Source organism: Molothrus aeneus, chromosome 21 (assembly GCF_037042795.1).
Source record: "Molothrus aeneus isolate 106 chromosome 21, BPBGC_Maene_1.0, whole genome shotgun sequence".
Lineage (NCBI taxonomy): Eukaryota > Metazoa > Chordata > Aves > Passeriformes > Icteridae > Molothrus > Molothrus aeneus.
In genome coordinates this window covers 4111855-4548657 of record NC_089666.1, presented here as the reverse complement: position 1 = coordinate 4548657, position 436803 = coordinate 4111855, and the positions used below count along the sequence as shown (strand labels likewise).

The window sequence follows — 436803 nt, the reverse complement described above, 5'->3', positions numbered from 1 at the left end:
TGGGACACCTGCACATGCCGAGGCTTGGACAGGGAGCTGCGGGACAATCACCTGCACCGTGGCACCAGCACCTCAGCAGAGACTCCGGAGGCCGCCCTGGCACCCCCCAGCCCCTTTGTGCTGACGAGAGCCGTGTCCCCGTGGCAGGACGGAGGAAGCGAGCGTCTGCAGGCAAACAATGCTCGAAGCCGGCGGGTTTCCTCCGATTGTGTGCGGCCACGGCCACGGCCCCAGCCCCTCCAGGCATTCACAGCGGGTTATTTTTAAACCCCCGGCCAGGCCCCCAGCACAGTGCACAGCCTGTGTTCTCTGGCCAGTGCCCTTCTCACTGGGGCTACTACTGGCCCCGCTCCTGGGGATTGTGGTGCTGCCGGCCACTGCCAGCAATTCCTACTGCACCGCTGACACATCCCCATCCCTGTGTAGGACCCCCACCTCCACCCTGCCCACGGAGGGGTGCGAGGGTGCTGGGAGGAGGCGGCCCTGCCCGGGCTTGCCTGTAGAACTCCGCGCTGCTGCTGCGGAGAGGAAGCGCCTGTGCAGCTCCAGCCGCCCCCACTTCCTGCCCTCCTTCCTCCCGGCGCTGCTGAGGTCAGCGCTGACGCGCTCCCACCACCCGCGCTCCCTCCGAGGGGCCGCTGGTCCCTCTGCAGCACCCCCTGCCATCCACCAGTGTCCTATCGCAGGTCTCGACACAGACTCAGCACACCCTGTACCCTCAGCCCTCCTCCGCTGCCACCATGTGTCCCACATCGTGGCCATCGTGACACCTGTCACAGACACATAGTATGAAAAAACCTCTCCTTAAGATTTTTTCTCCTGAGAAGCTGAGAGGCCTCAAGAACAAATGTAAACAATGGTTATCTGTGCTGTGGAATGCAACAAGTAGATCTGTGATTAGTCTCATGTAGTTGTTTCTAATTAATGGCCAATCACAGTCAGCTGGCTCGGGCTCTCTGTCCGAGACACAAGCCTTTGTTATTCATTCCTTCTTTTTCTATTCTTAGCTAGCCTTCTGATGAAATCCTTTCTTCTATTCTTTTAGTATAGTTTTAATATGATATATATCATAAAATAATAAATCAATCCTTCTGAAACATCGAGTCAGATCCTTGTCTCTTCCCTCATCCTAAGACCCCTATGAACAGCATCACAGACACCTGCATGTGGGAGTATGGCCGCAGGCTGCAGGCAGTGCCCACAGCTGGCACCCATTCAGTGAGATCCCCTGGGACGCCTGGCAGCCGCCCCAGAGGGATGCGGGGCTCCTCATCCCCCCTGTGCCAGCAGCTCCTCCCTGGACTCAGCCCCACAGGAGGGGCCAGGCGGGATGGCCAAACCCCTCTGCCCACCCCGGGATCAGCTCCTGATCAGAGCCCCAGCACACGTCCCTCAGCAGGTGCCTCACAAAGCGAGGGGGATCAGGATCCTGCACCGTGACACGGCAGGATGAGCCCCCAGCCCGACCCGCTCCCCCTGCCCACCCCCCGCTACCTGCCAGGCACCATCAGGGGTCGGGTGACAGCGGCGGGGTGGCCTCAGTCGCTCCCGGCAGTCCCAGCTGCGCTCCTGGGCAGCTGCAGCCCAGTGCCACGTGTGCCCCAGCAGCACCGGGCCTGCCAGCCCGCCGTGCAAACACAGCACCGGCACACCCCCGGTGCTGTCCTGCCTGCTGCGCCGGAGACACCGCCCGCGGCCCCGCGCTGCAGCACCCGGGCACTCGCTGCGAACCAGGGCGTGGGTCCGGCCCGGCTCTGTACGGCCGGAGGGAGAGAAAGGACCTTAAATCTGCCCTGGCTTCACGTTAGCGAGCAGGGGAACAGACGGGCTGGAGCGGATTAGCCCGAATCACGGCAGCTCGGGGAAACGCGTTAAACAGCCGCTGTGCCGTTAAATGCCAGCAGGACCCGGACACCAGCAGGGAATGCGCACCCGGCACGGCACGCCAGGGGCTGCCGACCAGGGCAGGGGCCCTTCAGGGAGCGGCGGGTTGGGCAGAGCTGTCCGCTGCCCCTTCTCACCCCCAAGACCCGGGCAGCGGCTGTCCCCACCTCGCAGGACCCACCTTGGCCGCCCTCCTCTCTCCGGCGCAGTCGGGATTCTGGCAGTGCAGCACTGTCTCCTCTTCTGGGCACGGCTCGGCTGTGGAGAGAGTAGGGTCAGTGCCTGGGTGCCGTGCTGAGCCCCCTCCGGGTCCGTGCTGAGGCCCCCACACCAGGAATCCCGGGTTTCAGAGCTCGGCAAAGCAGTCGGGCTCAGCCCGCCCCACAGCTCGTCCAGGGGAATGAAGCCCCTAGAGCCAGTGATGCCACGGTGACAGAATCCAGCACCTCCTGCTCAGCACCCCAGGGTACAGGATGAGGACACGGACCTGCCCCAGCTCCCCTTGGGCTGGCACAGCGTGGGGCTGCAGCAGCACTAAATCTGCCGCTGTCAGCCCCCAACGGAGCTTAGGAGCCACTTTAAGCTTTGACAGTTAAATCGGCCTTAGGGACAAATCCTATTTTGAAGGCTTTTGTTATGTGTCGAACCTAATCGTTTAAAAATAACAGACTCCGGGCTGCTCGCAGCGGCAAACGAGCAGTACAGACACCCTCTGGCTGGACAGTCCCGCTGCAGGCAGGGATGCACCGTTGGGAAGCTGCTGCCGAGGATGTGGAGAGGCCAGATGGCACGGCTCTGCCACAATGGCACGGCTATTACACCAGCCTAGCGGCACAGGGACTTCCCCGCCGCACCGCTTCCATCTCCCGCATCCTTCCTGCCAACAAAAACAGCATCCACGCCGACCCAAGAGAGACTGCGGCCAAGGCCGGGGTTAGAAACAGTCTGCGGGATAAAACAGTCTGCTTTTTGAGGCAGCACTGAAAAAAATGCTGCTTCTGCCTGAAGAGGGGGAAGCAACTCGGAATGGTGCTGGTTGCTCAAGCTCCCATTTGGGAGGCGATCCCGAGGTTGCTGTGGCACCATGGACGCTGCTGGATGCAGGAGCAGAGGGCAGGGCTCAGCTCATCGCCCTCCGGGAGTAGGGCTGGGAGCCGGGCTGGGAGCCGGGTTAGGAGCCGGGGCCGGGCGCTGCCCCCGCGGCAGGAGCACAATGAGGCCTCTGTCCCCGCGGCCGCCCCGCAGCGCCCGCCTAGCTGGGCCGGCCCCTGCCCCCCGCCGCTGCCGTTTCACTTGACCTATCGGGAATAATAACGGAAACAAATAAGAAATTCTTTCATGCACCCAAGGGAAAGTTTCCCAAACTCACCAAAAACTAGAGGCTGGCCGAAGCGGCCGGCGGTGCCAGGGATCAGCCCCGCAGCACGGCCAGAGCCGCGTGGCCGCTCCCAAAAGCCGACTCTGCCCGCGGGTCACTCATGCACCAGGGCCTGGCACACGCGGGCTGGGAGCTCCTAGCAGGGAGCCCCGCTTTGGGGCAGAGGCAGGAGCGTGTCCGGGTCCCCACCAGACACTTCGAGGGCTGCAGGAGAGATCCTGTCCCCATCAGCTCCTCTCCTCCCCGCCCGGTCACCTCCTCCGTCTCCTGCTGCCGGCTATGCTATCACAGCCGGCGCTCCCGGTGACGGCAAACGAGTTTTGAAACCGGATCGTCCTTGCTGCAGAGCGCACGGCAGCGGCAGCCGGCTGCTTCAAAGGCCCGCCTGGGCCGGGGGGAGCGGCACGGGCCGGTTTGCTGAGCGCTCCCCAGCTGCACCTGCAGCATTCCCACGGCATCCCGGCGGCACCAGCAGCTTCTCCCAACCCCTCACCCTCGTTACCAGGGCTGGAGGCTTTGGGCGGCCGCGCTCAGCCACAGCCTGCCGGTTGCCCAGAGCCCCCCAGCCACCTACCCCCGAGCTCCTCGCTGATATCCAGGCTGGAGCTCCAGGAGAAGCGCTCCACTGCCCCGTACTCCAGCCCCGCCAGGCCGGGCGGCAAAGCCTCCAGCTCGTAGGCACCCCGCTTCCTCCAGTACAGAAACATCCTGGGCTTGCGGCCGGGGTCCCCCCGCAGCCGTGCCCGCCCCGACGGGGCCACCGGTGGGACTAACGGAGGGAGACCAGCTCTGGCTTTAAGAGTGGGTCCCGGTCTCTGGACAAGCGGTGCATTGACGCCGCCGGCGGGAGCCGCGGGGCGGCCGAGGGTGCTGCTGGAGGCTGCCCAGCGCCCGCGCGGGGGGCGCACAAAGGGCCTTTCTTCAGCCTCCTACAGACATTGCACAAATTTCACTTTCCACCGTCTATGGAAGACATTCGGCCACGGAGACAAGACGTGCTTGTGATGGAAAGAATCAGCATTAAGAAGGGGGCTGTTTGGCGGCTCTGCCGTCCGGCTGGCTTTTGAGGGGGCAGGAATGCGCCGCCCCGAGCTCCGGTTGTATCCCTGCAGCCGTGGGCACACGGGGGCCCCCAGCCTGCATAGGGAAAACCGATATTCAGGGGGATTTTCCTCCTGCTAATCCAAGAAAGCACCAGAATGGGTTTAAACCCCACAAAGACAACAAAAGATGGCACCTTCATCCTGCCCCATGCAAAACTGCAAGGCCAAGACCATCCCAGCCTCTAAATTCATCACAGCATCTCCTCCCAGAGACACCAGGTGCTTCTCAGAGTTTTGTTGCTTCCAGGCACCTTTTGCCAGAAATTCCATCATAAATTGCTGCTGCAAAGGTAACAGATGCCAACGTATTGCAAAATTATTCCTGCTTGATTTAGTGCATCCTTAATATTTTAAGTGCTGTCACAGATTTCCCATTCATCATGGAACAGTGCTCTTGTAGGTGGAATGCTTCACCAAGGTTTATGCTCCAAAACCCCCAGCCTCCCTGTTCTCCCTCTTCCCCTCAGGGAGCACCAGAAGCCAGTGAGGTTCCCCTTTCCCGAGGATGCAGCATCCATCTCTGGGCCCCAGCAGGCACCGGCATCTTGTACCACCTCCCCCCATGAAATGCCCCAAACCAAACTTGCAGCTCAGCACACGGGTTACTCACTTGTCCCCTGGCTCCAAGGGACAGAGCCATCCTGGGATCCATTGCCCTCAGCAGGCTGAGGTGGATGCTGGGCGCTGGTGACAACACCAAGGGGGATGCTTGGCCACAGTGCTTTTAGTGCTGGGCATTTCTCCCACATCCTTTGCCTATCTCACCTTTCCTGAAGCTTTTTCCACCCACTCCCTCGTGGCTTAAACTCCCATCTCACCCTGCCTGGGATGTTCCCCCGGCTGCACCATGGCCCCTTTATTTATTTTAGCCACTGTTCAGGCCACAGCGCTGACCAACTTCTCCCTTTGCTGCCAGACCCAGCCATATGGGGATAATTAGGCTTGGATTAAGTTTAACTCTTTACAAGGCTGCAACACTGCCCAGGCCCTTGCAGCTCTTCTCCAGCTCTGTCCCCTCCTCACCTCTCATCCCAGTTTGTTTGTTTGTTTACAGCTGCTCACTCCTGAAGTTCTAGGAAATCTCTTCCCAAACCAGTTAAAAGCAGTTTTGCAGATTACTCACACCCACAGCAGCCACCAGCCAAAAAGTTCTGGCCCCAAGTGCACCACACTCCTCCTTCCTCTGCTTCCCTCCTTCCTCCACAGACCTGGCCCAGGGGATTTGAATAGGCACTGGGCTCAGGGGGCTGCACGCTCCAGGGCTGGGCTATTCCCCAGGCTGGGCTGAGGCAGAGCCATGCCTCATTTTGCAGGAGCTGCTGTTAGAAGCCATGTTACTTTTGCAGTCACAGATCTGGGAAGAGCCCAGCACGCTGGTATTACCCATAAAGAATAGTTTTTTCCAAAAATGTCCTCAACTTGACCTGAGGCACTCACTCAGCCCTGTGTGACTCCCAGCACCCCCAGCTTCCCTTGGCAGCAAATTGCTAATTGACAAAGGGCTGGGAAGAAAAATAAATAAACATCCTCCCATGTCCCAGTGGGGCAGAGCAGGTGGGGCCAGGTAAGGCCACGTAACCCAGTACTCCATGTAGCACTTGGGTGACAATTTCCACCCCAATCCCATCCCACTACAGCCTCTATCCATAGCACAGTCCCTTAGAGCTGGGGACACATCAAAGCCAGCCCAAGTTGCTCGTAGCCTGTGCTCAGGACACTGAGCTCTCCCTGCAGCACCAGACATGCAGCTGGGACAGCACAGGGCAGCAGTGCCAGTGTACACAGGGTGGGCTGTGACAGTGCAGCACTGAGCAGCTCCATATTTGTCACTCAGGGGACAGGGATTCCCTGTGGTGCTCCTTCCCTCCCCTCTCCTTGACCAGCAGGACACCCAGAGCCATGGGTGAGCCACAGTGCCAGAACCCCAGCATGGGCCCTTCCCCAAACCCAGGGGACAGTGAAGTTCTCCTCAGGGCACTGTGGATCACTGGCAGCTGCTCCTGGCTGTGTGAGCCTCAGCCTAGGAAAAGATCCAAACCAACCCAGTGTTTACCATAGATATTTATTACAAAACACCAAAAATACAAACTGAACATACAAAACATTATCAAAACTGGCCCCGCTGTAGCATGTACCTGCCCAGGGCCTCTGCAGCACCCAGGGTTCCTGCAACCATCCAAGGTCCCACATGAACAAACCCTGGCTGAGCACCCTGAGGATTCAAGGATAATCACACTCAAATCTTCTCTTCAAATGCTGCTTCTTCTTCCTCAGTTTCCCTGAGCCCATGATACTGTAGTTGTAATCGGATGTGACGTAGGGAATCTCTCCCTCAATTCCTTGCTGCAAAATGGAAAAATTAAACCAGAAACAACTTTAAGAACTTGCACCTTCAGCAGAGGGGGAGACACATCCCTCCCCAGGCTGATAGAGCTGAGTGGGAAGGACTCAGCAATCACCAAACCCCACTTTGGCATCTGAAACATGAGCATAACACTCTGCTCTCCCAAGGTTTCTGTGCTTAAGGACAATTTCACAGAGAGATAACCATCTGCTGATGCCCAGGCATCTCCCAGCACGCATCAGCCGCAGGAATAAGAAAATGGAAAACCTGCCAGCCAGCTGCAGCTCAGCCAAATCCCACCCCTCCTGTGAGCTCCTACCTGGCCCACAAGCACACAGTTAGGGATGGCGATGTTCCCAAGGAGCAGGCAATTCACTAGTCTCAGATTCGCTGGAGGCACTGGTGTCAGGATGTGGTAAAGCTTCTTCTCCATATCAACTCCTCGGACAATTCCTAAAAAAAAAAAACAAACAAACAAAAAAAACCCACATGCAAAGCTCAGTCACTAGGTATCCCTACTCACTATCACATCCCTACACATGATTGAACACCAAAGTCCAAACTGGAACATTAAATTAAGTCACAAGGAAACTGAGACAACTATTGGAATTTTGCAAAAGCTACATGGAACATGCTTTTGAGAACGTGAACTGGAAAGTGAGTCACTGTGGAGTTCTGAGAGAAGCTCCGAGTGGCACCGTTCAAGGACATTCCCCACAGCTCTTCCCACCTGTTAACCAAAGTCCAAGGACTGCTCTAACAGCAGAGAATACACCCCATTCATCCCACTTCCCCAGAGTAGGTAACTCCATCACTATGCAATACGTCTGCCTAAACACAGCAGGTGAGAGCAGAGCTCCAGGTGTGCTCACCAAAGCCCAGGCAGTCACAGATTGGTGTCTGTGTCAGCAGGACTGGCCCTTCGCTCTGGCACCGGACTTCCTCGGGAATGCAGCAGAGCCCAACCCAGCTGGCGTTCACCGCGTACATGATGTTGCTGGGAGCAACATCTGTGTGAATAACCCTGAGTGCAACAGCATTGAAAGGTACCTGACGGGGAAAGGGAAGAGAGAAAAGTGCTCATCAGCTCCACATGGATTGAGTTGGAGTTCAGAGATAAGACCCTGCACACTCCCACACCACACCTACACACAGGCACTATGGCAGGGCACACAGAGCAGCTTCTGCACCAACACCTGCACATGCAGGACACACAGCACACACGTGCCACACCAGCAACTTGACAGAAGCCTGGCTTCCAGACACCCTGAATACAGTCACTCTGCAGATTAGAGCATTTGTCCCTCTTCTGAGAAACATATGCAGTAGGAACAGAATTGCCCATCACTTTGAGTTGGGCTCTGTGCACATTCCCCATGGCAAACAGCTCCTTTACCTGATATGGCACCAGGCTGTGCAGAGGGAGCACTGCCCCAATGTCTGGGCTCTGCAGATGCCCCAGGTATCCCAGGATGGACATGTCACGCAGGATGCTGCTGTGCACTCGCCTGAAAGAACAGCCCCATGTCAAGGACAACATATGGTTCTTCTGTTCAGACCTCACAGAGCACTCAACATCCTACTTACACTTCACCTGCCACCCCTGCCCGAGGGAACTCTGGGTGGACATAGAGCAGCTTGTGCTGTGGAGCTGACACGTCCTCCCCTTCAGGGCACTTCCAGCTCTCCGTGCTGCCTACTCCCAGCTGCTTGCACTTGGATTGCTGCTTGCCCTTGGTGTGCAGCCCGGCGCTGAAGTGGATGTGCTCGGACGTCAGCGGGGGCATGACCTTCCAGTCACACATGTCCATCTGAACAATGTGGCTGGGTGACAACAGCCGGATGATATCAATGAGGAGCAGCAGCCCTTCACCTTCAGGAGCACAGCAAACACACAACTGCTGCTACTACTGTGACAGGCGGCACAGCAGTGTCAGCTCAGGGTGGACATGCTGTGAATTGTTGTTCCACGTGGTGCTGCTGTGCCACCGCGACCTCCCTCCCACACCTCTCCAGAGCAGATTGACCCCATTTACCTTTCACCCAGCCCATGGTGTTGATGATTAGAGGCACTTCCTTCTTGTAGTAGCTGAACACGTATTTCACAACTTCAAGGTACCTCTCTGTGTCCTGCTCACAGCTGGTCTGGCCATAATACACCATCTTACTGGGCATCTGCTGGTGAGTGAAGGGAGGACCTGGCAAAGAGAGCACCGAACATCCAGTGCCTTCCCCAGGTCAACCCAAAACGTTCCTGTCCCTGAGCACCCACACACCTTCTCTCCTGAAATAACCCATGATCCTCCCACATGCCAGTTGTCCTTGCACAGCCTGCAAGTAGGGGAAACTGGTCTGTCACTTGCAGGCTGGGAGTTTTGTTTGTTTCGGGTTAGTACTGGGTGTGGTTTTTTGTTTGAAATCACTGCTTACACATTTGCAAATCTTTAAAGAACAGTGTATGACAAACTGGTTAAACAGTAAACCAGCCTGACAACATCCTTTTAGACAGTAATCTAAATCTGCAAGACTACAAACTCCAGCAGTTTCTTGGATTCTGTTTTTTCCACTCATCAAAGATCCACTTTGGATTTCTCAAGTTTTATCTATGGATACAGATTTTTCCAAGGAGACCTTTCGCATCTGAAAGGCAGAACGTCCCCTTTGATACACCTTAGCATGTACTACCACCTCTACAACATTGTGCTTCTTTAAAGCAGAAGAACACCTCCATGTTACTCAGGGAGCTTAAATGTCCCTACAAGAAAACTTAAGCAGCCCTTGGTTTATTCTCCCCAGGAAACTCCGACAGCTGTAGCAGCAGCTTCCCCTGAAGCAGAGCCTCTGCCCAGAACATCCTGCTCATTTCAGAAACGGAACAGATCTCTGTAACCACAGAAGGAGCAGAACACATACCCAGAACAGGCTCTGTGACGCTGCTCAGGGACACGCAGCCGGGCGGAGTGAATTCTGTCTGGCCAATGTCACACTCCATGTACTCCACCACAGGGAGGCTGCAGGGAGAGAGACTGGGTGTTACCATCCCTCAAAAGAACTACACAACCTGAACACATCAGAAGAACAATGAGATTTTGTTCCAGGTTGCAAAGCTAAAATTTGTGAATCTCTCCTTCCCTCAACCACACTCACGGTGCATTTCTAAGCATTATAACTCTCCTACTGAACCTAAACTGCTTGGTGCCCAATGTGCTCATACATTCCCAAGGCAGCAATTTAACAGTATTTCAATAGAAATGTTCAGGAGGCAATTTCCTGAAATCACTCAAGACAAGAGTATTTGTTTTTCTGAATTATTGTTTGTGTTTAAAACATATGCACCTATAAGTTCTGATGGCTCTTCTGAGAGACCTGTCAAACATTTGTTTTTATTTTTTTCCTTCTCCTAAACCTCATGTAGCACTTAAAGGCTTGCAGAACATGGAAGACTCACCGGTTCAGTAACAAGTTAATTAGATATCTGTTGAATGTTGATTTCCCTGTGTTTTTTGGGCCACACACAAGCACCACAGGGACACCTTCATCTTCCGCTAGAAAGAAAAGCAGAGTGTGAACCGCACTGATGCTGGCATCACTGACCCACCCTAGGCAATACCTAAGTTCTAGATACTCATTCTTCATAAAGAAAAATTCGACCCTCAATCAGCATGTGCTGATTCAATCCCTCCTCCCTGCTCTTCACAGATACAAGTGGTCAGTTGAATACTCCTCCCTAACTTCATTACTTCAGCATACATACTTTGGTCAGGGCACTCTCTCAACTTTAACTCATGAAAAGCCTCATGAATTTTCTTTTTTTTCAGGCTACCAAAGCCACAACATGGCCAAATGCCTGCACTCACCACAGCAAGCCTGGATCAGCTCCTCCAGCGCCAGGCACATGCTCTCCGACACCTGCAGCCCGCAGTCGGGGCTGCACTTCACGATGCCCACGGACGCCAGGACCGCGTGCTCTGGAGTGAAGTTTGACTCCTCCTTTTTCTAGGCGAGAGGGTGAGCACTCAGCACGGGCTGCGTGAGGCCACGGCCTGGCGTTGACAGGGGCGGCCGCCGCCGGCTCTGCACGGGCGGTGCGGGGACGGCACAGGGCGCAGCACGCACCGACCACGCCGCCTCACCTGGGGCTCGAAAAACCGCGACAGCGGCGGGTGGCTCAGCAGGAACCGCGTCACCGGCGTGTCCAGGTGCTCCAGCAGCACCACGGCGCAGTCGGGAGAGAACCGTGCCATCAGCTTCACGCGCGCCGCTGAAAGAGCCGAGTGCCGCCATCATCACCCTCAGCCCCGCGCCCGCCCGCGAAATGGCACCCACCCGCCGCGCAGCGCCCCGCGCACAAAATGGCCGCTCCCCGCACCGCCCGTGAAATGGCGCCCGCCCGCGCCCCGCTCCCGTCCCGCACTCACGGCGGCGGACACGGTGCGAGCGCATGGCGGCGCGGGCGGCGGCGCGCAGCTGGCGGAGGGCGGCGGCGGGCGGGCGAGCGCCGGGCAGCGCCTCCAGGCTGAGCGCGCAGTGCGTGGCCGGCGAGAAGACCGGCAGTCCCGGGTGGTGAGAGGCCACGGCGAAGCCCAGCAGGCGGACGGCCCCATAGAGGCAGCGGAGGCGGCACTTGCCGGTGAAGGTCAGAGCCTGCAGGACAGAGCGGGCGGTCAGGCGGTGCGGGGCGCGGCGCGCCCGGCGCGCTGTGGGCGCTGCTCACCTGCCGCGGCTCCAGCAGCAGTACGGCCGTGCCCTCCGCCGCCTCCACGGCCACCAGCCCCGGCTCAGCCTGCGGCACCATCCCGATGCGAGTGAAGGAGGTGGCGAACTCCCGCCAGGACGCCTCCGCCCGGCTCGCGCGGGCCAGGGCACGGGCCGAAGCCCGGCGGGGGCGGCTGCGCCGCGCGGGCATGACCGCCGAGCCTCCTCCGCCTCCCGGGGCCGCCCCTCGGCCGGCCCCGCCTCGCCCGGTGTGAGGCCCCGCCCGCCGCCACCGCCCCGTTAAGAGCCGCCCGCGCAGTGCGGGACCACCCCACCATGCCGCCGCCCGCGCTGCTCCGCCTGTGCCTCTGCGCGGCTGCCGCCGCCGCCTCCTCGTTCACCCTCCGCGGCGATCACCGCCTGGCCGGGCTGTTCCCGCTGCACACCGCGGCGCGCCGGGACGACACCAGCCTGCTCGTGCGCGGCTGCGACGAGTGAGTGCCCGCGCTGCCCGTGCCCCCAACGCGCTCTGTCCTCCCTAACAACCACTCTCGATTCCATAGCGCCGCCTTCAAGAGCCACGGCTACTGCCTAGCCCAGGCCCTGCGCTTCGCTGTGGAGGAGATCAACAACTCCACCACGCTGCTCCCTAATGTCACCCTGGGCTACGAAATCTACGACACCTGCTCTGAGTCTACCAACCTCCACGCCACGCTGTGCGCCCTTGCTCGCAAAGGCAGGCAGGATGTCCAGGTGCTCCCCAGTTTCCAACACTATGAGCCCCAGGCTGTGGCTGTCATTGGCCCTGACAGCACGCGGCTGGCCCTCACCACAGCCGCTGTTCTCAGTCTCTTTCTTGTACCAGAGGTAAGTGCAGCTTCTATGGCTGATAAAAACCAGGGACCCTAAGGAGTGATGGTTTCAGGGAGGGTGGGCTCAGACCTGAGGAGCCTGGTAGAGCTGGAAATGCAGCCCTTCTGTGTATGCTGTCAAAGGATCTTTCCCAGGGAGTCAGTGGGCTGGCTTGCTATCCATCACAGCTTTCTCCTGCTTCAGCACACTTGGCATTGGGTCCACTGCCTGCCCAGCTCCAAGTCTTCCTAGGACAGGCTGCCCATGCCATTACCCTTCAGGGGTGCAGCTGCCTGGGCCAGTGCATCCCCCTTTCCCCTGGTTCTCGTTGTAGATCAGCTACGAAGCCTCCACGGAGTTGCTGAGCCTGAAGCGGCTGTACCCCTCTTTCCTGCGCACCATCCCCAGTGACAAGCAGCAGGTGAAGGCCATCTTCTTGCTGCTGCAGCGCTTTGGCTGGACCTGGGTGGTGCTGCTGGGCAGTGACGACACCTATGGCAGGGCCGGTCTGGATGCCCTGCAGGAGCTGCTGATTGCAAGCAATGTATGCGTGGCCTACCGAGGCACCATCCCCGCCAACTCGGATGCCAGCAACCCAGAGCTTCACAACCTGGTCCGAATCCTCACAGATGTCAAGGTCAATGTCACTGTTGTGTTCTCCACCAAAGGAAGCGTTCTGCCGTTCTTTGAGGTGGTGGTCCAGAAGAACATCACGGGCATGGTGTGGGTGGCCTCTGAAGACTGGTCGCTGGCTCAAGCTATCTGGCAGGTACCTGGCATCCAGACCATCGGTTCGGTGTTTGGGATGGCAGTAGAGAAGCCAGAGCCCACAATGCTGGAGCGCTTTGAAGCTTGGAAGATGTGGGAGGAAGGCACTGTGGCTGAGTGTGGCAGCAGTGCAGAGGCAGGCAGGGAATCTGTGGGGAGCACACGGCTGGACTGCACGCAGTGCTGCACCGGCTGCCGCGCGCTCGCCACCGTCTCTGACATGTACGATGCTCAAGGCTCCTTCAGTGTGTACTCAGCTGTGTATGCTGTGGCCCATGGCCTCCATGACCTGCTGGGCTGTGCCTCGGGGACCTGCAGCAAAGGCACTATCTATCCCTGGCAGGTAAGAGCAACCTTGTGGAAGAAGATCCATGAGGATCCTTTCCCACAGGGAAGGATTTTTCCATTGTGCCCAAAGGTTTCCTGTCTTTCCCAAAGGCTCACATCCCAGCTGAAGACCCTTGCGGGCTTCAGCTGCCCCTCAAAGACAGAGCAGCCAAGATCTAAACTTAGACTCCATCCTAGGTTACTTGTTCCTCTAGTACCACCCCTTCACTGGATGGGATTTCCTGCAGATGTTGGGGGGCTTGAAAGCAGCTGCAGGACAGAGGAAGAGTCCTCCAGCACATCTCCCTCCAATGGCAGGAGTCGTGCCATTGGAAGGGCTCCTCTCTTACTCTTCTGTTTTACAGCTCCTACAAAAGATTAGGCAAGTAAACTTCACCCTGTACAAGAGCCGAATCTCTTTTGATGCTCAAGGGGACATTCATAAAGGCTATGACATTGTCATGTGGAAGTGGCTGGGCCCAAAGTGGGCTTTTGATGTGATAGGAACATTCCGTGTGAACCCTGATAGGCTGAGCATCAACCCAGGCAAAATCCTGTGGCACACAGAAGATGGCCAGGTACTGTTCTGCACCCAGGTCTTATTTATTGCTCACTTTTGAGCTGACTGCATCCCAGTGCCACCAGTTCAGGGGTGTTTCCTCATAGCAGGGCAAAACTGAGGGCTGAGGCAGTGTGGGGGAGTGCCAGAGTGCTGCTGCTTGTCAGCCTGACCCTATCTGTGCTCCTGGCAGGCTCCCAGCTCGGTGTGCTCCGAGGCCTGTAAGCCAGGAGAGATGAGGCTGCAGCAGAGCCGCCACAAATGCTGCTTCAGCTGTGTGGCCTGTCCACCAGGAACCTTCCTGAACACATCGGGTCAGTACACCGCAGGGTCTGCTCCTGCCTCTTCCTTCCCTGCCCACATCCTGCCTCCTGCTCTTGTCTCACCATTCCCAGCCTCTCACCTCCTGTGGTCAGTAAAACCTCTGAGCTGACCTGAAGGCATGGGTCTGGCTCCTGTTTGCTTACCAGTGAGTATGCAAAGCCCATGCCCTGTCCTTTCCGGGGAGTACTGCCTACAGGTGAGCCCACCTGGGCAAACAGAGCCCCTTTGCCTGTGGCCAGGGAAAGGGGATGTCCGGCCCGGTAGCTGTTCCCTGCACCGCATCCTCTGCCAGGGAAATTCAACCTAGTGGTTGCCTTTGTGCCCCAGATGGCAAATGGGGCTTCCGCACTACGTGATCGCCAGCACCTGGCATATGGAAATGTCTCCTGCCTCAGAATTGCCAGCCACAACAACAAATGCCTTCCTGGCAGCTAGTGCCTCAATGCCCTTGACCCGTGGGCAGGGGCAGGGGCAGCTCTGGGGACAGTGGGAGCAGAAAGCCCCCCTATATGGTACTGTCCCATTCAGCAGCAACTGCTGCAGATCCTTCCCAGGTTACTGCTTGATGCACGGTCCCCTTCCCACCCACAGCCCCCATGGCCCTGAGCCTCACACAGCTGAGCCCCTGTTTCAGCCCAGGCTATGGATTTTGGGAGAGTCCATGGGGCCAATTTTAGGTGGGGGGTCTTTGGGGAAAAGAGCCCCCTCTGCTACCCCAGGCCTGGGAGCACCCACAAGAAGGAGCAGGCGTGATGGGTGAGCAGAGCCCAGGGAGCTGTGGGCCGGGCCTGCACCATGGCAGAGCTCTTACCGGGTCCGAGGTGTGTGAGGGGTCCATGTCCTCCACAGACCCCTTTGACTGCCAGGCCTGTGGCTTGGATCAGTGGGCCCCAGCAGGGAGCAAGGTCTGCTTCAACCGCACCATCGAGTTCCTGTCCTGGTCCGAGCCCCTCTCCTGCGCGCTGCTGGCCCTGGCTGTTTTTCTCATGCTGCTCATAGCGGCGCTGGCTGTCCTGTTCGCCCTCAATGCCTCCACACCTGTAGTCAAGTCCGCGGGCGGGAAGACCTGTTTCCTCATGCTGGGCTCCCTGGCCTGCACCTGCAGCAGCCTCTTCTGCTACTTCGGGGAGCCCTCGCAGGCAGCGTGCCTGCTGAGGGTGCCGCTCTTCGCCATCAGCTTCACTGTATTCCTCTCGTGCGTGGCGACCCGCTCCTTCCAGATCCTCTGCATCTTCAAGCTGAACGCGCGCTGCCCTGCGCTCTACGAGGCCTGGATGCGGCGCCAGGGGCCGGTGCTGTTCGTGGCCGCCAGCACGGCGGCACAAGTGGTGCTGTGCGTGGCCACCGAGGCCGCCAGCCCCTCGGTGCCGAGCCGGGAGTACGGCGTGCGGGACGAGTGGGTGGTGCTGGAGTGCGCCCGGAGCGCCGCGGCCGACGCCGCCATCGCCTACACGGTGCTGCTCAGCGCCGCCTGCTTCGTGCTCAGCTACGCGGGCACGGACCTGCCCGCCGCCTACAACGAGGCCAAGAGCCTGACCGTGAGCCTGCTGCTACACCTGGGCTGCTCGGCCGCCGTGCTCTGCTCGCAGGGCGCGCTGCGCGGCCAGGCCGAGACGGTGGCGCGGGTGCTCAGCACGCTGGGCACGCTCGCAGCACTGCTGGGCGGGTACTTCGTGCCGCGGGCCTTCGTCATCCTGCTGCGGCCGCACCAAAACACGGCCGAACACTTCCAGATGGTCATCCAGGAGTACACGCGCCGCCTGGCCGCCGCCTGAGCCGCGGGGCTCGACCCGCACCGCGCGTACCCCGCCGCGGGGAGCGACCCTCGGCCCCGGCCCGCCCCGGTCCTCGCGGCGTCACTGCCGGCGCTCGCTGACGCCACGTCCGGCGGTAGCGGATGCCGGCGGGCTCCGGTGCGCGGCCATGGCGGCGGCGGCGGCGCACAGCGTGCGGGTGCTGCGGGAGCTGAACCGGCAGCGCGCAGCCGGGCAGTTCTGCGACGCGACGCTCGGCGTGGGCGGCCGCGAGTTCCGCGCGCACTGGCCGGTGCTCGCCAGCTGCTCCCGCTTCTTCCGCGCGCGCGGTCCTGGCGGGCCTGTGGCGCTGCCCGACGGCCTCGCCGACACCTTCCAGCTGCTGCTCGACTTCTTCTACACGGGGCGCCTGGCGCTCACGGCGCACAACCGCGCCCGCCTGCTGGCGGCCGCCGAGCAGCTCGGCGTGCCCGACGCCGTGGCGCTGTGCCGCGCCTTCCGCCCGCGGCCCCGCCGCGCCGCCGCCGCCACCGCCCGCCCGGAGCCCGCGGCGGCCCCGCAGCCCGGCGGGCAGGCGGTGCGTGAGGGGGGCGGGAGGGGGACGGCGGGGCCGGGGCCCGGCGGGGGCGGCGCGGTGACGCCGCTGTTCCCTCGCAGGGCTCCCCCTCAGCCCCGGAGGAGGCGGCGGTGGGTGGCGGCGGGCGGGGGGACGGCGACGCCGAGCCCCTTCCCGAGGAAAAGGTGCTGCGGAGCAAAAAGAGCCCCCTCGCTCCGGGAAAGGCGCCGGGAAGCAGAAAAGGTACAGCGGTGCCGGTCGAGTGCCCCACATGTCATAAAACCTTCCTCAGCAAATATTACCTTAAAGTGCACAACAGGTAAACGCTCCGGCTTCTCCTTCCCCTTGCGCGCGGGGGGATGCGCCGTCCCCACGGCTCTGCCCCTTCCCGGGGTGGGGGGAAAGGGCAGGCTCCTTTCTGTCAGTTTGTCCCAACACCTCGGCATCCCCCGGGGTGGTAAAGGAGGGTCTGCTCTGCCCCTGGGGGTGCTGTGGCCTGGGGGAGGGTTAAATGTCAATGAAAGGCATCCCAGAGCTGCAGTGACTGTCCTGAGCTGGGGCTCAGGAAGGCCATGTGAGGGGCTCCTTGGGAGCTGTGCTAGCTGCAGGTGGGCAATGGCAAATCCTCCTGGGCTTTGAGAGTGCCCTGGGCTGGGGGGCAGTTTCTGGGGTTGCTGGGGGCACATGGTTGGGCTCTGTGAGGAGCTCCAGGGTGGATCACCGAGTGCAGGGCATGGCCCTGCAGTGAGAGCTCAAGCTTTGCTTTGCTTGTGTTGGGGAAGAATCTTGGCCCTGCAGAAATGGTGTTCCGTGGAGTGCAGCGGGCACTGACAGCTGTGCTGTTGAAGGGAATAAAAAGTGTAATAAAAGCAGCTTTTGGGAAGCTGTGAATAGTAGCACTGCTGGGGTGGGGGGAATTACCCACCTCACCCTTCCCCGTGACCTCCTGGGCCTGTTTGTGCAGATGCTGTTGACAGGCAGTGATGGGATTCTGTATTTGCATACCCCAAGGAAACACACTGGAGAGAAGCCATTTGAATGCTCCAAGTGTGGCAAATGTTACTTTAGAAAAGAGAATCTCCTGGAACACGAAGCCAGGAACTGCATGAACCGATCGGAACAGGTACGCCCGGGAGCTGCCCTGCTGGGCTGGAGTGTGGCTGCCATGTGGCAGCAGGGGAGTTGGAGCCTTTTGCCAGTCCCAGTTCCAAACAGAACCCTGCCAGCACCGTGTGGCACGTGTTCCATGGCTGGGACCCCACAGCCAGAGTCCCTGTGGCTGGGACTCACACCTGATACACAACACAGCACTCACTTGTGTTTCAGCACACCAGGACTCTATACTGTACAAGATTTGGCCTCCATGGGTGCAGGGTGAATGTTGTAGCTGGGTGCCAGTGCCACGTGCTGGGCAGGAGGCTGAGCTGTGGGCTCCAGGTCAGGCTCTGGGTTCTGTGGAAGCCAACACCACCCTGTCTCTCACAGGTATTCACATGCTCGGCCTGCCCGGAGGTGTTCAAGCGGCGGATGGAGCTGCGGCTGCACATGGTGTCACACACTGGAGAGATGCCATACAAGGTCAGCAGGGCCCAAATCCAACATCCCTATGGATGCTGCTGGACACTGGCACAGAACAAGGGCAGGCTTTTCCCTTCTAGGGCAGCCCAGCCCATCAAGAGCTGAGCGCACCAGTTCCCTTCTCTGGTCCATGACAGCCCACTCAGGGTTGTTCCCTGTCTCTGAACCAAAATGTGATCCAGGGAGGCACCACAGCCAAAGGCTTCCCATGGCTGTACCAGGAATCTGTGTTCTACTCCCCTGTCAGTCCTCTCCTTGCTCTGAAACCACACTTTGGGGGCAGCTGACAGCTGACCCCATTCTCCTGTCTTGCAGTGCTCCTCGTGCTCACAGCAGTTCATGCAGAAGAAGGACCTGCAGAGCCACATGATAAAGCTGCACGGTGCACCCAAGCCCCATGCGGTAGGGACCAGGGGTTTTGGGGAGGTTGTGATCCTGAGTGTGGACCTGGCCTAAGGAATACCACAACATTGTCTGGCTCTGTCGGTGAGGGGTGGGGCACAGAGCTACTGGAAATGGGCTCTGTTGGGTACAGGAGCAGCCCACAGACCCAAGCACTGACCAGCACTTCATCTTTGTTGGGCTGTCCCATCTTATTGGGTGTCTGTGAGCTGGTGGTGCTGCCTTGGTTCCACAGGGAGGTCCCTGCTGGAGCAGCTGGAGAAAGGTTGGGTGTGAGTGGGTCTGGGGTGGGTGTACCCCAACCCTAACACCCTCCTCTCCTGTGGCCTTGCAGTGCTCAACCTGCTCCAAGTGCTTTCTGTCCCGGACAGAGCTGCGCCTGCACGAGGCCTTCAAGCACCGTGGAGAGAAGCTGTTTGTGTGTGAGGAGTGCGGGCACAGGGCCTCGAGCCGCAACGGCCTCCAGATGCACATCAAGGCCAAGCACAGGTACAATGTGACCCGCGTCCTCTCTTGTGTCACCTTAGCTCTCCTGGCTGCAGTCTCTGCCCCACAGGCCTGGGGGTTGGCTGAAAGTCACCCTCTTCACAGAGGTGCTGGGCTGAGACCCAAAGGGCTGAAGCTGGCAGAGGCAGAGGTGACAGTGACGTTTCTCTGCCCACAGGAATGAGAGGCCCTACGTGTGTGAGTTCTGCCACCATGCCTTCACACAGAAAGCCAACCTCAACATGCACCTGCGCACGCACACCGGCGAGAAGCCCTTCCAGTGCCATCTCTGCGGCAAGACCTTCCGGACACAAGGTACCCCTGGCTGTGGCTGGGCTAAGGCTCCAGCATCCAGGAACCCCAGAAAGCAGCTTCCCCAGGAGCAAAGCTATGCTCTTGTGAGGCTGATATCAAGAAAAGCACATTCCTGTCACCTGCTCTGCTCTCATGGCACAGAAGGGGAATGAGCTGGTGTTGCTCATGACTCCTTAGCTGGAGCAGGCTGTTTGTGCTGCTCCTGCCTTCCTGGCCAGCCTGGCCCAGCCTGACAGCCCCTTGGACGGGTGTGCATGGGCTGTGCTTCCGACCAGCCACTCTCCCTGTCTCCCCCTCTTAATGGCAGCGAGTCTGGACAAGCACAACCGGACGCACACGGGGGAGCGGCCGTTCAGCTGCGAGTTTTGTGAGCAGCGTTTCACGGAGAAGGGGCCGCTGCTGAGGCACGTCGCCAGCCGGCACCAGGAGGGGCGGCCCCACTTCTGCCACATCTGCGGGAAGACGTTCAAAGGTGATGTGGGGGCTCTGCAGGAGCTGCCTCCTTCCCGTGGGTGGGTTGGCATTGCTGTGAGCTGCTGTGACATGGAGCTGCTGCCAACAGGCTCTCGTTTCCCTTCCCAGCGGTAGAACAGCTGCGTGTCCATGTTCGCCGGCACAAGGGAGTGAGGAAGTTTGAGTGCATTGAGTGTGGCTACAAATTCACACGGCAGGTGAGGCCTTCCCCAGCTCCAGGGCCTCCATGCTGCCCTGGGGAGCCAGCCTTCACTGGGTCTCTCCACATTCCCCTTCCTTTGCAGGCTCACTTGAGGCGGCACATGGAGATCCACGACCGAGTGGAGAACTATAACCCTCGACAGCGGAAGCTGCGGAACCTGATCATCGAGGATGAGAAGGATGTGATGGTGGTGCTGCAGCCACCACCAGAGCTGGAGGTGGGCTCAGCTGAGGTGATCGTGGAGTCACTGGCCCGTGGGCCACTGCCTGAGGAGGTCCCTGCACAGAAACTCTGCTCAAATGAGAACTTCTCCCCTGCGGACGTGATTGAGCAATCACTGATTATAACTACGATTCCTGAAGACTGTGAGACGTAGTGTGGCCACCCATCCCCTTCCACTGAAACACAGTAAAGCATTGAGCTGAGCCACTTTCTGCCACACTTGTTCTTTTAGTCTCCTCCCCATCTTTTCTGCCAATCTCCCATCCCAGGCTGCAAGGAAAGAAAGTCACCATGACGTTGTGATTGTCAAATGAAGAAATGTCTCAGAACAGCCGCTCCAGTCAGCATCCATGCGTGATGTGCAGTGGGATGGGACTGACCTCCCTGTGTCATACTGTGACTCACTTTCTGATGCCTGAGGAGCTGGTGCTGCCCTCCCCTTTCCTTCAGCCCTCTCACCCTGCCTGTGATTAAAGCTCACCTTCCCCCACAGAGAGGCTCTGCCCATTACTTAACTCCTCTGTTTAACTGGTGCCTTATTTTTCCTTTGTTTTGTTAAGCCTTTGTCAGTTGCTCTTTCCTTACCCCATTAAAGGTAGGGCATGACCCATGTCTGCTCAGAACAGAACACACTCCAGCAGCACAAAGTGCCTGTGTTCCTGTGCTCAGGTGTGGGGATGTACTCTGTCTCAAATAACCCAATCCAGGGTTGCTGGGAGAGTGAGAACCATGGCCTGAGTGGTGCCAGGGTGGGGAGAGATCTCTGTGTGTACCCCCACACCCCAGAACTGCAGCTGTGCTCTCTCCCCTTTCTCCCTCTACTCACCAAGGAGGCAGAGAGGCTCCAATTTAAGCATATCTGGAATGAGAAACTCCCAGTAAAATCTCATTCCAGCTCCCTTCCCCTCAAGAGAACAGAATTGTGTAACAAGTTTTATTTAACTTGACTGCTGCAAGTAAATTTAAAAACAAACTACGAGAATAAAAATACATTATCTGCAAATGTAAAATGCCTTTGTTTCAAAGGATGGAGTTCAACTGGACTTGAGGATTCAACACAATGAATTCTACAAAAAATAAATACAGATCTGTAGCTGCTCAGCGGGTGGGACTGGGGGTCCAGCAGCGAGCACGGCCGCGTTATTTATAGCTCAGCAGAAATGCCTGGAGCCGTGGCGCCGTCGGGAATTGGCCATTGCTCCCAAAAAAAGCAGCAGCTGCCCCAAACTGCGGGCCCCTGTGCCCCCTACTCCATCCAGGGGTGTGACACCACGGGGCAGCCGGGCCCTGTGTGTTCCCTGCTGGCACGCGGCGCTCTCAAGGCACTGTCAGAGTTCCTGGCTGGAGAACAGCCCAGGCTCCCCGTGGCTGAGGAGGGCAGCAGCATCAGACAGCATTGAGGCAAAACACGTTTCTGTAAAGCTGTGGAAATGGGGCTCGGATGCTCCTTGATCCAGGGGTAAGCCTGGAGGAGAGAGATCGAGTACACGGGGTTTCCATCTCTGAATTCAGTTTAAATGCAAATTTCTCCTCTATTAGGTAAAATTTAAAGACCAAAAAAGCAAATGCATCCAGCCACACCTTAGCTTCTGACACACTTCAGGGTTCTCCAGAAGGTGCAGCACTTGCTCTCAGGGAGCCATGCTGCAGGTTCAGCCGTTTGCTTTCTTCCAGAAACATTCCACAAGTAAACTGCACACAGCTGCTCTTCAGCAAAGGTAGATAACCAGAGCCCACTGGCCAGGGCACTTGGGCAAGTATAAAGGCAAATCTTACACAGGCCAAAATAAAACTGCAAACCCCAAATAAAAAAGAAGAAAAAAAACCCTAAAATAACTACCTTTCAATCCAACACGTGCACAGGAAGCCTATCTCCCTCCGAGGCACAGAATATAGGGGGGGTGTCCAGACCACTGCCCTACCAGACAGACCCCTCCCAAGACAGAAACTGAAGGAAGGAGCTTGGTGGCAAATGAAGCGTTACAGGGTGAAGGAGCTCCCAGTGAAAGGTGTCTGTAAGCAGCGGTGCTGTGGTGTGGGTCACCAGCGCCTTCCCCAGGATCAGCTCTCGAGTCCCTGCGGGCAGCGTGGCGCCATCTCCCACCCTGAAGGGCTGAGGGAAGCAGTGGAGGCCTCGCTGCCTGCAGGCCCACAGCATCACATCCAACAGCCAGAGTTCTTGCTCCCTCTGTGAACAGCATGGTTTTGTTTCCAAGCACTGGTTTGCCTCAGCCTTCTCCCAAAGCAGCCCAGGTTCCGGATGAGGGATTCTGTCAAGCCGCTTCCTGCGCTAAGGCAGCTCATTGAGGTTCTGGTTGTGAAGGTTTTGGTTCTGCCTGCTCAAGCTGATGGTGTTGTCCAGTGTGATGCTGTCGTCCTCCTGTGTGGTTTCTGGCATGAACTGCCGGAATATGCTGACGCTGCCGTGCCAGAAGATGGGCTCAGGGAGCTGGCCCACGACACTCCACGTTCGTGTCTCGGGGTCGTAGGCTTCCAGGACATCCGAGAGTTCAAAGGTGTTGTCGTAGCCTCCTGATACATAGAGCTTCCCACCGAGCGCAGCAACACTCCCCCCAACGTGAACCTGCAATGTAACAATAAATAGACACTGTGACCAGGGGGTGTTTGTGGGATCTGGGAGCTGTTTCTTAGAGGGAGCTTCATGCCTGCCAGCTGCAGGTTGGGCTCTGAACCACTGCTGCACACAGATCTCGCATGCTGGGCTGCACACCCAAACATGCCATCACATCCAGGACTCTCTTCCCAGTGACTCCAACACACTTAAACCAGCTCCACACGCAAGGGGTTCTAATTCTAAAAAGCTCTTGGTTTTCCAAAGGTAAATGAAACTAATTTATAACATTTAAGACATCCTGGAAATGTCTTAAATGTCTGGCAAAATGTCCTACCTGAAGCATGGCAGGGATTTTATCCCATTCATTCTTTGATGGATTGTAAACATCCACTTCAGCCGAGTCATCTCTGGGGAAGAGAACACAAAATTACTCTTCTGCATTCTAGAAACGCTGCTTGGGTTCTTCATCAAAGCCAAATTTAGATTTAGGGCAGGGGGAGAGAAGAGCTGGGGAGGCAACATAATCCCCCAGGGCTCCTCTTACCCACCCTGCTTGGCAGACAGGAGGGCGACAGTGACAGGTGAGGGACGTTTGTGACTCAGAGACATGCGCTGCTGACACAAGAATGCGTGGAGGACAAGGTCAGGGCAGCTGGAGAGGAGCTGTCAGTCCTTCCAAGACAGTCCTGGTACAGATGGGATCAAGATGCTGCAAGGCAGCTCCAGGCGGGGCCAGAAGCCAGACCAGGGGCTCCTCTCCCCACTCTGGGTCAGCCCTGGGGCAAATGCAGAGAGCACCTGAACCTCACTCCTGTGCTTTATTTACAGGTAAAAAACTAGTCCCAGCACGAGGGATCATCACCCAGAGCCTTTAGCCTGAGCTATTAAACCTATTTGCTACTTTTACTTGCAACCCACTCCTCTGTCCTCCAAAGATTATCCCACAGCTCCACACAGAGCAGCAGCCCACGCACACACAGCACATGAAATGAGAGAACACAACCTAACCCTGATCATTTCCTCACTGACTCTTGCGGATGCAAAGCGATCTGAAAATCCTGAAGTGTCAATCGTCAGTATTTTAAAATGGGCAAGAAAACAGAAATTCTATAGAATCAGGTTGTGACAAGGAGCTGAGCAGCTGCAACACCCTGGCAGGACAGACTGAAACCAGCTGACCAGAACAGCCGCCAGCAAGACATTTGGCTGGACCCAAAAGGATCAAATAAAAAATCTTGGGCCAAAGCTGCTACTTTATGCAAAGCCAAGAGGAGATTAAAAAAAGAGAAGTGCCTGGGGGCCATCACAGAAGTCTCTGTTTGCTCAGAGTCAACACAGGGAGATGAAATGCTCCAGCCCTAGCATGCCTTCCCGTTTATTTTTAATTAAGCGGATAACTGAAGTATTTGCGCCACCAGGACAGCTTCAGATGGGTAATTAAGTCCCAGTTTGGAAAGGTGCTTAAAAATAGTGACCAATCACTTCATCTTCAGCCCTCTTATCTCTGCTGAGACGGAAGACGTCCTCTCCTGCACTAGAGTTTAACGTTTTCTTGGAGCTTATGTGCTTATTTATAGCAACGAGGGGGGCTGAACCAGGAGCTGAAGAAACCGAGAAGCCAATTTCCAAGCAGCCCTGCTGACTTCAGATGGATTTACACGTGTCTGTTCCCCAGCCCTGGGTTACACTCAGATATTTTCACACAAGTTTATTGGCAGCTCTTTGAGATGCACCAACACAAGGAAAGAGGTGTTACAGCCCTCCCTGCGCCATCAGGGGAAGCACTGCTGTGCTGTCCAAACCCAGTGCCCTCCCTCCACCACCTGCAAAATCCACCTTCCCAGGGAAGCTGTGGGCTCTCCTCATGGGGACATGGGGAGGGAGGGAAGTGATTGCTCACACTACTCACCGTATGAAGTACATGAGACCGTTGAGCGTGACAGTCTTCGGGGCAAAGGACCAGGGGGGCAGGTGGCCACAGTTGACAAGGGACCAGAGATCACTGTCAGGGTCATAGCACTGCATGACCATGGACTCTTTGCCAGCCAGGGAGCCGATGGCGAAGAGTTTCCCTCGGCATGAGGTGGTGGAGCAGTTGTCCATGGGATACAGCATGGGCTGCAGGGCCTCCCAGCTGTCCAGCGTGTGGTCATAGCGCTCCGTGCTGTCAGAGGCAACCACGTAGAGCAGCCCGTCCAGGACCGTGGAGCTGTGGTATTCCCTGGCTTTCAGCATGGGCGACACCTCTGTCCACTCGTTCACGCTGGAATTGTACCTCCAGACACAGTCGTACAGCCTGGAGCCGTCCGAGCCCCCTGTGGCACAGCATGACACGTGTCAGGAGCCTGGCTCCACAAACAGAAGGGGGATAAGCAGAGGGTTTGGCTTGGCACGTGTGCCACAAGGATTTTAAAGGAAGTTTTGCACTATTTCAGGCCCAGCAAGTTGGGGAGGATTTCTCCCATGTCGTTCCTAGTCCACATCCAGCTGTGACTCAAAATGAGTCTTCCATGTTTCATTACCTCTGTCCTCTAACACTCACTTCTCTCCTATTTTACAGCCCTTGCTCTGTCACTGCCCAGCTAAGCTGCCAAGGCAGTGGTGCTGCTGGCAGCTTGGGAACCTCCCAGCCTTGCCTTTGTCATACTGACACAGTCCAGACCAACCCAAAATCCCCAGCAGCAGCCTGCACACAGCTCCCAGCAGGACTGACCTGCCTGGGATCACTCCAGGAAGCTCCCACAGGATGTAAGGGGTTTCTGTAAAAACATGCTGCATCCATGTGGTAGGTTATCATTTTTACAACTCTGTCTTTAAAGCAGGTCCTTGTTTTCTGCTTGTGACTAGAGAACACACAGTTTTCTGTTCACCTGCATTAAGACTTGCTCTTCAAAGCTCTGCCAGTGTGTCCTGCACACTGAGGGCACGCTGTTCCACAGCACTGGGTGTCCTGGGCCTCAGTTTGTTACAGCTGTCACAGAGATGTAGTTCAAAGGAGGCATCTGCATGCAGCTTAACAGCCAAATTTACATATTGGTGTCACCTTGACAGAAGTAATTGTAGCCCCAGCAAGGAGGCAGGATTTGTGCAGGGGAAGCTACTGTGACTCACAGGGGCTGGCGAAGGAACCTAGGGCTTTCTGACATGCCTCTGCCTCAAGCATGTGATTCAGGGGGCTCTGAACCTGAACACCTTCTTCAAAGAGAGAAACTCAAAACCTTCTTACATCACCCCTGTCCTCAGTGACGGTTAAAAAGTTCTAACTACAAGATCTGTGACTTCTGCCAGCATGCTCAACAGCATTAGTCATGACAAAATAGCTCCTGGACTGAGACCAGCTGCTAAATCCAGCACCGACTCCAGGAGTCTCCATGCCTGCTGGCAGGCTGTAGGCACCCAAGCCAAGTCCCAAACTCTCCACCACCCAGGAAAAGCCAAGTGTAGCTGCTACAACCTACGTATTTCCAACAGAACCCTCCACCCTGCTGCTTCCCCTCATTCCCTGGATGCCTTACCAGTGACATAGATGTCGTTGCCCAGCGCAGCGACACTGTAGCCCCCTCCCAGGTGCTCGGGGAACTCGGCCAGGTAGCGCCAGTGGCCAGTGCGTGGGTTGTAGCAGTCGACGGTGACAAGCTCATCGCAGTCACGGTCGCAGCCACCAACGAGGACCAGGATCTCGGCGAGGCCAGTGGAGGGCCGTGGGCGCATGCGGGCACAGGGCCCCCGGTCGTGGCGGTCGAGGCGGGCAGCCTGGAAGTCGCGGGCCTCACGCAGGAGGCGCAGGCAGGGAGGGCAGCGGGCCACCAGCGGCTCGCTCTCCACGTGGGCCAGCAGGTAGAAGCGGCGCACAAAGGGCAGGCGGACGTGGGCCAGGAGCTGTGGCAGCAGCGGGGCACGAGTGGCGGGGTCGGCGCGCACCCAGCGCAGCGCCAGCTGAAAGGCAGCCTCCTCCTTGGGGATGCAGAGCCCATCGTCCCGCAGGTAGGAGAGGAGGCGCGGCAGCGGCAGCCGCTCCAGCTGGGCGCCCAGCTCGCTCACGTGCCGCAGCACGAAGCGGTGGGCGGCAGCCGCCAGCTCCGGGCAGGCGAAGGCCTCCGCGAAGTCCTGCATGTCCAGGGCGTTGGCGGGCTCCAGCTGCCGCGCCAGCCAGGCACCGCAGGCCTCCTTGACGGCGGGGAACTGCAGCAGGTCGGCGGCGCGCAGCAGGCGCTCGGCGATGTCGGGGCCCAGCCGCCCCACGCGGCCGGTGTAGGCGAAGTCGAGCAGCCGCCCCAGGCACTCGGGCTCGACGCCGTGCAGCCGCACACGCTCGGCCCGCGACTCGCGCAGGGCCCCGCCGAACATGGCGCGGAAATATCCCGAGGCAGCGGCCAGAACGGCGCGGTGAGCCCCGAACTCTCGCCCGCCGGCCACCACCGTCACGTCCAGCAGGCTCCGCTCGGCCCGCAGCGCGCTCAGACCCCGTAGCAGCGACACCGCGTGTGCCGGTTCTCCCGTCGCCGCCGCCGTGGCTGAGGCTCCCGCTGCCGTCCCGCCGGTGCCCGTCGCCATGCCGTGCCTGCGGGAGAGCACCTGGATCACGCCCTGCGCGGAGCTGCTGGGCCGAACCCCGAGTGATTCCCGGAGAGGGAAAGGGAGGTGGAGATCAGGCAAGGAGGCGGCGGGTGGGCTCGGGGAGCCCGTCCCGGCCGGGATCCCCCGAGAGCGGCCGCTGCATAAGGCGGCGGCGCTGGCAGCGCGGCCCCGCTCAGGCCGGTCCCAAGGCCCCGCAGCTACCGCGCCCAGCCCCGCGCCCTTGGCCCTGGGCTGGCGCTCAGAAGGAGCCGCCCAATGGTACCGGGGGAACACAAGAGCGTCCCGAGCGCATACAGCGCTGAGGGAGCTCCGCTCCGAGTCCGGCTCGGGTACCGCCGTTAATGCGGGCGGAGGGTCCGGGTCGGGGTTGAGGGTCCAGCTCACCGTAGACGCTTCGGCGCCCTGCCCGTCCTGCCACCGCCACCAGCCAGGCCCCGCGGTGAGCCCAGGGCCGGCCCCTCCCGCCCGGTCCCACAATCACCCCGGTAACAGACACTCCTGGACCGCACTCACCGATCCGCTCTCCGCCCTGCTCCGTGCTCCGCTTCCCGCTCCGTTCACCGCTCCCGGCACCACCCCCGCCCCTCCGCCGCTCCCAGCGCGCCCCGCGCCCGGCACTGCGCACGCCCGGACTACGGCTCCCGGCGGCCCCGCGCGGGCGGCCGCCCCTTCGCCGCCTCCCGCCGGCACCGAGCGGCTCGCGGTGTCGGCACTGCCCGGCTGCCGCCGCCGCCGCCGCCCCGGCCCCGCCCGAGCCCGCGCCGGGACATGGACTCCGACTCCTGCGCTTCGCCGTTTGCCCCGGAGGTGAGCCGGAGTCCCGGGGGGCAAAAAGGAAGGGAAGGGAGAAGCGGGGAGGGAAAAGAAGGGGAGGGGGTGCTTGTCCCGCTGCCGAGCCCGGCCCGGCCCGGTCCGGCCCTGTCCGGCCGCCGGTGCCCGCTGCCCGTTCCCCGCCGCGGGGCGGGCGGGGGGCCGGGGCCATCTTGTGCCGCCGGGGCGAGGAATGGCGGCGGCGCCGCCCCGCTGTGCCCTCCGCGGGGGGGCTGTCTGGGGGCCCGGTACCGACGTCGGGGGCGATGGGAGGGTGGGGGGCACTGCCCGGTTCCGCCGCTGTGGGGGCGGCGGGGCGCGGCGGGAGCGGCACCGCCTCCTCCCACCGGCGGGCCCGGCCCCGCGGCCGCCGCTCACCCCCGCCCCCCGCAGGACTTCTCCCCCGGCTCCCGGCGGCACCGCACCGTGGAGGACTTCAATAAGTTCTGTACCTTCGTCTTGGCCTACGCCGGCTACATCCCGTACCCGCAGGAGGTGAGTTCCACCGGGGGACACGGGGGGGGCACCGGGCTGGGGGCACGGGGGGCACCGGGCCGGTCTGTCAGACCGACCGCTCCAGCGGTCACGGCCCCGCGCCGGGCCTGAACAAAAGGGGAACCGCGGCGGCTGGAGGCTCTGGGGACGGGGCGGGTGGTGCCCGGCGTGGGCGGGGTGAAAAACGTCGGATCCGGCATCGCTCCTGCTGCGCCCCGGGCCCCGGAGCTGCGGCCGGAGAAACCCGGGGGGTGTTGTGTGGGGAAAGTGGGAGTGGCAGCGCCTCGAGGGACAAGGCTCAGCTCCCCAGGGGACAGGGCACAGCGGTCCAGGGTACAGCACTCTGGGGGACAAGGCACAGTGCCTCGCGGACAGGGCTCAGCTCCCCAGGGGACAAGGCACAGTGCCTCAGGGACAGGGCTCAGCTCCCCGTGGGACAGGGGACAATACCCGGGGGAAAGGCCTCAGGCCTCGGGGACAGGGGACAGCACCCCTGGGGAGAGGGGACAGTACTCTAGGGGACACAGGGCACAGCATCTCAGGGGTGGGTCAGAGTGCCCTGAGGACAGGGGACATCACTCTATGGGATAGGGCACAGCATCTCAGGGGTGGGTCAGAGTGCCCTGGGGGACAGGGGACAGCACCTTGCACCGCATGCAAGTCTGCTCTGAGTCAAACTGTTACCTGCTTCCTGAATGTGTTCCAGGAAACACCGCTGAGGAACAGCCCCAGCCCTCCCAACAGTACCGGAGGCACGATTGACAGTGATAGCTGGGATCCCCGCTTCAATGACACCCCTTCCTCTGTTTCCCTGCCCACCAAGAACAGAAAGAACTTTAGTCAGCTTAAGCGATCAAAACCGTATGGTTCCCTGTTCCAGCGGGCAAAGGCCAGCAACTTCCTGCCAGAGAGAAAGCAAATCGATAAGATCAGGAAGAAGAAAAAGCTGAAAAGGAGGGAAACAGAGGTGTCTGCAGAGGAGGACTATGAGGAGAAGCTGCTGGATCTGGAGGCAGAGGACTCTTATACAGAGACGCCGATGAGCCCCTCATCAGAGGGGGACCCTCAGTCTGTGACTGAGCACTGCTCGGTGTGGGACTCTGACACCCCGTCCAGCGTCTCCTACCCTGCTGTGACGGCCGAGCAGACGGTGGAGATCCAGAGCGTGGGCAAGCGAACGGTCATTCGGCAGGGCAAGCAGGTGGTCTTTCGGGATGAGGATGGCACTGGTGACGACGAGGACATCATGGTGGATTCAGGTAGGTGGCCTGGCTGTCCAAGAGGATTAGCCAGGTGGAAGTAGTGGTGCTTTACTAGTAGTGTGAGGATAATGCTGAGGAGCACTGCCTGGGTGGAATTCAGGAGCAGTTGGGTTTTTGGGGGGAAGGGAGGTGGGTTGGCTCTTTTGTGCAATAAACTGAGTGAAAAGCTGCAACTTTATAGAAGCAGCATCTCCTCGATTACGGCCTCCTGTGTACTGCTGAGAGTCTCTTCCCGTGCAAGAGAGACCTGGAAAAAGCAGCAAAGTCTTTGAAACCCAGGTAGTTAATTTAGCATGAAAGGAGAGAAAATTCCTGGTGTGAGAGGCATCAGCCACTAAAAACGTATCTTTGCCATTTGTCTTTGCAGATGACGACTCGTGGGACCTGGTCACTTGCTTCTGCATGAAGCCTTTTGCTGGGCGGCCCATGATCGAGTGCAACGAGTGCCACACTTGGATCCACCTCTCCTGCGCCAAAATCCGCAAGTCGAACGTCCCAGAGATCTACATCTGCCAGAAGTGCCGGGACTCCAAGTTTGACATTCGCCGCTCGAACCGCTCCCGGACGGGCTCGCGCAGGCGCTTTCTGGACTAGGGGGGAGGCACGTGCTGGTGCTCTGCGTGGGTGGGAGAGCCGTGGGTGCCGGCCGGGAGGCCGGAGAGGGCTCCCCTGAACTGCTGCTGCTCAGGCAGGAGGGCTGCCCAGCCGGCCTGTGGCCTGGGAATGAGGAATCGCTGAGCCGCGGGCAGCCGGAGCTGGGAGCGGCCGACTGGGCAGAACTGTGGTGAGAGACTCTCGAGGGACAGACAGACAGAGCTCTCTGAGCTCAGTGGAGTTTTGTCTGGTTATGATGACTGGGTGATGTACTATACCTTTGCCAAGTAGGTTTTCTCATCCCATTGGGAAACTGCAAATCTTCTCTGTGCTAGAAAACTCCTCCTCCTCCCAAAGAGGGAGGGGAGGAGGAGGGAGTCTGTGTGAAGAGTCTGAAAAGTAAATGGCCCTGTGTTTTAAATTCAATGTGATATTATACCTGCCCATTTGTCCGTATAGATCAATCTTAGATATCCTGAGACTCCATAGGAGTCAGCCTCAGTGCTACCGGCCTCTATGTGATCTGCTGCTGCTTCCACGGGCCTGAGCAGAGGGGAGTTCTGTCATTTGGCATCATCCAAGTGCAAACGAGACTCGGGGCTCCCTCCTGTGCCAAGGGACAGCGCCCTGGCAGGAAGGAGCAACCCTTTCCCTGGACAGGCAGCGTGGGGGATCAGTGGCATCAGATTCCTTCCTAGAAGGTCTCTTCTTACAGTGGTTTTTTTGTGATTTATTTGCATGAACAGCTCAAATGTGTGTATGGGGGGAAACTGCTCCATTTCCTGTCCCTTCATTAACCTCTATGGTGCTGTTTTAAAAAGATGACTCTCCTTTTTCTCAGCCCAGAATTCAAACATGGGCTGTAAAAGGGGCCAAAGGAAATGTAGAACCTGGCAGGTCTGGTTTGGAATTTAATCATGTCCATCCAAGTATGACAGCTGAGTTGATTTTTGCTTTTGCTGTTTGTTTTTTGAAACTGGACTGTAACCAAAAAGCCAGAATCTTTATTCTGTTGGTAGCAATGACAGATCAAATGCAGGCAATGCAGCTACAGGATGAAGTGCAATGAGGATCCGTCTAGTGTGGATAGGAGAGTGTTGAGGCCTGGCCAACACTGCAGACAGGACCTCCTGGGCCTTAGCCCATGGGAAATCCCTTCAGGACCACGATGGGAAGTCACAGCTCATGCACAAGAGCAGGGAGATGCTGGCATTGTTCCTCAATGGCCAGACAGATCCACATGGATCACACAAATCAGGTTGATGCTTCGAGGTGTGTCTCTGAAGTTATGCCTGAAGAACAGTGTGTGCTCTGTCCAGGAAGAGGCTCAGAGAATCGCTGGCTGGCACAGCAGCTGAGCCAGACCAGCTGTGCCAGCAGGAACATGACCCCAGGAGTTCTGCAGTCACACAGCATTGGAGCACTGCCTTGTCTGAGGACTGGCTCACCGGGAGATGCATTCTGGTGATGACTGAGGGTCTTGCTAGCACACAGGGGCAAGTGCCCTCCTTCAGACCTTGGCCCCAGGGCTGCCAAACCTCAGGCAGCCCAGTACCACAGGGCCCTGGGGCTCCACAATGTGGGAAAGGGTGACAAAAGTGCACAACATGCAACTGTTCTCTTCTCCTGGTTCTTGAAAAAGATCTCGTTCCACCAAGCTGTAACACCTGACTGGGTTTCAGAAAACCAGCTTCTGTGAAATCTCTCAACCATGACTGTGCTGTGTTGCCTTCAGAAGCTATGTGGAACCACCAAGGAGTTTGCCAAAGACTTGCTCCCAATGGCTGCCTGACTGTCCTTTGCAGCCAGAAAAATAACCAAAGTTCTGCAGTGCTGCCATTTCCCCAGAAATGCTTTGGAAGATCCCAGCCACAACTGCACAAGGGTTGGACCTGGTCTGAAATGCGTATCTCTTGTGTTTACAGCGTGTCTGCAGTTCAACTGGACCTCTGTGGACTGTGTTCCTGAAGCTTTTATGGGAGAAATGGTGCACTGTCAAGTGAACTGGCTCTTTTTCACAGAGGTTCAACACTAATCAATGTGACTGACTCTTGTTCTGTCCCCTTTTCGGATTTATCCCAGTGGATGGTGTCCAGCACGTTACAATATCAGCAGAGAGAAATAAAAAAGTAACATCTCCATTCTTTTAGTTCATCACTTTCAGCCATGTATAATTATAGTTTAATTCAGAACTTTATTTTTTCATTAAAACTTCTAATGAACCATGTTTTTTTCTTACATGTGAGACAAATGAACAATGAGTTTGTTATATTCCAAACTCAGGAGTCTGTTGTTATGATTTATTGGTTTGTGAGCTGTTGTGCCAGGCAGCAGGAAGACTTAACACTTGAAGTGCTCTTCCCAAAACAATACACTCAGGTGGGGATAGGAAGAGCTGGCAGGTAGCCCCACCTTTCTGTGGAGCAGCTGCTCCTTGCTAGAATGTGGGACATGGTGATGGAGCCCTGGGCTGGGCAGGGAGGAGGGCTGGGAGGGAGGCACTGCTTGAGTGGCTGCAGACAGCAGGGACACTCCTGGGAAAGTGCCAGGGGCTGCTGAAGGGTGCAATGACTGAGCTGGGAACAGGGCTCAGGCCAGGATGGAGATGGTGTCAGAGTGCACAGTCCTGGCAGCAGGTCCCTGCAGCCTCAGAAACAGCCCTGGGGCAGCACTGCGCCCCCTTGGCAAGGACTGGAGGCTTGGCCAGACCCAAACCAAACCCCTGTGAACCCTCTGTTGAAAGAGAAATCCCTCCTTCCCTCCCTCCCCACCGCCAGGCAGCACCAAGGACTCCAAACCACCCAAGAGCTGCTGGAGCCTTGGTGCCACCCTGCAGCTCATGGATGTGCCACAAGCCCACAGGCACTGCTGCTCAGCCAGCTGCCATCAAAGCAGCAGCCTGAACACCTTGGCACACTGAAAAGGCAGCTCAACCTTTTGGAAATGGCACTAGGTCATGCTGGAAGCTAGGCTGGAAGTTCAGCTCTGCTTGCTTAGAGCTTCTATTTTAATTCTGTTGGTAATTTTGAATTATAGAGAGTCATAAAAAGAAGTCCCAGGGGAGTTGTGGCTGTAAAATGGCAGCTGCTCACAGCAAGAATATGGTGGTGAAGGCTGTGGTTCTGCAGTGGGGCTGTTCTTACAGTTTTGGCAAAACGTGGCCCTGATAGAAAACAAGGAAGAAAGGAGGATGGGGCTGGGGAGACACTGAGCATCTGGCTCTCAGGGATGCTCTTGTGCCATGTTCTAGTCTCTACAGGCTGGCTCCTCACTTCTGACCATACACCTCACAAAAGGGAACTGGAGGAGATTTAGATTTCTGCCCAGTCCCTCCCAGCAGAGGTCAATAAGCTGGATGGGATGGAGAGTGCTGTTATGTTTACAAACCCTTGCTTTCCAGGGGTTTCATCTCAGGAAACTTCCTACAGATGCAAAGGGAATGGGAGCTGCTTTTCAGCTGAATATAATTTATTGCACATTTTACATTTACTTTAAGATTGACAGAACGCTGGCCATAAGTGAAATAAAGCCCTGCACCAGGAACTGGTCACAACTGAAAAGTTTTGGTTTTAATAAAAACAAATGAACACCCCATTCATAATATGAACTTGTTTCTTACAGGGGAAAGCATTTCTTTTGGAAATCTCATTCTCCTGGTGCAGTGACCTGAGCACAGAGAACCACAGCTGCACAGAACAGGGGCCAGGTCCATGTCAGGAAAGGAGTTCTGGCAGGAGTTGTCAAAAGCAACTCTGCACTGCCAAGACATGGATGTTTTCCCCTCTGCTGTCATCCACCCATGAGCAATGAAGGCTGGTCAGGGCTTATCCAGAGCAAAACTATGATCAAGAAACAGGCACCACAATTCCTTGTCTCTCTGCAAAAGCCTCAGATGTGCTGATGTACCCAGTATGTAGCAGATTCTACAAGGTGCTGTTTCCAGCTGCTGAAACACCAGCCCAGGACTGCCCTTCTGCTGGAAATCCCTGCCAGGGCTTCTAGGCAAGATAAAGCCAATGGATCTATGCTGTAACTGCTGCTTTTCAGAAAGAGCAGATGAGTGTTACATTTTCAGCTCTTTATCCATTTGGCCTCTCTCCTCACTTTGGTACGGTTTACTTTATGAACTAGATTTATTTTTACTAGAAATAAATTAGATGTGAAGAGATAGTTGCAGCATCAGAATCAAACGAAATTAATTGCTGCCCTTCTCCCTCACTTGCTTTCCTCTTTTCTGGAAATCCTTGACAATACATGGTTGTGGGTGGCAGAAGAAATAATAAAACTATGATACACCGTGTCCTTGTCTGGAAGAGCAGTGTTGGAAATGAGCAGCTGGACAGACTGGTGCTGAAGAGGTCCATATTACTTCAAAAGGCAAATTCATTCATAGTTAAGCACATTTCTTAACAAGTGCATTTCAAACACAGATTTGAGACTGAAACAATCACTGACCTCTCTCCAAAAGTATTTGCACAGGGGACTTCCAGGAGGTGGCCAGAGAACTGAAATTCCCCTCATGAGAAGGAAGAAGGTGTGTTACTACCCCAGGAAGCACGTGGAGAAGTGAGAAGAACAGGTCTTCATCCCTGCTGAGTGCCAGGAGAGAAGTGTGAGTGCAGGAAGGAGCTGTGGCCAGCTGGGAGCAGGAGGCTCCGGAGCCCCTGGCAGAAAGCACTGTGCACTCAGAGTCACGCTGCTTTATTGGGTACCGAGCCACAACTCAGATATTGCCTGGGAGCCGCCTGCAGCAGCAGGGTCTGTCCTTTTGTCCCTAACAGAACCAGCAGGACACCTCCTGCTATACAGACAGTAAAAATAAAAGTGTCTCTGTTCAAACTCGCAGCGTCCGGGGGAGGTTTTGCAGTTTCTGTTGACCCAGGTACTGTGGGAGAGGCGCGTTCCCGGATTAGCCATCGGCATCGATCCTGTGAGCTGTGTGGAGAACAAGGAATTGCACCAAGGACAGGCAGCAACACTTCTGGCTGCTAATTAGACACAACTCAAATAAGCCTCCAATGCACTTCTGGAAGCTGTGTCAGTTGGATGTGCTGCTCACACTGGGCAGAAAGCTGGTCTAGAGCAAACAAAGGTTGGTGCCCTTGAGCCAACCCACCAGACCCACAGGACTGCCAGTAAAAGTTGTCACAAGCAGATACTAGTTTCACAGAGCTATTCCAGCAGGGAGAAAATATTTTGGCAGGTAAGATAAATGGGGACAAGGAAGAAATCTGACTCAGGCCTTCATACATTAAATTCAGTCCCCAAATGGCCACCCAGTGCTGAGAACTGCACAGAAGGACAGTGGCACCTGTGGGAGGCCTCTGCTTCCAGCCCCAGTTGGAGATACAGACTAGCTGGTACAAACAGCTGCAGAGCTGCTGCTGAGTTCTTTTGAGCCTTACTCCAGAGGCAAGTCATGGTCAGTCCATTCCAGTAACCCCAGTTCTGAACCCCAGGTCTGTGTGCTTCACCACAGAGCTGAAGCAGCCCATGAAGTTCCCCAAGGAAGATGCTGGGCAGTCTGTGCTACTTACATTGCTTTGGTATCCTAAGGGCCTCATTGTCAGCTGACATCACTTGGTGCAGAACTCCTCGGAACTGATAAAGCACTTTCAAACTCTTCTCCTCACCCACACAGGGGTCGTAGAAGCCTGGCAGCCCAGCCTTGAATCAGAGAAGGACACACTGAGCATCAGGGAATGGACTTTCACAGCTCTCCAGCTGGCCAAAAACATTTATTACTGCCAAGGACAAGGTGTCATAAAGGAAAACAAAAAAAAACAAAAATAAAGGAGTTTTGCTGCCAGCAAGTTGAGACACTGGGCTATCATTTCCACTGGTGCATAAAAGCAAACCAGGGGGCTGGGAGGTTCTGGTGTACAGCCCCAAGAACACCCACTCTCCCACTGGCACTGGAAAAGCCCCAAGAAACAGAAGTTCCTGGAAGTTTGTAATAAATACTTGGTAGGTAAATGGCATCTGTGAATTGATCCAAAGCCACTGGAGAGATCCCCTGGCAGGACACCACATGGTTCAAACAAAATTCTGGGCCACACATTTGAGTCCCTGAATCTGGGCTTTGACAGAACATCTACGTACCTTGGAGGCCTCTGTAAGGATGAGTTTGGAATCCTTCACCAAGCACTGCAGAGGCACAGTCACATCTATAACCTTCACCTTCTCATTCTTCCTGCTGTTGTCGTTAACAAACTTCCCATACCAGGCGTTCACCACAATCAGACCTGCATTTCCCAGGAAATCACAACTGTGATGGAAGGCTTCCACTGACAAAAAATATAATCCCAGCATTTTCTCTTGCTTTCAGTGAGATTTAATTCTAGCCTGGACCCACACTTCCCAACAAAGAACAATATTTTTACTTGCACGTTTGTTAGCAACCTTCAGCACTAGAATGGAGTGACAGGACCTCAGTGTCACACTGATGTGACAGTCCAAGTGGATTTCAGTTCACTTTGGAACATTCTGCGGAAAACTGCTAGTAACCATAAGAGACCAGATTCCCATCATGATCCAGGAGCAAACCATGTAAGGGAGAAATCAGTGAAAGCTGAATTTCAGACTACAACTTTTGCACCTTTTTATAGGCACACGTCTCTCTGGGGAAGAGGTAATTCCAGACTGTTGTCTTCAGTCTGTTGATCCACTTCACACCATGTCCCAAGATAATATTCTGTGATCCCTCCTAAGCTCAGGCACCTGGAGCTGAGTCATAATGGGCTCCCCCACTGCAAGCACAGCAGCAACTAAGCTGCACTTTATCAGGAGTGGGAATGAAGAAACACCACCTTTGCATTGTTCCTTCTTCTCTCCAAATTTATAGAACAAGTAAATGATATCATAATCTTTACCCATTCTGGCTTCCTCTGCTTCAATTATCCTTCGGACTGACTCCTGCATTAACCGGACCTGTCACGACACAAGTGGCAGAGCAGAAATCACACAGGGTCACACACTGTGGCCAAAGGAGAATGGTCCAGAGTGAAGAGTTTCACTTTTACTAAGGGGACTGAGTTACAAGAAAGACTCACTGCTGCTTCAGCCTCCTGCTTCTTCTGTAGGATGTCACTGGCTGTGCTCTCCCGCTGCTTCTCCAGCTCTCTGGCAGAAGGAAGGCAGAGCTGGGATTCAGGCAGAAACTGGGGCAGGGTCTCCTTACCCATCCCTTACCCTCACACAAATAAGCCCAAGTGAGATTTCCTGAGGAATGTGCAAGCTCACCTCTCCTTCTGTGCCCTGAGGTAGGGTTTGATGACCAGCCTGTGCATGGCAAAGTAGATAACAAGAGGTCCCACGGTGGCATAGAACACGGCGCTGGGAAGCAGCTGATCTGTTAGATGGACAGGGAAGAAGTAGGTCTGGCTGGCCCTATTCAGCCTGCAACAAAGAAGAGCAGAGGGATGGTAAGAGAAAAAGCAGAGCTGGATGTGCTTGATGAAGCACACTTAGCAGCAGTGCTTGCTGATGAACCAAGGAGAGATGAATGAGGAGCTCAAAATGTGAAAAGCCTGATAAACTGAAAAAGCCAACGGCAGAAAAGGCAGCTGACACCAGCCAGAGCCAGACTTTGAAGCAGCAGCTCGTGATAGTACCTGACCATTCTAAAGTTCTTTTTTTAATCTTAGGAGAATTTGCTTGGTCATTAATTTCAACCGAAAAAGGGACGAACATCCCCATGAAAGAAGAGAAAATGCTTCTAGAGAAGGCCTGTGCTCATAACACTGGCATGGGCCTTCAGGGTAGGTGTACATGAATATTTTTCTGAAGTCTGTAACAATATTTATTTTAGAAAACATGAGTTTCCTTGGGCCTGAATTCTTCAGGCCCTTCAGCAGTTTCACACCCCACCTGTAGCTGGCCCCAATTGAAGTGCACCACAGCACAGGAACACTTAATGAGCTCTGTCCTTCTGCGAACTGCAGCTTGTTAATGGTACAATCACCTGCAGTAGGTAATGGTCATTCCCTAATTCAAGCATTCACTTGCATACAGCATAATACACATGGAATCCATCTCTACTAAGATTTTCAGAAATCTTCCATTCACTTACCAGAGTGCTCCAAATCTCAATTTAAGCTGCATTTCAGAATATTCTGATGCACACACACACAGACAGGTGGCTCAGGCTGTGAGTCACACCAGTGGAAAGCACCCATTGCTTATGATGGGCTTACAGCTTGCATTAGAGTTGAGGGCAGCTGCACCCTCTCCCAGTGATGTATCAATACCCCTGTATTGACCTGGGACTGGGACCTTCCCATCTGAATACTGGAAATAGAATCATGGAGGTTATGGTCAGCCTCTGCAAAAAAGAGTTGAGATCTTGAACTGACTTGATTTTCAAGGACACTCCTTGAGGAACACCGACGCTGACAGTGGCTCCTAAAACACTGTGTCTGGAGATCTTCCTCTCTGCTCCATACTCCACTATGGTCCCAAAGAAACCCACCCTAGAATGACAGAACCAAGAACTGTTAAGACAGAGAAGACATCTGAATTTCTCTTTACTGAATCCTGTAATTCCCAAACAAGTAAAGCATGGAAATGCATCTGTTTGCAGCAGATGTTGGCCTCTGGAAGATTCACAGCATACCTCCAAGGTGAGATGAGACCTTCCAGCTTGCTAAGTAGTGAACAAGAACTTCTGGCTTTCTTATTTGGGATGATGTAGAGATATCATAGACAAGTATTATTAGTTCCACTTAAGTGCAGAGGCACACAGGACCGAGCCTCCAAGACATTCCCTTCAGCCTTTACCAGATTTAAAGAGTGAAAAGCAGGCTCCCAAAGGCCACAGAAGCATTTGGTTTGTGTAGAACCTGGCCTACAACAGCAGGAGAGGACAGAGTCCTCAGGCTGTGAGCAATGTGAATTCCCTCTTGAGCACTTACTTGAGAGAACCTTTCACTCGTGTTTGATCCTCATCCTGAAACTTATGCTGGTAACTGACCATCATGAAAGAATGGGGGATTCCCAGCTGAAACACAAGAGGCACAAACATATCAAAACATACACTTGGCAACTGCTGCGCCCCCAATTTCCCTTCTCAACCTTGAAGCACACAACACAAAGCAGAGCTTGCTACTTACAACCTCTGTTGTCCATGTTGTCCTGACCTACTGGAAGCTGACCCACATGACCTATGACAATGTCAAGAGCTGTGCTCTGCCAAACAGCTGGTGACCTATCTTAGGTCTATCCCAAAATACACCAACTGCTTCCTTAATCTGTAATCCCAAGGCAAAATGTCAGAACTCAGTGCATCCCTCTGGGTGTCCAGAGTTGCCAGGACCCCTGCCAGGGGCTCAGAGACCCTGGCACACAGCCCAGAGCACTTGTGGGTTTGATTATGACCCATGGAGCAAATTAGCAGCTTTGAATGAAGACCTGAAAGCCACAGAAGTCTAAGTAGTGTAATAATAAAATTATCACTAGGTGAAAAAGTAGATTTTTTTGGGTTTTTAGAATTGGGGTTTTGGGGACAAGATGGAGGGACTTGGGCGTGTCCAGCCTTTCTTCTTCTTCTTCTTCTCTACCTCCACCTTCTGCTGTGATGTTGGCACTTTTGGATTGGTTTAGAGTAGAAACTCACTGTCTAACATAGGTGATGGGTATTGGGAAGTAATTGTAAACATGTTATATGTAGTTTGTAGTATAAAGAGATAACACCACCCTGGGGGCAGGCAGAGTGCCTCTGTCTGTCCTGCTGAGCGGACATTGGCTGGACAGGAGAAAAAATTTCATAGATAAGATACAATAAACAACTCTGAGACTGAGAACTGAAGAGCTCTGACTCATTCTTTGAACGTGGGGGCCAAAACAGAGACTTTTCACGTGTCTTGGGGCTGCAATAAACTGCAAACTGCCGAGAGCAAAACACAGCTGGGCCAGGAAGGTGAGGCTGCTCTCTCCCACAGGGCAGGATCCCTCCCTGTGCTGCCTGTGGCTCTCACCTGCATTGCCAGGGTGAGGTGGCTGCTTTTGGTGTCCCGGACAATGCTGGTGTTCATGGCTGACTGGATGCCCCACCTCCACTGCAGGTAGCCCATGGTGTTCTTGTCCAGGTTGCGGGCCAGGACCGTGGTGAGGCCGGGGCGGACCCCGCGGGATGAGAACTGCAGGGCACAGTTTGTGGTGATGAAACTAGAAAAATGAGGGGAAATTTGTCAGTGAAAAAACACAGGCTACCAGCTGGCCTCAGAGTCTTTCTTGCCCAGGAATTTTTACTGAGTGCCCAGAGACCATCCTGCAAAAAGCGTGATGCTCGAGGCTTTCAGGGCAAAGTAAAAATGAATTCAGACTGCCCTGAGCACAGCAGCGCCCAGGAGAGCAGGCTGTGCCCTGGTTTATTGTCTGTGCCCAGGCACCCAGCCTTCCCCTTCCTGCCCTGTGCAGGTAACATCCTGGGCTCTGCAGAACAGCACACTGGGCTGCTGGCACAGAGCAGCCCTGCTATTTAATAATCCTAAAAACCAGTGCTAAAGCACTCCCCGGGGAACAAGAATCCTGTACAAGCTCTGAGGAATGGCAGATGCACTAAATTTGAAAATGTAAACAGAGGGAACCTACATGAGCTCCTATGATGCTGTGACATGTGGCTCCAATCACAGGCCTTACCTTGTATCTCCTTTGCAGCCTGAGACTTCTACTCATTTGTGGACAGACATGACACTAGTGGCAAATTTGACATTATTTTCCTAAAATATGATACATCATCTCCTGCTTTGCTGTCAGAAAACTCCCTCTCACACATGGAAGCCTCAGAAGAGTTCCTCATTTTTTGTTCTGTTCCTAGAGCAATTGGTTCAGTTGGTCTGCCTCAAGTATGATGAATCATGACAAGATCAAGTACAAATCTAAGGATGTGGAACACAGACCTTCCTTAAACTGCAAATATGAAAAGGGAGGGCACCAACACCCAAAAAGAATGCAGGCATTTTGACAATACAAGTATGACCTTAAGTCTAAAGTGAAAATACCTTATTTTGTAGGACAGAAAACGAATCAAAAATTTATGTGGAAGAGAATTCAAGTCATTTAGCTCCTTATTGTGGGATATTAACCACTAGGCCATTTTTCTAATATTTACCATCTTGGTGTAAGATTACGAAATATCTTCAGCCCGAAGAGAGGTCCATGAAGGTCTCCAGCTCCAAACTCCAACTGTTGGAATACACAGTGCCAGAGTGTCAGAAGAAAACATCCTTTACAATAGTGACAAAGTATGTCACCAGCATCATTTTTATCACAGCTCTTTTACCCATCTGAGTAACATTTACAACCTCTTTCAGCACCCTCCCTTCTCTTCAGCTTTGCATTCAGAAGAAGAAAAGGTGTCTCACTGAGTTGGAGCTCTTGGGTAAAACAAAGCCAGTTTTGTAAAGCTACAGGTGACTGCTACTGGCACCTGCTTTGCTCACTCCAGGGAATGTGGAGAAAACTCTTACAAAAATCCTGATGCAAATCAAAAGCCTCCAGTGTGTGAATCTCAAATGAGAGGAAGTCTCCCACTCTCCCAAGCTGAGGAAGCAGGCTAGCAGGGGCTCATGTGCAAGAAGGAAGGCACAGGCAGCTGCCAGCTGTACCAGCAATGCCATGAGCACCTCAAACACAGCCCAGCTTGCAGGTGCAACATGGCACCTTCCAGCTGCTCAGACCTGCCGGGGGGCTCAAACTATTTCCCCCATAAATTCTTTCCATGCAAGCAAAGCAGTTTTGGAAGCAAAGGCCAACTATCACACTGCCCTAAAAGGCCTGCTAACAGCACTGTGCCTTCAGACAAAGCAATCAGAAAGACCAGAGACATCAGGTAACAATTCTGTCTGCACAGGTAAAGTCCAAATTGCATGGCCAAATGGAGAGGGGAGAAAAATAAAAAAAACCCCCAAGGTTTGGTATTCCCTTTGTCTCAAATTCCTTTAAGAATTAATTTTTCTACATTTTACAGAATATAGAAAATGAGAGATGAACGACAGCTAAAGCTCCCCCCCAAAAAATAGAACACCAGCTAATAGATTGGATATAAAGCTGCATAACAGGGGTACTCTTACCTCTCCCCATCCCTTGGCAGATGTCACTCGTCTCAGTGCAAGATTAATTGATCCCCCTCCATTCCCATTCTGGGTGGAAAGGTTTCCAGAAAGTATTGCTGTATCTGTGGAAGTCAGGGGTGCCTGAAAAAGGAATATATTGTTTCAAGTAACTCTGATCCCAGTTCACACATTCAGTGCATGTTCTGCAAGAACATAATCACCACTGCAGAGTGTAAATGGTTTTGTAGTCAAACATCAAGCATGGCAAAAAGTCAGATAATTCTTACAGTACCAGACACTTGTGACACCTGTAATGTACCACCTTGAAGTCCTGACCTTGAGCTGTAAACCATTCTCATCTCTCTAGCAGACTAAATTTCTACAACTCTCTGAAAGAGAAAATGCTTCCCCATCCTTTTCCTTATGCTCATCCTCGGGACTGGGTGCCATTTGCTTTCCTCCACTGAACACATTCCATTCAGTGACAACTGGGCACTGAGCATCTCCCTGCCAGGAGGGCAGGACCACTGCAGCCCACAGAGCAGTTGCCCAAAGGCTCCAGAGCCAACTCACCATTCTGCTGGCCCCAAGCTGCCTCTTCCCACCCGTGCTGTCCCCCCCAAACCCTGCAGAGGGGCAGGAGCAGAGTGTTCTGTGTTCTGCACTCACTCACGCCCCGCTCGCACGGCAGAGTTTGCCCTCCTCACCTCGATGGACTGGGATATGTGCATTTTGTTTATCTCAATCTGGGGAAAGCTGCTCCCAGGCACATCTTCATACTCCTCGTCATAGCGATCAAACAGGTCAGTGGCATCTATTCCCACACTAATTGTTCCCTGAGGGATGACAAGTGAAACAGGCATTCAGCATTAGCAAACATCTGGCGTACACAGAACAAGCGGCTGAACCATCCCTGTGCATGATTACATTTTTGTGCAGCTTTCCATTGCTCTGCAATTACTTTTACCACTCTAAAATGCATTTCCTAATGCACAAAACAAAAGTGAATGATTACAATATTTTAAAACAGCAATATAAATCATCAAACAGACTGGAGAATGGGCAGTTTTTCAGCACAAACTCAAGTTGCAATCCCAGGAGGTCGTTTTTCTATAGTGACACATTACAGAAGCAGGTAGAACACCTTTACACAGCAGGTTTCTTCTTTCCCCACAAATTACTGTGCTCTGTCAGTATTTAAAAGTTGAAATAATATATTCTAGAAATTGATTTTCTTCAATGGAACTTGGTCAGAAAACCTCTACAGGCTTCTTCTTATGAGTTACCTAAACCAACTTAGTACTGAACTGTACCATTCACTTGCAATTGACCTTGTTAGCAAAATATTTTGATTTCTTCTTCTACTTTATACTTTGTGATGAGAAGGAAAGCTTGAAAAAGACATACTTTTAGCAAGTGGTAAATATTTCCTTTCTCAGACTATAGAAAAACTTATTCCTACAAAAAACTAGGCCACAGCACAATAGCCTGGCTACCTGCTGCTGTGCTCCCTCAGACTAACTGCAGGAGTGTGTTTCTTTCAAAAGAGCACAATTAGGTACTTGTCTGGGTCATATAACTTCAAGAGGCTTTGGAAACCTTCCCTATGGACCCATCTGACAGCATCCCAGCTCCTATAAAACATATGGATTGCAATAAAAACCCCCCTCTGTGCACAAGCACAGACTGAACTCGGAGCAGTTTGTATATGGAAACTCAATAGCTGGGTAGCTACAAACCCCATCTACACTCAGGCCAAGCACGGCTGAAATAAATCCTTATTTCAGTCTGAGGGAGCATTTTTCCTTGATTGCTCCACTCCAATCAAATGCTGGACTGTAAATAAAGGAAGAATTGCAGAGTCTGACAGGATTGGAACCTTTTCTCTGCCTGGGCTTCCAGGCTATCTATTTGCTGTGGAGATTCCCAGCCTCTTCTCAATGTTCATTTTCTGATTACTTATGAAGCAAAAATTGATAAATATTTTAAAACTGAAAGGTGTGGTTATTTCCAGTTGAATCCTGGAACAGGGGCTGTGCCCCAGCTGGTTACTAACCACCCTTGGCAGCTGGTGAATTTCAGAGCAATTACATTCATTGTTCTGCACGGTGGTGGCACCAACAACCAGCTTCTGCCCTTTCTGCACTTTCAGGAATCATCTGCAAGTCACCTTCAAGTGACTCCAGACCCTACAGCTTCTCCAGTTTCAGCCCTCTCCTATGCCATGCTGTTCCTTGAAACCAGGCCAAAAGAAGAGGGAAGCAATGGAAAACCTCTAACCACCCTGGAAGGGCTCAGTCCTGTGCTAGCAAACACCCATTTGGAGACAATCCTGCTGTACTTGGCTTACTGGTGCCACACTGCTGCACCCTTTGGAAAGATGCACCAAGATCCACACGCGTCCCTGAATTTCACTGCACATCCTTTCTCTAAAACACACTCAGAATACTAGGATTTCCTTTTATACATGTATGAATTGTACAGCAAATATTCCTCCCAAGGAAAACACCTGAACCTCTCCATGAAAATCCACAAGATCTGCTCAGAGGACAGGAATGTCTCCCTGTTCCCCAGCAGAGCTCCTGCTCTTCTGCCTTTCCCTAAGGTCAGAGGTGGACCCTGGGCAGACCCTCCACCTCCTGCCAAGCAGGTGAAGTCACCCTGGGAGCTCTGTGGATCCTGGCAAGGAAACTGGTTCAGGCACAAGCACAGGAAAAGCAGCAGATGGTAAAGTTAAAAATATTCCCAGAGAACAAGAGCACCCCTGTGCCTCCGGATAATGGAGGGGATTGCTGCTGCTCCCAGCTCCCATCAGCCACCTGCTCCGACCATGGAGGAATTTTCCCCAAAGGAAGGGCAGCAGGAGAGAGCTGGAACTCCTGCTCAGGAGTCAGAGGTGCCCACACTGTGCTGCACAGAGCAGCAGCTCAGCAGGGCAGGGAGCAGGAGTGGCACTATGGAACCATCAGAGCTGGGATTAGCTTTTGAAATCACTTTTATTTGCCAGCCTGTGAAAAGGTAACAGACTTCACTGATGGAATTCGTAGATGTGCCAGAGGAAAATGTACTTCCTCCTTACTTTTTACTTAGGGATTTACCTTCAGGAAGGTGATACCTGGAAGTTATGCCAGACTTTGCCTTGAGGGACCTGTGCTCCTTACATATTCACCTTTCACAGCAAGAAAATAACTGGATTTAATTTCTCCTAACAGGAAGTGGTTCTTCTTAAACCTAGTAATGAACTTTTCAACCCTTCTGCACATCTTTGAAAGCAAAAACAAAGCTCTAAAAGCAAATAGGAGACTCAATTTCAACCCTCCAAATTGCCTACATCTGGTTATTGCTCAACATTTCTGGTTAAAATGCTTTATTTTTGTGAAACTGTTTTATAGAACCGACAAAATGTTGGAAATTTTAAAATAACTTGTGCTCGTGTATGAAATGATCACAGCTGTGCTCCCCAATTCCACGGGAACACTGCCTGGAGAGGCATTTCCATCAGCTGCCAGCCTGCAATTGCTGTAAACACCCAGATGGCTAATTTTATCCCAGGACACAGGCTCACAGTGCAGCTCGCAGCCACGGCGAGGCGCCCAGGGAAAATGTCACATTCCTGAAGCAGGGAGCAGCAGAGTGGGAGATAGCCATGCCCCTCTCTGAAAACACCTCTCTGACCCCACTCACCCACACCTCCAGCAGGGATAGTTCGCCCTGCCTGGCTTGTGGCACACAGAAATCCCTTCCTGCCTGGAATAAAGCTGTCAACAGATACTCACACAACACTTTATGCTTGTTTACCCTTCTAGTACAATCCAGTTCTTAGTGTCTATAAACTACCCTCAGCCTGGAGATCTGTACAGCCCAATTGCTTTGCTAAAAGCAGTGCACATCCAAAGGTGGTGCCAAGGTGAATGTCTCAAAATATTACAGCTCTGCTTAGATGGATGTTTTCCTTAAGATCCAGTCCAAAGCACCACTGCAATCCCACATCTGTCCACTCAGAAGACATTGTGATTTTACACTAATCTACGAATTCATTTAGTTAATAGTAAATGCAGCTCTTGGATAATGTTAGTTATTGCATAAGAACCAAGATTTTTGTGATTCAACAAGCTTTGAAACTTCAGTCAGGGACCATCCTGACAAACCCCAGGTTTGCCTCACACACTCATCAAGCCAAGAGCCAGCAAAGACACCAAAAGTCTGAGCTATGGATACTGTGGCCAATTGCCATGCCCATCTCTCCCTGCCATCCCAATGGTATTCCTGAGCACCTCTGACCAGCCAAGGTTAGCTGAGGTGAGTCAGACACTGCTCAAACTGAGATGGGAACAGCATCCAGGATGATTCTCACCCTGAGGGCACGATCACCCTTTCCAAAAACAGGCACTGACCCTGTTCAGATTGACTTTGCTCACTGTGCTGCTGCCCAGCTGGCTTAGGGATGCTTCAGATTTGTTGCTGGTTTCAAGATGCATTTGAACAGCTCCCTGCATTGTTGTGACACCGCAGCAATGCCAAAGGGAAAACCTGTCAGGTAACTGCAGTGAGTTACAATTATTTAGTAAACTTGGAAAGAAATCATAAATATTTCAGTGTTAGGTCTATTTTGTGAAAATTGCTGAAAAAGGTATTTTGTCTCAACATGTTTTGCTAAGAAAAGAAGAACATTCAGTAAGGGATTGTTCAAAGAATGAGCTGTTTGCCCTATATTATGCAGAGAAACTGTATATGCAAAGGACAGAAAGCCATGCAGCAAGTATAGACACCTGAGGGGCTCTTTCCTCTGGGCCCTCACCTAGGCTCAGCACCCCTTGCACACTGGTGATAATTACAGACCCACTCTTGAGACCAGGATTAAGTCTTTGCTTACCTTTGGGTTAGTTCGCTGCTGCAGTCTCCTCTCTTCCCTCTCTCTCTGCAAACGCTCAAATTCTTCCCTGATTTCAGCTGCAGTTCTCTTTCGTTCCACAACCTGCTCAAAAAGAAATGAAAACCAAACCATTACCAGACAGAGGCTGCTCAGGGCGTTGCAGTGCTGAGGTTCAGAGGCCTTGGGTGCAGGATGCACTAACACACTGCCCCAGCTGCTGAAAGCCAATTTGAGCAGTCAGAGTTTGGAAAAAAGCACCCGGGCCAGATCAAAGGGCAGGCATGAGAGAAAGCCCCATGCCTTGAGAGAAGGGAAAATGGTTTTGTTATTTCCATTCCCTTGACAAAACCAGGGCAAAGAGCTGTCCAACCACAACTACAGGACACTGCAGTGCAGCTGTTACCCTCGGTGATCCATTAACTGCTCTACCAGGTGTGGACACAAAAATGAAAATAACTGAATGTCTCTGGCCTGAGGTAAATTGGTTCCACAAGAGCTGTGTGATTTTAGGCTGTGCTGGTTCACAGCTGCTTACCTGACATTGGTCAGGGAATGAGTGTTTTATACAGACCCAGTTTTGGAATGGATAGAAAGAGTATTGGATTTGGCTCTTCAAAATAAGATCAAGTCTGCCGAAAGCAGTTAAAAAAATCTGGTTTCCAAAGCATCTGTTACATGCTGGATCTGCTCCACATTTCTAGCAATTGACTCCAAGTTTGACCTTGGTGCTGACCTGGCCCAATACCACAGGATCCTGCTTCAAGCAGCAAAGTGCAATCTACCAGGGCTGGCAGAGGCTAGCAAGGGAGTCCAGAGCTGGACAGACATGAATGGACAAGTTCTGTTTCCAAGCCCATAAAACCCAACAAAAACTAAACCAAACCAAAACCAAAAAACTCCAGCTCGACCCACCCCAAAAAAGCCCAGGAAGAAAAAGTAATTTCAAACTCAGAAGCTAGTTGATGCTGAAAAAAACAAGTTTTGGATGAAAAAGATGGGACTAGATGGACAATAATGACACATTTGTCTCAGATAAAGATGTTGCCTGTCATGGTAATATCCTTCCAGGGAACTCTGAATGTCAGGTTTATTGTTCTCTTGTCAAGTGCAAAACCAAAGGGTTCTCTGAAAATCCATCATGGTGTTCCAGCAGGGACAGAGAGAGACAGAAATAACTAACCAAGGATGCCTTCAAACCAAGGGGCATTTATTAGCAGCCGGGTGTCAGTGCAGCTGATAGAACCATGGCAGATAAAGGTGGGCTTAGTCAAGGCCACTGGCCATAATGTGCTCCATTTCTCTCACCTCCCAGCCTTCCATCTCCAGTCCTCTCCTCCCATATATGTCATAGATGGCTCTGGTCTGTGGATCACTAAGCACTGTAAATTGAAACCAAAAGAGAGGAGAGAACTCAGTTTTTGGTCTTCTCCTCAGATTTCAGACCAAAACACTCATGATATTTGGAATTCAAGCATTGATCCTAGAAACATCTCGTTCTACAGTTACACATTAACCCCTCTGATGCTTCCATGTGCTTTATTGAGAAGATATACTGACTTTTCCCTCCAACAAATCCAATTTTTTCTCCTTCTTTTTCTAAAACAAAAAAGTGGAAAGAACACAAGAGACACGCAGCCTAAGTGAATGTGCAGAGGGGGTTTCTAACACTGCTTTCTTTGAAGGTGACACAAACCCTCTACCAAACATGGAGATAATGAAAAATTATGAAAGAGCAGTCCCCGGGTCTTTCCTGGGATTGCCATCCAGCTCTGTCTTTCAAAGCTCTGTGGTGCTTCCTTTGATCTTCCTCACCAGCCATGTCCACTGATCCTTTCCCAGCTAGTCCCAACTAAGGAATTTCCACAAGGCAGTTCACACCTTGCCAAGCATCAATAAGGGGTAATGGCAAAGGTGTGTGTAGAATCTTAACCTCCCAAAATATCACCCAACACAATGGAAAACACAAAATACAACAGGAGACTGCAGAACAGTTACTTTAGAAAAAGACTAGGCACAGAATAAGGAAGAGGGTAAAGCATATTTAAATGCATAAGCTCCTATTTTCTTACGTCTTTCTGTAAGAAAAAATAAATCAAAAAATCATCACTATTTCCTCCTCCAGGGTTCTAAGACCAGCTTTATCATTATCATGTATTTCTTGAGGCTGTGGGAAAACTGATGTGTCCCCAGGGAGCTGGGGGAGTAGAGTAAGGCAAAAAAAGGCTTATACTGGTAATTGAGTTTCAGTCTGAACTAGTGGAATATTACTGGACTTGTTAAATGTCACAGGCAGACATTGTTTTTTATGAATTCTGATAAAATGAATCTTTTGTTGTGTGATACTAAGAGGTGGAAGTGGAGAAAGAGAAAACAGAGAGGAGGTGAAGTGGCTCATTTCCAAGATGTCAAAATTTTTGCTTGTAACATACTACACTCACATTTGGTACTAAACGAGCACCAACTTCCATGTTCACTGCAAGGCAGAGCCAAGAGCAGCCAGAAAATTCAAAGGGAAGCTGCTGCCTCTAATGTAAGGCAACTCACAACACTAAAATGAAATTATTGAAGTATTATGAGTTTTTGTCCTGCACATCATCAAGGTCAGACTTTCCCTGCTCGCCCAGCAAAAGCTTCCACAGGTTCCAACACCCAACCTAGGGACAACAGGAAAGACTCCACACATGCTCAAGTCCAACTGGAAGGAGCAAATGCTTATCAGTCAAAACAAGGGGTGTAAAAAAATTCACTTGGACTGGGTGCGCCAGGATTGTAACATGGATGACTTCCTACCATTCTAATCCATCTGCACTCCAGGTGCAACTTGCACACCAGGATTAAAGTAAATTTCAGTTTAATTCACAGTATTTGAAAAGGACTTTGGCACAAGAATAAACTAACTGCTGTGAAACATTTGTCCTCCTCTCAGTCTGAGCATATAGAAGAACTTGCTAGAAATGGAGACCACAGCCAGGTGACAGGAAACAGAACCCAGGGATGCAGCAGTTCATCAGTACAATACGAAATTATCCCTCTATTTGAAGCTTTTCAGTCTTTATTCTCCTATGGAAGAGGTCTTTAGAAGTAAGGGAAGTGATGAGAAGATCATTTACAACATGCAGGAGGTAAGACAGGCACTCCACATCTCATTCCCTGCAGCATTTATATGGCATTTCCCCTCTGACTTATGGTACAGAAGCAGGAAACAGCATCGGTAAGTATCACCAAATTGAATTATTACTTTGTAATAACAAATATCTTCAAAAAGCATGAAGACACAGCTCTCCCAGAACCCCCTTGCAAAGCTCAGCCTCCCCCTGACCTTCATAGGCTTGGTGGACAAGGTTGAAGAGGCGCTCAGCCTGGCTCTTGAGCTCGGGGTCGCGGTGCTTGTCGGGGTGGTAGAGCATGCACAGCCGGCGGTACGCCGCCTTCAGCTCCTCCTGGGAGGCCTGTGGAAACCACCAACAATCAACAAGGACGGCCAAGGCCATTGCCAAAAGGCCACTCTCAAAATCAGTCCTGAAAGGGAAGTCTGTCAGCTGTTACGCTGCATTACTTTGGACCAAAATCAAGAATGGATTATTGGTTCGGTATGTAAGTTAATAAAATATTCAATTATCACACCAGGATTGTCCATGCTATCTAGAGTGCAACAAGGGACCTCAATAGCTCATCAGTGCATACCCAGGTACAAAAAATTATGTAAAAACCCCACCATTCATGTTCAGACTAGTTGTATTAGGCTACTACCTAATACCTGTATTAGGTAGTTGCCTAATACAACTATATAATACAAGTATTATAGTTGTATATAGTTGTATTAGCTGCCTGATACAACTATATAATACAGGTATTAATTATAGTTGTATATAGCTGTATTAGTTGCCTAATACAACTATATAATACAGGTATTCCCCTCCAAATCAGAAGAGCAGGAAACAGCAAAGTCATCTCAGATGAAAATACATAAGTCCAGAGATGTACAACAAATTCTACTCATATTTCAATCTCAACCCTCAAGGGGACACTGTAACTATCCAAAAGCACAGACTTTCCTCAGCTGTAAGGGTAAGAAATGTAAAGCCATGGTTCTGCTCTCATCCCAGCACCTGCCCTGTGCTCCCCAGTGCCCCATTCTGCTCCCCAGCAGGGTCAGTGTTGTGCTGTGAAGGAGGAAGGTGCCTCATCTGTCCAACAAAACCACAGACAGATAACCAAGAGAACACTGTGCCACCAAACACATCACAAATGAACCTGCCTTGTCCTTTACTGCAACCGCTCTGGGACCTCAGATGGCACCTGGCCTCCTTCCAAGGACATGGATGGCTCTTTCAGAATCAATAGGGAAAAACCCCTGCTCCTTCCATTATCATCTCCCAGCAATGTTATTTTTGGACTCTAGAGAGTCTTGGTAATCTCTCCTCTCTCACCTCACCCTGCTGTATCCCTTGCATTGCAGTTCCTGTTCCTGCCCATTCCTTGGAGATTGCTTAACACCGACTTTTCAGAAGTGCAGTTGCTAAAATCAACAAGAATTTCCCCCAGGCAGAGCTTGAAAGAGCCCAACCATCCAGTTCCCAAACTGTCCAGGCAAGAACCAGTTCCTGGGCACAGGAAGCCATTCCAGGAGGAACATCCAGAGTAAAATAACCAAAACCTGATGGCCCAGGCTGTCCCCGGGGGCTGCCCCAGTCAGGACCCAGTGCAGTCAGTGAGGGGGGGCACTCAGACAGAAGTGGATTTACAGACACAATTTCCATTTACTGTTAACGCCCTTCAGGAAGCAAAGCTGTCACAGGTTCCTAGCTTTCACTGGGGAGATAAAGTTCCTAAAAGGTAATTTCTTGAAGTAACATCTTTTTTACCACTTGTGGCAAGGAGGTTTTCCATCACACAAACACACTCACTTGTGTCACAATGCCAGGAATCTCTTTGGATTTGAGGACAGCTCAGAATGTTTTTTTCTGCATGTTTGTATTGTTGCTTGTTAATGTTTTGAAATGATACAGCAAAAGGGGAGCTGTGAAATTTGCTGGTCCCAAGACAGTAAGGACAGCTACAATTAGCTTATTTCTTTTTACTACCTTGTGCTTTCTCGGATATCAAATTTAAACTCAACTGGGAAGGCATGGGAACATATAGCCCCAAAATGGCATTTTTAAATCAAATTAATGATAAATGGTTTAATGTGCTATTGATTATATAATAGAAACGAGCAGGTTCATTTTTCATAAATGCCATGTTCAATAAAATGTTAGATTGGGCATTTCATCATCACTGAGTAGTTTGGGTCATTGGTTCAATATTCCATGAGCAACAGCCTCTTCAAAACCACTAAAGAAACCCTGATATCGTTTTTAGACTGCCAGGAAATGCAGTCACAAATAACAGCATGTAAGTTACATTTTTATTACCAAAACTCTGGTCAACATTGAAAGGCCTCATTTAATGTCTCAAACACAGCACCGTGTTTTTAGCAGACTAACATGTCTAGAAGACGAATCATTCACACACACACAGAGCAATTCCTGCTCACAGGATCCTGCCTCCATGGGGTCACTGCAGCTCCAAGCTCAGCTGCCACATCATCCCGTGTCAGCACCCAGACATGCTGCTCACCACTTCCACTACAGGACAGTACTGCTGATAATAATTAGCAAGGGGCAATTAACAAAGCACCTGCTCCTCTCTGTTGGAATTACTCCCTTGCAGACCCCTTTTATTCAGTTTCCAGCTCCCTGCTGTACAAAACCTGAATGTTCTGCTCTGGAAGCCTGGCTAAGTTAACCATTAAACCTTCCCCAGCAGTCACAACCCTTGCGCGGTTCCCGCCTCTGTTCTAACCTCTGCACGCTGCTGACGTTTTGGAGGGGAATTACGAAAGCTCCCAAGGAATGTACAAGCATGGCCTTGCCGGCTTTAAACCAGAGGAGGCCTTCAAATTTTTTTTTAAAAGGAGCTCAGCATCAGAGAGTTCTGCAAACAGCGTGACCATCACACTCTGTTCCTTCAGGAACGCAGCTGATTCCTACACACGAGGCACAGGGGACTGTCCCTGCAGCTCAGGGGCTGACAGGAGTTCCAAAGGGAATTCTTCCAAGCTCTCAGACTGAATCGCTTCCAAGTCTGGATATCCTATTGCACGGAGCAGTGGTGGTTCAATACGAGCCTTGTCCAGCTACAATGGCCACACCCAGGCTGATGGGCTGGATGGGATTTCTATACATATTTATGCACACACAAATATATATAACAGATCTATAATGCAGTTGCACTCGCTGAAACAAATTACAACACAGTTCCTACATCCAGATCTTTGTAGATCTGCTTAATAATTACTATAAAAAAGCAGTTATCTCCCAATAAGTTCCAAACTGTTCCGGTGTAACAAACCCGCACCAATTAATATCCATCTATTCTTAAAAGTGAAATCAAGGATTCTAGATCTTTTTTTTTTGGCGGGAACAACGCTTTGCAGAAAGCCCTGGCTGTTTCCAAACTGGAAAGGTTCGGGAAGCCTCCCCGGCCGTGCCCCAGGGGACGCGGGTGTGCGCGGCGTGCGCGGAGCTGCATCAGGAGCGCCCCGGCAAAGCCCAGACCGCCGCAGTTCGGAGCAAACCCCGCATTTCCCGGCCTCAGCGGGCGCTCCCCCGTCTCACCCAACCGGGAGCCCCGCGGCCCGGCCCGAGCTCTCCCGCCCCGCCGCCGCCAGCAGCGGCAGCAGCCCGGCCCGTGCGGAGGACACGCCGCAGGGACGCCGCAGGGGCGCCGCTCCCGCCGGGCGCACACGAGGGTCTCGCCTCACCCCGCCCGGCCCCGCGCGGCCCCGCGCGGCCCCGCGGCCGCACCTCACGGCGCACGTTCAGCAGCCCGTAGTAGTCCTCGTTGTCCGGCGCCTCCTCGCCCAAGGCCGCCGCCATCGTCCCGACCTCTCACCCCGCGCCCCGCGCTGCGGGGCCCCCTGGCGGCCCGGCGGTCCGACCGCCCGCGCACGCGCGATGCCACCGCCGCTCCCCCGTTCCCCCGGCCCCCGCGCCCGCGCGGCCCGGGCGCGTGCGCGTGCGTGTGCGCGGCGCGCGAGCCGGGAGGCGGCGGCGGCGGAGGCGGCGAGGGGTGAGTGAGGGAGGGACTGAGGGAGAGAGCGAGGGAGGGAGCGCGGACCGGCACCGGCCGGTACGGACCGGCACCGGCCTGCTCTGCCGCGCTCCGCTCCGGCCACGTCCCCCTGGTTCTTCGCCCCGGCACTCTGACGCGTCTTTGCCGGCGCGGTCGCTCCGTACCCCAGCGGCGGCTGTGGCAGTGTCGTGGGTGCCCCAGGGCCTCCGTCCGCCCCGCTCCCGGGGGATAGCGGGAGGGAGGGCGATCGCGACCGCCGGTGCCCGTCCTCGGTTCTTCTCCCGGTGCCCGTCTCGGTGCCGCAGGGCCCTCGGTACCTGCCTAAAGGGCAGTCGCTCACTCCGGTCATTGACGGGACGTGTAGGTGCAGACTCTGCCACGAGGCCTCTCTCTCCGGTAACAAGAGGGCAATTTCCAAACCGTGCTGTCACCATCCAGTCGCTGTCCCGTGAGTCGCTGTTCCCCGGCTCCGGCGGGGCTGGCGGAGGGCAGCGGGGCAGTCCGGCAGCCCGGTACAACGGAGGGTCCCGGGGCAGAGCTGCACGGCAGCCGAAGGCGAGCCCAGCTGAGCTCAGCGATGTCAGACCCACGACAAGGGCACACCGTGGGCAGAGCGTGTGCGGGTTTGTCACCGGCAGATCTGGAGCAGTTTCCCTTGGATCAATAGCGCTGCTTTGGCTTTTGGCGTAGAGAGCCCCAGTGAACCCTGGGTTTCACGCTGTGCTGCCCTCCCTGGTGATGGGTGAACTCCCCAGGCCCGAGCAGTACCGAAATGGAAGGGAAATGCCCCAAAGTGTGCAGAGCTCAGAGATTTTAGCAAAAGGGCTGCCCAGCTTTAAACGTAAACCTCATTTAAAGCATGCTGGTGGACAGACAGACTGGTTATTAATGCTGTGATAAGGCTGTCAGGAAGAAAAATAAGCCCAGTGGCTGGATCTGATATGTGTATGGGGATGCTGGAGTGGTTTTTGGGTTGTCTGTAAAGAGGAGCGTTTGAAAAACCACTCATTGGCAGCAGTGCAGCCCAGCGTCAAACTGGAACCACATTCCCATTTCAAAACTCAGCCAGTCTGGTTTGGATTTTATCTTCATGTCACTTTTATTTGAAAATGGGAATGTTTCAATAATTAATAAGTTTTTTTTTTCTGATACAAGGGTAGTTAACAAGGAAGTATTGATTGTGTTATAGCAGTTCCTCTGCACTCCTGGTGAGCGAGGTGCAATGCTTGGAACAAGAGGTGCACAAAGGCTCCCTTTCTGAGAAACCCTGTGGAAATGGGTCTGTTCTGCAGGGAAGCACCTCTAGCACTGCTTTTCCTCAATGAACCCACCTGCTAGACAGGTTTTTTTTTTTTTTTTCCACGTGGTTTAGGAGTCATTGAGTCTGTGCAAGAATGCAAAGGAGATTAGAGTTGTGAGGATGCCAGTTGCCATGGCAACTCTATTTCCCATGGATTTTGATCCTGTCATAATTATGCTCTTTTTCTAACTGATTTGGGAGCTCTGTGATCCTTGGGGATGATTAGTGACAGTTACTGGGGATCCTTCCCCTCACCAGATTGATCTGACGCTTTCCTAAAAGACCCAGCTGCTTGTTGCCAACGCTGGCTGCTGTTCCCTTGCATCACAGATGATTCAGGGGAATTTTCTGGGAACGTTCCACAGGTGTCACATCTTGGCAGGGAAATATAGGAAGAGAGAAATACGAGTTTAGGGAGCTAAATATGAACTGTGCTTTCTAAGGATGTAGAGAGAGCCCTTTAAAACCCTGCATTATAACAGAGGAAATGTAACATCTATGGCAAAAAGCAATCTGATGGGAAAAAAGAAGAAAAAAAAGAAAAGTGCTTGTTTGTGCTTTACTGACTTGCCAAGGTTTGGCTTGGGGTGCAATATTCCTCTTCCCACATTGGTACTTGCAGGTGAGAAGCTTTGTGGTGCTGCGTGGGGCACAATCTCTGCAGCAGGAGAAGCAGTCCCCAAGACTCAGGTCCTGGGTTTAGCTGGGCATGTGTTGTCAGACCTGTGGCACCGTGGCTGCTGCTTCAGTGCTCTCTAGTAAGCTGTGAGTAGCCTCACTAGTGGTGATCCACCTCTGCTGTGGCAGAGCCAGAGATAGCAGAGACCTTCATCATGGAATTTCCCCTGTCAAGTGGGCTGGATGGAGCTGCCCTCCGTGTCCCCGAGGGTGGCAGGGACACTGTGAGGGGCCCAGTGTTGCAGATTCTCTCAGCGACTGCCATCACGGACTCAGCACTGGGAACCTGTCCCCTCACAGAGCGGGTTTGGTAATATTAACTTTAGTTCCATCACAGCTCAATGGAGGGAAAAACTAGAAAGTGCCATAAATTCAGCCGAGCTTGTCAAAGCTGTCAAATTACCCCCTGACAAAGCTCCTGCCTGTAATGACTGCAGCATCAGCTGGAGGGGATGTCTGTGATGGGGTGACAGCACCAGGGCTCAGCACCGTTACACTTGTGATGTACTGTCATCAGGGGCTCCTGGGCACCACTCGAGGGTGATGCTCTGAGCAGAGTTAGTTTAAAAAAAAATACCTAAAAATATAAGGGTATAGACCAGCATCCTGCCCTCTGTTCTCAGCCAGAGTAATGCTGGCTGCTAAATTCTAGTAAAGGTGTTTCTTGGCCCCATTTGTTAGTATTAGGAGTCCAGAGAGATAATGTCTTTGCACGTATAAAAGGTGCTATTGATTTCCTGTTACTGTTGTCCTGAAATGTGCATGGGGTGTCTATGGAGCAGTGACAATCCTCTATCACTAGCTTTATGGGAAAAGAATGCTTATTGAATCTCTTCCCATAAAATATAATCTCCTTCTCCCTTCCAGAATTTGCCCGGCCCCTGTGGAAGTCCCTTATGTTATGTCTTTGAGAAAATTGATTTTTTTTTGTCTGTGCTTTGTATTTAGTCTTATTTTTAATTTGGCTCATGTGATGTGAAGGCTTCCCTACCATTAAACATGCTTGCTCAGTCTTGTATTGCTTCTCTTTCATATAGATTAACACTTTCAGAATGTTTTAAAGTAAAATAAAGATATTTGCCTGGCACAAGTCTCTCTTCTTGTTGGAGTTTTTTTAGTCTGAGCGAGTCATTGCCCTGCTCCTTCTCTGCAGACAGGGCTGAGGCACTGACAGCTTTTCAGCTGTTTACAGGTAAATTTGGGGTAAGTTTCTGGAGTGAACACACACTGATTGATCATGGCTGAATGACACCTTAGCCCAGAGCACAACTTGCAGTGTTGTTTGCTCAAGAAACAAGGTGGTCTTTGAACTTTAACAGTGGCAAAAATACTGTCAGATTTGTCCTTTCCTCTGTGTAGCAAATGACTGACTATGGGATTTTTCCTTTCAGGGAGGAAACGGCAACATGAATTCATAGATGATGAGTAGGATGCCAAAGCCAGAGATGACAGTGCTCTTGAAGAAATGCTGGGTAGAACAAAAAGGTAAAAGGAACAGCTAATTGAGTGCATTTCAGAGCCTGTGGGACTTTGTGGGGTACCTTTCCTCACGAGGCAAACGGCACACCCCCTCAAACCAGAGCTCAGTGTTCTGAATTCCCTCCTCCTCTGTTTTGCATGAAGTCCCAGTGCCGCCTCTCACTCCTGACCTGCTCTCTCTTTGCTCGGGTTTTCCCCAAAGTTGTATCATTATGTATCTAAAGCCCACACAAATCATCCTTTCCAGCCTGTCCCTGCATGTGTGCCCTGGCAGGTGCAGCAGCTCTCCCTGCCCCACCAGCCTCTGCTGCCGCGGTTGTGCTGAGGGCAGGAACAGAGATGGGAGCTGCACTGGACCAGTCCATTTGCAGGCAGTGTGATGCTCCAGAGGGTTGGTCAGCCAGCCATGGGCTGTCCTGCTGTGGCCATGCCCCCAGGCAGGTGCACACGGCTGCGGTGTGGGGAGTGTTCTACAAACAGGAGCCACCGACAGGGCTGAGTCGCTCTCTGCCACTCTGATGCCTTTTACTGCATTTTGTGATAATGCTGTTGAGATGCCCAGAGGAAACACTTCTTATTGGCTCTTTGATTCTGTGAAATTCTCTCTGTGATGGAGGCGTGAGAGTCTACCTGGGGACTTGGGGAGGTAAGAGGCAGATTTAGTCATACCTGCAGAGCACCACGCAGTAGAAAGGCCTTGTTGTGCTCATCCAGTGGCAGCAGAAGTGGCTGAAGCAACTGATGGGGAGCAAGAAAATCTTCATTAGTCATGTAGCTCTCCTTGGGATATTTTCATGCTTGTTTGTGCAGGCTGACTTAAATCCTCCAAAAGTCAGAAGCAAATGTTCTCCTTGCAAGTATTCCAGGTTTGCAGTGATGATTTATCTGCCTGTTGCCCCTGCCTCTCATCTCTCTCCAGCAGCAGCTGTGTGAGGCACAGGGTGTTTCTGGGGCAAGCAGAGGATCTTATCAGTACTGTGTAATGGGTTGATATATATATATGTAATAGTATCTGCTGGAAATGTTGTTTTCAAAACAGCAATCAGGGAGGAATTACCTGTAGTTCAGGTGTTTGTGCCATTTGGCCAACCAGAGCTCTTAGTTTGCTTGGAGCCTTCCAGCCCGATATGACAAGAGCCTGTCATGGACAGAGCTCTTTGCTCTGCCTGTGTTCAAAATATCTGCTGAATGTACTCTGAAACACTGATTGACTTTTTTGGAATGGTCCTAACTTGTATAAGCTGTTCCTACAGTTCAAATCCATTGTTACATAATTTTTAGTTTAATAGCACCAGAGATGAGAATTTAAGGATACTAAAAATAGTAATTAGCAAGTTTCTGTTGTTGTCAATCCATATTTTGGGAGATTTGATAGTTTTGTTAGTTGTTTTTCTGCATATGTGTATGTGAAGGCTGTTGATATATTTTTCAGCTATTTTCATAAACTTGGATGTAAATCTCTTATACTCTTTGGGTTTCAAAATTCTTCATCATCAGTCTGGAGAGCTTTGAGTCTGTAAAACTGGAGAACAGCCAGTGCTGGCAGGACCCGTGTCCCTACAGGAGTGCTGGTTCCCCAGAGCCAGGTCATGTTGCCATTCCTTATTCGTCCTGGTCCCTGCTTGGGGCCCTGGCACCCAGCCAGCACAGAGCAGTGGTGGCTACAGCACCCACAAGGCCGGGTGAAATGTGGAATAGGGAAGCTTTACAATATTTGCTGCAATTTTGAGAGCTCAATAGATTTGTTATTTTACTGCTCATGCTGCTAAACATTGGCTCGGGTCAGTCACACGGTGCTGGTGCTTTAAGGTGGCCAGTGGCCACTAGCTGTGCTCAGCACTGCCATTGCCAGCTCCAGCATTGCAACACGTGCTGTCCGCTCAGCAGTGGCTGGAAAGCTCCAAAAGGACCAGATCTGGCAGCAGCACAATCACTTCTGCAGGCGTTGTGCTTCAGGCGCTGCCAAGTCCTCGCTGCTTTTGCTTCCTTCCAGCACGTGGGATTTGGTGTGACCCTGGGGACAGACAGTAGCCTGCTGGGCTAGCTTGTGGTTTTTTGGTTTTTCTCTCAGTTGTGTCAGCATTCAGGTTTTCAGTTGCAGGAGAGTGATGGGCAATATCTGTTCTGATTGTCCTGCAGACACTGGCATTGGTGAGCAGTGGCAGCAGTGGAAGGTGGCGTGTGTCACCCCCATGGTGACATGAGCTGACAGAGCTCTTGAGCAAAGGAGCCTGTCTAAGGGAGAGTCACATTATTTGGGGTCCTGTAACCTCACTGCTGATTCAAATTCTCTTTCTGAGGTGGAGCTTTGCAGAGCACCTGACTGTTGGTGTTTAGCCCACATCTCTCAAGCAGTCAGGGAAGGAACGTGAATCACTCTGTATCCTTTGATCTGAAAGTTCAGTGCTAGTCCTTTTCTGTAATTTCTTAGTCACTGTATTTGAAGCTCTTGCCCTCAGAGCTGGAGGCAAGGCAGGAGGAGGAGATGCACTTAGAATTCCTCCAGCTTTGAGATAGAATATTGCATGGACCCACCAAGGCATTTTAGCAAGGCCATGCCATGTATCAATGGCTGTTACTAGAATTTGGGGCTCCACGGTTTTCTGATTTTGTCTGTGGGGTTTTATTTGGTTTGCTTTAGGTTTTTTTCCAAGAAATTGTGGATATTTCTGAATAGTACCTGTTAGATCCTCAGATGAGCTATGAACAACCTTTCACTGCAGCCCTGGGAGTTTTAATCCAGATACTTGCTCTCAACAAACTTGCTATAAACCATAGAAGCGCTTTTGTGCAGATCAATTTTGATATCACTACTGAGAACATAAATTGGAATTTTGATTGTGAAAATTATTGGCAAAGTTTGGTCATGTAGAGCAGGTTTTACAGTGTGTGTGACAGGCTGTTGATGGACATAAGCACAGATCCAGAAGATCCTTGGCTTCCTGTAAATATTCAGGTGAAGTTATGCTAACTTATTGTACATTGTTTCCCTGGCAGAGATGGCCCTTTAGATAAATGTTAAATAAACATTAAATACAGACTGACACTGTCAAAAGGAAGGTACAGCTCACTTAACACTGAAAGTGGCATTTCATAGAGACCTTTTGCAATTTGTAGTTCAATAAAAACAGTAATCTGTGTAGAAATATTCTGTGCTTGCCTATTCTGTCCTTGTCTGCCAGTGCTGACAGGATTGTGTTCCTGGTTTTACCTTCGTGGTGTCCCAGGCTGAAAAACTTCATATTTCACACTCAGGAGTTCTATAAATAATTGACATGCCTATCTTAGCAACTGAGGTTCAGCAGCAAATTGTATTATTCTGGAGTAGTAGGGGTTTTCTGCATTCTATACTCCTTTTCATCTTAATTTTCACTTCACTACTGAGAGTGAGGAACTGATTTACTCCACTTCAGGAGAAAAAGTATTATTGTACTGGTATTACTGTTCCAGTCCTTCAGGGGAGGAAGTTCAGGGCAAAGTCAGAACTCACAAATGAACCCATCTCAGTGAAAACGAGTTATTTCTGTGTATTTTCTGCAGCTACTGTTTGGATATATTTCTCATTTTGTACAACTCTCATGGGTAACATGGGAAAGAATAGTCTTAAAGGTTAGACGAGGTTTAAGCAGACCTAGAAAGAAACTGCTCTGTGGCTAAAACTAGTGAGAAAATATTGAACCAGTCATTTTTGCCAATAAGAAGTGTTGTGTACCCTTGCTGGCAGAGCAGAAGGGTTTGTGTGATGAGGCACTGTTGGGCCACCCCAAGAGAACTGGAGCAGCTGCTCTGCCATGGTGCCACTGGGAGCAAAGCATGAGTGACTCTAGTTTGTAACAGTGGGATTTCTTTTCCATTTGGTTTTCCTATTCATAAATAACGAATGCAAAAGGAGAAGTCAGGGAAGTTCCTTCTCAGTGTAAATTTATAACAGGTCAAAGCCAAATTGGGATGGAGTCCTTTAAAGATTTGGGATAATGCTTTCAGCAATGATGCTTTTTAATTGAAAGCTCAAGTGCTCTGTGGGTTAATGAACCTCCCTGAGGGAATCACAGGACAGACTTGGATGGGATTTTGGGCAATGGGCAGTGCTAGGGTGGTGCTGTCTGAGCAAACTGACTCAGGTAAATTTGAATTTGCCTCTGGCTTCTACTTTTGGAATCTATGTGATTTTGAGCACCTTCTGCCTCTGTTACCATCACCAATTCTACCTCTTTGGTTTTCCTATTGTTCTTCCATTGTTGTCTTCCATTACTCGTTGTTCTGTTCTCAGTGCCTGAGGCTGACAGTTTCATACCTTGGTGACTGGTTTGCCTCCCAGATCCCTATTTATTCAGTTATTATAGACAGCACTCCAATTCTAGAGGAGTTGGAAAAGGTACTTGTTTAAAAGCAGGAACACAACTTTAGGAGTATAACTTTAGGGATCTTAAACATCTTTCCTGATTTGTTCCAGCTGTAGCTAAAGATCCAATCCCAAACTCACTTGTGCTGAGCTGGGAACTGTGCATCCACTGCAGAGCCAACACTGCATGATGGCTTCTGGCACTGAGAGTTTGCAGGATTTACTCTTATCCCTGGGAAGAAGGGTTAAGATATGGGGTGAAGCATTCCCAGAGAGCAGGCATGCTATACAGCTTGTTACAGGAGGATGACAGCTTAAAAGAAATTAAAAACCTAATCCTTCCACCCTCATTGAAGACTGCACTAAAATTCCAACCGAGAAGGCCACGCATGACAATCACATTCCCTCCTTACACAGAACAACTTGATTGTCTTATTAGAACAGAAAGCAAAGAGAAATGTCCTGGATGTAGTGTAGGAAATTGTCTTTACTAAATCTAGCCCAGCATATATGAGTACTATATATATTATTTGATTTTGCCAGAATTACAAAAACATGGGGGAAAATTGTTAATGTAAGTTGACTACCAGAGTAAATCACAGCCTAATTATTCTTTTTTCCCCTGGCTAAAATTAGAATTTGATATAGTGGTCAATAGACATTTTCTTTAATTTTTGAGACATAATTTCTAATAGCTAATCCAAATGAATTGGAGAAAGTTGCTGCAGAATTGAAGAAATAAATTACCTGAATTTTATGGTGACTTACTGGTAAATCCCCTTAGTTGGAAGCTTTAATTTACCTCATATTTCATTTTTTTTCCTCCTCTAACTGGCTTATGGGTGAATATTAGGGCAAAATGATTGCTACTTTCTTAGTGGCACTGGGGTGCTGGGAGCAAAGTGAAGGCAGACCCCAGGCTGTCTCACAGGGAGCCAAGGCCAAGGGCTGCAGGGGCAGTGGGTAGGGCATGGTGGCACCCATGTCTGTCCTTTTGGTGCCCCTGTAGAGCAACTGCATTGTTAGTTCTGTTCTTGGTTAAACAGGTAAATGTTGTGTTCTGTGTTGAGGCTACTGGTTTAAATATCCACAAACTCTTTATAGGGCTTTGCACAGCAAAACCATCTTTCCTCAAAGAGTCCCTTAAAGGGGCTGGGACTTTGGAGTTGTACTTAATTTCGTGTAGCCAGCAGAGTTTAACTAGAGGTGATTTGAGTGTAGTCTTTGTATTTCTGAGGGAAACAAATGGGCTCAGAACTGCAGAAGGAACGGCAAGAATGATGGATCCAAAGCCCATAGTGTAGAAGATGACTGAGTTCAATCTCCTCTAGGGAAGTATGTGCTTTTGTCCATTCTGAGTCCAGTATCCTTAGTTCCTGGTAATGTATATTCTCTTCAACTTCCCCATATAAAATTGGAGAAGTTACTTGGATGGCAGAGCGTTAGGAGTATACTCCTTTGGAGAACCTTTTGGAATAAGTGCATGTTTTGGAATATTTACCTGTATTTGCTAAACTTAGGAATTGGCAGTTGTACATCACATGTTATAAGGGTGGGTTTGTCCACACACATTGTCTTGGTTAAGTCTTGGGTTTATTCCTAGAAGAAACACCTTTAGATTCTGTATGTGAAGAGAGTAAAGGACAAAACCATTTCATTTCTATCATGTGAGGTATTTCTAATCATCTCTTCTCACACTTGAGAGTATTTTTGTGAAAACACTTGGCATTCCTTGCTTCTAAATAATGAAGTAACTTTGTGCAAACAATTCACAAGAAATGGGGTTCCAGCATTGTCATTATGGCTATTAAACCTGTCTGAACTGTTTTTCTTTGTGCTGTTTGCCATAGCAACGGTGATGTGTAATTTGCTGAATATCCATAGCAGGATATTTGAATATATCCTTAACACTTTACTTCTGCATATAGCTCACTATGCCAAATCATCACATTAACCTAATTAACCAAGCCAGACCCACATCTGCCATGGATTGACAATTAAGAATTTTAAAAGAACTTGGTATTTCACCTCCCTTTTGATGAAATCAACCCAGACACCAATCACCAGCATAGCACTGGCTTTTATCAGTGTGCTGATAAAAATTATTCATGATTCAGACTGCACAAACTCCTGGCACATCTCCTCTCTTGCTGCTTATCAGCTGGATGTTGCTCTGTGCTTGTGCCCCTGGAAAGGTAACAGTGAGCAAGTTTATCCCACACCATCCATGCACAGAATCTTGTGCAGTTCAGTATCTCTGTGCCTTACTAACAATTGGTCTGAGTTTTAAACAGTGGGAGCTGGGGAACTTCAAAGATACCAGCAGCACTTCAATTCAAATGGCTTCTTTCTTATCATTTTATTGCACAGGAATGAAATGAAAATGTTTGGGGCTTTGCTGGCATGCTGGATGAAAAACTCCCCATTTAGTATCTCTGGTATTACACAGGTCACAGTGCTGTAGAGTAACCTATGTGTACACATTACCTATGTATTGCTGTAGTAACCTGTGTGTACAGAAATCACACCTAACATTAGGTAATTTCAGGTGTGGGATAGTCAGTTCACTAGGGGTTTGTGAACTGGGGTTTGTGTCTCATAAAGTAGAAAACATAAGGTAGAAAACCTTATGTTGAGGAGGAGAATGAGTTCATTATCTAGATGGAGCAGAGTTCATACACTGCTTCAGTAACCCCTTAAAAATGCTTTATTCATCCTCATGCACACAAATTCTCATTGTCTTTACAGACCAGGAAGGACCTGGAAAGCCAGGCAGTGCTCCCAAAGACATGTGCTAAGCAAGGTACACACTGCTGTGGAGTCAGGGTGGTTGTGTTAGTCCTGGCAGTGGAGCTGTTCCCAGTTAGTGCAGCAGCACTCCCTGTGTCCCCAGGCTGTGCAGGCCAAGGCAGAGTCCTGAAGAGCCTTGTCCCTCAGAGCATGGACCTTGTTGCTTTAATGAGCCATACAAGCACAGAAGGAACTGCTCAAGCCTTGGAGGGAAGAGACAGATGTAGACTCATGTGTGCACACAGAGCTGACTTGGCATTTCATTTAGTTTGTGGGTGATGTGACCCATGTAGAGTCCCATGGATGGTTACCTGTCCAAAGGGTGTCAGTGAACACTGCAGCGAGGGCTGTGACTGGAATGAATGGTTGTGCCAGTTTCCCTGGCAAGAACAGGAAGGCTGTTTATGTCAGAAGTTGCTGTGTGTTTGCAGGGAGCAGCCTGAGTTCCTGCCACTGGCATGGGGGGCTGGGAAAACAAACCCAGCAGTTCTCCAGCATCCCTGTGTTTGGTACCAGTGAGAAGCTGTGTCAGTGTTGGTCCCATCCTTTCTCTCATCTCTTGTCATTACTCGGTCTTGCCTGGATACCCACGTGGAAACTCAAGCTGCCTAGGAATGCTGGCCTGATGTTCCAGGGGCTGCAGGTGAGCTGGCTCAGGGCAGCAGCACTGTGGGCTGTGCTCCTTGGCTGAGCCAGGTGCCCATTTCTTGCTGAAGAAGTGGCAAGGCAGGTCTGTCCATAGAGGCTCCAGCACCTGCCACTCTGAGGGGAGCTCTGGGGAGGAATTCAGCATGGACTGGCCCTCCACACCTCCATGAGGCATCAACCAAAGGTCCCTGACTTGCATCAGGAAGTTGCTTTCTGTCCCTCAGCACCTCTGTTAGTCTGATGCTATCTTTTGCTATAATGCAACCTATGAAGTACAACAACTGCATGGCTACATCATGGCTCTGCTAAGCATATGGATTGCCTTGGAAGAATAACCAAGGAGAGACATAAATTCCCTAGAATTCATCAAGAAAATGGTAGTTCTTTGCCAGTGTGGCAACTAGAAAAGTTTCCATTTCCAGCATATTTTGACGTGCTGAAGGAAACAACTGTCTTAGCTGATCCTGTGGCTGCATTGGTATTTGTGGGTATTTATAGGACATTGTACCAGATGAGCTTTCTGACCGTCGGGAGTGAGCCTGTCATTCTGGAGCCTCTTCATCAATGTGCCTTTCACGCTCCACAAGATTAGCAGCTGCTGAAAATAGGAAAAAGGAAAATTCCTTTCTTCTGTCTTAGAAGAGGCCCATCACACCATCCTCCTTTCGTCTGGGCTCGGAAACAGCTTCGGTCCTTAGCAAAGCCAAAGCACCAACAGGTCTTTCTAAAGAAGTTCTGCTCCCAGGAGGATCTAAGGGAAAATATCCTTTTTGTGTGTTTAGTCACACACATCAAAAGAAACAACCGTTGCAGTCTTGGTTTGCATTGTGCAGGCATTAGCTGTGGTCCAGTTCTGCAGGGCTCTGCTCAAGGAGGCTGAAGTGCCTGTGCTCATCAAGCTTTGACGGCGATGGGGCAGACTCAGCCAGGCCAGAACATGCCATTCCTTGAGGCACGTCAGTTTGGAGAAGGACAGAACGATTTCCTTGATGTTTACAACCCCTTCACAACCCCCCTGACCCCGAGCATCCCATTATGAGTGGGATCTATGACAATGTCTCACAAACTGTGCCCGAGGGATGGGCAGGACTCTCTCAAACCCTTAACGTCTCGTAACTTGTTTCTCTCTGCAAATCACAAATCCTCATATCCCTGCACAGTGCCAAGAACGCCTGTTTCACTCGAGCATCGTGCTTTGCACCCCGGAACGCTGTGGAAGAGGGCCTACAGCACCCCGAATATTCAGCACTACTGAAAAATGGGGATATAGATAACCTCTGCAGCCTGGGGCCGCCGGTCAGGGCAGGGACACAGCTCCGGGCTCCGTCCGCCACTTAGAAACGGGGCAGAGCCGGGAGCTGCCCCCGCCCGGAGGGTTCTCCGCTCTGGGGGCTCGGCGGCGACGGGACCGGCCCGGCGGGGCAGCCCCTCTGACCGGGACGGAGTTACTGAGGGCGGTGACAAACGCGGGTGGCAGGGGGCGCCTCTCACAGCACGGCCCCGGCGCGTCTCGGCGGGGGTAATTTGGCTCTCTCGGTGTAGCCTGAGCTCCGGTGCGCGGGGCGGGGCGCCTCCGCCGGGCGGGGACTGGCGGCCGCGCCAATCGCCGCCTTTGTTTGGGGTCACCGGGCGCGGGGGGGGGCGGTGCCCGCCGGGGCCGCGCGCAGCCAATGGGCGGGGCCGGGGCCGCGGCCGGCCGGTCGGGCCTCGCGGGCCATTGGTGTCGCGCGCTGTCATTCTGACGGACGGCGCCGCTCGTTGGCCGCCGGCGCGCGCGGCACCGTGCGTCAGCAGCTTAGTCCCGCCTCCCCCGCGGGGCGATTGGTCGCGGCGGCCGTCAGTCGCGTGCCCTCGGCTCTCCAGTGGCTGTTGTGGCCGTCGATCACGCGTTCCGTCCCGCCCCCGCTAGCCCGCCCAGCGCCGCCGGTGAATGGCTGAGGCGCGTGCCACTGAAGCGCTGCCGCACTGCCATTGGCGGGGCGCCGTGTCCATCGCGCCCATCCCCTCCGGGGACCCGCCCCCGGCCTGCCACGATTGGCCACCGGGGATGTCAGTGCGGCAGATTGACCAATGGGAGGCGCGGGGCGTGCGCGGTGCGCGCGGGGCGGCCGGGCCGGCGGCGGCGCGGGAGGAGGCGGCGCGCGCCTGGTCCCGGTCGCGAGGAGGCGGAGGAGGATGTGGCGCGCGGAGGGGAAATGGCCGCCGAAAACAAGCCGGAAGGTGAGAACGCGGCCGGGCCGCCCCCGCCCCGCGCCGGGCCCCGCGCCGGGCCTGCCCGCTGGGCCGCCCCCGCCCCCCGCCACGGCCCCGCCGCGGGGCGGTGGCGGCGGCACAGGCCGGGCCGCGCGGCGCGAAGTTTGCGGCGGCGGCGCCCCCGCGGGGCCGGGCTGGGCCGGGCCGGGCCGGCGGGCGGCCCATGTGCGGCGGGAAGGCCGCGTGGCGCGGGGGCCGCGGCGGCCGAGCCGGGCCGGGCCGGGCCCGGTCCCGCCTCCCGCCGCCTGCCGGCACGTGCCCGCCCGCCGCCAACATGGAGGCCCCGGCGGCGCGGCCGGCGCGGGGCCGCCGCTCGCCACGGCCGGGCCGGGCCGCCCCCGCCGCCCCCCCCGCGGCGGCGGCGCACGTGCCGCGCGGGCGCGCGCCCGTCGGAAGCTGGGTGGCCTTGGCCACGGCCCCGCCAGACCGGGGCCTCCGCGCCGCGGGCGGGCCGGGGGCGGGCGCAGCGGCGGGCGCGAAGGTGAACGCGGCGCGGGCCCGGCCCCGCCGGGAGCCCCGGGGCGCCCGACTGAGGCCGAAAGTTGCCGGCGCGGCGGGAGCGGGGCCGGCGCGTCCGCAAGGGGGAAGCGCCGCTCTGCTGCCGCTCCTGCCCCCGGCCCGGCGGGAGCGGGGCCGTGGCCCTGGTCCGGCGGGAGGCGGGTTGGATATTTCGCGTTATTTTGGGTAAGTTTGTCCCGTCTGGCTCGGGCAGCGGTGCTACCGCGGACCCCGCCGGCCGGGTGGTCGCGGCCGGTACCGGTGTCGGCGCCTCCATTTTACAGGGGCGGGAGGAGAGAGCGGAGGGCAGTTCACATCCCCTGCCCAAATCCGGTTGAACATGCCAACACCCCAGGGATTGGCCTGGTTGTAGTTGGGCACCTCAAGGAACGGTGTTTAGTAGTAAGTAATAAGGATTTTTTTTTTTCTTTATTCGCCACAGCACATGTACATCCTCGTCTGGAACCCATTTGTATTCTTTACTGGGAAACCCCTTCATAGAATTCAAGCGTTCTTATCCCACCTTTTGTCTGTATTTTTTTTTTCCTCAGGTTGCTTTGGGAATATAATTTTTGGATTGTTTCTTGGTGGCTGTAGAGCCCCCTGGGCATAGGTTTGAGTTTTGATTGCGCCGTGAAATTCAAAGGCTCTGTGAAAATCTAAAATTTAAGTAGTAGAGGTGATTTTGAGTAGTGTTGGCTTCATCTTTTATTGATCTCTTTGATGCTCCCAAATCCATTAATTTGATCTTTGCTTTGGTCTGAGAAACGTCGGGCTTCATTCTTTTCTCACTCGCGTTGAAGTACATGATTAACTGCGCTCAAGTAGTGAAATGCCACCTGGCTAACAGGGATGTGAGCGAGAACAGAGTGAGCGTTCACCTGGACTCCTGGCTCACATTGTGACGTTTTCGTTCTCTTGGGGGTGACAGTATTGTCACCAAAGCACAGTCGGGTTCGATTCACTTTTCGGGCTTCCTGTGCCAAGGTGCGATGGATTTTTCCTCTGTAAAGCAGAGGTTTCAGTGTGCTCAGCCCTGTGAGGCTGCGGCTCTACGGACAAGGCAGGTCAGTGCTCCCTGGCTGGGAAGGCAACTTGTCCTTTCCGCTTGTTATTTACTGCAACTTTTGTCATGTTTGGTCTCGGTAAATGGTTTCGGGGGGCGGTGGGTGAGGTGTGTCTGTGCTGGGCAGCTGTGTTTGCTCTTTCGAGCAGGGCAGTGCAGGAGCTGCCAGCGAGACGCCCGCTGTGCCCGGCGCTGCCGTCCGGTGTCTCCGCTGGCTGGGCCGGCGCTGTCTCTGTTCCGTGCCCGTGCTGAGCATCGCGGAGGTGGGAACGGAGCAACCCCGGCTCGGCACCGGCGCCCGGGGTGTTCTCGTACGAAGTCACAGAGCTGCTCCCCCGCTGACCTACTTTTGCGGTGGATTTTCAAGGAGACGACATATAAACCATTCATTCCTTAAACCTAAACTCCACCTGTCAGAAACTTAAATGGGAATGCTTTTAAGGCATGATTCAAGCAGAGTGTTTCACCAGTAGTGCAGGTGCTGGAGGAGAGAACACAAGTTGCTTTAGATTTTAGTTACTTCAATGAGTTAAAAGCGGATGTAAATGGCAGCTCGCGGGCCGGCGCTGCTTTCATTGGGGAGCCGCCTGCTCCATCCCCCCAGCGCGGTGCAGCAGCGAGGAGCCTCTGAGCAGCAGCACACGGCTCTGCAGACCTGCCTGCCTTTGGACCTCCCTGCCGAGCTGCCGTCGGGGCTCCTTGTGCTCCGGGAGCAGCAGGAGATCCCCGGCGGGAGTTGAGGTTTGGAATGAGGCTGGCGCCGCTGTCCCTTGGCTGCAGGAGAGAGTTCCACGGCTTGGAGAACTCGGGTGAGTTTAATCTTTTCTGGTTTCCTCGGGCAGGATGAGGCTGGTAGAGTGACCGAGCGGCTCTTGCCATCCTGCAGCAGAGGGTTTGTGGGTTTTGTAGTTCCTGCTGTGTGTTCTGTGCATCTGAGCTGAGCCGGTAGGACTGACCCTTGGCGGTGCCATCTTGGTAGCTGTGATAGCTCTGAACTTGATCAGGGGGTGCTAAGGGGCGGTGTCCTTTTAAAAGCTTCCTTTTTATTATTTAAAGTTCAAAAGGGGAAGAATGTACACAGGCAGCCTTTTTAATTTTGTGTTCTCGCAGCCAGGTACCTCTAACAGAGAGCTTTGCAGAGAGTAGTGCCCGTGTGTTTTGCGTGTGGCTGGCGCAGGGGCCCGGAATTTTGTTGTGCGCTGAGTTCGGTTCCATGCAGTTGTTGAATTTTCTGTTAGTTGAGGCAGGGTCATGGGTGGGATGGCAGGAGGAGATGGTGTTTCTCCCAGCAGCTCCTGAGCTGAGGGTGCTGGTGGCGTGGGCTGACTGAAGAGGGCAAGTGGAGCCTCAGATGTTAGTGGCTTTGGGGGGGCTATTTGGGGAACAACAGCCTTTTGAAAGCAAAACATTCCAGATTTGGTTGTTAAACAGCAAAATACTTCCTTTGCAAAAGTGTTACCTGAGATTTTATTACTTAAACAAACCTGAATTTAGGGTGTGCTGGGGTTGTGTGCTGCAGGATCAGGCTGTCGCGGGGAGGAGGCAGCATTTGACGCTCGGCTCAGTCCATTCCTTGCCCCAGGATTTTTGCTGAATCTCAGCGTTGGGATTTTACCAAAATTTCTGTTGTCAGAATTGAAAGCAAACTGTCTCCTGGTGAAGTTTCTAGACCCTCTTCATGGGCTGTCAGCCAGCAGGACAGGTTCAGGGAGTGGGCTTCATTCCCTTTTTCCAAACAGGAGGAACTATATATTTGCGAGGTTGGTTTTTTTGCGTGCTTTTGGTACTGCAATCGTGTTATTCCCGATGTAAGGCTTAGGGCTTGTTTAAAACTCTGGTTTTAAAATTTAGTTCTGCATCTCTTCTTGTTAATGATTTTCACAATTACTTTGATGTAAAGGTTTTTTAGTTTATTTGTTTCAGTTTTAAAGCTACGTATGTAGGAAACCTTCCTGAGATGTATTAACTCAGATTTAATTTTCTGTATCAGTAGGTGATGTAGTGAGATGATGATCTAGAAGTACGGTTCGAATGGATACCTTTAAATTTTAATTTAAATTTAAGGTCAGTGCTGACCTTACATTACTAGTGGTCTTAAATGGCTCTCGTAAAGACCTCCTTATATTGGTAGATGTTGCTGGAGGAAGGAACAGTAGCTGTCCTCCCTCTGTGCAGACAGCCTTCAGAAAGAGGGAGCTGGAATGTGACCTTTATTTTTCAGTGTCCCTCCGTCTCTGCTTCAGTAAGCCACCTGTGTCTGAGAGGAAGAAACCCCCAACCACCAAACCCAAACATTGCCAGGGAGCGAAACAAGGCTGGGTGGAGTGCTTGAGGAATACCGGGCTGGTTAATTGGAATGCAGTGCTTCCAGCAGCTTCCTGCAGCTTCGGTGTTCCCGGGCTTCCGCTTCCACACCTTGCTGAGTTTTCGCTTTGTAGTTTTCTCCCCTCGCTTTGTGTCCTGTTTTCACCTTCCTTGGCTCCTGGCAGCCCTGTGTTGTGTCAGTGCTGTGTTAAACCCCGTGGGTTTGGAAAGGCAGGTTTGCCTGGGGGTGCTGGTGCCTTTGGGGTACGGCACTCACCCTACTGCCTGGGCAATGCTGAAGGGCCACTCTGTGCAGTCATGGCACTGGGTGAATGACAGCAGACTGTCCTCACTGGACATGGAGTGCTCACTGTCCTTCTGATCACATCGTATGCTTTGGTTCCAGGGGCTGGGTTTTTCCAGCCAGCTCTCCAGGTGGGTTTCAAAACTCAAACTCTTTGTGGTATGAAAAGTGAAAATATCTATTGCTGGTGGCTGCCAGCACGTAGGGTCAGAGTGACTGTCCTGGCCTTAGCCAATATGTAAGGACTTCTGGGAAATGTGTTGTAGTGTTGAGAACATCTGTAGTATTGGGAACTGAATAAAAAGATGGTTGATTTTTTGCTAGACTTGGCCAGTACTATCCATCACTCCTTGGCTTCATTGCCATTGAATTTGATGATGTAATTTTAATGAAAACCAAAGGGTGAAGTAATTGATGACATGTCTCAACCAGAGTTGTTGGTGATGGTGAGCAATGATTTCATCATTCTGGTGCACTTGTCAGATTTAGCAGCAAAGTGGTGAAAATCAGGCATGAACATGAGGAGCTGCAAGGAGAGCCTGAAGTAACTACGCTGTTTGAATACTCCCAAAGTTTGCTTTTAGAGTAGGTCCTTGTATGCACCTTCTGACTGTAAAGGAATTCTCCTCTTGCTCCATTCGCAAGTGCTTGAAACCTGCCTAGGTGGGAGAGGGAAAGAGGAGCTTGTTTTGCTGGTGGGGGAAAGTAGACTCGGAAGTGTTGCACAGGGCACTAAGTGTATGGCACAAGAAATGACTGTGATTGTGGGTGATTGTGTCACCCAGCCCTCAGCCAATGTGTGGGCCTTCATTAGGGAAAATTTGACTCTCAACCCTTCCCCAAAACGCACCATTTGCACTGGTGTTCACACTGAATTTAGTTATAAAATGTCAAGAAACTTTATGCTATGAGAAAAGGACAGAGGGACTTCGGTGTAGCACGTTACTGGTGGGGAGAACTGGGCCACTGGTGCACAACAGCAGCTTTAGCTGTATTTGTGTTTCTTATGGTTTTAGAATTGTTTGTAGAGTTTGTCATAGCAACAAAGTATTTATCACAAATATTCCAAGGCACTAAGGCTAGATTCAGTAACTTCTAGAGGAAAATTGTTTTGTTGCTCATCTTTCATACTGCCACCATCCCTGTGATTCCCTCCTCATCCTTTCTGGGTTTTTTCCTTCCTCACTTATTCCATGCAGGCAGCAGTCATGCCATACACATGCTGGTTTGTGTTGCCCTTTTTGCTCCTTTTTGTATATTTTTTACCTTTGCCTGAACTGCTTTGTCTTTCCTTGGTTCTCCCCTCAGCCCTGGGCTGCATCCCGTGCTGGTGGCCTGGGAATGCATTTGCTCAGCCAGTGTGTGACCGAGTGCTGGCATCCAGCAGAGCCCTGCTGAGACAGCAGCACTGCAGAGCTGGACCTGGTTATCTTCTCTTAGCCACCCTTGATTGATATTTAGAAATCTGCTTTTGTTGCCAAGAGATTTACTACTGTAATGATACAAATATTTCTAGCAAACAGACCAAGAGCTGTTGGGTTTGCTTCTGTTGCTGCTTGTTTATGGATGGAAGATGCCAGAATTGAAGTTTAACTGTGAGAAATAGCATGGCAGTCCTGCAGTTGTTTGGATCTGGAGTCATTCTTTGCATTTATTTCTTCCAGATGGAGTTTGTTGGATTTGTCTGTGTCTGGAGGTCGGCGAGTGACTGGGTGACTGTGGTGGCCTCTGTGCACTGTGTTTTTGTGGTGCCACTTGTGCACTGTAGGGCTGGAACTCTGCCACCTCAGTGGTTGGTCAGTGGTGGTGGGATCAGCTGGATGGCTGCCCCTTCCCCAAATAAACATGATATTGGGTTTGTGGTAGTTTGTTTTGTACTAAAGTTCCCATTTGTAATGTTTAAACACCTCTTCCCTCTCTTGAGGTAGTTAAGGAGATGACCAGCCCTAAGTTATTATTTCATAATAATGGGTTTATAAAACTTGTGTTTGTGAGTTTATGGCTTACTTGTGTTATTTATTTCCAGAATAGACCTGTCTGCAGATCACCAGCTGATGAACATCCTTTTGGCCATTTCTTTATTTTCTAATTACATGTTTTATAGGAAAACTGTGATAGTTAATGGGGCTGCAGGTCTAAATTCACCTCCAGGATCACCAAAGATTTAAGAACCAGTTAAAGAAAAAGAAAAGGGGGTAAGGGGTTGTTTGGAGAGTGGGGGGAGAGCACAGACTCTCTGTGATTTGCTGTTGTGCACTTCAAAGTTTTATGGCCCGTGGTGCATCCCTTGGGAGGATAAAGTGCAAGGAGCATGAAGAAACCCATAAAATGACGAAGGGTTTATGTGGTATAATTAATGTGGAACTTTCCATGAACTTTATAATACTTACACTTTCTTAATTCTACACGAGTTTCTGGTTTGCTAATAAGTAATCTTGAAGATTGCTAATGGAACTTAAATTTTGCATTTTCATCCTGAATTATAACAGGACACATTGTAGGCTGCTATATTTTAGTCTGTAGCTTCCTTACTTGAGTTCTCAGCTGTGGCTGTGCCTGCCTTGGGAAACATTTTTGAGCTGTGGCCAGCTCTGCACTAAAAACCCCCATGTTGATAGAGCTTTACTGGCAAATCCTCCCCATGCCAGTGTGGCTCTGCTTGCACAGACATTTTTTATTGACACTGGATGGATTTGCAGATCTTGGTGTTGTTAGTTGCACCCGTGGCAAAAATAAATGAGGAGAAAGTTCAAGTAAAAATCTGGATTTGCACAGTAAAACCAAATCAGTGCTGGGATGTTGCAGCTCCTGTTTTTAGCTACCAAGGAAATTTTAGTTGGTGATAAATGGAGGAGTCTGCCTGTGCTGCTGGATGAGCAGGGCTGCAGAGCAGTGTGGACCCTTGTTCCTCTGCCTTCACTGGAGCCCCCATGGTGGTGGATGGGCTGGTCAGCTGCACCAGCAATGGCAGGTTTGATTCAAGCAGGGGATAGCATTGGGTGGAGGGCATTGCTCCACCTCCCTAAAAATGCCATGGTGTTATTTGTGGGGAACAGGACCAGGAAACCGTGATGGTTCATTTGGAAGAATGGGAACTCTTGTTCCACCAGTACCCTCAGTGCTACTGGGTGAGTATTCCTCTCCTCTCCTGTTCCCAGCTTCCCTCGACATTCCTCACTGTAGGAATACATTGGTGATTCCAGAGGGCTGAGAAGCAAGTTTGAAGGCAAATGTGTGTATATGTTTGGGGATATGGGTTCTTCACTCTCATAGCTGGTTGGCTGATTTCATCCTTTTCCAAGGTCAGACCTGGTTTAGAGGTCACTGGATTTAGGATTTGGATCCCACACTATAATGGTTATGTGTTCTGACCACATGGCTTGAGGAGTCCATAATGATAAAGCTGTTTGGATCAAGGCAGGAGGCAGTTGTTTTTCACATAGGGTTTTTTTTGGAGTGAGGAAATGCCATTGCTAAATGCAGAAAAGGGAGATGTAGTCGTGTTACAGGATGGTGAGAATGACCTTCCATTGATGTAATAACAGAAGGTGGGAGATGCTAACAACAGGAGTTGGAAGGTTTAGCGTCAGCAAGTTCTGACAACTTCTACCAAAACATTTTAAAGGGCTCTATTATCCATAGGCACTTTCTGGATTAATAATACTGATAATTGATGACAATGGAAGAAAGTTAATAAAACGAGCTGAATAATTAGAGGTCTGCCAGCCCTGCAAAATAATGGAATGAGTGATAGAGGGCTTGACTGATACGGAGGTAAGGGGAAGTAATACAATTAATGTCAATTAAAATGTGCCCATGGAAAATAAGCTGATGAGATGTAACTGGGATGTAGTTTGGCTGATAAAAGCAATAATGTGTGCTGTAAAATACTTTGCGCCTTAATGAATTGAATGTAGAGCAATGCAGTGTTTTGAATGAGAAATGGAAATGGTGTAAAATGAATGCAGGGAGTGGGAAGTGAGTATTGGCTGCACTGGGAGGTGGATCTGGAGATGGCTGGGAGCTGCTGGCATGGCAGACCTTGCCTGGCTCTGGTCTTTGCCACAGGCAAGTTGTGTTTTTGTGGATAACCCCAGGTATCACAACTCGGGTGTCTGTGAGGCTTTGAGTGGCTCAAGTGTAGGGAAATAGTGGTGACAGTCACACGTGCAGAGCATTGGCTGGGGAGAGGATGTGCCCAAAAAGTCCTCTAAGAGTTGATACGTTTTGAGGCTACCTAGAACAGAGGCTAGACAGTGCTAAAGGAATAAAGTAGGTATTTATTAAAAATAAATCCTTCCAAGGATGCACCTTGGGCAGTACAAGAGCCTGACCAAGGCTATACCCAAGATGGACCCTGGGTCACAAACTTTCACACTTTTATAACTTTTGGTCCATTTACATATTGGGATTAATTGTCCACTTACAGCTTCATGTTATGCAGTTCCATCCTCCCAGATTGCTCTCCTCAATTTGCTGTTTACACTTTTTGAGCCTGAAGCTGCAATGGTGTCCTTGGTTCTGGGGCTGGAAAAGGATTGTTTTATCTAACTAAACTGTCCGGAGAACTTGCTAACACTTTATATGGACTGCAGAGTTATATACTAATGCAGTACAGAATCTGAAAAATATGAAAGCTAAAACCTGAGGCATCAGATTCATGGTCAAAAATACTCAATATCCAAATGAAAATCCTGGAATGGCATAATGGAGAGCACCCTCTCCCTGATTTCTTTAGCAGTCTAGCAGAGATCAATCCTGCCTGGCTGCTCCTTGCCCAGGAAGAAGTTGGGAAGTGGCAGCCCTGTTGATTTAGTCCAACACAGGCTCACAGTAAAGTTCCCAGTAACTCAGGGAGCGTGCAGGACTCATAAATTACAGAGCAGCTCACGTTTATCATACACATCGCTGCTTATCTTGTAAACTCATCTGCTGGGCTTGCACGAGCAGTTGATTTAACAGCATGTATATTGTTGAACTTGACACATCCAAGAGTCTAATCAAGCTTTAAGAATACCAGGGATGTCTGGCTGCTGGTGTGAAGTCTCTGCAATTCCTAAGTAATTTCTAAGAATGATCGTGGGCCAGGCTCTGTCGGGTTCACTGCAGGTCACAGGGAATGTCTGTGTTGTAGGGAATTGCAGAGGAGTTTTATCATAGTGCTGGCATGTGTTTTATGATATAAAATGATTAGATGTGTAAAATGAAGTTAATATCCTTTTTCTGTACATTTTCAAGTGGGAAATGACTATAAATTAATTTTGTAGGGTAAAATGCCAGTGAGTAACTGTAGTGCTTGTGTAGCACTGTCCAGGATCTGTCATGGGATGCATGAGGCTGGTGGAAGATGACAGAGATCTGGTGTGTTTGGAGGGAGAACTGATAAAGTTCTGTGTTGTGGCTGGTCTCTCTTATGCTGCTGCTCCAGTTCCCTTTCCTGTGGGGACTGATTTGGTTGATAAACATCTGGATTTCATGGGTGCTTTGATTCTTTGGATGGGTTAGAGGGTGATAGACACCTTCAAGGTGCTGCTGGTGTGGGATTGCAGGGCTTTTTGGGACTTGGGTCTTTTAAGAGGAATTGATGCACCTTCTACATATTTAGTAATAAAACCCAATAATTTTATATTATTTAGTATTTCTGCTTTTGAGACCCTTGGGCATGGTCAGGTAGGAAAATTTCATCCCTCTTCCTCACTCTCATGCTAAGGAACTACATTTACTTTGAATTGTGAATGGAAATAGAAGTAACCTGGGCTTGATCAGGTATGGTGTGTTTTAGTTCTAAATGAACTAATAGACCTTGAGTTGCATTTCTGCTGCAGCTTGACTAAATTATAGCAGGTGCTGGGGCTCTGTGCTTATTTACTTGCAAATCCTGTCAAGTGTGAACTTCATTTATGACTTCCCTGGCAGGTCTGCTGCTGTGGTCACAGCTTCTACAGTGTTTTGTTACTGTTGCTTGTAAAATTTGCCACTGAGGGAAATAATGAGCTAAAATAGGCACAGGTAAGCACACACAGGCTCCTTTTGTCCAAATCCATTGAAGTTCTTCTAAAACTTTGCAACTGGAAAGAATTAAACTGTGTTTGTATTTCTGAAATAAAGTTGCAGTTTCAACAGAAAGCTGTTATTTGTCTTTATTGCCATGGCAAATTGTTCTTTTTGGGCTGGGGAACTGGGGGGTTTCCAAGTCTTGTCGTTGCTTGAGTCTCCTGGTTGCAACCACCCATTCTCCTGTGTGTACATCATGTGTCTCCTCTTTGTTCTAGATGATCATGGGAACAGCAATGGCAGTCATGTAAAAATCTTTTTACCGAAGAAGCTGCTTGAATGTCTACCAAAATGTTCAAGTTTACCGAAAGAGAGGCACCGCTGGAACACTAACGAGGTAGTTAAGTCTCTTACTTATTCTTCAATGTACCAGCTTACTTAATGCTTATGGATTGTTTTGTGAGAGCATGCCGTGCAAGTTACAGGATATGAATTCCTTGGCTCTGGAACCTCTTCCATAAATAATAAGTCATAATACATACTGAAAGTAAGCTTTAAGTGAGACTTGAAGGCAAATGTGGAAGTTGACTTCTGTTTTCGACTTCCAGGAGTCTATTGCTCATGTGTGTGACTTGTCTCTTTCACATCACCTTAATGAACTATTTCAAAATGGTTTAAAATTAGATAGGCGTGTTTGTACCATGATGAATGAAGTGTTACTTTCCTGTGCATGAAGACTTCTGAAGAAAAAATTGGTGTGTGTTCTTTCCTGCCACACAGGGTCCTGGGAAATAACCAGCTTACCTCTGTCTGAGTAATCTCATTAAGAATAAGGAAAACACAGAACTGGGGTTTTTTTACTGGAATCCAGTTACTCTGAGTATGCTGGTTCACAGATCACCTGTTACTGCATTATGATTGGGGTAATTGAAATTAAAAAGAAGTATTTTAAATTCTGTGGGCCAAGGTGAAGTTAAAGAACAACCCAGGTAGCTCTACACTCCCTAGGCTTTACTCCTGCTGTGCAGCAATGCTGAATGTCCCATGGCAATACCCACAGTGTGTAGTTTTAGTTTTTAGTAGCTCTGTCTTAGTGTAGCTTTGCCATATTTATGGGAATCACTTAATAATAGAGGAAATCCACTTGGAGAAATGACTATAAAACTCCAGTTAGTGTCTGCTTGTTGAGAGCTGACTGGTCCTGTTCCTCTGATCCCTTGTTTGTAGATGTAAACTTGTTAACAGAACCTGTGCTCCTGAGTTTAGCACCTGCAAGTGGCAGCTGAGTGCAGGATCAAACACAGCTCACTTCTCTGTGTGTGTTTGCTGAGCATAGAATCAATCACAGAGCAGTGACTGTGTGTATTTTTCAAAATTGGAGTCCTTACCCCTCTTTTTTTGGTGTCTGGAAGTTACAATCAGGTATTTTTTTTAACATACCCAGTACTGTGATAGAATGAATCGGGTCTTTGGGGCCGTTGCTGGCCTTGGCTTTTTTGTGTAGATGTTTTTGTCTTGGGTCATTTGAATTGAAATGTAAATCACAGAAAATGTGGGTTGTTGTTTATTCTGTGATAGTGTTTGTATTAATGGGGACAGGGCATGGAGCAGTGGCAGATGATGTTTGGACAAACACAGCTGGGGGCAAGCAGGCTCTGCACAGGTTTGTGACAGAATTATGCTCTTCCTTCTTACTGGAAAGAGCTGCTTGGGGTGGGATTTAGTCACTTTAATGTTGCTGCTGTCCCCAGTGCAGAACTTTGTGCACATGTGGCTTTGGGTAGGATTGGTGTGTGGAGCTTCTTATGAGTACAGGATATGGCAAAGTTCATTATGCAGCTGAAAACTGTTATTATTCATGAGTAAAAGCAGGAACGTGCAGGTGCTTGGTGTGATATATTAGGTTAGGTGGAGAATTTGGGAGTGTGGCTGTTCTCCTAAGGGTTGTGTCAGTGTTTTGGGGAGTGGGGAGTGAGCAGCTCTGCTGGTGCTCAGCAGTGTATTGCTGGTGGGATTGTCTATTGCTGTAATTCTGGATGGATTGTTTGCTGATAGACACAGGTCATCATCAGCTGGGACATAAAAACAGACTCAGCCCCTGTCGGTCTTACTGAATGTCAGATTCCTCTCTCTCATTTGTATCCCCTCTTCACAAATCTCTCACTGAGGCTGTTATGCCATGGGGATGTGGAGCTGGGTCTGTCCATGGGTTGTAGCTTGTGCTGACTCTGCCAGCCTGTGTGGTGTGGTGTGGCTGGTGCAGTATCCCTGTTACATGATTTAAATGAAAGAGCTTTTCTTGTGGCCAGAGATTTTTTGGCCCCATTAGCTCAGAGGGGGGGAAAAAATAGAAAAAGCCAGAGTCTTATGCTTAGATGAAGTCTTGGAAATTTGTGTTAATTATGGGGGAGGAAGGAGCTGAGCTTCCAGATTTTACTGCCTTCCCCACCCCCAATCTGAAAGTTTAATTCTGTGCACTGTTATAAAACTTGAAATTTTCTTAGGGTATAATTGAATAATAATGTTGGACTACATTCCCGAGGCATTCTTGAGGGAATAAATTTTTTCATCTGAGTACACAGGTGTTCTGCCTGTGCTAGTGAAGACAGAAGTTGTAAAGTAGAGAAGAAAAAGTTGTATTTTATACAGTGGTATTTCCAGAATTTTTGTACTGATTTCAGAATCCCTGGTCCTGTGTATGAGGTGTCTCCTGGACAGGGAGGTTTAGTAGAAGGTGAAAAATAAATGAAATGCCTAAACAACTTAGAGATCTGAATGTGTGTGACAGTTCTGTCCTCCCTCAAATGGTGTGTGTTGGGCAGTCACAGGAGGAGTCTCTCCACGAGCTGCAGCATGTGAGTGTAGCAGACACTGGTATTGGATTCATCCCCAGGGTGTGGAGGCCAAACCCTCTAACCCAGCCATCACCCGACTCCTAAACGTTCCCTTTGTGCTCCTTCGCATGGAGATGGTTCAAGAAGCCTTGAACACAGCTCTTGCCTGTCTCTTGTGGCCCTGAAGCCCAGCACACAGGTGTTCCCAGCCGTGGGGGTGGCGGGCAGCAGCATGAGCATGTGCAGTCACTGGGCCTGGACTCCATCGGGCCCTCGGTGCTGCTGGCGCAGAGGTCAGGGAGCAGCCAGGGTAGAGCATCACCATGGGAACACAGCAAATAGCTTTTTCTGAGCACTTATGTCTGCAGCTTGAGAATGATGGTTAGATGTTACTCAGGATTGGGTAGTTGGGAGGGAGAAACTGTGTCCTCTGAGAGCTGGGTGGGCTGTGGATGACTTTACATGTAGTAAAATCACGTGATGAGCAGCGAGAGAAATGGAGCGCTTAAAAATGGTTCAAACATGTTATTGAGGTGCTTTCCATTGGATCATGCTTTTGCAACTGAAATGTTTGATGGAAATACATTTCCATACCAAGATGTCATCTTGTCTTAAATCAAGTTTATAGCGGTTTTATATTTCCTACTGAAGGAAGTGTTCCGTCTAATTCAATTTTTTTTTACCAGAGATAGAAAATCTTAAGTTAAGCCTAGCAATTTAATTACAGATTTACATTTTTGAAATGCCTGTAAAGGTGCATTGTGCTTATTTCTCCAGCTCTGGGAGAGGATAGAGATGGGGCTCTCATATTATTTCTCACATTAAGACAAATGAGTTAGTTGCGAGAAACTTCTGCAGTGCTTTGTGCTTGTGAGGGAGTTCCTCACTCCAAGGGTTTAGTTGTTGTTCACTCTGAACCATTTTAGGGTTTGTGAAATGCAGATCCACTTTGGTTTCAGTGAGTGGATGGAGCAAAGGCTTCTGGCTCGGCGTGCTGGCAGCGCGCCTTGAGCGAGAATTTTAGGAGCGCTGGATCTCGGCTCCCTTCCATGGGAGCAGGGCTGGGTTCTCAAAGCAGGGCTGCACAGAGCCACCCTACAGGTGCCCCAGCTGCACTCGTGTCCCCTGACAGAGGTGGTGAAGGTGGTGCCTATTACTGTTAGTCACTTTGGGGGCAGCAAGATGTGTTGTCTGCAGGAGATGCATCCCGCTGCTTTCTGTCTGGGAACTGGGAGCTTCCCGGGGTGCTGGGGCTCAAGGATGTTGGAGTAACCTTGTCTGTGCACAGCGCCTGCCAGACACCGGATTGCAGCTCTGAACAGAGATGCCGTTCGTTAACAGTTGGCAGCCGCAGTCATTAATCATCCTTGTAAACACTTAATGACACGGTGCGAGAAAGAAGAAAAAGTTAAACATTGGAAATGTAAAATGCTATCTTGGGCTTTGGTTCCAATAGGATTCTCTATTTACAGTCTCTTGGGAGAAGCCCAGAACTTTCATGGTAGGAAAAGCCAGCAGCAATTGCTCCATGTGCTTAGACTTGTCTGGAGGGGCATGGCAGGACTGCCCTGCTCTCTAGAGTCAGCCAGCCATCCACATTTTGCAGTCACTAGGCTCAGATACTGCTTGGGAGAGTATTCAAATAATGCAATTATGAAACTGTATTGAGCATTATTTAGCATAGGAAGAAACCCTCTCTGCCTCTGCTGCCTGGGGGCCCGAGTCGCGTGTTCACTGACATCTCGATGTGCTCTGGCGTCCTTGCTTTGCTCGCATGACAGTGACATTCTCCTTTTCACTTGACAACGAGTTATTTGCCATCTTTTCTCTAAAGCACAGAGAAGATCTTGAAGCTTTGGAGAACTGCCTGAGGGACGTGAGGGACCCAGACTGATAGGGGGAGCGAGTCTGGAGCCTTGGGGCTGGCTGTGATGCTCTGAAATGCTGGCAGGGAGGAGGTGGAAGCAATTCATTCCTACTGCCTGCTCCTGCGGCTCCCCTCGGCTGAGTGGCGGGCAGCTGGTCACCGCACGGCTCCTGTCGCCACACGTTTGTACATCCAAGCCCTGCTCTGCTTCAAACTCAGCAGCAGGGTTACTGCTACTGCTTTTTTTTCCCTTTTTTTTCCCCCCCTTTTAATGTTTCTAAGTGTCTTTTAGAATCGACTCTTGTATCAGAAAACTTTAAAAACCTCCTTGTTTTAAGGTGTGGTGTATTGTAACTCTGCACTGCCTGTTCCAGTCCATTCCTTATTCACCAAAGTAGCTGAATGTGTTACAAATATGTGATGTTGAGCAAGTGTATGGGACCAGTTTGTGTCACCAGCCCAGCTGGAGCAGGGAAGGGTTGTTGGTGTAGGTCACAGTGTCCCCTCAAGATGGCAAAACTCAGTGGAAAAGGAGCAGTGTTCAGTACAGCTCCCTGTGGACTCTGAAGTCCAGCATATTTTTTTAAATGCGTTACATCAATTCATTCAGATGTGTTCAGCTGGAGCTCAGGGTTCCCAAAGCCAGAGGCTGCTGGCAGCTCTTGGGAGAACCCTGTCCCTGCTTAGGAGCACTCCCAGGGCTGGGACATCCTCGCAGTCTGTGTCAGCTCTGGGGTTTCTCAAAAGCAATAAGAATATTGAATTTAGACTAATTGCCTGCTGCCCACGTGATCCCAGTATAAAATACTCTAATGGTAATGGCAAATGCTGTTACTAGAAATGCTGTTGCTTTCTATTCCACCTGATGATCCTCCACTGGAGGAGCAGCAAGGAAGTGGTTGCAGACCAGCTTGTGTGTGCTCCCACATAGCAGCTCCTCCTGCCCCCACTGCTCTGGCACCTGGGGGTGCCCTTTGCGTGGTGCTGAGCTGTGGACTGAGGCACATTACAACAAGGGTTTGGGAATGGCAGGTGATACCTTGTTGGAAACAAAGCGTTTGCCAAGTGCTGGAGCAGCCAGAGCATCCATAAAATCCAGAGTGCCAGTGTTGGTTCTCACCCTTTATTTCAGTGCTGGTGGTGTGTGAGGGGCTGTGCCTCAGAGAGACCTGTCCCACCTGGCTGTGTCACCAGCGAGCTGGGTGCCTGCACTGCCAGCCCGTGGGACTGTTCCTCCAGAGCCTGCCCCTCCTCTTGGCCACCAGCAGCAATGTGAGGAACCCCACTTGCTTTAAAGAAGAAAGAGCTCAGCCAGTGAAATGCAAGGGAAGCAGTGTTTGCAGCGTGAGCAGAGCAGAAGTGTTGGTGCACCTGACTGGGGCTGTCTGGCGTGTGGGGGCGGCTCCTCCCGCTGCGCATGTGGTTGGGCTTTGAGGCTGATCCGTGAGCGAGATGGGCAATTTCTCCAACACAAGCACTTAATTGTGGGTTTATTTTGTGAAATTAATGAAATCCTGTGCTTTACTTAAATGTGCAAAGCAGGAGTGTGTTGCTGGCGTTGTGTTTGCAGTTCCTCAGTCGTGTTTACAGCCCTAATGACTGCTGTGAGCAGGCGGAGGATTGAGCAGTATTGGAAGGTTACCTACCAGTCACCAATCCGGGTGGTTTTGAGCAAGGGCAGTAATACCTGTTCATGCTCAAACACAGATCCTCACCTTCCTCTTAGGAAAACGTGGCTTCTTTCCCTTCCCTTTGGTTCATGTTAGGGTCAGTGAAGAAGAGCTGATCTTGTAATGCTGGGCAGTTAGTATGTCAGAGTGCTGGAATTGGAGTGACTCTTGTAAAGCAGACCAAACAGATGGAGGGTTTGGAGTAATTCACTGTCCTTGTTACTTTTTTTTTATTTTAACTCAAAGTTAAACTCTTTTGAATAAATTAAATTATAGAATTAACTTTTTTACACTTAACGACAGCCTAAAGAAAAAAAACAAACTTCATAGTTAGTTTTAGCGTATTGTATAGAAAGTATAAAATGTTGATAGTATTTAACCACCTGACTCTCATTAGTGCCCTGTCACAGTACCTCTGAATATTGGTCAGTGGTATTAGGGTTTTTTGCTGTTTGATACTTCCAGGTTCCTCCACAGAATGGGTGTTGTAGATAACCATAGTACAGCAACAAATGTGTATCCAGATACCTGTACAGTGGCTCCAAATCCTTTGTCTTGTGGGGAAATAAGGTGGAGGATTATTTCCTCCAGTTGATGGATCTGGTGTGCTTTTCCTAACCTGTCATCTGTTGTGGCTCGTTCTTGTTAACCGTACATGATTATCCTGAAATGTAGTATCAAAAGCAAAAGTGGAATTGGGTGTGTGGGGAATAAAAATTTGGAGTTACTGGTTATGGAAACTCTTCTTGAAACACGAGGGAGTCAAGAAAGTGGATTAATTCAGTTAGTATTTACCAGTTTATCTGCAGGAACACAAGCAGTAGTGGTAGGTACCATTGCATTGTGTGTCTGGGTCTATGGCTTGCCCAGCACTGAGTAAAATACTCACTGGTGTTACACAAGGTGTGCTTCTGTGTTATGCAAGGAAAATGGTACAACAAAGTCAATTTAGAAACTCAGTCTCTCTGCCAGGGCCTGGCATGTACACAGGAATTGGTTTACTTGGCAAATGAATGGGAATTGAGAAGATTATATTTTGTAGGGGATTGAAATCCTGTCATCTTGGTCTCAGGTTTGCTGCTTCTAAGGGTGGCTGTTTCATTTGGAAGAGAAAAATCAGAGAATTTAGATTAGAAAGAAAAACTAGATATGAAGGAAAAAATAATTCAAATGAAAGCAAAGGTTTTCTTCTGCTGGGGCACTACCTAAGGGAAAGAGGTAAAGAAGCAGTGGTCTTTGTGGGGAACAGTGTCCTAGGGACAGCAGGAGAGGGCATAATCCACTGCAATGGGGAGAAGAAAACCCAATTCTCTGTGTTCATTCCTTTGTATCTGCTGTCTGTGCCCTGTTGTTGACAGACTGCAGGAGCTGGGAGCTGTTTGCAGCACACAGCCCTGGACTGGGCCAGGCACTGGGGAGCCCTGTATCCCACCTTGGGTTCGTGCCCCACCAATGTTGTCCCAGGGCTAAAATGTTCCTGGAGTTGCCTAAAACTCATCTTTGCAAACTTTCTGTTACCTGAGAAGTTGTGGTCCTGCAGGCATGTCCCTGTCATGCACCTCCAAGGTTCCTGAGCTCTGGGGTCTTCCTGATGACACAACTCATGTTGATGCCTTGACTCATTTATCTGATGAGCCACTGCAAGTCTGTGTCTGTGCTGTTGAGTTATTGCAGAGTTGCTGGGTTCCAAACTGCTTTCTTTGATATCAAGGTTGTCTGGCACATCTGCAGTGTGAGCTGTGGTGAGAGGAGGCAGTCCAGCACAGCAGTGAGGGAGCAGCAGAAAGGTGGATTTACTGGTTTGGCTCACAGAAACTGGAATTAATAAATGGTGGAAATAATGGCAGGAACTGAGTTTTAAGGTCAGCAAGCAGTAGCTTTAGCAGGAGGGTTTGCCAGACACAGTTGCTGAGGGGAATAAGGACCTTCTTGCATTCTTCAGCAGGTTCCTGACTGTGACACACATGAAGCAGCAATGACATGGAAAGATGAGATGTTTTCTGGAAAAACATCCAGGCAGACTGGATCCTTGTGCTGTGTCTCAGTGGGCAATTCTCTGACACTGGGGGCTTCTTTGCCTCACAAAGGCGGGGTTTTGTGCGGGGAGTTTTTTTCTTGGCTTCAAGCACAGGGCTGGTTTGGTCCAGATAAGAGTCTCCCAAAACTTAATGCCTTGCCAGGCAGGGGGAGGGATGCTGGAATGAAGAGGAATGAAATGCCCTTGGTGGTTGTCTTTCTCCAAAAGTTATCTGATGTAAATATTACGTTCCCTGCATAAATTTAGTATAGATAATTGACTGCATCTTGCTTGGAAATGGGTACCAAAGGTTGTTTTATAGCTTCTGTGTAATTGAAATTCCAGGAGGAGAGGCCTTTGTCTTGGAAACCACATTTGAATTACTTTTTTATTGGAGTGTTAAAGCAATACGTTACAATGTGAGGGGTTCAGCGTGCGTGTGTGTCAACAATTACCAGATTTCCACAGTTACAGTGAATAAAGAAAACTGTTGAAAAAGCATGTCAAGCTTTCTCTGAAAAGCAGCCATCCAGCAGTTGTGTTGACAGCCAGGAGTGTTCTGACCTAAGCAGAGCCTCCTTGGCACGGGTAGGGGTCAGTGCCAATGCAGGACCTGCAGCTGGCGCTTGGGCTGCGCAGCCTCATTCCCTCGGTGCTGAGAACAGTTTGTGAAACAAGAAACCAATGCTCCAAGGTGGAAATGGGAAAACTTTAAGGAGCCTTTCTACAGGGAGGTTAATAATAAGAAGCCAAAGTGGCTGGAAACAGGAGTTGCCCAGCGTGGCTGCAGGAGGGGCAGCAGCCACTGGCGCAGGAGAGCAGCTGAGTGTGCTGCTTGGGCTGGGTGTGGAGTGCAGAGCTTTGATGTGCTTCCATAGAAGGTTCTAGTTTTACTCACTGAAGCTCCTTTGTTTTGCAGAGATCTTGATGCAGACGCCCTTTTGGATTTCTTTTTAATAGTGTGTGACCCTTCACCTTTGATCCCTTGACCTGCATTACTTTGGTAACCATTTCATTTTTTTAATTTCATTTCATTTTTAATTTTGGTGTGTAAGCTGTAACATTTCATCATTTTAAACTGTAGCGTTCTTTGACCTCCCCAGATGTCTTTTTTCTTTTCTATGAGGATGCCCAATGTTGCTTTTTCTTGAATAAACATTATTTCAGTTGTTAATAAAATATGTATTTTTCGTTGGTTTTTGCTTCTTTTAAGTTTAACTGTGTGTATGTTGCCTGTATAATACTTCTTTTGATCTGTGTTCTCCCACTCAATCTATTTTGATATTTATGTACATCTTTGCTTTTAGTTCACATTTTTTCTACAGTTGATTTGTTCAGTAAAACCCATTCATGTGGCCTGTCCATGGCCCATCTGTGTCCCCCTCTAGTCAACTTTTGTAGCTTAAAGTAACCTTGGGAGCATTTCAGATACACTTATAAATAAGAACTATTCTTTGCTGTTAAAATATTTTTCCTGTCCTGAAGTTAACTTTTCCAAACCATCAGCTCCAAACTGATAGCTGTTTTAATAAAAGATTAGGCTTCAGACCAAAATGAAAATCTCACTTGAAACTCAATTTGCATTTATTTTTCTGTTATCATTGGAGCCCAAAGGGAAGTTATCAATGCTTGGAGCTGTGCTTTAGGCACGGCTGTGCTTAGGGAAGCAGCGTTGTGTGTACGTGGGATGGCAAAGCCCCCAAAGCTTAGTTGGCTCTTTCCATTTTCCTCTTGAAAGGGAAGCAGTAGATAAGACAGATTTTGGCCAGATTCTATTTTTATCTGGTAAAGGATCATATGAAATCCACTGAGCACGGCCCACTGAAGTACAGATTACTTTTTAAGTGTCTCATTATTTTATTCTCTAACATTTAATGCTGAAGTTTTAATTGCACACAGATGAAGCTGCTAAATGAGCACTGAAATGGATTTAGGTCTTCTCAGAGCCTTGTTGATGCTTATAAAACTTTATATCATTCATTAGGACTACAGATTAAAATTGTAGAGAGCTGTTCATGTAGTGCCACTGGGCTCTGCTGGTGCCTGGCCTCTGGAGGAGCCTGAAGCTCACCTGAACACCCTCCTGCTGACCCTTTCCCCAAGGAAACTGGACTGCATTTGGCTCTGCTCCCCTGTCTGGGGGTCCTGCTGGGCTGAGCCCGAGTTGTCTCCTTCCCCCCTGAGTCCTCTGTGAGTCTTGAGGGATTCAGCCCTAGCAGGTTGTACCTGGTTCATCCTAGTGAGGATGCACCATCAACACCAGAACCTGCTTCAGGAAACAGGTTTGAATTGGCATCCCTGCCTGAAAAAGGTATTTCCAGCACTGATCTCTGTGCTTAACCACAGGATCCCTGTTTTTAAACTGGGATGTGTGGCAGAAATGCCTGTTAAAATAGTGGCAGATCCAGTATTCACAGAATTCCCTGCCCAGCACCTCTCTGTTACTGTGTGAGTTTCTCTGACCCTGTGGCTATGAGCTGTGCTGGACTGTCACAGCCTCCATCAGTGCTTGGAGCATTCAGGTGGATTTTCCTTTCCCCTCCTGTTCAAAATTTTAGCTGTAATTGTTTCTGTAGACCTGGAGTTGTCAGTTCTGGTACACAGACTGCTGCTCCTCACCGAGCCTGTCTGGGATAGCTGGGATTTGGCTTTGGCTTGGGTTTAATGCTACCTGTCATCCTGAGGAGAAGAAGAATCCTCCAGAAACCATCTTAAGCCGTTTCTTCAGTCTCCAGAAGAGGGTTTTTAAAACTCAGTGGGAAAAAATACTTACTTTGCCCAAAAAAACCTCTTGAAGACTCTTTTTCTCCTCATAACACATATTTTATGTTGGCAGCAGTTAGATGTGAATGCCCTGACTTTCCAGGGCAGCAGTTCTTAAAAACCTTTATTTAAATGTCTGGAAACTGAAGGAAATCTCCTTCCTTGTGCAGAGGGCTGGCTGTTGGCTGCCTCCTGCTAGAACAAATAGCAGGGAAAAAGAAGAAATGAAATAAAAATGTCTGATGTTGGGAATTGGAGTCAATAATAAAAAAAAAACAGAGCTTAAAAGATGGTTAGAATGTCTTGTTTCTTTTTTTTTTGTCTCATTTCATGTTTTGTCATGTCCATCCTGCCTTCTTTCATAAGGTAAGCACTCTGACCCATGGCATTCTCTGGGTGTAGCTGCCAAGGTGGTGGGATGACAGAGTGATGCATGCTTTGTTGTGATATTTCCATGTATTGTGTTAGATGCAGATGGTTACTTGCAGTAATTGGTGTAAATAATATGGGTTATGCCTGTTGAGCTATTGCATGGGCTTCCAGGATGCTAGAGCTGCTGAGGGAGGAGGAGGTCCGGCCTTTGGGAAGGGGGAGATAGAAATTGTCCCCCATTTCCTCTTTAAAACACAGTAAACATTGGCAAGAAAGGCTGCTTTGTTGACCCAGCAACAGCACTATTTGCCCCGGTGTAAAACCTGGGTTTTTGCTGCAGTGCTGCTGGATACAGCAGGAACAGCAACAGCTGACCCTTGGATGGCAAGAGATGATGGAACTTAATTCACTTTACTGAGCTTGTTTTTCACTGAGCAGTAACTCAAATACATGTTTTCATCAAACACTTAATCAAAGAACTACACAAATGCTGCAAAATGTTTGCAAAGCAAAACATTTGTCTGTTTAGATTTTGAGAGAATACTCTATTGAGAGATTTGTTCCTGCTTACGAGGTTTTTCTGTTACTCAAAGCCAGAATGTTGACAACATCCACTCCTGAAACAAGTCTTAATTTTGAAATCTATGCAGTATCTTCTGCTGCTGGAAGCTTTTATGTATTAACCTTAACAGAAGGCTGAAGGGCTGAAATGAAATCCTTGGCACACGTACAAGATTCAGAGCGTTGCATGTCTTGCAGTTCAGGTAATGCAGCTGGGGTTGGATTAACCTAATCTGCTTTATTCAACCTAATAGACACCTGTGTGTCATCTGCATGTGCTGCTTATTTAATAAAACATAGGCAGCAGCAAATTGCTCACTTTGGTCTGACTTCTTTTGAAAATCAGATGTATTGGTCAGCACAAACACACCATTTTCTCTTAACACTGAAACTCATCCAGAGGTACAGGACAGGTCTGTATCTCCTACCTGGGAAAACATAGATTTCTTGTGCAGCACCTGACCCTGTGCAACAAACTGACCAGGTGCCAGCTAACCCTCCTCATGTTTCAGGGCTGGTGGGTTCTAGGCTTGGATCCTGCTGCTCCCACTGCTCTTGTGCTCAGAGGGGAAGGGAATTCCCCCTTTCCAGAGCAGAGCCTGGGTGCTGCTCTGGCCTCACCGGCTGTTGGGGCAGCCACTCTGCAGGGAGGTTCTCTTTAGGGTGGGGGTGAATTTCTCAGGCTTATCACCCTGCTTGCTGCTCTGGGTGTATGTTGGTTTTCAAAGTCCTTAAATAATTTAATTATTGCTCCTGCTTTAATCTCTAACTTCTTGACATGCATTAAGGACTCTGATGGCTGAGGGGTTGAGCTGGCGCCATTGGGCAGCCAGCCCTGACCCTCTCCTGTGCTTCTGCTTTTCCTCTGCTTCAGAAGTAGAACTGTAGCCCTTGACACCCTGCATTGGCTTTGTGTCTGCTAGAGCAGGGTCCTCTGCCTGTTCCCCGCTCTTAGATGCACATTCAGTTCAGAAAATGCTCAGTGATAAACATGTGTTTTTATTTCTCCTTCAGGTTTGGCTTGTCTGCTTTTCAGCTCTTCTAGACATTGGAAATTCCAGTTTGTGTTTATTTTCTCTGGATTCCTTCCCACAAGACAGAAGTGAATTCAGCATGGATTATTGGGGAGAGCCTTGGCTGGGAATAAGGATAATTGCAGCCTCTGGCTGTGCCACAGTTTCACTGATGATTTCTTTTAAGTTACTCACCTGCACTGTATCTGTTTCCTCAGCTGTAAAATGTGGGTAATTACCTCCATTGTAAAATGTTACAGGGTCTGCTGGTAATTATATGAACGAAGTGCTAATTACAGTGATTATCCCTTGGACCTAGTCTAGATCTGGCTGATGTTCCTGTTGTGATGAACGCATGAAACAAATACTACAACTTGCTTTTCTCCATTCTTTGCGAGGGCCTGGGAGGTGCCATGTCACAGGATGTGTTCCCAGTGAGAAGCTCTGCTGCCCTGTCACCCAGATCCCTCTGCTCATTTCTCATTCCCCTCCACCCTCTTGTGTTACAGGGCTGTGGGCTGAGGAATTACTGATTCAGTAGTTGGAGCCACATATGATCTGATTGCCAGGGTTTATGCTGTGGCTTTGCTTTTCCTCTTGGGGATATGTAGAAGGCAGCAGCCAGGGAACTGCTCCCAAGGTACCACTTGGGTTGGGGCCAGTCTGTGCTGCCTAGTGGCCTCTGTTCCTTAAGAAGTTCTGACCTTGATGCCAGGAGAGGTGTCCTTCCAGCTGTGGAGATTATTTCCCTTCTGTGAAAGCCTACAGCTTCAAGACTTTATTATCAAACATTTTATTTGGCTTTCTCTTCTCTATTTATTTAGGACACATTTTCTTTGTAGCTGGGAATAGCCCTACTATCCCCTGAGCAGGGCTGAGTAGTGGAGGAAGAACTGATATTCTTAAGGTAGAAATGGAGTGTTCTCATCCAGAAAATCCTCCTGCTGCTGCTGGGAAGGTGCTGTAGTTTTTGTTGGTAGTAATAAGTCACATCATATATCTGGTAATTATGAGAGCCTCCTCTCCTATGCAGTCCCTGCCTTCCCTGGTCACAGACCTCATGGCACAGTAACAACAAAAATCATGTGCTTGGTTCATCTTGCTGCAACTCTGCCTGCTCTGTTCTGCCACATCTTATTCCCTACCTTCCTTGCTTCTGCTGGATGGATTTTCTGCCTTTGCCTCCAGCCTCCATACACCTGCTTCCCATCAGCCTCAGCCTTTCTTTGCCCTGGAAGAGCAAGGCTCAGTTATGTCTGCAGAATTTGGTAGCTGAGCAGCTCTTCCTTTCTCAGAGTTTGACGAGCGCAATGAATTTTTAACTTTTAAGAGAAGGTTTTAGTTCCTGTCCAGGATGATGGTTAGGAAAGGCTTTCTGGCAATGGGAAGGCAGTCTTTAATTGCAGTTTTGCACCTGAATTTTCCAGACTAGATGCTCTTTTCTGACAGCTTCTGTCTGATTGATTCTCTGGCCTGTTCTTTTCCATGACAGGATACTTGAGTGCTCCAGGGATGGGAGCAATGTGCCACTCCTGAATGGTGAAAGCGTTCATTGCCAGGCAGTGAGGGTATGGAAAGAACTTTTTTCGTTAGGTGGAGGAAAAAGTAGATGAGGGGTTATCATCTCTCTCATGATTTGCTCTTGCATTGCTTTAGAGCATCTAAACTAGAGAGGTGTGTCTGTAGTGTGTCTGTGCTTCACCTAATGCTCATCTGCCAGACTTGTTTGAAAATCCTTCATTTGGGAAGCAAAAAAATCGGTTTGTTCCTGCAAAAACATCATCTATTAAGATGAATTAATTTGGTGTGAGATGCTTCAAAAGTGAATGATGCCATATCCATGTTCTTACTGCCCGTTGCACAAGAGAACTGGTTTGTTTGCTCTATGCAAGTCACATGCTGAAGGATGTTAAATTGCTGTGTAACCTGGAGGGCAATCAGTGATTCAGATTTGAGATTTATCCAAGTCTAATTTTGCAGCATTCTTGCAATATCTGGAATTTGTGTATCTTGGCACCACTCTGAATGCTCTGCATTAAGAGTGTAGATAAAACACAATTTTTTAAAAAACTTAAATGTATAGTAACATAATAATTATAAACTTTCTCAAATCTTCTTTTTCTTAAATATAAGAGCAGTGTTTGGTTTTCATTGAGGTGCAAAGTGTTGTGCAAAATCACTGCAACTTGTGACAAAAATGCTTTAAAGTATCTGAATGAAAATGCAGCATCACCGTGAAAACAAAAGTATTAATGCAAAAGTGGTTCCGAACGAGGCACTGCTGCTAAATGAAGGTTTTCCTGGTTTTGAGAGCCGGTTTTTAAGCAGTGATATCCTCCGTGGGGGGCAATTGCACACCCCAGGGAAGGAGTTGAGGAGCACTTTGTGTATGTCAGGGCTTGCTGCAAAGAAATCTATTCATTTTTACATCTTTTTGTAATTACCTGTCGCTGCTCGGTTTGTGAGTCAGTAGGTTATAGATAAACACAGCGCAGCAGTGCCGGGGGCGCCGCTGGCCGCAGCCCCCCCGGCTGCCTGGCCTGTCCGGGCTGTGCCAGTGGCCCCGGTGCTTTTGGCATCGCCTCTCACCCATCCAGCCTCGCTCGGTACCGGGGACCTGAGGCGTGCGGGCACGGCCTGGCGCCCCGGAGCCGCCGGCCGGAGGAGGAGGAGGAGGAAGAGGAGAGTTTCCATCGCGCCCCGTTCGCAGCTGCCCCCGTGTCTGTACGGACGCGGAATCCCCACAGGAGGGTGCTGCGAAGGCACTGAATGTGCAGGTTTGCAGGGAAGATGAGGGCTTGGAGGAGACGGCGATTGTAGGGCAGCCAGCGCCGTGGCTCTGCAGAGCGGGGGCAGCGCCGGGGCCGTGCCCGGGGAGCGGCGCGGGGGAGGCCGCCCGTGGTGGCCGCAGCAGCCGCTGCCGTGCTGTGGGCTCCGTGTCCGGTGTGCGAGTGTGAGCAAAGGCGGCGGCAACACCGACACTCGGCTGCTGCAGGTCCAGGGCTTGGTGGCTGCAGAGCGTCCCAGGGCTGTTCCCCTGCCTCCTGCTCCTGCCGGCTGGTGCTGGGACCCTTCCCCTGTGAGCATTGTCCGTGTGGCTTCTCTGCAGCGAGCCTTGGAGCACCCAGCTACTTTCCCGTCTGCATGTAGTATGTTTAGTCTGCACAAGTGGCAAAATGTATTTGCTTCCAAGTAGAGACAGCCTCCAAATTCTGTCCTAAAATACTTTGTAAGTTGGACCATTTTATTCAGTGCGATCAGATGAGAAATAATGGCAAAACCTCCCTTTGGTTGCTGGCTGTGCAACCCTCTTCCAAATATTTTAGTTAAAGGGATTATTTCTTTTGCATAATACATGCTCATGCCAAAAAACTTGTCTGACAAGGCCAGTTAAGCAGCACTTTCACGTGATTCTCCCTTTAGCTGTGTGCTGCTTCACCCTGAAATTGTGTGATCATTTAAAAGTAAACAACCCTCCACCCCGGGGGCTCCACACATCCACTCTACCCCTCACTTCCTTCTGTTGCTTTTCACTTTTTAAATAAACTTTTGAAACGGAGGATTATATAACTGAAGAAGAGACTTCTCTTTGGGATGACCTCTAGGACATGTGGGGGCATTCAGTCTAATTCTGTTATATGGGAGTGCGGGAGCTCTGATCCCTTCCTTTTAATGGCAGCAGGATCAACTGATCTGTTGGAGCTGTTGTAGAGAGGGGGTATAAAATTAACTACTCATTGCATTAGAGCACCTCACTTGGAAACCTGGGACTGAGATCATGTGCAAGTCCTGTGGCGTTCCCTGCTGTCCATGGGGGCATCACAGCATGTGCTGGTTCAGTACCTGGGTTTGGATCCCAGGTGTTTGGATGGAGGACCGTGTCCAGCAGTGATGGTGCTTTGTGTTACTCTCTGGGTTTGGCACTCATCTGAAATTGCATCACCAAAAAACGCTTTTGGTGGGATGGGTGATCCCAAAGTTTGGCTAATACACACTGTGGAAGAGGTGCCTGGCAGCAGTGGGGGCTTTGCCTCAGCACCCGCATGGCAGGGGCAGAGCTGGTCTTGTATCCAAATGCTGTTAGATCAGCTGCAGGCGAATACAAATAGACTTGGATTTTGGCCCTGTAAAGGGAGACTTTCAGCTTCCCCCGGGAATTCTGCCTTGGCAGAAACCAGCTGTAGTTCAGTGGTTTCTGTTACCAGGCAGAGTCTGTTTGGATGTTAGAAAATTAGAGCAGAAATTCCTGCAGCAGTCAGCTGTGTCTGCGTCACCTCTGTGACCTCTAACTGCTACTCCTGCAAACAGTTGCCATTAAACACAGTCAATAACCCCCTTCTGCATTCCATTGGATCGTCTCTTCCTGCCATCTCAAATGAAAAATAAACAAAAGAGCTTAAGCGTGCAACGTGCTAAATAGACTAATCAGCTGTGAAAATATTTTATGGGGGAATCTGGGGCAAGAGCTGTCAGTGGGAGCGAGCTGATTGGAGCTGCAGCAAAACAGCTCCGGGAGGCGGCCATGGGGACAGAAGGGAAAGATCTGTTCAAATGTATGCGTGCTATTTTTTTTACCCCTTTCTGAGTAGTTTTAGGAAATCCCTCCCTCTGTAAATTGATTACCTCTGCACATCAGAATGCCTTGGCTCTAAGTACGCACTAAGCTGCTCCTATGCTGATTTGACTTTGCCCGTTAAATGTAAAACAGGTTTTAATCTTCTCATTTAGATGTTTTAATAGAAAGTAAATGTTCAACTTGCTTTGCTGTGGCCTCCAAATCTTTAATCCGTGGGAATGTTTTTAATGAAAGGGAAACTGTGCTTTTGTTTAAAGCACAGGGTGATGCTGCAGGCAGTAGTGCTGGTGGGGGGAATTGCAAACCCACACCAGAAATTTTTGGCACTGGTGGATCCTGGATTTGGGGATTATGGATTTAGGAATATTGGGAGAATGACAAGGGGATAGTCTTGGGACAGTCTGTGGCTGGGAATGGGTCTGTAACGAAGTTCAGTGTCAGTGATTCCTGCCCCCGAATTCAGAATCATCCCTGTGTTCTGATGATGTTACAGGGCTGTTGCTGCTCCAGCAAGGGAGAGCTGAGCAGAGCCGTGTGCTTGCCAAGGAAACCGCAAAGCAGGCAGCACCGGGTTTTGTTCTGCACACAAAAGGGGGGGTTCTGCTCTTCTGAAGCCACTCAGCTTACTTATGATTTAATTTAATGTAATTTGTTAAAAAAGATGTGGCTCCAGGACACACAATACAGCTGGCAAAGTACTATGACAAAGTCAAAACTGAACAAGGAGTGGAGCATGCAGTAAATGTGGGTAGAAACCACCTAGGGGCCATCCAAGGCACTTGTGCTCACTTTGGGGCAGGACCCACAGCTGTTAGCCCCTTCAGTTGCATTTTCTGCCTCAAATTAGAATCAGGACTTTATTAGGTTAAAAGTACAGCAAGACCTGGAAGATTCAGAGTGCTGCCAAAGGATTTACCTCCGTGTTTCCCACCAGCCTGTGCTGCCAGAAGGGAGATGCTGCTCAGGGCAGCTGAAGGCAGACAGGCACCTACAAGGAAGTGCTTCATAAACACAACTTCCCTCATTGGAAAGCCGACTGCACCGATAAAGCTTTGGCTGGGTAAATAAAGTGTTCTGATTTCCAGGCCTGTATTGTAAGTTGTCAAGCTGTAATTGTGTAAGTGCCAGGGTTATAAATAGCGGGTGCAGCTGGCAAGGCCCAGCCATGGCACACCGTGGCACCGGTGCTCCGTAGTGAGAATTGGGAGGATTGTTCTCATTTGGGTTTTGGCTTCTGCTTTTGCACTCCACGCTTTTCCCACCTGGGCTTGCAGGGACTGGTTCCTGTAGCCAGGCCTGGCCATCCTTTGTGGGACAGGGGCCAGCTTGGACGCAGGAGCATCCTGCGGCACCTGGATTTGTACCTGATCTGTGCATCAACTGGGCCGTGTGCAGAAGGCAAAGAGAAGAAATTTTACTATTGGTAAAATAATAAATCGACTTCAGACTGAAACAGTTCATTATTGCAGCGTCAGTACACTTAAGAGGCTGGTGCTGCATCACAGGTGTGTGGATGCCTGTGGAAAATAGTGTCATAAGGGATGTCCCAGCAGTACCTGCAGTGAAGGATTCACTGTTCTCCACAGGATGACTGCAGAGCAGTTTGCATACATCCATGGGGAAACAGAGCTGCTCCTTCACTGTGCACCAGAGGGATGAGTTAGGTTTTATAACATAGTAACTTAAATATTTAATTTTCTGAGTTGTCGTTTTTCTAATTAAATTAATATGCAATTTTTTTTTCTGTTTGCCTTTTTATTTTGAGGTTTTTTTTCTCTTTGACCAAAATCCTAATAACCCAACAGGTTACAGGCACGTCAAGATGCTGGGACAGTGCTAGGGGCCGAGGAGAGCAGAGCTGGGGCTGTGTGTAGAGGGTTGGGGTGTGGCAGGAGGACAGTGGTGGAAAAGTGTTTGCCTTCCCTGTGGGAGTGGGGTTGAAACGCTACATCAGGCACGTGTCACCAAAATAATAAAAATACTATGAAAGCAATCAAGTATGCGTTACCCACTTGGCGTTGTTACAGGCGGCTCCTCCCTGTGCAAGGCCAAGCCATTCTGAATTCATCCCCCGGGATTTGGTGTTAAAACATGTTCGCTGCCAGCTGACAGAAGAGTCAAGCTTGGATTTATTACACCGGCACCTGCATAAAAAATGACAGATGATGCGAATGTATTTAATTATCATTCAACGCCACGTCTCTGCTTGCTCCGGTTGCAGGGCTGCAGCTGGCACACACTTTAACTAAAGTCAGTGTGCTTATCTAGAGAGGGGCCCGGAGGAGGCGGCCAGGGGAGACCGGGTGTTCCTGCGGGGCCCGGCTGAGCAGACTCGGGTCTCTGCACACACTCGCTGCCCCGCGTTCCCCATCCCTGGGCCTCCGCAGCTCCGGCTCCGCCAGGGAACGCGCTCCCAGCCCGGTGCTGGAATTCCCCGGAGTGTCCCTGCCTAGGGGGGTCCCCGGGGGCATCCCCCTGCCCAGCGTGCGGGCAGGTTCGCTGCACAGCCGCGCGAGTGCCATCCCGCGTCCCAAAGGCCGCTGCGGTTTGCAGCAAGGTCAGGGGGACACGCCGGGACTGCCGCAGCGGCGCCGGGAGCGAAGCGCGGCTCCCGCCGCCGGCTTCACGTGTGCCGGGGAAACACGGAGCGGGGATGCTCTGGGCAGCTCTGCTCTGTGTGTGTGTGTGCAGCTACATGGACATGCAGGCACCGAGGTACATGCCAGAACATAGATACAGACGTGCGTGCACAGATAAATGCGCACAGACACATGTATATCCACGGGTAGACACGTGTGTGTACAGATACATATGTGCATACACACATGCAGACGTGCATACACAAATACACACACCTGCATACACACCTGCATGCACACAAAGACACTTGCTCACGTCATGCACACGTGCCTACACACCTGCATACACACCTGGATACACACATACACAGCTGCACACACACACACACACACACACCTGCATACACACGTGCACATGTGCATTCACACATGCATACATACCTGCATACACACACACGTGCATACACATGTGCATACACACACGTGCGTACACACACACACCTGCACACATACACACGTGCATACACACACACATGTGCATACACACACACAAACACACACACACACACACACACGTGCATACACACCTGCATACACACGTGCACACATGCATATTTGGCCTGTGGGAGGTGGCCCAGGTGTTGCTGCCCAGCTGCCTCAGCCCCAGCTGCCGTGGCCTCTCCCAGCTGCTGTCAGTGAGCTCTGATGGAGCTGCCGGGGAACTCAGACAAGCCCAGAGCCTGCCTGGGATGCTCTCGCTTTCCTGGGGTGCAGAGCCCGGTGTCCCCTCAGCCCTCAGTCCCCTGCCATCACCCCTGTGCCCCCTGGATGCCAGTGAGTGCCCCTGGCCAGGCAGACCTGTGAGCTGACACAAGCTGGACCAGTATTTTTGGTGGGGGGGAAAGGCAATCCAAAGGTGAGCTGGGCAATTCCTGCCTCCCTGAGGGATGAAGATTTGGGGTTGTTGAGGGGGGGTGTCCTGCTTGCCTTCCTGCTTTGTAGGAGGAAAAGCTGCTGTTGGGGTTTTGTTATCGCTTGTTTGTTGCCTGTGCTCACCAAACCGTGCAGGGAAAAGGGGATTTGGGGAGGATTAAAATATCTGATTCTTGCTTGGTTACTGAGCCTTTTGGACGTGAGCTCCAGCAGCTTTGTCCTGCATGGAAGAGACAGCGGGCCCTGAGGAGAGGTGGTCAAAGGAATTGGCCAAAAAGGAACAGAAAAATCTGATTTTTTGCAAAGCTTATAAGAGGAAAATGGAAGAATTTTGATCTTGCCAAAATACTTTTGACATTGGAGTTTTCCTTGTTTTTAATAATGATTTCAAAAAACCACTTAGTTGAAAGCAAAAAACAAGAAGCCATCTGGAAATGAGGGGTTTTCCTCAGTGCCCTGCCACAGAGTGTCCTCACTGCTGTGTGCAGAACAGGGAGATGTTTGCTTTTGGGGGACATTTCTGGCACAAGTATTTTGCACACCAAAACTCTCTTGGTTTTGGTGGATGTGGCGTTTCCCCTGGGGGTTCTGGCCAGAGGAGCTGGGCAGGCACATAAAGCTGTGCTTGTGGGTGCTGCTCTCTCTTAAGCACACCAAACCCCACACTCAGAAGTGGAGCAATCAGCTGGGGATATTTCAGAGCGGGTGGTGAAACGCGGTAGTTTTTAGTATTCATGAAAAATGCTTGTGACAGCCTTACCCCAAGTAATGAGCAGCCACCTGCAGTTCAGAGCAGTGCTTGATAATGCTGTAATTAGATTGGAGATGCAAAAAAGCTCATTAAAATTAAATAACATATTTGTCACTGTTTTAAGAGGTGCAGATTGCCTCGAACCATGCTGGTCTCTTGACCTTGAGTATTTTGGCATAGTCCTCTCTGTTGAGCACATGAAAATAACGTTGGAGCATCCCACAGGCAGGTTCATGGTGGGGGTTTCAGCACAGGGTTGCAGGTGCTCACCTGCCCTGGTCAGATTGTTTGGCACCTCACCATACAGAGCCAAGCTGCCAGCACTGGGATGACACAGAGGAACACAGGCTTCCAAAGGCATGGGTATGAAAGGTAAACCTCTTCAGTTTTTGAAATACAGTAAAATGTGTTTTGAGTCCTCGCCTTCCTCCCTCCTGTCTGAAAAAGAGCATGCAAAGTCACGACAGTGTCTATTAACAAGACTGTAATTTTCCAAAATTAATTTTTAATGACTAATTTGTCTTGTTTTCAGATGTTTTATACAACACTTATTGTTTAAACTCCTTTTGTTTCTCCACATGTTACCACAGCAGAGGCAGGTGTTGGGTCAAGATCTCCAGTTGGGGGTGCTGGCATGGCTCTGCCCTTGGGATGGCAGCTCTGGAGAAAGGCAGAGATCATCCTTTATAGAAAGGATTTCCCTTTCTGCTGCCCCAGAATGGCACTGCTGTCCAAACACTGCAGCTCAATCCAGCTGTTGTGGCCACTGTTGTGCTGCTCTTCCCCTGGCTGGCCAGGGCTTCTCTTGCAGGAGCTTCTATGCACAAAGAAGAGAGTTAAAAACAAAAAGTGGGTTTTTCTTCCTCCTCCTCACTCATAGTGAGTAATTACACGTAGGTGTCTCGGAACAGGAGTGTTTACAGACACTCCGTATTTTCGGCATGTGGGATTTTCCCACTGTAGCACTTGGGCTGTGAGCAGCAGCAGAAGCAGCACTCAGCCTGGTGCCTGGATCACCACTGCTTTGTTGGGAACTGAGGAAGAGGAGGGAATGCTCTTCAGCATGGAGTATCCTTGTGTGATCATGGCCCTTTGGTGTCCACAGGAAGGGAGTTTGTAGCACAGCTTCTGGCACCTTAAAGATAAACGTTTTTTTTGTTGTACTTTTTTCCCCTTCTTAGGAGTGATCTTGGAATGGCTCAGATTTGAGTGGTGGCAGCTTGTGTTGCCTTGCAGCTGGGCACAGTGCTTGGCTTTGCTTGCTGCCAGTCATGTCAATGTTTTCTGTTATGTTCCTGGCACCAAATGGGAATTTTCTCAGAGCTTGTTCTGACTAATGTTGATGAAAGGGCAGAAATTCATTATTAGAGTGAAATAGCTGGTGATAGACTGGGGTTCCCAGGTGTATGAATGAATATCAGCAAATATCTGTAATGAAATTTTTTCTGCAAATCCTTGCCTGTGACCACCCCTGCTCTGCCTGTGTGGGCTGAGCTGTGAGTGCCACACAGCCACAGGGGTTTGGAACAGCCCCTGTAGGGCTGCCCAGGTCTGTCCCCACAGCCTGGGCACCACAGCTTCTCTGTGGCTGCACTGCTTCCCCAAACCCAGTGTGAGAGCCTGTGATGGGCAGACAGAGCCTAAAAAATAAAACCAAGTGAAGTGTTCTCAAGGCCCAGATTGAGACAGGACCCATCCACCTCTTCCTTTCATCCAGGTACCTGATTATTGGCAGAGTAATCTTAGTTCTTTGTCTAGGGTGAGATGGTTGGGAGGGAGGGAGCTGTGAGTGAACAGTTTCATCAGCAATAAATATTTCCAGATAAAACAGAATGTGTGCTTCCCATCATGCTTGGAGCAGAGTGGCTGTGGCTCAGGCTTCTGGCCAGATCCAGGTGGGTCCTTTAGGCTGGTCTTAGGCAACTTCAGAGGAAAAGAACCCCCCCAAACACATTTGGCATTTGTGGTTATGCTGAGGAATCTGCTGGCAGAGTAAACCCCGGGTAAACATCCTCAATTTGCTGCCTTCTGAAATGGAGCAGCTTTTGGAGTTTGGAGCCACAATTTGTATTCAAATGAAGGTCATTTGAAAGGTGTAACACAGTAAACAGCCATTATTTCATTTTGATAGTGGTACTAAAATTATAGTGTTGGTTGAATTATTTTAGTATAGGACCATTACCATCTCCCTAAAACACTTAGAGGGGTTTTATATCAGTGCTGCAGTCCTGAAATTAGAGGAAAATTAAAAATCACACGACTGTGGTAGAAAAGTAATTTATTTGTGAGGATGCCTTCATTTTATCATGGTGTCTCTTCCCCTTCTGCTATTCCAGGAGAGAGATGTGCTCCTGACACCCAGACAGGCTCCCAGGGTTTGCCTTCCTGAACCAGGAAGGCATCAGCTTCCCACGAGCCAGGGCTGCCATAAGCCACCCCCAAAACTAAATTTTTAATTTATTTTTTTCTTTTTTTCAGTAGAAGTGGCTGATGTGGTATTGCCTGACTCAGTGCTGTCAGCGTGTTGTATTTCAAACATACTCGTGTAGGGGGTAGGCACACACTTAAAACCTCTCTGCATTAATTTTCTTCTAGGAATACAGGCAGCAGAAGTTAGAGTTAATAGAGTGGCAGTGATTTCCCTCATTGGGGTGGCTGGTGAGGGTGCCTGGATGGAGTGTGGCAATTAGGGCTGCTGTTGGGTGGAAGGGGGGATGCTCCAAGGCTGCGTTGGAGTGGGAGCTGGCGGACGTGAACAAAATCTTAATTGGGAAATTCCCGTCGATTATTACAGCTGCCTTCATTAACATTTTCACACTTGGCTGGTAACAAATGAGGAGAAGGGTTGTGTGTGCCACTGGATTTATAGTGTTCCAAATCCACTCCATACCTGGGGTGTGCCTTTGAGCAGAAGGGATCGTAGCTTTTTGTGGAGGGGTGTTCTGTGAGGATTTCTGGGAAAATCTTTACTGGCAAGGAGCTGGTTTTCAGTGAAAGGAAGGAATACCCTGCAAATAAAATTCCTAGCTCTATCTCTGGCAAAGTTCAGTTTGGGTTTGGATCTGGTTTTTATGGGGTTTTTGATCTGTTTGTGCTTAATTCCAGGGTTTTTTAATTGCACAAGGAGGATATCAAGTGCATATCCACTGGAAAAGAGCATAAAGTCCTAAACACTGGGAGTTGAGCTGCTTTGACAGTAGCAAGGCTGACATAAATGAAGCACCAGCCATGAAAGATGTTGGCCATGGAAGGCCACCACATCATGTTGCAGGAAAAGGACATGCCTTGTGTCCCTTCCCTGGCCTCACATGCCCTGGCTTGCTCCTGCTCACACTTTACTGCTGCACACGATGCTGGCAGGGCCAAAATACATTTTTATTATGAAATCACAGGGTGCTCATGTGCTGGGTGACATTGGGGTGGATGGTCCCATCCTTGGGTGAAAGCTGCTTTCACAGAGGAGATCCTCAGAAGCTCCTTCAAATTGAGGGGAAAACCTGCAGCTGGATTAGGATGCCCTCGGAGATGAGCGTAGCAACCTGTTCCATATTTATTACGGGCAACAATTTGACTAAGGGAGAATTTAGATTAATAACATTCAGCCCAGAGAAGTAATTTCCTTTGAGAAAGCGATTTACATGCACTCTGCCAAAAAGAGCCGTCACCGCGTGCTCTCTCTGTGTCAGCTCCAATAATGAAGTTGGAAATAACATGGGAGGTTAATAGGTCCTACTTATCTCCTTAGTGCTGCAAAGGAAGATTTACAGTGCAGAGCCTGGTTTGCATATTCCCCTTGGAAATGGAAAGGTTTTTCCCAGCTGAGATTGATGAGAGCTTGCAGGGTGTCTGCTGGGGCTGTAAACCTCCATCCCAGGGACACGCTCCTGCCAGAGGGAGCCGCCTTCCCTGGGTCACTGGCCAGGGACTGACTTAGATGCCAGAGCCACCATTCCAGTGATAATTATTTTTATCCATCTGTCTCCTCTAAGCCTGGGAGTTCACAGAGACGTGGCTGCCACACCGTGTTAGGAGCTGGGCTGAAGCCCTGTGGGTTTTCCCTGGGAGCTGCCCATGGCATGTGAAAGGGAAACTCATCTGGAGATGCTGCTGTGGAGGGTGATGGAGCTGCCTGTGTTACCCTTTGGGCTGCTGCCTGTGTGATGGCAGTCTTCTGGGTGTATGTTGGGGTATTTCCTGGTTTAGGGCAAATTTGGGAGAAAACCTCCAAAAGGAGGCCCCCCCCCAGAAAGCAAACCCACACGGCCCCTCTCCCCAACCAGTTTGGGAAGGATTCCTTGGAGAGAAGTGGAAAGAACCTGTTTATTTAACAGGCAAAGCACCCCCAGCACACAAAATGAACAATACTGGATGACACCACTCTTTCACTGCTCTGAAAAAGATGACAACTTCAGAAAGTCTCTCCTGGGGATGGTTGCTCTGTTATCAGTCCCTCCACTGCTGGGGATGGCTGCTGCAGCCACAAGGTGCAAACTCTCGGTGTTCCCAGGTCCCAGTCCAGAGCAGTTTCGAGTAGGTCCAAAAAAGGGAAAGGAGACAGTCCAGGGAAACATTTGGACTGCTTAGCTACTAACTAATGAGCAGAAGCAAAAAGCGAGAGCAAAGCAGGAGCAAGAGCAAGAGCAAAGCGAAAAGCAACAGCAGCACCATGCACTGCCCCGTCTGTGTGTCCTGCCAGCCCTGGGGGAGCGGCTGATAAGAAACCAAAACAAAACTTTCACTCTTCAGAGCCAGTCTTGAAGGCACAGAACACAGCACCCAGCATAAACAGAACACATGGATAGGAATACAAGCATCATATTGTCATCCTAGGATGTCACCCTAGGTATGTTGTGTCCTGCCCTTACCCCGAGGAGGGGGCTCTGTGTGCTGGGCTGTGGAGCTGGGAGCTGCTGGAATGTGCTGGTGGGTTAATTGGGGCCTGCTCCTCTGGTTGGAACTAGTACTGACCCTGCCTCCAAGGGGGAGCACGCTGCTGCCTGGGCTGTTGGTGAGGCTGGAAGCAGCTGGAGTTGCCTGGAGTGGCCCCTTCCCCCTTGTGTGGCTGTCCCGGGGATGGCGGGGACAGGGGATGGCGGGAGCCAGAGGCTGTCACTTCACATTACTCCTGTGAAATCCCAGAGGACCCATGGCACGTTATGGGCTGCTGCAGGAGCTCTTTCCCTGTGAGCAGTGGAGCTGTCTGGGCTTAGAGTAAGGAAAATCCCCAAATTCTGTGGCTGCTTTCCTCCCCCCTGGCTCTTCCCACTGGCTTTTGGGAAAGAGCTCTGTGTCTGTTCTTTCCCAGCAGGGTTGTGTTTGGGTCCTTCCAGGTTGCTGGGCTCTTCCAAACTGGGAATAAACCAAACTTTTAAAAATAAACCAAAATTCATTCCCTCTGGATAATTTAAGTCGCATGATGCCTGAAACCTGCTTAGGAGAGGGACTCTGAGAGAGAAAGAATTGTTAATAAATGTTCTGTCTGCACAAACTGTAAAATATTCATTTCAGTCAGTTATTTCACGTTACCGAGCAAGTGCAAGAAGAATGAACTTTCTGAACAGCTTAAGGTACAATTCTGTAATAACCTGAGCCATTTAATGAATGAAATATTTAACATAATTTGCATATATTAAGTGATGGGATGACGTTTTTCTACTTCTGTGTACTCTTTGTGTATCTGGAACAGTGCAACCTTTCCTCTTCACCACTCCTCACAGTGCTCCAGGGTGAGCACTAAGGAAATGGCATTTTTCCTCCCCATTTGGAGCCAAGCAAATGGAAGCCACACCAGCTGAAGGCAAGGGCACACACAGGCACAGCTGAAGTGTTTTCAGCTTGGCAGCAAGACTCAAGTAAGCATTGCTTCTGCTGCCATTTCTGCTCTTGATGCTCCCAGTCCCACAAAACACGATTTGTTTCCTTTATTTTCTTTTTTTTTTTTTTTTAATCAAGTAGTATTTTAAGTGCAGACAAGAAGCTGTCTGCACATGCCAGAGACTCCTCTTGGCAGCACAATGCACAGGGTCTGGGAGCTGCCCTGTTCTGAAGTGCTCCTGGAGCAGAGCTGGGCCTGGCACAGAGCCCATCCCTGGCATGGGATGTCCCTTGTGGCACGCTGGCTGCTGGATGCCATCCCCATGCAGCACTGCTGGCCCCTCCAGAGCTGTGGCTGCCCTTGGGGATGCTGAGCCTGCCTGTGGTGTCCTTGAGAGTGGCATCCCTCAGCTGGCACTGCTGTTGGATGGTTGCTGTAAATCAGGGCCAAATTAGGCAGTGAAAATCTCAGGAGTGGGAAATAAGGGGGAACCTTGGTGCTTTCCCCCACAGAAACAGAGAGAGCTGTAACAGGTGTTGAGGGACCAGCACTTCATTCTCAACAGGCTGCTCCAGGAGGAGGGAGCTGCTGATTTCCACGGGACCAGAAATTGCAGGTCACAACCCAAACAGTGGCAGGGCTGGGTTCCCAATTATACCCAATTGAGGTGTGACTTCAGTGTTCCCTGACTTAACTGCACTTTAATTCTGCTCTGTAAGTGGTCTTAGGAAACTGTAGAGGGAAATGAAGTGTCCCAAAGAGTGTGTGTTTCGAGTATCTGTATAGATATATAGGTTTATAGATATATAGATTTATAGATACATGGGTCTCTCTGTATCCTGTGGGTGGGGTTTGGGTGGCTGCCCAGAGCAGCAGCCCTGGGGAGCACAGAGTGGATCTGGGGGGACCAGTGTGGCTCACAGTGATGCAGGTACATCCAAGGTGTCCATCATGCTGTGCCCTGATGCCACTAATGCCAACCCTCACAGGCTGGATGAATAATGAATGCATCTTGCTCTTCCAACCCCCATTGCTTTGTGGTTTTTGCATCCCACGCACTCTGTGTTGTGTCAGTCATTTGCCCAGTTTGTAGTTTGTTCAGGGCTCTGGGCTGGTTTTCCAGCCTGTCTGAGCCTCACTCGGAAATGCCTTCTGTCATGTTCAAGTGGCACCTTCACACTGCTCGTTTCCAGGTCGTTGGTAAATATGAAGCAATAAAGGAAATATAAAAGGAGTTCAACCAGGAATCCCCATCTGTCTGGGCCTGCAGAGCTCCTGGATGTCAAAATTGCCTTTCCAGAACTTTAAAGACTTAAAACCAGAGAAGAGCAGAGTAATTCTAAAACACATCCCTTTCTTTTATCAGCAAGATTTTAATTTTTTTAAGGCATATAAACTAATAGGAAATGAGCCCACTGCTGGGGACATAAAGCACAGAGTGGCATGAGTGTTCAGGGTCCCCTCTCAGCAGCTGGATTTGAGCTGGGTGAGCAGAGGGAGGGCTGTTTTCATCCTGCTGTCAATGTGCCTTGACAGAGCGTTAAAGTCAATATTACCCTAAAAACGTTCTGCTTTTCATAACAGGCAATTTTGTTGGTGTTGAAAATGCTTTGTTTGATTTTGGGAGCCATTCATTACAGGATCAGGGCTTCAAAGTGAAGCCAATTAGTTATAAGAGCTACTTTTAAAAAGCTTTTTTCCAAACACCAGCTTGAAGGTTAGCTGCAATGTGGTGAATGGGGAGCCTGGGTGGCCCCACTGCAGTGTCGGTACCACTGGGGCTGCATCCCCCTCACTGAGGCCACATCCTGGCAGGAGCAGCAACCTGCAGCCACTCTGCCCTTTTCTATATTTAGTAAGAAATGCATCAGCATCCCTTTTACTCCCTGAATTCCCTCTGGGAGTGGAGCTGGTAAATAGCTGTCGCACTAAAAATAACACCTGCAGCAGCCACTGGCAGCCACGTTCCCTTCCCTGGCTGAGCACAGAGCCAAAGGGCTCCCACCCTGGGAGCAGATGTTGGGATTTATGATTATTTAAAAAAAAAAAAACTAAAAATCAACACTTAGAAATATAAAGAGCATGAAATCGTCTGTGATGCTTAACCTTTGGGAAGCAGCATCCCTGCTCTGTGCTGGCTGCTGTCTGTGAGAAAGGACACAACAGCCCCAGCACAGCCTGCAGCAGTGTTCTGTGGGCTGGCAGTCCAGAGGTCACTGGTGTGACATGGCATCAGTCCTGCCTTTCACCAGCCTTCTGGTCAACCCCTTTCCAAGGATAAATACAGGGAATCCTGGCCACTTTGGGCATTTTGCTGTCCTGGCAGTGCTCAGAATGGGAAATGGCTCTTTCACACAAACATCCTTTTTTCTGGTCATTTTTTCCCTTGTCATAAATGTTCTCTTAGAGGCAAGGCTTAACTAAACTTTTGGAAGTTTGAAAATAACTCACAAGGAATTTACAGTTCCCTGATGGTGCTCTGATTTTATGGTTGTTTCCTTGCAGTGCCAGCACACACAATAATTCCAGGTCAGAGGGCAGTTTCCACAGATGGGAGCCAGCTGGCAGCTGCCAGCCACTCTGGGAGCAGACCTGCTGTGCCCCCTAGGCCACAGGCCCTGGTTAATCATCATGGCTGGATCCTGACATGGGGCAGAAATATTTCCCTTTTCATGCCCCCACAGAAGGGAGGATGGTTTGATGACAGCTGGGAGTGTTGTGAGTTTACTGGAGCTGATGGGCACTTGGGAGCTGCCTCCAGAAAATGGACTTTTTGTTCCCCATTTTGTGAAGAATCCATCAAAGTGACCCTGAGATCATTTGTTTAAAGCATGGTGTGAGTAATGCCAGTGTCACAGGTTTAATCCCCATATGGGTCAATCAGTTATGAGTTTGACTTTATGATCCTTCAGGGTCTCTTCCAACTCAGAATTGGCTGTGATTCTGAACTTACCAGGGAAGAACTGGGAAGAAAAACCCCAAACCAAAAAACCTCACCAAAACCAACCAACCCAGCAGCAGCAGCAGCCAGGAGCTGGGGACATCAGCACAAGTGGCTTGGGCCTGGCTGGGGCTGGGACAGAACCACTCTGAGATGTCAGAGGCATCTCCTGCAGTGCAGAGAGCCCTGGCTTTCTGCTAATGGCGCTGTGGCTTCTGAATAATGAACAATTAATTATATAAAGATCTGAATAATGCTTTTTCTGGCTGCTTCTACTTGTATTTGATATTGGTCCTTCCATTTAGATTTTTTATTTGAGTGGAGCAGCGTGAGATTAGGGACTCCTGTACAGGTCAGGCAATGTGCCTCCAGGAAGGACAGCCAGAAGCCATGATCCTTTTCACAGACTGTGGTTCTTTTGGCATCTTCAATGCTTAAAACCCCTTTGTGAATTGTACTGGTGCTGCACAGGTTCATTCCAGACACTGTTCCTGAGTTTTTGTCAGCCTGGCCATGCTTGGGTACAGGGCTGTGCAACTCAAGGCTCTGTGGTGTTCTCTGTTCACAAATGCAAAACATGAACAATTCTTGCAGGAATGATGATAATGAGTAGCATGGGTAATTTTTTTTAACACTAAATGTTGTTTGCACAACGATACAGGACACTTGTGTGGTATTGACAGAGCTGGGAATGCCTTCAGTGTAAACAATGGAAAATGAATAAACCTGTTCAGTAATGACTTCAGGTACAGCAACTTCTGTGTTCAACTGGATCTTCAGGAAAAGGGATCCTTGTGCTTGGGCTGGAGTGGGATAGATGGAGCATGAAAGCACCAGCATCCCCATTTGCACTAATTAAGATGTGAGACTGAGGTGGTGGCATGACAGCAGAGCATTGGTCGAACCAGTAAAATGTCCCAGTCCCTGCTATTCCTGGATTCCCCTGCTATTCCCAGATTTCTGGGCTTTGTGGCTCTCAGTCTGACCAGCAGCATCATTTGAATGCAGCTTTTATCATGATTGAATATGTATATTTTAAGAAGGATTTTAATTCTGTTTGAAATAAGAAAATGCCATAAATCAGCAGCAGAATCTTTTAACATTTACAGTTTTAAATGAATTCCTGGTGAGAGTCTCTTAAGCCAGATTTATATCTGACTCTGCATTGAGCTGTCGTTACGTGGGACTGAAAAACTCTGACAGAATTAGGCATAATGCAAAAACATGCTGAAAAGACAGTTTTGCAGGACTGTGGCACATTATTATGTCAGAGCATATGGGAGTGAGGAGTTTGTAGAAAGGGGCAATTTCTGGGGATATTTCCCTTTTAATGATCCTTCCATTGGAAGGGCTTTGGAAGGGCTTGCTGCTATCTCCATGCAAGAGAAGGCAAATGCAGCAGGCTCTGGTGTTGGTACCTTGTTGGGCACAGCTGTCCCACTGCTGAGAGTGGGACTGGTGAGTCCCCCTGGGGCAGGAGGGACCATCCAGGCTGGGGGGAGGCCATGGCATGGGCAGGTTCACAGGGATCTGCTCCATCCCCTGTGATGCAGTTAGACTTTGCCACTTGGTGCAGGAGAGCTGCAGAACATTCCATGTTCCTCCTGGTTTCTGGAATGCTCTTTGGCATCTTGAGGCCACATGACTGTTTGAATTGTGTACAAAAATTGAGGTTTTTGCTATTATGCTTTAATTAATGCATCATAAACACAGGAATCTTAGTGAATTTTTTTTTAAATCACATCTCATATTTGACTCTTTCAGGCTTCAGAGGACAAGTGAACTGAACCAGCAGGGTGCCAGTGTTCATGGTTCTTTAATTCACAGGGTTTAGTCCAAGGTCATTTAAAAGAAAAAAAACCCCACATGATGACCTGTGGGTATTTTCCAGTAACTCAAGACTGGGCGTTATTTGTTCCTGCTCTGTTTCACTAACTGTCCCTCAGTGTGAGGCCTAAATGGAAGATAAAATCCATCCTAATCCTATTAGGCATGGGCTGATGCAAGGGCTGACTTGGCTCTTACTTGTGACTAACAGCACTTCTGAGTGGTTCAGGGCAGCCATGGCTGGGGAGTGGTGCCCCATTACGCTCTTGATTTTCTAAAGACCCAGTGTGTGTCTCAGTTTGCTCTTGTCCATGTGTTTGGCAGCTGAAGGAGCTGAGCAGATCTTGTTCAGCTCCTGTGCCTGTTAGCCACTGCTTGTGCTCTTGATTGGGTTTCTTTCCTTCTCCTTTTCATGTGTTTTAGAGAAAATTATTTCTTGTCCAAATCTATTTTTTTCATACTAGGTTTAACCCTGAAAATAGTTTTTGAGTTGTCCATTTGCTACTTTTCCATTTTTTTTTCACTTTGTGTACTTTTTTCCCTTTCTTCTCCCCCTTTCCATAAGTTTTCTTTGGGATTGTGTCCACTTCGATTTGCAGCTGGTTTTTTGTTTTTCACCATTGTGGTCCTTTAACCCCAGGAGTTTGTCAGGGCTGCTCCAGCACTGGAATCTGAGGGCAGACAGCTCTCCTGAGGGTGCTGGGTGCATGAGGCCCCAGCAGTGCTGCAGAACACCATTGCAGTCAGATGACTTGATCAGCCATCACAGCTCAGGATTTCCTAAATGTCACCCTATAATATCTAATTAAGATTGCAGTTTGAAGACATCATGTACTTTAATTGAAAACTGTAGAGCAATCTATTCCATTTTTTTCCTGTTAAATTAATAGTGTGGACCTTTAGCAGATGGTTGGTGAGACACCAATATTAATGAAAACATCCCCCCTCCTGCAATCCTGCTGCTCACTGCCATGCAGGGAACCAAGGCGAGTATCTCCCAAACCAGAAGCATTTCCCACTTGGTGGCTTTACTGTCCTGTGGCACCAGACATGCTGCAGGGCTGCCCTCAGGCCTTTTCCTGCAGAGGTGAGCTCTAGCTGGGTAAGGGGGACAGCTGCAGGCTGTGGGCTGTCACAGACACATTTTATGAAAAATCCTTTCCTTAGGATTTTTTCTCCTGAGAAGCTGAGAGGCCTCAGGAACAAAATGTAAACAATGGTTATCTGCTGCTGTGGAATGCAACAGGTGCATCTGGGATTGGGCTCATGTGGTTGTTTCTAATTAATGGCCAATCACAGCCCAGCTGGCTCGGACAGAGAGTCCAAGCCACAAGCCTTTGTTACCATTCTTTCTTTTTCTATTCTTAGCTAGCCTTCTGATGAAATCCTTTCTTCTATTCTTTTAGTATAGTTTTAATGTAATATATATCATAAAATAATAAATCAAGCCTTCTGAAACATGGAGTCAGATCCTCGTCTCTTCCCTCATCCTCGGACCCCTGTGAACACGGTCATATGGGCCTGCTCTCTGCAAACCAAGGGAATACAACACCTTCGGGCCCCAAAATGGTGGGGGTTTCATCCATTAGGGCAACAGAGCAAGGGTCTGTGGTATTTTCACAGGTATGAATAAATGCCTCTGCAGCTGGCAGGAAATTGATGGCATGAGTTGGAAAACCAAATCTGTGCAAGTCTGGCCTGACACGTGCTCTGGCTGGGCAGCCCTGGGCAACCTCTGACCCCAGGCATAGCTTGTACTGCTGACACAGATTGTCAGCAAAACAGCAGCAATAACTGAGCTTTATGCCCTTCTCAGCCTCAGCATAGGCCAATCAATGTTTCTGCTTTGAGGAGTTGCAGACAGGTGATGCCTCAAGACCAAACCAAGTGCTGCCTGAAATGGCAGTGAAGCATTCTGGTGCAGGAGTGCTCTGTCACTGACAGGTGTTGGCAGCCTGCAGGCACCTGACCCTGCCATGTCCCTCCTGTCCCTGCTGGACACTCGTGGGCTCACTTTGCCTTTCTCCTGCTCCTTGTCTCACCCAGCTCATGAGCAATATCCCTTTATAGTGTTGCTGATTTAGGCCAAACAACTGAGTGAATGCTGGGGGATTTTGATTTTTGTTCCCATGATGCTGAAGAAGGTGGTGTGAGCCTGCTCTGTGTGGTGTTTGGAGCAGTTTGTAGTTGGGATATTCAGAATATTAATAGCTTTAAGAGTGGGTATGGGTTGAAAACGAAAATGGCTCAATCCCACTGAGAAGATGGTCCACAGTCAACATGAATTTTTATTTTCATTTCAGAGCAGAAGGATGATAAGGAAGTGATGGGCTGGAATTTGTCTTTATAGCAGAGAGGACGTGGTGAATTCCTAAGAGAATAAATGTGCTCGCTTAAGAGATTGCAGCTTTATTAGCCCTGTGGTCTAAATCTAGGGATGAGTAGAAACTCTTCTACTTTCTCCTAACACATGCATAGATCCAGGCTTATTAATTCGGGTGTGTATAATTCATACAAAGTAATAACTTGAAATTCAGACTGCTTTTTTTTTTTAAATGAATTACATGTTGCTTTGAGACCAGATGGTGACCAGAGCTGCCTGGCCTAGGGAATCCTGCAATCCTTCTCCCTTACAGTCTTTTTGTATTTTGTGAGGTGAGGTGGGAATTGCCAATACCTTATGATGATGCAGGATGACCTGGAGGGAATTGAGCTGGGAGGAAGGAACCAGGGAGGAAGGAACCAACACTCAGTCCATGGCTTTAGGGAACCCATTAATTGACCTTTTCAGAGTTTTTAAACTTTTTTTCTACCAAAAAAATGTGTGTTCACTGGAAACCCTTCAGCTCAGGGCAGAGTTGGAGCCTTTCTGTGTGCACGATGGGTCACGAGCCTCTCTGACACCCCCAGATCCCTGCTCTTCAGTGTCACTGTCACATTTTCTGGAAAAATCCCCTTGCCCAGGATTTCTCTCCTGGGAAGCTGAGAAGCCTCAGAGAAAAAGGAAAACAATATTATCTCATTTGCTTCTCCTGTGTTTTGCTGCTTTGGAATGTGGTTGGAGATTGTTTATCGAACATGTGAATTGTTTTTACTTAATGACCAATCACAGCCAGCTGTGTTGAGGCTCTGGAGAGAATCACGAGTTTTCATTATTATCTTTTAAACTTCTGTCTGTATCCTTTCTGTATTCTTTAGCATAGTTTAGTATAGTATTTTTAACTTAATATAGATCATAAAATAATAAATTAGCCTTCTAAGAACATGGAGTCAGATTCATCATTTCCTCCCAACGACAGGGGACTCAGAAACTACCACACATCTGTCTGTCCCGTGCTTTGTGGCCATGTCCTCTCTGGTTCCTGTGCATGAAGACAAGCAGCTTTGCAGCAGCTGCTGGGCAGCACTGGGTGCACTGAGGGAGCTTCTTCCTCCCTGCTGTCCCTGTCCCTGTGCCGCTGGCTGCAGCACTGCCTCTCATCCACCCTATGGTGGGTGAGATCAGGTCGCCCATGTGCCACAGCTCTGGGCTGTTACGTGCTGACATTAAATATTGAAGTGTCTGAGGAGCTGCAGTCACGTAGCATTGGGTGGGGAGCGTGTGGTGGCTCTGCCATCGTGCCTGAGCCAGGAATGCCAGGCTGAGTGGTGCCACAGTGGCACGAGGCTGAGGGAGCAGTGGGAACATCCTTGGTGGCAGCTGTCTGGAGATGGTGGAGCTGCTTGTGTCCTGTCTCACACAGCTGGCTGGGCTTCCCAGCTGGTGGCTCCCTGGTGCATTCACACTAATAATCTGAACACACTGGCAAGTGCAAAATAAAAATAAATGGGCACCTAGATAAAATGCTGCTGCCCATGGTGTGTGGTGCCCTTGCCCATGGAGATAAATCTGGGTGGCCTTGGCGTCCACCTGGTGCCACCTGGCCTGACTGGTGCTGCGGGGGGACTCACTGATGACGGGACTGAGCGTTTGTGTCACCTGCAGGCATCCCTTGGTTTCTGTCACTTGCTGTGCAATCCCAGAGGAGCCAGGACCAGCCAGGGTTTCAGAGCCAGCTCTGTCTCATCTGACCTTGCTGGTGCCATGCTGTCTTTTGTTTGTAGTCTCAGGCAAGAAGCAATGGGAAAAGGGTTTGATAGGAGACAAAAGCAAACAATAGCTTTGCTCCAAAGATACGATGAATGGGATATAATTGGATTTTTTTGTGAGGACATTGATTTGACCCTGTGAGACACAGAAAGAATCATTAGGGGAATTAACACGCATTAAAATGCAGGGTTTTATCAGAGGGCTTTTATTGTGCCCATAGTTTTGTTTTTAATTATTTAATGACTTTGTGTCTTCTGGTGATAAATCTATTTCTTTCCTCTTTTTTCAAAGGGAAAAAGGGTGTTGGTGTGGCAGCAGGGTACTTGGCCCATGCAGCTGCTGAACCCCAGCCCTGCCTGTGCCCTGCCTGTCCCATGTAGACAGGGAGCCACTGGGCAGAGGCATCTCGTGCAAACCTCTGATCAACCACCTGAGCATTTTCCTCTGCAGAGCTGACATGAAGTTGTAGTTCCAGAAAGCCGAACATATAAGGAATGGGGTTTTTAAGGGGTTTTTGAAGCAGAGAAGCACATCTCCTTCCCTGATGTGTATCTGGCACTGACTGGCAGCTTGGCCTTTCCTCTGCCCAAATATGAGTGGGCCAGGCCAGCAGAGTGGAGCCCCATGTTCTGCCTCTCATGGGAGCCTCTTGTTGCTGCAGCTCCTCCAGTTAGTGATGATTTGGGATTAGGTTTTCACATGTGCCTAGCATGGTCTGGCAGGAAGGAGCAGAGTGAATGAGCCATGGGTAAGGCTGAGTTCTTCACCTGAAATACTTCGGGTTTCTATGCCATAGCAAGGTGTTTATTCACCACAAATTTAAAAATGGCTTAATTCTCCTTACAGCAGTTGAATTTTAGTAGGAATAGACCAAAATCTCAGATTAATCTGAACCCCCTAAACCATCATGGCATTGAAGGGGCTTGTTTCTGTAAACGCTTGCTTATCTGGTGCTTGCCTGGTGCTGAGGAACTCCCAAGTGTTCCTCAGTCTCTTCAGAGCTCATCTCACTGCACAGCAAGAGGTGACACTGGTTTGTAGCATAGTGAGCTGAGGACACATAACGTGGGATGGGTTGGGAGTAGAGCTCTGCTGATTGCAGCATTTTTGGTGGAATTACTGCACTAGCTTTAAAAAACCCCAGAGATCTTTTTCCATATTTTCTGAAGAATTTTAGTTATGGAGTTCTTTGGTAGTTTTAGCTTGTTGGAAATCTGGGCTCAGACTTTTTTTGGCCATGTAGTGTCCAGATTTCAGCACTTGCATCTGATTCAGGTGCAGCTGCTATGAAACTGTGAGGATTCGGAAGGTCATCAGTGTCAGTGCTGGAGATCTGCACGGGCTTTCCTGGATGCTGAGTTTTATTCAGCCGTTAGCCACTAGCCAGAAATTAAAAAGAAGAGTTTTTGGAGCTTTGTGTTGCTGCTCTGTCATTTGTGTGTATGGGGATCCCTTAAACCTGCAGAGACTGGCTTGGGAAACAAGGGGTGCATCAGTGGATTCCAGGAGAATTTATTTGCAGTGTAAACATGTTGGTCAGGAGTCATTAATATGACATTCACACAGCTCTAATAAAGTACATAACACGGAGATCTGGCACCGCCGCAATGCCCAGAGGACATTAAGTATGAGTCTTAAAACCAAGAGTATTGGAAACAAGATATTTTTACGTCTCGTTTGGGAGTAATATAATTGCATTTTGTGGCTCTAGCAGATGCTTGGGCCAGCTGGTTGGAGAGCATTGTGGGGGTTTTTAGCTTTGGTACTGTAAGCGACAGCCCTTATATAGAGCTAACTAAAAAAAAAATAATAAAAACACCTTTCCTGGTGGAAAGCCCAGGCACTGGCGTGTGTTGTGCTGTTGGGAGTTACAGCCTGGGGACACATCTGCTGCAGTGGCTCTGGAGATGATACTGACTGTGGTTTGGGGGTCTGATTTGAGGCATTTCTACATTGAAGGCAGTTTCACTGACCTCACTTGTTCAGCTTTTGCTATGCAGGCCCTTCTGAGAGCGCTGGGTGATAATTTTTGGAAGTTAGCCATCAAAACCATATATTTTTCTGAGTATATCATAGAGGGCTTATTTTCAGCACAGTCTCAGAGGTCTGTGGCCATCTCTAGATATTGGGACCCTGCTGGTGTGGTGACAGTTGTCACCTTGTGACCACCCTGGGTTTGTACCCAGGAAATGGATGAATGTCTGTCCTGTTCCTCCGGCCTGTTTACAGGCACTGTCGTGAATTATGTCGCTGGCGCCGATAATTTCCTGCAAACAAATCGGTTCTGATCTGGAAGTAATCGCCCGTATCATTCCTGCAAGTGGGAGCAATGACTTATGTTGATGTCACCCGCTGGCTTTTTATGGCAACGATTAATAATTCAGTAATTCTCTCTGCAGTGATGCTGTTCTATTTATAAATATTTTATTTAGCTCCCTGTGTCCGTATTGTCGTTACCCTCCCCTTTGCTTCCTGACGTCATACCGGGCTCTCGGCGATGCCGTGATCACCACAGTTACCAGCAAATTCTCTGTGCTGGAAAAATGTTAATGCCTTTCCTCATTTGCATCTCTTCATTGTCCTGTTTAAGCCTGGCCTTGGTGGCGTGGATGTGAACATTTACTGAGTGCTCTCTGTCAGTCAAAACCCGATTTCAGCTGCAGCCTGGCCCCGGGGTAGGCGGCTCCATGTCTCTGTTATTAAAACTTTCCAGTTCCCAGCACAGCCATGCAAGTAACTCTGTTTTCTTTCTGCATTTCTCTTTCAGGAAATTGCAGCTTATTTAATAACGTTTGAAAAGCATGAGGAGTGGCTAACAACCTCCCCCAAAACCAGGTAATGTTCTCCTGCTCAGCACATTGACTCTCTCGCGCTGATGACTTGACTCACTGATCAATGCCTTGACCACCAAGTGGAAACTCCCAGTCACGCCTGATGGCTTGTGACACCAAACTCTCATTAATTGCCTTAATGAGCATTTTATTGAATGAAATCAGATTGATTAAAAATGGAACAGCTACAGTCTTGGCAGGTTAAAGTTTTAACCCGATTGCTCAGGATTTAATTGTATCCCTTCAGATGAGCAGATCTGAAGTCTCTGAGCAAGGTTGTGGGCTGTTTATCTTGACAGAGCTCCCTTGCCTCTAACTTTAAATAAATAAGAAAGCAGCAGCCCCACCATGTGCTGCCTGTTCACAGACAGGCATGGGGTTTGTTTGTGTTCTGGTGTTTCCCTTGCTGAGGTTAAGTGTTTGATGGTGAAGAGGTCCCAAAAAGCTGCATTAACAGACATGTTTGCAGTTTATTATTCAGTAAATGTCATGTCTTCTTCGTGCTGCCATAAATGTTTAACTTCTCGCTCCCCTGGGAACCCAGACATGGAGTTTTGGCTGTGGATGTTTTCCTGCTGTTTCAGCTATGTTCTGGCTCCATACGTCTCACTAACGCAGAGAACGACTCTTGCTTTCTGGTCTTGCTGGGCTTTTGCTGTTTTTCTTTTTCCCAATCACCCCTTTCCTATTGCAGAGGGCTGGGCCATTGGAAGGAGCCTGCTGGGACCCAGGTGAGAGAAAAGCCTGTTCTAGCATCCTGCATCCCAGCATCATCCGTTGCAGGGGCCGGTGCCGCAGGCGCCCGGAGCTGCGTGCTCCAGGTTTGGCATCACCTCCTGCTGCCATGAGCAGGAACAGAGGTCCCAGTGGGACACGGGGAGCGGTGCCACCCTAACAAATAGCACAGATTGATTCCAGGTGTTCCACAGCACCCAGCTGAAGAGAGGATGGACCTGGAGGCATTCTCTGCACCTCTGCAGTGCAGCTGCGGGTGGGGCACACAGAGGACCTGCTTTCCATGAAATATGGGAACAAAAGAGCTGTGTTGTTTTACTTTTGTGGGCTTCCTCCCCCTCAGACTGTATATTTTTGTGACATCGGTAAGTAATGCATTTGCTTGTCGTATTAAAAAGTGTAGCACTGGGAAGGAGATGTGGGAAACCCAATTGTTTCTCAGTGATTGTCCAAGACCTGGAGCTGCCATGGTGGTGGAAGGGCCCTGAATGGATCTTTCCTGCTGGTAGCAGCTGTGAGGCTCTTCTTGGCAGCAGAACAGCAGGTAATTCAGTTAATATTAGCAATAGTTTTTTCTGGGTTGGTAATCCCAGTTTCAGAATTAATTTAAAACAATTTCTGGCTGAGCCTTTGCCAGAGAAGCCTTTTAAGGGGTCAGAAAACACATTAACTAGTCTGGCTCTACATGGTATCATTAAAGATAGGAAATTATAAATGTTTTTTGTAGCAGCATCTTCTGATTTTAAGAGCTTGGTTTGCTAAAGGCAATGCATGAAAATAATTTTTTGATGAACATTTCCTTGTGTCTGCAGCTCTCTCCACAGAGAGCAGCAAACACATTTCCTTGCCTTCCTCTTGTGTGTTTACACTTGGAAGAAAGAATGTCCCAGGAGAAGGAAAGTTGTGACATGAGTTCAAGGTCCTTCTGAAATTGTTCAGTTACTTTTCTATTTTTTTTTAATATAAAAATTATTTGGAAGAGTTAAATGCTGAGTTGCTACAATCAGAGCTCCCGGTATTACAGAATTAATGACATCGATTTGGCACTGAACTGGAACACTCCCTGTTCTTTGTTTGCTGCTGTGGGTGCTACTAATTTCATCTCACAAAATTAATAAAAATTAATTGCATCACTGACACACACAGAGTTTCCTAATATGATGATGTATAGTGTGCTGTGAGGAGTCACTGCTGGATGGATGCCATGGGGGCTCTGGGCATGGCTGGACACTGCCTGTGGGAGCTGCTGCTGCTGCAGCTGTGGGCAGAGGCTTGATATTGGTGATGGGTTTTGGTGCTGTCCAGCTCAGTGAAGGAACTGCTGCAGAGGGTCAGGCCAGGCTGGGCTGTGAGTCCTCACAGGTCACTGAGCTAAGGCAGAGCATGGCACTGAGGGACGAGCTGGTTTGGAGCTGGTTTGGAGCCAAATTTGCAGTTCTGAATGTTTTAATCTCTTTCCCAAACAGAGTTTCCCATGTTTACAGCACGGATGGATATTGCTTTAGTCATGGACATGGAAGGGAGGCCCTCTTGCCATTGAAGGAGCTATGATAAACCTTTGCAAAAGGTCCCTAATCTGAAACTTCTTGTTGAACAACTCCAATTGACTGAATACAGTGATATAAACATACTGGAGCATTATTACAACAGTCCTTTGAGTGCTCCAGTTGATCAACATAAATTAGCAAGTACACCTCACAAGCAGTGACCTTGAGGCTCCCTTGGAATGGTGTTTGGTTACTTGATGTGTGGGCAGAGGGTTGATATTGGTGATGGGTTTTTGGTGCTGTCCAGCTCAGTGAAGGAACTGCTGCAGAGGGTCTCAGGCCAGGCTGGGCTGTGGTGCCTCACAGGTCCCTGAGCTAAGGCAGAGCTTGGCAATGAGGGACGAGCTGGTTTGGAGCCAGGCTTGCGGTTGTGAATGTTTTGTTCTGTTAACATGGGATACTCTCCTTCCCAAACAGAATATCCCATGTTGCAGTTCTGAATGTTTTGTTGAACGACTTCTTTTGAACGACTTTCTTTTCTTGGTGAAAACTTCTTGTTGAGCAACTCCAATTGACTGAATACCCTGATATAAATGTACTGGAGCATTATTACAACAGTCCTTTGAGCGCTCCAGTTGATCAACATAAATTAGCAAGTACACCTCACAAGCATTGACCTTGAGGCTGCCTTGGAATGGTGTTTGGTTATTTGATGATGTGCCGGGTAATCCGCAGCGGGTGTTCCGGCAGCGGGGCGGGGGAAGCGTTCTGCTAATGCAGCAGGGCCAAGTGGCTGACATTTCCAAGTTTAAATGCAAATCACGATGACAAAAAAAAAAATTTACTTGACATTTATATATCAAGTAGAACTTAATTGTTATTTACTTTGGAATTTCAATGACAAAGTCAATTTTCTGAGTCCAGGAGCATTCTGCCAGAGGGAGATACTTTGCTTCTCTGTTTCCAGGTGCCTTTTGTCATTAGCATTTGTACGGTATTTTAAAAATATTCTTGAGCGATCTGAGGTGACGTCACTATTTCACAAGTGGGCCCCAGGCAATGGAAAAGCCTTGGCTGTGCTCAGAAGCTGCAAGGTCAGTTTTCCATCTGGGAATGCAGTTCAGATGTGTTTCTGTCCCTTAAAGGACACAGGGGGATTGCTGGGGGGACCAGCCTTACTCCACAGTGAGAGCAGGATGGGTGCAGTCCCTGGAGTCTCCCCACCTCCTGTCCAGGTGTCCCTTGTCCAGGAAGCACACCCTGTGCCTTACCTGCCCATCAGTCCAGCATAAGGAACATCCCCTATCTGGGATATCAGCAGCATCATAAAGAAAAGTTAGGATCTTGCAGCATATTAATTCTGTATTAAATAATTAATAGTAAAATTAATTGAATTACTCCATTTTCAGGTAAAAAATAGGGTAATAAATATTCATAACTTACATTATTAAGGGAATTTCCATTTCCTATGTCGTTAAAGTGAGATTAGGTAAGGTTGGGTTTAAATGAAGATTGAAAACAATTGTGCTTTGGAATTAATTCACTGTGTTAGGCCATTACCTTGCGAACCTTCTTTCCAGTGTGCTCTGTGTGAGAGCTGTCCCACTGCATGAGTGGATGCTGCTGCCAGGATGTCCTGGCTGCTGGGAAATGAGACAGAGGCTCCCTGTGGAGGAGAAGCTCATGGGAGCTGGAGGTTGTGGAAAAGCAGCTGCCCAGAGCTGTCATTGGTGGCAAAAGTTCTGTCCTCTCCCCTTGTGCTTGTTGCAAATAAAAGTCCTCTCGAGACCTTGTTTAGACTTTCAAGGCATGTTTCAAAGGTCCTGCTCTCTCATATGGCTCGTACTCTCCATAGGATCCAGGACCATTAACCTTGCCTGTGGGCAGTGCTGAAATTTGGGTTTTCTGCTCGTGCTGCTGGGAGCTCTGCTGGCATGTTTGGGGTCACATATGACCTGTTTTCCTCTGTGGAAGGCAGCGTGTGTGTGCTGTCAGCACTCCTGGCTCAGGATGCTGCTTGACATAGTCCCTGCTAAATGTGGCACATCTCTCTTTACACTTTATAGATTTCATGACTCTCAACATTTTCTTCTCACTGCTTTCAGTATTTCCTTCTCTTTATTGTCCCTGCAGAGAATAAACAGTGCACAGATGGTTTTAAGAGCCCTTCGTTCGTATGGATTTTTAGCTGCTGTGGTCCAGGGGTGTTGAGACACCAATAATGAATTCTTTTAACAGCTCACTGTGTTGATTGTAAAGTGACCTAAGGGCAGAGTTGCTGGGAGCCATCCAGATGCCTGGCCTGAATCAGGCAATGGTCTTCAAGTATTCCTTCCAAATTCTTCCCATGGCAAACTCAGCCTGGTGTGTGCTGGTCCTCTGGGAGTGCTGGTTTCCCTCTGTTTTCAGCTGGCAGCTCAGAAGAGCTGTGTCACAGCAGAAGATGTCACTGGCCAACTTGGATAACCAAGGCCAGAGGTCTGTGTTTCTGTTGTGGATTCACCTGGCACAGAGGCTGAAGGTTGGCTCTTCCAGCCCACCAGTGGCTCTGCAGCCCCTGTGCATGGTCACCAGCCTTGGGCTCTCCACATCTCAGAGGGATACCTGTCAGAGATGGTGGCTCCACAGGTGATCCATGCACACAAACATCTGCCCCCACTGCCTGGCTTTGCAGGCACACAGGGCTGGGGTGCAAAGACTCCTTCTCCTCTTTATGTGGGCTCATAAGAGTCCTGCAGCATTGCCCCGTGGAGGAGGAAGGAACTCTGGAAAATATGGAATAGTCACAAAAAGCAATTATCTGATAACAAAGCAGTGAAATCATTCAGCAAACACATCTGCCTGCAGCAAGGCTTGGTAGGTGTTTCTGTCAATGGGTAAGGCCAGGGAAGACAATGGGGCTTTGGACAACATTGACATTGAGTATTTGGCAGGCTCTGACTGTTCTTGATCCCATGTGGGAGGATCTTAGGGTTGAGGAGGCTGCTTGGTGTGTGTGAGCCCCCTGTACTGGGCCTGCAATCGGGGTTCCCAGGCTGAGGCAGCTCAGTGAGGAGCTGCCCTTGTCCTGGCTAGAGCAGAGGAAAGAGTGTGCTGGAAGAGCTGTTGGGCTGGGCTTCTGATGGTCACACCCAGACCTGGCAGACAATTCCATATTGTCCAGCATTCTGTGCTTCCTATTGAAGAGGGCCATGAAGGACAGGGCTTGATGGCTGTTGTGGAGCCACCTTGGACCTGCCCTTTCCTGGGTCATATGTGCAGGCTGCAGAGTGGCAGAACACCTGCTGTTTGTTCTTCAGGCTGTTCTAAATGGCAACAAAATGAGTCTTTGTCGCATTTTAAAGATTTTTGCAACTTAATTTATATTCTCATATGGCACTGAAGAACCTTCTTTTGTCCAGGAGGTAAGATATGCAAAAATAACCTTTAAGTTGCTCCTAATTGACCCTTAATGATATTCTCTTTCTTCCAATACATTCTCTGCGTCAAAAACACCATCCAGCAACTGCTTGTTGCATCTTAATGGCTGCATATAGCAACTGATGAAAAATAAACTATTTATTTGGGTTCTTTATTTATTGACAAGGACTTTTGCATCCAGGACACCTGGCCCTGAGGTTGGAGTGCAGGGCTGAAGCAAGGCACCATGACCATCTTGGGCTGGCAGGGATTGGGCCCCCTGAGCCCAGGGCAGAGGGGTTGATGCTTTGATTTCATGATGGGGACAATGTCTTATATGAGAAGCAGAGTGTTATTTAAGCTGCCCACTGGAATGTTAGCCAGCATGTGCTGGTAACATGGAACTGGGGGGAGGATGTTTGTGCCTGTGTATGCAGAGCAGCTGGAGGCATCCCAGAGGATCTGCTGCTCAGCCTGGGGAGGACAGATTGGTTTGTGTTGTGGTTGTTGGAGGATGAGGAGCTGCCTGCAGACTGAGGTTTTCCTTTTGGTGCTGAATAAGTGTGTGTAGGCAGTGAGCAGGCTTTGCTTTTGCTGTGGTGTGAGGAGTAATTGCTTGGCAGGCACAGGTGCTGTAAGTGTGCAATGACATTGTAGTGAAACACTGGACAAGTGTGTGATTCTGCTCTGCCCAAATGGGCAGCAGTTGGTGGGTGAGCAGTAATGAAGCTGAGAGCACTGATACAGGTGTTCAGGTTTGAATTTTTCTCCTTTTTCTTCCTAGTCCTGAAAACACAGATTCCCAACAATCTGGCAAAGATTCTCCTCAAGTTACACTTGGTTGGCGTTCTTGCTATGCGCACTGTAACAATACTTTAATATAATTAAATTTTAAATTCCGTGTAGAATCTGGTGGGTAGGCAGATGTACCGGTATGTTAAACTTTATGTCACTTAAAAATGGTTCTCAAGTACATCAGAGGGAGCCCAGCCAGCTGTAAAATGATCTGCTTTATGGCGCTGCTTCGCAGCTTTGGTGTCTGTGTTTTAATTACAGATGTACCTAAAGTCTCACACCCTTGGATAACTCTGATGGGCCGTTTTGTTTCCTGTAAGTTACTGACAGGATGTAAAGTGACAGGAGGGAAGGTGCTGCCGGGGTTTTCCAGAGCTGCTCTTTGTGAGAGCGTTGAGTTTCTGACTCGTGCTGCAGCAGCTCTGTTTGCTGTAAACAGACAGTGCAGTCTGCTGCCTGGGGCTGCTGCACCTCAAGTTGGCATCACCAGGATGACAAGTGGTAAAAGGGGTTTTGGGAGCCTCTTTGCAGCCCTGGGCAGCTGGATGTGTGTTGGGACTGGTGTGAGGAGTGGATTTGTGGCCCCAGGACTGGTGTCAGGGCAGGTGGGCATCTGCCCCTCTGCAGCCCCTCTGCCTCCCTGGCTCGTCCCCAGCACCAACACCCACCAGCTGAGATGAGCCTTGCCCACGTTTGCTCCATGGTAAGTGGAGGCAGTGGCTGGGCTCAGTGCAGGATGAAGATTTCCAGTGCTGTGAAGTGGGAATCTTGTTGCTTGGCAGGCAGAAACCATTAATGGTGCTGTTTCTGGAAATAAAGAAGTGGCCCCGTCCGGAGGCATCCCACGTGATGATTTGCCGAGTTGTGCAGCATGATTTATGCCTAGCTGTGGGATTATTGTTTGCTATTGATTCTGAGGGAGATGAAGCATCAGTAAAAGCCCATCAGAAGCCTCCCAGTGGAATGTGAAAGCTGGAAGCTTTCCTGACAGAAATCCTGTTGCCTCTTTGGTGGTGGCTCGAAACGCGCTGCCCAGCCAATCTCCAAGCATCATCTTGCAATCCTTTCTCCTTTCAGCGTTGCTTGTCTCTGTCCAGCAAGGATGTACTTGGTGCTGCAGGGAGGTGTTGAGCTGAGAGGTACTGGTGGATCCCTTGGGGATCCTCTGGCACCCTCTGCTCTGCTTCCAGCAGACAGTAGCTGTGTCACTCCCTGTTCTTTGTCAGAGCACGTGTGATTCCTGCTGCCATCAGTGAGAATGAATTGTGCCCATAGTATTATTCCTGTATTTATTTTGTAAATGTCAAGGATAAACTAAATTAAGATAAATAAGGCTGCTCCATTTCACTGTTCAATTTACAAAATTTTGATGAGACCAATAACATCTGTCCTGGTTCCATCTTTTGGCCAGCTGAAGTGGCTGTGGGTCTGACAGCTCTGCTCCACCTGTTCCCCAGCAATGTTTACAGACAGGGGATGTTCAAGTGAGTCATTAAGTCTTTTGGTTCTGCCTCTGCTCTGTCTGACTCTAGTAGAGAAGCTGAGAGGGTGATGTGGCTGACAAAGAGCTCCACCCTCACAACTGGAATTGTTGTGTTGCCTTAAGTGCTGTTGTAAAAGGTGAGTGGTGGTGAACACATTGCTGTGGGTTGCAGTGGAAGTAAAGCCTTAGTGGGGTGTGCCTTATCTGCAGCCTTCCCTTCTCCTGCTGGTCCTGGAAAGGGGAACTGAGGTCTCCTGGTTTCCTCAGGAGAACCTGGACATCACCTTATGAAGTGTCAGGTTATGGGTGCATTCCTCTGCTTGGATGTGGGTCTGAGGAGCAGAGCAGCATATGGAGCGTCCCTGCTGTCACTCTGTGCCCTCTGGAAGGTGACCATTTATTTCTCATCAGTCGAGCTTCTTGCACAGCAAATGGGTCATGCAGGGGAGATCTTCTTGCTGGATAAGCAATTAGGTAAAATAAACTACTCAGAGGACAAATTATGCAGGACTCTTGCCCCGTAACAAATGAATTAATTGACTTTGGTATTTGTGGGATGTTCCCACTATTTTATTTAATTCTCTCTGGCTAAAGGGCTCCTGTGTTTCCCCTTGCTCTTATGCTGTTGCAGTGAGTAAACAGGGTATTAGGGGTTGATTTACACAGTTGCAAGCAAAGGAAGCAAAGTGATAATTGTGGGAACCTTTCCACATTTCCTTAAGAGAGACAAAACCTCTTTTAGCAGCATGTCCAAGAGTCTCTTTTTGACCTGTTTCTCTGGGGTGCCATCAGTTCTCTCTACAGCCTCACAGAGCTCATTCACAGCAGGATGGCAGAGCAGCATGGGCTGGAATCATGATCTGCACACAATTGCAAGGGCTTTGGAAGCACCAGCACTGCAGGGCACCAGTGGGGCTGCTCCTGGAAGCACAGTACAGTCAGGAACTGAAGTGAGGGTGCAGGCCTGGGGCTGTGTCTCTGTAGCAGTAACCCCAAGTTGTTCTGAAGGCTTTGTCTGGATCTTTGGAAGCAGGGGCTGCTGTAGCTGTGTGTCACCTGGGGTATCACATGGAGCAGCACTGCAGGAGGATTACAGATCCTGACCCTCAGCTGGGCTGGTAACCCATGAAACCATTGGGCCAAGTTGCTGGGTTTATTTACAGTAATTAAATTAAAGCTCTGATACAAATCTTTGCTGTGTAACAGGATTTGTCAACAACTAAGAACCGGTGACATTGTTGGACCAGTTGCCAAGAAAATACTCCATGTGTAAGGTGACATTGGGTTCACCAAGTAGTGCCCAGTCCCAACTCTCAGTGCCAAGGTGGAACATGGCTCTTCCACTGTTCAGCTTCTGAATTCCACTTTGCCGTATTCAGGCAGATGCCTCAGGCCAGGGATGGTAACACTGGTGGTGATGTGGCATGGGGACCTGTCTCCCTGCTCAATGGCATTTGTGATCCCAGACAGCTTTAGAAGACCCAACCAGTGCTAAATTGGGCAGCAAACTTTTTTTTTTGATAAACTGTGGCCTTTGAGAACAGTGCTAGCCAAGAGCAGGGCAGTATTTTGTGCTCTGCTTTAAATTTAGGATATGAAAGATTTGGAGGATTTTATAATCGCAGCTTTGTGTGCTTGCTCTGCCTCCTCTTCTCCCACTGGTTTTTCTCCCAGGCTTTTCTAACTGCTGCTCTTGTCTGGTTTCTTTTCCTATTCAATCCTTGTTCTCATCCCCTCAACTCCTTAAATTTATAAAAAAAGTCACTTCTAATCCTGCACAGATCCCAGATCTGGAGGGACTGTTATATTTATTATGGCTTCCTTTAGTCTGCCCACCTGCCTTTGCCAAAATCCCTGGTACTGGCCAAGATAATATTTGGTCACAGCCAGAGGCTTGTGCAGGTGGGAAACCAACCAAAGCAGGGGATGTGTGGCACAGTCCCACTGTTGTAGTTTTGATGTGCCAGAGTGGGCAGTGGATGGAGAGGAGGTTGTGCCCTTAGGAAGGACATGAGGGCACACTAGGTAATGTATGAAAAGGATGAAAAGAGCAGGGTTTGGGTTTTTTTCTTCAGATTATGTAGTTCATAGGAGAGCTAACATTTAATCCAAGTTTCTTGCCAATATTAAAAATTTGGTGAAGTGTTGAGTTTGTGAGGGTCCCCAGGATGAGGTGAGAGATGAGAATCTGACTCTATGTTCTCAGAAGGCTGGTTTATTATTTTATGATACTAATAATATATTAAAGAATGCTATACTAAAACTATACTAAAGAAAGAGAAAGGATACAGACAGAAGGCTTAACAAGAATGGTAATGAAAACTCATGACTGACTCCTCAGGGTCTGACACAGCTGATGGCGATTGGTCATTAAGTTAAAACAATTCACCTGAAACCAATCAAACATGCACCTGTTGGTAAACGATCTCCAGACCATATTCCAAAGCAGCAAACACAGGAGAAGCAATCAGATAATTACTGTTTTCATTCTTTTCTGAGGCTTCTCAGCTTCCCAGGAGAAGAAATCCTGGCAAAGGGATTTTTCAGAAAATATAACAGTGAAGTTCTGGAAAGTGGAAGTCTTGCATGGCATTAGCACAATTGCAGCATCTGACTCGTTGCAGGGACTAGATGAGTCTCCACTTGGCACCTGAACAAGTAGGTTTCAAACATGCCAAGGATTTGACAGTTGCATAAGATCACAAGTGGTGGGAGGGAGGTGAGAGGAAAGCTGTGGAGGCCGTGCTTGGATTCAGGCAGCCTGGGAGAGGCCGGGATTCCCAGCATGGTGCTGGCAGCGCCTTCTGTGGGAAGCATCAGTGTCCATCAGGGAATGCTTCATGGCCTGGGATTTGGTTTGGGGGAAGCTGAGTGCTGGGCCTGCTTCAGGCCCGTGTTCCCATCTTGTGCTTCTCCTGTGGCAGCTGAGCTGAAATGTCCTTGTGAGAACATTGTCCTTGGATTCTAACTAATCACAAAAGGTCACGCTTTCCCTGCACCAGTGTGTAGGGAACAGTCACTCCTTGGCTGTTCTCTGTCAACCCAGCTCAGAAAATAACAGAGGTAAGAGGAAAAGGAGGGTTTTGATCAAAGGAAATTGGGCAAACTTTGACCCAGCCATGCTGGGTGCTGTGCTGGGTTTGGGGACAGTGAGCGTGGCTTTATGGTGGGTGACACAAGGTTTAAAAGAGCAGTTCATGCTGAATTGTAGGGTCACAAATTAGGGCATGAGAGAAAAAGGATTGGCTGTTAACAAGAGTTGGTTTAGGCTAAATTAATCTGAAAATGTGTAATTTCATCTGAACTAAAAATACTGGAATGTAATTAAATTCCAAAGTAGGATGAGCTGAGAGGGTGTGAGAAAAGATAAGCATCAGAATAAGACAATAATTGAGTTTGTATTGTAAACACATTCCTGTAGGAATTTGGGATTTTTAAGCTGCTTCATTAGAAATTTTAAGTCGAGAGTACTTAACAGCTTGGGAATGTTTTGGAGAAGTGGTTGACTACTTTTATATTTGTCTGTGTTCTTTGTTTGCAGGATTTTCTATATTTGGGGTTAATTCTTTCTTATCAACTACTAGTTTATTAATAAGTTTGAAGGGGAATAAGGCTTAAAATTAGAAAATGTGTATTTCCATGTGAAGCTGATTGTGTGTCATGTTTTTCATCTCATTTTCCCTAAAAATAGAATCTTTAATATATACAACTGATAAATTAGGTTAGTACCATTAAAACACTGGTAATTCTGAAATGTCTCACATGAAATACTGAAGCAACCATGTTGTCTTTGTTCTGTGCACAAGTTACTTGCTCAGTCCATCAGGAAGGAATGAGCCAGGTGAGGTCATGCTGTGCCATTCTCCTGTCACTCGTGGCAGCTGTGGAGCCAGTGTGTGAAGGAGAGCTCATGGCTAGGGCGAGTGGGGTATCATCTGAACAGATCAGTGAACACTGATTTGAACACTAATCAGCACAATACCTGCTTGTCAGGCTGTTTGAAAACCACTACAATTGATGGTTTGAGACTCCTTTCTCTGGTGCCAGCACCTGTGCAGTGAGTGCTGGATGGGGGATGGAAGAAATGGGTGCAGCCATGCTCTCAGCTTGATCCAGACCCCAAACACTGTGGGGAAGGGAGGTGATGAATGGAATTTAGTTCCTCTTTGGTGATACTGCACAGCCTGCTCAGCACCAGCACCTTATGTTATGGAGTTGTGTAGTTTTTTGCAAAAAAGTTTTTTGCAGAAAAAATGCAGACAGGTTTTCTTCTTATTGACTTAAAAATACCCTTAATTCTGAAAAATTACTTTGTGGATCTTCATATTTCACAGACTATAACTAGATTACTACCTTTTACTGGAATACTTTGTGTTAATGAAGACCGATTAGAATTACATAATAGATTTCCTCTAAAGAAGGCATTATGTGGTTATTTTTTACTGTCTGGCATTCTAGTTAATTGCCTTGTCATCATTAATTGATGGGACTAAATTGATATAAATAAACAGATTATATTTGTGAGGTTCATTTGAAAGAGAGGAAGGGCTGAGAACAGGCTGCTGCAGGGCATTCCAGCAGTGCCTGTTGAAGAGAGCTCAGGCTTGGTCAGTGAACCCATTTGGAGGATGCACAGTGAGCTCTGCCCTCCTTCCCTGGGAGTGCTCACTTTGCCTGGACAGGGCTGGGCTTGCTTGTGTTGCCCCATCTTAAAGCTGACCTCAACAGCTGGCTCAGTCCTAAGCTTCAGCCCTGCAAAGAGCTGATGGTCCTGGCTGTGGGCTTAGGACAGGCATCCCAACCTGCCCAGCTTCTGGGACAGTTTGAGCATCTCTGGTTTGCAAGTTAATCCAGATTTATGTACATAGTTGCTATTAATCAGGAATCAGTGGAGTCCCAGCAATCGATGGAGTCCAAGGTAAATCAGCATTTTTAATTGAATTGCAATATTGCAAATGATGCTTTTGCCTGGACAGAGTTTGCTGGTGCTGGCTGTTGAGCAGCACTGTGTCCCCTCTCCAGTGCTGTCCATAGTGCTCTGCCCATCTTCTGCTGGGCCTGGCTGTGCTGATGGGGGACAGATGTGTTACTGGACCACAGCTGGGGAGTTGCTCCCTCCCACACCAGCATCACCAGTTCCTCCAGTCTTTGCTGTTTCTCTGCTTACAGCGTTAGAAGTTCATCAGCTGTTGAACTGCATTTACAACTTGGAGTGGTTCTCAATTTAAATTTATAATTATTTATTATTATTCAATTTTCAAATATTTACAGATTTTTATAGTGTCTCAAGTCATGAATCAAGCATGCTGCTAGCGGAGGGAGAACCCTTTTTCTTCCTCAGACCTCTGCTCTCCTCCCATCCCCAGTGAGATTTTTCCCAATTACCAGCAAAGCCCACATGGCTCCCGCCAGCCTCAGTGCTGGGGGTGACACCTGCCAGAGTCCAAGGACATGGTTCACGTGCATCATGGCAAATTTCCCTGGTATTTGGTGTTTTGGACAAAACCAAGGTACAGTCCCACTTAGACACAGTTGTGGAAACCTTGTTAGCCTGGAGCTGGTGTTGTTACAAGCGGGAAAATTGAACAGGAAGTAAGTTAACTAAATAAATAGAATTTTTCTTCCATTTTCTGCCTTCCCCATAAGAATGCAGTGTTTGCACACACATATGTTGCTGCTGCACTGGGAAGTGAGCAGATTTAGAACTGAAGTACCACCCGCAGGAGGAGCCCATCTCCAAATAAGTCTTTTAAAAGTTAATTGGAGCCCCTGGTCCTCACTGTAACGATCTGTGTCCATGGAGAGAGCAATTGATAAGGCAGAATGGCTGCTGGTAGCCCAGGGGCTGGAGCCCTTTGGTCTGTGTGAGCACAGAGAAGGGAATGGGGCTCTCCTTGGTGCACCAGTGGAGATGGTGGTGATTAATCTGAAAATAGTTTAAAGCATTCATGAATTGTAAGAATTAATTCCCAATAAGTCAAATGGTAGCCCCATGGGAGTAGGGAAGAGAAATAAATGAGGGCTAAAGAAATTGATAAAAATCCTTGAGCAATAAAGAGATGAATGCCAGTTCTTTTAAAATTATATTTAAATGAACAAAGTTGATTTAACTGGCTTTTTTCATACCTTGTACTAAGATTTAGTTCTACAGCATGACATTATATCAAGAAATAATTTGCAGAAAGACTTTTTAGCATTTCATGTGCATTCCACTTAATGACAATTTTAATATTCTGTCTTTGGTCCTACATCGTTACAGGGAGGCTTCAATTGCTCGGTGTGCTGAGGAGTTCATAAAGATTGTTTCTAATTTCTTTTTCAAGTCTGTTACAGAGTTCAGAGTGATCAACATGTGAATTATCATGTTGCTGAGTAAAAGGTGGGGAAAACTGTTGTTAACTGCTTGAACTAAATATGCAGCTTTGGGACAATGCTGTTTCCAGAAGTATTTTCCTGCATAGGGAGGTCCTAGGGTGCTGAACTGAGTTCAGACCTGCTATGTCACTGGGAGAGCAGAGCTCACCCACCTGGTTGGGTAAATAACATATCTACTTAATTTGTAACCTGTTTTGGTTTTTTTTTAATTGTCTCTAAAAGGAAAATTATAATGATGGAATTCATCAGGCTGAGTAGCTATGATAGGCAGAGGTGCTGTGTGAGTCTTTTGTGGAGTTCACACTTAGGGGCCAGCTGCAATACACTTAAATGGCAGCAGAGTAAGTGGCTACTGAGAATCAGATCAGTTCTGTCACTTTTATTAGTGCTGGCAGCACTGTTACCTGTTTTCTAGTTGTTTCAAGAGCTAGGACACAGAGCAAAGACATAAATTTCTGACCCATTAGTGAGTACAGGTCTTAGCACAGAAGAAGTGGTGCTGGTTGGAGTTGTTGCTGTACTGAGGTGCCTGGAGCTGCCCCGTTGCTCTTGGCCTCTGCAGCCTGACAGGGACACCCACGGGGACATGGGCAAGGCTCTGCCTCCCCACCACTCTCAGCTGAAGGTGCTGTGCTTGGCACCTGCCTGCACTGTGCTGCAGGGACATCACTGCTGGGAGGATGATCGGGTCCTGCCTCTGTCACCAGAGCCCCAGATGTTCTAGGGATTCTGTACCTGCCTGCACTGTGCTGCAGGGACATCACTGCTGGGAGGATGATTGGGTCCTGCCTCTGTCACCAGAGCCCCAGATGTTCTAGGGATTCTGTACCTGCCTGCACTGTGCTGCAGGGACATCACTGCTGGGAGGATGATTGGGTCCTGCCTCTGTCACCAGAGCCCCAGATGTTCTAGGGATTCTGTACCTGCCTGCACTGTGCTGCAGGGACATCACTGCTGGGAGGATGATTGGGTCCTGCCTCTGTCACCAGAGCCCCAGATGTTCTAGGGATTCTGTACCTGCCTGCACTGTGCTGCAGGGACATCACTGCTGGGAGGATGATCAGGTCCTGCCTCTGTCACCAGAGCCCCAGATGTTCTAGGGATTCTGTACCTGCCTGCGCTGTGCTGCAGGGACATCACTGCTGGGAGGATGATCAGGTCCTGCCTCTGTCACCAGAGCCCCAGATGTTCTAGGGATTCTGTACCTGCCTGCACTGTGCTGCAGGGACATCACTGCTGGGAGGATGATTGGGTCCTGCCTCTGTCACCAGAGCCCCAGATGTTCTAGGGATTCACTTCTGTACCAATGCACCATGCAAACAGAATATCTTCACAATGTGGTTTTGTGGCACCAGCATCCTGATCACTCCTTAAATTGCCCCAAGGAGCTGCTTTTGGGGTAGGACTTGTTACTGGCTATCCCACCCACACCAAGGAGATGCCCAGCAGCTGTGTAGTGGTTTGCAGCTTGTGTTGCAGCCATCAGCATTTATCCTGATCTGCAGAAGGGCTTTCCTTGGCAGCCCCTGGCAGTTCTGAGCGAGGGCACAAAAGCCAACTTGGCACTGGCATGGCTTGTTCAGTCCTGTTTGTTGGAGCCACAGGTAATTACTCCCATACTTAATGAATCACATTACTTTTATTGATGAACACAGAGGCTACATGCTGGAAAGAGGAGGTAAGGATTAAGTTTTATGGCCTACTGCTGCTATGAGAAGGAGCATCTAGACACCAATTAATGCCCCCTTGATGGGATTAGCCATTGCCTTAACTGCAGCTCTGGATAAAATTGCTACGTCTGTGACTTTTGACTTCAACTTCTTAAATATTGTAGATATGAAGAAAATTCACTTACATCTTAAATGGAAATGACATTTAATTCTAGATACAAAAAACTTGCAGTCTATTTACGTTTCCTTGTGATTTATACCTCCTACTACATGGATAAGAAGACTTATCTGAAGTCTTTATTTCATCCCTATAGAGATCAAAGATCAGAAAAATTTCAAACATATAATCTGTGATTCCTTCAGTTGCTGTGCCAATAATCCCAACTTGCAGTGTGTATAGTGGAGGTTGTAATGGCAGCAGCCTCTCCCCATGAGATGCCATGGCTTTCCAGCAGTTATGGTGAAGTCTGAACATCTACATGAAGTTTTTGAAGGGCTTTTCTTTGGTTTTTGGTCCCACCGGTGCAGGCTGGGCACATGATGGGGTTTCTTTTCTTTCAGGGCAAGTGTGAATCATTGCCTGAGGGTCAAAGCCAAGCACTTATTTAGGAGGGAGGAAAAAAGTGTTTGTCAAACAAATTTGTGTGTGATCTGCCAGTGTTACAGCTGTGGTGGACAGAATCCTTACAGTCTTGAAAACATTTGCCCATGTAAATACAATATAATTTAAAATATAATTTTAAATATAATTTTAAAGCTTTTTGTCAGTATGGAAGAGATCTACCTGTTAGAGCATCCTCCAGATGCATCCCTGGGCTGGTGGGACAGGGGTCATGGCTCTGCCTTGGCCTTGGGTGCCTCCATCCTTACTGAGCCTGGAGGCTCACATCCCCCTAAACCAGCAGTGAGTGTCCAGGTATCTGCATGGCCAAGGGCAGGTGAGATGTCAAGGGCTGCAACTGCTTGAGATTCCTCTTTCAGTTTTCCATTTGGGCTTTAATCTTCTGATAAGCCACAGGTGCAGTGGGGGGAAATGTCAAGGTAAATGAAGACTTCAAGAGCAGTATTCCTCAAGGGAGAAATAACTTCAGTCATCAGATATTTTTCTTGGGCAGAAACAAGAAATAAGAGATGAGGTGTTCCTGAGAGCATGATGTGAATCCTGACTGACAGTCCCTGTCCATCACTGCTGCAGTGTGAGGACAGTGCAGAGAAGAAGGAAATAGATGATTACTTGGAGTTGATCACCTGCAGTGTTTGCTAGCCCCAGAGCTCTGCCTGCTCTGCTGCATGGCAGGGCATTGGCTGAGTGGGAGGGACCTTGTCACACTCACTCTTGGCACCTCTCCCCATTCCCACGCTGGCCTGGATGAAGACAAGTTCAAGGGCTTGGTCTTCTTTGCATTCCTAAGGAAAGGAGGACAAGGATTCTGTGCAGTATTTTCTTGAAAGGCTGTCTCTTTTCATGTCTTCCTCCAGGACTCCAGCTTTTCCCAGCCACTTTCTGCATCAGTAGGTTGCTCCTTTGGGAAAGCAGAAGTTAATTTCTCATTATTATCATGCCTAGATGCAGAAGATGGAAGATAGTTCCCTCCTGTTGTCCCCTGGCTCTGTGATAACTTCACAGCCAGAGAAAATTATCATGCAGGTGAAAAATGGCACCATCCAGGCTGTGTGCAGGAGCCATCTCTCAGTGTGGTGGGTGGCAGGGGTGGGGAGGGTTTGTCACCCAGGCACTGGGGGCAGCTTCTGCTCGTGCACTGGTGAGGTACAGGGAGGGTCTGGTGTGTGGTACCTCTGCCTTATGGTATTAAACATCCATATTTGTCCTTTAAATATCCTCCTTGGATTGGAACTGGAATAAATGCAGATGATACAATAAAAAATAACTCTTAGAGCCATGGACCTTCTCAAGGAATGGTTCTGGCTGATTTTGCTCTGTTATCTTGAAAAAGAGACTCTTGGATTTGCAGTATTTGCAATTCCCTTTGGGCACCCCCAGCTCCTGAGGCAGTAAAACGTAGTTTTCATTAACTGATATGTCTGACATTTACCACATCTCGATGTGACAATTTAGAGGGAACTGGTTAAACTGAAAAGCATTTTTAATATTGCAGTAATGTGATTAAGGGGAAGTCTCTGTCCTTCAGGCCAGAGAGACCTAAATTGGAGCACTAATGGAGTGACAGATGAAGCATCAGTTGACCAAAATATCCTAATCTTAACTTTCTGTTTATTCCCTCTTTGCATCCTGGTTCCTGTTAACAAGTAGGTTTAGATTCCTATGACCCAGGTGAGGAACTTAATCCAAAAGAAACAAAACCCACTCAGAGCAGGGCTTAGAGCCAGAGGTGAGTATGCACAGCTGAGTTGGGTGTCAAATCCAAAATGACCTCTCTGGAAAATTGTCCCTGGAAATCCCATTTCCTCTTTTCCTCCCTTTCTTTGTTTTACTGAGGGAAACTCTGATTTATCCACTTGCCTGGATTACTCCTGAGCTCTGTCAGGAGCCCTGGGTCTCCCCAAGCAACGAGCTCAGACCCACTGGCTACAGGGGATGATTGTTCATGTTAAAAATAAATAGGAAAATAGAATTTAGGATCTTCTTCCTGGCTGTAGCAGGAATAATTTGGGCAAAAGTAGCTTTTAGGCTGTTGTGGCAATTTGTGGGAGCCTTGGCAGTAGATAGCAGGGTGAGAGGGAGGAAAACATTCCAGATCTCATCAATACTTGAGACAAAAGGCTTTCTGCTTTGCAATTACTCTTCCTGTCCTTCCCTCACCTTCCCTCAGGCCACAGGCAAGAAACCAAAATAGAGATTAGGCAGCTTTTAAATGCCACAGGCTTGTAAGGAGAGGAAATCCAGAGCCGATCAAGAATTGCAGCCTGCGCTCAGGCTTGTGACTTTGTCCCTCTCATCTGCAAAGGGAAAAAGGAAATCCCCAAATTCAGTCTGAGTGGCAAAACCCCCAGAGATTTGGGCTGGAGTCACATCTGTCACATGCCCTGGGAATCCCCGGCAGGCTTCGCCTGCTGTGTCTTCCCACATGATCAGTTGGCCGCTCTGGGCTATGTCTGAATGCTGAGGGATGCATGAGCAGGGCAGAGCTTTCCTCTTTTCTTCCTTACAGTGGATGAAATGCAGCAGCAGTGTAGATCAGGTTAAAATTGTGTCTCATCTCATGAAGTTATCTTTAAAAACCAGCTGCTTTCTGTGAGCCTTAAAGCAGCTCGATACACTCTTATCAAAATCGAAAACCGCTCCAGAGATCCTTAAGAGATTTTGTTTCATTGGGCTCTATTTTCTATAAATCTCGTTAACTGCTTTGCCAGTGCCCTCTCACTGTGTTCCTTTTTCATTGCAGAAATCAACCAACAAACCCTGTTCCAGCCCTGCAGAGCAGCAGCAAGGCTGCAGAGCTCAGCTCTGCCCTACCTGTGCCCGCGTGGCGCTGGGGGTGAGGGAAGCAGGATTTCCCTGGCATCAAAAGCCTCCAACTCCTCTGTTTTGTGGAAAACCATGTGTGTGAGGGCAGGGGCACCAGGCAGGAGCTCAGCTCTCTCTGGCTTTTCATTGCCTGACCTGGGTGGCTCGTGAGCCACGGACACAGCCCGAAGGTGCCTGGGGGATCTCTGGTGTTGTGAGAAGGGTTTAAGCTGCCACGTGCAGTGACTGGGGGTTTATAGAATAAACACTGAAATGAGATACAGAATACCTCCACTGAATTAATGCACTATCTCCAGTGCTGTCAAACAGTTACTGTGGCTGTGCTGACACCCCAGTGTTTATTTTCAGGGTGATGAGGAGGAGCAGCCTCCCCAAGCCCTTGTGTCCAGGCTGCTGGGACCTGGGGGATAGGAGGAGGTGTAGTTTGGGAGGATGGGGCTTGGCTTTCTGGCCACAAGCAATAAATATTTGTGTGTATTTGGAAAAAGTGCTCACTGCCTCCCAGCTTGGAGGGTATTTGTTATTTCTTGGTGTTACAACAGACTTGCCTCAGTTGTGATCTGGCTTACAAATAGCAAAATCTCTCTACACCCAAACTACAGTGGCTCCTGTCTGCTGGGCATCACCATGCCTTTAAGGACATTTCAAATTGCCATCGTAGTTTTTAAGTGGAAGAAGTTTTCCTGTGTCTTTGAAGTTGAGAAGGTGCTCAGAAGGGAGCAGGTTACTCCCTGTCTAGCACTGATCTAAGCAGAGCAGTGAAACCAATGTGTAAGCTCGTGCTTTTATCCTCCCCTTCTGTTTTGCTTGTTTATTGCCATTTTAAGCCAACATCCATGTCCTGGTGCAGCCTTAGAGGTGGCTGGAATCTCATTCTGCTGATGTGTTAGCAAGAGAGAGAAATTGTAATTAAATAATAACAATCCTTTTTTTCCCCTAAATTTTCTTTCCTTCTGATTTTCAGCATGTAGCAGTCAAAATACATCCTGTGCAAATGTTGGCTATTTTATCAGAATTCCTTTCTTTCCTTTCTTTAACCTGTCACTGGCACTTCCTGCATTAGGTAAGAGATCCTCACAGAAGAGTTTGCAGATTGCAGATATCACTTCAGCCAGGTAACAGCAGCAAAAGGGGAGCATTTATTTCATTTGACACCAAATCCTGACTGTTGCTTTCTGTGGAGCCTTTTGCTGGTCTGTGGGACATTGTTCCATAGGCACTTTCAGTCTGGTTTTGTTGCTTTATGTAACCCAAACCTATTTCTTGCTTTTAGACCACAGAATGGTTCTATGATCCTGTACAACAGAAAGAAAGTGAAATACAGGAAAGATGGATATTGCTGGAAAAAAAGGAAAGACGGGAAGACCACCAGAGAGGATCACATGAAACTGAAGGTGCAAGGAGTGGAGGTAGGAGCTTGGTGGGGGTGGCTGTGGGCTGTGATGGCTCCCCAAGATACCTCAAACCAACAAAGGCTGTCCACACCTTCAGAAAATGACTCCTATTTGCTGGATTCCATCTGTTACCCCCGGCCTGGGTCGTAGTTGCTGGCTGAGGTTAAACCCCAACTCGCCCCACCCCCAGCAAATATACTTGTTCTTTATTACTCCTTTGAGCAAACTGTGAGTACAGCTTCACCACCTGCCTGTGTGGCTGCTGGCTGGGCTGTGTGACTGTAGAGTGTCTCCACTCTGGTAAACTCTGTGCTTTTTGTAACAGGCACTGCCCAAGGGCAGCCCGACACCTCAGGGTGGGCTGCACAGCACTCTGTAACCATGGCAGCTGGAATGGGTCCAATTTGATTCTCACAAATCTCAGCTAAGTTTTGGTAGCAATTGCTGTAATTTCTGTGTGCTGATGGAGTGTTGGTCTTGCAGTATGCAGGGGAAGAATTTCTGTTGAATTTGACCCAGAATCCATGTGTGTTTTGAGAGAACCTTTGCTCTGCTGATGGTGTTCAGCCACTCAGACACATTCATGCAAGTGATTGCACCTGAGGCATTATTACTGAATAAGCTCATTTGTTCTAAAATATGTCATTGTTTGACACCACTTTTCTTTCTTAACCTCAATCTGCATGAGGAGAGAGCTGTTCTGATCACTCTGGTCACTTCTGATGTTAAAGGTTTGCACAGGTGTGGATAACAAGTGCATTTATGCACGTTTTATATTTATTAAATAGCAATTACTTGTTCTGGTAGCAGAAGCCTACCCACAGAGCTGTGCCCATCTCATTCCTAAGACAGCAGGGCTATATTCCCAACACTGGATACCAAACTTGGGGCCAGAGTGGTCCAAGGCTGTTAAAATGTGTAATTGCAGTGTTCAGCTGTGTCGTTTTGGCCAAGGAGTGTGAGGCTGCCGGGTGTGTGTTTGTGTAGGCTGGGTTGATTTTACAGCTGACAGCCTGTGAGCCTGGCTGGGGTAATGGGGGTGTCCACGACAGGCAGAGCTTCTCCTGTGTCTCCAGGCCTGTCTGGCTGATGCTTTGCAAGGCATGAACCTCCCTCCTGTTGGGGTGAGGGGCACCCTGCTCTCCCCACGTGGAGCTGGTGGCTGAAACTCCCCCAGCATCCCCAAAGTCAGTGCCAGCAACGGGAAGGGGACGAGTGCCCAGAATTCATCTCGTGCTCCAGCTTCCTCCTAGCCCATTTGTCATTCTTACATTCTGTCTGCTCTAATGAGGTTTTGGGGTTTAAAATAGTATTAAATGGATTGCATTATATTACACCAGAGAGGCATAACTTTGTTGCATAATTTTTACATCCAATAACAATGTTTTATTATGACAAGCACACACAAAAAAAAAAAAAAGTCGTCATCACAGAAATGGTGCCTTGTTTTTGTTTTGGGTTTGCAGAATGTGATTTAATTAACTTCTGTAAACTTTCACAGTTCAGAACACCAGACCCTGTGCTGTCCCTTTACCTGTAGCAAGAGATTGTTGATGACCTTTGCCTGCCACATGAGCACATGAGAAAATAAATGGGACTTTCTTGGGGTTATTCCAAAACTAGAGCTATCCAGCCCCTTAGTGCCCAACTGCATGGATGTGGTGGTGATTGTGTTTAGCTCAAAGAACCCTGCACTGAACCCATTAATTTCTATTTTACTGAAGTGTGTCTCCTGGAAAGTAGCAAATATGGGCACATCTGGAGCTGGAGGAAGCACAGCTTTCAGGGATCCTCCTTGTGGCTGATCACATTCACCACTCAGGAAAATAAGTGTTCAACTATTTGCTTTGTGATTTGGATGTACCAGGGTTTAGCCATTCATTCCTACATCCTTCTCCAGCTTGAGAGCCCTTTAGTACCTGATTTTCTATCTTCAAGAAGGTACTTGGACCCTCTCATCCTCAGGCAGCACCTGGGTGGTCACTGCCAGTCTCTGTTCTGAACGATGCAGAAATTGTCTGTTCTTTTGACTTCCAGGTGTTTCTTGGGCAGAATGATGTAGTTTTAACCTTATTAATTAATTACTCAATCAGTACACCTTGCTGCTTCCCAGAGAGCATTTTGGCTTTAGGTTGCTGATACCATTTTAAAAGGAAGCAATGTTCTCAACTTGGACACGTAGGCAGCAGATTTAAAATAACAAAAAAAGGCTTTTTTCAAATTTGGAGTGATACCGTAGTTAGCCGCATTAGGGTTTAACAGGGCATGAAATAACTGTCTGCCTTGTGGCACTGCCAGATCATCTCAGCAACTCTTGCAGCCAGAAGATAAATAGGGATCATTGTTGCACTGATGGAAAAGTACTTGCAGAGCCGACAGCCAAGAGCATCAATAGCATCCAAACATTGCTCTGGAAATGGCAGCTCGGAGGCAGGGCAGAGGAACATGCTGGCCTGTGAAGCTACTGACCAGCCAGTTCTGAACAGGGATTTGTATTAGAAGATTTAATAATTAATTCCTTCCTGAGTGTTGTCAGTGTGATGGCGCCTTTGTCTTTCCAAGTTTTGGGTAAATAGAAAAATACATTTTTGAAACAAAAAGTCTGCATCCTGAGGGATGTTGATGTCTATCAGAACCCTGTAGAAGGATTTGGTGAGCATGGGTGAGACAGCTAAAGCAAATTTAGAACATAAATAAGGAATAAACTACTTTGACTCATTTAAATAAATGTGGATTAGGAGGAATAAACTACTTAACCAAGTGGATGTTAAATGAAAATGGCCTGAAATCCTCAAGCTGTTGCCTTGGTTAGCATTGCTGTACAGGAGGGGTTTGGGTATTACTTGCTTAATCTGATCACAGTCCTGTCAGAAAAGGCTGGATAAACCAGAAAGGAGAAGTTAATTTGGCCTTTCCCTTAATACACCTCTTTGTGCAATTCTTTGTGGAATCTCTGGTCTGTGATCCTTTTTAAAATTCTAATTAATTAGGATCCCTGGTGATGCGTTCCTAATCAATTCACATAATTAAAAATATTAACTAATAAATAATAGTAAGGGGAGTGTTTGAATAGCTTTGCCATGACTCTGGATGGTGCTGCTCTGCTTTGCAGGCTCCTGGCTCAGAGGATGCATTTCTGCCTTTTCTTATGTGTGAACTTTTCCAGGAGAGTGTAACTGTGCCTTCACGTGAATTCGTAGTAAATTGCTGCCAAAATTAAAACGAGGTCATGTTTTTATAGTGAATTTCCCTCTTGTCATCTGTGTTTTGGAAGGTTGACACTGATCAAGCTGCTCTTTATCCTGTGTTGAGGATATTTTAGTCTCTCCAAACCCCAGTGCCTGAGAAGTGGTTTTGGAGAGGGGCTGTTCCAAGGCTGGGGCAGAGCTGTGCCCCTGGTCCCACTCCAAGCACCAGAGATTCTGTATTTGAAATTTCTTGCAGATTGGGTGTTTGTTACCTTGGTACAATATGGTAATCTTTATGAATTCCTTATAAAGAAAAAAAAACCCAAACAAAAAAGTAAAACTTGATTTCAGTCTTATTAAGAGAGAAACTCCCTTGTGGAGATGGAGATGCGAAGTATCAATTTTGTATGCAGGACTTGTATTTAATTAATATCATAGCAGTCCCATAACACTATTGCAGATTAGTCCACGAGGACAGGAATGAAAATTTTAGATTATTCAATTACTGCATAAACCCTGGGACATCACCATCAAAACTTCACACAGGTTTTGTAGCATTTGGGTTTTGGCAGCGTCCCTGTGCTCACCCTGGGTCACCAGAGTGGGGACAGCATCAGTGGCCTCTGCAGCCTGGGGCACCTGTGAAGGACCAGACTTTTGCTTTTGGTAAAAGACCAAATGGGCTCCTCTGCATTGTGCAAAATAGCCCACCATGGAATACTGAGCTGCAAAGTGGTTTTACATCTCTCTATTCCCTGCTATCGTGAGTGAAATCTGCTCGGTTGTCATGGGAGGGTGGGAGGTGGAGGTGGCACTTTGGAGCAGCCCTAATCTGGAGAGGGATTCCTTGGGCAGCCTGAGCCAATTCTCTGCAATTCACTTTAATTTACATGGGCTTTGCTCACCCTCAGAGGTGAGCTGTGTAGTTTGCAAACTAATTAGGATCACATTGTTCACTCAGCCTGCTTAATGCATTTCAGAGAAATACTGTGGAATGGCTTTGGAGGAGAAAGGAGAGTTTAATGTGAGAGGCTTTGTGGAAATATGACACACACGTGTGCATATATTAACACGAACAAGTGGCCCTGAACAAGGGAGAAACTGCTCACAAGGAGGGGCACTTTTCTGTTCTTCATCATTGCTGCAAATATCATTGTCCTGACACCTCTCCTGAGATTTCACTGATCCCCTTTATAACCAGCCTCTCTCTTAAGCCCCCGTAGCTCATTAGAGACCAACAGCATCTCCCCATTTTTGCTGGGACACCCACACCTTTGATGTGGCACACTCACCTTTGCAGTGTGCACCTCTCCACAGTGGGCACCACAGGCAGATGCTTGTGCAGAAATGTGGAGGTGTTGACTGCTCATGAGCTGTGGTTGGGATTTATTCCTGTTCCAGCTGGTGTTTATGGCACCTGGAATGCAGGGTTGTGATGGCATCTTAATGATTCCTGTGTTGGAGGGAGTCCTGGGAAATGGGAGCATTGTTTGGCCATTTCTGAAGGGGGGTATGGATTATTGTTAAATCCAGAATGGATCTCCTGGGAGTCTCTTCAGAAGGGAACGTACATATCAATAATCCTTTTGTATATCAGGGCCCTGATGTATTCTCCTGCAGTCACATAAAGTCACAGCAAATTCTCTTGAGTTTTGGCTTCTTTTCCTAATGCCCTGTACATGTCCAGAAGATATTTTTCTTCACAAGACCCGTAACATTCCTAATCCTTTAATTGTCATGGTTTATTTAACTTCATCAGTAGAAGTTTTCCTATTATCTGGCTGTCTCAGGATGAAGATTCAGGCTGAGATCAGGGCCTTGGGGGATGCTCTGCCGGGCAGGTGCCCTATAGGCAAGTTCTGCCCAAATCAAGGACAACCACTGTCCCTGCAGTGCAAGGCAACAGGTTTGCAGCAGCTCTCAGGTAATTGCTCTGTAATTGACTGCATCATCATTTTTTCCCCTGTTTAATAAATAGCGTGAATAAAGCTGAGCCACATGTGGTAGGGCTGTAATTCAAATCCCATTCACTGAAGTCTGAGCATTTTTCATTTAGGATGTAAAAAGACAGTTCTGATGTAAATGATTCCAAAAGGATCTCTGTGGACTAATGGCATTAACATCAGGCTAGATTGGAATTTTGTTGAGTAATTGGTGCTGCAACTATACCCTGTGCTGGGGGGAGAGAGGGAACCAGGGACCTACAGTAGTGGAAGTGTCCCTGCCCATGGCAGGGTGTCCTTGAGGTCCCTTCCAATCCAGACCATTCTGTGATGGGTCTGTGGGGATGTCAGTTTGCAGAATCCTCTGCTGACATTGAATTTTTCCTCCTGACTTGCCTGCAAAGCAGTGCTAGACGTCATACAGCTTTTTGCATCCCCAAAACAAAACAGCAAAACAAAAATTTTAATAAATATATATATACTTTTAGTCATCCTTATAAAGGAAAGCATTAGAACAAGTATACAGACACAAAACACACTGGCAGGCCCCTGAATCCCTCTGAAATGTGAGGCTTGTGTCGCCTCACCAACTGCATGGCACAAACACACATTGACATTTATATTGACTATTTCAGTTTAGAGAAATTCGAAATTAAATCTATTTTCTGCCAGCTTTGTGGGAACATCCATTTATGAAAACAAAATCCAATAGGAGATCTAAAGATTGGTGGCCAGAAATGAAATAGATTGAGAATAAAATATATGGAGATTGGATTGCTGGCTCTGTGGTCTGGGTTTAACGTGCTGGGGACTGGGATGGGGATGGAAGGGTACTGGTACAGACTTTATCCCTGGGTTTACAATGTAGATGAGTTTACAGCAAAACAAAATAATTCTTTCTGTGCCTATGTGGACAAATATGAACTCCAGACAACGTCTGTCTCTGGCAGTGGTGCCTGGAGAGGGGTCAGAGGGAGCCGTGCTGTGAGGAGAATCCCTGCCATTCCTCACAAGATGAAGAGGTTTCCTGGTTCTGTAGGGATCCCTGTGTCTGCACAGAGGATCCAGATGCTGGAGCAGCATGTGCCTTGTAATCTTGTAATTGCATTGTGGGCTGTGAAGGAGATAAGGGCTTCCATGGCAAGTGAGGAACCTCGGTGGCTCTGCCTTCCCTGCCTGGCTTTCAGTGAGCTCCTCTTTATTTATATCTTTTTCTGTGTGTTGGGCAGAAGGGCAAACCTTGTTTGCTGTATTGCTGCTGATTCTGTGTGCATCAGGGGTGCATTAAACATTTTAATTTCATGAGTTCCTGTTGGAAAGTGGGATATTGCTCACCAAGGTGTGCGTGGGGAGGAAGAGCAGAGTCTTGTTTGAAGGTTTGAAGGTGCTGGTGTTCCTAAATACAATCTGGTGTTGTCCCCAGCCAGCAACACAGACACAGAACCTGTCAAGAGGGGATTTTAGAGTGTGGATACATCTGACATGTTTGGATAGCCACACCTTTGTAGGATGTTACTTACTTCCCTTTTTTTATAGGCAAGGGATGAGGATTAATTAGATGGTGTTTGGACACTTTCTGTACATAAAAAGCATTAATTGCCCACTGGCACCCTGGGGTGGAGTGAAAGGGAAATGTGACAGAGGGGAGCAGGGAGGGCTTGGCAGTGCCAGCAGCAAGGGGTTCTCTTGGTTCCCAGCCGGGATCTGAGCCAGGAATTAGTGAGAAGCAGGAGCTGGGCTCTGGGTCTTGCTGTGTGTGCTGTAGGTTAGAGTGAAGCTGCCGGGGCACACGGCTGTGCTGTGTCTGTGCTACAGCAGGGGAGCCCGAGTGACCCCGTTGGTAATACCAGGAATGCAGAAAGTGTGAATTATCGTATTTTGGGGAGAAAAACTGTTTTTCTACTCTCTGCTTGTCCTAAACCCATGGCAGACGTTGTCTCGCATGTAGCAGCTGCCTGGTCTGTGCGGAATCCCTTTTCCTTGGAGCGGTGGGATGGTGCGTCCGTGCGCTCCGGTGTTCCCATATTTCTGCTGCCATCGCGTGGCTGCCGGGGCTCAGCAGCGGCTCCGGGCGGGAGGGACCCCGCTGCCCTCCCGGGGGCTGCTCCGCTGCAGCCAGGCCCCCATCCCAATGCTGCAGCCTTGCTCGGGGTTGTGGTGATGCTCCCCCCGCAGCTGGAGTCCCTCCATGGACAGGAGATGGACGCAGCACCAGGGAGGGCTCCATGTCCATCTCTGACTGCAGAGCTGCACTTGGTTTAATGTTCGGCTGAGTTCTCACAATAAAGTACAGTAGCTCTGAAGTCCTCTAAAGTGAAGAGTTCAGGCATTCAAATCAATCACTAAAGATTCTGATGTCCCAGTGCAAAGCCTGGGGGCTCGTGGGGCATGTCTGGGTGCCTCTGCAGGGGTGTGTAGCAGTCTGAATTGCCGCTGGCATAGTCCAAGGGAAGGAAGCAAAAAGGACCTTTGCATAATATCCACAGATGTTTTATTCAGTGAGATGTTCAGGTCGCACACACAGAGGGTCTCACTTTGTCTCCCCAAGGGGCCTGGGGGCTGTGACCCTGGTCTGGGGCAGTACAAAGATGAAGGCCAATAAGGGAATAGGGAAAGGGTGGCTCAGGGACGTACGATCAGGGGAAGGAGCCAACGGGATCTAACAGCTTTTTGAGGGAAGCTTCTTGTGTCTCCCTAGACCAGGGAATGTCCCCCCAGGGTCTCCACAAGGGGATGTGTTGGTGGTGGCAGGGCTGGGTGCCACCACCAACACATTTTGCTCTGGCCAGCCCTGACCCACTGCAGCCCCCACCATGGCATTCCCTCTGTGCTCCTCGCTGGACAGCACCAGAGGCTCCTTGTCAGTTGCCACGACAAATCCATGGTGTTTTTCCATTAAAAGGCCCTGTGCTCCAAAGGACTGCAGCGTCTTAGAGCACTATAAATATGTTTGTGAAGATTCTGCCTTCTGTCTGACCCCAGACACTCTCTGATACTGCGTGGGTGTTTCTGTTGATGGTTACACTTTGCCTGCAGTTTTTGTGTGCTTGTTGCTATGAAGAAATTTTGAATAAAAGCAGGCTGAGGTGACACGAGCATGCTGGAGCACTGTGAGGAGGATTTGCAACGCCTGTGACTCTGCTGCACTGCCTGATCCTCCTGCTGCACTTCCTTCTGAGCATGCATGATGGGAACCATGGCTTGGCCCTTCCTTGTCCTTCTGTTGGTCAGGCTCACTCTTGTCCCTGCAGGCAGGTTTCCATTGTGTCTGTAATATCCTACCACAGCCAGGACAATTTATTATAGCATTTTCCTACTAAAAAGAAGCATGGTTTTGAGCTGTAAAAGGTGAAATGCCATCTCCTTTCCTGCCTTCTGTGTGCTTCCCTTATCCCCGGGAAGAAGGGATATATGGTTAGACTTCAGTGTCGCTTTAATTTATAATTCCTTGTTGGAATTATAAAAAGTACATTTATAATGACAAAAACACGATAAATTTTTGTGTGTTAAATCATGAACTTTCCTGTGAACACTTGCTGAGGTTTCTGCCCTAGCTCCAAGCCTGGTGGTCCAGACCCACCATCCTACACTGTCTCCATTCCTAGGGCAGGCAGAGGGAGCTCCCAGACCCCAAAAGCCCTTCCTGCCTCCTCTGTCCCACATTTGAATTGACACTTCTTGAACTATCAAAGCTGTATGAGATAGACAGAAGGGTTTCAATCACAAACCCAAATTCAAAAGGTTTATTAATGGCTGGAGGGAGCTGGAATTTAATATTTGCCTGTTGTCTTGTCAATTCTCAGCATTTAAAAGCCCAGCAGCATGGGGATGATTCTAAATATAGCAACTTTATTTGAATAGACAGCATAGCTTCAAAGTAAATATTAATTCCATTATGCTATTAACAGTTATTTATCATGACAGAAAGCCATAAAGTTATTTTACTGGAATACAGCCAGTAAATTGCATCTCCTAGATGAGATACAGCACATGTTGAATTCCAGCAGCAATTACCCAACACATTTTATATATGTTGGTGACAAAACATGTTCCAACATGAGCCAAGCTCAGGCTTGTGTGGAAAACCCTTTGCAGCCATCACAGAGCCACAATGATGTGTTCCAATGGCACATGGAGCCATCATGAGCCACTGGAGCCACTGGCCAGGATCAGGAGCACCGTGCCACAGAGCAGTGACACACTGATGCTGCTTCTTGCATATTGCCTATTTGACTTTTTAATTACCTAAATTACTCATTAAAAGTCCCTCGTAATTGCCTGACTCCAAGCTATGGTGAGAAGTCTAGGTTTTAGCTGTGATTTTTTCTGAAAGATGTTGTGCATTTAGAGTTGATCACTGATTTTCTGCTGCTGTTGCCCTAAGTGCAAGTGTGTGTCCCTAGCAGAGGTGGGGGCCACTGGGGAATGTGGGCAGGGCTTTATCCTTCTTCATGAAATGTTTATGGGGTTATACTGCCTGTGCCAGCAGCTTCCACATGCTCTGCTGTGATCCAGGGATCAGCTTTTCCTCGTGCACAAGGAGTGGTGCAGAACTGGGGGCACTTCCAGCTCTGCAGCATCCTGGGCAGGGGACACATGGATGGAGTCACAGCTGTGACAGGACAGAGGATGTTGCACAGTATTACAAATTTCAGTGAGTTTATGAAGGTTATCTCTGATACAGTCTTTGGTGGGGACTGACCTTCAGCATATATTAGATCTTCCATTTTATAGCAGAAAACAATATCAGGGAAACATTAAGGGTCATCAGCAGTTGGATGCGCTTGTGCTAGCAGAACAATGAAGGCTGTCTGCCAAAGATTATTGACTTCTTGTTGTCTTTTATCCACAAAAATAACTCTTCTTATGTATAACCTATGAGAGCTGTGCGCTAACTGCTGTTACAAGAAAACCCCAATAGAATATTGAATAAAATAGTTTTGAAGAATTTTAGGTTTAGTTTCTTTAATGACTAAGAAATGTCAGCACCTGTGCACCAAGTGTTGCTCTAAGCAGAAGAGGAACATAAAGTTCATTGTATCACATTTGTGAATATTTTATATATTTTTGTGAGAACTAGAGAGAGCTCATTAAAAAAAAAGCTCATTTAAAAAGCTCATTTAATCAGAATCATCTGTAAGATCAACTAGATCACCTGCAATATCAGGAAGATTAAAACTGTGAGGTTGCCATTGGAGAACTTTTCAGATATCAAAGGATCAGCTCAGTGTGCAACCACCCAGTGTTTGAATTGTAAAAACATCTTTGAAATTCCTCAACTCTTGATTAAACAAACAAAATCTGAAGTGGATGGGGGATAGGTTGTGATTTTAACATTAGATTATCAAAATCAAAGAAAAACACGTAACAGTTGTTGAAAATCCATGGTGGGAGGAAAACCCCCAAGTACAAGATTGTTAGCTGTAATGTTCCTTGATATCCTTGATATTCTGTAACCAGGAGGACACACTAATTGAAATAGAGATTGCAAGGTCAAGAGGAACAGCTGGGATTGATGCCTTGAGAGGCTACATAGAACAGAGGCTAGGCAGTGCTAAAGGAATAAAGTAGATTTATTAAAAGGCCTTCCAAGGATACACCTTGGGCAGTACAAGAGCCTGACCAAGGCTACCCCCAAGATGGACCCTGGGTCACAAGTTTTCACACTTTTATAACTTTTGGTCCATTTACATATTGGGATTAATTGTCCAATTACAGCTTCAGGTTATGCAGTCCCATCCTCCCAGATTGCTCTCCTCAATTTGCTGCTGTTTACACTTTTTGGGCCTGAAGCTGCAATGTTGTCCTTGGTTCTGAGGCTGGAAAAAGATTGTGTGACTGAACTGTGAGGAGAACTTGCTAACACTCTATATGGAGTTCAGAGTTATATACTAACGGATAATATGAAAACTAAAACTTCAGGCATCAGGATCATCTGTCCTGCACAGCACACATTGGAAAATCCCACCTACTGATGCCTGAATTCAGTTGTTATGCCTTTATCTTCCAAAGAAGATGTTGGTCATGATGCAAAGGTGGAGAGTGTGCTGCAGGCTTGGGAATGATGCTCCAAGGGGCTGATCACTTGCACTGGTCAAACATTTTGTGTATGGCCTATTTTCTTGTAGGAGCCCACAGCTGGATGTCTTCCACCTGGCTGAGAGTGCCACGACAGGTTCCTCCAAGCCCTGTAGAGTCTGGGACAGGTGGCCTGTCCCCCTCTGCTGGGCAGGTGCTGACTTTGGGGTTGGACCAACCACCGATGGGGTGGAAGGGAAGCGTGGTTGAATCTTTGAGCCAATTCCCAGCCCAGATGACAGGGAGCTGTGTGACAGGGAGCTGTGTGACAGGGAGCTGTGTGACAGGCTGTGCTTCAACACGAGCGTTGTTGGTACAAACAAGCCCAGATGCCCTGGGCACGGGGACAAGGCTGGGGAGAGCTGGGGTGTCAGAGGCCACTGACAGATGGCCTTTGTCGGGAGCACGGGTCTGAGCTGGCACAGCTGGGGACCTCCGTGCCAGCCAGGACATGAGTCAAGGCCATGCCCTCTCCAGTTCCCTCAGCAAGAGGCACTCAGAAACAGAACCTGAATTTTAATGTGTGTTTATAAAATGCTTCTGGAGGCATCAAATGACAGGCAGATCAGTTCTCCACTTTCCACTGTGCCACATTACATTTTACCTTGTAGTTCTGATCAGGGCAGTTCTGCCTCTTCTCTTGTGTGAGTTGTTCTAAAACAGCATTTTTGTGGCTCTTTCCAGAAGACTACAGATGTTCCCCAGTTCCCTTCAGCTGCTGAAAGCCCTTCAGAAGGGCTCTGATAACGCCCTTCACCTTCCAGTGGCTCCCCTTGACCCGCTGGAGCACTCAGCACTCTCTTTGTCTGCCATCCCAGTTCTGTCACCTTTTCTTTGGAACCCATTGGCCCTTTCTACATCTGTTTCAAGACCCTCTTCTTCACCATAAAGTTTTTTGGGTGCACTCAGCACTCTCTTTGTCGGCCATCCCAATTCTGTCACCTTTTCTTTGGAACCCCTTGGTGGCATCTTGGCCCTTTCTCCATCTATTTCAAGACCCTCTTCTTCACCATAAAGATCTTTGAGTTTTCCTTGTTGACATGTTCTTGTCCTGATTTCACCCTTGTTTCTCCAGTTCCCTTTGTCCCTTCCAATTCTGTCTCCTGGTCCATCATCTCTTGTCTCTTCAGCCCTGTCCATCAGAGGTTGTATCCAAGGTATTTCTTCCTCTGTCCTTGTTCACCTTGCCTGTACTTGCTGAGTGTTCTTTGGGACACACAGTGGGCCTTGGTGTTTCTCAGTGAGCACCACATGCCTCTGCACAGTGTATAAATGATTAACTGTGATGATGGTAAAATGTAGGGCACAGTGTGTTTTTGACAGGAGCTACATTGCTGTTGAGGATACATTTTGCTTCCAGTGATGTAAATGTCTTTCACCAAATAAAAGGAGTGTCTAGGACCTTCACAAAAGTCCTATTTTTATTGCATCAGGCTCAGGGTAACAAGCAAGACCTTGAAATACTTTATCTGTATGGGTAAAGCATTTTTTTTACTGTAAACAAAAAAGTGCCTCTGTACCTCTGACTCTGGAATTTGGAATTTTCCTCCTTCAGATCTTTTAGGAACTCGTTCAATAAATGGGCTCTCAGGAGTGCATAGTCCTTCTCTAATCTTCACAATTTGGGGTCATAATTCAAATTAATGATCAGATAAGCATCATGCATTGGGTCTGCCTTGACTTTGGGTCATCTATGGTCATTTTTTGAGTTTGGTGTCATCAAAACATTGTGAAAAAGGATGGATGATTCCCAAGTGAAGAATCACAACCCCCCCTCTCCCCATACTCTGATGCCTAGGTAAAATGTTTTCTATCCAGGCTCTTGGAGGTGCATCCTTATTTCATGAATGACTTCAGGGAGAGGAGCAATCCCCACCAGGAAGCCATCAAGAAAGTGGATTTTATTATATTTTGCCAGAAAAAAAAAAGGCAGCACAGTTAATACTTCTCCAAGTCCTGTGGGATCTTGCTGACTAATGTGAAATGACAGTTGTCACAATATTCTGTATAAATACCCGTCTAGTTGCAGGTGTCTGTTCTATTTTTAATGTGATCCCACATTTCTTGCTGTGAGGGAGAAGGGGATGATCGATGGACCCTGCACCTATGTCTGTCATTTATGTTCTTGTGTTGTTTATATGAATTCCAGGGGTTTAATGCACTTGCTGGCCTACCATGGTAATGGTTATTCATGTAATTTCACTGCCAGGGGTGGATGAGGTGGTGCTGAGCTGATGGCTCCTGGTGACATGGGGACTTCATTTGGGGTGGCAGAGATGATGGGTTGGGAGAGTAAAACCTGAGTTAAGAAAAAAACCAAATATAAATAAATGAGGAGGATTCGTTATGTGATGAGTGAACGGTACAAGGACTGGCTTCACGCCATGGTTTGATAAATTTCAGGCTTTTTCTTTAGTTACAGTTTGATGTGTCTGAGCCATATGAAGCAAACATCCTCAGGTCACTGGGATTTTTCCATGTGGGTAGCTTGAGCCATTCCTTTGTTAATTTGCATATATACATATCTGTTTGTAGCCATACATATATTTACACTGCTATAGCTTGCTCAAATGCATTCAATGAATTATTCATGAGGGACATTTTGAATTTCGATTCATCAGCATCTTGCTTCATGCAGGCTGGAGATGCACCTCTGACCTCAGAGGTAGGAAAGTTTCTCTCAACATGGGCCATATTTGCTTCCCCACAGCTCTGCCAGGGGCTTCTTTTGAGCATGGCCAAGGGGAAGCTATTGGAATAATTACCAATACAGCCAGATGGGACGTGCCTGAGCTTGTCTGGCCCTTGGTGCTGAACCAAATAGCAGCACTGTGGTGTTTCACCCCACAGACACTTTCGGCTGGCTGGGTGTGTGGTGGTTCACCCCAGAGACACTTTTGCCTGGCTGGGTGTGTGGTGTTTCACCCCACAGACACTTTTGGCTGGCTGTGTGTGGTGTTTACCCCACAGACACTTTTGGCTGGCTGGGTGTGTGGTGTTTCACCCTTAGAGACACTTTTGGCTGCCTGGGTGTGGTGTTTCACCCCACAGACACTTTTGGCTGGCTGGGTGTGTGGTGTTTCACCCCACAGACACTTTTGGCTGCTGGGTGTGTGGTGTTTCACCCCACAGACACTTTTGGCTGGCTGTGTGTGTGGTGTTTCACCCCACAGACACTTTTGGCTGGCTGGGTGTGTGGTGTTTCACCCCACAGACACTTTTGGCTGCTGGGTGTGTGGTGTTTCACCCCACAGACACTTTTGGCTGGCTGTGTGTGTGGTGTTTCACCCACAGACACTTTTGGCTGGCTGTGTGTGTGGTGTTTCACCCCACAGACACTTTTGCCTGGCTGGGTGCTGCAGCTGGGCACATGGAGACAAGTCCAGGCCTGCAGGAGCTCTGGTGGTGCTGGGATGGAGCTTCCTCCCATAACAGGGTCTGCTCCTCGGGTTTACCTCTGTGGAGAAGCTTTAAGGGGATGGTGAAGGAAAGGAGTCGGTTCTGATGGAGGGTTTGGATCCAGAGCTTTATTCTGGCCCTCAGGCCTCTGGATCCAGCACCAGCTCCCACAGAACTCCCTGAGCCCGTGGCTGCTGCTCCTTTAACCCCGGGGAGAGGGGCAGGGAAGGGACAGGGAGCCACCAAGCAGGGACAGGAGGGGAGGGACAAAGGACACCTGGATGGCCCAATGCCCCCCAGGGGTAGAGGGCATCCTTTGAATCTGCCCAATCACTCAACACCTTCTGGAATGCCAGGATTGACAGACAGTGCTGGGAGGGGAAAGGAGAGGTGACTGACACACCTGGCAGGGAATTATCAGGGGAGGGGCCTGAGGTTCTGAGGTAAACCCTGAAATCACAACGCAACAGGAAGCTCCTGGTGGGTGCCATGGTTGTCCCACCAGCCCAGCAGAACACGGGGTGCTGTGCACCCATCAAACTCATGTCCTGCTCCCATGGCAACTCCTGATTTCTGTAGGCTGAGCAGGGAAAGTCCCAGCACCAGTGCTCCCAGTGTGACCCCCGTGGCACTGTCCCAGTGACTGGTGGAAGGCGCTGTTTGACGAATGGATGCTCTGTGCCAGGTTTTGGCAGCCTCAGACAGCCTTTTGCTTTTGAATAAAGCATTTCTGTAGCCTGCTCAAAATCTTCCAGTGGTGTTTACATTTTAATAGGCACTGCTGTAGAATGGAACATATTTTTATTGCTTACATTTATCAGCTGGAGCAAAAACCGAGTGCCTGGGTACAGCTTTGCAGGGAATTCACTCTTCTAAGTAATCAGTACATAAGACTATTTAGGAGAAAATACCATAGAATTTTAACTTGTCAGAAAACCATGCTGTGCCTGCGTTTGATTGCCAATATACATCATCAGAAAGAAATTCTATTTAAAAATAGAATTTTCAGCAATGTCAGCATGGAATAAAATGAGTGGGAAGTGGAAAGTCACATTTCTTTGTTTCATGCCAAAAGGGAGACCTCTAATACTGTTGTTTTAAAAAGCAAAATTAAGAAAAGTATGTAAGCTTTGAGAGTATTTATCCAAACATTTACAGTGGAAGGCTGGTTCACCTCCATGAGTGCCCTCATGGCAGCTGGGGGGTCTGGCAGGGGAGGCAGTGGTGCCCAGTGAAGCAGTTTTGGTGTCATTCCTTGTAAGAGCCTGAATGAGAGATGCAGGACTCCAGGGGCTCTCCAAAATGCAGTTTATTGCATCCAAGAGGTTACAGCAGCCCAGGGTTGTGGGTGACAGAGCTGTGCCTACAGCTGTCAGCTCCAGCTGCTTTTCTTTGCTGAGCATCTTAATACAGTAGAACCAATCTATACCATAACTATTATCTATAGCCCATCATAACTACTATAATTACCATATTCATGTTACTATTCTCCAATCACTAAATGTTAGTATGTTACAGTTCAAGCTAGAAGTTGTTTCTCAGTTTTCTTGCAGTGGAAAAATTCTGAGACCTTTTCTCTACTTGCCACATTTGCTGACTTGTTTGCCTGTGCTCTCTTTCTGCTTAGTAAAAACATCTTCTTCTTTGAGGTGGGTTTATCCTTTGCTCTAAGGCATAAAAACCCCTTCTAACTCACACACCCTTTGCCTCCTTGGTTATCCAGTAAGACTGGCTCAGCAATTCTTTTCTTCTCTATCAAAACTTGCTTCCATCTCTATTCCTTCATCAGACTCTACATTTAAAAATCTTTCTGCTAAGCACACATATCTGTGAGACTTTCTTGTCAAACTTTCATCCTTCCCAACAATTCCTGCCTTGTGGTGGGAGCACCTGCCTGGTCCCACAGCTGAGGAGGTGGTTTGCAGTCAGAGGGCAGTGCCTGTGCCATGGAACGAGCAGTGGGGGCTGCCAGTCCCCTCCCTGGGACAGGACGTGCAGCACATGGTACAGAGTGAGCAGCCAGATTCCCCAGGGAAGCCTCTTCATCCTCACCTGACCTTCCCAGGAGGCAGCTCTTTCAAACCTTGGATGCAGTTTAAAAATACACTTGCAAGGTGTTTGTTGAGAAGCAGCTCCTGCTGGTGGGAGCAGGGGCAGGCTGAGGGTGGGGATGCTTCCCTGCTCCACAGGCTGCTGCTCCTGATGCTGGTGGGGCACAGCTGAATTTCAGAGCTGCCCGACTTGCAGGCTGTACCAGTGGCTCTGGAGGCAGAGACATGTCAGCACTTCTCATCAGCCAGGTGAAAAACGCCAGTCACTTGTTTTTAAAATTTTAAAATTTTAATAAAATGGTTATAAAAATAGTAATATAATTAGAGTAATAAAAATTTGAACACTTTGGATTAGGACAATACGAGACAATAAAAAAAAAAAAAAGTTATGGATGTCTGGGTACCTCTTTCTGGGCAAAATAAGCCCGAAAAAGGACACACATTAACAGAGGATTAACCCTTAAAAGCAGCAGCCTGTTGCGTATTCATACACCTCATCCATGATGCATAAACTCCATTCAAACACAGGATGCTGTCTGGGCAGTGTCAGCTTCTTCCTCTGAATCCTGAAGGCATTTTCATGGCTGAGCAAGGCAGGAAGAAGTTTGTTTCTTCTGATAAGGGAGCAATAAATTCTTTTACTCTGAAAGATTCAGGTGTCCTGTGGCTGCTATCTCACTGTGAGTCCTCTCTTTAAAAAAAGTATCTCACATACATAGTTTCTATTTTAACATGATGTTATAACCTAAAACTATATATATATATAATATATATGTTATATATATATATAACACACTACTTAAGAAAATTAATAGAGCATAACTTTCTAACACAACACATATAATATTCATTTTAATATTTGCAAAAAGCCAATCAGAAAACATGCGTTTTTCACAACCCAGCAGCTGGAGTGCCGGTGAGAGCCAGCTCTCCAACCAGGACATGGCGTGGTGTGATTTAGGAGGAAGCTCAGCTTTGGCAGTCTGCAGGCACTTTGGGCTGATGGATCTGCTCACTGGAGCTGGTGCAGGTCTGCTCAGGACAAACAGCTTTGTCTGCAGAGCTCCTGCCTGGGAACATTTCGGCAGTGGGTTGATGGGAAGTGCCGTGGTGATGGATGGGCAGTGTCCCAACAGCCATGGGTTGCTTTAAAAAGCTAATCAGGTGCTTAAAAAAGTTATTCAGGTACTTTAAAAAGTTAAACTAAAGATTTGATTTGGAGTAGAATATTGAGTCATTACTCAGACCCTGTTTTCAGTTGGAAAAAGTGAATGCTGATGAATCTAATGCTCTCAAATCAATTTCTTTTAAAACAAATTGACTTGATGTTTTGCTTAGCGTGACAATCTGCAAGCAGCAAACACCTATCGGCACATTTACCAAAGAAAAGTATGGATTAAATTGTAGTTAAAATAGAAGTTAATTTTCAATACATAGCAATTCCAAACTGTCTGAGTTGTCCATGTTGATTTTCCCTGCAGGAAGGTTTCTCCTGTTCCAAATGCAGACAAAGCCCCGGGTCCTCTGGTGGAGGAGGAAGGCAGCTCAGAAGCCATGGCTGGCTGGGACAAAGGGAGAAGGGAAGGGAAAGAAGGGAAGGGAGGACGGAGACAAAGGGAGAAGGGAAGGGAAAAGCCCAGCATGCAGCTCCCCTGGTGTCCCTGGCTGGTCCTGCTGCAATCCCAATACTTTGGGTGATGGCTCACCACCTGCCCTTGGGCCACAGTACATCCTGCAGAGACCTGGACTTGGACAGACATGAAATTAGGGAATGGTAGAGAAATGAAAGTGTAAATGAGTGGGGGTTTAAAACAGCAGTTTGTTTTGATCTCAGCTAAATGACCTCTCAATAAGCCATTTCCTTCCTGAAGACACAGGGACATTTTCAAAGCTGTAAAATGTTAAAAATGGGGAGCTGGAAGCAGCCAGCTGGGATGGGCTCAGAACAGCTGAGGGATCCTTCTGCCCCTCTCTCCACCAGCATGGTCCACAGGTGTTACCTGCCAGCACTGGGGCAGTTTGGTCAGTGTCCAGCAGCTCCTCCACACCCTGATCCATCATGGCTATCTCTGCCTGGGTGTCCTGCCTTCTCTAGGGAATAAATGAAGCTCTGAAAGGGATAATTGTAGTGGCTCACATAGCAAAGTGAAGATAAAACACAGCAGTGATAGCAGAAGTGGTTATTATAATCTGCATGCTCTGTAAAATGGGAAGGGACGTTTGATTATTGAGGTTAAGAAGTCTCTGTGTCACTGCTAATGAGTGTGGTGTCACAGGGATTCCTTCCTACACTACTTTTTCTTTTTTTTTTTGTCTGCATTTCTGAGTGTTTTTCACATGCTCCATCTGCTTCATGGCCTTTTGGATTGTATCTTCCCACTTTGGTAGGGATAATCCATCAAATTCCAGAGTGTTGTGTTTTTAAGGCTGTGTGGTGCCCTTTGAGCCTGGCAGTGCTGCCCTGGCTGGCTAAACATGCATCACGTGCCAAGAGCCCCATGGATCTATTTCTTTGGAGCTCTCTCATTGCTAAAATATTGTCCTGTGGATATCAAATGAAAAGGGTACAACCCTATTTCTTCAAAGATCAGCCAATCTAGCCCAGAGGCGTAATAAAATTCCAAACTTTGCTTTTAGGAATCATCTTTTATAAGTAATATTTTTTCAGAGTTAAGTGGTAGGTATACAGCTGAGAAATAAAATACCAAGGCTTTGTGCCTTGGAGCTGTGTAGGGTTTGTGTTGTGGCTCTGGCTCAGTTTCATTAAGAGTTACATGATGTAAAGAGTGTCCTCTGTTGTAAGGAAGGTGCTTCAGCACCGACTTGATCCAGTCCTGCTGCTGCTTCTCTTGTAACAAGAAAAGGTGTGCAGTCTGCCCACAAAAACCTTCAAACATTTGGCCTGAAGCTCTTGGCCTCAGCGGAGAAGCTTTCAAGTTACTCACATGAATCTCAAGAACTCTGAAACACCTGGATTTGTTGTTAGAGTTGAAATAAGGGCAGAGGCACTGGAAAGCCCCTGGTTGTAGGGGACACAGTATGGGTAAATGAAGGTAATGTAGAATGTAATCTTAGCCCTGATGAGTTGCAGCTGGACCCTATTACTAAAGATTAGGAACAAGCTGGATGATAACAGGCAACACCTGTGGCAAATAAGAACAAGTGGTATAAAAGAGTGGATTGGTAGGAACTGGAGTCAGATGACTACTGCAAGGACCAAGGAGAGTCAGTGCTTAGAGGAGCTACCTGTGGGAGATATTGAGGTATGAGGCTCTGGTGGTATGGAATCCTTGCACTATAATGATAATAGAACTCTTAATATCTAAGACAGCACCTGGTCAGCAGGATTATGCAGGCCCTGGCCACAAACATCCTGGTCCATGAGCATCCTGGTCCACACTGGGCAGGAATTCCCACACAGGGCAGGGAATACAGAACTGCTGGACCAGAGCCTGGGTCTTGTCAGGTTGTTGGGTAAATGGAGAAAGCCTCACTTCAGGTTCCAGCAGTAAGACTCTGCTGGTTTCATGCACAGAATGGGTTGTCTGTTGCTAAAACAGCCTCTTGCTGTCTGCCTGTGGGTCCTGTGCCATCAGCAGCTGTGTTCATGGGGAGGTTTTACAGCCACGTGGTGTCTGACAGCAAATCCAGGCTGCCATGAGAACCTGGTCATTAAGATTCTGTGCTTTTGCCTGTTAATGGTACCACAGAATAGTGATAATTATACAAAGCATCATTTAACATCATTGCCAGTGTGCTCTTTGTTTATTTATACACATTTGTGTTCACAGTCAGCAGAACCCAGGCTCCAGAAAGCTCACAGTGAGAGGAATGTCCCATGGCTATTGCTCCATTAGGAGGCTGCAGGGATTGTCATTCATCTTGTTACACCTTGGGCCATTTCCTGAGCTGCCCAAGGGACCCTCTGCTTCTTTTCATTCCTTGGTTCACCCTTGCTCTACAGGAGGACCAGTTCCCAGAGATAATGCCTGCCACTACTCCCTCCTTCCCTGGAAGCCTTTGAAAGTTCATTAAACTTTTTACAGACATAAATTCAAAGTGCTGGAGTTTAGTGTGGGGAGAATACGAAAGATTTTTCCATTCCTGATCAAGTGATCTGACTTTGTTTTAGTAAAACAGTTTGGATGATACAAAGCAGGGCTTCTGTTAGGAGGGCACTGGGTTCAGGCAATGTCTTGGCTGCCAGCACCGTGTCATTGTTCCAGAGTCAGTCACATTGGGTGTAGCACACACAGGGGCACAGCCAGCAGCTCCCTCTGGGTCTGGGTGGGAGAATTCTGCAGGTCTTTTGTCTGCATCTATAGTGCAAATGTTAAATCACCATTTTGAATTTGTCAGAGTAAAGTTGTTGTGTACTGGAGTCACTGATGTGAATCCCCACCCTGCTTGTAGCTCTGATTCCCAAACTGCTGCCAACATCAATACCTGATTTGCATTTATTTTTTGCTGGTGCTTGCTCCTGTTGTTCTTGAATAAAAAACCTAAATATCCTAAGTATTTTGGTACTTCATAAATCTTGTAGATATATATGTAGAACTTAAACTGTGTCTGTAATGAATTTCAGTTGATAACTTACTGATAAGCCACGTTAAGGAGGATCAAACACAGTCATGCTCCCAGGAGTTTTGTGGGGTGCAGGAGCCTTTGGTGGTTTCTCTGCATGGGGTTGAAATTCTTGACATGTTAAGCAAGGTACAACCTTGGAAGTAAACATGTCTGTTATCTGAAAGTCATGGGAGCAGATAGTAAAAATAGACTATATTTTATTTTACAAGGAGTCAGGGCATGACATGCTGTTCATAATTAGTCATAAACTTATCTCTGCCTGGCTACTTTTTATGATGTTTTTATTGATATAATCATACTTATGCTGATCATTCCTCAGAGGCAGTAGAGGGCTCACTCCAATGGAAGTGTCTCTTATTTTGCCAGTGGGATCTTTCTGGGCTCTCTTGGGCTGGGCAGGGTTTGTAGCAGTGTTGTGGCTGTTGTTTGAGCTCATTTTCCTGACTGCTCACACCTGAGGCTGGAAAAAAGCAATTGCATCTTCTTTGCTGCAGTGAACAGGGGGTTGTTACTGGGGAGCACAGAGCTCTCCTGGTGTGGGAGGAGGTTCTCCCACCCTGCTGTGTTGCTGATTCCCTCTCCCTGCAGCTGTGGAAGGAGTGAGATGTGGGAAATGGTGCTGAAAACTCTGGGTAAGTGAGAGGCCAGGCACGTGAGCCATGAAACTTTTCCATTTCATCTTCACAGGCTGGCTGTGCTGTCCTGGCACAGGCACCCTCAAAAGTGCCCTGCAACACTGAAATCAGTTTGCAAACTTTTTGCTGTACCTGCAGGAGACCTTGGACTATAAAATAGCATTTTATTATCTGCATAACGCTGGACTCTTGCAGTAATGCCAATGTCAGAAAGATTGTTAATAAATAATGAGCAGCAGAATGAGCCAAGGGTTGACCTTTTGTGGAGCACCATCTGTCACTGGAGCAGCACTTGATCTTTCCTTCCAGCGCTGATTTCTTTTTCCATCCCCCTTGGGGGATATTGTAGGTTTCACACTTTATTAATAGCTTTTGTCTGACTTGTAACAACTCTTGTAAAATGGAGAGGTTCCCGACTTTCATGGGAGACAAATATTTGGGGAACTAAATCATGGATGTTTGTGGAACTGCCAGTGACTATAAACAACCCTCCTGAAGCCAACTGTGTGTGGCTAAGGAGAGCTGCTTGGAAACATCCCCAGATCCCATGAGGTGCAAGAGAGTCTGAAAGAGTCTCTGGGATGCTGGATCATAACCTGGATTTATAGGTGCTGTGTTTCCCACTTTCTATATTGTCTGGAAATGGGAAGGTTAAGAAAGGGGGCAAAATCCAGGGAAAGAGTTTCCTGAGTGTTTTAAGGGAGGGCTTGCCTGTGTGCTCTATAGAAGCCAATCCAGCTCACAGCAGGAGGCTGCCTGCAAATAAGTCACAGCAAGCACATGCTCTGGTCACTGTGGGATAAGCATTGTGTCTGTCTGGTCACCTGCTTTGGGAGGAAATTACCAGAAGATAAATGCCCCAGGTTTTCAGGCTGCTCATAAATAAGTGCCTGTGAAAAGTGTGCAGGCTGGGGTGTAAGTGGCCTGCTGGACAATGAGGTTCCAGTTTGCTCCCACCCCCCTCTGTGGCACCAGTGCCATCAGCTGAAGGAAATGGTAATCAAATGTGATCTGTGCAACATTTCCTTCCTCACTTCTTTGTGATCCAAAGCCTTGAATCATAGAAACCAGGTGCAGGGAAAATCTATCAGGTGATTCCTCCTGCTGCTGGAGCCAAAGGTGGATTGTGCCCTGGGGTGTGTTCCCTAACATTGTGCAGAGCCTCCAGTGTTCCAAATGATGAAACTTCCATCACTGGGCCAGGAGGTGAGCCTGACACATGATAAATCATCCTGCCACCGAGGCTTCTGTAATGCTCTGCCTGAGCTGAGGAAGAGTTTTCTTCTTTCTACCTACTGTAAATTTCCTGCAGTCTATGTAAGTCCTAGTTCCCAATATCTGATGGTTTATTCTCTGCAGCTTTCCAGCCACATCCTCCTTCCACCCACATGGGTAGTGGGACAGTGCCCAGCTCCTGGCAGTGGTGGGTGGTGATTTTGTTTTTCATTGTCCATGTTGATTATTTTGAAGATAACTCAGATTTGGCTCATTTTAGCCTCTGCATCCTGACTCAGCTGGAAGGAGGAGTTTCTAGCATGACTCCCTACATATCATCTGAAACTTTAAATGGAAGGATTTACTAGCTCAGTGCCTTGCTGATCCTGTTTCAGAAGCATCTTCTGCTTTGACGTGGCTGCAGTTTGGATGCAAATCATTCCCCTTCCCACTTGTTAGCACAGGCTGATGGTTGTAATTATATTTAAGTTAGAGACAGAGTCCAATAGCTCCAGTTGGAGAGTCTTCCCTGAGTGACATTCCTTCAGAATGACTTGTCTTTTGGGCAACACAGTGTGGTTAAATATAAATATAAAAGTGTTTGAAGTGTTTGAGGGCTGAGCTCAGCTTTCCTGGTGAAGTGGGAGGCGGGGTCCCTCTGGGTGAAACAGGGGTCCCTGACCCCACTGTCTGTTCACTTCCCTTCCTGCACCAGGGTTTGTATTTCCAGGAGTTATTTTTGGTCCCAGCCTTGCATCAGTACCCCTCCAGTTTATGTGAAAAGTGACCTTTGCCTGCATCCTCCTGCTCCTGTTCTCCCTGAGAATACTCTGACAGGGGTGTTCTGCATTCCCTGTCACTCTGGAGTAATCTAATAGCTGGAAAAGACAGAAAATGTCGAACTTCTCTACTTTGTCTCCACTGGCCACTGGCAGTTTTATTTGGTTACCCAGAATTTTTCTCATGGAACTGCTGCTCGTCAAGATGAGCCACATCCTCCTCCTCCTGAGCTGCAGATACAACTTTATTTGATTCAAAGTATGTGGAAAGATAAAACTTGAAAGTCAATTGACTTAAATGTAGGAAAAAAGGCAGCCTGGTTATTATGGCGTATGCTAAATTTTCATATCATTTAGAAAGTGTTTTGTGGGGTAGAAAGAAGCAGCATACCCATCAAAGCTCAGCTGTGTTCTGGTTTATAGTGCAGAACACTTTGCTGCTGCCATCCAAAGGCTTTAAAATGTAATAAGGCTCAGTTGAACCCAAGGGTTCCAGGATCTCTGTAAGGGCAGATACACACAGAGAGTGGAATAAAAGGCTCCAGTGCAGAGCAGGTGGGATCAAGGCAGAGATGCTTTTAATGGAAAAGCCTCTTTGACTTTCTGTTTTGTAGAAAATTATCTACTAATGCGTACAACTACTTAACAAGTCCCATTTTTAAAAATTTCTAAGGCTTGGAATATCTGTAATGCTATTTTGCTTCATCTGTTTAAAAAACCCCACCGCAGTTGCAGTAATGTACTAATCTATTTTTAAATATGCTGAAAAAATCAATGAGAAGCTGCAGTTCTTTGGTTAAAAAAGTAAACCCAAAGAGTGAGTTATTGCACTGGTTTGACATCCTGGTTGTTTTTTCTGACTTGAGCAAGTACTGTCACAGCTGATGCCTAGTTTTCATCTGTAATTTTGTTTTTCACTGTATTTCTTTTGCAGAGATTCTGGGCTTTCTTGTACAGATTTGTAGGCCTTCCATCTTTATACACTAATATGTTGTTATGCACTTTCTGCAAACTCCTGCAGAGAATGAAGCCTGTAAGTCTCTCCCTGGGTCCATGAGGTCTTTTGTCCTGTTCCTGAATGCATGACTTTCTGGGAATTCTACCAGAATGGCTTTCTGGGAATTCTCCTGTCACTGCCCCCATCGTGGTTCCCACTGGGAAGTGGCTGTCAACCACTTGGGTGCTTTTCTTTTTTAATTTGGGCAAAGATGCAGATGGCAGATACGTGGGGAGTGGAATAAAGAGGTTACACAGCCACCAGTGCCAGGAATTTCAAGTAAAAATGGTGAACAGTGGAACATGTTGACTGGCATCAACAGAATTAGATGCTAGAGATAAGATACACTGGTGTGTTTGTTGCAGCATAATTCATTAAAATGTAAATTATAATTGTGTAGATAAATCATGTTTCCCACAGATCTCATTCTCTCTGCCAGTGGAATAGCTACAGCGTGGAAGGTTGTTAAGGATTTTGGATAATGCTTTCAGGTGTTCCTCATGTCTTGTGCAAAAGCCTTTGGTGGCTGTCAGGAACAGGAACTGAGGCTAAACTGGGATGGATCCAGTATGGTAATGGCTCTGTTTCATGTCTGCAAGTGGATAATTCCCCCAGATTAAATACAGAATGCATTTCTGTAAATATTTGTTTACTAATACATTCTAAGGATCCTCCCTCACACACACACACACACACAGATGTTGGACCCCACAAACACAGGAGTGGCTGAGGGGGAGACACCAGCAAGAGCTGCTTGTCCTTCAGCTTCTCTGGGGTCTGGCTGGGATAACCTGTGCATGGTGAGGAGCAGAATTAATCCTCAGCTCTGAGCAGCAAGGCTGCCTTTGTTAAAGCCAGCTGTGAAGCACATCTCCTGCAGCTGTACCAATGCCCCATCAATAGTGTGGTGGCTCATTGCCTTGGCCCCGGCGCGTGCAATCTCCATTATTTGCACTGCTGGTAAAGGCAGCGTTTCCAGCAGATCTGCACTACTCCATTTAGCTGGGAACAATGATTTATTCCCCCCTTGCCATCGGACATCCTCTGCTTCCCCAGCTAATAACGAGCTGGCTGTGAGGAGGGACATGGGAGGGATGGCTCAGCCGTGAGGAGGGGATGGAAGGGATGCTCTGCTCTGAGGAGGGGATGGAAGGGATGCTCTGCTCTGAGGAGGGACTCAGGAAAGATGGCTCTGCTGTGAGCAGAGGCAGATGTTGGTCAGACAAGCTCCCGCTCCCTGTTGGATGGTGTTAAAACAGGAACGTTCCTTACAGCCACAGTTCCTGGCAGTGAGTTATCAGCTGCCATGGCTAAAGCAGGCTTGATTTCTGAGCAGTCTGGCACCCTGAACAGGGACAGAGCTGTGGGTGGGAGATCCTGTCTCAGTGCTAGTGCTTTGGGGCCACATAACTCCCTCCCTTCCTTCCCACAGTTCTTCATGCAGATGACAGAACCAGTGACTTGCTGGCAGGTGAGCACAGGGACATCTTCTGGCTTTCTTTCTTGTTGAGATGTAGAGATGACATTAAATTTCTCTGACTCAGCACTCCTGGCATTTAGAGTAGCCTGGTGAGAAGAAAGGCAGGCTGTTGGTCAGTCACTGGGCCAGGGCACAGGGCAGTTACAGGCAGGGCAGCTTTTCCAGCTCTCAGGAATCCCTGAGTGTCTGCTGCTGGTGGCAGAAGGAACAGATCCAGGAGACCTCTCACTGCTGGGTGTCTGCCTTTTTGACTCCCCCCAGCGAGCTCACCTGTGGGTGATGGGTGAAGTGCCTGCACATGGTCAGGGGGTGAAGGCAGAGGCTGATCTGCACCTTCTCCTGTGAGGTAACAGCTCATGTGTGATGGATGGGTGCAAGGAGAATCCATATTCCAGGAAAAGGACGGGGAAGGGCATCCTTGCTCTGCCCTTCAGCTGTTTCCCCTCTTTCAAACTGTTCTAACTGGGCAAACCAGTGTGACAGAGCCAGGCAGTTGCTCCTCAGGCAAAGGAGGGGACCTGTGGGTCTGTCTGTCCAGCTGTTCTGCAGGAACCATCACCAGCCACGTGTCTCTGCTGTTCGTGCTGACACAGCAGCAGCTGGGCTCCACAGCTGCCTGCACCTGTGGGCTGAGCCATTGTCCCTTTCAAAGCCTGAGCTCCTCCAGGGTCATCCCTTCCCGGGGTGCAGCCTTGTCTCCTGAAGCTCACAATTCAATTACAGGTACCAGCTGACCACTGCTTTCAAGATCTGTCTGCTAGACAGCTTTTAATCCATTAAATGTGGGTGTGTTTTTAACATTCAAATGCTGTTTGGTACAGAGTCAAATGCCATACAGAATTTTAAGTGCCTTCCAAATATGTGGCTTTTGTCAACCAGCATTTGAGCCTCCTGATGGAATGAAATCAGGTTTGCTTGACAAGAACTATTTCCCATGGAACCAAGTTGGTGAGCATTAAATGCATTTAAATATCCTTTAATTCCTTATTAATTGAATCTCATATCAATTTTTCCACTGCTTTGCCCAGGACTGATGTTAGACCAGTCAGCCCAATGTGAAAGAATGAAGGGTTCATTCTGCTTGACCTTTTTTGGTATTGATTAAGAGAGAAATTATACAGAACTTGCCTGTAACATCCTGCAAATGATCAACATGTGCATTGTTGCCTCTGTGTTTGAAATAAAAGTCTGTAAAATGGGGTAGGTGGCAAAACCTGGGCATGACTGGAATGAGTGGTTGGGATGCTGGGTCCCAGGGGGTGTGTGGGGTGTTGGTACTGACAGGGGATTTGTGCTGGACCTGGTGGGACATGTGTCAGCCAAAAATGTCAGGTACAGCAAGGCTGATAACACAGCTGTGGTTTCAACCTGGGTCATCAGGGAAACAAAAAGAGTGACAATTTTTGACTTTATCCAGTAATATAGTAGAAGCCAGCAGAGAAGCCTGCAAGTTTCCTTAATCCTGGAAAAAACTGTGGAGGTTGTTGGTTTTTTTTTTTTTTTATTTAAACATTCTTGCTTCAAGCTTAAGAGTGTTCTTATTTGGGAATCTGTTTCCAGTTATTTGCAATGTGCTAATTACCCAGTGGCAGAACCTAAGTGGGTGTAAATTGTCATATCTCTGCTGACTTCAGTGGAACTATGGCAATTTGCACTTCAGGAGGATCTGTTGCCTAGATTCTTGCCAAATTTGAAATCCCTTTGCTCTAACTCGGATGGGGAGCCTCGGGCTCGAGGGAATACAGAAGAAAACAAGCATTTTGCAGGGCTTAAAAATCCTGCTCGTCTCATTGATCTGTTGGCGTTCCTGTTTGTTATTCAACCCGCCGCGGAACGTAATGGATACTTGAGCCGTGTCGCTGATGAGAAAGGAATCCTGCATCCGATCGTTGCCTTGGAAACCACTGCGGCGCTTCCCACGCGGGCGGCCCGGGGGTACCCGCGGTGGTTCTGCTCGGAGCCGGCAGGGCACGCACAGCCCTCCTGGCACCGGCCTTTTGCCGCAGCCGTGCCCTGCGTGTGGCCAGCGCCGCCGAGCCAGCCCGGGGGTGGCCAAAACCCCGGCATCCCCAGTGGGTTGTGAGATGGAGCATCCCTCCTTTCAGAGCCTTGGGGGGGTGTGTGTGCGAGTGTAAATCGTTGGTGGGTGTGAAAAACGCCGATCGCTTGTTTTTTAAAATTTCAAAAGTTTGATAGTAATAAAATGAGTATAAAAATAGTAATAGATAAGTTAATATATAATAGTAATATATAATATTATGTATAATATTTACATAAAATATTGTATAGTGTTATATAATATATAGTATATTATATATACTATATTATACATATATTTATATATCAATATATATAATATGTAATATATACTATTATAGATATAGTATATATACTATACTATAATATATAAATACTATATAATATATATAATATATATACTATATATTTTATATATATATAATATAGTAATTTGAACAATTTGGATTAGGACAATATGAGACAATAAAAACAAAAGAGTTACGGACAGTCTGGGTACCTCTTTCTGGGCAAAATAAGCCTGAAAAAGGACCCACGTTAACAGAGGATTAACCCTTAAAAGCAACAGCCTGTTGCATATTCATACACCTCACACATGATGCATAAATTCCATTCAAACACGGGATTCTGTCTGGGCAGTGTCAACTTCTTCCTCTGAATCCTGACGGTGTTTTCAGGGCTGAGCAAGGCAGGAAGGAGTTCATATCTTCTGATAATGGGGCAATAAATTCTCTTTCTCTGAAAGATTCAGGTGTCCTGTGGCTGCTGTCTCAGGGGGAGCACCTCATTCCTTTCTTTAAAAAATATCTCACATACATAGTTTCTATTTTAACATTATGTTATAACCTAAACTATATTTAACACACTACTTAAAAAAATTAATACAGCATAGCTTTCTAACATAACACATATAATATTCATTTTAATATTTGCAAACAGCCAATCATAAAATATGCATTTTTCACAGTGGGAGATTCCAGGCAGCAGGGCATAAATACAGATCTTGTTGGCCATTGAACATCCTGACAGTTCCTCATGTAGTGGCCACTTAATTGATTAATCCTAAGGTGGTATTTTCTGAGACCCCCCATGATGCATCTGACTCCATGCTCTTAGAAGGCTAATTTATTGTTTTATGATATTATATAATATATAAAAGAATCCTATACTAAAACTGTACTAAAGAATAGAGAAAGGATGCAGACAGAAGGCTAAAAGATAATAATGAAAACTTGTGACTCCTTCCAGAGCCCTGATTGGCCAATAAGTCAAAACAATTCACATGTTGGATAAACAATCTCCAAACCACATTCCAAAGCAGCAAAACACAGGAGAAACAAATGAAATAATATTTTTTTTCTTTTTCTCTGAGGCTTCCCAGGAGAAGAATCCTGGTCAAGGGGATTTTTCCAGAAAATATGACGTTGATATTCTAATATAGAAGATTCATGTTCTTAAATCCATCCGTGTCTTTTTCAGCTCAGTGTTGTCTTGGAAAACAACAGAAATGGCTCTTGCATGGGTGAGAGCCATGGAGAAGGTGGTGACAATGGCAGAGCCTTGAAGGTGTCAGTGTTTGGCATTTGTTTGAGTCAGTGGTTCAGGTGATGCAGCCCTTTCTGCATCTCTTTTACTGCCTGCACGTACGTGGCAGAGAGCTTAATAACCCTCCAGCGAACGGGCTGACCTTCTTAGAAGAGATAAATCCACAGGCATTGAGAGATTTTTCCAGAATCTTATTTATAGACCATCTGCTTGTATGTCTTATCCCTTTTCCCCTTCAGGGGAATTTGAAGACCGTCAGATCCCATTTCCAGCTGAAAGGGGGCAGAGACTGGGGTGTGGGAAGCAGAGTGGGCTGCACAGGTGACCTCTTGGCAGCACCCTTGCATTGACCCTGCCTGCCCATCCCCTGTTTATGAACTACTAAATGTTAAGGTAAATGCAAGCATTGATTTCATAAGCAGGTGTAATGGACCAGGTAGCAGATTTTTATGTACTTTGGGCCTAATTCATTAACATTTTGCCTGTATAGGCGTATCATTATCTTTATGTGGCTCCTCTGGTTGGCCATATGGGTTTGTTGGCTGCATAGTATTTTTCAGCAAGGATACAGCAAACTTGCCATCTGGGTGATGTTTGCCCGACTACTTGAAATAGTTTGGGGTTTTTTTAAAAATATGGATGTGAGAAGTCTCTGTTATCCAGGATTTTACCGTGGGTTGTGCACAGTTTGCCCCCCTCAGTGCTGATCCTCAGGGTGCTGTGAACAACCTCTCCCTGCCAGGCAGAGTCACCTCTGTCCTGTTCTGTGCTCAGCTCTGCAGATACTGGGGGAGGTGGCTGGGGAGCTCATGGGGAAAAAAAAACTTGTTTCTTTGCAAACACAGTTGATATTCCAATAATACAGGTGTATTTTATTGCACCACTCCTGAATTGGTGCATTCCATAAAATTGATTTATGGATGCAGAGACGACAGCAACTGAACTGCAGGAGCCATCGGTATGGGGGGGATGTACTGGGGAATGGCTCAGCTGTGGAGCTGGGATGAGGCTTCTCATGCTGGGGAATTGTCACCTGGGAGGTTGTTTCCCAGCAAGGGAAGGATGTGCCTGCTCTTGGTGACAGGACACTGACCAGTGCGGCCAGGGAGCATCACAGCTCTGCTCAGCGTGGCTCTCCTTGGCTCACTGGTAGGAAAGGAGGGAACGCACAATACCATATTGCTGAGCAGCATCTGGAAAACTGCCTTTAGACCTTGCATTCCTGTTTGTAACCTTTGTAAAAACACTATTTCCCATTGCTGCCTGGGTTTTATAATATCAGTATCCTGAGCGCTGCCTCCCACTGTTGCATTTGGTGCTGCCTTCTCTGTCCCCTGGAGCACATCTGCTTTCTAAGTGGGCTTTCAAAAATAGTTAAAAAAAAAAAATCGTGGTAGACTTTGCTGTTGGCAGGGGAAGAAGTTTTCATCACAGTCTGCAGCAAAATGCACAGCAGATCTGTAAGTGAAGTTCACCTTTAGCACTCCAGGTTGTTCTGGCTCTGAGAGAAAGCCTTTGAGGCAGATCATGATCTGCAGAGATTCCTCTCCTTTGGGACTCTCCCATGCACAGAGCCATTGCACTGGTGCTTAATGCAGCGCTGTGAGGTGCTGTGGGGCAGCCAGCTGCACCAGTGCTCCAGCTCCTGTCTCCCGACCTTCCCTCCTCCTCAGGAAACGTGAATTCCCTGCTATTCATTTTTCAGATTTTATCCCACCTAGTGCTTCACTGTCACCTGGCTTTTCCTCTGTGAAGTGCACAATTAAGCAGCTGCATTTAGATTATGGGAGTGATTGCCCCAAAACATGTGTGGCCCAAATGTGCAGTTCCTGCTCAGTGTTGTACCCTCAGGAAATGCAGCAGATCTGCAGTTGGTCCTACAGTGCCACTGGCAGGGATGGGATTCACTGGAGTTTTTCTGGAATTTAGGGAAACTAACACAAATCATGTATAACACTCCTAGCTGGAATACCAAGTCCTTGCATCTTATATTTTGACATGTCTATTATGTGTATGCAAATTCAGTCTTTTCTGCAGAATTTCCTTGGAGATAAATGTTTTATTAGTTAAGGAAGAGGACACAATATGTTAACGGAAGATAATGAACACGTAGCTTGTGACTGGGAATACAGCAATGAGAGAGATTAGCTTTTACATCACTTTTATTCTTGGAGGTGTGTTCTAATTTCCCTCTGCCCAGCCTGGGGATGTCCTGCTTGCAGGCCAGGTAAGGCCATGCTCAGTTAAATTTCCTGTGTTTACCAACATTTTGCACAGTGGAGGATCTTTCCAGCTAAAATTGATCTCTCATCAGTCAATTTAGGGTGGCTTGCACACACTGTTGAATGTTATTTGGAGTTCCTTAACCTCAGACAGCGTGTGCTAATGGCTCTTCTGGCATGTGCAATCCTTTGGGTGCTTCAGAGAGGGAATAACAGCAGCAGTGGGGCACAATGGGGCCATGAGCAAGGTGCTACTGTGTCATTTACAACTCTCTGTACAATGGAGGAGTGCAGTGTTCAGGGGACACTGGTGCAGAGCAGAACACAAAGCGACAGGTCGGATCAGGAAAATGGGCTGTTTTATGAGAAGAAATAAAAAGCTTGTTTAATCTGGCAAAACCAGGGCTGGGAAGTGATGCAGTTGTTCCATCTACAAATGTCAAAGAAATAAAGTAGGGAGGTGAAAATCGCATAAAATGAAGGCTGGCATTGGCACAGGAATGATCAGAGCAGGAGTGGCTGCAGGTAAATGCACATTGAAGACTGTCCCTGCTTATGTTGGAGTTTTGAGTCTCTGTCCCAGTCAGGTGCCAGCTGCAGGGCTCATGAGGACAGGAGCAGGGGGGATGGCACAGCACAGAGGATGCCCATGGTGTTCACACAGGGGAGTGCTGGGCTTGGTGGTCAGGAGCTTTTGGTGCTGCTGAACACCACAGCAGGGCCTCTCTGGGCAGGAAGGGTCCTTTTTATTCTCACTGTATTTCTTTTTTTCCTCCTCTTCAGAATATAATTAGATTTTTGTTATTAGATGCCCATGCTGTTCACACATGAGAGTGCTGGGCTTGATGCTCAGGAGCTGTTGGTGCTGCTGAACACCACAGCAGAGCCTCTCTGGGCAGGAAGGGTCCTTTTTCTTCTCACTGTATTTCTTCTTTTTTCTCCTCTTCAGAATATAATTCGATTTTTGTTATGTGCTAGGATGGGCTGAAATGTTATTTGAGGTTAAACCTTGAGGCAGAGTCTCTACAGGACCCTGGAAAAGCCCCACCCATTGTGCAGCAGCAGGTTATGTACTCATGAGACTCCAAACAGCACCGTGCTGTGCAAACACCCGTCTGCATTACTCTCCAAAGGACTCCATTTCACATGCTGCTGCTGTCGTCATGATGAATTGTTTCATGTACAGCTTTGGGATGATGACTTCTAAATTTAGGGCTTGGCTTCATGGAGCCTCCCTGGCTGTGGGTGTATGACAAAGAGCAGTTCTGCTCGTGGGTGCCAGCAGCAGAGCTGGATGGCTGGCACTGCCATGTGCTCGTCCCCCTCACACAGCTGAGCTTTGGCTCGTGTTGAAATAAACACTGAGCAGTTGTATAAACGGGGATAACCCATACTTCACTGGCAAGCCTGATCTTGCAAAGTCAGCACCTTCAGCAACTGAAAATGCCTCTTTTTGTATGTTAAGAGAAAAGAGGATGATGAGGATGATCACAACAAAACACACAACCTGCAGAAAGAAGCACTTTCCTAAAGCTGCCTGTGCCCTTGTGCAAGCACAGGTCTTTGGGTGGGTTGCACTGTGCTTGGAAAGTTTTAATGGCCTGAGGACCCTCCAAATACTTTGTTTCCTTGCACCATTTTTTGTGTGCCTTAAAGTTACCTGAGGGGACTTTTACGTTTCAAACTGGGTTTGTGCCGTTGGCAGTAGTAGTAATGGAATTAATAACTATGTTTTTGTGGAACTAATAATCACATATTAATAGAGTTTCCATTTGCAAAGTGCATTACACCTGGTCTGTAATTAATTGCATACCTGTGGCACCGAGCTGTATCAGAGGTGCCACAGTGAGATCATTAGAGGAGTGCATCAGTTTTTAGAAGCTGTGTTTCGCTCTTTGTTGCTGGAGCAGCCAGTTTGGTGCAGAACTCACTTAAGGCTATGCATCTTCCCAGTTGCTCATGCTCTTGCTGCTTTTCTGCTTTACCAGTTTTTTCCTTCATTCTGTGTGTGTGTCCACTCGTTCAGTGTCTGGGTGATGCTGAGGATGGTTCTTCTGAGCGCCTTAGTTTGTTATTTTTTAAACTGCACTTGTAGATGTTTTTACTACAAGGGAAACAGCAGAGTTACCAGGCTCCTGTGGAGTGCACCTTCATTTACTCTAGGTAGTAGAACCTGAAGAAGATTGTTTCAGTGGCAGAAAATGAGGCCTCTGGTCCACCAAAGGTCACGTGGGATGATGCTGTGTGCCCAGCCTGGAGTCTGAAGCAGCTCCCCTGACACACAGGGAGGTGAGAGATCCCTTCCCACCCAGGATTTGGCTGCTTTCTCCTCTATAGTCACAAAACAGTTTCGTAAGAAGTCTGTCCACTTAGAATAAAGTAATTGATACAAGCAATTTCAGCCCCCTTTAATATAACAGATCTCAAGTGTGAAACTCCTTACTTAATGATCAGCATAAAATAAAAGTCCTTTTTTAATGTTAGTTCTCAGTTAATTTTACAGTTCGGTTGCAGTGAAAATATCGTTAAACAGGGTAGCATTAAACTTTATCCTCACTGGGTTCCCCTGCTCTTCAAGGGAGAGGTGAGTTGGTGTCTTGACAGTCACAATCCAGCTTAGCCTGAGTCCATCCCTCTCTTTTCCTTGACATCATTAGAGAGACACCTTTTTATTACAAACTCAACTTGCAAGCCAACCTTGACAGAAAGCGACGATATTTTCACATTATAAAGCCCACTCCGGCATGCTGGAGCGGCATCCCTCACATTAAACAGGTAATGGCTAATTCCTGAGGGGTGCACACTGAATTTAAACACCAGCAAGCTTTGAAGGTCACCTTTGCTAACACTACATTCAGCTGTCCTGTTTATTTCAGCTCGGAGCTGGCACGAGCCCTCGGTGCTGGTCCGAAGGCTGTGAGGGCACAGAGGAGGAGGAGGATGAGCGAGCTGCTGGGAGGAAGCACCTGCAGCGCCTCAGCAGTGGTTCCCCACCCGCCTGCAAGGAGTTTTGAAGGGTAGGGAGTGCAGCTTTGTGCTGCTGACAAAGGACGGGATGTGGCTTCAGCTTCTCCTCCCACTGCCTTCCTGTCCTTCCATTAAGTGCGGCTTTGATTGATTCTGTAGTGAGCAGGCAGGAGCGTGCTTCCTTACCTGAGGCAAGGTTCCTAAACCCACACATTTGCTCTTTCTAAACCCAAACCAGGCTCTCAGCTAGACTGCATCAAAATGCATCATTGCCAGGTTCCTACACCGACACCATAAACCCAAACCAGACTGCATCAAAATGCAACATTGCCAGGTTCCTAAACTGACACATTTGCTCTTTCTAAAACTAAACCAGGCTCTCAGCTAGACTGCATCAAAAAGCAACATTGCCAGGTTCCTAAACCAACACGTTTGCTCTTTTTAAACCCAAACCAGACTGCATCAAAATGCAACATTGCCAGGTTCCTAAACTGACACATTTGCTCTTTCTAAAACTAAACCAGGCTCTCAGCTAGACTGCATCAAAAAGCAACATTGCCAGGTTCCTAAACCAACACGTTTGCTCTTTTTAAACCCAAACCAGACTGCATCAAAATGCAACATTGCCAGGTTCCTAAACTGACACGTTTGCTCTTTCTAAAACCAAACCAGGCTCTCAGCTAGACTGCATCAAAAAGCAAAACTGCTAGCGATGAGCTTGGAAAAATTAGGGAAGAAGAGCATTTTTTAATTTAAAAGAGGGTTAATGCTGGGAAAAAAAAAATGAGGAAAGAAACTATTGTTTGCTTGAACCGCGTGAGACGCAGTTGTTAGAGAAAGAAACATGAAATATTCTCTGGTAATTTGGGGAAATACAGGGGTTCTGGGAGTCAAAAAGTCCAGCTTCAATCCTCTTTACAGAGCCATCATTCATGAGCACTGCAGTGACCATGGGCTCCTTTCAGGGGCAGGTTTCCTCTTCAGGATTGTCACTGTATTAGTTTCAGACTCTTTATCCAATTCAATTAAACATCCCTTTGAGATTTGTGTGTGGCATAGAAAAGTTCTGTCAAAAAGGAGCCTCCCAATCCTAAGGGTAAACTTTCAACCAGAAGTAGCATTTGCTGTTGGTGGATTTGAGGGGACTGAAGGTTTTTAAATGTGTTTGTCTGTGCTCCTGTTGTAGGACTTGGGACCTATTGGCTGTGGGGGTTTGTGACGATTGTGATTCTTGGGCAGTTCCCTCCTCTGAGGTGCCCTTCAGCACATGGGTAGGACCCAGTATTTTGGGATAGACTGAGTAATTTCTCTGTGGAATTTGCAGTGTCCTGGGCCATGGTGGTGACAGAGCTGCTTATGGTGCCTGGGAGAACAGCCCTGTCCTTCTCCCTGCCTGCTCTCACCTTAACGAGCCGATGTCTTCATTATCCGCCCTGCTGGTAATCTGCTGCTGATGAAGATTAATAGGGAAAATATTTTCTAAACACTTCTGTCTGCGTTTTCATTAATCTGTGCTTGGAAAATTAATCTTGTGGAGTGACCTGCAAAAGGTGTTAATTGCCGTTTCAGAGGAGGATTTATCAAAAGTTTGAGGAGGTGCTGCAGCCACTGCACAGCAGTGGTAGGAGTTCCAGAGGGACTGTCCCTGTCCTTCAGACCCCAGAGCTTAATGCAGGTAAAACCAGTTGTTTTCAAAAGCACTTTGGGGCAAAGTGCAGCCTTGGCTCTGGTGAGGGCTGAGTTCCTACCCTTTCAGGTTCAGCATGGAATTAGAGAAGAAGGAATAGGTGAATAATTTAGTTAATGTCCATCCTTAACACTATATCATTATTTTTGAAGACTCCTCAGATAAGAAAGTTTTGAAGGGTTTGTGTTTTTTTACAGCTACCAATTATAAAATTTGGCATGAAAATGAAGCTGTGTGTTACATGAGTGGCTTCGGTATGATGATGATTTATTGTCCACTTTTCCTTATGAAAGCCACTTGGTAAATTCCTTGTGATTTGTAAACCTACAGGCAGCGTATTGGATAGAGATGATGGATTGTGTGGCTGAGGGAACAGATTTCTGCCTGCCCGTGGGACTCATTTCTAATGACAGTTTTGTGGTGTCAGTGGGAGGTTGGGAAGCAAGCAGCCTAGAATTTTCTGTTTTCTTCTGCTTTTCCTTGAATCTTCAACTTGGTTTCAGTGACAAGAGAAAATCTTGCCGTTCAGTTTTGTGCTGCAGCCAGTGCTCAGTCTCAGCAAAGCGTTTTCTCTTGGCAGTGAACGAGCACATGGGTGTCTGTCTGCACCTTTCTCCCAAATGCTGAAAAAACTTCTGCTTAAAAAAATGAAACAAACACTGTTTAAATTGGCATGTGTCACTGTGAATCTCCTTGTGATTTGTCAGCCCTGTGAACTTCTGGACACTGTGAGTTACCCATGAGAGCACTGATCTCCTTTTGAGCTGGATTCAGCCAGTGAACATTTCAGAACATATTTCAACTTTCCATGTATGGGTCCAGGTTTTGTAAGAGGGGACTCCTTTCAAGGGATGGCGTTTCACCATTTCAGTCTTGAAGAAAGCTGAAATAGTCATTTCATGTTCAAATGACATTTCAGTTCCTGCTCAGCACCATTCTCCAGCAGTTCTCTTTCCTGAGCCAGCTGTGTCCTTCTCTGCAGAAGGACAGAGGGTTTCCAGGATGCTGTTTTCTACAGGAGCAGGGGACAGGGCTCAGAGCTGCTGTTCCACACCCCAAACACACCCCTGCTGTTTTGAAGGAAAAGCATCTTTTCTTTTGACATCAGCAAAGCTACACTTTGTACTTGCAGTCAAGGAAAATTTGTTTGGGTTGAGCAAAATGCTGCTGTGCCATTTCCAGTAAAACACCCGGAAACCAAGAGGATGGAGAGAACAGACCTGATGACAAAAAGCATGGAATTGTCTCTTACGAGTCTCATGATCTTTTCTAATCACTGTCAGCCTTGAAGAAATGTTGTGAATGCTCTAATTGGCTGTGATGGGGAAGACAGAAGATTCCCTCTGCATGAGAAGAGGTGATGTACTAAAAATGATTCAGCGTTTTGTTTTGTCATATAGCTCATCAGCGCTGTCTTGCTTTTATTGAGAAAATATGCAGAAAGCACTTTAGAAGCAAAACTGTTGAACATACCAGCTAATCACTTGACTTTCATTTGTCAGTGCTCTGTGACTGCCAGGTCCCCTTCTCTGTGCAGAGGCTGTGGGATGGTGGGACCCTGCAGCTGGAGGAGGCTGTGCTGGAGCCAAGCAAAGCCCTGATTGCCACCATCACTCTCACACTGAGGCCAGGGTGACCTCACTGATGCATTTGGGGGAGACTTTTCAACCCTCATGACCTGCTAAAGAACCTGCAATTCCACTCATGTCCTTTGTAAGCATTTTCAGCTTCTTAGCTAAAGAGTACAAAAGGTTGGAAGGGGATGTGTGAGATCCCATTAAGATTCATTAGTGTGAAGCCTTGCATCTAATTAATCAGCAAAGCCCCCCAGGTCTGTTATTAGATGCTGGTGCCAAGTCATTTACAGTGAAAGTCAATCCCTTTGGGTCAGTTTGTGTGCAGGAGAAGTGGCAGTGACATCCCAAGGGCTGCACCTTCGCAGTGGTGTCTGGGGAGCTGCAGGAGCAGGGTCCTGGCACAGTGAGCTCCAGGGCCTCAGCGCCAGGTGCTGGCTGGTGTTCTGTACATGGCAGGACTCCAGGTGTTTCTTGGAGGACAGTCCACTCACAGGAGTGCAGGGACAGTTCTTGGCAGGGCAGCCCTGTAGCCCCTCTGCCCCAGGTGGAGTCACCCAGAAGGAAGGAGGAGTGGGAGGCTCCAAACCCAAGGTTCATGATGCCACTGCCTCCGAGTCCCATTCCTCAAAGAATGCAAATAACTCATTGGCAATGTGTAGACAGATCCTCTTTGGACAGCTACACTTTGAATAGAAATCACTATTATTTTACAAGAAGAAAATTTGCTCTTAGCTTGCCATCTCTATTTCTACCTTCCAGAATGTCTCAGGGCATATGGAAGATATTTGCTTTTGTATTTAGAGTTGTATTTTCCTTCCTCACTGTCCAAGTGACATAACTGTTAAATAGCCCTGCAGAGCTCTTCAGAAGGCAAATTCCCAGTGATGAAGTCACTTCAGGTAAATCCCAGTGATAATGTCACCTCAAGTAGGCACCAGGAAGGGCTCTGAGGTTCAGACACTTCATATGGAGAGTACCCCCATTTTGTGTATCTTGCCACAGCAGACCCCTTCCACTGTTCGTTATCTGTCATGAAAATGAGCTTTCCCTTCTCTGATAAAAGATTAATGCAAGTAAAGTGTTGACCTTTTCACTGCTTATTGAACGTCAGAAACACTCAGCTGTTTGCTGGTGGTGAACTTCAGTAAATTTTGGTGCCCTAGTCTTGAGAAATTGCTCCTTTTCTGTTTGGGTTTTTGAGACAGAAATGAAATATTGATAGGTTGGTTGTAAGCTGTATAAACTTAGTATTTCTACAACAGCTTGTCCAGAAAGACATTCTTAAATGCTTGCTTCCTGTAGCTCCTGCCATTGCTTGTGAGCAATAGTGAGGCTGTAGGGATTTTAAATCAGAATGGGAAGATTTAGTATTGGCATACATAATAATTTGGTTTAGGTTGTGTAAATGCTTTTTAATAAAGGGATTCTCTGGAAGGAGGTTTGAAAGTCAGGTCCTTCTGAGTTTTTTATGCACTTGGGATTCAATTATCAGAATGCAGGAGCTACTGAAAACCTTAAAGGGCTTCCTGAAATGGGAAGGGAAGCTTCCCATATCAGCTTGCACTGGAAGCTCCCTGTCTGGAGCACTCAGCCACTGCTCAGCCCTGTGCTCTCTGCTCAGGCTGTGCAGAGCTGCAGTGGAACTGTGCCACCTTTGCAAAGAGCCTGAAGTCAGGAATGGACATGTGTTGGTCATTGAACATTGAGCATTTACTGCTCTTAATTGTAAGCAAGTGGAGTAAAGAGAACAGGACCCAGAACCTGAGCCCTTTGCAGTGTGGGATGTCTGCAGATAACTCCAAGGCTGATTTTGCCCAAGGGAGGCTGCCAAAAAAAGATCCCAGTGAAGGCTTCTTGTCCATTCCAGCACAAAATTAATCCAAGATAAAACTGCATGTATAATTAATAGCTCCCAAAAGTTCTCTTAGATATTTATATATTTCCTACAAGTTGGATTTGTTAGACTTGTCCTTATTTGCCTGTGTCAGACAGACAGTGAACATGTCAGAAAAACATGATCTGCTCATGTCCTGCATGCCCTGTTCCAGATGTGGCTTGTTTCTATTGAGTATCTGCAAAAATACCACCTCAGCCTGCATTTCCCCAGGGCACTGTCACATTTTGTCTGGTTCCCCCATGCTGTGATGGTCTTTTTTCTTTCCCAAAAAAGAGAATCAGAGAGATAAAAACCAGGTTTCCCACTTGGGTGCAGTCTGCCCATGATGGCCACAGTGGAGGCAGCTGGGCTGGAGATGTGCGGCTGCTTTTGACACAGCCTTTCCTACCTCAGTCAAGATTCCACCAAGACCAGCTCAGTAATCCTTCTTTTGTGCAAAGTTTCCCCAGATATAAAGGTATTTTGACCCCAACCTGTCCTCATTAGCCTCTGCCTGATCTGTTCAGTCTCAGCCCCCCAGCAGCTGAGACAACCAACACAGACATTAATGGTTCATACAGCTTTGTATCTGATTTTCCATTGATGTTGTAGGAGACATGATTAAAGCCTTCAAGTAAAGTTGCAGCTAAATCCTTGTTATAGCCCACCCCATTATTTTTTTTGTTCTCCTATTAGGATTTTAGGCATTTCTTTGACATTTTTATTGCCAGATTAGGAGGAAAACGCTTGACTTGTTTGCAGTGCTCTCATTATATTGTCTTTCTAACATTTCTAAAAGAGAATAAATATAAAATACTTCTGTGTATTGTGTCATATTTCAGTGTGACATTAATACACTCCATGATTTTGCAGCTCACAGTTCTCACCGTGTGGTGACAGCCAGGAAGCTCTTGCACAGGGTGGTGTGGGGTGACATGGGCTGAGGAGGCTGCAGGGCTGATGGTGTTTAGGGACCCAGGTAATGCCTGTCCTGTGGGTTTTGTATCCCACCTGGGCAGTGTTGGTTTGGAACACAGGCCTGTGGAGTCAGAGCAGTCTCTTTACCACTTTTCCTCCTAATAATTCACATCAGTGATGTTGGGAATGCTTTTCCCTCACCTAAAGTATGGGAGCCTGGCTGTCATGTGGAGCATGTGTCACCCAGAATAACAGCCTGAATGAGAGATGTGGGACTTCAGGCAGCTCTTCAAAATGCAGTTTATTGTATCCAAGATGTTCCAGCAGCCCAGGGTCATGGGTGACAGAGCCTGTGCCTACAGCTGTCAGCTTCTGGCAGGCCTGGAGACCCTTAGTTTAGGTTACAAATGCATTATAGACTTTTCTTTTGGTTACATTGCATTATTTACTTTTCTTTGCTGAGCATCTTAATACAGTAGAACCAATCTATACCTTAACTATTATCTATAGCCCATCATAACTACTGTAATTACCATATTTATGTTACTGTTCTCCAATCACTAAAAGTTAGTGCATTACAGTTTAAGCTGGAAGTTGTTTTTCAGTTTTCTTGCAGTGGGAAATTCTGAGACCTTTTTTGTACTTGCCACATTTGCTGACTTGTTTGCCTGTGGAATCTTTCTGCTTGGTAAAAACATCTCCTTGTTTGAGGTGGGTTTATCCTTTGCTGTAAGCCATAAAAACCCCTTCTAACTCACACACCCTTTGCCTCCTTGGTTATCCAGTGAGACTGGCTCAGCAATTCTTTTCTTCTGTATCAAAACTTGCTTCCATCTCTATTTTATTCTCAGGTTCTACATTCAGAAATCTTTCTGCCAAGCATACATATCTGTTAAACTTTCTTATCAAACTTTCATCCTTCCCAATAACCCAGATCTGCTGTCAGTGATCCCTTGCACACAAGTATCATCAGATACCTGTTCTCAGTGATCCCTTGCACACAGGTGTCACCCAGATCTGCTCTCAGTGATCCCTTGCACACAAGTATCATCAGATACCTGTTCTCAGTGATCCCTTGCACACAGGTGTCATCAGATGCTCTGTTCACAGAGCTCGTGCTGCCCTGTTTGTACCCAGCTCCAAATGGGTCACCTTCCTCTGAGGTGTGTCCCTTTGAGTTTAGGTAGTGGAGGTGAATGTGGGAATCCTTCCCAGTGAGAATTCCCATATCCTGCACACCTGTTGAGCACAGCCTGTTTGGAGCTGTGTTACAGGGTTTTTGGGGGTTTATCATGTCACTCACAGTATCTGCAAGAGCAGCTAAAGGCAGTGCTCACACTGTGTAGCCTCTGTCCTACAAATCAGTGATTTCTGCTCAGCCTGGCTCCTACCCCTCACCTGAAATACCTCCCAGGTTTCCAGAGAACCCTGGAGATTATTCTGGAGTATTCAGGCTGGTGACACAGGCAGGCTGTGAGAGTCTTTGAGATACAATGGGCAGGACTGATGGGGATGTGACAGTTTGACAGTTTTTGGGTTCAGTTTGAGCAACATGGGTAGCAGGGAGTGAGGTGAGTAGTAGGAAGCCTTTTGTGTCAGATGAGGAGGTGGATATTTCTTTACTAATTGGCCATGACTGCTGGCCCTAGAAAAATTTTGAGCTCTTGGAAAGCTTGTAATCTGTTCAAGGATCCAGTGCACATTCCTGGCTGGAGCTGCTCATGAGGGAAAGTGATGATGTTTTCCTCCTACATCTCACAACTTTGCCCCTATCCAGGCAGCATCCCTCCAGTACGCTTTTCACCCAGGCCAGGGTGATTAAGCACTTAAATTGATTAATCAAATTTCTTGTGATGAGAACTACTGTCATTCATTAATCTGAATGGGATTATAAATAAGAGCTGGCAGAGAAGGGAGACAAACATGTTGACAGATAGACCTGCTGCTTTGAATACAAATCACACCACTGCATCTGGAGGGTCTGAGCTCCTGGCAGCCTTGGGATACAGCTTCCCTAAAGGTAAAATTAGGCTAAGATTAAAGTATCCCTGTATTAATAAAGAAATATGCATTTATGAAGAGGCAGGCACTGCAGTGGGGGTGTGGGGATGCATACCAATGATCCTGCAGTGGGCTGGGCAATGGGTGTTGCTGCCTGTGGAAGCATCAGTCCCCATGTACGCCAATTTCTGTCGTTAAGCCAATGTCGTTAGAGGATTCATTTCTAACAGCAAGAAACTTAAAACCTTGCAATCCTTGTAGAGACTTCAGAACCTCACAACCCACACAGGGTTTGAAAAAGAACCCATTAAACATTTAAATATTTCATTAAATATTGAACATTTCAAAAATTGCTTTCTAACGAGTCCCGAGGTAAACAGAACAATATTTGTTAACAAAAGCCAGCAGAAGTGACGAGGTCCTGCAATGCACAGGCTGTGTAACCTCTCCTCCCTTGATTAACCATCACAGGAGAGCCCTGGGCTCAAATCTAGGATGGCTGCCAGTGGCATCGAGGGCATATGGAGGGGGTTTGAAATGTGTCAGGAGAAGAACTGACAGGATTAAACCCAAAATGCCTGCACCAGGCTGAGCCCCTGCACACCAGGCAGTGCCCAGGGCTGCACAGAGCTGTGCTGGGATGCCACAGCTGGAAAGTGAAGGCTCAGGTTCTCTGGGTTTTGCAGCTGCCTGGAAATGTTAAGAATGTTTTTGGGATCTGCTGTCAGTACCAGGCACTCCTTGCCCAACCTGGCAAACTGTAAGCAATTGCTTAAATTCTGTTGACATCGATAAAAGGCGAGCCTTGCCAGCAGCATGTCTCAGCCCAGGCTGAGATCTGAGCACGTGGTTTTGTGCTTTGCTGAATCAAAGTTGCTATTTATGAACGTCAGAGGAAAATCCAAACCTGTCTAATATCTGTGTTTCTCCAAGATGATGAGTGAGAAAACACAGTTAGCAGCGTTTTGGTTTTGATTTGCAGCAGTAATGGGAAATTTTGGATGCATTCCTATATTATGACACTCCTTAAGTCAAAATAAGAGCTCTGGTGGCAGCCTTGTGGCCCTGGGGATTCCCCAGGGTTCAGACATGGTTTCCCCTCCCTGTTTGCTGCTTTAAAAAGCTGAACTGGGGCCAGTCTGGGTGGGGGAATGTTGAGAATCTCCTGTTGCCTCTGTGAAAAACGCCAATCACTTGTTTTTAACATTTTCAAAGTTTAATAGTAATACAATTGTTATAAATTTAATAATATATAAATATAATATATATAATAATATATAATATAATAATATATAAAATAGTAATAAAATTAGAGTAGTAACAATTTGGACAATTAGGATTAGGACAATACAAGACAAAAACAAAGAGTTACAGACAGTCTGGGTATCTGTGCTGGTTACAGCAGGCAAGGTGAGAGCAGAGCATGGTTGGGCTCAGATACAGCCTCTGCTTCAAGAGACTGTCCCCTGTCACCAGGATGATGAGAGGAACAAAGCCAACCCCTCTGATGGCTTTCCATGGAGGTTTGATCCATGGCAGCAGTGCTGCTACTGCCAGCAGTGTGCTGCTCCCTGATGGAAACTGGTGAGGAAGCTCTGGAATGATCAGTAATTACAGAGGGATGTCGGAACCCAGGAAATTCCTCTGGCTGCCCTGGAGGACTCAAGCCCCTGCCCAGAGGGCTCAGAGACCTTGGCACAGAGCCCAAGACCCCTGTGCCTTTGATGTAGCCCTTGGAAAAAACAATTACCAACCTTATATGAAGAATTACAAGCCACAAAAGTTTCAGTAGAATGATAGTGAATTTATCACAAAGTGAAAAATGGATTTTTTAGAGTTTTTAGCATAGAAGTTCAAGGAGCAAGATAGAAGAATCTAAGTGTGTCCAGTCTTTCTCCTTCTTCTTCTTCTTGGCCTCCATCTTCTGCTGTGATGTTGGCACTTTTAGACTGGTTTAGAGTAGAAGCTCACTGTCTAACATAGGTGATAGGTATTGGAAATTATTGTAAATATTGTACAGGTAGTTTTTAGTATAAAAAGATAACCCTGCCCCAGGAGCAAACAGAGTGCCTCTGACTGTCCTGCTGAGCAGACCTCAGCTGAACAGGAGAAAAAAAATTTATAGATAAGATACAATAAACAACCTTAAGAGCGAGAACTGAAGAGTTCAAACTCCTTCTTTGACCGCCGAGCTAAGAAAAAAAAACTTTCTAATGTATCTCAAAGTCACTCTGAGCAGGTGAAAGTCCTGGGAGAGGGAGATCCCAGGAGCATGGAGATGTACCAGGGAGCTGAGCACATGTTGCCCATTCCCACCACAGAGCCAGGAGCAGAGGGCAGGGTCCTTTTCCCCCAGAAACCTGCACAGATCCTGCTCCTGGGCTGTTGAAAGCTGAAGCCTTACCACCAGCAAATTACTCAAGTATATATTTTAATAATGTACAGCCATAGGTCTTACGTGATTTGTTCTCTAAAGATTGATTTAGCTTCTTATTAAGGGAATTGGGAATTCAGTGTGAAAATCTGAACAAAATCTAGGCGGTTTTTAGGGTTTTTAAAATATCCACTAGTGGAACTCACCAGGGAGAAGAATTTCAAAGCCTGTCCAACCCTATCTTGAATTTTTGATTCTCCTGCTTTCTTATTTCCATTCCCAAGGTATGCTTGTTAAGAAAGAACACCTCAGCATTATTGTATTATTTTTAAATAAGCCACAATCACTTTAAGGAGCTCAGGATAAAAAAAATCCACTAATAATTTGATTTTATATTCCCCCCCCTCCCGTTTTCAGAAGTTTGGTAATGCCAAATGTGCACTGCATACAAATGGCAGGGCGGGCAGCTGTAATTGCACACAGAGAAGGCCTTTCCTCTTTAATTACCCCTGGAATTGTAAAGGGATGAGCTCCAGCAGAGCTGTCAGGGCCAGGCCCTCCAGCAGCAGTGTGGGGCTGCTCAGGAGGTGCCTGTAGCTGGTTCCTGGGGTAGGTGTGGGGCTTTCATCCTGGAGAGCTGCACAGGAGGGATCCCTCGTGATGGCAGGACACACAGGGTCATCTCCAGGGACGAGGACACACTCCCTGGTGGGTGATGGGGCCACCAGCATGGGCACCCAGCAGTGTGGGGGTCTCATCCTGGGGATGGCAGGACATGGTCTGTGCTCTGAGCATCCTTCAGGGTCACCTCCAGGGCCAAGGACACACTCCCTGGTGGGTGATGGGACCACAGGGCCACCACCATGGGCACCCACAGCATCCCCACAGCTGGATGCCCCTTGGCTGGTGCTGCTCAGGGCTCCTCTGGGGTCAGGCTGATGCCAGTGTTCTCCACACAGCAGTCAATGAGCTGCTGAGGTGTTGTTCCTCCTCAGACTGCTCCAAAATGCCTTTTCTCTTCTCCTGGAGATTTTGTAAACTTAAAAGAGAAACATGAAAAAAAAATGTTCTCCTCTGTCCAGCCCATTAATTCAGCCTGCTCAGGACAGAATTAACCTTGGCAAGCCTTGCAGAGGAGAGAGTCGTTCTAACCTTAAAAATCTGCTGATTAAAGCTGGTTTCTGGAATTCGATTTCACTTAATGCATTGGCTGCGTGCCCAGCCTGGCATTAACATCTCCACAGACACACAGGCCTCTGCAGCTTTTACCTTCCCACTAAAAAAGAATTAAAAAAAAAAAAAATAAAAGAAAACACAGCTAACAAACCCCCCTTTGCCTGTTTTGAGCAAGAATTTATTTTAAAGGCTGCTTTAGCTAAAGGTATTACTTCTGCCCTGGTTGTGTGTCTGCTCTGGCTGGGCAGGGTGGTAATTCCACTCTCCTCATTAGTTGCAGGGAGGTGTTGAGCTGGCTGGTTGCTCAGCAGCCCTGGGCCATGCTGGGGCCAAAGGCAGGGCTCAGCAGATCTGAGTGCAGGAATATCCCACACCCACCTCCCCACAGCCCCCACGTGCCGAGCTGCAGATTTTGTGTCACCCACAGAGCTTAATCCATTCATCTTGAAAATCCTCCAAAACAGTGACACACAGATTTCCAAGGTTTCTATTTATGTCCTCAACTTTTTCTTATGCGTTTTTACCCCAAAATTAATGTAGTTTTTATTGCTGTCATCACTCATTTTGTGTGCTGGGCTCCCAGGGTCTGTTTCACCCCTGCAGTGTTTCTCTGCTTCTGTGGTGCCTCTCTGTGCCTGTGGGGACAGTCCCTGCTGTCTCTCCAAGGCCAGGAGCTTGCTCAGTGTGTGGGTCTCCTTCATCCCAACTGCCCAGGTTAGGACATCCAGCCTCAAAACAGCCATCCAGAGGGAAACAAGAAAAGAAAAAGAAAAAGAAAAAGAAAAAGAAAAAGAAAAGAAAAGAAAAGAAAAGAAAAGAAAAGAAAAGAAAAGAAAAGAAAAGAAAAGAAAAGAAAAGAGAAAAAAGAAAAAAGAAAAGAAGAAAAGAAAAATTTAAGAAGTCCCTTCTGCGTTCTGTGTGCTTTTTGAATTCTGTGAGCTGTTAGGATTTTTTTAATGGTTTGCTGAAATGTTGAGAACCAGTTTCATGAAGGTGGGAGGCTTTTGTGTGATTCATTATTGACAGCTCTAGAATTATCTGCGAGACAGCTCTGGAGAGGGAGGGCAGAGCTCCTGCCTGCTGTGCCCCATGAGCTGCACAGAGCCCAGCCTTGGCTTTTGTTTTAATCAGGGCAAAGTTTCCATCGACTCACAGCAAATTGGGGTGGGAAGCAAGTCAGGGGGGCTGGAATAGATTGATATGTATCTCACAAGGGGGTCCCTGGCAGCTGTGAGCAGCTCCAGACCAGCTTTGCCATCCTCACGGGGGAGCTGGTTGGACTGGGAGATGCTGCCCCTCTCAGCTGCTTTCTGGAGTGGGGGGACCTGCTCTGAGTCAGCAGAATGAACACTGCAGACCTTCCCATGCAGTGCCATGTGCAGGAGTCACTGTCAGGGCAGCTGTTCTCCAACCCTCAGGAGGGATTTAAATGTTAAGCTTTTCTTTGGATTATTTTCTGCAGGGCTTTTTTCCTCGTCTGTTTTTTTCCTCCCTGCATTTCAGTGTGTAGAATGTACCCTTGACACATTTTAAAAACATTATTAATCTTTGTCATTTGTGTTTTAAAAATAACTCAGTGATAGCAGCCAGTCCTTAAATCCTGTTTAATTCAGGCCGACCTTGTGAGCAGTGATCCTGGGGAGGGGGGGCTGCTGCAGCCTCCCATGTGCTCACTGAGTGCACATGTCCAGCAGCACAGGCACCCTCTGAGCTCGGGATCTTTGCAACTAAAACCACTTCTGTGGGTTTGGGTTGGCACTGGGCTCGGTTTCCAACCAAAAAGTTCTAACATAGTGGAAATGTGGGGTTTTTTCCCTGCAGAAAGAATTCCTCGGCTTTGCTGATTTCAGTTAATCAGAGAAGCAGAATTCATTTTAAAAAATCCCAAAATAAAAAAAAAAACCAAAAAACCCCCAAAATAAAACAAAAAAACCAAACAACAACAACAAAAACCCCCCAAACAAACAAACAAAAAAACAAAAAAAAAAGAGTATGAAAAGAAACAAACTATATTTTGGCATTTTGTTGTCTAAAATATCTGACAGCAGTTTTTTCAGTTTACAAACACAATGTTTTCAGTTGAAATACCCAGGAGATAAACCATGGGAAAAGAGATGAACGTGTTGTATTTGCCAAAAAAATAAAAATACGATGGAGCAAAGATTCAGAGGCAGCCCCCAGAGCAGCCCTGTCTGTGTTGTACTGAGCACCACGGGAGCCCCTGTGGCCCTGGCCACCCCAGGGTGGGCACCCTCGGGTGGTGGGGGCATGGCAGGGATGGGTTTCTGTGACCTGTGGCAAAGCTTACAGTTCTTACACCAGGGTGTAAGCCACAGTGCTGTGTATCACCAGCTGTGTATCCCAGCCCAAGGGCAGAACAATCTCCTCCATTTCTGGGTCACTCTGCTGCCCCATCCCCAGCACGGCCTCTCGGGATGGTTCCTCCACTAACCTGACTCTGCTTTCTCTCTTTTTGTGTCCCCAGTGCCTGTATGGCTGCTATGTCCATTCCTCCATCATCCCCACGTTTCACAGAAGGTGCTACTGGCTTCTGCAGGTAGGATGACAACGAGTTCTCTCTCTGGGGTCACCTGAGAGCTGCTGCAGCCACGTTCAGCTGCTGCCAGGGGGGATCAGCATCCTGTGCTTTACTGTCTGGGGGATTTTGTTTGTCTGAAAGGGAATTGGGTCTTCTTAGCTGTATGTCTCTGTTTGGAGGGATTATATATTTTCTCTAGCAATGTGGAGCTGATGCCATTTCATATGTTCTCTAAACATGGAGTTGGCTCAAGTGAGACTTTCTGGTGGTTTCTGGTTGTGTTGTTCCATCCTGAAGCAAGGCAGGAGCCAGAGAAGTGAATACAGTGAATACAGGGTGCTACAGTGGCATACACAGGCATACCATGGTGTGGGAGAGACGCCAGCCCTGGGCTGTGCTTGACTTTGAGGAGAACCCTGGGGCTGTGTTTGAGTTTGGGGTGAACCTTGGAGCTGGTCCTGCAGTGGATCTGCTTTCCTCCAGTGAGATATTCAGTCTCCAGGGAGTATTTGAAGTCACTCAATGATTTTTCTTCTGGCTGTTGTGGGAACAGCAAAGTCCCAGGAGGAGTTGAGCCAAATTTTCCTCTTATTTACAACAGGGTTTGGGCAGCTCCCCTGGGGCTGTGGGGGTGTGCCAAGGAGCTCATGTGGGAATTTGCCCGGGGGGTGTTTGCTGACCCCACCTTTGAGGAGCTGTTCACATTCTTGACTGGTTACTATGGTGTACAAAGTGGAAGTAATTTGTTTTCTTTCATTATGAAATGACACTTGACACATACTGTAAAAATATTGTTTTAAAGATTAAACTCCCATGGTCCTGAAAACAAACAAGTCTGAGGAAAGTGGCATCTGTTTCTAGAAGCAAATGGAAAAGAATTCCTGTTTCTCTTTCCGGTTTTGCAATTGCACTTCCATATTAAAAAAAGAAGACACTGGTGCTGTCACTGGGGCAGGACAGAGCCCTCACAACCCACAGAGGATGGTGCCCACACCATGGACATAATGAAAGGAAACACGCAGCAGATGTCACCCTCCTCTGGGGTATCTGTGTGTTCTCAGCTCTGTTTGCATCTGTGGCATAAAAATGCTGTGTGCAAGGAAAGAGGAGATGCTTGGCTGCAGTGGTGGGAGCAGCTCTGCACCTCTCAGAGGAGAATTGTGGCTCCTCTGAAATCACAGCGTGACTGCATCGATCCTGTTCCCTCACAGCTGCCCAGGCTGTGCTTGTCCTCCTCGAGAGCTCCTGGCCCCAAAGGTCACCTCTTTTCTCTTCATTTCTGAGCTTTGTATTGCTTTTTCTCATTGTGACGTGCTCCCTAGAAGTGCTGCTGGCCCTGGCTGCTGTGGCACTCAGCCAGCATCTCCCTGATGGGTTGCACTGCAGCACTGTAGGATCTCTGAGCTGTTCCCCCAGGTCTGGCTCTTCACATTCACAGGGTGTGCATCAATGTTTAGTCATTTTCTTTGCTCTGGTAATCACTTTTTGTCAAGAGGATGGGAAGTACATTTTTTAGAAGCCTATTTATAAAATGTGCTGCAGGACATCTCGCTGTGGCTGTGGTAGACTGGTATTCCTCAACAAGGACATGCTGTGCCTTGGCTGTGGGAGGAAGAGGGGTCTGTGATTCATGGCAGCATCTCCAGGCACCGACGGGCATCCTTCAGTCATGCGCTCAAGGTTGTGCAGCCAGCAGAAAGGAGCTGGCCAAGAATAGATGCCACTTCCCTATCTCTGCACACTGCTTGTGTTCAGCTCCATGGTGAATTCAGGAGCAGTGACACCACAGAGACAGAAGGTGTTTTGTGCATCTCCTTCAGAAGCTTTCACTTCCGACAGCACTGGTAAATGAGTTTGATATTCAAAAATAGGTGTAGCCAGGGCAATGTGTAATGTGTTTAGCTTTATAGTTCACTGAGGCACATGAGTGACTTTCCCTTTCTTTGGGGAGACATCCAGCACCTTCCTGGGACTCTCTCTGTGCAGTGTCTGGTCAATGGGGAGTAAATGCAATTAGTCTGCAATGCTGTCTATGTTTTATGGGATGATCTTCCTCCAAATCCCACTGTCAGGTTAGATATTGATTAAAAATCCCCACACAAATGTTCTTGATATTTTCTGCCTCACATTTTCGGTGTAAAGGCCAGGACTCAAACCAGCCACAGGGACTCACAGCCTTTCTCATGCATTTACACGGAGCCATAGCCATTAATTATATGGTGATGTCCAATTTCTTACTTAAACAACTTTGTGTTGTCATTTATGATTGACATGATGTGCCTGCTCCCTGCAGACTGGTCAGAGGGATGAGAAATGAGAACCAGTCATCTGGAACTGCATGATTCAGTTTTCTGGGTCTCTGCTGGAAGTTCTTAGGCTGTTGGCAGAGACCATGGTGCTGGCAGCTGTGGCTGGGGTCTGCTGCGTGGGGCCTCCACCTCTCTCTACTGAAGGGATTTCATGTTTTTGAGACATTTCAAGCTTTCTTGATAACAGATTTTAAGTGCTGCCTTACCCTAAAGACCTTTAGTATTTGTAATAGGTGCTGTAATTTCCAAGCCAGCATTGACATGTTCCTGCTGGGCACTGGTAGCCTCTTGCATGGATACTCTCTTGGCCACTCACTCTTGGGCCTGAATGAAGAAAGCATGCCCAAGGTGGTGGTTTCCTACATTTGGTTCTCATATTTTTCTTTTGATTGTCTGATCTTTAGAGATATGAGATCATGCTGAGTGACACAGGCAGAGAAGAAGATGGGGATGAGGACACGGGTGGCCTCTTCATAGGTTGCTGGGGAATACCTCAGTAGAACTTCAGTTTTTTTATTGTTTTACATTATCTGTTTGCTTCTGAGACGATGCAGAGCCCTGGCTGTCCACAGTTCCCTGAGGGTGGAGCAGAGCTTCTGAAATATTTTCTGAGATGGGGGTGATGGCAGGTCCCAGCCTCCAGCAGAGGCCGTGGCACAGCTGTGACTCTGAGTGCCTTGGTTTGTCACTGGCAGGACTCAGGCTGCCCATGTTAGACCTTCAGCATACTGCCAGATTTTGTGTCAATGGAAAAAGAAGAAGAAACCCCCTGTTTGTACTTGTACTGACTAATGGAGGGAAAATGTGGAATCTCAGACATGGATGATTTTCAAACATTGGCACAGCTGAGCAGGGAGATGCAGCGTTCCCTTCTGTGTGTTGGAAATTGGCACCCCAGGAACTGAAAATTAATCTGGCTGCCAGGCTTCCAGGCAGGCTGCTGCTTGCCAGGGTTACAGAGGCTTTGCCTTCACCCATGGGCTGTGATGGGCCCCTTGCTCACTCCCACTCCTGTGCTGCACAGCTGCAGATGCTGAGTTTGTTAGATGCTCATTGTGTTCCACCTGTAGCAGATACTGATGTCTTCTTTAGTGCTGGTGTTCAGGTGCTGTGGGGATGGGAGGGAAGACATATTTTAAAAGTGTTGCCCTTTTTCTTAATTAGAAGTACAGTGCTATAGGATCATGCTAAAAACATGTAAATTTAGACCTCTTGGCTGGTTAAACAAATGAAGACTAACAGGGCTTGGGGAGAGGTGGCAGAGAGCTGTTTCACATTGCACTTGCATTAACTGCTCACTGAATAATTCAGAATTGGTGCAGAAGAGTGGCAGTGGCACTGCTCTGGCAGGTGAGCCAAGGAAGCAGAGTGGGATGCAGGCTGAGCTAGGCAGGCACAGGGACACACCAGAGCTCCAAGGAGCTCTGTTGTAAATCCAGTGTTTGCAGTAATTGCTGAAATGTGATAATCCAGTTCTCTGGGAGCCTGGGGGAAAAACTGCATTTCATCTTTATTGCTCACACACTCACAGGATGCTCCCAGCAGCCATGGAAGTCATGGAATACTTCTCTGTAGGGTAGGAAATGGCAGGAGAAAGTCAGGGACATCAGCAGTCCTGCCAGGTGTGACATCCAGGCAGGATGTCTGCCACACAAGGAGCGAGTGGGAGATGCTGGGGGGCACTGGTGGTGGGCAGGATTTGGGTAGTGGTATTTAATTACTGTTCCTGTGGTTCTGTGTGCACCAGCTGTGCCTTGCAGAGTATGTGTAAGCACTGATTGAATGTCAGAGGCTTTTGCAATATTCTCTCTTTACTCTGTTTTTTTTTTTTCCTGAATTCTTCCTTCTGATACACTTGAATATTCAGCAGTTTGTTACTATGAGTGTCTGCACTGATGCTTTATGCCCCCTGAGTGTGTTCCCTTCCTAAAATACATCTTGTCTGAAAGCTGTGGACAGAAAATATCAAGACCTAAAACTCATTTAAAATGTTCTACATGACATCTGTCACCGTCCTGCATAAATTTATTGTTTGTTCTATATTTTTTGCCATGGTTTTCCATTATGCCCCAAACAAGAGGAAGCCGTTCCCATTTATTGTTGATAGCACCCCATCAGAGCAGCATTTCCCTCTCTGATCACTTGTGCTGTGCTGTGTCAGCAGCATCTCCTGCCTCCCTGGCTGGAGCAGCGACAGACAGCTTGAGGATTTGGGGCTTTTTCAACATAAATTGGAAGCATTACAATCTCATAAAATTTCTCAAGACTTTTGCTTAGTAATGGGTTTTTATTTTTCATTTGGGTGAAATAAAAGTGGCTGGGCAATAAAGCACAGAGAATGCTGTGCTGCACATGGGCACTCAGCTGGGTCCTGTGTGTTGGGGGTGGGATGTGAGCAAGGCCTCAGCACAAGGAGCCTTTGCATTTTTGCTAACAGGGTTACAAACTGTTGCTGCTATGCTGGTACCTGTTCCTAAAGTGTGTTTTAGCCTGTGTGGTGAAATGAAGTGGTGTAGAAGTGCAGCAGAGAATGGTCTGTGGTACTGAGCCACCTCCAGTGTGGCTGCACATCCCAAGCATGCTCAGGATACAGGTGAGTGTTCACAGAGCAGACTTGTGGTTCCTGTTCCCAGTGCCCTGTGTGCAAGTGGAGCTGTGCTGGAGAGGAGACTGGGTGTCAGGAGACCAAACAGCAGTTCCAGGAGAGCAGAATCTGTGTTGATTCAGCTCTGAGCTGCAGCAGCAGAGGTGCCTTTGGTACCAGAGGCTGGCAGGATGCAGCAGTCAGTCCTCTTGTGTTATCGCTTGGCTTCACAATGCACAAGCATTTTCAGGGGATGGGGAAGTTGTGGGTACCCTTTTCATGCTTCCTTAACATGCCTTTGGCTTGATCTCTCTGAAGGATGCTCTCTTCTTTCCCTCCTTTCATCTCCTCACCAGCTCTTCTGAAGGCACCGTGCTTGTTGCTGTGTCCCTGCTGCTGCAGTCACTGGAACAGCCACATCTCAAGATTTCCCATCATGTTTTTCAGGGTTCATTAAAGATCTGAAATACTCATGGAATTGTTGGAGCTGTGCAAAAATTATTGCTCAGTCCAACTGAAATTCCAAGGGTTCTGTGAACTCTTTTGTAATAATTGTCCAGTTGTTTTTTTTGGTTTTTTTTTTCTAGTCATATGCCTAACATACTGACTCCTGAAAGAGAATTTCAAGGAAACTGTGTAAGAGAAACTGTGCATCTTGCTCCCAACCACCCTGTGGAGTGTCACAGAGAGCACAGCTTGCGTGCTGCTGGAGGAAGGACAAACCCTGGGGCTCTGTTTGTTGGGACAGCCACCTGCATTTGCAGCCATCCTCTCATGCCAAATGGCAAAAATAAATGAGGATGTTGCTTCCATGAGAAACATTTTCCATGACAGAAATCTACAGTAGATAACATTGAGCTGTGGCTTGGGCTGGTGTCTGCCTGGATCCCTGTGAACCAGAGACTCTGCAGGGTGGGTGAAGTGGGGCTGTGAGAGCAGCAGCACAAAACCTCTGCTGATGTTCCAGTGAAAGGGAGGCAAAGAGGATTACAAATGAACTGGTGTGTCAAAGGCTGGAAATGTTTTAGCAGCAGTGCTTTATCTTTTGTAATGTTTTTATAAATTATTTATTAACACACTTGCTGCATTTTCCTGAGAAATTGGGTGGAAGAGCAGAATGTATAGATGGCAGACTATATTCCAGAAGAAAGACGCCTGTGATTAAAAAACAATTTCCAACCCTTTCAAACACATAACTTTATTTTAGACAAGCAGGCTTCTATTTTTGTACTGCTCTCCACCATTTTAAAGAAAATCCCGGATTCGTTCCCTAGATATATGAGGAGACTGACGTTAATGCAAGCAAACTAAAAAGCAGTCAGAGTGCTTTAGTTGTTGCTTAAATAATCTGTTGTCATTTATAGAAGGGATGCATTTCCCAAACTGCTGGGGGATGTGCTTGGGTTGCTGATCAAGAGAAGTTCTGGCAGAGGCGATGGAGAAAAGGCCAAAACATGTCCCACAGAAAAGGGAGAACAGGTTTGGTGCTTTCAGCTCTTGGTGGAAATAATGCCCCATTTGCCCTGGGAAAATAATAATTGGTGATGGAAATAATGCCCCATTTGTCCTGAATGCCTGGCTCAGGGGAGGGAAAGCATTGGTGGAAATAATGCCCCAATGGCCCTTTCCTTCCCAGGGGAGGGAAAGCATTGGTGGAAATAATGCCCCATTTGCCATGGATGCTTGACCCAGGGGAGGGAAAGCATTGGCTCTGTCCCTCCTTGGGGGCTTCAGCCCCATCATGCACCATAGCATGGCTGGGGAGCAGCCACAGAGGGCCTGCTTGGGCCTCATCCGGCAGCTCAGTGTGAACAGGAGCTCCTGCCTTACCTAAAATGAGTTTTGCCCCTGTGGCTGCAAAGGGACCCAAAGCAGGGGTGGGTCAGGGGCCCTGTGAGAAGCCTGCTGTCAGTGGGGAACATCAGCATCTCAGCAGGGACACCAAGAAGTGACACCACTGGAAGCAGGATTACTTGTGCTTCAGCTCCCAGCCCTGTGTTCTCCTGGGAAGACCCCAGAGGGTGGGACTGGCATCCCTGTGATCCTGCTCTGGTTCAGGGCAGTGATGCTGTCACCGAGACATCCTCGCAGCAGGGATCGCAGCCATGCGGCAGCACAGCCCAGCTGGAAATGAAATCAAACCACAGGCTCCAAGACACTTATTAATATGCTCTGTATACTGAGGATTAGGCTTTTGGTGACACTTAAATTGAATTCTAATGCTGTTTTGAAATATATAATATGCTGAATTTACTTCACCTCAGGTTTGAGTTAATGGTTTATTAAATTATGCACCTTGCAGTAGTGAAGCTGTTTCCTGGTGTAGGACAGCGAGCCTTGCAGGAGCAATGCAGCAATTCTGCTGAGCTCACCCATGTCCTCCCTGGTCAATTATTAGGTCTGCAGGTGTCGGTGAATGTATTATAGCCTTGGCTGGAGTTCCACCCTCACTGGAGAGTTATAATTGGGGCTTGAGTTGGGAATTCTGTAGTGAAGCAAATTACAATTTGAGTTTAGAGATCTGGAGTTTGTTCTGGCGTGGGCAGCAGAGGACTTGAAGCAGATGCTGCCAAGGCTGAAGTCTCTCTTTCTAATGCAGGATATTTTTTCCTTTAATATGCAGTGTTTTGGCCTGCAGTGAGTTACCCTTGTATTTTATTTGTTAAGGAACACTGTTGTAAGTGTTTTGGATAAATCACTTCCCAGGTGCCTGCAGGTTTGAGTGCTCTTCCTTCTATCCTCCGCCTTTGTAAATGTCTTGCTGATTACCCTGGTTGCTTTTATTCTCAAAATAATCTTTCATTTCTGAAGGAGTCTCTACTCCCTTTCTATCAGCTGGCTGCCTCAGCTGTCACTGACGTCTGTGCTGCCCTGGGTTAATGAAGCTCTGATGCCTCTTGTGTCTCACACTGCCTCAGTTGTGTGAAGATTCTCCATCCCTGTCACCTCCCACAGCTGCCACCTGCATCCTGCCACCTGATCCCACCTGGGACCATCCCTGCATCCCTCTCTCCACACCCATGGTGATGTTGTGGGTCAGACCAGTGGATGGCAAAGTGGCTGTTAGACCCATGAATGCACACATGGTGCACCACCCTTAGTGAGAGGCAGTAAAGGTTCTTAAAAAGAGCCCCAAGTTCATGGTCTGCACTATAAAATGCTGTGCTCACCTCTGAGGCTGTGGAAATAGTGTGGAGGGACCACAGCCTTAGTCCTCTGTGAGATCATTCAAAAACAGCCTCAAGTTCATGGTCTGCACTATAAAATGCTGTGCTCACCTCTGAGGCTGTGGAAATGGGGTGTAGGGACCACAGCCTTAGTCCTCTGTGAGATCATGGTCTTCTTTAATGTATTAATGGAGGGGCAAAAGTCACAGAAGGACCATCCTAAATGGCTTTTGCTTCTGAACAGGCAGCATTCCTAAGGGGATCATTTTCTGTGTCAAAGAAAAAGTGCACAATTTTTATCACTGTACATTTTTATTCCATGAAACATCAGCTTTGCCTGTGTTCCTCATGCTGCTGTGGGGTATGTATGGTACAGCTGTCTGCTGGCTCATGCTGCTCATTGGCCATGGGCAGCCAAGAAGGCATGACAGAGTGAAATAGAGGTTGAAGTTTTTATCAGTTTAAGTCACTGTAAAATCTCTTCTTCCCAGAAAAGTAGATTTCCCAATAATGTAACCAGGGCAAAATAAGTCTGTTTGATTCAGTGTGTCTTTATACTGTTCTCCTTGTGGTATGGCAGAAGGGATTGGCTGCTCCCAGTGGTCCCCATGGTACTTGGTGCAGTGGGACACACACCACTGCCCTTCTGCTGAGCTCTCAACCATTCAGCTGAGCCACCACAGGCACTCTCTGCTGGAGAAGGGAGAGAGGAGGTTGTTCTCCCTGATGAATGGTGAAGATTTTCACCAATTATCACCAATATTATTAATTTCTTCAATTATCTTTGTTTGTGGCACTCTTCAAAAGCTGGCACCAACAGCTCCATAATCACAGTGTTTATTTCTGAATGCAGAACACTGGTGTTTATTTCTCTCTATAACTTAGACTCGAGTCACTTTCTGTAGGGATTTTGTTGTTCTCAAGACACAGCACTGGTGTCTGAGTGTTCTGGGGTGCAAGGACCTTGTCAGGTTGGTTCAGCCAAGCATCTCAGAGTCTTTCAGCCCCTGTTGACCAGCACAGATGCACTGTCTCTGTTTTATAGTGTCTCCCTAGAGATACCTAATGACTTTCTGAAGCATACCAGTCAAATTTTGCTCATCTCATACTTCTGCATTTCCTTGAGCTGTCCTGCTGGGAATTTGCTTTACATGCCTAGTGTAAAACTTTATAGGAAAAGGAATCCTCATGGAAGATTCATCCCCCTCCTTGGCCTGCAGTGGAGAGTGGAGCCACAACATCAGTTCTGCCACGAACAGTCTGAGCAAGGTGCAGAACCAGCCCCAGCTCCTCCTGCAGCTCTTGGCACTGGCACAAAGAGCTCCAGCATCAAATACTGACTTGTTCTTTTGGGTTTATTGAGCAATAAATCCATCACAAAAATATGCAGGAAGAAAAATGAATGCAACATCTCTCAAGGTCACTGTGACTGTGTGGTGTGTCCTGTGACACAGCAGACACACGAGTCATGGGATCCACTCAGTCCTGTAGCCATGTGCTCTTTTATTAAAAAAACCAGCAAATACATCCTGTAACCTGCTATCTGTGCAATGCAGCACTCTGATAAACAGTAATTATAACTATTATGGGATGCCATCTCCTCTCTGCCATTTATTGACCTTTTCTTCAGTGTAATTTTCTTCTCAGGGGTCCAGGTAGCTCAATATCCAAGGAAGAACTGCCATGTGAGCATCTGGGCAACACAGCCACCAAGACCTGCTCAAATGCTGAAAGGTGCTTGATTTTGGGCTTGTTTAAAGTTTACATTATAGTGACAAATCTGGAAACCTCAGAGAGAAGAAGGTTTTTTCCTGAGTTCTCCTTGTAGTTGTTGGGGGAGAAGAAGTTAAAAGTGTTGGATGCTGGGATGCTGCTAAAAGAAGTTGACTAAAATAGCTTTTCTGTTTGTAATAGCATTTCAGATCCTAGAGCCTTTTCAAGCTCAAAGTGACCCAAAATCATTTGTACAGTGAGAAACATTGTCCTTCCAGGGAACTAACCCCTCATTTTTGGGTTTTGTAGAATCAGACAGGAAATCCATTCCAGATTCAGAAAATAATGTGACCAAGTAAGTTTTGGAGGGGCAGCTCTGAATTTGGGAGAAGAGGCAGTGTCACATTTGGGTTTTAACAACAGTTTGCTGAAATTGTGTGAATTCACATTGTCAGCTAAGAATATAAATTGCTTGAAAATTCACCTTCTCCACAGCTTTCCTCTATGTGAAGCAGACCTTGGCATTGCCTTCAGGCATGGCAAAGGGGAGATCATGTCTCCCCCTCCCCATAACCTTCAGGCAGAGCATCCCTCCCCATAGCTCCCCACTGCCCCAGTGCTGCAGGGGCTCCAATTCCCACCCTCCCACTTGGGTTCCACGGGAGGAGGGAGAGGATGTGGAGTGGGCTTGATTAAAAAGTGCTTTTGCTTTTTCTCCTGAAGGATGCTTGCAGTGAAAACTGTACGTGAAATTTATACTCCTCTCATATGATTCTGACTGGTTTTAGTGCACAAATTCTCAGAAGAAAATGTATTCAATAAAAATTTGATGTGGAACTATAGCTCAGCAGAATCTTTTTTAGGAAATCCAGCTCTGGGATATTTATTTTGTATCTAGTTTCACTTTTAGTGCCTATTCCTCCTGCAGATGCCCTCGTTAGCCTACTAACAGCTCATGAAGAGTTCAGCCCCTCTCCTGCCCTCATTCTGGGCATTCCTGCAGTGCCTGTGGGGAAGGTTTGGGGGGAAGCACAGCTGTGTGCAGTGCTACTTGGCTTTTTCCATAAGCAAATCCTGCTTTTTGTTCATGAGGAGTGCAGGGGGGCTGAGCCCGAGGCAGGTAAAATGTTGTCAGGCTGATGGACAGTGATGTGGCCAACAAGAACGTGGTGTGATTGGTTTGTAACAAGTCTGCTGGGAAATAATTTTAGCAGGAAAATGCAATAATTCTGGATTTATTCTCCTGTGATGCTCAGCTTGCAAAAGGAGGTGGTTATGGGGAAGTGGGAAAGGAATCCAGGATGGCCACAATGAAAATTGCAGGGTAGACCTGTGAGCCCCCAAAGCTCCTTGTGGGGGAATAATGTCCTTTATTTGGGCTGTAGCAGGATGTGATCCTGGGATGGGTCAGTGTTGGTGTGTAGGGGAGAAGAGACAGAATTCTTTCCAGGCTTTGGAGCAACTGATATTGATGAGTGAAATCCTCACTGACCTCCTAATTTCCAACCCTTGTTCCAAAAGGTTCCTGTTTCTTTCCCAAAATTGCAAATGAGCAGCTCCTCCTGAGCCAGGTTTGTCCCACTGCCTCCTCCCACCTGGTGCTCGAGCAGTGTCCCAGGGTTGTGGTGCCCAAGCAGGCACAGAGTCACTCTTCAAACAGAAATCCCAAGGCTGAATCCTCTGCTCAGTGTTTCAGGGGCACCAGGAATATCTCAAACGGGTTTCTGGTCCACTGCCCCCTGAATCACCACCTCCTCAATGCATTTTAATGCAAAGCTGGAGCCTCAAGGCAATCCAGAGCTTTTTCCTAAGGTTTAGTGATAAACTTGTGTCTCCTGTGAGTGAGCAATCTGCTGCTTCACCACTTCTTTCAATTTAGAAGGGAGTACACTGAAGCCCTCTTGCAAAAACATTTATTGTATCAAGCAAAACTGGAGTTTTTGGGTTCTACTTCTCTCATAAATTTTTTTTCTTTACTTCTAGTGTTCTCATATCAGATTTTCATTGGAAAAATACTACCCAGAAGCATGGAAAATGGCATATGGCTCTATGAAATATACCCCCATCTAGGATACACCATGTTTTTATTTTGTGACAGTCCAAGATTCAGTGCGTGGCCTAAGTATTGTGGCATCCTATTTTATTTTTGAATTGTTGGATGGACTAGACACTATAGCTCATGGACAACACTACCATTTTTCCCTGTGGTTTACCCTTTTTCTAGATTACTGTCTCTTAGTTTCAAAATGGAACAGGATTTCTCCCTGGTTTATAAATTAGGGCCATATTCCAGCAGCACCCAGTAGTGCTGCCATATTTTAGATGGTGTCAGGATTTCTATTAAAAACCTTATTTTTCAGAGGTTTAGAGCTGAGCCATAAAAATTGGCGGTGTGTATGTATAACAGCTGCAGCTCTGTCATGCAGAGGGGGTGCTAGCATGTAGTTCCTGCAAAGCAGAACAAACCACACTTCCCACATGCATTTATACATAGAGCTCTGTAGAATTGTATTAAAACTCAGCGTAAGGTTGCGCTAAGTTTTTATTTCAAATTAATTGCTTGGAAGTCAGGAGATGCTCCCTTTGGCAGGGGTGTGGGAGGGTTGCCAGAGGGGTGCTGGCTCCCAGGGGGTTCTGATCTGAACCAGACCTTGCAGCAGAGCTGTGAGACAGGACACAGCCTCTCTTAGGGCTGACTAGTGGATCTGCTGATGGTTTTTACATACCTGGGGTGATTAGCTTACTCACCAAAGTGTATCTGGCCCACACAATAAAAATTGGCCACGAATATCTCTGTTCTACCAAAAGAGACCCTGAGAACAGAATTGCACCCAGGCTGTGGCTCTGATAATACCTACAAGCCTAACATGGATCTGGACGTGTGTCATGGGTGGGTTTTCTTCTTGTGTTGACGTGTGAGTAAGATACCAGCAGCCTCCTTTTAATAGCCCTGCATAATGCTCACACCTGCTGCAGTATAATTTGCTGCATTTCTGCAAATAAGCTGGAGGGAGTGAAGAATATCATCCCACATACGAGCTCCTGTCAGAGGAGACAAACGGGCCCTGCACACAACTGTGGGGGTGTCTTTCCACTGCAGCTCCAGCAGCCACTGGGGTGCTTCAGGTTTGCAAACACCCAGATAATGAAGGACACAGATTCGAGCCAAATGTCAAAAACCAAAAAAATAACCCCACACAATCTGCAAGTCCTTGAGAACCTCGCTGCAGCTTGATGCGTCTTCCATGACATTTTGGCTCTCGTTGGCTTTCCATCTGCAGGAGTTTTATGTCAGTGTCAGCCAGGCCTGTCTTTAAGCTCATGTTTTTCTGTGTGATAAGGCATTCTGACCTTAAGTGCTGTTGGTCCGTGTTAATTCTCACCTCGAAATTCTGCCTGGTCAGATCTCTCAGGTGCTGTGGTGGTGAGCACAGCACAGGCTGGTTCTGCTTTAAACCTCTCATTGAATTCCTGCCAGGAGCACATTTTTATCATCTTCTCCCCAGGTGCTCCATGGTATTTCCCATTTGAATGCAAACCTGGGCAGCAGCATTGTGTTGGCTGTGTAGGATGTCACGACAGGGCGTGTGGCATTATGGCCATGGGGGGGTTGTCCCACAGCTGACCCTGCTCCACCTCCCTTCAATGTTAACAGAGCTCAGCCACCACGTTCATGAACACACCTGCACAGCCTCGTTAATTAATATCATGTTTTACATTCTATTTTAATAAAGCCTTTTCATTACAGAGCTTGTTCCCTTGGTAGGATAAATTGAAATTCTTTGCGAGAGCATTATAATTAAGCTGTAGTGCAATGGGTAGGGATGTGTGTATGGGTACAAATTGAAAGAGGAGAAATTTAGGTTAATGGAGAAAATTCTTCACTGGGAAAGTGGTGAGACACTGGAACTGGTTGCCCAGGGAGGAAGTGGGTGCCTCAACCCTGGAGGTGTTCAAAGCCAGGTTGCACAACCCAGGATAGCTGACCCTGCCCATGGCAAGTGGGACTGGATGGTTTTTAAAGTGCTTGGACCCTTCCAAGCACTTAACATTCTTTGATTCTGTGATTCTGTGTGTCTTGCTTAGGAAGTGTCTGTCTGAAGTGTCTCAAGAGCAGGCAATACCAGCAGTGCTCCTCTGCCTTTTGCCTCAGGGGACTTCAGCCCCAGGTGCTGTTTCAGCCTCAGGTCATATTTCACAGGCTAGAGAGATGGAAAACAGCCTCTGCAAGGCAGCAGCTCCCCAGCTTTTGGCTCACGGGACAATTGCAGCTCTCAGACGTGCCTGTGGTGGCTGGGGCAGCGACAGGAGGCAGGTTTCAATGCTGAGGTTGGTTCTGCAGGTGATTTATTTACCATAGGCTGGAACTGGGGGCTGTTTCCAGGCGGGGATGGAGCAGTGAGGGGTCTGCCACAGGGAACAGCTTTGGGGCGTTTCTTCAGTTTAGTGTAAGCTACCAAGAGTGGCAATACAGGAGGTGAAATACTTTGTTATTTTAGGTCTGTTGTGCCTTGCTCCTGCAGTTTAAAAATCAATACACCTGGTGCATCCACAGCTGTTCATGATGGGTAGAGTTGCTTTAATGAGAGTAAGGAAACAGGGGTTCACCGTGGGGTTAGAGCATCCCTGTTCAGAAATGCAGTTCAGCAAGAGGAGGCAATGAAGTTGTGTCAGAATTACTTGAGAATTTGGGAACAGATTTTTATTTTCTCTTTGACAAAAACTAGGGTTTATAAAAAGAGAGAAAGCTTGCCCGGGAGGGGCGGTTGAGTTCCTGCCGCCAACCTCAGGGAGGTTTATTTACGAGTTGTGCAGCAAGGAGATGGAAATGCTTCATTAGCAAGCAGCAGTGCATGCTAGCTGGAGAAGATCCTAATGGAGTAAATTAGGAGGGAAACATCTGTTGCTTTCTGTTTTGGTTTTAGTGCTCAATCTGGTGCTAATCCTGGCCTTTTGTGACCTTTTTATATGTCCCCTTGTCCTAAACATGAGACACGTTTTGTTCATTAGTTGTGGATGCGTGTTGCACCTTTGAACAGAGTTCATCTCTACCCTTGAGGAGAGATTTGTTTCCTTCTTTTCCTTCCTTCCAAAGACCTTGCAGGCAAAATGTTAGAGATGGAGGGAAAGAAGAGGCAGTAAAAGCCTGAGCCAGGCAGAGGAAGATGTGTGTGTACATGTGCATAGAGATACAAGATGCAAAGTTATGCCTTCTTCCACCGTTCGTATAATGATTTTATCATTAAAAAATGACAGCTTACAAGTGAAATTTGGTTTATACAAAATTCATGGCATGTTCAGGAAAAAGTATTTCTCACAGCTACATGTATAAATAGCCAGGTTTGATGCAAAGGGAGAGGTGGCATACAGAAATTGCCTTCCTAAATCCTAATTTTTCCACCAACTGATATCGTAGTGGCAGACACAGATCTGCTCTGCTGCTGCATGAAATCTGAGGAGCTCCCTTGTCTGCAGGGAGGGAGACAGGAGCTGGTGGGTGCTCTCCAAGGAACTCCTCTGTTTCCAGGAAAGGGGACAGGAGCTGGTGGGTGCTCTCCAAGGAGTTCCCCCATTTCCAGGAAAGGGGATAGGAGCCAGAGGGTGGTCTCTGTCTGGAGCATCAATGCTGCAGGTCTGAGCTGCTTAGCACCGAGTTTGCATTTGCAGAGTTTTGTTCAAGGCTTAAAACACTTGCTCAGATTAATGACCAAAAATGTCAAATGTGTCCGCAGCTAATTATTCATTAGATGCGTAATTAGTGTGAGATGATCATGACATTTTACTGTTATTAATTTTTATACCCCAATAGGAATTAAATCAGGCTGCAGTCACAGAACAACAGTTGGGACTGGCACTGGAGATGCTGTTGAGGAGCTGGAGGATGCTCCTGCAGCACTGCCCAGCTCTGAGGGAGTTTTGGTGCTCCTGGGTTTCCTGAGATTGGTTCTTGACTTCTTGCTGTATTTCTGCTCTCTGCAGGATGCAGGCAGCCAGGCTGAGCCTCTGAAATACTAAGCCTAGTTGGCTCCATTAAAGTAATGATAAACTCCAAAAAAGCAAAGCCAAACGTTTTGGGTTCTGTTCATCAGAGACTGGCGGGTTTCTGGCTTTGTTGTCTTTTAATACCCCAAGAACAGATGCAGGTTGACAAGTGGCATCAGCCAAGGGACTCAGCTTTATAAGTTTGTGTTGAAGCAGGCTTGGAAGTAGCCAGCTGAAATCTAATTTGTAGCCAAGTGGAATAAATTGGAACTGATAGTTATTCAATTAATGGCATGGGCAGCAAGGTGAGGTCTCCTCTCAAAATAACAGAATAAGGTTTCTCCTCATGGAGGTTTGGGAAAACGGGGCACAGCACCAGGTTTTCTATCAAGTCCAGCCATTAATCATCTGAGTAGTGGGAGGGAGATGTGATTATTATAGAGAGGCTCAGCAAAACACTTGGAGTGAGCACTTCCCAAAATGGTGTTGGAATCCAAGCCTGATCCAGTGGACATGCCCTGGAGCTGAGGATTCCCTCATGGCATGCACCAGTACCCCAGGCCTGCAGCAAGCAGCAGCAGAGGCAGGGGTGGGCTGTCCTCTGCTCCTCCAGGCACCTGTGGCATCCTGGGCACCGAGACTCAACCTCTTCTGTCACTCACCTGCTAAAGCAGAGCTCCTGTCACATCTGAAGATGTTCTCTTTGCATGCTGAGGAGTTCAGTAAGAATGGACAATTTGGGTGTCTTTTTAGTGCTTTTTGTGCATCTGGGGATGCAGAGTAGAGGGTTGACTCATGCATTCAGCACACTTTCTGCAAGCTCCCATGGTGTGATGGCTCAGATCTTGGGATAACTGCACAGACCTTTGGATAACTGCACAGTGATGAAGCTGCCACAGTTGTCTCCACCACAAGCAGACCAAGAAATACAGAAAGGCTTTTTTGTCTTTAATCAAAAGAAAAATTTCTTCCTATGCAAATGATGTCTGCAATAATATCAGCGTTGCCTCAGGTTTGCACAAGCTGAATGAAAGAGAAGCTGAGTTCATGGTTTTCAGCAGAACAGTTTTAACTTTTATCAGTTCAGTATGTAAGCAGGAAAGCAAAACTCCTTTTACTTGGAATAATGGAATCCTCTGGTTGCATTTAAGGACTGACCAAACAAGTAATTTAACTGAAAAGTTCATGCCAGCTGGAAGCTGACTGGATCCATGTGAACCATGGCTGTTGTAGTGGAGCTGTGGGACCTGAGCTGGGCTCTGAGCTGCCTAAAGCAGCAGCAGGACACAAGAGCTTGTGTGAGGATGTGGTCAATCAGATTTGTTTGGGTTTGGCACTGAAACTGTCCTGGCCACTGGGAATGGGTACAAGGGAAAATTTATGCAGATTAGCTGAGATATGGAGCTTATAGAACCATATAGATGAGGTCTAAACTATGAAACATTTCTCAAGTTGTAATGCAAATACAGTCCAACATCTGTGGCCTTTCATTAAAAGCGAAGTTACAGGAGTGAGATTTCACTCAGCAACACTAATTTGTGCCTGTGAAATTATTAACAATTTGATATTGTGGCTTTCTCATTATAAACTTCTGTGGGAAAGGAGAATTAATTTTTCTGTGCTGTTAGAAGTTGTCAGAGGAGATCCCTCTCTTCCTGCGTAACTGGATCAGAAATTCCTCACGTACGTGGGTTGACCCTTTCCCTCTGGGGAACACATTAATTGAAGCTGCACTCTCATTAAACTGGTGCTGCAGGAGAGGAGTGTAAAAATAATGCAGAATAACAGTGGCAGGCCTGGAGGAATTTGTAGGAATGTTAAGCAAGAAAGAAGGTAGTAATACATAAGGTGCTTTTGGATGGGGACTGTGAGGAGGAGGCTGCTGGTGGCAAATCTTTTCCACTTTTATGTAGGACATTTTTCTGTAATCAAGACTATAAGGACAGTCATAGGATCTTCTTATTGCAGCAACATCTCAGCCAGCTCTAGGTATGCAAGCTCTTCATCATCCTGCTAGGAAGCAGAAGGTGCACCAGGATGAAGAGTGGCTCTCTCTCTGCGCCATCCCTTCTGGTCCCTTTGGAGCCTATTACCATGGAGCACCTTCCCTGCTCCCCCTTCTCCCCTAGCAGTGCCAGCACACACCTGACAACACAGCAGGGATGAGTGGAACATAGACCAGTTCTCCTTTTCCCATTGTATGGCAACCTGTTATCTTTGACTTAGATAAATGTCTGCCGAGAGAGAGGTGTGAGCTCAGCTCACCAGACCCATCTGACAAACCCACCATGTTTCTGGCTGGGTTGGGTTTTGCTGATGAATGCCTCTCCCCATTGTCCTTACATCACACACAGAGCCAGCACCTCAGATGTTGTTTTCCTGGTGAAAACAGCAGCCATGGCAAGGGGGAGAAGCAGGTGGTGCAGGAGGGATGGGGCTTTGGGTGCTCATGGCTGCTCCCTCTGGTCCACAGGTGATGTGCTGAAGCCAGCCTGCAAATCCTTTCCCCAAGACATTTTCACTTAGTTTGGGATGCCATGCTGCCACTTCTGTAAAAAAAAGGTGCAACTCCATTGTGAAGAAAACATCTTACATAAATCAGGAGATGAGAAAAGATGCAAGAAAACTTCCCTGGTGCTGACTGCTTGTATCACCATGGCTGATGGCAGACACCCATAGAGATGATGAGGGTCTGGAGCATCTCTCTTATGAGCTGAGACTTAGTAAGCTGGACCTGTTTAGTCTAGAGAAGAGAAGACTGAGAGGGTGTTGCATTAATGAGTATGAATGTCTCAAAGGTGGATGTCAAAGAAGGGTGCCAGACTGCTTTCAGTGGTGCCCAGTGACAGGGCAAGGAGCCATGGCCATAAACTAAACCACAAGAAGTTCCACCTCAACATGAGGAAGGGCTTCTTTCCATGGAGGGTGGAAGAGCACTGGAACAGCTTCCCAGGGAGGGTGTGGAGTCTCTCCCTGGAGACATTCCAAACCCACATGGATGCTTTCCTATGTCACCTGCTCCAGGTGACCCTGCCTTGGCAGAGGGGTTGGATGGGATGATCTCCAGAGGGCACTTCCAACCCCAACTATTCTGTGATTGAGTCTGAGATTTACAAGCTGGACAAGACCCATGTTCTCAGCAGTGCTCCATCCTACCAGTCTGAAGCAGTAATGATGAATGGTTCTCTTTGGCAGTGCAATATTGACAGGGCAATTCACTCTGCCATGGTTGTGCTCACACAAAAGCTCGGGAGAGCTCCCAGTGTTCTCTCTTTAATATTGCATTGATGGCCTGATGGGTTCTTGCTGACAAAACTGCCACAGTTCTTAATATCAGCCTGTCTGCATTCATCAGATGCAAAGGTTTTCCATCCTGTTGGGCTCCAGAATAGCATTAGATGGCAAATGGAGAAAGTGTAGGAAGCCAGTATGATAATTTTTTAATCTAATCCCCCATACCAGGGAGTTGCTGGTGCTCTGATGACTGGGAGTTGTGATGCAAAGTAGAAAAATGCTGGATGTCATTTTAGTGATGCATGTGGAAATGTATTTTTCAATATTCTGCTTGTGTCCAGCTGCAGTGCTAAAAAAAGCCTCACAGCCTGCACAGCTCTCCTGTCCAGGTCTTGCATGGTCCCTGGGGTGAAAATGCTTCAGAAACATGGAGCAGTCCTTGGAAGGAGCCTCAGGTCCCACTGAGCATCCATTGCATGGATTCAAAGGTGGAGAAGATCCATGGTCTGCTCTGCCACCCCTCAGGAGTTACTGTCTGCAGGAGCATCTGTTGCTCCTTGTAGAGACTGTCCTGTCCCTCACTGGGGCAATGCTGTGTGTCACTGTCAGTGTCCAGGTGGGACATTCCTGCCTCACACTCAGGCCTGTCCTGCTGGGAACCTCAGGCTGGGAGAAGATGAAGCATTTTACTTGGAGTAAGTCTTCTTCATGGTCTTCTTCAGTATAAACATAATCCCATGGTGTGAACATCAACTCCATGTGCGAGGGCTGTTGGCTGTGGCTTCCAGTAGCCACTGGTGGATCTTGCTAATGGGAACCTTATCAGTTTGTCATGGCAGTTCTGGCAGCATCCCTTTGAGGTTGCTTTGGAGTAGTATTCAATATTTTATCAATCATCTGAAAGGAATTATAAAATCATTACCAGCAAGTTTCATCACCGCTTTGATTTGTGAAGTTTTGCAGGGTAATAAATATTGATGAACATTGGTCACAGAAATTAATCTGAACATGGTGATTAGAGATGGGTAGAGCTGTCAGCACATGTTTGAGTTGAAAAGCAAGCTTTTGCATAAAAAAGGTGAGAGAAGGAGGCTTGCAGGGCAACGAATGTTCAGATCTGGGGACATGGGGACACTGTTCAGATCTGTGATGAGCAGTGCTGACATGCAGCCAGCCGTGATCCTTTTGCTGTAAAGGTGGGAAATGACAGAGGTTTAGAGGAGAGATTCTGGTGAGAGGACAAAGCAGCTCAGAGAGGCAGCCACACAGTGATTTGATCACAGCCTATTAACTGCACTTGCATTGAGGCACTTGCAGCAGATAAAAGCTCAATAAGAGGCCCAAGTCAGCAAAATGAAAACTTGCACATGTGTTTGCTGTATGAATGGTGAATGCAGTTACCCAGAGAGTGAGAGCTGTTCTGGGACAGTCCCTCTGGAATGTGCTGTGTCTGGGGAGATGTGTCCTGCTCAGCTGGGTCCCTGCTGAGGACTGGAATACATCTGTGTCACTGTGCTGGGCAACAGGATCAGTGTGGACACTGCTATTCCCTGGCCTTAAAAGCTAGAAAAACAGGAAAAGAGAGGAGTTTGCAGGATGAGCTCTGCAGCTCTTGGAACCTGCAGGGCCTCTGCCCAAAGATCCTGCAGGGCAGGAGGGGTGAAAGAAGGAAAACTGCTGGAATTGCACATCTGGGATGCTGGTGGAGCTGGGGGTGGGTTTGAGGCAGCTGTGCTGGTGACCCTGCCACTCCTGGCATCAGGGAGTCTAGGAGATGTACACATGCTGCCTGCTTAAAATAATAAAAAAAGTAAAAATCCATATCCCACCAAATGGAAACCTCTGTCAGGAGGATGCTGCCAGGGCAGGGCTGCTGTGGTGGTTTGGGGCTCAGGGGGGTGGGGGCCAGATTTGTGAGACAGTGAGACTTGGGACTGCCAGTCAGCAGGCAGGACAGTGGCTCTGCCACGAAGAGGGGGGAAGCAGGGCTGAGAGGATATTTATGAGTGAAAGGCTGTCAGGGCTGGAGAGATGAAAATCTGTTGTGCTCTCCCAGGGCTCCTAACTTTCTCCCCTCCAGGCAGCTGGCAGGATTTCTCTAAATATTTGAGATGGTAGAGGGCTTAAACTGGATTACTCCTGGACATGAGCAATTATAATTGTAAATGCACCATTATCTGAGCACTCTCCTGATGCTATTTTGGCACTGATGTGTGACACAGTGACAGGGAGTGTGTGATGGTCAAGTGCAGGGTAAGGAGAGCCCTTCCCTGGGCCCTCTCTGCTGGTTTGCAGCAGACCCACCCTCCCAGCAGACATCCCTTGCAAGGCCTCTCATTCTCCTTGTCCCAGATTTGCAGGAAGAGCTCCCAGATGCCTCAGGCTTCAATAATTTCATTGAGTAGCAACTGTATTTATTAAATGCCTAAATACCCATTAGGAACAAGGATAAACCCAGAGCATTTTGCTGTGTATGAGTTTCAGCTGGAGCTTTCTGGACCTGAATATCCTATTCAGAAGGCCTGGATGGCTTTTTGAAACAAAGCTCAGCATTCTGTTTTTTTCTGATGGATCTCAGAAAACTCTGAGGCTGCTGGTCCAAGGGCTATTCCAGCTGGAAAAACAGAGGGCAGACAGACATGCAGACAGAGTTGCTGGGGAGGAGCATGGCAGCTTGAACTGTGAACGAAAAGCAGAAGCAAACTGTGAGACCCAGAAAGTGGTGTCCCTAGAGGGGAACAGGCTGGCAGAGGGGGCAGCTGGGGCTGTCACAGGCAGGGACAGGGCCTGGGCTGGGGCTGGCAGCATGGGGAGGACACTGTGCCCGCTGTGCCCGCTGTGCCCTGGTGTCAGCCCCTGGGGAGGGCTGGGGGGCTGAGCAGGGCAGGTGCTGAGCAGCAGCTGCTGCCCCAGGAGCACTTTGTGGTTTCGTATTTGAAGGGTGTTAAAAGAACCTGATGTTTTAAAAAATGTTTGTGTTTTCTTGTTGAATTTAACTGGTCTGAGTCATTGGCATTGTTAACTGGGAAATCAGTCTGTTGGGGACAACGAGAGATCCCCGCTCGTGGCAGCAGAGGCTGTGCTGGAGGAAGGTATGTCACACAAAATCATTCCCTTTCCTGGAGCCATGAGGTCATGAATTTACCTCCTGCCTGGCTTCCAGAGAGATCCCTGAGTTCCTGTCATGCAGAGGAGAGCAGATCAGAGGATGTTCAGCAGGAGCTTGGGGGACTGGTGATGTATGAGCCTCTTAAATGAAGTGTTTGCATATTGTGGTGTGGGAAGCAGGTAGCCAATAATCACCCCCCACACACTCAGCATCCTCAGCATCTCTCTAGCCCCTGGGAAAACAGCTGCCTTCCATTTCCAGCAGGACCAGCCATGCATCTTCCATGTTCCTGCCTGAAAAACCAGGAAAAAGATGACATGTGTGAGCATGGAGTTAGGAGAGACCATCTACTTGTCTGAAAAGCTGGGCAAAAGCATCTGATACAATTTATGCCGTGACTTCTGTTGGGGAAATGAGGTCAAAGTTTAGCCCTGTGATGAAATAGCTTTCAGGACCATGTGAAGCTTAATTGCAGATCTTTAATTAGCATCCAGCACTGTTCATTCCTCAGCAAAGGGTGTCACTGGCATGGATAGCACAGCAGGAGAGCAGCAACATGGGGCCACCAGTATTTAGGTTAAAGCTCAGCCCACGTGCAAGATAGAGTTCCCTTCACAGGAAGAGTTGATGGGAACAAAGACAAGACACCTTCAGCATGTCCCTTGAATATCTGCTGATCTCTGGTGCCTTGCTGGTTGTTTGAAAATGGTTTGAAGTTAAGGTGTCGATAAAATGAAAGCTTCATAAAACAATGCCAGCAAAAATAAATGAAATCCTTTTATCTGATTCCTTGCTGGTCCCCTGAGGTTCATGAAACATGGGATGGGGGGACTGCAAGGTCATCTGCAGGGTAAGCTGGAAAGGCTTTTTTTCTCTCTGCATGAGCAGCTAACTGGAGCATGCCAGAGAGTGTTTACGGCAGGATTTTGGCTTCACAATGGATTAAAAGATTTTAAAATCCATCTGCAGAATATCTTGAACTTTAGGGTTGTTGTGTGCTCAAAATAACATTAGTCCTTTAATGTTTGATGTGCTGGAAGCCTGGAGGGGAATCAAAGGGTTTGAAATGGTGGGAGAAGGGGAGATAGAGGAGGCAAAGTTTGCTCTGTCTCTGGATAGAGCTATTGCTCCATCTTTTTGGGGATTAACTGGAATTTGGGGATTCATTTGAATTCAGGGAGCCTCTTTTTAAGTCCATACTTCAGCTGATTCTTGTAATTATTCAGAAATATCATCAGAATTCATTCCAAAGTTGCTGCCTGGAAGAGTTAAGTAGTGGGCAAGAGAGGAGTCAGCATCTTCCAAAGGGTCCTGCTGCCATGGGTGCATCCCACGAGGTGACCCTGGGATGTAGAGGTGTCCAACACTGTCACCCAGACCCACTCCAGGACAAATCCACTCCAGCCAGCAGCTCTGGCAGGTGGACAGCACAAAGCTGGGCATCTTGGCCTGAGCTAAATCACTTTTTAATTGCCTCAAGGAAGAAATGGACTGCTCCTCCCTTTGGTGAGACACATCACAATTCTGCTCAGCACATGTGGGTGATGGGCTCCCACCAGCACAGGCTCTGCCACTGCTTTTGGTTTGTGCTGCTGTCCAGCTCAGGGAATTAATTTTCAATCCAACAAGACTGAACTGTCTGAGCCCCCTCCTGCCCCTCCAAGCAGGTACTGAAGGAGGCTCTGCTGACACAGGGAATGCCATCAGTGATGCACAAATTGTCAGAGAAATTCATCTTCTCTTAGTCCCTACTTCCTCTGTTTGTTTTCCTTAAAGCAAATGGCAGCTCTTGATTTTCTTTGATGTGCAGCCAGAAAGGCCTGGAGGACTTTAACCCTTGTGGCAGAGCATCCCTGAGCTTTGCCATGTCTCAGTGAACAGGCAGAAACCTCTGAGCGTGGTGTGATGGCAGATTATTGCCCTGCCATCTTCATTTAAGTCTCATTGCTGCAAAAAAGCTTTCAGAAGCTCCTTGGAGCTGGTGGCAGCTGTGGCAATGGCAGGCAGCTTTTGCTATGGGTGGTGGCCATTTCAGACAGGTTTGTCACTATTTTTAGGTAGTTTTTATAGGGAGTAATCCAGTTGATGGCAGAATCTGAATCTTACCAGATTAATGTTTATTTCTTAATGTTTATTTCTCTCTGGGCTTTTTCCATTTTTGTGAGGGTTTGCTGCTTCCTTGCACAGGTTTTCAGCAAGATATCAAGAAGAAAATCCAGGATGTGGGACCACCTGTGATCTCAGGTGGAACAGCAGCATTCAGAATTGCTTCATACTGTACAGCCAGGGCAGAAAATGCAGGGAGGACCATTTTTACTGACTAGGAATACCAAAGTTGGATGTGTCACTGTAAAAAGAGAGATCAGAAAAGGCAACTATAATTGAAATTTGCTGGGTAGAAAAATCCTGGTACTCTGAGGAGGAATTGAGGGTCAACAGAGGTGGTTTGCCAAGGCTCTGCAAATTGCACTCTATCGACTCTGTTGCTTAACTTTATTTCTAAGTTAATACTGTAGAAACAAACCTCTTAATGTTCATGTGTTTGCACCACTCTTATAAGGAATATGTGTCTTTGAAATTGCAGGCAATGTTATGGTAAAATTCATTATTACAATGTGCACAGGGAAATTACACTAATATAAACATTTATGTTAGGGTGTAATTGTTGAAATTTCAGCAAGTCATTCCAGTTTAGTGCCCAACCTGTAACATGAAACACTTCTCTGGTCACAGCTCTTTCTTGCTTATGGGACCAATAAATGAATTCACATTTGCAAGTTAGATAAACCCTTTGAATGTATTATTGATGCAAACAAATGAGGATTGGGGCACTAGACAATACCTAATGAAGCTGACTCGACACAGGCTGTTCCTGCTGAAGGGTGCCAGGGCTCAGAGCAGCAACAGTGGTGTCTGTTTCATCCCATAATTATCCTGTGGCTGATGCTCACTTTGTGTGTTCCTTGGCTAGGCACAAAGCTGGGGGCATCCTGATAAGGAATTAATTGCTGGGGATCCACTGGCAGCAATTAAAGAAAGTTCACAATCAGCTGATGGTTTGTGACTGTATCTGCACTTTGATCTCCTTGTAGACAGGGTGTTGACTCCCCCAATTATTTTCTCTGGTAAATATTGCTAATCAGGAGGTCTTTTAGAAAAAGTTTGCCCCTTTTCTGGAGATGGTTGCTTTTTTCAGCTGCAGGCCCAAATTGGTGCTAAATAACTTCAGTTAAGCCCTGCTCTGTAAAGCTGAATCGTAAATGAAGTGTGCAGCATTGAATCAAACACCAGTGGAAAAGCTGCAGCAGGACATGATGGGAAGCACCTTTAACCTGCTGGGGAACTGAACATTTCCCTTCTTGACAAGAGAAAAGCTGGGAGCCAGAGGTTCCTCTCCTCTTAGGCATTCCCAGCTTTCCCTCCGGGAAACAGAACAAATGCTCTGCCCTGCACTGTGGGCTGGAGCTGCTCCAGGTGCTTCAGCACATCCTGGTACAGCTCAGCATCAGGTGCAGATGGAAAGGATGCTTGGATGAACATCTTAGAGTTGCTCATTACCACTACTTGACCTGTTACAATGAGTTTCCATTTCCATTTTTTACCAAAAGGCAACTGTGAAAAAGCCCTTGGACTAAACTCTCTCTGAGGGGGGTAAAGCAACCTCCAGTAGATTTTAATGGGTTCTTGTCAAATTACTGAAGAAATAAATCCAAGTGCTCTTGGAAGACTGAATGTTTCTTGTTAAACTCTCCAAAAAAAAGAATAGGATTGATTTGGAAATGTCACTTGTGATTTAAAAGCTTGAAGGTGAGAACGTCAAGATGCAATTAGCAGTAGCTGATTTTTCTTCTATTTACTCCTTGTGGTCTGTGTGAAAATGGGATGCCCCGAGTGACTGCTCCCACATGAAGCACTGACCCTGTCCTTGCTGAGGGACTGAGACTGCAGCCAGCACAGCTTCCAACATTAGGAATGTGAAATATCACCGTCACAGCCAGGGCCAAGGGGACAGCAGCGTCCAAAAGGAAGGAGTGAGGTGTCTTTGCTGGCACTGAAGGAGAGGAATGCTCCTCTCTGTGTGTTTCCCTGTCTGATGAGGATGGGCAGATGTGTCACAGGCCCTTTGCTCAGAATCCCTGGGACAGGAGATGAGCTTTGCTCACTGCTGTGGTTCTGGGTTCTCCCTCTCAGTTTTGCCTTCTCAGCCATGCTTTGAGCATTGACCTTCTGCTTTCCTGGGAACTTCATTTCTGGGGAGAATGCACATGTTATTCTTTGATATTAGCATTTGCCAGTGTAGTTGGTGCTTTCCAAAATTAGATGTGCTACAATAAAAAGTCCAGGGTTACTGCCCTGATTTGAAGAGACTTTTTAAAGAGGTCTTCTGCCATTGGAAGGCAATCTTGCAGGAATTAATTATAAAATTATATTTCAGCTGAACAGTGCTCATAGTTTTAGGGATTAATTCTTCTGGAAATACCATCTTTCATCACACTAGGTATTACTTTTGAAAGAAACTCCTCTTTTTTCTCAAAAATAGAATGTGAGCCTATAAATAGAAATCATATTGTGAATTCAGATTTAAACTGAAATCACTGATACAAAGTACTCAAGATGCAGTCTTTGAAAAACGTCTGATTGTGATAATCCCATGGTGTTGTAATTACATTTTGCAGCCCAAGGTTTGAAAAGACCCAGGCTCTCCTTTTTACAGCTGCAGTAAGTGCAGCCATTGATCAGGCTCACCCTCTCCATTCTCTGGCTGCTGTGCCCTGATGATGTGCATTTCTTCTGCTCTCATTATCTTTGTTGAACTTGAATAAGATTCAATTTCCTGACGTAGAAAAAGCTCTTTGCACCTCACAAATTGTTATCCTTACTGGTAAAAGAGGACACGTTCATTCTGGACAGAGGGACAAGCCAGGGGTGCCACCCTGCTGTTGGCAGGAGGCAGATGAGGTGTGCTGGGTGTCCTGATGCAGCTGCTCCTGGGACTCCTCCTGTGGAGTGTCTGGAATGTGCTGGAAGGCTCTGCTGAGGTCACAGGGGACACAAGGGGGTCCTGCATGTGGTGCCCAACACAGTTTGGATTCTTTGAGTGGGCTGAGGAACACCTGCCCTGTGTCTGGAGTAAGAGGTCCCAGGCTTCCTGTACATCATCTTAATGATTTCACTTGAATTTCCATTTCTGTTGTGATACTGTGAATATGTGTGAATCCCACTTTAAGTATTTATGGCACCTGAGATTGAGGAAGTGTTGCTTGCTGTGCCTGGAGCAGAAGGGAGAAACTTCTCAGTTTTACTGCTCCCTACCTGTGGCTCCTTCCCTGGTGAGCTTGTGCTGACACAGAGCCAGGTACAGCCAGGCTGAGGGGGTCTCTGGTGTCAGAAAGTCTCTTTTTCCCAGCCCTGAGACTGAAGAAGAAGACAGGATTCCTTGGCTCTCATTCTCAAGGTTGTTTATTTTCTATTGTCTATAAAATTCTTTCTCTGACCCCCTGAGATCTGCCCAGCAGGTCAGTTTGTGGCACAGTCCCTGCCCTTGGGGTGGTGTTAGCTTTTTATACTAAAAACTACCTGTACAATATTTACAATAATTTCCCAATACCTATCACCTATGTTAGACAGTCTGTCTCTAAACCAATCCAAAAGTGCCACCATCACAGCAGAAGATGGAGGACAAGAAGAAGAAGAAGGAGAAAGACTGGACACACTTAGATTCTTCTATCTTGCTCCTTGAACTTCTATGCTAAAAACTCTAAAAAATCTATTTTCACTTTGTGATAAATTCACTCTCATTCTACTGAAACTTTGTGGCTTGTAATTCTTCATATAAGGTTGGTAATTGTTTTTCCAAGGGCTACATCAAAGGCACAGGGGTCTTGGGCTCTGTGCCAAGGTCTCTGAGCCCTCTGGGCAGGGGCTTGAGTCCTCCAGGGCAGCCAGAGGAATTTCCTGGGTTCCAACATCTCTCTGTAATTACTGATCATTCCAGAGCTTCCTCACCAGTTTCCATCAGGGAGCAGCACACTGCTGGCAGTAGCAGCACTGCTGCCATGGATCAAACCTCCATTTTGCCCCCTGAGCCCCCATTCTAAAAACTCCAAAATTCTACATCTTCACCTGGTGATAAATTCACTAACATTCTACTCTTGTGGCTTGTAACTCCTTGCACAAAGTTGGTAATTGTTTCCATGGGTTAAAATCAAAGGCATGGGTGTTTTTGACTCCATGCCAAAGTCTCTGAGCCTCCAGGGCAGTCAGAGGAATTTCCTGGGTGCCAACACCAGGCCAAGGGAGAAGGGCAGTGAAGGAGGCAGCCCTGGGCTGCAGCTGCAGCTCTCAGGGCCATTGCTGGATCTGGAACTGGGGCAGGCAGCATGGTGCAGGCTCCTGCCTGCTGGAGCTGTGGGCCCTCAGTGCCAGCCCTTCAGTGCCAAACTGGAGACATTCCTAGAAACCACTTCCCAGTTTGAAAGCTTTTTTTTTTTTTTTGAAGGGAAAACCCCATCTTGAAACACGTGAGAGTGACTGTAAGCCACAGTGGGAGAATGCTGATGTTCCTCTGATGGGAGCAATGCAGCATATGGGCAGCACAGGGCTCAGTGCACCTGCAGGGAGCAGACAGCAATATTAATGCCTTCTACCTCTGCTGAGGCAATTGCTGGAAAAATCCTTCCAGGAGTCCTTGCTTGTTGGCAGGGGGAGGAGGATTTTTGGAGCAGGAGGGTGCTGTGCCTGGCAGCATGCCCCAGCTGTGTGCCTGCAGGTGCTGCCTTCCCTGGGGCTGTGCCTCACCTGTGCCTGGCCCCTGGTGCTGCAGCACTGGGGACACTGCTGGGGACAAGAACAGGCCTGGACAGCCTGTGTCACTCCAGCCCTGTGTGCCCTTCTCCCTGCAGTGCCAGGCAGGAGAGGCAAGGGTGCAGCTGTGCTGTAACCAGCAGCTTTTGCATGGCAGAGCCACAGATCACAAGGAGGAGTCTCTGGGCTGGGGTAGGATGCGCTCAGCCCTGTCCTGCAGATTCTTGCATGAAGAAGAGCCACCCCCATCCAGGGAATAACATGCAGTGACTCCAATGATTTCAGAAGGCTGAAGAAATGCTTTATTAAGCTATACTGTATTACACTAATATTATATTAGAACTATACTAAAGAAAAACCCATGACACTTTCTGACAGTCACGACACAGCTTTTACTCAGTTGGTCAATCTACCCAAAAAACCATCAACAGAGTCCAATTAACAAATCCCTTTTGGTAAACAATCTCCATCACACATTCCACATGTGCCAATCAACAGGAGCAGCAAGTAGAGATAAGAATTATTTTCTTTCTTCTTTCTCTGAGCTTTCTCACTGCCTTCCCCAGGAAAAGTCCTGGGAGAGAGAATGATGTCTCTGTTCAGAGAATGTGAATTCCACACTTGCATCCTTCCATCACAGTGGCACATCACCCTGCTGTCTCCTTCCTGGGCCTGGCAGCTTCCTCTGAGTGCCCCAGAGTGTCCTTGCAGAGTCCTTCATCCACCAGTGTTTTTCTGGTGGCATAATGAGCTTTTGCCAAGGAGTAAATCAGTTCAGAGGAGGAATGGCTTGACCCAGGGGATCAGCAGTGAGTGATGCTGCCTGGGGCAGAGCAGGGGGTGCCCACAGGTGCCAAACAGGGCTGGCATTTCCAGAATCCCAACAGCCTGGCCAGGCTTTCGCTGCCACAGCTGAGAAGCAAGCAGGCAGTGCAGGAAGAGGATGGGAGTCGGGGAATTGCTGCAGCCTTTTCCTGCTAAATACAGGTTGAAGTGATTAACAGGGAGAAGCATCTTCAGTTCCCCTGGATAAAGCTGAGCTTCTCTGTTTCCCAGCTGCTGGCATCTGGTTTCCCTCTGGTGTCCTTGCAGCCACTGTGAGGCTGCAGAGATGATGCTGCAAAGAGGGACCAGCTCTGCCACAGCTACAGAGAACATAAACTCTTGATGCTTTCCTTCTTAGTTTAGTTTCTGCTGCCTTAGCCATTTTTAAGAAAGAAATCTACATTAGGTGGCCATTGCTCAGTATGTTTTATGGGATTTTGCCCTGGTTTGAGGGTGTAAAGTTACTAAGCTGTTTAATTCAGCACTTTTCCTGTGTAGCTGCATGACATAACTCAAACTGAGTCCATCTTCTGTAGCAGCAGGGTGAAAAAGGGGATCCCAGGCTGGGGAAATTTGATCTTTGGTTGGTACCATGGAACTCCTGACAGGTTTCCTCAGCTGCTCTGCCATGTTGTGCTGTAGCAAACCTGAGACTTGGCCTTTTCCAGCTCCTTTCTGGTACCCAACCTGTCCTCACCTGAAGAACAGTTTGGGGTGTGCCAGGTGTTTGTTCCTGTGGTCTGTTCTCGGCTTGTTAGCTGTCTCTAATGTCTTTATTTTTTACCTCCTCCCCATGACAAGCAATGAAGCCACCTTCAAGAGTGAGAGTCACTGAGTGTGTTGCACCCACCATGTTGTGCCAGTATGATATTTAGCAAGGAAAGGATTTTTTACTGAGCCACCTCTGTATTCTCAGGTGTTTCCAGCCCTTGGGTTAAAGGCACAAATGTGTGCAGATGAATTTATGCAGCTTCCCCACGAGTGAATCCCAGTGCCAATGGGAAGGCACTGGTGACAGTGCTGTTCCTGAGTTGTACAGAGGTCACCACGTGTTGAGTGTTGACAAATCTGCCCCAGCTGCAGCTCAGAGCTCAAGTTTGAATCCAAAGCCCTTTATGATGTTGCTCAAAGCAGAAATCCAGTTCTGCTGGCTCCTGTAAGACCCTGCAGGATGGACCTGCCTCTCGTGTGGGATGCCCTGAGAGGAGGGGCAGTGCTGTGATGAAGCAGGAGGGTCACAGTGATGCCAGTGCCGCATCTCACAGCAGCAGCTGTCTCCTCCAGGTCTGGGGGGCAGAGCTGCAGTGCTGGTGCTTTGGGAAGGCCCTTCCCAAGGTGTTCCCTGCCCCATTGGAGGCTCCTCATGGCATCCCCTCCCCTTGCAACGCCTTGGTGTTTAAAGAGGGAGTGTGAGGCTGCCCTGATTAAAATTTAATGAGCCTTGGTATTATTGAGGGCCCTTTAGTGTAATTTCTGCACTCATTGGCAAATAAATACATCAGCTGGCAGTATGGGGGTGAGCCCTGTCCCTGCCAGCTGCCTGTGTGGCTGCAGGGCTGCTTCTGCTGGGGATGATGGGCTGAGGAAGAGCAGCTCGGGGCAAGGTGGGCAGCTGGGCGCCCGCTCATTTTCTCTCCAGCAGCTGCTGCAGCAGTGGTTCCCTTTTATTTGTTATTTGCATACTTTAGCCACTGGAATTGAATTTGTGCCCATTTAAAACTAAATTGGTGCTGCCTGGAATTTTAAATAGACTCTGGCAGAGCAGCCCATTAACTCTATTGGAGCAGGTTCTGCAGATGCCTCCTCCACAGGCACGATGTGACTGGGAACCACTACAAAACGTGGATTTTTTTTGCATGTTCCCAGGGATAATTGGAGTGCTGATATTAGAGTCAGTGTATTAAAACTTTGAAACTCATCAGCATGGCTCAAAGCTGCGCTTAACTTGCTCTGCTTCAACAAAAGGTGTGGTGCAAACTCCTCACCAAATAATTTTGCAATTCCTTGGGCTTAATACTGTCTTAGTGCCATGACCCCTGTGCCCCTGGCTCCTTGTGGGAGCCTCTGGCTCTGCTCTTGGCACCTTTCAAGGTTGCTCTGCTCCATCCCTGGCAGATCCACTGGCACCTCTGATCCCAGCCATTTCTTCCTCATCCTCCTGCCAGCCCTTCTGCTCTTTGGGGTTCCCATTGCTGTGCCTAAGACTTTGCCTGCTTTGCCCTTGGGTGTGGAGCCCTCTTGGCAGGGAGCCCAGGAGCAGCCCTGGAGCCTTGCCTCCTCAAGGATTGCCTTGTGCTTTCCTCCCAGCCCTCATCCCCATCCCTGGGTCAGTCTCAGCCCTTTCCTGGAAGAAGTTCAGGACCCAGATAGCCCTGCCAGGGCTGGCAGCATGGACTTTGTGTTGGACTTGCTATGAAAATAATCTCTGTTGTTAGGTAGTCTTTAATGAGAAAAGAGAAAATACTCCTGAGCAAAATGGTGCATCTTGTTTACACACAGGGAAATTGAATTTAAAGCTTATATTTTGCAGTAAAAAAAACCCAAAAAACCAAAAAAACAACATGTTCAACCAGCCAGAGATTCTACAGCAGAGTTTATGAGACCAGGCTTGGCTGCTTGGTCCTGGTTCCAGCCAGGATCCTCAAATTCTGTTGAATTATGTATTGGATATCTTAAATGATTATGAAATAAGTGAATCACACTGGCGTTTTTCCAGTGTTAGGCCCTTCTCGGCAGTTTTTGCTTGAGACACTTCCTGGGCATGCCTCCATCAGGCCCTTGGGTTCAGTTTATTTTGCTTGTCTGCATGCGTGGGTCTGTGCAGGATGAAACAGCCAAGAAACTTCTTTGGAGCCCAGGGAGATGGGTCAGCACTGCACAGACACAGAGATGAAACAGCCAAGAAATTTCCTCTTTGGAGCCCAGGGAGATGGGTCAGCACTGCACAGACACATACATCCCTTTTAGGTTTTTTTCCCTTCTGGAGCCACATCTGTTCCTGGGGTATCCATGGAAGCTTGGGGGCCTCCCAGGCCAAGGGATTCCTCTCAAATGTGGCACAGCAAGGTGGGAGGACCCACCATGGCCTCAGATGACCAGTCTGCATCTCCTGGTCCTTCCTGATGTAATAATAAACCCCACAGCACGGGCACTGCTCTGCAGTCAGTAAATTCAGCTCTGCCGAGCCCGGGCACGACCTGGGGAGAGGCTGAGAAGCAGCACAGCAGCTCAGAGCAGCCCACAGCAAAATTTCTTCAGGAATTTGATATAAAGTGGCCAACCCGAGTCCTTTGTAATTGCTTTGAATCCAATTAATGCTGCCTGAGTAGATGTTAGGAATTATAAAGAGGAATCCAAGTCTGAGCTTGTCACCTAAACTACGATAATATTCCTTCAAAGGAGGCACATTTGCAAACATTATTAATTACCTGGGGAACAGCTCAGGGTTTCAACTGAATCAAGGGGGGAATGTATTTTTGTGATTTTGTGTTTGATTGAGAGCAAGAGATTACCTTACTCTGGAACAATGGAGCAGTTCTTTGTCACAGACCTGGCAGCAAAACACAGGGAATTAGTCTGCACCAAGTCCCCCGCCCCCAAAACCAATTTACTGGGAAGGACATTATGCCAGGAATTACCTGGGGCCAGAAGAGCTTTTAAAAGTGTTTAGCATGGGCTTCTCTAATCAGAAAAATCCAGGAGCACAGAGCTAAAATTCAGCTTTTTTTGTTTTCCATGAAGTGCTGCTTGGCTTTGAGGTGTGCTGGGTTTGTTTGTTTGTGTTGTTCTCAGGGTGCGCTGTGGGTGCCGTACTGGGATCCTCCAAAAAAACCCCAAAAAACAAACAAACAAAAAAATTCAGGTGCTGACACAGGGCAGGAACCTGTTCTGAAGTGCCAGACTTTGTGCGTGATCACTGGAAATCTTTTATGGAAATGATCTACCCACACAAAAGTGTGAATTTGCATGTCATGTAGGCAAAACACTGCAGGCTTACTTGTACAGAAGTGCATGAGAGCTCAGTGGCAGCAGCCTGTGGCTTCCCAAGGCACTGCTTGCCAGGTGCCCAAGCCTTGCTTTGCAGGATAAATTTGAGTTTTAGGGACAGGAGATTTTGGCCCCTCAGTTTGGGAAGGACGTTGAGATGCTCAAGCACATCCAGAGGAGGCAACGAGGCTGGAGAGGGGCTGGGAGCACAAACCCTGTGAGGAACCACTGAGGGAGCTGGGGGTGGGATTCACGTTCTCTGAACCTGAGAGAAGCAGAGAAAAGAATGATCAGAACAATTCTTATCTCATTTGCTGTGCCTGTGTTTGTGCCAAAGCAGAATGCAATGTGGAGATTGTTTACCCAAAGTGATGGGGTTTTGTTTCCTTGGCCTGTCAGGGCAAAGTGTGTGTCCAGACTGTTGGTCAAGAGACAGTCACAAGATTTTGTGCAGTTTCAGTTTAGATGTAGTGTAATACAGTATAGAATAATATAGTATAATAAAGTAATTAATTAACCTTCTGATATCAATGGAGTCCTCCTCATCATTTCTCCTGCCCTTCAGGCACCCTGCTTTTACTGTAGCTGGGGGTGCTCAGCCTGGAGAAAAGGAGACTCAGGGGTGCCCTCATCACTCCCTACAGCTCCTGAAAGGTGCCTGTGCTCAGCTGGGGCTGGGCTCTTTCTCCAGGAGCCAACAGAACCAGAGGACACAGCCTCAAGCTGCACCAAGGGAAATACAGGTTGGATTTTAGGAAAAAGTTTTTACAGAAAGGGTGAGAAAGTTCTGGAATGGCTGCCCAGGGAGGTGGTGGAGTCCCCATCCCTGGGTGTGTTTAATTAACAAAGCCTGGATGTGGCACTGGGTGCCAGGGTTTAATTAAAGTGTTGGGGCTGGGTTGGACTCCATGGTCTTGAAGGTCTCTTCCAACCCAGTGATTCTGTGAATTCTGTGAATTCTGTAAAAGACTGGCAAAATGGCAACATATACCTGCAAAATTGGATGATTCCTTCGGGTCAAAAGGAAATGGAAATAGATGGGAAATAGGAAGAGTGGGATGCTAAGAACATCAGTAGATTCTGGAATAATAAATTAGCAGATTACAGGCTATCAATCCACCTGTCTAGGCTGTGCCTGTGTCAAAAGCACAAACACATTTGCTCATTAAGCCCAAATCATGTTCACAATTATTTTTCAAAGCGTTTTCAGGAAAGTAACAGTAATTAATAGTCTTTAAAGTTTGTGCAAGTGCCAGTCATGCTGAGGTTTCCTGGTGGAATCAGTGTTCATCCAGGCTCCAGCCCTGCTCTGGGTTCCTTACACATTGCTGAAACCCACTTGGGCAAGGCACAGCACACACACCCTGTGCCAGGGCCAGTGTGCTCCCAGAGAGCAGAGACCATGAGGTGGGAGCTGTTATGGCTCTGTCTGCCTTGGGGAATGTGCTTGAAGTTCAGACGGTGCTGATAATGGAAAAAGGAGACAGAAAGGCTCAGGAGCCCTGGGCCAGGGGTTCTCTGAAGAACTCTTTAGCCAGTGATGAAATGGATCTAGCACCTCATTCAGATGTCTCAGGGCAGGGGAGGGCAGGAGGCTGTAACACAAAACTGAGGGGTTCCATGCCATGAATTTCTTGGCTGAAGCATCCAGCAATACCTGTGAAGTTACATGTCACCATTTTGCTGTATTTAATCTAGACATAAAGGCATTTAATCTAGAAATAAAGACATAATCTAGACTACTTACCATTATTTAAGTGAAGTTAAGACTGTTCCCTGGGTTTGTTGACAGTCTTGCCATGCACCCTGTAGGAAAGCTGGGCTCACTTTTAGTGCCTTCATTCACCCATTCCATAGTGGCGATTAACCACCCATGTTCTGTGACGTGTCCTGTCAGCACACAAGTGTTACACATGCTGCAAGTCCCAGGACAGCTCTGATAAATGGTGACATCCATGTGTTTGCTTTCCTTTCCTTTCCCATGAGGGTGCTCTAATCCTGCTGCGTTTTTGACACAGCATCTGGGATCTTGCCTGCCCCAAGGGCACAGCTCCAGGCCACCAGCAGAGCACAGCAGCAGCCACACAGCACTTGGAGCTGGCAGTGCAAGGCACTCCCTCTCCTCTCCTCTCCTCTCCTCTCCTCTCCTCTCCTCTCCTCTCCTCTCCTCTCCTCTCCTCTCCTCTCCTCTCCTCTCCTCTCCTCTCCTCTCCTCTCCTCTCCTCTCCTCTCCTCTCCTCTCCTCTCCTCTCCTCTCCTCTCCTCTCCTCTCCTCTCCTCTCCTCTCCTCTCCTCTCCTCTCCTCTCCTCTCCTCTCCTCTCCTCTCCTCTCCTCTCCTCTCCTCTCCTCTCCTCTCCTCTCGTCTCCTCACAGAACCAGAGAACACAGATTGCTTTCCCTGTGCATGGAGTCAGTGATCTGGTTTAATTCCAGCTGAGAAACCAGGGCAAGGAATATACATCAACACTGTACACGTTCTAAATCACCACAATCAAGCTTAAATTCTTTTTATTCTTCACTGTAAACCTGTCCTGAAGTAGGTTAGTGGATCAGAGCAGATCTGTTCTATATTATTTATAGGTTTCCTTTTGGTTCTTGCTGCTTGGCTGGATGCTGCTGGAGGACTCCATGTTCCAGCAGTCTTTCTCTTTGCTGCAGCTTTAAAACTTTCTATTTTTGTCTGTAGGAATCCCATCTCCCCAGCTCCCTTCTCTGCTAAATTCAGCACACTGGCAATGCTGAAAGTCTTTCATGGCATGCTGTGCCAAGATCTGACTACAGTGAAAAGTGCTGCACTGTTCTGCTTGTGTGTGAGCACAGGTAGTGCCCAGCACTGCTCGGGTGTTCCCTGCTGTGCTTCTGGGGCCAGTGTCCTTCAGGGAAAGCTGCTGTCCAGTGGGAGGAGGATGCTTTGGCTGGGATATTCCTTGCCCCCTCTGAGCCAGATCACCTTCTGTTCAGGAGCATTTGCAGCAAAAGCAATTGTTGTCTTTGGCTGTGAGATTATTCAGCAGCCCAGCACAGGGCTGCCCTCCCACAGCCTGAGGCAGGAGACCTCAGCATTTTTACCAACTCTTGTAATTCAAACCCACTGAGAAAGAGAAGAGACTCTACACATCAGCTGAATGTGATAGGCAGGGTAGAGCTGCATAATTTATAGACCTGCATTTCTTTTTGAAGAGTTTTTTGAGTCTAAAAGCTCTGGGAAGGGAGTGCTATTTTTTATTGCATCTCTGAACTCAAATTATGTCAGATTTTGTGGGCACAGTCTGTGCTTGTTAAAAAAAACCCCACCAAAGTGCAGCCTCAGATTGCTCTGGCTCATGAGCACTGCTGGTCCTGCTCCATGCAGGGTAAACCAGCTCCTTGCAGAGCTGCACCAAACACTCCCAAGGATTAGTTCCTCCATATCCAGAGGGAGCACAGGCATTCACAGGCTGCCAGGGATTATAGCACATCACCAGGTGCTGGTCCTGCTCAGCTGCAGGGTGTCTGGGTGGCCAGGGGCCAGTTGCTCCCTGCTGTGTACAGAATCACAGGATCCAACTGTGTGCTTTGAAATGATTTGGCTGGGATTGCCCGCGTGCTTGGTATCTCTCTGTCCCAGGCCCCTTTTTCATGTATTGCATGATCTGCCTTGACTTGGGGCTCTGACAGCTTCTTGGAGCACCCACCAGCACCTTCCTTCCAGGTGCTTGGTGGCCCTGGCTGGTGCAGTGGTGTGACACTCATCACATGTTCATTCCCTCCACACTGTAACCTCTGAAAGGAAGGAAATTGGGGAACCCACTCTGCTGGGGTATTTTCTGAGCCCCCCATCGAAGGGAGGAATGATGAATCTGACTCCATGTTCTTAGAAGGCTAATTTATTTTATGATCTGTATTATATTAAGAATACTATACTCAACTATACTAAAGAATAGAGAAAGGATACAGACAGAAGGCTAAAAGATACTAAAGGAAACTCGTGTGACTCCTTCCAGAGTCCCAACACAGCCTGACTGTGATTGGCCAATAAGTCAAAACAATTCACATGAAACCAATGAAACAATCACCTGTGGGTAAACAATCTCCAAACACTTGGACACTTACCAATTGTTGGTAAACCATTCCAAAGCAGCAAAACACAGGAGAAGCAAATCAGATAATTATTGTTTTCCTTTTTCTCCGAGGCTTCTCAGCTTCCCAGGAGAAAATCCTGGGCAAAGAGATTTTTCAGAGAATATGACAGTGACACTCTGCTGTTCTGCACGTTGCAGGTTGTTGTGTGGCAGGTGCAGGTACATTTGTTGCTCTAAGGAAACAGCAGCACATCATCCCAAGAAATTCTGGTCTCACTGCAGAGCTGGGTGCCTGGTGTTGGAGTGCTGGAGGCTTTTGGAACAAGGGCTCCCTTACTGAGCTGATTATTCTGAGTGAATCATGGCAGGCAGCACTGGCTGAGGTCGGAGAGGCTGATATTGCCAGCTGCACTGATTTGTAAGGATTTGGGACACATACTGATATTTTCTGGAGATAAACCACTAGAAATAGGGAAAATGTTATAAAACTGTGGCCCAAGTTCCTTTTTCCCTTATCTCTGTGTGAGTGTTGTCAAGAGTTTAAAATATACGTGTGATAAAGCAATTCCTGGAGCAGTTGCAGTGACAATGTGTCCTGAAAAGCATCTCCCATTTTGTTGGGAGTGGGAAGCCAGAAAAGCCATGCCCCTGGGATGGGAATGTCACTGGGACTGATCAGACAGCTGTTGGAGCACAGGGTGCTCTGGATAATGAGCCAGCAAGAATCAAAACCTTTTATAATGAATATTTTTAATGGAGCTGGGGAACAGGGACAAAATAGGAAAGCTGCTTCTGAGTCCTGCAGGCGCTTGGGGGGTGGTTAGGATGTCATTAGAGGGAGTCATGGGTTGTCAGTGTTTCTCTTTATATGGAATTAAAGTCAAGAGCAAAAACTTGAAATAAAAATAAAGAACAGAGGGGTTGGATAAAGCAAGTGCAACCTAATCCTGTGTCACAGCTTGAGATGCTGCAGGTGGTGCTGGATGGTCCTGCTCAACAGGGGCTGGATGGGGAGAGATCACTCCTGGAAAGGTCCTTTTAAAGGAAGTAGAAAAGGTCAATATTAACAGACTAGGAAAAGACAAATGGCAGTGCTGTACAAATACTGTGTCAGATGAGGAATTGTTCCCAAAATTGTAGATAAGACAGTTCTGTCCTTTTTATCTGGTAGTACTGAATAAGAGGACAATGAATTTTGCTAAAGAGCAACACAAGTTAAATCTGATTTAAGGAAAGGAAATACAGTGACACTGCTGCAAGATGTCATTCCTTTCTCTAGTGTGGTAAACTCAAAAATGGAATGCAAATGTGTGGATGGTGAGAGAATCCAGGGAAATAACAAGCAAGCTTGTTAGGGGGATAGAAGGGACATCAAAACTTGGACCTTTCTGGGACTGCCTGCACATCTGGGGCCCTTCACAGCTTTTTGTCATTGTCCTGCTGTGTGACCTTCTTCCCTGCTGTGCCACAATGCTGCCTGGGCTCTGTAAATGAATTTCCTTCCTGTCTCACCTCTAACCTGCTGCCACCCATCATTTATTTCTACTTTGCTTGGGATTCACCTGTCAGGGCCCGTGGCAGCCTTGACGTGGATGTGTGGAGGAGCATCCTGGTGGGGCTGTCACAGACACATTCTATGGAAAATCCTTTCCTTAGGATTTTTTTCTCCTGAGAAGCTGAGAGGCCTCAAGAACAAAATGTAACCAATGGTTATCTGCTGCTGTGGAATGCAACAGGTGCATCTGTGATTGGGCTCATGTGGTTGTTTCTAATTAATGGCCAATCACAGCCCAGCTGGCTCAGACTCTCTGTCCCAGGCACAAGCCTTTGTTATCATTCCTTCTTTTCCTATTCTTTACTAGCCTTTTGATGAAATCCTTTCTTCTATTCTTTTTCTTCTTTCTTCTTCTTTTTCCTAATATCCAACCTGTATTTCCCTTGGTGCAGCTTGAGGCTGTGTGCTCTTGTTCTGTCAGTTCCTGGAGAAAGAGCCCAGCCCCAGCTGAGCACAGGCACCTTTCAGGGAGTTGTAGAGAGTGATGAGGGCACCCCTGAGTCTCCTTTTCTCCAGGCTGAGCACCCCCAGCTACAGTAAAAGCAGGGTGCCTGAAGGGCAGGAGAAATGATGAGGAGGACTCCGTTGATATCAGAAGGCTAATTAATTACTTTATTATACTATATAATTCTATACTATATTAGTATAGTTTTAATATAATATATATCATAAAATAATAAATCAAGCCTTCTGAAACATGGAGTCAGATCCTCGTCCCGTCCCTCATCCTAAGACCCCTGTGACCACCAGCACAGTGGGAGAGTGTGGGTTTGCACTGAAGGTGGATTTGCACTCAAGGGTGGATTTGCACAGCCTGCCAGTCCTGCCCAGTTTGGGTGATGGTTTTCTGTGTGAGGCTGGGGCATCCATGGAGACCTGCCTGAGCTCCCTGCACTGAGCTGTGCACAGATAGTTCAAGGCATCAGCTGAGGATTCATCAGCAATGCTGGAATCCTGCCCGTGGTGCTGAGCAGACAGAGGCTGGAGCAGGTGCTGTGGTGGGTCTGTGAGGGGTGGGACAGTGTCAGTGTGTCACAGTGGCAGGCTCTGCTCTGTGCTGGGGGTGTCCTGGGGTGTCCTCCCTCTGCTCTTCATATTCATCCTGTTAACAAATGGCATCCCTCATCATCAAAAATATTTTCCATAGGCCCTCTGGTGATGGCATGAGCAGTATCAGAAGTCATTAATTCTGAAATGTGGGCTCCAGGGGACACTTAGGGCAAATAAATCCTTAAACCTTTCCTTGTCAATGCCTCCCCTGTCAGGCAGGTGCTGAGCTGTCATTCAGCAGCCTGCAGCCTCCTCAACAAGCAGCTGCAGCATTCCTCCTCTGCATGTCCTGGTGAACCAAAAGGGCAGAAGAGTCCCTTTTTTCCCCCAAGATAAGTATTTCTTCAAAGGACTGTGGCAAGGTGGCTGTCATTATACTCTTTTAAACAAAAAGCATAACTGATGTGTTATGTGAGCAGTGGGTTTTTTTTTTTTTTAATTTATTTCTGCTGATGCATTCTCTAAGGTATTTTTTAATGTAATTTGGGATTATTAGTGACTTCCAAGGTGTCAAAGGGTTCAAACTGCCTGGTTGAGCCTATTACTCTGAGCAGCAGTTGGAGATGGGCTTTCCCATCTGATGACTTTTGCTTATCAAGCAGGGAGGCAATACCTAATACTCAGTGAAAAGCCTAAACCTGGCCTGTGGAAAGGAATGAGTTCTTTCTGAAGTGCTTCAGTGCTGAGACACATCTAAATCAAGTTATTGGGCAAGGGGTTGTTCTGTGCCACGGGGCAAGCAGCCCCTGTGAACAGTAACTGCGTGTGATGCCTGAGCCCAATACCCTTCAGAGCTGCTTAACAGCTTCTCTTTTCCATTTTGGTGATATCTTTCTAAATTATACATTAAACTTATCAGGCTGAGTAATGCATCACAGCTTCCCCGTGTCAGACTTAATGTTCCTTACTCAGCTGCAGCTTTGTGTTTGCCTTTCCCTTCCGTTTATCATCAGGCAAACCCTGGGTGCTCCTCTCCAGGAGCTGCCTGTGGCAGTGATGCTCTGCAGGAGCCAGGGGCTGCCCCATCCCAGGGCAAGGCTGGCTCATGAGAGCATGACCTGCCATGCTGGAAAAAGGTCCTGGGAAATGCTGAGAGCTCCATGGAACTCATGCTGCTGTCCTGCTGCATGTGGGTGCTTTGCTGTAGGTGGGAGTTTATAAATAAATAAATTAATTAAATTAAAATATGGTGAATAAATTAAAATAACACTAACAATCTGAATGAGCATGAACTCATGCTGCTGTCCTGCTGGATGTGGGTGCTTTGCTGTAGGTGGGAGTTTATAAATAAATAAAATTAAAATATGGTGAATAAATTAAAATAACACCAAACAATCTGAATGAGCATGAACTCATGCTGCTGTCCTGCTGGATGTGGGTGCTTTGCTGTAGGTGGGAGTTTATAAATAAATAAAATTAAAATATGGTGAATAAATTAAAATAACACCAAACAATCTGAATGAGCATGAACTCATGCTGCTGTCCTGCTGGATGTGGGTGCATTGCTGTAGGTGGGGTTTTATAAATAAATAAATAAAATTAAAATATGGTGAATAAATTAAAATAACACTAACAATCTGAATGAGCATGAACTCATGCTGCTGTCCTGCTGGATGTGGGTGCTTTGCTGTAGGTGGGGGTTTATAAATAAATAAATAAAATTAAAATATGGTGAATAAATTAAAACAACACCAATCTGAATGAGCACGAACTCATGCTGCTCTCCTGTGGGATATGGGTGCTTTGCTGTAGGTGGGGGTTTATAAATAAATAAATTAAAATATGGTGAATAAATTAAAATAACACTAACAATCTGAATGAGCATGAACTCATGCTGCTGTCCTGCTGGATGTGGGTGCTTTACTGTAGGTGGGGATTTATAAATAAATAAATTAAAATATGGTGACTAAATTAAAATAACACTAACAATCCGAGTGAGCAGTGCACAGGGAGAGTTGGTCGCAGCAGTGTGGTGGCACTGGAGGTTGTGGGTGACAAGGGACTGACACTGTGGCTGTTGGGATTTTAGGTGCTACAGGAAAAACAAGTAATTTGCTACTTTTCCTTGCCAATATGTCTGAAGACAGATAGTATTTGGTTAAGTGCAGCTCTGAAATGGAAACTCAAGCAATTTTCTTTCAGTGGCTTCTCAGATCATTGCACAGCAAGATGCAGCTGAGGAGGAAGGCATGTCTCTTGGTTTTAAGTGCTCTGTGTTAATGCTGGTGTCTTCTGCAAAATTACCAGGCTTTGTTGCTGTAATTCTGTGCAAGGAGGAATTTCTAATTTTAAGGGGTTTTTTCCTTGTGTTGTGGGCCATTTTATATTTCTTCTATTGGCTGTAAGTGCCTCACTCCCAGGAGATGGACTGAATTCCTTCTGTTTCCTTCCTGCCTCCCCCCTGAGCTCCCTCTGTACCAGCCCCTGTTTGAACCCAGGGTGCTCTGGCCACATCAGGCCCTTCAGTGTGCAGGACTGCTGCTGTTTGAAGCAGCCCTTTTTTATTGTTCCATTTAATTTGATTCTGATGTATATATAAATAATTGGATGCCTTTAGTAGGCTGCAGCAATACTCCTGGGTCATATATCCACCAGTTTTCTCCTGCTTTTTTTTGTTTCCCCCCTCAGAAGTCAGGAGGCAGCTGTGGGAATCAGTGCTGCTCTTTTAATAAATGAAGTCACTCCAATGCCTGTAGCACCTGAGCAGGTTTTTCTGAACAGTGCAGCTTTTTCTATTTGTAACACGCTTTCACCTTATTATGTTTACATTCTATAGCAAAACAATGTATGTTTTCAGCAGAATTAATCAATATAATTATATGTTCTATCCAGTGTCAGGTTGAAGAACTGATTCAGGCTGGTGATTAGCCCTCTCAGCAGCAGTGGGGATGGAGAGCTAATCTGTGCTGAAAACTCTGATTTTGAAAGATGCCATTTATATTCTACTTATAAATTGAATATTTCCTCTGAACGCCCCCAACCAATTTGAATAGAAATGTATTTATACCTGATGGCAGTGCACTGTGTTTGCTTTAAATTGCAGCTTTGCTTATGTTTGCAGAGGCTGCCATTACTCAGGGCCTGAGATTTTTTTTAACAGGACCTCTGCCCCTTTGCATTTGCCTGAAGTTGCACCAAATGAGCAGCAATTGTTTAACTCTGCATAGTCCTCATCTTCTCCTATCCCAAAAAAAATTGATAAAGTCCTTGAATATTCTGTGATTCTGTAATACTGATTTTGAACAGTGCAGCAAGAGCTTCTGCATGAGCTGTCTGTGTGTGGCTTGTGGTGTGTCCCTCCACACAGAAAACTCCTTGTCCCCTTCTAAAGTTCATGAGGCAGGTCCAAGGCTCATTGCAAAATTGGAAGAGTTGTTATAATTTCAGCCTTTCAGAATAGGGAGCACTTTACAGACACAGAGCTCCAAGAGAGCTTTCATTTGCTGTTTCAGCCTTTTAGAAAGTGCAATTATACAGGAAGGAAGTTCCCGCATTGCAAAAAAGTTCAGATCAATTAAAACAATTTACTTTGTTGCTAATGATTCCTGACCATTATAATTTATTGGTAAATAAGTGGCTTCAAAAGCATCTTCATTCAGTGACTACACAGAGGAAATGTTAATGGGTTCTTGGGTAAATTAGGTGTTGGTTTGGTCACAGACTCTCCCTGCAAACCTTTCTGTGCAGGTTTGCCACACAGCCTGAAGGAATTGCAGCTTTTAGAGGAGTTTCTGATGGGTTTTAACATTCAGAGGAACACAGGTAATGGGGGTGGCTGGGCTGGCACAGCCAGAGTGGACAAGCAGTGTTAACAAGGTGAGGTTTGTCCCTTTCTGTGTGTGACACGCCACTGGGTCTGTGCTCATGCTCAGCAGAGGTGAGACCATAAACAGCAATTACTGGGCAGTTCTTCTATTGGCCACAAATGTATTTTGCAGAACCTTTTGAATGTTCTTTGAAAATGGACCTTTTTTTAGCAGAACTTAACAGTGTTAAAAAACAGGACTCGGTGCTGTTTTTGTCAGGGTCTCACTTATCCTGTGGACAAGTTTGCTGCAGCTTCAATTTGCCTGCTTGGAAAATTGGCTGTCACATGCCAGGGACAGCCAGATCTGTCAAGCTCCACACAGTTTTCCTTTATTAGCTCTATTGGGTTTATTGCTTTTCGTATGCTCTGAGGGATGATGGTTGTTTAGTGACAAGAACCTGAAAAATCATTCAAGTTGACAATGCTTTTTAGATTTCATTTTTTCCTTGTGTCTCTATCTATAAAACAGAATGACTTGAGGACATGGTGAACATTGTGGGGAGTTTGCTCTGTTGCTAGGAACATGCCTTCGAGCTCTGGGCTGTTGTTACCATCCCCACATCAGCCAAACTGCAGTTTGAGCATTTCACCATTTCACCTGTCCTGCTGCAGCTTCTGGTATGGCAGGGATGGGCTTTGGATTTCAGCAAACAGGCTCTAATCTCCTTAGGCATGATGGCTGCTCCAGTCATTTCCAGATTGTGTGAGCAAGTTGGGATGAAAGATTTTTGTGATGTTTTCCAGGTTCTTGCAGTACTGAGCCAGCTGAAACATTTCTGACATAGCACCAAAACATCAGGAAACCTGGAGAAGAGAGCATTCCAAACAGTGGTGATGGAGGATCTCCTCTGGCAGGGTGTTTCTGCCTAAAGAGGGGGATGCTGCATTCCTCAGAGAGTGCTCTCCCAGCACAGCATCAAAAGGAGGCTCTGCAGGGAATCTCTGTGTTCACCCACGCTGGTTTTGTTGCTGTCATCTCATTACACATTCCTTCACAGGTTTTTAGTGCTCCCTGGTGTGGCAGGCAGACAGCACAGAGCATGTGAGGTACCTGTTCCTCAGGGGGCCCAGCAGGACGTGGTGTCCCTTGTGCTCTCACATCCCAGCATCTCAGTGCCCTGGGCTGGGCTGGGCTGCTCCAGGGCCAGGGTTTGGGAACAGCATCATCAGCTGTGGCACGGGTAATGAGAACAGAATCCCCTGGGCTGTTCCTGCTCCATCTCTGGCTCTGAGCACGTGGTGGAGGAAGGTGAGATGGTATGATATGATATGATATGATACTTCTTAGAGTTACCCCACCACCCTATCTCAGGAAGAAAGGATTCAAACCCTCATCTCCAATTCCCAAAGCTGGCATTTTTAACTAAACTACTTCCTGACCTTTCCACATAATATAATATAATATAATATAATATAATATAATATAATATAATATAATATAATATAATATAATATAATATAATATAATATAATATAATATAATATAATATAATATAAATTTCTTGCTATATTATATAATATAAATTTCTTGCTATATTATATAATATAAATTTCTTGCTATATTATATAATATAAATTTCTTGCTATATTATATTATATTATATTATATTATATTATATTATATTATATTATATTATATTATATTATATTATATTATATTATATTATATTATATTATATTATATTATATTATATTATACTAAGAAAAAGAAAGGATACAGACAGAAGGCTTAACAAGAATGGCAGTGCTGAAATCACTTCACTGGGCTCCTGGCAGGCACAGTGAGAGTGTCCAGCCCTGCACAGAGCACCTGCACCTTCTGAGAGTGAGGAGCAATAACGTGGGGAATCCTGGTGCCTTGAATTCCTGCTGTTGCTGACGTTTCCTCACTCCCTGCAGCTGTGGCAGGTGACGGAAATGCCTCTGATGGCAGCAGAAATGTTCCTGATGAAGGGGAGAAGGCAGCTGCAGCTCCTGTGTCTGTGCCAAGATGAAAATCTTCATCGTTGAGTGGTTTGCAAAGGCACAACTGCAGTCACCTCAGATCATGCTGTTGCTGAGTGAGCACCAGCTCTCCATTCCTGCAGTATCAGAGAGAATGATGAGGGAAGTCACTCATCTCCAGCAACAAACAGGAGGCACCTGGGCAGGGTCTCTGACTCAGACAGGCTTTGCTGGGGGAACAAAAGGTAGAAAACCTATGTGGGATGCATAAAAAGGCTAAAATGTGGGTGGGCATGTAAGACTCTCAATATTCTGCTCAAAACCAGCCCTACCAGCAGTCTTGTGTGGCACACTTAACAACAGACCCTCAGATCAATTTTCATGCTGCTCGATGAAGTTCAGATCTGAGAGGTCCAAGCTGAAGAACAAAACCTGGTCTGTCCTTTGTTTGAAGGACAGCAAAAAAAGCGTCTCCATTCCTCTTCCATGTTCTGTGCAGACAGAAAAAAAAAAAGGAAAAAGCAGTAAATTTGAAAATGCCCAGAGCACTCTTGAGCCTGGATAGTGCAGAGTGTTGCTGTTTCTGGGGTTTCAAGGACTCTTGTCATAAGCTGTTCATTGCTCAGTGTTACCTCTCTCTCAGATGCTTCTTGAGATGCATTGATGCCTAAGCTCAGAAACCCCTTTGATCTGTGCTTACTTTGCTGAGCATTTACCAACTTAAAAGTGCCCACGTTAAACTTTAATATTCCCATGTCTGGCACTGGATGTTCCAACTACTGCTGCTTTTTTGGGATGTCTCAGAAGATACCAGTGTGTGTAGCTGGGTCAAGTAGCTGATGGGTGAAATGAGCAATGACTGGCTGTGTGTAATAGTCTGCATCTGTTACTGAAATTCAGAAGCTTTCCTGCCTTTTTGTGTTTTGTAAGGCATGCAGTGTCATAGGCCTTGTGTGTCACTGTCATATTTTCTGAAAATTCCCTTCACCAAGATTTCTTCTCCTGGGAAGTTGAGAAGTCTCAGAGAAAAATGTAAATAATAATTATCTGATTTGCTTCTCCTGTGTTTGGCTGCTTTGGAATGTGGTCTGGACATTGTTTACCAACAGGTGCATGTTTGATTGGTTTCTTGTGAACTGTTTTGACTTAATGACCAATCACCATCAGCTGTGTCAGACTCTGAGGAGTCAATCCGGAGCTTTCGTTATCATTCTTGTTAAGCCTTCTGTCTGTATGCTTTCTTTTTCTTAGTATAGTTTTAGTATAGTATTCTTATAATATATCATATCATAGTTATAATAATATAATATCATATAATATCATTAATATAATATCAACCTTCTGAGAACATGGAGTCAGATTCCTCATCTCTCATCTCATCCTGGGAACCTCACAAACACCACAGTTGTGTGTTCTTTTCTCTTGCTGATGTGAATGTACACCACAGGCAGCAGCACTTAGTGTGTAAAATATCTCAGTTTCATAGTCAAATCTGGCAAGTAGATTTAATAAAAAAAAAGAAAAAGGAGAGGGGATTTCTGCATTTAACAGCAACTGCATTGCTATTTGTTGTATTCTTCAGAAGGCACTGCCAAAACAGTGGGGGTATACTGTGAAATAAAAAGATGAGAAGATGAGGGAGACTCTCCAGGAGAGATGCAGCCATGGAGTTACCAAAGAAATTGATAACTCTTGTGTGCCACATCTCCAAATGCTCACCTGATAAATTTGTGCTCACTACTTAAAAATCTAATTGGATGAAGTGTTGGCATCTGTCAGCAGCTCAGCCTGAGCCCAAGGGCTAAACAAAGCTCACCTTTGTCTGTTTAAATGACACAGCTTTGGAGGTTATCAGGGCTCTGTCATGTGCCAGGCTGCTCCTGTGCAGTGAATCTGAGACTGATGGACTGGGCTGAAGGGCAGTTTGCTTTGCTGTAGCAACTCCTGCTCATCCCTGATGACATCTCCCTTAGCAGCCAGGTTCTTGCTCTGGCTTGGCAGTTTGAGGCAGGATGGCCTCACTGTCCAATTTACCATTCTTTGCTCTTAGTTTGTGAAAGAGAGACCTGATTTGGGGCACAAAGGAGCCAGGAAGGAATGAGTGTCCCTCCCTTGAGTTCACAGCTGTGCTGGCACTGACCAGAGCTGTTTGTGCACCCTGGGAGTGCTTCTGTGCTTGCTCTCACATAGTGAAACAGAAACAAAATCCATTTGTCAGATCTCCCCAAGAGAAACCTGAATGCCTACACAGCCAGACAGGAGTCAGAGTCCTTGGAGAGGTCTGATAAGGAGATAATTCCATTCTTATCAGCAGGTCAGAGAAGCCCCTCTGAGCCACACAGCAGCACTGTTGGGGGTCATGTTTCCTTTTAAGATTCCAAGGCATCCACATGGGAGTGGATGTGGAGGAGGCCCAGAGAGCTGGGCTGGCTCCCAGCCTGCAGCAGGAGTGCTGAGATGCTAATCCCTGTTTGTTAATCCTGTTGGATGCTGAGTGGTAGTGGAGAAGAAGAAAGAAGGTTGTCTAATAATCTTTTTCTTGCAGTTCAGAAGAAATTCAAGTCTGATACTCCCTTTTTTGCTGTAGGATTTGATGTCTCCTGTTTAAAGTGCTGGCTGCTGTGGATCCCTTTCAGGACACCATGGCCAGTGAGTCACAGCCAGCAGCTGCAGGGACAATGGAGGGAGCCACGTCCTTGATGTGGCACTTTGGGGTGCCCCTGGGACCTGCCCATCTCTTCCTCTGGGCACAGCCCCCATGTTGTTCAGCTTTTATGCATCTTTTGTTTGGCCATGCACTTTGTGAGCTCTCATATGCAATGCACAGGTAAAGCTGGACTCCAAAAGGAGAACTTTGGATTCCCTGGCACTGGGGTTACTCATGTCTGGAAGGGTTATCCAGGCACAACAAAACCTTCAGTGAATAACCTGAGTGCTGTGTAACAATGTCATAAGGGTTTTGCCGTAGGAACAAACGTGTTGCAAGACTATCAAAGGCAACATTATGAAAGTGTTTTGAAGGTTATTGATGTTATTCCTCTGGGAATTGTATTACCACTCACTGATATCAAAAGTAACAAATTTATAGAAGCTATGAATGGTAGAGGCCTCAGAGCAAGAGCAAAGAATAAAAATAAAAAGGACTTGTTGGCTTACCATGTACTCTATAGGCTGCATGGAACATTAAATAGCATTTATCTGCTGTTCCTTCAGGCAGGGATCAGGCTCACAGGTGCCTCCTTTCCAGCCCCATGCCCCTGCTCTGTGTCTGTGCAGGTGTAGGGAGAGGGCTCAGGGCTGGTGAGCACAGCTGCAGCCCCTGGGATGCTGCTGGAGCTGCCATCACCTTCCAGGATGTAAGAGCTGAAATGAGGGATGTGGGACTCCAGGGGCTCTCCAAAATGCAGTTTATTGCATACAAGATGTTCCAGCAGCCCAGGGTCTGGGTGACAGAGCTGTGCCTACAGCTGTCAGCTCCAGCTGCAGGCAGGCCCAGAGACCCTTTGGTTTTGGTTACAATGCATTCTATACTTTTCTTTTGGTTACATTGCATTATATACTTTTCTTTTGGTTACATTGCATTATTTACTTTTCTTTGCTGAGCATCTTAATACAGCAGAACCAATCTATACCTTAACTCTTATCTATTATCTATCTACTATTATCTATAGCCCATCATAACTACTATAATTACCATATTTATGTTACTATTCTCCAATCACTAAAAGTTAGTACATTACAGTTTAAGCTAGAAGTTGTTTTCCAGTTTTCTTGCAGTGGGAAATTCTGAGACCTTTTTTCTACTTGCCACATTTGCTGCCTTGTTTGCCTGTGCTCTCTTTCTGCTTGGTAAAAACATCTCCTTGTTTGGGGTGGGTTTATCCTTTGCTGTAAGCCATAAAAACCCCTTGTAACTAACACACCCTTTGCCTCCTTGGTTATCCAGTAAGACTGGCTCAGCAATTCCTTTCTTCTATATCAAAACTTGCTTCCATCTCTATCCTTTCATCAAACTCTACATTTAGAAATCTTTCTGCTAAGCACACATATCTGTGAGACTTTCTTGTCAAACTTTCATCCTTCCCAGCACAGCACTGCACAGAGCTCCCTTCCTGGTGGGATGTGTGGGGCTGGGAGGCTCTGGCAGATGCTGCTCTGCTGCCTTGAGCAGTTGGGCCAATTCTTGGACACATCCTCAGTGCATTGTGCTGCTGCTGTGGGGAGTGTACTCAGGGGCAATCCTCTTCCAAATGATTTTAAATCATTTTTGTGTGTACAAAAGTAGCTTGGTGAAGCTTTAGGAGCAGTGCTGAAGGACAGCATGTCTCTGTAGGGAAAGCTTATCATGAGCTCTCAGTACATTCTCCTGGGCTTTTCTTGTTTGGTATTTGGAAATGTCAGCTTTCTATTACCTGGTCCACCTACAACAATACCAATTAAAAAAGTAAGAAGTGGTGCATCTGCAGGTGCCCATAGAACTGCTCTTAATTCACAGAAATGCATTAATATTTAACAGATAATACTGTTATTGAGGCAAACTAGGCCATCAGCTTGAGAGAAAAACTTGCACCCTCCTCATTCCAACTAGAATTGGAAGCATTCTGTTGATAGAAACTTCGAAAGCACTTGGTGAATGTCAGTGGAGCTTTGAAATTAAAATTTCTTCTTATTTCAGATCAACTATTATTGTATCTCTGGCTTGGGTGAGCTGGGAAAGGGCAGAAGCCACTTGGGGCATGATTTATAATGCTGGCATTTCTGGCCAGTGATGGGGATGGAAGTGTTCTGAGCTGAGCTCTGCCTGAGCTCGTTTGAAATGCAATGACAGAATTCCCATGTAAAGGTTGCAATAAAAACAGAAAAGAGGGAGAAGAGATTCTGTACTTCAGAATGAAAAAAAAAAAAATAAAGAGTCCTCACAAATGTCAGCTGAGGGATCTTTGGCTCACACTTCTGGGGAAAAATAGTCCAAATGCAGTAGCAAATCTTTTCCAGAGCAGCAGCCTGCAAAGAGAGCAGCACTGTTACAGCATTTGCAGTACCTCAATATTTACATTTGTGTCTGTGATTTGTTGGGACTTTGCCTGTGTGTGCATGGGCAGCATGATTCCAAACATGATTTCTAAGTATTCCTGCAGCTGCAGGGCAGAACTCTGCTCCACATCTGCACTTTTGGTGGCTGGGAGGTTCCTCACTGGTGCTTTATTGGCAATCAATCAAAGCCTTTTCTTTGTCTTGGTCTAAAAAAAAAGCCATGTTTTGCTATTAAATTGAGTAATCATGATGTATAAATTGGGCTGTATCAGTTGGGAAATTTTTTGAGATAGTTTGAAAACGAAAAGCACAATTCAGGTGTAGGACACTGAAATATCACACAGCTTTGGTGTTCTTCTCTGCACCACTTTCCTTGCAGGAGAAACTATTTTGGAAATGGTTGCAGTATACAGGTTTAACACAGGAAAACACAGAGGCACTGTGCAAAGTAAGTCTTCAAAGGTGGAGAGCTGGAGTAGCAGAATTTATTCAGTATAGCAAGAGATGTGTGTGCTATAATAGGCCTCATTTGTCAGGAAGAGTATCTCAGAGGAGCTCAAACCCAAAGAAACCTTTGCTTTGCCCTCAGTGCTATTGTTTGAAAATCCTCAAGCCTTTTGCAGAATGAATTGTAAAACTGCAGAGAGCAAGTGACAGGGAGGAGGAGGAGGAGGAGATGCCTTGGTGATTTCCACAGCAGATCTGTCTCCCTGTAGAGGCACTGGGTGCTGCATGCAGCAGCTGGGCTAAAGGCAGCGGTGCTGCTGTTCCCCACTTTTCCTCAGTGGGGGTGTTAAGAAGGAGTATCTGAAGTAGGGCAGGTTGCTTTCTCTCAGTTTTCTCTGCATGCTTTAATGATGGTTGTGTTTTTATACAGCACAGCTGTAGAAGGCTATTGACTGAGTCAGCTGCCTCTGACCAACAGCTCAAAGCTGTGGAAGTCTCAGGTTGGTCTTTCCAGAATCCAGACAGTAAAAACCATGGGTGTGAAAAGAGCCTTGCTCTGGAGCCCACCATGGTTCTTGGAGCCAGGCTGTGCTGAGGGATGCTCTGCCACTGATGCCCTGTGTGCTGGGCAGTACCAACACCACAGGTGCTTGAGTGCCCTCAGACCTTCCTGTCACCGTGATATTTTATGAAAAATCCCTTCACCAGGATTTCTTCTCCTGGCAAGATGAGAAGCTTCAGCTTCTCCATGTTTTGTTCCTCTGGAATGTGATTTGGAGAATTGTTTAGCCAGGAAGTGAATTGTTTTAAGTTAATGACCAATCCCAGTCCAGCTGTCAGGACTCTGGTCAGTCATGAGTTTTTTATTATCATTCTTTTCCAGCCTTCTGATGTCTCCTTTCTCTTTCTTTAGTATAGTTTTAGTATAACATTATAATATAATATAACATAACAATATGATATGATATAATATAATATAATATAATATAATATAATATAATATAATATAATATAATATAATATAATATAATATAATATAATATAATATAATATAATATAATAATCAGCCTTCTGAGAACTTAAGAGTCAGTTCTCATCTCTCACCTCGTCCTGGGGACCCTCATAACCCACAACACCTTGCCATGAAATCACTTCCATGATTTCTTGGGAATCATGGTCTCTGGGCAATAAGCAGGACAGGAGATTTCCCTGCTGCATCTCCATCCCTGGGACCTCTGTGTCAGCAGCAAAGCTCCCTGCATGTTCCCAGATAAACAAATGCAGTCCCAGCTCATGGCAGAATTATCTTGTCCCTGTCAGCTGCCTGTGTAAGTTAAAGCTTCCATCTGGGAGATGTGACACAGATGAAAAGAAATTTCCATTGTCCAGAAGAATAATACCTGTGTGAGAAAGAGAAGTGCCTTTTGTTTTATCTTGCTGCACGTTTCTGGTTGTGTAGCATCATCTTCCTGTTATACCTTTTACTAGCACTAGAGGCATTGCTATGAAAGATAAAAAGCATCTCAGAAATCAATTTCTTTTGGAATTTGGAGGCCAGGAATTACTGCATGTTGTTTCTCTGTGTCTTTCAAAGTGTACTTTAAGTAAACATGATCCTCAGGAGTATTTAGAGGCAGCTCTTTCTGTATAAAATATCTTCAAATGTATCACATTTGAGGATGTATTAGTGAGGGTTTGGTGTTCGTTCTATATTAAGACTCTCTTACTTTTCTGCTCATGCTATTTAAATGCTGTCTGCTCTGTGTGCTGTGCCCTTACCAAGGTATTGAAGAGGAACTGGGGAACAGATTATAAAGTATACAGCCAGATGAAATCTTGATTCTCTTTAAAACAATTGCAGGAAATCTTGTAATCACAAAATAATTGTGTGCTTTCCAAGCCTTTCAGTACTGCAGTACATGGAGCTGTATTGTTCTGTAGCCAGTCTCTTGTCTCATTAATTCTTGAACTTAAACAAACAGAAAAACTCAAAATATTTTGGGCTGAAAAACTGGGAAAATGGCTCTTTGTTGGAGTTGTGGGCTGGCTGACCTTTTGAGACAAGCATTGTATCCATAGGGTATAAACCTTGAGAGCCCAGCCATGGCTGGGATGTGGCAATGGTGGGGATGGCCCAAAGCTCCTGTACCCAGGCAAGGACAGTGACAAGTGGCACGAGATCCTGAGTGAGTGTATGTCAGGATTTAACTCCATTTAAATCCACACGTGCACCAATGTCTCCCTGCCTGGCTGACTCCAAGCATCTTCTCTTCCTGAGGAAGGGCCAGAAGTTCCAGCAGCTCTTTTGTCAGCTGGAGCCATAGGGGACAAGGTTAATTCAAGGGGCTGTGCTAGCTAAAAGGGATTTTCCAGCAGAAGCAGTCCTGCTCTGCAGCACAACAACTGCTTTTGTGTCTGGCTCTGGGGTCCCACTCTCTTCCCTGTGCTCCAGTGCTCCAGCTCAGGTGCCAGAGCTGTGCAATGTCTCTGGTAATTGGCTCGTTCTCCCTAATTAAACATGCCCAGCTCTAGATAAATTAAGGCAGTAGGTTGTGTGCTCAAAGGCAGTGGATTTTTATTTTTTTTTGTTTTCACAGTTAGTGTGGAAGATTAATATATTCTAAGGCATCAGCCACCAGGTTGCCTTCCATAGCATGACCTCAATTAGAAATTAGTTCAAGGATAAAGAAATTGCTGGGATTCAAACCAATAATCTGCCCAAAGCTAGCATTTGATCTCTGAAAAAATTCCACTACTTCAGTGTCTGTGTCAGGTATTTGTGCCTTTTTCTTCAGGTATCTCAGACTCTGCTCTCAAACCTTTGAAAATCCAGAGAAAACCATCCAGAAAGACATTGCTATAAATAGCAGAAGATTCTGTCATCCATGTGTCTGGGAATAGTTTCATTCACTGGTTTGATTTTTAGATAACATACAGATGATACACAGCCACTCCCAGTACCTGTCCCTGAGTTACCTGTGGGTACTAAAGCATCATGTAATGGTAGCCCTTCAAAAGCACAGAAACCTCTTTATATTAGCTTTTTTTGGAGGTGATAATCTGTCAAATATTAATCCAAATATTAATATTAATAGTCACCCCACAGCAATGGATGTGAAATTATCTTCCCAGAAAGCTGAGATTTTCTTTTCGGCCTTTTGGATTGTTTGAGAAATACAAAGTAAACCTCATGAATGAATAGTTGCTGGAAAAGAAAAAGCCTGTTAAAATTTTGGGGGTGAGCAGGGAGGGAGTGGGGCACAGGAGCTGCCTATCCATCCCACTGTCACACTCCTACCCTCCTGCTTTGTGGTGTAGCCATTAGAGCTGGAACAGGATGGTTTCACCACGTGTGGGGCTTCACAGGTTTGACACAACAGAACTGACACAAATGTCCAATGCCAGCCAGGGCAAGTTGCTGCATTTGGGGGTAATTCCTTGGCTGAGATTAAACTCACTGATCTCTTAACACCTGAGGATGATTTACTTCCTTTCATCCTTCCAGCAGGGAGTACAAATGCAAAACTTTCAGCTCAGAGGTATTTTTCCAAAGAAAATTATCTTCAGCTGTGGTCATCGGTGATTTGGGAGCCCCTGCCAGTGAGATTTTGCCTTGAGCTGATTGCCTTGGCTGAGCAACTGAAGAGCAGCTGGAAGCTGGCCAGAAATGGCTTTTGATTTTTGCTTTTAAAAGAAAAATAGAAGAAGAGAACCGAACCAGCATGCTTTGGTGAGGCAGAAGGTGTTTGTGATTATTCTCCCTGAGAAGGGAGACTTCCCCTTGGAGGGGACTCTGGGAAGTGAAGAAGAAGAAGAAGCAAAAGGTGGCTGCTGAAATGAGTTTCCCCTGTGGCTGAGCCATGGTGGAACTCTGCAGGGACTGACCATTCCTTCACCCCAGCATTGGTCAGCCCTGTGCTGGTTGCCCACAGCCCCCCACCTGCTAGAACTGTTCCAGTTTGCTGTTTCTGCTCCTGGGAAAAATCCCCACGTGGAGCAGGCTGGTGGAACAAACCATCCCTGTTTTACTCAGATAATTTCCATGGTGTGTGGTGGCAGCAGAGGAGGCTGCCAGGCTGCTCCAGCCACTGGGATGAAGGGCTGCAGCACCATTTTGTGCCATTATCACTTTCTGAATAATGTGTACACTTTCACCATCACCAAGTTTTTCTCCTTCATTTTTCATGAGAACTGGCATTAGATTAATGGTTAAGCCACGGCAGAAATGTAACGCCATGCCAGTCTGATTTATTGACCACTTAGTGCTGATGAAGCTTCAAACAAGAGTCAGACAGATGTTGCAGTTGCATTTTTCTTCATCAAAACCAACGACTTGTGTTTAACCACTTGTTGCACCATCTCCTGCTTACCCCCAGCAGCAGTGGAGGCAGGAGAAGCCAAGGAGCCTTGGCCAGGTCAAGGACAGATGGCAGCACCTTCAACTTGGGTTTGGGGGAAGCAGAGCAACTCTGCGGAGGCTGCAGGCACTGGGATGATGGGCAGGATTTGACTGGGATGATTTCCAGCAGGAATATTTCCAGAGCCATCTGCAGCCCAGTGCAGGGCTCCCCTCATTCCCCCTTACCACCCCACTGTAGGGTTTCTGCCCTGGTGTGTCCACTCTCCTGATGCCTTTCCTGTATAGAAGTTATATTTGTATTTTTTCTTTCACATCTCTCTTGCTCTCCTGGTAGGTCATCACAAATAGTGATTTGCTGCTGATTATGAGTTTTCCAAAACATATGTATGCTGTTCATTTCAGTGTCAAAACATTTCAGTTCATCAAGTAGATTGGCATTCATGAGATCTGTCATTCTGAGGTCAGCTTTTAGATGCAGGCATAAGGAACAAACCTGCTTGGTTTGTGCTTGTTTTATATGCTTTTATGTATAAAAAGTATAAATTTCAGTACCAGTCCACTGCTGAGGTCCACTTGCCTGTGCTGCACTGAAGCCAGGAGGCCCCATAATCTTGTCCTGCTTGGTGACAACCCAGCACTGTCAGGCTGTGAAAAATACAGCTCACCTGAGAGGAAGGCAGAAGCACCTGCAGAACTGCCACATCACCCACTGCTGTGTCCTTGCTCCCTTCTTTGGAACCTCCCTGGGAGCAAGAAGTGTATTTACATGAAATCTCTGAAGCATCTTACTTTTTACTACTTCATCATCTAGATCACTAATGATGTTAAATTAGCTGATGGAGACTATTTGGGTGTGTGGGGTAATCATTTTTACTATCTGAACCTCTTCTGAGTTATGCATGAGAGCTGTGATGTTTCAGACATCCCCTTTGTAGGATGAGAGGTTGTGATGGTTTTCTGTGTCCTCTGGCTGTCTCTATCTGGGGCAGATGTGCCTGTGAAAAAGAAGGTTTTGAACACCTCACAAAGGTTTTGAACAACTCACAATTGGACACAAAAGGTCCAGTTGTTTGTCTCAGAAGATGTCTTGGTTTGAAAAGACAGGTGTCTGCTGAGGAAGGCAGGAGCCTCTCTTGAAATGGAAAATGTAAATCTCCTCTTTCTGATTTATTTTAATTTTGACATTAAGGGGCTCTCAGACAAAGATATGGGAGTAGGAATAACAGGTTTTTTATTAGGAAAAATAAAAATTAAAAACAAAATAAATTTGCAGTAATACAAAATAACACTGACAGAGTCAGAATAGACCTGTCCCCCTGTGTGTCAGGGGGGTGGCACAGCCCCATCCCATGGGGGCTCAGCCCTCCTGCAGTGCCAGCTGTGGTTCTGCTGGAGCAGGGATCCTGCACAAGGGGGGAGTTTTCCTCTGAAGGTCCAGTGGTGGTGTAGATGGGCCTGATCTTCCTTTGGGAATGCAGTGGAGGAGAAAGCTGCTCCTCTGGGAATGCACTGGGCAAAGGCTGCTGTGGTGCTCCAACCCTCAGATTGGATCCAGGTAGGAATGCTCGGCTCCTCCCCTGGGCGGAGCATCTCCCCATGGGATGATGGGATTGGATCAGCCATGCAGGGGCACTCAGTGGCCATGGACAGCAGAGATCTCCTGGAGAGAGGATGGGTGTGGAAGAGATAAATTATAACAGCCCCACGTGGTTCTGACAGATGGCAATAGAACACACACCCCTGGCCACATCTTGCATTTACAAGCCTAAGGCAGAAGAATCTTGGGAATAGAAGAGCCAAAAGTTTTCTTTGCTTTGCACTTCCCAAAACCACTCTGAAATAAATTCTTAGCTGTTCCTTACAAGGTTTCTTTGCCTCTTCCCTGTGCAGTACAGCTCTTTTAGCACTGGCTGCAGGAATTTGATACTGCTTTCTCACAGAATCTTCACTGAGAATCCCCTGCTTGCAGTTCTATCCATAGAGGGAGAAAATGCAAGTTCCTGCTTGCATATTTTCCTAACCTAAGGAAATTTTCCCTAAGCTCTTTTGAGCTTGTCCTCCAGACAGAGGGATGTATCTGGTCACCGAGGGGATGCTCTGTGGGGTTGCTCTGCTTTTCATCTTGCTGTACACCAGTGGCCTCCCCACTGCCAGCCCCTTCTTTGCCAGCCTGGAGGAGCTGGGAGCCATGGCCAGCCCCCCAATCCTGGGGATGTGCAGGATGCTCCCTGTGTGTGCAGGGTGCACTAGAGGGGTCATGGTCACCCCACTCAGCAGTGCTGGGTGCCCCCTGCCCCTGCCCTGGGCTGCTCTGGGGGCAGCTCCAGCGTGCTGGGTTCAGTGCTGGGCTTTGCCCACCAGAAGTTCCCTCCTCAGGTCTCCTTGGTTAAGGTGTCCCTGTCCTGCTCCAGCTCTCCCCTGGTTTCATAAGCAAGTGCTCCCATCAGCACAACCTGTGCAAGTGGATGATGGGTTGTGTTCCCACTCCCCCTCGGAACAGGGCTCTAACAGCATTAATGAAACATTAGAGTTTTAATTACACCATTATCCTATTTATTTTTATAAATAATTCCAAAGCAGTCATTAAAGTTTGCGAACTTAGGAGTAAATGACTTAGGGGAAAGAAATCATCTCCTCGATCTTGTTATTATCTATTGAACAATCTCCCTGGGACGCTGTTGGGGAACTGGCAGAGTTGTTGCTGCTGCTGTTAAGATGATTCATTTACTCACAGGGTGGGGACAGAGCTCAGCTCCTGCTTCAGGTGTGGTGGGACAGCACCACAGAGCACCAGGGCAGGGTCTGTCCCATGGGGAGAGGAGAGTGGGGTCAGCTGTGGGATCAGCTGTGGGATCAGCTGTGGGATCACCCTGCAGGATCAGCTGTGGGATCTGCTGTGGGATCAGCTGTGGGATCCACATGCAGGATCAGCTGCGGGATCCACCAGTAGGATCAGCCTGCAGGATCAGCTGTGGGATCACCCTGCAGGAGCCAGCACCTCTGTCCTCCTGCAGCTGTCCTGCAAGGGGCTTTTCCAGTCCCAACCCTCTACAGTTTGCAAACATCTTCAAAAGACAAGGAATTACAGGCTTGTCTGTAAAGAGGCCATTTGGGGTGCTCTGTGATACTGTTTGTGAGTCCCCTTGGCTCTTCCCTCCTGTATGGAGAGTGTGGCTGTTCCTGATGTTCTCAGGTGACTCTCTGTAAATTCAGAAAAAACTGATGTGGTCCAGAACTGATGGAAGCATTGTCTCAATGAACAAAAGGTCCTTTAAACCCAAGCATATTACCTGGTGTTCATTGTCAGCGATGTTCATAGGAATATTCCAGGTATTTGGTGTTGCAAGGGTTGGAAAAGAGGTTCATGCTGAACATACCAGTGGAGCATGAGAGTTGCAAGCACCTCAGGATGGGGGAAGCCATGTGCAAACTGTGACCCACTCCTCTTTTAAAGAACAGCTCCTATCTCGGGGAAATCCCATACAATCTAGGGTCTGCTCATGATGTTTGCTGTCCCAGATTTAATTAGGAAGTTAAATGCAGAGAGTGCTGGCCCCAGCAACATAACCCTTGCTGTGCTGTCCCTGCAGAACCCAGACATTGTGTTGGTGCACTACCTGAACGTGCCGGCCATCGAGGACTGCGGCAAACCCTGCGGGCCCATCCTGTGCTCCATCAACACCGACAAGAAGGAATGGGCAAAGTGGACAAAAGAGGAGCTCATCGGGCAGCTCAAACCCATGTGTGAGTATCTGGGGCTGGTTTTGCTCCTTTGCTGTGTGTTCAGAGCCCAGTGTCTCTCACATCCTGTGAAGGAGTCATTTGTCCATCCAACTCAGCTTGCATCTGCACACACTTTCTGTCCAATATGAAACACTCCTGGGGTGTATGGTGTGAGAGCTGCCCAGACTGTCCCCAAAGAGGTCTCCTCTGCACACTGTACCTATGTTCTTGCATGTTCTAGGGCTGTTTGTAGGTACCTGCTCACTTGCAAAGAGCCTGTGTGGTACACCCATCTCCATGTTTGGTCATTGTCAGGGCACAGTGGGGTGCTGTAGCTTACAGGTGGCTCCATGGAACTGAGTGTGTTGAACTGAGCATCATTTCCTACAGTTTTGAACTTTGCAGCCTAAAGAGAAGGCTGCTTAGAGAAGGTGTGCAGAGTGACAGGGAAGTTTGCCCTCAGACAGGCAGTTCTTTGAACCCCTCTGCATCTGCCTTGGTGTATAATATTTTCCTTTGCATCACAGTTATATCGTGTGTCTTCCCCTGGAGAGCACATTCCAATGTGCACAGGAACATCTTTTTGCAGTGAAAGAAAAATTAGACATAAAGTGAGCTTGTAACCAAGAGAAAATTAGCTGCAAAAGCCACAATACCAAATGTGAGTCAACAAATACCAGGTCTGCTTCTGTTCCTGCCCTCTGCCCCTGCCTGGATGCTGGTGCCAAGCCCAGCCTTCTGTAATTGGAGGTCACAGCCACGGAGGGCATCCTGATGTGTGTCTGCCATCCGTGAAAGATCAGCCTTGTGCTGACCACAGCCTTGGTAATCTGAGTTTGCAGTCCTTTGTTGCATCCTGAGCTCTGCAGGCCCATGTATTCCTTTTCCACACAAAGCTGGAGGCCAGAGGAGGAGAGAAAATGACACATTTGCCCCTGGGGCTGATAAACTTAGACAGAAATCCAGGATGTTGGTATAGCTGAGACTGGACAAGTGCCTTAACATTAAACAGGAAAGGAAGCAGCAGCCTGTTAAAAAATCTGCAGTGCATCAAGAAAATTATGTGAAAACTACAACGAACTCGCCGTAAATTTAATAACACTTGGCTCTTTTATGTCTCAGGAGGGAAGAGTGAAATTCTGTGCAATTATTCAGAGTATATATGCATGTACACGTCTCTTTTTATGGGTACATATCCTGGGAAACACATCCTTAGAAATGTAGCTCCAATAAAAGCTTTGTGTTCTGCTCAGACCTGGGAAACAAAGAGGACACGGATAACCCTGTTTGGGGAGCACAGAGGGGCACTGCTCGCCAAGAAGCCATCAGATTTGGTTCCACTATAGGGTGTGCCATGAAATTCTGGAGCCAAGCACATTAGTTTCATCACATTTTTGCATTAATCACATTCTTTCACAGACTTCACAGTTTGATTGCCTGATGTTTCCAAATTTCTCTGCCCTAAAGCAGATTTGTCAATGGCTTAATCAAAGCGTTGTGCGTGGTGTGGCTGGTGCAGTGACAGTCTCACCCTTTTACCTGCTCTGTGTTGGGGTTTGTTGTGTTTTATTCCTCTGGGCTTGGAAGCTGTGTGGGGGTTTTGTTGATTATTTTGTTTTCTTGGCTGCTGTTTTCCATGAGAATTCCTCATTTAAGGCACATCAGTGATGATTACAGCCAGGGTGTGTGTGGAGGTCCAAGGCCTCTGTACCTGCAGGTAGGTTCCCATTTCAGACCACTGATGTCATTCAGGATTAAGGGAGAGAAGCTGATACAGTTCCTTGGGGAAAATGCTTCCTCCTGGTCAGAGGTTGGTGGCAGTGTCCAGCTCTTGACTCACTGACAAGTGCTGTTTAAGTCCTGCTCAGCCCGGGCTGAAGTCAGGTGTTAAAGCTGTTGACCTCTCTCAGGTATTAAAGCTTTTCTGTCAGAATGGAGGGTAGCAGACACTCAGTGGTGTGGGAGCATGTTCTCCTGGCCTGCAGAACTCAAAGCAATGTGGCAGATGGCTGGCAGGGTGAGCAGCATCAGTCCTGGAGTCCAAGCTAGACAAATACATCAAACTGTTGTTCCTGAAATGCACAGAGACCCTGGCTGGGATGATCAGGGAGTTTGTTTACATTTCTTGCATCCATAATTTGCTCAGCTCCCCTTTCCTTCCCTGCTGCATCTTCCCAAAGTCAGTCCTGGCTTCAGGAGCATCAGGGACAGGCACCAGCTCCTGGTGCCAGCCTTGTCACCCCCTGAGCAGAGCAGGGCACTGCAGGCTGGGTGCTGAGAGGTGGCTTCTGCCTGCTCCTGAAGGACACTGCTGAACCCAGAGAGAGCTCTTGGCTGGCTGCAGGGCTGGTGTTTGCTCATTCTGTCACTCTGCTTGCACTGCTGGTTATGGATTAAAACCTCACCTTTTTGGAGCGGCCATAGAGCTCTGAGAGCTTTGTGGAAAGAAAGAGCATTAACTTGTTCTAACATAGATGGTGTGTGAACTAATTAAGAGACTGAAATGAACCCATCTGAACATCCATGAAAGGTAAATGCTGCAGATGCTCTAAGGATTTGAGGTTTTCTCAACAACTCCAGCTGAGTTGAGACTGTAAATAATTAATTAATCAGCCTGACTTCAGCTTTCATGGCTTTGCAGTTGTAATCTGTGTGTTAACTGCCTTCACACTGTCCATGACCTCCTGATTGCCTTCTCTGGACCATCACTGTTGGCTTGCCAGCCCTCCATTTGGCAGTCCTCAGGACTGAAGCCTGTGAGCCTGGAAGGCCTCATACACATTCCTGACCTCCCTCAGGATGATTCCTTCCTCCTTGCAGGCTTGGGGAGGAGGCTCCTTGTCTCAGAGTGTCACCAAGGCCAGGGAGCCCAGGGAAGGCTGTGACACCTCCAGTCATGCCAGAGCTGGGATAATCCAGCTGTTGGGAGCATCCCAGCTGGGTGTCTCAAGCAAAAGGGTTGTCGTGTGTGTGTGTTGCTTTGGTATGAATGCAACTTTTGGGTACATTTGTGTAAAGTAAATAGCTATAATCCATGAAAATTCTGCAGGAATGTGGTCCGAGACACCTGTAAGTCATTTCAGGATGCCTGGTGTGAAGAATGAGCCTCAATTTGGCTTAACTTTCAATTTCCTCCCCCCTTGTGCCCCATTACAGTCTTGCTTTGAGATTTCTCTGAATAGATTAGCAGATGTCCTTAGAGGCATCTGGTGGTAAAAGCAAATTCAGTGGCAGAATCCATCACAGCAGAATTCTGTATATAAACTCCATATGATCAGCAAATTGTGGGCCAGCTCATGTTGGGGGTTTCTCCAAATCATCCCCTTTTGGCTCTCTCATCCTTCAGCTGGCAAAGCTGACTTAAAAGCTCACAGCTGGTGCCACGTTGCAATCCTTGTTCCAGGTCCACTATAATTAAGAGCTATCTTCCTTTCAGAGGAAAAGCTTTTTGCATTTCTCTGCTGCAGAGGAACTGAGGGCTCCTGTTTGTGCTGCCTGCACGCAGCCACAGCTGGGCAAGCTGGAAATTCCATGTGTTCTCATCAGCCCATGGGCATGGGCTGCTCTTGCCTTCTCCCAGAGTCCCTGATTTTGTGTCAGTGAAGCCATCAGGCCTCCTGGAGGTGACCCCAGCCTGCATCCCTGTGTTGTCATCACTGCAGAAGGCACCAAACCCCTGAAGCTCAGAACAAAACTCAGCAGCAATTGGAATTAATGCAGTTTGAAGAACTGAGTTGTTGGGAGTTTTACCTTGGCTTGAATTTATATTTAATTTCAGTAACTCCGTTTAAGGATTGGGGTTATATTTCATCTTAAAAGATCAGTTGTACAAAAATGCTACATGGGATGAATTTCACAATTCCCCAAGGAGTTTGTTTGAGTTCCAAAGTGCCCCTCAATGGAAACTGAAGCTTGCCAGCTTAGCTCAGCTGACCACATAGAAAGCAATGTGGATTCTTTAAAAAAAAATTGGGTTTAGTAATGCTGGCATCCAGTTTTACTGCAATAGTCTGAGTTTTTATTAAAAAGAGAACATGATAGAAGGTGCTGGATAGGTTCTTACATCCACAGTCCACCACCTGGACTTTGAGCACCCCTGCTCACATTGTCTGTGTGGCCAGCATCAGCCTCCTGCCCCCAGCCACTGCTCAGCTTCTCATCTTCCCCCATCCCCTTCACCCCTGCAGGAGTGCAGCTCGTGCAGGAATGCACTTTTCCTCTCCCTCTGAGATCTGCAGTGGCCTCTATGTCCCCAAAGGAAGCTTGATCCCACGCCTACATGGGCCACTCTGTGGTGGGGAAGCAGTTTCCCTCGTGGTCGAGTTCCACCTTCCATAGACAGTCCCACTTTGCCAAAAGAACAAAATTAGGAACTGTGTTTCAGCTGGTGCCTTTCAGCTGTGTTTGGAGACACCAAAGTGAAATAATCCCACTGAGTGCTGACTGCAGTCCAGTAGGAACCCACCATTATCAGTAATGGAAGCTAACTTGAGGAAACCTAAACCAAATCATTTCCTGATCCCCTAAAACTTGGGTGTTAAACCAGATGCAGCAATTGCTGAATCTCTGAGGAGGCTGCAGGCATACCAGGCTTTGTTTCCTGTTCTTCCTTGGTATTTTATTTCCTCTGTTAACACTTGGCAGACTGGCAGGGACTGGCAGACTCGGTCCTAGAGCATCTGCAAAGGTGTCAGTCCAAACCTTCCTGGCAGTGCCACCGAGATGTGACCTGGGGAAGGAGGGCTGGGGCCCTGGGGAGAGCCCTGGGGAGAAGGGCTGGGAGCCTTGGGAAGGGATCAAAACTCTCTCTGAAGAATTTTTTCCCCCAAAATACCCCAAACAAGATTTTTGCTAAAAACAAAAACAAATCTAAAGTGGAGAAAAAAAAATTTTAAAAATAACCGTAGAGAAATGGGAGAAATGGGGAGGCCTTGCCAGGCTTCCTGTGGGTCTGGGGCCCCGGGCAACACGGTCCCGCTCCCGGTGCTGATCCCAGCCTTGATCCCAGTCCTGGTCTCTGTCCCGGTGCTGATCCTGGTCCCGGTGCTGATCCCAGTCCCGGTGCTGATCCCGGCTCTTATCCCAGGTCTGGTCCCAGTCCCAGTCCCGGTGTGATCCCGGCCCTATCCCAGTCCCAGTCCCGGTGTGATCCCGGCCCTATCCCAGTCCCAGTCCCAGTCCCGGTGTGATCCCGGCCCTATCCCAGTCCCAGTCCCGGTGTGATCCCGGCCCTTATCCCGGTCCCGGTCCCGGTCCCGTTCCTTATCCGCTGGCGCCACCTGGCGGCCGCCGTGCGCGGCTCCCGCTGCTCTTGGCAGCAGCCGGAGGAGGAGGAGGAGGAAGGGGAGGAGGGGGAGGATGGTGATGGTGCCCTTGAGCTGCAGCCGGAGGAGGGCGAGGACCACACACGCCGCTCTGCTCCTCCATGTGCGAGCAGCCTCGGATTTAACGCGTCTGGAAACGGGCGAGAGGGCTGCGCCGGGCGGCTTTGGAGAGCCGCGTCCCTCTTCAGGGGATGCTGGCCAGCGCGTCTGCCCAGCCCCTGTGAGTAAAAAATCCCCCTGCATCTGAGTAAACCTCCAAGGAAAAGTGTTGTTTTGGAAGGCAGACACGTCTGTGAAAAACAGCTCCCAGCAAAACGCCCCTGTGAGTCCGTGCAGGACATTAGCATGCACGGGGTGTCACTGCTGTCCCCAGCAGTGAGGCTCAGGTAAACCCGTCCTTCACAACCAGTAACGAGTGGAAATGGAAGGCTGGAAAATCAAAGCTAAGCTGTGTGTGGGCGTCTGAGTGCGAAAGGATAAATCTAATGGAAATATCCTTCAGCCAAACTGAGAAATCAGAGCGAGGCCTTTACTTCTGTCAAGAGAAAGGCAGTGGGAATGGAAAGGACAAGGCTGCCATTTCCAATTGACCATCGCCATGGAAACACCTCTCAGTGGCAGCACTTGGTGGAGCGGGATGTGGGCAGCAAGGCAGGAATGGGTCCTGGACAAAGGACCTGCTCACGCTCCCAGCTGCACTTTGGGGATTTTTAAAGCACTTTGTGTAGGTCAGGAGGGGCTGAGGGCAGGACTGACACCAGGGCTTGCAGGAGGCCAGCAAGATACATCAGGAGGCAGAGGCAAACAGAAACCTGACCTTGGTGATTCTAGATATTCCAGCTGTGTCAGTCTATTCAACATACCAGCTTCATGGGGGAGATCTCATTGTTGTTACTCAAGTAACAAAAGATTTATCAAACTGGGGCAGAGGAGCCACATGGAGGATATAGGGAATGGCTTCATAATGTACTGTACATATACAGGTATGTGTAAGCTGTGTTCTGAAAGGTGGTATGGGAAAGCAAGGTCTTTGGAATAAAATCAAGACGTGTAAAATGCTTGAAGTGGCAAAGAGAAATGTCTAAGAGCATTCAGAAATGGTGGAATGATCAGATTTAAATATAGGAGAGTATTTTAAGGACAAGTTTTGGTTAGGGTAGAGAAACCACAGGGAGGGAAAGAGGGAAACAATTGTTGATGGTGTTCAGAGGTCTAGAGTGAGGATGAGGCAGTGAGGTAGAGTTCAGGTGATGGGGAGGAGGAAGATATCTGCAAGACAGCAGGACTGCAGGCCTGGAAATTGTGGAGGACTGAGTACCCCCAGCAGCAGCAGAAGGCAGAAATAGCCAAGGTGGTGTAAGAAACTTGGACAGTCTGTCATGTTTCTGAGTGCAAGTTTGGATTCTGAGCAGCCTTTTTGTTGGTAATTCAGATCATCTTTCATTCCTTTGCTCATGGTGGTCAAAGTCCTGGCAGTGCTAATGAACAGGAGCTGCTGGGCACTATCACAAGATCATTTTTGTTGCCTTTTCTTCAAAAAGGAAGAAAGAGAGGAAAGGTGAGAGCCCAAGTTTGTAAGAAGAGATTGCAGCAGCATTAGCACTCTGAGTTGTGGACCTTCCCCCAGCCTCAGTTCTCTCCTTTGAGCACCCAGTGCAGCACCAGTAACTCTGCCTGGCTGCACTGTGCTGCAGGCACTGTGCAGAGGGTGTGTGGCAGGAGGAATGTGTTGCTGCTGTAATGCAGCAGCTTTTAGACCCCTCCATGCTATCACTGAAAAGGAAAGTGTTGAAGCAGTTCACAGCTTTCATTTTAAATTACCAAGAAATGCAGTAGAAGTCTGAACAGGAATCTGGATTAAAATCCTTTCCAGAATTTCTCCTAAGCCTCAGACTTTTTTTTTCCCCCTTTTTTGTTCCTATATTATGGTTATATTAAATCAAACATAGTTCTACAGTGGTTTCACTTCTTGAACCACTAAGAAGCAGGAAGAGTCTGTGTGTATGCTTTTTATTAGCCTTCCTTTCATAATGCACTTTCTTCCCTATAGAAATCTCCTTTCCTGCTGATTCATTATGTGTCAGGAAGCCAAGCGTGACATGTTAAAAGCCATCTTGATAGTGTTTGGTATTCAGTACTAACAATTCACCAGGCACAGGAGTCTTTCTTTAAAAGAGGGAGGAAGAAAATCTGCATATTGGATGTGCCAAGATAGTGGATAATTTGCATTAAGCATCCAGACATTCTTTTTTTGCAATCTGTCACCCTTCACTGGCTTTTTATTTTATCACCTTCATAGCATATGGGGAACATAAGTACCAAAAAAAGTGGCACCACGTGGACAGAAGCTGGAGCCAGAGCCCTTTAGGATCAGCTGGAGCAAGGCTGGAGAAGGACCTTTCCTCAGCAGTAATTGATCCTCAATGGGACTTTGCTATGCTGGAAGGACCTGAAAATAATAGGCATGGTTCTCTAAGTACCCAGCTCTAAAGCTGTCCATTATGCCTTAGCTCCTAGCTCACAGCTTGATTCAGACTTAAGAACCATCATCATGAATACACAAACCCTGAGCCATGATTCACTTCCCAAGGTTGCCCCCTTGATGCTCTGCTCATCCCAGGATTTAGCAGTGCTGCCATCCTGCTGTAAAACACTTTCTGTACCCAGAAACACGGACCCCAGCTCACTTCTTTAGCAAAAAGCATTTCTGAAGTAACTAGAAATTACCTAATGCAAAGTTTCTCAATAGTAATTACAGCTCAGTAACTTAGTGTTGTATAGCTGAAAGCATCCAAAATACTTGACTGCATTCTGATCTCACTGACAATGTATTTTTTGTAAAATTGCTATTTGGACATCACTTATTAGACATAATACCACTGGTGACAGAACAATGTATCTTAAATAATAAAATGAATGTGAGCAGAGGTAGTGAAGTGGCAAGCATGTCTAAGGTAGATGTCATAACAGAGACTGAGTGTTAAGAAGAAATCCAAAACTGTGAATATACTAGGAAGCAAAATCTGTTGGGTACGATAACAATAAATGTGGTCATCAAACAAACATAGAGGGACTTATTACAAAACAATCTGCAGCACTTTAAATAGTGATATGGGGAAGAATGCTTGTAAACCTGATTTACAGTATTTCTGCAGTTTATCCAGCCTGGCCAATAGCAATGTGAATTCTGCAATATAAAACTAGACCAAGATGAGATGCTGTTGGGCAAAATGACATTAGTGGGTGAGGAGGCAATACAGCAACAGGTAACAAAAAAGCAATAAAACTGCTTCAGAGAGCAGATCCAGGAGCTTTGTTCCACCAGCTGTGTGTGACACACTCAGTGAGCAGCATCAGAGAGAAGAACAGAACACTGTTCACAGGATATGCTGCCCCTGTGACCATTAGATGTCACAAACATCCCTTCATTTGCTCTGATCTCCTTGCACGATGCTGCTTTTGGCTTTGCCCCAGCCTGTGGCTGTACAGGAGCATCAGCCCAACCTGCTGCTGCCAGGATTTCCCCTTCACATCAGGGACCTTCACCACACAGGGATCTGTGGCTTTACTACAAAGCCTAAGACCATGAGACTTTCAGCTTTGATTTTGTGTATTCTGGTTTAAGGATTTTAGAACACAACATGCAAGGAACGTGCCTTGACAGACTATGGCAAAGACTCTCTGAAAGAACCTGCCAGACATGAGGACACCTTGGAAATTATGTTGTCACTTATCAGCACTTTCCAAAATCTGCACATGAGCTGTGGTGCATTTAAAGGATAAATAAATAATATGCACATATAAATTGCTCAGAGAGACGTTAAGAGAGACAGAAGATGCTTTGAGTCAGTTATTATGGATAAAATATTTTATAAGTGCCATTTCCATTGTAAGTCAGGTTGCAAATATCACTGTTATAAGAAATTCTGCAACTAAAATATTCTGAGAGGGAGTCTTTATTCAAGTCATGTATCTGTATGCAGTCTAGCATTCTTATTTAAATAGCTAACAGGCCCAGAGAGTTCCCAAGGAAAAAGCTTCAGTTTGCAACCTGTTCTGTAACATCACCCACCTGTCCATTTTCTCAAATTACTAAAAGGTCATCCAAGTCTGAGGAGGAACTCACACAGTGTCTGTTAGTCACTCCCAAAAAATGAGTCAGCCTTCACTGCTGCCATTGGGATCTGACAATGAAGACCTGGCAGGAGGTTTGCATTTGCTGTTACTCTGGTGTATTTTTGGCTGCTCATTTTACTATAAGGCTGATTTTGTTTTCATATTAGACAGAAAAAGATTCTAAAAGTCTCTTAGGAATTATACTGCTTTACTTCAATGGAACCAAGTCTTTTGTTGGTTTTGGGTTTTCAGTGAAGGTTGCTTGCGCTACAGAGAGTCATTGCAGGTGCAGAGTCCCTGTTAGCAGCAGACTGAAACAGAGCCAGATACTCTGCTGAGGAGTTTTTCCTCTATGTATTCCTAATTCAGGAATTGCCTTTGGAAGCCTGTTGATAGCAAGGAGCAGAGAATAGTAAGCCAGTATCCATTACTGTTGCTTTTTATAGGTCTCCTTTCAGTTCTGACACAAAGCAGCAGGAATGGATTTTTACTGGTAATTTGGAGTGGCTTTTGATGGTTTTGGCATGATTTTGCAGTTTCTGATGGGAAATTTTACTGTTCTCTTTGCAGTTCATGGCATCAAGTGGACATGCAGCAATGGCAACAGCAGTTCAGGGTTCTCAGTGGAGCAGCTCGTGCAGCAGATCCTCGACAGCCACCAGACCAAGCCCCAGCCTCGGACACACAACTGTCTCTGCACTGGTACCTTGGGTGAGTACTCGGGAGGGCACTCAGTGACTCAGCTTCATCCACTCTGGGAGCAAGGTTTTTAGTGCTGAGGTGATAAGAATGCTGTCTCATGAAACACTGGGACACAGTGAACTCAAGAGTTGACAGCAGTCCCGAGCATAAAAAGATGCAGCTGGAACTTCTGGGGGAAATGTCAGTGCTTTCTAATAAATGCAGTCCATACATGAGCTGCTCAGAAAGGTACATTCTCTTCTACATGTGCAAATTCTGTTGCCAAAGCCTCAAAATCTAATGTTCCTCCAGTTTCACCCTCTGAATTCCTTGCCCTGCAGCTCACTTTTTTGGAGAAGTGCTCAGGTGGTTAACTCAAGGTATCACTGAGATAAGACAGGTCTTATTTACGTATCATGAAAAATACAGATCTCTTTCATGTTAAAGGAGATGACCTTGTTTTGGATGACACTACAGCAGCACCCTTAGTGTTAGCATTTCCCACAGACAGTGGAAAGCTCAGTGATTCACTTTCCAACTCATCTGCTATGGAGCTGCTCCTTTCTAGCACTTTGGTCAAATGAAGTATATGACACATTAACTAGTCTTTAGCAAAGCTTATAAAGGAAAGTTGTCAGTGCTTCAAAGAGTTATTTTTTTCTTCTTTTCTTGAGCAGTTGTATTATACAATCAAGGCTTAAATAAGAATGATGACCTCTGAAATACCTGAGTTTGGATTAAAATTCACCCCTTAAGGCTCAGCATTTGATCCAGGCTTGCAAATCTGAACATGAATCCTTTTATTCTTCCCTTTGATGTTTTGTCTTGTGCTAAGTCTGCTCAGTGCTTTTTAACACAACAGTATTGCTTTGTTTTGTAACTGGCTTGCACATTGACACACACATTCCCAATCCCTTACTGTCATCCACAAATACAGCAGCATGAAAGTCTTTCCCTTGTTCCTGTTCATTTCTATACCTAGGAGAATAGAGAGATTTAATATTGTATTTAGTCTCAAAAGCACTGTCTTGAACTACTTTAAGTGACCTCATTCAAATCTTGAACACATAATAGAGATGTTCCTCTTCAAGGGCAAGCAACAAAAGATTCAGCAAATTGTGGTGGCTACAAAGATGTTTTATGTTGCCCAGAAGATGGCATTTATAATTGTAGCCATGAGCTATAGTGAGGAGGCTTCTTCCCCCTTTCAGTCATTCTGCAGTTCTGTAATTAATTTTCTTACATCATTCGAGGGAAAATTAATCAATTAAGAAAAGAAACGTCAAAAATTCATGGCTGCTGTTCTTTAAACAGCAAAAGCAATCCCTGCACCAGAGTTTGTGACTAAGGTGCCTTTGCAGACAGGATTGTTTACTTCATCCTGCCTGATTACAAGCTCTCAGGAATGCAGGTGATGTTACCATTACAGGCCAGTAAAGGTGCTGGCTGGTTTAATTCATGGAGGATTTTCTTCTGGTGGCCCTTGCTTGAAAATTCTTCAGCAGCTCCAGTGCTGACTGTGTGCTCTGTGTGCACATGTATGCACAAGCACGAGATACACAACTAGCATTGTCCTAATTTTGTATTTACTGAACAGCAAATACTGTTGTTTTCTGGCACAGGGGCAGGAAGCAGTGTGCATCACAAGTGTAACAGTGCCAAACACCGCATCATATCACCAAAGGTTGAACCAAGGACAGGTGGGTACAGCACTCATTCAGAGGTACAAAATAACGATGTCTCTGAAGGCAAGAACGAGCACAGCCATGGCAAGGCCTCCAGCCGAGAGAAGAGGAACGGCAAAGTGGCAAAACCAGTGTTGCTCCATCAAAACAGCACTGAGGTTTCTTCCACCAACCAGGTGGAGGTCCCTGACACAACCCAGAATTCTCCTGTGTCCATCAGCAGTGGGTTAAACAGCGACCCAGATATGGCAGATAGCCCAGCTGTCACTGGTGTGTCCAGCATGGCTGTAGCATCAGTTATGGGAAGTTTGTCACAAAGTGCCACTGTATTTATGTCAGAAGTCACCAGTGAAGCTGTGTACACGATGTCACCCACATCTGGCCCAAATCAGCACCTTCTGTCCTCAGATGCAGCTGCACAAGGACTGGTACTTGCTGTGAGTTCAGATGGACACAAGTTTGCTTTTCCAACAACTGGCAGTTCAGAGAGCTTGTCGATGCTACCCAGCACTGTCTCTGAGGAACTTGTGCTCTCCACAACTTTAGAAGGAAATAGGAAAATTCCAGAAACCACCATGAATTTTGACCCAGACTGTTTTCTTAACAATCCCAAGCAAGGGCAGACTTATGGTGGAGGAGGTATGAAAAGTGACAGCATCAATACCAATATAAGGCAGTCACCCACAACAGAACGTAGCTTCAACTTCAATACAACCCTCACAAAAGAAATTAAAACTGAGGACACATCTTTCGAACAACAGATGTCCAAAGAAGCATTTTCCTCCACTTCTGCATCTAACACTCTCACACTCAGTACTGGTTCAGGTTTACTTCCATCTGGAGGAGGTCTGAGCCCAAGTACCACCCTGGAGCAGATGGACTTCAGTGCCATTGACTCCAACAAGGACTATTCTTCCAGCTTCAATCAGACCGTCCAGAGCCCTCACGTCCATCAGACCCCTTCCCCCAGCTTCTTTCTGCAGGATGCCAGCAAACCTCTTCCCCTTGAACAAAACACTCACAACAATTTGAATGACACAGGTAGCTCATTTGTGAACACGTTAGGAATCTCCAATGTGAAAACAGAGTCCTCGTCCCAAACCACGTCCAACTGTAACGGCACAGTGGAAACCAGAATAGAGTCCACCTCTTCTCTCCAGCTCATGCAGTTCCAAGCAAACTTCCAGGCTATGACTGCAGAAGCTGAAGTTCCCATGGAGACCTCCCAGCAGGCAGAAGGAAATGAAAATCTACTTAAATCAGGGGATCTTCAAGCCTGCAACACAGAACACTACTTGCAGCCTGAGGCCAACGGGGGTATCAGGAATGGAAACAACCTCCCTATTCTCCAAGGAAACATGGTACAAGGACTCTATCCTGTGGCCCATCCTAGCTTAAATAACTCCTCCAACATGGAGCTTAACTTAGACCACTTTGACATCTCCTTCAGCAACCAGTTTTCTGATCTAATTAACGATTTCATATCGGTAGAAGGTGGGAGCAATGCTCTGTACGGACACCAGCTGGTGTCAGGTGACAGTGCTGGACTGTCTCAGCCTGAAGACAGTAACAGAGCGACGTACAACCAGGCCGAGATGTGCATTCCTTGCTGCAGCCCTCAGCAAGCCAACATGCAGCTGAGCAGCACGGAGAACGGAGCCAGCACCATGGCATACATGCACGTGGCTGAGGTGGTCTCGGCAGCTGCAGCACAAGGCACTTTGGGGCTGCTGCAGCAGAGTGGCCGCTTGTTCATGGTGACAGATTATTCACCAGAATGGTCTTACCCTGAGGTAAGTCCAGGGCTTTTACTCACTCATGTTTACTGCTTTATCTTTGCTTTGGTAATAAGGGAACTGTTTTGTTAAAGCTTTGAAAAGGTTTTTAAAATATTTCTCTCCCAAGTCAGAGCATTCAAGGCTGCTTGCATGTCTGAGTGTACTTTTAATTAAGCACTTCATTATCCTGACAGGGCCCTTTCTTCACTAAGGAAGCATCTGAACAGAAAGGTATTGTTTCATTGAAAGCCAGGTCTTCCCCACATGATGGCTTCGTGGTGCTACCTAGGCCCAGTAGAGCAGTAGTATTTGCGAACTGGAGCTGTTCCTTACATTTGTCACAGGTGTTCCTAGGAGAGTAATTCAAGGCCTGCACAGCCTTAATGAGTTCAGCATTTCCCTCCACCTCACTGACTTCCAAAATCAGTCACATGCCCCATAAGCTGAAAATGGCAGCAGCACAGACCTTGCTGCTGTGAAGAAATGTGCGAGGAAAGAGACTGTTTGAGCCACTAATGGGAAGAGAAGATTAATTTGAATTTAAAAAAAAAGAGGTGGTGGTGGATGTTGTTTTCCTAGGCCCGGCCTTGGAGCACTGTTGAGTCTGTACGGGGGTGTGCAGTAACTGCTCCGGGCCGGTCTCCCTGGCCCGCAGCGCTGGCCGGTTCCGGGGGATGCGGCCCGGACATTCCCGGCCTTCGCCGAGCAGCTGCCGGTGGGGCGAGCTCGGCAGGCCCGGGCCGGTACCGCGAGGGGCCGCACCGGGCTGAGAGCGGCACCCGGGCAGGGGACGGCACCGGGCAGGGGACGGCACCGGGCTGAGAGCGGCACCGGGCTGAGAGCGGCACCGGGCAGGGAGCGGCACCGGGCAGGGGACGGCACCGGGCAGGGAGCGGCACCGGGCTGAGAGCGGCACCGGGCTGAGAGCGGCACCGGGCAGGGAGCGGCACCGGGCAGGGAGCGGGGCAGGGAGCGGTACGGGTCTGAGAGTGGCACCAGGCGGGGAGCGGCACCGGGCGGCTCCGTGGCCCCGGGCTAGGGCAGCACCGGACGGGGAGCGGCACGGGGCCGAGAGCGGCACCGGGCAGGGAGCGGCACCGGGCTGAGAGCGGCACCGGGCTGAGAGCGGCACCGGGCTGAGAGCGGCACCGGGCAGGCAGCGGCACCGGGCTGAGAGCGGCACCGGGCTGAGAGCGGCACCGGGCAGGGAGCGGCACCGGGCTGAGAGCGGCACCGGGCAGGGAGCGGCACCGGGCAGGGAGCGGCACCGGGCAGGGAGCGGCACCGGGCTGAGAGCGGCACCGGGCAGGGAGCGGCACCGGGCGGGGAGCGGGGCAGGGAGCGGTACGGGTCTGAGAGCGGCACCGGGCGGCTCCGTGGCCCCGAGCTAGGGCAGCACCGGACGGGGAGCGGCACGGGGCCGAGAGCGGCACCGGGCGGCCCTGTGCCCGCAGGCTGTCGTTCCCGTGCCCGCGGGCTGTCGTTCCCGTTCCCGTTCCCGGCCGTGTCGCTCCCGTTCCCGGCCGCCCGAGGGCAGCACGGCCCCGGGAAGGGGCGGCGGGCGCGTCCGGCCGCGCTCCTCCCGCCCCGGCCTCTCCTGTCACGCTCGGGTCTCTCCTTTTTTCCTGGCAGGGAGGAGTGAAAGTCCTGATTACCGGCCCGTGGCAGGAAGCCAGCAATAATTACAGCTGTCTGTTTGATCAGATCTCAGTGCCTGCATCTTTAATTCAGCCAGGGGTACTGCGCTGCTACTGCCCAGGTAAGGAGCACGGCTCTCCTACATCTGCAGGTTTCCGAGCCTCATCGTGTCGTGTACCTGTACAAAAGTGCACTGGCATCCAGAAGATTTTCCTCTTTTTTTTGACCAGTTTAGTGTGAGAACAGCAATTTGGCATCTTGATACATCACAACAGATCACAACAAATACTATTTAGAATCTTTGAATTAACTTTAAAATAATTATTGGAAGTAATTTTAAATAATTCTAAGCATTACTTTTGTTTTGAAAGAGCAGATTAAAGAGTAGCTGTTACTTAGGGGTGCACTCAGCTGCTCTGCTGGCTTGATTTGCCTGTTTTGCCCTTTGTAACTTACATGAGAACACCTCTAACCTCCCCACAGAGATTTTCAGTAGTGATGGCCTGCAATACATGACTTCAAGTGGATGCAGAATAACTTGGTTTCATTGCTAGGCCCCAGCTTTCCATTGGAAATGCAGTGAGGCTGCTCAGTCTTTAGAAACATGTGATTCTGCCTTTTGCCAGAATAACCCATTAGATGACTCTCAAGCTTAAAATCTCCACGTTTGAATATACCAACAGGTATTTTGGACTGCTGAATTGTCTAGTCACAAAAACACTGTTCAGCACCCCATCTCTTCACCTGCTCTCAGCCCAATATTTGGCACATTGGGTAATTCCTAGCTGGGGGTTTCTGCAGGGAGTTCTCTGTCTTACAACATGTATTTTCCTTTTAGCTCATGACACTGGGCTTGTGACTTTGCAAGTTGCCTTCAACAATCAGATCATCTCCAATTCTGTGGTATTTGAATATAAAGCCAGAGCTCTGCCAACCCTGCCTTCCTCCCAGCATGACTGGCTGTCCTTGGACGGTAAGAAAAGCGGGATATTCCTTAAGAAAGCAGAACAAATGCAGAACTGTGAATGACAGAGCAGCTCCAGGTGGGGAGGGATGTAGAGGGGCAGGTTTGTCCTGACAGGAAGGGCTGTGGCAATGTTAATCAAAGTACTTTCATTGAAAAGTTTTATTAGCTCTGTTGGTGTGAACAAAATGTTGCTGCCTTTTATAGAGGATGGCAAAGAGGTGGGTTCGTTTGTCTGAATGGAAAGCTGATCATACTGCCCAGTTTCTAGGAGAGAAGCATTTACCCTGGAATTGTCTTTCTTGAGAACTCTGAAACTTGAGCTTGTCTAGGAAAATGTGTATTTATTTAAGCAGGAAATGGGGAGGTAGTAAGGCATGTACAAGAGGGATGTGCTAAAGAAGTTGGCATGGTAGCACTTCCAAAGAGCAGAGTGGGCATTGCAGAGTGAGGAGAGGTTTGTGATGTGGCTGCAGAGGTACAGCTGCAAACAGAAACAGAACTGGCTCTTAACAAGGAGGTGCACTAAGTCTTGTGTTCAGCATCAAAATCGAATTTGCTTGACTTGAGAAGATTGTAAGAGTCTGTGGGTGCTTCTCATCTGCTGCCAGGGCCTCCTGCTGCTTGTGGAGTGCAGCTGATAGCGTGTGATGGTGATTGATGCTCAGCTGTTAGCAATCCAGGGTTGGCATGCCAGGTGGGTAGGTTGTGAATGCCTTGTTTGACAGTTCCTTGGTGCTGCTGAGCTGGGAGGAGCTGAGAAGGTGGCTGTGAGTGCTGTCTCTGGTGTCCCTGCAGCTTCTCTGGGTGCTCTTGGTTAGCAGCCCAGCTCTCAATTAGAGGTTGTTATGCTGTGGTGATGGTGGAAGGGAGGGGGACTGCAGCAGTGAACAAACTAGGGCATTGCTAACAGGGAGGGGAAAAAAAAAAGTAAGAGGACCGCTGCATTGCAGAGGCCCTTCAGGGAAAAAGACTGAATAATTATACCAACCATGATTTATCAGAAGCCTCTGCCTTGATGCACAGTGCTCCAAAGGGAGCAAATTACACTGTTATTTAAAGGACCAGCTACATCTTCTCATTTACTGCTAGAGAGCAAATGTTAGCTTAGCTAGCCAAGGTGAAAACTAATGTGAGTTGATTCTATCAATTGAATAAATACACAAATCCCTGACTTCTCTGTTTGCTTTGATTTCCCTGCTTAAAATCCTTGCCCTACTGACTGTTACGTGGTCTTGAGGGAAGATTTTCGAGGAATATTTGTAGTCACAAAATATTGACAAGAATTTTAAAATTCTTTTTAATTAACTCAGTGGAACACTCTGAGTTCCTTTGCATTGTTAAAACACAGTTCATGATTCCAGCTGGAATGAGCACTGCCAGAGAGAATAGAGCTAACAGTATTACCCCAGGAACACCCTGGGAAAAGAACAAGCAATTTCCATCTCATCTAAGTTTAGATAAACAATTCCCTTCCACAAATGTCTTTAAAATAAAGTCAAAATTGCTCTATATGTGAATTCTATGTTTTCAGTTCCATTAAGACAAAAATCACTTTTTTTTTTTGAGCACAGCACAAGTATTGGCCTTTGGGATCAGGGAGCAGTCCTGCTAATGACTGGGAAGGGTTGTGAGACCATCTTCCACCATGCTTCTGCTTCTAAGAACTGAGCCAAGCATAGGAGTGGGCAGAAAAGGAGTCTGAAGGCAGCCTGTTCTGTGCCATCCTCTGAAGGGCTCCTTCCTTCATTTGTGTCTGCTGTGCCATGAAGGATTGTGCACCCTCTTCTGAACTATACAGAGATACTTGTTTTATTCTTAGTTTTCCTTATTTCTCACTCATGGGTGAGTTAGGTCTTTTACAAATGGACAGTTGACACCAGCTGCTGGCGTTCTTGCATTTTTTCTAGTTAATTTGAATAGTGATATTCTTTCTTTTCAAAGCAAACCTTTTTCTCATAAAGGAAGCACTCTCATGTGATCCTGATCTCTGCTGATAAACTTGGCAGCCTTTTCTGTTTTCTATGTAAAACTCAGTTCTCAGAAGCCATTGTGTGCTTTTATAGCCATTTGAGCTCACTTCCCATTCATGTCTGTAGAGAGGTTCTTTTTAAAAAAAAAAAAGCAAATGAGGCTTGAAGAACTGAAGGGCAGAGATGATCTCATGGCAGATGCATAAGGAATTATAAAGGCATTTCAATACAGATTCCCAATGGAAAGCACGTTGTGTTTGCCCTCTGCAGAAGCCTTTGCTGCTTCCATAAAATGTCTGTAGAGATGGTGTTTCCTTGGCACAGGATGTGATCAGAAATTCTGGGGAAATGCCTGTGAGTGCTGCTGGCATTACACATATGCATCTGCAGGAAAGAGGACAGAACCTAAAAATAGGGGCAGGCCATGTGTGTACTGATGAGTCAAGTGTGTACGGGTTGGACAAGGGTGTGACTGGCCCCGAATGTAAACGGCCCTGACGCAGGAGCACCTGACAGGCAGCCTTTCAGCTCCTGCTGGTTCTCAGTGTATAATCTCGCTGTCTTTCCTAGCTGGAAAACATAAAAAGACTCGGGGAGGTGGGGCTTGGTGGCTCGCTTGTGTTAGCATGATGAGGCCACACCAGTGGTATCCAAACTCTCACTTCAGCCTGGAATCATCTGTGAGCAAACAGCCTGTGTGTGCTACCTGTGGCATTCCACAATTTGACAGGTACATGATTCCTGTACAGTGGTAATGTTATCACCAAACCCCTGGCATGTGTCTGTTTAGTGGGACCAGATGCCCTTCTTAGCCTGTGGTGAGATGCAGGACACCAGAGTCGGGTAGGAGAGATGTGCTCAGTATCAGCGAACGTTTTGCAGCTGTAAGAGACTTTCCATAGGAAAAATATCTGTGTTATAAACAGTATTCACAGTTTTTCACTTCTCTTTCCAGCTGGGTAAAGGTGACTGGTGTTTACATCTTGGATGTTACCATAAAAGATTATCTGTTTGGGCTCTCTGTGGGAAGAGGGATGAATGTTTTGTACCTTGTTAAAAGGCTGTGGTGCAGCTTGCGGGGATGTGTGAGCATTGGTAGAGGACACAGATACCTTGTCCCTTGACAGGAGCTATCCAGTAAACTCCTTAAGTTTCTATTCATCCTCCCCTGTACTGACTCCTGTGTAGTGTGGAGCCTTTGTCAGTTCTGTTTATATTCCTGCTGAGATGTGTTTGGTGGTTTTTTTCTTTTCACACACCATTATTAAGGACACTGTTTCAGGAAGCCAGTCTCCTACTGCTCTGACTGCATTTCCCAGACTGTCCTTTTCCATTTTGATCATAATGTGATTGAATTGAGGCAAGGAATATTTCATTTCCTATGCTGAATGTTGTCTTCTGAGCCAGCCTGACCTCATGGTCAGACATCAGATTCCTCAGGCCGATGATTGAACGTGCCCTGCTGCCCGAGGGTCTGTGATTCCTGTGGATGGTGGGACCGCGCAGTCTCCGAAATTGTCGGGTTTTACCGCTCCGCAGATTTGCCTTATTAGACCAATGAGTAAAAATACAATTCTGTGTGTGTAGGGAAATGAGGAGAGCTGTGGTATGAGCGGGACGGTGACCCAGGCAGGGCTGGCGCGTCCCGGGGCTGACTCTCGCGTGCGGCGCGTTCCGAGGCGCCTGGTGCCCGGTGCGGGGCCGCTGTAAACACGGCGGGGCCGCCAATGGGGCCCGGTGACGTCAGGCCGGGGCGGGCCCGGTGGCGGAGCGGGGCAGGGCCCGCCCGGCCGCGCCGCCCCGCGCAGACAATGGGAGGCGGCGGCAGGCGCCGCCCGCCCGCAGCCGCACCGGGCCGGCGCTGAGCGCGGGGCGGGGAGCCCGTCGGACGGGCCGGCCTCCCGCCATGAGGGCGGCGCGGGGCCCCGGCGTGGGCTGAGGGCGGCGGCGGGACCGGCGCCACTGCTCTCTGCCCTGTGGCGCGGTCTGGGCGCTTCCCCTTGCGGAGTGCCCTGGGCAGGTGCCGGCTGCCCGGGATTGGGGGTGTGAGAGGGTATCGGGCGCGGCGATGGCTCCGTGGGCGCGCCCGGGGTGACCGGGACGGCCGCCGATTCCCAGCCGCTGCCTGAGCCTCCGCCCGGGACGCCGCTCCGGGGTGTCTGTCACGGCGCAGGGCGAGCCGGGGGGCGGGCGGCAGCCGCGGACCGGCCGCGATCCGCCGCGGGCTCTGAGGCGGCGCCGGTCCCGCGGCGAGGAGCGGCCCGCCCGTCCCCGCATGCCGGCCCCTGCGCCCCGGAGCCCGCTGCCCACCGCGGCCCCAGCGCTCGGGCTGCGATGCTCGCGGGCGCTGAACGGCGCCCGGGCTCGTTCTCCTCCGCGGCCGGCCGGGCCGCCCCGAGCCCCGGCTATGCCGGCCAGCCTTAGCCCGGCCAGCCTTAGCCCGTCCGCTGCGGCCGCCGGGGCGCGGGGGTGGCACCGCTGAGAGCCGCCGGCGCTGCGACAGGACCCCGGGGCTCCAGTTGGCTGCGAGGATGCGAGAGACGACAAGCAGGTCTGGGGGGAGCCTGCTCTGCCCGCCCCTGCTGCGGGGTCTGCGCCAGATGCTGGCTGGAGCCTCCGCTGATGCCTTGTAGACTCCCAGGTCAGTCCTCTGGTGCCAGGTGTTGTCACATTATTTACCTGGAAGCAGGTAGAGGGACTGCGGAGGGGTCCGGTGGATGCGCACATGTGACAAAGTACTGCTTTCAGTAAGTATTGCAGGATCAAGTGTTGCGCAGTGCTTGTTTGGGTTTAAATCTGCATGCTTCTGTGTTGTGCCTCACTCTGCTGCACTTCCACGATGATTGCACGCCTTGCTGCTCGCTGTGCCCCCTTTGCTGTGCCCCTACCCGTGGGACGAGCCGCTGTTTTCATGTACTCGCCCTGCCGTGCTGGTCCTCAGCCCCTCCCGAGTGATGCTGCGATGCAGGCTCGGAGTTGTGGTAGCACTTTAATTGTAGCATCACGTGTGCGGCAGGACACATTACATCGGAGCAGCTCGCAGCCGCGTGTGCTGAGCTGGTACGGCACACAAGGAGGTCGGTAGCCCAGACCTTCCTGAGGATATTAGGGATGCTGGAAACACACGCCTGCTCCACAGCACGGTATTGGAAAACTTGTTTTGCAGCGTGCTTTGCCAGAAAGAGCAGGATTAGGAAGAGGACTTCAGGGGACTGTGTGGACTGCTCGCAGTTTAGATGGGGTAAACATGACTGACGTCAGACTTGATGAAAGCTTCCAGCAAAGCTGACCTGTTCCAGTGCTTTCAGTTTTCCTATTTACCTAACTTTGCAGCAAGTAGAGACCATTTTATAGCATGCTGCTCTTCAGTCTGGTGATTTCGGAGTGAGTATTTTGACTCTTGAGGTTGCAGATTTAAGGAGAGAAAACTTGGGTCAGAATCGTTACCATATGCATACGTAAATATCATACACAGTACTGTAAGCACAGAGCCTGCATGTGTGGCTTGAGATGCTTTTTTTCCTGTCTGTAGTCCTTTAGCACGTAGCCCTAGGAGGAAGAGATCTCCAGGAGCCCTGGGTAGTAGCACTGGGCAGGTGAGCAGCAGCACAGCACGTTCTCCCTGGCTGTTGCTCTTGCATACATCCAAGAGCATTTTCCCTGTACATTTTTCATAGTATTGGCACCTGTCAGGTCAGTTTGTGACCTGAGATGCAGAGACTGACCTTAGGCAGCCAAGCTTTTATACAAATTACAAAACAGCACAAGGAGTGATGTCTTTGGCAGTGTGCTCTACCTCTAAAATATATAAAGTGCACATGGCATCTTTAAAACTTTCCTTTGTTTCCTGAAGCAGCTGTTCCTGGATAGCATTAAGATCTTGCCCTCCCTAAGCCCAGGGGAAGAGAAGCCTGAAAAATAGGGCAGCAAGTGCTTTATTGCTGTTGGTATAGAGACTGCCACTTGGGGAAGAAGTCAGCCTGAGCAACCCTCTTGCTTCTCTTTCCTAGTAATGGCATGATAAAGTAGAGAAGTACCCAGTTTTGAGGGAGCACTGGGGGTTACAGAGAGGGACAGAGTAATCCCAGATGGCATGGGAGTAATAGCTAGAGTCCTACAGCACAGGAAGAATTGTGGGGAAAGTGTTGACAGTAAGAAATCATGCCTGGGCAGGTGAATTAATGGCTTAAAATCACTGACAGTACCTGTGTGTGTAGGTCTGGATGACTTCATCATTCCCGCCCGTGTCCTGTAGTGTTCATTTCATGGAGTTTCTTCAGCTGCTCTTTAGGCTCAGAATGTACAATACATTGTTTTCCTCATCTCATCCCTCAGTATTGTGGCATTTCTTACTGATCAAAACCCTGATGAGGAAGTGACCTGCCTCATTAATAGAGATATGCATTCGTCCTAGAATATTAATTTTAAATGCTTTAATTTGCTGGTAGAGACTGTGACCTGTAACAACTTACTGCTAAAGAGAGGTTCTCATAAGGGGCATTGAGGATGTAACCCCAGTTCTATTTCAGAAATAGGTGTTCTGCAACAATGCCACCTCAGAAATCAGCATGAAATGATAAAATTGTTACTGCAACATGAAAGATGTTCAGGATTTGTGCTGTACAGAAGAATTGAGCAAGATTTTGTAGACCAGTGACAGATGATTTGCAAAATAGAAACAGAGCAGTGGCACTGTGAGTGACGTGGCCTTAGACTGCTTCCATCCCCACCCACAGCTTGTGCTGTATGAGAGAATATGGTGAGAGAATTCTGGCTTGCTCTGCAAAACAGAAAAATGTCTTCATGCTGCATGGCTTTTTTTACATTGCTCAGCTGTCACACTTGTTCAGTTCAGTCTGTGTGTGCTCATGCCGGGGATGATTTAACACAGAAACTGCTGATAAAGAAACAGCACAGGCTGGGCAGCCAAAGCCCTCAGAGTGGCTCCTCCACACCAGAGTATCTGAGCACAGTGCTTGGGAGCATGCAGGTCTTGCACACCCCTTTTAGCTCAGTGCTCAGAATTCTGTGGGGCAATAATTGCATGCTGGGCAGATGCAGCCCCAGTGGAATGTGCAGGAGATCATAGACCCTCATCCTTTAATTCTTTTAACCAGTTACTGTCTGTCAGTTTGGTTGGGCAGCATGTTAAAAACATCCAGATGTCCAGGGGAGAGTGTGAAAAAAGAGCAAGTGTTGTTAACACTGCTTGCTACTGAGAACTGCCCATTAATTTTTCATCTGTATTTTCAGCAGTATTTCCCTGTAATCATTCAGGCTGCACTGCCAAGTCATGTGTGGCACAGACAGTTTCTTGCTGCTTGAAGCTTGCTTAGCAAAAGGACTGAAGATCCTTTGGGATGTGTTCTTGTCTGGTACAGCAGTGTGCAGAGATTAGAAAAGGAGCTGTCTGTGCTCATTTCTTAAAATTGGCCTGTTAAGCAAAGGAGGGCTTGTCCCTTACTGCTGTGCCTTGCTATTCTCTTAGCTCTGTGCCCTGTGTTGGGCACCACACAAAGGAAGTGCAGAACTGATGTTTGATGAAGGTGTGCCTTTACTACCTGTTGTAATAAAGCGTGGGCAGAGGCAGTGCTCTGAGCTGTGCCTGCCCATGGGGGACAGCTCAAAGCCAGAAATCCTGCTGTTGGCAGAGGCTTTGGGTTAGGTGAAGTGTTTGCAGGTGCTGTGTTTCAGCCCCCCTGTCAGAACAGGCTCTGTGCAGTCAGGAGCTGTTACCAGGCTCCACAAGGCACGTGCTCCTGCAGCCTCCAGTGAAAACTTGGGGCACGTAAATGGCTGGCATCTGTTCAGATCCTTACTGAGGAAATTCAGTGTTATTGGAGAGCACTGAGGGAGAAAATGGAGGTGTGGCTTCCAGAATCTTGGAGATTAAACGAACTCCTCTGCTCCCTGCATTTTCCACTCTCTGTGCCTGCTGTGGTGGCTTATTGAGCTGTTGGTGCAGGTGTGCTCTAAATTCATTGTGAAGGGATCTGGGTTAAGAAAACACCACTGGATTAAACCAACCCTGAAATTAAAAAAAAAATTAAAAAAAAAGGTAACATTAAATAATATCCAGGTTGTCTGTGTGTAACTGTACAGTTATGTTATATATAACTGTAATACAGGCTGTAACTCTGTAAGATGCCAGCTGATGTAAACAACCATCTATCCTTAGAGGATTTGTAGCAGAATTGTTGTGCATCTTTAGAAGGATTCAGTGCATAACCTGCTGTCATTACTGTGATCAGTAGTAGGCTCTCTCACAATGCAGATGGAAATGAAGCTTGTTCTGCACTTGAAGGATGGGTTGTGTTTTAAGGAAATGATTATGAAACTCAAACCAATTGCTTAGTATTGGTCAAAATCTGTCCCTCCCTGCTGGGACAGTTCAGCTCCCCTCAGGTTGCCACCACCTCTCCTTGTTATGGTAGGGGAAAGACAGTGAGAAGTAATTTTGGTGTTACATTGATATTCTTGAATTTGAAGAAGATAATTCCCATGAAAGAAACAATGTTCAGAATATTTTCTGTGAAATTATTCTCTCTCTTAAAGATAAGGAAATGTGGTTATTGTCATCACTTTTGGTGGAGGAAGCCTTGAAGAACACCTTGAGAAACACTCTCAGTAGTTTCCTAAAGAACATTAAAATGTTTCTTAGATTGATATGTAGTGGAAAAACTTAATAAATGCACAAATTTGCGTGTCTAACTTTTTAGCTCACTAAACGATTTTAAATTCTATCATCAAAAGCAGAATTTTTGAGCAAAAGCTTCAGTATATGAATATGTTTATATCCATGTGGATCTTTGTGACCTTTGGACAGAGTGAGGGTGCTTCCAGTGCAAGACATTTCCTTGGGCTCAGGCTGTTTAGATCTCCTGTACAATGTAGCAGGAGAAAAGCTTATTTGGACAGTGATCTTTGCGTTGTTGAGGTCTCATCTTCAGTGCCCTGCAAGAGACTTGTTTGTCATGAGATCTTCTGCTGGCTGTAAAAGACAAGAATGTGGAAACTGTTCCTGTAACTTGAGTGCCTGTTGAGCAGGTGGCCCTGCAGAGACCCCCTGAAGTGATGAAGAGAGAAAAATGAGAAATAACACGGGATAAAAGCTCTTGAACTTCTGAGAGTGCTAGCTGTAACTTCCAGCCCTGTGGTTGTTGTAGCCCTTCTCTCAGGCATTGCAAGGTGCATCAGTTGGCTCATCAGCAGTGTGTGAAATGGCTGGACATGGTCCAAAATTCTGCTAATCTGGTGTGTGTTCAGGGCTGGTGTAGGAAAGGAGCATTTTGCCTCATTGCTGAGTTCAGGAGAAACCTTGGGGGAAGGTCTTCTCTCTCCCACTCCCTCCCTGCCCCTCCCTTTTTGTTTTCTTTTTTGTGTTTTGGTTTAGATTCCTTTTGTTTGGTTGGTTTTTTTGTTTGTTTGGGGTTTTGTTGTTGTAGGGTTTTTGTTGTTGTTAGTTTGTTGGGGGGTTTTGTTTGGTGTTTTTGGTAGACTAGTGCAGTGCATGCACTTCAAATGACCAGGGTTCCTTTTGAAAGGGACATCTTGGTGTAATTGATACTACAGAATGATGAAAACACTATACATAAATAATTTTGGAATTGTCATCAGTTGTGGCTTGCTTAGGCACTGATTTTGGTCAGCATGGGGGCACCTTCACTGCTCTGCTGTCCCACTTGGCTCATTTGCTGCCTGGAGCTTTCTCATTTGGGGGCACACCCTGATCTGGGTAAATTCTGGTTGTCTCTTCTAGACACAGGGAGGGCTCTGGCTCTGGCCATGCTGTGCTGGTGCTCCAGAATGTTTGTTTCTACTTCCCATTTTGCCAATAGCAACATATTTCTAAAATGCCTGACCTGTTAGTCCTGCCCTTATTGTTTCCAGGAGCACTGCCAGGTGTCTGAATAGGAATACCTGGGAGCACCAGATGTTTTGAATTCTGTTTCCTAAGAAAAGTTCCCTGCTTTCATTTCTTTGGTGTAGTGTTTTGTGTAGTGTCTGGGGACATTGGTGGGTGACAGGTATACCTTTGGTAACTTCAGTCTTTTGACAAAAACTGACAGGAAATTCTCAGTGTCTTTGGCATCAGGAAAGGTGGAGGCTTCACTCATTACAGATCATAAAGCCCAGAGAGAAGAGCCTGGAAAATAGTTACAAACATAGGGCCATCCATTTCTGCTCCAGATTGAAAAAAAAATGGGGAGAAAATAGTAATCTGTACTTCTGTGTTTCACTGTGTGTCCAGGTGTACAGAATTATTCTCTGTGGACCCCTAAATGAGTAGGAACAAACCCCAGAATCTTGCAGCCCTGAGCTTGTTGGTTTATTGCTCCACTTTGAGCCAAATTTCTTCCTTTAAAAAGATGCTGCTTGTGCCTGTACAAGGCTGAGGGCTCAGATATGATACCCAGTAGGGCTTGCTGCTCTCAGCTCTAATAAATACAGGTGCTGGGGGCTCAGATATGATACCCAGTGTGGCTTGCTGCTCTAATAAATGCAGGAGCTGGGGGCTCAGATATGATACCCAGTGTGGCTTGATGCTCTCAGCTCTAATAAATGCAGGAGCTGGGGGCTCAGATATGATACCCAGTGTGGCTTGATGCTCTAATAAATGCAGGAGCTGGGGGCTCAGATATGATACCCAGTGTGGCTTGATGCTCTCAGCTCTAATAAATGCAGGAGCTGGGGGCTCAGATATGATACCCAGTGTGGCTTGATGCTCTCAGCTCTAATAAATGCAGGTGCTGGTAGCCAGCTAGGGAGAATGGCATTACCTGTGTGGAGCCCTGTTCCCTGCAGGGCAAGTGTGGCCACTTTTGGAGGTGCCTGGGCTGTGTTTTACAGGGAGGGGAGCTCAGCAGGGCCAGGTCTGTGCCAGTCTCTGCAGTGGACGTGCTCTGCCTGGCAATGGGGAGGGAGGAGACAGCGGTGTGGACTGCACTGCAGCACACTGCAGCACTCCTGGAACAAAGATCTGCTGGGCAAACAGGGCTGCTGCTGCTGCTGTGTGCTGACCACAGCTGAGGGACAGGGCCCTGACACCTCAGCAGCACCATCAGTGTGTGGTGATACAGCTGCCAGTCCTTTCCCAGGGGCTTTGCAATTAACAGGACAAATGAAGGATTAGTAAGGCACTAATAATAAATCTTTTGGATTAGTGAGCTCACCTCTGACATGAGGTTAGATGAGAGGTGCTGACCACAGTCCTCCTTTGTCCCTGGCTCTTGAGCAGCCAGAGGGGGATGCTGAAGCTGCCCAGAAGGGAATGGAGCTCTTGCCTGCTGTCAGACCACAGCAGCCTCTTGGTGAGAAGGGGATGTGTCCAGCCCCTGGAGCTGAGCTGTCTTGTACCAGTGGTCTGCAATATTGTCCTTAGTGCAGCTCAGCAGAGATCCACATCTCTCCAATACCTTCCCCTGAGAGCTGTGCCTCAGTGTAGCATAGAATACTCCTACAGCCTTCCAGGGAGGGCTCTGTGTTCTTCTTGAAGAAGACTGACATGTTTAAAACCTCATCAGTGCGTGTCTATTTTGGTGCACGTACTCCTTTTGCTGTCACTGGGAGTGGTTCTGGGTTTATGAGTGTTCTGCACCACCACACCGTCTCTATGGATGCATGAAACTGAACAATATGGGGGCTGTCTCTCCCTTACAGTTTACTACCTATGCTCTTAGCATGATATCAAGATTCATTAAATGTTCCCTATGCACAAAACAGTCCTGCCCATCTTCACATGAGCTGCATGAAACTCAGAAGGACCTCTGCATTTGCAGCCATTCCCTCTGCACTGACTGGCCCTATCCAGAGAATCATTGCCTCAGCTGATCTCTGTGGGATCAGGTTCAGCAATGATCTGTTAATCTGTCTGAACCTCCCTGCTCCACCATTCAAGCCTTGGTAGCTGTAGGATAGTGCTATGTTAAAATGCAATGAGGGACAAATCAGTAACACAGACTTCTGCAGGGACCAGGGGGCTCCAGAGTTTCAGAGTGGTGTTACAGGATTGTCAGTGCCCATACTCCAAATTATGGTGGTTCTATTTCTGGCACTTGACTGAAGCTGTTTTCCAAGAAAGGGAGGGAATAAATGCCCTGGGAAGGAACAAGTGCCCTGTTAAAGGCTCCTTTTCCTAAGCACAGAAGGAAGCAGAGGAGCCTTTTTCTTCCAGATACCATTATTGCATGATTCCAGGATGCAGGCCAGGCTGAATTCAGGGCTCTTGTAAAGTAGGGCGGTGACTCTAAAATGGCAGATGTGATCTTACTGAAATGCTCAGTGAATGGGTATATTTTCTTAGAGTTTGTGTTTTGAAAGGCTTTGCATTACCCCTTGTATTGGGTGCCTACAGCTGGACTCACAGGGAAAGGGATTTGTCTTCTGCCTGCATTTTTCATTTTTCTGTGTGTTTTCTGTAAGGAAGGTCTCTAGAATTGCAGTCAGAGGGTTGCTGCAGGAAGTTGAAGAGCTAGGATGAAGAGCAAGTGTGTGTGCATTTCCAAGCAGAGCAAACCTCCTCTGTCACTTCCAGAATAGCTGTTTGTGACTTGAGCTTCCTTTCCATGGAAATGTCCTTACTGTGGCTTTCTCCAACCCAGATAACCAGTTCAGGATGTCCATACTGGAGCGACTGGAGCAGATGGAGAGGAGAATGGCTGAAATGACAGGCTCCCAGCAACACAAACAAGGAGTAGGAGGCGGGAGCAATGGGAATGGGAACAGTGGAACACAGGTGCAGGTATGAGCACTTCTGTGCCCAGACACAGCTTTATGCTTTCTTACCAGAGGTTTTTTTGTGAGGTGGGGTTTGGAAAGGGTTATAGTTTGTCCTAAGTGACAAGTCTGGTTTGTGGGTGTCTGACAGCAGCTGGTTTTTGGTCACATTTGTCACTGTCTCAGTACTTGCAGGAGTGGAAGGCTGCCTGTTCAGGGCAAGCTGCAGCTCCTCTCAGTAATAGTAGCTTCCTTTGAGCTAGGTCTCATGAGCTCTTGGAGGTATATTATTCACCCAAGATAGCTCAGCTACTTTTGGAGGCAGGATAAAATCAGCTGGATGGCTTCTGTTGCAGTGTTGGAAACAAAAAGGTTTAATAAATGGCAAAATAACAAACAGAGAAAACCTCAGCTAGGTGCAAGAGGTTCTTGCTCCTGGTAAAACACTTCACAAAAGCCATTGGTTTCTTCGTTCTCTTCTTTTTCTAGTAAATTGCTTAGGTGGGACTTTTTGGCTTCTGTCTAATTAGCTATCCTTAAGTTTGAGGTGAAGTCCCCAATGTCCTATGAGGTGTCTTTTTCACCTAATTGAGGAGAGAAACTTCTGGGCATCTTTCCTTTTTGAGGGGACAAAGGATAGTTTTGTGAGTCTGTTAATAAGGGGGCACATTCCTGTTCCTCTCCGTGGTTAACTGGGATGTGTGTGGTGTTCCAGTGCGTTTCTGGGACTGGGACCCTGGGCAGCTGCTTTGAGAGCCGTGTGGTGGTGGTGTGTGAGAAGATGATGAGTCGTGCATGCTGGGCGAAGTCCAAACACTTGATCCACTCAAAGACTTTCCGAGGAATGACCCTGCTCCATCTGGCTGCTGCCCAGGGCTATGCTACTCTCATCCAGACCCTCATCAAGTGGCGGTAAGACCCAGCCTCGGACTCTGTCAGCACAGGCATGGCAGGAGCGTTTATAAAACTTTGCTCAGTCCATGTTTCTGGTTGTCTTGTACAAAGAGCCAAGCCCCTGAACTCGTTCCCATGCCCTGATCTGATGGGACTTGTCTCTTGAGAGCTGCTGGATCTATCATACTCTTCATGCCTGTGGTGGGGGCACTGTCTGTAGTAAATACACATGTTGTGAGCATGTAGTAAGTACACGTGTGTGGCCTCTTCTCTGTGGTACAGTGCTTTGGATAAATCTGTGCTTAGACAATGATCCTGACATGGCTACAGAGCATCATTCCTTCTCTTGTTTCCCCTGCAGCACCAAACATGCAGACAGCATTGATCTGGAGCTGGAAGTTGACCCTTTGAATGTGGATCATTTCTCCTGCACTCCTCTGGTAAGAGCAGGGTCTGAAACTTCTGAGAGAGTCTGAGGGCACTTTGGGGAGCTCTTTCTGATGTGTCATTTTCCTAAAGAGTTTCACTCTCTGTAGAGTGGATGTTCCTGCTGTGTAAATGGTAAGGCATGGTGCTATCAGCTTCCTGGCATTTTGTTGAGAGAGAGCACACAGAACAAAACTTTGCCATTGAGAAGCACAAGGAAAGGGGGCAGACAGATGGTTCTGGTTAGTGTTTTACACAGCATCTAGTCTCCACTATCATGGTGAGAAAAGGACTTTACATGCCTTCTTTAACATTGTCCTCTGTGACTGTTTAACTGTAGAGGTTGTAAAGTTATAAACTGTCTTGGCTACTGGAGTAATGAAATTATGACTGAGAACTTAGACAAGCAAAAAGCCAAACCAGAGGGAACCAGAACTGCCAGTTTACAACTCAGAGTATTGATTTTATGGTTTCCAACCTTTAGTCCTGTCTGCATGTTTCTGACCTCAGAGATTCCTTTGTGTACGGAGCTGTTCTGTCTCTGCAGTGATGTCAATGTCACTAAAAAAACCCAAAACAGAAGAAACCAAACTGTCAGCTTTATTTGTCAGTTGGAGGTTTCTCTGTTGTAGGAGAGAATAGCATGTATTCAGCCCCTATGTTGGGTTGGGTTGGTTTTATTGGGTTAGAACATTTATAAACCTGATCTGCTGGCCTTGAGCGTGTCATGGTTTTGTTGATCAGAAGAGTTTTTCCTTGAGCTGAGGTTAACAAGAAAGGAGAAGGCAGATCTCCAGTGGGTCAGTTACCTTTTCTTCTTTAGATGTGGGCCTGTGCCCTGGGCCACATGGATGCAGCTGTTGTGCTGTACAAGTGGGACCGCCGCGCCATCTCCATCCCGGACTCCCTCGGGAGGCTGCCCCTGGCCATCGCTCGCTCTCGGGGCCACGTCAAGCTGGCAGAGTGCTTGGAGCAGCTGCAGAGAGATGAGCAAACTCAGCTTGGGCAGAACCCCAGGATTCAGTGCCCCTCGAGCACAGACTCCAGCACAGAGAGCTGGGTGTCCCAGTGGCACAGTGAGCTTGTTGCCTCTCAGGAGCCTCAGAAGGGAGTCACAGTGATTTCCAGTACAAACACAGGTAAAGCGTCCATTCAGCTCTGTTTTGCTGACATTTAACATGTGAAAATGTGGGGGTGAGGAGCTCACCTGGGCAGCAGGTGCCACCTGTAGCCTTGCTGTCCACAATTAATTCTTTTCTTGTGGTACATACACTTGCATAAGCATCAGGAAGAGGAGTGAATGCCTGCTTGGAGTGGCTGAGACACTATCCTCCCTGGGTGATTGTTTCTCCCTTTGCACATCCTCTGAGGTGTCCATAGAGCACAGCACAAGCTTTGGCCTGAGGCAGAAGCTGTTGATGTTCCTATAGCAGTCGTGAGTTGCATGTTTAGTTTTGACCTTGATCTCTTTGTTTACAGAGCTGAGGCGGCCAAGATCAGAACCTTCCAGCTATTACAGTAGTGAGACTCAGAAAGATTACCCTGCACCCAAAAAGCATAAGCTGAGCCCTGAGTATTTTCAAGCCCGGCAAGAGAAGCTGCTTTCCACTGCACTGAGCCTGGAACAGCCAAGCATTAGGAAGCAGAACTCCAGCTCCAAGCAATCCTCCACTGAGACAATCAGCCCCAGTGAAGGGCTGAGGGACTATGGCCGGGAGCTCTCCCAGCACATCCCAGAAGTTACTGGGTACCGGGGCTCTGGCAGCCAAGCAGGCATCAAGTGGAACCCAAAAGACATTTATATTGGTGTGTCTGCAGTGCAGGTGGCAGGGAGCCAGAAGGGGAAGGAGGCCGTGGCCCATCGGCTCCGCCAGCGGGAGCAGATGAATGTGTTGATGATGGCCGACAGGGAGATGGTGGATGCAGAACTCTTGTCCTACAGGGACAGCACAGGGGATGAGGACTGTTTACACCACATGGATGAACTGCAGGTAAACACACCCACAGATCCAAGATCAGCAGTCTCTGAGAGCATGGAGGCTGCACAGAGGATCCTGATCATGAGAAACTCCCATGGAGGTCTCTAGAGACTGTGAATTGTGCTTTGAGGAAGGAGGTGGTCACACAGTTAATGTACTTTCTTCCAATTTCAGTGCAGATACAAAGGCTAATGGTTAGCATTTAGGGTTGTACACTTCAACAGAATGCAGAAAATTGTTTTCAGTTGTGCAAGGAAAAAGGAAAAAGCAGAGCCTGATCACAGCAGTGCATGTGACTCAGATGGCCCAGTAGTCCTCTGGGAACTGGGCAGAAGTCCCTACAAAGACGAGATGTGAGAGAGGTAGTGCTGTGGTTGCAGGCCAGGCCTCTGCACTTCAGAGGGAAGGAGGTAGGAAAGAGTGGAGAGTGGAAGAGACAGTGGGTTTGGGGAAGGAAGAATCCCACTAGGTATGGAATAGAGGAAATAAAAATATAACAGAAGCAGGAGAGATATATGAGTAGTTACTCTGAGAAAGAGACAGTGGCTGTCTGAGCAAATGAGTAATGGGAACACAGCCTTACCTGTTCTGCCTTGGCATCTCTGAATGTTCTCCTCTGGCTGGTGTAACAGGGGTGAAGCAGAGCATTGCAAAACAAAAGGAGTTTTTATTCGGAGTTGAAAATTCCCATGAAACTTGCTGAGCTGAGGGATACTGTTCAGAAAGATTGCTGACAGTGTTTTGTCCCAAGATTTTTAACTTCTCTTGATGTGCCTTTATTGTCCTGTTGCGCTCTACTGCACATCTCAGTAAGAGTGGCGAAGTCACTTTTCCTCTGGAAATAACATTGCAGTGACAGCTGTAGAGGGAGAGCCCAGAGACCTTTCTCCAGATCTCTTGGGCTCCCCATAAAGGGAAAAAGAGGTCCAGGGAATATGAAACCCTGCAGTGTTTGGTCTGAAGAGGCAAAAAAGCAAACGAGCACTCTTTAATGGATTTCACTCCACTGTTGTAACAAACAGTAGGTTTGGGCAAAATGCAGAATTCTGTCTAAAGCTGGTCTGTAACATGGAAGCACAAGGCACCTTCTTCCAGGCAGCTAAAGTTTGCTGTTCCTTCCCCCTTGACAGGTGAACATGATGACACTTGCAGAGCACATTATTGAAGCTACGCCTGACAGGATCAAGCGAGAGAATTTTGTGCCAATGGAGTCGCTGCTGGTGGAGAGGACAGACAGTGCTGCTATGAGCACCACCATGAGCTGGCTGGCCAGTTACCTTGCTGATGTTGATCACTTGCCCAGTGCTGCACAGATCAGGTCAGTGAGAGCTGTGAGGTTGGGTTTTGGTGTGGTGTGAGCACTGATGGCAGCATGTTCTGACTCTTCAGCCTGCAGGTGCCAGTTCTCAGTGAGACTCAGTTCTGGCCTTGCTGGCCCAGGCACACTCCTGTGCTCAGATGTATTGTTGCCAGCACAGCTACAAATTTATGGAATGGGATTTTCACCCCAGCACCACATCTGTGCAGTCCAGAACAGGCTGGCTCAGGGATGTGGGATGTTGCTTGGAGAGAGAGACAGGAACATAAACCTCTGTCTTGAACTCAGAAATGTTGCTGTCCTTATCTGTGATGCAAACCCAAGTGCTTTGTAAGCCAATAATTCCTACTGTGATTGGTGTTTCAGAAGTCTGTATAGTGAACCCCTGACCCCTTCTTCGAACACCAGCTTGAGCCCTGCAGGCTCTCCAATCAGTGAAATAGCTTTTGAGAAACCCAGCCTTCCCTCGGCAGCAGACTGGTCTGAATTTCTGAGTGCATCCACCAGCGAGAAGGTAGAAAATGAGTTTGCACAGTTAACTCTGTCTGATCATGAGCAGAGAGAACTCTATGAAGCTGCCAAACTCGTCCAGACAGTATTCAGGAAATACAAGGTATGTGGCTCAAATGTCCAGTGTCTTCCTTGATGGGTGTGAGAGAGAGAGAGAGAGAGTATAATTTGTTACTAACCAAAATGTGGGTAATATCTACTCCAGGGACAAAAATACAGTTTCTATCATAACCTTTTCAATGCTTCTGACATTTGCTTGTTGATATTTGCCCAGCAAGTACTGTGTAGGAAGTGCATGCCGTGCCATGCTGTGGCAGAGCAGCACTCACAAAGCACATCCTCAAAATGTAGAGTACCCTCTCGGGACTTTAGTGCTCACAGTGACCCTGAGAGAGGTTAGAAAGTCTCTTTTCCCAGCCCAGCAGTCAAAGAAGGAGTCAGAACTCTTCGGTTCTCGTTCTCAAGGTTGTTTATTGTTTCTTATTTATAAAATTCTTTCTCTGACCTGCCAAGGTCTGCTCAGCAAGACAGACAGAGGCACTCTGCCTCCCCCAGAGTGATGTTATCTTTTTATACTAAAAACTACGTGTACAGTATTTACAATAACTTCCCAATACCCATCACCTATGTTAGACAGTGAGCTTCTACTCTAAACCCATCTAAAAGTGCCACCATCACAGCAGAAGATGGAGGCCAAGAAGAAGAAGGAGAAAGGCTGGACACACCCAGATTCCTCCATCTTGCCCCCTGAAATCCCATTCTAAAAACCCAAAAAAAATCTATTTTTCACCCAGTGACAAACTGATTATTATTCTGCTTAGACTTTCGTGGCTTGCAGGTCCTCATATCAGGTTGGTAACTTGCTCCATGGGTCACAATCAAAGTCACAGGTGTGTCCTGGGCTCTGTGCCAGGGTCTCTGAGCCCCCTGGCAGGGGTCCTGGCAATCCAGGACAGCCAGAGGGATGTCCTGAATTCCTACAGTACCCCAGAGGTTCTGCTTAGTTGCCCATTTAGTGTAAAGATGCATTTTGAAGGTTTGTTCCTTATGTGAGTTGACAGCAGAGGCATCTCCAGGAGATGCCTAGGCCTGAGTTGGACCGGGCAGTGTTGACAGGAGAGGTTTTCCCTGCAAGCAGACAAGAGCCAGGTCACCTGTCCTGGCTTTTGGTGCACTCTGCCTGATGCTGCTCCTTCCTTTGTCCACCCAGGGTCGTCCTCTCCGGGAACAGCAGGAGGTGGCTGCTGCTGTTATTCAGCGTTGCTACCGAAAGTACAAACAGGTAATCAAAAAGTGAAATCTTATGAAGCACATGTAAGTGCCTTGAATGCACCCCTGCCCACCCCAGCAGTGGGCATTGTCCCACTGTTCCTCCCCTGTGCTTTTCAGCATGCACTAATGAAGTACCCTGCTCAGGCAAAATTGAAAAGGGAAGAAGATTTGTGCTCTGAATCTTAGGAATCTTAGTTTTGGAGGGAATCCTTGAAATTTGTTTGTGATGATGCCTGTGGTTTTGCTGTGAGGTGGAGGGCTGTGATGTGTTCCATATTGGCCTTTATGCATGCTACAGCCTGAGGATTCTCTGACTAGTTGCTTGCCAAATTTCATTGTGAAATTGAAGTTGGTTTTGCCTTTGGTAAAGGTGAAGATGAAAAATAGGTTGTCTTATTTTGCACATACTAAACTTTTAAACTATGGGAAGTCACATGTTGTAGGTTGATGCAAGTTTTTCCAGGACTGAGACTGTTCTCCAGACTCTGGTTGGAGACATGTTTTCAGGCTGAGTTCTCAACCCCAGAAAAAGAAGATACCTTTGCTTTTTGATTTTTCGTTAGGTTTTTTTTGTTGGTGGTGTTTTTTGGTGTTTTTTTGTTTGGTTGGTTTGGGTTTTTTGTTTTGTTTCATTTTGGTGGTTTTTTTGTTTGGTTTTGGGGTTTTTTTGGTGAGGACTAGAGCCCACATCCCTCTTCACACTTTACCCTGCCTAGACACAATCTAATGCCTGGCAGCATGGTAACAGAAAGTGTGGCAAGGCTCCTGTGCTCTTTTACAACCCTCAAAAACATTTATTTGGGAGGTCTTTCCTAGTGTTAGGTGACTGCATTGTGGTTCACATCCAACCCATCACATGGCTTTCATTCTGGAGTGATGCTTCCTGTAGTAGGGAAGCTTAATTCCATTCAAAAACTGCTTGAAAATTGCTTTGTCTTGGATCCTGGAATAATTTCTTTTTTGAAAGAAGATTGTTTGGGTCTTTTGTTTTGTTTTGCAGTCTTTATTTGCAGAACTAACATTAACTATGTATTTTTCTGTTTCTCCCCAAGCTTACTTGGATAGCCTTGAAGGTAATACAAATACAAACACTATTTTGGAAACAGTTCCCTCTGGGTCACTAATTTTCACACTCAGTCTAAACAAGGAGAACCTGGCATTTTGGAGAAACCTTTTAATAGTATCCACTCATAAATGCCTGTGGTTGAGAAATCAGTGACAAACCAGACTTTGTGGGAGTTGTGTAGGGGCTGCTGTGCCACAGTTGCATCAGCTGCCATGAGCAGGGATGGGCTGAGCTGCTGGGAGGGATTTGCAGCAGTTTGCAGAGGAGAGGCTTTAGTGCTCCTGATCAGCTGTCACTTGGTCACCTTGGCATTTGGGGGGCACAGAACATTTATCCCACCTGTGAGCCAGTGTCCTCTGCATTCTGCTTGCTTGCTGAAGTATTTAGACCATTCATCTTTGAAATACCTGTGTGCTGAATTCCTAAAACCCACATCTCAGTACATTGCTGCTCATGCTGGAGGCACAACTGTTGGTGCCACTCTGAAACTGTTCACAGTCAGTAATTCTCTACTGGAAAAATGGGTTTCCCAGCTGTGCAACACCTTAATCTCATCAGATTCTAGAGTCAAATGAGCTTTTCTCAGGGCTACCAGGAGGCAAGGTGTGCTTTTCCTGGAGAGAATGTGTCCCTGGGGTGATGTTCCATCCACAGCTCCCCCTGCCCTGTGCTTTTGGGTCAGGCTCAGACCTGTTCTGTCACCACAGGTGGGCTGAGCTCTGGGCACTGAGCTCACCAAGGCTTTTCCTCTTTGGGGAGGAGTTCAGGTAACATCCCCACTGATCCCCTTTCCAGAAGGAAGAAGGGAACAAGAGGAGGACAGGGTGCAGCTACTCAGGTCTTAGGGCTGCATGCAGACACGGTGGGGTCTGGTCTGTGCAGTGACTGCTGATTTCTCTTTCACCTCCTTATTCCTCTGATCTGTTACTGCACTGATCAGCAAAGGTTTGTGACTGGATTGGAACAGTCACAGCTCATGGCATGGTTTTGTATTTGAACCCTTCTGTTCAGGGGTTTGTAACTCAGCCACAGGAGTCCCATCTGGGCTAACACTTTGAGGGGAAACCCTTACCAGCTCATGAGTGGACTTGTTTAAAACAGCAAATTTAAAATCATAATCTGATCCATTAACTAAAAAATATTAAAAAGAAAAAAGAAGGAAACAAACAAAAAAATTAATAATGGCAAAATATAACTGCTCCTTATGACTGCTTCAATTCCAAAAAGTGAAATTTGGTAAATGGTGGTCTGTGATGATATTGGAGGATTTTTTGCTTTGGGGTTGTGTTGGGTGAGTTGTTTGTTTGCTTTTGGGGTTTTTGTTTCCAGTAGAGTGGAAAATACTGAGAAATGTTAGGACATTACCCTGTATGGGGCTGCAGCTGCTACTCATCTGTCTGATGAAGTGAACAGAAGTTAAAGCTGATAAAATATCCAGGAACAATAGACACATCAGTTTTGAAAGTATTAAAACTTACCAAAATAAGATCAGCAGACACTGAAAACCTCTGTTATAGTAGCATAAATGCAACTTCTATACATTATTCTACATTTCCATCTTATTAAGGACTTAAAAATATTCATGAGTGCACATGTTTCTGTTAAGTGGTCATCACCTTGCATGCTGTCAGAGGAAAAGGATGTAGAAGAAAGATTTTCTTAAGAGTTTGCATCTGCTTTACTGGGAATCACAGGGCTAGAAATAATAATAATCACAGTGCTGGATGGAATTTGGAAAGTGTGTGACTGCTTATGCAAATTTGTGAGTTCATTTCAAGCTTGTTACAGATTTCTAATAAGATTTAGTTTTGCCTGTGTTCTTAGCTCAGTATTAGACTTATAACTATTGTGGTTTTGGGGGTTTGTTGGGGTTTGGTTTTTTAGAAAGATGGGGGGACAGACATTTGGTGCAATGGGACAAGTGGTAATGGTTTCAGACTAAAAAAGGGTGGATTCAGATTAGGTAAAAGGAAGAAAGATTTTATAATGGGGCTGGTGAGTCACTGGCACAGGTTGCCCAGGGATGTGGCAGATGCCCAATCCCTGGAGACATTCAGGAGCAGGCATGGGGCTCTGAGCAGCCTGATCTCCTTCAAGATGTCCCTGTTCACATTGGGTGGTTGGACAACATGACCTTTAAAGATTCCTCCCAGTGCAAACTATCCTATGATTCCATGAATCCATTAAACTACTCCACAGGCAGAAAAGCAGATCGCTGTTTTCTTGGTGCAGACTAAGTTCTGCCCCTAATCTCACAGTTGTTCCAGTTTGCTGTCACCATTTTCTTATGGGAATAGATACTTCATTAACTTCTCATCACATCTCAGTGGCTCAAGAGTCTTTCACTGTAGCAACCTGCTTCTTTTTGGTCCTACTGGATGGGAGCAGGCTGGATGGGGCTCTGAGCAGCTGAATGGGGCTCTGAGCAGCCTGATCTCCTTGAAGATGTCCCTGTTCACACTGGGGGAGTTGGACTAGATGACCTTTAAAGATTCTTGCCAGTGCAAACTATCCTATGATTCCATGAATCCAATCAAACTATTCCACAGGCAGAAAAGCAGATAGCTGTTTTGTTGATGCAGACTAAGTTCTGCCCCTAATCTTACAGCTGTTCCAGTTTGCTGTCACCATTTTTTACACCATTCCCAGTCAGGGAATAGACACTCATTAACTTCTCATCACATTTTAGTGGCTCAAGAGTCTTTAACTGTAGCAACCTTGCTTCTTTTTGCTCCTACTGGGATGCCTCAGCTTCTCTCTGTTTCTGTTGTAGTATGCACTTTATAAAAAGATGACGCAAGCTGCCATTCTTATCCAGAGCAAATTCCGAAGTTACTACGAGCAGAAGAAGTTCCAGCAGAGCCGCCGGGCGGCGCTGCTGATCCAGCAGTACTACCGCAGCTACAAGGAGTGCGGCAAGAGGAGGCAGAACCGCCGGGCAGCCACCATCGTGCAGCAGAAACTCAGGTGAGCCCAGGCTGCTGATGCTCTTGGCATCTTTGTATATTGCTTTGGTGCTGTGCTGTGCTTCACAAAGGCCAGTGGGAAAAGGGGTGTTTTGTCTCTGGCATATTTTGTGAAAAATCCTTTTCCCAGGATCTTTTCTCCTGAGAAGCTGGGAAGCTTCAGCTTCTCCATGTTTTGCTACTTTGGAATGTGATTTGGAGAGTTGTTTACCCAGCATGTGGATTGTTTTTACTTGATGACCAATAACAGCCAGCTGTCAAGGCTGTGAGCAGTCACAAGATTTTATTATTCATTCTTTGTTAGCCTTCTGATGTCTCCTTTCTCTTTCTTTTGTATAGTTTTAGTATATCATTTTTTTAATATAATACATATCATAAAATAATAAATCAGCCTTCTGAAACATGGAGTCAAGATTCTCATCTCTTCCCTCGTCCTGGGGACCCTCAAACACCACCACAGTTCATAGGATGATTATTCTTGCATTTAGTAGTGTTCTCCCCAGTTGTGCCTGCACTTCAGTGTTGGGGTTTTTTGTGTTTAGAAGCAGTCTGCTTACCAAGAAGCAGGATCAAGCTGCTCGCAAGATTATGCGGTTTTTACGACGCTGCCGCCACAGGTATGACACTGTCTTTTGGTATCTGCCCTTCCTTAGAGCCCTGTGACAATATCCACGTGTGTCTGCAATGAGTGCAATGTAAATATAATAGAATCAGCTCACTACAGATCTTAAAGAACAAAGCTGAGCTGTTGCCATGATGTGCTGTCAAAAATGAAGTTTTTAATTTAGGATTGTTGCTGAAAGAGAATTGTGTACAGCTCTATCGCTTATAATGTAGAACAGCCCAGATTGTTTGACTTTAAAAGCTGGACTTGAGAAAGTCTAAAAAAGCTTGTTAAATCATAGCTACAGCTTCTGAGTGCTGCCCAAAGCATTCATGGTATGTGGGAAAGTGCAAAAAGTGATGACAACTGGTGTGTGCTGGAAACGCCTTTAGTTTGGACACAGAATCATTTGGTTGGCTCTCCTCAAGTGTGCGTTCGCTTCAGTGTGGGTAGGTGGGATGTGGCAGAAGAGCAGCACAGGCTAGTGCACACCAGCCACTCCAGACATGAGGATGAACCAGCATGGGAGCAGCACAGGCTTGCAGAGTGCTCCCCTGTGGCAGCCACACTGCTACACCAGCAGGGTGCTTGCTGTGGGTTTTAGTTGAAAGGATCCCCTATATGATCAAGTTGCAAACTGTGACTTTGCCTAGACAGTGGTGAATCCTGAATTTCTGACTCTGCCCCCTCCATTCTCACTACCCATGCATTTCATCCACTCAGGTCACACCTGATGCATTTTGAAGCATGTTTAGTCCAGTCCAGTGACATTTAACAAGGAGAGCTCTTAGAGGCATGTGATAGACTCCTGATTTTAGAAACAGACTCAGTCTTTATTGCAGGATTTCAAAGCTTCACTTTGTTAGGAGTTCAGTGTGGCTTGTGCTGTGGAAGTAAGAAGTACATCTTACCTGCAGGTTCAGTGGGAAGTAACATGTGTGGCCCTGAAAGAGGGCTTTGTAGTTCCCAGGCTGATTCCAAGTGCTCTTGAAACAGCCACAGCCATTGATGAAGAAGCACAAGTGACTTCCCTCTTTCAGCAGGGCATATGGAAGAGACCAAAGTGGTTGTTTTGTTGTGTTTGCTGTGCAGCATGTCCTGGAGGTTCAGAACTTCTGTGTCCTCTCAGATCTGCTTGAGGGGGGAACCAAGTGCCAAGTTTCCATCCATGGGGTCTCTGGGGTCAGCCTGAGAGGCTCCTAGAGCCAACTCAGACACAGGCCCAGGGAATGTGGAACCCCCAGTGTCCCTGGGGTTCTCACCAGCACCCAGGATGTGCCATGCACTCCAAGCAGGGCTCAGTTAAGACTCCAGCTGTTGAGTAACACAGATTCTGCAAGGCTTAAATTGCCCATGATTCCAACAGTTCTTGACTTCAGCTCGTTCCCTTCCTCTTTCTCAGTGTCTCCTCTTCCCTTTGCAGAGAGACCCTGCTCATCTGCACCCAGGGTCATTCTCCTCTCTCCAGCAGCACAGTCTCTGCTCTGGGCATCCCTGCAGGAGGAGTTCAGCTCTTGGGGAGTTCCAGACAGAAATTCAGGAGCAGGGGGGATTCTCTGTCATTAGGATCTCTCTGGCTCACATCACACTGTGCAGTGCTGGATCTTCTGCAGCAGTGCAGTCCTGTCCCATGTCCATGTTTGTTACCACTTGTGGTTGCTCAGGAATTCAGTCATGGTTCTTGGCTAGGATGCAGCAAAAGGAAAAAGTGACTTGCCTCCACTGAAGATGTTAACAGTGTTTCAAAACTGGCTTGTTTTACCTTCTGAAATAGAAATGATCACAGGGTGATGGTTGCATATTTTCTCCAGGCAATCATAAGAGTTTAAAATTGAGTTAATGTAACTATTATTAGTAATTGACTAATTTGAACAGGAGCATTGTGGCATTGGTAAATGTTAAAAGGGAAAGCAAGACTTAGCAAAATAGCAAAACCAGCATTCAGAATCTGCTTGAAAAATACGTAAATTTAGCAGATTCATAGAACTGCTTAGAAATGTGACAGGTTTGAGTCTCATTCCCCATTTTCCTCCTGCTTACTAAAAAAGTTTCCAACAGTGTACACTTCATGCTCTGTACACTTGGGCTGCATCTGTGTTCCTTTAGTGTCTCACAGACCCTCAGGCTCCTGTGGCTGCTGGAACCCCACAGGGATCTGGTGCCTCTGCTCTCTGCAGTCAGTGACAAACACCATGCCAATCAGGTTCTTAAAGCTTTATCACCACACAGGATTTTGAAGACAAATTAGAAGCCTTTTGCTTGTATAAACAGCTGTAAAGGGAAATATAATCCTGGAAATTGCACAGATCATCTGCTCAATAGAACAGAGCTTCACTTGCTGCAGTATCTCAGCTGACTCAGACTGACCTGTTCATTTCTTTGCTCCCTGTCCTGAGGGGCAGATCCCTGTGCTTACCCTGGCACAGCCATATCCTGGTGAGGGCACCCACCTCCATTCCTTCCCAGCCCTCTCTCATGGCTGCCCTGTGGTGCAGGTACTCTGGGGTACCAATAACAACATTGTTCCTCCATGCTTGATTTTCTTGCTTGCCTCTTCCTAAGGAGAGAGTAATAAAGCTTAGGATGCTAAGTGAGTTTCAGATCACCTCTGTGTGAGGTTCCTAATTATATCCCTTCAGTCTCCATGTGACACTCACACAGGGTACAGCTGATGAGGATGGGGCTGGTGCTTGGGCTAAGAGCCCACACACTCTTTCTGCTTGTTGAAATCTCATTGCAGTCTCCTCCTGTATTATTCCAAATTAGCACACTGCTGCTATAAACAATTTAAGAAAGCCCCAATCTCCAGAAAGAAACACTTCAGCCATCCAAGCTCCTGAACATCCAGGGGTGAGCCATAACAGCTAGTACCTAATGTTAGTTGATGCTCTGTGGTATAAAAATGGCACTGTGGAGCTACTTTTTAAACCACAGTGCCTTGTCAGTGCAAGGGATAGAAATGACAACTATTTCTGGAAGATCTGAGGGAGTGAGAGAAAAGAGAGCATGCACAGGAATGTCAAACAAACAGGATCTTGTAACAGATTTCTGCCAGTTGATAGAGCTGGGGGAAGAGGCTGCAAAAGCCAGTTGCAGTCTGTTGTGAGAGAGTGAGCTAAGTGAGAAATGCCTAAAGTTCAGAAATTCAACCCTTGAAAAATTGAATAGTTTAACCTAGGCTTTGGCCATGAGCAAATTCTGTTGCTGAGCCAAAAAATTACTCTCAAGAGTTTATTCTGTAGCCTTTAGGTGAGATTTAGTCAGGGTTTCCCCAGGCAACTGTCTGCTTGGTGGAGTTTTTTCTTTGTTTAAAATTGATCAAAGTCTACTTTAAGCCAATTATGAGAACTGTTTGTCTGCTTGCATTCAGAACAGCTTAAATGGTCCTCTTGTCCTATTTTGTTTAATAACTTTTTGGCACAAAGGCTTAATATCTCAAATGTGATTTTGATCACCTTGAGGATCTGATCTCCTGAATTTAATGTTTGTTGCCTGACCAGAAGGTATTTCAGGTATTTTGGGAGAGTTAATGAGAAGTTCTGCAGCTGGAGCTCTCAGTGGATGCGTACATGTTGATGAAAATCAGAAAATACATGAAAAATACATGAAAATCAGTAAGTTTTAGTTGAATGTACTCTTAGAGAAGATACTGGAGCTCTAGTAGCTGAATGTCATGGAGACAAAAGGGATCATTCATCAGCAGGAGTCATTCTGACTGTCAGACATGTATTGTTTCCTTTTGACTTTGAACAAATACCCCCATATTTATCCATCTATTGTCATATTCTCAAAAATCCGGTGAATAACACGCATCAGCATAACATGGTATCAACATGATCTGTCACAGAAGTGTTGTTTATTGAGAATGAAACAGAAACTTCCTGGCCTCCCAGGAGAGCTTCACCCATCTTCCCATGGTGCCCAAACCTGTCAGCTCGTACTTGACTGAATTCCAGCCCAGAACTTGCCCCTGACACCTGCTGTGAGCTGAGCTGCCTCCAGGCTCACTGTCCTGAGGCAGAACCAAAGCTTTGCATAGTTAATAATTTTGGAGAGACTCCACCTGCTTAGTGATCCCCAGATGTGACAGATCTAGAGCTGCAAGGAAATCCAGGAGCTCCAGTGGGTTTGGATTTGCTGAGCTGAGTTCATGCATGGTACAGCCAGCTTGCACTGGGAAGGTAACCTCCTATTTCCTGTTCTTTCTCTGATTTGTAGGAAACTTTTACTCTTCTGGGGGATATCTAAACCATTGCTAAGATGGAATTATGATCTGCAGTGTTTTCTGTGGAGTAGCATTTGGGATGAGATAGAAAAGAGGGAGGCAGGATGCAGCTAGAAATGCCACGGGAATGACAGTGTTGGGTTTTTTCGACTTGCTTATAACTTTCTGCCCTAAAGCACCTAAACACAGGACACTTCCCTGGTAAAGAGGAGTCCCTAGGCAGGAGTGGGAAGGGTTCTTTCTCTCCAGGCAAGCAGAAGTGCTGTCTCCTCCTCCCTGAAGTGAAGCTCTGGGTAAGGTATGGTTGTTGCCATGTGTGTCTAATGGCTCTTTGGTATTGTTTTGCACTCTAAAGCCCTCTGGTGGACCATAGGCTGTACAAAAGGGTGAGTGTAGCTGCCTGCTAGCCAGTTCCTCTCTTCCATTTTAAATATATTTGCTTTCTGCTTGCTTGCATGGGGCTGCGGCCGAGATATGCCAGTAAGTTTCACCTCCATTAATTCTATGAAAGAATCTTTAATAAACTAACCCTACTGCAATGACTAACACTGCTGCTTTTGTAACAGGACAGAGCTCTGCAGTAGATGTTACCAGTGCATGAATGTGTGAAAAAGGACATGTATATTCATCATGGGCATGCTTAGATGGCATTGTTGGTGGGGTATTTTTTCAGTATCCAAAATGGCTGTGAGTAGATGTTGGAATTTGACAGGGTCTGCACTCACACACTCAGTGAACTCTGTTGTCATGGACTGCAGCAGCATTCAGGGTAGATCATAGGAAGCTGCACTGCAGGTGCAGCCTACTCTGAATGGGTATTTATTTCTGCAGAAGAGCTCCTCACACTGCTCTTCACTCCCAAAGGTGGTTAAGCACCAGTGTTTATCTTCTGTAAGTTGATCTTTGGTAAGTTGCACTTCTGGTTGCTTTATAGGGCCAGCTTTTTGACAGCTGTTTATCTCATTTATTAATCCACATATTGGGAAGGAAAACAACAAAAAAAAAGAAGTGAAGGTGCTGTAACTGTGTTATAGTAAGTGCCAAGGGAGCATCTGTTGGGAGTCTCATTCTCAGCATGAAGAGCCCACTCACCTGTGTGCTCAGTCGTGTTGGTGGCTGGCTGGGTGTGAGACAGCAGCAAGTGGCAAGAGGTGGTGTTGCCTGGAATCAAAAGAAAAGCTTTCCAAACAATATAAAAAGTGCTAATATAAAGAGCAGTTCTTTAATGAAAGCATTCAGGTGCAGAAAACATAGGTAAGAGCATATGCGGTATAGAATTTGTACAGTTTTTATAAGGTTAATTAATTAGTGTATCTAGGAGGTAAATCCAATAGTTTCACCCTTGGCCCTGCCCCTTGGAGTGTCTCCAGGAGGTTCTTTGCCCTGTATCTTGTTTTGACTCTCAAATGCTGGTGCAAAACAAGATGTCCTTGTTTTTTTCTTGAAAATAAGACTAAATAGAATTTCAAGAGTGTGACATAATGTATTAAAAAGGGTTAGCTATTGAACAGCTAAGAAAGTGCTAGAAGCTATTAAACTGTATATTAGAAACCTACAAAGCTACAAGTACATGAAAAAGCTACAAATCTTGAGGTATCAGTGGGAGAATTCCTGTGACAGCTCTCTCAAGGCAGGTGCCTCAACTGCCAGCAAGGCTGCTCTGTTCCATCTCACACCTGAGAGTTTGTTTGGGCAGCAGGGTTGTTTGTAAAAAACTGCTGCCAGAAACTTCACCATTTGTGTGCTTATTGCTCCTGTTTTCAGCAAGAAAAGTGTGTCCTGGACCCTTGCTTCCATGTCATGTTGTAAAAAGAAAACTGCATTGTTGATGACCAAGTTTTATTGACTTAGAATTGCAGAGATCATTTTCAAGACTCAAAATGAGAGCATGAATTGGGCCTGAGCCTGCTGGAGACACCATTATTTGTTTAACTATTTATGCTAACAAAGGAGCAGCTAATGACATTTGTTTCCAAATGATGACTTCTGTGCTACCTTTTTTTGTTGCATGTCCTCACTTTTTTACAAGTTAAAACTTGGAGTTTTTACTAATAACAGATGAAGCAGGAATTGAGTGAAATGAGGGCAGGTTCTGCAGGGGCTGCTGTCAGCAGAGGCCAGTTGTCAGTGTGGGAGGAGAAGTTATTTACTTTTAAGGCTTTGTGTATGTGACAGCATTTGAGAAATTAGCAGGAAGCAGATTCTGGGAGTTTGGTAGCATTTGCAGGTTTTGCCTGGGATGACCAATGATCGTGATGGATGGGGAAATGGGGTGGGAAAAGTAAACTGTGAGCTATCTCAGTATGTACTGGCTGCTGTTCTGCCAAAGTAAGTCTATAATGGCAAAAGTTCTGTGCTGCTTTTCATTCTGACAGCACCCTGTGTGTGGGTGTGTGTTCTGGAGTGCACAAACACCAGGAGTGTGCCCAGGCTGCTGATGGGCCCAGGCTGGCACAGCCCCCCCTGCTCAGGGAGTGCCTGCAGATGTGTCTGTAATACACAAATTGGGTGTTTCCTGCACGTGTGCTGTTGGAGTGTGCAGAGAAATGATTGCAGCATTTGCTCCTGGGTTTCAGCTTTAAAAACCTTCCCAAATTGAGTGATTTTTTTGGGATTTATTTGGGTGACATTACACCATGATCAGTAAAGAGGAAGAGGCGGGAGATTTTACTGGCTGACTCTTGTGAGATGAGACTTGGTATCCATCTGCAGCTGAAATTAAAATACCTTTTAGGGGAAAAAAACCCCCAGTTGCTGTTGCCTTTAAGTAACAGTTTTCATCCCAAGGAAACCTGCTTAAGTAGAGGGATTTCAGCTACTCACCATGCCCCCCTACACAAATGTTTGCCTTCGTTTTGGTCCAACCATCCTCTGTAGCCTCCTGCAAAAGAGAGTTCTGCTCCCAGTCCAGGTGTAGAGGTGAACAAACTGCACAGCTGCCTGCAGTGTGACCCTCTCTGCCCTGCCCTTGGCAGGAGATGATCTGGATAAGATCACAAGGAGTGAGTGAGTCTTTCCCATCTCAAAGCACCTTCTGCCTACAGCAAAGCTTCTGTCCTCTCTGGGGCAGAACAAATGCACTTGTTACCCATAATAATGAGTAATAAAACCTGCCTTCATTCGCCTTTCATGTACAAATAAGCCCCCTTGCCCCACCATGTTCTCACAGTTTAATTAAATGCTGCTCTCCAGTTTTGAGGAGTTAAGTGTGTAGCATCTGAAGTAATTTCTCTGGTAAGTACAGCTGCATTTCATACCTGAATAAACAACATCTGCTGTGTTTTGTTGTTCTCTGCATACTCTTTCCTCTTTTGGCATTTTAGCAAGAAACCTTTTCCTACTCCTGTGCAGTGCATCTAGGGCTTGTAATTTTAATGTGGTTTTAATCTGTGCAGTGCAGCAGACATTGCATTGAGGTTCCTGGTTTCTTGCCTTTCTTAGTAAGATGGAGAATAGGGGAACATTTCAAAGGGTAGGAAAGTCCTGTTTGTTTGAGACCAGGACAATGTGTGAAAATGCCATACTGGGATATGCATCACTGTACCTGCAACAGAAGTTTTCAAAGTAATTTCTTTTTTCATTTACCTCTTGCAGGGGCTGAATGTGTTTGGAGCTCAGATGTGTGTATTGAATTGCAGACTGCATGCTCTGGGGTCTCGTTCTTATTGGGCCTTTCTGTCTTTTCTGTTTTGCTGCCTAAATGAGGTATCTGGAAAAAGGCAAGATCTCCCTTGTCTTAAATATCCCACAGGCCATTTCAGCTCTCAGAGCAACAGGTAACTCACCAGTCAGCCTTCTCTGGCTCTTGCACCCTGTCCTGTGAACTGATCTTCAGCATTTGGACTCATTCAGCATTTCCCTGGCTGGGCATTACGGAGTCACTCTGGTGGAGCAGCTTTGTGTTATGCTTTACCCATGGAGCCATCCTTTGCTGTGACCTTCTCTGAGTAGGGCTGGTTCATCTGCTGAGAGCCTGACCAGGACTGGAGAGGACATGGGGAGAGGAGCTGCCACTTGCTGGGGCTGTTGCTTATTACATTGCTTCAGCACGTGATGACGCACCCCCTGTACACTGTCCAAGTGAGCAACATGGTGTGAGGGGCAGAAACTTTGGCTGGCTGGAGCAGTTTGGGAACCAGGATGTATCTCCCAAGAGTCAGGGTTCAAAGCTCATGTTTGAAATCATCTTCTCTTCCCTTTGTGTATGTCAGCATCACGGCTGTGATTTCAGACACCTCAGGTCATCTCTATTGCACGTGCTTTTCCTTTCCATCTGCTCTTCAGCTCTTGCAGAGGGAATAACTTTGTGCCTTAGAAATGCTTATCATCTGGAGAATGTTATTTGGGGAGGTGTTTGTTCAAGGTTTTGCCCCAGTGCAAAATCAGCTGTACAGTCAAAACCCAGTTTTGTGCATGGTTTCAGAACTGCTGGCATAGGATGGTGCTTTTTGTTTGGAGACCTGCAAAAGTCAGGGTCTGTTTCCCATTCTGGGCATCACTTGAGCTGTTCTGACTCCAGCCCTCATTCAGCTCAGGGAGGCTCTCCCAGAAGTGATCCAAACCGGTGTGACAGAGCTTGTAGACTCCTGGAGAGGTTTGCAACCATCCAGCAGCACCTGGCCTGCTGCTGTCACTTCCATTGCCCTCGTTTCCTCTGTTGTTTAAAAAAATAATCTCACTGCAAATCTACCAAACTGGGTTGAAACATCTTCTCTAAGAACATTCTTTCTGCTGTTCAATTCTGTAAATCCCAGTAGTGTTCTTTTCCTTGCAGCAGTTTATTAATGCTTGTAACTGCAAATGCTACACTTTGGTTCTCTTCCCTGCCTCAGTTTAAGACTGGAAAAATGTTACCCAAAGAAGATTGCCTTATAGCATGAAGGCAGTGCTATATTGTTCACTTAAAATCTCTCCTAGCAGCACTTTCTATTCTCAAGGGTCCTAATTTGTCCAAAATTCTTCCCTGGTCAACCTGTATTTTTTAACTGCAGTTGAAAATTTTGAGGGTTTATTACACTGGGTATTAATGAAGAGGAATACCAGTCCCTGCTGTTGTTGTAATTAAATCAAGTGCCACTGAGTGAGGAACTCAAGAAGAGTTAAGAAAAGGCTTAAAGAACTTCTAAGACACAGGAAAGGCTGCAGTGCAGGGTATCCAAGAAAGAAATGGTTGAAGACAATTATTTTTAGGTTCTCTTGACAAAGCATTTCAGATAATGATTACCTTGATGCATACACTGGCACCTCCTGTTTATCATGGTTTGAGGAAGCAGCATGGTGTTCACAGTAACACCTCAGAACTTCCCAGTGACACTCTGGCCTGGTTCCATTTTTGGTACCATTTGGAGGTATTTCAGTTTATTTGTCTGTGCCTGCTGCAGAGCCCATGATGAGCCAAGGAGAAGGAAGAACTTCCCTGGCATCCCAGGGCCAGCTCTGGAGAGAGGAGGAGAGACTGAGAGCTGCAGACTGCAAGTTTCCATATCTACCAGGCAGTGTGTTAATGGAATAAAGGACTCACAGTACCTACCTGCACTCCCACCTGCAGTGGGACACACACACTATTGCATTGAACAAAGAGACAATTGCAAAAAATTTTGTTAGATAATTTCAAAAAATATGGTAGATAAATTAAAAAATATGGTTAGATAATTTAAAAAAATATGGTAGCTTAGTGAATTTGGGTGGTTATCATCTTGAGGCCTGAATGTGTAAATGCTATGGAATGCAGGGTTTGTTTTAAGCCATTACATCCTAAATAGCATCTTTCAGTAATGTACCTGTGGCAGATTTCAGTTTGTACCTTTAGGGAAATTCTGTACTGTTTTGTGTCTGTGTTTTTCAGCAGTAATTATTACACCTGCATGTAAATGATGTAAATCCCACCTGACCAAGGAAAGTGTTGCAAATGCAGTGTTTGACTCTACCCCATGTGACATCCTTGTCTCTAAATTGGGGGAATGTGGTTTTGAGGATGGACCAGTGGGTGGATGAAGAACTGGCTGGTTGGCCACATGCAGAGAGCTGTGGTCAGGGGTTTGTGGTCCAGGTGGAGGCCAGTGATGAGTGGGGTCATAGTGGGGCTGATACTGTTCAACATCTTGGTCAGTGCCATGGCCAGGGGGATTGAGGGCGCCCTCAGTGAGTTTGCTGACACCCCTGAGCTGTGTGGGAGGGAAGGGGTGGATCCAGAGGGACCTGGGCAGGCTGGAGAGGTGGGGCTGTGTGAACCTCAGGAACAGAGTCAAGGGCAAGGTCCTACACCTGGGTCTGGGCAGTCACACACACACAGACAGGCTGGGTGGAGAAGTGATTGAAAACAGCCTTGTGGAGAAAAACTTGGGTCATGGTTGATGAGAAACTCCCCCTGAGCTGGCACTGAGTGCTCCCAGCCCAGAAACCATTTGTGTCCTGGGCTGCATCCAAAGGAGCATGGCCAGCAGGGGAGGAGGGGATTCTCACCCTCTACTCTGCTCTTGTCAGACCTGCACACAGTTCTGGTGTCCCCAACAAGAGAAGGACATGGAACTGTTGGAGCAAGTCCAAAGAATGCTGTGAAGTTGATAAGAGAGGACTGGAGCACCTCTCCTACAAAGACAGGCTGAGAAAATTGGGGCTGCTCAGCCTGGAGAAGAAAAGGTTGTGTGGAGACCTCACAGCACCTTCCAGTGTGTGGAGGATGCCACAGGGAACCTGAAAAGGGACTTTTCACCCAGAACTGTAGTGATAGGGTGAGGAGTACCTGATACAAATTGAAAGAGGGGGATTGTCACTATAGGACACGAAAGAACTCAAGCACCCATTGCTGTTTTCAAGGTCAAGGAAAAAAGGAAAGTTTATTTTCTGACTCTAACATTTATAGTTTTCTAAAAGTGACAGCGGATTGGAGGGTGACAGTGCCACCTCTCCAATGACACTGGTCAAACTAGCAGTCTATCAACTCTCTCTTCTTCTATAAAGGAATGCAAAACAATGAGTTATTTACAGAAAGGGTGTGAGAAAGTTCACTACAAGAATGTCAACATCAGAAGGTTTAGAAAATCTTAAAAAACCAGGGTGACAGGGGATTTTAGTTGAGATATTAAGAATTTTTTTTTCCCTGTGAGGATTATGAGACACTGCAATAAGTTACCCAGAGAAGCTGTGGCTGCCCCATCCCTGGAAGTGTTCAAGGCCAGGTTGGATATGGCCTTGAGCACCCTGGGAGAGTGGAAGGTGTCCCTGCCCGTGGCAGGGGAGTTGGGGCTGCAAGATTTTAAGGTCCCTTCCAACCCTTTACATTCTATGATTCTGTGATTCTCTGTTTCTGAACCAGGAGCTGTTTTAGTGCAAATGCTGAGTGCTGCAGTAATTAACTTCTGTTGGCATGTGTGTTCCAGGCAAACAGATGCAATAGTTGTGCACCAGTGCAGATATTGCATGCTGTAGGTTGAAGTTTGCAGCAAAGCATGTCTTGCATTCTTCAGTGAAAGTGCTTTGTTAGTGTAGCCCTTGCATGTGAAGTGCTGAAGTAAGGAATAGCATGTCTCACTAAGAGCCACCAGCTTACTCAATGTGCATGTTCTCAGTGAGAGATCTGTAATAACAGGTTAATTTTACATTACAGTACTGAAGTGCAACAGAAAACACTTGGAAGTTGCACTGCAAATCATGCATTAATTGGTGGTACCTTAAACACAGCTAATCTAAGCTTTAAAAATTGTCCATTGCACAGAGGGACAACATCTTTTCTAGCACAGCACCAGGGCTTCTGGCTCTCCTGCTTCTAAATGCTGCACTACTAGAAATATTAATTAAAAATTCAAGGGAGAGGCTGCTTTTCTGCCCCAAGAAAATAAAACTAGATATACTGGAGATGAGTAATTTGTCATTTGTCGCTGTTTTGGCTTACTGTGTCAGCCCTCCTGTGTTTCCTGCAATGAAAAGGGGATCTGGCTGTACCCAGCATGAAGAACCCCAGTGAACTTAGAACTCTTAGAGAACAAACTTAGAGGCTTGTGCTGCCTTCTGTGCAGTGCTGGAGCCTCTTAATGTCAACAGGCTCTTTTAGACCCCAGCCTGTGTAGAGCCAAAATCTTCCCAAAGGAGATTTTTCTGTAAAGAACAATCTCAGCATGGCACTGTCCAGGCAAGAGCCGAGAGCCCCTGGTGCTGTTGCTGCCTTGTCCCTCCCTTAGCCTGGGACCAGGGCACTGCTTGGCACCTGCTGGGCTGCTCTGCTGGGCTTGGATTTCAGGAATATCAGTGCCTTCAGACCCTGAACACACCCACTGTGTGCATTTGCCTAGCAGAGCCCTCTGTCCTTCCTTCCATACATGATGTTCTCCAAAAGTGCAATTAGAATAATTAACAAAGGTCTAACCTGCAGACAGGTTAGTCTGATTTGACCCCTGTTGGCCACATTTCACAAATACTGAGGATGCATTTGAGTGCTAGAGCCTTTGAGTCAGCTAAAACAGAGGTAAATGCAGCCAGCTCCCTTTTCACTGTGCTTCTGACTAATAGTACATGCAGAAAAATGAATAAATAAAATGGTGAGATGGAGGTGTATTTATAGAGATCAATTTATAGCCTTCATTCTATCCTTAATTAGCAGGCTGGTGCAAGAGCCAAAAGATGTGTGGGTGTAAGTCTGTGCACAGTAGCTACAAACTGTCACTGCTGCTGCTCAGCTCTCCTGATGTGTTTTTTTACTTTTATTTACTTGGGATTTGTTACATTCTTTCACTTGTAGCTGGTTGCCTTACACAGACTTGCATCTCTGACACTGTTTTTTGTACTAAACCTTTGTTACTTGTCCTTTCAAGTTTTTGCAGCATCACATGAGGACTTGAGCCTGTACAGGCTTAGCTAAATCACCTTTTCTATTATTTTTGCTGTAATCTGCTCCTTTTGCAGGGGACTTCCCCTTGCAGGAGCAGAGGGAAGACACGTGGAGGCAGGTGGCAAAGGGATCTCAGTGCAGAGGAATTGCTTGCAAGGGGAGGCAGAGCCAGCCCAAGCACAGCTGGGCACCTTTGGGGCAGCACAGGAAAATGCCTTTGGATTTGGTCTGGCTCCTTTGCACTGCACACAGCCAGGCTCTCAGCCTGAGCAGAAGGATTCCTGCTGCCCCAGCTCCAGTGCAGAGCTCTGTTCCACTTGATGGGATTGAAATGATTCCCTTCTTTTCAACCTTTAATTGAATTTTTAATTCTTTCAGCTTTCAGTGATGGTTTAGTTCTTGTGCTGATGAGTTAGAGGAGTTAATTATGGCATGCATTTGGGAAAGCTGAGAACTGGCCACATCTGGGAGGAGTGACTTCCACACTGCAGGTTCATCTCCCTTGGCACACAGCATCCTGCACTGCTGGGACAGCACACAGCACGCTGCCAACAGCATGATAAACAGGGGCACAGCAGCTGGAGAACTTGAGAAACAAAATGCCTTTCTTCACACCCATACTGGTTCTTGTGCTTGTACATGAGCACTTCCTTATGTGAGGTTCTCTGTACACTCCAGGCTTCCTTTCCAAGCTGGACAGAGGGATCTTCCCCTGCCTGAGCACTGAGTGGAGAAAAGGAGCAGCACTGAACAAAGGTCACCCCTTTGCTGTGAGCAGCTGCAGGGTCAGGCAGGGACCAGCAGTCCAGGGAACCCCAAGGGATCAGGCTGACACCAGAATTAATCCCAGTACTGGGGAAAAGCAGTGGAACCAAGTGTGTCTCCCCAAAGGTTTTTGTCTGGGATCCCCAGTGGCCTGTTCTTGCACTTCCAGCTGTTTATGGTATTGGGAAGGTGTTGCCTTCCTCTCGTGTCTCTGGGAGCTGCCTCTTCTGCACGGCGGTGATGAATCATTTTGATTGTTCTGTCTTCAAGAGATTTGTAGTAGAAGTGTTACAGAGCTCCTCTTTGTTTTTTCAGAGTGAAAGAATTGAAAAAGGCCAAGGAACTTGAAGATACGCAGCAGCATCCCGTAGCAATGTGACATTGCTTTTCAGACTGTTTTCATTTTCTGTTTTTAGCAGAGACATGCAACAACAACAAAAATACCCACTGCAGTTCTGGAAATACCAGCTGCAGGATTTTAACAGTAATGTTTTGGTCATTGCATTTGCACTTTCATGGACAACTTTTAATTTGTTCAGCAAGACATCTTGGAACTCAATCTTCTGTTGGATCGTGGGGAAAACAAGACACCAGGAGGAAATCGTGAGTTGCTTCATTCTCCGAGGAGGAAGGAAGAAGCGATTAATTAATTATCCTTTTCATATAGGGCTGTATTAAACAACATGTGGAACTGTACAAATATTATACCAAAAATATTGTTCAGAAAAGGTGGGAATGCACAAGCAACACAAGAATGCTGTTCCTGCACCTGTCAGTCATCTCCAAGAAACTGAAGCTTTGAGAGTCTCAGTGGAGGGGCTTAGATCAGTACATCTTTATTGGGTCCATGCATCCTCATTTCCTTCGCACTCCTGTCCTTTGTGTTTTATTTAAACCTCTACAGCACACTTAATGCAACTTTTTAAATCTGCAGGTTTTTAATACATCCCGTGGGAACTTACAGGAGGGGTTTGGTGGATGAGAGACACGGGTATTGCATGAGGAATGGAGAGAGCAGCTTAAGCAAGTTTTACACTTTTTTTTTTTTTGTATTTTTACTAGAACCTGCAAACATATCAACTGTCATGTACTTTCTCTCATATTCAGCACTTTATTTTCTAGCCTTACCTTCATGTACTATTGTTTTAATTAAGTTCTCAAATAATTTGTAAAACATGTAGCTTTTTCTCTTATGTACTTGTCAAACCTCTTGTCATTTTGCAGAGTCACGTACATATGTTGCCTGGACATTTTATGCCACCTAAAGATCAGTGGTGCTGCATTCTGGCCAGTAAATTTCTTATTTTGGCTACTTCATCAAAATCTGGGCAGTTTCTGTATATATAGAAGGTAGAAATGGAAAATGAGAAAAAAATATTTGAAAGGGAATATATTGATTAATTACTAAATATTTTATTCACAAAGGGTCAATAACTTGGCAAGATAAAATTATTATTTGTATAGTTTTGTCTGAATGAACGAGAAGAGTGTGGATGTATTGTTTGTACATATTGTATATATTAAAGAGATATGTGCATGAACTCAAGAAAAAGAAATGAACAAAGCAAAGCATTAGTGGCTATGGTCTGTAAAATGAAACAAAAACTTTATTTCACTATAAGAAACTTTATTTTAAATGTTCTTTAGAAGAACATTTTTGCTAAAGCATGACTAAATGGCAAAAAAGAGCTACTGTATTTAGACTTAGGAAAAAAAAGGCAGAGCAACATTACTTTAAAAAAAAAAAAAAAGAAAAAAAGGATATGTTTACATTTGATTTTGGCTACCAGGAGTTTGGTTCAGTTGGGTTTAATTTATGTATTCCTTCCTTCTTTTTTTTTACCCCCGTCTTTTTTTTTTTTTTTTTTTTTTTTTGCCAATGGTGCCAAGTAATGTGAATGCTAATATTGCTTAAGAAAATTAAGTTACTTTTGCAAAGCAGATAATCATAAGAGTACAAAAACCGTATCTAGCTTAACACCATACACTCACTCCAATAAAGAACACTTAGAATGAACATAAAATGAAAAAAAATAAATAAATAGTACGAAAGTAGAAAATATGTTTCACATTTTCATATCTCCTGCTGGAAGTCAGAAAATGTAATAAAAATTGCACAAAAAATTTTAAAAAATTAAGTAAAACTTAAAAAAAAAAGATGCAAACTGATCCTGTAGGGGTGTCATGGTATATTGCTATTTCCACATAGTGAGGAGCCAAAGAAATTAGATTTTTTTTAAATTGAGCTACTAATTTAAAACTGTCACAGATTCTCAACAATGGGAACCAGTTCTGATCTTCATTACACAGGAATGTAAGGGAAGAAACTCCTGAAGTCCGTGTCATTACTTGTGGGTCACGTACATGTGTCTGAGATCAGAAACTGCTCCTGTCTGTTTGTCTCGCTCGTGGCAGTTTAAAATTTCTGAATGAACTTGTGTAAATTTGAGATTGTTAGTTTTGGAATAGTTGTTCTTGCTTGATCCCGGCCACCAACTGCAATGTTTAAACGCAAGGCTTGTTGTGAAGCCAAAAAATATTCACACATAGGAAGCTTTGAAACTGGTGTCTTTAAAAGAAGAGTAAAAACAAAGATTGTGGCAAAAAAACTGGGGTCAGTGCTCTTGGTGCCTTTTCTATAATTGTACCTGTTTTTAATTACTTCTTTTCACTGCCAGCATTGAATTACAGTAGATGTGCTATAGCTCATTATCAGAATTCTCTTGTACATTTCTGAACTGCTGCTTTATGACCTGATTCAATTTTAAAAAAAAAGGGAAAAAAGCAAAACAAATGGCCTGGCGCTCACACTGTGCCTGTGGGCAGCCTCGTGGCCTGATTTACTGTCTGCAATTGGAACCTTAACCATTAAATTTTCCTCTCATGCCAAAACAGAACAGGAGAAGCTGAAGAATCTCCTTTGGAATGAATTGGAAATGCTCTGTATTAGTACTGGAAGAACTCTTGACATTTGGAAACTGAAATATTGCACCCATTAACCAATACGTGACAATATAGAATTGATCTGTTCCTAACAAGAGTAGTGACCTCAGTGGAAATGTTTTAACTCCTCGTCTTTACAGAAAACCATTCAGTAATATACAGAGCTATTTCAAATTTACTCTTCCAGATCCATGGGCCTGGTGGTGTATCTACTAACCTAGATCCTGCTTCAGCCAAACGTTTAAGGCTGTGCTGGCTGTGGAGCGTGCAGGCAGTTCTGCAGCACAGCTCCAGGACTCCTGGCATGCTCGGAGCCAGCCCAGCTCCCAAGTGCTTTGTTGTGTCGGGCAGAAACCCTTCAGTGTGTGTCACTGGGCAGGGAGCAGCACTCCCCCGCAGTGAAGTGATTCCTTCGAACCCTCTTCTTGGTTGTGGAACTTAACATTTTCACCTAAGATATAAGTAAGTGCAGCTTTCTAGGAAAATTCAAATTCCCAAGTGCCAGGAGCCAGATCTTCTGTCTTCTGATAATAGAATCGCTCCTTTGTGAAACACATTCGACAGCAGTAATACTGTGTGAAAGAAATACAGAATATAACATGAACCCCCTCTCTGGTTGCACGCTTATGGCAGTTCCACACAATAGCTGGTGCCCAATGGGGGGTCCCCAAGACTTGCATGTAAAACTAGTATAGATGTCTTCTCTTTTGTAAGTTTTATTTTTGTAACTGTGCATGTAAAGCATCACTGAATCAATGGATCTGTTGAAGAACTCAGCTGCTGGAACCATGCAAAATGTTTTGAATTGCCCTTAAAATATGGAAAATGTTTTCTGAATGCTTTATATTCTTTCTGCTGTAAATTAAAAAAGAAAATTTCCCCATACAAAGTGTGTGCCTTCTTCTGAACACGTCTCTTCTTCTGAACACATCTCTTCCATCCTACTTTGAGAACAAAGTATTGCTGTAGTCACTCTAAGGAACCACAAAAAAAAAAAGTTTGTGCTCTACAGGACCTTGTAAGAATATTGCATCTGATTTCTTTGGGGTTATGATGTGACAGTCCAGAGCTTTCCTGTGAGCAGGTGCAGCCCCCAGAGCTTTGTTTGCGGTTCCTCTTTAGTGGGCAATCACTTCCAGGGTTTTTTGTGAGAAACCATATGAAGCTGGAATCAAAATGCTCAATCCTGCAATGGGCAGAAAGCAGAGTCAAACGGCAGAATTCAGGAGGGCTGCTGATGCAGAAACCTGAGAGGTCACATTTAATGATACAATTAACTGAGACACAATAACTATTGCACTAATCAAATATGTTACTTATGAACTTACATGTTACTTCTACTTCATGTTATTTATGAAATGGCGCTCGAGAGCAAAACTTGTACCAGGCCAGCAGGCAAAACCTGAAAGCAGCTTAAATTAATTAATCTGGTCTATCAGGGACTGTGTTAGTACCATTATGAGTAAGCTCTTCCAAAACCCAGCTCCACAACGGAATTCGAGACTTCAATAAGAGAGTTTCTTCTTGACTGCAGAGAAAGTTTAATTATGTTTCTCTTTTAGAATAAATCAGCATTTAACTCTCCAAATTGCTCCCATTTTTCCATCTCACATGGCTGTTAATTGCTGGGTTATTTACCATCGAGGCAGGTTGACCCAGTCCTGAAGGAAGGCACCTCCTCCCTTATCCCAGGGGCGTGGCGGGAGAGAACTGGAAGACCAAACATGAGGGAAAAAAATGCCTGGGGTGAGATAAAGTTTAATGAGGGGGAAAAAAGAAAAGATAACTGAGAACATTTGGTGCAAAGGCCGGCAGTGCCTCCCTCCCAGCGGAGGCCGGTGTTCCCTGGCGGAGCAGCGCCGGGGCTCCTACGGGAGCGCTGCCAGCAGCACCGAGCCCCGGGTGTGACCGGGGCTGCTCCGGTCACCGACAGCACCGAGCCCCGGGTGTGACCGGGGCTGCTCCGGTCACCGACAGCACCGAGCCCCGGGTGTGACCGGGGCTGCTCCGGTCACCGACAGCACCGTGCGGCTCCGGGCCCGCCGGGACCCGGGCAGCGAGAGCGGGGATCCCGCCGGGCGGCCATGGAGCCGGGGCAGGGGACAAAGGACAGGGACAAGGACACCCCCGGCCCCCCTCGTGCGCTGCACGGACACGAGTGACAACAGCACGGAATGCACGTGGCTGTGGCTGTGTGTCCGAGTGGATGTGCCCATGTCTGTGTGTCCGTGCCCCTGTCACTGTGTGGCTGTGTGTCCATGTCTGTCTGTGTGTCCATGTCTGTGTCCGTGTCTGTCCGTCCCCGTGTCCGTGTGTCCTTGTGTCCGTGCCCGGCCGCTCTCTCCGTTCCCGTTCCCGTTCTCGTCACCGTCCGGAGCGGGCAGGGCCGGCACAGCGCCCCCCAGCGGCCACAGCGCGGCCTGCGGGGGCACGGCCCCGCCCCAGGCCCCGCCCCGGGCCCGGCCCTCGCCCATCGTCCGGTCCCAATCCCGCCCTGAGCCCGCCCGGGGCCCGGCCCTCGCCCATCGTCCGGTCCCAATCCCGCCCTGAGCCCGCCCGGGGCCCGGCCCTCGCCCATCGTCCCGGTCCTAATCTCGCCCTGAGCCCGCCCCGGGCCCGGCCCTCGCCCATCGTCCGGTCCCAATCCCGCCCTGAGCCCGCCCGGGGCCCGCCCCGTGACTCGTCAGCGCGGGGCGCCGCGCGCAGTTCCCGCTGGACCCGCCCGGGCGCTGCCGCCGCGGCCCCGTTCTCGTCCCTCCGCCAGGATGTGAGTGCGGGGCGAGCGGGGGGTCTGGGGAGCGGGGCGGGCCCGGGGCGGCGGGAGCAGGGCCCGGTCCGGCCCGGCCCGCGGGCGGGGGTTCCGGGAGGGGCGGACACGGCGGAGGCGAGGCCCGGCCCGGCCCGGCCGTGCTTGGGCCGCCCCGCCTGAGGCGCCGCTCGGGCCGGGAGCGGGGCGCTGGCCCGGGCTGCGCAGGCCCGGCTGTCCCGCGGCCCCGGGCGCGTCTGAGGGCAGGGCCCGCCCTGCCGGGACAGCGCCTGCAGCGCACCGGGCGTTGCTGTGTTTGGAAGCTCGCAGGAAGCGCTGTCATTTCCGAGCCTGTTCACCTGGGACCGGCACTGAAGCGGCAGCGAAGGGTGGCACCAAAGCAGTGACACTGCTGTACAGCGCCGGTCCGAGCCTTGCCCTGTGCCTGTACTCATTATGGGCAAGTTAAAAGCCAATGTCCAAATGTGTAAATACAGGAAACAGTCGGACTTGACTGTTTGGAGTACCAGGATAAACTAAACAAGCTTCTGATGTAAAAGAACTAAGAACATGGAAAAGGGAAATGAGTGCAGATAGTTCTAGAGATACACATTAAAAACCTGGCCTGGTGAAAAGGTAATGAGGAGTATGTGCAGAAGCTCTTTCATCCATTATAGAGATGGTAAAAACAACTCTGTTATGAATTCAAAGCTGACCAAAGGTACATGTTGTATTTTCCAAATACTTTTTCCTTCTGGTGCTTTCTCTTGCCCCATATCAACCATTTCAAAAGAATAGAGAAGCATCGCTGGAAAATCACATAGTTATAATAAGTATTAAGTTTTTGTATTTAATTTTTTGTAAACTACTATTGCTTGAAACTTAGTATTTGTGTTCATATGGGAAAGAGGAACACCCCTGAGCCCAAACCGCTCACTCTTTGAGGCCTTTGGAGCGTTGTTGGAGCTGTCCCTGCCTCATTACAAAGCCACTGCTGCCTCTTAGCACAGCAGGCAATTTGTTGGCAAGATCTTTGGGACACTGTATGACTTGCACCCACTGTCAGCTGCTAAAACACCATTTCTCCAGTAAGAAACTGCCCTGTATTTATTACAAGGATACAAGTTCCCAGTTTTCAGGACTGTCAGGTGTGTAATGATGCCTTTCTTTACTGCAGGTCGGCCAATGTCCCTGGGAGCTCAAACATGGCTGCTGGCAGCAATCGCCGGCTTCAGCAAACCCAGCACCAAGTAGATGAGGTAAAAGTCTGGTCTGGTAGTAGTGTCAATCTCTTCCTGAATGAAACATGTGCAATTAAAAGGGATATTTTTTTTCCAAAGCAGTTTTCCCTTCATTATATGAAGGGGAAGCAAAGAGAGGTTCCCAGTGTGCAAATATCAGCTGCAGTCTTGGTGCTTGAGGATTTGGCATAAGTAAAGACAAAAACCTTTGTTTACAGAGAACAAGCTTTTTTATCATCAGTAGCCATGAGAGCTGGCTACCAAATGTGATTTTTGTGGAGTCCAAAAACCAGGCTGGCTGGCAAGTATTTCTTGACATGGTTTACCATCATGTTTATATTCTTCAACTCCTTCTGAAGCAAGTCAGGAAGTCTTTCCCAGGTTTGAAGGCATGCCAGTACTACTGACTGTGGAAACCCAGAGCATTGGGAATATTTCTGTGTCTGCTCTGGGCTGCCCTGACCCCCAGGACAGCACTGACTCTGACCCTCATTCATGGAGAAAGTTTCCCGGACTTCAAGATAGACTGGAACCCACAAAAGTGTGAAATAGATTCTAGAGAGTAGTGTAGGTGTGTCACTGGGTGAGAAATTGAGGTTTTGGGATTTTTAGTGTGTTGTGGATGGCAGCAAGATGGAGGGCACAGGGTGTCATCCTGGGTTTCTTCTTCACGCTTCTTCTTCCTCCTTCCTCACGGGTTTGGGTGGCATTTTGTAACTGGGCAGAAAAGTCTGCATTGCAGCTCTTTGGGATCAGTTACTGGGTTAAAAGGGGAAATAATCCAGGTGTCAGCTCTTAATTGGACAGTTTAGTCTGAAAAGCCCTTGTACCAAGAGATTGTGGCCATTTTGTGCCTTCTAATGAAAAGCTGCAGAACTCACAGCAGTGAGACTGTTTTACTGATAAGAAATAATAAACACCTGTGTGTGAACATGAACTCCTGTCTCAAGTGCCTTCACTCCAGACCCAGAGGAACCCACAGCTGGGACCCCCACAACTGACTTTTTAAAGTAGGCATTCAGGGCTTCTAGCCACAGGTGGATCTCATAGTTTTCTTTAAGGTTATGGCTGCATATACTAAAAGATAATAGCTCCTGCTTCTGAGAAAACACTGAGTACCTTGTGGAGCTGTCTGTGGCTGTGTTGCACTGTGTGGTCGCTCACTGTAAGCACTGAACTGCTGCAGGTTGTTGACATCATGAGGGTGAACGTGGACAAGGTTCTGGAGCGGGATCAGAAGCTGTCAGAGCTGGATGACCGAGCTGATGCTCTGCAAGCAGGAGCCTCCCAGTTCGAGACCAGCGCAGCCAAGCTGAAGAGGAAGTACTGGTGGAAGAACTGCAAGGTAACCTTGGCTCGAGTGCCTGCACTGTGCCTGGAACACTCTCACAGTTCGTGTCTCAAAAGGCAGAAGGTGTTTAGGCAATGGTTTTTAAGTCACAGCATCCAGTTTTTAAAGCATGGCATTAAAGTAACAAGCAGCTGTGTTACTGGCTGTGCTGCCCTAGGCAGGGTCTTGTCTGATAATGGCCAGAGGGGAAGCATGTCAGTAATCTTGAGAAACAAGAAGAAAAGGCTAAAAATGCATAGCTTGAATTAATGTGTGGGAAGTATTAGAAAGTGGAAGAAGCTCACTCAGACTCCTGTACTTGTAGCTGTTGCCAAAGGTTGGAATCATCTTTGGTGAGTAACAGAACAGCTTGTGCATTCACCTGGGACAAGCTTTTTGTGGAGAAACCCTTATTGCTCTGTGTGCCTGTGTGCATGGCCTGCCATCTCTGAGTGCTAGTAGTGGATTGAGCTTGCTGACTCAAGAACCTTTGCTTGCCACGTTAGATCTGACAAAGAGTGCTGAAAGTCCCTTGCAGGGGCTGTTTTCCTGTTCCCTGAGGGGCACTTGGTGCTCTTGCATGGTATGTAGTAAGGGTTGTATGTCTTTTTTTTTCACAGATGTGGGCAATATTGATAGGTGTTGTTGTCATTATCATCATCATCATTATTGGTAAGTTTGACCAAAATAGGGTTTTTTTCTAGATTTGGAATGGATAGTGTTAATTTGTTGACTGGTACAGTTTAAGCAAAGGCAGGATACTCAGATGGAAATATATCCAACATGAATTTGAAATAGCAGTGACGGATTTAAAAGCAATTGCATGCAGTGAGTGGCAAACTGTGATAACGTGGGAGCCCCAGTACTGGAATCTCAATGATGCCTGAGGGTGACAAAGGTGAAAGTGAAAACAGCAAGGGCTTGGAAACCAGGAACAGCCCTGGGTTTATTTTACAGCTGCGGAAGTGTAACATGAGATTCCACACTCCGTCCTTGTCTGAGAGCTGTTATCATCTGCCTTGGCTTCCTGCTTTTTTGTGGCAGTTAAGAGTGCACTGCTGTACCAGGGAGCCTTTGAGTAGAGGTTTGGCTGCTGGTGAAATGAGACTAATGTTGGGTTAGGGTGGAGAGCCAGGGATGGAATGGTTCAGTCTTTGAAGTCCTCGTAATTGCCTGGGGTTTAAAGGGAAGACAAAGTTTTTAAGTTTGTGCTGTAACAGTAACAAACACAGTAGTAACCACTGAAATCAGAGATACAACTTAGAAAACCAACACAGGCAAATTCTTGGATTTAAGAGGGATTTATCTTTATTATCTTAAATTCGTAAAAGGCAGGACTGTTATGGTGAGGGGCTGAAGGACATCATCCAACCTCTTTCTTCTCTTTGTAGTCTGGAGCGTGTATTCATGAATTACAAGAAGAAACTCAATTCAACTGAAGGTGCCTTTGGGAATCTACTTCAGCCTCTCCACTTCAAACCTGCTGCCTTCTCAGCCCGTTTACTGCTGTTTAAAGCAAACCTATTTTGATTATCGAGACGTTAACTAACTTTACTGGTGGCCTTAAGACACTCCTGTCATTAATTACTAACCAGCACAGCTCACGGCGCCTCCGTGGCCCGGGCCCCGCCCCTCGCCCCCGCCCCTCGCCCTGACCACGCCCAGGGGCGGGGCGGGCGCCGCACGTGGCGGCGGGGCATGCGCGCGCACGGGGGCCGCGTGCGGCGCCGCGTGAGGGGCGGGGCGGTGCCTCCGCCCGCGCTGGCCCCGCCCCCCGCGCGCGGTCTCCTCCAATAAAGCGGCTCCGACCCCGCCTCCGCCTCCTCCTCTGTCCGCGGGGCGCGGCGCACGTGGCGCGGGTGTGTGGGAGCGGGGCCGCCGCGTGCGCCGCGTTACGTAACGGCGCGGGGCGGGGGCGCGGCCCCTCAGGGCGCTCCCGGCCCGGAGCGGGCACAGCCCGGGGTCGGCGGGAGAGGCGCGGCCTCGGAGGGGCGGGAAGGCGAAGCGGAGGCCCGCCGGGCCCTCTGGCGCTGGGCAGCTGCGAGCTGAGGGGGCGCGCGGCGGGGAGCAGCGCGGGAGCGCGGAGCCGGCCCCGGTGCCCACTCGGCTCGGTGGAGAGCGGCGGGGGGGGCGCCGCTCCTCCCACCGTCCCGTGAGGCGGCGCGTGCTCTGCCTGCAGCGCAGGCCGAGGGTCCGGCCGTCCCCCGGTGCCGCGGCAGCCGATGCCCCCCGTGCTGTGGCGCTCAGCGGATCCGCGATGGACGCGAGCGAGCGCCGAGGCGGCAGCGCGGAGCACGGCGCGGCCCGAGCCTGGGCTGGGGCCGGCCGGGAGGCGGCGGCGGCGCCCGGGGGGGCTGCGGGCGCTCGGTGCGCGGCGTGCGCGGGAAGCGGCCCCGGCGGGACCGAGCTGCACAGCCCCGAGTCCGGCAGCAAGAAAGCCAACAGGTACCCGGGCAGCGAGCGGGGGTGGGTGCTCGGGGTGCGGAGCGGGGGCCGGGCGCTGCTCGGGCCCGGTGGCTGCGGGGCTCGGCGGTCACGGGCCGTGGGCAGGTGCGGTGAGCGGGAGCTGCTCGGGCTCCGGTGAGCTGTGCCGCCGTCAGCGACCCTCGGGGAGCTTGGATGTGTACTTCAGCTAAAGTCTGTTTAGCAGTACCAAAATAGAATTAGTGTTATTACTGAAATAACATTTTTCGTGAGAGTTCGGAAATTCAGTAATTAATTTTTTTAATCTAAAAAAGAGTTAAAGAGCTCTAATGTATGCAGCGTTGGACAGGCTTGTGAAGTTACCACGCAATATTACACTTATGTAATGATTTCTATAGTAAGAGTACGGTACTAATGATACTGTCTACTGGAAATGAGTTACTAAAAAAATGGGGTTCGTAGCTCATCTGTAGGATTAGAATCTGTGATTTGAGGATAGACTGCTTGTCTTTTAGTCCGGGAAATAAGTGAATGTAAGGAGAGGGAGATTTTATCTGTTAACCGTTCTGCAGCTGTTGAAGTCAACAGTTACAAAGTATGACGAAGACTCTGAAGTCACGAGGCATGAAATCTTTGCATCAGGTGTATTTTGAGGACCTCATGGTTCCTTGAGATGCTTATAACCAGGGACAGCCTTCAAGGCTCAAAAACCTTAGAGAGATCAAGAATCAGCATTTATTAATTATTTTAATACCCATGTTATTTAGAAAATCCAGAGTAAACATCACCTTCTTTTTAGTTGCTAGGCATCTTAGCAAGCTGAGTGGTTTCAATGTGACTTTGCCATCCATGACACTGGAGTTGGGAAGGAGGAAGGTAGAGGAGAAAATCTTCAATTGCAAGGAAGTGAGAAAAATGTAGCAGGAAATTTAGTGAATGAGCATGAGGACATTCTTGGATGTTACATGACTCTGCAGCCATTCCCATAAAATGTTGATTTAGAGAGTAATTTTAGTTGGGTAGTAGTAAAAAAATCGTCACCAGAGTTCTCTGGTGAAGTTTAACCTGTGTTTCACAGCGAGCAGCTGAATTGGAGCCAGTCTCACAGAGATATGATGATGATGATCCAAGAAATGAAAAGGTGTTTGCCTGAGGAGAAAAGGAGTTCTAACAAGCCCAGCACCATCAGTGCTCTCAACTACGCCTTGCAGTGTGTCCAGCAGGTCCAAGGTACGTGTGGAGAAAACCTGCACAACAGCAGCATGGTTTGCATAGATGTGTCTGGCAACAAGTAGGATTAAAAGAATGCATTCCAGTTATCCTGCAAACAGGTGACTTTCTGAAGCACTGTGGCTTTGTTGCCAGTTTTTTTTTTTTTGTTAAGCAACAGTGTTATCTCTTCTGTTGAGATACCCTCTACTGCTTTTCTTTTCTTCAGAGTCCCATAGCTAAGAGGTGCCTAATAGTAACTTTTTATGTATATTAAGAAAATTATATTCCCATCCTACTTTGAAAAGTTATTGGTTAATTTGTGTTTTCCCACTGAACTAAGTAGCTAAAATTGTACTGCTTCTTCATGCTTGTATTCTGTAACAAAATGAGGTTACTCCAGTAGTATAATCAGTATTCCTTTTCCCTTTGTCACTACACAGACCTTCTCATCCCACCTTGGACTTCACCAAAAAGATGACAAAAGTACAAGGGCTGTAAGAAATATTTTCAAAGTAGTCTCCTTACTGACTTCCTTGTGTTTGTTTTGCTTTTTCTGTTTGTTTTTTTTTTTTTTTTCAATTAGCAAACAATGACTTTTTCCAGGCTCTGAATGACCGAAGAGTGTTTCAGGCAGATGTGGTGACATACAGCATAGAAGAGTTGGTGGCAGTTGCATCTGAACACACTCCAAAAAACACTGTAAGAATTCAGGCACACTCAAGGAGTTCATTCAATTTCACCAAATATAGTCTCCTAACATTGTTCTGTAGAAATAGAATGTGTAAAATTGAAAGGCCTTTAAATTTTACCCAGACAGACCTTCAAGTTTTTTGAGATAAATCAAGATTACATCTTATCTCTGCCGTGTCAGTACCCAACAAAGTGAGTGCAGAAATACTAATTTTTTTTTTTTTGGCCAGAAGCAACAAATAGCTGTTTGAGAATTCATTTACAGCAGAGTAATCTCTTGAGACAGAGAAGGATTTAAGACCAATCAGATCCATATTTCTGAGGGACTTTTTGTTTCTATTTGTACTCTGCATTTAATTTTTTTAATGTTTTGCAATAGATGTTATGCTTTCTGACTCTGCTTTACAAAGAAGTTTCTTGAAATTCAGTACTGTTGGATGATGTATCAAAAATACAAAAAAATATTGGAAAGCTCTCAGAATGTTTTTGTGTGTGGAATTGTGATGAATCCTCTGAAATTTGTGGAGGAGTGTGTGGAGTGATAAGCAGTCAGAGCAAAGACAAGCATTAATCTGTTTTGAGAAGACTAATGCAGTCTTATTAGCATTTGTAAATCTTGAGTACACTGCTGCAGCACTGGAGAGTTTAGTGGATCACACACTACCCAACATAGCTTTGAACCTTTGAGGTTGTGGTGTGTGGTGCTTTGAGCTTGGTAGGTTTGTTTGTTTTGGGGTTGTTTTCCTTTTTATCCTTACATTTTCACTGCTGTGTTTCAGGCAATGATTGCCTTTAATGTTTGTTTTCCAGGACACGTTTGTGGCTGTATTTTCTTTGCTGTCTGGACGCATAGTGCACATTTCTGAGCAGGCAGCCTCTATTCTGAACTGTAAGAAGAAAGTGTTGGACTCCTCCCGGTTTGTGGAGCTGCTTGTCCCTCAGGATGTGAGTGTGTTCTACACTCACACTGACCAGTCTCACCTGCCCCTTTGGAACATGGAAAGTCAAACAGGTGGGACATGGCAATGCTTGTAAATGCTCTGTGTGTCTTCCTGTCTTTGCAGAATGAGGACAGAGTAGATATTTTAGATGCTTATGCTACCAATGTGCATCAGCCTCATTTGTTCCTTTTCCCTTTGAGAACTGGAGTGGCTGTGGGACCAGTCCTAGCTAATCTCCTCAAGACTTAACTCTTACTTGGGGTAAATAAAAGGCACATACTGCATTGTTTCATGTATCATCTTACTCATTCCAAATACTGCTGATTTTTGAAAAGAAAATAAGTCTGATTGTGAGCTTAAAGTTGTTTAATCTACACTTCATGGTTGCTTAGGTGCTTTGTGTTTATGGTCCACTCACAGCTCATCAAACCCAAGTTTTAAGCTGATTTGCTATTTAGTGCTGGATGTGTCTAAACTGAGACTTTTGAGTCCTGTGTTATTTGTGAGCAGTTCAAATGTAGCTTGCAAGCCAAGGCTGTGTCTTTGGCCCACCTTGACATGGGACTGTTCTGGCATCAGTTCTGAGAAGTCCAAAGTCCTTGGTATCAAAGAATCTGAGACATCTGGAGGTTTTGAATGCCAGGGATTCCACAACTTGGATGCCAGTGATGTGCCTACCCAGCAGAGCAGTGGCACCCCAGTGGAGTTGTGGTTTTCTTTCCTGTATATAGTTTTTGGTACTTGGCTCATAAAGCCAAGTACCAAAGGAGAGAGCACCTTTCCTTTTCCCAGTGATGCACTGCAGAAAGTTTTTTTGGTGTGTTGATTGGTTGGTTGATTTGTTTGTTTCCTTTTTTTTTTTTATATATATATACATTTCCTGTGAATTTAATTCCAGGTCAGTGATTTCTCTAAGAGTGAGTGGACTCTCACTCTTAGAGAAAGGAGAGATAACATTTGAGGTGGGAGCAGACTGTTGAACAGACAATTCAGTAGCTAATAAAGAGTAGGTTGTGAAACTTCAGTCTTGCTCAGAAAGTCTGGAGAATGCAGAGTTTAACATAGTTCTGAGAGGTGTGACCTTTTTAAGGGTATTAACTGATACTTCCTATGTGTTCATCTTATTAGCTTCTCCATATGAATATGCCCAGGTGAAATCCTTTTTCTGCAGGATCAGGTGAGTTTATTGTTACAGTTTTATTTTTGTGAAGGCTGACAAGGGGTACAGTACTAGCAGAAACTGTTCTATTGTTATAGCTGACTAGTGTGAGCTCATGAAACTCCATTACAAAATGGGCTTTCTGTGTTTAATGTTGTCATCCAGTAGAACATTTTGAACATCTTGCCCAGAGTGATGCATAAACTTGCACTGGGACAGAAGGAAAACTGTTTATACGTTTTTCTCCTGGACCTATTGGTTTCCTTAAGTACTGTCATGCAGGAGAATGGTCTTGTGAAAAATTGCTGCCCCCCCACCCCCCCTTTTACTGTTTGAGAGTGGAGGCAAGAAGTGTTTTGAGATTAAGATTGCTGAGAGATTGGGGCAGAAGCCTTAATGGAAACTCAAGTCACCTAAGTCCCACTGTGAAGCCTGACTCCTGAGGCTTGTGAAGCCTGACTTGCTGTGAATGCTGTTTGTTGCTTAGTACCTGACTAATCTTAGAGCTAAAAGAGGAAAAAAAATTGAGATTGGCTTTCAGTCTTCAGTGCAATTCTGTCCCAGACTCAGGTGATCTCTGGATTTCAGTAAGAACTGTTTGCTTCTGAGCAGATAGGACACTTACTCCATCTTTCAGTTGATCATTGATTCATTCATGTGTTTCAACAACATTAGCTCTTAAACCACCTTTGTCTCTTGAATTGTGTAAGGGCACCTGAAATGAATGTAGCAGGACAGATAGCATTGTTAGGGAGCTGTTCCTTGGATATATAAACATTTTATAACAGTTTTTCTCCATGATTTTGTACAACATCTGTCTCTGCTTCCCTTATGTAACAGATCTTTTTGATTATGTTGGCTTTATGAGTAAAAATATTTTTTCACAAGCACACACTCTAGGCTTAAGTGAGAAAACGGTTTTTTATGAGTTAGACTTCTGCTGTATCCAATTTCCATTTGTATCTTTTGTTTTCCCAAAGACCAGAAGTGTCAGAAGTAGTTTTTATGACACTCACTTTACTTGCTTCTCTCTAGAAACATTTTAGAAAACTAAGTGTGCAATAAGAAAGTAACTTTCAGTGTAAATGATAATCTTCAAAAATGTAACTCAGTTCTTTCTGTAAGAGCTGGGTACAATATTGAAATTATAACAGGTGGAAAAGCACTTGCAATAGAAAGTGCAAATTGTTACCACAGCTGTTGCAAAGCTGTGGTTAAGATGTCATCAAGAATGTTGTGTGCTGCTGCAGTTCAAAAACATTCTAGGAAGACAAATTCTTATGGAAGATATCAAAGAACAACAATGCACCAAGTCTGGAGCAGTCTTTCTTACATAGCTTTATGAAAACTAACCTTGAAGGAGACAGATAGTTGAATTTCTTTTTTCCTAAAAATGGTACAGAATAAACAACAAGCAGAAAAAGAACTGTTTAGCTTGAAGGAGAGCACAAAACTGAATGAGTGGGTTTTGTAGATAGACCTGGGAATTAGAAGGTAATCTTTAACCATTAGAATAGGAATATTTCTAAACAGTCTCTGAATGTAAGTGTTGGAGACAAAACACCTACTTGACTTCAGTGTTGCTGAGTGTGTTGACCTTGGATCTCAAAGGAGTGTGCACAGGAGCTGATTATTTGGGTTTGTGCTCAGCATAACTTCTCTGGGCAGGGCTCTAACCGTGGCACACAGTATGAGAGCCTTGAAAGCATGGTGTTAATCCCTTTTGCTTTTCCTCAGGGGTGGGAAGGATCAAGAACAAGAAGCACGTTGTTACCCCTTCAGAATCACCCCATACTTGGTCCACGTGTGCACTTCTGTCCATGTGGATGCAGAGTCCTGCTGCTTGGCTTTGGCTGAGAAAATCCACTCTGGATATGAAGGCAAGTCAGGAGCTTCCAGTAGGAAAAATATCCAAGCCAATAGAAAAATGCAGTGTATGAAAGTCTTTTTCCTTTGTTTAGAGCCTGTGCTTGGGTAGTCACACCTGTGTAAGTTGTAGCTTGTGTGTGCATGCATGCAAATCCAGAATATCTGTGCTGCCTTTGCCAGGCTCCAAAGCATTTCACTTCTACTTGTTATTTTTATTTTTGGGAGAAGTCTGTAGTACCTAAAAATATGTAATGTTTCTGTGAGTTAGAAAGCAGCAAACAATTATAAAGTTTAGGAACCAGTAAATGCCCAAGTTTTCTGTCTTAGTACATATTTTGTTTCTATTAGCTCCTCGAATTCCTATGGATAAAAGAATATTCACCACCACACACACCCCTGGATGTGTTTTTCTGGACATAGATGACAGGTGAGAGATTTGAGTTTTTAAGACCTGTGAGGTATTTATGGAGAGGTAGAAAAAATAATTAAGTGATGCAGCTGGAGACCCAAGTAAAGTAGTTGTACTATGCAACTGGCAATATGTAATGAAACCAAACACTTTTGTGTTAGTCCACTCATGGAAAGCATTTCACACTCCACAGATGTAATCTCTTTTGTTAGCTTAAAACACATGTTAAACAGAACTGCAGTCACTTTTCCTTATCCAGGGCAACAGGGAGCTGTGGTAGCATCAACAGTGGAAAATGAGCATAATTACTGATAATGTGCCTATGACCCATTGTCTTCAAGATACATTTTTTTTCCCCATTGCATGTAAACAAAACTGCCTGCAAATGTGAATATCTGTTAAATCTCCAGGCACAGAAATGTTTGTCATTGGTATTTATGTGTCAGTATTACAGTGCAGGATTATGAGATGGGTTGGGAAATGTTCTGTTGCTTTAGTTAGTTTCACTGTAGATTGTGCATGGGCACTTCACTGATCAGCAAAGGGTTAAGGATGGGAATAGTGAAAATGTTATTATAACCTGTGATAATGTCTGGGTTTCAGAGCAGTGCCTTTGTTGGGTTACTTACCTCAGGATTTAATTGGAACATCCATACTGATGTATTTGCACCCGGAAGATCGTCCTTTGATGATCACTATCCACCGGAAAAGTAAGAGCTGCTTTTAGAGGAATTTCTGTTGGTTTTATGATTCTTTATCATTCCTTTCTCATGTTGCTTGACATGTGACTGATCTGCAATCTTGATAAAAATTAACTAATTAACTCATGCAGTCAGTTTGAGATCAAAGTGAGTTCAATCCCAAAGTTCTAAGAACCCCAGTCATGTTTGTGCTTGCACTACTGCCACAATGTAAGCTAAACCTTCTTTCTTGATTATGTTTTTCTTCCAGTACTGAAATTTGCTGGCCAGCCCCCTTTTGAGCATTTACCTATTAGATTTTGTACTCAAAATGGGGATTATGTCATACTGGACACCAGCTGGTCCAGTTTTGTGAATCCTTGGAGCAGGAAAGTTGTGTTCATCATTGGCCGCCACAAAGTCCGCACGTAAGTCAGTTGTGGAATTGATCAAATAAAGAGCTTTTCATTGATTACCCTGCAAAATAAAACAGTCTAAGTACTGAACTAGGGACATAATTTGCTCTTGCTGATGTGACAACAGCCTAGCATCTGTCTTCACACCATTCCTTCAGAACAGCATTAGTCTTGTTTATTAAGTGTGAAAATAAGTGAATTACTTTGAAGTCAAAGGCAAAGCTACCTACTTATTTTAGCAGGTTTTTGCATGTAGTTGATGTCCAAATTAAAGTGCCAGTTTTAGATGAGTCAAAGCTAAAAAGCAGCATAAAATTAATCACTTTAACAAATAATTATCGAAAATTAATTCATGCTCGCCAGAAAAACCCAATAATTGGCCGCCTTTTGGCATATTTACTTGATACAGCATTTAAATATTTACCAAGGCAACATCTTTTTAAAATGCATTTAGTATTGAACATACAAGTTATTTTTTCTGATGTTTCTCCTAAGTTTTCAAGAAATTTGAAAATATGATTGTCTGCCTTCTTACCTGATTTCTCTTAGAGAAAATGGCTTTTGTGAATGGCCTTCTGACTTTGCAAAGTGATCTTTTATACAAGATTTTACAGGGTATGAGTTTGCCTTCTGAGTGAAGGAGACAGAGGGGTGATGTCAGCTTTAACTGGTGTTTCTGCTGCTGTATTGACTTCCTTGGAGCTTCCCTGCTCAGAGCAGCTCTGGGGACAGATGACATTCCTCTGTGTTGAGTCAGCAGAACAGTCAAAATAATCAAAAATCAATTAAGAATCTGTTCTAAGTGTTTGTAGCTATCTTTTCTTCATCAAATGAAAATGAACAGTGAAATGCTGTTGGCTCTCTCCAGAAGCCCTCTGAATGAAGATGTCTTCGCCCCAAGAAGTAAAGAAACCAGCAGCGTGGAGAAAGAGATAAGAGAATTACAAGGACAAATTTACAAACTGCTTCTGCAGGTAAAGAAGGCAAAAGAATTTCAGAACAAAGGCTGGCCTTTTAAGTGAAGGCTAAAGAAACTTGAGTCTGATTAGTGGGCTGTTTTGAGGATGGTCTTTTAAGAGGTCTGAAAGGAAATTTCTACATAAATACAGGCCCACCTCATTACAAAAAAAAAAATCAGTTTGACTTTTCTGCCAAGTCTTTATGTTGAAAGGTAAATCTGCATCTTGAAACAGTTTGAAGCATGGTAGAGAATTCTTCATAAGCAAGTGGTAGAGCCCAGACAGAATACTGACTTTTCACTTGATTGTCTTTGTTTATTTGAAGTTCTGTGTTGCAAAGTATGTTGTTTCCTTCACTTTGTTCTCTCAGAGGATGATTTTTAATTTTTTTTTTCCTCTCATACAGCCAGTTCACAGCAATGTTTCCAGTGGTTATGGAAGCCTTGGAAGCAGTGGTTCTTATGAGCACTACATCAGCATAGCATCTTCAAGTGACTCCAATGGGAACTGTGCAGAGGAAACACAGGAACCAGTAAGTCTAAATGTGTCACTGCCTGCAGAATAGTGAAACTACACCTGTAAAAATTAAAATGTTTACTCTGTACATGTAAAGTTCTCATAATGAATTTTACTGACATGGGAAGAATAAAGCCATGTTCAGGCTAAATTGGTTAATTAGAGAGTGCTGGCTTTTGGGTTTTGCTCCTAATTTTGCTCACTGCTGTGGAAGAGAGTGGAAGTAGTGCTGTCCTAAAACAAGCATTGCAAATACCTTATTTCCTTGTGAGGCTCCTGATGAATAAGTCATCAGCTTATTCTCACGTTCAGTGCTTGGCATGGGTATTAAAACATTCAAATGCTGTGGCTGTTTGAGCTTTATCATAGTTAATTTGCTTAAATTAACCATGATAATTGGATTAATTAAGCTTACAAATACCAATAGATACCAGGCTTAGGTTGATAGTCTGCTCCCTTTCAATTTGAAGAATACAAATACCCAAGTCAGCTCCTATGGCCTCTTTGTGCTCATTTTATTCTGACTTTGCATTTTTTGTGTGTCTCAAGATGACATTGCAACAAGTTTGTGCAGATGTCAACAGAATAAAGAACCTGGGGCAGCAGCTGTACATTGCATCGAGGAGCAAGCCACAGAATGCAAATGAACAGGCTGTGAGCTCAGAAGTTTTGGGAGGTAAGTTAATGTAGTTATGATCCTTAAGGTAACATGAACTCCTGTAGATCTGTAGCCATGAGTTTGGCTACCTGGTGTTACGCTGGAGAACTTTAGATAGCCTTTTTTAGCATGGCTTAGACATGAGGTTTGTTTTGTTTAAAACCCAGATATAAGCTCCCCACCCTCCCCCCAACACATCTCTAAAAATAACCTCAGCAGATGCAATAACTTTTTAACTCCTCCTTGAAATGTGGAGGAAAATATCTGTCTCTTTCTAGGTTAACAAACTTCTTTTTTATACTTTAATATTTTCTAGTGAAAATGCACATGTGCTTGTAGCAAGTAGTGTAGAAGCTCCCCTTGGTTACTCACATGTGAGCTCCTAGAAACGATCATGGGCTGGACAATATGGCCCTACTTCCCACTGAAGCAGGGATTTAGTTACTGAGTTCTTAATGTTATATTAATGCACATAATTTGCAGTTTGTATGTAGCACAAATGTATGGAGAAACTGGATGTTCCCTCAAATATCAAAGGAATCTGTATTAAAGCATTCTGCTCTGTGATACTCTCTAGTAAAGTTAACTGCTGGTGTTGTCCTAGAGGAATGTGTCAATATTAGTAGGACTCTGGCCAGTGTATTCATAGTATACAAAATTTTGAATTACTGTTAAATAATGGGTTGGATTCTGTGATGTATAAATTGAAAGAAGAGTAATGTTAATTGTGGCTTTATTTGCAACTTAAATGCAGGGGGTTTTATATGCTGTTTTCCTTGTGTTTGCTTTTTTGAATGGCTGTTTAAGGTGGGGAGGGGATTGGCTTTTTTCAGGCATCTTTCTCCCTCTTCTTCCTGTGCCTCAAAACATATAAATAGAGATAAAAATGCAGAATAACTTCATAATGGGAGCTATGCTGTCACCAATAGTTACCTGTGTGTGTGTGTGTATATATATATATATATAAATAAATATATTTATATTTATATATCTGTGTGAGGGTAGTGTTTAGATGCCCTTGACAGGAATATTTAAAGGCTCTCTCTGTTCCAGGGAAGAGGCACCCTGCTTCCTGTTTTCTTCAGACACTGAGAGGGGATGGCACAGAACCAGGCAATGCATTTTATGATGATCCAAAGAAGACTCCACATGTTCCTTCCTATCAGCAGATCAATTGTGTTGATAGTATCATCAGGTATGAAACTATGAAAAATTTTAGTGATACAAGTTTAAGATTAATTGGTAGAAAGTAAATATCCAAGCAGTTTGCATTGGTCTTAAATTGGCATCTGAGTTGTGAGATAAATTTGGGATTGTTTGTAAAGTTTTCTGCCTCTCTGAGCATTGGGATGGATTGCCCAATCTGAATTACACAGTAATGAAAAGTTTAGGACCTAAGATTCTGTTTGTAACTATTTGTTGACATCTGTCATTGGTGCAATATGAATTTAAGTGAATTTTGATGATCCTAATATGTCTGTGTCTTCTCATTACACACTGTGAGAACATCCATATAAAACAGAAAGTTGATATAATTTATAAAATGTCAGTATTTCTTAACCCAGTGGATAATATAATCTTCTTTCTTTTTTCTTTTTTTTCCCCCTTCAAAGAGTGATAGATTTTATTTAAAATACTCCTTGGAAAGCAGATACGTGTCCAGAACTTCCTGCAGTGAATTTAAAATACTAGTTAACCTCTGGATCTCCAGTTTGGATTGTTCAAATGTTTGTCTCTCCAAATGGAGAAAAACACCCCCCAAAGTAGAGAGAGCTTCCTGTGATATGCTTTCATTTCAGATATCTAGAGAGCTGCAGTATTCCAGCATTGAAAAGGAAATGTAAATCTTCTGCAAATACATCATCGTCATCTTCAGAAGATGACAAACAAGTCCAGCAAAGTCAGCAGGAAGTCAGGGCATTGGAAGGTAACACAAAGTGTACTGACCATCATATTAGAACCACAAAAACTGATTGGAATTTTTTTATATGTCACTTTTGTGTGTTCCAGAGTTTGTCCACTTTTCAAACTGTTGTGTTGTTAACAGTATTTTAGTGAATATTTAGTAAATATTTGCCTAAATTGCCTAGATCTCCCAGTTAAACATAAGCTGAAATGTTAAGTCTTTGAATGCATCAAAAGAACTCTTGTTTGTTGTTGTTGTTAAATGAACCTTCTGTTGCTCACTCAGTTTATGCCACATTTAGTATGTGCTGACATTGCACTGGCATGTAAATACTTCTTTTAGTATATAAAACTGTCTTATTTAATAGTTTGCATAGTTACTGGTTATTTCTGAACCAGTGAGACTTGATGAATTGGGAGCACAGTGCTTGGAATGGAATTCCATGTAGAAACTTTGTCATTTGCCAATAGATACTGCTATGCTGTCAGCAGTTGAGTCCCACACGCCAATATCTGCTGGTCTGGAAGAGACGCTGAAAGACCAGACAACTTCAGGCATGGTGGGAGCTCCTCTGGCAGACCTGACCCTGTCCAACAAGGCTCCAAGTGTCATATCTGTCACCAGCCAGTGCAGCTACAGCAGCACTATAGTGCATGTCCCACACCCTGAATCAGGTACTGTTCACACTCACAAAACACTGACTGATATTTCAATTTACACAATGTTTCCAGCCTCAAGTACACGGTGAGAAAGTTTTGTTCATTTAAGATACATCCTCAATGAATGTGAATTGTGAAATATTCAAGTACTTCTCAGGGTGTTGTGAAGAAAAACTCGAGCCTGGAGGTTTTTAGGGTGTTTTAGTAAAATAGTTTTAACAGACTACACTGTTTCCTTTCCCCTTGAACTTCATTGTCTATGCCTCAAACACAACAATGTGCTTTTGGCCATTGAGGATAAATATTCAAATAAAAATTACTGTGGGGCCAATGTCACTTCATTTTAATGCAGAAAGACGCAAAAAAAAAAAGTATGTAGCTGCTATTTTACTAAGAAAATATGAAGAAAGACATGCCTCCAACTTCAAAGTGAATTTGAAGTTTTCCAGACCATGCAAAGGAATTTGCTCAGTTGATGTTAGTTTAACTATATTTGAGTTGAAAGGATATTTTGTCCCCATGCCTTTGCTCAGTAGCTCAGATGAGATTTTCTGTTTAACACTCTGGGTTTTGTGGTAGTTGACACCAGAAGGGCAGAGCAGAGAGTGATTTGTTTTCTTCCCCCTTCAAAGAAGTGACTACAATGGAGGATGCTGCTGTTGGAAGTGAACAAATTGAGCTGCCTCCTGTGAATGCTCAGAGTCTTACAGTGCTGCCTGAGGACTTAAAGCCAGTTGGGCTAACAAAAGAGACATTGTCAGCCCACACTCAAAAGGAGGAGCAGAACTACGTTGACAAGTTCAGACAGAGGGTCTTGCTCTCTCCGTTTAGGACTTACCTTCAACAAGGAAGTGGAAGTAACAACAGACATTCCTATGGCCAAGGTAGGCAGCAGCTTTGAGAAATAAAGAATTGTTAGGTGATTTAAAAGACCAACCTGACCATGAAGTCTGGTTCTCCTTTGTATAATTCAGTCAGTGTCTTATTGTGGCTGCTTACAGAATGCTTCCTTTGGATTGCCAAGATTTGATAGCAGCATTGCCCATGCAGAAAGTCTGCTCAGTCTTGGGTCTTGCTATCTTAGACTTTTCACAAAGCAGATAGTTACTGCAATAAAGCCTGCAAATCCCAGGTAGTTTGTTGCCTGCTCTTGAAAGAATGTAAAAGATCTGATTGGGATAAGCCAAAGTGATCAATAAGAAAATTGATGACATGAAGAAAAATACTGTAGATATGTCAGCAAATCCATCACTGGTTTCTGGAAGAATTATCCAGAGGAAAGTCAGCTCTGGCTAAGCCATACTCATTTATCTGGCTGTTTTCCTTTTTTTTCTCTTTTTTCCTGGTTCTCTCATTTCAGTGAATATGTGTATTTTTCTTCTTCAGGTGATTCCCCTTCAAAGCAGATGAGCCCAGCTAACTGTAAAAAAGGAAAACATGGAAAATTCAAGCGCCAGAAACCTCAGAGACAGTGCTCAGATAGCCACTCTTCTAGTAAAAATAGAAATAGTCTTCCATGTGAGAAGAGAACAAATCAGAAACAGTTGTTCTCTCCCTCAGAAGTGTCCTATCTGAGCTCCTCCAGTCTGAATGTCCATCCTCCTGTGGGATTTCCTGCCTATTTGAATCCAGTGTCTACTTTTCCAGCCTCTTCTGGAGGAGAGCAGCTTGCCCTTCGCTCATCACAACCCCAGTCCATGTCCTCATCACAGCTGTGCTGTGGACCACAGTCATACCCAGTCTTTTATCCCCCAAACATAGGCACATTTATGGCTGTATTTTTTCAGGGTTTCCCCATGTGTGCTCAGATGCCTCAACATGTGTTTCTCCCTGGCCCTCAGTGTGTTTATCCCCCCTCTTCATATCCATGCACCACGTTACCTCCAGCACCCCCTCCTTGTGCTCCATCACCTGTAGCACCATGCTCTGTGGATCAGCCCTTTCCAGCCTCTCCTCACTCATCTGTGGAGGACCAGCAAGAGGGCCAGTGTGACCAGGCCCTGCTGCTGAGCAGTTCAAGGAGCAGCTCCCCACTTCAGCTGAATTTGCTTCAAGAAGAGCTGCCAAAACCTATGGAGCTTTCCATTAGTGCTGATGTTAAGCCACATGCAGAAAATAAACACGTAAGTAACAAAGGTTTTTCAGGTAGAGGAGAAAGTAACTTTCACAGTGTTCTGTCACCAAACCAGTGGTGATGATCTGTGTGTCAGGGACACAGATTTTGTCAGCTGCTTTTTCTGTTGGCTGTGCTATGTAGGCTGCAGGTCATGAATAGCACAGGAGGTGGAGAAAGCAGTTTATACTTGTGCTTATGGGAACTTGTACCAGTACAGTGTGGGCACTTAGTAAATGACAGAAATGTGAGATCTTCTGGTCTAGGCTGCCACAAGCTGCTTCTGCTGAGCATTCTGGCAGCAGCCTTTTCAATGGAACTGTCAGCTAGAATTTGGGGTTTGGGGCTTTTTATGCATGTGGAACTTGGTTAGTGCTGCGCAATTTGCATCCTTTTTCACCCAGTCCCACAGTCTCTGTGGAGAACCAAAACAAAGGGAAGATATTTTTCTAATTACTCCCTCTGTCTCCCAGGGATGCAGCTAATGAAAGAAGAACAGGGATCCGTGTGGGTCGGTTTCCATACATGGGCATAGAAAAGGCCTCTCCAACTTCCGCGGTAAACTGAGGCAGGAATCTGAGCTCTGCAGGCAAGGAAAAAAATGTTGCCTCCTGAATCCAGATTGGGCTGGAAAGGCTGGAGCAGCTGAAACTGCAGGGTAGGGTCCTGAAAGGGGAGCTGGTGTACCTGGAGCTGCTGAAGCAGTTGCTTCGCATAGTGAATCAGGGGAAGACTCTCATTTTCCCTGTAGTGCACCTTTGCTTGATGTGTATGGCTGCTTCATGCCATCCAACAGGATGTGAAGGGAACTGACTCCTCTCTTGTCAGCAGAAATTGTTAACTCTGTGCATCCATACGATATCCTGACAAATTGGGGAAGGATCTACAGCAGAAACCAGTAAACTAGAGTTCAGATGCTTGTTGATTTTCACCCATGAAGAGTGTTATCCTGAGTTCTAAACCACCACTCATTTTCAGAGCTAAAACCTCCAAACCTGTTGAATTGATAGGAGAACTTGGTCAACATGTGACAAATGCAATAACTGCATGAGTTTCCTTTTGCATACTTAAATGTAACTTCTGTGGATATGTTGGATCTGCTTTTTGTCTCCAGGATAATGATCCAGAAGATAATGATAAAACTGCTGCTCTTGAATTTCCTGACTGCTCGTTGTACAAGGACTCACAGTTGGGTTCAGGCTCAGCAGCATCAGGCAGTGGATCAGCTTTATCTGGTTCTTTAGGCTCTAGCTTCAACGAGACTTCTGGTCATGGCACAGGTAGGGAGGCCCAAGATTTAGGTATTTGGTGCTAGTTGGGTTGCTAACATAGAATTAATAGGAGGATACTGTAGTGGGGATGGGAAATCCATGTAAGAAGATCCATGGCCTTTATTTCTCATCACCTTTCAGTGCTTGAAGCCAAGTTTGTTTCAGTCACTCTAGTTGGAAATGTGAGTCTAAGAAGATGTTCCTTTAACCTCGAAGTCACTCTTCATTTTTTCTCATTATCACTTTTGTCTGCATTAGATACTACTTTACGTCTTGCTTGGCTAAAGGTGAATCTGCCCAGAGCAGGACCTCTCAGAAGCAGAGAAGTTGAGCCAATTAATTTTGAGAAAAGTGAAAAGAGCTTTGAAGGTCTTGAATAATTTGAGACAATGCATTTTATCTTTGAATTCTCAATAGGTAGTAATTGCTAGAGCAATCATCGGGGAATACCTGTGTTTGTATTACAGAATTAGCTTGCAAGAATACACTGGGGGTGGTGTACTTGTGCTGAATTACTGGGATTTTCCAGGCATCTGCCTTTTTTTTTTTTTTAATGGTCATTCTCAGCAGGTAGTGGGAAAAGCAGCAAGTATTTTGCCAGTAATTATTCTTCTGGAGCTTCCAAAGAAGAGGAGAATCAGGAAGCAGAAGAAAAAGGGACAGCTTATAAATCGAAGCGTGAGTCAGCCTGGGTGAAGATGGATCACACACCTGAGAGATTTCTAATGAATTACCAAATGCCAAACAGGTTGGAAAACATCAACAATTTCTGACATGTAGATTGGAATTGTGCATGGAACTATAGGATTAAAGTGAGACTGTGGAAACAGCACATGTACCAATGAAACTTCAAGAAGGTGTCTTAGATTTTTTTGTGCAGTTTAGGCCTGGCTATTTACTTACTTTTGTCTACTTTTTTCACATTCCCCTGTCTATTAAAATAAGGTAACATGTAATCTTTTTTGCTGAAGTATTAATGGGATTGGTACAGGACAATTAATATTATTGTCCTGTACTTAGAATGCATGAAGGGGTAAAACTACAGGTTATTTGCAAGTTGCTTGTAATTAGCTTATATATATATATATATATAATTTGTAATTGGATTCCAGATTTTTAAAAGCATCACATAAAGCCATAAAACAAAAAAAATCCACACCATTACTAAAAACTTCCAACAAAACCAACAACAGGCAAACCCCAGAATGTGAGCCCAGTGTTGAAAGCAACCTTACAAAGCAAATAAGGTATGAAGTACAGTTCCCTTTCAGCAGCTGATGCTGTCTGGGCTTCAGCCATGGATTGTGGTGTAGAGACTCTCACAATATCAGTGCCTGCCTTGCTTGTGTAGCACAGCTGTGCTCACAGATGTCTCTTCCCTGCAGAATCAAAGAGGAGGTTTTAAAGCAGGATCTGGAGAAGCTGGCAGTCATGCAGAAGCAGCAGCCTTGGTTCACAGATGGGCAGAAGAAGGAGCTTGCAGAGGTGCACTCGTGGATCAGGACCCAGACTGTGCCCCTGCAAATCAGCACCCAGGTGAGGAAAGGAGCTGCAGGTCCCTCCTGCCTTGGCCAGCCCAGGAATTTCCAGCCAGGGCCACCCTACAGTGCCATGATCTCCTGTAAGGCATCTAGAGTTGTTTTTTTCTCTTGTTATTAAGTCCTTTTGCTCTTTTTCTTATAAAATTGTTGCTATAATTGAATAGCATGTAATGCTGGGATATCAGTAAAAATTAGATCAGATGTGTTCAGGAATCTGAAGAATGCTCAGTCGCAGAGGAGGGTCCAGGTGTATGGAAAGTAAGAAACACAAAAATAGCCAGTTTTTTGTAGGTGTATTCATTCAATCTTATACTTCATTATTTTAGCTGGTACAACTCTTGGGCACTCTGCTAAACTGCTTCTGGTTTGCCTTGATGTGTGTTAGAGAATGTCTTAATCAGTTTAAAGGGCTCCCAGGTACTATGGAGAATGGCAAGACAGATCTATTCCCACAAAGACTTAGAGCTTCAGTGTTGAGTTGTACAGAAAATTTTAAGGCTGTGTTAATGCACTTCTGTACCAGAAAAATCTCTTGTCTGTTTTAGTACTGCATGTTGGACTGGGATTGTGAAATGTGGTGTTCTGAGATGTGGTATTTATTCTTAGAGAAGAAAAACTGAGACATGTATGTCCTTGGCTATGGAACAAAACTAGAAAACTAGTCTTTGTTTCTCTAATACCTCATTGATAACATTTGTCCTGTTGTGGTTAAGTGTTGTAGTGTGTTTTTATATTTTGTAATACTTTGAAGTAGTTTTGTTTTGTACTCCCATATTTTTCCCAAATGGTTTATCCCAAACTGTACCTCCCTCCCTTTACCTGTGTTATCCCTCTCCTGGGATGATATCATCCCCAATCCCCCACCCTGGCTCTCTGTCAGTCACTCAGATCCCATCCCCTCCATGCAGAAGTTTTGGTCCAAGTCATCGAGTGATGAGCCAGAGGCCAGGGGTCAGCCCCCCAAGCCTTGCCCCATACACTGTCCTATATGTCCATTCCCCAGCATCCATCCCTTAGGGTCACTTAATTGGTTGGTAGGGTGTTATCTACTGTCGGTTTCCACCTCCCTTTAAATGTAAACTTGGCACATCTCCCTGGGCTCTCGGCAGGAGGCCCCCTGAGGTGCAGGAGCTCCTTTGGGACTCCTAATAAAACCTTGGATTAACCCCTGCTAAGAGTCGGCCCTTTATCTTCTACCGCTGTCTCTGGTGTCTCTTGTGCTGCAAAGGCGACCAGCCCAGGTGCCCTCAGCACCCTCGGGGCACAGAGAGTGTCTCCCTGCCAGCCCAGGTGCCCTCAGCACCCTCGGGGCACACACAGAGGGTGTCTCCCCCCAGCCCAGGTGCCCTCAGCACCCTCGGGGCACAGAGAGTGTCTCCCTGCCAGCCCAGGTGCCCTCAGCACCCTCGGGGCACACACAGAGGGTGTCTCCCTGCCAGCCCAGGTGCCCTCAGCACCCTCGGGGCACACACAGAGGGTGTCTCCCTGCCAGCCCAGGTGCCCTCAGTACCCTCGGGGCACACACAGGGAGTGTCTCCCTGCCAGCCCAGGTGCCCTCAGTACCCTCGGGGCACACACAGAGGGTGTCTCCCCGCCAGCCCAGGTGCCCTCAGTACCCTCGGGGCACACACACAGAGTGTCTCCCCGCCAGCCCAGGTGCCCTCAGCACCCTCAGGGCACAGAGAGTATCTCCCCCCAGCCCAGGTGCCCTCAGCACCCTCGGGGCACACACAGAGGGTGTCTCCCCCCAGCCCAGGTGCCCTCAGTACCCTCGGGGCACAGTGAGTGTCTCCCCGCTGTCGGCCGTGTCGGGGCTGCCCCCTGGTGTCTGCTGACTCGGGACTGGCCCAGGGTTCCTGAGAGGCTCCCAGAGGGACCGAGAGTGAAGAACTCTGTGTTTGATTCAGATAGCAAAATTAGGTCCAGTGATTGTGTAGAAAATTCTGTTGAATGTTTATAACCTCAGATGTTAGGAAATGCATTGGTATGCAAATATCACTATTTTCTCTCTAAGGTCCTGAAACTGTTCCTAAGCAGAAAGTTGTGTTTTCTAGTGCAGATTGTGATTTTGCAAATACAACCAGGCTTCTGACAGCAGCAAGAAATACAGGACTTCTGTTTGGAGAGTTTGTTTCAATATTGTAAAAAATGGTACAATATCGAAACTGTTTCTAAACAGAAGAACAGGAAAATATCAATATCAAGGAAAGTATCAATACACTCAGGCATTTCAGCTGTTTATGTTAGTCAGTGTTGTTGCTGTTCAGGCTGCAGTCCAAATCTTCAATAAGGAGCTTGCTTATAAAGCTGAATGATAAGGTCTTCAAATTCAAGAAGAAGGCCTTATCATTCAGAAGAATGATAAGGTCTATCATTTCAGAAGAAATTTCTTCCAAAGAAGAAATTCAAGAAGAAAGTCAAATGCCTTTTTTTTCCCAAGGTAGAACTGCATGTTCCACTAACCAAATTAACTGGTCTCTGAAGCAAGGTCAATGGCAGGTGTATAATTAATCTCTGCTTTTAGAGAGGTCTCACCCCACTGGTGAGAAGTTTCAAGAGATTGCAACGTATCATTCCGTAGGGTTTGACCCTTTGAAATATACTCATAAAAAGAGTTTAAATTTCTATTTCTTGCTCCTTTCCAAAGGGCTGTGTTACGTGTGACAGCAGGGAAGGAAGTTGTGAGGCTGCGGTGGCTGATGACAGCATGGAGAACAAGGGAGAGCCACCTCCAGACCTGCCACACTGAGGACATCAGCCCTGTGCCAGTGCCACTGCTGGGTGTCATTGCCACCCTGTTCCCTCCTCTGGCTTTGCTCCATGATCTCCATGGCCACCTCTTACCAACATGAGCAGTCACACATGCAATTCCATCTCCCTCCTCCACCCCTCCACTCCTGGCATGACTCTGAAGACAATCTTTCAGTGGGAGGCTCTTTCACTTTCTGACCTCATGGAATGGGTTATGTTTGTAACCTTTAACTGCTCAATGATGAGCAAAATACAAAGATTTTTTTGGTTTGGGTGTTTGTTCTTTTGAAGTTAGCAAGTAAGTGTGAAAAGATGCAGCGTTTAACAACCTGTGGTGATGAACCTACTGATCAGAGCATGTTTACTCTGCAAGGTGGATGTATTGAAGCCCAGCTACAGTACTCTTCATTTTCGTTCAATATTTAAAAGTCTAAACTAAAGATCCAAATATTCTGAGGCTCTGGAATTGATGTAGCTGGTTTGAGAATCCAGTGAGCTTTTTAAAGAGCAGCTGAAACTGGCTGGGTTATTCTACATTAAATGCCTTTTGCCAGCTTGTGCCCATTGAAAAGAAGTAAACTGAAGTGGAAAAAAGCAAATTATTCCCTATGTTTTTTGTGATGTGTGTTTTGGAGTCAAGTTGTTATACAGCTTTTGATTTTAAAGCTGTGTTTATCAAGACAGATATATAAATTAATTAATGATAACTGGTTTGCAAGTACACCAGAGATTGAATTACATACAGCAATTAAAAAACCCCAACTAACCCAAAAGTATCAATCCACAGGCTCTGCTTTTTAAAAACAGACCCATGGAAGATTTTCTCTCTCAAGGCAAGTAGTTATCAATTAAAGTAGTTACATGTAATCTGAGATAAAAGGTGGGTTTGTATCTTAATGTTTTCTTGTTGAGTGGTTAGAGGAGTTGAATCCAGACATAACAAATAGGAAATTATTTAAGCAGTTTCTCTGATTTGTTTTTGTTGTGGTGATGCCAAAACCAAAAAGAATTCATTTCATTTCTTCTGCTTTCAAAACTCACATGTTGTGGAGCTAAACTTGAGCATCAAACCACATATTCATTATTTCTTAGCACTGTTGATGACTTCCTGCATAAGATTTAACCTCTTTCATTGTAATGGAATCTCTGGCTGTTGAAATCCATGGATGAAAAAGGAGTTTGTAGTTCAGAACATGGTAACCACTGCCAGTATGTAAAAGGACTTGTTCTTATTAATGTCTCAAAGTGCTCTTCAAACAGGACATGCTTGGCTGAAAACCTGGTAAATTTTGTCTGATTTCCCCTCTGTTTATCAAAGGCTGGATGTAATCAGATTTTCCTTGTGATGTTATTAATCACCTTAGCTTTCTCAGCAAAGAGTTTAAGAATGTAACATGTTATTTACCCTTTTGTTCTGTGTAGTCCTTTTGCTGCTGTGTGAAATATTTTCATTTCTCTTATTTCAGTTACTGGTAAGCTTCAAGTAAAATACTGTGATCTGCAGGTCATTGAAGGAAAACTATATTTATCTAAAGGTTTCTTTACTTGTAAAAGTCAATCCAGTGACAATCTTTCTTGTTAAAGTTTATTTTAAGGAAAGTTATTTTTACAGAATTTTGAGTTTTCAAGGCTAATTTGACTCAGGCAGAGTTCTTTTTCTGGATTTGGGGTTTTTTTCAGTGTTTTTGCCTGCTCTGTTTATACCTGTTGGTTTCTATTTATTCTTAAGCTACGTTTCTTTGTCTTTCAGAGTTTTCAGCTTGAACTTGTTTTTTTTCTCGTGTTGTAAATCAGCAGAGGTCCACACATCCTCAGTACTGCTTGTGTTCAAATTTCAAACACCTCTTAAAATAAGAGACTTCAGTAGGTGTTTACATGTAGCAGGTCATGTATTCAAGTAGGAAGATGTGGGCAATATCTTACACCTTTCCTAGTCTTTTTACAGCATTTTCCTAACATGTTATTCTGCTTTATAAGCACACTGCCTAAAATATTTGCTCTAAAACGTGATCAGATACTTTGTGTAAGGGTTCTTTCTTGATTGGGAAGCTTCTTAATTAACTTATCTGTCAAATTAGACTTATTCACTAGAATTCATTCTACTTAGCTGTGCTTAAATTAAAATGATTGCTTCAATGCATTTTGAGATTTAGTGAAATAGATTAAATTGAATATTTCAGGTAAGGACAGCTGTCTCCTTCAAAATTGCTTGGAACCCTAAGCCAGAAAGAAAGTTATGATAACAGTAGACTCTTTTGTGTACATTATTTTTATTTCCTGAGTTTGAAAGTTTTGTTCATTTCCCAAGTATGAAAATGAGCTGATTTGCAATGTCTTAGCAGGCAGACATGTTATGTCATCTCTTTTGTAAAACAGTGAGACGGTTCAGGAGAATGGCAATATGTACCTGACACTTGAATAATGCTTTTGATCCATAGGTCCATGAACATGTCAAAAAGATGACTGTTATTATCCCAGCTGTATAAAAAGAGGCAGAGACACAAAGCTGCATACCCACAGTTTATTCCAAATTCAGGAGTAAAATCTGGGAGTCTTCACTTGCTGTATCCTGTGCTGTCTTTGCTACAAGTGATCAAGATTCTGTAGGTAGAAACCTGATCATGTTACCTGTGTTTCTTGTTTGGAGATGTTAACCCTTCTTGTACCACCTGCTGCTGTGAATTTGTAGAATCACTGAGCAACAGCCCAGAGAGTTTTTTAATTGCTGTGAATACCACCGACCCTCTGGCCATATATAATGAAAATTCATGTGCCTAGGAATTTGAATTCCAAGTTTGTAATCCTGGCTAAATCTTAGGTGCAGGATCCCTTCTCTGGGGCTGCACATTTCCTGGGTTATGGAAAAAATTATGGTGTAGGAGAACAATGTAAGAGGAATGAACAGATCAATCAGTGCCCTGTGTGATGATAAGACAATTATTTGCCCAAAAATCAAACAGACTTGGCTGCAAAATCAGCAGGTTTTATCCCCTTAGGATAAAGAAACCCCAAACTTTCCCAAGGCACTCTTTACCCTGCTAGAACCACAACTTCATCTTGCAATGAAATGCCTTATCAAGCCTTTGACCTCATTTCCATAAGTTTTCAGGAACTGGCAGTTTTTACTTCAGCTTGTACTCATCTTTAGTCTCTGTAGTGTGCTGGAGTGATCACAGCAAGATGCACTTCTGATCAGAAAGGCCAGTGGAGGGAGTGTGGCAGCTGGATTTGCACCTGCTGTTTTGTTTCTGTGGCTTTGTTTTGCCTGGCAAAATGTTGCAGACAGTTTAGAGCTGCTTGGAAAAATCACTTATTTAGTGGTCAGAGGGAAAACATGCTGGTACAGCACTGATGCAGTTACTGCCCCCTGTGGGGGTGTCAGCAGTTTGGAAACCCTCAGAGGATTTCACTGGCAATTTTTTTTTGTTGTTGTTGTTGTATTCATAAATGTAGAATTATGTTTTTAAAAGATGAGTTGTTGTGCAGATATTTTCATGGCATTGCTATGAACAGAAGGGACCCTCATGTATTTTTACAGTGTGGTAGATACTTGCTGAATGAATAATGTATTGGTAAGTTTATCTTCCAGCTGAATCCAGTTTTGAATCACAATTGAATGAATTTTTACATCAGTTGGTAGGAGTATTTTATTGAAACAATATTCAGCTGTGGTTGAATTTACAGTTGTGATTTTAACTGTACACTTTAAAGGAGCATCTGATTTTATAAATAAACCTGAAAAATATGCTGCAAACAACTGTTCAAATGTGTGTTTATTTTGCTCTTGGCAATGTGTAGAAAATATACTTTTAGCAGAACCCTCAATACCTTTTTTGCTTGTACATGGGTTGGGGGTACAGTGGAAATGGCCATGTTATGGCCATTGATGCTGTTTTGTTGAGGGGTTTTGTAGTTGTTTGTTTTTTTCGGTCACACTCCACCTTACCAGCTCCAGGATATGCTCTTTGTTTTCTAATTGCATCCCACAAGGGTAAGGACTTTTTGTGTGTGAAATATTATATCTGTATTTCTAAACTGCTGGGATTTGGCATGCAGCACTTAAAGCTTCTGTCTGTGCGACTTTTCTAAAAATTTTTGTTCTAGAGGAAGTACAGAGAAAAAAAATCATAGGTTTAATTCATGAACATGTCTCATAGAGCAGGGAAGTTCTTAACTAATTGCAGAGTAACAATTTGTTCATCTTTTTCTGCTTTAAGGGACATAACAGAGAGATATGATTGATAGTGCTGAAAGAAGCCTGCAGGAGAAAGGCAAAATCACTGCAGGGAGTACAAGGTACAGAACAAAAGTAGCATCATACTGAAATTGGAAAAGAAAGAAGTAATCTTAGAAAAGTACATAACTGAACTGCTTCTGATGAGGTAAGTGATGCAGTGTCTTGAAATACAGGCATCTTGAAAGTAACATTGGATGTATCATTACTTAGGGTTTATTGATTTTTTAAAGGGTTATTTGGTCATTTTAAGCATTCTTAAAAATGTGAGTCAAATTTTATCTATCTGTTTCAAAAAATGAGGATAAATGAAATGGCTTGTGAAATGAAAAATGTTCAGGGTTGGATCTATGGTTTTTTTTCAGAGATCTGGGCTCTTTCAGCCTATCCACATTTCTGATTCTCAGTAGCAATCATCCTGCTGCCTGCTCAAGTCCTGGCTCACAGCTGAGAACCTGCAGTTACACATTTGTGTGGATGTCAGAGGTGAGCCTGCACCATGTACTGCTGTATTTTTGGCAGATGGTGAGAAATTGGACCTGAGATGCTTCATCATCCCATTCTCAGAAGTAATGGGTCTGTGTTTTCTGTAGTAGATTTGCTTCAGAGCAGCCTGGTCCCTGTCAGGGTATCCATCACACATTCCTGGGAGCTCCCAGCTGCAGCTCTGGCTTGGCCCCTGCTCCCTCTGCCCACGGGCTCAGAATGCTGCTGCTGACTTCCCCAGCTACACCTTCCCATGGCAAGGCAAACCTGCCTTCCAGACCCTGTCTGCAGTCTGAGAGTTCTCTGTGACAGCCCCAGCCCTGTCTGTGCCCTGCAGGAGTGAGGGGAAGCTCTGAGCTGAAAGCTGGCAGGAGCTGGATGTCACAGCAGGATGGGGGAGAAGGGGAGTTTGCCCTCCTATCACTGGCATATTTTAAGAAAAATATCTTTGCCCAGGATTTCTCTCCTGGGAAGCTGAGAAGCCTCAGAGAAAAAGGAAAACAATATTATCTCATTTGCTTCTCCTGTGTTTTGCTGTTTTGGAATGTGGTTGGACATTTTTTATCCAACATGTGAATTGTTTTTACTTAATGACCAATCACAGCCAGCCGTGTTGAGGCTCTGGAAAGAGTCAGGAGTTTTCATTATTATCTTTTAGCCTTCTGTCTGTATCCTTTCTGTATTCTTTAGTACAGTTTAGTATAGCATTCTTTAATATAATACAGATCATAAAATAATAAATTAGCCTTCTGAGAACGTGGAGTCAGATTCATTTCCTCCCTTCGATGGGGGTCCCAGAAAATACCACAGCCCTCCTGTGTCACACCTGGCCAGGCTCTGCTCTTGGACCTGGGCCTGAGTTGATCTGGCATCTGCCAGGAATGTCCTTTGGGAAGGAAGCACTTGGATGCTCCACAGTGTCTCAAACAGTTCTCTTTGAGAGCTACCAGTGGTGTCCAAAGACACTCTGAGCTCCTTCCTTTTCAGGACTGGGCCTGACAAAGTTTCAGGCTCTGATGAAATTCTGATCTATTAGAATTAGCTGAATTCCCCTCAGCCCCTGCTGCTGTGAGCTGGCCTAGCTGGAATAATAAATTGATTTGGTATTGCTTCTTTAGATGCTGTAAATGTTAGCAAGTATTTTGTAGTTTTAAAAGCTAAGGTTTCACTTTAATTTATAGATCAATTACCTTGTCTTGACTCCATCTTCAACACCTGACAGCTCTTCATTTCTTTCCTCTCTCAGGTAGATGGCCAGTGAACTTTTTAATTCTTGCAATGTCTTTTCTGTTATTCTTCACTCTGATTTTATTTATTTAGCTTTATGCTTGCAGTTTTTGAAAATATTTCCCCCCCAGTCTTTTTAGGCTCTACACTTCTCCCTGTCTGTGTCTGTCTTAGCTGATTATTCATTTAGATAAATTTGAAGTCTTTTCTGAGAAGTTTTATTGGCTAATGAGGTAGCAGAAAAGGAGTAATTTCCAGAGAGCCACTGACTTGCTCCACTATGTAAGAGAAGGAGGAATGTTTAAAAGATTTCAAATAGCTGTACAGGGCATCCTGCTGCTCTGACTTTGAGGACATTTTTCTCTGTTACAGCTGGCATCATCTGTCTTACAATTTATGTGAAGTGAGCAAGCTGTTTTAAACCTGTAGGCTTTGTTTAAACAGCACAGTCAGAGATTTATGATGTGTGCTCTTGAGATCAATGTAGCTGTGGATCACTGTTAGGTATTTATCTCAAGCTTTCTGTGAGCCCTGATTGGAGTGGGGTTTATGCAATGTACGTATTGAGCAGGAGTTCACAGCTCAGACAGCTTGTGGATATTATCAAAAATGGCATCTCCCAGAGACAATTCCTGCCTGTTTAGCTCTTATTTCTTGCAGTTACTATCAGAAGCTACCCAGGAGTGAGAGAATCTGGAGGTACTCTGCATGTAGAGGAGTCAGGCTAGAGGCTTTTTGTGGCTTTTTGTTTTGTCCACTCCTTTATTAATGTTACATGCCAAGATACAGCAACATTATCAGTGAGTGGTACCTTGAGTGTCCAAGGAAGCTTGCCCTGGAAACCCAGATTATCTCTGTCCATGTATCATCTTCCTGCACCTGTGTGTGCAGGAATCTTTCACATGGTGTCTGTCATTCCTGCCTCCACTGATTGTCCAAATCTGGGGGTAAAATCTTGACATTGATAACCACGTTTACCTTCCATACTGTGCTTGATAATAATCACACAATTCCTCAAGCCCATGGGCACAGGCAGCCTGCCATGGGTAGCTGAGGGCTGGGCAGAGAAATAATTTGTGGGTCTTTTTTACAAGTGACAGAGAGAAACAATCATCTCCAGCAGCAGTGGGAGCAGATGCCTGGTCTGACATTGCTGAGTGGTTTTGGGGATGGCAGGGGGGGACTAGGCATTGTTAAGCTGCCATCCCTTACCTGCTGAACTTCTTCCTGGCACCCCAATCTACATCAGTGACAAAGGAGAAAGTCCCCTTGCCTCTGGACTTAGACACAGTTGAGCTCTTCTGGGAGTTTTCACAGAACCCCATGGGAATTTTCCTTCCCCTGCCCAAGTTCTCTTTGGGTTGTGTATTTGTCTCTTCCTCCCATTACTTCCTTCCTGTTGTGCTGAGCTCTAAAAAAATCACTACATTGCTCACAACATAATTGCAAAACATCAAGAATTTATTCATTTCCAAGTAGCAGAGAGTCTAAAGTTAGGTGCTGCCTTCGTGTTTCTTCATTCCCATTTTAAATCAAGCAGCTCTATATACATGTTTTCAGACATCTGTATAAATTATGCAGCCAGTCAGGGAGTTCCCTGTTTACACACAATATTTCCAGAAGCACTCAGAAAGATTCCCACGTTTCTTGTACTGTTTCCTGTCCTTGGTCAAGAGGCGGCCCAGGAAAGCATTCTGAGGATGGTTCCTGTAGAAATTCTGAAATCAAACAGCACTGGGGAGGTTACTGGGGGTGGTTCCCAGTGGGAAAGTACATCCTCCACCCTCCCTGACCTCCCAGCCCTGTGCTCTCGCTGAGGGAAGGAGGGGACTGCCCAGTGTAACCTCTGCTTTGCATGTCCCACTAGAACTCAGCCCTGTCTTCTGCATTTATGTTTAATTCAGCAGGAAGTGAACAGGGATGATGCTCTCCATGTACATAACGGTTCATAACAAAGCTGATCATACTCTGTAACCTGTGCTGGGGCTGGTGGTGGTGCAAATGGTGCCTTGGCTGATGAAGCTGGGAATTGGCCTTTACTGAGCTGTTTTTCAAGGGAAAAAAAAAAAAACCAAACAAACAAAAAAAACCCCAACCAACCAAAAAAACCCCACCAAACCCAACTTAATTCTAAGCAGTCCACTTTTTTTTTCTTTTTTAATCTGGATTACTTGCTCTCTTTTTTCCTTTCCCATTTTTCCCCCTCTCCTGCCTGTCTAACAGCCAAGTGATTCCAGCTTCAAGAACACTGTGGCATACTACTTTAGTCTATACTGTTTGTGAAGTCTGTTGATCTGAAATGATTTCTTGGCAACAATTCTGTGTAGTTTAGTCTTATTTTTCTTGTTTCAGTGATAGATGGTTATTTACTTACTTCTTTGATATTTTCCCCTGGGTTGTAGTTGCTGGGAGTAAGACCTGTTAAAGAGGAGACACAATGAAATGTTTCACCATTTAGGAATCATGAATTAGGCAAGTAATTCTCATGTGCCATAATGCTACAGTTGACAGAGGTCTTGGAATGGAATATCCAAGGGTAACATTTTTGCTTCCCAAACCATCCATTGCCACTGATTCTGCACTTTCTGCAAGTACTGATGTTTTGTAAGACTGCTATTTTCTTTGCCTGCCAGCTCCTCTTTGGCCAACCTTCTCCTTGCCCTGGTTTTGCTGTCTGGAAGTTTTGCAGCACTCATTTGGAGATTTTGAGGTGGTGTTGAGCTGCAGGCATGGCTACTCAGCAGGTTCCCCAAAATCCCAGTTAACTCAATGACAGCTGCTTGTTGCTTACAGATAACATTGTATTTCAGCAAACACCTGGGAGCTGGGGTGTGATATCTGTGGGAGCTGGAGGTGTGAACCATGGGCACTCCCATTGCTGTGCTGAATGCTCACCTGCTTTGCTGTCCTCAGTCAGGGTCCCCAGGAGCTGGAGCAGGGAGGAGCTTCCCAGGCTACCCAACCTCTCCAGGTTTAACCTCGAGTCTTCATCAGCTGCCAAGGCAAGGTGACACAAACAGGCACAGGGTGAGTCTTTTGCTCTGCATCCTTGTTTCAGTCTGTCTCGGGATTTCTCATCAGGTCTGTTGGCCCCACAGACCCCACAGGTCTGTTGAATATTTTCATGAAAGCACCAACCACCCATCCTTATTTAATTCTTCTGATAGGGAGAGTTGGTTTTGTCTTCCTTTCCTTCCAAAGCTTTGAGAAAAGAGAAACCTTCCTAATGTTAATCTTATATTCTCATTTCTCTGGCAGAAGTTTTGTTACAAGAGTTTTTGACAGCAGCAGCCCCTTCTGTCACTTGAGGTACTGAACCTCATCCTCCCAGTATACAGCCCAGACTTGGATGTAATTTAAAAAATTTTACTTTAGTTTATTTCTTTATCAACTAGTTCCTGTGCTGCTGCTTTCCTATGAATAAAGGCAAAACTTCCTGTTTGAGACCTATTAACCTGCTCAGTCTTGCAATTACCAAATGGTAAGTTGTGGAAGGGCAGGAATAAAGGTAGAAAAACTTACAACTTATTTTGGCAGCTGTGCTTCTTGGTGTATTTCAGTCATCTCTCATTTAACGTGTGTACCAGTACAGATGTTACCAGTTTTTCCAATACAACAGCTTGCTGGTAGCTGATAGAATTAATTTGTCTATGCATAAAGAATTCAGAATTCTGTGGCTAGCCTGTGCCCCAAGGCAGGTTGCCAATAGAATCCCTTAACAGTGCAATATTCCAGGTAACTTGGGTTCTTGTAACCTGAGCAGTAAATTTAATCTTTGCTAATACATAGCAGACATCCAAAATTGTGGGCAACCAGAGGGTGTCATTATCAAACACTATTTGTGTCGATTAATATAATTTTGCAATTGGATTTGTAGGTGACCCTGTGGAGTTCCAGTGCTCTGACCTGCAGGGATGGGTGTGACTGTAGCTCCTCACATGGACATGTAAGAAAACAAACTGAAATAATCTCCCAACATTTCAAAAACTTGCACAAAGATCAGGAATTTGAAGATCTTGGACATGCCTGTTATTGGTTTACTCACTGCACAAAAGGACATTTGCAAAGGACAGCAAGGATTTCCTTATAGGACTCAGAATAAGAATACAAAAAATTCCCAGTGCTGTGTGGAGACAATCTGCATCTCTGGCCATGGATTATCTTTAAATCAGAGCAGTGCTAGCAGGTAAATTTACTTTGAGATTTAAAAAAGGAAAAACCCAACCCAAAACCAACCCTCTTTAAGAGAGTTCCTCTTCTGTGTCTTCTCCTTCCTTCTGCTCTTTACATTAGCAGGGAAGATCCAAGCACAGTGACTTGAGCCTAATGCAATAATGGCTAGAGCCAGCTATGATGTGACAGATATTACTCATATTGAGTCAGGGGTACCTGGAAATGCAAATTACATTGTGGAAGGCTTGAGGAGACGCTGGCTTAGCAGTCCAAGATTTTCAGAGCAGACTGGGGACTGCTGATACCTATAAACCAGCAGAGCAGCTGTTGCAAAGCAGGTAAGAACATCCACTTTTTAATAGTCAGCTTTATGCAATAACTTCTGCATTGGTTTGCTGTTCTTTCAGAACTCATTTCAGAAAGCCTTCCAGTACCAGTCAGGTCTGATGATAGTAACCTTCCAGATTCTGCTGTGCATTTTTTCTGAGCCATTTCAAACTTTGAGCATCACTTTCTCAAGTAAAGATTTATTCTTTCCCTGGGCTGGATGGAATCTAAATTAGTGCAAACAAATAGCATTCTCAATACATAGAAGTCTAAGAGATTTGCCTGTTCTTGATGTTTGCACTAGGTTTCCCTGTTTTTAAACACAAAACAGCTTATTTCAAAGGGTAGAAGCAGGAGAGACTGTACAGCCAAGCTTCTTTAAGTTACCCAGTGCCTATGAATGCCCAGACACTGAATGCCAGCTCACATTCAGTGCTGCAAGGCTCAGATGCCTTTTTCTCCTCAATGCATCCTTTGGTTTCCTGGATCTCAAAGCAGCAGAGGTAACTATTTAGGGCACCCAAGCTCCCCATTGTACAAGACCAGCACCCACTGCTGTGTCCCTTGTGCTGCTGCTGTCCTCCTGCTTCTCCCTGCAGCTGGGCAGCACAGATCCAGGCCCCTTGGAAAGCACACTGCTGCTTTTCCTGCTCCAACCCCTGCATGATAACCATTAAAGTCAAAATTCTCTTACCTGAGTGTTGATAAGACATCTCACTGGCATTGATGATGGGGAGAGACAAGAGAGGGCAGGAGAAGCAGATGATAATGAGACAGCAAAGTATCAGTTTATGCATCCTTGCTGTGTTGGATGTTCTGTTGTGTCCAACCCTGGAACTCAGAACTCCTGGCTAACTGGAGCCTCAGCTCCCAGTTTCTCCCATTATATAGCCACTCATGACCTCATAAACACCATCATGTTCTCTCCCCCCTTCAAAAAAAAAATCCAATGAATTTATTGCCCATTGATTCTAAATGAAAACCACTTTGCATTGATGTAATTTTTCAAGGTAACAGTTCATAGACAATAAATTTACTGTCTTATAGCTTGGTGTACAAAATGGATATTATATCAAACCAAGCACAGTAAAGTTTATAAATCTGGCATTAAAAAAAAAGTAACTTTCAGTTATAAATCATGAGTTAACAAAGGGTCAGACGTTGGTTGAAATGACCAGGGCAATAGACAGCTGATTTATGAGCCTCAGCAGTCTTGACGCAAAGCATCTGATATGAAATGCAATTTTTTTTTTCCTCTCTCTTTTGTGAGATGGATGAATGTGTTGTGTTGTATTTGTTGTGCCAGAAAAAAGTAAAAAAGAGAGGGAGTTAAAAAAGCTTGTGAACTTACAAAGAAAATACTAGGAGAATTCAATTTTTTAATTTGTTTTGCTCTCCCTTGCAGAATTTCACACCTATTTATTTGGGAAGACCTCATCCAATGGTGCCCTAGAGAATTGTCTTGGCAGAGAAAGTGCAGCTTCCATCTGGAGACTTCTTGGTACATATAAACTACTTTGGTTGATGTTAAACACAGGTCTCTCTGTAGACTGGAAGATCATTTTCCATTTCACTTATCTTCTCTTCCAATTGGAACTAACTACTTAATTCTGAGTATGTTAGCAAGGTTTTTCCCCTGTTTGCCTATTGCTTTTGCCTAATGCTACCACAGGAGTTGCCTTATGTCATCTCATCCCTTTAGTCCTTGTTTCCCTCCATCTAGCCTATTTTGTCTCCTTAACTTAAAATTTGATTTATCATATCACAGAGCAAGGACTGACTGGACTGGTCTCTCCCCTCCATTCTCTATGCAGTGTCATATCCAACTGTATAGAGCCTTGAAAATAACAAAAAAATGTAAGTATGTGGCAATATCCTTTCCTTTTAATGGTGAGAAGATAATGCTTGTTTGTAACAAATTGAGGTTTGTTACTTTTCTGCCTCTCTACTCAAATGTTTTTGTCTTCAAATGCTCTTCAAAATACTATGAAATCCAACTAATGTTACTAAAGTTGTTTCCTTATGCTGAATTTTGTGATAAGTTGCAAAAGGTGTGAACTTCTCTTTTTTTTTTTTAATAAGCTTTTCTTATAGAAGATTAATTTTTATATTGTGCATCCTGTGGCTCCTAAGACTAATTTCAAATTGGCTGCATCATTCATATAGAACAGAAACATTTCTGCTGCAGGTCTAAAAACCTGCATGGAGAGCAGTCCATGGGTGGGCTAAACACAGTGGGCTCTGGAAGAAGTTGAGGTTGGAAATCTGGAAATCTCATACTCCAATTCCCCTGCTGCAAGCAGGGTCAGCCAGGACAGCTGGTCCAGGACAAACCTGTGTCTAGTCAGGTTTGAATAGATCCAAGGATGGAATGGGACAGAATTGCAAAATGAAGCTTGATAATGCCCTTGGCATCCCTGTGTGAGTTCAGTGCTCTGATCTGAGTGCACAGGTGGGTGTTGGAGAGGTGGGAAAGGACCTGCAGAGGTCCTGCCAGCCTAAACTTCCCTGTGTGCACAGAGAGGGCTGGTGTTTGACTTGCCTCGACTATTGAACATATGCTTCAAATATCTGTACTACAAATCCTTTTTCTCTGCACTTCTCTCTGCTGAACTGAATGTTTATGACAAAAGAATTTCTCCACAGAATTAACCTAATGTGTTTTATTCCCCTTTCCCTGTGCTTCCCTGTGAGAGAGATAAGCAGCAAGAGAGGAATTCTCTCTCCTCATCTGAGTCATGCAGCTCTTGTTCCAAAACTGCAGACAGTAATTAGCTCTGATTTGATGCATGATCTCACTGTTGGTGCTGGATGCTCTGTACAAATGCTTCTCCTTCAGTGAACTATCAATGACAATGGTATTATCAATATTCACCCTAGGCATCCTCCAAGGAAAGCTAATGAAGCACTCTGACCAGCAGCTGCTGTCCTTTGTCTTTCCTCAAGGAAGACTCAGCATCTCAGAGCCCTCCTGGAGTGCGTCATGCTCAACTTGGGCAACCTGCCCGAGGATTATTGCCTCTGCTTAGGGCTGGAGGTGTCACTTAGCCACTCTCCTTTGTCACTTAGCCACTCTCCTTTGTCACTTAGCCACTCTCCTTTGTCACTTCTGCACTCTTTGCTCTCCCAAGATGTCAAAGGCGTCTCCCTGGGGCGACAGTGCCAACGTCATCATGGCCAAGCAAGGAAACAGCTCATCCCAAACAAAGGTACAGAGCCCTGGGTCCATGGGAGAGGGAACTCAATGGGAATGGCACTTTGAGAACTTGGAAGTTCTTGATTTGAAACTCTTCTGCAGAATTTTGTGGGGAGAGTTTTCAAAGTTCTTATTTATGCTTATTTAGTTTTGGAAGTGCCTCAGGGCAGCAGTAGGTAGATGAATTACAGTAGTAAAATTATTACAGTAGATAAATTACTGAACAAAATAAGTATTACAGTAGATAAATTACTGAATAAAGTAAGTATTGCAGTAGATAAAATTCCTGAACAAATTCCTGAACAAAATCTAAGCAATAAATATATTTAAATATAACTTTAAATATATGAGTATAATATATTAATATATTAAAATATAAATATATAAGTATAATATATTTAAATATAAATATATAAGTATAATATATAAATATATAAGTATAATATATAAATATAACCTATCCTAAAAGATCATCCTTCATTCAGAAGAAACAATATGATGGCTCATGAAGAACAAGTTGCTAGTATAGCCAAGACAACGTTGAAAAAAAATAAGACTCAATGAAACTAATCACATACATCACCAAAAATAATCTACTTCTGTGTAAAATAGTATGGATGAAGTGTAATCTATAATGCAACAGTTCTTTCCCCTGTTGCCAACTGGTTTATGGCAAGCAAGCATGAGTTGTTATTAGTCAAGTATTGTGACAGAAAACCAGGAATTTGAGGTGTGATTTACCAGTAGCATTTGTATGAGGGACTTCTTCAGAGGATGTAATTTCTAGTGTAAAACTCTGGCTTGAATTTAGTTTACAAGAAGAGAGGTGTGCAGTAGAATGATTTTGTACTGGCACTGTAATTGCAGATGAGCTTGTTGTTGTTTGAGTACCCATCTCTTCCTTGAATTTTACTACAATTTTAACTTAACATGTTGCTTCAGTGAGTCATACATGTTGGCTGGAAAAATATTTGCACTGTTATTAATTTTTCTGGTAGGGGCTATTGTACAGGGGTTTGGGGTATTTTGCTTTGCTGTCACTGCTGATAGCTGTTCTCATTAACACCTAAAAAGTTTATTTTCACTGAAAGTTTAACATTTTAGCTGATTATTCAGCTACATAAGATGATTTCTAGATTTATTTTGCACACTGAAATAGCTACCTTGTGAGATCATATATGCAATAAGGTGTTTTTTTCTGCTACCAAATTACATTGCCCTATTTATACTGTGCCTTTTAATGTGTGCTGAAAATAGCCTGTGTGGAGAATATGGAAACCAAAGGAAAAAACTAACCACAACCTGCTGTTAACTTTCTTTTTGAAGATGCTTCCTCTGCTCACTGTGTGAGAGCTGTAATGCACAGGAGTATTTAATCTTCAGAATTTCTTTTAATGTTTTGTAATACCTGTGAGAGGTTCTGACCTAGACTCTCTTGTTCTGAGCTGGGTTGAAGGTGTGTGGGTGAGTATGTGCTTGCCTGGACACACACCCCTGTGTGATGGTGGCTCCTTAGGCCTCTCTGAAGATATTTTATTTTACTACAGAATTGGCAAGATGTAAAAATTCTTGAGCACAGGATCACAGCTGCCAAAACACTGCTGCTCTATATAATTTCCACCAGTTTGAGGGGAAAAAACCCTCTTGCTCTTTGGCCCACTGTAGTCTGGGTATATTCTCCAAGTGAAGCTTGACAGACTGGTCCCTGCTTGCCCTGTCCTCTCAGCACTGCAGAATTACCAACCTGAACCTTCACGCTGCTTGACGTGAAGGAAAGTAAATCTGGCATGACTGAGACTTGGAAATGCAGCACGTCAATATCTTGTGGGAATTGAATTCTGGATAACGCAGATGCAAACAGAGGAGCAGAAACCAGATCTTGAAATAAGGTTTCTTTCACCAAAAAAAAAAAAAATGTAATGGAACTAGCTACGCAATTACAGTTTATTTTTAAAACTGAAATTATGACAGCAGAGTGTGTAACGAAGGAGAAGAACACATCTGCAGCAAGGCTGGAACTTTCTCTGTGCTTTTCACCTGCTATCCCAAGGTATCCCAAATAATCTGTTCAACTCTAATAAGAAATTGTGATCTGGATAAAAGCAAAATAAAAACTTCTTTATTTCATTTTTCTGGTCATTACAGTGGTCATCAGAGAAAGCAGCACAAAGCAGCTGACAGGCACAGGCTGTTTGTGTAGCTCTGTCTATCCTTATTCCATCAGTCCCAGCTGTAGGGCAAGCAGGAGGCTTGGGCCCATTTTATGAGAGGTGCACACATTTCTGTCACACTGCTGCACTTGGAACCTTGCAATTGGTAAAATTTCCCTATTTGGGTTTCTTTGTCGCAGAGAACTCTGTGGTGAGACATTTTCAAGGTAAAACCTTTACAAATATTTCAGTAATGCAGGGTAGTCCAAATCAGCTCTGAGCGAGCCAGAACTGCAATCCTTTTCCCCTGAGTTGGGTGGGGAGTGTGGGGGCAGAGAGGGGCTGGGAAGGGCAGGAGATGGGAAAGGCTGGGCAGGGCAGGGGCCGGAGCTGGGAATGTAGGGAAGGGCAGGGGCAGGGCCGGGTGATCTCGGGGTCCCCCCGGGCTCTGTGCCCGGCTCGGGGGGCGCTGGCCCCGGGAGGTGGCGCTGCGGGACCTGCGGGGGCTTGGGCTTGGGCTGGGTTTGGGTTTAGGGAGGGTCCAGGGTCGGTGTGTTCGGCTGGGGATGTGTTTGAGTTTGGGGGATCGCTGTGTTTGTGTGTGGGTTTTGTTTTGGGGGGGGTTGGTGTGTATTTGGTTGGGTTTGAGGCTGCTGATGTGTTTGTGTTTGGGGATGCCTGTTTGGGTTTGGGGAGATGGGGTGTGTGTGGCTGGCTGGGTTTGGGGGGGTCAATGTGTCTGTGGTAGGTTGGGGGGGTCATTGTGTTCATGTTTGTGTTTGGGGGTGTTGGTGTGTTTATGTTTGGGGGGGTCAATGTGTTCTCTGTGTGTTTGGGTTTAGAGGTGCTGGTGTGTTTGTTTTTGGGGGTCAGTGTGTTTGTGTGTGTGGTTGGGTTTGGGGGCATTGGGTGTTGTTGTTGGGTGTGTTTGTGTGGCTGGGTTTGGAGGAGTATACAGTTCTGGGGGTGTTGGTGTGTTTGTGTTGGGGATGTTGGTGTGTTTGTGTCTTTGGCTGGATTTTGAGGGTGTCAGGGGTGTGTGTGTATTTACATTGGGATGTCAGTGTGTGTGTGTTTGGGTTGGGTTTGTGAGGAGTCAGGGTGTGTTTGGTTGGCTTGGGGATGTCTGTTTGTGTCTTTGGCTGGATTTTGGGGGTAGCATTTTTCTTTTTAAAGCAATAGCACAGCCTTCCTGAGGTTTAATTTAGGTTGTAATAAAAAATTATCCAGCTAATCCTGCTGCAGAGATAGGTGTGATTGCTACATACTATGATATTTTTCACTCTTGTTCTGTTCTTAAACTTACACCATTCATTATTTTTAAGTAGAGTATTGAGGGGTTTTCCAAACAAATTATTTCCTGGAGGCTGCCTACACAGACAGCTGTTCAGCTGAGGATTTAAAGGAGTGAATTCCAGCTTAACACTTCTGTCTCCTAGGGCTACGAATGCAATTTTTTCAAAAACTGGTACTACTAATGTCAAAAAGGGAAGCAGCAATTCACTGCTGATTCTTTTCTTTGTAGTTAGGATGATGGAGTGGGCAGGCCAGGCTGTTGTCTTGTATTTTCTCTGGCCCAAAGGGAGGAAGTGCAGAAACAGTAAAGTAGCAAATTGCAAGAGGCAATAAGAATCACCTTCCAGATTTCCCTGCCTGAAACTACTTCATACTCTGTTAATTGCATGGTGCTCTGACTCATTAGTTTCTTACTACAAATCATTTAATTGGAAACTTAGTAATAGTTTACTATCTGTTCATTGTTTTACTCTCTGCCCTGTTTCATTTTCCAAGAGCTAGAGGATAAGGACTTTAATCTACAGTGGTGATAGAACAAAACAGTTTTGTCAGAGGTGTCCTTGTGCTTTTTTTAAAAAAAATTTCTATCTAGCTCTTCACATTTGTTGTACTCATGTTCTTCCTGTTTTTATCACAGAGGCTTAGGATTACTTATCACTCCAATATCCATAACTGATATCAGAGGACAAATTTCAGGTAGTTCAGTGTGTGGGCAGGAGCCACTGACTAATTAAGAGGAATGCTAATAATCTTTGGCATTTAGCTGTCGTCCACTCAGCGTAGGCAGTAAATGAATGGCACACAAAAGCAGACTTTAATTTTTTTACTTTGTTTTCTGGCTGCATAATCCCTTTAATCCTTTGCTATCAGAGGTTTTTATTAATTAAATGGAATCTCTGCAGGCTCAGTGATTCACATTTCAGGGCAAATACGTGTATTTAACGGGGGAGGGTTGGCATGGGTCTCGCTGGGCAACTTGAGGTTTAAAGCAGTCCTTCAAGGTTGTTTTGTAAATGAATGTGTTTTCTTGGCAGTCAGACCTGTAGGATCTTCGCTGTTTAAGAGCTGTATTCCAGTTTAGCAAAGAATTCCTGCTTGCTGACAGGCCTGTTTAGTGTTCTCTTCAGGTTAAATGGTTTATGCTTGTTCTGAATTGACAGTATCAAAATATCAAAGCTCTGAATAATAGAAGGATTTTTTTTAATATTTCTAAAGTCTATGGTATTGTAACTAAAGGTACATTGTCTCTTTTACCTCTCCACACACCTTTCTCTTTTTTTTTTTCCAAATTTGGTTGGTTTTAAACCTGCTGAAGTGTTTGTATGCAGGAGAAAAGTGAGGTGAAGTAAACTAAGATTTGTTTTAAAACTGACTTAAAGGGGTAACTTGGATATTTTATTTCATTTTTGAGTGGCTTGTTTCAGTTTGGGTTATGTAAACTGAGAGTAGGTGTAACAGGTTTAAGGTACACTAAGTGATAAGTCATCCTTAAATTGAAGTAGGTGTCTGTGTGTGCAATTTTCCATTTGCTAAATCAAATAAAATTTATTTTCTTAAAGCAAATAGATTGGAACGGGAGAGATCTTCCCTGGTTTCAGGATGTGTTCAGGTTTTTGTTAAAGTACAATCTACTTTGGTTCAGTAGAGTCTGGTGCTTGACCTGGCAGCCACCCAGGATCCAGAAGGTGAAAGGAAACCATTGGTGATATCACAGCAAACTTCTGCCAAATTGATGTTAGAGAGAAATTCCATTTTTTGTTATAGATTGTATTAAAATTTCTTATTACAGTGAGGGCAGGGACAATATCCAGCAGCTGTTATGGAGAAGCTCCTCTTCCAGCCCCCTGTAGTAGGAAAGGTTTGTTCCCAGCTGAGAGAGGACCTGAGGTGACACGTGGCTATAAAATAAGACTTTGTGTAGTTTTAAGAATGAAACTTACCCTGACTTTCAAACAGGTGACAAAAAGTCAAGTGGAGGGGGTACAAGTTGCCTGTTGGTATTTCCTGTGTGTTGTCTCATTGGCATGGAACATCTCCCACAAAGGTTTTTGCATCATCTGTGCAAAAAGTAGTCTTCTCCCAGAGAAGACTCTACTTCTGTCCTGTGAAGGATCTGATAGAAAGACTGAAAATAAGAAATGATATTCTACTTTAAGAAAATTATTTGAAATTTACATGTTTTAAAGGAGCCCCTACAGTCTCAGAGTCTCTACCATCCAGAAGCATTAGGCACAGAAACTCCTGTTTGTACAGGAGGTGAGAAACAGAAACCCTTTTGCTATGAACCTTTTACTTTCCTTAGCCACACAACTCTTGCAAGAAATTTCAAAGCCAAGGGATGTGATGAACATGATTTTAATTACTGGTGCCACTAACTATGCCAGGAAATGGTGCTGGTTCTGGATGCAATAAAAAAGCAGCAGGCTCCTCTGCTTATACTTATCTTAAAGAGATTTTTCTCTTTCTTCCATGCCCTCAGAACTTTGCTGACATCACTTGGGCCTCTGTACATGGCCTGGCTAAGAGGACACTTTCTGACTTCCAAGAAAAACAGATGGAAATTCAAAAAGCTTGCATCTGGCTGTTACCTCATCCTCAGCCACCTGGGCCGCTTGAGAGTCATCAGGGCATTCCCAGTTCCATTTTGCTTGCTATATAATAAATTAAATGACTGTCAAAAAATAGACATGCACAGAAAGCAGAGAACACTTAAAACTCAGAGTTACCATAGAATTAAAATATTATTTGGGCTGGAAGGGACCTTAAAGATCATCTGGTTCTACTCCCCTGCCATGGGCAGGGATCTTACCAATACATCAGGATGCTCCATGTCCTGTCTAACCTTGAGCAATTCCAGGGATGGGGCAAACCCAGCTTCTCTGGGCAAGCTCTCCCAGGGCCTCACCACTCTTTTAAGTAAAAACTTTCTTTCTTTACTTTTTTTAAAGAATTTCTCTCTTTCTTTCTTAACACCTAATTGAAATTTCTTCTAGTTTAAAACCATTCCCCTTTGTCCTGTCACTGTCAGTGTTCAAAGTCCCTCTCCCTCTTCTTTAGAACTTCCCTTTGAGTACTGAAAGGCTTCAGTCTCCCTGGAGCTTGGAAGGAATTAAACTCCAAATAAGCCACTCTTCTTTCCCCTACCCCTTCCAGTGAAGGAGAGATCATGGTTTGAAATAGCAATTTCCTAACACCAGAAAGCAGTGGAATGAGACACACAATAACAACACCAGCTGTATTAATAGCAAAAATATACAAAAGAAAAGGTGTTTCACCCACAAAGGAGTATTCACTCTAGGGAACAAAAAAACCATGCTGGCAGATGCTTCCAGTCGATCCTGCCTTTGTCCTGACCTGCTCCATGTAATATTTGGGAAACAAAGGCAATGTGGGGAGGAGAGTTCCCCCAGCCTAAAAACAACAAAAACCAGAGACAAACAACCCCCAGAAGCTCCATTGTTCAAATCAGAGCTGTGCAGCCACTTCACTGAGCTTGGTTTTTCTGCAGATGCTTTTGCTGCCATTTCTCCACTCTTGGAGGGGGAAAAATGTCCCTGCTGGGTGCTGACCTGGTGCCACCTGGCCCTGCTGGCTCAGAGCTGTCCCTTCATCCCCTCAGTGTCAGCCCAGGGAAAATGGCAGGGGGAGGCAGCAGAGGAGCTGAGGTCACCAGAGCTGGCTGGGGACGGTGCATTGCTGTGAAATGGAACTGTATCATCTGCACACATTTGACAACAGATGTGTGTGCCAACAAAATCTGTTTATCATTAATTCAGGCCTCAGTACTCTCAAATGACAGAAGTCACAGGTAAGATAATCCACATATTTCTTTGATTGAAAGGAAGGTTGTTTCTAACATTTTATTCAGAATGTACTTTCTTTTGTGAATGACTATTCCCTGAAACACTCCAGAACTCCAGTTTTGGTGGAAATGTGTGCAGACATTTCTGCTTCAGGTATGGTATGGACAAGAAGAATAAGGGGTTTGGACTTTGTTTGAAGCATTTCAAAATACATTTCAAAATATATGCAGAATTTAGTAGCAACATGTAAAATTCCAGTCGTTACTCTTTTTTTCCAAGGAGAAAACACCAGATGTTTTGAGTTACAGGATGTGCACATTAATTCTCTACCTTATGTTTGGGCTAGAAATTAATGACAAGCAGAAATAGTCTTTTTGTCTTGTTTTAAGATATAGTTAATGATGTAAAGGTCACTCTGATTTATAAATAGATAGCTTTATAAATAGTTTGGTGGCTTTTCATGTGTCCTGTTCACGCCTTCAAGTTTGTGATTTTGACGTAATGGTTGAAAGTACCAATAGAGAGAAGACTTGAGCTAGAGATACAAATAAAAACTTCACAATTTGGGCTTTTTATGGCATTTATTTTCTCACTATTTAAAACTTACTATTTTATATTTACTTGTACATAAGTTTATGTGTAATGTGTAAGTGTGGCTTGGTGAAAAGAATCTGCTATTGTAACCTGCTGAATGAAGAGATGGCTTGTCGTTGTTCAAATGCAAAATAGTTTTCTCCTTCATTGAAATCAGAGAGGGGAAAATCACCTTTAACCCACATACTGGTGGGTCTTCATTCTATTTTTTGAATAACATTTAGTGAAGTAATAAAATATGTGAGTTTTGTAAATGGTTAAAAACCGTGTTGCGAATGTCCTGACTCAAACATGTATTTTCTTTTTTCTCAGGACCAAAGTTAACAGATATTTGATCAAAGAGACAGATACAGTGTCTGATGTTAAAATCTTTCCAACCTCAGTTACAAAAATAGTACCACAAAGATATCACACTTACAACTGCAATGTACATAAAGTTTACGTCACCCAAAAGATCAAAGCTGACTGATGTAGGGCTGAAGGTGGTGCAGTCCAGCTGCAAAGTTACAGCTATTTCTAAGTTCAAGTCAACCACAGCTTCTCTCAGTGTTTCCACTGCCTCCCTCCAGCCAACACAACAGCAGATGCTGCTGTGGAGCACTTTGCAGCTCAAGATTTTCATGGCTTCTTTTCCCCTGCATGTAAGGATGGGTGCAGTGGTGAGGGATCTTTTTCCAGGCGTGATGGGATCAAATGAGCTCCATCTGTATTTACACACAAAGCCCAGGACTGCTGGGAGGAGCTCCAGACTCAAGAGGATGGCTGGTATTAAGAGATTGTGAATGTCACCAGTGACTCTACAATGTGATCTCCTTTTTAGCTTCAGATCCTTTTGGAATGCATGTAACTTATGGCTCAGGTAACATTAATGATGGACCAGAAAACTATTCTGCACTTCTGTTAGAGCTTTAAAATGCAGTATTTCTTTCTACATGTAAATCCTTACTCATAGAGGAAGTAAATCAGCAAACAGTTTTGAGGGTTTTTTATTATTTTTTTAAGAAATATTAAAAAAATACCTTTTCCCCGGTGGCTGAGCTTTTTACTGCTCTAGCACTCAGGTGCTGACACCTGCTCTATTTACATAAACAGCTTCTTGTTCTGTGTTCCAAAAGAAAACTCAAATGTGGCTGACTTGGACAGTTCAATTTCTAGTTCTCCAGAAGATCTCTCAATTCTGTGGATTTGCCAGGACTCTGATATTCACCTTGTTCTTCCTCAGGGAAGTTGCAGCTGCAGGCATCATCTTCCTGAACTGACTGCTCAGGTGTGTGCACTGAAAAAAAGAGAACAGATTCACAGAATCAGTTAGGTTGGAAAAGACCTCTGAGACCATTTAGTGCAACTTTGACTGTCCATGCTGTAAACCAGACCAGAGCTCTGAGTGCCATGTCCAGTTGTTTCTTGAACACCTCCAGGGACAGTGACTCCACCACCTCCTGGGTAGCCCATTCCAGTCTTTAACAACCCTTTCTGGGAAGAAATTCCTCCTCATCTCCAACCTGAACTTCCCTGGTGTAGCTTAAGGCTGTGTCCTCTTGTCCTGCCACGGGGAGAAAAGGCTGATCCCCATCTGGCTACAGCCACATTTCAGGGAGGTGTAGAGGGCAGGGTCTCCCCTGATCCTTCTTTTCTCTTGACTAAACAACCCCAGTTCCCTCAGCCACTCCTCAAAGGCTTTACCTTCTAGATTCTTCCCCAGCTTTGTTACCCTCCTCTGGACTGACTCCAGCACCCCAATGTTTCTTGAAGTGAAGGGCCCAGAACTGGACAAATGTCCCCTTTCTGTTCATTTATTCAGCCATCTTATTTCACCATCCCTCTGTGACAAATGCAGGATGTCAGGAAGAGAAAAAAAATCTTCCACATTATTCTATAATCTGAAATTATTCCTCTACAGCATGTGTATCTGATAAAACTAATTTATCACTCTTTGTTTTCCTTAATTCAGCAGGGCCTCTGGTGTCTGTCTGTCATGGCAATGAAAGGAAAACCAGCATGAGGGAAATAGATTTTTGCACCGCTATGGTCTAATGTATTTAGAGTTACACTAGAAGATTCAGACCTCATCCTTAGAACAGGGGAAGAGAAAGGGAGAGAGAACTTCCCAAAAAACTGAACAAACCAACTATAAACAACATTGAATGCTTCATCTTTGTGAACTCTTGTGTGTGCCCAGGACTTAGGAGCTCTCAGAGGGCAGTGCTGGATTCAAGCTGACTCTGCTCCTGTGTAGCAGCACACCCTGACTGATGCCCCTCTCCTTCTGCAGCCAGAGCTCCAAGACACTCACTGCAGGCCCTGTGTCCTCTCTGGAGCAGAGAGAACTCCAAGGGGTTACAGCCACACAGGCCAAGGATGATGCTCGGAAGTCATAAAAGGAACTGGCCTTTAACTGGAGTAGCTGAGTTTTCTCATCTACCACAAATAGTCCACTTATAAGGATAAGCATGCACTTGACCTAATGCCCACAGCAAATTTTTATTGCTTTCTGCAATAAAAATTCCAAAACTGTTTCCCTTTCATTTGCTTCTGACTTACAAGGCCAAAAAACCCAAAGCTATTGCAACTACCTTTGTAAGGCACTTAACCTGGATTCCTGACTTCTGTCTAGTTTCAAAAAGAAAAACTGAAGAGCGTATTTATCTTACTTTTCTTGAAGACAGCATGTAGTTTCTTTTTCTGCCAGACACTGAAGCAGATGCACAAAGGCAGCAGAAACACCAAGCACGACAGCCCAGCCACAGCGAGAGAAATCCTGATTGTGTCTGCCTGAACATCCTTCCCTAGGAAACAAATAACATTCTCTGAGAGTCTTAACAGAACAAAATTCTACTGCCCTTGAATTAGCTGAAAACTTTGTCTCCCATTCTGCTTCTGGATCAGTCTGCAACACTGGAAATGCATAGAAGGAAGGACTTTTGCTTTGAATGGAAGGTGAATGTGCTACGGTATGTTTAAGTAGGTCATAATTCTTTACCTCCATAAGCAATATTGCACAATGACTCACCTGGCACGGTGATATAAAATGGAATGTCAAGAGATGTTGTAGGTAGAGTAGTGACTAAAGTGGAATTAACTGAAGCATGTTTGCAAATGACATCTTTTGCTGGAGTTCCAGGCACCAGGATTTGGTTTCCAGAGCACCTGAAGGACATTTACAGCAAAACGGGGAAAAGAAAAAAATTTCTTAAATTCCAGTCAAGTGTAATAGTGGTAGCATTTTAACTTTTTTTTGATTTACTTACATTGTCCAGTTTTTACAGGACCCACTGGGCTGATCATTAAAGGTTCCATAGCGGCAAGTCCGGCAACCTTCAACAGACAAGGACAGGTAAAATTGTACAACATTTAAAATGTAACATATGAAACGTTATTTTTGCCTGCTTGTACAATGTCAGAATTACCACTTTATAAGCAGCTCTGAGTATGCAAGGCAAGTCTTTCCCTGTCAGCCACAGACCAGTAAAGTATTTGGCTAAAAAACCAGTTGATTTGGCACAAGATGCCACAAACCATGCCTAACTCCAGAGTTCTGTCTTCCTCATGCTGGCAGGCAAAGAGCTGCCATACAAAGGGAACTAACTGGTGCAGGATTTGAGCTGCACTAGGGCTCAGTGTGGTGGGTTTGTCTGCTCTGAGCTCACTCCACACACCATGCAGAGTGCTTAGCACCGGTGGCAGCTTTTATCTCTCGAGGTCCTTCCTCTATCTGCTTCTGTCTGGTGCAGGAAGCAGAGGGGCTTTCAGCTGCTGGGGAAAGGTGATCCTACCGTTGCTGGTGCTCTCCTGACCCACGCCACAGCTTCGGGTGCAGAAGGTGCAGCGATCATCGCCGCAGCGATAGCCCTCCTTGCACGTGCATTCAGCATCGCTGGTTGAGGAGCAATTTTTCAAATACTGAAACGGTGCTGCAAGGGGAAAACCAGTGTTAGCTTACAGCACGCCCAGCGTGGACCTTTGCTCTCACAAGAACCAGGCTGGCGGCTTCAGCGTTATTTGGCCAGAGGCGCGTCCCCCGCCGTGCAGGTGCCACCCGGGCACGGCGTTGCCACGGGAGGTCACAGCAGGGCTGGTGGCGTCGCCGCCGGTACCTTCGCAGTGCCGACACATCCTGCAGTCGCTGCTTCCCGCCGCGCTGGAGAAGGTGCCGGCCGGGCAGGGCTTGCACGGCGCGCCCGCTCCCCGTCCGCAGCCGGGGCTCGCGAAGGTACCTGCGGGGCGAGACACGGCGGTCACACGGGCCGGGACACGGCGGTCACCGCCCCCCGGTACGGTCCTTACCCGCCGGGCAGTGAGCGCCGCAGGGCAGCGCGGCCGCGGGTGCCGGGCTCAGCGCCAGCGCCAGCAGCGCCGCGGGCAGCAGCGCCCGGCCCGGAGCCATGGGTCGGAGCGGGACGGAGCGGGGACTGCGCGCGGGACACCCGGCACCGGCCCTTAGCCACCGCCCCCGGGGGGCCTGGCTGCGTCATCCCGGGGGCGGCGGGGAATCCCCGGCCCGGCGGGACTTTCCGGACCCTCCCAGAGGCGCGACCCCTCAGTTCTGCCGGGCAGCGCCCGCAGAGCTCTCTCAGCGATGCCGGTCAGCGGTCGCCTTTTCACCACTGGGGCTTCCCGGTGAGTGCGGCGTGGAATCCCCGGGAGATGAAAGGCGAGAGGCGGGGCTGGCAGGCCACAGCCGTGCCGGGGATGCTGAGAGCACATGGGCACCGCGGGGACACGCGGGGAGCGCCGCGCCCCGGCCGGGAGCGTGCGGAGCTCCCGCCGGCCGGCACGGGAGCGGCGCGGCCCCGCCCCCTGCGGCCCCTCGCAGCCAATCCCCGGGCCTGGTCCCGCCCCCTGCACCTCCCCGCAGCCAATCCCCGGGCGCGGTTCTCTCCCTGAGCCGGGCAGGAGCAGAGATGGTGAACGCTGGGTGCTGAGTTATAACTGAGAAGCGAACGTATGGTCCGTGTGTGTGTGCCCTGCCTGTGTGTGCCGGCACACGGGCAGGCAGAGCAAGGACCAGCCTGTCCAGGGTTCTGAGCGGAGTCCGCTGTGGGCAGCACACAAAGCGCCCCGTAGCGGGAGCTGAACCCCTCATCGATCCCGGCAGAGCCCTCAGCGGTCCTTCCCTATGACCGGCTCTCCTCCCCTGGATTTGAGCTGCTCTGCCGGAGCTCTCGTGAGTCCGAAGCCAGACCGGGCCTGCCAGCACCTGCGAGCAGGCTTGTACCCAGCACGGCTTTGCAGTCCTAAAGGTCCCCGCTAGCAGCTCTGTCTGTCCTTCAAAACACCGAAACTCCTTAAAACCAGGGCAGCATCATCCCTGAGCCACAGGCATTCCCTGTGCACCGTGAGCCTGAGGAAACACAAGTGTCGGGCAGACGCTTCGGGCAGAGGGCGGAGAAGAGCAAGGCTCGGTTCTGCTCGGTCCGTGAGGGGCTGCCCGAGGGGCAGCAGCAGCAGCAGTAGCAGTAGCAGTGGCAGTGGCAGTGGCAGTGGCGGCAGCAGCAGCTCGGTTTGCGGTTGCGCCGCCGTAGGAGGTGACTCGTGTCACGGTGCGGGCACCGGAGCACTCTCTGCGTTCCGAGAGACCGTGAGAAAAGCGGAGCGTGCCGGCAGCGCGGGGGAACGGCGGGGCGAGGCCGGGGCGGAGCGCGGGCGGTGCCGGGGCCGGGGCGGAGCGCCCCAGAGCCGCCCGCGGCCCCGCTGAGGTGAGTTGTGGCCGCCGCCGCTGCGGCCGCCGCGGGCCCGGCCCGGAGAGCCCTGGCGGGCGGGGGTGTCGGTGTGGGCGGAGGGTTCGGTAGCTGGGCCGGCTTGCGGTGCCCAGGCGGCCGCGTTGCAGGGCCCGAAGCCCCGCCGTGCCCGTGAGGAGGCCTCGGCCCATGCCCGGGCCCGGCCCGTGCCGTCCCTGCCGCGGGGAATGGCGCCGTGTCCCTCACGAACCGATGGGAACGCGCGGCCTTTCCACCCGGGCGGGCCGCGCCTCTGCGCCTGCAGCCCTGCCCTGCCTGCGGATAGCGGCTCTGTGCTCGGGGCGCTGCAGGGTGTGATTTCTTTTAAAGCCACCCTGGTTAGAGTTTCTGATTCACCATCTCCAGAAAGGCTCGTGTACCCACACAGGGCTGAACATTTGGGTGAGAGGTTTGAGGCGGCCTTAGCTGCACTGAGGAGCAAATGGGCGGCTGGCATTTACTATGTGTAGGTAGATTGTTAAATGACTTGTTAAATTAAGTTGTTGTTAGGTCTGTGTAACTTAGTCCTGCCTTCTCAAAAACTGTCTTTCCGTAGTAGTGGGACAGCTATTTACATATGCACCCACATGAAGAACAGTACTAATGCTCAGGAATTGTACAATAAAAATCTAAAGGCACTATGGAGAGACTGCATTTTGCAAAACTAGGAGAAAGAGTAAAGGTTGCAGGATCAGGTGCCTGTTTTCATCTGAAGAATTAATGAAAGACAGGGATGCAAGCTGTGATCTAGACTATTTTTCTTCAGTAAAAAGCAAGTGCAGCATTTCTGCATGTTGGCTATTCAGGTCTTTTTTTGCTAGTCATATTCATATGAAAATTTTGCAGAATCAATGTGTACCCTCAAGCTATTAAGAAGCTGTTGTTCTGGAGTTATTACTAATACCTGTGATTTGGGTGTGCTTGATCAGTGGGCTTTGCACTGACAGTACATAAAGCTGCCCTAAAAGTAGGATATGACACAGTGAATTACTCTGCTTGGGCTGGTTCAGCATGCTGTGGGATGTTGTGCTGGATATTACTGCATCCTAGAAAATAACATTCTAAAGGAGGCTATAAAGCAGAGTGAGGATAATTTTATGTAGGCAGCTAAACATGCATCACATTTTATGAAGAGCTCCCGGGTACTATGTGCAGTTCTAGGTGGAAGGTCCCTGCATAGGACAGAAATCTCTGTCTTCCAGAGTAGTGACCCATGAAATGCCTCCTCACATCACAGATGCTTTCACAGCCTTCTCTCAGACCTGTATGAGTTAGTAGGTATTTTACATGATGTAAAGTTATTTTAACTTAACCTTCAAATGGAAATTTGGCCATTCACCTCAACTTGAATTTAAAAGTTAAAAAAAAAATGTCTTAAGCCTAGTTTGTTCCATTTGCTAGGTCCTGTGGTCTGCTCCCCCATCACACATGTGCACATGTGTTTCATCCCCCACAAAGCTGCAAAATAACCCAGAAAATCTGTTGGTGAGATTTTGCAGGGGCACTGTTAAGTCACAGGAAACTCCTCATGCAGCATGCTGGGTGGAAACTAAAAACCAGACATGAGGTCAAAGCTCGTGCAAGCCCTTTTTGTAAGTGCTGGCCTGGGTGGGAGTCAATCATCTCGGAAAGACTGAGGGTGTGCAAATTGAAACCAGCTCTGCCACCCACCCTGAACCCCTCTCTCTGGCAGACACAGGTCATGGTTAAGGTCTTGATTAGGCCAAGCTGCTTCCTCTCCTGGTGCTGATGTGCTGTGCCCCCCACTTGCCCAAGTGCCTTAATATTTTAATATCATAATGCATTCTTTCTAAAAAGCTGCTTAGTTAAACAGGATGGTTATGAATATTGATTTAAATGAATATATGAATATTGATTTAAATGAATTTTAAGAATATTGATTGAGTTTTGAGGTGGTTTAAATGAAAGAACATGCAAAAGTACAAATTACTGTTCATTTTCAGCATGAGGAAGTACTTGCATGAGGGGATTTGAGGGGATTTGCCTTGTAACCACATTATCTTTTTATTCCCCTCAGCCCCTTCCTTCACAACCACCTCTCTAATAGCAGCCCCTCAAGACATGGCCTCCAAGAGGGCATTGGTGATCCTGGCTAAAGGGGCAGAGGAGATGGAAACTGTAATCCCCACTGATGTTATGAGAAGAGCTGGGGTGAGTATGAGACAGTGAATAATCTGGTCAGGGGGAAATCATTGCTTCAAGTTGAGGTTCATTTCCAGGAATTCAGTGTGTGGTCTGTGAAGTAAAAATTTACCTCCATCATCTCTGGTTAGCAAATATTTGTGTCATGCTGACATTTCTTGGTAACCTTTCAAAATACAAATCTGATGTGAACTAGAGCAAATATTTCAAGTAAATCCTACTCTGTCAGAAAACACAGCTACTTCCATGTGTAGTAACTGGAAGTGCCTCTTCTATAGGGGTCTGAAAACCTCAGTACATTGCAGCTCATGACATTGCTTAACTGAATTTCAAAAGTAGCTCAAGAAAAGCTATTTACTACAGTTCTGGCTGTTGGGATTCCTCAAGCTGTTTGTTACTCTTGCAGTTATAGTAGCACAGTGTTATTTGATTAGGAATGAAAATAATACTTTAAATAAACACACCAACTTCACTTATATAGAAATGACTGAAGTAAAAATTACCTTCTCCCACTACTTTGTCATTCCATCACTGTGCTTCCCGTTTTGGCTGTCATAAGAGGAACAAGCTCTCAGTACAGCTTTGCTTCTATTACTTAAGAACTAACATATAAGAAAAATGCCCTGAATTCTTGTTTTGTAATAATATATTTGTTCTCCTGTTAGATCAAGGTGACTGTTGCAGGCCTAACAGGAAAAGAACCAGTGCAGTGCAGTCGAGATGTCTTCATTTGTCCTGATGCCAGTCTTGAAGATGCCAGAAAAGAGGTTGGTCAGCACCCTCTGATATAATGGCCAGCACAGTCTCTCTCACAGTTTCTGAGGTACATTCTGAGAAGTTCACCAAATTTCTGAGGTGAATTTGGAAAGCTTATGCAGTACCTTTGGACATAGGTTGCATGTTGTGTTAACTCTGAGTAGCAGTGAATTACAGAACTGTACATCCCACTTGAGTGACATCCTGCTTCATACCCTGCTAGGTTCAGACAGATTTCTTAATTCTGCCCAGGTATTTGATTTTTGCAAAGGGCCAGTCACAGAGCTTTATTTTTCCTGTTAGTAGGCTCAACAAAATCCTGTGATTTGGGCCAACTCAAAAGTTCTGATGGGAAGCTAAATAATGTCATAGTTAGAACTGTACAGTAAGGTTGGAGCAAAACCACTTTACAACACAAGAGCTGTCGCTTGCTGAAGCTTTTAAGTGCACTAGGCTTAAAAGTCAGTTCTGTGAGAGACTTAATTGATAATAGGCTTTTCCTGGAACAGGAAGTAGTATTTTTGTCATAATTGGAACTGTTTTTCTGATCATGAAGTGTTGTTCAGTGGAAGAAAAGGTCGATTTCTTTGCTTGCCACTTGAATCAGCTACAGTGGTCTTCAAACATGGTAATGTATGTGAAGAGTGTAATGTGTGTATCAGCCTCTATTCAACAGAAGAGTTTTATCTTTGTTTAGGGGCCTTATGATGTTGTGGTCCTGCCTGGAGGGAACCTTGGGGCTCAAAACTTGTCTGAGGTAAAGTTCTGGCATTTTAAAAATTCATGGGCATTCTTATGAGCAGTGGAGTGGTCAGCACTTGTTTGGCAATCCTGCATATTCAGTTCAGCATCTAAAAATTCTCTTCTGAATGAATCAATAAACCAATTGTTAATGGTCTTAAGCCTTCTTGTGATTATATAGGTGGGACAGCTGGGTAAATTCTTGGCCAAGAGTACCAAGTAAAACAGAATAAAAATGGAGAGAATATAACAGAATAAAAATGTTGTGCTTTATGGGAAGATCTCTGTTCATACTCATATGAAGATGAAGCAGTTGCAAATGAGGATTTATTGCTGAGACACAAAATTGTCCAAACCCAAGGGACTCTGCTCCCTTGCAGAATTCTGTCTCTGGGCTGGTATGAAGTCCTTGTGGAAGGCAGGCAGACAAACAAATTGATCTATAGAGACTGTCTGGAGGTATCTTATGAATACTATTTTCTGTTGGTCCTGTATTTTCAAACAACTTTTTATGGCCATGGGTTAACCAGCTTTCATGTGAACTTTCCTTGCAGTTCCTTCTCATTTCCTTCCTCTTTCCTTCTGGGGCAAGCATGTTTTGGTTTCAGTTTTTCTCCTTTTTAATGTTCTCATTGCCCTCTGTCCTGGGGCAGGGAGGAAAAATTCCAATTGGTTTTCTGTACAAAATATGTTTATAAAATTTTAGTGAAAACTGTTTCAACTTTGCTTCAAATAACCAACTCCAAACAATGACTTGTGATGTTTCTTCATACAGTCTGCTGCTGTCAAAGACATTTTGAAGGACCAGGAAAGCAGAAAAGGCCTGATTGCTGCAATATGTGCAGGTGGGTTAGCAAAGTCTTGCTTTCTAAAGCATTTGGATATTTTGAAGGAGCATGAAGAGTTTCCTGTCTTAGAAATCTGTGTTCCTGTAATTTAGTACCAGGAATTTGTGCCTGAATATATAGACATACATCTTTCAGCATCTGATTTTTTTGTAAATTTAATAGCAGAGAAATCTAAAGTAATTGTGAACATTTATCCTGCAAGTTCAGGTTGTTACCTAGTTCTTTCCAATCAGTTGTGTTACTGTCTTTAAAATAAAAAGTGATATGTAGAATGCTAGGATTTTTTTTAAAGTGTGTGCTTGTTCTGATGATCTTTCTGCAAGTGTACAGCCCTGGCAGAATATCATTGCTGTAAATTTATCTCACATAACCACTCCTGCCCTTTAGCTTCAGAAAGAAGGCCAGAAATATAGAATTACAGTCTCACCCTTCCTGAGCTGCAGCAAAAAATGGCCTTGACTTGCTTTGAGGAGAGGGTTGTCTGCTTACATATTCTGCACAGCTTGGCATCCATATAATGAACTTTGTAAGATTTGTGTTCTAAGAAGCAAAGTGAAAAATTGCCAATGCTGAAATTGCCAATACTGCAACTGAAGGCTGGTCTAGGGAGCTGAGACTGAGAGTGAGGAGAGAGATGATGAATGCATAAAAGGCAGTCAGAGGGTGTTCCAGGAGGTGATTTTCACTTTTGGATTTTGGTACATTGCTGGAGGGGTTTTCTGCTTTTCTTCCCCGTTTAGGTGCTGGGCACACAGGGCTGTGAACATTCCTCAGCTTGGCAGTGATGCTCTTGTGCTGCTTCATCTGTGTCCCAAATTCACATCTGCCCAGTAGAGGCCTTTGCTTGTAAGCAGGATAATTCATAGAGCTCATTCCAGCTGAACACAAAGGAGGTTATTTCCTGTACTCAATCCAGAATTAAACAAATTAACAGAAATGAAACTCATGTCATACAAATCCTGCCTTCAGTTTCTGTTGGAGTTCCCATAAGGATTTCCTGTCTGATGAGTTAGCACTTCTTGACACAAATTCTTTACTCAGTTCAGGGTAAGGAGGAAGTATGAAAAGAAAAGAGAAACTCTTGAAACCAAAAATGGAATAGTTAGTCCATGATCTGTCCAAAATACTGCTTGGCACACAACTGCAGCATGTAGAGACTTGCTCAAATGAAATCCTATCTGTTAAGTCTTAATTCAAGGCTTAACAAGGTTGTAAAGTAATTGTAGGTAATTAATGTTCAGATTGAAATGCAGACCTTTTGTTTCTTAATATCAAGCAGTTTTAAATAAAATGTCTGGAGGTGGGTTGTTCTTCACTCCTTCAAAGGCAGCACAGTCATGGGTAGGACTTCAGTGTGAACTGTAATGTGAGAGCTTTTTGCTTCAGAGATAGGACTGGCATCAGTGTTTATAAAAAGTAGTCTGTCCCCAGTGAGCTTTGACCCCTGAGGGTCCTAATGCCCAAATACCTGTTCCTGTCAGTGCAGCAGAAGGCAATTCCTCACTGGTGCAACTTTGTGTTCTTACAGGTCCTACTGCCCTTCTGGCCCATGGGATTGGGTATGGAAGCAAAGTCACAACACATCCTTTGGCCAAAGACAAAATGATGAATGGGGGTATGTTTCTGTCCAAACCCTTCTCAGATTTTTTAAATTTTTTTTTTACCTGAACCCACAATTTAAAAAAGGAGAAAAGCCTTTTTTTTCCTTGCCTTTCTCTCTGAATTGTGTCTATTATCACTGGAGAATAGAGGGCTGCACTAACACTCTCATCCTTGGGGGAATCATGTTAGGAGCATTTATTGCCTTATCCCCTTGAGGCTGAGCCATCTCTTGCCCCTTTGGTTCTTTGCCTCAATGGTCCCTACAGCAAACTCTGGGAGCACCTTTCCTGCTCTCCTGTGAGTGATGCTTTGGTTCTGTGGCAGCTGATGGCTCCACACTTCTTTCTGCAGCCTAAGGGAGGGGATGGTGAAACACTGAGAGTCATTCTTGAGCATTAATGAGGCTGGAGGGGAGCAGATGGGTTCCCCCAATATCTTCTGCATGCATTTGGAATAAAAGAAATTTGTGAACAGCTCCACAAAAGCAGTCTGACTTCCAGAAATAACCTCATGGGAGCTGACAGGCTCAGTGAGAGCTTTTTGAGCAGCTTTAGGAACCAGAGGAGCATTCCCACACCTTGGGAATGAGCTCCCTGTGGGCCCTGAGGACAGCAGGCAGGGATGAGCTGCTCAGGGGCAGTGCTGGGGTCCTTGTGGCCTCTGTGGCACTGTGGAGGACACTGGACACTGACCCTGCTGCTGTTGTGTCCCCAAGCACACTACTCCTACTCGGAGAGCCGCGTGGAGAAGGACGGCAACATCCTCACCAGCCGCGGGCCTGGCACCAGCTTTGAGTTTGGCTTGGCCATCGTGGAAACTCTGCTGGGCAAGGAAGTGGCTGAACAGGTGAAGGCACCTCTAATACTGAAAGATTGAAATCCTGGTGTGGGAGAGGCACTAGGACAAATTTAGATAGTCCTATCCTTTGTAGAATAACTGTAATGTGCACTGTTGTAAATACACTTTAATTGTGGGTGAAATTAGTAACTGTGCTTACCTGGATTAGTAACTGGGATACCTTAACAAGCCAAAGGTCTTCACTTCAGGAAAAACATCCTGTTAGGAAAAAGCTCTATCACAAAAAAGCAGCCAGCATCTAATAATCCTAGTTAGTTCTTGGATGGCATTTAAAAATCACATGGAAAAATGTTTGCTGAGTAAATAAAAATAGAGCATCCCTACTGGTGTGTTGTTCCCTTCTGTGTTCTCTCCCAACCCAGACCCATGAAACCTTTTTACCACCATGTACTATTTAAAACAACATCTGTTTAGAGTCTCACACAGTTCTTCTGAAGTCTGAGCTGGAATGAGAAGGTGGCCAAGCACTGGAACAGGCTCCCTAAGGAGGTGGTCATGACCCCTGGCCTGCTAGCATGCATGAAGTGTTTGGACAGCACTACTCCAACACTTCTCCTGGCTGTATGGATTTTTAGGCTGCCCTATGTGGAGTCAGGAGTTGGTTTTGATGACCTTCATGAGTCTCTTCCAACTCAGGATATTCTCTGTTTTCATGACATAGATTATTAAGTTGTAACCTAGAATTAGTTTAAAAAACGTTCCATTTCTTGTGTACAAATAAGGCAAATAATTAGTATTCATTTTCCAACAGTGTTGGAACTAAATGAAAAGTGTCAATATTCATACCTTGTCAAGCACCCCAGAGTTCCTGCAGGTTGAACATGATATCTTGAAATTTGTCTTCTGAATTAAATGATTGCAGATCCATTGAGCTGTTTGGGCAGCTAATAATTAGTATAAAACATGAAGTTTGGATTTGGTAGGATGCCACCAGTAGCAGTGCTTGTTTCTGCTTAATAAAAATTGGAAGTTGCTACAACCCTGGCTTAAGTGAGCCTTTGTCAGTTTGGAGGAGTTGCAGGACAGGTCTCTGGAGGAAGTTCTGGAGCTGTATTCCCATGAGAATTAAGAACTTGGCATCAATTTCCATCTTTGCTGCCTTCCATTCACCAAATCATTCTGATGTTAGCTGGCTCTGTCAGCAGTCATGCCTAAGGATGGCACCTCACTGGACTCTGAAGTTACCCCAGCATCTGGAGATCTGGTTCTGCATACATCTGAAGTGCATAGTCTGAACTTCAGAAAATTACTGCACAGGAGCCTCTGTGATTGCTTATTTTAATGGGAAACAAGTTCATTCTCAATTACTGCATTTTCGTAATGAAATACATGGATACTTTTGCAAATTTAGAATTAAGAAATGTCTGTGTTGTTAATAACTACTGGAAGAACTGCTTCAACTCTATGCTCTGTCTCTTAATTTGTTTAGGAAATATTTCATATGTTTCTCTAGCTTTGAAATGTGCCCAAGATATGCAAAAGTTGTAATCTATGTAAGATTTTACAAGTTTGTGTGGTAAATCTGCACATCTAACTGGTATTGCCATGCAAATGTAAACCAGATGATGGAAAGAGTCTTTGTCCTAGAATCTGGAATAATTACTTGCCTTGTAAATGGGCATAATTCAGAATACAGGAAAAGCTCTGCATTCCTGGGTGGCAGCACTGCTTTGTACCATTAGAAGGAAAATATTTCCATGCTTGTATTGTTTTTAGTCTTGCAGAAATATTTGAATACAAAGCATTAGCAAAGTGGCCATAAATTTGATTATAATTTTTTTTTTCTCCAAGGCTGAGGGAGTTCAACTTACAGAAATGAGGTTTTCAGTGTGTATATTTGGGCTTTCCCACTCCCATTAAAATGGTAATAGGAAAAACACTCAGAAAAATGAGCCTAGAGCCCATGGATGTATCTGCTTAACTTGCAGATTCTTCCACTGTGTTCAGCAAAAGACTTGGTAAATAAAATATTGTAGTGCTGCTTGCATCACAGTTACCTTCCTACAGCTGACCCTGTTCTCAACCTTTTACATTGCAGATGTCCAGCAAACATGAATTTCTTTGGGTTCTCTTTCTGTGTCATTAACTTGGTCTTTCAGTTAGGGTAAGTAAGTGTATGAACTAAGATTAGGCTCATTTTCCTCTTAGGGTAAGTGTTACTAAGGGATTGCTGATTCAAGGGAGCAAAAGTTGCCTTCCAGTTAGCAAAATGCTTTTTTTCTGACATTTCAGTATCTCTGTTCATAAAATCCTCTTTTACCTGCTGCTGGAAGATGAGCTGAGGTACTTTTCCTGTTCATTGTTTCGTGTACACTTGAAACTTTTTGCCTTTTTATTATTCGCAACCTGTGAATAATAGCTTTTGTTTTAGTATTAGAACCTGTGGTAATTTGGTATCTGCTGCCTCTGAGCCCAGCTTAAACTGGAGGGAATGCATCCACTTTTCTCTGTCTAACATCCAGCATTTTGTTCCCTGGCAGCTGGAGGGTTTGGGGGTTGGTTTTTTTCCTGATGAGAAAGCTGCCAGTTGGCATCTGCTCTATGCCTCAGATCATCTCTCAAGAATAATGTGGGTTTTTTTTCTCCTGATTCTGCTTGTTCTGTGGGCTTGAATGCTTCATTGAGAATGAGTTCTCTTAGGGAATTGAGAAGTATTATATGGCTTAGGAGCAGGAATGCACACAAGAGGGCATAGAAGCTGGAGCCATCAGTGAATACTTGCAGTGATGGGAAATATTTTCATTCAGACTGACAAGCTTCTGACTGAAGAAGAGGCAGAAGAAATGTGGAGAGTGAAGAGTCTGGTTTTGTTGAAGTTCTTTGCAAGTTTCTTTCCAAAAGGGGAAGGTGAGGTGCACAGCTCTGAGCAAATCCTGTCTCAGGAATGTGTTCCTGTCAGCAACAGAGGAGGGATGCTTTTCTAGACAGACAAAGGTTTTACTTTTAGAATGGGTGGAGACAAACAGAGCCATAATGGATACAAACCAGCCTGCTCACTAAAGCTGTGAAAGCACACAAGGGAATAAGCTTCATCCAGTAATTACAAGCCTTGGGCAGCTTGCTAGCCATTTATGTGTATGCTTACTATTTGGTATGAAGCCTACAGTGACTGTCAGAGCAAAAAATGGTTATTTAATCTGATTATTTTCGTTTTTTCTTTCAACAAAAAGATGCATCGTGAGGCAAACATAAGCAGTGATCCCAAAATGATAAAAATTTTGGGAGGATAAAATGGGTCTTCCAGCAGCCTGGATGACCCATGACTTGGTTGGAAAGATGAGTATGTGACAGAGAAATAGGAGGGTGTCAACTACAAAAATATTCCCTAGCACTGCATCCATGCTGTCATTCATGTTCTCTACCTTCAGAAGAAAGGATGTGTTGCTGTTATATGGAGGCTGCATTTTAGTAGGGCATGGGGTGCAACATCTGAACCTTGAAAAATAAGCAACAAAACCCTGGGTGAATTAATTTGAATTAATTAATTGTTGCCCAAAATTGTAGATAATCTTTCAACGTGTTTAGAATGTGGTCTTGCATGTGGTATGGAAAGAAAGGAAAAACATGTAAAATGGGAGCAGATGTGCCTCCCTGCTGCCCTGGTTTGTCAGCTGACAGCCCAGCTCTGACAGCACTCCCTGCTCTGAGCTTCAGTGGATATTCTACAGCTCCTGCAGCATCATCCCTTGGCAGGAAATCAAAAGCCAGAACAGCAAAAAGGGACAGGCTGTCCTTGCTGACACAATTGATCTGGCCTTTGGCCTCTTCCTGCCACTTCTTCAGAAGCATCCAGGGAAGGGCAGGGGCAAGGAGCAGTTGTGGGAGTCCCTGCAATGGTGCTGCCTCAGACCCAGCTCCTTCACTCAGCAGATGTCCTTGTGGAAGGCATCACAGGGCACCTCACCCTTGTCTTCAGGAGCATCTGTGGGCACTTGGCAGAGCTCTGCGTGCAGAGCAGGCCCAGCCACACAGCCCAGAGGGGAGGGAGTTGAGCCCAGCTCTCTGCATCCTGAGAGCACCCACAGTACATTATTATTTGAGGGACTATGTGGAGGGATAGAGTGTAAGAAAATAAAGATAGTGCAGAAGGTCTCACACCTGAGGAGTTGCAGCTGTACCAATCACCAACGATCAGGAACAGGCCTGCCCTTAATAGGCCACCGCTGTGTCCAATAAGAAGAGGAGTGCTACAAAAGACTGGGTTAGCTGCTTAAGAAGAGATTTGCAGTTTGTTAGCTGTGCTGTGAAGAAGGAGTCAGTGCTGCGAGGAGCTGCCCATGAGAAATCACCCAGAAGGTATGGAGCTTTTGCAATAGGATGGCAGCAGGACTAGGCAGCATTTCTGGCTTGTATTTTTGTAGCCATGCTTTGGGAAGCAATGCTGACACACATGATAGGCTCCAGAACTGAGTCCAGGTTTGGGAAAACCAGACTCCTGTGTTTTGGTAACACAAATCATCTGTGTTGCTGAGATGTACCAAGAGCTGCTCTGGGTGGTGCAGCAGTCAGGGGTTGCAGTGCTCTGTGTCACACTCAGTCTTTGTAGCAGCTCTAGGAGCCTTTCTGCTCTCTGCAAGATTGTTCTGTGTGCTAGAAGGCATCACAGATTGAGAGGAAAGCTTTTATACTTGGGCTTGTTCATTTGCTTTACTTCATTCAACAGCTTTTAATTATACCCTTTGTACAACCTTAAATAATTCCTCCCTACACAGGGTTTATGGCCCTCCAAGTCATGGAGATACTTCTGTACTTTTACAGTTTAATTCAAGGCCATTCCACTAATGGTAGAGAGAGGAAGAAGAAAAGTTTTCTGAGGATCTCATGCAAGCACTCACGTTCTAAAGAGCAGAGTTGGGTCTAGTGAGACTTGTGTAACATTCATAGCACTAAAGTCCTCCACAGCTGATGGAAGTTTCCCAAGCAGGACTGGGCTCATTTCTGTGCAAATCCTTCTGATTTCTGGATATTGATGGTGTAATTATTTTTACAGCACCTCTAAACCACAGATAGAACTTGGCTGCAGTTCTGCTGCTGTTGCTCCCTGCCAGCCAGTCCCACTGTGTTCACTCCTGGAAAATATGGGATTTGATGCTGGGCAATACAGCATCATCTGCTGGCTCTAAACCTGGCAACAAGATCATTCCTGCACTGTAGTTTAGTTGGAGTCACTTTGGTTCTTAAAGGCTCTGTTCAGGGCTTTTGCTGCTAGAATTCAGGATTTTCAGAATTTCTGTACTATGAAGAGGCATCTTTCTATTTTATTGAGGTTCTACAGTTACAACTCTTCTCTGAGCTGGGTGTTTGGTTTCTCTGTGCTGTTAAGTTCCAATGAGTTATGCTGTCAGAATGGTCTCTGTGTAATTTCAGAATCACTTTTTAAAGTTGCACACATTTTACTCCAAGTAGTAGAGTCAAGTCTTTGGGACTCTAGTTGGGAGCTGCCTACTTCTATGCATTGAAATATTTTCAGGTTTTAATGAGTTCTCCTAAGAAACACACTGCTACTCCCACATACCTGCAGCTCTGGTCTCAGACCCAGACCTTCTCCTGTATTATTTGGTATATGACATGGAAAAAGCACTGTCACACTGAAGTCAGCAGCTGTGGCATGGCAGTGACTGGCACGTGGGGAGGAAGTAAGCTGCTGCCTTGGGTGGTGATGAGTCTGATCACTATCATTTGCATTTTTCACAAGAAATCTGCTCTTGGGTGGGAAATTGCAGTCTCAGAGAGAACTAGCAAGAGATGATGCATTTCTTTATCTGTGCTGACTTTTCTCATGACTACATGTGATATCCTACTCAGTTGTTCTTCCATGGTGTTTTGCAAAGGAGCACTTTACCTTCCTTTCAATCATGTAGACAGTAAATGAATGCTTGTACTTGGAAATTAGAAATAATGGAGCTCTAAGCTCCTGGATGGGCTCACAGAGACACAGGCTTCACTGGCAACTTCCAAAGAAATCCTCTGTGGCAAATTTTTTCTTCTTCCCTCCGCTTTGGAAAACTACAGAGCATGAATGACTTTGATAATCATTTCAAAAATAAAGGAAGGGCACTTAGGGTGACATTCTCTGGCTGGTGCCCAGTGATGGTTCTGTCCCAGTCACCCATAATGAGAACAGATGAAGCCTCCCCTGCCCTGCTCTTGTTCTCCACAGCCATTTCCATAAGTGATGAAGAGGAGTTGGAGGCTTTGGCCTCTCTAGCTTTGGGTCTTGGCCACTTGTGAGTTACTTTGCACAGAGCCTCTTGGGGAAATGTTCTCTCATGAAATCCTCCAGGGCTGCAGCCTGCCTGCCTGCCTCCTGTTGTGCTGCTGGAGAAAGTCAGGGTTCTGCAGCTGTGTTGCACTGGCTGCTCCCTGCAGGTGACTGGCCCAACATAAAGCTCAGGTGTTAAATTGTGAACTGAACTGCTTGTAAAACAGCTGCCTTACTCACCCTGCTGCTCCAGGGCATGCAATAGCATCCTGTCTTATCGTGGAGACTGCTTTTGATCAAGCTGGTCCAATTAAGCTCAGATGACAGCAGAAGTGTGGCCTGCGAGAGGCAGCATGTCCAGAGCAGCCTGCAGTGGCCTGTGAGGTGGCAGCAGCTGAGAGGCTGAGCAGTCTGGAGCTCTCCTGTGCACTCTGCTGTGTCACCTCCAGCTCAGCTTGGACTGCTGGCTGTCTTAGTGGAGAGGCTGCTCTTCCCCTGAAAATATTCCCTGCGGAGTGAGGGGTCCTTGGCTTTTCCCAGCTGTGTTCTGCATCCAGCACTGGCTATGATATGATTGACTGTAGAAGAAAATGTCCTCACATGGTCACCTCACCCCTAACAATATGTGTGTTTAGCCTGTCAGCCTTTAACAAAATAGCACTAAACCACTTAACTTGAATTCAGGAATTAAGCAGTTCATCCTTCCTTCAGGCAAGCCCTTCTTCATCAGAGCCTCATGACGGTTCTGCCTCAGCCTCAGGCAGGAGCTTACTGACATTCACCTTGCTGGCATCCATTTTTAAAGGTGTCTCAGGTGGGGCTGTCTGTCTGGCTTTTAACAAAGCAGTTACTTTCATTCATTGGGTTTTTTTGCCATGATGAGAAGTTGCTCTGAAAAGACAACCCTCCCTCCCACTAGCAATCGAACCCCATGAGCAACAGAATGTGTCAGGGTGTGTGATCTCACCTCTGCCCTGTGTTGTTGGAGGCCTCTGCACTGCCACGTGCCTGGTGCTGAGTAGATTCTGCATCACAGCAGCCCAGTCCCAATTCCAGCTGCTAAAGCTCTGAGTGCTGGGGTGTGCAACTGAGGTGCAGGAAAACTTCTTGAATAATTTATCAACGTGACGTGGGGCCAATGAAATCACCAAGTGCAGCAGCCTCATGTGATTCTTTCCTCTGGACTTTGCTTAACAAATGTAGATGACAATGCAGGGATTGCAAGGCTATCCTGTCAGAATAACCTGAGTCCCACTTGCTCTTCACTGCTGTCTCCCTTGCACCTTGCCATGGAGCAGCTGGACTCAACATGGCATGAGCTGATGTGGTCCTTTGTGTGAACTTCTTGAAGCTGGTAAATTGCTGGAGAGCCTGATACCTCACCACTGTGAAGGTTATAGGGTTGGTTGTGTGTTCCCTTCTGTAGGGCACTCAGTAGTGCTGACCCTGTCCTTGAAGTGGCTGTGAAAAGAACAAACATATTAACAAAGGTAAAAGAAATATTATAGGTAACAGGAACGTGTCTCTTGGTCACCTGGGTAGGTGGTGGGCAGGGGAGGCTATTCTGTGTCAGGCTGATGACCCCATGCTTGATCCAGAGACTTGGTGCATGGAGGGGCCTCTTAGTATGTTATGACAGCTAAATATGATTAGTAATTAGCATCTTTAAGCAGATTCAGGGTGGGTATGGTGGGATTATCTGGCATTGTTTTCCTTCTGGTGTTTCATGGCAGTGTATTTGCACTTCTCTAACTTTGTGGCTTTCACATGTTAATAATGTGTGGATGACAGTTTTAATCTTCAGAAAGAAGCATCTCTTCCTCTGAATCACTTTGTAAGGAAATGAATAGCAGTCATGGTTCCCATGTTCCAGTGGCATGCCACTTAAAATCTGGAATACCTAACACCTTTTCCAAAATTAACCACAACTGGGATCAAGGTGCACACCAATATATAAATAATATAGCAACAGTATATGAGCAATCACGGGTGTGGCTTCCATGTATGATTCAGACAAAATAATGAGCTCTGTGGATGAAAATAGGCATTTGGGTGGGGATTATGCAAGGCCTGAATTATGATGCAGGATGGGTGGGGGTAACACCTCTTTCAGTTTACAAATGCTAATCACAAGCTCAGCAGCCAGAAATTTCTGCAGTGCTATTTAACGAATATTAATAAGTATAATTAAATGTTGTGTGCTAGATTTTCAGCCAGGAAGCTGTGTGAAACAGACCATTTGCTGTATGTTTTCAGTTTTAAATGAATACAAACTGTTCTGAAAAGCAAGCTGACAGGAAATGGAAAGATTAGCCTACTTTACAAACAAAAGTTTACCCCGGAACATTGAGTACACCCAAAGAAAATCAATAGGTTACCTAACTGCAGAGTGCCTACAAGCAGATAAAATGAGGGTTTACCTTCATCCCCAATTTCCTTCTTGACATAATCCTGTGAGTATGTATTTAACATACAGCTTGTAATATTAAAAGTGTTTATAAGGGCCACAGTCTGTAATCATGAGTTTGAAGGCTGGGAATTCCACCATGACTGATCTGGCCATCATCTCAACCCTGAATTCTTGACAAGACTTGGTTTGAACACCATCAGCAACTACTCTGCTTCAGTAACTGCCCTTGCAAAATTGGTGTCTTTGCCCTGGACTAGAAGGGTGCTTTATTTTTTCATGTCAAACTTAAGAATTCACTCACACTATTTAAAAAACAAAACCAAGGCTGCAGCAGGAGCACATGTGATGTTGTTGGGTGCTCTTGTGCAGTTTCAGGATGGTAGTAATTGTGCCTGCTGCAGCCTGGGAGTGAATGGAAAACTCTTAATGACAGCAACAACAATCAGTACATTTAAATGACTGCAGATTTTAATGATGTTGTCAATCAGCATACTTCCGAATCAGGTTTACTTTCTGGTTTATCTCTTGTGATGCAAAAGAAGCTGATGATCAGCTACAGCTCTGTGTTATTTACTGACTTTATCTGTTTAACAGCAAGTTAATATGGTGAAGTTAAGCTAATGGGTTTTTCAAGTCACCTAGTACTACCACAGCCTCTTCTTTTCAGGAAAAAGTGAGGCACATCCTTTCCTTTAGTTACAGCCAGACTCAGCTCCTCTGGGTTGATTTGCCAGTCAAACTCACCAAGTAAAGGGTGTTTTGCAAACAGGGTGAATATGACTGATGCCTTTTGCTGTCAGTTGTTACTCATTGTGCTTTTCCTTGTGCTATCAATGGGTTTGAGCCTGGGGGAGAGGGCACCCAGCACCCTCCTCCCATTCTCACCAGCTTTGCTGCCAGACACATTGCAATGATCCTGGGCCCACTGCAGGGCTGTGCTGGACCCAGCCCTCTGGAGTTTATTGTGGTACAGCCCCTTTGCCCCACCACAGCTGCTGCCTCCTGGCACCAAGGAGTCCTCCCTGATGTGGCTGGGTGGTCCCAACAGGGCTCCCGAGGGGTGGAGGGGAGTGCTGAGGGCAGGGGAGCAGTGTGGGCAGACTTCTCAACCTTCTCCTTCAGTCAGGGCTGTGAGCAGCACTGCCCTGCTTTAGCGTAAATTCCTGGACCCTCCAAACTTCAGTTTATCAAATTGTAACTGCTTTGAAGTGTGATTATTCCAGTCAAATCTAGCTCTCAGAGGCAAGCTGTCAGGCCTTGCTCAAGTGAGTCCAAACTCTAAATATTCAAACATGTGATGAGGCTGTTGCAAAAGCATGTTGTGTCCTGACAAGTCTTATCATGTGCCAGGGGATGAGCAGAGAAATGTCTTCTGGCCAGAACTTGCAAAGCTTCCCCCACAGCTCTACAGCCTTAATTACTCACTTGGAAAATGAAATAGTTTTTGGATCATGCAGACTGATTCCCAAAGCACAGGAATCTGGTGTCTAAGAATATGTGCAAGGCTTCCACCTGCTTTTCAGTGGTCCCTTCACAAAAAGAACCACTGAATTGTGGACCAAGTCCTCAGTGGTCCAAATTCTTGGTACTACAGAATTTTAAAGATAAAACAGTCAAGTTTTACACTGTAAGACTTGCCTGTAAGTTACTTTCCTTGCACTCAAGAGGCATTTGAGCTCTGTAACCTGTTTGAATGTCTTGCTCACAGCCAAGCAGTTCCTTGCTTAACTCCTGAAATGTTAACTTCTTAACATTGTGCTGTAATTCAGCTGACACACAGCTCACAATAGCAAAGCCAACATCACTACGGTGACTTTTCTGTTTAATACTCAGGACTAAGTGGCCAATACCAATACCCTCAGCAAAGGAGTATGCAATTTTTTTTTTTCCAAGAGAAAAACACGTGGAGGTTAGATTAAGTCTTAAATGTTTTAGGAATTATGTAAGTTTTATAATGGTTTTAAGTTTTTCAGCACTATAAATATGATAATAGCTTGTACACAGAAGTAGCTCAAGTAAAAAAGCTTCTGTTGCTACATTAGCTGTGTTTTAGGGCACCTCTGCTGCTAACAGAAGTGAAAATACATGCTGGAATGCAGGGCAGGAGGTGCTGTAACAAATACCCTGTTGTATACTAGATATGTTTAAGGTAAAAATGTGGAGTATCAGGAATGGAGTGGGACCCAGAGGCAAAAGCCAGGAGAGATTTGTAGGGCAGTTACTTGGGTTTAGAGGGAGTTCTACTGGAATGACAAGTACTGAGTCTGTGCCAGCTCTAACAGTCTGCGAGGGAGAGCTGCAGCCTGGCAGTGTCTGTTTGCTGCAGCACTGATGGTGGAACTGAGAGTTTACATTGCTTGGGGGTCCCAGAGTTACAGCCTTCCCCTTAAACATAAGCAGTTTGAAGTATAGATTTTACCTTTTCATCTTATGAAAATCCAGGGGGTGGAGGGAAAGCAGAGCTTTCAGTAGGCTGAATGTGAGTGGAAAGCCTTGCACAGGATTAGGTAACTTGTTTATGTTTTGAAGCCTATCACCTGCATGGGCCCTTAGTGCTGTGGCACTTCAAGCCCCTTCCTAAATAAATCTCAGCAACCCTCCGAGGTATAAGAGCCAAGGGATTGGGCATTACTGAAAAACTGCATCTGGCATTTGTCACATCCAGTACACAACTCCAAGGCTGGTACCCTGTTTTATTCTGAAATAAACCCACTGACAGAGACACCCCCACTGCCAGACCAAGGCAAGTGTTTGCCTGCACACACAGCCAGAGGATCAAAGTTGTGTGATGCTTTCTCTGTTCAGTAACCTCATTCATGGCTGGCATACTGTGCTGAAATACACTTGCTTTGTGATAAGTATTCACAATTTCTTTCCCCTCTTAATCATGCTGGTTTTTAGCAGGTAAGGAATTGAGGACAGGAACACTACTGCCCTTTCCTTTCTGTACAATGGTGGCTAATGTGCTATAGGTGACTCTAGAAAAAAACCAAAATCATTAATAATGTTAAGCCAGATAACTTAATCTTACAGGATGTTTTATTGTCAGCACAAAACTATAGATACCATGCTACCAGTTAGTAGGGTGGAATTAAAATTAATGATGTGCAATGTGAGTTATTGAACACTTCTGCAGAAATCTTGAATTAAATGCAAGCTGAATTCAACATCTGTTGCACATTTAACATTACTAACTTTGAACTTTCTAGTAAATGCAGTTGCATGCACTATTCAATAAAACAAAAAACCAAAATGTATCATAAATAAGTATTTTATAACTTTATTAAACTCAAGACATGACAATATTCAAAATACAAAGTGAATTATTTTTTATTCAATACTGTACACGATGCAGAAATATCAGTGCATTTCTATAGCATGTATTTCACCTTCATTTAGTTTGTACTAAAACAAATAAAAAGTAAGCTTAAAATAGCTCAAACATCTCATTCAGCAGTTTAAACTGTAAACACCTTGTTTACTTCTGTTAGGAGGAACACATTCATCTTCTGCACTCCTGTTAATGAGCACCCTTTCTCTTGTGCTTATCTGTGAGAGGATAAATGTAACCAAACCGAGCACAAGAAACTGCCAAGGTGGCACCTCAGTGAACTTCAGTGAATGGCTGAGGCACAGTGAGGAAAAACAGCAAAAGCAGCATCTGAAGCAGCAAGAGATGGGACTGACACTGTTCATAAATGGAATCATGTTTTTTCCTCATACCCTCTTCCTCCTCCCCTAAAATACTGAACAGAAACCAGAACACAAGGCCAGCTTGTGCTTCTGTGTTTCTGTATTTAATACAGTCATAATTTCAGACTCTAGGTGAGCACATAGTTGTTACTGCCTACCTAATAGCAGCCCTGTGGCTGCTCAGGACACATTCACACATTTCTAGGATCCAGCAGGAAAAGAGCAGCAGCAGAGGCTTAGCAATAGCTGGTCCAAGTCTCTTCTAGGAAAGACTGCAAAATTGAGCCAAGTGTGTCTAGCAACTGAATTCACAAAATCTAACTCACTTGAAAAATCTATTAGCATCAAATTAATTTGTAAGATAGATTAATCTTTCAGAATGCACTTCCAATATGCCTGCCAAGTCTTGAAGTGGGTATCATATCTTGCATTTACCTTCTTATCAGACATATCCCAGTAAAAGAGGACAGTCTGTTCTCAGTAAAATTACTGTGTAAAAGAAATTTTGGAAAATAGCTATTACAAAAACTGTACTGCATTACTTGGTCTGTTGTCTGCTTTATAAGTGACTCTTAAGCAAAGATCAATTTTTAATTTTTTTTTTTAATAATTTTAACTACCAAACATGTTCATCTAGGTAGCATACAACTGGCCAACTGTGATTACTGTCCCTCCATGTCTCTCTGTAGATTTTCAGCTTACGTACCAGGACAAGAAAAGTCTTAAGAAACATATTGAATATATGCAGCATAAGAGGACTTTACCATCCACTTTTCAGTTCTCAGAGTACAAACTGCTCCTACTTCATTATCTGTAAGAACCTTGTAACATGGTAAAGTTCAGCTCCATCCCAAGCAACTGAGCTGAGCCTGTGCTCCCAGGCACTATGGGGAAACCACGTAGGACAGGTGTTTTCTTTTCAGGGGACCACCTATGTCCATTCTGGGCTTTGAGTCCAGTTTTATTGGGGCTGAAGTGGCTGTGCAGTTACCAGACCAGGACTGAACCTCAGTGTTAGAGCTCCTCTCCTCTGCTTCTCTGAAGAATTTCTCATACTTGTCCAAATAGGGAGGTCTCTCTGGTAGCAGATAGTAGTGTGTTGAACTGGCCTTCTTACCGTTTTCAATAATTGGAAGAATGCAAGGGACCCTGTTGGAAGATCCTTCACTGTTTTGTCTTTGTAGAGCTTTGCTGCTGACGTATTTAGGATCAGGTGCAAAGCTCTGGGTGGGGGGCATGACCCCATTGAGGTATGATGGGAGGCTTTTGGGGCTGGGGGTGCGGGAATTGCTGCGTGACAAAGGCTCTCGAGGGGGCACTTTGGGGGGCCTGTCTTCATCACTGTATGCACTGGAAGCAACCTCTGCTGACCACCTCCTGTAGTCTGGCTTGAGAGCCCGTGGGGGTATGGGAACCCTTGGTGGAATCTCTGGTTTATCTTCATCAGAAGTTGGAGATGACCTGTTGAAGTGTCCAGTTAGTCTTACTATGGGTTTATTGAGAGATCCAGCTGGCCCAGAGTGGGACCTTCGCAGGCGTCGATGCAGCTGCTGGGGGGGAGGATAAATACTGGATATGTACACATTTAGGCTCTGTGTAGGGTTGGCATCTTCTGGTTTTGGTCCTGCTGGAGCATCAAAATACGCATAATTGATCTGTCCACAGCCCCTAAAGCTCCGACGGCTTGGAGCACTGGATTTGAAAGGAGGAAGTTCATAATCTTCTAACAAAAAGTCAGTGTCTGAGCTAGTCAGGAATTCTACCTCTTTGTCAACCTCATCTGGAGTAAAGTCTTCAGATATAGGCAGAGGGGGTAGTGGCCTGCAGCTGCGATCATTAGAAGACGCAGACAGAAATGGAATTGGTCCATTCTTTATTGGCATGTGAGGAGGTGTTTCTTCAGAAACACAGCCCATGGTCAATGACAGTTTACTAAAGCCAGGAACGAGGTGGTCGTCGTACCTTGAAATTGGCTGTTCGTTTTTGGGACTTACAGGAGGTGGGCTGGATTTCTGAGATGGGACTTGGATGCAACTTCCAGCAACGTGGTCATTCATGGAAGCCTGGTTGGAAGAGTGCCCTAAAAAAGTGAGAAATTCTTAGAGACACTTTTCTAAGTAATACTCCAGCACATGACCCTGTCACTGCACATTTAATTCCTTCTAATGCAACAGTAAATAATGTCTTCTCAATGTCTTCAAGTGGGAAATGCAGGTATTGCAGATCATGTCTGGCTGTGGATTTATGCATCAGTAGTGAAATGCAGGTATTGCAGATCACGTCTGGCTGTGGATTTATGCATTAGTTAAGATAGTAGCAGACTATCTTATTGTTTTAGACCAGTGCTCCAGTTAAGAGGTAGTTCAAAAGACCCCAAGCATAAGCAAGAGAGCTACAAAGATCCCAGCATAAGACTACAACAAGTACTTTTTTTACCAAATATTTTTTTCCATCAAAAGTGTAATGGCCACTCAGAGGCCTCCAATGTACAAGGTGAATGGGAGGGGACTGGAAAACACTTGGATGCTTCAAGTGTTGTCTCTAGAGATGTTTCTCACATACTCAGACACATGTGGATTTATGTGTAAGTGCAATCACACAACCATGTGGAGTGGTTGCTCTAAGGATAATTGTACAGGTAGTTATCTACATGAACATGTGTCACACATATGGGTGCATATGAATGTATTAGAAAGACAAGCAAATACAACAGAAGATTCAGAAAAGTTAAAGCCAGAAAAGACCACAAGAACAATCCAAGAGTTCTTCTGCTTTGCATTAGCCAGTCGTTATTATCTAAAGCAACCTCTGCTAGGCTGCACAAGATGCTGAAATCATAGAGTGTGATGAGAAAAGAAACAAGAACAAGGCATGGAAACGATCGTTCAACTCCATGGTGTTATTGACAAGTGCTGTCGGTTCCCGGAGCTGCCAGCAGGGAGCAGGCCCAGCCCAGAGCGGGGCCCGCAGGGATTGCAGAGGGAAATCCCCGACACCTCCCAGGGCCGTGTCTCAGCGGGACTTACCGATGGATGGCAAATGTTGCTCGGTTGATGGGTTTAAATTATATGTCACTGCTATAGGGTCCACACTGAAGAAAGTACTAAAAAAAGGAAGGAAAAAAAAAGCCTTCATTGTAAATAAACCATAAGTCTGTACTGGCACAAGTATTCACGACACTAATTTCATAGACTTGAAGAAAAGTTTTAGCCTCACTCACTTTTCAAATCCACTGTGGGTACCCCAGCAGGTTTTCAGGCTGCCCATGCCTTGACTGGTGTGAAGAAATCCGGTTTTTAAGGGGACTCTCATCTCCTGAGCAGCAACTCCTGCAGTTGACATCGTGCAGTGTTCTCTGAGGATGTCTCACAACCCTTGATATTCAGGACTTGGCAGGTTTCCTGCAGTTTTCATTCCCTTCAAGAGGGAGAACACAAATGTCAGAAATGCAAACCTGATGTTCCATGTCTCATCTGAAATTTCAGTATTCAAGGAATTAAATAGCTCTGTAGAAAGGCCTCCAATCCTAATACCTGCCAACTGGAAAACTTGACCAAGCTTCTTGTTTTGAGTCTGATTGCAAAATTAAAGTACAAAACAGGTAAGTTCTCCTAAAGAACTACACTACATAGAAAAAAAGGAAAAATATGTTAAAGTACTGATATATGGCAGCTGTGTATCCCACAACTTCAGTTCTTGAACATAAACTACTAGTTACTCATGCAAAAAAAAGTTTTTTAAAAAAGTTTTCTAGAACAATCTAACCTTCCAGTAGCTACCTTCAGTTGTATCTTTGCTAAAGATTTTAGCTTCCAGTGTAACCAACATGTAACTGCTCTTAAGTATTATCTTCCACAACCTTTGCTCTAATAGACAATTATTGACTAATTGAATTAGAATTCTAAAACTTCTTTTACATAAAACAGTAACTATTTTTAATTAACTTTAACGTTAAGATACTTTAAAACAGCCTCAAGTCTTCTAGCTATTTCAAACAAATTGGAAATCTAGTGATTTGAAATTATCTCAGCTGACACTGCTGTGCTGCATTCAAATCTATTCAGAATGTGTGAAGAATGCTTTATCAGGTCCATTTATGGCAGAAAAAATATGTTGGCAATTGCTTTATATTGAGTAAGTAATCAGTCTACAGAACAAATTGACTCACAGGACTTTGTTTAGGAAATTCATCAGGGAGGGGAAGGGGAAATGTAAAATTAGTCAGCATTCTGAAGGCAGGAGAAATTAAGTCCAAGACTGTAAAAAAGATGTTCTCTGGGTCTCTGCTTCATCTACACAAATATCCTACATTCAGCAAGTGCGCTATGGGCTGTTAAAAAAAACGTACAAAAAACCTAACAAACCAAACCCCACACAAAACAGTTTAATTTCTATCTCTCTTGAGAATCAATACTATGAGTGAATTTGTCCATATCCCTCCACCAAAAGAATTCCATCTAAAGAAAAGTCAACCAACAGCTGAGGGCTGGCTGTATCAGGGCTCAGCAAACAAGGCAAGAAAATCCCTTCACAGAGTGATACTGCAAGAAAATGCAGTACAGACACAGGCAGTAGCTTATGCTCATGGTCAGTCTGCCCAAACCCAGGCATTCTATGCAGATGTGTAATCTTCCTTTTCCTTCAGCAGGAAATATCCATTGTACTTGTATGCAGTGTGAGGGATGGGCAAACTCCTAAGCAGGACTAAAGACAGTAAAGCAGGTGCCCAAGGATTAGTTTGCAATCCAGCATCACCATGTGCAATTTCTAAACAATTGTTTGAGAAAGAAAACTCTGCTGCACTCTTTCAATTTGGAATTGGTGCAGTATTGATCATCTTGAGAAAACAGCAGCTTCTGTATGTTTATGGTGTGAGACCCAATCCCATTCTCTTCAGGAGTGTGATGGTTTTCTCAGTTCTGACTGTCTGCATCAACAGAAGTGGGGTTGTTTTACTCACTGCCAGATACCCAATATATTTCAGGTAGGCATTTCAGAATAACTCTAGCCAGGAGACGTTAATAGAAGTGAAGCAGTGTTCTATGTACTGCAGCACAGTCCTGCTTCACTCAGCCCTCCTGGCTCTAGTAAAGACCATCCTCTCCAGACAACCTCCTTCACCCTGGAAATCTTTGCATAACACACTTCAGCTGGACCCTTCCCACGAACAGGAACTGCAGATATTTCATAGCAAAATTAAATAAAAACACAGAGCCCTGAGAAGCAATAACACAGTCCTGTAAGTGCAAGCAGAACCATTCTCTCCAGGGGAGCAAACACTGGAGATACCCATTTGTCAAAATGACTTCAGCCTTTATTAATGACTTAAGCATACAGTACACATATAGCACCAATTCTAAAATTACTCCATATCAACATAATTTTCAAATAAAACATTCATCTTCTCAGCTCACACTGTATTGAACAGTGATTTTTTTTTTGTGCCTCACGGATCCTATCTTATTAGCAACAAATCTACAAAAGAAAGAAAATTAATTAAGAGAGCTTAAGACTAATGCCTGCTATCCATTTCAATATTTCTGAAGTCAAAGGCAAGTCACAAGTTAAAAAAACGCTGGTATAGAGCACTGATTACTCAGCAAATGATTGTACTCCACCTCAGTGTGTGTACAAGATCTGACAGGACCATGAGACATTGATTAGGATATAAAATATGAGGGGGGAACAACTGCTGGAGTTTGAGAGCACAGGTAACTGCTGGCTGTGATAACACACAACCCTTGCAGGGCTTGTTAAGCCCAACCTCCACCTAATCCCACGCCTAAACCACTACTAGTAATTACTGTGTCAGCTTTCTGAATGCTGTCTAAATCTCAGCTCTCAAGACTGATAGTTGCACAATCACCTCTCTGAAATCTCTCTGGAATGCTAAGCTCAACATCTGAAACAGACTAAATATTTACATACTCTAGGAAAAGGTAATTTTCACTTGTTTCAGTCTTTATTTTTGAAAAATAAAGCACGATTTATATAGCCATAAAGCTTGCTTCATTCATCAATGAGCTCTTTGGGAATTCCCAGGTGATTTGCCTTGACATTTCAGAGAGTTATGAAACTGTCCTCTGTGCCTTAAGCTAGGATATCAAGAGAGGTAGTGCTTTCACTAAACCACCTAGGGACTTTTTCAGTGGAGTCTAGAGAAACGGTGCTTGTATTTTAAAACATGCATAAGCTTGTTTGAAACAGTATCTTAAGAGGGAGACATGAGAACAGCAATTGAATAAAAAGTTTGTATTTTAGACAGCATGCTCTTACTAAAGCTGAGTAGTATATATTATATTCTAGGAATTGGTATTAAAAAAACAACAACAAAATTCAGCCATGAAGATGTAAACATCAACAGTTTTCACTGTTAACTGCTGTCCCAATTCTGCCTCCTTAAAAGTTTAAGGATCTAAACTTAGCCATAAATAACATCAAACTCTATTTGCTAAAGAAAATGGACACTGCACAGTAATGAAGCATTCCTGATCTCCCATTTGTGTGCTGCTCATTTGCACAGAATGGGCTTTCAGTTCTCTGCTTGTCTGACCTACTTATGCAGTTTATGGCATTTAGGAAGATTGAAGCACTTTTGAAGATGGCACAGTTTGTGTTATTCAAGAGGAATGGAGTACAAACTAAAAGTATGGCTGGCAATTTCTACAGGGCATTTACAGTCCAAGGCAATTGGAAGATTTGCTGGTGCATTAGGAAGCTGCTGACACCCTTCCCTGTAAGGCATGGTAACAGGGCAAAGGAGGTGCTGGTAATCACCCAGCTCTGCTGGTATTAACAAATATCAATAACAGCAAGTATTGGGGAGAAGATTGATTTTTAAATTTTTTTTACAAAGCCAAATATACCTTCAGACGTTAACAAAATGGCTATGTGTAAGCCAAAACCAGTCAAATGTATCCATAAATACTAGCATATGTCCATAGTGAGAACTGTGGACAGATTTTTGTGCTGAATTACAGCAAATACCCCAAATATACAGTTTTCATACAGATACATATTAATAAATACTTGTGTTATAACCACAGTAACCCTCTGTTTAGAAACTAAGAAGCATTTGCATATGTATTTAGCCCAACCTATTGCCTATCACTGATCACACACAGAATCTTATTCCTCTGTTCCCTGTTCTCCCAGTCCCAATGCAACCAAGTATTTGAGGCAAGTTAAGTTCACAACAAAGAAAACCTTTCTGGTATACACAGTAGACCAAAGCATGCTCTAGAATGTTTCATGTAATGGGTATGGAATACAGCAACTTGCTGTACAGATTTCTGAATGCCTGTACAAACTCTCAACAGGTTTTATAAAGGCAGCACTCTTGACAAGGAGCTTATAATAATTCTTGTAAGAAATGGGAAAGAGGGGGAGGGAAAAGTAAGACTTGCTTACCACTTCTGGGAGGGGAAGAAACATGTCTACCTTAAATCCACAACCTATTTTTGCTCACCTTGCCACCACATTATCTTTAACAAATCTCAGAAGCAATTCACAGGAGGAGGGGCACATTTTTGCACTACAAGTCATCTACTCCAGCTAGCTGTTCCTTATTTGACAATGTGATGTAATTTCCTTTTTCTCCTCTGACTTTCTATTTAACGTAAGTACCTGAGATAGAGCCACCCTTTTCATATTTAAGTATTTCAGACTTCCAAGTATTGGACTTTAAAAACCTGTTAATATACTTTCTGGAACTCCAAATACTTATAAAAAATATTCAAAATTCTGTTTCTCTAGTTCTTATCCCTCAAGTTCTTCTGTCTTTGCAGCTAGATGAATGCTGAGTAACCCAACACTTGGCAGAAACAGTCTCATGAGAAAGTTAGTTTAAATCTTTTCACTTAATAAATAATTGGATCTTCTTTACTACACACCAAACCTCCCCAGTGCAGTTCAGTATTCCTGAGTCACAGGCCAAAGCATGCTCAGATACAGGCCTCAGAAAGTATTTCCATTTATAGGAATTATATTCTTTACAGTTATTGTATAAATCAGTTACATTCTTAACTTTGGGATATTTTTCTACACGTTCTGCCAACCAGACATGGACCACTCTGTGGTAAAGAATTAAAGACTATGATCACTAAACAGTCAAATCATGGGTGCTTGCAAATAAAACTAATCCTATGGGTATACAACAGACAAATCAACTCAACAGCAGACAAACTCTGTATTTAGATTGTAACAGTCAGCTATTGGAATATATTCAAAGAACCAAAGTTCATCAAGGAGTTTAAATTCAGTTAAAATTTGGGCTACCATTTCACAGTCCTACACAGCAAATGGGAGTAACCTTTAAATTGCCAGTAGAAAACTAATAATTAAATAGCAAGGCAATTGCCTTGCCTCTGCTTGTCAAGATTTCAGATGCATGCTTAAGGTATGGTACTTCACCCTCCTGAAAATTTTAATGTGAATATAGACAGCTTACATTCAGGAAATAAAAATTCCTTTCTAGCTGACTCAGACTCATAACCATAGTGTTAGACACACTGTGATAAGTTTTAATTCTCTTTTCTACTACAGAGAACTGGAACTGTTTTTCTCTGAAGTAAGTCCTGTACTGCAGAGCATGGCAGACATAGGGCTTCACCAAGAACATATGCCCACCAACTCAACAGGTAGGTTTTTATTTTAAAAAAATTCAGAAAATTATGCCATATTGATAGATTACTAAGGAAAGACAGCTAAGCTTGTGCATAAAGTAAATTGAGCAGTTTAACAGATTATAAGTGCAATTCACAAATGCATTTGTGATGCAGAGGCATCATTCACCTTCCATTCCAGTACAACAAAGATTCAGATATTCCCAAAATGACCAAAGACACCTTGCCCCCAGAGCCTTTCCCATCCAGCTAATATGTAAAGAGGTACTGTTATCTTTGGATCAAGCACAATACATTTTTTGCTTATTCAGAATAATAAGCACAGGGCCCTTGGTCAGTGACAGCAGAGCACTGAAATCTCCCTGGAGTCCCCAGCTCGCTCTGCTGTCCATGCTGAAGGATACAGCGATGTCTCCAGATTTAACCACCACAGACTGGCTATTTTAGAAAATCGAGCATAAGTGCGTAATGAGGTATTAAGTCACAAAGAAATGTTTATTCTAAATTAAGCCAGCCTAAATTAGAGTGCGAAGCGCAGAGCCTGAGCCCACAGTGCGGTCTCTTGTTTACTCACAGGAGCAGCTCGGAAGGAGGGAGAGAGCCCTGATACTGTTTCGGGTCAGGCAGAAAACGCGTGGCACGCCACGTTGATTTTCAAGAATGTGGCTGCGGGCTGCGCTGAGCCCGGGCGGGTCCCGTCCCCCTCGGAGGGACCGCGGCCGCAGCCAGCGGGGCGGGTGTCGCCCCGGGATCCCCCGCCAGCCCCGGGGGAGCGGAGCCGCAGCGGCTCCGGCCCTGCTCCCCCCGCCCCCTTAGCACAGAGCGCGCTCCCGGCTCCTCCCGCCGCGCCGCCGGCCCTCGCTCCCGCCCGCCGGCGGGGCCGCACCGCCGCTCCGAGCCCCGGGCTCGGCCAACCCCGCCGCCGCGGCCCGACCCACTCGCATGTACCGCCGGATCCGCCGGCCCCCGCTTCCCTCCCCAGCGGCGCGGCCCGGCGCGGCAGGGACAGTCCGGGCCCAGCAGCGGGCGGGCAGCCCCGGTGCGGCGGGCGGGCGGGCGGGCGCGGGGGCCGCCATGGCCGCGGGGGCGCGGGAGGCGCCGCGGGGCCGTCACTCACTCACCCCGACAGTGTCGCGCAGCTCCGCGCGGCCGCCGGCGCCACACGCATGCGCCGCCCCAGCGCCGGTCACTGCCGCGGCGCGCGCCGGCCGCCGCTCTTATGCAGGGGGGCGGAGCCGCGGGTGGCCCCGCCCCGCGCGGCGCGTTCGTCACGGGAGGCCTGAAGGGGGCGGGGGCGCGCGCGCCCGTGAGGGCGGTGTGGCGGCTTCTGGTTCCGCTGGGCGCGGGGGCCGCGGCGCTTCCCGGCGGGGCCTGGGCGCAGGCGGTGCCGCCGCTGCCGCTGCTGCTCTGTGCCCGCCGGCGGGAACGGCCCCCGGGCGCCCTCTGGGCGGTACCGCCTCCGCCTTGGCAGCCCTTTCCGCCCCGGCCTGCGGGACCGGCCGCCTCCGGGCTCAGTGAGAGCGGCGTTTACCAGGCGGGGGGAAGAACGAGGAGCTCGCGCTCGGCCGCTCACGGCAGCGGGCAGGCAGCGCCCGCCCCGGGATGCTGAGGCGGTGCCGCTCGGTTCTCCAGCGCTCGGTGCCTTGCCCTGGCCCTCTGTTTGCCTTTCCCTGGCCGGGCGCTGGTCCCTCAGGGCAGCTGCTCCCCGCTTCTCCCGTGCCCGCGTTCCCGTTTCCTGTGGCGGCGGTCACTCGTTCTGTCCCCCCCGGCCTGTCGGGGTCCCGTCCCGGCGCTGTCAGGGCCCCGCACTGCCCGTCTGTGCGCGGAATCTCCCTCCGCCTCCCCCGGGCTCGGAGCCGTCCCCGCCGGCAGCAGGGAGCGCTCGCTCCCGGCCCGGCTCCGAGCGAGCGGGGCTGGGGCGCGGGGCCTGGGCCGGGGGAGGCGGCGGCCGCGGCTCCCAGTGCTTTTCCCCCGTGCTTTTCCCCCCGGTGCTTCTCTCGCTCTCTCTCCCCCCCTCCCCGGTGCTTCTCTCTCCTCTCCCCCCGTGTTTCCCCCGTCGGTGCCTCATGATTTTCTCTCGTAAACGGGCCCGAGGTGGGGCCAAGCCTTGCCCACGCGTGTTGATGACCGAGTATTTTGCAGTCACGGGGAATCCCTGTCCTTTAGCATTACCGGAAGGAGAGAAAACGCCAAACCTTTTCACTGTCGTAGGAATTGGTCTTGTGAATGTCAGTTTTCTTGAAGTAGGCATATTTGTGTTGAAATAAATCTATCATCATGTGTAATGATTTATTTGGCATCTTGAAAAATATGAGTGGGCTCTTGCAGATTTGGCATAGATTTGTGGTGGTAAATAAACTGCAGTGGTCAGAAAAGGAGGATTCATAGTGAAAGCTGCTGTTTATGGACTTGAGAGCATTTACAAGTGATGCTGTTCATTACAGCATAAACAATAAGAATCAGGCTTTTGATCAGTTTTGCTCTATACTGCAACAATTTCTTTGTTGGAGAAAGAAAGACCAGTGTGGGACTCTTGAAACTCCTAGCACAGAGAGGTGCTGACAGTAGGATCAACAAAATGTGTCTTCTATCTATACTCTTTGGACTGGAATAGTTACTAATACTTTAAGAAAGAAGAATTCTTGATTTCATTGCCTGATGTGATGCATGTCTGCAGTTGACTTCTCCTCTTTTCTCTTTGGGGTTTCTTTTGGCCTCTGGTGAAAATCTCCCCATCCACCCTTGTTCTTAGGGACAATAAGATCTCCTACTTATGTGTTTTTATCATAGGAACTGTTGTACTGCTGTAAAAATACAGGTGATATGAGAAAAAAGGGCAGGGTTATAACCTAGGAGAGATTTCCAGTGTGGAAAATGATGAAGAGGCCCTCTAAATTTGACTGGACATGTTATGCAGGTGAGAGAAAGTGAAAAGAATATAGGGGGAAGTAGAAGCCATGGAAAGGAAGGAGGGGAGAGAGTGTGGGTTTGTGATTTTGATGAATTGGGCTACACTTAACAGAGACTGTAGGATGTTTGTGTTCTGGTGGCAGTGGCTTGTGCTGAACTGTACGTGCTCAGAGACTGCTTCCAAGTATTTGCTGTACTTCTATTGTTCTGGACTTGAGGACCGTGACTAATTACTCCTGTGGATAAGCTGGCCCTGCAACATGAGTTATCTCAAGTTTAAATTGTCCTGGTTGCATGAGGAGAAAGTAATTTCTTTTTATTTTCCTTTTTTTTTTCTCTTTTTATTTTTTAAAATTCTGATGTGTTGATGTACATACTGACTGATATGCAAACAGCCCTAAATGTTGTAATGAATGGATACAAAGGACAAACTTGAAATGTTTTTCACAGAATGTTGACATGACTTCAGTAGGACAAACTCTTGTAGTGCCTCTGTAGTGGAGCATGAGGAATAATAGATGTTTGACTTCTTTGCTTCTTGGTAGCTGAGAATCTTTGATGGAGGGAAAAGTCTTTCTGGTATTCCCTACAGGTGTTACCCTGTGGCCCCTGTGCTTCTATCAGCAGGCCTTGTTTGATTTTGTTAGATAATTTTGGAGCTAGTTCATGTGCTTGTAATTGTATGGAATTTTTGTCTCTTACTGTTAAATAAGTTTACCCATGGCCTTTGTTCACTAAAACTCCATGCCTTAAATCTCTGATTGTTCTACTGAATAAAAACATTTAGTAATGGTGTCACTTGCAGTAGTTTCTGTGCTGACTTGAGGACAGAGGAAATTGAATTCTGCAGCAACAGTTACATTCCCATTTCTCTCCCTTCTTTGCAACCACCTCATAGCTCTGTAGGCATGTGTAAACCACATTTTGTAATTTGCTAAGTGCCCTGAAGACGAACTCCTAAGTAGTCTTCAACACCATGGGTCATCAATACTAATAACAAGTCTGCTAAAAACAACAGCTCAGTATTATGAGAGGCCTTAAACCTCTCCTGTAGCAGATTTGGAGATGGATAGCAGACTTTTCTGTAATTAATAAATGAAATGTCTGAATTCTGGGGGGAAAAAAAAGAATAGCATGGTCTTTCATTCATGATACTGCCTTTCATTTGAGGATTCTCTTTGCAGAGAGAATCCCAGAGGTTCTCAATGCCCTTTGATCAGTTGTCCTGTTTCTAGCTTGCTTTGCAGTCCCCTTCATATTTCCTGTTTTCAACACTTAAGATTTTCAGTTGCTCCTTCTGTTTGTTTTGAGAGGAAAAAAGGCATACATGTAAAGCAGCAGCTGAAGAAGCAAAAGGCAAAATCTTTTTAGGAAGCCAGAAAATTGCAAAAAACTTAATACTGAAAGACTTAGTGGAAAATAATAGATATGTATTTTAATATAGATAAAGCTCTTTAGATTGTTGTGATTTTTTTAAGCCTCCTTCTATAAACAACAACCTTGTTTTACAGTAGCTGCTGCTGTATTATTGCTTAATCATACTTATTTGTGGTAGATGCTCTTGAGCAGGAAGCTTGGGGTTTTTTTTTCCATGCTCTCTGGTAAGCATGCCTCCTGTCTGGTTGCCTGAAAGGGAATGAGTAGCTTAGACACTTTTCTTTTTGGCCTTGTTAATGACTAGAAAAGGTAATTGTGGTCAGTCATCAGAGAGGAAAAGCTTTCCTGAAGAGAGGTAAACAGAGTGCAAGTTGGATGCTGTGGTGTTAGTTTTTGCATGACTAGTTCTGTGAGGGAGGGTGCTGGGGATGCATTTCTGTTGCACCTCCAGAGGTGCTTCTGCAGAGCCAGGATCGTGTGTCACAAGTTATGTCCAAAGTAGCCTTTCTGAACACTTTAGTAAGGCATTGCCTGGGACAAGCAAACCTAGCAAAATGCAGTGCAGAAGGTGCTTTATGAATCCATCTTTCCATCATGAGAAGTCCTGAATTCTGTCATTATTCAACAGATTAAAATTGAAGACAATGGCCTTGGTTTGGATGCTGACTTCCAAAAGAAATGAGTTATCATGTGGCTCTTGCCTCTTTCTTAAAAATCACACCCTTTGCCTCAAGCAGAACCAGGATGTGCACAGTGGGAGTTAAACTATGCAGTCCTTATTGCATTTTATCTTATTCGGGTACTTATCTCCTGTTCTGTTCTGTGCTAATCTGGCTGAGTGGATCTACATATGAACGTTGAGGTTAAGGACTCTGGTGGTACTCTCTGACATGAAAATGTAAACAAACGATGGAGATAAGAACATTCTCAGTTACCCAAGTTTTGAACATGTACCACCCCGAACTGAGGGAAAGCAACTTAATGTTGCTTTCCATGTTTATTCCAGGGGAAAAAACAATACATCTGGGACACATGAGAATTGCTGCAGCCTCACTGAACTGACAACAGAGAAGTCGGAGACTGGTGCAGTGGCTGTAAACTGATGTGCTGGTACATGAGTGGAGGAATATCTCCCAAATTACAAGCAGTTAACCTTTATACTTCTATTCTTACTGCACGGGGGATGCTGCATGGTGTCCCGTGGTGCTTCCTGTGGGATAGAGGAAGGAAGGGAAGGGGCAGAGACAATGAGTTTAAGGCGTTCACAGATCAGCAGTGCAGACTCTCGCATAACAAGGGTAAACTACGGTGCAACTGTACAGACCTGATGCTGAAATTCAGCTTTGAACAGGGGCCATTACTCAGTCTTTGTTTGAATTGTCCCTATACAAGAATTTAAAGCAATTGGATAATGCTAATTTGTCTCTTAAGCCATCTGCAGAAGCTGACACAGATAGCAAATCTTTTATGCTTCAGGCATGTGGAAGTGGTTTGTGATGCAAACATACTATCTAAAAGTGGAAATACAGCATGGCTTTTGTGAGTTCTTGTCTGTGTACCTTGATTAGATCTCTGTCTCAGTGCTGCAAATACCAGAAGTTTTACTTGCTTCAAAAACCAGTCAAAAAAGCCTGATGAAAGAAAAATCCATTAAGGCTCTAGGGAAAGTGCCTTGTATCAGACTGCTGGGAACTGGGAGGGGAAGTTGCCCACTGCCCTAAACATTTGTTTCCTTTTTTTAACCCATGCTAGGGCAATACTGGATTAGGTGGACCTTGGGATTTGGGGCAGCACAGCTGTTGTTGGAATGCATCTGTATTTTTCATTCCATTTTATATTTGTTAGACTTTTCCATAATTTTCTGTTTATGTAACTGGGTATACAATGATTTATTTCTGCTTACAAGATTCAGCTCAGGCCCTTGTCTGTGGAGTTGAATCCTTTCAGGATAGGGCTGTGCTGTTCTTTGAGTCTAGAGACCAGGAAGAAGGGAACAGCTTTAGGAGAGTGCTACAAAACTTTTTCAGAGTAAGAATTCCTTGTTGCTGTGAATGAGGAACATGTGCATACTTCATTGGTCAGATTTGTATGAATGCAGTTGCACCAGCCAGGTGTAGGGCAGAATGAGTGTCTTGCATTTCCAGTTTAGCCAGAAGACCCACAGAAGGGAGGAAACTCATGGGTCAGTAAAGGAGGGCTAAATTAGAGGTTAGCATATTCAAGTGTCTAGACAGCGAATACAGACATACTGCAAAATTCAGTCTGTCAGGGAGTGGAGAGTCTAGATTAAAAAGCCATTTCAAAGGCACGTTGCCTGAATGGGGTAATCATGTGCTCAGACTTTTTCAGCACATAAGCATAAGCTGAGTGAGGGAAGAGATCAAAAAAGGACACAAATATTGACACAGTCTGTAGCAGCTTAGACTGGAATGGAACTCGATAAATTAAAAATAGCTGGTTGTTCACACTTGTGTTTCCCAGAAATGGCCACAGCCACATCTGTTTTTTACCATCCATTCTGTAATACTTGAACAACTCACAAGAAGTGTGACCTCCTTCCTCCTGCTGTAGAGACATTGTTACACAGTCCTCCCAAACTGAGTTCATTCTTGCTCTCGGGCATGTAAACCGTGCATGTAAACTGGTCATCAGGAAGCTTTAGTCTGGTGAAATACCCAGAGCTCACTTAATCCACTAAGATTGTGTGCTTTTAGGGCATTGTGTGCTTTTAGGGCAGTGTGTGCTTTTAGGGCAGTGTCCAGAGATGTTCCACTGGAGCAGGACGCTGGGCACATCAACAGAGGAGCTGACTCAAATCCCAGTTTAACTGCTCTGGTGCATCCCATCTCCTTCTGTGCAGAGCCAGAGGACTTGTTGTCAGCTGACGGCTCAGTTGTGTTTTTATGCCCTTTAGGCACGGTATTTCACACAACTGTAGTGTTGTGCACAATGACACTTTGGGGGAAGTTCCAGGAATCCATCTATGTGCAGTGTTAGGGTCTGCAGCCCCACTGAAGTTTCTTTTCAGCCTTCACAAGAACATGTTGTATTCTGTTACCTTTGTCTACTACACTATTTCTTTTTCAGTGTGCTTTTTTTTTTGTCACGCTCATTTCACTGCACTCAGTACATAGACATTGTCTTGGTGGCAAAGCCTGACAGCTATTGCATGCATTCACACACAGTATTTTGCAAGTAGAGGTGTCTCTCCTTCAAAACAACTAGAGTCTTGTTTTCAGGACCAAACAGGAACTCTTGAAAAATTCCTAAATATTGCTAGATTCTGTAACTGCTGTGTATTTGTATTGGCAAGCTTAGAAGTCATCAGTCTTTTACAGTCATAATTAGACAGTAAGCTTCACTGGGACTGGCAGTAATGGTAGGAGTCAGCTCTTTGTTTTTCAGTGCCTTGTTCTATCATTTTTAGCTATTAAAGATAAAATACCATAGCCCATTCTTTTGATAAAATACTTTATTTATAGAGTAATTTAAGGAAATGTCCCTGTTTGGCAGTCACACCTGAGCAGGGACTGAGGCCCCTGTGCAGCTGCACACCCACATTTCCACAGTCACACCAGGTTTCCCATCACAGTCTCAGACATCCTGATCCATGAAATAATTTAATCTTGGCTAAATAACTAAATAACAAAACAACAGTTTGAGATGGTACCTCTGAGAAGGCACCCCAAACAAAGGGGCTTTTAAATCCTTGCAGTCTAAGCATGCAAAAGTCCAGGGCTTGTGCTGCTGTCTCTGTGTCCCTCCCCTGGCTGGGCCACAGTCCCCAGGCCCTTTGTTGTGCTAAGGGTCAGCAGCTCACAACCCCTTTTTTTGGTGCTCTACCTGAACTGTTGCTACACTGAATGGATTCCCCAAAAATATCATCAATATCCATCCTTGTGATCTCTACAGAAGAAAGAGTAGGCAAAAGTGACAGCCTAGAATTATAGCAGACTGTTAAAAAAAACATCACCCAGGGAAGCTTGAGATGCCTTGTGAATCACAGGGATATTTTTGAGACCTCTGAAAGCAGGGGAAGGAGATTGCACAGATTTTGCAAGATTTGAAGGTGGAATAGTGAGTGGCTTTGGTGAGTCAGGGAGGTAAAAGCAGACTGAGCAGGAAGGACAGTGGGAGTAGAGCTCATCTGGTTCTCATTCTGAACCAGTAATTTCAGTGGAAAAGCTGTATATATAGAAGCAGGATTTGGAAACAGTTCTAAGTGTATCATTGTAGAAATTAATAGTTTGGTAACTTGATTCCCAAGTAGTATAAAGTTAATTTTACTCTTATTTAAGATTCTGCCTATGTGGGGCATGTGGAAGGGGACACAACTGTCTGCCAAGCATTTGTATTTTGAGCTGTGTGTTCGTATTTGCACTACTCATCCTGTAGCACAGACACCCCCAACAAATTGAGACAGTGCTGGTGAACTTGCTTCTGGGGTTTTTTTGGCATGTCAAAATCTGACATGTGTTTTAATGTCTATTTATGACTGGCATCTTTAATTCCAGAGCTTAATGCTCTACTCACCTGAGTGGATTTGTGCCTTCTAATGAAACACAAATTTTCTGAGAAGTGAATTTCTACTGAACCTAATGATTTTGCTGGGGAAATAGGTTGATCAACATATCTGAATTTTGGCTCTTAGAATTAAATAGCTCAAAACTATTTTAAATATTTATTTAGAAGTATTTTAAATTATGTCTCTCAATTATAAAAATACAAATTAAGGGAACAATCTGATTCTGTATGTTTCTCCACTCCTGCCCTCAACCCCTCCCAAAAACTCCACCAAAAATACTTTATCCTCCTTTAATTACCACATTGAACTATATCAATTGTGGAATTATTTTTCAAATACTGAAGTCATTTCTGTGTTAAAATGTAAGAAATTTGTGAGGGATAATTAATTTATGAAATTTCTTGGGTTTAATTACATTGCAAAATAATTAATGTGACTTTTGAGCAACTAAATAACTTGAGTTTTTAGCACATCTTTAACTACTTAAATTATATATTGTTTGTGCTGTCTTATAGCCTTTTAATTGTTAATCAAAATGGTGTGAATACCTTAGTTGAATATATAATCTTTAGTCAGTTTGGAGGCATGTGGTGTTTATATTTTTAGTAAGGGTTTGTGGTAATGAGATTGAGATGTTGAAAGTAGGTATGAAGAATAAAGTATGATTGAACTGAATTTGCTGTTGAGCTTAAAATATAGAGAGGAGGAAAATATTCCTGTTGCATGGCTGGAAATAGCTGTGCAGGGAGAGCAGTGCTGCAGGGTCTGGGTGCTGGGGCTGCACCTGCGTGGCCAAAGCCCTACATCCACAAGTGCAGAAATTTCTCCTCTCTTGAGCCTGCACTCTCTTCCATCCTCTGTGGGCTCACTGCAGGTTTGGGAGCTGGAATTTGTTGATGGAAGCCTCTTCTCCTCCTTCTGGGATCTGCTGAATTTCTTTATGGGTTCAGGGCAGAGCAGCTTCTTGTGTGACCAAACTGAGCAGATTTTACTGGGCAGGAGCTGCGAGCTGGGGGTGACAGTGGTGGTGGCCTTGGCATGGAAACTCTTGTCCTGTTCCTGGGTTTTTCTGTGTTTTGTTCTCCCTCCATTGCCTGTGCCTCCTCCTTCGTGATTCCTACGTGCTGATGAACAGAGGAAGAATAATTTCATTTGTATTATAGCACCTGGGAATCCTATCCCAGATAAACTTGAGCATTTCCAGGAAGTCATAGGTACTTCTCTTTAAAACATCATTAGTTTGTCTTTGTTTTCTCCTTCTCTAATTGGCACTTTCCATTCTAATAAACCAACACCCACAAACTGTGCAGCCACATGATCTTTTCAGTTAATACAAATCGTCATTTCCAGTCCAATAGACTCAGTTAATTGTGCAAACCTGCAACACACCCATAAAGTGGCTATCAGGTTTGTTATGCAACGATGACTCAAGAAGGAAATGTGGAGTGTAATTAAATACAGTGATGCAAAGATAGTAGTATGAAGCCAAAATCAAAGTATAAGTGATAATCATCTGTATTAAATGTTTGTTTCTGCATGTTGTTTTCAGAAATTACTTAAATTATAAGTTATCTGGCTGCTGTACACATGCCTGGCATATGCTTGGACAAGTTAAAAAGTGACCTGCAAACCTGTAAATAAGCTGAACTAAGTCTGCTATCAAAATAGTCTTTTGAGGAAGGAAAGGTATGTAGCTCAATCTCAGATGTGTCACGCAGGCACTTTCTAATTCTGGTGTGATCTCCCAGGTTTTCTGGTCTTGTGAGAAGCAATAGTTTCAAAGTAAAGCCTCCACGAAGTTTTTGCTATTAAATGATTTCTAGCAATACAAGTCTATTCTCCAAGTTACTTTACTATTTCCACTCTCTAGCAGGGAAAGATGCTGTCTGTGTATCAATGAAGAATTTTGAGATTTATGCAGAGGACAGATTTTTTGCTGATGGGTTGATCTCTCTTAAATACTCTTTTTATAACTTTGAAATGAAGCTTCCCATATAGAAATGCTCACATGCAGGAGGATGGCTGCACAGTACTCTGCAATTATGGTTTTTTTTAGCTTTTCCCAAGCTGATTGCTGTATAAGAGAGCACTTTCTTGTCTAACACACACAACTAACACTGGTGCTAACCTCTGGCACGTTCATGGTAAGTTAAGAATTGTTTTTCTTGTCTGTCAGATGGTATTGTGTTCCAGTGCAGCAGCTGACAGCAGCTCAGCAGCATTGTCTCCTGAAGGCAGCTGGCTGACTCCCAGAAGACAGCCCACATTTCAATGGAAAAAAAAGATAATCCAGAAATATGTGTAATGAAAGTAACATCCATTCAGGATCTTCTGGGTGTGTGTGAATACCAAAACAGTGCACTAATTGAAGTTCTGAATTTCAGTCTTCTGCTTGGCTTTGGATCCAATAAAAGCCAAGAGATTTGTGTGGGGGAATAAATGTAACATGAGAAATGCCCTAATGGGTCAGACCCACAGCCCATCTAGGCCAGTAATTGAACTCCTGTGGGAGCACTAGCAAAGGCTGCTTTGAGAAAAGATTACAAACCTGGATGCTTTTGTGCTCCAGTCCTCCTGCACTCTCCCAGGGGCCTTGGCTGTCCTTGTCTGGTCCTGTATTTGCTGGTTACAGATCAGTTTTTCAATGCTTTTGGTCCCATTTTGAACCTGCTGAGTGCAGTCACCTCCACAGCTTCTGCTGGCAGCAGGATCTGGGAGTTTCTTGCTCATAGTGTAAAAAGTGTTTGATCTGCTCCAACCCAGTTTGCTGCTCGTTTCTGCAGGAACCCCTGCTCCTGCAGTTCTAGGCTTTGGCAAATTACACATGGTGAGAGCTGCATATTCAACTCCTTCATTGCCTTTGTGAGTTTTGTTCACCTGTGTTGTAATCCCTCCAATCTCCTGTACCTTTTCTCTGCTCCTGATGGAAATCTCAGCTCCCCTCATGAACTCCTGTTCCTTTGGTCACTGTAGTTACCTTTCTCTCTGCATTGTCCTTGTGCAGACATCAGAGCCACTGTGTCCTTCTGCTTTTTGTTGTCTGTTTTTGGCAGTTTGAGCCCCTGGTTGTGGAGGGCTCTTGGGCTGACTCACTGAACTGCCAGTTCTTGGCTCAGCATTGCATAGGCCTGGCTCACACTGGCTTTCCATTGATTAGTTTGCATTACCTGCACTGAAGCTCCTCTGCTTCCTAAAGCAAGCAGAGGGCATGGGGGTTACCTTCTCTGCACTGTAGAGTACTCCTGGTAGTCAGTGTATTGCATTTAAGATATTATATTTCCATTGAGTTTATGTACATTGATGGTTTTGATGTACTTACACAAGTTTGCTCCTGCAGAAATTTCTCTGAGAAATGGCAACAGCCACTGCTTGTTTGTGATCACTGTGTTACTGGTTGGGAGGAAAGAAAGTTAATTTGTTTACTTTTTTAGTTCAACTCCTTCAAGTAGAAAAGTCTGCTTGTGTCAGTGGGAGCAGCCATCTAATTATTCTGAGTACAGTGGGTTAGGATGCTGTTCCTTCTGCTGCCAGCAAGTCAGTTTTCAGCCTTTTTAGTTTTCTTTCTGGGCATTTTTCTAGGAGTTAGTGGAGGGTATGCTTTATGATTGAAGGTGATTCTTGAGGTTCTTGATTCAGTTTGTAGAATGACTTGGTTATGGGCTATTCTAAAACAAACAGTCTAAAGTTTAAGCAGTGTGTGCTTCAGTGGAGTCACCAGCAAAGGTGCCCCTTTGGGGCAGGGTGAGCTCATGGTGGCTGAGGGGCTGCTCCAGCATGTATGGTGTCCAAGAGAGGAGGATGAGGAAGAAGGCTTGGAGCAGGAAGCCAACCATCAGCTTATCATTGTGACAGGTCACTGGAGCCAGCTGCTGAATCCCTAACAGACAATGGACAGAAATTGGAGGTTTCTCTGCCCCATTTCTAACATGTTTTTTTTTTTTTCTTTCATGTTTACTGATGGCTTCTGTTGGAAGCAGAATGTAGGGATGGAGTTGAGTAATGTGTTATGTGTTATATAAAACAAATCATGCTTGGTGTAAAATAACATTTACAGTGGAGTATTGAACACATTGCCAGAGAGGCATAAACAGGTTTTTGACTAAGCAACCCCACTGTAGTGTGCTTGAGAAGAAAAGTATTGGCTATTGTCCCAGGAAAGTGCCTTCCTTACCTGTTGTTTGCCAATAACTGCTGTGTGACACCTGAGTGTGGGGGATTGACCCTGGCTGGGTGCCAGGCACCCACCAAAGCCTCTCTACCACTGCCTTCCACACCTGGACAGCAGAGAGAAAAGATGAGGAAGGATTCATGAGTTAAGGACTGGGAGACATCACTCATCAAGTACAGTCCCAGGCAAAACAGGCTTCAATTAGAGATATTGATTTATTACTAACTAAATGAAGAGCAGATAATGAGAAGTAAAATAAAACCTTAAAAACACCTTCCTGCCACTTCTCCCTCCTTCTCAGCTCTACCACCACCCCTGTGGTGCAAGGAGGCAGAGAATGAATGGGGTTATGGTCAGTTCATGACTTCTTTTCACTCTGCTCAGAGACAGGGAGTCCTTCCTCTGCTACAAAATGGAGATGCCTATGAATATTCTATGCCTTAAAAATGATATAAAATAGGATATCAACAAGGTTGTTTGGCAAGCAAGTGAACAGGAAGAAGTGTCACGAGCATCATTATTTCTTGGTGTCAGAGTGAAAGGGTTGATTTGATAATTTGTCCTGATAGCTGAGTAACCTTGAGTCACCCAAAGTAAGACTTGACTGCTCAAGTCAGATTTAAGGGAGCTGGGATATCCCAGTCTGTAATCTTTTTAGTTGCTGTTGAAATCCTTTTCCCCTTGGGTGGGGAAGCAATCTGTCAGGATTTTCCTCATGCTACTATTCACCTGGAATTCCTTCAGGGATGGTTTACACAGCTGGATCACATCTGCCATCTGCCTGAAGTTCTGTAGAAGTTAGCACACGGCACAGGAGCTGTGATAGCGTTGGCTCACAGGGGGAATTGTGGCTGTGACAGGCCCTGCTGTGTCTGGTGGTGTCCAGGGCAGGAGCTCAAGGCAGGGCAGTTATTATTCTTCATGTCTGCTCATGAGGGATTTTTTGTGACACCGTGGGGAATGCTTTGGAATGAGGAAGGAGAGATTCCAGTAGATGCAGTTACCTGCAAAGTGGAAAAGTTCTGGCCATCCTTCATCTTGCACTGAGGAATTCAAGCAGAAAAGGTGGCATGGGATCTTTCTTTGCATTCACCTGCATTCTTATTGCTGAGAAGATTTAATGAGCAAACTGATGTGAGGACAAGAACAAGAAATCCCATTTCTAAGCAAAGAGAAGGTGTGGGGGATGGTGTGGTGAAAGTGAGAAGTCAAGGGTGAGCAAAAGGAATGAGGGGGCAAGGAGGAGTAAGATGAGAGCAGGATGTGAGTATGTTTCTACAACAGCTAGGAAACTGAGGGAGGAAATTGCCAGAAGAAGAATTGCTGTGCTTGAAGAGACACATTTCTGTGTGTATGTGTAAGGAGGGAACTTTCTTACAGTGAAGCAGTGGAACAGGTAGCTCAGAGGGGCTGTGCCCATGGAGGGTTTCAAAATCAAGCCCTGAGCAACTTGGTCTGACCTAATGGCTGGTGATCCTGCCTGGAGAAGGATTTTGGAACAGAGACCTCCCAAGGTCTCTCCCACTGTAAATTGTCATACAGTCCAGTGTGTACCAAGCACAGGAAAAGAGAAAGCTTTAGAAGCACCTTTGTCCAGCTTGCTCAAATTCTGTTTTTCCAGATGTGACCCTCCCCACAATACATGTGCATTGTTTGTTTTCATGATGTTTCAAACCAACACAATGTTTAACTTCACAAGAGTCACCTTCTAAAAATGCTAGCATAAGGAATTACATGTATTACTGTAAGGGTTTTTTATGGCAAATGAAGCCTTCTTAAAATTTCTTCCTGAATATGGGAAGACAATGTTTTCCCCAATAAGCAGCTAAGGAGAGAAACTCCCCAACAGCTGCTGTGTTTAAAGACAATGGGTTTCACAACTGCTGATGTGTCCTGGAAATTTATTTGATTTAATTTAGCTTTTTTTTGGTTTTGTTTTTTTTTTTAATCATCTAGCTGTGGCATGGCTGAAGAAATATTTATAAACACCTTGCAATGACATTGCATGATTCTCTGAAAATAAATCTGTTCAATAAATCTCTTTGTGCCTAGTCCTACAGACTCCTATTTGGATAAATAGTAAGAAAAGGACGTTGTTCCCTTGGCTGTTCTTTGAGGCTGAGTCAGGAGGGTGGAACAGAGTGAGCAGCTGGCCAAAGGTGAGGGTGCTGCTGAGCCCCTCCCCAGCACAGCCTGGAGCCTCTTGGCACAGCAGCTCTGGCCCTGGGGCCTCTGGGGAGACTGAGCCCTGCAAGACACAGCCTCTGACTCAGAGCTTGGAAGGGACTGCACTGAGGTAGTGGCTGCAGAGCACTGCATTAGGCATGCTCAAATGGAAAGTGAAATAAAAAGCTGGATATGAAGTGATCTTTGTTGCTAGGATGTCAAAATAGCTGAAATACATTCTGGCAATTTGGGAGGGAAAAGGTTAAGTGAAGGTATTGCATGTAGTGTCACAGTTACAGCCTCACCTGGGCCTCTGGCCAACAAATCCAGTATTTCAGGTTGGATAGGATTCAGAAGAGGCTACTCCTCTTAAGTATGTTAGATCTGGCTGCTGTGTCTGAAGAAACTAGACTACAAAACAGAAATGAGAGAAAAGCTGAGCCAAAGTGTCACTTTCAGTGCTGCTTTTCTATGGAAACTGGAAAAATGCAGTTGTACTTCATCTGTGTTTAACTGAGTGAGAAAGACTGTGCCATGTGGAGTCTTCAAGGCTGCTGCAAACTTGGCTCAGATGGGTTCCAGGGCACTGCCAGCCTTCTGAGGACCCTCACTAAATCCTGTGAGTTTTGTCAGAGGGGACACAACTTGGTGTTGGTAGGAGTCTACCCATAGTCCTTTCCAAAGGATTTCTCCAGTCCCAGAAAGAGCACCTGTGACTAGCAATTCTTACTTTTATTTGCCTAGGCTCTTGCAGGGCTGTGTATCTAAAGCACCATTGCTATAGCCAGCAGAATTCTTGGAGAAGTTTCCTTCAGAGCAGGTAAGCCCTTGTGGATAGGAGGCAGCTTGCTGAGCCATTTATCCCACTTGTATCTTGCAGCTGAGAGAGGCTGTTCTCTAAACCCACATGAGGGAATTTCTTTAGGATTGAAATCTCCACTTTTGATTGATCCTGTCTCACCAGCAGTCCCCTCCTGTGGTCACCTGTTTATTCTCCTTGCTGAAGGATTAATTTTTCCTAATCATAAAACTCCTGGCTCAGATATTGGCCAAGGTTATGAAGTGGGAGCTGGACCCTTAAGAGGCTCTGGTATAAGCAGTGGCAGTGATTTTTCACATCAGAGAGAGGCACTGGAGCCAGGGGGATCACTGAGAGTACAGTGGGTGTTGGCCTTTTGGGCTGAAAGTGATGGGGAATTGCACAAAAGAAATTTGATAGCCAGGTTAGCTCTTTCTCTCTCTAAGGAAAGCTATTATCTGTAGGGCTTTTTTTTTTTTTTTAATCTATCCTTTTTTAAGGAAGTTGGTGTTGGGACCGACCTCCCTTAGGCAAAACACAGAATTAGATGGATAATTTTTTTTTTTTTTTTGGGTCCAGAATATCTACTCCTATATTGCTACTAGCAATGGAGAGACTCCTTCTTTCTGTTCTTAGGCAATTACTGCCATAATTCATTGTTAGGAAGTTAGAGCAGTTATTTGCATTGGGCTCAGCAAAAAGCTTCTGGAGTTGTCACAGCAGGCAGTTCAAGTTTACTTTGCAGCTTTTCCTTGCTGTGATGAATGTGTTAACTTCAGGAATGTCCTCACCTCGTGGCCTCTTTTGTAGTTTGTCTTCTGTGGAACCAATTAGAGCGATTTCCATCGCTCCAGCCTCTGCTTGCCAGATGTTTCCTATCCTCCCAAAATATGTGCAGAGCTTGCCATGTGCAAACTTTCATATGAGTGTGTTATTTAGAGGAAAGGAAAAAAACCCTCTGTGGCTGATTCCTCTGCTTGGAATGCTGAGTGGGAAAGCTGGAATGCTTACTGAGCCACTAGTGGTTCTGGCAGCAAACCATTTCTGCTGCTTGCTGAGCAAAGAGACCAAGGGAATGGAGAAGTTCTGTAAGGAACAGTTAGCGTGGGTTAATGAGCATCTGTTTTGTTGGAAGTTGGCATGGCAAGGTGTACTTCTAATATTTGCCTTCTCCAATGCTTTCTAAAATGAGGTCATGCCCATAAAGGACCAGCAGTGCAAAGATGCTGGATTTTTATGAAGCTGAAACACTGTCAGGATAGCTGAATATTTAAGGGTAAGGAAATGGAAAGTCCCCGAAGCTGCTGTTTAGAAAGAGAAATTGGCTAATACAAGGCAAAAACTGGAGATGCTCAGTGATGGAAAGCCTGGATTTTTCCTGTCTGAGCAGGAGGTGATGCAAATGGCCCAGTGTGTATGGATCAGAGGAAATTCATTGCTCAGCTCTTTGCCTTTCTCCCTTGTTAGTCTCTCCCACAGCCCTGTTGCAAACCGGATGCTGGGGATGTGCAGGAGCTGGAGCTTCGCTCGTGACTCAGAGGATGTTGGGAACCATGGATGTGTCAGCCAAGATGTCACTGCCTGCTTACAAGGGCACATGCAGTTAGTGAGGGTGCTTCATTCAGCACTGTAAGAAACGGACATTTTTACTCTTTAATATTTGTTCTTTTTTCATGTAAGCTCATTGACCACTCTGATGTAACTGTGTAAATTGTAGAAGATGGAGAAGTGTTGAACCAGCTCTGCTGTCCAAATACAAAGTCCCAACTGCATAGATAACAGGAGGTTCTTTTTCTTAATTGAACATTTAATTCCTTTTAATTCCACCTCAGATTTAAGAAATCTGGGCCTGTGTTGTTGAGAGATAACACTCTGGGCTTACTGGAGCTGGTGAGTAAAACAGTGCAGCTTGCCCTGAATCCTGGTCTTGTCAGCTTCCAAGTATTTAGCTTTAAAATAAGCTTTTTTATGTTAGAATTCAACAAATACTAAGATGTTTTCTGCCAGGCATCTTTTATGAAAGCTGTTTGCAATTTTGAGTTAAATTTTTAGTAATTAGAAGTTTAAAATCTCTTGGTTTTTGTATAGAGAAGAAACGAGTGTTCTTGGGAGTTCTTTCTACTTAAGAGCTTTTTGCACAGTATTACCTCACATAAACTTGCCTGTTGGGACTGTTGTGGTATTGCTGAAGTTTCAGTCTTTTTTTTTTTGTCTCAATGATCCATGCAGACTTATACAGCATCAGAAAACCAGGAAGGATGTCAAACCTTTGCTTCCGTGTTGTGTATCGAGAAGATAAAGTTTTATGAAACTGACATTTCAAGAGCAATAAATCTTTATGCCTGTCCATTGAGCAGTCACTGAGATAAAAAACAGCTCCAAGAGTGCTGCATTAGCAAGAGGAAAACATCTGGCATTTTTTGTTTGAAAGATCCTAACTCTCTTATGCTCAACTCTTAGGCCAGTTCTGTCTTTATTAAAAATAACCCCAAACAAAGGCCAAACCAAACTGTCCTCATCTTTTCATTCCCTACCAGTGATACATTCAACTAAATGCTGACTGAATCCATTTCAGTCTGCAGTTAAATACAATGGGCCATCCTACTTTACCTTTCTTTATTCTAACTATGCCTCACCTTCCTAGGCCCTGCCAGATGTCTTTAGACTACATTAGTACTTGTATTAAGTCAAAAGTTTTCAAAAGGTTCTTTGGGCAATTTCTGCAAGGAAAGATCTGTAAGAGACAACTTGGTGTTGACAAAAGTGCAGATATTTTGAGTAAGTCTGGTGCTAATCTACAGTGCCTGCTGCCTGAAGGAGCAACTTTCAGAAACATCTCTCAAGGTGGTAGGTTTTGAACTTTGCCTCTTTACAGAAGGGCTGTCTAAGCTGGTGAAGACTACATCACTGGGAAAGTGCTGTTTGGAATTCAGTGGATTTCATGAGAACTTGGAACTCTGCAGACCCAAAACAGCTACAGGAAGCATAAGGCTGCTTAGCCACACAGATTGTCTTCAGGTGAAGGTTAGCTGGATAAATATCCCAGGCAGAATGCACCTTTTTATTGGCTAGGTGTATGTAAACACAGAGGAGACAGAGCAGGAGCTCTGGTTGATTGGGGCACACAGGAATGAGTCAGAGGCAGGATCAGCAGGGATGCAGGCAGCATCACAGATGTGCTCCTGTTACGTGCCCAGTTTGGGAAACATTGGCTCGTCATGGAAGGAGAACATGAGGAGGAGGGTAACACAAACCTCTGAGAGATGCCAAGTTTTTTTTGTTCATGACTCACCAAGGCAGCAGCAAACTGTACCTGCTGCTCCCTGACTAATGCAGAGGTTATTCCAGAGCATTCAAAGAATATTGGAGGTTACTAGTTCAAAGTTTTTAATGCATTACATCATTTTGTTGCAATGACTGAGTCATTTGGTCAGTTTAGCTGGTAAGTAGGCAGTGGTGAGAAGGAAGTGTTGGAGAAGGAGCTCTAACAGAATATATCTGCCTTGGCTCAGCTGACTGTAGAGTTTGCTCTCTGTCCTAATTACTTCTTGATAAGATTTATCACCTTTCCCAGAGGCAGAATGAGGACAGCAGTACCTGCAGGCAGTCTACGAGTCTCAAACAGAAAACAAGTCAGGGGGTGTGTTCGGGGTGTGGTATTTATTTTGTACGTTAAAAAAAAATCCATTATTTCCTGAAATACCATTTTACATGGCTTTGTGTACAGGAGGCAGTACTTCTTACCTGTAAAGCAGAATGCTGTTGGCTGTATGGAAAGGGAAAAAACCAACTTAGAAGAATTAGTCTTTAGGTGTAATACACACATTCTGAGACACATTTGTGCCTAAAAATCTCTATTTTTTGGGAGCAAAATAAGCATAGCATTGTCCAGCAAAGGAAGTTAACAGCAGTTTTAATGTCTTGTTTTCCCCTAGCTTTTTGTGGGTCTGTCAGTCAGTAGCATCAGGAACAGAATGTTGCCTGTAGTATTAAGGAACACTTGCATCATCAGGGAGACAATTACCTGGATATATATATTTAGAGATAGGATTCTCATGTCAGAGAGCATGCCTGAGAAAGTAGGAGAATGATACCCTGTTGTATATTCCTCAAAATAAATTCTAGATATATTCACCTTCTTGTATATTTTATTTACCTTCCATATAAAAACTGAATGATGAAACTGAAGATTTACAGATTTTCAGTAAGACTTAAACAATAAATATATAATGCAGAATGCTTTTTTTTCTACCTTTAGCAGAGCTCTTTATGAAGAATACAGGCCCCAGATTCTGAGTTTGTCCTACATCCCCACATAGGTGACAGCAGGCTGTAAACATAAACAAAACCTTATTAAAAGGATTTTTATTTATTTATTTATCTAATTTTAAGCTTGCCCATGATACTACCAGTGTTGGAGTTGTGGCAGATCTCAAAGGATTCAAGACACAGGATGGATAGATATCAATCTTCCATAATCCATGTGTTAAATCAAGAGGAATACTCTCTATTCTGAAGCAAAAAACCCCTGTCTTACTTTTAGGTTTCATCAGGACATAACTGAATTTGATCTCAACACATAAATATATTCCAAATGGAAGATCTGTTTACTGTATTCTTGTGTAAATTACTTTGCATGTTTCTCTGGGTTAGAATTAAAGATCATCTCTCAGCAAAGCAACTGCAGTTTGGAAGCTGCTGTACTGGTGGGATAGAATGTAACATAATATCCTTTCTAAAAGAGTTTGTGCTGATAAGTTGGAATACATTTTACTGGAGTGGTCTTTTCAGTCAGAAGTGCTCGACTTCACTGCTTGTAAAACCCACCAAAGTGACCATGACCTTTCCCACATGGTCACATTTGTTATGAATGAATCTATGTTCAAACTTGCCCATCTTTGCCAATCCTGCCCCTGCACTGTAACTGCCCTGTGTTGTGCAGACCTGCGCTTGTTTAGGGGTGGCATTCACATTTCCTGAAAAATCCCTTTGCCCAGGATTTTTCTCCTGGGAAGCTGAGAAGCCTCAGAGAAAAAGGAAAACAATTCTTATCTCATTTGCTTCTCCTGTGTTTTGCTGCTTTGGAATGTGTTTGGAGATTGTTCACCCACAGGTGATTGTTCCATTGGATTCTGCTGTGAGTTGTTTTCACTCTTTGGCCAATCAGGGCCAAGCTGTGTTGGGACTCTGGAGAGAGTCACAAGTTTTCATTATTATCTTTTTAGCCTTCTGTCTGTATCCTTTCTGTATTCTTTAGTATAGTTTAGTATAGCATTCTTTAATATAATATAGTATCATAAAATAATAAATTAGCCTTCTGAGAACATGGAGTCAGATTTCTTCCTCCATCTGGAGGCAACCAAATACAATATTCAGGTGTCCTTGACACACTGCTGTGGGCACACGTTCTCATGCCACTTTTGGTGTTGTCTGATCATGAGGTTATGAATGCTCTCAGCATCTGCAGCAGAAAGTTTCAGTCTGGAAGGGTTTGCAGATTGAGCATGGTAGATTTATCACAATGTAAGTGGAGCTAGGCCTTGATGAAAGGGCAATGTAGAGAGAATATTGACAATCTGGGGTATGTCTGTGGGTCACCTGTAAGTGAAAAATCAGGCAAATAGCTTCCTTCCGTAGGAATGAGGCATTAGAACTATTTTAACGTGGATTATTAGAGGAACTGATGTGGTTTGAATTGATGTTACCAGGATGCTGTTAAGGAGCTGAAAGACCGTGGGCATTTGAAAGGGCTTATCTGTACTTGCCCCAGGACCTGTTCATGCCTTTTGTTGTGTGCCCATTAGCTGCAGTACTCAAAGTCCCGGAACTCCTTGATTTGTGCCTTAGAAGGTGATTTAGAAAGCTGCTTTCCCTGCAGGATTTTTGCTTTTATCAGGCACAGCATCTGTCTCTCAATGTGGAGAGAAATGCTGTTACAGCTGGAGCCCAAGTCTGGTTCTTGTACATTTATCTGTCTTTTACACTCTGAAATCTCTTGGCACAAGCAAGATTCTCCTGGTGCAGTTTGCCCAACACCTACCCAGGTCTTCTAAAAACTACCCTCTGTAGCAACACAGAAGAGTTAGTTGCTTATTGCTGAAGGATTTGAACATAGCCAGTGTTTCCTTTTATGACAGGAAAGCCCTCCCAGTTGCAAGAGCTGAGTGAAATGATTGGGACTTTTGGAGGAAGGAGTATTGGAGCCTCTGTGGACAGTGCTGAACAGCAAATTCCCAGAAGCATGCACACTGATCCTGCCTTTGTGGTAACAACCATAATGAAGTGGGAGACTGTAAAGACTCTGTGTTCACCTAAAGTGAAAACCTGTGTCCTGCTTTTCCAATGAGCTGTGAGAACATCCTGAAGCTTTCACTAAAACCTGTGGCAAACATTAAGTTGAGTGTTGGTTTTGATAGTTGTGTGAATACAAATACAATAACCCTCATAGTTAAGGCCATAATCTTTGCTGCCTAGTTTTCTCTCATTCAAGATTGTCAGGAGCTGTGGAGAACAGTAGACAAGTGTGCTGATGACTTAGGATGTGGAGGTTTCAGTGAGAATAGGGAGCAGTGCAGAGAAGCATCCCTGTTGGATGTGCAGCACAGATCAGATGCTGTGTCCAGATTAAGGAGCAGACACTTCAAGATCCTGCTTCTCCAGTCATCCAGGTCAGGTTCCTAAAACAAAGCATGCTCTGTCTGCCTGCTGTGTGCATGCTCCTCTTCTGCCCATGGAAATGAAGCAGAGGTGACAAATGAATTGTTAACACACATCAAACTCTTACTTCTCAAGTCATGGCTGGAACAAACGTGCCTTGAGACTTTGAGTATTACAGATTCTGCTTAAACAGTTGAAAATAAAGCTATCTTGTAGCCAGCATGGCAAGGAAAAGAAGAGATTAATATTTGTGAAAAAGGTTTTGTGAATGTTTTGTCTTTTGCACATTCTTGCCTTTATTGCCTAGCTCTCTGAGCAGGAAAAGGGAATTCACTGTTAACTTGATCAGGCATATTGCATAAGTGTGAATATCAGGGAACGATTTGTGGCCTTTTCAATTGTTTGTTGTGTCTGCTTATAATTATCTGCTTTCTCCTTAAAGGGACCTTTGAGCTTTTTCTTCCTTTAGCAAAGATTTACAAGGCTGGTGGAGTGGAGTATAGGTAATTTTATTTCCTTAAAAAAAAAATCATTGTTAAGCACCCCGTGTGCTTGAAGAGTGGGAGGAAAACCAGAGATTTGGTTTGGGTCATTCTCTATCTGAGTTTATTCCTTAACTTATTTTATCAGAGACATGTTCCCAAAAGCTCAGAGTTTAACCAGACACAGTGATGCAGAGGTGGGCATTGTTGTTTCACAAGGCTGTGATTTTCAATGAACAAATATTTCCTGCCTAAAAGGAAGACAAAGTGTAACCTAAACAAGAGGCACTTTCTTAGCAATTTTGCATTATGCTTTTGTCACTAGGACAGGAAGTGCCTGAGGGGAAGACAAGGCTGCTCCTGGACTTTCTCGTTTTGTGCTTCCTGTGGTCAACTTAAAATACAGTGCCAAATTATGTTTAGAAAGTTTTTAAAGAGGCAAGGTTAGCAAGAAATTACTTTGAACTTTACATAGGTAGTTGAGAATCACCTTCCATATTTCTGTGTTATTGCTACCTCAGTGAAACTCCTGACTTCTTTTTGGGAGTTTCATTGTAAAGAGCAAGCTGATAAATATTATTGTTGGGCAGAGTTGTGAAAAATGTGTATTTTATGATTGGCTTTTTGCAAATATTAAAATGAATATTATATGTGTTATGTTAGAAAGTTATGCTGTGTTAATTTTCTTAAGTAGTGTGTTAAACATAGTTTTGTAGTTAAAATGTAACTTTTGTAGTTAAAATAGAAACTATGCATGTGGGATTATTTTTTTAAAGAAAGGAATGAGGTACTCCCACCAGATAGCAGCCACAGGACACCTAAATCTTTCAGAGAAAGAGCATCATGTATGAGATGTTTGAATATGCAACAGGCTGTTGTTTTTAAGGGTTAATCCTCTGTTAATGTGGGTCCTTTTTTGGGCTTATTTTGCCCACAAAGAGGTACCCAGACTGTCCATAACTCTTTGTTTTTATTGTCTCATATTGTACTAATCCAAATTGTCCAAATTTTTATTAGTCTAATTATATTACTATTTTTATAACCATTTTATTACTACTAAACTTTTAAAATTTTAACAACAAGTGATTTGTGTTTTTCTCAGAGCCTAAAAGCTTTAGTCCAAGGCTGTAGTTAGATCAAACAGGCATTGCCCTGTGACACTTGTGCCAGCCTTTTCCTAGAGCTGGTGTGGCATGGCTGTGAGCTGGCAGCTTGCAGAGCTGCCCATACTGTTGAACCTGAGTGCTGGGAAAGAAAAGCACAGGGTGGAGAGAATTTGTGTTCTTGTGCACCACCTGTACATCCCTGAAGTTTGTCGTGTATGGATGTGGATGCCAGCCTGGGAGAGAGAAACAGCAATGGTTTCTCACAGTGCCTTGTGAGAGTTTTCAAGGAGTTGTAAGAATCTGATAACTTGTTAGTATAAACACCTGCAGGGATGTTTTCCCACTTTGTCTCTCTGTTTTTCTCAAAGATGGTGTGTGAGAAAGATGTTTTTATTTAACTAACCAATCAAGCAGAATGTATCGTATCAGTCTATAGAAGCTGAAGAATCCTTTGTATTGAAGGTTCTTTTTTTCCTCTTGCAGTTCAGTCTCTCATCTGTTCTTGTGTCACTCTTGGCTCAGGGGTGACATGGGACGGGCAGTGCAGAGTGAGCCAGCAGGGGCCTTTCTCAGGTAAAGGTGAGGGCAGTGTGGTGAGCAGGCTGTGCTGCACGGGCTGCAGAGTCCCCGGGGAGTGCAGCCCCAGCCTGTCCTGGTCTCTAGCACCGCACTGTGGTGTGCAGGACTCAGCATGTCACAGCTGCTCCAGCACTCCTCTTTCCTGCTTATTCATTGGCAGCTTTGGGCTATTGGTTGCTGCAAACCACAATGCTAAGAGACAGCTCTTCTAGAATCTGTTTCATGTCTGAAAGCTGATTGACAAGATGGTTGGTATTTTCTATGTCACAATGTGTACTTTAGCTCACATTGCTTATTTTCGCTTCAGTTTGCCTTGAGTTGCAAGCACACCTATTGAGAGTATGAAGCTACATTTCAAAGGCATGCCTAATCTCTCAATATAGCTGTAATTGTAGCAGCTGCTTTTTAAAACAGGCTTTCTCTGGCAATTCATGCCAAAAATGTAACCAGAGTTGGCTCTTGTGCTGTTAAACACCAGGATTTCTTAATCAATCTGGCCACAGTTTACTGCCATCATGCTGCTGTTACTAAAGATAAGTAAAAGCACATTATGTATAGTAGTGTTGTAGTATGATCCTAGATTCCACAAACTTCAGAATTTGGAGCATTACCTTCTCCCTCTGGTTCCTAACCATCTTTTTGCAATCTGAAAAATTCATTCAAAAGTAGTTTAACTACTAGATTTCATCACAACAGGGGTGAATGGCCCCTTGATGATTTCTGACAGATCAATAAAGCTTTGCCTTCCTGCTGATGGGAAATAATCCCCATATGAAAACAAGTACAGAATGTGTTTTGTAGATGTGCCCATGTCCTTCTGGCCTCTTCTGGGAATGCATGAATAATAAAATCAACTTCTCAGCATGCAGCATAACCATGATTGTGGAAGAGCCTTTCATTTCCAGATTCCACCTACATGCTCTCATGAGCCACTTTGTAAAAAGAAGAGGCATTAAAGACTGAACAGGAATAAAGCTCTAGGAAAATGGAGTTTACTTTTCACTTGCTTAGAGTGTGCACTGCAGCATATGGATAGAAATTATATCCTGTTTGGGTGATGTTTACTTTTTTAGCAGTATTTGGTATCCAAAAGAGGTCTAACACTGATATGCCTTAATTAGTACTCAGTTAAGTTTCTGAGGGGGAAAAATCAACCCAGAAAAAAAACCAAGCTAAGGTGCCTGGAAGACCTTCACAGATCTCTTGGCTAACACAGGATTTACACAGCAGCACCCACAGTGGTTTTTAGAACCCACCAGCATATATTGGTATATACAAACACAGGTGTTTTAAAATGTTTTGCTGTATTCATTCCTAGGTGTTACCAAATGGTGGATAATATTAATCTTTGTAATCAATAATTTTGAGTATTTACGCTTGTAATCATAACAGTGTGGGGGTTTATTTGCTGTCACAACATCAGCTAACTGTTGTTTGCATTCAGTTGTGTGGCAATAGGCTGTTGGAAATATGTCCACCATGCATGTGTAAAAGTAAATATGGCTGGTGAAACTGTGTATGTTTGTCCTCAGTACCCTGAGCCTCACCTCTCTCCTTCTTACAGTATCTTTTTAATCAGCTGACAACAGAGTTTGTGTCATAAAGCAATCAGTCTCAGAAATAGTTTTGGTCTTGTAGGAATCCTGACAAAAGTCTGTGATGTCCACACAGATGGTCTGGAAAACGAGTCACTTGCTAGTTCTCTGACTCACCCCCACAGATGAACAATTTTATAACTTTTAAATAATTGTTTGTGAATCTTGTGGAGGGCTGTAAAGGAAGATGTATGGCACTCATTTTCATGCCAGTGCTTTTCCCTGACTCTAACAGGAATTTACTGAATGGTAGTCAAAGGAGAAGAGCACTTCCATCAGCATCTGCAGGAGCACTGGGATCTCACAGATAGCAGAAGTGGCACAAAACATGACATTTCTTTGCTCTCTCTTTTTTGTTGGATTTTTTTGGCTTTGTGTTCCCTTTTCATGCCATTGTTTCTTCCCTTAATCGCTGGACTGTTATTCACATCTTGATTATTACACTTTGACCGTGATTTTACCTTGTAAGGCTTGTACACTCTCTTATGTCTCAACAGCAGTCTCAGCACAACAGAGTTGAGGTTGCACACCCAGGCTTTGGATCACAGCCTAAATTGCCATGCTGAGTCTTACAGAAAGCCCAAGTGGTGTCCCCACCATCCTCTTCATTTTAATGGGGTCTGCCCTGTGGCATGAACAGATCTCCATGCTCTGCAGAGGTGAGGTTTCTTCAGGCTCTTTGCAAAATATATTTGACGTTTGTTCTGTGCAGCTGCTCCTCTATGCTCTCAAATTTCTCATCTGAGAAAGTTCAAAAGATGAGGAGCAGTGTCCCAAGAGAGCACAGCTCATTTCTGTCTCTGACGTTCTGCTTTGCCCACTTGTTTGCATGAGAGCCACTACCCTTTCTTTGGTGTCATCAAACTGCAATGATTCAGCTCTGAAAAGCTGCATTTACAGTCAGCCAAATGAAACACACAAGTACATGTAAGTTTGCAAAGCAGAGGGCTTGTCCTTGTGGTTTTTAGAATAAAATATGCTGGTATGTTCTAAAAACCATTGTGGGTGTTCCTGTTTAAACTCTGTGTTAGCCAAGAGACTGAGATACATGGAATTCTTGAGTAATATGGCAAATACCCAATTTACAAGAAATCCCATTGACAAATTTTTTATTGTGTCATGGTCTTTTCTGAGAAATTGTGAAGAGAAATGAAATATCTTTTGCTTTGTGCATGACCTAATGAGCAAAATTCTAATTCTGCTTGCATTATTTCTGTGACCTGAGGTCAGTACTTCTTTTGCATAACATGAATTTATGAGTGCAGTACTGTAATAGCCCTTTCACATCTCAGTTTCAAAATGTAACATGAAGTGATTTGGTGGAATTAGAATGGAGTAATCTTGCAGTAATATTGTTAAAGCACTCTGGATCATATTACCCATTTGCAAGTTTACAGTGGTGGTGTTTCAGTCTTCAAACATAGCTTAAAATGCTGTTTGACCAGGATAGTACATGGTATGAGATAGTTTGTATAGGAAACTTTCTTTGCTAAGGTAATAGTATTGACCTGGGAGAGAAAATTCTGCTTACTTGACAAAATATATCCATAGTCATACATGAACTTGAAGATTATTTGAAGACTTCTGACCACTTTGAAGTGAAGAGCCTGGTCTGGCTGATCTGTAAAAACCTGATCTTTGCCTCCTCTCTCCTAGAGAAGTCAGGACTCTACAGGTATGGGTTTCTGGGAATGATAAAGTTCTTATCCAGTGGTGAGGACAGACTTGCAGCCAGAATATCTGGCCCAGGAATGTTCCCATCACCTTTATGAGGAAGAGTTTTGAGTCATGTCCAGGGATTTTCTGTGCATCACTGACATATGTGGCTGACTGTTTATAGACTGACAATTTTTAAGAAATCTGTGCTTCTCCAGTCAGATCCTGCTGCCATCTTAGGTCAATGAGGGACATTTTAGCTTCTTTAATGAGTCTGGGAATCAGATACATGCTTGCCATCTCAGAAGGGGGCACAGTTTGAATGGGGCTCTCATGCTTTTAAACAGCTATGGAACAAGTACTGCTTAATTTGTGTAAGCAGCTCCAAAGCTGGAAGGTTTGGATAATTCACATCTGCTCAGTCAGCTGTGGTTGTGATTTTTGTTGTCCACTGTCATGTCCAAACCCCTCCCTGCACTCCCAGGTTGGGATTCCCCAGCGTATGCTGGAAATGGTATGAGATTGTGTCTTTGAGGTTATGGTCTTTGAGAAAGATGAAATCTCCCAGACTCTGCAGGCACAGCACTCTCTTCAGGTCCTGGGGTATTGTTTAATCTATGAACAGCATGTTTAGCTCAGGAAGAAACAAAGCAGGGAGGACTTGCCTGTTCAAATACAGACCTTTGATTTGGAGCTGGTTATCTCGGTTTCCTTGGTAGCCAGTGGAAAGGAACAGGTGTTGCTTGGATGTGACTCATCCCATCCAAAGCAGTGTCCCAACAACCATCTGGCCACTCAGACCATCAAACAATGTAGTACAAGTTTCATCAGAGCAAAACTTATTCATGCCAGGAGTAAAGAATCCACATTTCCTTTACAGGCTCCGGGCATCTTTGCCATTAGTTGAGGATTACATTGTGCTTATTTGACCCATGCATATTTTGCTTCACAATAATAGTTTGATTACTATTGTGATGGGTTTTCATTGTCTAATCTCTGTTTCTTATGTTAATTGAACACAGAAAGAAATATGCACAGGTTAAGGAAGATTTTGGCTATTTTTAATGGAATAGATGTCCAAGTGTCTGTCCATGTGCATTCATGCTTCATTAACTGAGTGTGAAACTTTAGGTTTTCCATTCATAGCAAGTTCAAGAATAACAGTCTCATTCCTGTTAAACAGTTGTTCTTATTTTACAAAAGCAGCTTCTGGAAGACTGAATTTGAATAGGATCTCACTACTCCAAGCAAGAGAAATTTTGTGTCACAGGAAACTGCACACTTATGGCTCTATCTCATTTTCAACTGTGCCAAAAAGGATGGTATTCATGGGTAGTCTCAGGAGATTAATCTTTCTCTGTTAGCCAGTATTGGTGAGCAAATCCTGGGAATATTCCTCTTTCAGGACCTTTACAGAATACTTTGACATCTAATGTTTCTTTTATAATATGGAACCAGACTGGTAGAATTGCTGGAGTGTTAATTTACTACATGGTGTCTGTCTCCTGGAGGAAGAGGGGAAAAACTGGAAAGCAGAAGTCTCCCACTGGAATCTTGGCTTGAGGTGAATAGACGAATGACAAAATCTTTGTTCTGCACTAGGGCCTGTCTGACCTTTCCTTTCCTGTTGAGTTGTGAAACAACAAAGTAAACATTTAACTGAATGTGGCAGCCTGAGACAATTGGCCCTATTGTAGAAGGAACTCCAGTCCCTTTACTCTGCATAAATTCTCTTTGCTGGCAATGCTAATAGAGCTGCAGTGGAAGAAAGCCAGGCCTTTCTTTGGGCAAGACCCAAGTTTAAGCAGAAATACAAGTAGTGTGTGGCTTGGTCCCTGAAAGTGTCCTGGATGCAGCAGGGCTGCTGGGGATCACCCATGGCCAGAGCACTTTGACAAGTATTTTGTTTGTAGCATAGGAAATCAATTTGCAATACTGAAGTCTTCAAAGTCCTGCTATGAGGCTTGTTGGGACTGCTTGGACATGATTTCATTACAATGTAACAATGCCAGGATGGAATTGCTGAGATGTATTCCTTGCACAAAAAGGAATAATTTCCAAACTGCTTTCCTCAATTTCATGGCACTGTCATGATACTGCATTCCCAGCTGAGCATGAATAAACCCATGAGTTCTGAAATGCTATAAATGAACCTGAGCTTAATGTTCATCCAGCTCACATGTATGTGAATCTGTTCCCTTCTTCCAGGCTTAACAGTTCATACCAGCCTTCAACTGTGCCTTGGGATGATTTGTCCCAAGATTGGAGTCTGCCTTAGAGGCTATAATATAGAAGAGGAGTCATCTCACATGGAGACAGTGAAAAAATCTGATCCTTTTGTGTCCTTGGGGAAGGAGCTCTTTGCTGTTTTTGCCAGGGGTCACCCGAGTGCAGTGTGGCATTGTCTGTGTGTGACCTTCCTGTGTGCTCAGCACTGCAGCTCATGTTCAGTGGTTTTGCTCTTTCTCTGGTTCTTTCAGGGAGATAATCTCTCTGCTTTAGACTTCCATCCCCAAAAGATTATTTTAACTTCTCCAAATGTAACGGAAGACTGTGCAGATGGGAGGCTTAAAAGCTATTGTTCCTCTCCTTCCCTCGTGGGAAGGTTTCTTGGTGTCCTGCTGGCAAGCAAAGCACGCTCTTCTTTTTTTATAGAAGCAAAATTTATGATTCTTCTGACCTGTTTAAATTCACTCAGTCTTTCTGGAGTTCATCCAACCTGAAGTTTTCAGACTTGAAACAAAACAGAGGCATTGGTTTGTTTAGTTCTATCTCAAGTATGGAAGTTTAAAGCTGTTTTTCGTTTGTTTGTTTTTAAATAACGTTTTGTTTCCCTAAATAAGGAGGTTTATAGCACTGACTCCAGGCACTTTTTAAAATATATATATACACCACAGCATTAAAAAACTACTTGTAAACTGTCAGCATCTAAGATAGAATATATATAGATATGAACAAAAAGCCTTTCCTTTAAGAAAAGTATTTAATTCACTATTTCTAAAGGCAAGGTATTGAAAAAATGAGGATGATTTGTCACTAGTGCTTCTTACTGTGAGGTGATTGTACAGTCATTTGAAATTTATCAATACTGTCTGGGTTTCTTCCTGAGGATTTTATCCAGATCACACTTGCTCTTTGCCTCCAGAAGTGACTGTGTAAAACTTTAGGTGTCTGTGGTGTCAGATCACAGCAGAGTATCCCATTAGTCTTCTCCAGATTGAAATTCTAATGATTTTCTTTTTCAAGACCCACCTGTCCAACAAGTTTTGTTACTTAAAAAAGTCAGCTCTGTAGAGGTTTGACGTGTGTGTAGCTTTTCAAAGAAAGCTTTTGGAATCCCAAAACACTGAGGCAGACAGGAGGCAGGTAAAGGTCTCACCTGCAGAGAACCTTGCAGAGTTCCTACAGAGAGGGGGATTTGGGTCCCAGAACTGTGTAGAGGTGGGAAGGAAATGGCAGCGAGCCTGTCCTCTCCTGCACCTCATCTGGAGAGGACAGAAGGTATGTACAAACCCAGAAAATTCAGGTTAATTTTTTACTCCTGCCTTTTCCCAGTTTTCAGCAATTCAGCCATCTGTGTGTGTATATTCAGCCTCTCTGCACAAACAGCTGCTCTCTGCTGCCCTGAGGAGCTCTGCTCTGCTTTTTGTGGAACTCTGAACAAAGCCATTTCTTTGTTCTGTCTCCCACAGCTGTAAAAAAGAATAGTAATTTAAACACCCTACAAGAGGTTTATGCAAGCCTAAAAAATGCCTTATGGACAAGAGTATTGTGCTGTTGTTTCTTCAGCTGGTTTTTACTGTAATGAAATTTTCACAGCACCTGCAGTCACACAGGCTCAGGATGGACAGTATTTATCACACTGGATGTAAGACTCAAAACCAGATACAGACTCCAGGTCCACAACTGTTACTTTGAGGGAAACCCTGAGTTTTTGAGAGGGGGCTTTATATCTTTCTTTTCTCTTCAAAGCTGTACATATGTATCAATGCTACCTGAATTTTCATGAAAGGAAATTATAGGATACCAAGGGAGAAAAGAAGGGAATGTTAGTTTCATTTTTCTCTTGTGAACAGAAGAAGATTTTTGCTAGAAATGAGAACTCAGGTTGTGTGGAGTGAATTCTTTTCCTCAGTGAATAGTATTCCTTTGAATAAAAATTCCTGTGTTATCAGACCACCTCTTTAACATCTCTGTATGTCCTAATGTTTACCTAATATATAACCATTAAGATGTAATAGTTCCATTTAATTCCTGTGGTAAGAGCTTTTCTTGGGAAAATAAGGTTAATGCCAAAGTAAGATACTTGAGTGTCAGCATTTTGTGTTTCTTGTTTCTCAAAACTACCTTTTAGATGGGTGTTTGAGTATTTGGTGAGGGTGAGTACAATCCCATAATCTATGAAAAATTCTGGCAAATTAAGAAGAAATGTAGTCTTAGATATTCTTATTTTCATATACATTTTGGAAGACAGGGAGCTGTTGTGCAAGAATGCTCTGAATCAAACTTTGTCAGGTTTGTCTCTCCACACTTTTAGTCAGCTGGTTTGTGGGCAGGTGTGGTAGCTGGTGTGTAATTACACAGGAGTCTGCTGTGACAGGAAGTGGAGAAGAGTTTTATTGCCATGAGCTGAGGACAGCAGAGAGCTGTAAATCAGGCAGGAGCTGCAAAATCCATTTAAACTTGGGTTCCAATAATTCAGCTACTCCCAGAGCTGCTTCCTCTGATGGATCAGCAAACTCTGTTTTCTGTGAAAATGGCAGCATAAAAGCTGCATGGTGTGTATTCAGCATTTCCTCCTGGGTCCAAAGAGCATCCTTTTTCTGCAAGGACAGACCAGGTAGAAGTCAGTTTAAAAAATTAAAATGACAGAAATCTAGCATCAACAGGACAAAATTAGGTGGTCAGGAGAGATGCCCACTCTCAGTACATGCCTCTCTCTCTGTAGCAAAAAAAAAGAAGATAAAATTAGAAATAACTTGTGGTTAATGTGCTTCATGAGTTCTGTTTGCAAACACACACACATAGAAGTAGCAAGAGTTTGTCTCAGGGTCACATCCAGTTGTGTCACTTTGAATGACATTCATTCACATTCATTTGGTTCAAATAATATCACTTGATACGTAATCATTTGATTCATGTTCATCCCAAGTGCAAAATTTTGGGATATATAAAATACCTGTTTTATTTCCATATAAAATTGATGGCAACAAAGTGACACTGCAGTCAGCAGATCCCCTGTCGTTATTGCCCCAGCATTCTTACTGAATATGCAGTGTGTGTTAATTAGCATTAGCTTTTTAAAATATATGTAAGAAATATTGTCTCCCAGTCAGAAAAACAAAAATTGAAACCCAGTAATCAAATATTTTATTATTTTGGTGCAGGACAAGTAGTCTCTTAATAGGATTATATACTCATACTTCATTGAAGGTGCAGATTTAATCTATTTTATGATTAAACCCACAAATCCCATTTAATAGTGGATCTCTAACAATAAGTAGCCATTTCATGGCTAATATCCAACATGAGAGTTAATAGCAAGGACACACTTGTACCTGTTCCACAGTGAAGATGAACTTGAATATTGCCTGTAAGGCAGGAATCAATCCCTCTGTGGGGAACATGGCTAAACATCCTTGGAATGGATAAGTTGTTTTCCAGTGATTTTGCTCATTATTGGTTAATTTATCTGCTTAGTTTCAGAATAGGTCTCTTCAGACTAAAATGTCCATGTAAAACATTTATTGCAAATTCCTGATGGTCAGTTCTGGTTCCTTTATGTTACAGTATTTCTTTGTTGCAAATAATATCTGCACTTGGTTTGAAATGACATTTCAGCAATACATTTATTTGTTGGTTCTTATTAAAATTATAACTCCACATTAGTATAGCTTTTGTGTTACACAATTCATTTGTATTTTTGGGAAATCTTGAGGGGCTTTTTTTTGTTGTTGTACTGGTTGGTTTGATTGTGTCTTCTGTGGATCCTGTCCCCCTGAGTGTGCTGACACAGTTTCAGTAGTTCATCCATTGGGCATTGCAAATAGGGCAGAAGGTGAAGCACTGAGGTGTTCTGTAAACTCTGAGTGACATGGTGGAAATCAACGTGGCTGAGTACAAACCTGTTATCCAACTTGTGAAAGCATGAGTCAGATGGGACTTGAAGGAGGATTTGCTGCACTGGGATTATTTTCCAGTGAGTATTGCACATATTGTCCAGTTTGCACAGCTCAGGAGGCAGCAAGGGCAGAACCCAGAGGCTCTGTCAGTTATCCAGGGAACTGAGGTGTTAGTTTAGTGGTACATATTATAATTATGTACAATATGTTCTGCTCCCAACAGTGATTTGGAGCCATATTTGGTGGTCTAACTAATACTCCATAGTAGAAACATAATACAAGTTTTAGAGATTAATTCAACATACCCAAATCCCCAAAACCTTCTGCACAAAACCAGACAAACCAAGCACTTTAGTATGAAATATTAATGCTGTCACCTCAATATGAAAATACAGAAAAATAAACAGTTATCACATTTGCTGATATATAGCAGTAGCAATAGATGAGTAACTTGTTATGAGCAGTTCATTTTAATACATTTATTGGTATGTTAGCCTTTTTGTTTTGGAGAGTGAAGGGTTTCCTCTTGTAGGAGGGAGGGCACAGGGCTATCTATGTCTTATAAACATGTTCCTTTTATTCTTTAGGCAAATACAGTAATACCAACTCTGCTGAATGGTTTTAAATTGGCATAGGGTTTCCAGAGCAAGACAAAAATGTATGTGGTGTCTGGATTCAGTCCAAAGCATCTTTACTTCTGAACTGGCTTAGGCCAGAGAGACAGGATGTTCCACAGAGCAAAAACCATGTGATTAAAGAACATGAACAAACACAGAGTATATTATTAACAAAACACCAGACTGCATTTCATGTTGGGTTTTCTGGCTGGTGACCCATGGAGTTGACTCAAAAAGTTAACAGAGAGACAAAGGTCCAGTCTGTTCTAACATAACTAATAATCACAAAAGACTCTCTGAAGCCTTCTCTCCTGTCTTAAAGAGCTGTTCACACAGGTCCTGACAGGGGTATAAATACATCCCATATTAACTGAGACTCTGTGCTCAGGAATATGTCCTGAGAGAGTGTTACAGCATCTGCTGCAGAAGGGTTTTATCTTGATTCACCATTCTGTATGTGTCTAGAAATTAGGCTCCCTCTTGCCTCCAGGCTCATCATGCTGTCAACAGTATCTTCATTTCTCCCTTGTGTTCTGACTCACACGCCTGTCAGTGCCATCCTGTCTGTCCTACTTTGTGGCCTCTTCCATTTTCAGGATGTGGCTGAATCCTCCGCATCCTGATCAGCAGCTGTCTAGGCCACGATCTGTGTGGGCAGGCTTTGAGTCACTCTGTTTTGTGGTGAGGGTGCATGTAATTGAGGCATGAGGTGAAGGGTGTATGGTGTTTGAAGGCTTGTGGCGCACTTGAATAGCAGCTGACAAAAAAATTTTGATCATAAGCAGGTAGATAAGATGGAGTAATCTTGGCTGGTCATGTCTGCCCTTACAGAAGATAATTGAAATAAAATTAATATTTTTTGCAGCTGTTGATAGAGTTGGGAGGTTTTGCTCCTTAGCATTTGCATGCCTTTGACTCCAGAACCTGGAGACATCCATGAATCTTCACAGTGTAAGTACTTCACTTGCTTTATTTATGAAGACTCAAAGAAACCTGCTCATATGAAGTAGAAACAGATAGCCCTGTGCCCCCTCTCCCCAAGAGGAAACCCTTCACTCTCCCAAAGTTTCTTCAGGAAATTCAATCAGTGTTGGAGTGGCTGTCTCCCATCCTGTCCACATTTGTGCCTTTTCCTGGGAGGCTGCACTTCTACGGGCTGAGGTGCCAGTGAGCCTGTGACTGTGTGTGAATCCTGGTGATGTTTTACCAGAACTGCTCTCTGTGTGTGGATCCTGGGAAAGGGCACATCAGGCCCATTTTCATTCACTTTTCACAGAAGGTGAATTTACTTTATTACAAATGGACTTATGTATTTGGGATCTTCCTTCTCAAGGTTACACACATACTATAATTTTTTCCATAGGTATTTAACACTTTTAACCAGATGAAGAGCTGTAGTTGCAGCTTAATTCCTCTTTAGTGTTCCAGGCACATTATATTAAACATGCATTTTAGCCAGGGGGGAAAGGAGCTGTGGAAGTGGTGGGTGTTAGAACCCTGAGAGGCAAGGCGCTGCTGCTGAAGATGACAGCTTTTCCTGCACTGCCCAGAGCATCACCGAGGAGCTCTCTCCTCCCTCGCAGAGAAGGCAGCTGCCTCCCCACCCCATCCCCGCTGTTAGTCAGCACATGCACTCCAATCTGCCGGATCCAGAGCAGAAGATATTGTTAGAAGATATTGTTAAAGCGCTTCCTCGCTCTGCTTTGTTAAGTAATTCTTGGTTGTTAATGCTGAAAGGGAGATTTTTCCCGGGGCGCTCCGGGCAGGAGATTGCTTTGAAAGCAAGGAGAGCTCTGTGGAGCAGCACGTCGCAGGCTTCCGGGGGTGGCCCGGGGTGCTCGCCCAGAGCGGGGGGTGCGAGCCTGACTCACAAAGCCGCAGAACCGGGAGGGCCGGGCCGGCAGCGCCGCCGCTGCCTGAGTCACCCCGGCCCGGCAGGGCAGCGGGGGCCGCTGCAGCCCGCAGGGAACCCTCGCAGGGACATGGCTCCCACAGCGGGGCCTGAGTGCAGGGAGCCCTCACAGGGACACAGCTCCCACAGCGCGGCCTGACTGCAGGGAACTGTCACAGGGACACAGCTCCGAAAGGGGGGCCTGAGTGCAGGGAACTGTCACAGGGACACGGCTCCCACAGCGGGGCCTGAGTGCAGGGAACCCTCGCAGGGACACAGCTCCCTCAGCGGGGCCTGAGTGCAGGGAGCCCTCACAGGGACACAGCTCCCTCAGCGGGGCCTGACTGCAGGGAGCCCTCACAGGGACACACGGCACCCACAGCGGGGCCTGACTGCAGGGAGCCCTCACAGGGACACAGCTCCGAAAGGGGGGGCCTGCCTTCAGCAGGGAGCCCTCACAGGGACACAGCTCCCTCAGCGGGGCCTGACTGCAGGGAGCCCTCACAGGGACACAGGGCACCCACAGCGGGGTCTGACTGCAGGGAGCCCTCACAGGGACACAGCTCCCTCAGGGGGGCCTGACTGCAGGGAACCCTCACAGGAAAACACGGCACCCACAGCAGGGCCTGCCTTCAGCAGCCTTGGGGTCAACAATGGGGGCATGTGTGAAAAACGCCAATCACTTGTTTGTTTTTAAATTTTTAAAAGTTTAATAGTAATAAAATGGTTATAAAAATAGAAGGAAAGAGGAAGAAGTTGACACTGACCAGACAGAATCCTTTGTTTGAATGGAATTTATGCATCATGTATGAGGTGTATGAATATGCAACAGGTTATTGTTTTTAAGAGTTAACCCTCTGTTAATGTGGGTTCTTTTTTGGGCTTATTTTGCCCAGAAAGAGGTACCCAGACGTCTGTAACTCTTTGTTTCTGTTGTTTCATATTGTCCTAATCCAAATAGTCCAAATTACTATTAATCTAATTATATTACTATTTTTATAACCATTTTATTACTATTAAACATTTAAAATTTTAAAAACAAGTGATTGGCATTTTTCACACCTGCACTGCTGAGGCCACACCTCCAGGGCTGTGTCTGGGGCTGGGCCCACAATCCAGGGCAGGTGTTGAGGGCTGGAGCGTGTCCAGAGCAGGGCAACAAGGCTGGTGAGGGGTCTGGACACAAGTCCTGTGAGGAGCAGCTGAGGGAGCTGGGGTTGTTGAGCCTGGAGAGGAGGAGGAGGAGGCTCAGGGCAGCCCTCATCACTCTGCACAGCTCCCTGCCAGGAGGGTGCAGCCAGGAGGGATCAGGAACAAGAGGACACAGCCTTAAGCTGCACCAGAGGAGGTTTAGGCTGGGCATTAGGAAGAAGTTCTTCACAAAGGATGCTCCTTAATTTTCTATGTTTTTATAACTTTGAATGGACTGGCAGGCACGTCATTCTATCTGTGGATTACTTTTGATACCGTGTACAGGTGGAGAAGTTCTCAATATACAGTGTTGGTCATCCAAGTTTTTCTCTTTTAGTGTAAAATCTGCAACACATTTGTGTTTACTGAACTTGTAGAAATAAAAACGTATGGAGCAGATGAACAACCTGAGTGAAAGGGGGTCAGGGGTTGGAATGAGCTGCCCAGGGAGGTGGTGGAGACACCATTCCTGGAGGTGTTTAGGAGAGACTGGATGTGGCACTCAGTGCCATGGCCTGGGTGCCAAGGTGGTGCTGGGTCATAGCTTGGACTTGATCTCAGAGGTCTTTTCCAATTGTTTCTGTGATTATCTCTCTGAAAACTGTACTCAATTGCAGGTCATTGGTAGTGCTCTGGTTTCCTGTGGCTTTCTGCCTATTCATTTGTGTTGGGTCTGCACAACTGCTTTATAAAGGTGGAAATGTGCTTGAAAGATTATGAGCTTCCAATGCAAAATAAAACCTACAGTGCTTGTAGATCTCACACACTAGAACTGTGGGGCTTTCTGGTTCAGGTTTGCATGTAATAGTGAAATTAAAACTTGGCACTACTTTCAGGCTCATTTAGAGAAATTGTCCCTAGGTAATGTAACAATTAAAGAACCAAATTATCCTTCAGTGCTTGCATTCTTCAAAAAAAGGCAAATATTACAGAATCCTGTAGCAGTCAAGAGGTACCAGTGAAGTCAGCTGGCCTAGAAATTATTTCATGTGTCCTTGGTATGGAAATGCATTGAAGTTTCACAACAAAAAGGCAAACATAACTTACTGTGACCTGTTTTCTAGCCTTGGGACAAGATTAAATTTGAACTGGTGACAGGTATCAGAGTATTTGCTTAAGCAAACAGAGTAAAAGTTAAGTCTTTTGGAATGTTCAGTCACCCATTTCTGCATGATTTGCATGATAAAATCTCAAAGAATTGAATAGAAACACTTTTCATATGTAAAGTAACAATCATCAAGTTCTTCCAGAATGTTCTCTCTTCATACTGAAACGTTCTGCAGATTTTTCAGTAAGTTAGGTGGAGTAAAAAGGCAAATTTATCATCTTAAAGGCAATTTTTTGATGGTATCCCAAACAGATTAAGCTACAATTGCATTTCCTTAATCCAAACATTTTGAAAGTAAAATTGCTTTTACTTGAAGTTCTGTCACTACTGATGCCACAATATTTTGTTTACAGCAGAACAGTTCTAGTCAGAGGCCACAAGTAACATTTTTTTTTTGGTCTTTTCCTCTCTCCTTGCAAATTCTCTCAATTTCTTAATGACACTTAAACTTATTCCTGTTTTTTAATAAATTTTTCATTGTGTAGACTTAGAGTTATTTTTAGCTATTTCTTGACCATTGTCTCCAAATACTTAAAAGAGGTTTTAGTCCTGGATTGTCTTGCTTGTGCTTTTAAAGATTTGTTTTTCTCTTAGACCTATGAAGCTTCCTTATTTTTCAATTACTTGCAGATAATGAGCCTTGGCAATGAGATCTTCAGGTGTCTTGGAGGGCTCCAGGATGCTGATTCAATAATATCCCACTTTTAGTAGGACTTTCTAAATGCCACTCTGAGTTTGTCTTAAGCTATGACATGATATGCATCATATCTTGCATTCCAAAAAAGAAATAACTCTGAGAAATACCTACCTTTTCTGTACTACTGTTGGGAGATTTTACCCTGTGAATGTCATAATGGACACTCTGATTATTACAGATGCTTTCATAGATGGATGCATTTGTTTTTATCCTAATGTACACTTCTGATTGTCTTTGTCTGCTGGAAAGCAGGGGGTTGTTTTGGTTTGGGTTTCTTTTCCAGTTCCTCACTTCCTCTTACTTCTGTTGCCTGTTTCCCAAGCTGGTTACATATAGTTGCTGCTATTTTTAGCTTCTTTCTGACTTTCATTAATCTTGAATTTCCAACAGTGTCATTATGACATTTGGGATAAATGTTTTCTAATTAAATTCACCTCTTTTGAACTGCCCTGATTTAAAGGATCTGTCTAAGAAAAGACATATTTTAAATATAATGTCATTGCTAAAGATGCACCTTTTCCTGACACAGATATAGTCAGCAGCTCGAGGTTGGGCTACAAACCTACTTAGTTTCTTGTTTTTCAGGTCAAAGTAACATCCAGTCAGGCTTTGCATGGCATGAGGCAGAAACAGGATTTTCTAGCATGGTGAGTACTTGTAGAATCAACAGGCTGATGATTTCTAATGACCAAGAATTCAGGAGACACTGCATCCTAAATACCAGCAGAAGGGGGTCAGTAACCTGCCAAGTAAATTCTGTTTCACCCCTACATGTTTGAGAGGTGGCTTCAGGGAGGAATTTAGGAAAGGCTCGTTGTGGAATCACTTAATGTGAGCTCTCATGAGGATGGAAAGCAGCACTACCAGGGGGAAGTTCACAAATGGAGGTTGAAGGAGCTGTTTAAAATTATAATAGGGGTAGGGATTTAATGATGATGTTCATGAGAAGACCTTAAGGGATCATGTAGCAGAGGATGTTTTTCCCTTTAGTACTCACTGATTTCAATTGTAAGCTCTTCTCTCTGTCATTACTTTGTTCAATGTATACTTTTCCAGCCTCTTTGCCTTTTTTTCCCTTCCAGAGAAGACAGCCCAGAAGTGTTTCTTTTACCAGGTTTTAGTTTGCTGCTTTTCCAGGCCAGTGTCATTCAATGGTTCCAGGCATAGCTAAGAAAGAGCTTGCAAGGTCACAGAGTTCCTCTATGTTATCTCCTTGGCCCAAGGCAGGATCTAATAACATTAACATGCTCTCAAGCATCCTGGCAGACAATCTTAAAAATCTCCAGGACTACAGACTCTCCTATATCCCTAAGCAATTTAAGATTATTTTTAATAGAAATTTTTTTGCCTACTAACATATAAATGAGAAATAATATAAATAAATAATCTAACATGATTCCATAGATTGTACAGGGGCACTCGAGTTTTGACATGAACAACAGAGACACAGGTTTATGAACTTGACTGCTGTATTTATGAAAGAAGGAATTATTAAATGATGTGTAGTTTGCTGCAATAATAGTCCCAGGCATGTTCTTTGGGCCCAAAGCCCTCTGAGATGTGGTCAGCTGATGGACAAGAATTACATCCACAGTAATTACATCCAATCAGTCCCACTCTGCCCCAGGATGGTCAATAGGTGCCACTTTAGTGGCATCCTTTCCACTGGCTTCTTGAGTAAAGAAAAACAAGAGTATAATGTTCAGTGATGCAGCAGATGTTTTAAAATCCTCCTCAAGGAGGAGATTACCCTGCTACCTAAATTAGGCATATTATGGAGTTTCAGAAATGCAAAATGTCCAAGCTAGGTTTGAATTGGCTAAGAAAGTTCTGGATTTAAACCATATTGGTGAGGCCTATGATACTGGCTTTACCAGAGTTTTATGGTCTTTTATTTGTCTGGTGCCTGTTCTGTCCCTAAAACACGAGGAGGAAGGAGCAGAGCAGGAGAGAAAATACAATTGGATGATGTATTTGGTTTGCTGTAGAGGAATCATTTACCTTTGCATTGCTTACTTGCCTCCTGGCTGAGTTACCATGACCTGCAAGGGAACATTCCTCTTCCACAGCCAAGGCATTCAGGCAGAGTTAATTGAGCAATTAAATTATCAGGTGATGGAAATAAAAAATCTCATCCCCATAGAAGGGTTTAGCAATCTGGCTCCTTTCAGTTTCTGACTTACTGTTATGTAATGTGTGTGTTGCTACCCAGGTACACTCTGTGCAAAACAGAGAGGGAAGCAGCTGTTCTGACTTCAGCTTTTCAGGACATGACATCCATGACTTCTGTCAACCAACCACAGAAGAAGGTGACAGTTGGGGTTTTTGAGGAGACACTGTGATTGTGGACAGTCCATTTAATAGAACCTCCCTTCCCAAATTCTCCTTTCTGTGTGGTCTCCCATCAGGAGTTTGTAGCAGTGGCTGAGATAACAAATGCATAATAAACCCTTTCTTTCCAGCTGGGTCTGTTGCACCTGTAAGTATCCATGAAGGGGTGAGAAAAGTTAGACAGTGCTGGTGGGTTTATATAGAATTGCAAATGGAAGCAAATTCCATTTTGGGGAAGAGTTACAGAGATAATGGTTGTCTTAGTAAAGATCCATTTGGTGTGACAAGTAGAGGCAATCTAAAATGCATCTGTTTCTGAGAATATTGATGTTATGTTTGGCTTTGCCAGCTGTCCAGCTTGGCAATTCAGGGAGTCACACATGTAATAAAAGCACATCAGAATTCTACATCCTGCTTCCTGTACAGAGCTACCAGTACACAGATTGTTGTTTAGCTACAAAATTGATAATGGTAAAAAACACACTTGTCCACAGTGTCTTCATGTTTCTGCCCTTTTGAAATTCTCAAGGGAAATTAATTCTGAGGAGAGATCTAGACTCTGTTGTCCAGAATGCTTTAAAGCTGAGGGAGAGACTAGCACTGGTCATCTCTTCTGTTGTGTGCACAAAGTTCCCAGACCAATATTATGCTAAGACTCTGTGCTCCTGTGCCTGAGAACTGGCTCTCTAGGCTTTATTTTGATCCATGGAAAGTACAGGGTATGGCCTGACTGTGGTTCATGGACTGGATTTGGTGGCAATGTTTCTCTTTAGGCAAGTGGGTGGCTTGAGAAGCTGTGCAAAAGTTGCAGCACGACACTTTTATCAAACCTGTTTATCTCCTATCCAGCTTGCCCAGAGACAAAATAGTGACCAAAGTCTACTTGTATAAATATACTAATTTTCATCTCTGTCCTTCAACTGTGAAATCTGATCTCTGGAACTCTCAGTGAAGACATCTACTTGATACTTGCAATGTAAATGAGCCTATATTCGACTGTCTTGGGATGTTCACTTTATCTTTGATCAATAAATTCTCCCATTTTATTGCCTCCATGTAACCTGAGCACTTAAGCAAATCTCCTGGTGCACTTGGACTTTTGATTAAAAAAACAGCTGTGGGAGGTTGGAAGCATTTGCCCCCTGTGCATGGGAAGGTTGTCAGCCTCTGATCTCCAATTTTGTATATAATGGTCATGGCTCCTGTTGGAGAGTGTCAGGCTTAATGCAGAAATACCATCCAAAGAGTGTCCAGGTCACCTTTGCTGCTGTTTATTTGCTGTAGCAGATAGTTAATCTGTTTGCTACCTGTTCTATTTCTCTTGCTCAAGAGCATTAGCAAATGTTTATTTGACAGAATGTTCTGTTCCTCTCCTATTTTTTTTACCTCCTTTGTCCTAAGAGAATGAAGGCAAATCCCAGAGCTACTCCAGGTTGGAAACATCATGTTGCAAGTTGGACTCTAGTCAGAGCAATTTTATTCCTGCTGATGGGAAAGAGTAGAAAACAATAGAAGGAAAAGGCAGATTTGTGAGCAGCAGCAGCCACTGTCCACTGCTGGAAACAGCACTGCTGCCTGATCTACCATGGCTGCCCTCCTGTTGTTTTGGTGGGAGGCTGGGCTTGAAGGATCTCAGTCAAAAATATCCAAAACCCTCAGTGCTAATCTCAGAGGCATTGCTTTCCAGTAGACCAATCAATTAATTTTCTCCTAATGCTGTTGATTCAATGTGCACTGAAAGCATGGCACATGTTACATCCCTATCATTCTTCTATGTACATATGATGCCAAGCAAGTGGCAGCTGCCAATGCTGGTTAACACTTGAAAATGACAGAAATCCTGGTTGCTGCTGGCAGAAGGGGAGTGGGAAATGATAGGCTGGCAAATGACAGGCTAACAAATGACTTGTCAGAAACAAACATTTATATGATACATGGTTAGTGCTAGAATGCCACTGTCAGAGGTGGACATTTAGGAGGGAAACAAAATAATGATAAGATGTTAAACCCCCTCATCTCTTTCACTGTGCCCCAGGAAAAGGTAAATTTTACTCATGGCCCAACAAATGTTCTCAGATTTAGTTCCCACAGGCCAATTTGCTGAGCAATATACTCTTGTCCACTCAGAATGGCCCTGCTTGTTTCTGTGGTTTGGATTCTGGTGTGTTTAAGGGTTGCTTTGGTGTTTTAGGCAGGCATAGGCCTTGAAAGAGACTGACAAGCTTTGAGAGCAGCCTAGGGATGTCCTTTTTCTGTTACTTCATCCCTGTCCTTTTCTCTGCAAGAGGCAAGGGAGGCTGCCTGGCTTTGGGGCAGTCCAGGAAATAGGATGGTCCAGGTCTGTATCTGTTTACACCCTGTGGCTGTCGTGCATCCCAGCATCTCTGTCTCCATGAGGTACCTGATTGTTTGGGATGGAATGTAGACATCTACCTGCAGACATCCAGCTGGTCTCTACCTTGTTGTTAGATAGTTTCAGGCAGAAAGAGGATGACAGCCCCTGCCTCTCCTGTCTGACAGGCACTCTGTATGGGTGGAAGAGGCTAAATTAAAACCAGCAGAAGTGGATTTTCCTGTTTTTCTTGATAACTGGTGTAAAGGAGAGAAGGGAGCAGTCTGTGCACTGCAATTAACATCAGGTGCTATTGCAACTCATCCTGTAATGCGATAGAGATACAATCTCAGCAGAAAATTGAATGTTGCAGCTGAGTCAGAAACACAGCAGTGCTGGGTTTTGAAGAAAGTAATTAGCCCCAGGGACCCAGTGGTTTCTCATTTCCCCTGTGGCAAACAAACACAGGGAAGTGGGGCAGTATTTCCCATAGGTTTCCAAAGTCAATTTAGACAAGGTAAGGAGCCAATTTATAAATCAGAGTTTAATGAATGCTTAGCAAGAGGCAGGCACACCTTCAGCCTTCCTGTCCACCAAGTACCACTTGGTGCCATTCTGCTTTTTTCTGTGAGTTCTGAGTGCTCCATCTCCATCTGGGCCCTGAGCCAGCCCAAGCCCTGCTGGAGGATACAGCAGCAATGCTTTGGCAGTGTGTGACAGACCTGTCAGGGTCACTGGTCACCACCCTCACCCATGGCCAGTGCTGTGACCTGTGCTCACCTCACCACTTCTCCCTGCACAGCAGGGGCCCAACCCTTCCTTGTGCTGCCCTGCACTTGGCCTTCACAAAAGCAATGATTTGAGGGTTTGCAGAACTCACTGATTATGAATTCTGCTTTTTTCTCCATACAGAAAAAGGACTCTGGGTAGCCAAGAAAATTTTAATCTTACTAAAGACAGGATGTACTGAAAGGCTGAAAGATACAGCTTACAATTAATACATGAGGCAAAGAATTGAGCTGATCTGGTAACACAGCAGAGATGAGAGTAGTCTTTATTTATGCACCATCTTTAAATGAGAATTAAGTTTAGGGCTCAAATATATGTATATAGTACAAACTGTGCTTGCTCTGAGTGACTGCAAGTTCCACCATCCAGTATTCTTGCTCCTGTTCCTGACATAGCATTTGTCACCTTTCAGTGGTTTGTCACATAGAGAATAAAATCTGCAGGGCCTCTGGGGCATAATCACATCCTTGTCTCTTGTGAAATGCATAGGCAATTTGAGGCACTGCAGGGAAATGAAATGCTGTATTTCAGTGAGTTTGCCACACTGGTTTGTGTGTTCCTGCACCTCTTTCCCTGAAGCTGCACTCAGCAGCCACTACCTCACATGATTTGTATCTTACATGCCAGCAATTAACACTTTTGTTCAACATTTGTCTCGAAGTGCATGGGCAATGTAGCCTAGTCTGTGTGTTGCCTCAGAGGAGAGCTTTTCCCCAGCCTTCTTTAATTCAGTTGATGGAAAGACAAAATATGATAAAGGTCATAATCTGAAATAAAATTATTTTCCTGGTTTTGTGTCTTAAAATATTGGTTACAGGAGTTTGCTTAGGAAGTAAATGCAAATCTCATCATTTGGACTCTTTAAACTGTCGTGTCCTTCTGATCCCAAGCACATTCTCAGTCTTCTGGGTTCTCTAAGTGCCCTCTAGTGACTAATTCTCTGAACGGTGTTGGGTTTTCACTGTCGGTGGGAGACCAGCCATTGAAGGGATGGCTGATGAGGGCAGGAGCTGCATAAACGTCCTCCTGTTATTCTGAGGGCAGCACTGCTTTGTTCTGCAGAAGTAAATAGAAGTGTTTGTTGAGCAGTCTGCAGAAAGCTCCAGGCAGCAAAGGAGTGAATGTACGTGCTGCTGTTGTGGAAATGTCTGAGTCAAATCAAGTACAAACCTCTGGAAGAAAAACTGTTCAGCTGACACTGCACAACACTTGAATGGTTTAGGTGAAGTGTGGCATTAATGAAATTTTCCTGAATATTAAATACTGATGTTCATAAATTCTACAGTAATTCACTATGCTGAATTTATTTTCTCAATGAATTGACAACTCAACAGATCAGTGCTATCAGCATTGCTTTTCATTCTGCAGTAAAGTGCTGGTTCTTATTTCTGGTGGTGCTTTAGGCATGGGTTTTTGGTTGTGTTTTTCCTTTTTCAAAGTAAAAAGTCAAGTGTCTTTTTAAATGCTTAATACATCCATTAATATAGGCAGTGTAGGAGTTCAGTTCAGGAACTGATTTATCTGGGCTATTAAGTCATATGACAATGTGCTGAGGGCCAGATATGGAGGTGTTGTGCAGACTGGCACATACAAAGTTTCTTTATGTTCTTACATTGTATTAGCTGCCCACCAACTGCTTTACTCCTACTCAGTTGGCAGGTGAGGGATGCTGGGGCGGTGTAATTTACCTGGTAAGCTCATCTTACCATATAAGCATTAGGAACATATAATTGAGATGCACCTCACCTTGTTTGAACTTGCTTGTTTTTTTCTGTCCTACTCTGCATTTGTGTTCAATACTATAGGCCACAGACCTTAGTGGCATGACTGGGCATTTACAGAAATATAAATTTTGTTCTTCAACTGGTAGCATAAATGTTATGGAAAGCAGAGTTTTATTTGGATTTAACCAAAGCTCTCATCTGCCTGGAATAGATGTACAGTGAGAGTTCAAGGGAAGAAGGCAAGCTGGGATTGGCTCTGGAAATGATCTGGACAAGTGGACAGTGGAAGGAGCAGGTACAGTTGGGATTTAGAGGACATGTCAGTGTGTATGATGAACAACAGGACACGAGGCCATGGAATGAAGCTGAGCCAGGGGAAGTTCAGATTGGACATTAGGAGAAGGTTCTTCACTGACAGGATGGTTGGTACCAGAATGGGCTCCCCAGGAAAGTCATCATGGCACCAAGCCTGTCAGAGCTCAAGGAATGTCTTGTTATAAGATTTAGTTTTAGGTGGACCTGTGATGAGCAGGAAATTGAACTTGATCATTACAAGTCAGTTCCAGCTTGAGATATTCCATGATTCTAACTCCAGCAATTTTTTTCATTAGCTGAACTGATTTTAAATAAGCTGCTAGTTCCAGATGGATCACAGAATGACATCAGGGATCCACTGAACTGAACTGAAGGATGTTTTAAATTAATTTTAAGACAAAAGGAGAAAAAGAGACACCCAGCATCACAGAATGAAACCCTGCTCTTCAACAGGAGAACAGCATACTCTCTGTTGGTGTCTTGCACAGAATTTCACTTGACTGGAGCCAATGTCTGCTTCAGAGGAAAGGATTATGGGGATAGTAAGAGGTTTCTAAGAAACAGAGGAATGGTCTGATCTGAGCAAAGCAAATAATGAGGCCTGCTGGCAAATGAAACACTGAGCCTAACATCAAGCTGTAAATGAGCAGAGATGAATATGCTGTTAGAAGCTACTTTGTGGAAGGACTTAACAAAAGTGTTTAGTGAATGCAAACCATCTTGCACCCAGAGAAGTTAGGAGGGAACAGTGCAGATTCATAGCAGTAGGTATTCACCACCAAAAGCTGCTCTTTTGAACGCTGATGGGTTAAACTAGTATAAAGTAAATGAGTAACTTTACATTTCAACAGCAATTTATGTGCAAACTCACAGAGGAGAGGAGATTTGTGGTTTCTGTTTTGTCTAAAGCCCAAAGGATGCTAATAAATGAATGCACAGCAGGAATTGCTTTTGTTCTCTCCTTTTTCTTACCCTGGGAAGGTCTAGAGTTATTTGTCCCACTGTCCCCAAGTGGACACACTGTGCTAAATGGTGTAAGAGTTAATCTGTGTAAGTTTTGAACAGACAATTTTATTTAATTGGCCATGGAATAAGCATGAGTTTAATGTCTCAAATACATTTAAAAGGAAAAATCATTGTATAAAATGGCCATGACTGCCTGCCAGCATTAATGACATAACCCACTCTCCATGGCCAGGTAGAAAAAAAGCCATCCTCATGACAAGGAATAGGACACTAAATGCTGTTTTCATCTTCCCAGTGTTTGCAGAGCTCTAGCACATGGGTGGTGGTTGGCCTGAGGCTGGAGGGAGCAGGGGCTGTGCTGTATTCTCAGTTGTGGTCACTGCAGGGATGGCTAAGCCTGGGTCTTACCAGAGCAGGCACTCAACAGCTGTGGGTGTGTGACACCATGTCCAGCCCATGTGGCTCTCCCTGAGCACCAGAAGCTGGGTGAGAAGTCGCTGGTGATCCTACAGCTACCTCTGATGGCAATGGCTTCTCCCAGCACTGCTGCCTCTTGCCCCACCTGTCTGATCATTCTGGCAGCAGACCTGCCTGCTCATGTTCTCCCACCAGCTGTGCCACCTGGCTGCACCTACTTCTGTTCCTGTCCTTCATCCTTAGGGTTTCAAATTTTCTTCATCTTCCTTTTTTTTCCCCCTCTTTGTTCTTCTCCTTTTCTGCTCAGAGCATGAAGGATCTTTCCAGTGGCTGTGACACCGGAGGCAGGTAAATAAAAGGGATGCTGTCAACCTGTGGTTTTGAATGGGAATGTGATTGTTTTCTCCCAGAGCAACTGCAATGATTTTAATCTGTTTGTTATGAATGTGGCTTCTAAAACCAGTTTGTTCTCTCAATAGGCAGCAAGTGGAGTAGTGAATATTGTGGATATTGTGGATGAGACCTGGGTGCAGACACAGCATCTGTTTTGGCCACAGGCATGTGGATCAGCACTGAGAAGTGGCACATGCCAAAGCTGGGTTGATGGAGACCCTGAAGCTTCATATCTGGGGAGGCAAAAGAAAAAGCTGAGCACAGACAGGTGAGGGACATCCCAGCACCAAAATAGCTTCAAATCTGCCAGGAGGACTGGGGAGAGAGTGTGTGTCAAAATGGGGAACCTGCAGCATCCTCAACAGAAGCCTGCAATGGTGTCTGGCATGGAACACGTTGTATGGGACAAAAAGGTGTATTTTTGAGATTACTCCATTACTCAAATATGATATCTATTACATTGGATTGACTCATCTCTGTTTAGTTTCTCTTGCACAAGCATTTTGACAGGGGAGAAGGAGATGAAAAGGTGAACTGTATCAAATTGCTGACAACAACAGTGCAACCATGCCAGTGCATGACAAGTTTCTTGTTCAGTTTCACCTATTCTGGCACAATCGGGCACATACCTTAGGGTCTGCCTAGGAACAAGATGCTTGCAGAGAGCCCTGTGTTAGAAAGCATTGAAGGGAAGAGTTTTTCTGGGACTGCAGACATGCTGTTTGGGTTGTGGTTTTTGAGGAAGAACATTTGAGGATAGGTGAGGATCTCGGTCCCACTTTTCATTGAGACAAGTACAAACCCCTTTCTGCCCTGCGAATGTCATGCTGTGAGTCAATAACCCTAAGTGCTGTACACAGGCCCCTTACACTGCTGTTTAATTACATAAACACTGATGAAGAGTACTGGACCATTATCATGGCCAAACTGATGTAAAAAAGTTAAAAACCACAGATCAGGTGGCAGAAAATTAATGGAATAAGAATGTGCAGTGATCTCTTGTGCCTGTCCTTGTGTGCTGCAAGATTATCCCAATTTCTTGTCAGGCTTTATATGAGCTTGTCCCTTAGCTGCACCGTTTGCCCCAGACAGTGCTCTTTGGCATCTTTTCCAAATGTGATTGCACCCTCTATCGCATGAATTAGAGCTGTTTTATTCAGAAAAATACCTTTTATTCCTACTCTGACTACTGATTTATATGCT

At 46.2% G+C, this 436803-nt stretch overlaps 14 protein-coding genes and 1 long non-coding RNA gene across 25 annotated transcripts; 8 read left to right on the top strand and 7 right to left on the bottom strand.

The window, feature by feature from the left end:
* Positions 1 to 6413: 6413 nt before the first annotated feature.
* Positions 6414 to 15778, bottom strand: NOL9 (nucleolar protein 9). Of its 2 annotated transcripts, none has more exons than XM_066564015.1 (12): positions 15046 to 15778; positions 11128 to 11353; positions 10843 to 10970; positions 10567 to 10705; positions 10158 to 10254; positions 9623 to 9720; positions 8746 to 8907; positions 8297 to 8582; positions 8106 to 8217; positions 7582 to 7759; positions 7029 to 7162; positions 6414 to 6708 (listed from the first exon to the last, which is right to left on the bottom strand). In XM_066564015.1, exons 1-12 carry the CDS (start codon positions 15070 to 15072, stop codon positions 6586 to 6588), a joined length of 1710 nt encoding a protein of 569 aa, XP_066420112.1. In that variant the 5' UTR covers positions 15073 to 15778; the 3' UTR covers positions 6414 to 6585. The 2 variants fall into 2 exon arrangements, with proteins under 2 accessions (XP_066420112.1, XP_066420111.1); XM_066564014.1 differs by lacking the exon at positions 15046 to 15778 and adding an exon at positions 11424 to 11615.
* Positions 11741 to 16009, top strand: TAS1R1 (taste 1 receptor member 1). Its single transcript, XM_066564013.1, has 6 exons — positions 11741 to 11898; positions 11968 to 12271; positions 12591 to 13367; positions 13717 to 13929; positions 14104 to 14224; positions 15084 to 16009. Exons 1-6 carry the CDS (start codon positions 11741 to 11743, stop codon positions 16007 to 16009), a joined length of 2499 nt encoding a protein of 832 aa, XP_066420110.1.
* Positions 16010 to 16157: 148 nt separating this feature from the next.
* Positions 16158 to 21233, top strand: ZBTB48 (zinc finger and BTB domain containing 48). Its single transcript, XM_066564229.1, is given in 10 exon segments — positions 16158 to 16667; positions 16670 to 16863; positions 17556 to 17667; positions 18030 to 18122; positions 18438 to 18524; positions 18859 to 19013; positions 19189 to 19325; positions 19633 to 19797; positions 19908 to 19996; positions 20084 to 21233. Coding segments are annotated over 10 exon segments (1836 nt in total). The 3' UTR covers positions 20378 to 21233.
* Positions 21144 to 27957, bottom strand: KLHL21 (kelch like family member 21). The gene is made up of 5 exons (XM_066564164.1): positions 27890 to 27957; positions 26314 to 27359; positions 24708 to 25113; positions 23133 to 23205; positions 21144 to 22807 (listed from the first exon to the last, which is right to left on the bottom strand). The coding sequence occupies exons 2-5, from the start codon at positions 27350 to 27352 to the stop codon at positions 22514 to 22516; spliced, it is 1812 nt and encodes a 603-aa protein (XP_066420261.1). The 5' UTR covers positions 27353 to 27359; positions 27890 to 27957; the 3' UTR covers positions 21144 to 22513.
* Positions 27958 to 28076: 119 nt separating this feature from the next.
* On the top strand, positions 28077 to 32815 carry PHF13 (PHD finger protein 13). Its single transcript, XM_066564166.1, has 4 exons — positions 28077 to 28183; positions 28580 to 28681; positions 29388 to 29940; positions 30311 to 32815. Exons 1-4 carry the CDS (start codon positions 28145 to 28147, stop codon positions 30535 to 30537), a joined length of 921 nt encoding a protein of 306 aa, XP_066420263.1. The 5' UTR covers positions 28077 to 28144; the 3' UTR covers positions 30538 to 32815.
* On the bottom strand, positions 32712 to 54393 carry DNAJC11 (DnaJ heat shock protein family (Hsp40) member C11). Its single transcript, XM_066564165.1, has 16 exons — positions 54312 to 54393; positions 50783 to 50912; positions 48769 to 48842; positions 47464 to 47565; positions 43298 to 43426; positions 42609 to 42731; positions 41648 to 41721; positions 40512 to 40701; positions 39450 to 39535; positions 38892 to 39008; positions 37780 to 37935; positions 37590 to 37659; positions 37410 to 37467; positions 36640 to 36782; positions 36075 to 36204; positions 32712 to 35472 (listed from the first exon to the last, which is right to left on the bottom strand). Exons 1-16 carry the CDS (start codon positions 54381 to 54383, stop codon positions 35447 to 35449), a joined length of 1680 nt encoding a protein of 559 aa, XP_066420262.1. The 5' UTR covers positions 54384 to 54393; the 3' UTR covers positions 32712 to 35446.
* Positions 54394 to 54502: 109 nt separating this feature from the next.
* Positions 54503 to 303020, top strand: CAMTA1 (calmodulin binding transcription activator 1). 8 transcript variants are annotated; one of them, XM_066564162.1, is made up of 25 exons: positions 54503 to 54576; positions 57949 to 58042; positions 78514 to 78632; positions 117612 to 117679; positions 138341 to 138476; positions 187679 to 187750; positions 247297 to 247450; positions 257440 to 257580; positions 259173 to 261028; positions 262646 to 262772; positions 263490 to 263624; positions 276190 to 276329; positions 277020 to 277216; positions 277560 to 277638; positions 278448 to 278763; positions 279104 to 279615; positions 280734 to 280921; positions 281288 to 281534; positions 282642 to 282713; positions 283756 to 283776; positions 286543 to 286736; positions 287278 to 287352; positions 291920 to 291950; positions 295159 to 295340; positions 301469 to 303020. In XM_066564162.1, exons 2-25 carry the CDS (start codon positions 57976 to 57978, stop codon positions 301530 to 301532), a joined length of 5193 nt encoding a protein of 1730 aa, XP_066420259.1. In that variant the 5' UTR covers positions 54503 to 54576; positions 57949 to 57975; the 3' UTR covers positions 301533 to 303020. The 8 variants fall into 8 exon arrangements, with proteins under 8 accessions (XP_066420259.1, XP_066420252.1, XP_066420254.1 ...); XM_066564155.1 differs by lacking the exons at positions 54503 to 54576; positions 57949 to 58042; positions 78514 to 78632; positions 295159 to 295340 and having other exon boundaries at positions 117616 to 117679; XM_066564157.1 differs by lacking the exons at positions 54503 to 54576; positions 57949 to 58042; positions 78514 to 78632; positions 283756 to 283776; positions 295159 to 295340 and having other exon boundaries at positions 117616 to 117679.
* A 3679-nt stretch (positions 303021 to 306699) lies between these two features.
* On the top strand, positions 306700 to 310980 carry VAMP3 (vesicle associated membrane protein 3). The gene is made up of 5 exons (XM_066563989.1): positions 306700 to 306863; positions 308020 to 308101; positions 309270 to 309428; positions 310034 to 310085; positions 310805 to 310980. Coding segments are annotated over exons 1-5 (315 nt in total). The 5' UTR covers positions 306700 to 306861; the 3' UTR covers positions 310825 to 310980.
* Positions 310981 to 311000: 20 nt separating this feature from the next.
* LOC136565574 (skin secretory protein xP2-like) lies at positions 311001 to 312499 on the bottom strand. The gene is made up of 2 exons (XM_066564228.1): positions 312495 to 312499; positions 311001 to 312027 (listed from the first exon to the last, which is right to left on the bottom strand). Exons 1-2 carry the CDS (start codon positions 312497 to 312499, stop codon positions 311001 to 311003), a joined length of 1032 nt encoding a protein of 343 aa, XP_066420325.1.
* Positions 312500 to 312949: 450 nt separating this feature from the next.
* Positions 312950 to 335344, top strand: PER3 (period circadian regulator 3). 2 transcript variants are annotated; one of them, XM_066564062.1, is made up of 20 exons: positions 312950 to 313067; positions 313633 to 313748; positions 314550 to 314751; positions 315809 to 315857; positions 317577 to 317719; positions 318057 to 318135; positions 318721 to 318827; positions 319069 to 319225; positions 320082 to 320187; positions 320579 to 320704; positions 321238 to 321364; positions 322400 to 322541; positions 323146 to 323273; positions 323723 to 323926; positions 324544 to 324795; positions 325298 to 326034; positions 327139 to 327304; positions 327866 to 328043; positions 328681 to 328831; positions 331484 to 335344. In XM_066564062.1, exons 1-20 carry the CDS (start codon positions 312950 to 312952, stop codon positions 331583 to 331585), a joined length of 3390 nt encoding a protein of 1129 aa, XP_066420159.1. In that variant the 3' UTR covers positions 331586 to 335344. The 2 variants fall into 2 exon arrangements, with proteins under 2 accessions (XP_066420159.1, XP_066420158.1); XM_066564061.1 differs by having other exon boundaries at positions 312953 to 313067; positions 327863 to 328043.
* Positions 335345 to 339080: 3736 nt separating this feature from the next.
* UTS2 (urotensin 2) lies at positions 339081 to 342831 on the bottom strand. Its single transcript, XM_066564142.1, has 4 exons — positions 342729 to 342831; positions 340430 to 340528; positions 339909 to 339952; positions 339081 to 339252 (listed from the first exon to the last, which is right to left on the bottom strand). Exons 1-4 carry the CDS (start codon positions 342829 to 342831, stop codon positions 339136 to 339138), a joined length of 363 nt encoding a protein of 120 aa, XP_066420239.1. The 3' UTR covers positions 339081 to 339135.
* Positions 342832 to 343467: 636 nt separating this feature from the next.
* On the top strand, positions 343468 to 345350 carry LOC136565522 (uncharacterized). The gene is made up of 3 exons (XR_010784877.1): positions 343468 to 343535; positions 343803 to 343891; positions 344915 to 345350. It is a non-coding gene; the product is annotated as an uncharacterized lncRNA (long non-coding RNA).
* An 8693-nt stretch (positions 345351 to 354043) lies between these two features.
* On the bottom strand, positions 354044 to 357457 carry TNFRSF9 (TNF receptor superfamily member 9). Its single transcript, XM_066563991.1, has 7 exons — positions 357358 to 357457; positions 357168 to 357287; positions 356847 to 356984; positions 356322 to 356388; positions 356084 to 356220; positions 355725 to 355859; positions 354044 to 354349 (listed from the first exon to the last, which is right to left on the bottom strand). Exons 1-7 carry the CDS (start codon positions 357455 to 357457, stop codon positions 354225 to 354227), a joined length of 822 nt encoding a protein of 273 aa, XP_066420088.1. The 3' UTR covers positions 354044 to 354224.
* Positions 357458 to 358640: 1183 nt separating this feature from the next.
* On the top strand, positions 358641 to 366081 carry PARK7 (Parkinsonism associated deglycase). The gene is made up of 7 exons (XM_066563992.1): positions 358641 to 358769; positions 360829 to 360962; positions 361619 to 361720; positions 362407 to 362466; positions 363226 to 363295; positions 364827 to 364913; positions 365616 to 366081. Exons 2-7 carry the CDS (start codon positions 360873 to 360875, stop codon positions 365774 to 365776), a joined length of 570 nt encoding a protein of 189 aa, XP_066420089.1. The 5' UTR covers positions 358641 to 358769; positions 360829 to 360872; the 3' UTR covers positions 365777 to 366081.
* An 11544-nt stretch (positions 366082 to 377625) lies between these two features.
* On the bottom strand, positions 377626 to 387862 carry ERRFI1 (ERBB receptor feedback inhibitor 1). 2 transcript variants are annotated; one of them, XM_066564008.1, is made up of 4 exons: positions 387809 to 387862; positions 381284 to 381480; positions 381090 to 381166; positions 377626 to 380143 (listed from the first exon to the last, which is right to left on the bottom strand). In XM_066564008.1, the coding sequence occupies exons 2-4, from the start codon at positions 381403 to 381405 to the stop codon at positions 378948 to 378950; spliced, it is 1395 nt and encodes a 464-aa protein (XP_066420105.1). In that variant the 5' UTR covers positions 381406 to 381480; positions 387809 to 387862; the 3' UTR covers positions 377626 to 378947. The 2 variants fall into 2 exon arrangements, with proteins under 2 accessions (XP_066420105.1, XP_066420107.1); XM_066564010.1 differs by lacking the exon at positions 387809 to 387862 and adding an exon at positions 387636 to 387734.
* Between the last annotated feature and the right edge of the window lie 48941 nt (positions 387863 to 436803).

Bases quoted from the DNA above. Each gene is read 5' to 3' on its own strand.
- VAMP3 (XM_066563989.1), top strand. The intron at 309,429-310,033 runs GTAACCTTGGCT...TTTTTTTCACAG, and splicing joins ACTGGTGGAAGAACTGCAAG to ATGTGGGCAATATTGATAGG. The intron at 310,086-310,804 runs GTAAGTTTGACC...TTCTCTTTGTAG, and splicing joins TATCATCATCATCATTATTG to TCTGGAGCGTGTATTCATGA.
- NOL9 (XM_066564014.1), bottom strand. From the start codon at position 11,615: ATGCCCGCGCGGCGCAGCCGCCCCCGCCGGGCTTCGGCCCGTGCCCTG. The intron at 10,706-10,842 runs GTGAGGCGGCGT...CCTCTCGCCTAG, and splicing joins CGCGGTTTTTCGAGCCCCAG to AAAAAGGAGGAGTCAAACTT. The intron at 7,760-8,105 runs GTAAAGGAGCTG...TTTCCCCGTCAG, and splicing joins ACAGCCTGGTGCCATATCAG to GTACCTTTCAATGCTGTTGC.
- CAMTA1 (XM_066564162.1), top strand. From the start codon at position 57,976: ATGATGAGTAGGATGCCAAAGCCAGAGATGACAGTGCTCTTGAAGAAA. The intron at 262,773-263,489 runs GTAAGGAGCACG...TTTTCCTTTTAG, and splicing joins ACTGCGCTGCTACTGCCCAG to CTCATGACACTGGGCTTGTG. The intron at 287,353-291,919 runs GTATGACACTGT...TGCACTCTAAAG, and splicing joins TTACGACGCTGCCGCCACAG to CCCTCTGGTGGACCATAGGC.
- TAS1R1 (XM_066564013.1), top strand. From the start codon at position 11,741: ATGCCGCCGCCCGCGCTGCTCCGCCTGTGCCTCTGCGCGGCTGCCGCC. The intron at 12,272-12,590 runs GTAAGTGCAGCT...TTCTCGTTGTAG, and splicing joins GTCTCTTTCTTGTACCAGAG to ATCAGCTACGAAGCCTCCAC. The intron at 13,368-13,716 runs GTAAGAGCAACC...TCTGTTTTACAG, and splicing joins GCACTATCTATCCCTGGCAG to CTCCTACAAAAGATTAGGCA.
- TNFRSF9 (XM_066563991.1), bottom strand. From the start codon at position 357,457: ATGGCTCCGGGCCGGGCGCTGCTGCCCGCGGCGCTGCTGGCGCTGGCG. The intron at 357,288-357,357 runs GTAAGGACCGTA...CTCGCCCCGCAG, and splicing joins CGGCGCTCACTGCCCGGCGG to GTACCTTCGCGAGCCCCGGC. The intron at 356,985-357,167 runs GTACCGGCGGCG...TTCCCCTTGCAG, and splicing joins GATGTGTCGGCACTGCGAAG to CACCGTTTCAGTATTTGAAA.
- UTS2 (XM_066564142.1), bottom strand. From the start codon at position 342,831: ATGCATAAACTGATACTTTGCTGTCTCATTATCATCTGCTTCTCCTGC. The intron at 340,529-342,728 runs GTAAGAGAATTT...TTGCCTTGGCAG, and splicing joins GATGTCTTATCAACACTCAG to CTGATGAAGACTCGAGGTTA. The intron at 339,253-339,908 runs GTAAGTAAATAA...GTTTGATTTCAG, and splicing joins CAGGGGAAAATATCAAAGAA to AATTTCTACAGGAACCATCC.
- ERRFI1 (XM_066564008.1), bottom strand. From the start codon at position 381,405: ATGTCAACTGCAGGAGTTGCTGCTCAGGAGATGAGAGTCCCCTTAAAA. The intron at 381,167-381,283 runs GTGAGTGAGGCT...TCCTTTTTTTAG, and splicing joins ACCCACAGTGGATTTGAAAA to TACTTTCTTCAGTGTGGACC. The intron at 380,144-381,089 runs GTAAGTCCCGCT...TCACTTTTTTAG, and splicing joins GCAACATTTGCCATCCATCG to GGCACTCTTCCAACCAGGCT.
- KLHL21 (XM_066564164.1), bottom strand. From the start codon at position 27,352: ATGGCGACGGGCACCGGCGGGACGGCAGCGGGAGCCTCAGCCACGGCG. The intron at 25,114-26,313 runs GTAAGGCATCCA...GCTGTGCCACAG, and splicing joins CAACGACATCTATGTCACTG to GGGGCTCGGACGGCTCCAGG. The intron at 23,206-24,707 runs GTGAGTAGTGTG...TCTCTTCCCCAG, and splicing joins GGTCTCATGTACTTCATACG to AGATGACTCGGCTGAAGTGG.
- PHF13 (XM_066564166.1), top strand. From the start codon at position 28,145: ATGGACTCCGACTCCTGCGCTTCGCCGTTTGCCCCGGAG. The intron at 28,682-29,387 runs GTGAGTTCCACC...AATGTGTTCCAG, and splicing joins ACATCCCGTACCCGCAGGAG to GAAACACCGCTGAGGAACAG. The intron at 29,941-30,310 runs GTAGGTGGCCTG...TTGTCTTTGCAG, and splicing joins GGACATCATGGTGGATTCAG to ATGACGACTCGTGGGACCTG.
- DNAJC11 (XM_066564165.1), bottom strand. From the start codon at position 54,383: ATGGCGGCGGCCTTGGGCGAGGAGGCGCCGGACAACGAGGACTACTAC. The intron at 48,843-50,782 runs GTCAGGGGGAGG...TTCAATTTACAG, and splicing joins TGTCCACCAAGCCTATGAAG to TGCTTAGTGATCCACAGACC. The intron at 41,722-42,608 runs GTAAGAGTACCC...GTATTCCAACAG, and splicing joins CTGCCAAGGGATGGGGAGAG to TTGGAGTTTGGAGCTGGAGA.
- PER3 (XM_066564062.1), top strand. From the start codon at position 312,950: ATGATGATGATGATCCAAGAAATGAAAAGGTGTTTGCCTGAGGAGAAA. The intron at 321,365-322,399 runs GTAAGTTAATGT...TCTCTGTTCCAG, and splicing joins GAGCTCAGAAGTTTTGGGAG to GGAAGAGGCACCCTGCTTCC. The intron at 323,274-323,722 runs GTAACACAAAGT...ATTTGCCAATAG, and splicing joins GGAAGTCAGGGCATTGGAAG to ATACTGCTATGCTGTCAGCA.
- PARK7 (XM_066563992.1), top strand. From the start codon at position 360,873: ATGGCCTCCAAGAGGGCATTGGTGATCCTGGCTAAAGGGGCAGAGGAG. The intron at 360,963-361,618 runs GTGAGTATGAGA...TTCTCCTGTTAG, and splicing joins ATGTTATGAGAAGAGCTGGG to ATCAAGGTGACTGTTGCAGG. The intron at 362,467-363,225 runs GTAAAGTTCTGG...TTCTTCATACAG, and splicing joins GGGCTCAAAACTTGTCTGAG to TCTGCTGCTGTCAAAGACAT.